Consider the following 576,716-nt stretch of genomic DNA (forward strand, 5'->3'; position numbering starts at 1 on the left):
AAAGCCCATCAGTGAATTTAGCAACGTTGCAGGATACAAAATCAATACACAGAAATCACTTGCATTTCTATATACTAACGATGAAAAATCAGAAAAAGAAAGTATGGAGTCAATCCCATTCACCTTTTCAACAAAAAGAATAAAATATCTAGGAATGACTGAGCGACTGAACTGAACTGAACTGAAGGAGACAAAAGAACTGTGCACAGAAAATTATTAGACACTAATGCAAGGCAATGCCAAAGAATGCTCAAACTACCACACGATTACACTCATCTCACATGCTAGAAAAGTAATGCTCATAATTCTCCAAGCCAGGCTTCAGCAGTATATGCCCTGTGAACTTCCTGATGTTCAAGCTGGTTTTAGAAAAGGCAGAGGAACCAGAGATCAAACTGCCAACATCCGCTGGATCATCAAAAAAGCAAAAGAGTTCCAGAAAAACATCTATTTCTACTTTATTGACTATGCCAAAGCCTTTGACTGTGTGGATCACAATAAACTGTGGAAAATTCTGAAAGAGTTGGGAATACCACACCACCTGACCTGCCTCTTGAGAAATCTATATGCAGGTCAGGAAGCAACAGTTAGAACTGGACATGAAACAACAGACTGGTTCCAAATAGGAAAAGGAGTATGTCAAGGCTGTGTATTATCACCCTGCTTATTTAACTTATATGCAGAGTACATCATGAGAAATGCTGGACTGGAAGAAACACAAGCTGGAATCAAGATTGCCAGGAGAAATATCAGTAACCTCAGATATGCAGATGACACCACCCTTATGGCAGAAAGTGAAGAGGAACTAAAAAGTCTCTTGATGAGAATGAAAGTGGAGAGTGAAAAAGTTGGCTTAAACCTCAACATTCAGAAAACGAAGATCATGGCATCCAGTCCCACCACTTCATGGGAAATAGATGGGGAAACAGTGGAAACAGTGTCAGACTTTATTTTTGGGGGCTCCAAAATCACTGCAGATGGTGACTGCAGACACGAAATTAAAAGACGCTTACTCCTTGGAAGGAAAGTTATGACCAACCTAGATAGCATATTGAAAAGCAGAGACATTACTTTGCCAACAAAAGGTCCGTCTAGTCAAGGCTATGGTTTTTCCTGTGGTCGTGTATGGATGTGAGAGTTGGACTGTGAAGAAGGCTGAGCACCGAAGAATTGATGCTTTTGAACTGTGGTATTGGAGAAGACTCTTAGAGTCCCTTGGACTGCAGGGAGATCCAACCAGTCCATTCTAAAGGAGATCAGTCCTGGGTGTTCATTGGAAGAACTAATACCGAAGCTGAAACTCCAATACTTTGGCCACCTGATGCAAAGAGTTGACTCATTGGAAAAGACTCTGATGCTGGGAGGGATTGGGGGCAGGAGGAAGGGGATGACAGAGGACGAGATGGCTGGTTGGCATCACCGACTTGATGGACGTGAGTGAGTGAACTCCAGGAGTTGGTGACGGACAGGGAGGCCTGGCATGCCGTGATTAATGGTGTTGCAAAGAGTCAGACATGACTGAACGACTGAACTGAACTGAATGAAAGAAATCAAAGATGACATAAACGGATAGAGAGATATTCCATGTTCCTGGTTAGAAATAATCAGAATTGTGAAAATGACTATACTACCAAATGCAATCTACAGATTCAATACAATCCCTATCAAATTACCAATGACACTTTTCACAGAACTAGAACAAAAAATTTCACAATTCATATGGAAACACAAAAGACCCTGAGTAGCTAAAGCAGTCTTGACAAAGAAGAAAGGAGCTGGAGTAATCAACCTTCTTGACTTCAGATTATACTACAAAGCTACAGTCATCAAGATGGTATGGTACTGGCAGAAAAACAGAAATATAGACCAACAGAACAAGATAGAAAGCCCAGAAATAAACCCATGTGCCTTTGGGTAGCTTATTTTTGACAAAGGAGGCAAGAATATACAATGGGGCAAAGACAGCCACTTCAAGAAATGGTGCTGTGAAAACTGGACAGCCACATGTAAAAGAATGAAATTAGAACACTTCCTAACACCATATAGAAAGATAAACTCAAAATGGATTAAAGACCTAAATGTAAGACCAGAAATTATAAAACTCTTAGAGGAAAACATAGGCAGAACACTCGATGACATAAATCAAAGCAAGATTCTCTATGACCCACTCCTAGAGTAACAGAAATAAAAGCAAAAGTAAAGAGTGGGACCTGGTTAAACTTAAAAGCTTTTGCACAGCAAAGGAAACTATAAGCAAGGTAAAAAGACAACCTCCAGAATGGGAGAACATAATAGCAAATGAAACAACTGACAGAGGATTAATTTCCAAAATATACAAGCAGCTCATACAACTCAATACCAGAAAAACAAACAATCCATACAAAAAGTGGAAAAAAGATCTAAACAGACGTTTCTCCAAAGAAGACATACAGATGGCTAGCAAACACATGAAAACATGCTCAACACTGCTCATTATTAGAGAAATGCAAATCAAAACTACAATGAGATATCACCTCACACTGGTCAGAATGGCCATCATCAAAGTCTACAAAGAATAAATGCTGAAGAGCGTGTGGAGAAAAGGGAGTGCTCTTGCACTGTTGGTGAGAATGTAAATTGATACAGCTATTATGGAAGATGGTATGGAGATTCCTTAAAAACTAGGAATAAAAGCAGCATATGACCCAGCAATCCCACTCCTAGGCATGGGAAACCTGAGGAAACCAAAATTGAAAAAGACACATGTATCCCATTGTTGATTGCAGCTCTATTTACGACAGCTAGAAAATGGAAGCGACCTAGATGTCCATCGACAGAGGAATAGATGAAGAAGGAGTGGTGCACATACACAGTGGAATATTACTCAGCCTTAAAAAGGAACACCTTTGAGTCAGTTCTAATAAGGTGGATGAACCTAGAACCTATTTTTCAGGGTAAAGTAAGTCAGAAAGAGAAAGATAAATATCATATTCTAACACATGTATACGGAATCTAGAAAAATGGTACTGTAGAATTTACATACAGGGCAGCAATGGAGAAACCGACATAGAGAATAGATTTGTAGACATAGGGAGAAGGGAAGAGAGGGTGAGATGTATGGAAAGAGTAACATGGAAGCTTACATTACCATATGTAAAATAGATAGCCAACGAGAATTTACTGTATGGTTAAGGAAGCTCAAACAGGGGCTTTATATCAACCTAGAGGGGTGGGATGGGGAGAGAGATGGGAGGGAAGTTCAAAAGGGAGGGGATATTTGTATACCTATGGCTGATTCATCTTGAGGTTTGACAGAAAACAACAAAATTCTGTAAAGCAATTATCTTTCAATTAAAAATTAAATTAATTTTTAAAATTGGATTCTCTGCTCATTTCCAGCTTCATCTATTTTAAACAGCATGTTTGTGGCCAAATTATAATTCTGAGCCAAGCAAATACTGTGGTGGAAAGGTCATTCTGCAGAAATAATATTTTAACTTTCTCTTCTCTGGGTGAGTCAATGCCGTGATGCGGATACCTTTCCCATTTAGATAGGAGAAGATTAAAAAAATTGTATTGCAATTTTAATATTTCCTTTGTCACTTTGAATAAAATCCATTAATGCTTGGGCTTTACAAAGATGTCCTACATGAACAAAAAATACAGCCAGGTTATTAACTGAATGTAATTGCCTGGTGATAACAGACTCTTTGAGTCTCTATTTGACATTATTTCACTTGAAAAAGGCTATCAATTAGGACCCCACATTTAAAGCAAGTGGGGAAATTATGCACAGACACTTTTAACAAAACGGTGATGCTTGCATAAAATAGTACATGTCATTTTCAGAATCCCAAACTCCTACTGTAGCATTGTTTAAACAAGAAAAACCATAGTGCTTTTTTTTTTTTTAATCTGTCCCCAAGTGCCAAAAGACATCAGCCCACTGAGCACTCAAGTGCCAAAGGACATGAGGTAGCTAAGTATGCCCAGGCCTCAAATGCTGTGTAGAATATGTATCAACAAAGTCATTTCCCTATATCCTGGTGAATCTGCTCAAGTAATTCAGATGAGGCCAATAAAATAAAGTGTGTGTGTATGTGTGTGTGTCTGTTCTAACGGTTCTCAGTAATGAAGCATAATAATTAGAACACTGAAAGTATTATTGGCTTTGTAAGTCAGATATTTAATTTTGAAGTCTCGAATCCAGAGTATGTTGTGTTCATAGATGTCATTCATATTTGGATTCATACTGGGGGAGGCAGCAGAAATTCATGGAAAGACACTGGTAGAAACCTAGGCCCCGACTATCAGCTCTATGGAATGCCTTTAGAAAAGTTTTGAGAGATTTGTCTGTTACCAGCACTTTTGTAAGCACGTAATAAATATTATATTCTGAATTGAGACAAGTCTTTCTAAGTATGAGTTTCCTTTTTTAAAAACGTGTAAGGATATGTGAGGGGAGACGTTCTGAGTCCTACTCAATGTGATTCTTCCTCTTTGCACTTGTCTCCCCCGCCCCATGAAACAGGGAACTTAATCTGACCACCCCGATGGGCAAGCACCATATTCAATAGACACAGTATGTGTTCAGAGATCAGTTTGAGGTCATTTCCCTCCAATTGTGCCATGTCCTTATTTATTGTTGCTTTTTTATGACCAGGCATCCTGCTTGTCTTTGGATGAACTGTGTGTGATGTGATCCATGCCTTCATGGTCTTGGGGTCTCTGTGTCACTCTCTCCCTTACAATCAGATTACTTAGTTGAATCCTGAACTGTTTCTCTGGGACAGACCTGGCATTAATCTTTCTTCTCTCCATCCCACTGAATAATACACAGTGAAGGCCACTCCGTCAACATGTGCCATTTTTATCCTCCACGGGCCAGACCATGAAAAACAAATCCAAGAATCCTTATCTTGGGCAAGGTTAACAAAAAGAAAGATCTTAATAAATATTTTACGTGTAAAATTGGTAGTTTTATCAAGCCATAAAAATTAAATGGGCAACATATCCAGGCAGTAGTTTGAGATACATTTTATTCTAAAAGTCATTTTATGTTATTCTTTCCTTTTCAAATCTAATTTTGGATTGACACAACACCTTCATTTTCTTTATAAGAGAGATAATAGGGACTGTAGTCTTGCAGCTGAACAGTTTTAGACTTGATCACAAAGGAAAATATCTCCTGGAGATGTCTAGAAGAACACATCAGGGTCTTATAGGGAAGAGCCCTCAAGCCAAAGGGGGTTAGCAGCAGCTTCCTGAGCTGATGATGGGAGCTGATAAGGGAGCTTAGAAGTGTAGGTCATGACAGTCTGCCTATTTGAGAAGGAGCATCCCTTCTTCTTTTCCCAAAAGCCCCTGCAGGGACGCTCAGCCCACACTTAGGAGCAGGATGATCTATGACCTCCATATGGCTTTAACATTCCATCCATCCAACCGCATATCCTGCTGTTCTTCTAACATCACACTGGAACGGTCTGTTGTCCCTTTGTCATGCTTCTGCATTCTCGCCTCATCTTTGCTGCAGGTCTCCATCTTTTTATTTACCCCAAACTTTCCTTATATAAATGTATTTACTTATTTATTTGGGGTATTTGTTGCTGTGCATGGGCTTTCTCTAGTTGCAGTGTTTGGGGACTACTCTTTAGTTGGTGGTGCAGGGGATTCTCACTGTGGTGGCTTCTCTTGTTGCGGAGTGAGGGCTGTAGGAGCATGGGCTTCAGTGGTTTCTCTGAACGGACTTAGGTGCCCTACAGCATGTGGAATCTTCCCAGACCAGGGATCGAACCCGTGTCCCAAACCTGTGTCCCTCCCCTGCATTTACAGGCAGGTTCTCAACCACTGGACTGCTAGGGAAATCCAACCCAAAGCTTTTTGATACTGAAGCATGACGTTTCATCTCCCCTCCTCCACACATCCTTTCCAAAACTGCCCATTCCACCTTGACCATCTTGTCTCTGAATTCCCATAACATCTGTTTCATATATTTGACACACAATAACCTATTTCTCTCTGATGTCTCTTCTCATTCTGCCTTGTGGCAGAGTTGCTGGAGTGTAATGGAAACTTACACACCTATATAGCTCATCTTCTCTGTCAGCAAAGGAACTCCTCAAGTCCTTCAAATGAGTGCCTAGAATACAGCTCCACTATACCCTGAGACTATTGATAGTAATTTTGTTTCTGTGATTCCAAACAACATGTGTCCAACTGTTTGGGATAGGCCATCTTCAGTATTTATTTCAAACATGTGACAGTCAGGCACAGACTCTCACAGTCAACATAGGAGCAGAACTGATGCATGCCTGTTTATTATGCACTGAGAGAATACAATTCTTTAAATACTAACAATAAGAACTAACATTTATTGAAAAGGGACCCTGGGCTAAGCTGTGACCCATTTTTAGGATGAGTAATCTGAAGCTTAATAAACTTTAAGTCATTTCTCTAAGTCATACAAATAAGGAGGAGGCAGGACTCGAACCCAGGTCAGACTTTCTTCCAAGTATTTGCTTCTCCTTAAAAACAGTTCTCTAGGGCATAAACGTGTTGTTGAGACACAGGACACCAGATCTCCTGCTGACACTCAATCCACTAAATCTGTCTAAAATCCAAGGTGATTTTTTACACTGCTGGCTGTTACTTACTAATGGATGCATAGACAGCTATCATTAACCCACTTTTGAACATGAGGAAACTAGATGATCAAGTAGCCACAGAATATGGCTACTCTGACTTTTCAATCTGAGATGAAATCTTTCCATGATTCTATGCAGTTTTTCCAACAAATTGATGTACTTCATGTATGTCAAAAGCCTTTTCCAACCCTGCTTACCCTGACCTAATAATTGCCTCTTAATCCCCAAAAGATTAGTCAGATATCTTTTTCATTACGTAATTTTTCCTGAACACTTGCTCTGCAAAGAAAGTGTCTTATTTATTTTGTATTGTCAGCATACAGCAATTCCATAATAAGTTTCTTGGGTTAAAAATGATCCTGTAATTTCAACTCTGTGTACTTATTTAAAGTTCTTATTTCTTTTTACTTATTTATTTTTGTGGCAAAGTCTTTTCTTAGTCACAGCTTTCAAGTTTAGATGAGGGCTGATTTTCCCCTTTAAACATTACTAACATTTTATTCAGGGATATTTTTCCTTCAGTGAGAAACAGTAGAAATTGGCAGCATACCAAGTAGTCTGATTCAGCAAGAATGCACCTGGCAAACTCCAGTAATTTTATTTCATCCTTAAAGGTTTTTTGCTGTGAAAGCTATCATGGGTCACACAGTAGCTGGAGACAGGGTGCTCGTGCAAATTTGATTTTAGTTCTTAACTGTCTTATATCAACTATGTTGATTCTTTTCGTCCGTATAGAAGCCATACGTGTCTCTTGGCTATATGAGTCAAGCAAGAAAGACTTTTTTAAATATATATTCTTTTTTTAAATTAATTAATTAATTTTATACTTTACAATATTGTATTGGTTTTGCAATACATTAACATGCATCCACCATGGGTGTACATGCAGGATACAGGAAGCTTGGGGCTGAAGCACTGGGATGACCCAGAGGGATGGTATGGGGAGGGAGGTGGGAGGGGGTTCAGGATGGGGGAACACGTGCAAGCAAGACTTTTAATTATCTTTCTGTATACATTCTTCTCTTTGTAGAATTAAAAATTAAGCCTACACATAGGGGTCAATGGATAGATAGTTGATTTTAAATATAGAAACACTGTTTTAAATACAGGGTTAAGTTCCATAAGAGACTGAGCTTTAAAATACATTTATACAGGCATATTCTAAAAGTCAAAACCTTAAAAAGCATTATCTGTCATGACTGTATACAGTAGTTCAAATATTTTCAGCAGCTTTTGGCTAATATATAAGAGTGAGCTATAAGTCCTCAAAATAATCAACAATAAACTAAAATGTATTGGGTTCCTGTACTGTCCCAACAATTAGGCTACATTTTTTATATTTTTATACATTTCACTGTCAAAATAATTCATTATAGTAGATATGATATTCATATTACAGATAGAGAAGCAGAAGTTCTTAAAATCTTGCATTTTCTAAGTAATCAAGTATGTTGCACTCTCGAATCTTTGCTTTGTGCCTTCAGTTTGTTATAGAAAGTGTGATACAGTTGTGAGACTGAAAATTTTTTGTTTCATGAGCATAAAGGCTGTAACTCTGAGATTCATCTATTTTTTTTGGAAATATGATCCTTAAAATGGTCACATAAGATAGTGATAAACACCATCCCTTGGAATCCATTATTTCTTCACTGGGAGAAGTACAAATTCAGTTAAAGACTCTTAGTTATCAGCACCACCAGTAGTCCTGGAATGACAATATGTGTGTCACAGAATAAGATGAATGAAACCACAGCCTCAACAAGACAAAAGACTGCTAATAGTTCTTAACATTTCCAAACAGAAAGTTAAGTATGGAATGATGGCTTAAAAGTTAAACCTTTCAAGGTTAGTTGTTTTTTTATTTTTTAAATGTGTATGAGAGTGATGGTAACATTTAGAGGGATTTAATGTTATCCAAAAGAGCAGGTAATTCCTTGCTACGGGGAAGAGAGGATTTATTTCTGGCCAATGGGAAAGAATGTTGATAAATATTTTGGTATTATACTACTGAAGAAAAAAGTGTCAGCTGATCAGATTTTGAATCAGCAAGCCAATCTTTGCTTTATGGTCCTTAAAAAAATGTGCCCAACAATGCCATAACCAATAAAGTTATTCTTAAGTTTTATCAATATGAATTGAAAACTTCCATGCCAAAAAATACATTGATTTCCAAAATCTTTTTCATAAGAAAAAACTTAAACTGAATATAATTTGTTGCTGTTTTCTTAAGGAAATCTCCATTTATTTAATGTAACTTCCCTTATGAAACTTTATGCTTTTAAATAGATCCTATGTAAAAGTAATATAGAATGTGAAATTTCTAAAAATAAGAATTTGATATAAATTAATGCAAAACACCAGGATTAACAATGTAAAGGATGCTAAAATACCATTTATTAAAATTACTAGTCACAAACCTGAATTCCATGCTGTTTATATTTTAACAGCATTACCTAATGTTTTTCTGGCTTGAAATTTTAATGTTGAAATAAAGGCTGTATACATTTTTATATGTTTATTAAATGTAAATTTTGTTTAAAAGCAAGATAGAAAAACAAAATCATAGATGAGAAGCTGAGTCTAATTTTAATGGAGGGTCATGTCTATGACAGATTGTTTTCATTAGTTAGAAAATATTCTGAATCAAAGTAGGATTTCTTATTCAGTGGCTACAGTGTCACAGGGATACCTCTCATAAAAATAAAACTAAGCATCAGATTTCCCACCATTCTCCCTCATACGGCAGGGTCTTTATACTGGACCCAGAGTTATTGTGTAACAACAGGGATAGAAGATGAGCCATGGGGTCTGGAAGACACGGACTTGGAAGTCCAGCCCACAGTGTTCTGTAGCTGGCCAATTCCAGAACATTTGTGAACCTTGATTTATTTGTCTCCATAACATAATAGATAATAACCCTATTCCATGAAACCTACTGAGTTCAGTGGGCAGCACACAGAAGGAATTAAATAAGGGTGGCTATTTTTAAAGCCTGTTGCAAAGTGGTCTTTTTATATGATGAGATCACCTTGCTGCACAGGCATTTCATACCTATGGCAGGTGTGAAATCATACAAAGGACTAACTTGGTCATTAGGTGAATGAATCCTTGTTCCCAGGTCTTACCATATAAATACATTTTTGTGTGAGTCTTTCTAGTAGAATATGTATAAGTATAAAGTGAGCTTTATACCTGTATTTGGCATGTGTAGCTGGAAACAATTTCCAGAAAAACCTTTTGGGTCATCTCAAAGCTCAGTGATCTAAAGGGAAGGCAGATCTAATGGAAGCCATGATTGTCTATTGGTTAAGCAATATACGTATAGTCAAATACCAAGTCGACTGTACTCTGCTTTCAAAGTAATATATGAACAGGCTTATAAATCTTTTAAATGTTATATAAATGTGTTATGCCACATGATACAAGATAAAACATCTGCTTTTCCAAGTAAAATAAGATGATTAAAATAATTCAATATGATAGATCCATGGTACCCTTCATAAATATTATAGAAAAAAACAATAACAATAAAGTTAACTATTGAGACCCTAATATAAATCATTAAACACACAGAAAAACTCTCAACAAGTTATTGAACATAAGTGAAGGGGGCTTCCCTGGTGGCTCAAATGGTAAACAATCTGCCTGAAATGCGGGAGACCTGGGCTCAACCCCAATGTAAATCATTAAACAGACAGAAAGACTCTCAGCAAGTTATTGAACATAACTTCACCTGAATTCTTAGCTTATCTGAAAAGAGGAAATCTGCATGGAAGAATATTAGTTGACACTTGTGATTTACAAATAGTGAGGTTGTAAAGGTAGCAATTCCATAGAGGAGAAGCACTAACAGAACCAAGGGAACAACCACAAAATGGACAGTATTTAAGCTTTTCTGTTCTACTTTTTTTGGCTGTGCCACATGGCCAAGATCTTAGTTCCTCAACCAGGGGTCAGACTCGAGCCCCTGCATTCAAAGAGTAGAGTCTTAATCACTGGACCGCGAGGGAAGTCCCTTTTCTATTCTACATATAAACTTTGCAGAACAACAGTCTTATGGCCAAAGGCATCATCTAAAACAAAAGAAAAATGTTAATGCACTTAAGAAGCCAAAGCATTAATAATGAAGTAGAAAAATATAATTTCTTTATTGCCTTCATGAGTCAGTGTCAAACTAAATTTTGCTGTAGCTTTAGCATGTATGTGCTCACAGAAACAGCTAGTTTCTCATCTAGAAAACATTCTCCAACAGGGAATATGGCACAAGTAACCTGGAGGACATGCTGAATTTTAGATTAACTTATAATTGTCTATTTTGCAGATAGATATATCTAACTTTGGATTTTAGCTCTCTCAAAATCACGTGTCAGAACAAAACATAATCTTATGCATACATATAAACAGCCTGCTTGTGCTTTTGAATACAGCATCGAAGCAGGAGTAAAGCTGTTAGTCAAAAGATGGGACCCTGAGACAGAGGTGCTGTGAGTTCTAGTTGTGTGGCGAGAAGAGATACGTCAATGCAGAAGCGGTGGTGTCAGAACACTGCAGGAGTTCCTTTTAGCCTATTTTGGATCTCAAATGACAGGTCTATTGAATTTAAACTTTAATTGGCATCATGCAGTTTCTTTGAAACCATTCAGTTTAATGCCAGTCCTGAGAGGTAAGAAAGTAGAATAAGAAATGTTAGATTTAGGGATGATGTTGCTATGGTCTGAATGTTTGTGGCCCCCAAAACTCACATGATGGAATTCTAATGCCCAGTGTGATGTATTAGGAGGTGGGGCCTTTGGGAGGTGATTGGGGCAGGAGAGTGGAATCCTCACGTGTGGGCTTGTTGCTTAGTCGCTCTGCTGCTGCTGCTAAGTCGCTTCAGTCATGTCCGACTCTTTGCAACCCCATAGACGGCAGCCCACCAGGCTCCGCCATCCCTGGGATTCTCCAGGCAAGAACACAGGAGTGGGTTGCCATTTCTGCTCAGTTGTGTCCAGATGTTTTGTAACCCTAAGGACTCTAGCCCACCAGGCTCCTCTGTCTATGGGATTCTCCAAGCAAGAATACTGGAGTGGGTTGCTATTTCCTTCTCCACATAAGTGGGATCACCACCTTCTTAAGAGAGACCCCACATTGCTTCCAGCATCTCAACCCACAAGGAGACAAAGAAGTTTGCCTTCCCCTGACCACGTGGACACCTTCATTTTTGATTTCTATCTTCCAGAACTGTGACAAAATCACATTTTGTTGTTGTTTATGAGCCTCCCAGTCCATGATCATTGTTATAGCAGGCTGAGCACGTTAAGGCAGAAATGGAGGTGGAGCTGTTGAAAGTATTTTCAGGAATGAAAGCAGAAAGAAAATGGGATGGGATATACTGATACTTTGTGCTAGCTGGTCTTCCCCACCCCCCAGGATAGAAACAAAAGCATGAAAAAGGAAAAAAATGATTTATTTTTAATGATACTAATGCTCTATCAACTCGCTCTTATTTCTTTACTAAGTTTCACTTTAGATTGAAGAAAACTCTACTCATATTGTCACTGGAGTGTTTTGAGCACTAAGATCTTTTTTCAATTGGAGGATGATTGCTTTACAATGTTGTGTTAGTTTCTGCTATACAACGTGAATCAGCGACATGTACGTGTGGCCCCTCCCTCTTGCGCCTCCCGTCTACCCCCATCCCACCCCTCTAGGTCATCACAGAGCACCGAGCTGAGCTCTCCGTGTTACACAGCGGCTCCCGATTACCTAGCTATTTCACACATGGTAGTGTCTATATGTCAACCCTGCTCTCTCAGGTTGTCCCACTCTCTTCTTCCCCCACTGCGTCCATAATCCTGTTCTCTACATTTGTGTCTCTTTTCCTGCCCTGCAAATAGGTTCATCAGTACCATTTTTCTAGATTCTGTGTATGTGTTAGTCACTCATTTGTGTCCAACTGTTTGAGACCCCCTGCACCGTAGCCCACCAGGCTTGTCTGTCCATGGGATTTCCCAGGCAAGAATACTGGAGTGGGTTGCTACTTCTTTCTCCAGGGGCTCTTTCTGACCCAGGGATTGAGCTTGGGTCTCCTGCACTGCAGGCAGAGTCTTTACTGTCTGAGCCATGTATGATATTTGTTTTTCTCTTTCTGGCTTACTTCACTCTGTAAAACAGTCTCTAGGTTTATGCACCTCACTTCAACTGACTCAAATTCATTCCTTTTTAAGGCTAAGAGTCCATTGTGCATATGTACTACAGCTTCTTTATCTATTCATTTGTAGATGGACATCTAGGTTGCTTCCGTGTACTAGCTATTGTAAATAGTACTGCTATAAGCTATAAGTACTGTGTCTTTTTGAATTGTGATTTTCTCAGGGTACCCAGCAATTGGTTCGCTCGGTCCACTAACTAGATCTTAAAGGTTTCCAACACACATGCAGAAAAGGTAATTATGTGATGTGATGGAAGTGTTCAACTAACCTTATTGCAGTAATCATTTCACAACATACATGTGTATCAAATCATTCACATTGCACACCTTAAAATTCCACAATGTTACATGTCAATTAGATCTCAATAAAATCTGGATTTTTTTAAAAAGTATCTTTTGATACAAGAAATATTTAAGTTTGTTTGATGTTGATAGCTTATGGTGAACAGTGTCGGATTCATGATCTCCAAAGAAGACAATTTAGCTTTGGGACCAGAGACCAGGCTTGACCACTCAGGGTTCTTGTGTGGCACTTTTATTACAGGGAAAAGGGGCAGAGAAAGCTTCTGACACAGACATCAGAAGAGGGTGGAGAGTGCCCCCTTTTCTAGTCTTTAGCAAGGGAATTATATACTTTTTAATTAGTTATTACAATAAATCAAAAGAATGTCTCAAGTTTGTGAAAATTTTACCAGACCCACTCCCACAATTTACATTTTAGAGTAACAGGATTAGAATTTAACAATAGAAAGATCCTACCAGACTCCCATAATTTACATTCTAAGATATCAGGATTAGTCAGAAGGTTTTCAGGAAGGAGAAACTGTCCTCAAGCAGGATACACTGTTGTTATATAATCCCTAGTACAGAGTTTAAACTGAGTTGTTTGTTGTGTAATCATCAGTTCCAGGTTTAAAGAAAACAAAACAAAAACTGTTTTATGTGACTAAGACTAAGGAATGTAGAGAGGAAAAAAAAGTTTGTTCTTTCCTCCTCCTTGGGAATTCCAGACCTCTATTTCCTCGGGGACCCCTGGACTTCTTATCAACCTGCCTAGGAATTGACTCTCTCAATGTTAAGGCTATGTATTTTGCATAAAGAAAATAAAACTAGGAAAGGAATCGGTGTAGTAAGGCTGATTCTGTAAGGTGGAGCAGGTGAGTTTTATAAAGATTAACAATGTCCTGTGTTCTAATGGGACATCCACAAGCTATTCCTTCCTTTGGTTTGATCCAGATTACTTGAATTCTTTACTTTTTGTAGTTCTGTTGCTCTCTATTTTTCTCTGCCTCCCTCAAAAATAATTTCTGTACGCTCAGTCATGGCAGAATGTAATTTCCTTACAGATGGGAGCTTGTCTTCTGAAGAAATTAAAACACACTGAGCAGACTCTCACCCATAATAAAAAGCTACCAGAAGGTCTAACTGCAGTCACATACTTAAGGAAGTAGATGAAGCATCATTTCCTCTTTCCGCTTAGTATGTAAGAATCCAGAATAGTTTCTTGCTTCATGACTCTGAACATAAACATCATTTGCCTTTACAAAAAAGAAGCCTACGAAGAAAAAAATTAAACATTGCTTTTCAAAACACTTTTTAGTGGTGGACATTTTATTAGTCTTGGGATGAATGTTTTACTTCCCTTGAATTGGGAAAACACTCTTGGGGAATTTGAAAATAATTATTTCAATATAAGGGTGTAGAGCTCCTGAACTTGCATAATTTCCCATAAGAAAAATTAAATCAGGATTATGTAAGTAGATCACTACAAGTCCAATTGGCCCTGAGGCATTGCCTGGGAAGAAGTAAAGATGCCTTCCATGAGCCACAAAAACAGGCTGGCCTCAAGCTCTGCTCACCCCCAACAGTCTTACTTCAGTGATCATTTGGAGTAAGACTACAAATACATAAACTATCCATGGTGTTGAAAAGATTTAAACGTGAAAAGCAATAGACTATTTTACCAAAACCCAACCATAGAAAATGAAAAGGAAGAAAATCACTGTATTAAAAGCAAGAGAGGTTGGATAATACCTTATCCATCTAGACTTGGCCTTCAGTGGAGCCAAGTGATTCGTAGAAGAAAACAAAATCAGCAGTGAGGCTAGGATTATTTGAATGAATAGCCTACATTCATCAAATTTTTCATATGGATGGTCATTTTCCTTTCCCAAGACATCCCAGGAGGAATTATTAAAAGCCCTTTAGATTCCCTAGCCAAACTATAGTTCTTAGCCATGATATTTTCATGTTAGTACAAATAAGATAAACCATCAGCTAGCTTCTCCTCTCTCACTATTGTCTATACAGTATACTGATACTTCCTGTCCAGCACTCAAATAGTATGGGATCTTACTCATATTTTCATCTATTTTTTTTTTCCTTCCTGCCAGCCCTCCACAAGCTCCCCTCACACTGACCCACTAAAACACCCAAACATCAGTGACTGTGTCTGTCTCCTCTGTCCCCAGAGTATTCTTAAGTTAATAATGAAAAATTAGAACAGAAATTTATATGCATAGATGTTTATTGCAATAATATGGACAATATTTAAAGATTTGAAAGAAAAATGTTTAACAATAGAATAACTTCCAATAATATATTCATACCACCAGGGAAGAACATTCATACCTTCAATTCAGTTCAGTTCAGTCGCTCAGTCGTGTCCAACTCTTTGCGACCCTATGAATTGTAGCACGCCAGGCCTCCCTGTCCATCACCAACTTCCGGAGTTCACTCAAACTCATGTCCATCGAGTCAGTGATGCCATCCAGCCATCTCATCCTCTGTCATCCCCTTTTCCTCCTGCCCTCAATCCCTCCCAGCATCAGAGTCTTTTCCAATGAGTTAACTCTTTGCATGGGGTGGCCAAAGTATTGGAGTTTCAGCTTCAGCATCATTCCTTCCAAAGAACACCCAGGACTGATCTTTAGAATGGACTGGTTGGATCTCCTTGCAGTCCAAGGGACTCTCAAGAGTCTTCTCCAACACCACAGTTCAAAAGCATCAATTCTTCGGCGCTCAGCCTTCTTCACAGTCCAACTCTCACATCCATACTTAGAATATTATAATCTAAAAATGGTGTTTTAGTAATTTTAAATAGCAAAATATTTAAAAATAATTTTGTATAAAAAGCAGGGTCAAATCTGCATAGATATAATTGTGGTTATATTATGTAATCATGTAACTAGCATATAGATGTATATTTAGTATATGCATAAGTCTAAGAGTGTTTGTGTGTGTTGTATAGAACAGACATTATATACATGAGTATGGACTCCAGAGTCTGGCTGCCTGAATGTGAATCCCAGATTTGTCACTTAATAAGCAAATTACTTAAGCTCTCTTTCCCTCAGTTTCATCCATTTTGAAATGTGGGAAATAAATACACAGTTGAGATTAGATGGCTGAATTCTACTTGTTGTTTATTTGCCAAGTTGTGTCCGACTCTTTGTAACCCCACAGACTGCAGCACAGCAGGTTTCCCTGTCTCTCATTATTTCTTGGAGTTTGCTCAAACTCATGTCCTTTGAGTCAATGATGTTATCTAATCATCTCATCCTCTGTCACCCTCTTCTCCTGCCCTCAGTCTTTCCCAGCATCAGGGTCTTTCCCGATGAGTCAGTTCTTTGCATCAGGTGGCCAAAGTATTGCAGCTTCAGCTTCAGCATCAGTACTTCTATGCAGAATTCTACTTAGAACAATGCATAACAGAGAGTAAATATGCAATTCTTAGCACTTAGGATCCTCCAAGTACATACACACATTATAAGTACACAAAATGAACCTATGCATACACATAGACACTTGCAAAATTATGCAAAATCGAGCAAAGAGTTATCAGTATTTCTGACTTTTGAGATTGTGAATAACTTTTGTGATTACATGTTTTTTCTATTTTCTGAGGTTTTCTGGAATGTGAAAATATGCTTTCATAATCAAAACCAATTTTGCATGGTATTTAAGAACAGATGGATTGAGTTACACACATATAGTACATATGCTTAAAATACAATATTGTATTAAAAATACAATACTGCTTAAAGCAATGCTCAGCATATAGGATGCCTTATAGAAACATGTATTAAGTTAATATAAATAGTAAATTGAGGAAATGGACATAGTAATTAGTAACTAGAGAATATTTAGCCCAAGGGATCTGTAAGAAAGGAAGTTAAAAATGGAATCGTGGAAGGTGAAATCACTCAAAGACTTAAGTATATATTTGATAGGCAGCATCAAAGAAGCTTGTACAAAGTCAGAAAATCTGTGACAAGAAAAAATAAGCTTCATGGCCAAATTTAGATTCCAGATAAGCTAGGGAAAATAAGATCAGAGTAAATGGGATAAATTTGTTTGAAAGAGGAAAAACTTTTACATGATCCTGGAATAAGGAATGCAGGGTTGGGTTTTGGTATGTCAAAATTCGTATTTTAAAAAGCAAAAAATAGTCCTGTTTTTAATTTTTTGAGGAACCTGCATACTGTTTTCCATGGTGGCTTCACCAATTACATTCCCAGCAACAGTACTAAGTTTCCTTTTCTCCACATCATCGCCAATGTTTATTATTTCTTGTCTTTTTGAAAATAGGCATTCTGATAGAAATGAGTTGCTATATCATTGCGGTTTTGATTTGCATTTGCTTGATAATCCAGCAATTCCACTCCTGGATATCTATCCAGAGAAAATGAAAACAGTAATTCAAAAAGATATATATGCCTTGACATTCATAGCGGCATTATTTGCCATGGTCAAGATATGGAAGCAACCTAAGTGTCTGTCAACAGATGAATGGTAAAGACGTGAAACACACACACACACACACACAAACACACACACACGTGTATTACTCAACCATAAAAGAGAATGACACCTTGCCATTTATGACCACATGGATGAATCTGGAGGGTACTATGCTTAGTGGAGGAAGTCAAACAGAGAAAGACAAATGCAGTGTATTTTCACTTATATGTGGAATCTAAAACAATATACAAATAAACATAACAGAAACAGACTCACAGAGAACAAACTAGTGGTTACCAGGGATGAGAGTGAGTGTAGAGCGTTGACAAGATAGCTGAAGGGGATTAAGAGGTACAAACTACTAGGTATAAATTAAGATACAGAAGGAAAGTTGTGACCAACCTAGACAGCATATTCAAAAGCAGAGACATTATTTTGCCAACAAAGTTTCATCTAGTCAAGGCTATGGTTTTTCCTGTGGTCATGTATGGATGTGAGAGTTGGACTGTGAAGAAGGCTGAGCGCTGAAGAATTGATGCTTTTGAACTGTGGTGTTGGAGAAGACTCTTGAGAGTCCCTTGGACTGCAAGGAGATCCGACCAGTCCATTCTGAAGGAGATCAGCCCTTCTTTGGAAGGAATGATGGGATTTCTTTGGAAGGACTGATGCTGAAGCTGAAACTCCAGTACTTTGGCCACCTCATGCGAAGAGTTGACTCATTGGAAAAGACTCTGATGCTGGGAGGGATTGGGGGCAGGAGGAGAAGGAGACGACAGAGGATGAGATGGCTGGATGGCATCACTGACTCGATGGACATGAGTCTGAGTGAACTCTGGGAGTTGGTGATGGACAGGGAGGCCTGGCGTGCTGCGATTCATGGGGATCGCAAAGAGTCGGACATGACTGAGCGACTGATCTGATCTGATCTGATCTGATATAATATGTAGCACAAGGAATATAGCCAGTATTTCATAATAACCTTATAATCTATTTTAAAAAGTCACTGCTATACCCCTGAAACTAATAGTAATAGTATAAGGCAACTCTACTTCAATAAAAATAAATAATAGGGGCATTGAAAATGAATAATCCATACACTCTGAGAAATCAAAAGCGAGATGGGTGGGTGCAGGTTGCCTCTGGAGAAGGGCGAACCTGCAGAGAATGCTGATGGCTCCAGGTGGAGACTGTGGGGAGTGGGCTAAGGATGGTGAGGACTCTCATCTCTGATAAAGGTCAAGTGAGGACACTGGTCTAAACCAACATACTTCAGAAGTGGTAACTCATGGATATATACGTATATATGAAGAAAAGACATGAAGGCAAGGCTGGACTTTCACAGGGTGGATCATTTCATTCCCACTTATATTTCCCTGACACAGTTATTCTGTAGCTAATTAAATAATAGTTTCAGGCTCTCAAATACCTCATATGATTCAACAAAAATCTAGCAAAGTTTGAAACTTTCTCAATAATTCTATTTGTTGATATTGCTAACAGTATAATATATATTTTTATAACAAGCAAGTATCTCATTTTGCATTTAATCCCCTGTTCAAATAAGTTTCTCTAATATATGACTAGTTATGAAAGAATTTCAGGAATTAAATAAAAAATATCAGTTGGCCATTACAAGTTTTAATATACTAGTATTATAAAGTTTCTTAGTATCCTAACCGATGTTTATTAGATCTGTAAATATTAGATCAGATCAGAACAGTCTCTTAGTCATGTCCGACTCTTTGTAACCCCATGAATCGCAGCACGCCAGCCTCCCTGTCCATCACCAACTCCCGGAGTTCACCCAGACTCACGTCCATCAAGTCAGTGATGCCATCCAGCCATCTCATCCTCTGGCGTCCCCTTCTCCTCTTGCCCCCAATCCCTCCCAGCATCACAGTCTTTTCCAATGAGTCAACTCTTCGCATGAGGTGGCCAAAGTACTGGAGTTTCAGCTTTAGCATCATTCCCTCCAAAGAAATCCCAGGACTGAGCTCCTTCATAATGGACTGGTTGGATCTCCTTGCAGTTCAAGGAACTCTCAAGAGTCTTCTCCAACACCACACAGTTCAAAAGCATCAGTTCTTTGGCGCTCCGCCTTCTTCACAGTCCAACTCTCACATCCATACATGACCACAGGAAAAACCATAGCCTTGACTAGACGCACCTTTGTTGGCAAAGTAATGTCTCTGCTTTTCAATATGCTATCTAGGTTAGTCATAATTTTCCTTCCAAGGAGTAAGCGTCATTTAATTTCATGGCTGCAGTCACCATCTGTAGTGATTTTGGAGCCCCCAAAAATAAAGTCTGACACTGTTTCCACTGTTTCCCCATCTATTTCCCATGAAGTGATGGGACTGGATGCCATGATCTTCGTTTTCTGAATGTTGAGGTTTAAGCCAGCTTTTTCACTCTCCACTTTCACCTTGATCAAGAGGCTTTTTAGTTCCTCTTCACTTTCTGCCATAAGGGTGGTGTCATCTGCATATCTGAGGTTATTGATATTTCTCCCGGCAATCTTGATTCCAGCTTGTGTTTCTTCCAGCCCAGCATTTCTCATGATGTACTCTGCATATAAGTTAAATAAACAGGGTGACAATATACAGCCTTGACGAACTCCTTTTCCTATTTGGAACCAGTCTGTTGTTCCATGTCCAGTTCTAACTCTTGCTTCCTGATCTGCATACAAATTTCTCAAGAGGCAGATCAGGTGGTCTGGTATTCCCATCTCTTGAAGAATTTTCGACAGTTTGTTGTGATCCACACAGTCAAAGGCTTTGGCATGGTCAGTAAAGCAGAAATAGATGTTTTTCTGGAACTCTCTTGCTTTTTTGATGATCCAGTGGATGTTGGCAATTTGATCTCTGGTTCCTCTGCCTTTTCTAAAACCAGCTTGAACATCAGGAAGTTCACAGTTCACATATTGCTGAAGCCTGGCTTGGAGAATTTTGAGCATTACTTTACTGGCGTGTGAGATGAGTGCAATTGTGCGGTAGTTTGAGCATTCTTTGGCATCGCCTTTCTTTGGGATTGGAATGAAAACTGACCTTTTCCAGTCCTGTGGCCACTGCTGAGTTTTCCAAATTTGCTGGCATATTGAGTGCAGCACTTTCACAGCATCATCTTTTAGGATTTGAAATAGCTCAACTGGAATTCCATAACCTCCACTAGCTTTGTTCATAGTGATGCTTTCTAAGGCCCACTTGACTTCACATTCCAGGATGTCTGGCTCTAGGTCAGTGATCACACCATCGTGATTATCTGGGTCATGAAGATCTTTTTTGTACAGTTCTTCTATGTATTCTTGCCACCTCTTCTTAATATCTTCTGCTTCTGTTAGGTCCATACCATTTCTGTCCTTTATCAAGCCCATCTTTGCATGAAATGTTCCTTTGGTATCTCTGATTTTCTTGAAGAGATCCCTAGTCTTTCCCATTCTGTTGTTTTCCTCTATTTCTTTGCATTGATCCCTGAAGAAGGCTTTCTTATCTCTCCTTGCTATTCTTTGGAACTCTGCATTCAGATGTTTATATCTTTCCTTTTCTCCTTTGCTTTTCGCTTTTCTTCTTTTCACAGCTATTTGTAAGGCCTCCTCCGACAGCCATTTTGCTTTTTTGCATTTCTTTTCCATGGGGATGGTCTTGATCCCTGTCTCCTGTACAGTGTCACAAACCTCATTCCATAGTTCATCAGGCACTCTATGTATCAGATCTAGGCCCTTAAATTTATTTCTCACTTCCACTGTATAATCATAAGGGATTTGATTTAGGTCATACCTGAATGATCTAGTGGTTTTCCCTACTTTCTTCAATTTAAGTCTGAATTTGGCAATAAGGAGTTCATGGTCTGAGCCACAGTCAGGTCCTGGTCTTGTTTTTGCTGACTGTATAGAGCTTCTCCATCTTTGGCTGCAAAGAATATAATCAATCTGATTTCGGTGTTAATAAAATCCACCACATACAATTGGCCCCTCAATGAAAATATTTGTGGGAACTCATGGGTCCATGAAATTACATCTGAAAATTTTATTAATGCTGTCAACATTTGAGATTTTTAATTTAATATTTTTAATTTAATAAAAATACACAGTAAATTTTAGATTCTATGGCAAAACCTTAAAATTTAAATTCTGTGGCCAGAATTAATATTTGATTATATGGCTTAAATGGATGAGATATTTATCTTTATATACCTAAAGGTAATAGATTTAATAAATTTAGTAAATAAAGCTAACATAATGGTATAAGCAGAGGATTTGGTAGTGTAAGTTGATTTAATTCTTAACTATCTTAGAGGAATTAAAAGCAACTTTTCTAATCTTCTTTCCTTTTCTCCCTCCCAGAATCATATCTTTTTCTTTATTTCTGCACTAGCAATTCTATTGCAAATAGATAAATGAGGCATGAATATTATAGCAAATTTGACTGACCTTATTTTCCATAAAGAGATAAAAAAGTAAAAAATACAATAAAATACAATTTTGTGGGAGTTCTATCAGAAATCAGTTGGCATTTATCAGCTTGGTATTATTTTCAACCAAAGGGGAAATTCAGATTTGTATGGGTCTCTGAGATTTTTCTGCTTACAGTTAAAAAATGCAAATTCTGTCAACTTCCTGCTTACACACATGCAAACCAATCCAAATAACTTAAACTACTTCCTTTTTATTTAATCTCTTTTCAAAATGGGAATTTCTAAAAGCAGAAGACATGTTCTTAAAAGTTGAAATGACGTGTCATCATTAATTTTTGCTATTTGAGGTTGTCAATTGCATATGTCATAGAAATGATTAATCATCAAAATTTAATAACCAGAAGTAAACACAGAACATCAACTGTGCTACTAGAAAATTATCTGTGATTGAATCAATATTTTTGTCTTCACATTTGAATGTGTAAGCAAGTTTTACAGCCAGAGTTCTATAGTTCTTGACAGACGTGGCAATAATAATAATATTGTAAATCTTTAAGAGCTGTGTGACTCTACTACTCAGTTTCCTAGGCATCAACTCTGAGGTGCCAACTGATGATATAAAACTCAAATACAAACTTGTGCAGTATCAATGTCAAAGTTAAATCTTAAATCATGAAAAACACACCAACAATGGAAATCACTTAAAATGTAAAATTCAACAGAAATAGTATAGCTCATTGACACGATCTGCATTTTCTCCTAATCAGGACAATTTCAATAGAAACATTTTTTAAATTATAATTAAAGTTATTTAGCATGTAGCTATGGAAGGAAGAAAATACCTTATGTAAAACATTTAAATAAGGAAGTGGAAGTCTACACATAAAGGGCATTTTCAAACTGCAACATATGGAATTTATCAGAAAAATGAAATTAGAATGTACAGAGTTTCAGCTTAATTTTAAAAAGACAAAAATGTACCAAAAAGATGTTCATAAACATTATATAATAGATTGCAATTTAACAATATACATTCTAGATGCCTTAAAGGATACTTAGGTGCCAATGGTTTATATTAGAATTGAAGAACAACATAGAATCTAATTGTCCCATATCCTGCATAATTTTTAGTTAGCTTAATGTGGTTATTGTGAAGAGTTAGACACTTACCCTTGAATTCAAGGCCATTTCTCTTGTCTTTAGAAGTCACTATGGGTACAAAAATGGGGAGATATTCCCTTAGATCAAATGCTGTGCTTTCACATTCTGAAGCACATTTCTACGCAAAAATATATCAGTGAACTAAGATATTATAAAAATTAGGATAATATATAGAGCAGTATTTAGTATTTGGAGGACATAAGTAAATGGGAATACCATAGTAGCCAAAAATATGAATGATAAATTATATTAATCCATCTATAGAAATAAGTTACATACTAAATATGTATATAAAGATCTTCTGTTTAAATCCATATCTTTTACCTGCCTCCAATCCTTCAATAATTTTCACCAAGTTATGCTTTTATATGTTAAAAGAATATCCTAGCTATTGTAAACAGTACTGCAATGAACATTGGGGTACACGTGTCTTTGTGAGTTATGCTTTTCTCAGGGTACATGCCCATTAGTGGGATTGCCGGATCATACGGCAGTTTTAGTTTTTTAAGGGGTCTCCATGCTGTTCTTCATAGTGGCTGTATCAATGTTCATTCCCACCAACAGTGCAAGAGGGTTCCCTTTTCTCCACACCCTTTCTAGAACTTATTGTTTATAAATTTCTTGATTATGCACATTCTGACTGTTGTGAGGTAATACCTCATTGTAGTTTTGATTTACATTTCTGTAATAATTAGTGATTTTGAGCATCTTTTCATGTGTTTGCTGGTCATCTGTATATCTTTGGAGATATGTCTATTTAGGTCCTTCACCCAATTCTTGATTGGGCTGTTTTTTTGATACTGTGTTCCATGGGCTGCTTGTATATTTTGAAAATTAATCCCCATAGATGGCAGCCCACCAGGCTCCCCCATCCCTGGGATTCTCCAGGCAAGAGTACTAGAGTGGGTTGCCATTTCCTTTTCCAACGAACAAAGCTAGTGGAGATGATGGAATTCCAGTTGAGCTATTTCAAATCTTAAAGGATGATTCTGTTAAAGTGCTACACTCAATATACCAGCAAGTTTGGAAAACTCTACAGTGGCCACAGGACTGGAAAAGATCAGTTTTCATTCCAATCCCAAACAAAGGCAATGCCAAAGAATGTTCAAAGTACCACACAATTGCACTTTTCTCACACGCTAGCAAAGTAACACTCAAAATTCTCCAAGCCAGGCTTCAACAGTACATGAACCATGAACTTCCAGATGTTCAAGCTGGATTTAGAAAAGGCAGAGGAACCAGAGATCAAATTGCCAACATATCATCAAAAAAGCAAGAAAGTTCCAGAAAAACATCTAAAAGATGCTTACTCCTTGAAAGGAAAGTTATGACCAACCTAGATAGCATATTCAAAAGCAGAGACATTACTTTGTCAACAAAGGTTCGTCTAGTCAAGGCTATGGTTTTTCCTGTGGTCATGTATGGATGTGAGAGTTGGACTGTGAAGAAGGCTGAGTGCCGAAGAATTGATGCTTTTGAACTGTGGTGTTGGAGAAGACCTCTAGAGTCCCTTGGTATACAAGGAGATCCAACCAGTCTACCCTAAAGGAAATCAATCCTGAATATTCTTAGGAGGGACTGATGTTGAAGCTGAAACTCCAATACTCTGGCCACGTGATGTGAAGAACTGACTCCTTGGAAAAGACCCTTATGTTGGGAAATATTGAAGGATAGGAGGAGAAGGGGATGACAGAGGATGAAATGGTTGGATGGCATCACCGAGTCGATGGACATGAGTTTGAGCAAGCTCCATGAGTTGGTGATGGACATGGAAGCCTGGTGTGCCGCAATCCACGGGGTCACAAAGAGTCACGTGACTGAGCAACTGAACCTAAGTTTGCAAATATTTTCTCCCATTCTGAGGGTTGTCTTTTCATCTTGTTTATAGTTTCCTTGACTGTGCAAAAGCTTTTAAGTTTAATTAGGTCCCATTTGTTTATTTTTGTTTTTATTTTCATTATTCTAGGGGGTGGGTCAAAAAGGATTTTGCTGTGATTCATATCAAAGAGTGTTCTCCCTGTGTTTTCCTTTAAGAGTTTTATAATGTGTGACCTTACATTCAGGTCATACAGAATGAAGTAAATCAGAAAGAAAAAACAAATATATTAAAAGAATAGAAGTAATGACTACATGTGTGTGTATATTTCTGTATGTCTGAAAACAGAACATTTAAAACTGTTCCAGGTAGCTGCTTTAAGAATGCTGTTAAAAACATAGCTCCACTGAAGTGTAAATGTGAGTTTCTTAGCTATACTATGAAATACAATATAAGATTAATGTACAATGTAGTTATTCATTCATGAGGTTGATGGGATTTAGCTTTAATTTCCTTTTCTCACTGTACCATGAAGAAATAAACAGTCACAGGATGATTTCATATTTTACAACTTCTCATTCATGGAAACAAGAAAAGATTTAGAAATATACAGATTATATAGAAAAGAGCAGATTCATTCATTCACATTCAAGTTTGTCATCTCTAAATCAGAATAAGAGAATGATGAAGAAAATCTATTAAGAAACAATATCAATCAGTATTAAATGCAAATAAGTAAGTGAGATGATTACCGGCTCATGTTCTTGTAAATAACGCAAACATTTTTGTGCAAACACACGTGGCCAAGAAAAGATTAGAATCTTTGTTTGCTGTCTTGGAATTCCATCTTTTAAAATGTCAAAGCTTTCCTATCACAATATTCACTTTACCTTCAAAACTTTAATATAAGGCTTTACTCACATCAGCATTTGGATTCTGAACTCAGAAATAAAAGAACAGAAATTGTGCTTCTATTTCTATAGGTCTTATATACTATTAAATTTTCAATCTGAATAGTGTAGGTTTCAAATATATATTAACTTACAAGTCTAGAATAATTGGTAAACCAACACTGAGGTAACATTTCCTTATTTCTACTCTCTAAAATGTCTTACTCAGTTTTGCCACCAAAAAATTACCTTTTGCAAATGTGAAATACACAATATGACCTTTTTTATGAGATTTCAGCACAAAATTATCTAATCCAGCTTCCATGATAGTGTTTTTAAATAAAGGGAATGCAGTTAAGTATATAAGATTTCTTTAATGGTAAATTAGTATTTTTATATTAAAGAAAATGTTTCTTACACATGTGGAATGTTCCAGACATTGTTCTAACTGTTTGGTATAAAGAAATGAGCAAGACAAAGAATATTCTTGAAATAATGGAATTACCTTTCTTTCTTTTTCTTTCTACCTGTTTGTCCATCCACTGACCCATTTATTTATCTATGGCATATATGTATGGATAACTGTTCATCAAAACAGCAAAAACATTACAGTCACAGAGGAAAAAAAAAGACTTGGTGTTTAGTTATGTTCACTGTATTAGTTCATTTTTAAAGTAATATAAATTGTAAGAAGACACAATCTCACCACCTGACCTTGTTTTTAAATTTGTGATTTCTAAAATAGCTAAAAGAAATGTTCACTGGAAAATGTTGTGGACATTCTTATATTTGAATTTAATAGGAAATACTGTTCAGGGGTATTTATCTATGAACAAGTTGAACACATTCTACTTGCTGTGCAGTTTTCCACAAGGTCAGAACACGGTTTATGATCTATGAAGCCAACATCCATTACCTTAATTATCGTAGTTCTAAATGATTATCAATATCTGATAATGATTGAAGCCACTTCCTTTTTTTTTTTTTTGCTTTCAGAAATAGCATGCCTATTTTTGAAACTACTTTCTTTACTCCCTTCTATGTGAATATCAATACAATTTGATAAATTCCATGTGGATTTCTGTTTGATATTCTGATTGGAAATGCAAGAACTTAAAGATTAGTCTGGAGAGAAATGACATTCTTATTATAACATATTATCCATTGTTTTGGCTTGTTCAGAGCCATATTTTAAGTATTTTGTTCATAGATTTTGAATTGTTATTGGAATTTTTTCTTATTATCTTTAGTTAATTGAACTTTTATCAAGAAAATTTAACTTTTTATATAATGGGTCTGTACCTTGTCTTGGATATATGTTTTGTCTGTACATAATAGCACAATTGCCTCTTTCTTCTTGCTTATTCATCTACTGTGGTACAACTTTGAATAGCAGATTTACTGGTTATTTTTGCTATTTTGGTTTGTTTCTGAACTCCTGAGTTTAAATGATTGCCTGTAAATAATAATATTTGATTTCTTTAAAGTAGAAATTCTAAGTAGAAAATGGAACTTCTCAGATATTCTTAGTTTTAACCATGAACATGGGTTAACATTTTAAAATTGTTTTATTATTTTTTATAATAATCATTCCATTTTCTGAGTTGAATTGGTAGAATATATTAATACATTTTTGATAGAGAACCTTTCTTGAATTCTGAGGATAAACACCATATGGTCATGACGCATATTTTATAACACTTGTAGGTTCCATGTGCCAAAATTATCACTTAGAAGTTTTTCACCCATAATCATACATAAACCTGTAATTCTCTTCTTTTATACTATTTTTGTCAAGTTTAAGTGTTAATAATTTCCTGTCTTATAACATATGTTAGGAAATGTGCTTTTGAATTTCTCTAAAATGTTTTTTTATCTGTTTCTTAAAGTTGATAAAACTCACCTATAAGAATAGGTTTTCCTAAATAGCTTTCCTCCTTTTTTCTTGATCAGTTTTGTACAGGCTTTTGATAATGATGAGAAATTCGGGAGATTCTTCAAGTGTCGTGAATGTCTTTTCTCCCTTCTTCCCTTTGCTCTATAAGGGGGGAATTTGGTTCTTGCCACACTGAGTCATATTCATCACAGCCCACATTTGGATCCAGAGACAGGCACACTCTTGCCTGCAGCTACACTCCTGTTTTATGTTTCTCTGTTGTTTCTGGCTAATGGAGAGTTTTATCTGTACCACTAAACATGCTTAGGTTTCTTAATGACTTTATAAAAACAGATCTTATTTCTTACTGCTATGTTTAGAGAAAGCACGATCAATGTATAATCTTACCACAGCATTTTGAAAAGGACTGCTTATATATTCTCATGTCAGCATTTTACATATGAATGTGTAAATGATGGGCGCTATTAGATTTTAGTATCATAGCTAAAACACCATTGTATCATATATGGTTTCTATTTTTACTCACCCAGAATCTTAAAAGGATACAATATGTAATTATACCACCAAACACTTCCATTTCCCTGGATTAATGAAGATCCATTGGCAGCAATTTGGAAAATGTAACTTACTGTGCTGAAGCAATAACTCATATAGTGACCCATAAAAGTTAATACAATTTTAGAAGGGTCTAATATAGTCTCAAAGAAGAGCTGGAAGAAAGTGGGTCACTCTGTCAGCAAACCCAACAAATACATCCCAAAGAATAGTGGTGATAAAAATGATTCAGAAACAGAGACCATGGTAACAAAATAATTCAGTTTTGCAAATTGCTTCATGCATATAGAAGCAAAGAACTGTGTCTATGATTAGTCTTTCATTTTACTTATTTTAAAAATATATATAACAGCTCTTTAAAATTATTTATGATTACAGTGGGCAGTATTAGAACATTTCTCTTGAAAACTAAAAATGCTTTCAAATGTGTTTTATCATTTGACCGTTTTACAATTCTGTGAGACAGAGTATAGATCTGTTTCTAAACCATGCACACACACTGAGCTAAAGTGCGTTAAGTAGATTTTCTATGTTACATGAGTCTTCTCATTCAAAACAGTAACTGTTTACTGTAATGCATACATACACACGAAGATTTTCATTTCTTTTTTGACAATAATGGGCAGATGTGAACATTGTAGTTAAAATTTTTCATGTATCTTTGTTAATGTTAGCTAAAAGACTCTCCTTCCATAAATTTGTTTTTTTAAGTCTATATTTTGACTCACATTCAAAATTTCTTATAGTGCATGCAAATATGAATCATTAACTATGCACAGTGATAAACAGATCTAACATATAGCTCAAAGAATGCCAATAATGTTAAAGCATCCAAAATGGAATGTCACTTTGTAACACAGTAAGATGTAAGAATAATTTTCATTTTTTATTATGGCTTTAGTTTAATTTCAGAAGAAATATAAAAGGAAAAAAAGTGTGTATCATTGTTGTCAGAATTCTTTTGTACAAGTGAGAGACCACTTGCCATAATATTATAAGTAAAACATTTCAATAGAAGGCTTAAATTATATAAATTTAAATAATTATATAAAATTTAATAAACTATATAAATTTAAAATAATAAGAATTGTCTGAAAATAGAATATAATTCCTTGTGAAATAGTCCCTGATTCTGGAATGATTCAAGTATAGGTGATGTTATCAAAGGGGTTATTAAATCAGCATGGTGGTTGGATAAGTAATCCTTATGATTTCTTCCAGTTCCAATTCTTAAAGAGTCTTTGAAAATTTTAATTATTAAACCTCCAGATGTTGACTTTGAAACCTCCTTCTTTCTGAAGTTAAATATTATATATTTTTCTTTAATTCAGTGAATGTTTCTGTAACACCTATTATGTACCACATGCCATGTAATCTGACTGTGGCTCAGATCATGAACTCCTTACTGCCAAATTCAGACTTAAATTGAAGAAAGTAGGGAAAACCATTAGACCATTCAGGTATGACCTAAATCAAATCCCTTATGATTATACAGTGGAAGTGAGAAATAGATTTAAGGGCCTAGATCTGATACATAGAGTGCCTGATGAACTATGGACTGAGGTTCGTGACATTGTACAGGACACAGGGATCAAGACCATCCCCATGGAAAAGAAATGCAAGAAAGCAAAATGCCTGTCTGGGGAGGCCTTACAAATAGCTATGAAAAGAAGAGAGGTGAAAAGCAAAGGAGAAAAGGAAAGATATAAGCATCTGAATCCAGAGTTCCAAAGAATAGCAAGAGGAGATAAGAAAGCCTTCTTCTGCGATCAATGCAAAGAAATAGAGGAAAACTACAGAATGGGAATGAATAGAGATCTCTTCAAGAAAATTAGAGATACCAAGGGGACATTTCATGCAAAGATGGGCTTGATAAAGGACAGAAATGGTATGGACCTAACAGAAGCAGAAGATATTCAGAAGAGATGGCAAGAATACACAGAAGAACTGTATAAAAAAGATCTTCATGGCCCAGATAATCATGATGGTGTGATCACTGACCTAGAGCCAGACATCCTGGAATGTGAAGTCAAGTGGGCCTTAGAAAGCATCACTACGAACAAAGCTAGTGGAGTTGATGGAATTCCAGTTGAGCTCTTTCAAATCCTGAAAGATGATGCTGTGAAAGTGCTGCACTCAATATGCCAGCAAATTTGGAAAACTCAGCAGTGGCCACAGGACTGGAAAAGGTCAGTTTTAATTCCAATCCCAAAGAAAGGCAATGCCAAACAATGCTCAAACTACCACACAATTGCACTCATCTCACACGCTAGTAAAGTAATGCTCAAAATTCTCCAAGCCAGGCCTCAGCAATATGTGAACCGTGAACTTCCTGATGTTCAAGCTGGTTTTAAAAAAAGCAGAGGAACCAGAGATCAAATTGCTAACATCTGCTGGATCATGGAAAAAGCAAGAGAATTCCAGAAAAACATCTATTTCTGCTTTATTGACTATGCCAAAGCCTTTGACTGTGTGGATCACAATAAACTGTGGAAAATTCTGAAAGAGATGGGAATACCAGACCACCTGACCTGCCTCTTGAGAAATCTGTATGCAGGTCCGGAAGTAACAGTTAGAACTGGACATGAAACAGCAGACTGGTTCCAAATACAAAAAGGAGTACGTCAAGGCTGTATATTGTCACCCTGTTTATTTAACTTCTATGCAGAGTACATCATGAGAAACACTGGGCTGGAAGAAACACAAGCTGGAATCAAGATTGCCGGGAGAAATATCAATAACCTCAGATATGCAGATGACACCACCCTTATGGCAGAAAGTGAAGAGGAACTCAAAAGCCTCTTGATGAAAGTGAAAGTGGAGAGTGAAAAAGTTGGCTTAAAGCTCAACATTCATAAAACAAAGATCATGGCATCCAGTCCCATCACTTCATGGGAAATAGATGGGGAAACAGTGGAAACAGTGTCAGGCTTTATTTTTCTGGGCTCCAAAATCACTGCAGATGGTGACTGCAGCCATGAAATTAAAAGACGCTTACTCCTTGGAAGGAAAGTTATGACCAACCTAGATAGCATATTCAAAAGCAGAGACATTACTTTGCCAACAAAGGACTGTCTAGTCAAGGCTATGGTTTTTCCTGTGGTCATGTATGGATGTGAGAGTTGGACTGTGAAGAAAGCTGAGTGCCGAAGAATTGATGGTTTTGAACTGTGGTGTTGGAGAAGACTCTTGAGAGTCCCCTGGACTGCAAGGAGATCCAACCAGTCCATTCTGAAGGAGATCAGCCCTGGGATTTCTTTGGAAGGAATGATGCTAGAGCTGAAGCTCCAGTACTTTGGCCACCTCATGTGAAGAGTTGACTCATTGGAAAAGACTGTGATGCTGGGAGGGATTGGGGGCAGGAGGAGAAGGGGACGCCAGAGAATGAGATGGCTGGATGGCATCACTGACTCGATGGACGTGAGTCTCGGTGAACTCTGGGAGTTGGTGATGGACAGGGAGGCCTGGCGTGCTGTGATTCATGGGGTCGCAAATAGTCAGACACGACTGAGTGACTGAACTGAACTGAACTACCATGTAGTATCACTGGGCACAGAGTGGTATTTAAAACAAAGACATGATCCCTGTCTTCATGATGCTTACATATGGAAAATATAGATATTAAAAGCATACACCTGTATCTAAGTGGGAAATCACATTATGGTATGTGGCTTGAACTAAAAGATTAGGATGCTGGGAGATTAAGAGTAAAGTTCTATGAGATCAGGAAATGCTTCATCAAGACAGTAACACTTAAGCTGTCACCTGAAACTGGAGAAAGAAGTCAGGGGAAGAATGATGAGCATGTCTTGGTCATTAAAAAAAAAAAAAAAATCAGGCTGCTAAAAGTATAGCTGTGGGTAAAATTTTGGAGATGCATAAATTAAAAAAAAAAATCAGTATTGATGAAACATAAAGAAGAAACAGAGATGTGCATAGAAAACCATTTAGAAGGTTTACATTGTCCCAAGTATTGGAAGGAGTTCAAACATTTATTCTTAAGTTTAACGAGAAGCTACTGAAAAATATCACCCATAGAGGGACATAATATGTTATATTTCTAGAATTCCACTCTCTAAAATATGTGCTGAAACTGGAGCTATGAGTTGAAAGCTAGTGTAGGAATCCAGGGAAGAGTTTATGATAATTTTGACCAGAGTAGTAGCAGAAAGATGGGGAGAAAATTCAAACATAAAAGATTTAATTGAATGTTCTGATTTATTGGGAGTGGCTGAAGTATAGGTGAAGAACTAATAGTTTCTGAGCAAGATGAAATAGCTGGTATCAAACTTACCCAACTGCTGTAAATAGTTATCAAAATGGGGCAGAATGTATAAAATATATATAAAAAGACATTTGAAAGCAATGGATTATGCCATGAATTTTTATTTTTTTTCTGTATGTTGAAAAAATTTTTTTAACTTTACAATATTGTATTGGTTTTGCCACACATCAACATGAATCCGCCACAGGTATACATGTGTTCCCCATCCTGAACCCTCCTCCCTCCTCCCTCCCCGTATCATCCCTCTGGGTCATTCCAGTGCACCAGCCCCAAGCATCCAGTATTGTGCATTGAACCTGGACTGGCGATTCGTTTCATATATGATGGTATACATGTTTCAATGCCATTCTCCCAAATCATCCCACCCTCACCCTCTCCCACAGAGTTCAAAAGACTGTTCTATACATCAGTGTCTCTTTTGCTGTCTCGTACACAGGGTTATTGTTACCATCTTTCTAAATTCCATATATATGCTGTATTGGTGTTTTTCTTTCTGGCTTACTTCACTCTGTATAATAGGCTCCAGTTTCATCCACCTCATTAGAACTGATTCAAATGTATTCTTTTTAATGGCTGAGTAATACTCCATTGTGTATATGTACCACAGCTTTCTTATCCATTCATCTGCTGATGGACATCTAGGTTGCTTCCATGTCCTGGCTATTATAAACAGTGCTGCAATGAACATTGGAGTACATGTGTCTCTTTCAGTTCTGGTTTCCTCCATGTGTATGCCCAGCAGTGGGATTGCTGGGTCATATGGCAGTTCTATTTCCGGTTTTTTAAGGAACCTCCACACTGTTCTCCATAGTGGCTGTACTAATTTGCATTCCCACCAACAGTGTAAGAGGGTTCCCTTTTCTCCACACCCTCTCTAGCATTTATTGCTTGTAGACTTTGGGATCGCAGCCATTCTGACTGGCGTGAAATGATACCTCATAGTGGTTTTGATTTGCATTTCTCTGATAATGAGTCATGTTGAGCATCTTTTCATGTGTTTGTTAGCCATCTGTATGTCTTCTTTGGAGAATTGTCTATTTCGTTCTTTGGCCCATTTTTTGATTGGGTCATATAAACAAATGGGACCTAATTAAACTTAAAAGCTTCTGCACAACAAAGGAAACTATAAGCAAGGTGAAAAGACAGCCTTCAGAATGGGAGAAAATAATAGCAAATGAAGCAACTGACAAACAACTAATCTCAAAAATATACAAGCAACTCCTACAGCTCAGTTCCAGAAAAATATATGCCGTGAATTTTAGAAGGGAAGTATTTGAAGTGGGACCTACACTAAACCTGCATGTCTCACGAGGAACATTTTTCAAAATGCTGCATAGAGAAATAGAGCCCAACAGAGAATACTGGTCTCAGTGAGTGTAGGACACAGATCAGAGTCTGTGACTGTGGGAGTAGCTGGGGTTTAGGTGGCAAAGTATCAGGAGAAAAGCAGAGAGACACACTCCAAACGTCTGCATAGAATATGTCCTAGGTCCTCTAACAGGTCCTGTGTTGACCATGTGCAAGACTCAATTCTGGAAGGTCCTACAGAGAACAGATACTGAGGAGCTGAGAGCTTTAGAGATCTCACTGTTCTGGCGATAAGCTGAGATTCCTTCCCAGTTGTACTGGAGAAACCTTGATATACACATTAAGACTTGCATTTGAGATACCAGAAACGCTATTCCTACAAGCAAAATCATGCTTTAGTTGTAAGTTGTTGTTCAGTCACTAAGTTGTGTCCAACTCTTTGTGACCCTATGGACTGCAGCATGCCAGGCTTTCCTGTTCATCACTATCTCCTGGAGTTTGCTCTAACTTATGTCCACTGGGTCATCCAAACATCTCATCCTCTGGGGATCAACTGAAGTACACCGGTACTAAAATGGATTAACACCAGACTCCAACCATGTCTTAGTCTGTTGAGGCTGCCATAACAAGACACCACAGGGTAGCTTACAAACAACACACTTGCTGAGATACCTTATAATGTATGAATATTATACAATTTGAGGGGCATGCAATAAAATAATGAAATGGAAATACACTTGAATTTGAGTAACTCAAAATTTAAATAATTCTGTATTTAAATAAGTATTTGTAAGGAATGCACTGTAAAATGTTATTGACATACATAACTTCCTTTTCCACACAATGTATTTCTGTTTTTCAGAAGACAAACATTCCAGAAATTCACCAGTCACAATCAAACAACTAGAACAGTGTTATGACTGATATTTTCAATAGAATACAAGTAATCTCTACAGAGTTTATTTACATGCTCACATTTTGGAGGAAGGACACTACAGACAAACGTTAACAAAACAATGGCATATACTTTTTATAAGCGGTAGGAAGGGACCATTTTAAGTTGTCCCAGTGGAAGCCAAATTAATAATAATTAAGGAACATAAACCTTAAAAAGGTAATCCCAGACAATAAACTTCCCAAACAGGAAGGATAAGATTGTTAGACTGTGGGTCTCCATCTCTCACTTCTTCGTTCTTAAATATGACAAAGGTCAGTTAAATCACAATAGCTGAACAGGGGAAATATATTTTCACCTTATGTCTTGATGATATCCATTTAGTATTAGTGAAAATACATTGTCAACAGAAAATAAGGGAAAAACCTATAATAACATGATCTCCAAAAACTTTCAGTGATGACTGACCCAGAGACTTCTGCTGCACCATAGCTAGCTAAAACACAGGAAGAATAAACAATATGTTTCATATATGCATTCATTGCAAAGAAATATTTTTAAGTTCTAAGGATAATTAACATTAATTTACATTAAGACATTGCTTCATGTCTCATTACAGAGCAGACAGTAGTAGCTGTTGCTTCCTCAGTTATAACTGCAATTAATTACATATATTTGAGATTTTAAAATGTGTGTGCATTTTCCTATTATAGATGCGTAGAAGTACTATAATACTTAAGAAAACCATTTAGTTAATTTAGTTTATCTAGAAGAGAAACTGACTGTGCTTTCTCTTATATGGAATATGAGAGTTAGTAGAAAATAAATTTTGCTTTTCCTCAAATGTTTATTGCTATTTCTAGAAGAAAGGATTTAAATACTCTGCCTCCCAGCTTACTTCTGCACTTCACGTGTGGTCAGTAACCCTATTTGTCTATCAGGCAACAGTCATGAGGTAGTATAAATTGAGATGTATTGCTCTAAGTATAAAGTAAATATCAAAAAATTACAGCAACCTTTTGTTATTAAGGTACAATTGACATATTAGTTTCAGATGTACAACCTAATGATTCAATATTCGTATATATTGTAAAGTAATTGCCACAATAAATCTAGTTAGCATCTACAACTACACATAGTTAGACTTTGTTTCTTTTGATGAGAACTTTTAAGATCTATTTCCTTAGCAACTTTAAGTGTGCAGTAAGTGTGCAGAATTATTAACCCTAGTCACCATGCTGCACGCTGCATGCCCATGTGACGTATTTTGTAATTGAAAGTTTGCACCTTTTGACCCCCGTAAGCATTTGACCCCTTTCCTCACCCTTAGAATCTGTCAACCAGCAGTCTGTTCTCTGTATCTGTGAGCTTCATTTGTTTAGATCCCCCTCTACGTGCGATCATATGGTTTCTGTCTTTTCTGACTTCTGTCACTTAGCATAGTGCCCTCAAGTTTCATCCACATTGTCCCAAATGGCAAGATTTTATTTTTTATGAATACATAATAGTGCATTGTAAATTTGTATATACAGTGTTTTCTTTACTGCCTCATCCAGTGATGAACACTTACGCTATACCCATATCTTGCCTGGGCTTCCTGGTGACTCAGACGGTAAAGAATCTGTCTGCTATGCAGGAGATCCAGGTTCGATCCCTGGGTCAAGAAGATCCCCTGGAGAAAGGAATGGCTACCCACTCCAGTATTCTTGCCTGGAGAATTTCATGAACTGAGGAGCCTGGAGGGCGACAGTCCATACAAAGAGTTGGACACAACCAAGCGACTGACACTTTCACTTTCCTATCTTGGCTACTGAAAATCATGCTGCAGTAAACATAAGGGTGAAGAAATTCTGTTAGTATTTTCATTTTCTTCAGATAAATAACTGGAAGTAAAATTGTTAGATCACATGATGGTTCTATGTTTAATTTTTTGAGGAATGCTGATATTACTTTCCATAGTTTCTGTGCTGGTTACACTCCTACCAGCAGTGCACAGAGTTCCCTTTTCTCCACATCTTTGCTGGCATTTGGCATTTCTTGTCTTTCTGATGGTACCACTCTAACAGATGTCAGGTGATAACTCACTGAGGCTTCTATTTGCATTTCCCTGATGATTAGTGATGCTGAATAGTTTTTCATGCACCTGTTGGCCATCTGTATGTCTTCTTTGGAAAAATGTCTATTCAGATACTCTGCCCATATTTTAATTGGATTGTTTGGTGTTTTGCTATTGAGTTTTACGAGTCCCTTATATGCTTTGGTTATTACCCCTTAACAGAATAATGATTTGCAGATATTTTCTCCCATTCCCAGACTGCCTATTTATTTTGTTGATGGTTTCCTTTGCTCTGCAGAAGCTTTTCAGTTTAATGTAGGCTCACTTGTTTATTTTTGCTTTTGTTGCCTCTGTTTTTGGTGTTAGAATCATTGCCAAGACTAGTGTCAAGGAGGTAACTGCCTATGTTTTCTTCTAAGAGTTTTATTGTCTCAGATACTTACATTCAAGTCTTCCATCCATTTTAAGATACTTTTTGTGTATGGTGTAAGACAGAGGGAGGAGAAGGGGATGACAGAGGATGAGGTGGTTGGATGGCATCACCAACTCAATGGACATGAGTTTGAGTAAACTCCAGGAGTTGGCGATGGACAGGGAGTGCAGCAGTCCATGGGGTCGCAAAGAGTCGGACACGACTGAGTGACTGAACTGAACTGAACTGAAGACATAGGTCCAATCTTACTCTTTTGCATTTGACTTCCCGGTTTTCCCAATACCGTGTATGGAAGAGACTGTTCCTTCCCAAACATATATTCTTGGCTTCTTTGTTGTAAATTAATTGACCATATACGTGTCGGTTTTATTTGTGGGCTCAGTATTCAGTTCCATTGATCTGTGTCTGTTTTTATGTCAAAACCATAATTTTTTTTTGCTTACTATCACTTTAATATAATTTGAAATCACGAAGTATGATGCCTCCAGCTTTATTCTTCTTTCTCAAGATGATTTTGGCTATTCAAGGTCTTTTGTGGTTCTGTACTAATTTTAGTTTTTTGGTGTGTATTTCTGTGGAAAATGTCAGGGGAATTTTGAGAGAGATTACATTGAATCTGTAGATTGCTTTTAGTAGGATGGCTGTTTTAACTGTTAATTCTTCTAATTCATGATTATGGACTATCTTTCCATTTATCTTTTTTATATTTATTATAGGTTGATAGTTGGCAACATGTTGGATATGTTAGGTTGAGTAAAACATAATTTCACAAACTTTTTCCTTTTTAAAATGCGGCTCATATCTGGCTCACATTGTATTTCTGTTGCATGGTGACATTTGAAACTTTAATTTTTAATATTGAAAATAAGGAGAAGAAGGATAGGTGTTTTTCTGGTCAGCTCCTTTTCAGGAAACTCTTAATATGCTTTAGTGATGCTAATCTGCTGATCTACTCCATTATGGAAGCCACATAAAGTCTTAGAAATAAGAGCTGATGCTGTACATTAAACAATTTTCTGTATTTGTTTTTAAGGTAATTTATTACACTGTTTTATTATCTATTATTTGGTATTGACAATGCACTGCATTAAATCCCAAGTAACATTTAATTTACCTACAGCAACCACAGTACAATTCTAGACCATAAACCATAGGAAAAAAAAATATGTCAGCAGTTGACTGTCATTGCATAACACACATTTATGGCTATAAAAGACTTTTACTCCAAGTACCAACTGGGATTATTATATCATAGTATAGCTGTGGTGGTATAAAGCATACCACAAGGAGAGCCAAGTAGAAAACCTTGAACACAGAGGGTCTAAAGTCAACTATTGATGCCATATATCCTAAAATCGTTCAGAGTCTTTTTCTTTCTTGCCAAGAGTTCCTGTCAAAATAGGAGGAGAGAATTATTCTGGCAGAAAAAATATAGAAAGCACGGGTGGGAGTTGGAAGCCACTCACTGGGTGATAGAAGAGCTGCCAAACTAAATGCCACATGCTCCTCTGATATAAAGGGTGACGCAGAAATTAAAAGCAGGACAGAAGGCAGACATACTAAGTGGGGCTGTGTGTGAGCCAGAGCTACAGAAGGAAACCAAAGATCCAGATGATGCTTGGGTGGCCAGCTGGGTCCTGCCATTTCCTAATGGAAACCCTGTCTTCTCTCTATACCAAAAACTACTCTTTTCCAGTGCTGCTGAAATGCTTAAAGATTTTGCAATGTTTAATAGGTATTTTAATAGGAAGGTGTCAGAGTATTTCAAATATGACAAAGACAGTGCTGCCGAATTGCTATGGATCTTCTTGCTTAAAAACCAACAGCTGGAACAAATTTTATTCTTCCCCTCAGTCTCTCTGACTCACTGTTTAAATTGTCAAGGTAACTGTCATTTTGTGATAAGTTGAACTACTGATGTTTTCTCTATCATTAGGATCACATGGTATGAAGGCTATGGAAATTTTAGAAAATGAATTGATAATAATGTAGGTACTTTGACCTGAATAAATATCTCCTCATATAAGAAAAGTTAAGTCAACAAAACACTTAACAGAAAAAAAAAACCAAATAAACAGTGAGAACATTTCATCCAAGGAAAAAGTATCAAGAAAAGGAAACGATATAATATTGTAAGAAGTTAGAATAAAATACAATAAATACCCAAAGAAAAGTTAAATTTTGAAATTCTATGTGTGTGTGTTTAATTTTGTTAGGAATCTCCTACAAGACATGATGTGAGATGGCCTTTATGATGGATATGGGACATTATTAGGGAAGCTGTTGTAGTTAATGACCAAAATGGTGGGGGGGACCCAAAAAACTGTCTAACTTAAGAGAAAGACGAAAGCAAACCCATGAAACAGATTTTAAAACTGTCTTGAGTGCAGAACACTAGCAGCTATGAAAACTGAACAAAGTTGAAAAGCCGTCTCAGAATTCAGAGGAAACGAGTATCTACGAGTTAAAAGTGCATGGAGACTAGATTTATGGCCTAGGGTGTGATCTATCCTGGAGAAGGTTCCATGTGCGCTTGAGAAAAAGGTGAAATTCATTGTTTTGGGGTGAAATGTTCTATAGATATCAATTAGGTCTAACTGGTCTATTGTATCATTTAAAGTTTGTGTTTCTTTGTTAATTTTCAGTTTAGTTGATCTATCCATAGGTGTGAGTGGGGTATTAAAGTCTCCCACTATTATTGTGTTATTGTTAATTTCCCCTTTCATACTTGTTAGCATTTGTCTTACATATTGCAGTGCTCCTATGTTGGGTGCATATATATTTATAATTGCTATATCTTCTTCTTGGATTGATCCTTTGATCATTATGTAGTGTCCTTCTTTGTCTCTTTTCACAGCCTTTGTTTTAAAGTCTATTTTATCTGATATGAGTATTGCTACTCCTGCTTTCTTTTGGTCCCTATTTGCATGGAAAATCTTTTTCCAGCCCTTCACTTTCAGTCTGTATGTGTCCCCTGTTTTGAGGTGGGTCTCTTGTAGACAACATATATAGGGGTCTTGTTTTTTTATCCATTCAGCCAATCTTTGTCTTTTGGTTGGGGTATTCAACCCATTTACGTTTAAAGTAATTATTGATAAGTATGATCCCATTGCCATTTACTTTATTGTTTTGGGTTGGAGTTTATACACTGTTTTTGTGTCTCCTGTCTAGAGAATATCCTTTAGCATTTGTTGGAGAGCTGGTTTGGTGGTGCTGAATTCTCTCAGCTTTTGCTTGTCTGTAAAGCTTTTGAAACCCTCTTACACTGTTGGTGGGAATGCAAACTAGTATAGCCACTATGGAGAACAGTGTGGAGATTCCTTAAAAAACTGGAAATAGAACTGCCATACAACCCAGCAATCCCACTGCTGGGCATACACACCGAGGAAACCAGAATTGAAAGAGACACATGTACCCCGTTCATCGCAGCACTGTTTATAATAGCCAGGACGTGGAAGCAACCTAGATGTCCATCAGCATATGAATGGATAAGAAAGCTGTGGTACATATACACAGTGGAGTATTACTCAGCCATTAAAAAGAATACATTTGAATCAGTTCTAATGAGGTGGATGAAACTGGAGCCGATTATACAGAGTGAAGTAAACCAGAAAGAAAAACACCAATACAGTATACTAATGCATATATATGGAATTTAGAAAGATGGTAATGATAATCCTGTATGCGAGACAGCAAACGAGACACAGATGTATAGAACAGTCTTTTGGACTCTGAGGGAGGGGGGGATGATTTGGGAGAATGGCATTGAAACATGTATAATATCATATAAGAAACGAATCGCCAGTCCAGGTTTGATGCAGGATACAGGAAGCTTGGGGCTGGTGCACTGGGATGACCCAGAGGGATGGTATGGGGAGGGAGGTGGGAAGGGGGTTCAGGATTGGGAACACGTGTACACCTGTGGCGGATTCATGTTGATGTATGGCAAAACCAATATGATATTGTAAAGTAAAAAAAAAAAAAAGAAAAAGATTACACCCATTTTAATTTGTTTTATAAATTCATTTTTAATGAATTAATGAAATAAAATCATCTACTTTAAAAAAAAGTGCATGGAGATAACGTAATTGATACAGTGAAAAAACATGGCAAAGCAGACATCTACCGACATTTCTGAAGGAATAATTAATGATCTTGAAGTGGAAATAAAACATGGAAAAATAAAAATACATCAGAAATAATATTGCATCTCATCTCTTTCTCAATTGAAATTTAAAGACTTGCACATGCAGATTAAATGTACTCTTCACAATTACATCTAACTTAAATCAACTATACTTCAGTTTTAAAAAGCTACATCTAACTTATTAGCTACAAATTTACCTTGGAATAGTTCCTTTTCACAGAGTCAAAGAATAAGACTAATGTTAGTACTTTTGTAGCAAAAAAAAAAAAAGAGACAAACATTAAATTAATGACAGATATCTCTTGTATAACACCAGCATAGCAGAACAGTGTTTATTGATGGCACTATTTTGTGAACCTAGAATTATATTCAACCCCCAAACTGTTCTTCACAAGTAAAAGCAACTGGAGCTGCTTATCCTTCTTAGACAAATTTATGAGACATGTCTCCCAGATTACTGAATGAAGAAGCAACATAAAGAGATCAGTAAGAGCCAAATCAAATGTCAGTTAAACTTTAATACTAGTTAAGAGTGCAAATAAAAATACTTAAATATGCTTTCATTTAAAAAATGCAAATACCAAAACATCTTAAAAGTATGGTCAACACAGAGAATATGAATCTGAGTCTGCTAAGTCACTTCAGTCGTGTCCGACTCTGTGTGACCCCATAGATGGCAGCCCACCAGGCTCCCCCGTCCCTGGGATTCTCCAGGCAAGAACACTGGAGTGGGTTGCCATTTCCTTTTCCAATGCATGATAGTGAAAAGTGAAAGTGAAGTCGCTCAGTCGTGTCTGACTCTTAGCGACCCCATGGACTGCAGCCTACGAGGCTCCTCCGTCCATGGGATTCTCCAGGCAAGAGTACTGGAGTGGAGTGCCATTGCCTTCTCCTGAGTCTAATCCCTGGTAAATATGAATTGGGAAGCGTGACACTTAGTCTAAGTTTAAATATATATGAAATTATGACTTTATTTAGCTGGATGGAAAAGATAAAGGAATTGTCTCTCACACAGATACCTCAATCACCTGAAAAGTGACATAAATTTAGGGGCCCAGCAATACCAAAAGTGTGGAGTAGGTTGACTACAAACATCAAAAATGATGAGTCATTGATTTAAGTCTAACGTGTAACAGTTACACGGGCTTCCCTAGTGACTCTGGTAAAGAATCTTCCAGCCAAGCAGGAGACACAGGTTTGATCCCTTGGTCAGGAAGATATATCCTGGAGGAGGAAATGGCAACCCACTCCAGTATTCTTACTTGAGAAATCCCATGGACAGAGGAGTCTGGCAGGCTACAGTCCATGGGGTCGCAAGAGTCGTACAAGACTTAGTGAGCAGACAACAACAGTTATAAATTGAAAATCAGGGTAAATGTATTTAATAAAACTATAAATGTATATCTCTAGTTTATGTATTTTTACTCAAGTAATTTCTAGACGGGCAGGAGGAACAAAGCCAAATATTAAGAAAGACAATTCTTCATGGTGGGAGGGGGATATTTAAAAATGTAATTTTATCCTTCACTTTAATTACAGAGATATAATCATGGGGTCAAGATTTTAAAAATAACTTAAATGACTTTTCTAGAAGTGAAGGCAAGAAATATAACTCCCAAGCCCAGTGCAGAGGAAAAAACATAAAAGCTATACTGTGCGGCATGATCCCTATAGGAAAACACAGAATGCGTAGACAACATCAAGCATGCCAAAGTCATAAAGAAAAGAATGCACACTAACTTGTGAGTTATGACATTTTTGTTACTATTTCAAAATCTGTAAAGGAAGAAACATTGACTTCAAGTAGCACCATTTATATTCTGTATAAAAGAGACACAAGAGTGGTTCTGGGAAAAGATAACATCTTACAGAAAACCCCGAACAAACTTTGGGGCCACCCCAATGTGATGATACAGGGAAAGAGTGGTTGAAGTTGTGGTGAAGAAGGGATTAAGTCTTCATCCAGTAATGAGTTCTCAAGATAGAATATAAAAAGAATAGTAGGAAAATCATGTAATATTGGGCTTTCTTTGTGGCTCAGCCTTTTCATACTGTTCATGCGGTTCTCAAGGCAAGAATACTAAAGTGATTTGACATTCTGTTCTCCAAGGAGATCCAACCAGTCTATCCTAAAGGAAATCAGTCCTGACTATTCATTGAATATTCATTGGAAGGACTGATGCTGAAGCCAAAACTCCAATACTTTGGCCACCTGATGCAAAGAACTGACTCATTGGAAAAGACTCTGATGCTGGGCAAGATTGAAGGTGGAAGCAGAAGGGGACGACAGAGAATGAGATGGTTGGATGGCATCACTGACTCAATGGACATGAGTTTGAGTAAGCTCCGGGAGTTGGTGATGGACAGGGAGGCCTGGTGTGCTGCAGTCCATGGGGTCGCAAAGAGTCAGATACAAATGAGTGAACTGAACTGAATTGTGGCTCAACTGGTAAAGAATCCACCTGCAATGCAGGAGACCTGGGTTTGATCCCTGGGTTGGGAAGATCCCCTGGAGAAGGGAAAGGTTACCCACTCCTGTATTCTGGCCTGGAGAATTCCATGGACTGTATAGTTCATGGGGTTGCAAAGAGTTGGACTGGACTAAACGACTTTCACTTTCTTTCATTAACAACCCACAGAACATGCTTAAGGAAACTACGAATTCATGTTATCTCTTGCATTGCAAGCAGACACTTTACCATCTGAGCCACCAGGGAAGTTCCTCCTAGTTCTCAGTGGATTCCTATAAAAGTTTCTCACATTGGCCAAGTGTCAGTAGAATGATATAATCCTACTGAAATCTGTGCTATTCATACTTTCCTTCTAGATCTTTTCCAGTCTCTGAGATTGGGGCATTTGGCAGTACTGCCAAGCTATCAGGTCACAAGCAGTGATACCTCAGCACAGGTGTGCTGAAAAACACCCAATTACCTGGCAGCAGTCAACCCTCGTTGACCTATTTCCCAGTTCCCAAATGCTTGTACTAACTATTGCCATTTTGGGTGTGGTTTCTGAGATAAAACACCAGGTTATAAACAGAATCAGAGTCCCCAGAAATTATTCTCATTCCTACCATTTGATGGGAAATAAGTATAATTGATCAAACCAATCAATCCTAAAAGAAATCAACCCTGAATATTCATTGGAAGGACTGATGCTGAAGCTCCAATCCTTTGGCCACCTGCTGGGAAGAGGTGACTCATTGGAAAAGACCCTGGTGCTGAGAAGGATGAAAGGCAGGAGGAGAAGGGGACGTCAGAGGATGAGATGGTTGGATGGCACCACTGACTCTAATGAACATGAATTTGAGCCAACTCTGGGAGATAGTGGAGGATAGGGAAGCCTGGCGTGCTGGTGTCCTTGGGGCTTCAAAGAGTCAGACATGACTTAGCAACTGAACGACAACAGCAAAAGCACAGCGGATCCTTAAACAACTCAGGTTTGAACTGCGTGGGTCCACTTGTACAAAGACATTTTTTGGTAATAAACGGTACAGAACTACAGGATCAGTGCTTAGTTGAAGCTACTGATGAGAAACCAGGTAGAGAGGACTCACTAAAATTACACATGCTTAACCCTAGAGTTGTTCAAGGGTCAATTGTATTCTCTTATTCCTACATTTTCAAAAATTACCTCAATTTTTGTTACTAATGTGTGTACAATGTGTAGCCTCAGGGTGATTGTGACATTTGAATGAAAGTATTTTTTAGATTCCAAATAAGCATTCATATTCTCCTTTCATAAATAATGAGTCAGATTCTGGAAAACTTAATCCCCTCATACCACTGCAGGAATAACTATTAAAATTATATATCAAAGAACTGAATTCTATTCAACAGTTAGACTGAGAGCCGTTTCTTAGATGTCACATTTAATTTCAGAGAATTTAGGCCAAAATATTTAATACCTAGAGAAATTGTTAGATTTTGTATAAAAGCAGTATTTTCACTCAACCATAATAATCTGAGTTATCATTCACAGAGAATAAATAGACCTAAAAGCAAGCTAAAGAGAACTGATAAAATCTGATTTTATAACTGAATTGATCATACCTCTAAGAGTATAATGTTCATTCACAAAATTCCAATTTATGGATCTGAATACTATTATATATTTATTCTAAATTATAGCTTAATGTTAAAATGTCATTTTAGTTTTTAGTTCAGATTCCTCTACTTAATCATCTCTTGCTACAGAGTATTGCCCAGCATCTTTCTGAAAAATGTTTAATTTTGTTTAATGGTAACAGACAAATTGAAGAAACTGTTAAAAGTAACAAACTTAATTCCTTCTACTATCCCTTTATAGAAAACATTCTGAAACCTACTCATTGCATTCTTCCTGAGAGCCTCTTACATTTATTTGTGGTGACCAGAACCAAACAGTATGGTTAGAATTAAGTATGAAAGAAAAATGTATTACATGAATAAATTAAAAAATGATTACTGAAATCTTGGCCAATGAGAAACATTTCATTGATGTAGTTCTCATCTTTATTTAATAGTTTTAATTTAAGCCTCATGAAATAATCATTAAACACATTGGCCTTCTATAAAAATGGCACAGTTCAGTTCAGTCGCTCAGTTTTGTCCAACACTTTGTGACCCCATGGACTGCAGCAAACCAGGCTTCCCTGTCCATCATCAACTCCCACAGCTTATTCAAACTCATGTCCATCGAGTTGGTGATGCCATCCAACCATCTCATCCTCTGTTGGCCCCTTCTCCTCCCACCTTCAGTCTTTTCCAGCATCAGGGTCTTTCCCAGTGAGTCAGTTCTTCCCATCAAGTGGCCAGAGTATTGGAGTTTCAGCTTCAGCATCAGTCCTTCCAATGAATATTCAGGACTAATTTCCTTTCGGATGGACTGGTTGGATCTCCTTGCAGTCTAAGGGACTCTCAAGAGTCTTCTCCAACACTACACTTCAAAAGCACAGTTGCTGCTGCTGCTGCTAAGTCGCTTCAGTTGTGTCCGACTCTGTGCGACCCCATAGATGGCAGCCCACCAGGCTCCCCTGTCCCTGGGATTCTCCAGGCAAGAACACTGGAGTGGGTTGCCATTTCCTTCTCCAATGCAGGAAAGTGAAAAGTGGAAGTGAAGTCGCTCAGTCGTATCCGACTCTTCGTGACCCCATGGACTGTAGCCTACCAGGCTCCTCTGCCCATGAGATTCTCCAGGCAAGAGTACTGGAGTGGGGTGCCATCGCCTTCTCCAAGCATACACTAAATTATGCTTGCCAGATCATAATTAAACAGGCTTTGTTGGAGATTCTTTTTTCTTGATTTATTGTAACACCTGACTTTTTATGTATTTTTTTCACTTTTTAATTGACATATAGCTGATTTACAATGTTAATTACTGCCATACAGTAAGGTGATTCAGTTATGCATACATATTTTTATATATTCTTTTCCACTATGGTTTGTTGTTTAGTCACTAAGTCATGTCCAACTCTTTGTGACCCCATGGACTGCATCACCCCTGGCTCCCCTGTCCTCCACTATCTCCCAGAGTTTGCTCACACTCATATTCATTGAGTCAGTGATGCATGCAACCATCTTATCCATTGTTCCCCACTTCTCCTTTTGCCCTCAATCTTTCCCAATATCAGGGTCTTTTCCAATGAGTCAGCTCTTCACATCAGGTGGCCAAAGTATTGAAGCTTCAGCTTCAGCATCAGTCTTTCCAATGAATATTCAGGGTTGATTTCCTTTAGGATGGACTGGTTTGATCTCTTTGCAGTCCAAGGGATGCTCGAGAGTCTTCTCCAACACCACAGTTCAAAAGCATCAATTCTTCAGTTCTCAGCCTTCTTTATGGTTCAACTCTCACATCCATACATGACTATCGGAAAAAACCATAGCTTTGACTATATGGACCTTTCTCAGCAAAGTGATGTCTCTGCTTTCTAATATGCTAAGTTTGTCATAGTTTGTCTTCCAAGGAGCAAGCATCTTTTAATTTCATGGCTGCAGCCTCCATCCGCAGAGATTGTGGAGCCCAAGGGGAGGGGAGGAAATCTATCACTGTTTCCACTTTTTCGCCATCTATTTGCTATGAAGTGATGGGACCGGGTGACATGATCTTAATTTTTTGAATGTTGAATTGTAAGCCAGCTTTTTCACTCTCATCAAGAGGCTCTTTAGTTCCTCTTCTCTTTCTGCCATTAGGTGGTATCATCTGCATGTCTGAGGTTGTTGCTATTTCTCCCAGAAACCTTAATTTCAGTTTGTGCTTCATCCAGCCCAGCATTTCGTATGATGTACTCTGCATAGAAGTTAAATAAGCAGGGTGACAATATACAGCCTTGACATACTCCTTTCCCAATTTTGAACCAGTCTGTTGTTACATGTCTGGGTCTAACAATTGCTTCTCGTCCTGCATAAAAGTTTCTCAGGAGACAGGTCACGAGGTCTGGTATTCTCATCTCAAGAATTTTCCACAGTTTGTTGGGATCCTCACAATGACAAGCTTTAGTGTAGTCAATGAAGTAGATGTTTTCTGGAATTCCTTTGGTTTTTCTATGATCCAACAAATGTTGGCAGTTTGATCTATGGTTCCTTTGCCTTTTCTAAATCCAGTTTGCACATCTGGAATTTCTCTGCCTACTTACTTACTTCTGAAGCCTAGCTTGAAGCATTCTGAGCATTACTTTGCTAGCATATGGTTTATAATAGGATTATTGAATATAGTTCTCTGTGCTGTACAGTAGGACCTTATTGTTTATCCATTCTGTATATAAAAGCTTGTATCTGATAACACCAAGCTCCCACTCCATTCCTCCCCAATCCTCTCTACCTTATTGTTTATCCATTCTATATATAAAAGCTTGTATCTGATAACACCAAGCTCTCACTCCATTCCTCCCCGATCCTCTCTCCCTTGGTAATCATCAATCTTTACCTGCATTTGTGATGCTGTTTCATAGATAGATTGATTTGTGTCATAGTTTAGATTTCACATATGTAATAGCATATGGTATTCATCTTTTTCTGACTTACTTCACTTGGTATGATGATCTCTATTTGCATTCATGTTGCTGCAAGTGACATTATTCCATTATTTTTATGACTGAGTATATTGTATGTTTGTAGCACATCTTTAATCATCTGTTGATGGACATTTAGTTTGTTTCCATGTCTTGTCTATTGAACAGTGTGACTATGAACATAGAGGTGCAAGCTATCTTTTTGAATTATAGTTTTGTCTGGATATATACCCAGGAGTGGGTTTGTTAGATCTTATGGTGATGCTATTATCAGATTTCTGAAGAACCTTTATACTGTTTTCCACAGTGGCTGTGGGTTCCCTTTTGCTTACATCCACTCTAGCATCTGTTATTTGTAGATGTTTTAATGACAGCCATTATGACTGATGTGAGGTGATATCTCACTGTCATTTTGATTTGCATTTCTCTAACAATTAGCTACATTGAGCATCTTTGTCTCTTGGCTATCTGTATGTCTTCTTTGGAGAAATGTCTGTTTAGGTCTCCTGTCCATTTTTAGATAGGGCTGTTTGTTTGTTTGTCATTCAATTGTCTGAGGTATTTGTATATTTTGGAAATCAAGCCTTTGTTGGTTGCATCATTTGCAAATATTTTCTCCCATTCTGTAGGTTGTCTTTTCATTTTGTTTATGGTTTCCAATAGAGTGCAAAAGCTTGTGAGTTTGATTAGATCTCTCTCTTTTTTTAAAATTTCTATTGCCTTGGGAGACTGACCTAAGAAAACATATGTATGATTTACATCAGAGAATGTTTTGCTTATGTTCTCTTCTAGGAGTTGTATGGTGTCATGTCTTAGGTTTAAGTCTTTAAGCCTTTTTGATTTGTGTGTGTGTGTGTGTGTGTGTGTGTATGATAAGAGTGAAAAAGTTGGCTTAAAGCTCAACATTCAGAAAATGAAGATCATGGCATCCGGTCCCATCACTTCATGGGAAATAGATGGGGAAACAGTGGAAACAGTGTCAGACTTTATTTTTCTGGGCTCCAAAATCACTGCAGGTGGTGACTGCAGCCATGAAATTAAAAGACACTTACTCCTTGGAACGAAAGTTATGACCAACCTAGATAGCATATTGAAAAGCAGAGACATTACTTTGCCAACAAAGGTTCGTCTAGTCAAGGCTATGGTTTTTCCTGTGGTCATGTATGGATGTGAGTGTTGGACTGTGAAGAAGGCTGAGCGCCAAAGAATTGATGCTTTTGAACTGTGGTGTTGGAGAAGACTCTTGAGAGTCCCTTGGACTGCAAGGAGATCCAACCAGTCCATTCTGAAGGAGATCAGCCCTGGGATTTCTTTGGAAGGAGTGATGCTAGAGCTGAAACTCCAGTACTTTGGCCACCTCATGCGAAGAGTAGACTCATTGGAAAAGACTCTGATGCTGGGAGGGATTGGGGGCAGGAGGAGAAGGGGACAACAGAGGATGAGATGGCTGGATGGCATCACTGACTGGATGGACATGAGTCTGGGTGAACTCTGGGAGTTGGTGATGGACAGGGAGGCCTGGCGTGCTGTAATTCATGGGGTCACAAAGAGTCGGACATGACAGAGCGACTGATCTGATATGGTAAGAGCCCAAAAAAATAAAGTCTGACACTGTTTCCACTGTTTCCCCATCTATCTGCCATGAAGTGATGGGACTGGATGCCATGATCTTAGTTTTCTGAATGTTGAGCTTTAAGCCAACTTTTTCACTCTCCTCTTTCACCTTCATCAAGAGGCTTTTTAGTTCCTCTTCACTTTCTGCCATAAGGGTGGTGTCTTCTGCATATCTGAGGTTATTGATATTTCTCCCGGCAATCTTGATTCCAGCTTGTGTTTCTTCCAGCCCAGCCATTTCTCATGATGTACTCTGCATATAAGTTAAATAAGCAGGGTGACAATATACAGCCTTGACATACTCTTGTTCCTATTTGGAACCAGTCTGTTCCATGTCCAGTTCTAACTGTTTCTTCCTGACATGCATATAGATTTCTCAAGAGGCAGGTCAGGTGGTCTGGTATTCCCATCTCTTTCAGAATTTTCTGCAGTTTATTGTGGTCCACACAGTCAAAGGCTTTGGCATAGTAAATAAAGCAGAAGTAGATGTTTTTCTGGAACTCTCTTGCTTTTTCCATGATCCAGCAGATGTTGGCAATTTGATCTCTGGTTCCTCTGCCTTTTCTAAAACTAGCTTGAACATCTGGAAGTTCACAGTTCATGTACTGCTGAAGCCTGGCTTGGAGAATTTTGAGCATTACTTTACTAGCGTGTGAGTTGAGTGCAATTGTGTGGTAGTTTGAGCATTCTATGGCATTGCCTTTCTTTGGGATTGATAAGAAAACTGACCTTTTCCAGTCCTGTGGCCATTGCTGAGTTTTCCAAATTTGCTGGCATATTGAGTGCAGCACTTTCACAGCATCATCTTTCAGGATTTGAAAGAGCTCAGCTGGAATTCCATCACCTCCACTAGTTTTGTTCATACTGATGCTTTCTAAGGTCCACTTGACTTCACATTCCAGGATGTCTGGCTCTAGGCGAGTGATCATACCATCGTGATTATCTGGGTCGTGAAGCTCTTTTTTGTACAGTTCTTCTGTGTATTCTTGCCACCTCTTCTTAATATCTTCTGCTTAGGTCCATACCATTTCTGTCCAAAATAACTGCAGATGGTGATTGCAGCCATGAAATTAAAAGACTCTTACTCCTTGGAAGGTTATGAACAACCTAGATAGCATATTCAAAGCAGAGACATTACTTCGCCAACAAAGGTCCATCAGGTCAAGGCTATGGTTTTTCCAGTGGTCATGTATGGATATGAGAGCTGGACTGTGAAGAAAGCTGAGCACTGAAGAATTGATGCTTTTTAACTGTGGTGTTGTAAAAGACTCTTGAGAGTCCCTTGGACTTCAAGGAGATCCAACCAGTCCATCCTAAAAGAGACCAGTCCTGGGTGTTCATTGGAGGGACTGATGCTGAAGCTGAAACTCCAATACTTTGGCCACTTTATGCGAAGAGTTGACTCATTGGAAAAGACCCTGATGCTGGGAGGAATTGGGGGCAGGAGGGAGAAGGGGACTACAGAAAACGAAATGGCTGGATGGCATCACCTACTCGATGGACATGAGTTTGAGTGAACTCCGAGAGTTGGTGATTGACAGGGAAGCCTGGCATGCTGTGATTCATGGGGTCGCAGAGTCGGACATGACTGAGTGACTGAACTGAATGAACTGATATGGTAAGAGGATGTGTTGTTACTTTGATTTGCTTGTGGCTGTCCAACTTTCCCCCTGCCACTTGCTGAAGAGACTTTTTCCTTTTTGTATATTTTTGTCTCCTTTAAAGGTTTTGACCATAGCTATATGGGTTTATTTCTGAGCTCTCTATTCTGTTCCATTGATCCATATGTTTTTTGTACCAATAACATGCTGTTTCGATTACTGTAATTTTATAATGTAGTCTGAAGTCTGGAAGGGTTATGTCTCTTGCCTTGTTCTTTTTCTTCAGGGTTGCTTTGGTAACTCTGGGTCTTTTCCACAGGAATTTTAGGATTATTTATTTAGTTTTGTGCGAATATCATGGGTAATTTGATAGGGATCACATTAAATCTGCAGTTTTTTGGGGCACTTTTGGCATTTTAACAATATTAATTCTTCCAATATAAGTACTTGGAGATGCCTTTCTATTTCTTTGGATTATCTTCAGTTTTCTTTATAATATTTTATAGTTCTTAGTATGTAAGTCTTTTACCTCATTGGTCAGGTTTATTCTTAAGCATTTTATTTTAGGGGTGCAGTTTTTAAAAGTATTTTTTTATGTTCCCTTTCTAATATTTTAACTTCTATATGTTAATTTTTATCCTGCTACATTACTGAATTTATCAGTTGTACTAGTTTCTGTGTGGCGTGTTTAGAGTTTGCTGTACATAGTATCATATCATCTACATATAATGACAATTTTACCACTTTCCTTCCAATTTGGAAACCTTGTCTTTGTCTGATTGCTGTGACTAGGACTTCCAGTACTGTGTTGAATAGAAGAGGTCAGGGGGCATCCTTGTCCTGTTCCAGACTTTAGTGGGAAGGCTTTCAACTTTTCACAATTGAGTATTATATTGGCCGTGGGTCTTTCATAAATAGCTTTTATTATGTTGAGATACGTTCCCACTGTCCCTACTTTGGTAAGGGTTTTTATCATAAACGGCTGTTGAACCTTGTCAAATGCTTTTTCTGCATTTAGATGATCACATGGTTTTAGCCTTTTATTTATGTGGTGCATTGCATTGATTACTTTGTGTATGTTGAACAATCCTAGTGAACTTAGGATGAGTATCACTTGTTCATGGTGTATGATCCTTTATATATGTTATTGATTTGGCTTGCTAATATTTTGTTGAGAATTTTTGCATTTATAGTCAAAGATATTGGCCTGTAATTTTCTTCTTTGGGGATGTCTTTGTCTGGTTTTAATATTAGAGTCATGGTGGCTTCATAGAATGTCTTTGGGAGTGTTCCCTCCTCTTCAGTTTTTTGGATGAGTTTGGGAAGGATAAGTTCTTTGCATGTTTGGTAGAGTTCATCTATGAAGCCATGTGGTCCTGGACTTTTGTTTGTAGGGAGTTTTTAGATTACAGGTTATATTTCATTTTTAGTGATTGATCTATTCAAATTACCTATTAGTGATTCATTTTTTTTTTTCCTTTTTTATTTTATTTTATTTTTAAACTTTACATAATTGTATTAGTTTTGCTAAATATCAAAATGAATCCGCCACAGGTATACATGTGTTCCCCATCCTGAACCCTCCTCCCTCCTCCCTCCCCATACCATCCCTCTGGGTCGTCCCAGTGCACTAGCCCCAAGCATCCAGTACCGTGCATCGAACCTGGACTGGCAACTCGTTTCTTACATGATATACATGTTTCAATGCCATTCTCCCAAATCTTCCCACCCTCTCCCTCTCCCACAGAGTCCATAAGACTGTTCTATACATCAGTGTCTCTTTTGCTGTCTCGTACACAGGGTTATTGTTACCATCTTTCTAAATTCCATATATATGCGTTAGTATACTGTATTTATGTTTTTCCTTCTGGCTTACTTCACTCTGTATAATAGGCTCCAGTTTCATCCACCTCATTAGAACTGATTCAAATGTATTCTTTTTAATGGCTGAGTAATACTCCATTGTGTATATGTACCACAGCTTCCTTATCCATTCATCTGCTGATGGACATCTAGGTTGCTTCCATGTCCTGGCTATTATAAACAGTGCTGCGATGAACATTGGGGTACACGTGTCTCTTTCCCTTCTGGTTTCCTCACTGTGTATGCCCAGCAGTGGGATTGCTGGATCATAAGGCAGTTCTAGTTCCAGTTTTTAAAGGAATCTCCACACTGTTCTCCATAGTGGCTGTACTAGTTTGCATTCCCACCAACAGTGTAAGAGGGTTCCCTTTTCTCCACACCCTCTCCAGCATTTATTATTTGTAGACTTTTGGATCACAGCCATTCTGACTGGTGTGAAATGGTATCTCATAGTGGTTTTGATTTGTATTTCTCTTATAATGAGTGATGTTGAGCATCTTTTCATGTGTTTGTTAGCTATCTGTATGTCTTCTTTGGAGAAATGTCTATTTAGTTCTTTGGCCCATTTTTTGATTGGGTCATTTATTTTTCTGGAGTTGAGCTGTAGGAGTTGCTTGTATATTTTTGAGATTAGTTGTTTGTCGGGTGCTTCATTTGCTATTATTTTCTCCCATTCTGAAGGCTGTCTTTTCACCTTGCTAATAGTTTCCTTTGTTGTGCAGAAGCTTTTAAGGTTAATTAGGTCCCATTTGTTTATTTTTGCTTTTATTTCCAATATTCTGGGAGGTGGGTCATAGAGGATCCTGCTGTGATGTATGTCAGAGAGTGTTTTGCCTATGTTCTCCTCTAGGAGTTTTACAGTTTCTGGTCTTACGTTTAGATCTTTAATCCATTTTGAGTTTATTTTTGTGTATGGTGTTAGAAAGTGGTCTAGTTTCATTCTTTTACAAGTGGTTGACCAGATTTCCCAGCACCACTTGTTAAAGAGATTGTCTTTAATCCATTGTATATTCTTGCCTCCTTTGTCAAAGATAAGGTGTCCATATGTGCGTGGATTTATCTCTGGGCTTTCTATTTTATTCCATTGATCAATATTTCTGTCTTTGTGCCAGTACCATACTGTCTTGATAACTGTGGCTTTGTAGTAGAGCCTGAAGTCAGGTAGGTTGATTCCTCCAGTTCCATTCTTCTTTCTCAAGATCGCTTTGGCTATTCGAGGTTTTTTGTATTTCCATACAAATTGTGAAATTATTTGTTCTAGCTCAGTGAAGAATGCTGTTGGTAGCTTGATAGGGATTGCATTGAATCTATAAATTGCTTTCGGTAGTATACTCATTTTCACTATATTGATTCTTCCAATCCATGAACATGGTATATTTCTCCATCTATTAGTGTCTTCTTTGATTTCTTTCACCAGTGTTTTATAGTTTTCTATATATAGGTCTTTAGTTTCTTTAGGTAGATATATTCCTAAGTATTTTATTCTTTCCGTTGCAATGGTGAATGGAATTGTTTCCTTAATTTCTCTTTCTGTTTTCTCATTATTAGTGTATAGGAAAGCAAGGGATTTCTGTGTGTTGATTTTATATCCTGCAACTTTACTACAGTCATTGATTAGTTCTAGTAATTTTCTGGTGGAATCTTTAGGGTTTTCTATGTAGAGGATCATGTCATCTGCAAATAGTGAGAGTTTTACTTCTTCTTTTCCAATTTGGATTCCTTTTATTTCTTTTTCTGCTCTGATTGCTGTGGCCAAAACTTCCAAAACGATGTTGAATAGTAATGGTGAAAGTGGGCACCCTTGTCTTGTTCCTGACTTTAGAGGAAATGCTTTCAATTTTTCACCGTTGAGGATAATGTTTGCTGTGGGTTTGTCATATATAGCTTTTATTATGTTGAGGTATGTTCCTTGTATTCCTGCTTTCTGGAGAGTTTTTATCATAAATGGATGTTGAATTTTGTCAAAGGCTTTCTCTGCATCTATTGAGATAATCATATGGTTTTTGTTTTTCAATTTGTTAATGTGGTGTATAACACTGATTGATTTGTGGATATTGAAGAATCCTTGCATCCCTGGGATAAAGCCCACTTGGTCATCGTGTATGATCTTTTTAATGTATTGTTGGATTCTGATTGCTAGAATTTTATTAAGGATTTTTGCATCTATGTTCATCAGTGATATTGGCCTGTAGTTTTCTTTTTTTGTGGGATCTTTGTCAGGTTTTGGTATTAGGGTGATGGTGGCCTCATAGAATGAGTTTGGAAGTTTACCTTCCTCTGCAATTTTCTGGAAGAGTTTGAGCAGGATAGGTGTTAGCTCTTCTCTAAATTTTTGGTAGAATTCAGCTGTGAAGCCGTCTGGACCGGGGCTTTTGTTTGCTGGAAGATTTTTGATTACAGTTTCAATTTCTGTGCTTGTGATGGGTCTGTTAAGATTTTCTATTTCTTCCTGGTTCAGTTTTGGAAAGTTGTACTTTCCTAAGAATTTGTCCATTTCTTCCACGTTGTCCATTTTATTGGCATATAATTGTTGATAGTAGTCTCTTATGATCCTTTGTATTTCTGTGTTGTCTGTTGTGATCTCTCCATTTTCTTTTCTAATTTAGTGATTCATTTTGATGGACTGTATGTTTATAGATACTTGTCCATTTCTTCTAGGTCAGTGAACTTTTTGACATATAATTGTTCATAGTATTCCCTTGTAGTTTTTTCTATTTCTGCAGTATCATTGCTGTGTCTCCTTTTTCATTTCTTATTTTATTTGGGTTATCTCTTTCCTTCTTGGTTAGTCTGGTGAGAGGTTTGTACATCTTGTTTATCATTTAAAAGAACCAGCTCTTTGTTTTATTGATTTTCTCTTGTTCTTTTAATATATATTTTATTCCCTCTCTGATCTTTATTATTTCTTCCTTTTTCTGACTTTAGGTTTTGTTTGTCCTTTTTCTCATTCTTTTAAGTGGTAGGTTAGGTTTAACAGGCATTGTTAACTCCATTTTACAGGTGAGAAAACAGAAAGTTTAAAGGATGAAAGGAATTGTTTAAATGTCTTATGCACGTCTGACAGTTTCCAACCATCAGTTCTGTAATTCTGACAGGTCTAAAGTGAAAGGTCTTTTCCAATCCACAGACTTGCATATGACACTTAAGTTAATCATGCATTCATTAAAGCCACTGTTTCTCACCTGTAAAGTAGAGATTCTAATTTGTATCTCATAAAGCAGGTAAGGTAGTGCCTATAGGGTGAAAAATGAAATCCAATATTAATATTTGTGTTTCAGCAGCCCTTTCTTATGTCAGTATATTTTACTATGTGATTTATGCTTTAAATTTTGCCTGATTACATTCTCTTTAGAACCATTTTTATTTCTAACACAATAATGTAGAATTATATATTTACTACTTTTGTTTATCTGAGCCATCAATGTAGCTGCTGAATAGGACAGTCTCTTTCACATCACATTTGCCAAAGATTGATACCTCACTCTGTGGTTCAAGCTGGACTGAGAAGTTTTTTTCCCCCAACAGAATACATTCAAAGGCGAGATATGCTCAAATAAGAACAATATTACATTCAGTATAGAAATCGTTTTCCTAGTTAAACTTGCCAAGCTGCTTGTAAAAAATAATTATATTGGTCTGTCAGTTTGCTTCTGAATAAATCTTTGTAGTGTTTTTCTTTGGTGGATATATTGCATATAATAGATGTATGAACATATCTCTAAAAATTATTCTTTTCTAACCAGCAGAATCTTCTTCCATGAGAGTAGAAATTTTCAAATGTTCCTTCACTAGTTATGTTCCAAAATGAATATAAAATTTAGCTTTCATTTGAAGATATAGAAACTAGATATTTGCAGGTAACATTAGAAAATATTACTATCTTCACAACAATTTATAAGGCAAATAAAAATAGTCTGTGTACATCTTTAGAAATGGGTCATGCCAACAAGATGAAAATGTATTCAGATTAGAAACAGTATCATTCTCACGCTTTTCACTGTGTCATACCTGAAGTTCAGCCACAGTGAAGAGAGTGGTACAAAGGTACCAAGTCTTCTGGCCCAGAGAAGTCCATGGACTATAGTCCATGGGGTCGCAAAGAGTCGGAGACGACTGAGTGACTTTCATTTCACTTCACTTCCCAAGGTGAGAAGGTTTAGAGATCATTGCCTTCCCACATCAGCCACAGTTCTCAGTCTTAGAAGTAACCAGGGGCCAAGCCAGGGGGCACACAGAAGTTCTTTGCATTTTAGACAGAAATGTGTACAATGTGTATGTTAGTTGGACACCAATCTTTAAAGTCTAACCTCTAAGCTCCTCTTGGGATCTGAAGACAGTATCATATTTTCAAGTTTGATTTAAAGTAAGCTAACAACCCATTTCCTGTATTTCTATAAACATCTCCAAGAGCACTGTCATAAGATAGAAATCACATATTCTGTATATATCATTTCATATTTGACATAAATCAATGGTAATACGGAGAAGGCAATGGCACCCCACTCCAGTACTCTTGCCTGGAAAATTCCATGCACGGAGGAGCCTGGTAGGCTGCAGTCCATGGGGTCACTAAGAGCCATACATGACTGAGCGACTTCACTTTCACTTTTTACTTTCGTGCATTGGAGAAGGAAATGGCAACCCACTCCAGTGTTCTTGCCTGGAGAATCCCAGGGACGGGGGAGCCTGGTGGGCTGCTCTCTATGGGGTCGCACAGAGTTGGACATGACTGAAGTGACTTAGCAGCAGCAGCAATATAATAATAAACATTCCCCATTGTAATATCATTTTTTTAGGTTGTTCAATATAAACTATGCTTAAGTTACTGTAGTTCTGTTTTTAAATGTTTATATTTAAAACTGGTTGATATTACAATTAATGCAAAGGGGTATTCTTTAAAATAGTACTGAGGTTTCTTCATTAATGTGATTATGAGTGTTCTAATTAAAATATTTAGGTTTCAACTTTCTTTTATTCTGAGAGTTTTCTGATAGGTACAATTCTAAACATTTCCCTACAATGAGAGTTAACAATATTTAAACAGAAAACTTGACATTTATTTTACTGGTTAATGCCTATCTTTTTATATCATAATATTGTTCCTGACATTTTTCTAATCTAATATACAGAGTTTCAGGTATATAATGTCAAGATCATTATTACTATAAATGCTGTCTAGTGAAAATGTGAATAATCACAAAGACATTTCAAAATAAGTAAGAAAACATACCTAATAGGAAGCTAAGATTTATGTAGTTGAAGTCAAGGGCAAGTAGCATTAGTATTTAACATTTTTCTGGGAGGCATTTCCAAGATTTCTTTCCAGTATATTTTCTTTCCATAAAAATTTGCTCTCTAAATGTATTTTCTCTGGAGGAAATTGCCTCTTAAAAAGTAGAGTGAGATGAATAAACTAATATTTGTTGCATATTTATTGTCATGTGGTCTGTCAGATGTTTCTTAAACATTATTTTATTCAGTCCTTAAGGGGGTGTTCTAGAGTTCTACAATAAGTAACATGCTCAAGGTCATAGAAATAATAATATAGCAAAGTGTATCTGATTTAGCCAGAGGAATGTGGGTAGGGGCAAAGTCTAATCAGCTGGGGGCTACAACTGTGAGATTTTGTAGGTCTGATAATGCATATAGTGATTTTGCAGGAAGATGTTTTTTTAAAGAGATTTATAAAGTATTTGGGGATACAATGTCATGATACCTATGCCAATAGAATCTGGAGGAAGGGGTGCTGGGAAACTCCCCAGCACGATTCCTCAGGACAAGGGAGAGACCCAACAGACAATGGGCATTTCTCACCCCTGCTGAAGTACCAGGTATAGGAGTGAGGTTATTGTGGACATTCTAGCCCCAGAGAGCTCTGTGGAATGCAGCTGCCAGTGTAAACCCTACCTCATCTACATGAAGGAGCAAACCCAAAGAACTGTGGTAAATGTTTTAGGCAGTTACATATTGGGGTTAATTCATGTTGCAGCACTAGAGATCTCAAACAGACGTTGGTATCTGGTCGTGAGATGCTGCCACAACAAAATAGGTGGCACTGGTTTAGGGACATCAACAAGTAGACACTGGAAAGATGGTAAAGAGGCTATTAGCGCTGGTGGAAAAGCAGTGAAGCCATTGCCACTGGAGACAGGGAGACATTTATGCACTGTTGCAATGATGAGGAACAGCGTCATCTGTGAGCACATGGAAACTAAAACACGTGGTCAACCTGTGGGTCTAATCAGCAAGAGTCCCAGGCAGAATGTCAAAGCCTGTGGGATGAGTGCTTTTAAGAGAAAAATAAGTGAAAAAAATAAAAATTTAAAGCAGATTTCAGAGGACATAGAGAAGGCAGTCTCAAAGTAAGAAATTGTCTCCAGGTAAAAATAAAATCAAATTGGCCAAACAATTTTTGTTAAGAACTGAGACTTAAGACAAAGCTTAATAGAACTTTACGGGTCATGGGGCCCATCCTGGGACCCCACCTCTGGCCAGGGCACACGCAGTGGTCAGTGGAAGGCCATTGACTGGCCTCTTTGTCCCTGGGGCCTAGAGGTAACGATACAGTCTTTTACAAAGAGACAAACTAGATGATCAGACAAGAGAAAGCTTTCTTTACAAATCGATTAATAAATATTCATTCCCACTAGTGGGAAAAGAGGAAGACCAGGTCTGCTTCTTTGGAAATAGCTAGGTAGGATTACATAATGTTGTTTAAGTAAATTTCTTTATCTAAAAACTAAACATAAATATGAATGACGCAGTAAACTATACTTTATAAGAGTCTCAAATACTCCTCTATGTGCAATTTTGTGCTTTGCTTTTGTTCATGCAACTGAAAGGAAATCACAGCTTTATTTCCACCTGATTTATACCTTGATACTACTTTCCGATACTGGAGGACTTTTCCACGACGTTACTGCAAACTATTTATCCAGATGAAAGTCAAAAGCCCTCTCAGTTTGAGGAACTTGGCTTTTCCTTAACGTCAGTCCCAGGTGATTCGTTACTTTTCTGAGATTATTTGTATCAGTTGGAGTGTAAATCCACAGTATCTGACACCTCTGTCCATTTTTACCTTTTATGAAGAACTATCCCAAGTTGACTGATCTCTTTCTGGGCTGAAAACATTTTTCACAGAACATACCACTCCTACCATATAGATTATGCATATGTGTCTTTGTCTATCAGTTACTTAAACCACTGCTTTACTTAAGTACAGTGATTCTCTTATCCACTGTCCAGCAAACTGAATGGCTTACAACTTATATTTTCTTACAAGTATTGTAACTCCTTCTATTTATGTAAAATGTATTCTGAAAGCTCCCTCTGTCTTTCAGAAATTTTATTCCTTTAGAACTAAAGTTGATTTTGTGTGATATTTAAACTATCTTTATTATAATGTAACATTTATTAGGACAAATTTTAATAAGAGTTAAGCAGCCTATATATTTAAGTTTCTTTTAATGTTTCTAATAACTACATTACTTTTTTTTTTTTTACTGGAATATAATTGCTTTACAATGTTAGTGCCTGCTCTATAATGAAGTATACATATGTCCCCTCCCTCCTGGGTCTCCTTCCCTCCCCACCCCATCCCACCCCTCTAGGTCATCACAGAGCACCAAGCGAGCCCCCTGTGTTTATAGCAGGTTCCCACTAGCTATATATTTCACACAGGGTAGTGTGTGTATGTCAATCCCAATTCCCAGTTTGTCCCACCCTGCCTCGCATCCACATGTCCATTTGCTATGCCTGTGTCTCCATTTCTGCCTTGGAAATAGGTTCATCTGCACCATTTCTCTAGATTCCACATATATGCATTCATGTATGACATTTATTTTTCTCTTTCTGACTTAACTTCATTCTATATGTATGGATGGACTCTGGGTCCATCCACATCTCTACTAATGAACCCGTTTCATTCCTTTTAGTGGCTGGGTAATATTCCATTGTATATATGCACCAAATCTTCTTTATCCATTCATCTGTCATTGGATATTCAGGTTGTTAAGGAAATTATGAGGGATAAAACATCAAGATTTCCTTATCTAAGGTCCCAATCTTGAATTCAACATGTTTTATGAAATAATTACCGATTTTGTAAGTGCCTGAGTTTAATTTCCAAGTTTTCATTTGTTTCTTTCTGTTCATTCAAAGATCTCTGGAGCTTATGGATCTGATTCAGGAAATCATCAAGCTGAAAGCAAAATAGAAAAATGCTTCAGGTATGATGACTGAAATAAGAAAATCTCTAAAAACAAGCTCTGTTTTTTGTGTAACACATTCTTAGGCATGAAATTATTTTGTATATATGCATGAATACATAGTAATATTATTCTTAATTATAAAATTAGTTCACATATTTAATAATAAACATCCACATGGACTCTAGAATATTTGGCAGAATCTTTTCTATCTTGGCATTCTTGCCTTGTTTCTAACATGGGCTCCCCTACCTTATTATTACCATGACTTTGCAAATGGTTCTGTTTTCATGTGTGTATTTATACATATATTTAAGTATAGTATATATATGTGTGTGTGTGTGGTAAGTTGTGTCTGATTCTTCATGACCTCATGGACTGCAGACCACCAGACTCCTCTGTCCATGGGATTTCCCAGGCAAGAATACTAGAGTGGGTAGTCATTCCCTTCTCCAGGGGATCTTTCTGACCCAGGGGTCGAATTTGTGTCTCTTGCATCTCCTGCACTGGCAGGTGGATTCTTTACTACTGCACCACCTGGAAAGTTCATATATATAAGGAACAAAAAGGTACAAACAGAAATATCCTTTAACATGTATTCTTTTAGTTGTTTTTAACTTACACACAAAAAAATGGGTATTATGCTGTTTATAATTATCTGATACTTCAACTGCTAAGACTCATCTACATGAGTGTCTCTCTGTAGCCCTGTTCTGTTTTACACGATTATACTGCACAGTAATGCTAAGACAGTAACCACCCTCTTGTTCATGAGTAGTAGACTGTTTGCAGCCTTGAGCTGCTGTGGACTTTTGCGTGTGTAACTCCTGATGTATATGTGCAATGTAGTCTCTAAAGACATACGTAGGAGAATTTTCAGGTTGTATTTTTTAATGTTGAATTTTATAAAAGATAAAGCTAAAGTGTCTCCCAAAGCAGTTTACTAACTTCCCTCCCAAAGGCAATTAGATGGTCCCCTGATTGTCAAGTCCTGGGACAGATGTGCTCAATGTGAGATGGTAAAACTTTTGCCACTCCTTGCTAAATAAATTAGGGTCAATACCTCTTTATATTTTTATTGGTTCAGTGTCTTTCTCTCATTCCTATTCAGGTCTTCTGCTCATGACCCTATTTGGAGCTCTTTTCTTTTTTCAACCTGTACATGTTTGTGCTGTAATCTTGACACTAACCCTTTGTCAGTTGTAAGTGTTCTGAGTATCTTCACCAAGTATTATCAAGTTTATAACTTATTTTTTCCATTTTATTTAAGAGATCTTTGGGTAAATGTTATTTTACTAAACATTTATCTATTTTCTATTACAGTTGGGATGTATTTAATGATGCTAAAAATACTTCCCTATTCAAAGCTTAGAAAAATATTAATCTATACTGTCAACTAAAATTTGTTAAGGCTTTGTATTTGTCATTTAAGTCCTAGATCAAGATGGGATTAACTTTTCTATATGGTATGAGGTATTGTATTATTGATACAATTTTATTTTTTATCTAAATAAGCACATTGTAATAAACAGTTAATTAAGTTGTCAAGTTGTTAGCCTGAGTGGAGTTTCCATGGGGTAGGTTTTGGATACTTTTACTGTTGTCTTTTCTTCACAAGATCTAGCAACCATATTCATCCAGTTGAATATTTCAAAATCATCTGGACATTTTTATGGATATAGAAACAACTTTAAGACAAAAATCTTATCTCTCCAAAGACTGCTGAGCTGTGGCACTATAGTAAAATAAGGTCAGTGTGATAATTTTGATTATTCTTACAATTTTATTAAATATGAAATCTTCCTTAGTATGTACAGAGTCAAAATATTGCTAAATATGAAAACTGATCCCAATTCTCTGATTCCTTGGCCAGTGTTATTCAAGTTAAAACATTTTAAACAGTAGAATTCTATAGAGTTGAGTTGGTATTATTATCTTCCAGGACTAAAAAGCTATTCCTTTTCATAACTTCATGGAGTAATACCATTCTGTAAACCTTTTCCTATCAATTATTTGTGCCCATGAAGTAAACATTGTTAAAGTATATCAAAATTAACTCTGAAATAATTTTTTATTTTTGAATGTCAATCATTGAGACAATTTTAGTAATACCCACACTCTTTTGACATCCACTATTTTAAAGTTTATTTTCTTACCATAAAAGTTCTCTCTTATCTAACCTGTGCAGGTTTTTGTGGACTTCGCTTTTTCTTGTTTCTACTTTATATAAATGTTGAACCAGAAATTTTTTTTTACAGATCTTCTACATTTCTCTAGTTCTCATTTTTCTGCAGTTAATGTAACATGTATTTAATATATTATGCTTATGTTGGATTTAATCATTGTATTTTACTTGAAGTTATTCAAATCAATAGTGTTGTCTATTTTGTTAGAGAAATGTTACAGACGTATTTATTAGAGTACAAATATTTATGTATTACTTAAAAGTTCTTACAAATTTTAGTTCAGTTCAATTGTTCAGTCACGTCCGACTGTGACCCCATGGACTGCAGCACGCTAGGCCTCCCTGTCCATCACCAACTCCTGGCACTTGCTCAAACTCATGTCCATTGAGTCAGTGATGCCATCCAACCGTCTCACCCTCTGTTGTGCCCTTCTCCTCCTGCCCTTAATCTTTCCCAGCATCAGGGTCTTTTCCAGTGAGTCAGTTCTTAGCATCAGGTGGCCAAAGTATTAGAGTTCCAGCTTCAGCATCAGTCCTTCCAATGAAAATTCTAGTAGGCCCAGACTATTTAGCATATAGACTAATTTTGCCTCTTCAGTCTTACAACAAATTTCATTATTTAGGGAGGAATCAATGCTCAACATTCATGACTCATTAAATATTTTCTATCAGGATAAAAATGATAAGAATAAAGTAACAGGCTAATAATGATTGACAATTATTATTATGGACTATTAGATTATTTCATATTTTCATACCCTTCCAAATATCTACTTGGAAAAAAACCCATCTATTTGGCATTACCTGGGACAATTCCCAGATGACTTAATAAATCAATGAGAAATATTACCTTTTTGTATTTTTTTCAGTTTATAAATTTTCATCTTTTATTCTACTCTTTTGGACTTTAGGAATGCCAATGTGGGAAAATATGGGAACTAACTGGATAACTTAATTACAGATAGCTATTATTAGATATTTAAGGAATATTTTGGTACAACAAAGAATAAAGTGTTGAAGCTGAAACTTCAATACTTTGGCCCCCTGATGCGAAGAGCTGACTCATTTGAAAAGACTCTGATGCTGGGAAAGATTGAGGGCAGGAGGAGAAGGGGACAACAGAGGACGAGACGGTTGGATGGCATCACCAACACAATGGACATGAGTTTGGGTAAACTCCGGGACTTGGTGATGGACAGGGAGGCCTGGCGTGCTGCGATTCATGGGATCACAAAGAGTCAGAAACAACTGAGTGACTGAACTGAAAAATAAAGAGCTTAAGTTGTTTATTATATTTGAAACTGGGATAATCGGAATAAATTTGTAATGCATTTTGGAAATATATGCCAGAAGTGTTGACATTCATGTTTTTAAGAAGTTATCATGTATTGAAATGTCTGAAAAATAATATGAGACACACAAAAGCTCTTTTTGCTCAAATATTTTTTATTATGTTCATGAAAAAGTCAAATTGACCTGAATGGTTACTGAAAGTTTCATGTTTAATTATAGTTCATCATTCTGATAGAACATTCTGCTGACATTAAAATGTTTAACTAGGCTTCATAATGCTATTTCACGATATTTAACTTTGGGAAAAAAAGCTCACAATATTATGAGTAATTCATTACATTTCTTGTATTAAATAACATATAAAGAAAAAACAAAATGATACAAAATACTGGTGGAAATGTTCTTCTAAATCTGTTAAATTTTTATAAAATTTACAATAAAAAATAACATTTAACTTTAAGAATGTTGAAAATGCAATGGAAAATGCCCAATGTGGAATTCAGTCCTTACCTCAAAGACTTGGCTCACATCTGATTCTAATCACATGTGCTATGCCGCTTCAGTCATGTCTGACTCTTTGCAACCCTACAGATTGTAACCCATCAGGTTCCTTTGTCCATGGGGATATTCTGGGCAAGAATACTGGAATGGGTTGCCATTCCCTTCTCCAGGGGATCTTCCTGACCCCAGGGATCAAACCCACATCTCTTATGTCTAATCACACACATATGGTCAATTAATCTACAACAATGGAGGCAAGAATATACGATGGAGAAAAGAATGTCTTCAATAAGTGGTTCTGGGAAAACTGGACAGCTGCATGTAAAAGAATGAAATTAGAACATTATCTAACACTGTGAACGCATGGAAAGTTGCTTCAGTTGTGTCTGACTCTTTGCTACCCTATGGACCATAGCCCACCAGGCTCCTCTGTCCATGGGATTCTCCCAGCAAGAATACTGGAGTGGGTTGCCATGCCCTCCTCCAGGGGATCTTCCTGACTCAGAGACTGAACCCAGGTCTCTTAGTCTCCTGCATTGGCAGATGGGTTCTTTACCACTAGTGTCACCTGGACTCAAAAGGGATTAAAGCCCTAAATGTAAGACCAGATACTACAGAACCCTTAAAAGAAAACACAGGCAGAACACTTTTTGACATAAATCACAGCAAGATCTTTTTTGATCCACCACTGAAAATAATGAAAACAAAAGCAAAAATAAACAAATGGGATCTAGTTAAACTTACAAGCTTTTGCATACCAAAGGAAAAAATAAGCAATGAAAACACAGCCCACAAAGTGGGAGAAAATATTTGTAAATGATAGGATGGACAAGAGATTAATCTCCAAAATATACAAATAGCTTATGTACCTCCAGAGCAAAAAAATATATTAAAAAACGGACAGAAGATCTAAATAGACATTCCTCTAAAGAAGACATACAGATGGCCAAAAGGTAAGTACATGAAAAGATACTCAACATCTCTATTAGAGAATGCAAATTAAAACTACAGTGAGGCATCACCTCATACTATTCAAAATGGCCATCACCAAAAATTCTACCAACTTCAGTGCTGCAGAGGGTGTACAGCACGCTGTTGATGGAAATGTAGACTGGTGTAGCCACTATGGCAATCAGAATGGAGGTTCCTTAAGGAGCTAAAACTAGGGTACCATCTGATCCAACAATCCTACTCTCAGGCATATATATGGAGAAAACCATACTTTGAAAAGATACACGCACCCCAATGTTCACTGCAGCACTAATTACAATAATCAAGACATGGAAGTAACCTAAATGTCTGTAGGCAGACGAATGGATAAAGAAGATGTGGTACATATATACAATGGAGTATTATTGAGGAATAAAAGGAGGGAAATAATGACACTTGCAGCAATATGGATAGATCTAGAGATGATCATATTAAGTGAAGTAAGAGAAAGACAACTATCCTATGATATCACTTGTATGTGGAATCTAAAAAATGATCCCACATACAAATGATTCCACTACAAATGAACTTATTTACAAAATAAAAGACAGTCCTAGAAAACACACTTATGGTTACCAAAGGGGCAGAGATAAATTAGGTTGTAATTAATATATTTATACTATTATATATAAAATAGATAATCAACAAGGACCTCCTGTATAGCACAGGAAACTCTACTCTGTAGAATCTATATGGGAAAAGAATCTGAAAAAGAACAGATTAAATATATGTATATGTGTAACTGAGTCACTTTGAAGTATACCAGAAACAGAACATTTAAGTCAAATATGCTCCAATATAAGATTTTTTAAACACAAAAACAATCTAATTAAAAAACAAAATCTCTATCAAATAAAAGTGACAGAAGTTATTTTCCTCATTCACAGTTATAAATTCTGATATTAAGTAAGGAATGAACTGTTGGTGAAATCTCTCAGAGACTGTGAGCTTCTTGCAACTGCTGCACACGCACACACACACTTTCCCTGTCCCCACTTGTGCACCAGATGCCATCCTCTTTCACCTACTCAAGGACACACATACTTTCATCAATACAGGGTGCTCTCTCATATATTATCCTGTTTTTTCTCTATTTGATCATTCCCATCAGGGACTTTGACTCACTGTTCCTTCTTCCTGGAACCTCTGTTCAACAGTTATCTGGATGATTAACTTTCATTAACATCTTCCACGTATTTATTCAAATCTGAGGCCAGACATCATATTTAATATTGCAGCCTGCACTGAAAACAAGAACACTGCTTTTTTCCTCCAGGAGTCATATGATTTATATATGAATTGTCTTGGTCTCTGTTCACTGGAATGAAAATTCCTTGCAAAAGGGATATTCATTTTATTCATATATAGATTTCAAGTGCTTAGAATAGTGTTTGCATGTATAAAAAGAAGAATAAATGGATGCTGGGTAGGCTAAAGCAACAGATGCCCTTCTACTTTTGTTAAATGTCTTTGCCAAGAAAGACCATAATTTGCAAATTCTATAGCCTTGATGTCCTGAAACTTCCATATCCCAGATAAATTCAGTTCAATATTTATTGTTGAGTATAATATTGTTGAGTATAATAACTGCATTGTTCCAATTGCTTCTCTGGTAAGGCCCCAACCAGTCTGGCTGAAATCTGGGTAGATTCCCCAAAATTTGTGATTCAAGAAAAATATGCTTAAACCATGTATACAAGCTTGATCAAAATGGCAATATAACAAGGTTTGGCTATAGTCTAAGACTTGGTAATATGGAGACAGTGACTTCAACTAAAAAGGACTTGCAATTTATGTAAACTATTTATCTCTATCCTTGAAAAGAGGAAAATGAAATAAAGACTAGAAAAGGAAAGCCTGTTAGATGCTGCAGACAACAGCTCATAGACCCATTTTTATTTTTACTATAAATCCTTACCTAAATTGAACTGCAAATGATTGATAATCAGTTTTGATTCATCTTTCCATTAGTAATGGAGCAGGACCCATTCCCGTCACTGAACTGACATGTTTAGTATTGGGTCTTCTGGCCAGTCTGCTCCAGGGCATCCATAGTGGGGTGTCTTCATAATCTCTCCAGTTCAGGATTTGATTAAGGTAATGAAGGATCGCACAACTTCAGGTAAGTGTTGTTGCTGTTCAGTAGCTAAGTCGTGTCCGACTTTTTGTTGGTGGGACTATAGCCCACCAACCTCCTCTCTCCATGGAGTTTTCCAGGCAAGAATACTGGAGTGGGTTGCCATTTCCTTCTCCAGGGGATCCTCCTGGATGAGGGACTGAACTTGCGTCTCCAGCAATGGCAAGAAGATTCTTTTACCACTGAGCCACCATGGAAGCCCTCAGGTAAGTCACCTGTTAACAAATTCCCTAAACTCATGTAATGAAGTCTTTGTAAGAAATAAGTGAGTATGACAATTTGTTGATTATAAATGATCAGTATAGACTAATTTTCCAGATATTTTTAATTGGAACTGAAATATTCTGAACCACTTAAGGAATATACCACAATATACTGTTTACCTGGAAAAAAAAAACACATCAAAATCAATAGGAACATTTTACTGAAACTTCTGGGTGATCTCTGATGGAAAGTGGTTGTTGCCTTTTGAGAAGTTTGCTAAGTATATAGCTTATGTTACATGATGCTAAATATTTTTCAATTTCAGAATTAATTTCAAGTTATCAAATATTGCTATCTATATGAAAATGATGAAATGATTTATTGCCTACTAGGCAATCGTCATATGTTTTAAAAATGTGAAACAAGTAAGCTATGCATTAATGTAGTCATTGAAATAATTTGTTGAACTTTGAGGTCTGTAAACTATACATTTGCTAATGAGGTAAGGTAACAGTGCAGTTGCTATAGGGTTCACAAAACTAATATATCTCAACTGAATAATAATTAAACTCTTTAGAGCAAAAGGAATGTTAACTTTTAAGTGAACAGTTCAACTGAGTAACTTGATGAAGTGACACATGGTTCAGATTTGAGAGATTTCTATTTTAAGAAACTATATTTTGGGAAACCTAGAGACAGTTTCTCTAAGTGGACCTTACAGTGAATAAAAGATAAAAATTATATTCCCAGTAATTTAAATCAGTTACTTCCCCAAAGGCTTTATTGTCATCTTAGTGACAAAAACAAACAGGAAAAAAAAATTCAAAAATACCTACCAAGCCAGAATAATTTTCCAAGTGACTATATTTCCTTCTTTTGGGGAACACATGTGGATATATCTGTGAAAAAACCCCAACATTCTTAGCAACAACAAAAGTATAAAAACAGTAATAGAGTTAGAAAAGAAGAATAAATTTGGAGAACTGACACTTTCTGAATTCAGTACTTATGGAAACTGTAGTAATCGAGGCAATGCAGAAGGACAGACATTTAGGTCAGTGGAATAAAAGTATATCAGGAGTCCAGAAAAAAGGTACTACATTTAGGGTCAACTGGATTTTGACATGAGTGTTAAGGTATTTCAATGGGATAAAGAATTATCCTTTCAACAAATAGTTCCAGGACAACTAATAGTCAAAAGCATAATTTTGAAGTTGAACTCCTACCTTACCTCAGTTAAAAAAAATTAAGTCAAACAGGCTTCTCTAGTGACTCAGCAGTAAAAGAATCCACCTATGATTCAAAAGACAAGGGTTTGATGCCTGAGTCAGGAAGATTCCCCTAGAGAAGAAAATGGCAACCCACTCCACTAATCTTGCCTGGAAAATCCATGGACAGAGGAGCCTGGTGGGCTACAGTCCATGGGGTTGCAAAAGAGTTGGATATGACTTAATGACTATTAATAAACAACAGCTCAAAATGAGTCACAGACCTAAATATAAGATCTAAAACTATAAAATGCTAGGAAAACAGGGGAGTAAATCTACAGGGCATTGAAATATTCAATCTTCTTTTACATAAAACACCATGAGCACAAGCAACAAAAGGAAAAAATAAACAAACTGGACTTGATTAAAATTATTTCTAAAAGTTTCAAATTAAACTATCAAGAAGTTGAAAAGTTAATATACATATCAGAAAGTATTTACAAATCATGTATCTGAGAAGGGGCTTGCATTTAGAATATCAAACAGAACAAATCAATTTTTTAAAAATGGGCAAAGAACCTGAATATAAATTGTTCCCAAGAAAATCTACAAATAATCAAAACTCATTAAGGAAATTCAAATCAAAACCACAAGAGGATACCACTTTACTTCCATGATGGTGGTGTAATAAAAGATGAATTCTGATAAGTGGTGGTGAGAATGTAGAGGAATTGGAACCCTCAAACATTGCTTGTGAGAATGTAAAATGGCACAGTCACTTTGGGAAAGAGTTTGGTGGGCCTTAAAAATGTAAACACAGTTACTATATGATACAGCAATTCCAAAGGAAATAAAAATGTACATTTACACCAAAGCTTGTAAATAAATGTTCATAGTAGCATTATTCATGGTAGCCAAGGAGTATAGCAACCTATATACTTATCATCTGAAAAAGGAAAAGCTGTAGTATAGCCATACAAAAATGAAGTATTGATCTATGCGACAGTATGGATGAACTTTGAAGACATTATGCAAATTGAAAGGAGTCAATTACAAAAGGCCATCTATTCTATGACTCTATGTGAATGTCTAAAATTCCACAGAGATAGAGAGTAGACTAGTGATTGCCAAGGGCTGGGGATAAAGTGAAGATGGGGAATGACTGATAATGGAGAGCTGGATTACTGTAATTGTTAGAAAACTCTATGATTTACTAAAAGCCATGAACTGAACACTTCAAAGTGTAATTTTATGGTATATGAATTAGATCTCAAAAATGTTAACATAGACAATAAGAGTAAATATGGCATATTCCCATTGCTGTAATATTTATATATTAGGCCAAACAAAAATTAATTCTAGGGTAGCTATAATAGAAGTAAGTCAATTGAATATATCCAATAATCCCAGATCTCTTAAGAATGTTATCTTAAATAACTGTATCACTTGAATCTAGAATATTTCATTGCTTTACCTCTATATAATGAACTTTTGAACTGGATGGACTTGATGCCTTAAAAGTCTAATAGTTATTGGCACTGCTTTAAGATGTATTGACCTACATAATCTTATGTGACTATTTATTTATATACAAAGCATTCTATTAAACAGTTCATTTTAGCTCAGTTATTTTTCTTTTCAATAAATTAAAGCTGCATGATGGTCAGTGAGAGCTAAGTGTTTGGCATCCTACAATGCTGATGAGTCTTAATTTATGCCCTAAGGGACCAATACTGAGAATTTGTTCAGAGTACCATAGCAACTGTAGAATCAAAGCCATGATATTATGTGACAAATTTGTAGTTGAGAGAACACTACAGGATTCCATTGGATCACCTGGGGCAGCAATATTACAAGTGTTTACCATGTAGCATCTTGATAAGGGAGACTTAATTGGTGTTAATTTTATCCAAATTACAGACAACTATAGAGCATCTATTTCCATGGAGTGGAATAGTCTCATCAAAATGTGTGACAAAACACTAAGGGTATTTAATTTGTAAGCAGTATCTCACAAGGCTTTTGATATGGATCTTTATTAAAACTGACTTCAAGTTGCATTAATCTGACCAATATCTAATGTGCACAGAGAATAATAATATCTTGTCTAACAACAAAGGAAGACAAAACATTGTCAAATAATATTAATTTTCATGACAACAGTGCTTGTATTGGATCAGCATCTTGAGGTATATATTTCCCACTTTCCTCTTTGAGAATCTCAACAGTTGAAAACATTATTAAAGTACCCAGGGAGCCAACAATCCTTCCTTCCCTATTGTAAGTTACTTAATTAACAGACAACAGATGTCTACTTTCAGAAAGAAGCTTTTCAAGAGCAGTGGACTATGTGCCTATTTGCCCTTGGGTATTGGAGTGAATTCCAGCATCATGAAACTTAATGAAGAAATGAAATTGCCATTTTTATCCAAAGTTTTAATCTCTTATCACGTGTATAGAATCAGCAGGTTTAAATCCGAACTAACGTTGAATATGGGTACAAAAATATAATTATTCTTCATTATTTTAACTAAAAAGGAAATTGCAGAAATATCAGTTATAGAAATGCAAATATGAAGTGTGATTAGAACTGGAGAACTCTTAAAGTAATATAAGCATTAAGAACAAGAGAATTCAGTACAAAACCACTCAATTTTACCTAACATCATTTGAAAACTCTTCCTCACCTCTTTATACTCAAGCAATTTAGCCCACTTAAAACAGTGCTTGCCACCCTATCGGCCACATATACTGGGGACAATCTACCAGTAGTCAGAGAAATCTGTTTCTATTAATACAATAGAGTGTATTAGTGTGGTGCTGCTAAGTCACTTCAGTCGTGTCCAACTCTGTGAGACCCCATAGATGGCAGCCCACCAGGCTCCTCCATCCCTGGGATTCTCCAGGCAAGAACACTAGAGTGGGTTGCCATTTCCTTCTCCAATGCATGAAAGTGAAAAGTGAAAGTGAAGTTGCTCAGTAGTGTCAGACCCTCAGCGACCCCATGGACTGCAGCCTTCCAGGCTCCTCCATCCATGGGATTTTCCAGGCAAGAGTACTAGAGTGGGGTGTCATTAGTGTGGTGAGACCTTCATAAAACATAGGAAATGGCAACCTTATTAAAAGCCACATGACTTGCATCCAAAAAACCCAAAATGAAGAGAAACTTAGAAACTAATGGAACATTTAAAAACCAGAAAGTACTCTTGGTTAATTGATTACAACTCAGGTTCAAACTCTTATTAAAAATAATTAGATACCAAAAATTAGAAAGAGAAACAATGTTATTTCCAGATGTTCAAGTTGGTTTTAGAAAAGGCAGAGGAACCAGAGATCAAATTGCCAACATCTGCTGGATCATGGAAAAAGGAAGAGGGTTCCAGAAAAACATCTATTTCTGCTTTATTGACTATGCCAAAGCCTTTGACTCTATGGATCACAATAAACTGTGGAAAATTCTGAAAGAGATGGGAATACCAGACCACCCGACCTGCCTCTTGAGAAATCTGTATGCAGGTCAGGAAGCAACAGTTAGAACTGGACATGGAACAACAGACTGGTTTCAAATAGGAAAAGGAGTACGTCAAGGCTGTATATTGTCACCCTGCTTATGGCTGGAAGAAACACAAGCTGGAATCAAGACTGCCGGGAGAAATATCAATAACCTCAGATATGCAAATGACACCACTCTTATGGCAGAAAGTGAAGAGGACCTAAAAAGCCTCTTGATGAAAGTGAAAGTAGAGAGTGAAAAAGTTGGCTTAAAGCTCAACATTCAGAAAATGAAGATCATGGCATCTGGTCCCATCATTTCATGGCAGATAGATGGGGAAACAGTGGAAACAGTGTCAGACTTTATTTTTTGGGCTCCAAAATCACTGCAGATGGTGACTGCAGCCATGAAATTAAAAGACGCTTGCTCCTTGGAAGAAAAGTTATGACCAACCTAGATAGCATATTCAAAAGCAGAGACATTATTTTGCCAACAAAGGTCCATCTAGTCAAGGCTATGGTTTTTCCAGTGGTCATGTATGGATGTGAGAGTTGGACTGTGAAGAAAGCTGAGTGCCGAAGAATTGATGCTTTTGAACTGTGGTGTTAGAGAAGACTCTTGACAGTCCCTTGGACTGCAAGGAGATCCAACCAGTCCATTCTGAAGGAGATCAGTCCTGGAATTTCTTTGAAAGGAATGATGCTAAAGATGAAACTCCAGTACTTTGGCCACCTCATGCAAAGAGTTGACTCATTGGAAAAGACTCTGATGCTGGGAGGGATTGGGAGCAGGAGGAGAAGGGGATGACAGAAGATGAGATGGCTGAATGGCATCACTGACTTGATGGACGTGAGTCTGAGTGAACTCCGGGAGTTGGTGATGGACAGGGAGGCCTGACGTGCTGCGATTCATGGGGTTGCAAAGAGTCGGACGCGACTGAGCGACTGAGCTGAACTGAACTGAGAAAATGAAAAGCCTTCAAAAAGATGTTTTATAAAGACTACAAAAATATAGTAGATTTTAAATTACTATAGATTTATAAATTAAGATTTATAAATTAAGAGGTGAAAACAAGTGATATTTTAACTGCTAAACTGAAAGACTAATGCTTCACTTTCCACGGAGGGTAGGGAGAGTATCATAATCTGATAATAAGTTTTGCTAATTTAGAGGAAAACTTCTAAGTGTCTGAAATGGACTACAAGGACTAGAGAGATAACTATAATGATAAAAGCAAGTAATATTTTCCTCTATGATACAAACACCTTTCCAGATTACAAGTTTTCCAAAAAGACAAAAATGTATAGAGAGGAAGTTACTTATCCTGAAACTTCCCTAAGAATGAAACCAGTTCACCAGTACATACCTAACTATATCGGTCATGTTCCTGGCATTGAAAATAAGACCAAACAAATGAAATCCTTCTTTAATAAGATTCAAATTTAAAAAATCTATAACTAAAATATATACTCTTCCATTAAGGGAAGATACAAGCTGACTAGGGCATGAACTTCTGCATACATCACCTATAAAAATGGTTATTGGCCACTTCTTATGAAAGTGTCAAAGAAATAGAAGAGATTGCAAAAGTGCAGTGTTTCTAAAAATATTTCTGGAACAGAAATGGACACCTCATTATTTATTGAATTACATTTAAGTTTCTGAGTTCCAAACTTCTGCAATTGCCTATATTACAATTTTGGTTTATTTTGTAACTAAACCAACAACCATATCGTTCCAGAAATCTCTTCACCAAGAAACTTTAATTTTGTCTGAATAATTTTGATGACTATTATCTAAAATAATATATAGCAGTAACTGAACTGTTTAACATAAGAAAAAAGATTAATGGCACATTAGGATAAGTGTTTAAAACATAGGAAAATATTGTACTTTGTGTATTCCCTAGTAGAAAATAAGTTTATGATCAACTTTGCTTCACAGTGATGATAAGGAAGTAGCTATTTAAATAACAGCAAGGAACAAGTACATGGAAATATAGTCATGATTTACAAAACTTATACAATATTGAAATATAAAGACAACATTTTTTCCATTAAATAGTAAGTAGAATGAAGTTAGCACACTTTGATTGCAATGCATCACTACCACCATGGCCTTAGTAATACTACAAAAGTCAGTGGAGACTTATGGGTAGTGATGGAATACAGATGGGAAACCAATATTTAAGGCACATTCCTTAAAACAATATTCTGGTTCTGTACATATGAAAACCAATGACACAGTAGTAAGCATTCCTTCACTTGAGTAACATTTAGATTCCAAATTTTCAAAATTTTTTTTCACCTTTTAATAGAATCACTGCCTACCATCTGAGTCACTGAAACCAACTTTAAACAGTTTTACTCTCTCAATCACTGCAGAGGGTGACTGCAGCCATGAAATTAAAAGATACTTGCTCCTTGAAAGAAAAGTTATGACATACCTAGACAGCATATTAAAAAGTAGAGACATTACTTTGCCAGCAAATCAAAGCTATGGTTTTTTCCAGTAGTCATGTATGGATGTGAGAGTTGGACCATTAAGAAAGTTGAGCACCAAAGAATTGATGCTTTTCAACTGTGGTGTTGGAGAAGACTCTTGAGAATCCCTTGGACTGTAAGGAGATCCAGCCAGTCCATTCTAAAGGAAGTCAGTCCTGAATATTCATTGGAAGGACTGATGCTGAATCTGAAACTCCAATACTTTGGCCACCTCATGCAAAGAATGGACTCATTTGAAAAGACTCTGATGCTGGGAAAGATTGAAGGTGGGAAGAGAAGGGGACAACAGAGGATGAGATGGTTGGATGGCATCACCAACTCATCAGACAAGAGTTTGAGTGAACTCTGGGAGTTAGTGGTGGTAAACTCTGGGAGTTGGTGGTGGAGTTGGGAGTTGCAGCAGGCCTGGCGTGCTGCAGCCCATGGGGTTGCAGAGTCAGACATGACTGAGAGACTGAACTGAACTCAACTGAACTCTCCATTTATATTGTGGTGGTGGTGGTTGTTCAGTCACTAAGTCATGTCTGACTCGTGCAACCCCATGGACTGTAGCCTGCTAGGCTCCTCTCAATACAAAGTCATTTTACAATCCCTAAAATTCTTACATGTTAAAAATCTACAAAGTCTGTGGTCAAATATTTCTAAGTCTTAGGTTAAGACACATGCAGAGCTGAAGACATGAAAACAAGATTGAGATCAAGAAGCACAGCAGAAGGTGAAACCCAAGAAACACTGATTTTTCTAGAAGCCTGGAGAGTAAGTTACTTTAAGAATGGGATTGATTGTGTCAAATTACTATGATATTTTCAGGAAGATGAAACCCAAGAATGGAGCTCTGGCTTTAAAAATGTGGAGCACATTTGTGACCTTGACAAGTTTGCATTAGTAAAGAGGCAGAGATCAAAAGTATCACTGTTATGATTAGAGAGAGAATGAAGGCTATGAAGATAAGAAGTTAGTATCATATATCTCTTTCAAGGATTTGCTGTAAAGGGAGGGAGTAAAATTTAATAGTGGCAGCAATGAGGTATGTAAAGGAAGTTGATTTATTTAAAACATTATATATGTAAAATCTTTATACATGCATATGTATATACATGTGAATGTGTACATATATATGTATATGTAATCTATTATATATATATATATATATATAAATATTTGCTGACCACATACAGAAATTGAGAAATTTCATCCATAGTACCAGATATATAGGCAGAATATAGGTGTTGCAGTTGATAAAAATTAGTTGAGTAGATGTGATGGTGAGAGTGCATATTCTGTATTCCACATTCCTGTTTTTTTTCCCTCAGTAAATTCAGCAGAAAGATTATCAGCTCAGAATGTGGAGGAGTGAGGAGGGAGTAAAAGAGAGAGGAAGTGAGATAGTCATTTAGAAAAGTTAATGCTAGAACACTAAGATGCTACTTGAGATGAATTTAAACCAAGACCTGTTAGCATAGCACTCGGTTCTCTAGTGCCATATGCAGCTGCAGACAAAGCAGAGGGTTGCATTCAACCAGAGCTTGAGTTTCACAAGTGAATGTCTGCAAAAGATATGGAGGCAAGGAGATGGAGGTATAATGCAGAGAAAGGATTGTAATGTTGAGACATCACATTTACGAGAAAGGATTGAAATAAAAAATGGAGGTGGATAAATGACAATGTAAAGATAGTATCAATAGACTGTATGCTCCAAGGGGTTGAAGTTTTGTGCTTGGTACTGAAAAAATTAAATTGGAAAGATAAGCTTATGTTTGGAGAGTCTGAGACCCTGAAGAAGGTGTAATAATTGATGAAGGCAATATCAAGTGTGACCTCGGGAGTAGGCTGGTAATGTCGAGTGAAGAACAAGATAATCGGAAAGAAAGAATTTGAGGAACTGAGAGGGCAGAGCACTAAAAGCTGTTGTTTGGGGGTACTGTGCTCAGTGATAAGAGTTAACAAGAATGAGGAGTGACATCACCAAGATGGTGACAGAGGGTGTTTCTGATTTCACACCCCCTATTCATGGACAAGGCACCACCAGAGAATCCCAGGACACAGGAATGAGGCTGAGGTATCCCCTGCACCAGAGAGACCGAGACAAACAGTGTTGGAAGGCGAGAGGACCAGCCACACACTGACCACACTGCCATGCCCCCAGGCTGGGGCAGTGCACGGTTCCTGTTATCTGAGGCCATAATGGATCCTGACCCTCTTCTCCTTCAGGAGATCTGCCCTAATAACCCCACCCACATGATTGCAAGAGCATTTTGTGATGGGGATGACTGTGCACCAACTCCAAGGACTCCTGGATCCTTTAGACTCATGCTTAGAACACGCATTTTGGATTTCTCTGGTGTAGACTCTGTACCAAAATGGCCTCAATCTAGATCTGACATCCTGGTTCTGACTTCCCCCTTCCCCAACCTCCAGAGAAGAGTTCTGGATCTCAGCTCTGACTCTGCTCTACTTTCTACTTCTCATTAGAGTCCTGCCCCATTGTATTCAGAAATGTGATCACCTCTGAAACATACAATTCAGTTATTTGATGCACCAATTTCACTCCCAAAAGTGATGGCTTTGAATCAAATATGCGATTCCCAAGAAGGAACAGAATTATACCTCTTCCTTTCCTAAGCTAATCAGGTACTTGAAGCAAACAAAAACACCAGAACTCTAGTGTGCTTTTTTAAATTGATAACTTTAACCAAAAATAAAATATTTTCTGCTATTTAAAGCAATAAAATATGAAGATATAGTAAGAACATAGATATTATATCTTTAGGAGATGGCTGTATTTATTCATCTTGCATTAAAAAACACTCATTTTTCCTCCATGAAAAGAAAAAGAGACCTGTTTGTTGTGCCACTATAAATTTTAGTTTTGCATAATAGTCATCATTGAAATGCTTCAAATTACAAATTTAAATATGCCTAATTTTCTGTGGTTTGTAGTTTATCTGATTTCTGAACTACAGCAAAGACACAGAAATGAATAGTTATAGATCTGGTTTGTGTATCTTTTTAAACTTCCCAAGTTGTTAATTTATTATAGCATGATGGAGAAAGGACTCATAAGAATTTCACAGTCTTAGAGTTCTGAGTGTTTAAATACAAGTAGTCATTTCTTTTTTAATTATTCCAGTTTGAGCAACTCTAAAAAAATAATTTAACTTTTCACATGAAATAATCAAAATGTCATAATAAATGACTTACTAAACATCTTTTAAATGACAAAACTTCAAAATAAGACAAGTTCAAATATCACAATTTTTATTTTAGAAAGTTAAAAAAAACATGTGTACTTGAAAGTAATATAATTCCACTCTTGACATTTGTCTTTACAAACATAATGTTAATATCCTAAATATGTCATTTTTCTCATTATATATTCCATATGAGAAAATTTTAAGGGTTTTAATTCTTTTGACACAATAGAATGTCCCTTGTTTTATCTTACCAAAATATTTGGAATACTTTACTATTAAGCTCAATTGTGGTTTTTGCAAGGCAAAAATATTCTGATTAGAGCAGGAAAAAAAAAATTATTCCTGAATGTTCCCTTTTAAATGGCTCACCAGGGACTTGAAACACTAAGCTTTTATCAAAATGCCTGGTAATCCAATATAGAAACCAAAATCCTAAAGAAAACTCTCTCTTTAAATGTTCATTTACAGAGAATATTGAATGCAGTGTTGCAAAATTACTGTGCAAAGAATACGAAACTGTATAAACAAGAGGATATATTTTTAATATGTATATCAGCACCTGAATTGGTATCTTAACTCTTCTTCTCCACATCTGACTATGGTCTTGTCATTTACTCACTCAGATTTCTAAAATTGCTGTAATTAAAGATCTAATTTCAGGATTGTAGTAAGATTTATATGAGACAATAATTATTATTCAAAAGCAGAGACATTACTTTGCCAACAAAGGTCTGTCTAGTCAAGGCTATGGTTTTTCCAGTGGTCATGTATGGATGTGAGAGTTGGACTGTGAAGAAGGCTGAGCACTAAAGAATTGATGCTTTTGAACTGTGGTGTTGGAGAAGACTGTTGAGAGTCCCTTGGACTGCAAGGAGATCCAACCAGTCCATTCTGAAGGAGATCAGCCCTGGGATTTCTTTGGAAGGAATGATGCTAAAGCTGAAACTCCAGTACTTTGGCCACCTCACGTGAAGAGTCGACTCATTGGAAAAGACTGTGATGCTGGGAGGGATTGGGGGCAGGAGGAGAAGGGGATGACAGAGGATGAGATGGCTGGATGGCATCACTGACTCAATGGATGTGAGTCTGAGTGAACTCTGGGAGTTGGTGATGGACAGGGAAGCCTGGCGTGCTGAGATTCATGGGGTCACAAAGAGTCGGACGCGACTGAGTGACTGATCTGAACCGAACTGAGTCATCTGCTGTAGAGCAGAGTACCCTCTGGTGCCCATCCAGATGTGTCCACTCACCCTGTGACCAAAGGCCCAGATGCTCCTCCTCTGAGCCCCCAGGAACAACCTGCAACCAACACCCTGTACCGAACCCCTCTTAGATCTGTGTGAGAATCTCCCTGGGGTATGGACCAGACACCGAGTTAACACAAGTTAAACACATACACACGACACAAAGAACAAAATGTAAAAAAAAAAACAAAAAAAAACATTTAAAAGCAGTCACAAAATCTCATTAAGTGGCTGCACATGGAGAGAAGGGGATGGGAGTGGGATGTCAGTATAAAAGGAAATATGTAAACAGAGAAGACAGATTTGCATGAAGAATGTAGGTGCTGAGAAGTGAGACTAACTCAACCAAAGAGGAAGAAGAAAAGTGATTATTCTTTGCTGTGTTGTCTATTGTTGTCCTTTTTCCTAATGAGGTTTTTATACCACTTCCATTTTTCAGAGCATAAATGAGTGGAAACAATAGAACTCGACAAAAAATGCTAATAAAGTGTCAGACATTGTTCAAAAGAAGAATAAAAATGTTGTTGTTGTTCAGTCACTAAGTCGTGTCTGACTCACTGTGACCCCATGGACTGCAACACACCAGGCTTCCCTGCACTTCACTATCTCCCTGAGTTTGCTTAAACTCATGTCCATTGAACTGGTGGTCTAAAAGTGTTGCCTAGAGTTAAGAGGAGAGGGAAACACTAACAAATGATCATGCTCTAAAGTCTTCCATATAACCTGTCCTTAAAACACGCTGATTTTACTGAGTTCTTATCACATGCTATAATTTTCTACACAGAAATCGAAACAGTTTTAGCTTAGAATATAGCACACATGATGCATTTGGTTTTTTATTAAGTTCTAAAGGGGATTTTACCTTTTTTTTCCCTCCTAGTTTTTTCGATTGGCAAATAAAATAATAGAACATAGTTAACATGAGAAAATACAATTTATAATATACAGAGCATGAATCAACATAAGTATGAAGAATTCCAAAGCAAGGCAAAGTGAAAGTCACTCAGTCATGTCTGACTCTTTGTGACTGTAGCCTGCCAGGCTCCTCTGTCCATGGGATTCTCCAGGCCAGAACACTGGAGTGGGTAGCCATACCCTTCTCCAGGGGATCTTCCTGACCAGGGATCTAAGCGGGGTCTTCTACATTGCAGGAGATTCTTTACCACTAGTGCCAGCTGGGAAGCCCCAAAGCAAAGCAAAGTGAGGTATATATTGACTAAGGAGATGGAGCATTACTAAAGTAATGCTCAAAACTCTCCCAGTTAGGCTTCAACGGTACATGAATCAAGAACTTCCAGATGTTCAAGCTGGATTAAGAAAAGGCAGAGGAACCAGAGATTAAATTGACAATATCTGTTGGATCATCAAAAAAAGCAAGAGAGTTCGAGAAAAACATTTACCTCTGCTTTATTGACTATACTATATATTGACCACAGCCTTTGACTGTGTGGATCAAAACAAACTGTGGAAAATTCTTCAAAAGATGTGAATACCAGACCATCTGACCTGCCTCCTGAGGAAACTTTTTGCAGGTCAAGAAGCAACAGTTAGAATTGGACATGGAAAAATGGGCTGGTTCCAAATTGGGGAAGGAGTACATCAAGGCTATATATTGTCACTCTGCTTATTTAACTTATATGCAGAGTACATCATGCAAAATGCTGGGATGAAAAAAGCATAAGCTTGAATCAGGATTGCTGGGGGAAATATCAATAACCTCAGATATGCAGATGATACCACCCTTATGGCAGAAAACAAAGAGGAACTAAAGAGCTTCTTGATGAAAGTGAAACAGGAGAGTGAAAAAGTTGGCTTAAAACTCAACATTCAGAAAACGAAGATCATGACATCTGGTTCCATCACCTCATGGCAAATAGATGGGGAAACAATGGAAGCAGTGACAGACTTTATCTTTTGGGGTTCCAAAATCACTGCAGATGGTGACTACAGCCATGAAATTAAAAGACGCTTGCTCCTTGGAAAAAAGATATGACATACCTAGACAGTGTAACAGAAAGCAGAGACATCACTTTGTCAACAAAGGTCCGTCTAGTCAAAGCTATGGTTTTTCCAGTAGTCATTATGGATGTGAGAGTTAGACCATAAAGAAAGCTGAGTACCAAAGAATTGATGCTTTTGAACTGTGGTGTTTGAGAAGACTCTCGAGAGTCCCTTGGACTGCAAGGAGATCAAGCCAGTCAATCCTAAGGAAATCACGATTTCCTGATTTTTCATTGGAATCTGAATATTCATTAGAAGGACTGATGCTGAAGCTGAAGCTCCAATACTTTGACCACCAGATGCGAAGAACTGACTCATTGGTAAAGACACTGATGCTGGGAAAGATTGAAGGCAGGAGGAGAAGAGGATTACAGAGGATGGTTTGAGCCTTCTCAAACTCAATGGACATGAGTTTGAGCAGGCTCCAGGAGTCGGTGATGGATAGCAGCCTGGTGTGCTGCAGACCATGGGGTCACAAAGATTTGGACATGACTGAGCAACTGAACCTACTGAAGGAGATGGAAGTAGAAGTCTAAGGCTTAAGGGGAAAGTAAAGCCCAGGAAGAAGCTATGTTTATATTCTTTTAGATAGTAAGAGGGAAAGTTCAAAATTCTGAGTCTTTGGGCTTGTTTTCAGTTCTAAATAATACACATGCCAGAGTGGCACAACTTGGGATGCTGCTGCTGCTGCTAAGTCGCTTCAGTCGTGTCCAACTCTGCGCGACCCCATAGACGGCAGCCCACCAGGCTTCCCCGTCCCTGGGACTCTCCAGGCAAGAACACTGGAGTGGGTTGCCATTTCCTTCTCCAATGGATGAAAGTAAAAAGTGAAAGTGAAGTCGCTCAGTCGTGCCCGACTCTTAGTGACCCCATAGATGGCAGCCCACCAGGCTTCCCCGTCCCTGGGATTCTCCAGGCAAGAACACTGGAGTGGGTTGCCATTTCCTTCTCCAATGCATGAAAGTGAAAAGTGAAAGTGAAGACGCTCAGTCGTGTCTGACTCTTCACAACCCCATGGACTGCAGCCTACCAGGCTCCTCTGTCCATTGGAGTTTCCAGGCAAGAGTACTTGGGATGGCTTGTCCTAAACCCCTTTAAAGACAATCTAGGTGGTTGGTAGGGTAAAGAAAGAGCAGGATCATGATAAATAATTGCAGGAAGTGGTACCCTTCAAACTATCCACAGAAAGCGGATTTATTAGGATTTAGATTAGCTGTGTATAGCGATGAGGATGCAAGACTTCTGCTCATGTTATAGTGCGATGATGTCTTTATTTTAAGGGCACTTGAGACAGTTTTGGGCTTCCCTAGTGATTTGATGGTACAGAATCTGCCTGTAATGCAGGAGACCTGGGTTTAATTCCTGGGTCAGGAAGATCACCTGGAGAAGAGAATGGACACTTTTACTGAAAGCTGGCCCAGTTAGGGGCACAACTGTACTGGTCTTTGCCCATATATTCCAGTTGAGGTGCCAGATGATAAATAATTAAAACGAACACATAAATAGCCTTTAAGCACTGGAAGGAAAAGAAATATGGCCAATTCTTTCTTGCATCCTATAAATACCACCATCTTGACACTGATTTTGCACATTTAACTTCAAACATTTATGTTGGGCTATCCCCAGGGACACTATAAACCTCTTCTGGGGAAGAACTCAGGTGTATTCTAACATCTAACACAGAAACTCAGTTCAGTCGCTCAGTCATGTCCAACTATTTGCGACCCAATGGACTGCAGCACGCCAGGCTTTCCTGTCCATCACCAACTCCCGGAGCTTGCTCAAACACATGTCCATTGAGTCAGTGATGCCATCCAACCATCTCATCCAGGAGGCAATAAATGGACTGGGCTGGTTTTTGCAGTTCAGTTCAGATCCTGAATCACTGGTCACCGCTTCTGTCCCCACATGAATCTGAAACTGGCCTCTTTATTATTTATTTTTAACCTTAACCTGAAACACTTACCACATCTTTTTCATAGATAAATTCAAATTTCAGTCTATCACCATTCTCACAGTCTTAAAATTAGCCGAGTGTAAGTTAATGAGATTTCACCAAAATATATTTAGGGCTAGGAAAGGTCTGTGTCCTTCCAAATAAAGGCTTGTTTAAAAATCAGCTGTTAATTTAGATAATTAATGGTCTAAACAAAGTATCTCTCACATTCATCATTGCTGATGATATCAGACTTTTGGAAAGATACACCTTTTGACACCAAGAGCATTAAAATGCAAAGCCAAAATTAGCTAAACTGTAATAAGGTGATTAAGGTGATAATTACTAAGTGTAAAGCCACGCCGACAAATGCATTTAGCAAAACACTAGCATTTTGAGTGTAAACTTACATTGTTCATAGTATCTTATTCTTTCCATCTGTTTAAGTGATTTTCTATCTTTTGAACTTTTCTCAAAACTAGAAGATCATATCAATTAGTTTTTCAAATTACTATGATACAGGTACAAACTACAATGGACTAAAAGCCTGGTTTCTGTAGCAAGCCATTTCATTTATACTCTACTGGTAAAATCTGTTACTGTAAATGTGTGTATTCGGTGGGGACCAAAGTTACGAATTTGAATTTCAATGGTGGCAGTCTTTTCTCCTTAGAACAGGGGTTCTGATAAGTCATTAGAAAACAGAATCATTTAGGAAGTATTTTAAAAATACTCATGCACAGGCCCCACCCATAAAAATTGACTTTGCTACTAGAGATAAGTCTTGAGTATTAATATTTTTACAACCCAATCAGAAATGAGCAGAAAACCTAAATAGAGACTTCTCCAAAGAAGATGTACAGATGGTCAAGAGGCACATGAAAGATGCTCAACATCACTAATTATAAGAGAAATGCCAGTAAAAATTACAATGAGATATCACCTCACACCAGTCAGAATGGCCATCATCAATGTCTACAGACAATAGATGCTGGAGAGGGTTTGAAAAAAGGGAACCCTCTTGCTCTGTTGGTGGGAATGTAAATTGGTGCAGCTGCTCTCAACAGCAGTAAGAAGGTTCTTTAAGAAACTAAGAATAGTTTCCATATGATCCAGCAATCCCACTCCTGGACATATATCTGGAGAAAACCATGGTTTGAAAGAATACATGTACCCAGTGTTCACTGGAGTGCTGTATACAATAGCCAAGACCTGGGAGCAACCCACATGTCCACTGACAGATGAACAGATAAAGAAGATGTGGTGTATTTATACAATGGATGTTACTCAGCCATTAAAAAGAATGGAATAATACCATTTGCAGCAATATAGATGAACCTAAAGATTATCATACCAAGTGAAGTAAGTCAAATATCATATGACATCGTCTCTATGTGGAATCTTAAAAAAAAAAATGAACTTATTTACAAACAGAAACCAATTTACAGCCTCAGAAAACAAAATGATTACCAAAAGGAAAGGCTGGGAATTTGACCTTGACATAAACACACTATTATATTTAAAACAGATAACCAGCAAGGGCCTACTGTTGGCACAGGAAACTGTATTCAATATTCTGTAATAAACTAAATGGGAAAAGATTTGAAAAAGAGCAGATACATGTATATGTATAACTGAATCATTTTGTTGTACACTTGAAATTAACACAACATTGTTATTCAACTATACTCCAATATAATTTTTTAAAAACAGATCTAAGGTTGAAAAAAAACAAAATATTCCAAAGGGTTTTTATTGTGCAGCCAGCTTATACAATCATATTAGACTGTGACCTTTACACTGGGAATATATTTGATCTATAGCTCAGTACTTACACCAAATCTTAGTTCAATGAAGAAATCCATGAACTCTTGGAAGCATGAAAGTCATCTCAAAGTTAACTGATTCTTCTTTCCCTCACCATAAAGCTTTTATTTGTCAGTTACCATAGGCTCCTTCTCATCTGCTTTATTTGTGAATTGTAGGTATCTAGGACTTCTCCCGGAAAAGGCAATGGCACCCCAATCCAGTACTCTTGCCTGGAATTTCCCATGGACGGAGGAGCCTGGTAGGCTGCAGTCAATGGGGTCGTGAAGAGTCGGACACGACTGAGCGACTTCACTTTCACTTTTCACTTTTATGCATTGGAGAAGGAAATGGCAACCCACTCCAGTGTTCTTGCCTGGAGAATCCCAGGGACGGGGGAGCCTGGTGGGCTGCTGTCTACGGGGTCGCACAGAGTCGGACACAACTGAAGCGACTTAGCAGCTGCAGCAGCAGGACTTCTCCGGTGGCTCAGACAGTAATGAATCTGCTGGCAATGTGAAAGAACTAGATTTGATCCCTAGGTTGGGAAGATCCCCTAGAGAAGGGAATGGCTACCCAATCCAGTATTTCTGCCTGGAGAATTCCATGGAGAGAGGAACCTGGCAGGCTACAGTCCATGGGATCACAAAGAGTCAGACACAACTGAGCAACTAACACACAGGGACTAAGAACTACTTGATCCCTGATTTACATCTCTTTTAACACAGAAAACCACTGAATATTTTCAAAGTCCTCTTACTAATAGAATCTATTATTAAAAAATATATAGAAAAATCAAGAGTAGGTATTGAGCTACAATAAGGGAATAATCACTGCAGATGGGACTGCAGCCATGAAATTAAAAGACGCTTGCTCCTTGGGAAAAATATATGACCAACCTAGATAGCATATTAAAAAACAGAGACATTACTTTGCCAACTAAGGTCCATCTAGTCAAAGCTATGGTTTTTCCAGTAGCCATGTATGGATGTGAGAGTTGGACTGTAAAGAAAGCTGAGTGCCAAAGAATCAATGCTTTAGAACTGTGGTGTTGGAGAAGACTCTTGTGATCCTTTGGACTGCAAGGAGATTCAACCTGTCCATCCTAAAGGAGATCAGTCCTGAATATTCATCAGAAGGACTGATGCTGAAGTTAAACTCCAATATTTTGGCCACTTCATGCAAAGAACTAACTCACTGGAAAAGACCCTGATGCTGGGAAAGATTGAAGGTGGGAGGAGAAGGAGATGACAGAGGATGAGATGGTTGGATGGCACCACCGACTCAATGGACATGAGTTTGAGTAAGCTCCAGGAGTTGGTGATGGACAGGAAGGCCTGGTGTGCTACAGTCCATGGGGTTGCAAAGAGTTGGTCATGACTGAGCAACTGAACTGAATGGAATAATATAATAACATATATACTATATAATAATAATGGCCACACTAAGGAAAGAGTTTAACAAAAAGAAGCAGTTTAAATTGAGAGTAAATCCAATTAACAACTTGGCAAACTGAGCAATTAAATTCTTAGCTTTATAAATACATCATTTGACATTTGAACTTACTTTTGCAACAGTTAAGATTTTACATATTATTTTTAAATAATATGTATTTATTATTTCCACCAATATTTCCACAGTTTGACCTGTCATTTATGCTATGCTATGCTAAGTCACTTCAGTCGTGTCCGACTCTGTGTGACCCCATAGACGCCAGCCCACCAGGCTCCCCCGTCCCTGGGATTCTCCAGGCAAGAACACTGGAGTGGGTTGCCATTTCCTTCTCCAATGCAGGAAAGTGAAAAGTGAAAGTGAAGTTGCTCAGTTGTGTCTGACTCTTAGCGACCCCATGGACTGCAGCCCACCAGGCTCCTCCGTCCATGGGATTTTCCAGGCAAGAGTACTGGAGTGGGGTACCATTGCCTTCTCCATGTCATTTATAGGCAAAGAAAATTAGTAATTCTGAATGTATCAAGAGCCATATTATAGTCATATCCTTTAACTAAATAATCCTACTTCTGTTCATTCAGTTCAGTCACTCAGTTGTGCCTGACTCTTTGTGACCCTGTGGACTGTAGCACACCAGGCTTCCCTGTCTATCAACAGCTCCCAGAGCTTGCTCAAACTCATGTCCAATAAGTCGGTGATGCCATTCAACCATCTCATCCTCTGTTGTCCCCTTCTCCTCCTGTCTTCAAGCTTTCCCAACATCAGGGTCTTTTCCAATGAGTCAGTTCTTCCCAGTAGGTGGCCAAAGTACTGGAGTTTCAGCTACAGCATCAGTCTTTCCAATGAATATTCAAGACTTATTTCTTTAGGATGGACTGGTTGGATCTCCTTATAGTTCAAGACTCACAAGAGTCTTCTCCAACACTACAGTTCAAAAGCATCAATTCTTTGGCACTCAGCTTTCTTTATAGTCCAACTCTCATATCCATACATGAATACTGGAAAAACCATAGCTTTGACTAGACAGACCTTTGTTGGCAAAGTAACGTCTTTGCTTTTTAATATGCTGGCTAGTTTGCTCATAGCTTTTCTTGCAAGGGGCGAGCGTCTTTTAACTTCATGGCTGCAATCACTGTCTCTCACTGTTTCCATTGTTTCCTCATCTATTTGCCATGAAGTGATGGGACTGGATGCCATGATCTTAGTTTTTTTAATGTTGAGCTATAAGCCAACTTTTTCATTTTGCTCTTTCACTTTCATCAAGAGGCTCTTTAGTTCCTCTTTTTTTTTTCTGCCATAGGGTGGTATCATCTGCATATCTGAGGTTATTGATATTTCTCCGGGCAACCTTGATTCCAGCACGTGCTTCATCCAGCCCGGCATTTGGCATGAGTACTCTGCATATAAGTTAAATAAGCAGAGTGACAATAATACAGCCTTGACACACTCCTTTCCTGATTTGGAACCAGTCTGTTGTTCCACATCCAGTTCTAACTGTTGCTTCTTGACCTGCATACAGATTTCTCAGGAGGCAGGTAAAGGTGGTCTGGTATTCCTATCTCTTTAAAAGTTTTCCACATTTTGTTGTGATCCACACAGTCAAAGGCTTTGGCACAGTCAATAAAGTAGAAGTAGATGTTTTTCTGGAGCTCTCTTGCTTTTTCCATGATCCAACAGATGTTGGCAATTTGATCTCTGGTTCCTCTGCCTTTTCTAAATCCAACTTGAACATCTCGAAGTTCATGGTTCACGTACTGTTGAAGCCTGGCTTGGAGAACTTAAAGCATTACTTTCCTAGCGTGTGAGATGAATGCCATTGTGCGGTGGTGTGAACATTCTTTGGCATTGCCTCTCTTTGGGATTGGAATGAAAACTGACCTTTTCCAGTCCTGTGGCCACTGCTGAGTTTTCCAAATTTGCTGGCATACAGAGTGCAGCACTTTCACAGCATCATCTTTCAGGATTTGAAAAAGCTCCATTGGAATTCCATCACCTCCACTAGCTTTGTTCGTGTTGATGCTGCCTAAGGCCCAGTTGACTTTGCATTCCAGGATATCAGGCTCTGGGTGAGTGATCACACCATTGTGGTTATCTGGGTCATGCAATCCCATTTAGAAGACTTTTTCTTCCCAGTGGGGGATAAAAGGTCTGTACTTTTGAATCTTGAACTTAGAAGTTAATCATCCTATAACTTACCATTTGCCCTATATGTCTGCACTTTTAACCAACCATGGACTGGGCTGTACTGTAGTATTTACTATTGAAACATATCTTCCTATTAAGTGGACCCACACAGTTCAAGCCCGTGTTGTTCAAGGGTCAACTGTACATGACAATAGTCATGGTAAAGTTATGTTGTGAAAAAAAAATATAAATGACATTCAGTAAAAAAGGGTTGGTTTATTAAATAATTTATAAACAAGGAGATAAATATTACACCTTTCCTTGAAATAGCAAGTATGAAAAGTACACAGCAGCAAGAAAGCTATGGTAACCGACTGAGTATATTATTTGTGAATGAGGACTGCACCTCTGCATAAAATTGCCGGGGCATTTGAAGTTAATATACACTGCAGTAACAGGATATGACAGTAAGATAATAGCTGATTTTTTTTTCTTTTTCTTTCTTTATATGATATGGTATTGCTTTGAAAAATTTAAAATAGTCCTTGGCAAGCCTTATCTCATTCAGTCCTTCCATCATCTTAATACTAGTCATACAGTGTAAAGTACCCATGTGTCATAGTAATTGTTTATATTATACTCCTTGCTTCTTAGGTACTGCCTTTTTGGTCTCTACTAACTTTGGTTACTGCATCATTATATTATTCATTAGGCTGCTTTTCACACCATATTTATTACAGTGGTCAGTTATTTTGGTATTTTAATGTGGATATATATGTAATTATTTCTGCCTTACAGTAGTGAAGTCTCAATTAAATTTTACCATCATATAATGTAATATATATATTCACAGAAAGACTTCAATGAAATGATGAGAAAAGAATGTTTAACTTCTAATAAACACATGTCAAATTAGACTTGGGGGTAATTTGCTTAAAGAAAACCAACTCGTTCAAAAAAAGAATTTTTTAATTTGCTCCTTCCTTTAATCAGACCCTGGGTTTCTCTCATGGGCCTCCAAATATCTATTTCTCTCTACTGTATAGAGGATTAATATCTCATTTTCATTTATTTAAAATTTGTTGACTTGTGGGAGTCGGGAACTTTGTATTTGACAGTTCCAGTTAAACATTAATCTCAACTAATTGCAATTTGAAGAATTTGCTACTGTGAAATTAAAAAGCTCAGCAGTGAAACTGACAGAATTTTCCTTGCTTCTCAATGATAAGTCAAATTACAGAAATGTTGGCTGCTATCTAATGTGAAATCTTATTTCCATAAGGAATATTTTCATGCCCAGCCATCAGAAAGAGGGATGACCTTTAATCAGAGAAAAACTGAAGACTGAAAACTGCAATTAAGTAATCCAGATTACAGACCCATGAGAGTTGATCCTTCTTTGGATCAGTCACCCCCGGTGATCAACTGGTTGGATGTAGAGGTGCAGAACATTGAACTATTTTATGTTTTGAACGTGTATTTCAACATCTATTTTTAAGTTTCAAACATGAAGTATGTCCAAATACTTATCTACAAGGAATTATAGTTTCAAAAGATTCTATTTCAAAACCCCACAAATTCCATTTGCCAAACAAGTCACATGCCTACCATTTATGCTTGGGAACTGTATTCCTTGCACAGATGGGGCAACAAGTAGTATAAAATACACACCTGTACACTTTCACTCCTTCCCCAAGAGAAATTACCCAAGCAACCTTTCAACCACAGCCTAGGCCTCGAAGATCTGCAATCTATATCACATCTCAATATGCCTTCTCTTGTTCCAGAAATCTATGTGCTCAAAAGGCAAGTAATTCATACCCTCAACATCCTACACTGCAACTATGGCAAGAAAATTACAATAAAAACTTTCATACTGATAAGAGAAAATAGAAGCTATTTATAAAATCTAACTTGGCAGATATTTCAAGAAGCTCATATCTTGCTCATGGGGAAAGCTGTTGGGTTTTGCCTGGGCCTTCCCAGATGGCTCAGTGGTAAAGAATCTGCCTGCCAACGCAGGAGACCCAGGTGACACGGGTTCAATCCCTGCGTTGGGAAGATTCCCCTGGAGGAGGAAATGGCAACCCACTCCAGTATTCTTGCCTGGAGAATCCTGTGAACACAGCAGCCTATCAGGCTACAGTCCATGGGGTCACAAAGACTCAGACACAACTGAGCAACTAAGCCTAATGCATGCTGAGCAAGCCTCCTCATAACAGTTGCCGAGTCACTGCTTTTCTAATGTCCTTGGCGTTGTTCTGTAGTTGGTCTTCCCTCACTACATGCTGTGTCCATATCTGAATATAGCTCTGGACATTACTCCCTGTGTTCTGGTGTTGACAGCATTGCTCAGCCCACAACCTTTGGAGGAACTGAAGGTTCTTTTAGATCTTGAGAAATCAGTCTCTTTTATCGCAGGCTGGAAACTCATTTGTCAGCATATTTTTCACAAAAGCTAACAGCGTTTTTGTTTTTCTTTTGATTTCAGTAAATTCCACAGGTCAGCTGTCCCATGTATAATTCTCTGGCAGATGTTGATTTGCCTCTGAGCTACCGGTAGTTGCCTTGAATCTGTGGGATATTCTGGGAGAGGCACAATCTGTCTTCTCCCTGTGCCATTTTATTCAACTTCAAGGGTTTACAGAAAATGACCTTAATGAAGAGCTTTTAACAACAGGCTTGAAAGCCACACCACTGAATTGGCCCTTGCTTAAAAGCTCAACCTTAAATAATGTTCATTGCTCAAAGCCATGCTCAGTTTTCTGTCTCAGCATTTGCAAATGAAAATCAGACCCTGGCAGTCACAGAAGTACTTAAATTTCTGTATTACCTTACATATCTCTTTGAAAATTCAACAAGTCTTTTCTGAATTCATCTTTCCTTTGGGTACTTGTCAAAGGCAATAGTAGCAGACAAACAAACAAAAGTATTAGCCACATACCTATTCATCTAAAAACCACAAGCTCATTCTGTCCATCATCTGCTTTCCAAGGCATTATAGGAAATAATGTACCAAAGCTTTTGAGACTCCACAAAATGGGCTGTCGTCATTCTCACCTGCCATAAGCTTTCTTACCACCTGCAGATAGCACCAGAGCCAATGTCATGTAATTTTAACAGGCCATTTTTGTTTGAAGGACTATACCAGCCAGCCTTAGCTAAGTTTTCCTATAGTAACAAACAAATCCAAAATGTCAGTGGCTTACCACAATAAATATTGACTTTTGTTTTACCCATGTGGCTGTCTGGGTCCATAAGGGCTCTGCTCCATAGCCTTCCTGTTTCAGAATTCGTGCTGAGATAATGATGTCAATTTTGGACCTGCTAGCCTCATGACATGAGAGATGGCAGGAAAAGATACATGGGAGAAGAGGCATGTTGGGTTCGCAAAGCTCTGGATGGTGAGTGGCACTCGGAGCTTCTGCTTCTTGGGCAAAGCAAACGTCACACGTGCCAAGACTGACATTGATGATGTGGAGAGACTGATGCTCTTACAGGGAGGGGCAACTAATATAAGCCTTCTGAAGACCACAGCTGTTTTTAACATTCCACAATTAGACGGCTGAATCGGATCTCTGGGAACTAGTACTTCATTAGCCCTGGAACACTGCGTATTATCACAGTTTCCTTCCTGATGATTCAGTCCCAAGCAATTTCTTAAAGCCGATATTGGCAAACACAAAGGTTTATTTACCACCTCCTGCAACAAATGCATGTATATCAAAACCATTCACAGGAATAAAGGCTACAATGAGGTAAAAACCCCAAACCACTCTCTTGAGACTGCCTCTATTCCTCTTCTGACTTATTCTTCCACAGTCCAGCTTCACCACTCATGTACATCATTAAAAAGAACATGTACGTCTTCATAAAAAGAGACATCAAGGATAAAATGCCCATGGACAAGTCAGCTATAGTCAGATCAGGGGGTGATATGTGAGCCTCACACTGGTCAAATAATTCTATTTTCATGGATGTTATTAGATAAGAAGATCTGGTTTGCTTGACTGCAAACAGATTGGATGAAAAATTAAATCTTCAAAGGGGGACTGTGCTCTGTTATTGAATCACCCCTTGGAAAAACAATTTCCATTTTCTTTTTTTAATTTCCAACTGTTTGGCAGTATCTGCAAACACACTTTTTAAACCAGGGAACTAATTATTTTTGCCTCGAAAATTGGCCGACAGGAGCAGATGCAATGCCTGGAACCCCATCTGAAGTAGCTGCCGCCATGGGTGACGGACGCTCTCACACTGACAGGGGCACTGTTTCTCTCAGGAAAACTCTCTGTGTTGTTTGTAACTGCAGCTGAAATCCTCCCGGTCACAGGTGTACCGTTAAGGTATCACATTCTTAAACATGCCATAGACCATTAGGTAGTTGACGTTTCATGACATAACTGAGCTGCCTACGTTCTTTGAACATCAGAAAGCACTGGAGAGGATATATATATCATATCATAATCACAACATACATCATGTTTCTGTAAGATGTAAAATTAAAGCTTAAAACACAAACTTTTTTTTTTGGCAAAACAAATAGGAGATATTTATTATGTGAATGTGTAGGAAGGACAGGAGGGACTGTGAAAGGGCTGTATTTTAGTAGACACATTTGCCTGCAATGTGGGAGAGCTGGGTTCGATCCCTAGGTCGGGAAGATCCCCTGGAGAAGGGAATGGCAACCCACTTCAGTATTCTTGCTGGAGTATTCCACGGACAGAGGAGCCTGATGGGCTACAGTCCATAGGGTTGCAAAGAGTTGGACACAACTAAGCTACTAACACTTTTTGTTCAAAGAGTCCTAAGGATTTTGTCTATTATTTGTTCAATAATCTCAGCCAGTCTTGTGGTTTTAAATATTGTGTATTAACACATGACCACCACCAGATTTATATCTCCAGCATTAACTGCTCCTCTGGATGTCTCTATATATCTGATTTCCATTAAAACATCAAGTTTTGTGCTAAAAAAAAAAAAAAGGACTATAACTGAGATAAACTTTTATATCAAGGCCAATACACAAATAACTTATTCTTTAAGCCTAAGCACTCACCTACAATCTTCAGTGTATATTAATCAAACATATGTTCAAAATCAACCTAAAATTGATATGATAAAACCGCTATATTTATCATATTCATCATCAATATGAAACACAGCACTATAACAAATAAAATCTTCAAAAGTACATTAAAAAAATCAAGTTTTAATGATACCAATGATACCACGCCCACCCACACACACCCCCAAGCTAAAACGTATCTGAAGCTATAGGGCATATGTAGCAAATGCCCAACTAACACTACAAAACAAGCATGTTGTCTATGTAATATTTTCCTCTTTCCTTATGCTTTTAGTTGATTTCAAATTTAAAATGTGAAGTTTTTATATCAAGTAATGCCATTTGCTAATAAAAAAGAAAATGCTTTTTCTATGCTATCAAATGCTATTTTGAATCTATCTAAAATGTGTTCCACTTAAAAAGTACCTTGTCTTCTTTTTGGTTGAGTCCCCATTTTAGTTCTTCTACTCGAAGTCTCAGTTTCTTCACTTCGGCTTCATTTTGATCCACGAGGTTGTTGGCGTGAGTCAGTTCTGCTGTCTTTGCCTGGTACTGTCTGCTTAGCTTACAGTAGGCATGCTGAAGGTCCACGAGTTCCTTTCAAAAGAAAACAAGGATCCTGTTATTTATAGCTTGCTCTGATAAAATCAGAGGATGGGCAACTTCTTTTGAAAAAACAGAAGAACACTTTAGGAAGAATTCAGATGGGTATCTTTTCATCTGGAACTCTACCTTTCTGCAGTTAAACATTATGATTGTCATTGTTCAGTCACCCAGTTGTGTCCAACTCTTTGTGACCCCATGGACTGCAGCACGCCAGGCTTCCCTGTCCTTCACCATCTCCTAGAGTTTGCTCAAGCTCCTGTCCATTGAGTCAGTGACACCATCCAACTATCTCATCCTCTGTCACCCTCTTCTCATCCTGCCCTCAATCTTTCCTAGCATCAGGGTCTTCTCCATATTTTCTGTATTATGATTAGCATATTACGATAGGTGGAAGATGTATTTCTGTATGGCTAAAATACAGTGCAACTCTTTATGCACTTGAGTGAATGACCCATTTTTCATGTTATGCAAATTTAGCTTTTATGTATGTTTTCCAAAAGAAATCTTGTATCCATAAATGAAGAATAAGACGTAATAAAAATAAGAACAAGAAGAACTGTTCATCTGATAAATCAGTCTAAGTATTAAAAGTTAGCAGACTATCTGGTTTTAGTTATTTCTCTAAGAAAAAAGTTTTAGTGCTGCCATATTCATGCCGAAAGCACGTGAATGTGGCTCAGAGATCTGAAGTAAGGGACCCATCTGGGAAGAAACCAGAGTGAATCCACCATGAAGGGACTGATTCCTAACCAACTTTGTTATAATCAATATTGTAAAGAAATGAATTAACAGGTTACATTAATTGGCTTCAGGTTGGAATTAACATAGCTTTTCATTTTTAGTTCAAGTTTGCTGTGCAAAATTAACAATATTGTAATTGTTGAAAACATCTTTATTAATACTATGAAGAAAAAAAAAGCCTTTAGTTCCTCATAATGTTATAGTACTTTAGGAAAGTCTCAGAACATTTTAACTTCCTGAAAAACACTGTCATAGTACTTATAAAAATAATGCATACAAAATACAAATAATATATAATACACATAGAAAAGCACATGAGAGGGCACTAGTTAAAAATGTATGGTCAAAAATTTTGGGGACAACTAGGTAGACAATTGGAGACCTTTACTCATATACTATTACTACCACTAATAAAAAAGAATCAGATTTAATAGTTTTAAAAAGCCATAAAGTATTGGAAAACACTGGACAAAAACTTAGATACTTTTTTTAAATTGCCAATGGGGAAAGGTTTTCTATATACCATCATGAGATCACAGAATAATAAATTTAATCATAATAGGTATACAGTGTGTGTATAGCTAATAAAATAGTCTGTCCTACACAGAAAATGCTGTAACAAGGGACAGGTCTCTTACTAATGAGTTATATGAAGTCATACCATATAAAATATGGAAGGTCAGAGTTCACAGGAAAGCATACAGAATATCTTAAACATTGAAAGCCATTCATCCTCATCCAAAACTCAGGAAACACCTTTCCAATTTCTGTAACATACTGACAAGACAAAATTACAGAAATGCAGGAGAGATTCATGGCTGCTGGGGATCAAGGTGGAGGGGAGGGCAGTTTCAGGCGAGCAGAGGATGTGGTGAGGGCAGATCAGGGATCCTCATCTTGATGAAAAGTTCTGTGTTTTGACTGCATTGATGTTGATATCCTGATTGTAATATCCGACCATAGTTTTGTAAGGTGATACCATGGGGGGAATCTAGAGAAAATACACACAGATCTCTCCATACTATTTCTTATGTGAGTGCGTGCTAAGGTGTTTCAGTCCTGTCTGATTCTGTGACCCCATGGACTGCAGCATGCCAGGCTTCCCTATCCTTCACCATCTTCCAGAGTTTGCTCAACCTCATGTCCATTGCGTTGGTAATGCCATCCAACCATCTCATCCTCTGTCACCCCTTCTCCTGCACTCAGTCTACAATTATATATAAAAAAAAGTATAATGAAAGAAAACACATCAAGGTGCTGTTCCTCAAGTCTTCAGACTGGCAGGATTAAGTGTGATAAGATAATCTGTTGGTAAAACATCACAAAATCATGATTAATGGAAATATTTTGCCAAATTCTTTAAAATGAAAAATGTATGTAAACCCCAACCCAGCCATTCTGCTTCCAGAAATGTGTTCTACAGATAGACAACATGGTTGGGTGAAATGCTGTGTCCATGTGGATATGTAGTACAGAATTCTTTTTCTGTTAATAGTGAATGATTAGAAATGAATGTCATACCATCATATAGAGCTGATTAAATAAAAAGCCATTAAGCCATTAAATATAATATGGCAGCCTTTTGTATATGGACATGATATCTCCAAATACTCTATTAAGTAAAGGAAAACACAAAAGAATGTGAAGCACATGTTATCACAGGGAAGAAAAGCTGGTGTGAAGTGAACTGTGCTATCACACCATTTATTACTGGCGGCCTCTCAGCCTCCATGAGACTCAGAACTCCAATTAGAACAGGTGAAAGTCCTGCAGAGGTGGGAAGAAGGTGTGGACTGCAGGGCAGGACCTGGGGAGAAAGTACTGACCACTCTCAGGAAAAGGCAGAGAAGGGCTCCATGACAACCAGTCACCCATCACACTTTCCAGTGTCCCCTGACAATGTGAATATCAGACAGCTGAGAGACTCCTGGAATCTTGCCGCTGTCCTGCAACGCCTGGCCCCTCACAGGGGTCAGAATCACAACCAGTGATATTTAAACCCCAGCAATGCTGATGGCAGCTGGAAAGAGACCTCGACAGGTAGCTAGACACCTGCTGACAGGCAGACCCACAATCCCTTCCCCTGCCTCACCGTAACAGTGCAGTTTATGGCTTCACAGCAGTGTTTTAGCAAATGACACCCCAAACCACATTTATTAATAGAATGCAAACAGACTTCTCCTTTCTTCCCTTCAGAATACAATTTCCCAATGCCAAATTATATACCTGATGGCTTCACATTGAGATATGCAACAGGGAACACAGTTCTATTATTTGGAATGAAAATGGAGCATTTAATGACAGATTTTCTTGATCTGTCACAAACATAATGAATCTGCCACAAAAATAATGCAGAGCTTAATGGAAGGGTTGTCACAATTTGTAAAAGGATGGCTTTTTCTCAGGAATTATGCACCTCGTTGCAACTACCTAAATACCTTTGCAATTTAGTAAAACTATCTCTCCATCCATGCTGTGGCTTTAGGCTTGTACAGTTCACTTAATTTGGTTTAAATGGAATTAAGTAAACATAAGTAGCTTCTCAGGTGGCACTAGTGGTAAAGAATCTCCCTGCCAATGCAGGAGACTTAAGAGACATGGGTTCAATCCCTGGGTCAGGAAGATCCCCTGGAGGAGGAAATGGCAACCCGCTTCAGTATTCTTGCCTGGAGAATTCCATGGACAGAGGAGCCTGGTGGGCTACAGTCCAGGGGTTGCAAAGAGTCAGACAGAACTGAAGTGACTTAGCATGCACAAGTAAATATAAACAACCTTTGAGATGTGCAGATAGGAAGAAAGGAAAGAAAAACTTTGCTGTTGGCAATACAAATTTCCCCCAAGCATGTGTCATCCTTGTAGGTAGATCTGTGGCCTTCATGATCCACTGTGAGGCCATTTGTTCAGGGAAGGTCACCTTATTCTCAGGCCCAGGAGGTGGGTGTGTTAGTCAATGTCTATTCCCTGTGAGTGGTCCCCAAGCCTGCAGCGTGGGAACTCCAGCCAAGATTTACTTAATTATTAATAGAAGCTCAGGACTTGGGACCCAGCAACACTGGGTGACAAGCCCTCCAGATGTTTATGACTCAACACAAAGTTTGAGGACTCCTAGTGTATGCCAACTGTAGTAAGCTTTACTCTTAGCAGTAATTGTTTTAGAAAAGTAGACAAAACATAAGTGAGCAATGAAATGTGAGCAGTCTCCTCAGATGGGAAGAGGCGATGTAGAATTTTTAGTACTTAAAAGGAGAATACATGCCTGGAGGTACAACAGTCTGGGCCAATAGGAGAATCTAGCTTACAGCTGAGGTCGAGCGAACCTGGCCTAGCCTGGGCACACTTCGTTACGAGAAAATATATCAAATGGTATATACAGTCAAAATATTTAAATTATGTTCACAGGATACATTTTACTTTGTTCTAAAAAAAGATTAAAACTGAATTTCACTTTTGGAGAAAAATATTTCATTATTAAAGATATTTTAAAAAATCAGTTTAAAAACACAAATATAAAAAGTCAGTTTAGGATGATGGTATGGTCAGTCAGGTCTGACTCTTTGTGATTCCATGGACTGTAACCCACCAGGATCCTCTATCCATGGAATTTTCCAGGCAAGAATCCTGGAGTGGGTTGCCATTTCGTCCTCCAGAAGATCTTTCCCACCCAAGGACTGAATCCTAGCCTCTTGCATCCCATGCATTAGCACGTGGATTCTTTACCATTACATCACCTGGAAAACCTAACTCCTAGACTATTTACATAGGGTGAAAGACTTTACCTGCCTCCCGAGAAATCTGTATGCAGGTCAAGAGGCAACAGTTAGAACTGGACGTGGAACAACAGACTGGTTCCAAATAGGAAAAGGAGTACATCAAGGCTGTATATTGTCACCCTGCTTATTTAACTTATATGCAGAGTACATCATGAGAAACTCTGGGCTGGAAGAAGCACAAGCTGGAATCAAGATTGCCAGGAGAAATATCAATAACCTCAGATATGCAGATGAAACCACCCTTATGGCAGAAAGTGAAGAAGAACTAAAGAGCCTCTTGATGAAAGTGAAAGAGGAGAGTGAAAAAACTGACTAAAACTCAACATTCAAAAAACTACAATCATGGCATCCTGTCCCATCACTTCATGGCAGATAGATGGGGAAACAGTGGAAACAGTGACTGACTTTATTTTTCTGGGCTCCAAAATTACTGCAGATGGTGATTTCAGCCATGAAGTTAAAAGACGCTTACTCCTTGGAAGGAAAGTTATGACCAACCTAGACGGCATATTGAAAAGCAGAGACACTAGTTTGCCAACAAAGGTCCATCTAGTCAAAGCTATGGTTTTTCCAGTGGTCATGTATGGATGTGAGAGTTGGACCATAAAGAAAGCTGAGTGCTGAGGAATCGATGCTTTTGAACTGTGGTGTTGGAGAAAACTCTTGAGAGTTTCTTGGACTGCAAGGAGATCCAACCAGTCCATCCTAAAGGACAACAGTCCTGGGTGTTCATTGGAAGGACTGATCTTGAAGCTGAAACTTTGGCCACCTGATGCAAAGAGCTGACTCAATGGAAAACACCCTGATGCTGGGAAAGATTGAGGGCAGGAGGAGAAGGGGATAACAGAGGATGAGATGGTTGGATGGCATCATTGACCCAATGAACATGGGTTTGGGTGGACTCTGGGAGTTGGTGATGGACAGGGAGGCCTGGCGTGCTGCGGTTCATGGGGTCACAAAGAGTCGGACACGACTGAGTGAGTGAACTGAACTGAATACATGAAATGTTGAAGTTTAACTGATTTCATTTTTTAAGATTTTCTTTTTAATGTGGACCATTTATAAAGTGACAATATTGTCACCCTGTTTATTTAACTTATATGCAGAGTACATCATGAGAAATGCTGGACTGGAAGAAACACAAACTGGAATCAAGATTGCCGGGAAAAATATCAATAACCTCAGATATGCAGATGACACCACCCTTATGGCAGAAAGTGAAGAGTACCTAAAAATCCTCTTGATGAAAGTGAAAGTGGAGAGTGAAAAAGTTGGCTTAAAGCTCAACATTCAGAAAACGAAGATCATGGCATCCGGTCCCATCACTTCATGGGAAATAGATCACGCAACAGTGGAAACAGTGTCAGACTTTATTTTTCTGGGCTCCAAAATCACTACAGATGGTGACTGCAGCCATGAAATTAAAAGACGCTTACTCCTTGGAATGAAAGTTATGACCAACCTAGACAGCATATTCAAAAGCAGAGACATTACTTTGCCAACAAAGGTTTGTCTAGTCAAGGCTATGGTTTTTCCTGTGGTCATGTATGGATGTGAGAGTTGGACTGTGAAGAAGGCTGAGTGCCGAAGAATTGATACTTTTGAACTGTGGTGTTGGAGAAGACTCTTGAGAGTCCCTTGGACTGCAAGGAGATCCAACCAGTCCATTCTGAAGGAGATCAGCCCTGAGATTTCTTTGGAAGGAATGATGCTAAAGCTGAAACTCCAGTACTTTGGCCACCTCATGTGAAGAGTTGACTCACTGGAAAAGACTCTGGGAGGGACTGGGGGCAGGAGGAGAAGGGGATGACAGAGGATGAGATGGCTGGATGGCATCACTGACTCGATGGACGTGAGTCTGAGTGAACTCCAGGAGTTGGTGTTGGACAGGGAGGCCTGGTGTGCTGCGATTCATGGGATCTCAAGGGGTCAGACACGACTGAGCGACTGATCTGATCTGATCTGATTTATAAAGTCTTTATTGAATTTGTTACAATATTGCTTCTGCTTATGTTTTGGTTTTTTGGCCATGAGGTATGTGGGATCTTAGTTCCCTGACTAGGGAACCCACACCTGCTGCATTGGAAGGTGAAGTTCTAACCACTGTACCACCAGGGAAGTCCCTGAAGTTTAACTGATTTTGACTGTGACAAGCTGACAGAATTAAAATGCATTTTCTTATAATATTAAATAACAAGTGAAAGGCTGGTAAAATGCATCAAATAAGCTCATTTGCATGCATGAATTTGAAGGAAAAACAAAATGAGATTGGCAAACTTTTAAGTTATTATGTTATTTTGTTCAATTTTTAAAAAATAATCATAGAAAATTAGAAAATTTTGGCATCTGTAATTTCAAACATGCATAACAATAGTGTATTGATATGTAGAGAACTTGAAATTAACAGTATACTATATGATTCAACTATATTTAAAAGAGAGAAGCACTTAGAAAATTGAAAATAACTTGCTCATGGTCTGTTGATAGCCTTGTTAGACTCCAGCTGTGAGTAATAATGCTATCAACAAGAGCAGATTCTCTCTTCTCAAAAGTTGACTCAGACACATTGGATGGTTATTACAATCAAATCCATCTACTTGAATAAAGAATTCACATGCTCATCCAAATTAAGTACATTATAAAAATATCTTACACCACCTGCTTATTAGGATAAATGTCAGTATCTATTTATATCTTCAATTCTGACCTCAAGAAGTACAGACATCAAAAGAATGTATATTTCTGTAGAATTCAGTGTTATCCGTAAACACATATGATACTTGGTGAACGATAACACGTTTAAAATGAGAACATTTCTGTGGTCTTAAGTGGCATCTTTAGAGGGCTCACTTAATATCTTATATGTTAAATGTAAATAGAGTGGTTTTAGTGCTTTCTGTAGAATTGAGACAATATCAGTCATTCATTCAATGAGCACTTACGGTCTACTATGTGCAAACGACTAGCATAAAAGTAAACAAGGCAACACGATCTTTAACCTCACAGATGTTAGAATCCAGCAGAAATAATAGGTTAGAGACAATCAAACAAGCAAATTTTCTCATTGTGACAAGTACTAAGAGATAAGCCAATAAGTGGATAGGAGGGAATGATTTATGAAAGGTGGTTGATAAGCAGGAAAGACCTGGGGTGAGAGGATACTGTCCTGGGCCCTCCAGGGCCGCCTTCAGGAAGGAGGATGGATTCTACCAGTTACTGGAAATGTCTAATCGCTGCCCTTTCCCCTTGGCTGTAAGAAACCTCCTTGCTAAGCCACACCCCCTCTCCGGGGCAGCCTGGTCAGGAGCTACTCTTCTCACCCCAATTTGCAATAGCTCCCGAGATCTATGCACTTCCCATTGACTCAGATGGTAAAGAATCCACCTGCAATGCAGGAGACCCAGGTTTGATCCCTGGGTCAGGAAGGTCTCCTGGAGAAGGGAACAGCAACCCACTCTAGTATTCTTGCTTGAGAAATCCCATGGACAGAGGAGCCTGGTGGGCTACAGTCCACGGTATCACTGACTCAATGGACATGAGTTTGAGGAAACTCTGAGAGATAGTGAAGAACAAGCATATGGCAGTCCATGGGGTTGCAAAGAGTCAGACACAAGTGAGTGAGTGAACAACCACCACCCAAGATCTATCCCAGCTTCAGAGGTACTCAGAGGTACTAGGTTATCACTTTACCCTGGTCCTAGTTCTCTCTGCCCTTTGCCACTTGGTCTCTTTCTCCATAGGTGGTGTACTCCCTAATAAACTTCCTACATTTTCTTACCTGTCTCATAATCTTCCTTCCGGTGGCACAAAGGCCAACACTCATTTTCCTATGGCTGTCACTTGGGGAGATATGATTATAGTCAAAACACTGTATTATATACTCCAAGGTTGCTAAGAGACTAGGTATTAAATTTTCTCACCACAAAAACTAAACAATGATGTAATATAATGTTGGTGTTAACACTATGGTGGTAATTATATTGCAATATATAAATGCATAAAATCAACACATTGTACACCTTAAACTTATGTGAAATTATTAAGTCAATTACATCTCAATAAAAACTACTCTTTCTACAAAAGAAGAAATACAGTACAAATACCATGGATGGAAAATAGATGATGGAAACTTTCCTGAGAAAGTTAAAAAAAAAGGGTGCAAAACCACAATATAGTAGCTACATGTGACACCAGTCTTTTCTATGTGTAGATGTGTGTGTGTGAGGTCCACAGGTTGAAAATCAAACACTGGAGTTTGTGTGAATTCAATGCCATTTGTGCTTATTCAGTATGACAGGTAACTAAGCAACTGATCAAAAAAAAAAAAAATGTTTGCTGAGCATCTACTAATCTCTTAAATAGTCAGTTATGTCAATATTCCCAATAATATTCAATTTTTTTGAAAATATAAAAAAGCTTCATTAACTTTGACTTCTTTTTAAATCCTAGTTTCCTCATCTGTAAAATGCATACAATAGCAATTTCACAGAATGGTAACCTTTATTTTTTTTTAACCATTTATCATTTATTTATTATTATTTTTTTTTTTACTTTACAATATTGTATTGGTTTTGCCATATATCAACATGAATCCGCCACGGGTGTACATGTGTTCCCCATCCTGAACCCCCCTCCCATCTCCCTCCCCATACCATCCTTCTGGGTCATCCCAGTGCACCAGCCCCAAGCATCCTGTATCCTGCATCGAACCTGGACTGGCAATTCTTTTCTTATATGATATCATACATGTTTCAATTCCATTCTCCCAAGAATGGTAACCTTTAAATGACACAATAGGTGTAAGTCGTTTGTGAAACACTAAATGTAACAGGATAGGAAGACAAACTGGCTAGGCTATGTTAGTTAATTATCAAATGAAATAGTAAGGCGAGGTGTCAGTAATGCAGAGGGAATAGAACAACTCAGTGATTGCCACCAGAGGTTGGGTTCTTTTCATCTTTCTGCTTGGTCACCCTTAGCTCATATGTGGACTTTGTTCTTAAGCTTTGTGTATTATAATCCCAAAATATCTGTTGACTCTTGCTGGGAAGCAAACAGGAAGTAAAGGAACAAAGATAAAAGTGCTTTTCTCCAAGTGAAATTTTGCCTTTTTTGTTGACAGGGCAACCTCTCAATGCTAGGTTATTGAGGGGGAAAAATGACCAGAAAAATTTGCACAAAAATACTGAGCAAAATAAAAATATAAGAATATATTCAAAGTTAGTCATACTGTAAACAAACTGAGAAACAACAAAAAAAAAGCTAGGCGAGATTATTAAAGCACAGACAGATAGTGGGAAATAAAAACATATAAAGAAATGAACAGTAGACTTATAATCTGCAGCAACAAGAAACTTTATTACAATAAATACAATAATGTCTTCAGTTGCTGAGTAACCTAGAATTCTAAATCCAGCTAACCTAATATGTGAGAGGCAGGGCAAAATCAATTTAATTTTAGGCAGAGACAGGGTTTTCCATCCACATTTTCTTGATGAAAGAACTCAGACAGGATGTTCTTTGGGAATTTATCTTTTCACAGTTCTTGGAATTCATCAAATCCCTTCCTGTCTCAGAGTATTCAGAGATGCTTTTCCTTTTGCCTACAAAGAGCTTTTGCAACTCCATACTCATCTGCCTCCTAATTATCATTCAGGTCCCAGTTTAAATATGATTTACTCTGAAATGCTTTCTTGATTACCCAAATGTGAATAATGACTCAGAGTATTATTTTCACTTATCTTTCATTTCCTTTATAGTTTTTATTGCATGTTGAAACTTGTACCTGTTTTTGCATTTACTTAAGATTCTTTTATCCTACTAGGTAGTCTCTGGTGGCTTAGACAGCAAAGAAGCTGCCTGTAATGCAAGAGACCTGGGTTCGATCCCTGAGTTAGGAAGATTCCCTGGAGGAGGAAATGTCAACCCAATTCAGTATTCTTGCCTGGAGAATCCCATGGACAGAGAAACCTGGTGGGCTACAGTCCATGGTGTTGCAAAGAGTCGGACATGACTGACCGACTAACACACACAGTCAACATATATTTAATGCACCTATATATGTAGAGAAGAAACAATTTAGTCAGGTGGGAAGGTGAAATTTAATTAGTTGTCAGGTCAACAGAAAACTGGAGATCTAACTGTGAAATTTTGGAAATAATGAAATATAATACAAATTTTAAAGAGACAGTCAAAGCTGTTACTAACAGAAATATATGATCTTAATTTAACTACAGAAAGATATATATATATATATATGTATGCACATACACATAGAAAGGTGTATGCATATATATCTATCTTTGTATATAAAAAGCAATCAATTCAAACTGTTGGATACAGCATACCAAATTATCTGAGGAAAATTGAAGGAATGAATTATTAAGGATAGAAATACTCTATTACAACAAAAATTAAAAAATAGATTAATAATTAGCATATTGGAAAACAAGCAGAATATTACAGAACGACTATGAGCTAACCTAAAGAAAATTTAAAAAAGAACACCTTGGAAATATTCAAAATTGGAAATGAACTGATATCTATATCAGATTAATAAAAATAGGAGTTATTTTGTTAAGCCTTGCCTTTCAGTGGGACACGGAGACTAAAGTCTGGCTGCTAAAATGTGGAAGGATGTGGTTTCTATCTCTTCTAGCTCTAAAAAGGAGACACCCCATGGGAACTTCCTTACCTAAGTACCTGGAACTGAAGGGCTATAAAATGATGGAGCTAAAAAGCTGACAATTACAGATTTCTGAGTCACTACATGGAGAAGACACACCAAGGAGAACCTCCTGACTTCAGTGGATTAAGAAATGAACAAAAAGTAGGCTTGTATCAGCTGCAGAGATCTGGGCAGTTGTCACGTGCTGTCCTAATTGGAGAAGGAAATGGCAACCCACTCCAGTATTCTTGCCTGGAGAATCCCATGGATGGAGGAGCCTGGTGGACTGCAGTCCATGGGGTCGCAAAGAGTTGGACACGACTGATCAACATGAATGTGTGCTCAATCGTGTCCAACTCTTTGTGACCCCTTGGACTGTAGCCCACCAGGTTCCTCTGTCCATGGGATTCTCTAGGCAAGAATACTGGAGCAGGTTGCCATTTTCTTCTCCAGAGGATCTTCCCAGCCCAGGGATCGAGCCCATGTCTCCTGCTTCTCCTGCAGTGGCAGGCAGATTCTTTACTGCTGAGCCACCTGGGAAGCCCATCCTTACCAATAGTCTAGCACAATAATATTAAGTGAAACCAACTAACATCTTTAAAAAATTTTTTACTTAATTCGCCGGCAGTTTTAGCGCACATCAAAAGGTACTAGTCTTTTAGTCATTTTTAAATTGACTCATTCTACAAAAGAAAAAAAATGCCTCTCAGATACACCATCAGGGTTACTAGGCTATGGCTTTTTCTTTTTGTGGTCTTTCTCTTTGAACTGTATAGTCCATCAATTATCTGAAGAGTATAAAATAGTGTCTGGAACAAGGAAGGTGCTCAATCAATGATAAATGAGTGTATGAACAGATGAATATATTTACAATGTCTCATTGACTGATGAAGCAAACAACAAAATGTGTTTATGATTCTAGACTGCACGCAGGCTGGATTGTACAGTGCATGGGAAAAGAAAGAGGTTTTCTCTCAGATGGTGTGAGGCAAGTCAGAAGCAGTTAGGTGGTGTCTATCAAATCTGAAGAGGTTTATACACAGCTGGTCCCAGGCCAAGTGAAAAGAAATAGAAGAAGCAGAAATGAACATGAAGAGTCCAGTCAGAAGGCTTCTGAGCTAATCTAAGAGGTGACTCAGATCATCCCCCTCAGGTTATGTCAATATATTTTTTATTTGGTTTGGCATAAGGATAGCGGCCAATAACCATCCAGCACCTGCAGGAGTGAAACAGTGAATGAGAGGAACGGACGTGCAGTGGCTCTGTTCCTTACAGAGGGCTTCCCAGGTGGCTCAGTAGAAAGGAACCTGCCTGCAACGCAGGAGATGCCAGTTCAATCCCTGGGTCGGAAAGATCCCCTGGAGGAGGAAATGGCAACCCACTCGAGTATTCTTGCCTGGGAAATCCCATGGACAGAAGAGCCTGACAGGCTACAGTCCAGGGGGAAAAAAAAGGAGTCAGACATGACTGAGTGACTAAACAACAGTGGTGACAGGTAATTATTTCCTTTTAGTCAGAGAACCAAACCAAGGAGAAAGTGACAAGAAACAAATATCAAGATATTCTACCTGGCAAAAACAAGGCCTCTGCATTGGTGTTCTAATGTACCTAGAAAAGTTGCTGAGAAAAACTGTAGACCTAGTCAGTAAGAATATACTTATATTTATATCACCTTTATGTATGGGTTTGTATATGCGTGCATCCTGAGTATATCTGCTGCTGCTGCTGCTAAGTCGCTTCAGTCGTGTCCGACTCTGTGCAACCCCATAGACGGCAGCCCACCAGGCTCCGCCGTCCCTGGGATTCTCCAGGCAAGAACACTGGAGTGGGTTGCCATTTCCTTCTCCAGTGCATGAAAGTGAAGTGAAAGTGAAGTCGCTCAGTCGTGTCTGACTCTTTGCGACCCCATGGACTGCAGCCCACCAGGCTCCTCCATCCATGGGATTTTCCAGGCAAGAGTACTGGAGTGGGGTGCCATTGCCTTTTCCAGAGTATATCTCTAATGTAACTCATATGCAGACACAAATTAGTTCTTATTACATAGGCTGAATAAAAATGTCTCCTTAATAGCAGGTGCTAATCATCCATTCAATCTACACCTAATAAAATTTTGTAATAGTTGGCAATATATTATAATATCCATAACATATACTGACTCTGTGATATTTAAATATTTCCAAAGAATTGCAAATATGACTATTTAAACCCTAGAACTAAACCATTAGTTACAAATATAATTTAGTACTCATACAGCATTTCATGTCTCTAGAGAACATACAGATATTAAGTTAAATGCTTAATGGTTAGTCACCAAAATTGTAGATGGAATCAGAAGTTCTTTTTCTATTTTACAGGCCCCCATGGGGGAATAAAGAGAGAGCACTGACTCACCCTCAGTGGGGAATGCTCACTCCCACACAGTTTTTTCTTAAAGCCATGCACACTTAGCTAAGCAATGCTTTATAACCAAGTTTTCAACCTTCTCTATACCCACACTGAGAGGCCTGTAATTGCACAAAGCCGCAAATGTTCAGAGAAAATACTTTCCTGTGGAAAATGTTTAATTTCATTCCATAAATCAGGCTTTCTCTAAGTGATCCGTGCAGCCCTTTTATATGAAAATGGCTCTGCACAAACTCTCCAGATAGATAAGGCTATTGCTTTTGCTCATAATTCTAGAGAAATAAATTATTTAAATAAAATAAATAGACTTGTGTTTTGAGATTTATAGACTCAATAGCCAAACAACTCCTCCTTTCATTTGCGTAAGAGAAAGAGCATAAGGGTCAATAATGGAGAGAAAAAGGAGATGATCAGAAAGGCCAGGAGACGGACGGGAATGTGCTGTGTGGCTCAGGAAACTCAAACAGGGGCTCTGTGTCAACCTGGAGGGGTGGGATGGGGAGGGAGGCGGGAGAGGACTCAGGAGGGAGGGGATATATGTGTGCCTATGGCTGATTCATGCTGAGGCTTGACAGAAAACAGCAGAATTCTGTAAAGCAATTATCCTTCAATGAAATAAATAAATGAATAAATAAATAAAAAGACAGACGCGGGGAGTCAGAGTCAGTAGTAGATGTGACAACAGAAGCCACATAGGCAGATACCAGGGACAGGCCACAGTCAGGAACAGAGGCATCTCTAGAAGACGAAAGGACAAGGAAGCAGGTTCCCCCTAGAACCTTCCGGGGGGACTCAGGCCTGTTGACACCTGATTTTAGCCCTGAAGATGCATTTTTGGACGGTAAGAGGTCATCTGCTTTGAGTCACTAAGTTTGTAGTGATTTGTTACAGCAGCAGTAACACAACACTGAAAATCAACTATACTTCAATAAAATAAAATACAAAAATAAAGTCCAGTAGAAAGAAAACCATAATTAGTGTTTATAAAAATTAATAGGAAATAACTTAAGATAAAGATAGACAAAGGAAAGAAAATTCTCAGAAGAGGAAATCCAATAATCCAAGAAATGAAAAAAATAGTAATAAGAATGTCAGTACAGAAACAGTAAGAAAGACACTCTCTTACACTGCTGAAGGAAAATGTAAAATTTCAGGACATTTTGGGGAGGATAAGTTACCAAAATAGATCAGCAGGTCTTAACTCTGTTCTAGATTTTATAACAAGAAAATTATTCTAGGAAAATACTATATAATATACATATATGTGAATGAATGTGCATATAAATAAAAGTTTTGTGTTCAAAAATATTCACTCTGCATTCCTCCTAACAACAATAATATGCTAGAAATAATCTATATGATTGGGTTATTATTGAATAACTAATAATTAATCCTTGTACTGTAATATTATGAGCATTTATATGGGAAGAATTTTGATGACATTGGAATAATGAGGCTAAAAGAATGTGGAATAACAAAGCACAGTGTTTTATTTTTTTTATTTTTTTTTAATTAGAGGCTAATTACTTTACAATATTGTATTGGTTTTGCCATACATCAACATGAATCCGCCACAGGTGTACACGTGTTCCCCATCCTGAACCCCCCTCCCACCTCCCTCTCCATACCATCCCTCTGGGTCATCCCAGCGCACCAGCCCCAAGCTTCCTGTATCTTGCATCGAACCTGGACTGGCGATTCGTTTCTTATATGATATTATACATGTTTTAATGCCATTCTCCCAAATCATCCCCCCGCTCCCTCTCCCACAGAGTCCAAAAGACTTTTCTATACATCTGTGTCTCTTTTGCTGTCTTGCATACATGGTTATCGTTACCATCTTTCTAAATTCCATATATATGCATTAATATACTGTATTGGTGTTTTATCTTTCTGGCTTACTTCACTCTGTGTAATAGGCTCCAGTTTCATCCACCTCATTAGAACTGATTCAAATGTATTCTTTTGAATGGCTGAGTAATACTCCATTGTGTATATGTACCACAGCTTTCTTATCCATTCATGTGCTGATGGGCATCTAGGTTGCTTCCATGTCCTGGCTATTATAAACAGAAGCACAGTGTTTTATGTGCATAAGGATTCCAATGATGCATGCATACACCGCAAACACACAGTAATAAGATAGACATGAAACAGGGGTTTTACTTTTGTCCAGTTTGCCTAAGACCTCAACCCTGAGAACAAAATATTTTTAAGTGCCTCTCCTTCTAAAACAAATGATCAGAAAGAAAAATAAAAGTGTGGTAGAAAGCTGGTCCCACAGCCATCAGGCCCTGCCCACCCGGAGGGTCTGTAAGCCTCCTGGGTGGGTGACAGGTGGGCAGGGAGATGCTGAGAAGGCCTGTTCCCCGGGCCTTGGGGTGGTTTCTTCCCCAAGAAGCAGAGTGGAGTTCCCTGCCCCACGTGAAGACAGCGCAGGGGTGGGGAAGCAGAGAACCATGTCACATGTGTCACCTGGCATCCGGGGGACAGAGTGACGCATACTAGAAAAAGTATGTTGCCATGGAGCAGGGAGAAGGTGTGTCGTTGGCAACTGCCTGTGCTTTGAGAATTTCTGGAAAAAGCAGAAAGGCATGAATGTTTGGGATGAGTCTGAACGAGTGGTCCCTGAGAGAGGAGCTGGAATTGCTTCATTAAAAAAAAAAATCCCCCCACCCCAGTGGGATGAGTGAGATGACACCAGCAAAACAATCCCACATGAAAGGGACTGCAGGAGAGCTCAGGGTGACGGCTGGTCAGGGGCTGACTGAGGAGGATGCTAAGCAGAACGAGCCGGCACAGAGCACCAGCTCATAGCCTGCTGCTCCTCTGTCCTCGCTTCCAGCCCTGGACCACAGCCCTGAGAAGCGTGAGGCAGACTGGCGAGGGGGAAGCAGGGACCAGCATCCTTGCCACGGGGCCACCGGCCTGATGGCAAACTGAGGCAACGCAGCTCTGACCCCAACGTCTACAAATGGAGGGGATGCTCTTTTTTTTTTTCTTTTTACATTAAAAAAATTGGAATATAATTGCTTTACGATGCTGTTAGTTTCTGCTGTACAATGAAGTCAAGTCAGCCGTATTACATCTACTCCCTCCCTCTTGGACCTCGCTACCTCCCCATTCTAGATCACCCCCGAGCAAGGAGCTGGGCTTCCTGTGCTTTAGAGCAACTTCCCCTTAGCTCTCTGTTTCACACTGGTCATGTGGACATGTCAATTCCAATCTCCCAGCTGGCACCACCCTCCCCGCCCCACTGTGCCCACGTCTGTTCTCTGTCTGGTTCTCTATTCCTGCCTTGGAAACAGGTTCATCTGTACTATGTTTTCTAGATCCCCACATCTATGTGTTAATAAACGATACTTGTTTTTCTCTGTCTGACTTCCTTCACTCCATATGATACATTCTAGGTCCATCCATGTCTCCACAAATGGCCCTCTTTCAATCCTTTAAGTGGATGAGTAATAATATTCCATTGTACATATGCACATCTTATCTATTCATCTCTTTACAGATGGCCAAGAGGCACGTGAAAAGATGCTCAACATCACGAATCATTAGAGAAATGCAAATCAAAACTACAACAAGGTATCACTTCATATCCGTCAGAATGGCCATCATCAAAAAAATCTACAAACAATACATGCTGGAAAGGGTGTGGAGAAAAGGGAACACTCTTGCACTATTGGTGGGAATGTAAATTGATACAGCCACTGTGGAGAACAGAGCAGAGGTTCCTTCAGTTCAGTCGCTCAGTTGTGTCCAACTCTTTGCGACCCCATGAATCGCAGCACACCAGTCCTCCCTGTCCATCACCAACTCCCGAAGTTCACTCAAACTCATGTCCATCGAGTTGGTGATGCCATCCAGCCATCTCATCCTCTGTCGTCCCCTTCTCCTCCTGCTCCCAGTCCCTCCCAGCATCAGAGTCTTTTCCAATGAGTCAACTCTTCGAATGAGGTGGCCAGAGTACTGGAGTTTCAGCTTTAGTATCATTCCTTCCAAAGAACACCCAGGACTGATCTCCTTCAGAATGGACTGGTTGGATCTCCTTGCAGTCCAAGGGACTCTCAAGAGTCTTCTCCAACACCACAGTTCAAAAGCATCAATTCTTTGGCACACAGCTTTCTTCACAGTCCAACTCTCACATCCATATATGACCACTGGAAAAACCATAGCCTTGACTAGATGGACCTTTGTTGGCAAAGTAATGTCTCTGTTTTTGAATATGCTATCTAGGTTGGTCATAACTTTCCTTCCAAGGAGTAAGCAAACTAAAATAGAACTGCCATATGACCCAGCAATCCCATTCCTGAGCACATACCCTGAGAAAATCATAATTCAAAAGGACACATGGCCCTCAATGTCCACTGAAGCCCTGTTTGCACTACTGTGATAACCTGGGATGGCAGGTGGGGAGGTCCAAGAGGAGGGACCATATGTGTACACACGCTGACTTACCTCATTGTACAGCAGAAACTAACACAATATTGCCATGGAAGCTCCCTAGATGTCCAATGGAGGGGATTTAACAGAGCAGTTTCCATCTACTTGACCAGGTCCACACAGATACGAACTGCACATTTTATGAGGGAAGTGGTTTCCTTTTAACTCATTTTTTAATCTCTTTCAGCACCTACAATGTATTACATGTGGAAGATATTTCAAAAGGTGTATATCAAGTTGAAAAATGAATTGCTGACATAGAAAAGACTGAAACGGACTTTTTGCTATTGCAGTCCTAAAAATATTGTAAAATTTGTTATTAAATAAATATTACTCTCTAAAATTTTACTCTTCCCTGGAATACCAATGTGCCATCTTTTCTTTTTTTTATGCCTTTTTATTTTTTAACTTTACAATATTGTATTGGTTTTGCCATATATCAAAATGAATCCACCACAGGTATACATGTGTTCCCCATCCTGAACCCTCCTCCCTCCTCCCTCCCCATACCCTCCCTCTGGGTCGTCCCAGTGCACCAGCCCCAAGCATCCAGTATCGTGCATTGAACCTGACTGGCGACTCGTTTCATATATGATATTATACATGTTTCAATGCCATTCTCCATTTTTGACAGAGTATTTGCTTTAGGAACAAGATGAGTGATCACAGGTGTACAAATTGAGTGTGCCTTTTACTTTCTGTTGAAATAACCAACCATAGATATAGAAGCCCAAAGCTAAACTCAGTTTTCCAATCTGATCTGAGAAAGATAGAGTATGTTTTATTCACAACCTCCGACTGTCTCAGAACTCGAGAATTAAACACCTATTCATACCATTTATTAATATTTAATTCTCGATTGCCCCCAAATCCAGAAGTCAATATCTATTACCTACATGAAATTGTCAAAACTACCCTATCAGATCAGATCAGATCAGTCGCTCAGTCGTGTCTGACTCTTTGCGACCCCATGAATTGCAGCATGCCAGGCCTCCCTATCCATCACCAACTCCCGGAGTTCACTCAGAATTGGCACGTTAAGGTAATCTCACAGGGGGTCGGGAAGTATGAACCTGTTTAATGGGTGATCAATTAAGGCACACAAATCCTTCAGTGTGGAATAACTGAATTGTTTCTCTTCTCTCATTGTGTTGGCGTTTCTAAGAGAGAAGCATTAGAGGCCAAAGTTAGGTACGTTAAAATAAAATTAGGAAAACAATTTAGCTGATCTAAAACTAAAAGTATCCCCATTCTTTATCCAAAGGTGGCCTCCTATTCAAAGAAGGTCCCTCTGTGGTGGCTGTCATGGGTCATGAACTCAACAATGCGGTGTTGCATGGGTTAAAGAATAGAGTTTCCTGGGGAAGGAGCAAGTTGGAAAGCTTGGATCAACAACAGAAGAAAAGGCACAGGTCCCACACATGTCAAGGGAAATCTCTAGGGCTAGAAACTCTGTCAGGACATGTCCTCGAGTCGAGGGATGGCACTTGCTTCTGCTCTACTCAGCGGCGTCTGGCGATGGGAACCTGGGTGCTGGCTGGTGACACAAACAGTGAGTGCCAGTTGCCCAGAACGTGGAAAGTCTGGATGTCTCAGGGAGCTAGTTGGTAACTTTGGAAAATGTAGTCAGCCCTGGGTTATACATGTTACACATTTCTGGCCTAAGGGAGCTCACATTCTATTTGAAAAATGAGATAAGTTAACACACATGAAAATAGAATATGATTGAGAGCTATGTCAGGGCTGAGAATGGTCGCTATAAACACAGTGGAGAAAATCTGAATAACTTTGAGCTTCCTTGGTGGCTCAGACAGTAAAGAATCCATCTGCAATGCAGGAGATTGGGATTCCATCCCTGTGTTGGGAAGATCCCCCTGGAGAAGGGAATGGCAACTCACTCCAGTATTCTTGCCTGGAGAATTTCATGGACAGAGGAGCCTGAGAATGGTTGCTATAAATACAGTGGAGAAAATCTGAATCACTTTCTTATAGAGAACTTACTCTAAATCCTGTTACTTATGTTAAATTTACCTATGTGACTGGTAATAATCTCATTTGTTCTTTTTAAATTTTGATGCTAAAAACAGGAATTTGAGTGATTTTTAACATCTGTCATCACTCCCTGATAAATGTGCTTTATTTGTACATGTTCTTGTCATCTTTGCAAGATGAACAGTCCTAAGTCTCAGGAGGGAAAAAGTGCTTATGCAAATATGTTCTTGATTTCTATAGGCCACTCTAAGTATTCTCCCAAGTTCACAATTGAAAATTAGGCTACAGATATTGTTTTCATATTCTCTTTTTACATTTTCATGCTATAGCTATTCAACAAAACTCAGGAAAAGCTTATGTAACACACTTTTAAATATAACTCTTTACATACAATATTGAACAAGGTTCAAGGGTCCCATACTGAACATTATACGAAGCATTCTGAGTTCTGGACTCTGCTTTATATGCCTTGTTTATATGAGCCTCCCAGGGGGTACAGTGGTAAAGAATCCGCCTGCCAACACAGGAGACACAAGAGGCTAGGGTTCAATCCCTGGGTGGAAAATATCCTCTGGAGGAGGAAATGGCAGCCCACACCAATATTCTTCCCTGGAGAATTCCATGGACAGAGGCGCCTGGTGGGTTACAGTCCATGTGTTTATAGCAATCATCCTCAGGCTCCTCTGTCCTGTTTATTCGGCATGTCTTAAACACACATTCTCTGAAAATAATTTCTCAACCAGCTATGTTGTCAATAGACTCAAGATTCTTAATTTCAGTGGAATTCTTTTCATAATTTTTAAATAAGTGAAATATATTAGGGGTTATTTCAGTCGGTGTAAACCCAAGTGTTACACATACAGATACTAACACAGTCTAGCACAGCTACAAGAGTTCCCAATGGGGTTTTTGAGTCAGTTGTAGTGAGGTGAATGAACCTAGGGCCTGTCATACAGAATGATTTCAGAAAGAGAAAAACAAGTATCAGATACTAACATCAGAAAAACAAGTATCAGAAAGAGAAAAACAAGTACCAGATACTAACATCAGAAAAACAAGTATCAGAAAGAGAAAAACAAGTATCAGATACTAACCTATATATATATGGAATCTAGAAAAGTGGTGCCGATGAACCTATTTGCAGGGCAGGAATAGAGACTCAGATGTAGAGAAGACTTGGACACAATAGGGGAAGGAGAGGGTGGGACGAATTGAGAGAGTAGCACTGAAACATACTCACTACCACGTGTAAAACAGACAGCTAGTGCGAAGCTGCTGTCTAGCACAGGGAGCTCAGCTCAGTGCCCCGTGATGACCTAGAGGAGTGTGATGGGGGTAGGTTGAGAGGGCGGCTCAGCAGGAAGGGGATAGGTAACTACTTACAGCTGATGCACGCTGTCGTACAGCAGATACTAACATTGTAAAGCAATTATCCTCCAATTAAAATATTTTTTAAGAAAGCTAAAAAAAGAAAAAGTTCCTTCAACCATGAAAATGGTATATTTCTGCCAAAGGCATAAATGCCATTACAGATGCAAAAGTAAGGCAATGATAAGTGCAATTCTGTTACACAGGAAGGCAATTTTCCTCTAAACTCCTTTATGTGGAAAATTTTCTTGAAATGCTATAAAATCAATATCATTGGATTCATATTGCTTTGATTATGCTTTTGTGTTATTCTTCAGAATAATTTTCACTCTTTCAAAAATACAGCTGTAATCATTCCCCAGTCAATAATTGTGCAAAATCAGTTTTGTACCATCCAAAAATCAGACAACTAATTATCTAACATTTTATGAAACTAACTTCAACTTGTAAATATGAAATGAAGGTCATTTTAAGGCTAAAAAAAAATCTGTGAACAGGTTTTCTCTTGTCAATAATAAATCTTAGCTGCTAGTCAACACCTGGTAATTGAATATTTTAGGTGATCCCTCCATAATACATTTTTTCAGAGCTTTTCACTTTAGATCATGAAAGAAGAGGACCCTGTTATTATGTTGTTTCACGTGTAGTCGAAAAAGAAATACGCACATCGTTGCATATGCAGTTGAGATGGAGCCAATGCATCTGATCGTAGGCTTGTAAAATAAGAAAAGTTGAAAACACTTGCTTGAGCTGCAAATGTCCAACTACCCGCATTTTCTGTGAATTTTATACGGTCAGTTCATCTAAGGTTAGGAACAGACTCTCCCTGCAGTTGCATCAAACCATTTGGTCCATTAAGACCTGAGTTTAGCTGCCAAGTGACATTTTTCCCTGCATAATGTTGTCTGGCGTCTGCATTAATCAAATTAACTGGTCACTTGCCAAATGTCCACTTCACTTTGGCACGGAGATAAAGACTATGGGAGTGAGAGAATGATTTACTAAATGTCTGAAATTTACTAAATGTCTGAAAGAGTTTATATATTTACCCAGATTACATAAATTAGACTCAAAAATAACAATCACCCGATTAGAGTTCCTCTCAAATTAATGAATACTTCCAATTCTAAGGAAAAAAAATACTAAAAATGGAAATTGAATATTATGGACACAAATAAACAGATGACAAAATGCACTTATTTTAAAAACTGTATTTTTAACTATGGTGCAAATCTTTGTGGTTTGTGATGCTAAGCAGAAAAGACATGAATACATTTAAAACTTTTCCTCTACAGAGTAGTTATGTACAATTTTGAAAGAAAACAGGTATATATATATATATATATATGATACATTATTTTATATGATTAAGAAATATTTGATTAAATTGTTGCTGTGATATTTCACTAGGTTCTTAGTCATTTAACAAATGTTATTGATTGGCAACTATTCTTTAGACTATAAACCAGTCAATGCTAAAGGCAATCAACCCTGAATATTCATTGGAAGGACTGATGCTGAAGCTGAAGCTCCAATGCTTTGGCCACCTGATGTGAAGAGACGACTCTAATGGAAAAAATCGTGATGCTGGGAAAGATTGAAGGCAGGAGAAGGGGACAACAGAGGATGAGATGGTTGGATGGCATGACTGACTCAATGAACATGAGTTCGAGCAAACCACAGGAGATAGTGAAGGACAGGAAAGCCTGGCGTGCTGCAGTCCATGGGGCCACAAAGAGTGGGGCACAACTAAGTGACTGAACAACAACATCACTAAAAGAAAAGCAAATTGGTCTTGTAACAAAAAGTGGAACTTATTTGCAGTCTTATTTGTTTAAAATATAACTACCTAGTTTTTACTAAAAATAAAAAATTTAAGTGTACTAGAAAATAGAAATTCCATTGATATGCAGATGGAGAACACTTAGAAGCATCTGTTGTCTTTTAAGAGGGTAAAGCAATTTTCCTCCAATTAAAAAAAAAATATGTTGGAAAAAAAAGAGGAATACACAGTCCAAGAGTATGCTTGGCTATAAAAACATCACAACCAATGTGTTTAGATATACACACATTCATGTGTGTAATTCTTCAAGTCACCATATCATACACAGACAAATGAATATATTAATTCTCATAAATCATAAATTAAAATATCCATATATTGGACTTAGCTTTTTCTTACACTGTTGGCAATATATAAATGAGGATAACATTTTTGAGATATTGAACTATAGCAGTTAAGCATCATATGCTTTCAGAGAAAATTTTTTAAGAAGTTTCCTCTAGAATAGGCTATAATCTTATCATCAAGAGATAATGGTGATATCTCACACCACACTAACTCTTTTTCAACCTCAAAAGAATCTCCTTTCTGTTTGAAAAGTTCTCTGACCTCCCCACTGTTTTTTTTTTTGTTTTTGTTTTTTTCCTAAATGATTCTAGATCCTACTCCTTTTCAAACTCCAGCTGAAATGTGAGCATCTCATCTCCTGGCCAGGATGAAAGGGTTATGATATAATCTCAAAAAACTCTATATTGGTTCCCCTCAATACACTAATGAAACAGCAAGCTTTGTGAAGCCAAGGGTGTCATGTATTTTTTCATGGCCAAGTTCTTTTGCTGCCAAGTTCTTTCACATAACACAAACAGTTATTATAGACACTAAAAGATGCTTGCTTTGTTAATGAGTTAATGGCTTAGTTATAATAAATCTTGTTTTCAAATCCCTCTGGTCAATAGGTCCCAACAATTGGGTTCAACAATTTCAGTATTCCCATGTCAGCAGTTCTCTGACTGTATCGAGACCTCTAAACCACCTGTCAATAGTCAATACATTTTGCTTTACTTCCCTATGGCCTTCATATCTCTTCTTAACCAGTATAAGTGTGCATTAGTTCAACAAAATTTCTCTCTTGCAAACAAAATAGTTTTTCCCTGAGTCCTTCTCACCACCGGTTTGGCCAAGTGTCAAACCAACTGTGCTGAACACTGCCCACTGCACATTAATGGAAGATTCATTTCTCTAACTTCTAAGAGATTTTGTCATCAAATCTCCACGTTCTCTCAGCCTCACTCTCACTAATCATCTAAGTGGATACAGCATGGAGAAATGGAAACAGACAAGAAGTCCCTCTTCTTTCTGCCCCCAATTCCACTCCTGACCTGTATCTATCTTTCTGTCTTCTCTCCTCTGACAAAGGAAGAAACAGGTATTTTGCTATTAAGACCACATACTCATGGTCTGAGGACTTCTCTTCTCACCTGCAACATCACTGATTTTTCATTTCTCAGGAGACTAATCCTCTTGAAATATATAGTGTTTTTAACACCTTTAAATATTTTAGGGATATATATTTGATATATTTAAATATTCTAAGATCTCTAGATCATTAAATATTTTAAAATATCAAAATGCCCTTTCAGAATCAACCTGATTTCCCTGCCATATTGCAACAAAACTCCCAGAAAATACATATTCACTGTACCATTGTCTTACTTCTAGTGACATTATCAATCAACATTAATCAGGGTTTACTGTCTCTTCTCCAGCAAGACAAGTCTTATCCAAATCACTAACATGTTACAGCTAGCCAAGATCCTGTCCTTGTTCTAATCCATCTAGCTGAACCAAAGATGGCTTTGGTTCTTCTTAAAGGATCTCTGCCCCTTGATTTCTGGGGCAGCTCTTTTGCCTGGTTTTCCTCTGTCCCCTTCTTTCTCATTTGCTCTTTGTTCTTTCTCTACTAAAATAAAGGGTGTGATGTGCACTAAATTTCCCAGCTTAACCTTGCCGTTAGTCTGAAGGTTAACTGATCTGGTCTAACAGTGTGTCAGCACGGTTCAGAGGTGGGTGCCGCCTCAGGGAGCTCGGAAGGAAATGTTAAGACGGCTGCTTCTCAGAATGGAACAGGGGTCACTCTCAGAGGGTCCCTGAGAGAATAAGAGAAAACCAGATGGCCTCCACATATAGTGTACAGTGAGCAAGAAATAAGCATTTGTTTTGTAACTCTTGAAATTCCGACGTGGTTGTTATTATTATCATTATTCACCAGCGCAAAGGCTACCATTACCATTTAAAATGGGTAAGTTCTGTGCTAATTGCACGTCACTGTTATTATAAGCTTTGTTTCTTTCATCTCTTCCTGTCTCCTCCCTCCCTCAATGTCCATGCTGAATTTTACATTATTTCAGAGTTTAGGTGCACCTGTATTTTCATCCAAAGCAATTATAAGTTTCAAAGGACTGTAGCTAATCATAATAGAGTCTAAAGAAAATCATGTTATAGTAATTCACTAATTTATGTAAAACCAAATCATAACTCTCCTTTTCAAAAAGTAACCAAGTACATTAAAAGGTTGTTGCTATAAATAGTATCTCATGTACTGTCACATCCAGAGTAAATTTGGCTGTTAATGTGATCATAAAATGCATTTTATAAGCTAGTCAACAAATATTTCAAATAAAAATAAGCTTTTCCAACTGTATATGGAAACAAATTAAGTACAAATTGATAAATCCAAACTAAAATAGTAGCAAATTGAATTCATCAGTAAATTAAAAGATGAAAAAGAAGTGCTTATTCTAGGATGGCAGAAATAGATTATTACTATTAGGAGGTTTTTTAATTTATTCTATCAAATCCAAAATGTGAGGGGAAAATCCTATATTGTCTTAATATAAGCCTAATAGCATTTGATTAACTTTTTTTTAGCCATGGACTTTATTGTTTGAATATCTGCAATTATTATTCTATACACAAATGTTAATTTCTTACAAAACTCTGTGTGCCATATTGCTAGGTTATTTCACTCTTCATTTTATGCCACATTTCCATCAAGAACTATTTCTCCAAATCACAGTCTGCCTGATCATGTGTTGTTGTTGTTCAGTTGCTAAGTTGTGTTCGACTTTGCAATGCCACTGACTGTGCACCAGGCTCATCTGTCCATGAGATTTTCCAGGCAAGAATACTGGAGCAGGTTGCCATTTCCTTCTCCAGTGTGACTAAAATTTTTTAAGGATAGTTTGCACAAACATAAACTCTTTAGTATCAAACAAGCAGGAAAAAAATCCAAATTTCCAGCAAACATTAGAAAGACAGTCTTTTTTGCTTTGTTTACAAAAACAAATCTACATCAAAGGTATCACAGCTGCCTATGTTCTAGCACTGCATATACGTTAATAATGATCACTTTTAAAAGAACAATAAAAATTATTTTTGGGGTAAAAATTCCAAAAGCTATTGGCCATGGCCTATCAGTTTCTGAATCACTAGAATAGTATAGAAAGAATATCATAGTAGTCTCAGACCAACACAACAAAATCACTAGAATAGTATAGAAAAGAATATCACAGTAGTCTCAGACCAACACAACAAAATAAAAAGTCAATGGATATGGATAAAACAACCCATTTCAGCAATAAAGAAAATTCCCACAGCAAAACTGATTGTCCTTTACATTAAAAAGGAAATTTAGTAAAATAGTTTTCACGCCAACTTCTGACATAGCCAACAAATGTAAAACAAATGATTAAAAATCAATATAGTGACTGAGAAATTTGTTTAAAGACAATACAAGGCTTTGTTTCCAGTTTTACTGCTTAGTCTTTAATATAAAGTCCTAATTTAGCACTGAAGCTATTCATTTTCCTTTTTATCTGTTTTGTGTGATCTCATATTTGTCCTATTTCATCAGGACTTCTTTTCTGCACCACCTTGCAGGTGTGAAATTACAAAATTCAAATGACTTGCACTAAAATTCAGTGTCAGTCCAAAGTATAAAAATTCAGTAAATTAGAAATAGGATATTTAGACTCATAAAGTCTCCATAGAGAAAATGTGTTAGTCACTCAGCCATGACCAGCTCTTTGCAACCCCGTGGACTGTGGCCCACCAGGCTCCTCTGTCCTTGGAATTCTCCAGGCAAGAATACTGGAGTGGGTAGCCATTCCCTTCTCTAGGCGATCTCCCAAACCCAGGGATCAAACCTGGGTCTCCTGCATTGCAGATGGGTTCTTTACCATCTGAGCCACCAGGGAAGTCCACAATCAATCATCAAATCACCTCATCATCACAGTTTGTTAAAACAGAGTGGGAGGGAAGTTCAAGAAGGGATATGTGTGTATTTATAGCCAATTCACAGTGTTGTACAGAAGAAAGTAACCCAACATTGTAAAGCAATTACCCTCCAATTTAAAATGACAGAAAAAAACATTATAGCTAGCCTAAAATACCAGGGAAAAGCTTAGAATGCCCATTTTCAACCCTAGTTTTTAGTGTTGCCGTTTAAACTTTGGCCAAGTATATATTTAAAAGTTACAAATATTAAAACATGGGGGAAAATCACCATTTTTTGCATGAGAGTATAAACAAGCAAACCACAGATTATAAACTGAACAACATGAAAACACATTAGGATCAATCTGATTATATGTTAGAAAAATATATACAAACCATACCATTTCTTGTGATCCAGAACTGACCTGAGAGGAACTATAATTAAAAGAAGATACAATTAATATAAGCAAAAAAGGTATAAAATACCTAAGAATAAATTGAGTAGGAAATACATAGTTAATAAATAAAGAACCTTCTCTAAATGGGGAAAAAAGACTTGAATAATGTAAACAGTTATTAATGATGTATACAGACAATCTCCAAATTCACAAATTTACTAAACCAGTCAATCCTAAAGGAAGTCAACCCTGAATATTCATTGGAAGGACTGATACTGAGACTGAAGCTCCAATACTTTGGCCACGTGATGTGAAGAGCTGACTCCACTGGAAAAGACCCTGATGCTGCGAAAGACTGAGGGCAGGAGAAGTGGGTAACAGAGGGTGAGATGTTAGAGAGCATCAATGACTCAATGGACATGAGTTTGAGCAAACTCAGGGAGATGGTGAAGGACAGGGAAGCCTGGTGTGCTGTCGTGCATGGCATCGTAAAGAGTTGGACACAACTGAACAACAACATCCAAACTCTAAATTAATTTACAAACTTAATGTCAACCATATCAAGGGGATCATTATGGGATTTTCTTTAGAAACACGGAAGGATAATTTGAAAAATTAGCTGCTAATATGAGTTGACAAAAGAACCAAGAAAATTGAGAGAAATACATTGCCATCCTCACTACAAGTTAAAATGTAGTGAAGTCACAGTATTAAAACCAAGTGGTATTATGACAAAAACAGACTGATGAGTTTAAAGAAAGGAGAAACCCAGAAATATGTCTAAATAGCCACAAGATTTATGTTAGTTGTTGCTAATGAAAGTAAATTAATACTTTTTGAGTGACAATTTGGCAATGCAAATATAAGTAAAATGGGTCCAACTTTGATTCAGTGATGGAAAAATTATCAGGTATATGCTAAAGAGAACCTAAATATTAATATCACTTATTGAGCTTTGGTTACATGCATTACTCTATGCACACTATGGGGCTTCCCTAGTGGCTCAATATGGTAAAGAATTTGCCTGCAATGGGGGAGACCTAGGTTTGATCCCTGGGTTGGGAAGATCTCCTGGAGAAGGGCCTGGCAACCTACTCTAGTATTCTTGCCTGGAGAATCCCATGGACAGAGGAGCCTGGAGGGATACATTTCATGAGATTGCAAAGATTTGGACATGACCGAGCAACTCAGCACAGCACATGTGCACTATAAGGCAACCATTATAAATCATTTTAAAATCATTATAATTTCAGAAGAAAAAGCAATGATTTTATAAAATATTCCTTTTAATTACGGTTTGTGATATTTTCTGTATTTTTAAAAAATTTCTACTTGAATTCACATTTTTGTTATCAAAATAAGAAAATTTAAGAGTTGTTTAAAAATAATAGATTACTATTCTGGGAACACTTAAGTAATTTTTTAATGTTGACACTTAAGATTTGTAAAAATGTGTTGAATTTTCAGTACAATATTAAGTTTCATTAGTAAAATAGTTGGCTGTTTTTGTACAGATTACGTGCAAAGATATAGGGATCCAAAATCAATTATTTGAAAGCTAAACCAAAGCTAAAGAGAAAATATTTTATACTTTATAAAATTTATGCCATTTAGCAATGAATAAAAAAATGTCCTTTAAGGAAAGGCAATTTTTTATGGGCAGTGTCTCTTCAGAGCACACTTCTCTGAAAGGTATCTGGATTTCTACTGAATCTTAAGAACATAACACTTCAATCATTGATAAATATCCCAGGGAAGAAAAGAAAAAATATTGATTATGAGAAAGTTTGAAGAACTGAGGTCCCATGGAGTTAGTCTACACAGATTCATGGAGGGATTTTTTTTTTTTTAATGGGCCACTTTAGGAGATGAGATGTGCTTTTCTTCTGTACATAATCGGTAAAGGGTTATTGAATTACTGAAAGAAAGAAATCATTTGTACAATGGCCAAAGACAAGTGAGTGCAAAGTTTCTAGGCAACTGCTTATGAAATCATATTATGAGCTAACAATGATGGTACACAGAAAGCCCATCAACCTCAGAAAATATTCTCAAACCACATACATGAACTTGGAAATAGACCTGGAGTTCATAGCCTTAATTTATCATGTTAACATCCTCTCCACAAGACAAAAATATCCAAAATATCCCAATGATACACTTCAAAAGACTCAGAATCAGTTTGACTACATCTATGATAATAACTGTTTGGAGATTAAATTAGAAAAATTAATTCAGAGAATTCCCAAACATTATTGTAAATTGCACAGTAGGTATTTGCTTCCCTCCTCCAACATTTGGTGACAGTCCGGATGCACAAGGCTTCCCAGGAAACTCAGTGGTAAACAATTTGCCTGCCGATGCAGGAAATGCCCAAAGTGCAGGTTTGACCCCTAGGTCGGGAAGATCCCCTCGGGAGGAAATGGCAACTCACTCCAGTATTCTTGCCTATAAAATTCCATGGGCAGAGGAACCTGGTGGGCAACAGTCCTTGGGGTTGCAAGCAGTAGGACATGACTGAGCAACTAAGAATTAGATGGATATACAATGAATTGCTCTATAACCTTATTGTTTTCTTAGGACACAAGTAATAAATGAAGTATTTCATAACCAAACTTCTGTTTTCCCTTGACCTATGGAATGCTCATGAGAAAACAGTGACTACAAACTTTAGCCATAAGAAGACAGGGGCGTTCAAAATTCCCAGAATTAATCAATCATGAAAGATTAATCTCATAGTATAAAAGTATAAATAGAGTTGGCATTGGTGCCTTGGGTAGATGCTTGTACTTCCCATTGTACTTTTGGGGCATTGCTTCTGGTAATCTTTCCACCATGACATGTTTTAAATTCACAATTAATTTAAATTCCCTGGAGGGATTGTGATGTCTTATAAACCTTTAAATTTCTCACAGCTTTTATCACAGTGCTTTTCAACATAGTGTAGGGATGAAGGAGGTAATTTTGACAGATTATATATATTATCTATTAAAAAAAAAAGCCTATCTAAATGTTTTAAATGATTTATGTTAAATTTTACTTTTAATAATGATTTCTGGAAAAATATCTGACAATGTTTATTTCAGATCAATACCTTTGATATTTTCTTTTAAAAAAGTATTCATTAGTTGAATTTTATTTTAAATTTTATTAATAAAATGGTTAAATATAAATGAAATTGACAACATAAATGATGATAAAAGTTTGTAAAGTCAGCAGTGATTCAGAGTTGGTTCCTTGTAATAAGCCTGAGTTTTTTTTTGTATCTTTTATATAGAGTGGCTCAAACCTTGCAAAGATTGGGTGCTGCAGAAGTTAAAGACGCAGTGGATTCAATGTTTCTGAGTTTTGCAAAACAGCAAAAAGCAAATCTGTGACTATTTTGTGTTAGAAAAAAATAATTGTTAGCACTTAAAAACTATTTCCAAAATAGTAGGCATCTTTGTCATGATTTTGAAGATTTTTTTTTAAAAAGAAAAAAAAAAAAGAAGTAACCTTTGTGGGGGGAAAAATGTTCCTTTGCAAAAATAAAAGGGTGAAAGAATCTTGCTGCCAAGTTGCTTCAGTCGTGTCCGACTCTGTGCGACCCCATGGACTGCAGCCTACCAGGCTTCTCCGTCCCTGGGATTCTCCAGGCAAGAACACTGGAGTGGGTTGCCATTTCCTTCTCCAATGCATGAAAGTGGAAAGTGAAAGTGAAGTCACTCAGTCCTGTCGGACTCTTAGCGACCCCATGGACTGCAGCCTACCAGGCTCCTCCATCCATGGGATTTTCCAGGCAACAGTACTGGAGTAGGGTGCCATTGCCTTCTCCCGAAAGAATCTTAAATGGTATATATTTTTAAGAAATAGTAATTTAAGGTCTTGCGAAATAACAGTTACAAAATGTTTTAATAATGTGTTATATTAAGAAGTTTAACTAAAACCAGTTTTAAGCCTCCTGACTGAAATCAGATATCTTGCTTTTGGTTGCTCATCTTTATGTCGTTTTCTTTTTAGGCTTGTTCAATAAACAAGCAGCCAGCTCTGAGGCTGGTTAATACCAGTCAACTACATCCTGCAGTATTAAAACTATTGTTAAGATAAAAGTGATTTACTATCTCATGGCTAGGTCAAAGAAATATAATATTTATTAAGACTATGTCTAATTCTGGATACAAAGCAAACTGGAAGATAAGGATCAAATATGACTCAGAGAAATATATAAATGGTTGTATGCTCAGTTGCTAAATTAGATCAGACTCTTTTGTGACCCCATGGACTGTAGTCCATCAGGCTCCTCTGTCCATGGGATTTCTCAGGCAAGAATACCAGAGTGGGTTGCCATTTCCTTCTCCAGGGGATCTTCCCAACCCAGGGATGGAACCCACGTCTTCTGCATTGGCAGGCGGATTCTTTACTGCTGAGTCAGCAGGGAAACCCACTGCCAGACTACCTACTATGCAAATCTCACTAAAATAACATTAGAAATCTACTGCTTGTATATGAAATCCTTTTTTAAAATGAACACAGTCCATGACTAAGGAATTCATAAAAGTCCTACATGAGACTGCAAATATGTGTTCCTTTTCCTTTACTATAGGAGATCTTTTAGAAGTTCTTAACCTTTAAGCAAAGAGACAACACTTTTGTTCAAAGAGCTAAGAAAACTATACAAAGTAGAGACAGTACTTTCAAAAAGAGCAAAATTCACTGTGTCAATATTTTTTCAGTTAAATATGAAAATGATCAATATAGAATCCCTAAAATTTTTATTGTTACTAGCATTAAGCTTGGAGAAGGCAATGGCACCCCACTCCAGTACTCTTGCCTGGAAAATCCCATGGACGGAGGAGCCTGGAAGGCTGCAGTCCATGGGGTTGCTGAGGGTCAGACACGACTGAGCGACTTCACTTTCACTTTCACTTTTCACTTTAATGCATTGGAGAAGGAAATGGCAACCCACTCCAGTGTTCTTGCCTGGAGAATCCCAGGGACGGGGCATCCTGGTGGGCTGCTGTCTATGGGGTCGCACAGAGTGGGACACAACTGAAGTGACTCAGCAGCAGCATTAAGTTAAACTTACAGTAATATGTATTATACCACTAATATTAAATGTCTTTTCATGTATATTTCTGAACCAAAGATCAATTTAGTGAAATCGATTGACAAATTTGTTCAAAGTATTAGCACCTATTGGGTTAATGGGATTTTTAAGAGGTGTAGGGCTTCCCAGGTGGCTCTTTAGGTAAGGGGTAACAAACCTTTCTCAGTAGTTCACAGCAAGTTTGGACAAATGGAAATCAAAACGTTTGAGAACTCTGTTAGGGAAGCTGATTTAGTTGCAGGATGATAACAGAATTCCTAACATATGTGGAAACAAAAGACCACAGTTTTCCCTTGAACTAGGAAGTGTAAAGGCATGTTCCTTTATGGCACAGCTGAGTGGTCTGGACAGGGGCTGTGATGGCAGGCAGACCAGGGGAAGGGAGGCAGGGACCTGTGGGTGCCTCTGTCCTGCTGCCAGAAATTACGATGAGATGCCTTTCCCCTATCCTATGACTATGGAAACTTACAAGGAAACATAAACTAAGGATAAAGAGTCCAGATCCCAAATTCCAATACTGTCTTTGAAGAAAGAATTCAAAATACTATTCCAAAATGTGGCTATGTTTTCAAATATTCACCTTTCTAGTCACCATTCTAACATTTCTAATGACTTGGTTCTGTGACAAAAGGAGAAGCATCACCTGCATGTTGACTTATCTTGGTCTTGGGTACTGACATTAATTTTATCAGATATATTTGTTGGAGACAGTGTATTGAAGGGGATAGAATAAAAGGGAAGAGGGAAAGATAGAGGGAAAGATAGAAGAAAAAACTTTTTACAGAAAGTGATCCTATAATTAATTATTTATTAATAATTATTAATTAACAATTATTAATTAACAATTGGCAGGGTCAAACTTCAAAGTATTGACTTTTTTCCTATGGAAGTATTTGTGTGTATTTACATGTGAATTTAACTTCACTAGGTAATTGCTGGGAAGGACAGAGAGACAAATGGATGAAGACATGAAAGAAAAATTGTAAGCAAGTAGAACTGAATGTTAGTCTGAGAAGCAATAATGAATGATAACCAGTTTCTTAAAGCAACAGATGAAGAAGCAATTCTAATTACTTAGAAATAAGTAATTTGAAAATACTATAATTATGTAATTTGAAGATACTTTTGAAAGCACACTTTTAGGTCCATCTATCAGTAACAAAAAGAAGTATGGAAAAATTGGAGCTAATCAGAATGAATTTGATTAAAAGCTCATCAAGAAAAATTTTTGATAAAAGATATTTTAATATGACATTACTATTCCTACAGTGTTCTTTTTAGAAGTAATGTTTTTATATTCCAGGTACTTATTCCACTTCGTTTTTCCTGAATATTCCTTCCTTGATTCTAATATCTGTGTTTAGATTTATATACATATTTTGCTGCACACTTAGATCACATTTAGTTTACTTCCCCCTTGAGTCAAATTATGAGACTCATACATAACATTTTTCATATTGCACCTTTAATCTAAGATGCAAGGATTATCCTAGGTACCTACTACCAAAATCATTACAAATTCCATACATGCTGTATTTAGCTTATTGAAGTATTTCATATTAAATAATTTAAAAAAGAAGTATATTGCATTCAGAAGATATTAACATCAATATATTATTAATCAGTATATGCTAGAGGCTACTCTATGTTAAATACAAATGGGAAATCATCTAATTCTCAAAAAAGAATCCTGGTACTATTAACAACACAATTTTACAGATGAGGAAACAGGTAAAAACAAGTTAAACATTTCCAAGGGAACACTGAAATTTTACAGGAAAGAAAGGATTAGAAACCAGTATAAAAAATAACACAATTTGAAAGATGAAGTCTATATGTACATATTTTTAAAGAATAACACATAAGAATCTAAGCACATTATCCTCCCAAGTTTGGTGTGAAACAGAAGCATCAGTTGTTTTTTTAACAAGGTAATGAAAAAATATTTATAAAAGAAAAAATATGTAAGATAGAAAAGCATGAATATGTATACTACTTCTAATTTATAGAAGCTCTTGTTCCTTATGTTTTGATTTATTTAATCTAAAAATAAACCCCTAGCCATATAAGAAATGGGATATCCAAAGAACTTGAAAGATAAAGAAATAAGTGTTCTTTAAAGATTTACTGCTAATACTGTATCTCTGTTTGCTGTTGAAATACAGTCAGTCTATGATTACCATAGCAATAAATATGCTAAGTATTTCTCATTTGCTAATATATTTTATGAAAGTCTCTCATCCTGACAGCTTAAAAGGAACCTAAATTTCTTGTTCTCAAATTCAATAAGGAAAATAGCCAGGGCTGATGGATTTACATGATATAAGATTTGCTGAAAAGTAATGAAATTATATTTCAAGGCTAGATAATTTGCACTTACCAGAATAAATATGTATATGTAAGTTACAAAATATTTTTATTCTTGTTGAATTATATAATTTTTATACCCATGGATAAGGGGGGGCGCTAATATTTTTGATGATTATATATTTCTCACACGGATAGATGAAAAAGATCATTCACCAAAAAAAGGTCTTGTTATACAAATTGATAATGCAAAAGAAAAATTCTAACTAAAGTACTAAGAATAGTTTTTGTCAACCTATATGTATGGAAAAAAATAAGACCCTGAAAAATAACACCCACAAAATGAATTTCTGGCATATATTTTATCACTGTATATACTATGGTAATTAAGAGGTACTGATGGGACTACCCTGGTGGTTCAGTGGCTAAGACTCTGTGCTTCCAATGCAGGGGACTGGCCTCTGGACAGTGAGCGAAGATCTCACATTCTATGTGAGATCACAGACATACAGACACACACACAGAAAAGACACACACAGACAGACAGACACACCTTATTTACTGGGTTAACAAGTATTGAGGCAGCTACTGTGTACCAAGGCCTGTGTAGTTATGAACAAAATTAATAGGAATTGACTTTTTATAGCTAGTGGAATTGGGAACTAACAATAAAATACAAATCTCTGCTGAGGGAGAGGCAGGAATATACAGGACTCTATTGTCTTTGGAGGGAGGACAGGAACCCTAGAAAAAGTCACTTTCCTCATACCAAGTTCTCAGGGTCTGCCTGAGACTGAGGTTCAATCAGAACGTTACCCTCCCATTCCTCAATACCGCACATAACAAAATAACAGTCAGACACAGCAGCGAGAGCTGAAAGATGATTCTCTCTGGGGAGCAGTTCAGAGGGATGGGCCACAGTCAAGGGTTGATTAGATAGAGAAGAACCTTCTGACATATTAACCAGCACCCAAAACACCCCAAATCAGAACTGATTAATATGATATACTCTATGTATGTGTGTGTGCACTCACTTGTGTCTGACTCTTTGCAACTGCAGGGACTGCAGCCTACCAGGCTCCTCTGTTCACGGGATTTTCCAGGCAAGAACACACTCTGTATGACTAACCAAAGGAAGGGACTGTTCATCTCCAGACATAAGCAAAACAAGAATGTATGCATTTATTGTGCCACACAACTTGTCCATAATTCAACAAAAGACTGATTTATAAAGAATGGCTAAAAACGCAGTCTGTAGAGAGAAAGCAGTCATGAGAATGAGACTCGGCTAGGTAAGACAGAGTTGTTGGAACTATGGAAAGAATCATGACACTGAAGATAGGTCATTAGAAATTAACTGAACTGAAACAGTAAGATTAAAAATAAAAGTGCGAAACAGCAGAGTATCCAAGAACTGCAGGAAAGTGTCAAACAGTATCAAACATCAAAGTGTCAATGGAGACCACAAGTTATGTGTGTGTGTGTGTGGGGGGGGCGGGGGGGTACTCAGTTGTGTCTGACTCTTTGCAGCCTTGTGGACTGTAGTCTGCCAGGCTCCGTGGTTCATGGAATTTTCCAGGCAAGAATACAGGAGCGGGCTGCCACTTTCTACTCCAGGGAATCTTCCTGACCCAGGGGTCGAACCCATTGTCTGCTTCATCTCTTGCATTGGCAGTCGGATTCTTCACCACTAGCCTCACTTGGGAAAGCCCATCAACTAGTGTAAAACCACAGCGAAGTGCCAATGGGAACCACAGGGTATGTGGTGAAAATGAAACCCTCCACCCATCAGTGGATGCTAACAGAAGAGGCCTTACGGGAAGCCTGAATTTCTACCCCTGCTCTGCAGTAATGAGGACCCTGTCTCAATCCCATGTGATAGCAGGGGCTGAACGGGGAAACTGGACTTTCACTAAAACTTAGAAGTACCCAGGTGGTATACCCCTCTACCTCCGGAGTAAGTAATAGACAAAGCCAGATAAAACAATTAAATTGAGATCCAGAGTCTTATAACATGCCTCAAACATTCAGATTTCAATAAAAGAAAAATCACCCATCCTCCCAAGAACCTGGAAAATCTCAACTTCAATGAGAAAAGATCATTAACAGACATTGGTACTGGGATGACGAACACAATTTTCTGACAAGGGTTTTTAGATACTACCATAAAAATATTTCAACAAGCAATTACATACAGTTGAAACAAATGAAAAAAAAAAAGAAACTCAATAATAGAAACTCTCAATAAAGAAATAAAAATATAAAAAAAGAATCTAATAGAACTGTAAAGTGAAATGTATAATAAGTAAAATTAAAAATCATTGGATGGGCTTGATGACAGAATACAGGGGAAAGAGGGGGAAAAATTATTGCACTTGAAGACGGAACAACAGAAATTGCCCAATGAGCAACAGAGAGAAAACAGACTGGAGAGAAATGAACAGAGCCTCTAGAACTTGTGAGATGAACATGGAAGGTCTCATATTTGTTATCATTGGAGGCCTAGATAAGAGGAGAAAGAGACTGAGGCTGAAAAATCACTAAAAGGAGTAATGGCAGCAGTTAGAGACTCAAGAAGGTGAGTAAAGATAAAGTCAAGGTAATTCATACCAAGACACATCATAGTGAAACTTCTGAAAACTAAAGACGGAGAAAATCTTAGCAGCAGCCATAGTAAATAACCCGTTGCCTACTGGGGGAAAACATACAAATGACAACAATTTCTCAGAAGAAACCAGTAAACAGATAGAACAAGGCTCAACATTTTTCAAGTGCTGAGGATAAAAAAAGATTTGTCAGTCTAGAAATCTATTTTAAGCAAAATTATCCTTCAGGAATGATGAAAAAATTCGCAGATTAAAGAATTTGTGTGCAGCAGAACTATGCTAAAAGAAGGCTAACAAAAGTTCTCTGAAAAGAAAGAAAATAATTTCAAAAATAAATCTTAGAATACGAAGATAGAAGAAAGCAAAGAAAGGGGGGAAATGTGAGTAAGTATCATCGACTTTCCTTCTCCTTCTGAGTTTCCTAGATTATGTCTGACAGTTGAAGCAAAAATTATAACTGTCCAATGAGGTTCTCAAGGTTTATAGAGAAAACATTCATAGAGTTCTGCTATAAATGGAGTCATACAGGGATGTTAAGGTGAGTTTCTATATCAATTGGATTTTAAATGGTGACATCAATAGATTATGTTATATATGCATATGGTTTTGTCATTGTTGTTTAGTTGCTAAGTCAGGTCTGATTCTTTTTGCAACCCTATGCTCCTCTGTCCATGGGATTCTCCAGGCAAGAATACTGGAGTGGATAGCCATTTCCTTCTCCAGGGGATCTTTCCAACTCAGGGATTGAACCTGCATCCCCTGCATTGGCAGGCAGATACTTTACCACTGAGCCCCCAGGGAAGCCCTGTGTTATTGATAATTTCACCGAAATAAAATTATTATGAACCAAATGTTTGTGCACCCTCCCCTTCCCAAATTCATATGTTGACACCTTAACCCCTAATGTGATGGTATTTTTAGGCTTAAATGAAGTCCGAGTGAGGCCTCATGATGGGACTGGTGGCTGCATAAAATGAGGAAGATTTCTCCCCTGCCCCGAGCCCAGGCACAGAGGAAAGGTCACATGAAGACACAAGAAGGCTGCAGTCTTCAAGCCAGAAGAGTCCTAACCAGACCCCAGTCATGCTGGCACCCTGATCTGAGACTTCCAGCCTCCAGGGTGACGAGAAACTGATTTCTGCAATTCGAATTGCCCAGTCTATGGCATTTTGTTATGGCAGCCTGAGCTGATTAAGACAACGATGAAACTGGAAATCTTAAAAACTAAATTCACAACTGATTCAATTTTACTGAATTCAAAAATTTTACTGATTCAGTAATCAGTAAAAGCCAAAAGAAGCACCACATTAAACACAAAGTATTCCATTCAAAGAAACGTGAGTTAAAAGCAGAAAAATTTAGATTAACATTAATAACCTCAGAGAGATGCAAGAGAAACTTGTATCAATAAAAATGTTAACCTGAGATTTTGGAAACTGGGATTTGGTCATGGAGTTTAAACTGATACAATAGATGAGCTGAATAACAAAAAGGTACAGCTGACAAGTACACTTGTTAGCTCAAAAATCAAGTCAAGGAACTCCCCTAGGATGTCCTGAAAATGACAACTTGTAGAAAGCATAAGGTGAGATTTAAAAGTAACAGAGGGCATATCAAGAACTTTAAATATCTACTTAATTGAATTTCCAAAAGAAGAAACATTGGTGGTTATATAACATGTGAAGCAATGGAGACAGAAGCTTTCCATAACTGAGGACAGACATTACTTTCTGTTCTGAAAGAACCTTCCACATTTCAGATTTGACATCTCCGCCACAATGTATCTGGTGTTCAGGGCCTGAGAGTCATCAGCAATATCTGAATCTTCTTGGAGCAGTCATTCAGCTCTCAGGTAGAAAAAGAAATACCTTCATAGGTACTTAGACTGTACCACTCTGGACGATACCATCTATGGAATTTATCCAGAAAAAGTAGTAGAAGATTTAAACTAAAATAAGCACATGTATGAGAGAGTTTGTATCTCCAAATATAGTTGTTATATGTTATTGCAACAGCTGCTATTTTTTTAATTATAAAAAAATATTCTCTAAGTAGAATACCAGAAGACTGATGATGGAGAGCAACAGAACAGATGGAGATAGAAAACAGGAAGATGTAAATGATGTTATGGTGGGCAGGAAATATACTTATTAATTAACCTGGGGTAATAAGAAATATACCTTTTATGTTAATATTTAAAGGTGATCACTTATATATATATAGGATATATTATTTGCCTATTTTTAATAAACATATTCTATTTCTATCTTTTTATCTGGCTAACAGGAATTCCCTATATAGACACTTTTTCTTACTGACTTTAAAACTGCAAATATCTTGTCCCAATCTGTGGATGTGTTTTAACTCTCACTGAAGTTTCATCCTACAGAAATCTTTCATTTTTATTCATACAAACAGACCATGTTTTTCCTGTGATTTTTGCTTTAGAGTTTTCAGAATTTCCTCATGACAAAGTCATGAACATATTCAACTAGCTTTTTATAACATTATGGTTCTGCTGTTCATAATCAAGTCCACAATAAATCTGGTTTATCTTCACATACTATATGACATGTTTTTCTCCACACCATCTCCTGAAGAATCCTTGCTTGTCCCACATGAATCAACTTAAAATTTTATAATGTATGAAGTTTCCATAAACACATGTCTGTCTCCATTAACTTTAGTCTTCTCTCCAGTCATGAGCAAGCACTACAATACCTGACAAAGGACAAAAGCTAATTCTCAAGGAAGAAAAAACAAGAAGGGTTGACACGTGCCTGCAGAAAACCCAAATATGGTGGATCAGACAGTAAAGAATCCACCTGCAATACAGGAGACCAGGGTTTAATCCCTGGATCGGGAAGATCCCCTGGAGGAGGGCACCCACTCCAGTATTCTTGTCTGGAGAATCCCACGGACAGAGGAGTCTGGTGGGCTACAGTCCATGGGGTTGCAAAGAGTTGGACATGACTGAGAGACTAACAACTTGTTCAACTTTCAGAGAAGAAAATTCGAATTTACTAGTAAAAGAAAAACCCAAGTAAAACAATGAGATGCGTTTTTTGTTTATATAGAGAAAAGGTCTGAAAAGATGCAAAACAAACTGAAAATAGTGGTCAACTGCTTCTGAAAAAAGAATAGAATGAAGGATATTATCAAGGGTTAACTTTTGTTTAGTCTGTATTATTTGAAGTTCTTAACAAAAAGTGTTGATGTTTGACTCGCTTGATTATATATGATGTGAGATTAACTCAGAGTCTCTCTCCCTCCCTCTCTCCAATCACCCCTTCCCACCTTACAACTCTTCCTTCCTCTAACCTCTCTAGTATGTATACTAAGACTAGTACCTATTTTCTTGTATTTACGTCTCACCTCCTGGGAGCTCTCCATAACCTCCTGACTTATTGAAGTCACAGCACTCCAGATTTTACAAGCACAACTAATCTCTCACTGACCGGGCCTATGGGCTTACAGATCTTTTCCCCAGATGAACTGGAAAGTCCCTGAGAAAATACCACCAGTCCCCACGCTAGCACCTGATATATGGATATGTACCCCCAAAAATGTAACAAGTGAATATAAGGACACAAGAATACAGGAGTGAGTCAAGGAAATAATGCCTTTAAAAAATAGAAAGGATACTTTGGATATGTTGGCAGGGTAGGAAATAGAGAGCCATATAATGCCTTTGAGGACTGCCCTGGTGGCCCAGTGGTTAAGAATCCGACTGCCAATGCAGGCGACATGGGTTCAATCCCTGGTCCAGGAAGATCCCACAAGCCGAGGAGCAACTAATCCCGTGTGCCATAGCTACTGAAACCCGTGCTCCACAATGAGAGAGGCCAGCACTATGAGAAGCCCGTGCCCTGCAATTCGAGAAGGCCTGCATGCAGCCAAAAATAATGAAATTGCTTAAAATAAATAAATAAATGTTTATGATTAAAAGAAAATCACTAAAAACAACTGCTGGAGTCAGTGTGTAGAAATCATTGAAAGCAAGCCTAGATCTTGCCACCAGAGATGGGCTTGAATTAGTGATGTGAAGATAAAGCAAATTTAGATGATGGACCCCTGATGTGTAAGGAATACAAAAACAGGATTTGCACTGCACTTCCTTATTTGACTCTAAGCTCCATGAAAGCAACGACTTCGTTGGATTTACTATTATGATCAATACATACCAGGCCTGGTCTAGGACCTAAGTGTACATGGCCAATATGTAATTGTTGAACACTGACTGGAAAATGTGGAGAGACTGACTAAAGATGGACAAAATAATAATCAGTAAATCAATACATATCCAATCAATTTCTGCAGATAGGCAATGGTATAAAAGGATATTATAATGATAACTAAAATATTTTGAGTTTGAAATAAAGAAGAGTAGGACTGTCATTGGAGAGCATGTTTTGTATGGAGATGGAAATAAAGAATAGATCGTTTATTGAGGTGTTAGTGAGTCATGCAAGGACATTCACTTCTTGGATAACCTGACGTAGGGGGTTGACCTGAGCATGAGAAAACCAGACTGAAGACATGGATTTTTAAGTTGCCTTTGTAGAGTTCAGCTTCCCAGGTGGCTCAAATAGTAAAGAATCTAGCTGCCAATGCAGGAGACACAAGACTCAGGTTTGATCCCAGGGTCCAGAAGATCCCCTGGAGTAGGAAATGGCAACCCACTCCAATATCCTTGCCTGAAAAATTCTGTGGACAGAGGAGCCTCATGGGCTACAGTCCATGGAGTCACAAAGAGTTGGGCACAACTGAGTGCCTGAGTACCTGTATCTTGTAGAATTCAGAGCTAAATCTAAAGAGACTTTGAATCAGTTCTAATGAGATGGATGAAACTGGAGCCTATTATACAGAGTGAAGTAAGCCAGAAAGAAAAACACCAATACAGTATACTAACACATATATATGGAATTTAGAAAGATGGTAACAATAACCCTGTATACGAGACAGCAGAAGAGACACTGATGTACAGAACAGTCTTTTGGACTCTGTGGGAGAGGGAGAGGGTGAGATGATTTGGGAGAATGGCATTGAAATATGTATAATATCATATATGAAATGAGACGCCAGTCCAGGTTCGATGCACGATACTGGATGCTTGGGGCTGTTGCACTGGGATGACCCAGAGGGATGATATGGGGAGGGAGGAGGGTTCAGGATTCAGGATGGGGAACACGTGTATGCCTGTGGCGGATTCATTTCTATATATGGCAGAACCAATCAATACTGTAAAGTTTAAAAATAAAATTTAAAAAAATAATAATAATAAAGAGACTCCAGAGGGTAAATGGAACAAAGCTGTGTTTGCTTTTCAAAACTATATCAGAAAACCAAGGAAACAAATTACCTCAAAATACTTAAACTAAAGTAAAACAAATCTTAGGATGGGATACATTCTGGAATGCATTAGAAAATACGAGAATTTTAGAAATGATTTAGAATATCACTTCGAAATAATGTTTATGGCTGCTCTTTGGAAAAGCAAAAGCAAATTCTCCAGGATACTAGAGCAGAAACATCTAGTGAAAGAAATGCTTGTACAACATATATTCAATATACAAAAATAATGTTTGCAGTAAAATGTTCAGAGATCCTACATCTTATGAAACTTAAAAATAAGCTTAGAGTCCCACAGAGGGTTTTAGATTTTAGATATATAAAATCAGGTACAACTCTACTAAAATCTATAAAAAGGTATGTTAGTTGATATCAAATTATACCCTTTTGGCGAACTTAAATTATAATATTTCTTCAAAAATGCAGTTCTTATATGTGCATACACATAACACCATTTGTAGAATGATCAAGTATAAGATGAATTTCAAAGCCTCCTATTTAAGAATTCAATTTTGTTGGCAGAATAGCTTGATAGGTACATTCTAACTTTTAACAATAAATGCTATCCTAAAAATTCATATAAAGTTAATCACATACTAGGAAAGTATTATGTAAAGAATACTGCTGTAAATTCATTTTAAGGAAATTAATATTTGTCTTAATACCAAAGTGTGAATGTTCAATAATAACTGAAAATTTTCTCGTCCCATTTTTATCTGTGTTTGAAAATATAAACATCATTATTTCCACATTCATGTGAATTATCTTGTACACAAACAATTCTGTATGAAAAACAATCCTCTCATACTTTGAAAGCTCTTTTGAGAAAATCCAAATTTGCATTTATTTCTATGTGTGGCAGTGCATTTAACGCATCCCTTTTGAGTTAACAGAAAAATACATTTGTTTTATAACATCAGTTAGGTAGTAATTCATTTGTTTTCTAATATTTCAAACCTAGACAAAAATCTTGCACTCTTAAAAGGCAGTGGAGTATTTGTTTTGGGGCTTAGTCCAGTGAGGTGAAGTTCAAAAAAGGAAAATGATGCGTCATCATGTTTTTCTCCACTAATGGAAAATATGGCCTTGTGCTCCCGTGATGAGAGGCAGGTGAGGGTCAGTGTCAAGGAGAAACATCCAAAGTCAGGCTCTTCTGCCAAGATTCAAGGCAGTGGCAATATCCATCACTAAAGGAGCCGGCAACTTCATTAACATTTCACTCCCCAGATGTTTCAGGAATTCAGTGAAATTCATAAGAACATTTTCCATTTAAGTAAAAAGGTAAAAATTGCCCCCCCGCCACCAACTTCTAAAATGGTTAAATAAAATTTGTATTATTTATTATATTCAAATATCGAAGCTTGGGGGTAGAGTCATGAAAGAAAGAATTAATTTCCTACATAAGTAGCCACCTGGAACCCATATACTCACTGCAGGAAACTTTTGTGTGTGTTCAGTCGCTTTCTACTCTTGCAGCCCCCACGGTCTGTCGCCAAGCTCCTCTGTCTGTGGAATTTTCCAGGCAAGAATACTGGAGTGAGTTGCCCTGCATTCCCTACTTCAGGGGATTTTCCCCAACCCAGGGACTGAAACTTGAGTCTAAAATCCTGCATTTTAGGTGGATTCTTTGTCACTAGCACCACTTGGGAAGGCACTATTGTATAAGATGAACTGCTAACTGATAATGTGTAATACAGGGCTTCCCTCGTGGCAGATGAAGAATCTGTGTGCAATGCAGGAGACCTGGGTTCGATCCCTGGGTTGGGAAGATCCAGGGAGAAGATCTGGCTGGGGAAGAGCCTGGTTTCCCACTCCAGTATTCTTGCCTGGAGAATTCCATCAACAGATGCAAATGACAACTCACTCCAGTATTCTTGCCTGGGAAATCCCATGGACAGAGGAGCCTGGTGGGCTACAGTCCATGGGGTTGCATAGAGTCGGACATGACTTAGTGACTAAACAACAACACAATTTACTGATATACTTCATTGACTTTCCTATATGTGCTTTAAAATGCAAAGTAATCTCTTCTCTGCCCCCCTATGCAATCCTCTGAAAGTATACAGATTTTTTAGTATGCTTTCCTAAAATGAAGTACACTTTTGTGTGACTATCTAGAGTACACCTAATACGCAAAATCGTTTTTTACAGTTTATAAAGAAGCAACATGCTTTGCTATGCACCTGAAAATATATTAATCAGCTATCCTCCAACATAAAACAAAAGCTAAAAAAATAATACTAAATGAAGAATCAGAATGAGCTTTAAGAACGTTTCTAAATCAATATTTGCTTTACAAACAGGTGACTTTTCCAGTTCTAAATTCAAAGCAGTATAGTACTGGCACTGCTTTCTGATGATGAAGAAAGAGAGCTATTAAGAGGCATTTAAGTTTGTCTTTGCAGGAGTCATCTTGTCTTGCAAATTAATATATACTAATAAAATAGTAAAACATAAACTATAAATGAATATAATATACTAAACATAAACTATAAATACTAAATATAATGCTAACTATAAATATAAAATACTATACATAAAATATGAACTATAATGTAAAATACTAAAATACAAACTATAACATAAACTAATATATACTAATATAATACTGAAATATAAATTAATCCCAAGTAGAGATTCTGGAAAATTATCTTATGCAGCAACAGATAGCCTTACAAATGGTCAAAAAGAAGATATACAAATTTTGGTTACTAATATTAAAACTACATACATAAATGAAGGGGCTTCCCTGGTGGCTCAAAAGGTAAAGAATCTGCCTGCAATGCGGGAGACCTGGGTTCGAGTCCTGGGTCAGGAAAATCCCTGGAGAAGGGAATGGCAACCCACCCAGTATTCTTGCCTGGAGAATTCCACGGACAGAGGAGCCTGGTGGGCTACAGTCCATGGGATCACAAAGAGTCAGACACGACTGAGCGATTAACACTTTCACTTTACTTTCATACATAAATGTATCAGCATTTGGAAATGCTGCTTTAGCCAATGGTTACCATGGCAGGGCAGATGGTAACTAAAGCATTTCAAAAAAAAAAAAAAAAAAAAGCTGAAGACATTTAAGTTTATAAATTCCTTAATCAGAAGCGAATTCCAATGTCTCTCCCACAGTGGCATGGAGAGCAGAATCCTAATTGGATTTAGCAGGGAAGACTTAGTTCAGATGATTCTTTTTCCATTGTATGAATAACTGTTGGCATAGGTCATTACAGTCTGTAAATCTCAAGTCTTCCTTTTGTAAATCAGACTGTTAACAACAGATCCACAGCATTATTGTAGATTCATAAATATTAAATTATATAACATATGCAAAATGCCTACTGCAAACTATGGAAGATAATGCATGCCTGAAAGTGTCTTTTAATTTTTACGTCTTCTTCGATGTAAATACTATTTCTGTATTATCGAATGTAAAGGTACCTTTGTTATAGTCTTCATGCCTACAAAAGGAATAAAGGTTTATATTTTAATCATTTTAAAGTTAAATATAAATGCTGTTGTTGCTTAGTCACTAAGCCATGTCTGATTCTTTGAGATCCCACGGACTGTAGCCTGCCCATGGGATTTCTCAGGCAAGAACACTGGAGTGGATTGCTATTTCCTTCTCCAGGGTATCTTCCCGACCCAGGTATTGAACCCATGTCAAGATCCTGTTTTTTCCTGAATTGGCAGGCAGATTCTTTATTACTGCGCCACCTGGGAAGCCCCAAAAATGCCGCCCTTTAAAATTCATCATATTTGATGTTTCACTTCATAGATATTGTCTAGTACATTTTTATTAGTTTTCAGACACATGGAGAAAGTGAAATAAAGCTGTGAGAGTAGTTCTAGTCTTTGTTAGAGCAGCTGGCGAGATATTTCCCAAGATCAGCATTTCCTGTGGATGTTATGTCATTGCTATAAAGAGGCACTTCATATCAACCCTGTGTCACTGATGGGATTGTACTCAAGGGTTATGATGTTTTCACACTGAAAACGTGCACAAGTATCACTGCAAATATTCGAGTAAAGAATGCCAACGAGGAGGCAAAGAAGTCATAAGTCAGACATTAAAGGATGAAGCAATTCAATGAAAACCACAGCATTTTATGCCATGTAAGTAGATTCAGATAATGCTCCAGAAGTTATCAAATTGTCCTAGAAGTAGTCAATTTTCTCCTTAGAGCTTCATGAAATCACCATTGTTAATGGTGGGAGATAATCACAGGAAAGTAAGATTTCTTCAGGCATCACCTGGTGTTCTTCCCCTCTGAATATCATAATTGGTTCTCCGGAGGAAGCATTTTTATGTTTACTTGACTTATTCCACAACAGCAAAGTGGCTCAGATGGTTAAGAATCTGCCTGGAAGGCAGGAGACTTGGGTTTGATCCCAGGGATGGGAAGATCCGCTGTGGAAGAGAAAGGCTACCCACTGCAGTTTTCTTGCCTGGAGAATTTCATCCACAGGGGACCCATGTGGGCTACACTCCATGGAGTTGCAGAGTCTGATACAACTGTGGGTGACTAACCCTTTCATTTCAACTTACTCAACAACAGCAAGTAAAGGAATACAAAACAAAATTTTTGTAGGCAAAAATAATGAATCCAATTGATATAAGCAAAGCTTAGAATAGATCCCAGAACAGCTTTTTAATTACTTATTTCAATCTATCTCTTTCCTAGGACACAAAAACTGATCATTTAAACAAAAATGAATTCCTAAATGTAAATGTGACTCCCCTTTAGTAAAGACTCAGTTGAGTTGCTCAGTCGTGTCTGACTCTTTGTCACCCCATGGATTGCAGCACGCCAGGTCTCCCATCAACTCCCAGAGTTTACTCAGACTCATATCCATTGAGTTTGTGATGCCATCCAACAATCTCATCCTCTGTCATCCTCTTCTCCTCTTGCCTTCTGCCTCCTGCCTCCTCAATCTTTCCCAGCATCAGGGTTTTTTCCAATGAGTCAATTCTTCACATCAGGTGGCCAAAGTATTGGAGCTTCAGCATCGGTCCTTCCAATGAATACCCAGGACTGATCTCCTTTAGGATGGAGTGGTTGGATCTCCTTGCAGTCCAAGGGACTCTCAAGAGTCTTCTTCAACACCACAGTTCAAAAGCATTAGCTCTTCAGTGCTCAGCTTTCTTTATAGTCCAACTCTCACATCCATATGTGACTACTGGAAAAACCATAGCCTTGACTAGATGGACCTTTGTTGGCAAAGTAATGTCTCTGCTTTTTAATATGCTTTCTGGGTTGGTCATAGCTTTTCTTCCAAGGAGCAAGTGTCTTTTAATTTCACGGCTGCAGTTACCATCTACAGTGATCTTGGAGCACCAAAAAATAAAGTTTATCACTGTTTCCATCCATTATGTCTCCATCTATTTGCCATGGAGTGATGGGACCAGATGCCATGATTGTAGTTTTTTGAATGTTGAGTTTTAGTCAGTTTTTTCACTCTCCTCTTTCATCAAGAGGCTCTTGAGTTCCCCTTCACTTTCTGCCATAAGGGTGGTGTCATCTGCATATCTGAGGTTATTGATATTCCTCCCGGCAATCTTGATTCCAGCTTTTGCTTTATCCAGCCTGGCATTTTGTATGATGTACTCTTCATAGAAGTTAAATAAGTGGGGTGACAATATACAGCCTTGATGAGTCCTTTCCTGATTTGGAACCAGTCTGTTGTTCCATGTCCAGTTCTAACTGTTGCTTCTTGACCTGCATACAGATTTCTCAGGAGGCAGGTCAGGTGGTCTGGTATTCCCATCTCTTGAAGAATTTTCCACAGTTTATTGTTATCCACAAGGTCAAAGGCTTTGGCATTGTCAATAAAGCAGAAGTAGATGTTTTTCTGAAACTCTCTTGCTTTTTGTATGATTCAGTGGATGTTGGTAATTTGATCTCTGGTTCCTCTGCCTTTTCTAAATCCAGACTGAACATCTGGAAGTTCACGGTTCACATACTGTTAAAGCATGGCTTGGAAAATTTTGAGCATTACTTTGCTAGCATGTGAGATGAGTGCAATTGTGTGATAGTTTGAGCATTCTTTGGCATTGCCTTTCTTTGGCATTGGAATGAAAACTGACCTTTTCCAGTCTTGTGGCCACTGCTGAGTTTTCCACATTTGCTGGCATATTGAGTGTAGCACTTTCACAGCATCATCTTTTAGAATTTGAAATAGCTCAACTGGAATTCCATCACCTCCACTAGCTTTGTTCGTAGTGATGCTTCCTAAAGCACACTTGACTTTGCATTCCAGGATGTCTGGCTCTAGGTGAGTGATCACACTATTGTGATTAGTAAAGACCATTACACAGTAAATTAAATTCTTTCTACTACTTAAAATGATACATAAATACAAGTTCTCCCATGACATTTATGGTGGTATTGAACCTAGTGTAATTTTTTTAATCTAAATTTCTAAATGTGATATTAGACTGTTTTAAAGTATAGGAAAGATATGATACAAAGGAGATCAAACCCATCAATTCTAAAGGAAATCAACCCTGAATATTCATTGGAAGGATTGATGCCTAAGCTAAAGCTCCAATACTTTGGCCACCTGATGTGAAGGGTGGACTCATTGGAAATTATCCTGATGCTGGGAAAGATTGAGGGAAGGAGAAGGAGGCAGCAGAGGATGAGATGGTTGGATGGCATCACTGACTCAATGGACTTGAGTTTGAGCAAACTCCAGGAGATAGTGAAGGACAGGGAAGCCTGGCATGTTGCACTTCATGGTGTTGCAAAGAGTTGTACATGACTGAGCAATGAAGCATATGATGAAGTGAATACTCATGATCCCAACCAGGGGCTTAAGAGCTGGAGCGTTACCAGTACTTTTATGTTTCTACCTGTGTGCAGCTGTGTCGCATATTCTGTCTGTCCACTTTCTCCCCAAAGTAAACATGACATTCAATTTTATGTTGATCATTCTTACGGTTTTTAAGCACCAGCTTCCCTCTTACATCTATTACAGGTTACTAACAAACACTGTTTGATATTGGGTTAACCAAAATGTTCGTTTGGGTTTTACTGCAACATCTTACAGAAATCCAAATGAACTTTTTGGTCAATCCAATATTTGTAAAACTGTCATTATCCTGGATGTTGTATTTTGCGACTTGTTTTCTCACTCAATATGTTTTAAGATTCATCTATGTTGCTGCACCCAGCTTTAGTTCATTTTGTTCTCAGTCATCTACAATGTCCTGTTGTCTGTCTGTGTCACTATTTTTCCACTGTATTTTTAGAGGTGTTGGGGTTGTTTCTATGTTATGCTACTTTATACAGTACGTCCACATCTTTGGTCTCCATGTGCCAGGGTTTTGATATGACTTGATGTCTAATGCCAAAATTGTTGATTCATGAGTAATGCAACCTGAAACAAAATGATGAAAAATTTCTCACAAGTGGTTGCACAGTTTTAGCTTCCCAACAATTATAACAGTTTGTTGACATAAATCCTTGATGGCACTTGGCAATAATTATAAAGCTTCATAATGCCAAGTCCTGATAAAACTGTGTCTCACTGGGGTTGACCAGGGAGTAACAATTGCCCATATTTTTTTTACCTATTCAACTTCAGCTTGAGCAAACTTTAGTCCACCTTCTCTCATCGCCACAGGCACCTAAACTTTGGTTTGTCACCAAATTTGATCAAGTACTGAATCACGAATGTGGTAGATCATACCTGCCCCCACCCTCAACAGCTCATTCTGAGAACTCTCTTTCTTCCTCAATAATTATTTTATCTGAGACAGATGTGTACTCTGTTTCTCCGCTCATTTTTTGCAGGTGTTTTAAATGGTAACTAATATAGTAATAAAATGCTTAGAAATACATTAAACATATAAAATCTTAAACTCCAAAGAACTGTAGAAATAGAAAACACACACACAAAAAAAACCACTAAGAAACTGCTCTGAAAAAAACTTAATGTGGTGGTTTGACATTTCTTAACAATGGAGTCAAATTATTAAATCATTGACAATCAGTATTTTGTTTATATGTTGATGAACTTAATTCAAAGATGAATTTGGATGAAACAAATTGCTTTTTTAAGGGAGAAAATAGTGATGTCCTTTTTTTCTTATTAAACTTGATTAACTTCCAGTTATGGAAAAAATACACATAATATCTCTATAAGAGAAGTTCAGAACAATTTAACTTCGTAAAACTATGAGCTAAAACTATAGTCCAAGCTTATATATAACAACAACAACAACAACAACAAAATTGGTGGGGAGAAGGGGCTTTACAAATGGACCTTGCTGGGTTTATTTTTTCTTAATACTCTTGCAATTTAAAATTAAAATTTGTACATTTTAAATTGCTTCAAATAGGGTGATAAAATATTTCATTTCCAACCCTACTGAATGACCTCATCACTATATCTATAGGCATAGATTTAACAGTTGAAAATTGGTCCAAAATGCTTAACATAGAATATTAAAGTAAAGCAGTTATCCTCCAATTAAATATAAATTTTAAAAATAGAATACTAAAATTACTTGGTAAAATGTATCCAACATTTCTCTAAAACTGAAAATATAAACATTTTCTATTTTTTAAAACAACTTATAATTTAAAATATTTATTTACTAGATTGTCAAAATTTTGAAGAGTTAAGTTAGCTGTGAGTTACCCCATTTTAAAGAGGGGCATGCAATCTGCCATCCTTAAAGTTACATAGTTTGCTGAAAACTACTTCATGAGGCAGTGGAGAAGCAGAATTAAAATTCAAGGTGCTTACCTCTTAGCCTACTTGATCTATTACAGAGTATCACAACAATATAGTCGTTTTTTTTTTTTTAATATAGTTGTTTTTTTAAAGTTTACATGTATCTGCGGATACTTGTGGAAGGGAAATTAAATGATAAAAATCAGTATCTTCCTGACCAAAAAAGAGTTTCAATAAACATATAAAGAAATTATGTGTATGTACTTTATGTTGTTCTACCTGTCAGTATTATGGTATAAAAGAGAAAACATTAAATGTTTCATTTTAGAATCATTTAATCTTTTCAAAGGGCTTCCCTGGTGGCTCAGACAGTAAAGAATCTGCCTGCAATGTGGGAGATGCAAACCAATCCCTGGCTACCCGCTGCAGTATTCTTGCCTGGAGAATCCCATGGACAGAGGAGCCTGGTTGGCTACAGTCCATGGGGTCCGAGAAAAAAAAATCATCCTTGTTTTAAAATATTTTACAAGTAAAATACTTTGAGTGATTTCAAGTATTGTATTCATTAAGTGGATAAATTAAAACCTGAGGCCTGCTTACCACTCAAATTTAATTTCCCAAGGCAGACTGAATTCTCATGTAGGACCAAATCCTTAATCAACTGCTTTACAGACACCCTGTCTGAATTTCTCATTTCTGCTTCTTTCCTTTTACTGTACATTTTTTCCTGGGACCCTCTGCCCATCATCTGTGTTTATTTAAATTCTAATCATCCCCCAGGCAAAGTTAAAATTGGCTCCTTAACAAAACCTTTCAGCTAATTCTCTGTGTGTCCATTCCTTCCCCACAATTTTTGAACTCTCCACTGTCAATTGCACTCAGCTAACTAATCACTCTTTGAAATTTTTAATGCTGTCACACATATATTTACATTTCCAATACTAAGCGAGTATCCTTACTTAACTGATGATGATTGTCTATATTTTATTGTGTGAAAGTATATAAATAATTCAAATTAGCTTATGCCTTATGTCCATAATTTATCATTAGCATGTTTCATTTTCACATAAAAACATACTACTAAAAGAATGAGTTTGTTCTTTTAGGTGATTAACGCATCACTTCTGTAATAAATCAACCTAGGACCTGTTGCTATTAATATATTGATAAACATAAGAGGTTTATGCATAATTTTTTAAGAAAGTTGATAGACTATAAGAAAGATATTGCTTCTTTTACTTTTCCCACACACCTAGCTGTTGTTTTTCAGGTGCTAAGTTGTATCTGACTTTTTGTGACCCCATGGACTGTATCCCACCAGGCTCTCTGTTCATGTGATTCTTAGGCAAGAATACTGGAGTGGGTTGCCATTCCTTTCTCCAGGGGATCTTCCCGACCCAGGGATCGAACTTGGGTCTTCTGAATTGCAGGCCAATTCTTTACCACTGAGCCACCAGAATATATATATTCAATAGTTACCTAACATATAATGGAAAATAATTACATATATATATATATATATATATATATATGAATCACTTTGTTGTACACCCTATGTTAACACAATACTGCAAATGAACTGTTTTTCAAAAATTTTAGTTATCTTGAATGTCCTTATAATCTAATGAGCCAAGTAGGAAAATGATTTGGAATATGGAATAAAAATACCATCCTACAGAAATATAAAAGAAATTCCAGAAAAGAAAATTAAAAGGCAAACTTTTAAAAAACAGTTCAGTTCAGTTGCTCAGTCATGTCTGACTCTTTGAAACCCCATGGAATGGAGCACGCCCAGCTCCCCTGTTCATTACCAACTTCTGGAGCTTGCTCAAACTCACATCCATCAAGTCGGTGATGCTATTCAACCATCTCATCCTCTGTTGTCCCCTTCTCCTCGCGCCTTCAGTCTTTCCCAGCATCAGGGTATTGTCCGATGAGTTGGCTCTTTCACATCAGGTGGCCAAAGTATTGGACCTTCAGCTTCAGCATCAGTCCTTTCAGTGAATATCCAGGACTGATTTCCTTTAGGATGGACTGGTTGGATCTCCTTGCAGTCCAAGGGACTCTCAACAGTCTTCTCCAACAGCACAGTTCAAAAGCATCAATACTTTTTCAGCACTCAGCTTTCTTCACAGTTCAACTCTCATATCCATACATGACTACTGGAAAAACCATAGCTTTGACTAGACAGACCTTTGTTGGCAAAGTAATGTCTCTGCTTTTTAATATGCTGTCTAGGTTGGTCATAGCTTTTAAAAAGTTATTTAGCTCAAATACATTTTTTTTAAACTCTGACATTTATCGAATAGTATACATGATATCTGGAAAAGGAAATGGCAACCCACTCCAGTATTCTTGCCTGGAGAAACCCATGGACAGAGGAGCCTGGTGGGCTACAGTCCACGGGGTCACAGGAGTCGGACACGACCTACCGACTAAAGCACCACACATAATATTGGGCTTCCCTGGTGGCTCAGGAGTAAAAACACTGCCTGCCAATGAAGAAGAATCAGGTTTGATCCCTGGGTCAGGAAAATCCCCTGGAGAAGGAAATGGCAACCCACTCCAGTATTCTTGCCTAGAGAATCCCATGAACAGTGGAACCTGGCAGGTTACAGCCCATGGTGTGACACGAGTTGGACATGACTCCACAACTAAACAATATATATACACTTTCTTCAACTTTAATTTTTACTACTTCTATAAGTTATATCAATAAAACTTTGTCTCTTGAAAGAAGTTTTGCAGCTTTCAAATGCTGTGAAAACAATCAGAAGCCCACGTATAAAGCCTGTGGATGGAGGCTTTTAGCTTTTGCTATTTTGAAATTTACTACTTCTCACATATTAACACCTCTGCATATTCAGAGGTGTATATTTTGAAGTACTTCTGCAGTCTGCAAAACTTTCTCATATCTACATTAGATAAAAATATTTTAGAATAGAAAACACTGCCAAGAGCATTCAGCAAGATCCAGCCACATTCAACCCCTGAAAGTAAGGATCGTAGGATTTAACGTCATCTCTTTTGCATAGAAAAGAAAGTGAAGTCACTCAGTCGTGTCCAACTCTTTGCGACCCCATGGACGGTAGCCTGCCAGGCTTCTCCATCCATGGGATTTCCCAGGCAAGAATACTGGAGTGGGTTTCCATATCCTTCTTCAGGGGATCTTCCTGACCCAGGGATCGAACCTGGGTCTGTCCTTGCATAGATATCAAGTACTTGATAGATAATGTAACTATTTCTAGGTTGTCAGCTTCTTAGGTATCATCATGTCCTTATGAATTGATAGAAAAGTCAAAATACTTTAGCACTGATGAAACCAATAAACTGGTTAAGGACATTTCTCTCAGATTTTGACATCAGAAATGCTTCCTGTACTTCAAGAGGCACCTGGAGTTAGTACTTAATGTAAAATATATGTGGATAGTCCAATAATTTATTTAGTGGCCACAAATTCATAATGGATGCTCAGTCAGAACTGCAATAGTATGATTGAGATACAAGCTTTTTAACATTTTATTTTATTTTTATGAAAGGAGCATTAATAGGAAATACAGAGTAGAAAAAGAGGATAGCATATATAAGACAGAGAGAATTACATATGCGTGACACTTCTTAGTTAAAAAAAAAAAAGAGAGAGAGAGAAATAGTATTCCTGGTGGATCATGGCATCTAGTCCCAACATTTCATGGCAAACAGAAGGGAAAAAGTGGAAACAGTGACAGATTTTATTTTCTTGGGCTCCAAAATCACCACAGATGGTGACTGCAGCCATGAAATTAAAAGATGCCTGCTCCTCAGAAGAAAAGCTATGCCAAACCTAAAACAGCATATTAAAAAGCAGAAACATCACTTTGCCAAAGGTCCATACAGTCAAAGCTACGGTTTTTCCAGCAGTTGTGTACAGATGTGAGAGCTGGACCATAAAGAAGGCTGATCACCAAAGAATTGATACTTTCAAATTGTGACACTGAAGAAGACTCTTGAGGGTCTGCTGGACAGCAAGGAGATCCAACCAGTGAGTCCTAAAGGAGATCAACCCTGAATATTCATTGGAAGGAGTGAAGCTGAAGCTTCAATACTTTTGCCACCTTATGCGAAAAGCCAACTCACTGAAAAAGATTCCAATGCTGGGAAAGATGGAAGGCAAAAGAAGAAGGGGGTGGCAGAGGATGAAATAGTTAGATAGGATTACTGACTCAATAGATATGAATTTGAGCAAACTCTGGGAGATAACGGAGGACAGGGGAGTCTGGTGTGCTGCAGTTGGACATGACTCAGTGACTAAAGAACAACACATTTCTCCCGGAGGAATTGGCTTCTGATGGAAGGGTTCTTTTGTCATCAGAGCAGAAGGTAAAGAGGAGAGAGTGGATGGCATCCATCATGAACTTGGGAGATGAAGGGATGATTAAATACTTATCTGAGGGAGCCTGTTTTCTCTATGAAATATAAAACAACATCTCCTGTTGCCCAGATAAACCAAGCATGGTCCCAACTCATAGTATCAGTACTTGCTGCTTCTTCATATGAAACTACCCAGACCTGGGTAATGGCATGGATTGCTCCCTCTCTTGCCAACTGTATTCAAGTGACAAGATGCTTTCCCTCACCCTCCTATGCAAAAGGCGTGATCATCATTTCCTATCTCCCATGACTCATCTCCATCTCCCCTGATTGATCATCATCTAGTATATGAATCCTTCTTTATGAATGGACCATAATCTGTATGAGAGCGCAAACTGTCTACAAAGTTTGAGTCACACGTATACCCAGCACCCAGAACCACCGATGCCTGGCCAATAGGTGCTCAATAAATATTCTGCTACTGGTAGAGAGGATACAGAGAGGAGAGAAGGCTGTTCAGAAGAGTTGAAAAGGTTTGAAATGGAAAGGTGTGTAGGCAGTGTCAAAGCAGGAGATGTGGGGTCAGTTTTCCAGGCAATTTGAGGACTGATTTCAGCCCCTGGTGATACAGTGATCATGCATTGATGGTAGCACCATTTTCCATGTCTCATTAATTTCTCCAGATATACTTCAATTATTTGGCTCAGCATGGATAAGGCCAGAAATGGAAGAAAATAACATAAAGTAATATTACAGGATAGCATAGGTTAGATAGCAAATTTTAAAAAAAGGCATTATCACTGAACAGTAAAACCTATAGTTGGTAGAATTTAAGTAGTGCCTTAAAGGAAGTTATGCATCTTAGTTTTAATAGATGAAGGAGATTGGTATTCTGGGTTTAAGGGGGGGAAAATAAACAGGTGCAAAGCAATTTCTCTGTGCACCAACAATGGGACTTTTATTGCAATTCTCACTTATTTTTATAATTGTCACTTGAAAGCAAATGTGCTAACTTCTTTCATATTGTCATGTGACAGTTCAGAAGCCATAAATTTCTAGTTTAGTTTAGCACATACACACACATACTCACACATGTTCTAATTAATCAAAAATAACTTAAAACATGTCGAGCTCCTCTTCTTGCAGAAAGAAAAATAAATATGTGTGGAGTTACTGGTAGCAGGTGTGGGAGCTTACAGAGGAAATGCTGAAAAATGGTTATCTATTAAGAGGAAACCACTTAAGCAAATATATCACACTTAAATTCCTGAACTTTATATGACCAATAAGTAACTGTTCAATAAACACAGAGTCAAGAAAACCGCTGGATCTGCTGTAAACTAGTGACACGTGACCATCTCTTGCCTTTTCCTTATTTTTAAGCTCCCTAAGGTAATTCCAATCTGTCTGCAGTCACTATATTTTTGACCCTATAAGCAAGCACTGGGCATAATGCAAATGGGAGCTACAAATTCCATTCAGAGCTCCTAACCTTAAGTCTCTACTCACTCCAGTGATTCTATGACTTGATCACCTATATCATTGACCGTATGTGAGTGACAGGTAGCATTAGGTGAGATGACGGTTTCATAAAGTGTAGAGCACTGATACTCCTCTTTCTCTAGAAGGGTGCAAAACCATGTTACCCCAAGGTCAGTTCTGTCGCTCAGCTGAGTCCAACTCTGCGACCCCATCAACCGCAGCACGCCAGTCTTCCCTGTCCATCACCAACTCCTGGAGCTTGCTCAAACTCATGTCCAGTGAGTTTGAGAAGGCTCACCCCATTCACCCATCTCATCCTCTGTCATCCCCTTCTCCTCCTGCCTTCAATCTTTCCCAATATCAGGGTTTTTTCCAATGAGTCAGTTCTTCACATCAGGTGGCCAAAGTATTGGAGTTTCAGCTTTAGCACCAGTCCTTCCAATGAATATTCAGGACTGATTTCCTTTAGAATGGACTGGTTGGATCTCCTTGCAGTCCAAGGGACTCTCAAGAGTCTTCTCTAACACCACAGTTCAAAAGCATAAATTCTTCAGTGCTCAGGTTTTCTTTATAATCCAACTCTCAAATCCATACATGACTACTGGACATGACTACTCTGACCCCAAGCTCAGAGAGAAATAAATGCTTTGGTGGTGGTGGTTTAGTTGCTAAGTCATGTCCAATTCTTGTGACCCCATGGACTATACCCCGCCAGGCTCTTCTGTCCATGGAATTTCCCAGGCAACAATACTACAGTGGGTATTCATTCCTTCTCCAGGGGATCTTCCCAACCTCATTATCAAATCCAGGTCTCCCACATTTCAGGCAGATTCTTTTACCAATTGAACCACCAGAGAAGCCCATCAAATGCTTTCCTTCATGTAAAAAACCCACTTATATTCACTCCTTTTCTCAAATCAGTGTTAAGGCATTGTTCATATATGTTTATATATTATATCATATTTATAATAATGTGGGTTGTTTCCTGAAACACATATTATGTATTGAATTCTGCATTTCCCCTAAAAATACTGCATCATGTATAAGAATTGACTGGCCCGTGGTGTATCTACTGGGGATTATTATTGCAATAATTAAAGTATGACATGCAGATAACACCACCCTTATAGCAGAAAGCAAAGAACTAAAGAGCCTCTTGATGAAAGTGAAAGAGGAGATTGAAAAAGTTGGCTTAAAACTTTACATTCAGAAAACAAAGATCATGGCATCTGATCCCATCACTACATGGCAAATAGATGGGGAAACAGCGACAGACTTTATTTTGGGGGGTTCCAAAATCACTGCAGATGGTGCATGCAGCCATGAAATTAAAAGACGCTTGCTAATTGGAAGAAAAGTTATGACCAACCTAGACAGCATATGGACTGGAAGAAACACAAACTGGAATCAAGACTGCAGGGAGAAATATCAATAACCTCAGATATGCAGATGACACCACCCTTATGGCAGAAAGTGAAGAGGAACTCAAAAGCCTCTTGATGAAAGTGGAGAGTTAAAAAGTTGGCTTAAAACTCAACATTCAGAAAACGAAGATCATGGCATCCGTTCCCATCACTTCATGGGAAATAGATGGGGAAACAGTGGAAACAGTGTCAGACTTTATTTTTCTGGGCTCCAAAATCACTACAGATGGTGACTGCAGCCATGAAATTAAAAGACGCTTACTCCTTGGAAGGAAAGTTATGACCAACCTAGACAGCATATTCAAAAGCAGAGACATTACTGTGCCAACAAAGGTTCGTCTAGTCAAGGCTATGGTTTTTCCTGTGGTCATGTATGGATGTGAGAGTTAGACTGTGAAGAAGGCTGAGCGCCAAAGAATTGATGCTTTTGAACTGTGATGTTGGAGAAGACTCTTGAGAGTCCCTTGGACTGCAAGGAGATCCAACTAGTCCATTCTGAAGGAGATCAGCCCTGGGATTTCTTCGGAAGGAATGATGCTAAAGCTGAAACTCCAGTACTTTGGCCACCTCATGCGAAGAGTTGACTCGTTGGAAAAGACTCTGATGCTGGGAGGGATAGGGGGCAGGAGGAGAAGGGGATGACAGAAGATGAGATGGCTGGATGGCATCACTGACTCAATGGACGTGAATCTGAGTGAACTCCGGGAGTTGGTGATGGACAGGGAGGCCTGGCGTGCTGCGATTCATGGGGTTGCAAAGAGTTCGACACAACTGAGCGACTGATCTGATCTGATCTGAGACAGCATATTAAAAAGCAGAGACATTACTTTGCCAACAAAGGTCTGTCTAGTCAAAGCTATGGTTTTTCCAGTAGTCATGTATGGATGTGAGAGTTGGACTATAAAGAAAGCTGAGTGCCAAAGAATTGATGCTTTTGAACTGTGGTGTTGGAGAAGACTGTTGAGAGTCCCTTGGACTGCAAGGAGATCCAACCAGTCCATACTAAAGCAAATCACTCCTGAATATTCATTGGAAGGACTGATGCTGAAGCTGCAATACTGTGGCCACCTGATGCGAAGAACTGACTCATTGGGAAAGACTCTGATGCTGGTAAAGATTAAAGGCGGTTGGAGAAGGGGGAAATGGAGGATGAGATGGCTGGATGGCATCACCGACTCAGTGGACATGAGTAAATTCTGGGAGTTGGCGATGGACAGGGAGGCCTGGCATGCTGCAATCCATGGGGTCGCAAAGAGTCGGACATGACTGAGTGACTGAACTGAATTGAAAGTGTGAAAGCAAAAGGGTTAGTCATTCAGTCGTGTCCAACTCTCTGTGAGCCTGTGGGCTTAGCCCACCAGACTCCTCTGTCCACGGGATTTCCCAGGCAAGAATACTGGAGTGGGTAGCTGTTCCCTTCACCAGGGGATCTTCCAGACCCAAGGAATGAAACTCGGGTCTCCTTCACTGCAGGCAGATTCTATACTGTCTGAGCCACCAGGAAAGCCCAGGCTGTCCTCCAGAGGATCTTCCTGACCCAGGAATCAAACGCATGTCTCTTGTGTCTCCTGCATTGTCAGGTAGATTCTTTACCACTAGCACCACCTGGGAAGCTCAATAATTACATATATGATTACAAAACTACTGAAGCATAATTTCAGTTACAGAATGGATTTTCAAGGTAAATAGTATAATAATGGGTGGTCCAGTTTGGAATGAAAATCTTTATCTCAGGAGTTTAATTTTTAGTTTTAAGAAGCCATACAGAAACATAATACAAGTATTTCATCTTCAGAGCTCTTATATTCAGCCAGATAAGAGTTTATCAGATGGGAACGTCTTACCATATATCCAAAATGTAACCTTACCATGCTTGAAATAATCAATAATATCTGGTTTGATCAATTACATAAAAATTGAGAAATTTTTCTAAAGTACTTAGATATACACTCTCTGTAATTTATAAGTTGAGTTGAAAGTTATTTTAAATGGCATTAAAATAAAATGGAAGATCAATTTATACTTGTGTGTGCATATATATATTTCAGTTCAGTTGCTCAGTTGTGTCCAACTCCTTTGACCCCACGAACTACAGCACGACAGGCCTCCCTGTCCATCACCAACTCCCAGAGTCCACCCAAACCCATGTCCATTGAGTCAGTAATGCCATCCAGTCATCTCATCCTCTGTCGTCCACTTCTCCTCCTGCCCTCAAGCTTTCCCAGTATCAGGATCTTTTACAATGAGTCAGCTCTTCACATCAGGTGGCCAAAGTACTGGAGTTTCAGCTTCAACATCAGTCCTTCCAATGAATACTCAGGACTGATCTCCTTTAGGATGGACTGGTTGGAACTCCTTGTAGTCCAAGGGACTCTCAAGAGTCTTCTCCAACACCACAGTTCAAAAGCATCAATTCTTCTGCGCTCAGCCTTCTTCACAGTCCAACTCTCACATCCATACATGACCACTCGAAAAACCATAGCTTTGACTTGACAGAACTTAGTTGGCAAAGTAATGTTTCTGCTTTTCAATATGCTATCTAGGTTGGTCATAACTTTCCCTCCAAGGAGTAACCGTCTTAATTTCATGGCTGCAATCACCATCTACAGTGATTTCGGAGCCCAGAAAAATAAAGTCAGCCACTGTGTCCACTGTTTCCCCATCTATTTCCCATGAAGTGATGGGACCGGATGCCATGATCTTCGTTTTCTGAATGTTGAGTTTTAAGCCAACTTTTTCAATCTCCTCTTTCACTTTCATCAAGAGGCTTTTGAGTTCCTCTTCACTTTCTGCCATAAGGGTGGTGTCATCTGCATATCTGAGGTGATTGATATTTCTCCCTGCAATCTTGATTCCAGCTTGTGCTTCCTCCAGCCCAGTGTTTCTGATGATGTACTCTGCATAGAAGTTAAATAAGCAGGGTGACAATATGCAGCCTTGATGTACTCCTTTTCCTATTTGGAACCAGTCTGTTGTTCCATGTCCAGTTCTAACTGTTGCTCCCTGACTTGCATATAGGTTTCTTAAGAGGCAGGTCAGGTGGTCTGGTATTCCCATCCCTTTCAGAATTTTCCACAGTTTATTGTGATCCACACAGTCAAAGGCTTTGGCATAGTCAATAAAGCAGAAATAGATGTTTTTCTGGAACTCTCTCACTTTTTCAATGATCCAGTGGATGTTGGCAATTTGGTCTCTGGTTCCTCTGCCTATTCTAAAACCAGCTTGAACATTAGGAAGTTCACGGTTCACATATTGCTGAAGCCTGGCTTGGAGAATTTTGAGCATTACTTTACTAGCATGTTAGATGAGTGCAATTGTGCGGTAGTTTGAGCATTCTTTGGCACTGCCTTTCTTTGGGATTGGAATGAAAACTGACCTTTTCCCATCCTGAGGCCACTGCTGAGTTTTCCAAATTTGCTGGCATACTGAGTGCAGCACTTTCACAGCATTATCTTTCAGGATTTGAAATAGCTCAACTGGAATTCCATCACCTCCACTAGCTTTGTTCATAGTGATGCTTCTTAAGGCCCACTTGACTTCACATTCCAGGATGTCTGGCTCTATGTGAGTGATCACACTATCGTGATTATCTGGGTCATGAAGATCTTTTTTGTACAGTTCTTCTCTGTATTCTTGCCACCCTTTCTTAATATCTTCTGCTTCTGTTAGGTCCCTACCATTTCTGTCCTTTATTAAGCCCATCTTTGCATGAAATGTTCCCTTGGTATCTCTAATTTTCTTGGAAGAGATCTCTAGTCTTTCCCATTCTGTTGTTTCCCTCTATTTCTTTGCATTGTTCGCTGAGAAAGGCTTTTTTATCTCTTCTTGCTAGTCTTTGGAACTCTGCATTCAAGTGGGTATATCTTTCCTTTTCTCCTTTGCTTTTCATTTCCCTTCTTTTCATAGCTATTTGTAAGGCCGCCTCAGACAGCCATTTTGCTTTTTTACATTTCTTTCTCTTGGGGATAGTCTTGATCCCTGTCTCCTGTACAATGTCATGAACCTCATCAGATCTAGTCCCTTAAATCTATTTCTCACTTCCACTGTATAGTAATAAGGGATTTGATTTAGGTCATACCTGAATGGTCCAGTGGTTTTCTCCACTTTCAGTTTGAATTTGGCAATAAGGAGTTCATGACCTGATCCACAGTCAGCTCCCGGTCTTGTTCTCGCTGACTGTATAGAGCTTCTCCATCTTTGGCTGCAAAGAATATAATCAATCTGATTTCAGTGTTGACCATCTGGTGATGTCCACGTGTACAGTCTTCTCTTGTGTTTTTGGAAGAGGGTGTTTGCTATGACCACTGCATTCTCTTGGCAGAACTCTATTAGCCTTTGCCCTGCTTCATTCCGTATTCCAAAGCCAAATTTGCCTGTTACTCCAGGTGTTTCTTGACTTCCTACTTTTGCATTCCAGTCCCCTATAATGAAAAGGACATCTTTTTTTTGGGTATTAGTTCTAGGAGGTCTTGTAGGTCTTCATAGAACTGTTTACCTTCAGCTTCTTCGACCAGCATTACTGGTCGGGGTATAGACTTGGATTACCGTGATACTGAATGGTTTGCCTTGGAAACAAATAGAGATCATTCTGTAGTTTTTGAGATTGCATCCAAGTACTGCATTTTGGACTGTTTTGTTGACCATGATGGCTACTCAATTTCTTCTAAGGGATTCCTGCCCGCAGTAGTAAATATAATGGTCATCTGAGTTAAATACACCCATTCCAGTCCATCATAGTTCACTGATTCCTAGAATGTCGATGTTCACTCTTGTCGTCTCCTGTTTGACCACTTCCAATTTGCCTGTATTCATGGCATATATTTATTTACGTGTGTGTATAAAGCAAGTACATGAATTTTGGTTACAGGAATATATATTGCTAAGTGGAAATCAGAGGCTAAACTCTCTAGCTTTTTTTTAGTATGTATATATGTACATGAGAAATAATTTGTACACATCAACACAAAAAAGTTCTAGTAGTATATATGACAGGGCTAATAGTGGTTTGGTCTACATGATAAGGTTATGTATGAATTTCACTTTTGCTTCAGTGTATTCTGATTTTTACTGTGCTGTAATTTTGGAATATGAAAAGTAATAAAGCCACAGAAAAACTGCAAAGTGTTTATCGGCCAAAGATACTTAAGAGCAACTAAGCCACTAAACAAAAAATTCAATAAAATGTATTGAGGAAAAAAAATAGGAAAATGATTACATACACTATGTGGTAGAGAAGCAGAAAATAAAGTGGTCATTTAGGGAAGCCTATATTTAACAATGCCTTTTGTCCAAGGCAGCAGTACACAAGGTCAATCGTTTTAATATCTATGAATTAGATCAGAAAATATAGTGGTATCAGCAATATCAGGCCCCAATTACAATCGACATTAGAAAGGACAATTCTGAAAGGATCCTCTCATAAGAACAAAGTGTATGGATGTACTCTCTAGGGAATAAACAAGGACAAATTGCTCTACTGCTGTTGTACAAGAGATTTTCCACCACATTTATGAAGGTACCTTGAGGTTACATTGTAACCACATGCTTCAGTAAACAACACTATTAAAAACAGTTTCAATCCATTATCTACCGAGAATCAACAAACTATAAAATACTCTGCCAGGCCGCAAAACAAAGTCAGGTCAAATAAACTAGGTGGCTAACTTTTATATTCATGTTTCTTAATGGTGGAATTAAAATGGTCAGTAAGAAATGATTTGTTCTGCATCGGAGATGTGGGTGGTGAAAATGAAGATATGGCTTTTAAAATTTTCATTTGTTCAGGATAAGCAAACCATACATGTGACCTTGAAAGTACTCATTTTGCAATTTTATTTGGTTATTTACACTGATTATTAGATTTTAACTTAGACTAGAGCTTACAAGGCAGATTATTCAGAGTAAATTTTTAATCAAAAGAATTTTCCCATACTTTTTCCCTAACTCAATTTCATACCTGTGAAATATGATACTAATACTGATTTCACTGTTACTATTGATATGATTAATCTTAGATGATTGAATCTATATAATGCCCTAATGTCTGCACTCAGTCAGGTGGATGTATGGCAGCTTTCATTTTTGTGCATGACTCAAAATGTCTGTTTTATTCAAAATTTTTAATAAATCCATGTCATGTTATAAAAGGGACACCTATCCCCCCTAGATTTTATTTATGAATAGCTGTAGAGTAAGCAGGAAATGTGTCTTGACACTGTAAACATACTCTAGAGCCTAGTAAAGTACCATACTAGACATTCAACAAAAGTTAGAGAAGTAGCAACACAATTGTTTGCAAAAAGATATGGGTAGGGTAATATCTGCCTAGTAATATAACAAGCCACTCGAAAATCAACTTAATATATATACTGATTCTACCAGAAACTTTATAAGTCATTAAGAAATACATGTACCCTTCAAGTTGAAATACTAGTAACTCATTATTTGCTTCAAAAAATATGTCTCTACAAAATCAAGGCATCTCCACTGGAAATCGAAATTGCTTTCTGCCTTTTAAATTTTATGTCCACAAAATCATTTCATGCCTACATAGTTCACTCCACTATGACTGTATGGTTATTTTAACAAATAGGAGGGGCTTCCCAGGTGGCACAAGTGGTAAAGAAACTGCCTGCCAATGCAAGATACCTAAGAGACACACGTTAGATTGCTGGGTTGGGAAGATCCCCTGGAGGAGGGCAGAGCAACTCGCTCCATTTTTCTTGCCTGAAGAATCCCATGGACGGAGGAGCCTGGTGGGCTACAGTCCACGGGATCACAGAGTCAGACACAACGGAAGTGACTTGGCATGCACACAGGTGACCTTTTTTAGTATGACCTGGCAAGTGCAGGGGTCTTCTTTTATGGTACGAAGCAGAACAATTAATTGCCCTTGCCTTAAGGAGCCCACACACCATAGGGAAGGCAGATGATATACAAATGAAAGTCTAATAAGGTAAAATCAATAAAGGAAGCATGGTCTTTTTATCCTTTCATGAATCATTCTCTTGAGTATAAACTGCTGTTACGTTCGTTATCCTGCATTGTGAGAAAATGGGGTGGTTCCTCTGTATTTCACATTTATAAAATTATACTGCATTTTGATTTTTTTTGTATCTAATCCATGACTTCTCATAAGTATTTATGCTATTTATTGAGTATGCAACAAGTAAATATGCCAATACTGAACACCTATCTAAATTAAAACTAACTTACAAGAGTGACTTCTGAAATACCCAACAGGCCCCTGTTCACGGTCAAGTATACTATGGTTACCAAGGAGTTCTGCTACCTTGGAAATTAATGCAAGAAACTTGTAAAAGCAGAACTATGTTAGAGGTAACAGATACATTTCACAAGTAATTTGTTCACACTTTATTATACAAAAATATGTTTGGAAGAAATGAATTTAGATTTAACTTTTACCACATCCTCTATTTAACCTTTGGCTCATGTCTTTAATAAGGTAAATTCTAATTTAATTAGTACACTAAATATTATGCAATGATTTACCTGCCAAATGAATTTGTAATTATCTGACTCATAATTAAAGCAATGGTTTAAATTTCTAAACTCTTTAAAGTTTGGCTCAGCATGGTTATAAATGAATTTCTTAGTTTTCTCTACTAATTTTAAATACCACGTGCTTTCTTAAATCGGAGAGGGCAGTGGCAACCCACTCCAGTACTCTTGCCTGGAAAATCCCATGGATGGAGGAGCCTGGCGGGCTGCAGTCCATGGGGTCGCTAAGAGTCAGACATGACTGAGCGTCTTCACTTTCACTTTTCACTTTCATGCACTGGAGAAGGAAATGGCAACCCACTCCAGTGTTCTTGCCTGGAGAATCCCAGGGACGGCGGAGCCTGGTGGGCTACCGTCTATGGGGTCGCACAGAGTCGGACACGACTGAAGCAACTTAGCAGCAGCAGCAGCAGCTTTCTCAAATAGAGCTTAGTTAATAGGCCCATGTCACTAGATTTTAACTTTTTCTTCCTATTAAAAATTACACATAAATATGCATAAAAGTAATGCTAAGTGCAGGCCACTGTGACTAGTGCTATGATTTGAAGGAACAGAGGATAGCAGATATTTTCTCCAAGTTTTGGAATTTATTTATTAAATGTAATATAATGATTATAATGCTGTCTGGTCAGGAGAGTTGGCTTTTTTAGAACTTGATCCAACCTGGGTGAATCATTAATTTCTTGAAAATAAGGTCCAGCCTTGGGAAATATACTGACCTCTAGTTTATCTCTATTATTCAGTCACCTGTGCTTTCTATTTTCTGTAAAAGGTACTTTATTAACTACTATAAGCCAAAGAAATTAGCCAATTTATAATAAGTGCAATAAAATTAAATTGTATACTTTGATCCCAGGCTTCTTTGTCTTAAGTGACTTATTATATTTTTTGTCATTATAAAGGTAAGTGTGTATCCTTTTCAAATACCCATTGAAATAATAATTATCAACTTTATAAATCTATAAATTATAATAATTTAGATTAGATTATAAATTATAATGATAAATTATAAAATTTTATAAATTATAAACTCTGTTCCAAGTTTACAAAAGCAAAGAAAATTCTTATGTAATGAAGACTGACCAACTCCTAATGAGAATTCATTAATTTATATATCACAAGCTTCTTTTGTGAGACTTTTCAGAGCAAATTTATATATAATCAGAGTTAGTAAGCATTTCCTGTAACGGACCATGAAATAATGTTAGCTTTTGTAAGATGACTTTCCCTTACAGTATGATTCATTAATATAAAGAAATAGTTTTGCTGAAAGATGGAATTATATGTGGAATACTTTTGACTATAAATAAAAAGATGGAAAACATAGGAAAAAAAAAAAGATAAAAGTATGACCAGTATTATTTTCTGCTTTACTTGTAATACACTTGAAAATTTAAGCAGTTCATAAATATATTTCAAGGGATAAATATTTATGATAATAAATGCTTAATATATAGAACCACATAACTTATATGCCAAGCAAATATTCAGTAAATCATGATTGAATGTACTTTAAAAAATTGTGCCTCTTTGTAGAATTCTTATTTCACTATTTTTTTTCAAATATTTCTAAATTCCCTAACTTGGTGTCATCTAAGCATTATGTCTCTACTCTCCAGAAAGATATCTAAAAGAATATTTGAAAATGGTACTTGAATTTTGACATGGAAAAAACAAAAACAAAACCTACTAGATTATGTCACAAATAATGTTATCCATATGATCACTAAATAAATAGATACATTTTGTGGTAGGCAAAAATAAATGTGAGAACTGGCAGGCCCATATGTTCAAATGATTCATTATTACTCAAGGGTTTATGTATACTAATCAAGTGAGTTATTTAATACTGCCACTTAATCATAAAATATTAAAAGAGTCTGCATGTTGAGTGCATTGGGTTAATTTCATTAGAGTTTTAAACTACTGAAAAGGCAACTTAAAAAAAATAAGATGAGACTTCACCTCAAGAATGACTGCCCCAATCTTAAGGACCTGTGGCTAAATAGTCTGTCAAAATTACCCACTTGCCCAAGAAAGTCAAATGTTACCAGTTAAACTATTAAGGGATCTAAAATTTTCTCATGGAGAAAAGTAAAAACCCTATATTATTTTGCTTAAAATTAAGAATATCTGTTCTCCAAAAACTCTGGGTAAAAATGAATTTATCTCCTTAAAATTCAACTTTAAATTGTGAACAAATTCACAAAAAAGAAACATGAGAGTTGCCTTTAAGTGCTTACAGAAAGTTTATGGAGGAATAATTCAGAGTTATGGGGAGAGTGGCCTTTAGAATCAACCAGCCTTGAATCCAAACTTCAGTATCCTCTCACAAGATTTGGGTCTTCCTTCTACCTCACTTTTCTCCTTTATTAAATGATGATGCTCAAAGAAAAACCTCTCCAGAAGATTTTACGAAGAGTAAGTAATACTTTTAAGTATTAATATAGAGCTGCGGAAACTGTAGTCATTCACATACATTGACAGAAATACAAAATAAAAAAGAAGGTGCACTATATTTTCAGCTGAAAACACTGAATACCTAGCTTAACAAATAAGACTAAGTGTCTGCTCTCAAGATGCTTAGTAGGCTTTAAATTTATTTGTCTTACCATCCTCAAGCAGAAAGGAGGTTTAGAAACAGAGGGATCTTCCTGTGTCACCTGTCAGTACAGCAGTGTGAGTGTCCTCAGGCATGTCTGATGCTTTGCGATCCCATGAACTGTAGCCCCCCAGGCTCCTCCGTCCATGGAATTTTCCAGGCAAGAATACTGGAGTGGGTAGCCATTCCCTTCTCTAGGCAATCTCCAACCCAGGGATCTAACCCATATCTCCTGTGTCTCCTACATTGGCAGGCAGATTCTTTACCATTCTGCCACCTGGAAACCCATTCAATAAAGCAGAAGGGATTATAAAGTTCATCTGAGGAAGGCCCTCCATTTTCTTGAGAAAATTAAGACTGATTTAATAATCTGTATGTTTCATAGTGAAGACAGGTCTAGAACTAAGGTTTCTTATGTCTCATAACAATGTTGGGTACTTTTCTCCCCAAACCCCATTACCTCAAATCTAATCCTAGACATTTTTTTAAATGGATCGAATTCATCTCTAAAATTTTTTCCAGAAGATTGTGTCACATAAAATGGAATAAAGGAGAAAGAAATATTAGTCCAAGAAATACACTTGAAGTAATTACATGCACCACTATGCATTTTAAGGCATTTAGGTGGCTTTATCTACAATCCTCTCCAATGTAACTAATCCACAAGTACAATGTGTTATAGGAATTTTTATCATTTGGTTATTATAAAAAAAAAAAAAAGACTGCCTCTCAATTCAAAGTGGTTTATCCTATATCTATACAAATATTGGTTAAAAAATATTTTTAAGAAGAATTCAAGGTGTTTGTACATTAGTAATAAGAGTCACTTAATATAAGATAAATATATATTTAAATATTAAAATAATGTAACTCAAAAATAAGGGACACAACAAAAATCTAGACTAAATTCACAGAAATACCAACAGATTATGTAGTGTCAATACTGAATAAGAAAAAAGTAAAATGGATTCAAGTCTCCACAGTTAGTCAAAAACCCACTGACATGCTCTACAGAGTTGAGATACAAATTATCTTTGAAGAAGATGACACAGAGATGTACATCAGCTCAGCACAGTTCAGGAAACATTCACTGAACATCCACCCTGTGACAGGTGCATGTCATTGAACTGAAACTTAAAAGCCACTAGCTGCTTGGCAATGGCACCCCACTCCAGCACTCTTGCCTGGAAAATCCCATGGACAGAGGAGCTTGATAGGCTGCAGTCCATGGTGTCCCTAAGAGTCGGGCACGACTGAGTGACTTCACTTTCACATTTCACTTTCATGCATTGGAGAAGGATATGGCAACCCACTCCAGTGTTCTTGCCTGGAGAATCCCAGGGATGGGGGAGCCTGGTGGGCTGCCGTCTATGGGGTCGCACAGAGTCGGACACCACTGAAGCGACTTAGCAGCAGCAGCAGCAGCTGCTCACCAAAATCTGGTTGTCTTGTTCCTGGACACACAGCTAGACTACATTTCCCAGCTTCTCTTGCAGTTAGCCATAGTCATGTGACTATTTCAGCCAATGGTTACAGGAAGGCGTGTTCCAGGCCCCTTTCATGCTTGATCATAAAGCCCTTCTACACATACTCCTGCTCTCTATCGTCTCCTGTCAGTCAGATGGAAGCAAAAAAAAAAAAACAAAAACAAAAAAACCCAAGAGCAAAGCCCTAGGATAGTGTTCCTCAAATACCCATTCCCATTCACACTTTCCCCAACAAGCCTTTTTAGGCCTCATTTTTTTCCCCGAATCCTCCCTTCTCATGAAATTTTAATACCGTGGGCATATATCTGTTTACATACTGCGGCCCTTTAGAGGGCTAAAAACTATTGTAATATTTAAAATATTTCACCTCCACCCCCAGAAAACAATTTCACCACTTTGAGAATGAATACCTTAGTAAATCACAAAATGGAAGGTGTCAGAGTCCAAGTTAGATGGCTAGATGAGCATGATGTTCACTCCAATAAGTCAAGTCATTATACTTTTTAGGTCCAATATGTTATAGCAGTCTAGACTACCCTAAGTAGGCTGGCACAAATGGGAGAAAGATCAACAACCTCAGATATGCAGATGACACCATCCCTATGGCAGAAAGCAAAGAACTACACAGCCTCTTGATGAGAGTGAAAGAGGAAAAGTGAAAAAGCTGGCTTAAAACTCAACATTCAGAAAACTAAGATCGCGGCATCTGGTCCTATCACTTCATGGACAGTAGATGGGGAAAAAGTGGAAACAGTGACCGATTTTACCTTCTTGGGCTCCAAAATCACTGTGGACAGTGACCAAAGCCATAAAAGTAAAAGATGCAAGCTCCTTGGAAGAAAAGCTATGAAAAACCTAGACAGTACATTAAAAAGCAGAGACATCACTTTGCCAACCAAGGTCTGTGTAGTAAAAGCAATAGTTTTTCCAGTAGTCAAGTATAGATGTGAGAGTTGAACCATAAAGAAGACTGAGCTCTGAAGAAATGATGCTTTTGTTTTTTTTTTTTTTTTTTTGAATTAAGATTTTTTAATTTTTTTTTTTTTAATTTAATTTTTTTTAACTTTACAATATTGTATTGGTTTTGCCATATATCGAAATGAATCTGCCACAGGCATACATGCGTTCCCCATCCCGAACCCTCCTCCCTTCCCCCTCCCCATACCATCCCTCTGGGTCGTCCCAGTGCACCAGCCCCAAGCATCCAGTATCGGATGCTTTTGAACTGTGGTGTTCGATAAGACTCTTGAGAGTCCGTCCCTTGGATTGCAAGGAGATCCAACCAGTCCATCCTAAAGGAAATCAGTCCTGAATATTCATTGGAAGGACTTATGCTGAAGCTCCAATACTTTGCCCACCTGATGCAAAGAGCCAACTCACTGGAAAAGATGCTGATGCTGAGACAGATCGAGGTCAGGAGGAGGAGGGGATGAAAGAGGATGAGATGGTTGAATGGCATCACCGACTCAATGGAGATGAGTCTGAGCACACTCCAAGATATGGTGAAGGACAGGGAACTCAGGCATGCTTCAGTTCATGGGGTTGCAAAAAGCCAGACGTGAGTTAGTGACTGAACAAGAACAAATGTCTTTAAAATGTATTTATATAAAGTGCAATAATATGCCTTGTCTGCTTAGTCATACAATCTAACAGCTGGCCAAAAATAACAAACTGTAAAGCCTCTAAATACAAAACAAACAAAACATAATTTTTCTGGATAATATTGACTTACAGATCACATTGCCCCTTTTTAAAAAAATTTAAATTTATTTATTTTAATTAGAGGCTAATTACTTTACAATATTGTATTGGTTTTGCCATACATCAACATGAATCCACCATGGGTGTACACGTGTTCCCAATCCTGAACCGCCCCTCTACACTGCCCTTTAAAAGTTAAAGTCTAACTACAGTATCATCAGGCTATTAGTTTCTCCATTCAAACACAGAACTTTCTTCAAAACTAATGTAAGGGGAAGGTGCTTTGGGAGTGATGAAAGCCTTAATTACCACCCAGAAACTTTGTTAATCTCACTGTCCTCAGAACTGTGTCTATGGAAAATGAATCATTTCATAGACTATCCAAGAAATAGTAAACATAGTAGTAAAAACATTCTGCATTCTGTTAACTATAGAATAGTTAACTTCTGTATTTCCACAAAAACATAGACGCTTAACAAAACGAAATAAACTTAGAATCCTTTAAGTTCACATTTACCTTAGTTTTGGAATATAAAATAAATGCAACATTTTAGAGATTATAACAATGAAAGTAAATTATTTTTAAAATGTAAATTGTATATTCTATGCACAATGAGTGCTTCCCAGATACAAATTGTCCTGATATATTTAATTAGGTAATGAAATATTATATCTTATTACTTTTGACAACTAAATTTCTGTTGTTAATGTTTTCCTACATCATTTTAATTTTTCAAATATATAGGCAAATGAAGGTTCAGCTGAAATTCTATCAACTAATGGTAATTTATGTCATTTTTTTTTTAATTGGGAGAGAGGAATGGCAGATTTCCCAATTCATCTATTATGGCTTCATGAGTGTGAATAAAAATATTCAGCTTAAGAGCATGTGTCACTTAAGGAACTAAATTTATTGAATAAAAGTGACCCTTTGATTTTCCAAGTATACAAAAATGGTGTCAGATTAAGATAAGTATAAGAAAAATCTATACCAAGAATTTGTGTTATGATTAAGAAAACTGATGATCTCATGAACAGTAGAACCTACCTTAAATTGTAAGATGGCTGGACTATCAGCATGTAAAAAAACTAAATTGATTGATCATGTTTCTAAATGAGCTATGTGATGTAAAGGAAAATCAGAATAACTGGAGGGTTCTCTAACTGGTAAAAGAAAACAGGCTTTTCAAATATATCACTTGTTTGAGAAAAATAAAGTGTGTGTACGCATGTATACAACTGCTATAGTGATTAGTGTTTTCTATAGATTTCTTGACATTGTACCTAATCAATATTCACTTTTACTAGGCTTTAGTAATACAATATCCTTAGATGTAACCAAAGAGTCATTTCTGGGATATAGAAAAATGAAGTAACCATCCCAAATGCTGATTTCTGATAATTTTCAAAGGAAATCCCTTAGTCAGTGCTAAAATATTTTGACCTTTATATTTATACAATTTGACAGTTATGGGCAGGTAGCTGACATGGTGCCTTCATATTGATTAAAACAAGATATTTCCCAGACAGCACAGAGTAGAAGCCCTGAACCCATGACATGAGGAGCTCAGTACATCCTTAATTTAAGCCCCGTCACTGCCTGGACCAGGTGTCCTTCCACAGAACCCAGCCGGCACAGCGACACAGAGCAGATCCGCCTGCATGTCAGTCATCACTGCCTTTTCACAACATGAATTATTTTCCTCCAGATAGTGACTCTTGCCACTTTATCATAAACTAAACTATTAGGATCCACCTTTACTAGTGTTCTAAAAATACCTATAATAAAAATAGCCTGTAAAAATATGAATATACATCTTGCATACTTAAATGTCATACAAATATGAATCGAAGTATCTGGGTCCTTTACAGCTTGCTTTGCCCTAAGTTTACTCATAGATGTTTCCAGCAAGATCTGTGTCATAATCACAATTCAGCCCTAGGAAACTTCTGATGTTACAGGAGAAATTAAAGAGCAAAACAAAAACGATAAACCAGACAAGTAAAAAAACTAATGCTGATACAGGTGGCAACACGATTCTTCTTTTGATTTTCAGAATTGTGTGAAACTATAGTAATAAATTTTGTCACAAAAATATTAAAGATAGGGTAGATTTGGGGGTTCTAGGTATACTATATATTCATATAATTTGTTCACTTTTAGAAGCCCAACTACGTTCCATATATTCCATCCCTAGTTGGTCTAACAAAGGTAGGATCCAAGAAAATTTTATCAAATTATCAGAAATTCATTGTCTGAAATACTTAGCTATTGAGATGGTTTGTGCTTGGAAATATAACATGAAATTAAGTCAATGTAATTGATGCACTAACTTCCAGAAGTTTTCAAACAAGGTGGAAAGAAGGATTTAAGTTGAAATACCAACTTAAATTTCACACTGTTTTAATGCTTAAAATACTCAGGTCTCCAGGTGTTTCTGACTTGCTGAGGTGGGAACTGAAGCTTCACCGAGTCCACCAGCAGGGGCTTCCATAAAAGCCACCTTCTTGCCTCAGTAAGGCCAACACAAAGACAGCCTGGTGGAAAACGGATGCTTTTATTTTATCAAGTGGAAAACTTGGCAGAAGGTTAAAATGGTTCCATTTCAGGTAGAAAACTCCACACAACCTTCCCATCCATTTGTTCAAAACTGAAGTCTTTAGTCTTGTGAGACACTGAAGGGTGAAATTAAGGCTTTCCTAGTTTTGACACCCCTGCTGGGTGGAGTTTTTGAGAGAGAAAAACCTTCTGCTAGGCTAAATTTTCTTCTCAAATTAAGACCTCTGTTCCAATCCAATAAAATTTTCATTGAGTTTTCAGTGTCTTTTTCAATGTCCTTTATAGGTTTGAAAAATGTATAGCTTTATACCTACTAATCTTTAGTTGTGATGATTTCAGAAATATTCAATTAAAATCCTAAATAACTCACTGGAAACCAATTTCTCATCTTCTAGCTGATCTGCCTTATTGCTCTCACCACCACTGCTAAGCACGCACCTATTCTGCCATTTCACCATGACCTCCAGCCCATCACCCTGTAATTCCCTATTTACATTATTAAGCTTAGGTACCAAAAGCTATCAGTTCAACTACATGCCCTGCAATAATGGTTGTTCCTTCTAGTCCACATGCCCAGAGAAGTATCAGTCAAACTCTTGATGGAAAGATGCCTGCATCAGCACAGGTCTGCTCTTCCTCCCAATTTCCTGCAACAGAACAGGTGACAGCATCCGACTGGGGCCAATGCATCCATCTATGTTCAAAAAACTTGAAAGTGAAAGTCGCTCAGTCGTGTCAGACTCTTTGCAACCCCATGAACTATACAGTCCATGGAATTCTCCAGGCCAGAATCCTGGAGTGGGTGGCCTTTTCCTTCTCCAGGGGATCTTCCCAACCTAGGGATCGAAGCCAGATCTCCCGCATTGCAGGCGGATTCTTTACCAGCTGAGCCACAAGGGAAGCCCAAGAATACTGGAGTGGGTAGCCTATCCCTTCTCCAGTGGATCTTCGTGACCCAGGAATCAAACACGTGTCTCATGCATCACAGGCAGATTATTTACCAACTGAGCTACCAAGTTCAGAAAGCGTGAATTCTTGGTTATCTTCTTTCCGCCCAATTATTCTAAACACTACCTCTCTATGCATCAGCATTAAAAACTCATATCTCTAATAAAAATTTACTCTATTACTCAATATAAACTGTTTCATTTCATTTCAAATTGTTTTCATTTTGTAAAACTTCACAATCAAGGGCTTCTCTCGTGGTTCAGTGGTTAAGAATCTGCCTTGCAATGCAAGGGACACCGGTTTTATCCCTGATCCTGGAAGATCCCACATGCCACAGGGCAACTACCCCACGCACCAAAACTACTGAGTTAGTGCTCTAGAGCCAGCAAGCTGAAACTACGGAAGCCCAGTCGCCGAGAGCCTGTGCTCTGCAGAAAAAGAAGCCATGGCAATGAGCAATGAGTACCCAGGCAATGAGCAGCCTGGGTACTGCCACAGAGAAGCCCCCCTTACCTCATCTAGAGAGAGCCAGCATGAGGCAACGAATACCCACCACAGTCAAAAAAAAATCTTTTAAAAAATTTCACAGTCAAGTATCTTCAAATAGTGGTCTATAGTAGTTTCTTCCACTTCTTCACCTCTGGTCCAGTCTATTCCTTTTCCATTCCAATGACTTCTTCCCCTGTTTCCTCTCTGAGAAGCTCCCACCAAGATCACCACACACCCCTAAATTCTCAGTCCAGAGGACACCCTTCATTCCCCATGTTCTGTCTCAGCAGCACTTGGCAGAGGTGACCACTTCCATTTCCTGGAATCAAGATTTTCCAAGCAAAACCACCTTCTTCAGTTTGCTCCTGCTTCTGATCCTCCTTTTTAGTTTCTTTGACCACCTCTACTGTGAAATGAAAATATCTTCTGCCATATTAACAAATAAGAAATGTCTCAGCCATCAGTGACTTTGGCCTCCAAATGTGAATGAGGGCTTCCAAACCTGTAATCCAGGGGATGCTATCACCCTCCAAGGTGACTGCTGATGGGGCATGCAAGAAGCAGCCATCTACCACTCCTTCAGGTGATCAGGGAAACAGGATTGGCCCTAGATTGGCCCCTGAGGTGCATATGAAAGGAATGAATGCAGTGAGCCCAGAGGCTTGCATCTTATACAGAATGCTACATTCCTTCATTTGATATATAATCTTTGATGTTCAGACTGCCTGCTCCCTTTGTTACAAACTTGGATATAGCCTGACTTCCCACCTGCCTCCTCAGAGCAATCTGTCAGGGCTACTGAGATGCTGTCTCCCAGACTCGGAGTACTTAACTCTCCCACCAAATAATGTATCTCTCTGCTCTCAGGTTCTGACTGTATTTTTTAGTGGCCACTACCTCCTCTAACTTCTTATCATATATGATTTCTGCGGGATCAGGGCCAGTCTCTTATTTTCGCTTCCTCCATTGTCAATTATTAACTTTTTCACCTTCCCATAGAATCATCACCTGCTTGAGTCCAAAACTCTGAAATCCATACTTATCACCCGGACAACACTTCTGATGTCTAAGCCTCACATTACTCACAATTACTCACATTACTCACATTACTCACAATTACTCACATTACTCACGTCATATTACTCACAATGATAACTTCATAGCCAAAATGTTTTGAGCTCTTTGTTTCTGTTTAATCATGAAGTCATGTCCAACTCACTGCAACCCCATGGACTATAGCCCTCCAGGCTTCTCTGTCCAGGGAAATCTCCAGGCAAGAATACCAGACTAGGTTGCCATTTCCTCCTCTGTGGGATCTTCCTGACCAGACATTGAACCCATGCAGATTCTTTACCACTGAGCCCTTACTCTGTGCTGAGAGGATGAGCGCTCTGAAGTTATCTCATGTAATCCTCACAAATGCTCTGTAAGGTAAATGCTACTATTATCATCCCTTTATAAAGGAGAAAACTGAGTCTCAGATCAAAGATGTTCTGGTGGAGAAATCAGAATTCAGCAGCATCCCAAGCTTGAGTTGTTAACAAAACCTAACCGCCCACTTATTGTCTGCAAATGAGATTTTTGTTGTGCTCCAAACCAAACCCACCTAGAAAGAGTTGGTGCGTGCCTTGATCCCCTCCCCATTCCCTTGGAAAAAAACCTTTGCCAAGTCCTATTCTTGCCAACAGACCACTTACATTATCTGCAGGTTATATAAGACCCTGCTTCTCTAGCAAGCTTTACTAACCAATAGTGCATTTTCTTTCGTGGTCACCATTATATTCCCAGAGGGAGGGAAAATATTTAGAATTATTTGACTTACAAAAGAAAGTCTAAATAACCAATAGACTAACTGTTTACTATTGATGTTACATCATATGTAACTATAGAAAAGTAGAACTACAAACCTCTCATCATTTTTAAGAGCTATTAGGCCATTTCTCAGGTAGGAAAATTTTGGCTCAATATATCATATACTAGATAAAATAGACCAGTTACATAAGGACAGGGAACAGGGGAGGTAGAAACCATTGAGTATTGGCATCTAAATGCTCTTAGGCAGAAACTGAGTTTATCTTATTAACACAGGGCCTTTTGTGGCTGCCACAGTGCTCTTGCATTAGAGGCTCACACCTATTGAATAAATGAACACATGCTTACATAATGAAAAAAACTTTATGGTAAGCATTATTTGTGTAATAGACATGATCTTATTTCATGCTCACAATATTTCTATGAGAATTTTTAATCAGGTATCTAAGACTTGATGAGGTTTAAAAGAAAAAATCTATCCAGATTCTAAAACAAATATATGTCCGCTTCTGAAGTCTACACCTTCTCACACACCACACTACTTTGCATTCCACATGCTACTCCATTTATCTTACTCAAACATTTCCAGGTAGTAGAAACAATTAAAATGTCAAATAAACTCTTAACCTTTGACTCGTTTATTGTGTGGACTTTGTATTGTAAGCCATTGGCAGGAGAATATTATTTGACCTGTAAAAATCAGGTCAGTTTTCATTCCAATCCCAAAGAAAGGCAATGCCAAAGAATGCTCAAACTACCGCATAATTGCACTCATCTCACACACTAGTAAAGTAATGCTCAAAATTCTCCAAGCCAGGATTCAGCAATATGTGAACTGTGAACTTTCAGATGTTTAAGCAGTTTTAGAAAAGGCAGAGGAACCAGAGATCAAATTGCCAACATCTGCTGGATTATCGAAAAAGCAAGAGAGTTCCAGAAAAAGAAAAACATCTATTTCTGCTTTATAGACTATGCCAAAGCCTTTGACTGTGTGGATCACAATAAACTGTAGAAAATTCTGAAAGAGATGGGAATACCAGAAAACCTGACCTGCCTCTTGAGAAACCTATATGCAGGTCAGGAATTAACAGTTAGAACTGGACATGGAACAACAGACTGGTTCCAAATAGGAAAAGGAGAACGTCAAGGCTGTATATTGTGACCCTGCTTATTTAACTTCTATGCAGAGTACATCATGAGAAACGCTGGGCTGGAAGAAGCACAAGCTGGATTCAAGATTGCCGGGAGAAATATCAATAACCTCAGATATGCAGATGATACCACCCTTATAGCAGAAAGTGACAAGGAACTAAAAAGCCTCTTGATGAAAGTGAAAGAGGAGAGTGAAAAAGTTGGCTTAAAGCTCAACATTCAGAAAACGAAGATCATGGCATCTGGTCCCATCACTTCATGGGAAATAGATGGGGAAACAGTGGAAACAGTGTCAGACTTTATCTTTTTGGGCTCCAAAATCACTACAGATGGTGACTGTAGCCATGAAATTAAAAGACGGTTACTCCTTGGAAGAAAATTTATGACCAACCTAGATAGCATATTCAAAAGCAGAGACGTTACTTTGCCAACAAAGGTCTGTTTAGTCAAAGCTATGGTTTTTCCAGTGGTCATGTATGGATGCGAGAGTTGGACTGTGAAGACAGCTGAGCGCTGAAGAATTGATGCTTTTGAAATGTGGTGTTGAAGAAGACTCTTTAGAGTCCCTTGGACTACAAGGAGATCCAACCAGTCTATCCTAAAGGAGATAAGTCCTGGTTGTTCTTCAGAAGGAATGATGCTAAAGCTGAAACTCCAGTACTTTGGCCATCTCATGCGAAGAGTTGACTCATTGGAAAAGACTCTGATGCTGGGAGGGATTGGAGATAGGAGGAGAAGGGGACGACAGAGGATGAGATGGCTGGATGGCATCACTGACTCGATGGACGTGAGTCTGAGTGAACTCTGGGAGTTGGTGAGGGACACGGAGGCCTGGCGTGCTGCAATTCATGGGGTCACAAAGAGTCGGACACGACTGAGCAACTGAACTGACTGACTGAAAAATCTTAAAGAATGAGCTAAAATTTAATGTTTTCCAGATTTTTTTTGATCTTCCAAATGCTTTGGGTAATAATTTGTTATTTAAATTTAGAAAACAAGCATACTTACTTTACTTTATTTTTTTTTTAATTTTATTTTATTTTTAAACTTTACAAACTGTAATAGTTTTGCCAAATATCAAAATGAATCCGCCACAGGTATACATGTGTTCCCTATCCTGAACCCTCCTCCCTCCTCCCTCCCCATACCATCCCTCTGGGTCATCCCAGTGCACCAGCCCCAAGCATCCAGGATCGTGTATCGAACCTGGACTGGCAACTCGTTTCATACATGATATTATACATGTTTCAGTGCCATTCTCCCAAATCTCCCCACCCTCTCTCTCTCCCACAGAGTCCATAAGACTGATCTATACATCAGTGTCTCTTTTGCTGTCTCGTACACAGGGTTATTGTTACCATCTTTCTAAATTCCATATATATGCGTTAGTTTACTGTATTGGTGTTTTTCTTTCTGGCTTACTTCACTCTGTATAATAGGCTCCAGTTTCATCCACCTCATTAGAACTGATGCAAATGAATTCTTTTTAATGGCTGAGTAATACTCCATTGTGTATATGTACCACAGCTTTCTTATCCATTCATCTGCTGATGGACATCTAGGTTGCTTCCATGTCCTGGCTATTATAAACAGTGCTGTGATGAACATTGGGGTACATGTGTCTCTTTCCCTTCTGGTTTCCTCAGTGTGTATGCCCAGCAGTGGGATTGCTGGATCATAAGGCAGAAATGAAGAACCCCAGGGTTAGTAGAAGGAATCTTAAAAATTAGGGCAGAAATAAATGCAAAAGAAACAAAAGAGACCATAGCAAAAATCAACAAAGCCAAAAGCTGGTTCTTTGAAAGGATAAATAAAATTGACAAACCATTAGCCAGACTCATCAAGAAACAAAGGGAGAAAAATCAAATCAATAAAATTAGAAACGAAAATGGAGAGATCACAACAGACAACACAGAAATACAAAGGATCATAAGAGACTACTATCAACAATTATATGCCAATAAAATGGACAACGTGGAAGAAATGGACAAATTCTTAGGAAAGTACAACTTTCCAAAACTGGACCAGGAAGAAATAGAAAATTTTACTTTAATAATGTACTTTATAAAGAACGATGAACACAAATTAAACCTGAATAAACCTTAGAAGGAAAAGTATTTCAAAAATGAAATGCACCTTAAAGAAGACATGGGAAAAAGGCAGTACCACAAAGATATTCATTACATAAGGAGATTTAATAATAAGAAAATTCACTCATGGAAATAAAGGCAATCATTTTCATTATGGAAATATTTTCACAGTACCATGGATATTTATGAGTTTTAATGTATGCGAAATAACACTCAGACATTTTCTAACTTTAAATCAATTGAACAGTTATGTCTATTATTGTTCTAAAAGAGAATTATATTCTCATTAGCTCTTATCTCCTTTAAAAGAGGTAAGATTATATGTTTATAACCTTATCTTATAATCTTATAAGTTTAAAAAATTATACGTTTTTAAAAATTATATGGATACCAACAGCAAGTCAAAGAAAAAAACAGAGATTTTAAAACACTCCCTAACATCATATACAGAAACTCAAAATGGAATAGACCTAATTGTAAGACCACTCTTTAATGAAAACATAGGCAGGGCATTCTTTGATATAAATCACAGCAATATCTTTTTTGACCCACCTCCTAGAATAATGAAAACAAAACCAAAAATAAATAAATAGGACCTAATTATACTTAAAAGCTTTTGCTCAGCAAAGAAAACCATAAATGGGACAAAAAGACAACCCTCAGAATGGGAGAAAATACTTGCAAATGAAGCAACTGACAAATTATTAATCTCCAAAATATAAAACAACTCACGAAGCTCAATATCCAGAAAACAACCCAACCAAAAATGAGTGGATGACCTAAATTGACATTTCTCCAAAGAAGATATACAGATGGCCAACAAACGCATGAAAAGATGCTCAACATCACTAACTAGAGAAATGCTGATCAGAATGACAATGAGGTATCACTTCATACCAGTCAGAATGGCCATCAAAACAGTCTAAAAAACATATGCTAGAGGTTGTATGGCGAAAAGGGTACTCTCTTGCACTGTTGGTGGTAATGTAAATTGATACAGTCACTACGCAAGTTCCTTAAAAACTAAAAATATAGAACTACCATGTGACTCAGCAATCCCACTATTGGGCATATACCCTGAGAAAAGACAAGTATACCCCCGTGTTCTTTGCAGCACTATTTACAATAGCCAGAACATGGAAGCCACCTAAACATCCACTGACAGATGAATGGAAAAAGAAGATGTGGTACATATATGCAATGGAATATTACTCAGCCCTAAAAAGGAACGAAATTGGGTCATTTGTAGTGATGTGGATGGACTTAGAGTCTGTCATACAGAGGGAAGTAAGTCAGGAAGAGACAAATATCATATATTAGTGTATGTAGGTAGGATCTAGAAAAATGGTACAGATGAACCTATCTGCAGGGTGGGAATAGAGACCCAGATGAGGGGAACAGACATGTGGATACAGGGGCATGGAGAGGGGTGGGATGAACTGGGAGATCGAACCTGACGTATGTGCACTGCCCTGTATAAAACAGATAGCCAGTGGGAACCTGTCATACAGCACCGGGAGCTCAGCTTGGGGCTCCTTGATGACCTAGAGAGTGGATGGGAGTGGGGGTCCATGAGGGAGGGGATACATGTATACAGACAGCTGATTCACTTTGTTGTACAGCAGAAACTAACGCAATATTGTAAAGCAACTATACCCCAATAAAAAATAATAAAAATAAAACCTACTTTTCCCTAATGCATGTTTTACATAGGTATTTGATCTCATAATCTGATTCATTTATTAATGATACAAAGAAATAATAGTCATTTTAAAAGGCAGAAGCACTCATTAATATAAAATTGTAAAGATGAGGACCACATTTGACTAAAAGGCAAAAAAAAAAGTTTACATTTCCCCTCAGTTACCTTTCTAGGTTAGAGTTTGAAACTTTCCTAGCCCTTACATATTTAAAAATAGTCTACATTGTTACAGCCATTATTATAATGTACAATATTTAAGAAAACATAATGAAATATTCCTGCACTACATTTCTCACCAAATGTTAGCAAAAGCCATAATATATCTGTGTTGGCTTGCTTTCTTTTCATCCTGATTTTTCATCCAGTTTTAACAACATTTTGTTAATTTATTATTCCCATTAGAGGAAACTCTAAATTTATAAATGCAATATCAGAATGTTTCTGCTTTAAGTGGTTTGTTTATAAAATGCAATGTGTTAAGACATTGGTATTTTATCAGTTCAGTCTTTTAAAAATGTCTCATACCTTTAGTATAGCTAGTGCGCTACCAAAATAACTGAATGATTAGAACAGATGTGTGTCCACTGCAATGGAGCTCCCCAGTTTAACCAAAATTAAATAAAACAAAAATAAAATGTTAAAAAATCAATGTGTCTCATCCGAATTAGTGTAACCAAGCAGGATCCTATGGGACCATCTCAGAAGACTCCCACCCACATCCTCCACCTTCCTTTTGTCTGTAGAAAAACATCAGCCAAAAATAAATGTGAGAGAAAACACAGAAAGAAGAAAACAGTCGAGCAAGATGAAATAATACTTTAGCCATTAAACAAAGTCAAGGACCTTTAGTTCTTCCCCAAAGGAGTATAGATAATGTTCTGAGCCATATCCTTTGAGGTATTTTTAAGATACTAAAACCCTCACCAGGTGGAAGAAATTCACTATATGCTTCTCCAAAGCAGGTAGAGCCCAGATGGATTAGAACGGAAGGTTGAGGCTGCTGACTCCCTATTACCTCACCACCAGCCAATCAGAACAACGTCCACGAGCTGATCATGTCCAGCTCCTCCAACACAAGACTCCTTAATACCCAGTCCAGCGTGGGTCATACAACTTTGAGGGCACTAGCTCTCTGTGGCTCCCCCTGCCTGGCAAAGCAATGAAACTCTTTCTTCCTACTTCACCCCAAACCCCATCTTTGAGATTTAACCTGACACCAGTACACTGGAGCTGCATTTTGGCAGCATTAATAACCACACATGGATACAAAAGGGAATACTTGATGCTACAGCCTGGGGAAGTTCTGGCACATAATAGAGGCTCAGGAAATAAGAATAAAGAGATGGTATTCACACACAGAAGGGAGGATGCTTTGGGGTCAAGAGCACCATGAATAAAAGCTGGAATGAGGACATAGCTTACCTGGGGCTCTGTTTCTTTTTCTGATTTGACGACAACCCCATCCCTCAGTGAGGACTCAGTGAGTAGAGAAGAGCAATCCTGGAGACGCTCACTCAGAAGAGGGATGGAGGGATGAGGAAAATGGAGACCCGCGTCCTGGGTTCTTTTCAGCCCTCTCCTGCTACTCCCTCGCAGTGCGGCTGGGGGGCAGTCTGCTGGGCATGGTGATGATTGTTAAAATCAAAAACAAATGAAGCCAAGCCTCGAAAATTCCCTGAGCAGACAAAATCAATTTAGTTACACAAACAAGCTGAATGCACCTTATTTGGCCAGATTAGCACAAGTAGGGTGATTTCTTGCTTATGCGCCTGGAAAGCGTAAGGAAAACTTAAAACTGTTCCCCTCAAATTGAAACAAAGTAACCACTAACCAATTCCCCATCACTTAAGAAAACTCTAACAGTATAACCCACCTCAGTGAAGCATCAACTGTCACCTTCTCCTCACTTACATAAACTGTTTTTCAGATGGTAAAGAATCTGCCTGCCAATGCAGGAGACACGGGTTCAATTCCTGGGTTGGCAAGATCCCCTGGAGGAGGGCATGGCAACCCACTCCAGTATGCTTGCCTGGAGAATCCCATGAACAGAGGAGCCTGGCGGGCTACAGTCCATGGGGTCTCATAGAGTCAAACATGACTTAGCGACTGAGCAGGCATGCCTCAGAATATACTCCTGAAGCTCCATCCATACTGGTTTGAGGGCTCTTCGTTCATGAACGGTCTCTGGTCTGCATACAGTATTAAGCTTTTACTAATTACTACCTTGGTGATGCATGGGTTTTCTTCTGCTATTACTAGACTTTTGACCTGATATGTAGTTACACTTTTGCAGATGAGCTCTGCACTGAGCAGAGGGGGCAAAGTCTCCTTCTGAGGTTATTCACTACTTTATACTTTATAGGAGAAGCATCTCTCTAAGTGAAAAGAACGTCAGCTTGAGGAAACCTTGGATGTCTGGGCCACTGTGATAGGAGGAGACCACAGAAGGGCCTCCAGGATAAAGGAGTAGGCGGGCTCGTTGCCTGTCAAGTCAGGCCTCCCTTCTGGGGTCTACCGCCTGGCTGTACACTAACTAGAATCCCTCAGTGGAGGAGGGGTGCTTTAAAAAAAAAAAAAAAAAGATTGACTGGATTGAGCTCATGACTATCTGGGGAGTGGCATCTGAAACTTAATAACTCCTCCAAGTGAGGTTCATATGAAGCTAGGGCTGAAGAGCAATGGGATGCAAGACACTTCTCGGAGAGGCTGTGGGTGCGTGGAGGGTGGGAGGACCTAACAACGCTTATCTGTGGCAGGATCAGAGAACTGTCACGTGGGAATATTTGTTCTTCCTCATTTTTCCATGCTGCCTTTCTGAGTGCTGCAGTTGTCACAGTTGCTCCTAATGTGTGGTCTTTAGACCAGCAACATCAGGGTCACCAGGGCCCTTGTTAAAAACATAAATCCAGTACTCAAGCCCCACTACAGACCCAAGCAATCAGCAAGCCTGGGGATGGGGACTAGTAATCTGGGTTTCAGGGGCTTTCCCGGTGGATGAGTGATAAAGAACCTACCGGCAATGCAGGAGCCGCAGGAGATGCAGTTTCGATCCCTGGGTCAGAAAGATCCCCTGGAGAAAGAAATGGCAACTGACTCCAGTATTCTTGCCTGGAGAATTCCACAGACAGAGGAGTCTGGAGGCCTATGGTCTAAAGGGTCTCAAAGAGCCAGACAGAACTGAAGCAACTTAGCATGCACACATGCACAATCTGGGTTTTAATTAGCCCTCTGGGTGCTTCTGCAAGGAGATCCAACCAGTCCATCCTAAAGGAAATCAGTCCTGAATATCCGTTGGAAGGACTGATGCTGAAGCTGAAACTCCAATAGTTTGGCCACCTAATACGAAGAGTTGACTCATTGGAAAAGACTCTGATGCTGGGAAAAACTGAGGGCAGGAAGAGAAGGGGATGACAGAGGATGAGATGGTTGGATAGCATCACTGATGCGATGGACATGAGTTTGAGTAAACTCCAGGAGTTGGTGATGGACAGGGAAGCATGGTGTGCGGCAGTCCATGGGGTCTCAAAGAGATGGACAGGACTAAGTGACTGAACTGAACTGAACTGGGTGCTTCTGGGCATCACTAAAACCTGAGAATCACTGGCCACAAGTAAGAGGTTGAAACAACCCAGCCAGGTTAAGGGGAAACAGGGTAAAGAGAAGAATTCATTTCTGCGGGGCTTTGCCAGAGCCCACAGGTAGGTAAAACCCAGTGCGAGCTAACAGGTAACAGCAGTGGGACTCAACATTAGAGACCAAAGTGGGGGCCTGGTGGATAAGAGTCAGTGGATCTACCTGCATCCTCTTGCATGAAAATGTCCTTTCCAGTGTGAAAAGCTGTGGATCCAACATGTTTTGCTGTTTTCCTATTGTTAATGTTGTTTAGTCGCTAAGTTGTGTCTGATTCTGCTATGCCAGGGACTATAGCCCACCAGACTCCTCTGTCCATGGGATCTCCCAGGCAAGAATACTGGAGTGGGTTGCCACTTCCTTCCCCGGGGGATATTTCTGGCCCAGGGATCGAACCCACATCTCTAAAGAGGCAGGCAGCCTCTTTAGAACTGAGCCACCTGGGAAGCCCTTACTATTGTTGATATTGCCAACCAAATCTGCTATATAAGGAAAAACAGGAATGAGTCAGTAGAAATAGAGAAATCTGATAAGTGTTGGGGAGAAGGAGGGAGAGGAGGGCAGAGACTGTATTAAAAGTTATAAGACTAACTTTAGTAAAGTAGGAAGCTCAATAATTTCACTCCTAGGAGAGCTCCCTGATGGTTATGCCACCAACAGCAGTAAACATGGCAGAAAACAAGTACGTCATGAAGCCAGCTCTGCACAAACAGCAAGGTTTGCTGATGAGCCCTTGTCACGGTCAGTAATTTGAAAGCCTCCCCCTGGAAACCACGTATTCATTACTATGAATCCATCCACAGCACATGCAGGCAAGTCAGGTCCCCAGAAGCCATGGACTCTGTGTTGGTGGCTACTCATGTGTGATATCATTTTCCAGGTGATATAAACACAGCAAGTTTAATGCGATTCTGTTATCAAGGTTGCTCCCAGCTCTTTAATTTCTACTTCACAGGAAAGCAACATGATTCAAATAATGCTTTTCCCCCCAATCATCAGTGCAAACCTGCCTTTGAATACAGGTTCCTTTATTTATTGACTGTGTTACTTAACCTCACAAGATGTCAAGAGTAAAAGGAGAATGATAAGAAAAACACCTATCAACAGATTTTATACGATGTCATGCTTGTACTGTACCTAGCTCCAGGCATGGTACAGTCTGTGTGCTCTAGTGGAAGCTGTGTTCTGTATATCAGTTTAGCATCATGTACACTTTGTGTAGTTTGCAGAGGTATTACAGGGTGGTACATCCCAGCCCCGGCAGAGCATCACATTCAAGGGGAAAGTCGTAGTACCACATAGTTCCCTCTTGTTGCTGTAACAAATTTTAACACACTTAGAGGTTTAAACCACACAAATACATCACCTTAGAATTCTAGATAGCAGAAGTTTGACAAGGATCTTATTTGGCTACACCTCCACTTTGAACTTCAAGCCTCCAGAACTATCAGAGGATAAATTTCTGATGTTTGAGCAACCAGGCTTGTGATGATTTGTTATGATCACCGTAGAAAATGAATGTAGTCTTCTCCTTGGGAATCCTATTACTTCCAGCTACCTTTCATGAAGTTGAGGTTCCTCCTCATAGAGAATACACACTGACTCGTGCATTTGTAGGTTATTATCTGTATCACTATAATGCTTTTCCCTTTTCTGTTTATATACAGCACACACTTGAGAGCTAGAAGCCAAATATCACTTGTGTATCCTAATTCCCTGATTTTTCTTGAAAAAGAAGAGTTTTTTTTTTACTTACTTAAACTACATTTTCCTTAAAAAATGACTTCTTGTAAAGACAATATTTGCTATTAATATTGCAATGGTTTTAATTTATTGGAAAATAAAATTTGAATTATGCAATTTTATTGGGAACTCAAGTCATTCTTACATGAAGAAGAAAATTCCTTGACCCAAATAATTGAAAATCCCAGGGACATCTTTTTAAGTGTGGTGACCTCTGTTCCAGGCTGGAACTGGGAAGACACCCATCTCCTCCTGGGTTAGGGTGAATCCTGACAGTAAGATGCTTGGGGCAGGAGGGCAGGCCGCTTTCTTATTTTAATTATTTTGAAATTAATTTTTTTTTTGGTCTTGCTCCACAGCCCACTCCAGTGTTCTTGCCTGGAGAATCCCAGGGACAGGGGAGCCTGATGGGCTGCCATCTATGGGGTCACACAGAGTCGGACACAACTGAAGTGACTTAGCAGCAGCAGCAGCCACGGCATGTAGGATTTTAGTTTCCCAACCAGGGATTGAACCTGTGCCTCCTGCAGTGGAAGCACTGAGTCTTAACCACTGGACCACCAAGGAAGCCCCCACAGACATCTTAATGCAGACCACGCTGAAGCCAGAAGCTCAGTGTGCCTCCTGGGCAGGTCCCTCTTCCAGCTCCTGCTCTGTTTTTCCCAGGTAGCTTCATGGGATGGTAAAATGCCTTTTACAGCTCTAAATCTACATTTTCTCAGGTCTAATTTTAACAGACAAGAAAATGTGTCTCTCTGAAAAATCTAAGCATCATTACACTTAATCGTCTCTGACATGGTTACTTGCTCATCCTAGTGTGTGTGCCCAGGAAACTTAAATATTTTAATTAGCTAAACATGAATCATCTATTCAACCTGGAGGAAGAAGGGATATAAGTCCTAATCCCAGGTTTGGGGATGGAGTTGAACCTAGTGAAAAATCAATGCATGTTCTAAGTAGAAGCCGGTGAATAGAGATTGTTTACTCGCTAGGTTTTATTTGACTCTTTGGGACCTCATGGACTGTAGCCCACAAGGCCCCTCTGTCTTTGGGATTTCGTAGGGGAGTGGGTTGCCATTTCCTTCTCTGGGAGATCTTCAAGACCCAGGGATCAAAACTGTGTCTCTTGCATTGGCAGGTGGTTTCTTTACCACAGAGCTATCGGGTAGGCCCAAATAGAGGTGAGAGGCCCCAAAATACCAACCACCCCCGAGGCTTTAGAAAACAGAATGAGTGCTGAATCTCCAAATGTATTTAAGTTTGTAATTTTTGCTTTGATAAAACAGAGATTTATATGTACATTTTATATCTTCTGATCTCAGATGACTATATCATTCATTATGTTAATAAAAAAAATTAGGAACTTCCTGTCTTTATCATCTTAGATGTATTAATACTTGGCCTACCACAATGTCATATGCATATGTGACGATTTCTTGTGTATATGTAGCTCTGCATGTCTGTGTATATAGAGAGGGGAAAATGTAATATGCGTTTCCATACTGTGAGTGTGGCAAACAAAAGCGCTGGACACATTCTTATACAGTTTCAGCCTGTCCATGTTCTACTTGAGATTTATCTTCAGGTTGTATACCAATAGAAACAACTGTATTTCCAGAGTAAGGCAAACACTGATTGTACTTTAGGATGTTTAGAATAAAAATAGATCAGGATTCAGAGCAAAACATAGCCATTCTTAGGTAAAGAAATAATCGACAAGTATTTTGCAGAGCATGCTAACAGAAAGCTTTCAGAATACTCATTTGACACAGGCTTAATAACTCAAGAAGCTATGTTATATCATTATCATACTCCAAGAATAATCTAAATTGATGGAGAAAAGTCCCTAAAACAACCCAGAAAGGTGCTCTAATTTCAGGGCTGGTATATTTACACAGAGGAACAACGGGATCTAAGGGTAAAGTAACTTGAAAAGGTCATAAAATGACAGTTCGTTAGCTGCACCAGCAAAGTACAGCTGCCAGATCCTCCAAGGGGAGCACTTAGGAGCTTAATTTAGGAAATCCCACGACCCTTTCTTTGTGCTTGCCCTCCACTTTCACAGCGCGTGAACTTGGCTGAGCTCATCTCCTCCCTACACTCACCAGCCTTCCCTGAAATTCTATCACCCAATCAGGGACCTGGGAGGGAGTAGACACAAATTGTAGAGCCTCAGAGCCTCAAGTTTTCTTCCAAGTTTCTTCCAAGTTCAAGTCATCAGCTTTCTTTGGGGAAAGATTTCTCAAATCCAGCGCTCTCCCGCTACCCGAGACAAAATGATCTCAGGAAAGAACATCCGTAGTCTTCAAGGAACTTGTTTTCCCCCCAAAGGTATGAACTTAACCAGTAGCCAAGGAGCTCTTGCCCTTCTTCACTTGGTGTGGAATGCTCTCATATCACTCTTCAGGTAACCGTTTCCTATCATCTTTCTCATCTCCACCTGAATCATCATTTCCCAGGAAGAAGCAATGACATGAATCCACTAATTTGCAGCATTTAACAGAGATGCTGATTCATCACTGAAGATCTCTTTGTTGAGGATTTGACTTGACTGTAGTTTTCAGGACAGCTGTAGCAGCTGTACATTGTGTGTCTTGCCACCCTTAAATCCCCATCTAGGCTGTGTCTGTCTGAAACATACAATAGATGATGATACCTGCATTTTTTTCCCAGACTCCTAGTTCTTCCTCTTGAAATCCCAAACATTTGTACTTTCCTAAAACTCTTGTAGCTAGAGCTTCAGATTCAGATGCTAGAAAAGAGATGCATTCAAGCAAGACTTGGATTTGGAGTTGATTTGTGCAGAGAAAGGCAACAGAAGTTACAAGACTGGCAGGCCCGGTCCTCTGGGGAGTCCTCTGACTTCCTATCCCAGCTTGTAGCTAAGTGAGTGATCCTGGAGGTGGAGGATGAAACAGGGACATCCAACCCCTGAATCCTCCTGATGCCTTTCCAGCAGTGGGGATGGGAAACCGGTTTTCTAGTTCTGTCTGTTGCATGGTGGTCTACAAGGAGTTTTTCCTATACATCCATTGCAGAGTCTGCTTCCTCAATCTTTCAAAATCATCTGATTCCTTGCATTATATACTTTTCTGTTATTTAATCTATTTTCTGATACCTACAGTCAAACTCTGAGTGACACAGTATCTGGTAAATGACTATTGAGCAAATCAATAGACTAATGAAATGGTAGATGCTACCTGACTTAAAATGAAATATACCTATACTAGATGAGATGAGATAATTTGAACCTTTTATAAAGTCGTGTCTTAATATTCTTCTTTTATTCTTTATAAATTATGTTTCAAACACATAAGTAGTAAGATGGATTACAACATTTGAAACTCATAATCCCCACATCACAGAAAAAGCTGAAAAACTTTTAAGCTCATTTTTAAAAATTCTTCATTTATAGTTTCCTTACAACCATTAAAACTAAAAGCAGACTGGAGCTGGGTTTTTTCTTAAAATGGATTACATGCTAATAAGCAAAAAGTGAATAAGACAAATCTAATAAGAATAATGAATGAAAGGAATATTTCTATATGGTATGAGTTAGGCTAATAAGCAGTAACTCATTCAAATATAAAGACTAGAAAGCAATAAAACTCAGATAATTATCTGAAGAGTAGGACACATTTGGGTTTTAAAAATTTGTAGATCTGAATTTTTTTCTTTTCCTATATTGTGTATAGATCCAAATGATAGGTCTAATTATAAGATGCTTGTTAATATCACTTAAAAAAAAGCAAACACTCCAGCTACACCCCTTTCCCAGCCATCGTGCCAAATAAAGTTGCTTTGGGGAGAAACTGAATTAATTCTATCTGTCTTAAAGTAGGATAATTAATTTCAACTGGCTTAAGGTAAAATCATTCTTGTAATACAGACTCTGCCACCTAATTATTTCTCCATATGCTACTGCTCCCCTACACCAGCCTCAGCCTGGCACGGTGGGCCTCTCGCAGGTCTCTGCCCATCCCCAACACTGTCAAGGACACGACGCTGAAACAGCCACTAGCCAGCCTCCAGTGCAAAGAGAATCAGATTGTCAAGCAGTGGCGCAGGAGATCAGAAAACAAATTTCATTTGTGATGTTTATTTCAATTAACCATAACGTGTCTAAAATGTCCTTGAAAATAAATAGTTTTAAATTACCATTAACAGGAGATATTTATCCTGATCGCCTTCCTTCCTAAAGTTATACACATACATACATACACATAAATACACACACATGCACACACTCTTGCACACACACACATACACACACATACACACACATACATTTCAATAATGCTATATCAGAAACAATCTGAAGTCATTTATAGTTATTACAAAGAATCTTGGGAACATTGATGTTAATGGTGATTTTCCAAATCTTACTGCACATAAAAATCACCTAGTTTATTGTTTTAAAATATATACATTTCTAGTTCCCAAGTCATATGCCTATTAATTCAGGATTTTTATTTTCAGACAGCACCCTATCTGGTACAGATAGGATCAGGATCCAACGTTAAGAAACACTGCTCTAGGAGATCAGAACATCTAATCTATTTTTAAATTCCTTCTTTTCACCATGTAAATTCTACCAAGCATACATAGAGTAACAAGCTTTCAGAATAATAGAAAAGAAGTGAATGTGAAATATGAATGTGATATGTAATTATTGCTTCTTGATTGATTTCCTATTCACTGCACTGAAATAGAACCACCCACACAAAAGAAAAAAAAAAGAAACTATGTAATGGAAAATTAATCAAAACTAGTTTAAAAGCAAAGAAATGATTCTTGTTAGTTACTGAGGTATTGGTGCTTCCTCTCCTCTTTTTTCCTAGAATTTTGAGAGAATTAGAAAAGCTGCCAAATGCTGTGGATATTTAAACACCATTAAATTAAGCATAATAAAATGATAGGGAAACAAAGTGATGGCCAGTGGCAGAGAAATATGAAATGAAAAATCACTCAATTATGTCAACAACCACATTAAATTTAACTGTGTGAATTAAAAAGAAATAAATCCAGTAAGTGGAAAGAGTACACTAAATTGTACTAGGAGCCAATAGCTATTTTAGTAAAAAATAAACTGAAATTCCAAAGAAATACTATGTTGTCCTCATGAACCTGAATTAATGTCTTTATTTAAACCAGTAGCTAAATTTTCAAAAACATAACAGGATCATGAATTTGGGTGTTGGAAGCATCTCAGGTATTTTTTCCAAACTTTTTTTATAAAGTTAAAAAAAATTAAACCACAAAGATTATTCCTCGACCAAAATCACTCAAATATTGAGCATAGACCCAGGATAAGAGTTTCATTCTTTCACTCATTAATATTTGGTCCTATTTACCTGTTATATATGAGTTGAATCACACATTTAACAGTTACCACTTTCATTGAATAATAATGCAACATGCTCTCTGGAGCCTCTTTCATAAGGACAATAATTCCTTTCATGAGGGCTCTGCCCTCAGACCTAATCATCTCCCAAAGGCCCCACTTCCAACACCATCACATCAGAATTTAGGTTTTTATGTATGAATTTTGGAGAAACACAAATATTCAACAGATCTCAATATTTCCACAAGTCATCTATAGATTCAATGGAGTCCCTATCAAAATCCTATGGCATTTTTTGCAGAAATGGAAAAGCTCATCCTCAAATTCATAAGGAATTCAATTTCCCTTGAATATACAAAATGATGTTGAAAAAGCAGAACAAAATTGGAGAAATCACATTTCCTGATTTTGAAACTGGCTATAAGGTGAATTCTCTGATATAATGGTAAACTTGTAAACCAATGGAATAGAAGTGAAAATCCAGAAAATAAACCCATACATTTATTAACAACTGATTTTCAACAAAAGTGTCAAGACTATTCAATAGGGAAAAAACAGTCTGTTAGACAAGTTGTGCTGAGGTAACTGGAAATACATATGTAAAACAAACAAGTAGGACCCCTACCTTACAACCATATATAAAAATTAGCTCAGATGAAATCAATGATCTAAACATAACATGTAAAATTATAAAAGTCTTAGAAGATGACATAGGAGTAAATTATCATAACCTTGATTTAGTGATAGATTCTTAGAAATTACACCTTAAAAGTATGAACAACAAAAGAAAAAATAAACTGGTACTCATCAGAATTAAAAACTGCATGCAAAAAAAAACTGAATACATCAGAAGACACTATCAAGAAAATGAAAAGATAAGCTAAAGACTGGCAGAAAATGCTTGCAAATCAAATATCTGAGAAGGGTTTAATATCCACAATATACAAAAAGCTCTCACAACTCAACAACAAAAAGGCATGGGCTAATGGCCTAAATAGACAGATACTGAAGAGGAACTAAAAAGCCTCTTGATGAAAGTGAAACTGGAGAGTGAAAAAGTTGGCTTAAAGCTCAACATTCAGAAAACGAAGATCATGGCATCCGGTCCCATCACTTCATGGGAAATAGATGAGGAAACAGTGGATACAGTGTCAGACTTTATTTTGGGGGGCTCCAAAGTCACTACAGATGGTGACTGCAGCCATGAAATTAAAAGACGCTTATTCGTTGGAAGGAAAATTATGACCAACCTAGATAGCATATTCAAAAGCAGAGACATTACTTTGCCAACAAAGGTCCGTCTAGTCAAGGCTATGGTTTTTCCAGTGGTCATGTATGGATGTGAGAGTTGGACTGTGAAGAAGGCTGAGCACCGAAGAATTGATGCTTTTGAACTGTGGTGTTGGAGAAGACTTTTGAGAGTCCCTTGGACTGCAAGGAGATCCAACCAGTCCGTTCTGAAGGAGTTCAGCCCTGGGATTTCTTTGGAAGGACTGATGCTAAAGCTGAAACTCCAGTACTTTGGCCACCTCATGCGAAGAGTTGAGTCATTGGAAAAGACTCTGATGCTGGGAGGGATTGGGGGCAGGAGGAGAAGGGGGCGACAGAGGATGAGATGGCTGGATGGCATCACTGACTCGGTGGATGTGAGTCTGAGTGAACTCTGGGAGTTGGTGATGGACAGGGAGGCCTGGCGTGCTGCGATTCATGGGGTCGCAAAGAGTCGGACACGACTGAGTGACTGAACTGAACTGAACTGAACTGAAGAAAAGACAGAAGTAGCCAAGAAGCCCATGAAATATTTTCAACATTTCTAGTCATGAGGGAAATGCAAATCAAAACCACAACAAGATTTACCACTTCACACCCAGTAGAATGGGTATAATTTTTAAAAGACAGAAACAAAACCAAAAAAAAAAACAAAAAACAAGTATCACTGAGGATACAGGGAAATAAGAATTCTCATATGTTGTACTGGAAAAGTAATGGCTCAGTCAATGTAAAAAAAACACTGTTGGTCTCTCCAAAGTTATATAATTGCCATATGACCTAGAAATTCTACCCCTATCTATACCGAAAAGAATTGAAAACTGGTACCCAAATAAATACATGTACATTCCTGTTCTTAGTAGCTCTGTTCAAAAGAACCAAAAGATGGAAACAATCCAGGTACCCATCAGCCCATGAGTGGATGAACAAATTGTAGTATATCCATACAATCAAATACTCCACAGCCAACAAAGAAAGGAAGAAAGTGCTGATCCTTGCTGCACAGTTCAGGGACCTCGGAAACCTTATGTTAAAGAAGCCAGATACAAAAGGTTACATGTTGTATGATTCCATTCATATGAAATAGCCAGAACAGGTAAATCCATGGAGACAGAAAGGAAATCTGTGGTTCCTGGCGTCTTGGGAGAATTCCTATATAATGCTTACTGGATTTCCTTTGGGAATGATGAAAATGTTTTAGAATCCGAAGTGGTTGTACAACATCATGAATTTATCAAATGCCACTAAGATATTCACTTTAAAACAGTTAACTTCAGGGCGTCCCTGGCAATCCAGTGGTTGGGACTTTGCCTTCCAATACAGAGGGTGCTGGTTCGTCCCTGGTAGGGAGCTAGGATCCCACATGCCTTGTTGCTGATAAACCAAAAACGGTTAAAGCAGAGACAACATTGTAACAAATACAATGAAGACTTGAAAAAAATGCTTAGCTTCAGGTACTGTGATTTCACTATAAGAAAGAAAAAAAAATTGGGAATGTTTCAGCTCTATTAAAGCTATTTGAGTTTTCCTCTAGTCTTATAGCTTTATTTTTACTTTGGTTTTTAATTTTAAGAAATATTATAACCATAGCATTTTGTCATTTTAAATAAGAAGCTACATATTATTTTTATCACTTTTTTAAATCAAACTAATATATAAATCAACTGACAACAGCTATGGGAACTGCCAATCATTTTATAATAATATAGCAGATTATTAGTAGTATGCCAGTCATATAAAATACAAAATGAGATACAATTTCATATCTGAATATCACAACCTAAAAAATTTCATGAAGTTCTAATTCTGTAAAATATAAGTGACCTAAAGAGTCAAAATTTGCATCTTCATTTTTATTGGTTATGGGATAAATGTTATTTATCTGATACATAAAAAGGAGGTTTTAGAGGCTGATAAAAGATCCCATTAACCCTACAGACTTTGTTGGCTCTCACATTTGCCTTGTAACAGAATAAAAGAGAGAGGATGAGAACTGAAGATAAATGAAAATATACAGTAAAATTTAAATAATGAAAATCAAAGCATAAACACACACATTCATTTAATGATCTGCTACACATTTGTGAGGATGTGCCAAACACGTGGACTGAGATTTAACAGTCATGATTTTAATTTCACAAGACATGACAGCATTTGGTGTTTTAGTAAGAGAAAGTAGAACTCCACACGCAAATAATTTATTCCCAGAAATGCTGCTTCATGCATATAAAATCTTATGTGTGCACTTTTGCTCCAGTAGAAAATCACCAAAGGGGAAGAAAACTAACACTCCTAGTTTAGTATCAGTTTTATAGAAATCAGTTCACTGTGGGTGTGTGCACATATGTGTGTGTGCCTGCATGTGTGTGTGTATTTCAGTGGAGGTGAAAGCAACCATATTATATTAAAGTAAATGCCACCCTATTTTGCAGTATATTGATTTATTTCGATTCAGTGGGGCTTTTCAGTAGATATCATCCTTATGATATTTGTAAGTGGTACTTAAGTATCTTTATTTCTGCTAACTTCAGAATTTCTTCGGCAAAAGGACATTGTTTTGCTCAATCTACATAATTCCATTCACCTTTGTTAAAATGTACACAACACCGTGGATGTGTTTTTCAGTTTCATGAGAAAATAATTTATTTTGAAGAATGTCTTCTGTACTCTATAATAGCGTGGTATACATGCTATTCTTCAAAATAAATTATTTTCATTTTGATTAATAAGATATAGCAGATTTAACATACTTTTTTATATTTTTCCATATGTCTAAACATCTCTATATTTATATAAGTATTCACACTTGATCTTAGCCAAAAGGTCAAGAAGCGATACAGTTATATAAGTATTTACTAATAACAATTTTAAAAGTTGAAATTTCTAGTGTATCTCAGAGCAAAGCAGAGTAAGAACAGCTAAAGAAAAACATAAGAAGATAATATAATAAATCTAATAACCTCAAATTATAGTGTTCTATATTTATTACTCTAACAGCAAAAGAATAGGTATAATTATTGTTTATTCTTAAATGATTCAAGAAATTTATGAGTAAAAGAAGGCTTTGGAAGAATGATAATGAATGGAGGAAAGTTAAAGTGAAGAGAGCTGCCTGCTACACCACTAAATGGAAATAATACCTTTCTGAAGACAAAGTTGCTAAACAAAATATACATAATGCCAGTTCTGTTCAAAGAACAGACACTTTCAGTAAAGTAAATTCATTAGGAATTGACTTTGATGGCCTTTCCACTTTGGGATTAATTCATCATTTTCCTGAGACACATCAATTACCACTCTGTCACATTAACTTTCTGAGAATGACCCCGTATGTGACCTGAATGAAGGGAATCAGTTGCCAGAATGATTTAAGAAAACAGGCTTCCAAAGCGCTTCATGAGAGGCATGTCGACGAGCCATGGGGACTTGCTCAGTAGAACACTGACCACTTTTTCCAATGATGTCTCACTTGAAAAAGCATGATTTGCAATGGAAAATACATATACTGCACATCAAGAGAATTAAGGCTTCACAAGCACAGAAATCTCTGCCATTAACTGAAGAAACCACATGAGCCCTACAGGGTAGTCTATTTTCTAAAATTGTTGGGAATTGCAATTCTACTTTTCTCCGTTACAGCAAAATCATGACATAGTTTGATGAATATCAGGTAACGCATTCTTGTTTCCTCTTTGGTTGTTTTGTTATGTTTTATCGCGTTACGGTGGTCACAAACCCCACTTTTCTTTTCCTTTCCTTTCAATCAACTTTATTCTCTGTCCTGAAGTTCAAAGAAGCGAACAGAGGGAGAAACAGGACAGGTAAGAGCTCAGAAAGGGATTCGAATTAGTGAACCTTACAGCTGTTTATTTGGCTTTTCACCGAGCCTTGGGAAAGATGGTCCTTTCTAACACCATTCTCCAGCTAGGGTTTTATCATTCTAAAGGGATCTGCAGCTTTCAGTGTCTGTAGGCTGTTGTACACACAACCGTGTACTTTCTAGATAACCCACAGCAATGCATATAATTCTCATCCATACAGATGCAGACTAATTTTGCCTAGCGGAAGTGCAATCTATGTCTTTATCCCTTGTGGGAAAAAAAAAATCCGTTTTGCATCTGATAACCAAATTCATTTATGCATTCTGGTTGCCCATTTGTCTATTACTTAGATCCTTCATTCAACTGGCTATATCATCTTACTGGTTGATTCAGGAGTGGATGGATGAAATAAAACCTTTCACATGTGTTCATTTTATGTTTGTATGAGATTTATGAGTTTAGCATTTTATATGCCAGCATCCATTTCCTCATCTTATTCATACACAGTATTTTTATGCATTTAGATATATGCTAATTCTATACGGCACTTATATATAAATGTATATATACATATATATACAAACATGTTATTCCTATATGGTACTGATGCACATAATTTTACACATACAGATTAGTTTTATTGAAATAATGTTAAAACCACAGTTTGGATTTGTGTTATAATAACATCTACACGATTTCCTGGACTTTGGCTTGTTCTGTATGAAGCTTTGATTCATTTGATATTGAGAGACATCCGAACCTTGATATTTTGATCTGTAAAGATTTCTGTGGCCCCAGGGATTATGACCTGCAGCTGCTCCACAACAGGTAATTCTTTTGGTTTAAGTGCGTGCGTGCTAAGTCGCTCACTCCTGTCTGACTCTTTGCAACCCTATGGACCAATTGCCTGCATGGCTCCACTGTCCATAGGATTTCCCAGGCAAGAAGATGCAAGTAGGTTGCCCGTGTCCTCCTCCAGGGGAACTTCCCCACCCAGGGATTGAACCTAAGTCTCTCATGTTTCCGGTGTTGGCAGATGGGTTCTTTATCACTGGTGCCACCTAGGACGCCTTTAGTTTAATTAGTGAGTCTGAATTCTTAATGAAGAAGGTTAAAAAAAAAAATGCACTAACACCTCCTCCCAGCCATCAAAATGACATACACTGAAGGAATAGCCTTGTGATTGATGAGCACACCCAACGAGTTGTTCAGATCTTCCAAAATCTTCCTGGTTTCCAAGCTCTGTCTACTTCTAAACCAAAGAACTACACTGGTCCCAAGAGCCCAGATCTAAACTCAGAGTGGTCTGCTAACATGATAAGGCACATTGGCATATATACCAGCTCCGAGGGCTTCCCCAGTGGTTCAGTGGTAAAATCCACCTGCAAAGCAGGAGGTACAGGAGACGTGGGTTTGATCTCTAGGTCAGGAAGATCCCTGCAGGAAAGCATGGCAACCCACTCCAGTATTCTTGCCCGGAGAATCCCATGGACAGAGGAACCTGGTGGGCTACAGTCCATAGGGTCGCAAAAAGTTGGACAAGACAAGTGACTGAGCATGCATGCACACACCAGCTCCAAACAGGCCCCAATCAGCCCTCATACTTCCTAACTGACACACTTTATGCTATAACAGCTGGATATAACCAGAAAGGCATCAAAGCGGGATAGAATGAAGTACTTCTTTCATGTTCCCGTTCCACTTTGCTCTTAGCCATCATCACAATGTATTATTGATAACAATGGATGTGTAATATCTTCCCAGACACACACTAAGCCCACGCTGGGCAAGGATAATGATTCAGTCATTTTCACATCACCAGCATCCAGAGCAGTGACTGGCGCAGGGTATAATATAAATAAGTGCTTGCTCTGTTCAGTGAATCAAAGGGAAACAGATATTTTGATGATCAAAACTTGCCCCGTAATTGAAATAATTCTGTGCTTTCATGAGTGGCAAGCTGCAAAACATTCTCTACAGATTTATCCGTTGTGTATATGTCAGAAGCATATACCATTACTGATGGTTTATGAATCTGTACAATAGAAAATTATGATCACTGACTATAACATTTAACTTTAGATATTTACATCACCAAGTCATGAGACACTAATCCAATTTAATCTTATATTTGCAATAAATCCCTAAAATCACAAAGAATAAAGAAAAGTAATATGGAATTCAATTTTTCTGCCCATTTAGCTTTTACAGCTGATATGAATATGAACTACTTATATGACTCAAAAAATATGAACTTTTCAAACTCATTTTTAACTCATTGTTAAAGGAACTGAGTGAAAAAGATAGAATGATGCATTAAGGTGCCATAGCTACTTTCATGGGAGAAACAGGAACAAGCTGTGTGTGTGTTGCAACATATTGACACTAACACACATACATTACAACTGCCACTGAGAGTGTTTAAAAAATCTAAAAGCCATGTATCAAAAAAATTACATCTATAGCAGTAAATATGTCTATTAGCTTTAGGACAAAATTCCAAAGCAAGCTAACTTTCCCAAAGTCAAAATTTGACTGTAATTCAGGTTTTAACATTTATGTCATAGCCTATAAAGGTTATTTGTAACATGATGTGTTTAATTGATTTAAAAATAATTTTTCTGAGACTAAAAAGAAATCAAAGAGGAGTAAACCAGATATGTTTAAATGTTTATGTGGATATTTACCTTACACCAACAAATCCTAATTGTATAGTTGCCCAAACTGATGGAGAAAAATACTCACTGAAAAATAAGATCAACTGCTTGGATAACTGAGACAAAACTATGACAGGAAACCAAACACACAGAGGTCCTTTCTGGACTTCATGCTTTTCTTCCTTTTGGAAAAGCTTGAAACTCTCAGATTTGTCATACTCTAATGTGTTCACACAAAATTTGTCATGCTCTCTTTTCCTATGCATGAATAACATTTTAGATACATTTTATACTACCACGGGAAAAGATCAAACTATCAGATACGAGGTAGTACAAAAAAATGTATTCAGGCTTGAAGTTGTGAAAGTTAAGGCGGTACCCACCAGTCCCCAGGGCAGAAATACAAAGGAAGTGAGGACATTTGCTTCCAAAGAGCTCCCATACCTTGTTTTTTTCCTGTAGTTCAACTCCTGATGTCTTGAAATCAGGACCTTCCAAGTTTTCACTTAATCTATTTCTCCTGTGCAGGAGTTCTTCCATTTCTTTCACCTGGACCTTTAACCTTCTATTTTCTCTCTCCAGTCCTTGTTTTTCCTTTTCAAGTAGCTCCCTCTTGTCCCACTCAGATGTATTTTCAGCCTGCAATCTCTCTAGCTAAACACAGAAAACACAGAAAAGCAACATGTAGCATTTGCAATTGCCAAAGTGAATATGTCCTTTTATACATTAAGTTTTCTATTTTTTGGCCACATCCAAGGCATGCAGGAAGTTAGTTCCTCGACCAGGGTTTGAATCTGTGCCCCCTGCAGTGAAAGTGTGGTGTTTTAACCACTGAACCACCAAGGAAGTGTCTACACAATTTTTAAAAAGAGAACACTATTTGTCTGAAAGTTGAAAACAACACAAAAGCCCTAAGATCAGATCATGTGCTAGATAAATTTACCCTTTCTCTTGGTTCATGGGCCTATTTCTAGAACCAAACAGACCATATTTGTCAATTAAGTATATTAAGTGAGACATTGATGATATTTTGCCATCAATCTCCACTCAGCTGATGAGAATTTATCAGTTGAGAAGGAACAAAATCATTTCTTGGGCAATTTTGGTTGGATGGATATAGTTCATATATTCATTCACTCATTCACTTATTTACTATACCTTTCAACTTCCAGGCACTATGTTAGTCATTGCAAATATAGACAAGTGAATGTAATAAAATATCATAAATGCCATGATTAGAATACTGTACAATATAGTCAAACTTGCCTGAATGAATGGCCTATTTGATTTTCAGGGAATGGAGGTTGGCAACATGATTAAAATCAGAGGTATTTTAAAACAATTTGTTATGGATCGAGGTTGAAAATTACTTGTTTTTACATTGTTAGTATTAAATGGCTTGATGGCAAAGTGTTGAATAGTATTGCACTATTATAAAGTAGCTTCCATGACTTTAAATTTTCAAAGAGAAATCAACATTAAGAAAATGTTAGACTTCAATAATATCTTTGGAAATTAATTTTGATTAAAAAGTCTAAAAACTGCTTTTTCATATACACATAATTGTGCCATTATTGTAGAAAATGTTCTGTTCCCAAATCTAAGTGAGGCTCTGGTTTCTGAAAAAAACAGGAAACTAAAATTACATTCTTGGCACTAGACCTTCTCTATCAATTAAACATAATAAACTAAGGGATCAAATTTTAGATGACGTGATTTGACATTTGGGGTGCCTGTTTGGGATATGAGGTGAAAACAGTATTTCACAATCCAATTTAGAACATGACATGACTTTAATTATTAAGATTAATGCTTAAACTTTTTGACTAGCATCACATCACTTATCAGAATGAAAATAATAAAGTCGTAATAAAAAGTCATCAACTTAGTGATGAAAAATTAATTTTATGAGAATAAATGTATTCTTGGTCAAGGACAAACAGGATGCTATGTCAAGTCTTTGTAAAACTTTAGGCATTTAAAAGACATTGCTGAATTTGAATTTATACCTCATAACAGATAACAAGTAGAAATAGAATGTTAAATAAATAACAGATGGCTTGAATGAAAAAAATCTAAATTTAAAAAGTTGAAGAAAGGAATTATATTAACGGCAATAACAACAAAACTTAAATAATGTTGTGCTATTATTTATTATTTGAAGGTTTTTATTGACATACCAATTATCTGATAAATTTAGGCATATAATAAACATCAAAAAAGTATGGGTTTGTGAAAACTGGATCATAAATTTTATTAGCAATTTTATTTTTTATTTCATCTTTAAAGATTCTTTCTTGTCAGATTATTCTTTTCTAGGAATCATACAAAATCTACTACCTTAAAAGCCATTCAATTAAATATGAGTTAAAAAGATGAAAGAAATGTCAGGTATTACTTTAAGCTTTCAGAGTATTTTGTAAGCAGTTCTAACAACTAATCAATTTGAAATGGAATTCTATTGATTCACTTCCAATGATCAACAGAAAAATTCTAAAACATTTTAATTCTAACTGTAATATACTATGAATTTTAATTAATACTGAAAGTGTTAGTCTCTTAGTTATGTCTGACTCTTTGCAACCCTATGGACTATAGCCCACCAGGCTCCTCTGTCCATGGAATTCTCCAGGCAAGAATACTGGAGTAGGTAAGCATTCCCTTCTCCAGGGGATCTTCCCAGCCCAGTGACTGAACCTGGGTCTCCTGCATTTTAGGCAGATTCTTTACCATCTGAACAGCCAGGGAAGGAGAATCAAGCTAAGAGTATCTCAATAAAAGGAAGTAGAGATGGATTTGAATATTCTAAGAGCCAAGAGCCCAATCATGACATATTAGGAGCTTAGGAGAGTAGGTATGCTGCTGCTGCTACTGCTGCTAAGTCGCTTCAGTCGTGTCCAACTTTGTGTGACCCCATAGATGGCAGCCCACCAGGCTCCCCCATCCCTGGGATTCTCCAGGCAAGAACACTGGAGTGGGTTGCCATTTCCTTCTCCAATGCATGAAAGTGAAAAGTGAAAGTGAAGTTGCTCAGTTGTGTCCAACTCTTCGCAACCCCATGGACTGCAGCCTACCAGGCTCCTCCGTCCATGGGATTTTCCAGGCAAGAGTACTGGAGTGGGGTGCCAATGCCTTCTCCAGAGAGTAGGTATGAAAGCAAGTTAAACAAGCAGATACTTACACTTAGAAGGAAGTATGATTTAAAGGATCATTTGAGTTTCTTATGAAAAAAAAATGTAATATTGTGATTATTCCCAAGGACCAAATTGAGTCATTTCATTTATTCATATATATGTATATCAGTGTTTATGTATTTGCTTGCTTCCTTCCTTCCAGTTTCATTGAGATGAGTGACAAATGTGTACACAGCCTAACAATTTGGTCACTTCTAATCATATTCATCTATAAACCCAATCTTCGCCCCTTGTCACTGCTTAATGCTGCTGAAAGGGCATCAGTAATAGATTGCAATGAACAAAATAACTAGAAGGTAAGTTTTATGAAACCAGAGTTGGGCCATTTTGCTCATCATCTGGCACCTGACACACGCTAGGTCAGCGCTTCACAAGGACCTGCTGAAGGAAAGAAAGCGTGCATACTGTGTCTCTAGCAAGAAGCTCCTTTGTATTTCAATCACAGCAATTGGGCACAAAGCGAAATAAGATAGCATCCTAGCAGAGCCAGTTACTCATTCACCAGTTCAACTGCCAATAGAATTTCTCAGCACATTTACTCTTAACTCTTATTACTGTTGTCATAGTTCCTTTGTATTGTGTGTGTGATAGGAGTCAGGTAAAGACAGGATTTTTCAGTAGAATGACCTAAACTTGATTCCCAGTTCTTTTTATCCCAAGACACTATTTTTCATTTATAAAATACGGAAAGTATTTCCTACAACTTAGTATTATGAGACAGGAATGATTTAGGGAAAATAGTTATTAAACTTTCAAACTCAACATAAATATTTCTTGTCACAAATATGTTTTCTAAAGAACAAAGCATACCAACAGCCAATTCAAACAATAACAGGTGAAACAGTGTATTGTTTTTCAGCACATTTTATCAAGACAACAATCATTTTGTAAATGGACCTTGTCGACTGAGAAATCCCCCAACAGAATGCACTATACGCCGTTCTTCAGGCCAGTGAGTGTTGTGTACAAACGATGTGCATGTTCCAGCAATAGATGAGCAAATATTCAGAATTTTCATTTCAGACAAGTTAGCTATAAAACCTCATTACAAACACTGCTTTTGAAAAGAAGAGATAAAAGGCAGGAAGCTTGTCACTCCATAGCAGTAAAAGATGATTACCCTTTACTAAGAACCTGGTATGTTCCCACGACTGAAGCGACTTAGCAGCAGCAGCAGTAGTAGTATGTTCCTAGTAAATAGCTCTAAGGTTATTTCTTATCCTTACCACCATCCTGTAAGTTTGTGTGTGCTACACACGAGCAGGGAAACTGGGGTTCTAACAGTAGAAGTAACGTCAAGGTGGACAAAGAGTCCAAGCCATGGTTCACCTAAGGCTCCTCTCTGCTTTCAATACGAGTTCATCCCACCCACACGAGGCTAACAGATACCTACTTATATATGGATACAAACCACATTCTGAATCCACTGTGTTGCACTGCAGTAAGGAGATCAAACCAGTGAAACCTAAAGGAAATCAACCCTGAATATTCACTGGGAGGACTGACGCTGAAGCTGAAGCTCTGCTATTTTGGCCACCTGATACAGAGAGCCAATTCACTGGAAAACACCCCTGATGCTGCGAAAGATTGAAGGAACAAAGGGAAGGGGGCAACAGAGGATGAGGTGGTTAGACGGCATCACTGACTCAATGGACATGAGTTTAAGTAAATTCTGAGAGTTGGTGATAAACAGGGAGGCTTGGTGTGCTGCAGTCCATGGGGTCGCGGAGTCGGACATGACTGAGCAACTGAACTGAACTGAATAACAGCTTGTGGTCATTCTAGTCATCACTTCCTTGTTGACCTATATACATTTTGCAGGTCATGAGATGGTTCCTTATGATTTCAGACCTTTTAGAGTATCCTTATAATACGTAAACATGAACTTGAGCAAACTCTAGGAATAGTAAAGTACAAGGAAGCCTGGCATGCTACAGTCCACGGGGTTGCAAAGAGTTGGACACAACTTAGCGACTGAAAAACAACAACAACAGCGAGGAAAAACTGTGTAAATATAAAATACTTAATAAAATCTGCACTAGGAAATTAAGCAAATCATAAAGGGTAGATGCTCTTTATTTCCCAAATCTCTCCTAAAAGTAATTTTAGAAGTAGACAAACTGTCTTGGCCCCAGGGATGCTCTTCTCAGAGATTTTGACAGTTCTCAGTGTCTAAAGAACACGAAATCTATGGAAATTACCTAAAGTAAGGTTTTCCACTCAACTGAGATTATGTTTCATGTTAATCAATGTATTTATTTTTTTTCTAAAGGATTAACCATCATTTTAATTAAAAGTTATACTGACTATTGTATTATACTCTGATGGTTCAAATAAAATAGAAACTTAACTTTATTAACACTAAAGAAAGGAAAAAGTACATAGTATATGATTTATATGGGGGAAATAGTAGAAAAGGAGATGGTAGAATAAATTAGAGCTAGAGTATGATGATAAAAATGAAATAGTGGCAAAGGTATTAATGAGAAACCCCTAAATCACCATTTGTGTCAAGAATGACTTAGTGTAACAATTTTATGTTTTAATGTTGCTTTTTTAATATCTGCTTTGGGGGGGAAATTTGACAAAAGAGATATACTGATGAATTCTTTCAAGAAACTTAGTGAAGAAAAAAAAATGAGTTTGTTTCATTGATCAAACCAGAATCACACAAACTTTTTAAGTATTAAAATAAGATTGTTCATTAAAAAAACTAATATTAATATTATAATAAGCAAGTTAATTCCTTCCATTCATCTTTAATCCAAAGTCAGTACTTTTTACAGCCTCCTCTACTTACCACTGGCTTCCAGTGACAGCTGTTGATAGATCAACTGTCCTTATGCAGGTGACTCTGAGTCTGGGCTCTTACTCTGCTGTTTCTTTAGTCTTCCAATCCTTACCCAGGTTCTACTCTATTTATAATACATATATGTTATATTTATAAATATGATTTTTTCTGGTATATATACATATATATATATGTATACTTAATTGGTCTTGTATTCAACAGTATCCTTAAACTCTCATGAATTATATTTTATAGATTAGTTTGTGTTCTCTAAATAATTATACCTTCTGTAATCATTACAATTTTGTATCTTTCCAATTCTTATAACTTTATTACTTTTCTTCTTTTGTTGAACTGCCTGGCATCTGAAATAGAATATTAAATAAAAAGTGGTACCATGCTTCTGGTTTTGTTGCTCACTCGTTAAGTCATGTGCAACTCTTTGTGACCCTATGGACATACCAGGCTTCCTTTGTCCTTCACTATCTCCAGGGATTTGCTCAAATTCATGTCCATTGAGTCAGTGATGCTGTATAACCATCTCATCCTCTGTCGCCGCCCTCTCCTCCTGCCCTCAATGTTTCCTAGCATCAGGATCTTTTCCAATCAGTCAGTTCTTCACATCAGGTGGCCAAAGTATTGGAGCTTCAGCATCAGTCCTTCTGAATGTTCAGGGTTGATTTCCTTTACTGGTTTGATCTCCTTGCAGTTCAGGGACTCTCGAGTCTTTTCAATACCACAATTTGAAAATATCAATTCTTCGGTGCTCAGCCTTCTTCATGGTCCAACTCTCACATCCATACATGACTACTAGAAAAACCATAGCTTTGACTATATAGACCTTTGTCGGCAAAGTGATGTCTCTGCTTTTTAATATGCTGTCTAGGTTTGTCAAGCTTCTAATACTTCATCATTAAATAAAATATTTGCTCCACAATTTTGTTACTCTATCGGGTTTAAAAAGTTTACTTTGAGTCCTAGTGTGCTAAAATGCTTTTTCCTATAATCATAGGAACTGTTTTATAATCATAGGAACTGTAGCAACTGTTTTTTTTTAAGAAACTTTAGAGATAACTACATAATTGACTTTTTCTTGTACTCTGTTTTGTGCTGACTTACATAATAAAAGATCTAATGTTATTGTATACCTTGTATTCCTGTGACAAATTTTTTATTCATCAAAAAAAATACTGACTACTCATATTTGGTTAATATTGTTGCCATTATATTTATGTGTGAAATTGATTATAATCTTCCTTGCTTATATTACCCTTGTCTAGATGCAGTATAAGGATTAAACTAATACAATAAAAAGAATTGGGAAGTTTTCCCTCTTTTTTTCTCTTTTTTAGAAGATGCTCTATAAACTAGAATCATCTACTCAGAATGGTAGAATTTAACCATAAAATATTCTGATGCTAGAGTTTTATTATAAAAAGTTTTAATTCATTAATTTTTAATTTACTTTATTTAATGTTATAAATGGATTTCAGCTTTCTATTTTTACAAGAGTCATACTGGGTAAATTATATTTTCTGGTCAATAATTCATTTCATGTAAGATTTTATTTTTATTAGAATTCTCTCTGCAGAGTGGTTCCCTATCTTTGTAAACCTCTGCTCTATCTAAAATTTTGTCCCTTTTTTATTACTAGAGTTTTTAAATTATATCTCTTAATTAATTTTGCCTGAATGTTTTTCCCCAAAAAAACCAACTTCTGTCTTTGCTAACTCTATTCTACTTTTTTTGTATTAATTCCTAATATTGACTTTCCCTCTTTCTACATTCATTGTGATTTTTTTTTTCTGTTAGCATTTAGTTTGCTAATTTTTGTCTTTGATATTGGGTTAATCTGGATATTTCAAGAAGCAACTCTTACAGCTGGCATTTAAAATACAGTAAATTGACTGCGGGGACTGCATATGAGAAAGAAAGGGGGAGAGACAGGAAAGGCCGAGAACAGTCAGATTGGGATCAGGAATGACTCCGCATGAGGCAGAGACAGGGAAGGAAGGCAGATTGGGTCTGATCATCTTGGATATCAGTGCCTTCCTAGGAAAGGGAGGTGAGGGCACAGAGGAGTTTTTGAGTCAAAGTCATTAGTGAGAAGGGTTGCATGTCCCAACACCAGGAGGCCCGTCTTTGGCTGGGAGTTGTCTATGAGAAGCGCACTGTCATTCCCTGGATTTCAGACAAGGGCAGCTGGGGTTCTAGGTTAATTACACTCATTGTAATTGAGATCTGAGAAGCACTGTCCCACAGCAGACATAACCGTTTCCCAATATGGTCACTGATGTTAAAAATATCCCTGAATTCTGCAGCATCCCTCAAGACTTCGTGTTTTTTATCCTTCAGCCTTAAATTCCATTAAATTTCTCTTTGACCTATGTTACTTAAATGTCCATTTTACAATATCAAAGAAATAAGTTTCTTAAAGTTATTTTTCTGTAAGCAATGCTATGATAAATGACCACCTGGGGTCAAAACAGAGTATCCTTTGGGGATCACATCGTTTAGAACATGACCATAGACTAAAACTTTCTTTCTCAACACAGCCTCCAAAAATCAAAAATGGAAAGAAACAAAATCACCTATTCCACTAGTATAATTTAGAGATGGTATAGAAACCTTCAGAGAAGGCAATGGCACCCCACTCCAGAACTCTTGCCTGGAAAATCCCACGGACGGAGGGTCCTGGTAGGCTGCAGTGTATGGGGTCGCTAGGAGTCAGACACGACTGAGCGACTTCACTTTCACTTTTCACTTTCATGCATTGGAGAAGGAAATGGCAACCCACTCCAGTGTTCTTGCCTGGAGAATCCCAGGGATGGGGGAGCTTGGTGGGCTGCTGTCTATGGGGTCGCACAGAGTCGGACACGACTGAAGCGACTTAGCAGCAGCATAGAAACCTTGATTCACACGCAACAGGGAAGATAAATATCCAAGAGCCACAGAGCATTCTCTGGAGACCACGTGGCACAGTCAGAAAGACAGTGTGCAAAAGACAGCAGACCAATCAGGGTGGACATCCTGCAAGAGGAGACATCACCTACAGAGGGAAGTATGGATACTAACAAGGGATCTGAGACCTGGAGGATCAGAACTAGCAACTGGTTTCCTCAGTATGTGTGGCCCTTAAAACCTTATACTCACCAGGCTATATTAATAGGTACATGGGAAACCAATGTATTTTGAATACACTGTGCCTGCTTGCTCAGTCGCTCAGTCAAGTCCAACTCTTCTGCCATCCAATGGACTGTAGCCCACCAGGCTCCTCTGGCCATGGGAATTCCTAGGCAAGAATACTGGAGTGGGTTGCCATTTCCTTCTCCAGGGGATCTTCCTGACCCAGGGATCGGAACCCAGGTCACATGAATCTCCTGCACTGGCAGGCAGATTCTCTACTGTGCCACCTGGGAAGCCTATTTTGAACACATCAAATGTAGTCAAATGTAAACACATCAAATCATACTCCCGAGTATGTTATGCTCATTATGCACTCCTCCCATTTTATTTTTTTCTTTCAACCTCTCAGAGGTTTGAAACAGAAGGCTCTCGTCTTTTGCATTTGTACCTTGTCTTCTTCCCATCTCCTCATCTAGTTTAAGGCACATGCTTCCACAATGTCTCTCTTGATACGAAAGCACATTTTCTAAGGGCAGCATTTTTGAGGATGATAATAGGAAAGTTCTCAATCAAATGCCTCTAGCATGAAACAGAATATTTCTCTCTACTGGAGATTTGAATCCTGATTCAGTGCAACTATATTGTAATATATGTAGTAAAGCCATTTTGAATTTGAAGCATTGAGGGGAATACTTAATATGAAGACACAAAAGTGTTAATAGCATTATAAAATGAATTAGCTAAATTCCGTTATTCCTCCCATGGAAAGCAGTAAGCAGGATCTTGAAAAAACTGTACAGAACCTGCAGGCCAAGGGAACAGAAGTCCCAAATGCATGTGTGTGAACCAAAGAGAATAAGACCCAGAGGGCATCACAGCAGCGATCTTAAGAAACCAGAGGACACTGAGAAAACCCAAGGTCCCTCGAGGTTGGGATTTCAGAAATGTGCAGGGATTTCTGAAGACATAGGCTGATCCTGAGACTCTAACATTTAAGAGTTTTGATTAATGCAATTTCTTCTATTACCTCTGACAACCCAATCTTTAGGAGACTGTTTTCTACCCAATGAAAGTTAATAAGAATTTACAGTTAAAGACTTTAAATCTCAGATTGTAATTAAATCACCAGCTCAATGGATGTGAATTTGAGCATACTCCAGGAGATACTGGGCTTCCCTGGTGGCTCAGACAGTAAAGAGTCTGCCTGCAATCCAGGAGACCCCGGTTCAGTCCCTGGGTCAGGAAGATCTCCTGGAGAAGGGAATGGCTACCCACTCCCGTATTCTTACCTAGAGAATTGCATAGAAAGAGGAGCCTGGCATGCTGCAGTCCATGGGATCAAAGAATTGGCCATGACTTAGCAACTGAACAACAACAATTAAATCATCAATCTAACTTAGCCAGAAAACTTTCCCAAAGACCTAGTCATCTGGAAAAGATACTGCTGTTGAGATACCCAAGTAAAGACATTCAAATCCTGCATTTCACTCTACATCATTTAAAACCCTTTCTGAAAAAATAAAATCTGTTACTTGAAGCACTTAATACTTCCTGGTTAAATGATCACTGGTTTTCATCCATTATTCAGTTTTATATTTATCAGTTTTCTGTAACTCCAGGACAAGTGACAGATTTCATCTTGGATAATTGGACTATTTAGACTTATATTTGTCTAAATGACCAGAATGCATATCCATGTGTGACAGTTTGATTTTCACTTTTCCAAGAATATTATTTTTCTCTGATGGTTTACTCATATCACATATCTTTTTATAGATTCTGGTTCCTGAATTTCATCAATAAGAACTCAGAATGTGCCAGAATGCTTAAATCCATAACACTAACAGGCTTCTAAATTAACCTGCTTGCAAACGTCAATATCCTCTTTCAAAATTATATAATCATTTCTGATACATTCACCATATTCTCAGTAATCTAGGTTTCTTTGCTAGAACATGTAAAGTCAATAAGAAGTATGTGATACAAGTGATTTAAAAGAATTCAAATCAACACCTATTGTGGCAATCTCAGAAAATTAAATTATGATGGCACCAGATTTCTAATTATATGACACCCTTCTCATTAAAAAAGATTCCATTTAAGTATGTCAGTAAATAAAGTCTCAGGTATTTCTTCATCTAAAATTCCTAACTAGCCCAACTCCCCCACCATCACGCACATCGACTTTGTAGCTCCCCTAGAGTTGAACATATGCAATGAACTGTATGATTTTTTGATGAAAGCTGTTTTCTCCCATTGAAGGCAGTTCTCTGAGGTCAGGCTCATTTATACTTTTGACACCACTGAATTACTATTAATAGATCCTAGCACAGCATGCAGTAAGTCGCTTCAGACCTGTCTCTTTGTGATCCTAAGGACTGTAGCCCACCAGGCTCCTCTGTCCATGGCATTCTCCAGCAAGAATACTGGAGTGGGTTGCTATTTTCCTCCTCTAGGGGAACTTCCTCACCCAGGAACTGAACCAGTGTCTTCTGCCTTAGCAGGAAGATTCTTTACCACTAGCGCCACCTGGGAAGCACAGTGAAAGTGAAAGTCGCTCAGTCGTGTCTGACTCTTGGCGAACTCTTGGACTATGCAGTCCATGGAATTCTCCAGGCCAGAATACTGGAGTGGGTAGCCGTTTCCTTCTCCAGGGGATCTTCCCCACCCAGGGATCAAACCCAGGTCTCCCGTATTGCAGGCAGATTCTTTACCAGCTGAGCCACAAGGGAAGCCCAGGAATACTGGAGCGGGTAGCCTATCCCTTCTCCAGTGGATCTTCCTGACCCAGGAATCAAACACGTGTCTCCTGCATTCTTTACCAGCTGAGCCAGGGAAGCACAGGAGGACCATATGTTATTTCCAGAATTAAAAATTGAATTTATAATTTAAGAAAACACCTTGAAAACATTTTCTCTTTTAAAACAGAGAATAAAACACTTTCTACCCTCTGTGTTCCCCCTCCCACCTTACCTTAAAAAAAAATTTGGGAATGAATTGCTCCTAATTAGACTATGTTCCTCTCCTAGTAATCAAATTATTTGCACAAACAACATAACATATAGTTGAGTAAGAAGAAAAGGAGGAATTTTTTATCTACTGTCAAAAGCCTCTTGATCAAAGTGAAATAGGAGAGTGAAAAAGTTGGCTTAAAGCTCAACATTCAGAAAATGAAGATCATGGCATCTGGTCCCATCACTTCATGGGAAATAGATGGGGAAACAGTATCAGACTATTTTTGGGGGCTCCAAAATCACTGCAGATAGTGACTGCAGCCATGAAATTAAAAGACACTTACTCCTTGGAAGGAAAGTTATGACCAACCTAGATAGCATATTCAAAAGCACAGACATTACTTTGCCAACAAAGGTCTGTCTAGTCAAGGCTATGGTATTTCCTGTGGTCATGTATGGGTGTGAGAGTTGGACTGTGAAGAAGGCTGAGTGCCAAAGAATTGATGCTTTTGAACTGTGGTGTTGGAGAAGATTCTTGAGAGTCCCTTGGACTGCAAGGAGATCCAACCAGTCCATTCTAAAGGAGATCAGTCCTGGGTGTTCTTTGGAAGGAATGATGCTAAAGCTGAAACTCCAGTACTTTGGCCACCTCATGCGAAGAGTTAACTCGTTGGAGAAGACTCTGATGCTGGGAGGGATTGGGGGCGGGAGGAGAAGGGGACAACAGAGGATGAGATGGCTGGATGGCATCACCGACTCGATGGATGTGAGTTTGAGTGAACTCTGGGAGTTGGTGATGGACAGGGAGGCCTGGCGTGCTGCAATTCATGGGGTCACAAAGAGTCAGACAGGACTGAGTGACTGAACTGAACTGAATATCCCAATATGTTAAAAAACAAAACCCAACTCTTCAATATATTCTCCTACTCAACAAAAATGCTCTAATTTTTTTTACAAGTCAAATTATGCAGTTAGACGTGAGCAAAACAGGGTGGTCTAACAGAAAAAGATGCAAGATAATCTCTAAACCCCACCCTAGACACGCTGCAAGTGGCCCAGGAGAGCTCATGGATAGGCTATTAATACAAAATAACCACAGACTTTTCCAACTCTGGGGCTCCCTGGGCACACAGTGGATACAAACTAACCACAGGGGCTTCTCCAACTTGGGCACATTACACCTTGAAGCACAGCTGTGTTCTCAAGTGACCTTAGGCAGCCCGGAGCCTATAAAAGTCTCATAAATATTCTATACATACATACATCTAATTAGAACAGGCTGAATTATGGGAAAGACATGAGCAATAGAGCCTGCTGCTTTGCAACTTGCAACAATCAATCAAAACTGTCATTCCATGCCCACCTAGATGAATATGTAAAAGCCTTGTCTTGAAAACCATGTATCTCATCATTCCATTGCCAGTCCCTCTCCTGGTTTGGCCCACTTCTTCCTTGAGGTGTTCTTCTGTTCTTTCTTCAATAAACTAGTTTTTGCCACTGTAAGACTTCAGATTCTTCTTTGCATCCCTTACTAAGAACAGAGGCCCACCAGGAAGGATCCTCTTCGACCCTCCCTATTGTGTAACAGTCAGAACATTCTTTGTATTACATTTATTTGCTGGCAATACTGCAGTCTTACCTGTTACTCCCTTTACCACTCACAGTCCTTACCTCTACTTTTCCTCTTTACGTAACTTCGATGCTATTCATCCTTCACATCTCATCCTCAACACCTTTTCTATGAGCTCACATAGATCACTATTCTCCACCCATCTAAGTACCTAACACACTGGGTTTAACTGTCTGGGTTGGTTGGTTTGCTTCCCAAGGTGGCAACCACTCTATTGAAACCCCGGTGTTTAATTCGAGTACCAAGCATACTGGATATTGTTGATAAATATTTGCTGAACAAATGACTGAATTAGACAATGAGAGGATGAGCATATAAACTACTATTTCATTGCCTGGCTTTGTTTTTCATTTCACTGTCATTTTGAGAATCCAGTTGGTACGCACACATGGAGAAAATTTGCCTTAAACCCCAACAATGACACAATTGCTGAACGTGAAAAAATCTTATGTTACAAAATGTTTATGTTTTATCCTGCATAAGCAAAATAAAGAAGACTACTTATATAATCACAAGTTAAATTTAACATGTTGCCCATCTGGGCCTTTTTGTCTTAATAAGCAGCATTTTAAAAGTAAATAAATATAGACATTCTGAAAAAGAGAAAAATGAATATATTTGGTTCTTTCAGCTTATATCATACTGCATTCAGTTAGGATTAGGAAGAAAAAGAAATCATTTAAAGAGCATTGGTGGGAGGGAGGTTCTAGAGAGAAGGGATTTAAAGAGCATTGGTGGGAGGGAGGTTCTAGAGAGAAGGGATATGTGTATTCTTATGGTTGATTCATGTTGTACGGTGGAAACTAACAAGCACTGTAAAGCAATTATCCTCCAATTAAAAATAAATTAAAAAATAAAGAGCATATTCTCATATGATGTGAAAAGATTTTAATATGAAGGAAGCATCAGAGAAAATGTGTCAAAGGCGTGGGGAGGGGGACACATCCAGTGCCGCTGTGGGTAATTCACTAATGTCGGAAAGGGACCCTGTGAAATGAAGGACTATGTGGTAACTTTTAGGTTCTTTCCAGTTCCAGACTCTCATGGTCTTTGTCCATATGATCACTGGAGATTTGCCTAAGCGTCAATGCGTGAAAAGATATGATTCAAAACACTTGGTGATTCAAGAATAGGAAAGGATTCCACCCCTTTGGCAGGTATACAGACTAATTTTGGAGCCAGATTATTCACATTAAAAGATGCAACACCCTCACTGGAGACCTATTTGGCACCAGAATCTGTGGTCAGTGCAGTACCCACCACGCTCCTCTGTCCATGGGATTTTCCAGGCAAGAGTCCTGGAGTGGGTTGCCATTTCCTTCTCCAGAGGATCTTCCCGACCCAGGGATCAAACCCAGGTCTCCTCCATTGTAAGCAAGACACTTCACCGTCTGAGCCACCAGGGAAGTCCTTACTGTAAGACAGTGCCTTAAATTCCAAAAAGTTTACAGCTGAGGAGAGGAAGAACACATGCATATTATAGAAGTATCCTGAAGTCTTCTATGGGATATCACAGAATCATCTACAGTGTTACTAATGTGTAAAAATCTGATTGTCATTCCGATATAGGATCTACAAAATGAAATTTGAATAACAAGGGAGAAAATATGTATTCCTTACATGCCTACTACGTATATATAATATACTATGTTTAGTACTTCACATATATGGATGAATTAATTCCTTTAGATGAGCTATTACTTAAACTCTATTTTGCAGACAATCAAACAGACTCAGAAAGCCTACGTAGGGACTTCCCTTGTGGCTCACAGGTAAAGAATCTGCCTGCCAATGCAAGAGACATTCGTTTGATGCTTGGATCGAGAAGACCCCACATGCCATGGAACAACTGAACACGAGCACCACAACTACCGAGCCTGTGCTTTAGAGCTGGGAGCAGCAGCTACCGAGCCACGTGCTGCAACCACTGAAGCCCGTGTGCCCTGAGCCCATGCTCTGCAAGAGAAGCCACTGCATTGAGGAGCCTGTTCACTGCAACTAGAGAAAAGCCCTCGCAGCAACAAAGACCCAGGGCAGCCAAATATAGATAAATAAAAAGTATTTTCTAAAAAAAGAAGAAGAAAACCTATGTAGTTGTTAGGAAGCCAGATGGCAAGAAAGTGCCAAGGTAAGAATTTGGACTCAGGTCTCTGGGACCCCAAAAATGGAAATAAAGATGCCTATTTTCAGAGGAGTATATAGAAAGGGTGGAACTTGTCATACATACTGAGAGAAGACTAGAAGTTCTTAACTGTATTTTTGAGATAATTGTACATTCTTAAGCAGTTGTAAGAAATGATTAAAATAAATTCCAAGTGCCATATATACTGTTTGACCCAGTGGTAACATCTTACAACTCTATAGTTGTAACAATGTAATAACCAGATGTCAACAATAATATAGTCAAAATAGGGGCCATTTTCATCAGAAGGATGTATCATGTTGCCTCTTTATGGCCACACACACTCCCCTCCAATCCCTCCTTCATCCCCTGAAACCACTAATCTGCTCTCTGTTTCGAAAAATTTGTAATTTCAGTACTGTAATACAAATGGAATTATGGGCTTATGTTATCTTCTAAGATTTTTCACTCAAAATGCTTCTCCAAAGATGCATCCAGATTGCTGTACAGATAAAAAATTCATTCCATTTAACTGCTGAGCTGTATCCCGAGGTATGGTTGTAAAGGCTTATTGTTTCCTCATTGAAGGTATTGTTTTTGTATCCAAGTTTTGGCATTTACAAACAAAACTGCTTTAAAGATCCATGCGTAAGTTTGTGTGGATATCCGTTTGCAAGTATACATTCTCATTTCTCAAAGAGAAATACCCAGGAGTGCAATTTCTTGGTCATACGAGAGTTGTTATTTGGGAACCCACCAGACTGTTTTCCTATGTGACTGTATGATTTACATTTCCTACAGAAAGGTGCATGGCCAGTAGCTCTGCATTCTCACCAGCATTGCTGTTGTTACTAATTTCTATTTTAGCCATTCTGATAAGTATGTAGTTACAAGCTCACTGTGGTTTTAATTTGCATTCCCTTGATGGCTCATGTATTGACATCTTTTCATGTGCTTACTTACTGGAGACAATTTATCTTAGTTTTCTTTCATCTGAAAATGTCCTAAAGGACACATTGACTGGATATAGTACTTTGAGTTGACAATTCTTTTAGAATTTGGACAAGTGTGTGCTACTTTTTTCTGGCCTCCATGGTTTCTGATGCAATTTTCACTGTCATTTGGATTATTTCTTCCCTATAGCTCAGGTGTAATTTCCTTCCTGTTGTAAAGATGATTTTTTCTTAATTATCCACACATTGACTAATGTGTCTTGATGTAGACCTACTTAAGGTTATACTAATTGGGGTTTGCTAAGCATCTTGACTGCAGATTTGACCCTTTTCCTATATTTGGAAAATTTTTACTCTATTTCTTTGAGTAATATTTTCAGCCCACATAATATCTCCTCTCACACTGGCCTCCAGAGGCTTAAATGTTTGATATTTGTTAGCATCCCACAGGCCCCCTACCACAATCCTTGTTAGCAAAGGTTTTTTCTCTTCCAGACTGTTTCAGACTGAATTCTTTCCCTTCTCCCTTCCATTCATAATTTTTTTTTAAATTGTGGTTACTATGCTTTTACCTTCTAATCTTTCCATTTGTTTCTTCTTTGTATTTTCTATTTCTCTGGTGGGGCCAGTGGTAAAGAACTCACCATCAATGCAGGAGACCTAAGAGACTAGGGTTCAATCCCTGAACTGGGAAGATCCCCTGGAGCAGGGCATGGCAACTCACTTCAGTATTCTTGCCTGGAGAATCCCATGGATGGAGGAGCCTGGTGGGCTACAGTCCATGGGGTTGCAAAGAGTCAGACATGACTGAGGGGCTAAACACAAGTGGCTATGCATGGCTACTTTTTCTATTTGTTTCAAGCATGGTTACTATTGCTGATTAAAGCATTTTTATGATGGCCACTTTAAAATCGTTGCAAAGGAATGCAAACATCTCTGTCTTTGCAGAATCGGCATTTCTTGCTTGCCTTTTTCATTCACTCTGAGATATTTTGGTTCTTGAATGATGAGTAATATTCAGTTGTGTTCTGAACATATTCAGTATTATCTTATGAGACTCTATTTTATCTAAACATAGGTGGGTCCCTCTGACACACCATTCTGAAAGGTAAAGAGACAGCACTAACTCATTACTTCCAGATGAAGGTACAAGTCCAGGTTCCCCACAAACCCCCACTGATACCTGGGTGGGGATGCCCCCTGCTGGAGGGGGATGGAGTCCCCGCTTCTACTAGACCTTGTTAGGGGCAGAGGGTGGAGGTGAAATACAGGCTCCCCACCTGATTTTCACTGACACCAAGGAAAACGTCTGGGGGTCTCATTACTGCCCAACGGGGATGAGACCCTGGCTCCAACTCAGTCTTTGATGCCACCACTTCAGAAGAAAGGACTGAGCAACTTTCTACTGCCTTGCAAGAGTGGAAGTGTAGGCTCCCTGGTCAGCTTCATTAACGGGAGTTGAGGTGGAGCACCACTGTTCTCTGTAGTTATTTGGTGGGTTAGAACATTTCTCGTCCAGACGTTTCCTGTCTTGCTAAGCTGGCCATTCCCTGGTCCTTCGATTAAAGCAAACGGATTTCAGTTGTGTTTTGTTTTCATCTGATTCTATTGTATTTCCAGGTTTCTGGCCTCTTCAGCTCCAATTCTGGGATATATGCTGCTGCTGCTGCTGCTGCTGCTGCTGCTGAGTCACTTCAGTCGTGTCCGACTCTGTGCGACCCCATAGACGGCAGCCCAACAGGCTCCCCCGTCCCTGGGATTCTCCAGGCAAGAACACTAGAGTGGGTTGCCATTTCCTTCTCCAATGCATGAAAGTGAAAAGTGAAAGTGAAGTCGCTCACTCGTCTCCGACTCTTAGCGACCCCATGGACTGCAGCCCACCTGGCTCCTCCATCCATGGGATTTTCCAGGCAAGAGTACTGGAGTGGGGTGCCATCGCCTTCTCCGTGGGATATATGCAGGGAAAAGAAAATCAGGGAACTCACCTCATGTCATTTCTTAGGTTCCCAGGTACCTGGCGGAAGGCCACTTCTCTTCAACAGGGAGAGTCCTTTATGTTTGATTCACGTATAGTGTTCAGAGTTTCTATGTGACTTACTGAGTTAAGTGGGGAGAAGTATGGGAAGACCCCCTGGAGTGGGAAATGCCAACCCATTCCAGTGTCCTTGCTGGGAAATTCCATGGACAGAGGATCCTGGCAGGTTACAGTTCCTGGGGTCACTAAAGAGTTGGACACGACCGAGCGACTAAACTACAACAACTAAGGGAAAAGCATATCGACTTAATCTTTCTGAGATGAAACAGGAATAAGATGTAAATGTGTGAATAGGTGAGAAGAAAAAACAGCAAACCACAGAAAAGAAATATGAAATCAGAACTCCTGAAAATTTGAAACTGAATTGTAAGTGATACATTTTTTTTGAATAATACAAGATAAACTAATTATTTTCTCTTGGAAAATAACCCAAAAATTTGGCCTAAAAAATGTAATGCGAGTGTTTCCTGATTATGAGTTTGCTTTCGAGCAAGAGCTAGGTTGTAGAAAGAAGTAATGATTTCTTCACTCGGAATGCCAGTCCATGTCCATTCTAAATAAACTCTCCTTTCTAGTTCAAGGGGTCTTGATCTTAAATGTGGAGAAAAAATGAAATGCATTGGTTATGCATATGCATATATGCATGGTGGTGTTAGTCTCTCAGTCGTGTCCTACTCTTTGTGACCCTATGGTAGCCTTCGAGGCTCCTCTGTCCATGCAACTCTCCAGGCAAGAATCCTGGAGTGGGTAGCCACTCCTTTCTCCAGGGGATCTCATTGACCCAGGGATTGAACCCAGGTCTCCTGCACTGCAGGCAGATTCCTTACTGTGTGAGCCACCAGAGAAGCCCCATTAACACATCCACACATGCACATGTTAACATTTATTTATCAAATGACTCCATGCTTAGAGAATTCACCTCATCACACGCTGACCAGAAAAGTCAATGTTTTAAATACTATGGAGCCTTTTTTTAACTCAGGGCTGCATTTTAAATTTCTTTGACCAATCCAATTTCCAAGATCGTCATTAAACTACTTCTGAAAGAGGCTGGGCAGATTGAAAGACAAGCAAAACACACTCCTCAAAGAGTTGGACACGACGGAATGACTGAACAACAGCAATCTCTGACTCAATGGGCATGAGTTTGAGCAAACTCAGGGAGATAGTGATGGACAGAGAAGCCTGGTGTGCTGCAGTTAACGGGGTCGCAAAGACTCAGACACGACTCAGTGACTAAACAATAGGTGAAAACAATATTGTTATCAAATTGGTGGGTATTAGCAACAAACAGTTTCAAAAAAGGTGTCCATGATACATAAGAATCATCAATGGTTAGAAAATCATGATGTCTGATATGAAAACACTATTTTTTAATTCCAACAATTAAAATCAATCACATTTCCAGAGTCATTGCTTTAGTAAATCCACAAGAAGAGGAGAAACCAAGGTAGCAATGTCAGTTACTGGCTGCTGATAACACATGGCTTCAGGATTTAACTCAGAGCTGGTAACCTTTGCTAACTAAGCTCCTAACCTGCTGAAAATCTGACCTGAGTGTGCGTTCCTGAGAAATTGGAACTAAAGGAGAACAGAGGTAAAAGATGATCTCAATAACATTTGAAGTTGTCTTTGTAACCTTGAGCAAGGTTAAGTTCTCTAGGATGCTTTCCATTAAAAGCAGCTAAGAATACACAGAACCTAAAAGTGTTAAAATATGAAATAAGATTTTATATTTCAACAACCCAGCAGTATATATTGATGTATGCAGTAAGTTCTCAGCAAATGGTAGCTATTACAATAAACATTATACCAATAAAAATGAACAAACAACTAGAAGTGTGTATTTAGTTCAATAAAATACAAATTAAAATGATCTTTTTGGCCTATCAACTAGGGAAGTATTAAAAAACAATAATATATATTGTTGGCTATACAGTGAACATACTTATACATTGCAGGTGAGTACAAATATAAATTGATATAATTTTCTAATGGACAATTTGGCAGTGTATATAAAATACTGAAAAAAATAAACATTCTTTTGAAAAAGTCTATTTCTAGGAATTTAACCTAAGCCATTTTTTGAATGTCTAAAGATGTGTCTACCCATGCATATTTACTGCAGTGTTGATTACATGTGAAAGTGAAAGTGTCAGGCTCTCAGTCATGTCTCACTCTTTGAGACCCCATGGACCACAGACAGGCTCCTCTGTCCACAGAATTATCCAGGCAAGAATACTGCAGTGGGTAGACTTTCCCTTCTCCAGGGGATCTTCCCAACCCAGCAACTAAACTCAGGTCTCCCACATTGCCGGCAGATTTATATATCTAATAATAAAAGTAAGCAGATTTTAAAAAATAGATTATATTAAATTACAGTATAATCACCCAATGACTTTTATACAAACATAAAAAGTCATGATATGATCTTAAGACCTAAATATAACCAGTGTAAAAAGTGAACCAATGCAATGGTTATGTCTTCTTTTCAAAAACAAGATCACAGCTTCTATCCTGGTTTAAAATTCAAATGAGCACATATACCCACCTACACAACACACACACAGGGGCTCACTGTTCCTCTAAGAATTTCTCCCAATATTTGTTTTCTTTTGAAAAAAGTCTTCTTTCTTCAGTTTAATTCAGCTGAATATAGCATTCAAGTGCACACAGCCAAAGACATAGCCAATTCATGTCTACATTAGCTTTCAGCATTAAGAGCTTCACTAAGAATTTCAAAATAGCAAAATTATGTCTCACAGTGCTTGAATGTCTTGTGGGAAAGTGTCTTTAGGTGGGCAAACTGTATAGAATTTAAGATACATAATTGAGCTCTATGGAGGTGAAATGGTTTCCTCAAATGAGTCTCGGAACTTTCTATTACACCAAACTAAAAAAGTTGCGCATCAGAGATCCTGTATTGCTATGGTTCCCCAAATACCCTGAAAATGAGGATCTAAGACAAAATTGCCAGCTTTTGAGGAGAGTAAGAATACCCATATGTGACTTCCATGCATTTGTCTCTAACTCCTAAATAAGCCTGTATTCTACGTGCTGTTCAGTACCTCGTCAAAGATGCTTCTCAGATCTCAGGTCCAAGAAGCGGTATCTACCCTGATGGTTTGGTTCCTCTTAGAAAACAAAAGTTGAAAGAGCCATCATTTGTTTTTCCCTTTGACGTAACTGTTAGGAAGAGATGTTTTCAACAGGTCGGTCTTTCTCATCAGGGTGTCTCCATATGCCCTGCCTCACCCAACACTCCTTATATGACTCAGAAGAGGTGACAAGGGAAAAACTAATCTCAGGCAGAGCTAACTACCTCAGCTAATTCCCAACAGTAAAGCACTCTGCCTCCAACACTTTTCCCCTGCAGCGTGTAATCTTTTGAAACATCCTGTGTGGTACCCAGTATTTCCTCTTACTTCCATACAACCTGTAAACTGAGACTCAGAGGCTTAAGCAATGGACCAGGATAAACTAATCAGTAAGTGATGGAGCCATTTTTGCTCCAAAATCTATGCATTTTCCATTGTGCTATATCACCTGATATAAAGCACTGTGGTGTGAATTCAGTCTTGACAGAATTTTATAAGGGAGAAGTCTTCTAATACAAATTACTTTCCTCCCAGTCTATTTTTCACTTGCTTAATTCCATTTCCTGAATTGTTCCTACACATTTGTATCTAAGACATCTTCCAGAATTACCTGTTACAAAATAAATAATTTATGATTTCCCACTTTTAATGCACTAACACAGTGTTCTATAAAGTACAAACAATTTATTCTCCCCTCCTATCTCTGAGGATAATTCCTTCGTTATCAACAAGGCTAATAAAACAGAGTGTATCATCTGAAAATTAATTTGTTGTTGTTGGTGTGGGAGTGGAATATAGAGATTTCCACTATTTTTCTTGGTATATCTAAGATATGGATTAACTATAACCAAAATGACATTGTTCTGCCTACAGCTAGGCAAAGGCCACGTGAAATTCAACCAAGAACTACATGCAACAAAACTTGTATGTCATTATTCCAGATAATATCTTAACATATCAGATCCCAGGCAGCTAATCAACATTTTAATGTGTTTATTTACAGTAAAATGTATCAGCTATCGGGTGCTTTTTTCAGTCAAATAATGTCTTTGTAACGTTCAGATAATTCAGACATAGTGTTGGACCAACATGATTTCACAGTATTTTAAATCACATTTTAAATCACCAGACTTCCCTGGTGGTCCAGTGGTTAAGACTCTGTGATTCCACTGCAGACGGCATGGGTTTGATCCCTGGACAGTGAACTTAAGATCCCGTATGCCTTGCACTGTGGCCAAATAAATAAGTAAATCACATGCAAACTGATGTATTATTTTTTTATTTTCAGCAGCATTCTTTTTCATAAAATAACCTAAGACTCCCCAGTTCTACTTCTTAGGACAGCATATCATTTAATAATCTTCAGAAATGTTTTAGTACACTACTCTATCCAAAATCTTACCTCTGCTCTTAACTCATAGACCACTCTGTCATTGCTGTTTTGAGATTTTGACTCTTCCCTTATAAGTCCTGATACTTCTTCCATTTCATTTTTATGTTGACCATGAAGAATGTCAAACTGCCAAAAGAAAAATTCATAATCACAAATTACAAAGGCTGGTTCCAGGATTATTCATATTAGTCTTTCATTTTGCTTTCAGTTTTTTTTTTTTTTTTTTTTTTTTGTGGAATCTGATAGGTTTTGTTGTTGCTATTATAGGTTTTGCAGCTGAACCGTGTACTTCTTTACACTTGCAGCTGAAAAATCCTGTGTTGGTGGAAAAGCAAATCAGCAAATCTTCATTAATCTAAATTCACCAATTGAAAATTAGACAAATCTCCATTACCTCCACACATTCTTAATAATTGACCAACCGGATTCTAAACTAATCCAATTAATTCTGATCTTTCAGTCCTGAATATTAGTACCATAGTATTCTTTGTAATCCTACTTATGTATATTTTCTATGAAATATAAATAGTGCATAGATCGTAGCAGAGATAAATTTGGGCACTGGAAACAATACATCTATATGACACTCAAGTTTGTAAGACATATGTAGAACATCTATAGAAGATGCCAATTAATTGCCATAGAAAACTATGGCAGGAAAATGATATAAACAAACTCTGGCACATGCAGACAATGGAATATTATTCAACACTAAAGAGAAAAGAGCTGTCAGACAAATGAAGAGACATGGAGGAAATTTAACACATATTACTAAGTGGAAGAAGTCTATCTGAAAAGGCTACATACATAAAGATTCCATCTTTATGACATTCTAGAAAAGGCAAAACTATGGAGACAGTAAAAAGATCAGTGGTTTCCAGGGACTGGAGGAGGAAGGGATGAATGCTTGGAGCATAGAGGATTTTTAGGGCAGAGAAATTATTCTGTATGATAAACTCTAATGATGGATACATGTTGTTACAATAGTGAACGTCACTCAGTTTTATCCAACTCTGAATCCCATGGACTGTAGCCCACCAGACTCCTCTGTCCATGGAATTCTCCAGGCAAGAATACTAGAGTGGGTTGCCATTCCTTCTCCAGGGGATCTTCCTGACCCAGGAATCGAACCTGGGTCTCCTGCATTGCAGGCAGATTCTTTAACATCTGATCCACGAGAGAAGCCCATATAGTTATACATGTATAACATGTTGATATGTATTTGTCTAAACCAATAGAATGTATAACACCGAATGAACCTTAAAGTAATTTGGGTGACTGTGTGTCAATAAATGAATAAATAAGGTGAAGGATTTTGATAATGGGGAAGCCACATATGAATGTGGGGTGGGAATTACATGTAAGTAAGTGTAAGTGAAAGTCACTCAGTCGTGACCGACTCTTTGCAACCCTATGGACCATGGTCTACACAGTCCATGAAATTCTCTAGGCCAGAATACTAGAGTGGGCAGCCTTTCCCTTCTCCAGGGGATCTTCCCAACCCAGGGACTGAAACCAGGTCTCCCCATTGCAGGTGGATTCTTTACCAGCTGAGCCGCAAGGAAAGCCCAAGAATGCTGGAGCAGGTAGCCTATCCCTTCTCCAGTGAATCTTCCTGACCCAGGAATCAAACTGAGGTCTCCTGCATTGCAGGCAGATTCTTTACCAACTGAGCTATCAGGCAACACCACCTTCCGTTCAATCTTGCTGTGAACCTACAACTACTGGGAAAAAAAATTGTCTATAAAAAGAAACATAAGGATGAGAAAAATCCTAGAAATGCAAACAATGATTTTCCCCTGTAGCCGTTCTTAGAAGTTTTCAGCAGGATCATAACATTTGATATACATTTAATATGTGGATATATGCACATGTGCTTTTTGTTTTGTTAACATGTTTTTTTCATACTATGTAGATAAATGTTTCCAGAATTAAAATTACATAATTGGCACACAACCAGACAATAAATCAGAATATAAAATCTATCATTATATCACTTATGTAAAATTTTTAAATAATGTTACTCATGTTATTATTGTTAATAATAATATTGCATGCTTAGTCACTCAGTCATGTCCAATTCTTTGTGATCCTATGGACTGCAGCTCATCAGGCTCCTCTGTCCATGGAATTCTCCAGGCAAGGATACTGGAGTGGGTTGCCATTTCCTACTCCAAATAGTAATATTAAGCATATACTAATCTCAAGAAACCAGGCTTGATATATAGTTCCTTACTTAATGCTGACAGTAATCCTTTGTGTTAGGTCTGATTATTACCCCTTAAAGAAAAATAAACCATATTTTTACTAGGCTTAAGTAACATTCCCAAATTCACAAAGCTAATAACTGGGGGAAGAAAATTTGAGAATGTTCCTGCCAAATTCATTACCTGAGTTATTAATCATAAACCAATGCTCCATCTATAATTATAAAACTTAGTGTCTTAATAATTTTCTGAAAAGCAATAAGCTTATAGAAATAGATAGCAGAAAGAGCATAACAAAAGACACCAACACCCCAACATACTAGAAAGGGACCACAGTGAAAGGAGGAGCTGATTTGCCAACTACACAAAGGCTCCACGTTCAGTGCTGGTAATGTGGAAAATGCACCATGCGAGGCAGGAGTGCAACAGGACATCATGCAACAAAGTCCACTAAATGGTTGTCTCCACACGTTTCTCTCCACTTTCATGTCGGTTAAATAGACAGCGTGGCGTTAATCGCTGGCCAAAATAAAATAAAGGTCATTTTTCTAATAAAAGAATAACAAAGTGCAAGCAACAGGTTTGAGACTGGTCATCAGAATAAAATTTAACTCATGCTGGTAATTGAGTGCCCCTCATTTCACTTCTGAAATCTTGGTCATTACTTCCCAGGGAACTAGATCAATAATCAGCCCTTCTGTTGTCAACAGAACTTTCAATAAACCCCTCAAAGGAGAGAAGAGGGAGGAAAACACATTTTCATACATGGCAGTAGAGGGAATCCACATAAATTACCTAAAATAATTCCATTTTATTTCATCATTGTGAGTGGAAAATCAAGGATCTCTGGACATTGGTAGAGCCTCAAGAGTATTAAAAAAAATGTGACCAGGACTAAGGAATAGAATGTCTGATTAAAAAAAAAAAAAACAGGAAAAATGATACAATTTCAGATATGAAAGAGAATGTTTTATTAAAAATTTAATCACTATCTTGAGGAAAAAATGCATACATAATTGTTTTTATTGTTCATGTCCAACTCTTTGTAACCCCATGGACTAAAGCATGCCAGGCTCCTCTGTCCTTCACTATCTTCTGGAGTTTGCTCAGATTCATGTCCATTGAGTCAGTCATGCTATCTAACCATCTCATCCCCTGCCATCCCCTTCTCCTCTTGTCCTCAGTCTCTCCCAGCAGCAGGAAAGAATGCCTCTCCAATGAGTCAGCTCTTCATATCAGGTGGTCAAAGCACTGGAGCTTCAGCTTCAGCATCAGTCCTTCCAGGGTTGATTTCCTTTAGGACTGACTGGTTTGATCTTGCAGTTCAAAGGACTCTCAAGAGTCTTCTCCAGCACCACAATTAGAAAGCATCAATTTTTCAGGCCCAGCCTTCTTTATGGTCCAATTCTTACACCCATACATGACTACCAGAAAAACCATAGCTTCGACTATACAGACTTTTGTTGACAAAGTAATGTCTCTGCTTTTTGATATGCTGTCTAGGCTTATATATTTATAAATATATATTACATTCATAAATTAAGGGCAAAGCTATTTCAAATTTTAAAGAACAATAAAACAACATTTTTAGCATATGCTTAGTCATCCTTCCTTCAAATAAAATTTACTAGAAGAGTTATAAAACAGAGTTAAATATTGGAGGGTACCCATTCCCTTGATGCATTCAATCCTTTGGACAGCTCATGCACACTCATGGTACTGCACGTCAATCAGAACTCTAACAACCTCCAAATGTCTAGTTCCATCCTGAAGGTGTTCCCCTGAACTCCTGATTCACACACCCAACTTTCTACTTATCACTTCCATAGGATTCCAAAGCTTAACATTTTGTAAAGACTAAGTACTTCTCCTTCAAATGTTCCTCTGCTGTGCTGTGCTTAACGTTGCTCAGTCATGTCCAACTCCGTGCAACCTCATGAACTGTAGCCCACCAGGCTCCTCTGTCCATGTGATTCTCCAGGCAAGAACACTGGAGTGGGTTGCCATGCCCTCCTCCAGAGGATCTTCCCAACCCAGGGATTGAACCCAGATCTCCTGCATAGCAAGTGAATTCTTTACCATCTGAGCCTCCAGGGAAGGGCAAGAATACTGGAGTGGGTAGCCTATCCCTTCTCCAGGGGATCTTCCCAACCCAGGAATTGAACCAGGGTCTCCTGCACTGCAGGTGGATTCTTTACCAGCTGAGCCTCCAGGGAAGCCCTGTTCCTCTGCTAGTCTTTGCCATCTCAGCAAAAATCACTTCTATCCTTCCCTTTGATCAAGCCCAAAATATTTCACTTATGCTTAATATTTTTTCTTTGATGTGCCATATTCAGACTAAAAACAAATCAGCTAAACTTAGCCTTTACATAATTTACTAAATCCATTCACTTTCTAACTTCACCACTACAGCCCTGGTCAACCACCATGATCTCGGTTATTTTAATAAGCTGCCACACTCTCTGCTTCTCCTTGTGGATCTGTATTTTCTTTCTCAACACAGCAGTCAAATAAAGCTTTTTATAAAGTCAGTCAAATTATGTAATTCCTATATTCAAATCTTTCCTCAGGCTTCCCAATCCATTCAGAGTATAAATCAAAATCTTTATTAGCCTCTTAGTTCTATAACCCTCAGTTCTGGTCTCTATTTATTCCAACCCCTAATTCTAAACCAGCCACTCTGACTTCATGTTTCCTACAGACTTCAGACAAGCAAGAACAAAAAAGAAAATAAAAACAATAAATAAAATATTATAGAGCTAAAGCAATTAAAATATAACAGAAAAAATGATTAGCATATTAATGAAACAACTATACTCCCTCCTATTAAAACAATGAGTTATTTTCTTTAACAGGTTCTTGCTGGGGGCAAATTACTGAATTCTTCCCAGCCTTGTTTCAAATAATGAAAACGAAAAGAGTGGAAAACAAAATGGAATTCTAGTTTCCTTCCTACTCTAAAAGATTCTAGAGTCACAGAGTTCCCCAACCACACCTTGCTACGTTAGAAATATCTTTGTAACATAGGTAAAGAAAAAAATGAGTTATTTTGATCATTTAAAAATATTTTGAACTCAAAACCACCTTAATTTTGCCACTTAGCTCTTCAACTTAAGGTTTAAATTAATGGTGTGTGCTTAGTCTTTCAGTCTTGTCCGAGTCTCTGCAGCTCCATGGATTGTAGCCCACCAGGCTCGTTCATGGAATTTTCCAGGCTAGAATACTGGAGTGGGTTGCTATCTCCTACTCCAGAGAACTTTCCAGACACTGGGATCGAACCCACGTCTCTTGTGTCTCCTCCACTGGCAGGTGGATTTTTTACCACTGGCACCACCTGGGAAACCTTTGGATTAATGGAGCTATAACTAAAAATCTCTATGTAGCAACTGAAAAGTTAAAAGTCATGTACAGGCAGATGCTAAAAGTTATTAATTCAGCAGAATTATGAGTGTCATCCACAAATGATATATCACATTAGTTAAATTGGATATGACAGAAATAGGAGGTGTCTGATGAAGGGAATGAGTCAGCATCAGAAAACATTTTCCAAGTTTATGTTCTTTTATGTAAAATTCATTTAAGTGTAGTCTCTTGCTGCAATAGTTTTTTTTGAAATTGCATCATAATATAATTCCAAAATTCCTCTTCAAAGTTCCTCTTTTCACACTGCAGTATTTGTGAAAGGTTAAATCAGGCAACTTATCACATCTCTGACTTCAGAAATATCTGCCATAATTTGCTTCTGGAAAATTAGCAACGTTATATGTAAATGTTTACTTTAATACATTTAGATTAGCATAGAGTAGAAAATCTTTCTGGGGAGGATGTCTAGAAAACAAAAATATTGTGTAACATAAATTAAAATATTTTCTTATTTAATCGGATAATATAGGAGAAGGAAAACGCATTCAATGTTCAGTTAATCACCAAACATCATGGTTTCTTTCACTTGTATATTTCTCAACTTTCCACATCTCTGCACATCCCCCACCAAGCTTAGGGCATCTGATTATTTCTTTCTGGATTACGTGACAGACTCAGAACCGTTTTTTCATCACCCATGCCTTCCAATTTCTTCTTTACACTAAACTTTGAGTCATTTTTTATTAGAATCATATTGACCTTGGTCAACACACTTCTGTGGCTCTTCCCATTGCTTTTATGTTGATACATAACATTTATAATTTGGCTTTGGGGATAAGTATTGACTATCAGCTAGTTCAGAATATATGACCAAGTGTTTAACAGTTAGGCAGGTGAGGATACCAGATTCTCATGAAAAGTGAGGAATGTAGGAAGGAGACTGCCCCAACAGAAGGCCACGCAGGCACCTCCCTGGTGCTCCAGGGGTTATGACTTCACCTTCCAATGTAGAGCATACAGGTTCCATTCTGGACAGGCAGCTAAGATTCTACATGCTCAAAGCCAAAAAAAAAAAAAAAACAGAAGGAATATTGTGACAACCTGAATGAAGACTGAAAAAAAAAACCAGGAGAAGGCTCTCCAAATGCCACTCTCCCAGGGACAGCTAGCAACAAGGTTCAGCTCTTTCAAATAATTTGAATTAACCATAAGCATACAGAGAAGCCTCCGAAATGTCATCACTTATAGATTCAAAACTTAGTCAAATATTCTTTTAAGTAAACTTTACCTAATTCCCTCCCTCAGCCTGAAAAAATGGTAGTAAACAGACTAAAGGATGTGTAACTACCATTAACACAAATTTTACTGTATCTTTCAAGTCAAAATAAAACACTGATTTTAGTGGTCTTTAAACTCTTTTGCTCTCATGCTAAAGTATCCTTTACGTTTTTAAAGTGTGTCTTAAAATATTATATTTATTTAGATTCAAAAAATAAAATTTCTGGTGAATTTTATCTATTGACATTTTAAGTAAAATGGTTGTATCATGCTTCACGCTGCTGCTGCTGCTGCTGCTAAGTCGCTTCAGTCATGTCTGACTCTGTGCAACCCCATAGACAGCAGCCCACCAGGCTCTCCCGTCCCTGGGATCCTCCAGGCAAGAACACTGGAGTGGGTTGCCATTTCTTTCTCCAATGCATGAAAGTGAAAAGTGACAGTGAAGTCGCTCAGTCATGTCCAACTCTTTGCGACCCCATGGACTGTAGCCCACCAGGCTCCTCTGTCCATGGGATTTTCCAGGCAAGAGCACTGGAGTGGGTTGCCAGTTCCTTCTCCAATGCTTCAAGCAATGACATATAAAAACTACATAAATGTGATATTCACTCTCATTTGTTAAAAAAATTATATCATTAATTTTATTTCTTAAACTTTTATTTCTATTCCTTCTCTTTCATGTCATCACACTGTAACATGTGTTTATACTTGAAAAGGTTTTTACTCTATAAGATGCAATAGAAATATGTACATAAAATATGTATGCATATATTACGATTGTAAGGTTCCAAATGTTAAAAAGTGTATCTTGGATTGAATTATTTTAAAGATTATTTCAGGTACATGGTTTTGTAAAAATAAGATCAGATAGCACATATTGTGATACATAATTGTTAAATATAAATTAATCATTTACTGGCAATGCATCTTTTAATGAGATGGACACATTTTTCCAATTAATTTGTGTATCCATGGATGAAATTACTTATTGATAGAAATGAAATAAAAATTATCATCAGTTTTATTTATTCTTTTTTAAATATGAACCCTGAGAAAGTTGATCACATATCAGTTTGTTAGTGCTATGCGGACATCCAAAAACCTTCTTCTTATAGGAAGAATACACTACCTAAGAGAACACTCTGAAACAATTACTTACATTAAACTTATTGATCCAACCAACCTTTTATAAGAAATATAGAGGACAGACATATTAAATAGCACCACAGGATGCAATCTCTAAACCCCAAAATAAAACTTTACAAGATAAGTGACTTGGCTTTTTAAGTAAATTATAAAAAGGAAAAAAGGAGAAAGAAATATAAAGAAAAACCTACATATTAAAACACACTTACAAAGACATATCCAATTAAAATGTCTGAGCTTCATTTGAGTTTTTATTCAAATGAGTCATCTGTGAAAATAAAATTGATGTTTATTTAAAAACTGGACATTTGAACACTGAGTATTTGATATTAGCAAAGTAATGTTAATTTCTCAGGTTTGAAAATGATATTGCTGTGTTTAACAAAAAAAGAGGCCTTATGTTTTGAGATATAAGTGAAAATGCTTCCAGATGGAATAATGCAATTGGGAATGGGGATGAAGATCATAGAGGTTTAAAAAAGTCCAGCCATGAGAAAATAATTACTAAATATAGTGTATGGGGTTCATTGGGGTTCTTTATAGTATTTTCTGTTTTTGTATATAGAACATGAAACTACAGAACATTAAAGTTTTTAGGGAGGCAAAAGCATGTTTTAGATTTTTAATTTTAGAAAACAGGATTTTTAAGGATTAGCATCGTTTAATTCTTAATTAAATATTACCTGAAGCTGCACATAATTACCATAGTGTAAGACTAGAGGAAAACAACAGAATGGGAAAGACTAGAGGTCTCTTCAAGAAAATTAGAGATACCAAGGGAACATTTCATGCAAAGATGGGCTTGATAAAGGACAGAAATGGTATGGACCTAACAGAAACAGAAGATACTAAGAAGAGTTGGCAAGAATACACAGAGGAACTGTACATAAAAGATCTTCACGACCAAAATAATCACGATGGTGTGATCACTGACCTAGATCCACATCCTGGAATGTGAAGTCAAGTAGGCCTTAGAAAGCATCACTACGACCAAAGCTAGTGGAGGTGATGGAATTCCAGTTGAGCTATTTCAAATCCTGAAAGATGATGCTGTGAAAGTGCTGCACTCAATATGTCAGCAAATTTGGAAAACTCAGCAGTGGCCACAGGACTGGAAAAGGTCAGTTTTCATTCCAATCCCTAAGAAAGGCAATGCCAAAGAATGTTCAAACTACCACACAATGGCACTCATCTCACACTAGTAAAGTAATGCTCAAAATTCTCCAAGCCAGGCTTCAGCAATACCTGAGCCTTGAACTTCCAGATATTCAAGCTGGTTTTAGAAAAGGCAGAGGAACCAGAGATCAGATTGCCAACATCTGCTGGATCGTGGAAAAAGGAAGAGGGTTCCAGAAAAACATCTATTTCTGCTTTATTGACTATGCCAAAGCCTTTGACTGGGTGGATCACAATAAACTGTATAAAGTTCTGAAAGAGATGGGAATACCAGAACACCTGACCTGCCTCTTGAGAAATCTGTATGCAGGTCAGGAAGCAACAGTTATAACTGGACATGGAACAACAGACTGGTTCCAAATAGGAAAAGGAGTACATCAAGGCTGCATATTGTCACCCTGCTTATTTAACTTCTATGCAGAGTACATCATGAGAAACGCTGGGCTGGAAGAAGCACAAGCTGGAATCAAGATTGCTGGGAGAAATATCAATCACCTCAGATATGCAGATGACACCACCCTTATGGCAGAAAGTGACGAGGAACTAAAAAGCCTCTTGATGAACATGAAAGAGGAGAGTGAAAAAGTTGGCTTAAAGCTCAACATTCAGAAAACGAAGATCATGGCATCCGGTCCCATCACTTCATGGGAAATAGATGGGGAAACAGTGGAAACAGTGTCAGACTTTATTTTTTGGGCTCCAAAATCACTGCAGATGGTGACTTCAGCCATGAAATTAAAAGATGCTTACTCCTTGGAAGGAAAGTTATGACCAACCTAGATAGCATATTCAAAAGCAGAGACATTACTTTGCCAACAAAGGTCCGTCTAGTCAAAGCTATGGTTTTTCCAGTGGTCATGTATGGATGTGAGAGTTGGACTGTGAAGAAAGCTGAGCGCCGAAGAATTGATGCTTTTGAACTGTGGTGATAGAGAAGACTCTTGAGAGTCCCTTGGACTGCAAGGAGATCCAACCAGTCCATTCTGAAGGAGATCAGCCCTGGGATTTCTTTGGAAGGAATGATGCTAAAGATGAAACTCCAGTACTTTGGCCACCTCATGCGAAGAGTTGACTCATTGGAGAAGACTCTGATGCTGAGAGGGATTGGGGGCAGGAGGAGAAGGGGACAACAGAGGATGAGATGGCTGAATGGCATCACTGACTCGATGGACATGAGTTTGGGTGAACTCCGGGAGTTGGTGATGGACAGGGAGGCCTGGCATGCTTCGATTCATGGGGTTGCAAAGAGTCAGACACGACTGAGCGACTGAACTGAACTGAACTGAAGACTAGGAAAAATCAAATACTCATGTTTGAATATATTTTATTAGGGCTAAAGTGTGTGATTTAACTTCACCAAGTAAGAAATTAGTACCAACTTTGGTAATAATGAAAGAATATCTTTCTTTTCTGCAAAGTTTTAGAAATTGAAATGTTTTTCTTTGTTTTCCTGTTTAGTCTCCGTCTCCTGATGACCTATACATCTGATGACCTATGTATCTGATCCTGGTAGCTCAGCTGGTAAAGAATTCGCCTGCAATTCAGGAGACCCCAGTTCAATTCCTGGATGGGGAAGATCCCCTGGAGAAGGGATAGGCTACCCACTCCAGTATTCTTGCCTGGAGACTCCCCATGGACAGAGGAACCTGATGGGCTACAGTCCATGGCGTCCCAAAGAGTTGGACACGACTGAGCAACTAAGTATATGCACCCGAACATCTGTCAAAATCAAAGCTTTTGTTTAGAAAAATAATATCATTTAAAAATGTTAACCTCTTGCTTCAGACATGCATAAAACAGCTAAATGTTAATACATTTTCTTATGGGAAACAGGTGGTATAGGAAATGGCAACCCATTTCACTGTTCTTGCCTGGAGAATCCAATGGCCAGAGGAGCCTGGCGGATTACGGCCCATGGGATTACGGAGAGTTGGACACAACTGAGCAACTAAGCATGTGTGGGAAACAGAAAATTATGCCTCCTAATTTTTTTCTAAAAATTAGAAAATTTTTCTAAATATTAGAAAATTTAATGAGTTTTCCATTAAAAAAAATCAGCATGTTTATGTTCTTTATTAAGTTGTCATAGGAATAATTGGTAAGAAGGCAGATTATAGAAACTCAATTTAAAAATCTACATAAATTGAAAGAAGCCATTTAAAGTTGCACTTCTACGAGATGTCCAGCATAGGTAAATCTACAGTACTACATTAGGTCAGTGATTACCTAAAGCTGTGGGGATTTTAGGGAACTAAGAAGTGACTGCTTGAAAGATCTGTTTCCTTGGCGGCATAGACGGTAAAGAATCCGGCTGCCAACACAGGAGACATGGGTTCAATCCCTGGGTTAGGGAGATCCCCTGGAGAAGGAAATGGCAACCCACTCCAGTATTCCTGCCTGGAGAATCCCATAGACAGAGAAGCCTTGTGGGCTACAGTCCATGGGGTCACAAAGGTCAGACAACACTAAGCACGCATGCAGGCTAAAGGATCCAGGGTTTCTTTCTCAACCGATGATGATCATGGTGACAGTTGCACAAGCTGTAGTATGCTCTTTACAATGAATTGCATGGTATGTGAATTATATCTCTTGTTGTTGTTGCTTAGTTGTTAAGTCATATCTGACTCCCAGTGGGCTTCAACCTGCCAGGCTCCTCTGTCCATGGGATTCTCCAGACAAGAATATTGGAGTGGGTTGCCATTTCCTTCTCCAGAGGATCCTCCCAAACCCAGGTATTGAATCCACATCTCCTGCATTGGCAGCTGGATTCTTTACCACTGAGCCACCTGGTAAGCCTGAATTATATATAAATAAACCTATCAAAATATGTAAAAAGGAAAGATTAATCAAAAGAATTACAGGAATTAAATCTTGTAATTTAATTTTAAGTCACAAAGAGCATATGTTAGAAGCATTCTTAATCAAACAATCTGAAACACAGTACAAATTTTCACTTCTTTAATTTGTCTCCTTGGCATCCCTATTTTAGGAAGAATCAAGAAGCCTCCTCATCCACTTCTCTTTGTAGATAATTTATCATTGTGAATGTGATTCAAAATCAATTCAAAGATTTCATACTTAAACTCTGTCAGTATTAAAATGGCACTTGAACTTTTGCATATGATGCTGTTTATAACATAATTACACTACTCTCAGAAACATTCCATTTTACATGATTTTTCACTACTTTGGTACCTTGAAACTTGTTAATATGTTCTTTCTTTCCCCTAACATATGGCATTTCAAAATCATTGGAGATTTGAACCTGATCTGTGTAAGTCTTTCCCATGATGAAAGAGCTGACAAAATCAGTTTTCTTCTTTGGGACTTTGTGGCTTTTGTATAAACAATGCATTATCTAGAATCAGCGAAAACCATCTATGTAGTGAAAAAAAAGTCAGAACAATGGAAAATAGGCCAGAAGTAAGATGTCATAAACTATATAAAGCATTTCTTTCTTTTTATATTGATGTGACTAACTAGGAGTACATGTAGATCTTTCAATGCCAGTTATGTTAATACAACTGGAAAAGAGAAAAAAACCATTGAGCAGAAAGAAACTAGAACTTGCAGAGAAGATATGGTCAGGTTATAGATTTTTTGGTAAAGTTGATGTATTTTGGTTCTTTAGCGAAACAGACCAAGACACGTGTCTGTGTGCTCTGTTACTTGCATGTAGGTCAGACTTTTTGTTTATTCAGGCCTTCAACTTATGAGATGAGGACCACCCACATCAGGAAGGGCAATGTGCTTTACTGTCTACTCATTCAAATGCTACTTTCATCTCAAAACACACTCACGGACACACTCAGAATAATGTTTGACCAGATACATGGGCACGTGGTGGTGGCCAAGCCAAGTTGAGCTTTAATGTGAAATTATCACAGCAGGTTTTGGGGATTTCCACACTTCCCACCCTCCTCTCCAGGTCATGTTTTAGAGCAGCAGATATCAGTTCAAGGTGTGCAGCAGGATAATGAGCTTCTAAATACACAGATAATCATCACTCGTAACCAATTAAATCAAAATCTTTCAAGAGATACCTAGACATATATATTTTAAAAAATTATTTTCAGTTGAATCTACTGCATTTTGCTAACTTGGTACAATTGAAGAAAAAGATTATTTACTCTTCCTTTTATAATATCCAGATTATCCATGTGAGAACCCTCGTGAGATTTCATCAGCACCTCCTTTTGTGTATGCTAGATGATGTTAACGTGAATATAGAATTATATATTCCATTGGCTTTGATCGCAACCTCAGAACTATATTACAAAAGAAAATTGCCTCAAGTGACAATTACACATTTTAAAGTGCATTTCAAAGAATACTCTTTGTTCTAGCGTGTCATCTGCGCCTTTTCAGTTCTCCCATATGATCTCTGTAAAAATACCAGCTAATGGAGCCTTCTGTCTTTATGATTTCTCCACTCTCTTTAAAACTACTGGTACTAATTAGGATGCACCAGAGCCTAGAAGAAGAGGGTGTGATGCTCTGAGTCTCCACCACGTCGAGAGCTCTTTCTCATCTGAGCAGCTACACTCAGTTCCTCCCACATAACGTGCCACACTTGGAGCTGCTATCCTGGACACAGCCCTGAGGATGCCTTATTCAGACGCTGCTGTTTAGAAGGTGATCCGTGGCCTAGAAAATAATCTAAGACCGGAACCCATTTACCAGGGGGTAATAATTAGGGGACACAATGGTGGAAGGAGAGGGGGTACCAATTGAGAGAATAGCATTGAAATATATACATTATCACGGGTAAAAAAGATAGCTTCCCAGATGGCACTAGTGGTAAAGAACATGCATGCCAACACAATAGACATAACAGACTCAGGTTCAATTCTTGGTAGGGACGATACCATGGAGGAGGGCATGGCAACCCACTCCAGTATTCTTGCTTGGACAATCCCCATGGACAGAGGAGCCTAGCAGGCTACAGGCCATAGTGTTGCAGGGAGTTGGACGTGACTGAAGCGATCTTGGCTACGGGGTTTTTGTAGAAAAAAAAAAAAAAAACACGGGAAATTGTTGTACAACACAGGAAGCTCAGCCCCGTACTCTGTAATGACCTTTCGGGTGAGATGAGGGGCGTGGGGTGGGAGGGATGTTCCAGAGAGAGGGGATATATGTATACTTATGGCTGATTCATGTGTGTTGTATGGCAGAAATCAACACAACATTGTAATTATTCTCCAATTAAAAACAAATTTGTGAAAAATGAAAAGGGATTGTGGAGGTGGTGGTTTAGTCACTAAGTCCTGTCCGACTCTTGCAACCCTACCAGGCTACTCTGTCCATGGGATTTTTCAGGCAAGAATACTGAAGTGGGTTGCCATTTCCTACTCCTGGGGATTTTTCCAACCAAGGGATCAAACCTGGGTCTCCTGCACCACAGGCAGATTTAATACAGTCCATGGAATTCTCCAGGCCAGAATACTGGAGTGGGTAGTTGTTCCCTTCTCTAGGGGATATTCCCAACCCAGGAATCGAATCGGGGTCTCCTACAATGCAGGTGGATTCTTTACCAGCTGAGCTACCAGGGAAAAGGGGTTGAAAACCACATAAAACCCTGGACATAGAAGTTCATACCAGCCTTGTCCATAATTGCTAAAACTTGGAAGCAACCAAGATATCCCCCAGCAGGTGATTGATAAACTTTGGTACATCCTTTCAATGGAATATTATTTAGTACTAAAAAGAAAGGAGCTATTAATCCATGAGAACACATGGAGGAAAGTATACCATTAAATGAAAGAAGTCAATCTAAAAAGGTTACATACTGTGTAATTCCAACTCTATGACATTCTGAAAAGGCAAATCTATGGATACAATAAAATATCAGTGGTTACCAGGTGTTGGAAGGGGTGGGGCAAGGAATGATGAATGCATGGAGCAGAGGATTTTTAAAACGGTAAAAAAACACTACATTTGATAGCATCATGGTGGATATATATCAGGATACATTTGTCACAACCCATAGAACGTACCCTAAGGTACATTCACACTGAGACTGACCCCTAGGGTAAATGGTAGACTCTGAGTGATTACGTGTCAATGTACTTTCATCCTTGGTAAAATGCGTACCATTCTGTTGAGTGATATTGACCATTGGAAAGGCTTTTATGGGCAGGGACAGGAGGTATAGGGGAAATCTCCACTAAGGACAACAGTTCAGGGGTTCCTTCAAAAATTGAAAATACAAGTACCATGTGATCCAGCAATCCCACTTCTGGATATATAACCAAAATAATTGAAATCAGGGTCTCTATGAGATATCTGCATGCACATATGTGGGTGCACGCGTGCGTGCTGTCACTTCAGTCATGTCTGACTGTTTGCAGCCCTAGGGACTGTAGCCCACCAGGTAACTCTGTCCAAGAACACTGGAGTGGGTTGCCCTGCCTTCCTCTAGGGTATCTTCCTGACCCAGGGATCGAACTCTCAGCTCCTGCATCGCAGGCGGATTCTTTACTGCTGAGACACCAAGGAAGGCACTCCTCATATTTACTGCAGCATTATTCACAACAGCCGAGACAAGGAAACAAGCCAAATGACCATGAATAGTGAATGAATAAAGACAATGAGGTATATACATACAGTGGAATCTCATTCTGCCTTAAAGGTAAGGAAATCCTGCCGTTTGCAACATGGATGAACCTAGAGGAAATTATGTTAAGTGAAATAAGTCAATAACAGAAAACACAGCATGATGCTCATATGAGGTGTATCTAAAACAGCCTGATTTATAGAAATGTAGAATAGGATGGTTGGAGAAGGCCATGGCACCCCACTCCAGTACTCTTGCCTGGAAAATCCCATGGATGGAGAAGGCTGGTAGGCTGCAGTCCATGGTGTCACTAAGAGTCAGGCAGGACTGAGGGACTTCACTTTCCCTTTACACTTTCAGGCATCGGTGAAGGAAATGGCAACCCACTCCAGTGTTCTTGCCTGGAGAATCCCAGGGACAGAGGAGCCTAGTGGGCTGCCGTCTATGGGGTCGCACAGAGTCAGACACAATTGAAGTGACTTAGCAGCAGCAGAACAGGATGGTTACCAGGGGCTAGGAGCAGGGCAGGGAAAAATGAAGAATTGTGTTTAAATGAATAGAAAGTTTCTGTTGAGCAAGATGAATAAGTTCGAGAGATCTGGAGTCCAGCATAGTACTTGTAGTTAACAATACAGTATTGCGGTTGTTGTTCTTTAGCTGCTAAGTCACGCCCAACTCTTTTGGACTGTAGCCCACCAGGCTCCTCTGTCCTTGGGATTTCCCAGGCAAGAGTACTGGAATGGGTTGCCGTTTCCTTCTCCAGGGGATCTTTGGATAATGGGCACAAATTTTTCAGATTTCTTTATATCACAGTTTTTTAAATGGTGTACTACGCATTCCTGTTTCATAGCTGCTTCCTTCACTCAGGTGTATACAATCAATACCTTTGATGTTAGTATATACATAGCAGAGCTGACACGAGCAGAATGCCTTGATCCAATCTCCTTTTCAACATGAAAACTGCCTTGCAAGTAAAAAAAAGCTCATGCTATTTACTAAAAGCTGGCTCCTTATCTCCAGAATGGTCTTAACTGAGTATCCCTGTATAGGGATTTCTTCCAGGAAAAGATAAAACCAGAATTTTTGGATTTATGAGGCATGCATCGCTGGAAAGTGTCCTGTCAGCTGGAATAGAGAATAAAGATGTTCACAGATAGACTACTAGCCATGGCCACTGTGTAACTCCCTTAGAGATCTTATCTTTTATCTTTACAATCCTCTTTAATCATCATTCTCAAAGTATTCATTTGTGTAGGCTAATTAAATATCAGCTGACTTCTCTGTAATATATTTAAAATTTTAAATTAGTATTGGTTAACTTAATCAGATACTAAAACATCTGATTTCAACCTATCATTTTTCTTTACCACTTTATGTTTCTATTAGTACAAGTAAAGTAGGTTCTGAGTAGCCTAATTTTCTTTCATAATACTTATAATAGCCTCAGAGTTAAGTCAGTCATATCAGTGTTCTGAGGGTTACCTTGACGATGTCATAAATTATCCACTAGTAGTTCAATTAATTCTGACTTACATAATTTAGTGCTTACATTATTCTTAACTACGTTTGTTTTAAAAGGTCTTGAAGGCACTTGTATGAGCAAAGTGATGTCCCATAGGCTTCATTGTTCTTATACATTTATAGAATTCTAATATGGTATTTTATCAGTATCACTCTTTCTCATGATAAGCTAATTTATGTCTTGCAAAGAACAAGTTGAACAGATTTTCATGATGCATGGGACGATAGATGTGAAGGTTCACTTCAGTGCCCTGGAAAATCTAAAATCTTCAGCGATGTACGCAGCAGCCTCTCAGGTGATAAGAAAACTAGTCTAGGATTTCACCTACTCTCCCCAGGTGCTGCAGTGTTCAAGAATCTGCCCGCCAATGCAGCAGACACAAGACACTGGAGTTCTATCCATGAGTTGGGAAGATCCCCTGGAGAAGGAAATGGTAACCGATTCCAGTATACTTGCCTGGAAAATTCTGTGGACAGAGGAGCCTGGAGGGCTACAATCCATGAGATCACAAAGAGTTGGATACGACTGAGCGACTAACACTACAAGTATTTAAAACAAATATTTATAAAAGAACACTGTAACTGATAAACTACTAGGGATGTTGCTATTATCACAAGAAGATAGATTTCTAAACAAAGTCCCTAAAAAGACACCAGACAAAAAAACAAAATTTTCAAAGAAAGATTTAAAAGTTAAAATTTCATATTTAGCTTAAGGCCAATTTTAAAATACTAGCAGTTTTCTCTACATATGGTAAAAAAAAAAAAAAAAAAAAGCTTCAATTATGTAAAGAATTAGTTACTTATTGTTAAAGCAAGGTATTATCAGTCAGTTCAATTCAGTTCAGTCACTCAGTCGTGTCCGACTCTTTGTGACCCCATGAATCACAGCACGCCAGGCCTCCCTGTCCATCACCAACTCCCGGAGTTCACTCAAACTCATGTCCATCGAGTCAGTGATGCCATCCAGCCATCTCATCCTCTGTCATCCCCTTCTCCTCCCGCCCCCAATCCCTCCCAGCATCAGAGTCTTTTCCAATGAGTCAGCTCTTCGCATGAGGTGGCCAAAGGACTGGAGTTTGAGCTTTAGCATCATTCCTTCCAAAGAAATCCCAGGGCTGATCTCCTTCAGAATGGACTGGTTGGATCTCCTTGCAGTCCAAGGGACTCTCAAGAGTCTTCTCCAACACCACAGTTCAAAAGCATCAATTCTTCAGCAAGGTATCATACTTATTTGTAATTGATAATACTTATGTGAATATCTGATTCTCTATATTATGAGTTCCATAAGAATGGGCATTACGGCACTCTTGGAATTAATAATCCAATTTCAAATCAATATTCACAGACTCACAGAGGGAAAGCTGACTGAGTATTAAATTCAGCATGGGAACAGCATTTTGAATATAACCGTCTCTACTGCTGCTCATTGTCTAAGTTGCATTTTAAATACCTATTAGATTTTACAATTAAATTCTCATATTTACTCTTCTCTAAATGTCAGTAATTTAAGAATGATTTCCCTCTAAAGCACACCACACTTTCAAATACATTTTAAAAAAACTTGGTCTATTAAGCACATCTGTTTCCAACTCGAAAAACTGCTAATCTCTCCATTAGCAGTTTTTAGCCAGGCAGGTATTTGTTTGTAAGTTTCAGGCATTTAAAAAGAATTACGCAATATTCAAAAACTTTTATAGATGAAAATCTACAGTGAAAGGAAGGGTCATTTATCAGAACTATTGAGAAGTGGAGTAAGAAAGGAGAATTCACATGAAGTTCCAGAGGATGTATCATGCTAACTTTATCTGTCAATCAACTTATTTGAATTTTAAATATTTCACACTTATAACTCTGTACAATGACCCTTCTAAATGTACTGTAAGATTCCTGTCTCTTACAATCTATTATAAAACAATTAAACAAAGAATATATAAAAATTACATGTGACTAAGTATTTTTATTGTCTAATTTTTTTAAAACATTCTATAATGTTTTATAAAAGTAAATTATATGTATATACTACATGACTTCCAAAGTCTCTGAATATCACAAATTCCCTTTTAGAACAGGGAAAGAAATATTGAAAAAAAAAATCCCATGTAGGGATTTCTCTGGTGGCCCAGTGGTTAAGACTGTGCTCCCAATGCAGGAGGCCTAGGTTCCATCCCTGATCAGGAAACTAGCTCCCACATGTTACAACTAAGGCTTGCCACAGCCAAATAAACAAACAAACATATTTTAGAAAAATAATTCCATGTAAATAATTCAAACAATATTTTTTAAATCTGTTAACTTTTCATCCTCTTTTTTTCATTCATTGCCACTTTTCTTCATTTTTCAAATTTTTAGTTCATTTAACTGAAAGATGCATTCAAAAGTTCAGACACTTAAAAAAATTTTCCTCAACAATTTTGAAGCTTCCTCTATTCCAGACATTCTATCATTTTATCTAGTAAAAGGATCACATATGTTTTAATATACATTTCTGCATGGGCATCAAAATATAGACCCTATTTACACTGTGAAATTCTATGTTGGTTTTATTTTTTTCTCATCAACAAAGCTGTGTTAAGCAATTTAAAGTAGACATTTTCCAATTTGATACCCTCAAATATCACCTTTGAATAGAAATCATTAAATGTTTTAAAATATAATTATCATTTTGTAAACCAACTGAAAACCATGAGCTTTTTCAAAAACAGTTGCTTTGGAAAAGCTAAGTTGCTGTTATCAAGTCTGCACTGCCCACTAGTGGCAGGAGACTGTAAATGCATGGTTTCAATTAAAGATGCATTCTATCTTTATTAATTTTCTCAATCAGATTTAGAACTCATTCTAAGACAAATACACGTACATCCTAAGCTAACATGTTTTTTGCGTTATGAGATATTTTTCATATAGAACATCAATTTAATGTCAGTGTTCACACCCAGAGACATCGTGTTCACTTAGGTACCTATGAATATAAATATAAATTCACCGAATCCATCATAAATGTGTTTATATACATGCAAACATCACATACATAATCACGGTTTAAGATGGGAAAAAAACCCTCTGACAGTATTACATGAATCCATAGGGCAGAAATAAATTGTATCTAGCTTAACTTTTTAAAATTTACGTCTCATTGAGAAATGTTACCAAACTGTCTGTGGTTCTCACAGTTTGAAATTATCCGGATTCATTTTGATATTTGGCAAAACTAATACAATTATGTAAAGTTTAAAAATAAAATAAAATTTTAAAAAAAATGGTTTTTAGGCAGGAGACTGTGAATGATGATAACTATGCTCTACGAATGTCAGGATGCCTGCAAAGGACCCATAACAAGGGGCAGCAAAGGTCCGTGCATATCCCCTCACCGTATTTCGGCAGACTTGGGTCAATGACTCCACACTTGATCACTTGCTGGAAACAGATCTGCAGCAACATTCATATGGAATTTCAGAAACAGAAACTATTGCTTCTGATGGAACTAGAGGAACAGTGTTTTAGATTAAGGCATGGTTACATAATATTTTGATACACAGCTTCTTTAGACACCAACAGATCGTACGTGTATCTGTTGCTGTTCAGTCGCTAAGTCGCGTCCGACTGTTTGCGACTCCATGGACTGCAGCATACCAGGCTTCTCTGTCCTTCACTATCTCCTGGAGCTTGGTCAAACTCATGCCCATTGAGTCAGGGATGCCATCCAACCATCTCATCCTCTGTCGCCCCCTTCCCTTCTCCTGCCTTCAATTCTTCCCAGCATCAGGGTCTTTTCCAGTGAGTCAGTTCTTTGCATCAGGTGGCCAAAGTATTGGAGCTTCAGCTTCAGCATCAATCTTTCCAATGAGTATTCAGGGTTGATTTCCTTTAGGATGGACTGGTTTGGTCTCCTTGCAGTCCAAGGGACTCTCAAGAGTCTTCTCCACCATATATGTGTATGTATAGCACACATGTGAACTAAACTGTAATTCATTTGAGAGCATTTAGCGTGTCAGTACTTTTGCTCCATATTTTGCTTTCCTTTGCTCTGCTTATTATTCTATCTCACACACTTGGCCTAGCACAGTGTCTAAGCACACAGAATACACACAATATTATTTAAATAATGAATATTAATAAATCATGGAAAGCATTCATGACAGCATTTTATTGATGAAAGCACAAAGGAATTGTATAAAGGCTAATGGCTAATTCTGAATAACTATAATGCCAATATGAAAAGAACCTAAATACATTTGAGATAAATGAATATTTTCAGACAGCTTTATAAAAGAGTAAGATAAAGCTGGTTATTATAGATGCTCTGATATGATGGCATCTTTGGCTGTCTATCTCCTCATATGTGCCAGAACTGGATAGTTAATTGTGTCATGTGGTTGATCATTAAAAATGTGTGTTATTTTTAAAATATTCATTAAAAATGAATGTATTCATTTTTAATGTATTCATTAAAAATGTAGAACAAGATTTCTTATGGCTCAAGCTTGATTCCACTGATTCCACTATTGATACAGGAGTTAAAATATCTCTTACAGAGGGAATTCAATCTGTTAACTTCCTTTTCTCTGTCTATTCAGTCTTCTGCCCACCAGGTTACACATGGAACAGAGAAAATACTTTCATGCTCCCTTTACATCGTACACCTCCCTACCTGTTTCAGACTTTTTGCCTTTGATTCTTTCAGTTCTTCATACTTCCATTTCCACACAGACAAAGCCGATTCCAGTCGTTCTATCTCTTTTTCCAAAGATAAGCGCATTCTAAATAGAGAACCAAAAGCGAAATAGTCTTACAATTTAAAAACAATTTTAGGAATGCATTCAATTTTATATTTTCTATTTTTCTAATTTTTGATATTTATATATGATCATTGTCATGACAGAAAACTTTCTTTTAGCTTATTAAAAATTGCAAATATTGGATAAGAGTCAGTTTAATTTGTTTTTCTGCCAACTGGCTTTACAGTAGTTTGCTGCTGCTTCCGCCGCTAAGTCGCTTCAGTCGTATCCGACTCTGTGCGACCCCATAGGCGGCAGCCCACCAGGCTCCCCTGTCCCTGGGATTCTCCAGGCAAGAACACTGAAGTGAGTTGCTATCTCTTTCTCCAACGCATGAAAGTGAAATGTGAAGTGAAGTCGTTCAGTTGTGTCCGACTCTTCGCGACCCCATGGACTACAGCCTACCAGGCTCCTCCATCCATGGGATTTCCCAGGCAAGAGTACTGGAGTGGGGTGCCATTGCCTTCTCTGTTACAGTAGTTTAAATATACTTAATTTGGCTTTGCCAGTATCAAATAATTGACTTTCTGCCTACTTTCTCCTGCATTGTTCATTCATTTCTTTCAATGCTTCTTATTCATATTGTTTCCTTACAAAGGAGGTATATATGTTTCTAAGTTGAACATGGTTTTAATCCAACTTCATATTGTGACTGTATAGGAAGAATTCTTTGATACGACAGAGAATACTAAGGAGCACACCTAACGATTTAAGTAATCAATCATTTATTGGAGATACAAAAATACTGTATTTTTTGAAATTCTGTTTTAATAATTTCCCTGGGATCTTTAAATTAGTTAAAATAATTGAAATTAATTTCTCTATTTGTAGAATAAGTGACAAAACTTGAATTAAAATCTGGTCCTTTAATATCTCATCACTGATTATTTTTCCCATGCCCACATGTCTGTTAGAGTGAGTCACTGAAAATAATGGTTTATTTCTGGTTGTAATTAACAAAGGTCAACCTTTGCAAATGGCCAGTCCTCATCCATGTAGTAGACTGTATGGGGTGCATAGTAAATCGCTTCAGTCATGTCTGGCTCTTTGAGACCCTATGGACTGTAGCCCACCAGGCTGCCCTGTCCATGGGATTCTCTAGGCAAGAATACTGGAATGGGTTACCATACCCTCCCTCCAGAAGATCTTCCTCACCCAGGAATCAAGCCTGCATCTCTTATGTCTCCTGCATCGTCAGGTGGGTGCATCTAGCACCACTAGATTACTGTTAAAAATACTCATTCTCTCTCCTCTGCTTCTATGGACAGGGCTTTCCCCAGCCCTCGATTCTGGGCTTTGACAATGAGATATTAGCCAAAGTGACGGATTGCAGAAATCTGAACTGAATTTGTGTGGTTAGGCTTCTTGTCTTATGCCTCAGCCATCAATGTGGAAAGAGCTTCCCCAGGAACATCTGTCCCCCAAATAAACATAGGAAGCAGAACTGAGTCCAACCTTACCCAGAAGCCAAGCCCAGCTGGGCCAGTGGAGGTCAGCTGACCTTGCATCCACCTGGACAAAATACACTGTTGTTCCGAGTCTCTGACTCATAACTATCTTTTTATGCAGCTGAAGAGAGCTGACATAGGAAATGATACTAACAAAATGAAAAATACGTAGGCTTAATTTGGGGATCAGATGGTGGACAAAGCTGGGGAAAAAACAGTGGTAAAACATAAGAAGCTAGAAAAATAATGATACATGTTATTTTGTGGTGGACACATGGCAAAATTGTCACTTGCAGTGTCTTAGAAATAGAAAATGTGCCTGACATTACCAATAGAATGTCATTTCCATATTTACAAGAACTATAAATCTTCTAGCTAGCAATACTATGAAAATAATTTAAAATACAACTAGGCCATAACATATTAGTTTAATGCAGTCAATGGGTAAGAAGCCCACTGAGGGCGCTCCCTGGTGACTCAGTGATAAAGAATCTGCTTGCCAATGCAGGAGACACAGGTTCGATCCTTGGGTCAAGAAGATCTGCTGCAGAAGGAAATGGCAACCCACTCCAGTATTCTTACCTGGGAAATCCCATGGACAGAGGAGCCTGGTGGGCTACAGTCCTCAGGGTTGCAAAGCGAAGCAACTAAACAACTAAACAGTTGTTCAAGTTTATGAATCAAGTCATAAAATGAGGGGATGTAAAAGAATTTGTTATGGCTCTGCTGCTGCTGCTAAGTCGCTTCAGTCACGCCTGACTCTGTGCGACCCCATAGACGTCAGCCCACCAGGCTCCGCCATCCCTGGGATTCTCCAGGCAAGAACACTGGAGTGGGTTGCCATTTCCTTCTCCAGTGCATGCATGCATGCTAAGTCACTTCAGTTGTGTCCAGAAGACTCTGTGTGACCCCATGGACAGCAGCCCACTAGGCTCCTCTGTCCATGGGATTCTCTAGGCAAGAATACTGGAGTGGGTTCCCATTTCCTCCCCCTGCTATGGCTTTACTTCACCTCAAAAGACTCAATTGTAAAAAAAAAAATACCAGCACCATTTATAGGACTATATTTTGGAATCCCTTATTAACACAGCAAATACATTGCAATGAACAAAGAAAAATGTTCATTTTTCTCAACCTGAACTGTTGAAGTTGAGGACCCAAAAAGACTCCAAAAATTCTGACAGATACACAGACTTAGCCAGCTGATGACACCCCAGTTGCTTACCATGCTGTGATTTTTGCCTTAGTAACTCTGTCTGGGATTTCAAGAATAGTACTAAGTACAGAAACAATGAACAAGCTTCCAAATACTAATATTTTGTGTTGAATATAGAAAGAATATATAAAAGTCAATTGTACATTAACATACATGTTTGGCATTTAGCTTTTGAAGTTTTAGATGATAAGGCATATTTAAATATTTGTAAGTATTAACTTGAACTTGTAAATTTAAGTTGAAAATATAATAAAATTGTACTGCTTATGATTTCATTAAAATGTTTAAGAATCACTGTATTTACAATTTTAATTCATTAGAATTACATGAGTAGAATATGTTGTCAGTAATTGATATTTTCAAAAAGGAAAAGGAAAACCTTAATAAAATAAGTTTATTAAGGGATATTAACCAACTATATTTGTGTAAAGAAGTGCACAGTGACAAATTTTCTCAAAATTAATTTTGAGAATTAATATATTTATAACTGGAATATAAAACTAATACTTGAAAATTTGAGAAAAGTCTGAATTTATAAATTCAAAATTACACATGTTGAGAAATCAGCATCAGCTTGCAACATCACACTTTAATAAATTAGATTATAATGTTAGCAAAAGAAGCTCATATTAATATGAAAATGATTTATAGTTACTGTAGAATAAATGCTGATCCTCAAAAATGTCATCAAAATTATTGGGGTAGCTATATACTCAAGAGTTTTATAAGAAGTTCAAGAAGAACCTTTCAAATGATATGTCAAACTTTTAATCTTAGTTTGATGTATAAAATATATAGTATAAAGATACAACTATATTTAGATTATATCTAGATTCAGAATAAGTAACCAAAGCCAGTTCATGAAAGAAAAATAATTGAATTTTGCAAAGTATATTAAAATGAATACATAATCATTTGTATTCTTTATTTAAGGTAGATTAGTCATATTTAAAATACTACATTATTTCTCTCTTAAGTATGCATCTTAAATAAAAATACTAACAGTTATTAAAAGTTACTATTATTTACTTATTTAATAAAATAATATGATAAATAGAATAATTAATTATTTATTTTTTAGTAAAAGAAAATTATACATTTTATTATGTAAAAGGGTACAATTTAGTCAGAGAAGTGAGAGAACAGGCAATTCATTAAAATTTATTTAATACCAATGTGGTGCTTGGATTTTTTTTAGCATAGCTTTATTAAAAAAATTTGTGACTGTTTCGAGCATTAGGCCGTAAGGACAGTGAGCACTTAAATTTACGCAACAAAGGGCATTCTTTAAATCCTTAATTTTCTGACCTAATCCATTTGTTCTACATTTCAGAGAGATTTTCAAAATTGACAATTATACTTAAATTTATAATTGGAATTTAAACTATCTTCATATTTGAACTACAAGAAAGCAAAAAAGAAAAACAAACAAACCTAATTTACTTTAAAGGATATTGCATATTTTATGCACAGATTCTTTAAAAAAACAAAATTACTAAGACAAAGCTCAGAAAAAATACAATATTTTAATATGATTATATAAACTTTTAAAAATCAAACTGCTAAAATATATGATATTTCATGATCTAAAAATATATATGAACCAAAATGGTTTTATAAACAGATATGAATATGTGATTATATTTCCATGAAATCTTTTGATACTTTGTTAACTGTCCCATGATGATCAAATAAGTGAGCATAAATTTTAAACATCTAGACAAGAAGATTAATCAAAATATTTTTCAGAAATAAAATCCTTGACATATTACTATCCGACAATAGATATTAATTCATTTCTGAAACCTGTGTGAAATTTCATTGTAAAGTATCTAGTCAGTAGTTTCTTAGTATTTTCTTAGAGACCTATAAACATCATTTTTTTTGCCAGGCAAAAATAATTAATTTGTAATAATATCTAGATATACAGTTTCCATTAGTCTAAAATTTAAAGTTAATATTACATGATGAATAATAAAAAATTATACAAATATATTTTTAATATGCAACATATTTGTCACTTTGTGATTCAGTCCTATTTATAACTACATCTTTCAGCAGTAACATCTCTCAATATCTTTCATTTTCAGCATCTTTCAACAAACAGTCAAAGCCATATATAGGTAATTTAATTACAAAAGCCATGACTTTAATGAATACTGTTAAGCTCGGAGATGCCCAAGAGGGTCAGAGACCAAGGCGTGGAGGCACACAGCCAGGAGAAAAACCCACCTCATGTCACAGAACTGGTCTTCAGATGCCCCCACTGCCTGTTGCCTTACATTATCCCGGTATCAACTACCTGACTGACAAACAATACACCCGAATCAGCTCATTTAAGCAGAAAGGGATATTAATAGCACAAGGAATCTCTGGGAGAGCCAGAAAAGCAAATGGGGAACGTGCAGAGTCAGAAACACCAGAGATAAAGCCACAGAAAGTCTTCCTGCCAGCACCATACTGCAGTCACCTTTTAGGCACAGACATCACAGCACGACCTCAATACCGCCAACTCAAGTCACAGGATGGTGTCACCAGACACAAGAGGTCACTTTTGGCTCTGAAAACAAGATGTGACCACATCCACTGTCTTCCCCCCCTCACCAGGTTGGATTCTGGCCCACTCTTCTTTTTGGAGTAATGCCCTCTGCTAAAATATCCAAATGGCTATGTCAAAGGTCTGCAGCCTACCTGCAAAGGGAACTGAGGTAGAAACGTACTAGCGTTTTTAGAGTCTATACAGACAGATAGATTCTCTCATAGGTATAGGACTGCCCAAACACAAAAGAGATACTTTACAGTTAAAAAAAAAAAAAAGGCAAAAAAACACAAAAATTAACTTGAAATGGATCAAAGACTTAAATCTAAGTTGAACTTAAAGAAACAGAGATGTACATATGTAACCATGGCTGATTCATGTCGAGGTTTGACAGAAAACAAAATTCTGTAAAGCAACTATCCTTCAATAAAAAAATAAATAAATCAAAAAAATAAAAGAAACAGAGAATAGAGTGGTGGATGCCAGGAGCTGGGACGTGGGCAAAGCAAAGAGATGGGATCAAAAGGTACAATAAAATGGGCTTTCCCTGATGGCTCAGCAGGTAAAGAAAGAATCCACCTGCAATGCAGGAGACACAGGAGATGCAGGTTCAATCCCTGGGTCGGGAAGATCTCCTGGTGCAGAAAATGGCAACCCACTCCAGTATTCTTGCCTGAAAAATCTCATGCACAGAGGAGTTTGGCAGGCTAGAATCCATGGGGTCGCAAAGAGTCGAACACAACTAAGCACACACGCACTTTACCAGACCTGCATGAAATTTTTCATTATGTTAATTGAGGGATACACGTATATTCACATCCGTGTGTGTGTGTACATGTCTATATTTCTATCTCATGCTAGTCACTGGAGCATTTTCAACTTGGGATACCATCTCACCAATATTTAAAATCTAATTTTATTACAGAAAAACACAACATTTAATGAAGCAAAGCAAAACTCTTCTTATATTGAAAACAAATCAAGAAACATGGGTAAACCTATGCCTGATTCATATTGATGTTTAGTAGAAACCAATACAATACTGTAAAGCAATTATCCTTCAATTAAAAATAAATTAATTACATTAAATTAAAAGGGAGACTAAAACTCAGATTAATCAACACAAAGCCAGCACTTTCTACGGGATAAAGGTGCCATCTGCAGTTTAACTTTAGAACTAATTCTAAATGCTAAAACACTGCATCAGAATAGTTCATCTCATCGTTTCTCTTCGGAGAAAGCAATGGCACCCCACTCCAGTACTCTTGCCTGGAAAATCCCATGGACGAAGGAGCCTGGTAGGCTGCAGTCCATGGGGTCGCTAGGAGTCGGACACAACTGGGCGACTTCACTTCCACTTTTCACTTTCATGCATTGGAGAAGGTGATGGCAACCCACTCCAGTGTTCTTGCCTAGGGAATCCCAGGGACAGGGGAGCCTGGTGGGCTGCTGTCTATGGGGTCGAAGAGTAGGACACAACTGAAGTGACTTAGCAGCAGCAGCATTCTATGTGAGGATCAGTTTTCCCTCTGTCATCTCAAAATTTCTACCTGGGAAGTCATTTTTTAAAAGACATCATAAATATACAAGTTCTCAGTACACAAGCGACTTCCAGATACTGAGCGATTATTTATCAAACTGAACAATACTCAGAGTACAAATAATAGAAAAACTTAAGTGTTTTCGATGAGGGCGTTCTAGTCATGAGATGTTGGCAATGAGTCCCTGAGTTCTCTAGGTTAATTGTTGTACTCTAGTCAAGAGAAATTTCCCACTAAGTGGGAACACAGAAAAAAATACATTCCCATCTTCTCAACTCCAGCCACCCACTCACTGAGATTCCAGGAGGAAGAATTTAAAAGATTAGACAGATTTATTGTAACAGTGTGTACTATATCCTTGGGAAACATTCTCTTATATAGAAGAAAAAAAAAAGATTCTGCAACTTCCTTCTGTGGATGGCTGGCTAATGTTAATTCATGGACTCTTGGGACTATTTCTTTTTTCTTTTTTTTTTTTTTTAATTTTATTTTATTTTTAAACTTTACAATATTGTATTAGTTTTGCCAAATATCAAAATGAATCAGCCACAGGTATACATGTGTTCCCCATCCTGAACCCTCCTCCCTCCTCCCTCCCCATACCATCCCTCTGGGTCGTCCCAGTGCACTAGCCCCAAGCATCCAGTATCGTGCATCGAACCTGGACTGACAACTTGTTTCATACATGATAGTATACATGTTTCAATGCCATTCTCCCAAATCTTTCCACCCTCTCCCTCTCCCACAGAGTCCATAAAACTGTTCTATACATCAGTGTCTCTTTTGCTGTCTCATACACAGGGTTATTGTTACCATCTTTCTAAATTCCATACATATACGTTAGTATACCGTATTGGTGTTTTTCTTTCTGGCTTACTTCACTCTGTATAATAGGCTCTAGTTTCATCCACCTCATTAGAACTGATTCAAATGTATTCTTTTTAATGGCTGAGTAATACTCCATTGTGTATATGTACCACAGCTTTCTTATCCATTCATCTGCTGATGGACATCTAGGTTGCTTCCATGTCCTGGCTATTATAAACAGTGCTGCGTAAGACCAGAAACTATAAAACTCCTAGAGGAGAACATAGGAAAAACACTCTCTGACATACACCACAGCAGGATCCTCTATGACCCATGTCCCAGAATATCGGAAATAAAAGCAAAAATAAACAAATGGGACCTAATTAAACTTAAAAGCTTCTGCACATCAAAGGAAACTATTAGCAAGGTGAAAAGGCAGCCTTCAGAATGGGAGAAAATAATAGCAAATGAAGCAACCGACAAACAACTAATCTCAAAAATATACAAGCAACTCCTACAGCTCAACTCCAGAAAAATAAATGACCCAATCAAAAAATGGGCCAAAGAACTAAATAGACATTTCTCCAAAGAAGACATACAGAGGGATAACAAACACATGAAAAGATGCTCAACATCACTCATTATCAGAGAAATGCAAATCAAAACCACTATGAGGTACCATTTCACACCAGTCAGAATGGCTGCGATCCAAAAGTCTACAAATAATAAATGCTGGAGAGGGTGTGGAGAAAAGGGAACCCTCTTACACTGTTGGTGGGAATGCAAACTAGTACAGCCACTATGGAGAACAGTGTGGAGATTCCTTAAAAAACTGGAAACAGAACTGCCTTATGATCCAGCAATCCCACTGCTGGGCATACACACTGAGGGACTATTTCTTAAAGGGAGAGTAAGGAAGCAAAATGGAATCAAAAGTCCCGTTTCCACCTTCATTGTCTCTAGCCTGTCTACAGTTTATATATACAAGCTGCTGAGAACTGGAGGATTTACTTACCGTGGGAATTATTCATTTATCCCAGGAAGTCAAAACATAAACGATGTATACATGAGGGCATGTGTACAAGTGAGAGTGTAAAGACACAAAGGTGTATCATTCAAGCTGGCACCTTGGGGAGTTTACACGTCGGAAACAGCATTTTCACATTATTCCTGTTACGATATGTTGGTGAAGTAATGCGAGTGGGTTGGAGAGAAGTCTATAACCACTAAAAAGTTAAATCCTTCAAGAAATGAAGCCCGGAGGTTAGAACTTGACTGAGACTTGTAGTTACAGAGTAAATTAATTGTTAATATGGGTGCAGACTCTTGCAGAGAGAATCCCCATGAACAGAGGAGCCTAGTGGGCTACAGTCCAGGGGATGGCAAAGAGTTAGACGTGAAGGAGCAACTAAGCACAGTACATGGGTGCAGGCATAAAATTCAATTTTATTCTCTTTTGCTACTAATGTTGATCACTTCTGTTAAGAATTTACACTTGGTAGTAGAATAATAAATATTTATTACCTACACAGATACTTGTATTATCATAATCTGTGCATATGGTGAGGTACAAAGAATCTGAAAAAGGGAATTCACGGCAGGAATAAATGTCAAAGGGACTCAAGAGAGGCTTGTGGCTGACAGAAAAGGATTGACTGTTATAGAGCTTAGAGTATTTGTGAGAGGTCCGTGTGCATACTTATCACTGTTTCAATCCATTTAAACCAGGGGAATTAAAACCATTACATAATATATAGTTATATATACATTCCCAGTTTTTTTTTTTATTCTGTCCATTAAGAATCTTATAACAAAAGAGAATGGAAAAATAATTATTTTCAGATCTAGGGGCCACATTTTAAAGTACCATCGAATACTCCACACAACACTAATAATTTTCCAGGGTATTACCCTAGGGGGAACAACAACAAAAAACTCATGTTGAGTAATTCATATCAGAGGCTGCTTTCCTAGGCATCATGTTTGATACTCATAAGATTTGAGTAATTCATATCAGAGGCTGCTTTCCTAGGCATCATGTTTGATACTCATACGATTTCAGTGCAGAGGGCAGAAGTGATACTATGTGACTTGTGAAGCAAAGTCATTAAAATACCATCTATTTCTCTCTGTGCCCTTCGGATGTTCACATTCAGCCAAGCCATTATGCCACGGGGAAGCCAAGTGGCCACACAAATAGGCTATGTGAAGATGTTCCAACTAACACCCAGAGGAGCAAAAAAAGATCAACTGCCAGATCTGGGAGTAAGTGAGGCTTCAGATGATACACTATACCCCCACACACCTAAAGTCACCCCATCCTTTGAGCCATCCCAGCTGAAGACACATGTAGCAAGAGATGAACTGTCCATACAGATTCATGCTCAAGATTCATGAGCAGAATACCTGGTGATTGCTATCTCAATAATAATCAGCATTTGGGAAGTTCTGTTATAAAACAATAGACCATTGGAACACAGGCATCTCTATCCATATTTTTATGAAGCTGACAATAGCAGCTCTTGGTTAATCCAATATCACATATGCAGAGTATGTCAGAACAAGATGAATATCAGGGTATACTAATCTCAAGTCTAGTATCCTTCCTTGGAGAAGGCAATGGCACCCCACTCCAGTACTCTTGCCTGGAAAATCCCATGGATGAAGGAGCCTGGTGGGCTGCAGTCCATGGGGTCGCTAGAGTCGGACGCGACTGAACGACTTCACTTTCACTTTCATGCATTGGAGAAGGAAATGGCAACCCACTCCAGTGTTCTTGCCTGGAGAATCCCAGGGACGGGGAGCCTGGTGGGCTGCCGTCTATGGGGTCCAACAGAGTCAGACACGACTGAAGTGACTTAGCAGCAGCAGTATCCTTCCTCTATACCCCAAATGGTCAATGAAGACAGCATCTTTTTTTGGCAATCAATACCTCACAAAATTGTGAGCTGTCCATTATGAATATTAATGTATCCAAGTTTACTGACTCACTGAAATCTATGAGTGCTGTAAAAGTTAGATAATACACAGGCTATTTTAACCATATACATTAGTAATTCAAATATAATAAAGGTGAATCTACCAGAGATGATGAGAACAAGGCTAAGATTTAAAAAAAGATAAAAGCTAACATGTTATAACTTTTCAAAATTCAAAAAATGAATGTAAAATTCAACACATTTTTAAATATTAGTAATTAATATTTTAGTCATAGGTAAAATACTTTACCAAATGGCCAGCTTACAAGGCTTCACAATTTTAAGAAGTTTGAAAGACAGACTTCATTAAGGAAGATAGTGATTAGTACTTACTCCCTTTCTTTCCATAAGACTTTTTGGAAATCATCCAAATGCCCCTGCAAAGCTGAAATTTCAGGCATTTCATTCTCCAGAGGCAGATTTATTGCCTGCAGTCTTAATCCAGGTCTCACTGTACAATTTTCAGAAATGCCATTCTTGAATAAATCAGGACAGTCTAGACTGAGTTTCATCTCCTCACTTAATTTTAATGGGTCAATAATCAAACTCGCTTCCTGAAAGAAAAAAAAATACAAAACAATGGTTAGTGTTGAATTTTAAAACTAAATATATAGAAATCACGAAAAAAACATTTTTGAATGGAAATAAAATGTTATGATTCAACATCAAATTTTTATTTTCATTTATTCATCATTCTCTAATAGTGGTATATGGTCAAAGTTTAACTTATAATTTCTCAGGCTTTTTTTCCCTTTCTATGTCTTACCTTATTCTAATAAAACAAGTATCTCCACAGTGTTTTAAAAGTTTTAATTTACAATGAAATCTACATTATATCTACCATAAACCCTATACATTATGGAAAAGCTTAACATTTTAGATGGAATCATAGAACAGCAAGATATTATTTTTTTGTTTTAGAGGTAGAATTAAATAGAAAGGAGTAATAATATAAACAGTAAATAGTGTAAACTATTTAAAGAGATAACATGAATTCGTAGTTTCCTTAAGCATGTTCTGTGGGTTGTTAACGAAAGAAAGTGAAAGTGAAAGTCGTTTAGTCCAGTCCAACTCTTTGCAACCCCATGAAACTATACAGTCCATGGAATTCTCCAGGCCAGAATACTAGAGTGGGTAGCCTTGCCCTTCTCCAGAGAACCTTCCCAACCCAGGGATCGAACCCAGGTCTCTTGCATTGCAGATGGATTCTTTTACCAGCTGAACCAGAAGGGAAGCCCAGTATTTATCAAATTACAACAGGACCATGCAATCCCACTCCTGTGAATATACCCAGAGAAAAACATGCCCCAAATGATACATGCTCCCCAATGTTCATTGCAGCACGGTTTACAATAGCTAAGACATGGAAGCAACCTACGTGTTCCTTGACAGAGTCATGGATAAAGAAGATACATGTATACAAGGGAATATTACACAACCATTAAAAAGAATGAAATAATTCCATCTGCAGCAACATGGATCGACCTAGAGATTGTCAGGAAAAACAACACATGTATGACTGAATCACTTTGCTGTACAGTAGAAATTTACACAACACTGTAAATCAACTATAACTCAATAAAAAAAAATTTTTTTTAAGAGGAGGAAATTTCGACAATAGACACATACAGAGGAAAACATGTGAAAACACAGGGAGAAGACGACTGTCTGTTAGCCAAGGAAGAAGGCCTCAGTGGAAGCCAGCCCTGCTAACACTTTGATCTCAGACTTCTAGCCTCTAGAATGGTGAGAAGATAATTCCTGTTTCTGAAAAGTCACCAGTCTGTGGTCCTTTGTTCTAGCAGCCTAAACAACAAATCCAGTCACCACTGGCTTTGCTATCTCCCGCCCCTCCTTGTGAGTAGACACAGCATTCACATATGCACACAATCTCTGGATTCTTCTCCTGACCTTACTATTTGCGTTCTCCTTGGTGGGAAATTCTCTTTTTCCCAAACACTCTCTGATGGACTCACACGTTTTGGAACCAGTTTGCAATGGGTCTCTCTGTGCACGGGCCACTTCGGGGAAACCAGGAAGCTTCCGGTCCTGGGTGGCCTCCGCCGGATGCGGCAAAGGCTGCTTCTTTTTCAGAGCACTCAACTCCTTCACGGCCATGTCTAACTTGATTCTGAGTTGCCTGCCTTCCTCCCTGGCGCTGTTCCTTTCGGCTCGAACTTTACTCCACTTTTCTCGCCAGTTAGCGGTGCAGTCCGACCACCACCGCATGGTCTTCTCCATCTGAGCGGCGCGGGCCTTGACCTCCTCCAGCTCCCGCAGGCGAAGCTCAGCGCGGATATCCCACTCGCTGGTACTCCAGGAGGGAGCACGGCCACTGCGGGCGGCAGGAGACTGCGGCCCGAGAGGAGATGGACAGGAGCTGCCAGGGTCCCCGCGGGCCGGGGCAGGTGCCGCCAGGTCGCACGGTGATCTAACGCACGACTGCTGCATCCCGAAGATGTGTGTTTCCTCGATTAACCGATGAATGGAATCTAAATTCATGTTTATCTTTTCAGGCCTAAGAAAAGACAGAGAACATAATTGCATTTGAATTTCCTCTGCAATGATAAGAGCAATACCTACCTAAAGTTGACGGAAACAAGGCATCTTTTCAATACTGCATGTTTTTCCTTCCTCTGTAACTAAAAATATAGAGGAATTCGTGCGTTCGTAATTATCCTCAAAGAAACAGAAATTGCTCCCATTTTATTTTGCCGAACAAATACAAATAAATACGCAGAGACCCAATTGGGGCTAGCGTGGGACATGAATAATTCATTTTAACAAATCCGGTCCTTTTCAGGTAATATTTATTGCAACACACATTGGCCATTAACTGCTCAATGGTCCCCTATTCCCTGCTAACTAAAGCACGATTTGTTCAAGTAGAAGGCAGAAGCTATTGATCTCTGGAAGGGTAAAACCCTATTTCATCCCAGGAGGGGCTAAATCATGAGTGGTCTAAGTCTTCCATGACAGACCCCCATTTAACTCTTAAAGCAACATATGACTTGGCTCTGGCTGATGAGATGTGAGGGGAAATCTGCGAGAAAAATGTGAAAATATGAGAATGAGAACGCTTTCCTTCTGCCTTCTTCCTACCTGAACAAAGTCATGATCTAGAAAGACAGCAAGTGTAAAAGCTGTCCTGTAATGTTAAAAATGGTGGAACAGGAGAGACAGTACCTGATGTAATGATGGCGCTGCAGTGTGGAACATAGACACCATGCCTCTAGTCTCCTTGCTACGTGAGAACGATTACCCATATTTATTTAAGCTATGATGAGTTTTCTGTTACTTGCAGTCATAATGACGTCTAACTGATACATGAATTAATTTCTTACCATGGCTCATATCATTAGAAGTTCAAAAAATAAAATATTATGAGTAAGATGTAGTCTTTGTCCTTAAAGACTTTATAGTCTAAATTTACAATACATAATATGCCCATAAAAATATTTTTAATCAAATTTAGTATTACATTATGTGTCAAATCAATGTTATCTTCCTAGGGTGTTTACAGGGTCCTCTAAGGAACACTGCTAAAGAAATGATGGGCTGTTCTCCAGAAATTTAGAGGCTTCACAGATGACACTGAACACAGTCTCAGCAATTTAAAAGGGAATTAAAAACAGTTTCAAGTATAAATAGCAAAGACAAATTAATTGGTAAATGCAAACCTTTCTTATGAGTATGTACACCCATTACCTTATTCAATATAGCAACATAGCCACATTGAGGATTTAGCAAGTGGAACGTTTTCTTTAAAATAAATGCTCAGAACATGCAGGTTAATTTACAAACTCATAAAGTTCTGTGTTTGTATAAGATTACCCATTTTTATTATCAAAGATTTTTCTGGTGTAAATAGTCTTAGATAACATTTCATATTCATGACATTAGTTACTCCCTTTTTCATTTCCTTTTATATAGTTACAGATCATAAACTTCCTTTTTATGAACCATCTATTTAATCAACTGAAGGGGTTTCATTATCTCAATTAAGTTACAAAATAAACTTTGATTCACTGGAAAAAACAGACAATATAATATTAAATGCATATTACTTTCAGTTGTAGTAAAAAAAAACACACACACACACACACATTTTAATAAGTATTCTGTAGAGATGCCAAACCAATTCACTCCTTATCATAGTATTTATGATAATAATATAAATTCATGGTAAATATTTTTGTTAGTATTAGTATATGTCCAATCATATTTGAATTAGTGCTGACTTGGAGTAAATGTTCCTTTCATTCACTGTAATTCAGAGGCAATGGTAATATAACTGACCGAGCTTCTTGGACCTTTAGTAAACCAAGATCAATATTAAAAAACAAAAAACAAAAAGAACTCTTAATTACAAGTATGTACTGTGCCATGCTCACTCACTCAGTTGTGTCCGATTCTTTGCAACACCATGGACTGTAGCCCACCAGGCTCCTCTGATTCTCCAGGCAAGAATACTGGAGTGGGTTCCCGTTTCCTTCTCCAGGGGATCTTCCTGACCCTGAGACTGTGTCCTGTTTCTCCTGCATTGGCAGGTGGATTCTTTACCACTGAACCACCTTGGTATCTGTGTATGTATATATATATATATGTGTGTATATATATATATATATATATATATATATATATTTATACATATAAATAATGCTATATTTCTTTTGGTAGAAATTTCCAAATGAAGACAGAAAATTTATTTCAACATATTAAAGTTAACAGTACTATTTAAAAAAATAAATCAGTATCATAAAATTGTAATGTCCTTAAAATGTCTCATTAACTTTTATCTCACTAGTTTTTTGATGACTTGATAATTGGATTCTGGTACATGGAGATCTTACCTGTCAGTTAACTATGTATTTTTTCACATCTGACTAAACAAAATAGAGTGGGATTTAATTATTCAGCCCTTCAACTTGAACAATATTTCCTATCCTAAAGTGTTTCTCAAGCAAGTTTAAGTGGAGATATGTAATCCTTATGCATATTTATTAAAGCATTCATTTTTCTCTATACATGTGTACCTAATGTTCACGTTTTATTTCAGATGACTATGAAAGCATTTGTCAGTGTTTGTAGCACAGAGCCTTTGATATATGGGAAAATATTCTAATGCTTTTGAATCTGGTTTCTTATATTGATTTTTGCATAGTTTTTAACCACACACACACAAAAAAGGAGTGGGGAGCACCAGGAAACTCTTGGAGGTGATGGACATGTTTATTATCTTGAAAATGATGCTTTCATGAGTGCACACATAGGGCCAAGCTCATCAAATTGTGTACAGTAAACACATGCAGTATTCTATACCAGTGACACCTCAATAAAGCTGTTTTCAAAACTATCAGGCTGCCATGATTACTGCAAGTAGTTTTGAATGCAGTATATAGCCATATTAATAAACTTTGATAGGCCCACAATGTATAGAGTATATTACTACATGCATTATTTCTTGCCCACGAGGAGTTTTATGTATGAGACATTGGACTCCAGAGTCTATTGGTGCGAGTTCTGACTGTCATTTTCTAGGTAGGTGATTGTGTACAAATCACAAATTGCCTTTGACTCATATCCTTATTTGTAAAGGAAACCAGAATTATCATGTGCCTTGTTGAGTTCTTGTGACTACTAAATGGGAAACTGCATACCGATTGGCTAGCCCAGGCAAGGTGACTGTTATCCTCAGTGCTACACAAGTTACTCGTATGTCACCGTGGACAGTTGTACTATTTAATTTTTTCAGTTTCTTTCCTCTATTTTGGTTTAGTTTAAAAAAAAAAATAATTGGCCACATTGTGCAGCATTCAGGATCTTAGTTCCCCCACCATGGATCAAACCCATGACCCTAGTACTGGAAGCAAGGGGCCTTAACCACTGGACTGCCAAGCAAATCCCCTCCTTCCCTCTCTTTTGAAAGAGAAAAGTGAAAGTGAAAGTCACTCAGTCGTGTCTGACTCTTTGTGAGTCCATGGACTGTAGTCCATGGGAGTCTCCAGGCCAGAATACTGGAGCAGGTAGCCTTCTCTTCTCCAAGGGATCTTCCCAAGCCAGGGATCAAACCCAGATCTCCCACACTGCAGGCGAAAAGCTGTGCTTAAAGATTAGGGATAGTAACAGATAAATGTGTGATTTATAAAAAAGGTCTGAATATCATGGAATAAGGGGGTATAATCTCAATTTTTATAACATGAATATTATTCAGTGAAATGTTCAGTACTATAATTATCTCTATCCCAGATATGAAGAAACTAGGGCTGAGGGTCCTGATGCAGGTCAGACTTGGTCCCAGTCCAAGTCAGACACTCAGGAGTCAACCCACAGAAAATCGTATGGTTATCCAAGTGAAAAGAGAGCCGGGGAGAAATAAATTAGGAGTATGGGATTAGCAATACAAACCACTATACATAAAACAGATAAACAACCAAAACTTATTGTATAACACAGGGAACAATTGAATATTTTATAACAATGTATAGTGGAAAATAATCTGAAAAAAATACATGTGTATACATATAACTGCTTCCCTTGTGGCTCAGACGGTAAAGCGTCTGCCTACAATGTGGGAGACCCGGGTTCTATCCCTGGGTCAGGAAGTTCCCCTGGGGAAGGAAATGGCAACCCACTCCAGTATTCTTGCCTGGAAAAATCCCATGGACGGAGGAGCCCAGTAGGCTACAGTCCATGGGGTTGCAAAGACTCGGACACGACTGAGTGACTTCACTTCTATACATATGACTAAATCACTTTGCTGTGTACCTAAAACTAACTCAATATTATAAATCAGCTATACTTTATTAAGGAAAAAATTAAAGAAAAATGAAAGATAAAAAGAGAAGAGGTCAGTCCATTTGGGGAATTAAGGAATTTTGAATCCAGGGCCAATGCCTTTCCATATCCACTCTGGTGAGATCCTCTTTTAGGTTAATTCATAAACACGTTGGGCAGAGTTCCATTCTGGATATTTTTATGTTCAGATAGCTCCCATTAAACCATCCTACAAGTAGTCGGCTGATCCTTATGTTGTGTTTCGAGTGAATTCATTCTCCTCCTCATTGCTTAAAGGAGCTGCAAGGTCTGGCCTCGTCCACTGCTCTGTGCTTCGGCCATCCTCGTGTGTCTGTTCCTTGCACAAACCTCGCCTCAGTGATCTCCTCTGTGGAACCCAATTACTAGGCAGGAGCCCAGTCCCCTCTCCCCACATGCCCACCACCCCATCCCTCAACTAGCAGCTCATAGGCCTATGCTTGCCTCTCTCCCATCCCTTGAGGCCCTACATCTGAGGTCCTCCCTTTGGCCTCCTCCGTGATAGTGACATGTCTTCTGCCATCTTGGGATCTTGCTAATTACCAACACCAACCAATCAAGCTAACCATCACAAATTTTAGCTCTCTTTGAAAGAAATGAGCAGTGTATTGTGATTTAACACACACCTACGTACTGAAAAAAGTCTGTCTCATACGATGTCTTATGTTATCAGAAGAATGAGGTTGACCAGAAATAAAAGCATTTTTGGCAGAAGTTACTTTATCAGAGCAGACAAAACCACGTCCAAAGAGATTTTTGTTTTATTGTTTATACTTATTGCTTTCCATTAACCTATAGGAAATGAATTCTAAATGAAACCTGTCTTGGGTTTTTTTTTTTCCTAAGAAGTGTAGGATCTCTAATGCACATGCGATAATGTTAACAAAAGCCATAAACAAGGAGAAAATAGATTGATTCAGATACTAAAGATAATGCTAAGGAACATTTGTTGCTATATACATGATGCCATTCACTGTGATAAAAAGAGAAAAAGAAGAACCAGTTTTTAATATTCAGGAAAGTAAAACATCATATTGCACTATAAAATGTGGCCTGTTAAACATGCACAAGTGATTAGCACGAAAACCTATGCAATTTGTACGGGTCAAAGCAGAAAAATACAATATATTTTTAGGAGTGTTTTGCAAGAGAACACTAAATATTAAATGTGAAGACTGCAGTTGTGATAGTGAGGTAAATGAAATAATTACAGTGAATGACAATGTAACATCACATCAATATAGATCAAGTGTTGACCACAATGTTTTTTAAAAATCCATACACAGTGTCAAATTATCCATACACATACAAATTATATGTCAAATATAACATCACATCAATATAGATCAAGTGTTGACCACAATATTTTTTAAAAATCCATACACAGTGTCAAATTATACAAATTATACACAAGTCTACATTTGTTGATGTGAATTCAAGATTTTAGAATCATATAGAAGCAGGAAATACTTGCACAAAGAAGACAACTAAATAATATAAAATAAATATGTACAGATTGCCTATAAAGCTTACTTTATTTTCTAAAATCAGTATAGCATAAAATAAGCAAAAATGTAAACATTTTAAAACATGTATATATATATTTTCCAAAAGTCATTATTGAATTTAAATTTCATTATCTGATAAAATAGAAATCATCTTTATTTTAAGAATTGGAACTCATGTGATAAGCCCTGTCTTTTCTTAGCCAACTATTCATTGCTTCCTATCTAACTTCTTATATTCCTTAGAATTGTTGAAGCCATGTATCACTGTTTTATATCAATGAGATGTTTTTTCTTTAGGTTTTCAGGAAAAATTATTTGAGAAAAATAATGTTTCTAAGATAATGCTCCATGATAAAAAATTAACCTCATTTCTTATAAAATAAATTATTTCAGAATAATCTCTCCACATAGCATCTTGATATTATTGTTACCATTTCCAGACAATATCAGTGTTTTCCACATTTTTAGAGGCTAAAAAAAGAATTACTGTTACACATTAAAAGATAACCTTTTGGGTCACAGGTAAACTTATCAGTCTTCTTTGGAATGTGATTGTAGACATAAAGAAAGATCCAAAATCCACAATCCACTTTATAAAGTACCAAGGAATCATTTGTAATGAGTCTTGGAAAAATAAAATTTCTGGGGTTTGGCAGGCTGATCACCTAGAAGTTTTTATAGTGGTCTGCCTGCCAAGCACAAATTTAGGTTCAGATAATTTAGAATTTCTTGGAGGATAGAGCATAATTTAACTACTCTTCTGTAGTACCGGGGACATCAATCAGGTTCAAGAAAGTTCTGGTTTAAAATATTTATGAAATGTCTCACCTGTAAACAAATATTAAGATAGAAAGATACTTTATCTAAGATTTGAGCTTATAGCTTAAGTATATTTCTTCTAACAATACATATAAAATCTATGCTACTTACTATTTATTTGTATGGAAGCCTGACACTTGTTGAATTTCTTAGCATTTTTTTAGTATTTACGCTTATTTCAAGGTTTCAGCGAAGGAAACCACAAACTACCCCAATTTTCTCATGTAATCTAATCCAATTTAATAGTGCCAACTAAATAAGCCAAAATATCCGTTGAGATTTTGAGCCAAAAACTGAAATTAGTATTAGCTGCAGTAGAGCTAGAGAGCCCAGTCGAATTTATTTTCATGTAAGAATAATCTTGCCACAATATCCAGATGTCTCCAGGTGGCTAACAGGATGCACACTTTATTGGAAAGAACAGCAAAAACCTGGTCATGTCAAAGATACTACCACCTTCTAAAGGTGAGCAGGTGACACTGAATCTGGAATTTACATTGCGGTGGACATGAGTTTGAGCAAACTCCAGGGCCTCCTGCCCAGTGAAGGACAGGAAAGCCTGGCGTGCTGCCGTCCATGGAATTGCAAAGAGTCAGACACAACTAAGCAACTCAACAACGGCAACAATGTTTATACCATTTTGTGTAACTTCATAGACGTTAAATAGTGTAGAGGACTATAAGGCTGTGTCTATAAATATTAGTTAGAAAATTAAAATAAAATCCAGAAGAGCATATACCCAACAACTCAAAATTCTAATTATTAAGTCATAACGTGAGAGCAAATGAACCAATGAAATAACTCCTATCAGTTTCATGACAAGCCAAGGGGTACTGGGAGGACCTATGACTTCCTGTTTTGTGTTTTTTTTTTTTTTTTTCTGTTTGTTCTTTATTTAAAAGCTATTCCTTTGTTAAAATTGTTTTAATAATCTAAATTGTTAAATTTCCTTTAATATAGAATTCATCAATATTTCCCATTAGTTATGTTCCTTTTGCGGTGAATAAGACCACAAACCATCCCAATTTTGCTAAGCATTTCCTAAGAAAAATTCCTAAGCCATTTATGTCATTCCCATTTGCTCTTAAAGAATGTGTGTGGTTAAGTCAGAAATTCTTCATGGATCTGGTTACCACTTTGTCGTGAACAAGAGAAAGGTCTTCTCATGTCAGTAAGATTTAGCATTTTCTCACATCCATTTGATGGAATGTGTGTAGCTGCCAAATTGCTCTGCATCATCTGACCAGCAAGTTTTCACAGGCTTAACAATGAAATTTGGAGAATACAACCCAAATGGCTGTCATATTTACTTTTGAAATGCAGTTATAAAAATTTTTAATAAAAATATTTATTCTTAGTCTGTTCATCACTCAGTCATGCCCAACTCTTTGTGACCCCTGTTCAATTTTCCCGAGTATATTCTTTACATTGATAATCCAAATTGACTAAAATATCACTTCAAAAAGCCAAGAGGAAAAATTGAAATCAGAAGCAGAAATGTCCTAATGTATCTGCATATTTGTGAGCTATATCTATACATGATATTCCCAAATACTTTGTTTCATTCACCCTATTTCTTACTAAGGGCTTCCCGGGTGACTTACTGGTAAAGAATCCACCTGCAGGGCAGGAAATGCAGTAGATGCAGGTTCGATCCCTGGGTCAGAAAGATCCCCTGGAGGAGGGCATGGCAACCCACTCCAGTATTCTTAACTGGAGGATCCATGGAGAGAGAAGCTTGGCAGGCTACAGTCCATAAGACCGCAGAGTCGAACCCAACTGAAGTGACCGAGCATACACGCACACACTTCTTACTAAAGCAAAACAATATTTACACAAAGGCTTGCATGATATTGTTCGTGAGGCTCTATTTCTTAAACATGATCTGGAATTTAATTTTCAGTGTGACGATCTGTGACCATATTGGTGGCAGAGATTAAAATTTGCCCTTTTGAATGTTCAAACAAAACGTCTTATAAAGTCCAACTCAAGGAAATCACAATACTATCGATTTGTCTTATGCTATAGGGAGCATACAGGAGAGATGGCACAAGATTAAGTTCTATTCTGGACAAGAGAAAGACCAGACCAATGGCACCCCACTCTAGTACTCTTGCCTGGAAAACCCCATGGATGGAGGAGCCTGGTGGGCTGCAGTCCATGGGGTCACTAAGGGTCAGACACGACTGAGTGACTTCACTTTCACTTTTCACTTTCATGCATTGGAGAAGGAAATGGCACCCCACTCCAGTGTTCTTGTATGGAAAATTCCATGGGCAGAGAAGTCCGGTGGGCTACAGTCCATGGGGCCACAAAGAGTAGGACACAACTGAGCACAATTTATTTATTCAGTATAATTATTAGACAGTGCCATGATAAAATGTAGAAAGAAAGTTTAGTTGCTCAGTCATGTCTGACTCTTTGTGACCCCATGAACTGTAGCCCACCAGGCTCCTCCATCCACAGGATTTTCCAGGCAAGAGTACTGGAGTGGGTTGCCATTTCCTTCTGCAGAGGATCTTCCCAACCCAGGGTTTGAACCTGGGTCTCCCACATTGTGTGCAGACGCTTTACTGACTGAGCCACCAGGGAAGTCAAATAAAATACACTTAAGTTCAGCTAAGGGGTAGTAGACAATTCTGCAAATAATTACCACAGTAAAGGTGGTATATTGGGGGCTTCTTAGGTGGCTCAGCAGTAAAGAATCCACCTGCCAATGCAGGAAACACAGATTTGATCCCTGGCTCAGTAAGAGCACTTGGAGAAGGAAAAAACAACCCACTTTAGTATTCTTGCCTGAGAAATCCCAGGCAAGGGAGGAGCCTTGCAGGCTACAGTCCATAGCATCACAAAAGAGTCGAACATGACTTATCCACTAAACAACAACAACAAAGATGGTATATTAGTTTTCTGTTGCTCTTGTGACAAATTACCACAAACTTAATGCCTGAAAAACAACACAAACTTATTATCTTACATTTCTAAAGTTCAGAAGCCTGAAATTAATCTCTCTAGCTAAAAATTTCCATCCCTGTTGGATCATTCCCTTTCACACACTAATTGCATCCTTACCACCTTCCTCACCAATTAAGTGTCCTATTTCTGTATCCCCAGGACCAAAGAGACAATTATCACATGTGTTTGTTTCCACTCTTCATTTCCTCACATCCCGTTTCCTCACCTACCCATTTCAACTGGAAATCTGTACACACTACTCCATAGAAATCCCGCTTGTCAAGATCACAATTGCCAAGTCAGATACTCATCTTTTCCCTTGCCTAATGTGACTTCAGTAACTTTCAAAGCAATTGAAAATTCCTTGCTTTTTAAACACATGTGTCTTTTGTTCTCCTTATCACCACCTTCTGATTATTCAGCACTTCCTCCCACTTGTTCTCCTTTGTTTGTCCCTGCTGCTCCTCCCTAACCCACTCCAGTGTTCTTGCCTGGAGAATCCCAGGGACAGGGGTGGGTTGCAGTCTACGGGGTCGCACAGAGTCGGACACGACTGAAGCGACTTAGCAGCAGCAGCCCCAGCAGCTGCTCCTCCCTGCATAGTGGAGAGTCAAAGCTTGATGACACTAAAGAGAACGCCTTTGCCATTGACCATCAAATTCCTAACTCTAATTGCTCCATTTCACCTGAGCTCTAGACTAATGCAGTGCAAAATTTTCTCTATATCTCTACTTGGTGTCTAATTGGGAATCTCTATCTCAACCTTAACATTGACCAAACTGGACTTTTGAGCCCCAGCCCTCTGCAAATTTGGGGGTTTTCCCATTATTAACATCACAATAGGACCTGCCTGGTGGCTCCGAGGGAAAGAATCCGCCAGCAGTGCAAGAGTCACAGGAGATGCAGCTTCAATCTCTGGGTCAGGAAGATCCCTTGGAGGAGGGCATGGCAATCTACCCCAGTATTCTTGTCTGGAGAATCCCTTGGACAGAGAAGTTTGGTGGGCGAGAGTGTGTGGGGTCGAGAAGAGTAGGACACGACTGAAGGGACTTAGCACTTATGCACACGAGTGTCACAGTAAATGGTACCACCATCCATCCAACAGCTCAAGTCAAAAACCTAGTTTCTCTCTGACCCACACGTTGTCAGCAAGTTCTATTGTCTTGTTCCTTCAAATTATTTCCTAGATCCAAGCACTTCTCTCCACCTTTGCTGCCTCTGTCTTATGAAAACAATCACCCCCTCTCTCAACATTGCTACTATTGAAATGTCTGCTAACACTTTATCTAGCTGGTATGCCGCAGCCAAAGAATCCTTTAAAATTTTTAAGTATAAATGTATAACTCTCTAATTAAAACTTACCATTGCCTCCTTATAGCAATTAGAATAAATGAAAACATTTAATCACAGTCTCAGTTTCACATGATCTGGCTCCAGCCTCCCTCTCAAACCTCAATTTCTACCACTTTCTTCACTTTCCTTTCTTGATCCGGTTAAGCTGACCTTCTTCCTCATCCTTAAAGAGACCTTGCTCATTCCTGCCTTTGAACCTGTGAGTGGAATGTTTTTCCCTAAATCCTTGGATCTCAATATGTGCTGCACTGAGCATTTAAAATTTTAAAGGCATTGAAGCTATATATATATATATATATATATATATATATATATATACACACACACACATGTATACATGTTATACATATATATAGTAAAATGATTTTAAAAACACCTCTAATGTATGTTTTGCATGATGCTTATGGAAGTTCTGTTCAGCAGGTACGAGTGCCTTGACCAATCAAAAAACCTGATACATCTAAGACACAGGACTTAATCGAGATCTTTCATCTCAAAGTTGAGCACTATTGCCATTGTATTGAATCATTTCTTTCACAAACGTTCAGGATAAATATCAGCACCCAACCCAAACACCACAGCAAAAGTGTGTGATCTCATTGCCTCTTAATTTAAGAAGACTTAGGGCTTTGGGGAAGAATTTAGTTTCAACCCATTGAACCATCCACAAGGCTACAATCCTTAGCAGCCAATATCACTTTCTACGTTACTTGTAACAGAAAGATCTAAACACCAGGAGGACTGTTTGAAGAAGAAAGCTGGGTCATGAACACTCCAAGCCCTGTTCTCACAGCCTAAGTCTCAAAATAAGATTATCTTTTGGAGCTCAGATATCTGCCATCAACGTAGCTTTAAATTGCTTGTTCAAGAGAAGAAAATTAAGGTATTTAGTCCTCAATACCCTTAAGGTGCTTTTACAAGCCACCTCCAAAAATATATACCATATATGTGAGTGTTTATGTATATACATGTGTACATGTGTTCGTATACATGTACGTATACACATGTATGTACATGTATACACAATGTACCTTTGCATATCTATACATACAGAAAGCACATATTTTAACTGCCTTGTGCATGATTTTAATAGTGGTATTTAGGAGCTTGGACTATAATTTTGTGTGTATTTAGGAATGTCAACAGTACTTGGAGAAAATGATTCTTTCATGACAGATCACTTTTCTGTTTAATATATTTTAGCTATGATTATACAGGGGCAAAGACTTAAGGGAAAATCATAGTTACTTTCAGTATATTTTGGATAGTAATTTCTGTTTCACTATTGTTTCCGAGGTTTATTTCACATGCTTATAAAGTCTTTTTCAGATTCAAAAAATATAAGGCATCTGCAGAATCTGCAGAGACTATCAAACTCTCAGTAAATGTTCACTATAAGACCATAAATTAATAATCACTAATATACACTAAGATTATATTTTACATCCAAATCCTACATGTTTACTAAGCACGGTTTATGCTATGATAGAAAAGACCAGGGCCTATTTGAAAAGAGTAGACTTTTAAAAATTACTTGACAGATCTGGTTAAATAGAGGCAGATGTGCAGTTGAGATAGTTTGCTGAACATTCATTTCTGTTAAATAGTAAGTGATAAGACACAAAATTATTTTAAGAATTAATAAGAAAACTAACAAATTTCAGAAGTCAAGTACAATTTAAGATTAAGAAAATTTACTGACTCCGAATTAACATTAACCAGAATTGTTTTCAATGTCTTTCAATGCCACTGTTTATCTTCAACTCTCTATTTATGGCATTTAGATTCAAAATGAGAAAAATTCTTGGCATGGTACAGAATCTACACATTATTGATGTATGTTGAAATCCAAATTGAAAATTTTTGGTTTCTGACTTAGTCTAATCTTGCCAAAAGATCCTTGAAAGAAGTAGTTCAAGAGAGTTCTCAGACATCAAATATAATAAAGAAAAGAGAAAAGAAGTCTAACATATTAAATTATAACATGTGGATGGAATTTCCTTTAAATTACTCATGAGTCTAAACCTTAAGGGAAAAGAATTTTTTTAAAAATACTTTTGAGGTTTCCATAACACAAAACATTTGAAAGTTAGACAGGGAATTCAACTACCCTAAAGACAGGAGAGATTTCCACTCTAATATTGAGTAAATTGAACCTTATTGCCTAGTATTTTGAAATATCTGTACTTTACAATTAAAATGTCAATCCTTATTATGTGACTTTGTAGTAAATATTAATGACTATGTTAGTTGAGAGGCTTCTATTTGTTATTTGCTTTTACATTCTGGAGCCAGAAAAACTAAGAAATCAAGAGAAAATGCAAAATAAGGAAGGTATATACTTTGTTTATATTTGAATTTTTATTGAGATACTTGTAAATTCATGTAGAGTTAAAGAAACAATACCAAGATAACCCATGTACTTGTGAACTAATTTTACCTACTGATGACATCTTCCAAAACCATGTGCAATGTCCCAACCAAGATATTGAAATCAAAACAATTCACTGATCTTATTCAGATTTTCTCAATTTAGCTTGTACCCATTTGGAAATCAACCCTGAATATTTATTGGAAAGACTGTTGCTGAAGCTGAAGCTCCAATACTTTGGCCACCTGATGTGAAGAGCCTACTCATTAGAAAAGACCTTGATACTGGAAAAGATTGAAGGCAAAAGGAGAAGGGGTCAGCAGAGGATGAGATGGTTAGATAGAATCATCAACTCAATGAACATGAATCTGAGAAAACTCTGGGAGATAGTGAAGAACTGAGGAGACTGGTGTGCTGCAGTCCATGGAGTTGCAAAGATATGGACATGACTTAGCAACTAAACAACAATTTTGTTTGTCTGTGTGTTTTTTCTAAACAACTTTATCACATATATGGTTTGTGTATCCACTCAAGACACAACGTACCATCTTCATGTCCTTCACCCTGTCCTCAATCCTTGTAAACCACTAAATTATTTCCACTTCTAAATGTTCTCATTTCTAGAAAATAGAGAAATTAAGGAAAAAATTCCATTCACCATTGCAATGAAAAGAATAAAATACTTAGGAATATATCTACCTAAAGAAACAAAAGATCTATATATAGAAAACTATAAAACACTGGTGAAAGAAATCAAAGAGGACACTAATAGATGGAGAAATATACCGTGTTCATGGATTGGAAGAATCAATATAGTGAAAATGAATATACTACCCAAAGCAATCTATAGATTCAATGCAATCCCTATCAAACTACCAACAGTATTTTTCACAGAGCTAGAACAAATAATTTCAAAATTTGTATGGAAATACAAAAAACCTCGAATAGCCAAAGCAATCTTGAGAAAGAAGAATGGAACTGGAGGAATCAACCTGCCTGACTTCAGGCTCTACTACAAAGCCACAGTCATCAAGACAGTATGGTACTGGCACAAAGACAGAAATATAGATCAATGGAACAAAATAGAAAGCCCAGAGATAAATCCACACACCTATGGACACCTTACCTTTGACAAAGAAGGCAAGAATATACAATGGAGAAAAGACAATCTCTTTAACAAGTGGTGCTGGGAAAACTGGTCAACCACTTGTAAAAGAATGAAACTAGAACACTTTCTAACACCATACACAAAAATAAACTCAAAATAGATTAAAGATCTAAACATAAGACCAGAAACTATAAAACTCGTAGAGGAGAACATAGGCAAAACACTCTATGACATAAATCACAGCAGGATCCTCCATGACCCACCTCCCAGAATATTGGAAATAAAAGCAAAAATAAACAAATGGGACCTAATTAAATTAAAAGCTTCTGCACAACAAAGGAAACTATAAGCAAGGTGAAAAGACAGCCTTCAGAATGGGAGAAAATAATAGCAAGTGAAGCAACTGACAAACAACTAATCTCAAAAATATACAAGCAACTCCTGCAGCTCAACTCCAGAAAAATAAACGACCCAATCAAAAAATGGGCCAAAGACCTAAACAGACATTTCTCCGAAGAAGACATACAGATGGCTAACAAACACATGACAAGATGTTCAACATCACTCATTATCAGAGAAATGCAAATCAAAACCACAATGAGGTACCATCTCACGCAGGTCAGAATGGCTGCTACCCAAAAGTCTACAAGCAATAAATGCTGGAGAGGGTGTGGAGAAAAGGGAACCCTCTTACACTGTTGGTGGGAATGCAAACTAGTACAGCCACTATGGAGAACAGTGTGGAGATTCCTTAAAAAATTGGAAATAGAACTGCCATACAAACCAGCAATCCCACTGCTGGGCATACACACTGAGGAAACCAGAATTGAAAGAGACACGTGTACCCCAATGTTCATCACAGCACTGTTTATAATAGCCAGGACATGGAAGCAACCTAGATGTCCATCAGCAGACAAATGGATAAGAAAGCTGTGGTACATATACACAATGGAGGATTGCTAAGTCACTTCAGTCGTGTCCGACTCTGTGCAACCCCATAGATGGCAGCCCACCAGGCTCCCCCATCCCTGGGATTCTCCAGGCAAGAATACTGGAGTGGGTTGCCGTTTCCTTCTCCAATGCATGAAAGTGAAAAGTGAAAGTGAAATCGCTCAGTCGTGTCCGACTCTTAGCGATCCCATGGACTGCAGCCCACCTGGCTCCTCCATCCATGGGATTTTCCAGGCAAGAGTACTGGAGTGGGGTGCCATTGCCTTCTCCCAATGGAGGATTACTCAGCCATTAAAAAGAACACATTTGAATCAGTTCTAATGAGGTGGATGAAACTGGAGCCTATTATACAGAGTGAAGTAAGCCAGAAAGAAAAACACCAATACAGTATGCTAACGCATATCTATGGAATTTAGAAAGATGGTAACAATAACCCTGTATGAGAGACAGCAAAAGAGACACAGATGTATAGAACAGTCTTTTGGACTCTGTGAGAGAGGGCGAGGGTGGGATGATTTGGGAGAATGGCATTGAAACATGTATAATATCATATGTGAAACGAATCACCAGTCCAGGTTCGATGCATGATACAGGATGCTTGGGGCTGGTGCACTGGGATGACCCAGAGGGATGGGATGGGGAGGGAGGTGGGGGGGGGTGGTTCAGGATGGGAAACACATGTACACCTGTGGTGGATTCATGTTGATGTATGGCAAAACCAATACAATATTGTAAAGTAATTAGACTCCAATTAAAATAAATAAATTTATATTAAAAAACAAAAAAAATAAATACAAATAAATGTTCTCATTTCTAAAAGTTTCTCATCACCAAAACATTACGAAAGTTTAAGAATGCATCATACAATCTTTAGAGACTGACAGTTTCACTCATTCACTCTGTGCAATAGTCTATAAATTCTCCAAGTTGCTGTAAGTGTGCATACTCTGGGTTTGGGTTTTTGCCTGTTTTTATTGCTGAGGAGTATCCCATGGCAAGTATGGGCCACTGTTTGTTTAGCCTGCTGACCTACTGAAAGACATCTAAGCTGTGTTCAGTTTTTGGTTATTAGAGACAAAGCAGCTATAAACATTGATATACATAGTTTTGTAAGAACATAAATTTTCATTTCTCTAGTATAAATGGCCATGAGTTCAACCGTTGGGAAATAAAGTAATAGATGTTTTAGTTTTATCAGAAACTGCCAAACTGTTTTCCAGAGTGTTTGTACCATTTTACACTTTCATCCTCTCTAGTATAGGTGTTGTCACTAATTTTTTTCATTTTAGCCTTTCTGATAGGCATATCTTCGTGTGTCTTTAATCTGCATTTTCTTGATAGGTAAAAAATGTATTTTTGTGTGTTTATATACTATAATGTATATAATTTTTGATGAAACTTCATGTCTTTTGTTGTTGTTGTTCAGTCACTCAGTTGTGTCACACTCTTTGTGACCCCATGGACTGCAGCACGCCAAGCTTCCCTGTCCTTCAGCAGCTCCAGAGCTTGTTCAAACTCATGTCCATCGAGTCAGTGATACCATCCAACCATCTCGTCCTCTCTCATCCCCCTCTCTTCCTTCCTTCAGTCTTTCCCAGCAGTCTTTTCTAATGAGTTGGCTCTTCACATCAGGTGGCCAAAATATTGGAGCTTCAGCATCAGTCCTTCCATTGAATATTCAGGATTGATCTCCTTTAAGATTGACTGGCTTAATCTCCTTGCAGTCCAAGGGACTCTGAAGAGTCTTCACCAACACCACAGTTCAAAAGTATCAATTCTTCAGTGCTCAGCCTTCTTTATGGTCCAAGTCTCACATCCATATATGACTCCTAGAAAAATGATAGCTTAAACTATACGGATCTTTGTCACCAAGATAATGTCTCTGCTTTTTAATACTCTCTAGAGGTTTGTCATGGCTTTTCTTCCAAGGACCAAGTGTCTTTTAATTTCATGGCTGCAGTCACCATCTGCAGTGATTTTGGAATCCCAAAAAATAGTCTGTCACTGTTTCCACTGTTTCCCCATCTATTTGTCATTAAGTAATCGGACCAGATACCATGATCTTCGTTTTTTGAACATTGAGTTTTAAGCCAGCTTTTTCACTCTCCTCTTTCACCTTCATCAAGAGGCTCTTTAGTTTCTCTTTGCTTTCTGCCATAGGGTGTTAATAGTCATAACTGTATGTAATTCCTTCCCATGCGCTGGAACTAGCCCTAATGACCTCACTCTCAGATCAGATCAGATCAGTCGCTCAGTCGTGTCTGACTCTTTGCGACCCCATGAATCACAGCACGCCAGGCCTCCCTGTCCATCACCAACTCCTGGAGTTCACCCAGACTCACGTAATCTTGTAAAAGTGATGGGGTATCACTTCGGAAATTATGTTAGGAAAGGATACCACCTCCATCTTGGTAGCACTCTACCAACCCCTTTCTTGGTCATTCTGATGAAGCCAAGAGCCACACCATAAGCTTTCCTGAAGAGGGACTCACACAACAAGGAGCTGGGGGCTTATCCTGGTCATCAGCTTATGAAAAATTAAACCCTGCCCACAATGATTTGAGGGAGCTTGGAAGCAGATCCACCCCCAAGTTGACCCTAAATATCACTGCAGCCCCAGCTGACACTGTAACTGAAGCCCTTTGAGAGAGTCAGAGATAGACCACACCTGATTCTGAAGCCACAGAAATGATGAGACCATAAAAGCTGTTTTATTAAATAAAGTCACAAAATTTTGGTACAGTTTGTCATGTAGCAATACAGAAAGACAGCCCATGACTATTAAATCCCTTCCTCAAATCGTCAATTATCATGGCCATCCATAACAATTCAGTGTAACCTCACACAAAAGTGTAAGTACTTAAGAAATGTTAAATTTTACCAATTAAAGTCAGTATCAATGGAAAACTTAAATGATATAAAAGAGGGAAAAGAAAACAGTAAATATTAATCCAAATGCCAATCATACGTTAAGAGAAAACACATTTTATGATGTTTCTTCAGACAGTGCTAAAATGTAAAGGGTTCATGGCAGTACAGATATATTGTATTTAAGGGAATAAATGTAACAAATATTATGTTTTTGCCTATTATACTTCAATTGAAACTTAGTACAACTTTAGAACTTATAGACAGCTTCAGTTTATTAATCACTTTTCTAAAGTTTTGGTGTTAGTTTGACAGCAGAGAAAAGTTTCTTTACAGATTACATTGAAATAGCTAAAAGACTGCAGTCGGCACAAAAAAATATTGAATTGTTCGAAAAATCAACTTTTAGTCTCTGTTGATATTTGGGAAGTCAAAAGCCACAAGGGAGAAATATTTGGGGTTTTCAGGTTAGTATATTTTGGCCCTTTGAAGAGGTAATTGTAACAGGAAATATGAACTGACATTCAACAATGCCTTTAACAAGTTAAAATTAGAAAATGAGGGCAGAATACAATTCACTTTCCTAAAATATTTCTCAAGAGCACATGACTGTCTACAATTACAGAAGACTTGAAGTTGATAGTACATTTAATTCAGTGCACATAATTTTCTTCTCTAGTGATAAGTAAAAATGGACATGCTCATTTTTACATTTTAATATGCTGATAAGTGAAATTATTAAAGGTATCTCTTCCAATTGATAGCAAGATATTGTTTTGCTTTTGGAGAAAGAAAAACTGTCTACTAGTTGTTTAGAATTTTTCTTTCTTTTTTTTTTTTTTAACCACACAACGCAGCATATAGGATCTTAGTTCCCTGACCAGGGATCCAACCTGTGCCCCTGCACAGAGTTTTAACCACTGGACCACCAGGGAAGTCTCATCCATTTTTTGAGTGTGAAGTACAACCATATGAGAAAATCTTTCTATCCAATAGCACTTTTTGAAGTCCAGTAGTGCTTATTTTGAATACATAAGGCAGCATTAAAATCATGAAGTTTTGCAATTTCGTTCATCAAATTTGATTTGGGGATAATTGGTTTTCTAATTACTAACCACTTGAAATATTTTATAATTATCTTTAAATAAGAATAATTTTTTCAAATCAAATGATAGATAAACTAAATTATTTGCATCTTAAATTGAAATTTGGAGACAGAGAAAAAGAGAAAAATGTGAAATTGTCAAGAATTTTTCTAAGCTTTGCACATATATTAGCCTTTTTAGTCTGACTATTCTGCATTATTCAAATGATGACTCAGTCACACTTCAATATTTTTATTTTTCTGGATCAACTTTTTTCCAGTAAAATCTACTATACTTTAGGAATGTAATTAAAAATCCGTTTTTAAAAATTCCCTATTTCAAACTAAAATGCCAATTTGACATGTTAAATATTTATCCATTTGCATCTGTAAAATCTGTTTTAAACAATAAAAATATCCATTGTTGGAAAACCTCACAGCAGTTTTTGTGATATTGGAATGAGCTCCACAGAAAATGACTATCCATGCTGGGTAATGAGTTATTCTCATTTATAGCATTCTAACTGTATGAATTAGATGCCAGTTCAAATTAATTGATCTGACTGTTGGCTTCCTCAGGAAGCTTCCATAGTCATGACTTTTATCACGTCCCCTCCTATGATCTCTGAACATTGATACTCATCCTTCATAAATGTATAACAGAGTTGTGGTCCATGTTTTAAAATGATTTGCTCACTCTCTATCTCCCCCACTTCCCTGGTGGCTCAGATAATAAAGAATCTGCCTGCAATTCAGGAGACCCAAGTTCAGTCTCTGGGTCAGAAAGATCCCCTGGAGAAGGGAATGGCAACCCACTCCAGTATTCTTGCCTGGAGAGTCCTTGGACAGAGGAGCTTGGCAGGCTATAGTCCATGGGGTCTCAAAGAGTTGGACACGACTAAGTACTCCACTTCTTCATTATCTCTTCCACTGACTAAGCTGTGAGTTCACTATGGGTAAGGACCATATTTGCTTATCATTCCATTCCCAGGGGCTAGCACAAAGCCAGAGTTAGGATGGATTTTAAGTAAATATGTATTATATGAATGAATGAATGAGAGATATTTAATAGAAAAGAGTCTCTAAAATCCAGCAAAGCTTATTTATAATTAATTTATAAAGACAATATATTCATACCAGGAAATGACACTAATTTTTCACAAACTTTCCCAGATAAAAGAAACTAAGTGAACACACCCCAATAACTTTATGAGGTCAAAACAACCTTGATATGAAGACCTGAAAAGAACTTCATGACAGATAGCTCCCACAAAAAAACATACACAAAAACATTAGGAAGAAAAATCTGGTGGTTAACAGGATTTATATAAAGCAAAGGAGTTGATTATATTCCAGAAATATAAAAGTCACTTAGTATTTGATTACCAATCATTGCAATTCATGTAATAAGTCATATTAACAAAATAAACAAGAACAATCTCAAAAGGTAAATAAAATGCATTTGAAAAAAATTGAACATAAGTTGATATTTTTTTAAAACTTTAGCAAATCAAAAATAGAAGGGAAATTATGTGAGATGATAATTATCTGCCAAAAACCCAAAGCAATAGTCTTTAGTGGTGAATTATTGAAAGCATTCCCTGGCAAATCATAAATGAAAAAGGGGTACCTGCAAAAACTACTACTGCTCAGTATTACACAAGAGGAGAGGTCTTAACAAGTGGAAAGAAACAGAAGTAGAGAGTCAGAAATGAAACTGTCATTTTCCTACAATATAATTGTATTAGTAGAAATTTTCAAAGCAGTCCACAAACTATAGAAATAATAACTGAAGTTAATAAAGTTGCTAGATATAAATTCAACGTATGTATTTCTCAGTTCTAGAAACTAATACTTATATATGGAATATCCAATGTTAAAAACCAATATTATTTTACAATAGCATCAACTACATCAAAATAGGGATATAACAGAAGATATGTAAGTATATGTTCTATAAACTGCAATATGTTATTGGGAGAGACTAAGGGCTAACTAAATAAACAGAGGAATATATAATGTTTATGAATTAGGAAGCTCAAAATTATAAAAATAGCACAATTCATACAAATTAACCTGTAGATTCAATGTAATTCCAATCAAAACCCTTAGAAGGTTTATTTTGTGGAAATTGAAAGGTTGATTCTAACACTCATTTGGAAATAACAAGAATTAAAAATAGCCAAGAAAAATTTAAAGGAGAATAAACTTAGAGGAATTAAATGGCTGGATGTTATAACAATATAAACCTTTAGTAATTATGACAGTGAGGTTGTTGGGCAGAGGGAACACAGATGAATGGAAGAGAGAGGGTCCAAATACAGACCCAGGCCAGTGTGGTCCCTGATTTATGGCAGTTCTATTTGGAAATTTATTTCCTGTTCTTCAAAAAAAGTGCCAGTTCAAACATCTATCCACATGGAACTAATTCCTACATCACACCAAATAAAAGATCAATTTCAAATAAAGCATTGACCTATAAATGTAAGAGAAAACAATAAAGCTCTGAAAGTTAACTCGGAAAAATCATTGCCTTTAAGTAAGCACAGATTTCCAACTAGCACAGTCAACGATGACCATAAGGTAAATAATTAAAAATAAAGCTTTATTAAAACTAAGAATTTCTGGTCAAGAAAAGATACTGTCAACAGAATGAAAAATGCAAACAATAGATTGGGAGAAGGTGTTACCCATAGGTATTCTCACTAGGGATTCACATCTAGAATGTATAATAAATTACTATAAATCTTCAAGAAAAAGTTAATGTGATTTCTTGAGACACGCTAGCTGGGAAAGATTGAGGGCAAGAGGAGAAGGGGGTGACAGAGGATGACATGGTTGGATGGCATCCTTGACTCAATAGACATGAGTTTGAACAAACTCCAGGAGATAGTGAAGGACAGGGAAGCCTGGCATACTGCAGTTCATGGGGTCACAAAGAATCAGACACAACTTAGCGACTGAACAGCACTGGGAAATTTAAAAATATATACTTCATATAAGATGATATTCACATAGACAATAAACACATGGAATGGTCTGACATCATTAGTTATCAAGGAAATGAAAATTAAAACCACACTATAAAACCACTACCCATAAGAATAATTTTACATTATTCCTAACTGTTCAAGCTTCCCTGGTGGCTCAGATGGTAAAGAATCTGCCTGCAAGGCAGGAGACCTAGGTTCAATCCCTGGGTCAGGAAGATCCCCTGGAGATGGGAATGGTAACCCACTCCAGTATTCTTGCTTGGAGAATTCCATGGACAGAGGAGTCTGGTGGGCTACAGTCCATAGGGTTGCAAAGACTGAAGCAACTTGCACGCATGCACAACAGCTCAAAAGTGATCTTGTTTATAGTCTGTAACCTAAAAATGGATACATAAATTTTGCTATAGTCATGTGATAGAATGCTATATAAGAGTAAAAATGGATTCATGGGTGCCAGAGAAAGAAGCATCTCACAAAATGGTAAGTGAAAGAAGCTGGTACAAAATGATCCATCTGCATGATCCCATTTATAATAAGTTCAAAAAGAAGTAAAGTTGCTCTCATGACAGGGGTCAGAATAGTGTTTACCTTTGGGGAGAGTGGGAATGACAGGCAGCAGGCATGAGGGAAGGTTAGAGATGCGTACAAGTTCCTATTGTTTATTTGAGCTGGATGGTGGCTAGATAGGTATGTCCTTTGTAAAAATTCATTGAGTGGCTTATGGTTACAGTTTGTTCACTTAACATGAAGTCATCAAGACCAAACGCCATCATTTAGAGAATCAGAAAGAAGCCAGTGGCCAGGTGCTGTCTTTACTACATCTACCCAGAGTTCTAGGTGTCAAGAAGCAGCTTTTAGGTGAGGCAGCAGAAGAAACATAGCGAAGAGAGTATTATCATCACAACACAGTAACGTGAGCTCTAACAGGAGCTAGTTGCTGGCTGAGAAAGAAGCACTATTGTGTGAGTAAGAATTTGTCAGTCACACAAGGGGAAGAACATGACAACGTGGACCAGTCCACATGGTTCACAGCCCTCGCAAATTGCAGATCCATCAATTCTGCTTGTAGTCCATGGAAAGCCAACACCTTGCTTGAATTCAGTGTTTCTCAACTAGTTGTGGTGAACTAGAGTGGTTTCGGAGAAGGCCATGGCACCCCACTCCAGTACTCTTGCCTGGAAAATCCCATGGACGCAGGAGCCTGGTAGGCTGTAGTCCATGGGGTCGCTAAGAGTTGGACATGACTGAGCGACATCACTTTCACTTTTCACTTTCATGCATTGGAGGAGGAAATGGCAACCCACTCCAGTGTTCTTGCCTGGAGAATCCCAGGGACGGGGGAACCTGGTTGGCTGCCTTCTATGGCGTCGCAGAGTCGGCCACGACTGAAGCGACTTAGCAGCAGCAGCAGCAGAGTGGTTTAGTGTGGAGATTTAAAATGGGCACAATATACAGAAATGCCCTGTAAAGTCACTGTGTTTAATTCCAATCAAGTGGTTGATGAAGTTTGTACCTATAGAATACAATTAAGACGTTCGCCTGTTTTTCTCCCCCTCAATCATGTCTCTTTAATACAAGGGGACATACCGTAATGCACTAGTCGACTCACAGTTTAGTTATCTAACTGCTCAGATTAAGTTCTTCAGATGTTTCTTGCCTTAAGAAACTGCTGCTGCTGCTAAGTTGCTTCAGTCGTGTCTGACTCTGTGCGACCCCATAGACGGCAGCCCACCAGGCTCCCCGTCCCAGGGATTCTCCAGGCAAGAACACTGGAGTGGGTTGCCATTTCCTTCTCCAATGCAGGAAAGTGAAAAGTGAAAGTGAAGTCGCTCAGTCGCGTCCAACTCCTAGCAACCCCATGGACTGCAGCCCACCAGGCTCCTCCGTCCCAAACTAAGTCTCATTAAAACAATCATGCTCAGATGATCAGAATTTCATTATCAATGGAAACAAAGACACAAGTGAGAGCAAACAAATGGTTTGTAAAGTCCTTAACAAATCTCATGACAGAGTAGTCATTCAGCCTTCCCCCCCCCCACACACACACACACAGTCACACACAACTCCCACACACACCCTTATGATCATTTGCTTGATAACATTCCTCAGTTATCTTTCTTGCATTTTTTATTTATTTTTCTTTTTTTTTTAATTTTATTTTATTTTTTAACTTTACAATATTGTATTGGTTTTGCCATATATCGAAATGAATCCGCCACAGGTATACATGTGTTCCCCATCCTGAATCCTCCTCCCTCCTCCCTCTTGCATTTTTTAAACTATGCAGTTTAAATAGATCACCAGTGAAATTACCTAGGCCTGCTTTAAACTGGTGTGCATTAACAGCACAAAGATAACTGGACTTGAGGGAAAAAGAAGTAAAAGCAAACTCAAGCACTTCCTCCATCTTCTTGGAACACACTTCCTTTCTCAAACATTTGGGAAACATAAAAACAGAATCCAGATAATTATTTTGCTATTCAAATGCTAAAATCAAAATGGAAAATGTGAAAAATAAAGTAACTGATATTTTGGAAGAAGACTAAATTCAGATGTCAATTTCCGTTTGTTCATCATGTTTACAATGGCCAGATCTACTTTTAAATTTCTAATAATCTGTAACAGCATAAAAAATCTAATCTCAGAGTCCCTGGTCTCCTGGATCTCTGTTGAATAAAATCTAGAGAACTAACTCATATTCTTTTCTACTTTGAGATTAGCTGTACTATTACAAGCCAAAAGAATTCTCAAATATAATAAGCATTTCATAAAAGTAATAATAAACAGATATAGAAAATAGAAAAACACATGTAACATTTTATAGTAACAGATTGTCCCTACTAGTAAAATAAATTCAAGATAACAATTTCAAAAAAACTGCTTTTTTTTCTAAACAGCAAAGGAGTAAGTGTTCTGATTACCTTGGGAACTGTGCTGGCTTGAATACAACGCACAGCTTTTTTTTTTTTTCTGCCATGATGGGAAACAACAGAGGAGTCAAGCACATCTTATTAATCATAACAGAAGAAGTTAACATGAATACAAAAATATTTTATTTCTAATTTTGCTATACAATAAAGTCAAATCCACCTCTTTTCCCTATTTCCTGACACTTTTAGCCATTATTCCTGATTTTAAAATAACTATTGGCTCTCAAAGAAAATTTCTGCAATTTCTTTTGTTACTATAAAAAGTGAGAAGGGAACAGGCAGAAAGGTAGTGGAAAACGACTTGATTTAACTTCTGACTGGGTGTTAACATTTTGGAGAACTTAATTAACTTTTCTCAGATTCAGTTTTAGCAATAAACCTGAAGAATACCTTATCAGTTTTCTGTGAGAATGCAACACTATCATATATGTAAAGATCTAGGCATGATGTAGACATTCAATAAATAGTAGCTATTATTTTATGATTCTTTTTACTACATAAAATTTCCTTTCTGTATGTCATGAATTTGTGACTGAAATGAAGTGCATTATATAGAACCAATGTTCACACATTTCTAATGGCTTAGTACCAAAACTTCAGTTGAAGCTAGAGGATATTATCCCGAGAATCAGTTTTTTGAACAATCTATTTTCTATGCCTCCTTTGGGCAATAAAATGTCTGGTAAAATGAAATCAGGGGAAATGAGATTATTAAAATTGAGAAAGCAAAGCACTTCAAGATGAAACAAAGAACAAGATATAGGAATGTAAACAATCCTACTTCTGAGTTATCAGAAGCTATGGGAACAATGAAATGATAAATTGAAGTAAGCAACTCAAACTGATTTTTCCCTGGTTCCTGCACAGATAAGATTCATGTTTCTTAGAGAGTGTATAAACAGACGCAAGGCTACCCTAATCCTGTCATCAACAATCAGCTTACACTTGTACTCTATAAGGCATGCAGTCTAGATAAAGACATGTCTTGTGCCTTTAAAAAACGTGGGTGAAGAAGTTGACAATAAACATAGAGATCCCTTGTGTGTGTGTGCCTCTGTGTGTGTGTAATGGTGGTGAAGCCTGGCTAATACAATGAGAGAACAATAGATCTACACTATATTTCATTGCCAGACTGCTCTTCCTTTATCGGTGGCCCCACACATTGGTTCATTACTTTATTCTGGATTTATGATACCACAGAATAATTTTAATACATCTGTTTCTACCACCATCTATGAGCTTGAATCTTATTTATTCTTGTCCTTATAGTGACTAGAACATAGAACATATTCATCTGATTATTCCAGAGGGGACTGCTGCTGCTGCTGCTAAGTCGCTACAGTCGTGTCCGACTCTGTGCGACCCCAGAGACGGCAGCCCACCAGGCTCCCCTGTCCCTGGGATTCTCCAGGCAAGAACACTGGAGTGGGTTGCCATTTCCTTCTCCAATGCGTGAAAGTGAAGTCGCTCAGTCGTGTCCGACTCGTAGCTACCCCATGGACTGCAGCCCACCAGGCTCCTGCGTCCATGGGATTTTCCAGGCAAGAGTACTGGAGTGGGGTGCCATTGCCTTCTCTGGACTAATGCTACTCTTTTCATTCTATTAGAAACGAGCTTACAACTGCCAAAATGCATATGCATGTGATTATGTTTATGTATGTCCATTGTGCCACAACAAATATATTTCACTAATCTGGAATCTTCAGGCTTGTTGGAAATGAAAAGTGTATTTCTTGTGTGTATACGTGTGTGTATTTATGTGGAAATGGAAAGTGTGAATTTTGCTGTTTCAGGGAGGTTAGAGAAAACTTTATGTTTCTTATTCTGTAGAAGATTAACTCTGGCTTTCCTCCATTTTTTCCTATTAGTTAACGTCACCAATAGCCCTTAAGTTGTACAAACCAAAAATTTAGACTTCTTTACTAATTGTTCATCATCCCCTGTACTCAATCAATTACCACATCCTGTTCATTTTACTTTCTGAGAAGTTTTACCTCTATATTCACTTTTCTCCATCTCAGCCCCCTTGGTCCAAGTACAGTCATCTCACTCTTAGGTTACTGAAATAGATCTGTGACTGTTTCCCTTTCACCACTGTTCACCACTCAGTAACCAGAGAGATACTTTTATATTTCCCATTTGATTATTTCACCTTTGCTGAAAATCTTTCAATTGCTTTCCCGCTATTTTTTATTGAAGTATAATTGATTTAGAGTGTTGTGTAAGTGCTTTCCCATTACAGTAAGCCCCGTTACATATGAATGAGTTCTGTTCTGAGAGTGCATTTGTTTGAAAGTCCAATTTGTTTATAAGCCCAAAACAGTTAGCCTAGGTACCCAACTAACACAATAGGCTATGTAGTACTATACTATAATATATTTACAATGCTTGTTGCACAAATAATACAAAACAAACGCAAAAAAAAAAAAGAAAACACATTTATTCTTACAGTACAGTACCTTGAAAAGTACCATAATACAAAACAATAGCTGGCATCCAGGGTCTGGCATCGAGTGAACAAATAAGAAGAGTTACTGACTGGAGGAAAAAGAGTAGGTTGGAGATGACGGAGCTGAAGGAACGTCAGCAACAGGAGACAGAGGGCAAGCTGCAATCTCACTCACACCGGAAGTGATTGGACATAGGAACACAAGGATCTTGAAAGTTTTCAATTTGAAGGTTCATATGTAGGGGACTTGCTGTATTCTTAGGATTAAAGGCAAAGTCCTTTGTACAGCTACACCTGTCTTATCTGCTGGTCTCCTTTCTATTCCTCTCCTTTTCAGAATTTCCATGTTTCCTTTGCTGGATTTCACTTCTCATTCTAGCCAAGCTTTTAGTCTTGGATTATTAAAATAAATTCCTCTGGTGTCAATGCTCAATTCCTATATGTTAATTCTTCAGAAGGAATATTTCTTATATGAGAAATGCAGTTCTAGTTTGAACTAAAATATGCATGTTTCATAATTTTAAAATATAAAATTATGCAGATTATGCATAATTTTTGCTTTATTTTTTGCTTTAATGCATTTCCCCAAATATTCTGTAGCAAACAAAAGCAGAAAAAGCCTGATGAATCATTAATATTAATGTTCTTCCTTTTTGTATTTTGTGCTAAGTGCTAAGTTATTTCTGTCGTGTCCAACTCTTTGTCACTCCATGGACTGTAGCCCACCAGGCTCCCCTGTCCACAGGATTTCCCAGGCAAGAATACTGGAGTAGGTTGCCATTTCCTCCTCCAGGAGATCTTCCCAACCCAGGGATGGAACCCCTGTCTCTTTTGTCTCCTGCATTGACAGGCAGGCTCTTTACCACTGTACCACCTGGGACAAATTTATTCAAAACATTAACCTACTCAGTTAACACTCATCATCTGAAAGACATAACAGGTTCTACATATATGTAATGCTAACATGTAGAGAGACTATTCAAATTATTTATTATGTTCTTTAAAAACTCTTGTATTATTTTAACTTCACCACCACATGAAAGTTATTTTCTAATGTTTTATAACATCTATAGTCCAGTGATCAGATATAGTCATCATTTCTAAATGAATATAAAGCTCAGTGAACTTAAAATTTTTTCTGAAATAAATGCTTTGGTTAACATTTAAATTTTTGTCACAACACACATTTTAAAATATAATACTTTTCATAAAGTAGAACAAAGACTATTTGACATGTTAATGTAATGTGGATTTTGAATCTATTTTAAATGAAATTATATTTTCCCATTAAAATACTGAACCTTCCTAATAGAAATATGGAAAGCTTCTTTTCCTTTCTATAAACCCCAACCATGACTTAAGCTTTTTCAATCTTCTTTATTTTCTACACTAGAGTGTTTAAGAATAAGAGATTAAGCACTCATCATGTGATGATGAAAATCTAATACTATAAGCATATTTTTGCCTATACCTCATGAGAGTTTTACTTTCATTTGAAGTCAGTAGGAGACTCTTATATTTAATTCCATTGTGGAAACCTTAAAAGGTACCTACATTTGGTGACTGAATCATTTATCTATTTACGTGAATATGCTCAGTCTAATATTTGTCGCTTCCAGATCCACACATTCATTATCTGATTCAGCTTCTCTCTCTACCCGTGAGAGTCAGATGGCTGTCCTTCATGCTCCATGAAACCCACGATCTTCACCTGTCATCTCTCCCAAAAGCCTTGTACCTTTCAATCACTTAATCACCTTGGCTCTTCCTTTCAAAACTCCCCCTTTCTCAAAGTCTGCATCATATCAACACAGAAAAACTGTTCTCCTGAACCTTTTCATGGGGCTCTATACACTTTTATACATTTAGTCTTCCTAATGGAGAAAATTCTTCAAAACAATCTCTCTAAAAATCACTAAATTTATACATACCCAGAGAGTAACCTGCACTCAGTAAGCACCCCAAAATATTGCAGAACTAAACACTCTTGGGAGAGATTGAAGGCAGGAGGGGAAGAGGCGACAGAGGATGAGATGGTCGGATGTCTTCACAGACTCAGTGGACATGAGTCTGAGCAAACTCCAGGAGATACTGAAGGACAGATGGGCTGTGGTCCAGGGGGTCGCAATAAGTTGGACAGGATTTAGCAACTGAATAACAGCAAAACACACTAACACTAGAGATTTTATTTTCTAGGTTGTTAAAGCAGATTGGGAGTAAATTCTGCCTCAATTTTCCTTCTAATGACATTGTAGATCTGAAAAAAAAAAAACTTTGGGAAATTTTGTCGTCCCATTTTCATTGTCATCAGATAGAAGCCACATGTGTGATGCATAACCACCCCTGAGCAGGGCTTCACCACCTGCTGAGTGTGTTGAGGCAAACGCCTGTTCATTATGAAAGTTCTTCACTGAAGTTTACAAATAATTTTCTTGGTTAAAAAAATAGGTAGGTAGAATCTAATTCCTCTGAAAGATGCTGCTCACTACTTCTTTCTGAAGTTTTGGTCCTGTTAGGGTTTTGTTTGTTTTTTGTATTTTTTCAGCGTGACACACCCTGTTCCAAAATGAACACTCTCCCAACAGCTCTAAATGTGACCAGAAAATTATTACACAATCTAAAATACACATAATTAAAAACAAACGTGGTAAATAGATAGTGTTAAAAGATAAACTGAGGCATATTAAAAGTATTAGGACTTTATTTGAGCAAAATTTAATTCAGTCAGGTAGTACAAAACCAGAAGATTTCGCGGATGGAGGCTGAGGAGAGTCTTTTATAAAGAAAAAGTGGAAGCAAAATAAGGATTGATTAGCTGTAGTTTACCCCAAGTTGCCTGTTTGTGATTAGTTGTCCTTGTTTCAATTCAGTGACCTTGAGGTATTAATAGGCTTAGATTTTGTTTTGCGTCCACAGGCCACCACGGCATTTGAACCCCTTCATCTACAGACCTCCTTGTTTAATTAATTTAATGATAGTAATTTTAAGATTTCTCAAGTACCATGTTTATCTCCAGTTGTTTTTACTTTTATTTTCATTCATTTAAAGGTTTTAAAATTATTTCTGCAACTTATATGAAGCAAGGGCAAAATGAGACACACAAACCAGGAAATGAATGTGAAACAATACATTTTGAGGATCGTTTTACTAAAAACATACACATGCTTATGCAATAATGTCTGCTTATTTATGCATGCTGCTAAAGTAGAACAACATAATTTTTCAGCTTTTGAGCCTTGAATATTCAGGCATTCACTCACCTAAGTGAACTGTTAGTCGCTCAGTCATATTCGACTCTTTGTGACCCCGTGGACTAAATAGCTTGCCAGGTTCCTCTGTCCTTGGAATTCTCCAGGCAAGAATACTGGAGTGGGTGGCCATTTCTTTCTCCAGGGGATCTTCCCAATCCAGGGATCAAACACAGGTCTCTTGCACTGCAGGCAGATTCTTTACCTACTGAGCCACAAGGGAAGCCCATCCATTTACCTAATATTTACTGAATTTTCTCCAGGCTCCAGGCATACTGTTCCAAGGGTTGAAGATGTATCAGTAAATAAATAGATTTAAATATCCATCCTCATGGAGCTTACATTCTGATTACACGTGAAATATCCTCATGGAAATTCAAGTCAAATTCAAGTATATTAAATTTTGGTCTCCAAAGATTTACTTGCAGCAAATGATCTAGATGCTTCCACTTTTTTAAATATAACAAAAAGTAGGTCTTGAACCAAACAAAACTAATTACTTTAAACATGTTGAAAGAACTGGAAATAATAGAATTCCATAAACTATAACACAGACTAACCCAGTTCTTGGAGTTTAATCACATATTCCTGATTAATCTTCCAAATATAAATATTTACACGTGTTCGGTTCTTCTTTCTTGATGGAAAATGAAGAAACTTTGGGCTGAGAATGAACTGAACTTTCAAAAGTTCTCAAAATATTTTAAACAGGAAACCAGCTGCCTCCACCCACCCATGGCAATATGTTCAAAGTGCAGAACTGCAGGAGTTCAGTGAAGGCTCTGACGGCTCCAAATTATAAGTCAGATGTAGTCCTTGAATTGTATGCCCGTGCAAATAAGATTACAGAAGACGCTGAGAAAATAAAATTATTAGTGAATATGGACCTCTCTACTTTCACAATTGTGTTGTTTTCTTAAAACACATGATTAATTTGGTTTGAAATCACAAGGCTCTGAATAGGAGTATTATAAACTGCAGAGAGTATATTATACCTCTTATGACATGAATGGAAAAAATATAAAAGGAACATGCAAAATTGATTTTGTATATAATTAAAACTTTGCATTTATAGTACTATATTTATTTATGGTATTAAGGATGTTAAACCAATTGTTTTTTTCTTGCTAAGGAGTATTTTAACTCTAAGAAAAACTGAATTGAAATAATGTGTGATTTAGTCACTAAGTCATGTCCTACTCTTGTGACCTCATGGACCACAGCCTGCAAGACTCCTCTGTCCATGGGAGTCTCCAGGCGACTGGAGTGGGTTGCCATTTCCTTCTCTAGGGGATCTTCCTGACCCAGGCATCAAACCAAGCTCTCCTGCATTGCAGCCAGACTCTTTACTGACTGAGCTACAAGGGAAGCCCCTGAAATAATATAGAAAAAGCAAAGGAGAGCAATGAAATTGCTCAAAACTGAACATTCTTATGTAACAAACTGAGATGTATTAATATAGGCATAGATTTCATCACAAATTATCAGAACAGCAGCTAAGAAGATGTTGACGTTTAGAAAAAACGTTGACTTCTTATCTTAGTCACTGTCACTAGATTTATAGCCTATAGATCTATGGACTCTACTAAGAAAAAAATAATATCAATCCTACATTTTGTTCTAATTCTTTAAATTTTAATTAGTATAAAACAAGTAATCAGTTTTCAGATATATCATTGGGGAGAAAAAACCTTAGCCTCAAAAAATAGATATGGTGGTTGTATAATACTTAAGCTACTCTTATAATAATATATCCAAAATCTTGATTTCACTGAGAACATTTCATTTGTAAGGTTCTGTAATTTTAGAGGGGCTTACGCAGTGGATCAGTGGTAAAGAAACCACCTGCAAAGTAGGAGAAGCAAGAGATGTGAGTTCGATCTCTGGGTCAGGAAGATCTTCTGGAGGAGGAAATGGCAACCCACTCCAATATCCCGTGGACAGAGGACCCTGGTGGGCTACAGCCCATGGGGTCCCCAAAAGTGGTAAATGAGTGAGGATGCACACATGTAATCTTAAGAAAGAAAAGACATGAACTATTTAAAGATATAAAAATGTTAGATTTTTATTTGAAGATTCGTTATTCTATGAGATTGTGTAACTTCTTCCCTGGCTATGCTTTCTCCATTTTAGCCAAAATGTATTAGTGATTTGTTTAGACATAGAGTCTCTCAACTTCTCCAATTATCTTTCTAAGGGTCGATGATTCTGTTTGTTTTTTTTTTTTTTTGGTCCTTTGGCGTAAAAACAGGTAACACTAAAGAAAAAAACAATTTAACCATAAAACAGTTCTCAGCACAACTGCTAATTGATCCAGAATCAGTTTTCATGTGTTTATTTTATTGTGTGCTTAGTTTTCTTATTTCCTTAGTAAAGGCAAGGAAGGACTTAGATTAAAAATGTCAAAATAACAGGAAGTTAATAACCAGTGTTTATATTTCTCAAAAGATCTGGCATTCCAGCCCCTAAAATAGAAAATGTAAGACATATGCAAGGAAAACTGCAAAGAGCTGAAACCAGATTAAACTCAAACATTTTTTTTTTAAACTTGCTTTGCTTATATTTACCTTTCAATCATAAAAAAAATTTTTCTTCAACTCTTTTCCAGGTAATCGTGATGATGCCACAATTTAAACTTCCTCAAAAACTCTATTTTTACTTTTTTTTTTTCTCTCTCTGCTCTCCAAGATTTTTATCTTTTGCTTAATTCATAAAAAGAAGGGGAAAAAAACTAAGAAATGTGTGGATTCCTAGAAACTGTGTTTCATCATTTTTTATCATTTCCTGCTCTTCATACCAATTAGGTTTTCTTAAAAAACATACTGGCACCAGTTATTTCCACAGGTCACCATATGTCACATACTTCTCAGTATCACAAAAATAGAGCTATGGAACATCATCAGAATGGTATAGTGAAACCCAGAGAATACAGGGTTCAGAATCAGAAAACCTAAGGTAAACCTGTTCCTTGAGAAGGTCACCCAAAGACACATCTTCACTTACAACACAGACGTAAATATAATGCCTAAATATGACTTATGGTTGCTATGGGAACACTTTGTTTATACTTTGGGGCCCGCACTCTCCAACATGGCAGTCATTGGCCAGACGGACCTGATGAACCCTTGAAATGAGGGAATGAGGGTCATCTGAACAGAGGTGTACTGTGTGTGTAAATTAGGCACGGCATAGCAAACGAAAATGTAAAATATCTCATTCAAAATTTTATATTGATTATATTTTAGAATAATATTTTAACATATGAGTTACAGAATTTTCCACATTTAGCAAATTGGAACTTTCCTGGTGGCTCTGTCCATGATACAGGAGACACAGGTTTGATCCCTGAGTCTGGAGGATCCCCTGGAAAAAGGAATGGCTAGCCACTCCAGTGTTCATGTCTGTAGAATTCCATAGACAGAAGAGCCTGGTAATCTGAAGTCCATGGGGTCTCAAAGAGTTGGACAAGACTGAACAACTAACAAAGTCACTTTCATTGAGTTAAGTAAACTATACTATTAAGTTACTTCCATATTTATTTTCTGACTTTTTAGTGTAACTTTAAATTGTATATGTTGCTTGAATATATTCCAATTAGACAGTTCTACTCTAAAATATCTAAAAAAAACTAAGGGGTTTCTTTTTCATAGAGAATTGTATAGGAGTAGAAAATTACATTTCAATTTTTTTAATAAAAAAATATGTTCTGTGCCTTTTGGCAATATTTTTCTATCTTACAGAGGTTTTAAACCTATACTTCAAGTTTTCATAATTAATAACAATGGTATTTACAAATATATGCTTAGAAACTGCATTTTATCAATAGTGGAAATCCAGATGAAAGAACTAATGCCTGTTGTTCAGTTGCTCGGTCATGTTCGACTCTTTGTAACCTGATGGACTACAAGACGTCAAGCTTCCCTATCACCAACTCCCAGAGCTGGCTCAAACTCATGTCCATCAACATGAGTTGGTGATAACATCAGTGATGCCATCCAACCATCTCATCCTCTGTCGTCCCCTTCTCCTGCCTTCCATCTTTCCCAGCATCACGGTCTTTTCCAATGAGTCAGTTCTTCGCATCAGGTGGTCAAATTTGGAACTTCAGCTTCAACAATATGCAAGCCTATATCTCTACAAAAACAATGACTTCCACATTGCTAAATCTAATTCATGTTTAATTCCAGGCTTGAAATTCCTGTCTTACTTGACCAATTAGTAGCATTTGTATAAACTGGCCATTCCAACTTTCCAGATCACTCATTTACTTGGCTTCTAGAAAACCCGTTTCTCATGGTTTTCTACCTTACTGATGGTATGTGCTCAGTCATGCCTAACTCTTTGTGGCCCCATGGACTATAGCCCACAAAGCTCCTCTGACCATGGCATTTTTCAGGCAAGAATACTGGAGTGGGTTGTCATTTCCTCCTCCAGGGGAGCTTCCCAACTCAGGGATCGAACCCAATCTCCTGCATTGGCAGGTAGATTCATTACCATTGAGTCACCTGGGAAGCCTCATCTTTCTGATTGCTGCTTCTTATTCCACTTTAGCAAGTCTGTCCCATCGCACACTCCTGAGGTGTAAGTGCTCCAGTGTTGAGTCTTCATACTCTTTCCTCTTCCCCAGTGGCAATCAGTGTAATTGAATGCATCCAGTCCTTTTCCTTCAAATCTACCTACTTCCTGATGTGTACCACAATTATTTCTCCATCCTGAGATCTTCTTTCAGCTCTTGATTCATGTATCCAGCTGACAACATCAGCATTTCAATATTTAATTGACATCTCAAATTTCACATATCCAAAAAACAAATTCTTAACCACCACCCTCTAAACTACTCTTCCTCCTGGCCTCCCTCTATCAGCAAACATTTTATTATTCCAGCTTCTTGGATCAAGCCAAGAGATCATCTCCGATTCCTCTTTTTTTCACACTGCACATGTAAGAGAGTGGTCCTGCTTATAGTTCCATGAATACTGGAGTGTTTCCCATCAAGCTGTGCTAATAGGTCAAATTTATTGTAGTCCCACATCCAAGCTTCCCTTGTGGCTCAGACGGTAAAGTCTGCCTGCAATGCAGGAGACCTGGGTTCAATCCCTGTGTTGGGAAGATACCGTGGAGAAGGAAATGGCAACCCACTCCAGTATTCTTGCCTGGAAAATCTCATGAAGAGAGGAGCCTGGCGGGCTACAGTCCATGGCGTCACAAAGAGTCGGACACGACTGAGCAACTTCACTTTCACTTTGATCCAAGCTTCAGAAGCCGGTAAGTAGATTCATACAGGGTCAACATCCTTAGATCCATTTATTAAGTCATAGTTGCCACAATCAGTGTTTTCAGTCCACACAATCATAAGTTTTATAACTTAATCTTTGTCATTGTTAAAAAAAACAGAGAAGCCTGGGCAGCATCTGAGAATGAGATGAGAGCAGCTCTATGCTGTCTGGTTTTGGCCTGACTCAGTTCTGCTGTTAGTTTAACCTCCAGGAGATCCTGAACTAAGGATGAAATGAAGGGTGGTCCAGTGGATAAGAGTCTGCCTTGCAATGCAGGAGACACTTCGGCCCCTGGCCAGGGAAGATCCCATGGAGCAACTGAACCCGCGCACCACATCTACTGAGCCCACGCTTTACAGCCTGTGCTCTGCAACAAGATGCCACTGCAAATGAGAAGCCCACTGCAACCAGAGAGTGGCCCCTGCCTGCCGCAACTAGAGAAAGTCCACGCATAGCAATGAAGACCCAGTGCAGCCAAAAATAAATAAATATTTTTTTAAGATTATTTTAAAAAGATGGAATGAAGCACACCTGAACCCTTACACAACAGCTGCAATTACTCAAGCTTCTACCTAGGAACAGCTTACGAATAGAATCTTCCAGAACTATGTTAAACTCCAGGGGTTGTCTGGTGCTTCCTCTGCCACCCCTCGTCTTTACTACAAAGGGTTACTATCCCCCGAGCACTTACAATATGTGAGTTATGTTTTTACCTCTTTCAGATGATGAGCAAACAGAAGAAAGGAATCTATGAATCTACACTGAATAATAAAGCCATTAGAACTTTGGCAGCCATCAGAAATTCAACTTTTGACATAATGCCGTCATAATCCTAAATTCACTAAGGGAGGAAATGAAAGACTCTGTGAAAAACCCTCAGAACTATTTCCATAAAAACTAAAGTTGTTTCAGGCTCCTCTTTACTGAAATATTGTCACTTTACCCCCTGTTACATTTCTAAATGGTTCCTGCATCTTAGAAACATATGTTCATGAGTCAGTGGCTGACAGACTCACTTCTGTTTTTTTTGAAACTTTAATTCTACAAATTAAAAGCAAGCATTAGGATAAAATACTATTTGTAAGTTCTGCAATGAGCATATTTTTCCTACCCAATACTAAGGATATCTCTGTCTTCACATACCAAAAAAATGCTTCTATCAGAACTTTAATTTCAAATATCTGTATATCTTTGTTACACCTAACAGCAATTCTTGGCAAATGTCATTGATTATAAATCACACAGGTAATAACACATACAGAAAGAAGAATAATCCTCTGCAAAGCTATGATTTCAGTCAAATGGCCTTGAGCCCAACCCATCTTCTCTTTGATGGTCTGATTTTCTCCAATAAAATATCTATTTCTTTTTTTTAGTTACCAAATTCTCAATTCACACTTGATCACAGATGAGCATCTATAATCGATAAGGCCACAGAGGATGGGGCTATACAAAATCCCCTCTCTGGGAAAGAATCTTGGAAGTCAGCCTAGATCTAGTTAATTTAATTGAATAATTATAATATCATAAAGCCAGTGACCAAAGCATTTGAAATGACAAATAATTTCAACAATGAAAAGTTTAAAAGGGTGAATCTTTACATTTCAACTATCTTTATCTCTTTGGATGCTTGGCAAAAGATATTACTTCAATAAATCCTACTTAAGTGATAGCAAGCTTCTAAAATAGTACATTTCTAAAATGATATCATAGAAATTATACATATATATCCAAAACTCATTATTATAACATAAGGAACTTTTATAATTTTATTTCACTAAAAATACTTAAAAATAGAGAAGAAGAAAATGAATGCTATTGAAGAGACTAGTTCCGTGCTCTTTAGAGGAAAAGCAAAATAATACGTTTAAGGTTTGGCTATTTGAAGGGGAAAGTGTTGTTCATAGGTTCTATTATTTTTACTACCTGTACACTCTTCTCAACATAATCTATTAGCAGCATAAATTTTATATATGCTCTTCACCCACTGAAATAAAACTTACAGGATAATTTTCTTTGGTAATAATTGTATCTCCATAATTTTAAGAAGATGGGGTCACTAGGCATTCATTCATAGCCCACATTTTAAAAAAAGGAATGGCAGTGTGTTCCCAATGTCATTTCATTTCCAGTCACTTCATTTATTTCATTTGTGAATAAGTAATATTAGATGAAAATCAGAGATGAAATTTCCTTTGAGAAATCAAAATATATCTCCTTTGAGTATGAATACAACATTCAAGAAAATAACAGAGACAAACAAAAGAGCTGAATACGAGAACAGCCAACTTAAATGTGAAGACTGCTTATTTTCTTCGTTCTATTCCAAGGGCGAGAGGGGGCCACCTGAGGGGAATGTGATTGGCTTGGTCTACAGTTGCTGGAATTGATCTGCCTGTGGTCTTACCACCCACTCCCGGGGCTCGCTTACCCCGAAGCCCACTCCCAACCATCTCGCTAACTCCTGCCAGATTTACATTCCTAAAATACCAGTGCAGCAGAGTGGAAGAGCTCTGGAGCCAGAAAGACATTGTTTGGAATCCTGTTTCTCTTATCATATCTGTGGCTTTAAAGAAATCATCTAACATTTTTGAACATCAGATTCCTTTATGTATAACATGAAGATACTGTGTAAAATGAAGTTCATTTGATTGCATAGCTGTCAAAATTCTAGATACGTATGTAATTACCTTGCACACAGAAGCCCCCTTACATGTTGAAAATATTTCAACGATGAAGAAGAAGCTTACGGTTAAGAAGAATAAGATGATGAAGAAGGAAGAAGAGGATGAGTAGAAGAAATTTGCATCTTCAGAAATTTGTAATTGCCATCTCTGTATACTATATAAGGACAAAATTAATGTGTGAGTTGTAAGATGCTCCATAGCTCTGTCTTTCTTTCTAATGAGCACAGTGTCTACTACTCACAAGGTATATTTTTTTTTTGCTCCAGTGAGATGGGAGCAGATGGGCTACTGGGATGATGGGCTACTCATCCCTAGCCTAGCTGGCTCTATATTAATTTTTGTCTTAAAACACTTTGCTTCAACCACTTCTACATTATAGAAGAGTCTTTTGGGTTGTTAGCTACTATTCAAGTTCCACTGATTTTTTTTCTTTTTTAGATTATGAAAGTATGATAGCAGATTTACAGGAGACTTGGAAAATACAGAACAAAGTTACATGTAGTTCCCCTATATATTACAATCATTTAAGTAGATAAGATGTTTAATTGGAGTTTCAGTATCAAATGCTCGAAAATTAATAGAAAGAAAAATAGAAAAGTAGAAGGATACAGTAGACCTGAAAAGTACTCTGAACCAATTCAATGTAATGAAGGTTTATACAATTTTCACACAACAGGAGGATACAAATTCTATTCAAGTTCCCATAGACTATAAACTAGGAGACACTGGAACATATCCAGGGAGATAAAACAAAGTGCAAAAATTTCATGGTTTAAAGGTATTAAAATCCTACATAGTCTGTTCTCTTATCACTGTGGAAATTCCACTGATTTTTTAAACTTCAACTCAGGCATCCAGACTTTTCTTTCAAGGTGTCTGTAAAATCATAAATTTCAAGGCTACACCCATAGTGAGGCACCACAAGCTATGTCCCTGTGTCAAAGAAATACTGAATCCAATGAAAACACATGAAAGCTTCAAAAGAGCTCCCACTGAATGATGTTATCTCACAAGGAAGCTACTTTTTAAAGTTTTGGGGGAAATGCAATTCATATAAAACATTTTTCCAAATACTCAAATACACATCGATATTAAATCAATATTGCAAAATTACACAAAACTTATACAACTGTTGTATCACTAGGTTTTCAAAACTCCTTTCTAATCTAATGCTTCTGTAAAACTATGGAGAAAAGTCAGAATTAGAAACTAATTTATATGTGAGGATATTTGACAATAAAATGATTAACCACAAAATATTTAATCAAAAGTTGTAACAATACTCTATCCCACAAAAATATTAGCAAACGTGTACTCAGATGATTGTAGAAAATAGGAAAGCTAGTGCTCCTGTAAGCAAGAATATCAAGAAATATCACCGTGCATTTCAAAGCTATGTTACACATTTATAATTATATTGTTTAAAAGAATATCTCCTTTTTATTTCTATTTAACAGCTTTGCTCACTCAACCTTCATTTCATAATTTATCTTTGCAGAAAACATAAGCAAATACTTCTCAGAGGCTATGATTTCTTCAGTTCTGTAATGAATTTCTCTAAATATCCATTTCCTTTTATTTTATATAGGATTGTATTATTTTATGTCTCTTCTCCACACTACCCAGGTAACTTACATAGAGAAATCAATATTAATGCTAAGTTTAAAGTATACTTTTCTGCTAACAGTGACAGGAATTCAGGACACAGACCAGCAAAATGAAAATAACTCTAAATGCACGAGGCATACATAGGAGGATTTTCATAGAAATTCTACTTTATTTTTACTCTAAGAATATAAACTACTTCAAACACATTGGCTAACTCATTCATTTGGAACTACAAGACAAGGTCTTATTGTCAACATATCTTACTGTCTAAATTTAGAGTTGAAAAATCTTACCTGAGTTTTGTTAGTATACAGTTTTTTTTTTTTTTTTACAAAACTGGAAATGTATGACAAGCTGCCAGGAGAAATAATACCAATGTGGGAAATAGAAGAGGGAGGGAAGAAATCACGTCCACTTTAAGAAGAAACATCCATTCCCTCTGTTTTCCAGACCTATGATAGTTTTGTTTTGGATCTTATAAGCAACTGTCTTTTTCTTTGCTCTGAAAACAACACAGGTTCTGCCCCAGCAGGAAAATATAAAAATTAAATAAAAAGCCACAAGGTTATTAAGCATCTTACCCTCTGGGCTGGCTGGGCTGCTCCGGCGGCTCAGTGTTACAGACACATGTGTAAACAGGAGAATTCCCTGCATCCTTTTCTCATCTGTATAGCTCTGGGGTCCAGGCCAACAGGATTATTTCCAGCATTAAGGCCACTCCACACTAACTCGAAGAAGATTCCCATTGGTTGTGAAGTTTTATCAAAACCAATACCACAACACCCTCCGTGGATCACAAGTGAGCGATCCGAAAGGAAATCGTTTGACTGTTCCCTAACTCAGCACCGTAATCCAATGCTTCTACACAACCTATTTGAAATTTTACTGTGCATAATAAAAGGAGAAACACTCACCCCTTCATCACCCACCAGTGTGTTTAATGTTTAATAGCAATTTGCATAACTTGCAGCAGTAACAGAAAATTTGGCAAACAAAAAGAATCTATCTGCAAAAGATTTAAAGAAAGATTATAATGCAGATGACAGGAACAATAGGAAGCATCATTGGTTCAGTCTGATCTTTATTAGACTGTGTCCCCAAAGAAAAAAGAATATGTAATAAACCACTTGGGTATAGAAATCAAGATACAGAAACCGTTTGTCAGAACCTTTGATTTCAGTCGTGTAGGCAAGAACTGTGAGCTGCAGACTCCTGGGCCCCCAGAAAGAGCTCTCTGGCCCTTGGCCTGGGGGAAAAAAAAACAAATGGAGTGACCTTCCAGAGACATGATGCAGCTGTCAGGAAGTGTTCTGATGAATGGGTGATGGCAGACCACAAAAAAAAAATTTTTTTTCTAGTTGAATTAACAGCATGGAATGTCCAAAGTTTTTTTCAGAGGAGAGGGCAGAAAAAACAGTCACTGTATTCTTATATTAATAAATAGCATGAAAACAGCATTTGAAAGTTAGGGAGTTAATATTTTCAAATGATTTTATTCTTTCTCCCTTTTTAATCCAGAGGAATATTCTTGGCTGTATAACCTGCTTGTGCTTAGCCGCTCAGCTATGTCTGACTCTGTGCAACCCCATGGACTGTAACCCGTCAGGCTCCTCTGTCCATGGGATTTTCCAGACCAGACTACTGGACTGGGTTGCCATTTCCTTCTGCGGGCGATCTTTCCGACCCAGGGATCAAACTTGCATCTGGGGTGTCTCCTGGTTTGCAGGCAGATTCTTTACCTGCTGAGCCATCGGGGAAGTCCCAACTGTATAACAGATCCATCATCTATTTTCTAGTGAAGAGCATCCTTTCATTCTTCCTGATACAATGGAGGGGTGACCTCTCCCCCACAGAAAGTGAACCCTCTGAGGTTTCCTTCCATCCTGTCTTTTCAGAAGATGTGCTCAGTTACTATACCCTTCTCTTACTGAACTCTCCTTTCCTCTGGGTTTTCCCCATGAGATCTTAAACACCATCAGTTCTTCGGCAAGTCTCAGGTATGCCAACGGATCTTGCTTTCAGGTGGGTCATCGTCCCTTGGAGTTAGCGTTCTCTTCTGTTTCACGGTAAGATAACGGAAAGACATCTTTTCAGCCAAGAACTCCACTTAATCTGCCCACTACTCCCTTTAGCTCACCAAAGTGACTGTCTCTGAAAACACATACTTGCCCCTCCACACACACAGGCACACGCGTTCACACACAGGCACTATTTTTCACTTCACAGACTCCTCTCAGCCTCCGTGCTACTCGGCCCCTATGTAGCCCTTGATATTGCTCACCACAGCACCGACGTGAAGACTTCTCGGATCTCAGCACTACATCCTCCTGGTCTCCCTTGTGACCGCTCACTTTTCTCTCCCCTCCCTCTGGAGGTGGCCCTTTCCCCCTCATCCTTACATCCTTCAGTGTGTCTACATGTAAATCTATTACCTCTCTGGATAATGTCACCCATTCTAACGGTTTCAATGATCACCTTTCCTTCCGACTGATTTCCAAATACTTACATTTGGATCCAATCCTCTTCTGAGTCTCCAACACTCATATATATATCAACACACTATACTCTGCTACTAGAAAAGATGACAATATAGCATCAAGTTATTTAAAACTGAAATCATCATCTTTCCATGGACTAGCTGCATCATTTGCCTTAGTAATGCCAACCTGTCTTACACTTTGCTAAAAAAAAAAAAAATGTATATATATATATATATATATGTGTGTGTGTGTGTGTGTGTGTGTATTCTGGACGTCATCCTTGACTTCTATCTGTATTCAATGCAACATCACTTGCTTTTGACTTTACTTCAGTAATCTGCCCAGTCCTCTCTCTTCCCCCTGCAACAATCCTGGTTCAGGTAACAGTCATAACCTGTCTGGATCACTGCAGTGTCTTCCGAAATGATCCCTCTGCCTCCAAGCTTGTTCTTCTACATCTTTAGTAAGAGCTCATGTTGTGTGTGTTAAGTCGCTTCAGTTGTGTTTGATTCTTTGTGACCCAGTGGGCTGTAGCCCACCAGGCTCCTCTGTCTATGGGATTCTCCAGGCATGAATGCTGGAGTGGGTTTCCATGCCCTCTTCCAGGGGATCTTCCTGACCCAGGGCTCGAACCCACATCTTTTATATCTCTTGAATTGGCAGGTGGGTTCTTTACCACCAACGCCACCTATGAAGCCCTTAGTAAGAGTTATAGTTGCTTATTTCTAATACTCCTACTACTTGAAATCTCTAATGATTTTTAACCGTCTTATCAAATCCCTTCTTCAAAATACATTTGCCAGAATGCAATGTTTCTTGATTAATGTTTAGTCTTCTATGCCACCATCCAGTCTCTCGAGCTAGAAATAATTTTATTATTCTTGAGTCCTCATTCCTCTTCACCCTTTGAATATGACAACACACTTTCATAGCAAATCCTGAAAGAATGTCTATTTGTCTATCTCCACTTCATCTCCCCCAGCTCTTTTGAATTCACACCAATCAGATTTATGTTTTAACACATCAATTATTTTACTGGCAAATTTGTAAATTAAGCGAGTAAAATCTGACTGTGTATGGAGGCACTGTCTCAGTTGGAACTGTCGAGTGAAGGCTCTCTTGTTCCACACAGCTTTACTTTCCTTGGGGTCAGAATGTGGAGTAGGTGCCCTGCTTTGTCCTTATGGCCAAACCTGGCTCACAAATGCTTTGTTGACTGACAGCATGGTACCTCTCAGCATCGTAGAAACAAGGTTGTCCCTCACCTCCGTCTGAGTTCAGACAGTGCACTGCCACTATGACTTATCACACACACACACATACATACACACACACACACACACACACACACCCCATTATGTTAACATTCCATATCCCATAAAAAGGAAGAGGCACCTAATTAAAAAGAAGGAGAAAATTCAGCCTTGGAATTTTCATAATTTGCTGGCCAGTTCACAATAGCTTAAGGCACTCTGCACACATCATTGAAAGCTGATTTTTGCGTTTATTCCAGTTTCACTTTATATGTTAGGTCTTCCCGGTGAATTCTGATATTTGCTCACCAGTATTATTTCTCTACTTCCTCCCTACGAAAAGAATTTTTATTTTTGTTTGGGGCAACAGTGTAGTCAGGTTAAAAAGCAGAACAAAAAAACACCTTATGTTACCAAGACTCCCAGTATGAACACACTCGGCCACACAGTACGACTTTACCAGTGAGATGAGAGTGAGAGTCTGAAGAACATTTTTGGGGAAGCTTTGTCTTGCTCATGGGGCTGCCTCTTCATTCTCTCTTCTTTCTTCCATGAACAAGGACAGGAGGCTCGAAGTGGAGAAGCAGTGTTTTTGTTTTTGTTTTTGTTTTTGTTTTAACGTATTTATTTAATTTTAGCTGTGCTGGGTCTTCCAGAGAAGGCAATGGCACCCCACTCCAGTACTCTTGTCTGGAAAATCCCATGCACAGAGGAGCCTGGTGGGCTGCAGTCCATGGAGTCGCTAAGAGTTGGACTCGACTGAGCAACTTCACTTTCACTTTTCACTTTCATGCATTGGAGAAGGAAATGGCAACCCACTCCAGTGTTCTTGCCTGGAGAATCCCAGGGACGGGGAGCCTGGTGGGCTGCTGTCTATGGGGTCACACAGAGTGGACACGACTGAAGCAACTTAGCAGCAGCAGCGGCAGTGCTGGGTCTTCACTGCTGCACAGGCCTCTCTCTAGTCTCGGGGAGCAGGGCCTTCTCGGGGTTGGCTTCTCTTGCTGTGGCCCAGGGGCTCTAGGGTACACGGGCTCAGTAGTTGCAGCTCCTGGGCTCTAGAGCACAGGCTCAGTAGTTGTGGCGCTCGGGCTTAGCTGCTCCAAAGCTCGGGAGATCTTACCAGATCAGGGATCATACCCGTGTCTCCTGCATCGGCAGCGGGATTCTTTACCACTGAGCCATCAGGGAAGCCCAGAGAAGCATTCTTCAACTGATTGTAAGGTCACGAGGTCAGGACTTAGATGGAAGTCACAGTGGGAAGGGCAGGAGGAGCTGGGACCGCAGTTAGCTCATGTGGACTTTGGGGATGGGAGGAGCAGAGAAGTCATCCTTGTAACCCACTGGCATCAGGTTTCTCCTCCAGCCTTCTTTATTAGCGTGGGAGCTGCAGGCCAATAAAGAGCTGTAACACCATCTAACTGCAGGAACCATGGGGAATAAGTTCTCATCAGAATGGACTTTCCTCGGGATCCTTATCACCTAGTTGAGGAAGGCTGAAGAAACCATGAAACTGAAAACCCCCGCAGCAACCTTTACCCAGTTTTACAGCTGTTTCTCACCATCTCCACGAGGCCTTTCCTGATTCCCACGGAAAGAGTTGATGCTGCAGCCAAAGGCGATGTTCATGACTTATTTACATGTGTGTTTCCTCAGCTAACTGTGAATTTTTTATTATTATTATTTTTATTTTTAAAAATATTTATTTCAGCTGTGCTGGGTCTTCATTGTTGCGCACGGGCTTTCTCCTGCTGCAGTGAACAGGATCTACTCTAGTTGTGGTGGGTTGGCTTCTCCTCCTGGTGGCTTCTCTTGTTGCAGAGCAGGAGCTCTAGAACGTGGGCTCAACAGTTGTGGTGCATGGGCTTAGTTTCCCCAGGGCATGTGGGATCCTCCCCAACCAGGGGTCGAACCCATGACCCGTGTTGGTGGGTGGATTCTTAACCACTGGATCACCAAAGAAGTCTCGTAAATTTCTTAAGGATGTAATGCTGTGTTTGTCTTCCAATCTTTTGCAAATAGGAAAATAAGTCAATGAGTAAACGAATGAAGGTATAAATGGATAGGTGAATAAATGTATGGATGACCTATAAAAGCAATGAAGAAAACAAAATTAATGAGGGTATCTCAAGATGGGGCAACTTGTAGAGAAAATGAATTAGAAAGATATACTCTAAAACACTGAACTAGTGTTTGGTGATTTAAAATTTTTTCCTTTTTTCTGTTTGTATAATTGAAAGAGTAGTGTCAAACATTACACGTGTATGCCTCTCACTGACCAAGTAAGAAAAACAGAAATATTGACAAAGTATGACAAATGGAAAAGATTTTCCTGTGGACCTTGGATTCAGCTGTTTTGTTAACTTTTAATTGTTACAATTTTAATATCATTAACAGTATTTGTAGGTTATCCTAAAGCAACATATAATTGCCTCAGTAATGTTTTATAAATGAGGGGACTGACATTCTCAGAGACATGACTTTGAGGTCTGTCTGATACCAGGGCCTCTTCTTTTTAAAATATGTTCTATCAGGGATCTGATTTACTTTTATTACATCTTTTGCCTTAACTTTTCCCTCAATTGAAAAAACACAAATAGAGTTGGCTTTGTATTACAAATTGTACATTGTGCTTATAAAGAAATTCTGGACACTGTGAGACAATAATTTCCATTTCTAGAACAATGAGAGAGAAGTAATACTTTCTCTAACTCAGCAGTGAGACTCACACATTGACATGCAGATTTATGTGACTGATGGATGTGGATAGGCACAAGTTAGTTTAATAAAAGATGTGGCTTCCCAGCCTGTCTCTTGATTGATGAAGGATGTATTTGTAGAGTGACAGTGTGCGCCATGATTTCGTGCATACTCGTTTCTAATCTGATTTCAAATCACCTAGTGCGTTTCAATCAAAACCAAAATTGGCTTCCTTGCAGGAAAAAAGGACACTGTATATAAAGTGCTTAAAACAGACCCAACATTAAGTAAGTAAGGCTATCATTAGTGCTAATTATTTTTTAAACCTTTTATTTTCTGTTGGGGTACAGCTGATTAACAATGTTGTGATAGTTTTAGGAGACCAGGGAAGGGACACAGCCATACATTTACATGTATCCATTCTGCCCCAAACTCCCCTCCCATCCAGGCTGGCACATAACATTGAGCAGAGTTCCACGGGCTATACAGTAGGCCCTTGTTGATTCATTTTGAATACAGCAGTGTGTACATGTCCATCCCAAACTCCCTAACTATCCCTATTGTTAATTATTTTTTTAAAGTAGTCTGTTGACTTAATTTCAATGTCTTCAAAATATTTTAAAGCAAATTTTTTGTATTCTAAAAAGGAGCAGGAAGCAGATATGAGCACAATCAGTTTGATGATATAATTTCTTTTGTTGCCTCTCTGCATGGGAGCTTCATGGTCATGATCTTGCTCTGGTGCCCAACTCATAGGCCTAATGAAAACAATTAGATTTATTACTTGGGCTTGTATTAAGCATGTGGTGAACTTCTCAGTGAGACTTTGTGAAATTATAATAAATTCATCTTTGTGAGACTTTGAACAATCCTTGGGAATATGTACTTATGAGACAATGGTCCAGAGACAGTAATTTCCTTTTAAATCATAAGATATATTTTACATAATTAGGATTGAACATTTAGTCATTGGGTGTTGATCAAGCTCATAGAAGTCAGTTTGTCACCTCTTAATTAATCACAGTGTGATATACTTCATGGTTTGGAAGGATTTCTCAAACTCAGCACTGTTGACATTTGGACCAAATAACTGTTATGTGGACCTGTCCTGGGCACTGTAGGGTGTTTAGCAGCATCCCTGGCTTCTGCTCATTAGTCACCAGCAGAACATCCAAACTGTGATGACAAGAATGTTTCCAGACATTGCCAAATGTCCCCTAAGGGGCAAAAACTCTATTGGTGGAGATTCTTTGTTTAGAGTGAGGGAGCAGTGGGAGGGTAAGACTAAGACACGGCTTCGCTCTGCGAATAAGGAGCTGTCAGCTGTGGGTAAAGGGATTCTCTCATTCCCAGCCTTGTTTTCCCCATGTATACAGCCAGGAAATTGGACTGGATACTCCCATTAGGCTTCTTAATCTCTTTCTCTTTCACACACAGAGACATACACACACACCACCACCACTCTACTCACACTTTTCAAACACAGTCCCTCATGCAATCTGTGCATGTTAGGGTAATCAAATGCAAAGGGAATGAAAACAAAAATGTTTAAACCTTACAGAAGACATTTTTACAGCAGGGAACCCATTTCTAATTCGTTTTACAATGTTATGATCAACTTTTCTTGGTAACTTAAACTCCAGAATGACCGCATATTCAAAAACTAAAGAGCTTCTCCTTGATGCGTCTAAACTGATAATGCCAAGAATCATTTTTTCTTGAGAGTACAATTTAACATTCAGCGAGTGAAGTGTAACAAAGTGTAAAAAGTATGGCAAAGCTTCAGGAAAATAGACCCTGAAGAATGAAGAAAAGAGACTCCACTGGTAGTGAAATACACTCAAATAATCTACTCAAAAATAAGACTTAAAGTAAGTGTTCTTGCCTGGAGAACCCCAGGGACGGGGGAGCCTCGTGGGCTGACGTCTATGGGGTCACACAGAGTTGGACACGACTGAAGTGACTTAGCAGCAGCAGCAAAGAGCCTGTGGTATCTAGAGCTTGCTTTCCTGATCTCCATGCACACACCACAGTGGGAAACCTCCTGAATCAGGCTCACAAAGTCCTTGTCCGGGGTCCCTTCAGGGGCCAGGTCTGCTGGGTAAACAAATGTCCCCTCTACAGCAGCCTCCACTGACACCAACACCTCACCTGCAACACAGGGAGGTAAGGATTCTTCTGAATCTGCAAAAACAGACGCCAACAGAGCCTGGCATATGTGTGCATGTGTGCATGCTAAGTTGCTTCAGTCATGTCCAACTCTTAGCAACCCGATGGACTGTAGCCCTCCAGGCTCCTCTGTCCATGGGATTCTCCAGGCAAGAATACTGGAGTGGGTTGCCATGCCCTTCTCCAGGGGATCTTCCCAATCCAGGGATCGAACCTGCACCTCCTGCGACTACTTCATTGTAGGTGGACTGTTTACTGCTGAGCCACCAAGGATGCCCCTGGCATATAGCGTACACTCAATTAAATGGCAGGTATAAAAATAACGGTAACATCATCATCACCATTATCATATAGATTTGACTATACAGCAAACATGAAAGAAGTGAATGATATTCTTTTTATTCTAAGCACTTTAAAGGAGGAAATGTCCCTCAGGATTTTATTTAATTCTGGCAAAGCACTATTGCAAAATTCAAATCTTTTTTATTTCCAGCTATTGTAAATTAGAGTGTTACAGTGGCAACTCTGAACTGCCAGAGGGGAATTAACCTCTGATAAAGATCAAGCATGACTGAGAATATTAAACTCTAACACAGAAGCAAAAGATAAACAAAAACATTGGTTTAATTTAAGTAAAAAAGAACTATGTAGAACCACTAGCTAATTAAATAAAGACACCGATATTTTCAATACATATATCCCATTACCCAGGCTTAATTTCTACTGACTTTGGAAAACTATGGGAGAAAAGAAATAAAGAATTGAGGTTCACATTTTTTTTTAATATTTTTGAAGGCAATTTTATTTTGGTATATTGCTACACAATAAGTATGCAGAGATGTATATGTTAATTTTTTCATGAATTTTAAAATGTTCCAAATCAATAAAAACAGAAATAATTTGGTGATGAGTCAAATAAAAATGTATAGTTTAATCCAATCCTGGAAATTCAAAAATAAAAATATGCTAAAATTGTGCCTATAAACATGATTAAACATCTTCCCAAGAGAATTCAATGATGACAATGTATTTGGTAGGATAGTATAAGAACAGGACTATAATTGTTTCCTCAAGGAGAAATTGCATTGTTACTGGTTCAGATTGGAAAATTTAGACCAGAAAATTTATCTTTCTGGTTACACAACAGAAAATTAACAAAAGATAACTGTAATAAAAGAAGTTTGTGTTTTTACAATCTTTTGTTGATTTTTTTTTTATAAACACTCAGAATGCTTCAGGACTATTCTATTTATAATATCTCTTAGATCTCAAAATTAAAATTAATTAAAAATAATTTTAGTGATAATGTATATTATCACTTTACCTGAAATAATATACAAGGCTTGGCAATAAGTGTTGTTATGAAAATCTTTTAAAATACCCATACTGGATACTTTTGCCTTCTATTTATTCTGCAAATCGTCATACATGACAAAGTCAAATGACACTGCCAGCAATTTAAAAAAATAACAATTGTATTTTAGTATTTTGACAGTTTACAGTCATAATTAACCCAAGAAATTATTTTTCACATTGGCTTTCAAAATGTTTTTAATGTAGTAAAAGCCTTTCTTTTAAGAATAAAAAATACAGTAATATTACACAGAAGTCTTGTATGTCAAAAGTGGAACTTCTTCCATTAATGCTTGGAGAAAGGCTTGGATACCTGCCCACTTGGAAAGTCTCCTCATATCTAATTTCCTCCAACAATGGCCCTTGGAGATCATCCACAGACTCCCCAGACTCTAAGGAGCACTTTGGAAAACAACTAATATAATAAAGTCATTATTTTACAGATAAAGAATCTTGACTTCAGCAAAGAAAAATTACATGTCCAGATTTTTTTGTCCACCCACTCAGCCTTCTCATGTTAATTTCTTGAGTACTTAAATATGTTTTGGTCATAAACATTTATTACATAATTAATGGATATTTGAGAGATTAGAAAATACAAATAAGCATAAATAAACTATTATCCCTGAACTCCATGATCAAATAAGTAATGAAGACATCTTGTTATGTACCATTCGTGATATCATTAATTAATCACTACAGATGACCAATAGATAATTTGTATTTCCTTTATCATGGTGGTGTTGCCCTGTATAACTAACTTTTATTGATATGGTAGAGTTTCTCTTCGATTCTTGGTAGAGCATGTCTCTTAGCAAGGTCATCCATATACTAACTACTTCTCGCTCATCTGATGTGATTAGCATAAAGTCATTTTTCTGACACAGGTCCAGGCCTCTTCAGAACATATTATGACAGAGAATAGGTGAATTAACATAGATCTACAGTAAAACTGTCCATTTCAAGAGAATACAAAATGTTTCTGTCTCAAATAACATCAGCAAAATGGTAGGTTAGGCAATTTTTGAAGTTAAAAAACCACTGACAACATGCTAAAATTGTCAGAATCCACGTACTGGAACTCTGGAAGATAGGCAAAGGTTTATGGTAACCAAGAAAATAATTAACCAGGAGAATGTCCACTGAAACAGAGTAGGAGATCTTTGTGGCTCCAATCAATGCATTTACTCCTTATGGAAATTTATAAAGAAAAGAAAACTAAACCCAAAGCTAACAGAAAGAATATAAGATTAGATCAGAGATAAACAGTATGAAGAATAAACAAATGTAGAGCATGAACAAAACAAAAGTCTGTTCTTTAAAAGGTCAACATAATTGATGACCATTAGTCAGATTAATGAGAAAGAGAGAGAAATAAAAGAACAGAATCATATTAATGGAATAGACATAAAAAGTGGAGACATTTCTACCAAATTTTAAAAGGATTGTAAGAAAGTACTACGAACAATAATACATCAACAAATTAGATAGCCTAAATGATATCTACAGATTCCTATAAATTCACAAACTACCGAAACTGACTAAGGAAACAATAGAATATCTCACAGATCTATAATAAATAAAGAACAATGAGTCATCAAAGACCTCCAAAGAAAATAAAGCCCAGGACCAGAAGATGGATTCTAAAAAAACATTGAAAGAAGAATGAATACCAATCCTTCTCAAGCCCTTCAAAAAACAGAAGAGGTAACACTGCCTAACTGATTCAAGAAAGCCAGCATTACCCTAATACCAAAGCCAAACAAAGACATCACAATAAAATGCAGCACAATGTCCTTTATAAATATGAATAAAAAATTCCTGAATAAAATTCTAAAAATTAGAATTTAATGCATATTAAAAAGATTGTATACCATAAGCAAGTGAGATATACTTCTAGGAATACAAAGAAATTTCAACATATGGAAATCAATCAATGTAATACACCACTAATAATAGAAGGAAGGTAAAAAGTACATATGATCATGTCAATAGATACCAGAAAAAGCAGTTTGCAAAATCCAACAGTCTTTTATGATAGAAACACCCAGTAAACTAGGAATAGAAAGGAATATCTTCAACATGATAAATAGCATATATGAAAAGCCCATACCTCACATAAAGCTCAACCATAAAACACTAAAATTTTCTTTCTACTATCTCTCTAATATAATGATAAAGAATGCTCACTTTCACCACTTCTGTTCAATATTGTGCTGGAAGTCCTAGCCAGAGTAGTTAGGCAAGAAAACTAAACTGAAAGGCATCAAAATTGGATATAAACTATATCTCTATTCATTGGTGAAGTGGTTTTATAAGCAGCACATCCTAAAGAACCCATATTAAAACTGTTGGAGCACACAAATTCTGAAAATTTTCAGGCTACAAGATTAACACAAATATCACTTATTTTCTATAGAGTAGCAACAAATAATCTGAAAGGATATTAAGAAAACAATTCCATTTACAACAGCATCCAAAAGAAAAAAACTAATAATAATTTAAACAAGAATGTGCAAGTACTGTACACTAAAAACCAAAAAACACTGATGTCAAAACAGTAAAAAAAATTTAAAAATTGATGACAGATATTAACAAATATATAAATAAATGGAAAGAATATCTCATTCTCAAAATTAGAAGACTTAATATTGTTAAATGGCAATGCTTCTCAAAATGATCTACAGATTTAATGCAGTTACTATCAAATCAAAATCACAGCAGCCTTTTTTTTCCTGCAGAAGCAGAAAATATAATCCTAAAATTCATATGTAATTGCAAATTATTCAAACAGCCAAATAATCTTGGAAGACATATACGTCTCAGTTTTAAAATTCACTACAAAGCAATCCTTATCAAAACAGTGTGGTGCTAGAATAAAGATGAACATATAGATCAGTGAAATAGAATTGAGAGTCCAAAAAGAAAGTTACATGTCAATGGCCAATGACTTCTGTCAAGAGCGCTAAGGTGGGGAAAGGGCAATCTGTTGAACCAATAGGACTGGGACAAGTAGATATCCACACGCAAAGAAATGAAATTGGACCTTTATCTCACACCAAACATACAAATAAAACCCCTCAAAATTTACCAAATACTTACATTTAAGAGTTAAAACTATAAAACACTTAGAAATAAACATAGGGACGAATCTTCATTTCCATGGATTTTAGCAGTGGCTTCTTTAATGTGACACCAAGAATAACCAATAACAAAATAGATAAACTGAACTTAACCTGAATTTAAAATTTTGGGTTCATGAAAGGACACTATAGAGTAAAAGAAAATAAAAACAAACCCAGTGTATGAGAGAAAATATTTGCAAATCACATATGTGATAATGACCAAGCATCCTGGATGTATAAAGAAGTTTTACAGCTCAACAACAGATAACCCAATTAATAAATGTTCAAAGAACTTGAATAGATATATCTTCAAAAACAATACATAAACAGATAAAAACACATGGAAGATGCTCAGCATCTTAAACACTAGGAAATGCAAATCAAAGCCATAAGGAGATACTACCTTATATCCACTAAGACAGTTAATATCAACAAGACATATAACAACAGATATTAGAAGGATGAGAAGAAATATGATCCTCATATCGTGTTGGTAGGAATGTGAAATGGTGCAGCTGCTTTGGAAAACAATCTGGTAGTTCCTCAGAATTTTGAACACAGAATTTCCATATGACCCAACAATTCCATTACTAGGTATATCTGCAACTGAAATAAAATCCTCAGTCAGTTCAGTTACTCAGTCATGTCCAACTCTTTGTGACCCCATGGACTGTAGCACACCAGGCTTCCCTGTCCATCACCAACTCCTGGAGGCTGCTCAAATTCATGTCCTTTGAGTCAGTGATACCATCCAACCATCTCATCCTCTGTCGTCCCCTTCTCCTCCCACCGTCAATCTTCCCCAGCATCAGGGTCTTTTCCAATGAGTCAGTTCTTTGCATCAGGTGGCCAAAGTATTGGAGCTTCAGCATCAGTCCTTACAATGAATGTTCAGGACTGATTTCCTTTAGGATTGATTGGTTGGATCTCCTTGAAGTCCAAGGGACTCTCAAGATCTTTTTCAACACCACAGTCCAAAAGCATCAAATCTTTGGGGCTCAGCTTTCTTTATAGTTCAACTCTCATATCCATACATGACTACTGGAAAAACCATAGCTTTGACTAGACAGACGTTTGTCGGCAAAGTAATGTCTCTGCTTTTTTAAAGCTGTCTATGTTGGTCATAGTTTTTCTTCCAAGGAGCAAGAGTCTTTTAATTTCTTGGCTGCAGTCACCATCTGCAGTGATTTTGGAGCCCAAGAAAATAAAGTCTCTCACTGTTTCCATTCTTTCCCAGCCACACAAAAACTTGTACTCAAATGTTCACATCAGCATTGTTTATAATAGCCAAAAATATTTTTTAAATGCTCATTGACTGATTAATGTATAAACAAAATTTGGTATACCTATTTGTTGGAATATCACTTAGCAAAGAAAAATAATGAAGAGCTGGTACCTGCTATAACACTGAGGAAGACTGAAAAAACTATGTCAAGTAAAAAGGCAGAAAAAGACATGTTGCATGACTGCATTTCTACAAAATGTCCAGAATTGTAAAATATATAGAAAGTAGACTATACTTTGCATACAGGTGAGATTAGAGGGAAATGAAGACTAACTGGTAAAAGGAAGAAAATTTTTTTCTTTCCTTCATCTTAGGTGATAAAAACATTTTAAAACTGATCATGATGTTGGGTGCACAACTGTGAATCAACTAAAGGCACTGGATTATACATTTTTAACTGAGTGAACTATACAGAACATGAATTACATCTCAACAAAGCTGTTTTATTAAAAAAGAAAATCAGTTCATTTTCTTTTTTATAAAAAGCAGCAAGTTTGCCTAAGTTATCAGAGCTCCTTATAATCAATAGCAAGACTCGGTAGAATTACTAATATAACTCATCTGTATAGCTGGCTATGTTTTTATTGCTTTTTTCCTTCCCTTACTGCATGATTGTCTGTTTCTCTACATTAGTCATCTGCAAGCATTTTGATTATGCAATCACAAAGTCAAATTCAATGTGAACCCACAATATATGAACTCATCTATAAAATATAGATTTCTACCACTGTGGCAATATATGATGTGTATTACTAGATTACTATGAAAACACAAATTTAAGCAAAAATAAAATTTTAAAATGTAAATAACTATTTATTATTCTCTCCCTACTTTCCAGTCACGTTAAGCAATCTACTGACATAGTACATAGAAAAAATATAATTTCCAAGATGCACTGCTAGCAGCTTTGCCATTGTCACACTGTTATGATTCTTTTGTGAAGAAGAATATACTTTTCATTATTTCTTGTTACACTGCAAGCTCACACACCTCTATAAAGACACAAACACATGTGTGTGCATAAAACTTTCCTACCAGAGTAAAGTGTTGGCATTTGAATTTTTTGTTTACCAAGCTACTCAGGGATGAGGGCAAGGTATGTGGAAACAACTTCTGTCACTATTATAGAAACACACTCAAGAGTGACTGCTCAGTTCTCTGGATGCTTCAGTCAGTTCAGTTGGTCAGTTGTATCCAACTCTTTGTGACCCCATGGACTGCAGCATGCCAGGCTTCCCTGTCCATCACTAACTCCTGGAGCTTGCTCAAACTCATGTCCATCAAGTCCCTGTCCATCACCAATTCCCAGGGCTTGCTCAAACTCATGTCCATCAAGTCAGTGATACCATCCAACCATCTCATCCTCTGCCATCCCCTTCTCCTCCCACCTTCAATCTTTGCTAGCATCAGGGTCTTTTCAAATGAGTCGGTTCTTCGCATCCAGTGGCCAGAGTATTGGAGTTTCAACTTCAGCATCAGTACTTCCAATGAATATTCAGGACTTATTTCCTTTAGAATGGACTGGTTGGATCTCCCTGCAGTCCAAGGGACTCTCAAGAGTCTTCTCCAACACCACAGTTCAAAAGCATCAACTCCTTGGTACTCAGCTTTCTTTATAGTCCAACTCTCACATCCATACACAACTACTGGAAAAAACATAGCTTTGACTAGACGGACCTTTGTTGGCAAAGTAATGTCTCTGCTTTTTAATATGCTGTCTAGGTTGGTCATAGTTTTTCTTCCAAGGAGCAAGCATCTTTTAATTTGACGGCTGTAGTCACCATCTGCAGTGATTTTGGAGCTCAAGAAAATAAAGTCTGTCACAATTTCTTTTGTTTCACCATCTATTTGCCATGAAGTGATGGGACCAGATGCCATGATCTTAGTTTTCTGAATGTTGAGCTTTAAGCATCTCTGGATGCTTAGTATGTTGCTAAACAGGAACATGAAAAGCATCCTCATTTTATTATTCAGAATAACCCCTATCAAAATTTAGGACAAGTCAGATGCTGAAGATCAGTTTTTCATATACACACCGTATCTACCTTATAAAACTGTCTTCAATTCTTCAAAATTCCAGCACAAGATTTTCTCAGTTTCTCTTTCGTTCTGGTGCTTCCTCGAGTTTTCTCCTTTTTCTTCTTTGCAATGATAAATTTGCAAAGGCTGCATTGAAGGCCAGAACTAGAAAGTGTTTTGACCAGAAGTCTAAACTATTTCTTTACAGTTACACTCCTCTGACTCTGAATTCCTTGAGAGCAGTTCCCATGCCTTGCGTATCCTTTATCTCCAGTTTCCAGTACACTGCTTGAAAAGGGCTAGGTTTTCAATAAAACAGTACAAATGAGCATATGATTTACTTCTTCAGTTATGCATCAGGGATTTGATCGGTTTTTACATATAAACACACTTAAGTAAATGACTTCGGAAAAAGTTCTTCAAATCAATCACTGTGACTTGGTCTTTTTTTGTTTGCTGTTTGTTTTGTATTTTTTTTCTTAAGGATTAGGTCTGATAATATCCTCAGTCCTATTCATCTCTGACATTTGATGAGGTAGTAAACTAAAACTGAGTAAACCTCACACCAAATGATAGCAGCTACTCACTTACAAATCCAAGACTGTCAGAGGTAAAAGAAGTCATTCTTGGATATCCAATTCATACAAAATACAATATGAACTCCAAAAAAGTATATTGGTTGATGAAAAGGAAATGGCAAAACTTAGATAAAGCTAAATGATGTTATATGTGGAATATTAATCAATTCCTTTGGCAAATAAAGATTTCTGGACTCAGGAATTGGTAACTTTTGTCATTAATTAAAGGACAGTTACACATATGGAGAGGGGAAATGTTGCTTAAAATTCTCAAATACATCAAACTGTAATTAAGTTGTTTTTCTACTGTTAGACTGTAGCTGCAAATATCGTGAATTGTATCCCTCCCTTTCTTACCAGAAAGGGTTGCCTCCCTTGTTAAACATGTGCATCAGTGGTTTAATCACAATAAGACCCTCACACAAGCCCTATCATTTCTAGTTTCTAATCTAGTACCTTTAACATGCCAGCAAATTATAACTTACAAATAAGAATTTTTCTTTAAAATAGTAAAGAAAATTTTCCATTGAGTTCAGAGCATTATGCTTGTCAACCCTGAAGCTTTCTTTTGTCTCTAGAGAGTCGAACAATCAGATTAACCATGCTTGATGTATTTAGGAAACTGTTCTTAGCTTTTCTTTGTTTTTTACTTCCAGGCAAGAAACTCGTTTTAACCTGCTTACTTTAAATTTCAGTATACCATGGAATAGTGCTCTCTGGCAGCATGGAGATCTAAATATCCCCTGAAGACTACTAATGATAAGATTTTAAATAGCTGGTATGATGCTGGGAAAGACTGACGGCAGGAAGAGAAGGGGACGACGGAGGGCGAGATGGTTGGATGGCATCACTGGCTCAATGGACAGGAGTTTGAGCAAGCTCCAGGAGGTGGTAAAGGACAGGGAAGCCTGCCGTGCCTCAGTCCACGGGGTCACAAAGAGTTGGACACAACCGAGTGAAAGAACAACAGTAAAAAGAAACGCTGTTTTGCTGGGCTGCTGACAACTCAGAAATACGAGGTCAAATGAGACATGAAAGTTAGAAATCAAGGAATAAAATGGTAATATCGGCTTTTAAAGTGAAATTATCTTCCAAAAACCCAAAAGTAAACTTGAGCCTAGAACTTGTCAAGGTGGGGGTCCATTACCATAGACCGTCACATTGAGCTGGAACTCCACACGGCTATCACTTCAGCACAAAAGTAAATGATCAACTAGCCGGCTGTGCAGGATGTAAACATTCAATTAATCTCTGCATCTCTTGAGCTTGTGTTAAATGTTAGAAGTGGAAATAACCCCGGAACATCTGGAAGCAGAACTGGACCTGTATGAGCTTACTGTGAGCCTTCCCGTGACCTGCTTAGTCTAAAATTTCTCAGCAAATCTATTTTAAAATGATTCTGACTTGAAAATACTTCTAGGGCTTCAAACAGCTCTCACAAAGTTTGAAGGAAGATGACCTGTATACACACACGTGTGTACAGACAGCACAGAGCATAAAGGTACATGATGCGATGTGTGAAACCAGGAAGGAAAAATGAAGTATAATAAAAACTACAAAGGATTCTGTCACAGAATGACCGAGACAGACCAAAACAAGTATGTCCAAAGTGTGTCAATATCTTAGCAAGCAAAATCAAGCTGTGAAAGTTGTCCACATAGTTTTAAAATAAAAAGACAGTCTAAGTGCAAAACTAAATGACTGAACATTTAAAACGTCATTGGAAGTGATTAACCAGAAGATTAGACTCAGCTGAGGTGACAATTAGTGAACTTGAAAACAGAATCAAAAGAAAAATCTAGAATACATCCCAGAAATAAAAGATATGGATAATATGAAATAGAGTTTACAAAATCTACACGATAATTAGGGGACATAGAACATACATCTAATCCTAATTCCAAAAAGAGAACACAGGGAGAATGGAGCAAATAAATAATCACAAATACATTACAATAGAGTTAGAGTATCATTCTGTGAGCCACTAATAAGGAAATTGTTATCAATGACTGTCAATATCACAACATCACACAGAGAGCCATTTAGTTGTAACATATCTCTTCGTGGAAATACCCAACACCTTTTGTATAGAAGTCTTTGGCACTTCATGATGCAAAAAGAAAACCTAAATCAAATCAGACCTTTAAATCAACCACTGAGTTTACAAGAAATACAGGGAAGAGAAGAAAATGAATTCTATACATGGTGACATCCATAAATACATTTTCAACGGAAAAAGAGAGAACAGAGATATACAGATTAAAAGAGACATAAAATACATATCAACCCAATGTAACACATGAGTCTTATCTAAATTTAATTCTAGAGGAACAACATAAAAAATGAGTTCACATATAATAAGGGGAACATGACACTGCTAGAAAAATTAAAGATACCTTTTATCTTTGCATACAGCAGCAATGCCCCTTTTATAAATATATAGCAAAGATAAACTAGTAAAAATACAAAAAGATATATACCCAATGCCATTAATTATAAGAGTGATTTTAAAAACATTGATCGGAAATAGCACAAATGTGTGTCAATATTAGAATGCTAAGTAGTAGCATATTAACACAATAAAGTACTGTCCAGTTATAAAAAGGAGTGAAGGGATATTTCTATACATGACTATAAAGTGATACCTAGAATATAGTGCTTAAAAAACAAAATAAGAACCAGAAAATATTGTATGCTACAAACTAGGAAGGACATGAATATATACATATACTTTTTATAATATATGTATATATTGTATATTAAAAATAGACTATTTAAGTGACAAAATATGAGTAGTATTGCTTAAAAGTGAAAGTGAAAGTCACTCAGTCATGTCCAACTCTTTGCCACCCCATGGACTATAGAGTCCATGGAATTCTTTAGGCCAGAATACTGGAGTGGGTAGCCTTTCCCTTCTCCAGGGGATCTTCCCAACCCAGGGATCGAACCCAGGTCTCCCACCTTGCAGGCGGATTCTTTACCAGCTGAGCCACAAGGGAAGCCCTATATGCATATATTATATATTAAAAATAAAGTAGACTATTTAAGTGACAAAATATGAGTAGTATTGCTTATATAGTCAAATAAAATAAAAAATGAAAGGATAAATAAGGTTTTTTAAAATGACAACTATTGGGGTTCTTGGATGAAGAAAATAGAATTTAAAGTTGTTTGCATAGTCTTTGGTTAGTAGATACAACTTCAGGAACATGTTATAATAAATGGAAAAGTAATCAATCTCTAAACTCCAAAGTAAAATGGAACACATGAGTGAACATATATATCCAGTAGGTTATAACCACAGAGTAATGAATGATTTCAAGATATTTAAATCATGATAATTTGACCCCCCCAAAAAACTGCAACTATTTTAAACTATTTTCAGTCATCAAATTCTTGATGGTAGTTAATATTGTTATTCTGAGACTGTTATGTGTGTATTGTACATAAAGTGAAAAATTATGTCATCTGTGATATGCTTATTATTATTCCAGGAATTGCAAAATGGGAAAACAGAGATACAAATGCAAGATGGAAGAGGTTAATATAAATCCCAGTCCTGATTGTTAATGAATGTATCAGTGAAAATTTATTCTGTATTTTCTATAAAGTGGAAGTTGCTCAGTTGTGTCCAACTTTTTTCAACCCCATGGACTATACAGTCCCTGGAATTCTCCAGGCCAGAATACTGGAGTGGGTAGCCGTTCCCTTCTCCAGGGGATCTTCCCAACTCAGGGATTGAACCCATGTCTCCTGCATTGCAGGCGGATTCTTTACCAGCTGAGCCACAAGGGAAGCACGTGTTTTATATAAATATATATAATTATTATGTGTGCTGTGCTTAGTCGCTCAGTCATGTCCAACTTTTGCAACCCCATAGACTGTAGCCTGCCAGGCTCTTCTGTCCTGAGGATTCTCCAGGCAAGAATCCTGGAGTGGGTTGCCATGCCCTTCTCACATCATTATTATACATACTATATACAAAAGTACTTATAGAAATATATAGTTCTAGCCTGGCTTTGTTAAATAACAGGAGCAGGAGTAATGACAACCCCAGTAGCAAAGATTGCTCCAACAACATAAATGGCCTTCAAATACATTTTCCCACTCAAGGGAACAAGAATTGTTAAAATGGAACAATTTAACCATCAATAAAAATATTGTAACTTCAATATTGCCTATTAAAGAATGGTAATGAACTACCTAATTTTAAACTTTGTTCTGTTTTAATATTTCTTTTTTTAATCAGATTTTAAAACTAGTAATATTATGGTCACTTACTTTACCCCTTAACAAATTATGTGCTTAGTCACTCAGTCTTATCTGACTCTTTGCAACCTCTTGAATTGTAGCCCGCCAGAGATGGGAATACCAGACCACCTGAACTGCCTCTTGAGAAATTTGTATGCAGGTCAGGAAGCAACAGTTAGAACTGGACATGGAACAACAGACTGGTTCCAAATAGGAAAAGGAGTATGTCAAGGCTGTATATTGTCACCCTGCTTATTTAACTTATATGCAGAGTACATCATGAGAAACGCTGGACTGGAAGAAACACAAACTGGAATCAAGATTGCCGGGAGAAATATCAATAACCTCAGATATGCAGATGACACCACCCTTATGGCAGAAAGTGAAGAGGAACTCAAAAGCCTCTTGATGAAAGTGAAAGTGGAGAATGAAAAAGTTGGCTTAAACCTCAACATTCAGAAAACAAAGATCATGGCATCCGGTCCCACCACTTCATGGGAAATAGATGGGGAAACAGTGGAAACAGTGTCAGACTTTATTTTTCTGGGCTCCAAAATCACTACAGATGGTGACTGCAGCCATGAAATTAAAAGACGCTTATTCCTTGGAAGGAAAGTTATGATCAACCTAGATAGCATATTCAAAAGCAGAGACATTACTTTGCCAACAAAGGTCCATCTAGTCAAGGCTATGTATGGTTTTTCCTGTGGTCATGTATGGATGTGAGAGTTGGACTGTGAAGAAGGCTGAGCGCAGAAGAATTGATGCTTTTGAACTGTGGTGTTGGAGAAGACTCTTGAGAGTCCCTTGGACTGCAAGGAGATCCAACCAGTCCATTCTGAAGGAGATCAGCCCTGGGATTTCTTTGGAAGGACTGATGCTAAAGCTGAAACTCCAGTACTTTGGCCACCTCATGCGAAGAGTTGACTCATTGGAAAAGACTCTGATGCTGGGAGGGATTGGGGGCAGGAGGAGAAGGGGACGACAGAGGATGAGATGGCTGGATGGCATCACTGACTTGATGGACATAAGTCTGGGTGAGCTCCGGGAGTTGGTGATGGACAGGGAGGCCTGGTGTGCTGCGATTCATGGGGTTGCAAAGAGTCGGACACGACTGAGCGACTGATCTGATTTGATCTGATCTGAGACTCCTCTGTCCATGGGGATTCTCCAGGCAAGAATACTAGAGTTGGTAGCCATGCCCTTCTGTAGGGGTTTTTCCCAACTCAAGGATCAAGCCCAGGTCTCCCGCATTGCAGGCAGATTCTTTATCATCTGAGCCACCAGGGAAACCCTTAACAAATAATAGAGACCATTTAAAGAAAAGGTGTGCATTTTGGCAAACTTGTTTTTCTCTTAAGTACGAGCAAAATTTCAGTCATCGGCAATACAAATCACATTAAACATGCTTATATGTCAGGCAATTATCTTTAAAACGAATGTTTTTACACTTCTCAGAATCTTCACCCTTAATGACAGCCAGTGAAGAATATGCTTTATATTTTTATGTATTTGAAAAGTGTATTTTTACTAGAGAAAATTGTATTCAATTTTAAGAAATAAAATTATTCTAAGGAAAGCAGCTTAAAAACAATACTTCAGTATTAATTTACTATTAGGATAAATTCATATTAGGCTATTATGCAACAAAGAGTTTCAGCCATTTAATTTCTTAAAAATTCCAGTAGGTACATTTAAATTAAAACTTTATGGAAAAAATAAGATATAGAAGATTAACTTTAAAAATATTTATTTTGGGTAGATTTGTATCTGCTTTTACTGCACATGAAGAAAACATTCTGGATCCTGCAGGACATATCAAATTAACCTTCCCTTTCTCCCCAGCTCCCTTCCAGGGTCACCAGCACTTCACGCCCCCTCATTCTCAGCACTTTTACAGTACAAATTAATTACAGCTGTAGACATCCTCTTACCCTGAAAACAATGATCAGGTTTAACATTTAAGGGACACACAATCTGATTCCATTGTCTTGGCATTTTTTTTTCTAGTTATGAAGATATTACTTCCAAGAATGAAAGAGTGTTTCATTACAAAAGTAGAAAGTATTAGTCCCTCAGTCTTGTCCGACACTTTGTGACCCTTTGGACTGTAGCCTGCCAGGCTCCTCTGTCCATGGAATTCTCCAGGCAAGAATACTGGAGTGGTTGCCATCCCCTTCTCCAGGGGATCTCCCCAACCCAGGGATTGAACCTGGGCCTACCTGCACTGCAGGCATATTCTTTACCATCTGCGTCACCAGGGGAACCCTTCAAGAACGAAAACACTCTATTACTTTGGAAGAAGTTCTCACAGCTAATGAAACATCTTTGAGTGTATGTTGATGTTAACTCAATCCTTTCTTTCATCTGATAATTCTCCTTTAGAGTTCATCTTTCATGGTCTCTGTCCCCAGAATCAAAATTCTGTAACATTCATTTGCCCTTTCTTCACTTACCAGAGGGCTATCACTCCCTTTTCCAGACTCATGCTAGTTATTTTTTTTCTCACTCTCTTTCTCCCTTAAATAAATTTTTCATGCATTTTATATTCTTTCTTCCAGAATTTTTTTTCTGTTAAACTATTAATGCTCTGGCAATCTGCACTAGCTGGCTCTCCCAAAGAAAATAATAAGCGTATTCTTTTAATTGGTCTGTTTAGAGTGATCAGGACAAAACTGGCTCCAGTGTTAACATTCCTTCTTTCCTTGGACTGGACAAATTATTTCCAAATCTCTATTTCCAAATAAACCTAAAATTAATATTTTGATTATTCCAATCATTTATCAAGAGACAGTATATCTCTACGAATAATAAATGACTTGTTAAATAGTTCAGCTTTGTATTACAGGATTAAGCACAAAATTATCCCGTTTCATAGCTGTCCAGATTTTGCCCAACTCCATAAAGTACAAAGCAAAATGGAAAGTTGGCCATCACGCTTGGGGAGAGAGCCAAGCCAGACAGTTTGGGTCAAAAAAGTAAAAATTTTACCCAAAGCTTAAGTATTAGAAGTTATTCACAGCTGCAGATAATTTGTATTGTATGAGTTCTAACAATATGGTGCTGAGTGTGGCTCTCTCCTAATTATCTGGTTTGGCTGCGTCTGCGGACCAGCTTTACAGATTTACTTCCAATGTTCCATTTCACCTTGTGCTGGCAACACAAAGAGATTTCAGTAAAATATCAATAAATCCATTTCAGTGGACAAGTCTTCCTTCTGTTGAATGGCATTAGACTGTGTACAAGGCTCTGGCCGGCTGTTACTTTCATAGTCGAGCCAGCATGTTCAGATTTGGGGGTCAAGAAGTCTTGGATCTTTGGCTGACACCACGGGAGAAGAATTTGATTCTGTTCCTCATTACACTGGGTTGTATACTTTTTTACATTAATCTCTAACCTTGGAAATGAAACAATAGAAATAAATACAACTGCACATAATCCTAAAAGCATTACAAAACAGGAGAGACCTATTTGCCTTAAGAGGCTCTGACCAGACATCTAGGAACCCAGCAACTTGGGGATTCTTATTTCCAAATGGTATGTGTGTGTTTATATGTCATCGTAACAACTCACATGTGCAGAAATGTGACTTTCTCTCTAATGAAGAAACTCAGCTTCCAAGTGACTTCAGTTTTGACCTCTACTTCCACTCATGACACAAAGCTCTTATTAATATTTTTCCCAGTTCAAGGTAACTCAGTAAGTTCCAGGTTGAAACTTTAGATTCTCTTGGTTGATATCCAAATGTGTTATGGCCACATATCTGCACAGCCCAAAGCTCGTGCTCCCCGGACACCACCCCGCCTCATTCTGTGGAGCAAGTGGTCCCATCGGCCCCCGTTTTACAAGCTGGCCCCATGGAACACAAGCCTGAAAAAGCTGTGCTCAAGATTTCTCCAGATTTTCTTCTCCTTTCCTTTCCTCTAGGAGTTACCTAAATCACAGAGAGCAAGAGATAAGGAGAGGCAGTCTAGTAAAAGGTGTGTGACTTGCATTTCTCCTGCATGGAGAGCTGCTCTAGGCATTGCTATTTGGCGGCCTGACATAGTACATCATTGATGATTTTCGGTATTTTGCTATCGGCTTAGCGACTTCACTTTCCTAGGTGGTGCAAATGGTAAAGAGTTAGCCTGTCAATGCAGGAGTCTCAAGAAAACATAGGCTCAAGCCCTGGTTCAGGAAGATCCCTGGAGGAGGGCATGGAAACCCACTCCAGTATTGTTGCCTGGAGAATCCCATGGACAGAGGAGGCTGGTGGGCTTATAGTCCATGGGGTCACAAAAGAGTCAGACAGGACTGGGCACATATTCATGGTGAGTATCACCACTCCCTTACGGCTGCTTGTCTGGACCAGTCATACATTATACATTTTCTCGTTTGGCTTCAAGGTCTCATCTAAGGATTTCTTCTCCCCTTTATGGGGCTTAGGAACGTCTTGGCTACTTTGAGCACACACCCTTGGAGTATGATGAATTCTATGAGACTATCTCTGAGTCCATGTGCCTAAACACCATCCCTCAGCTGTTGCTAATTTAAACAGATTTTATGTTTTGCCTCTTGTGGTCTGGAAGGCCAGGTCCAAAACATGTAGTCTATGAGCCCCCCAAATCTAACACCTCACTCAAACGCCTTCTTAACCTACTAGCATTGACACCAGTCTAGGTACCCTCAGAACCATCTCTTCTAACCTGCTGACAACTAACTGTTCTTTCTTTCAAGGTATAGCAATTCGTCTTTTGTATAGAAGCCTATGCTCCATACTCTGGACTCGGCTCACCATTTTTAAAGCATAGCTTTTTAAAATCACAGAAAATCCTTTCTTCTTTCTACAAAGCCTGGCTCTAAGGAATCAAAATATATTTGTCTTTGCAACGGCTGTTGCAAACTCAAATCTGAGAAACACCTTACAAAAGTACATAGACTTCTCTGTGAAAGAATTTATCAACCATCCCTTAAAGAAAAACATACACAGAAAAGAACCCCTTTGACTACTTTAGCCACCTGATGCCAAGAGCCAACTCATTGGAAAAAATCCTGATGCTGGAAAAGACTGAGGACAGGAAGAGAAGGGGGCAATACAGGATGAGATGTTTGGGTGGCATCACAGACTCAACGGACATGAGTGTGAGCAAGCTCCAGGAGTTGGTGATAGACAGGGAAGCCTGGCGTGCTGCAGTCCATGGGGTCACAAAGAGTCAGACATGACTCAGTGACTGAACAATAACCATAAGAAATTGGCGTAAAAGAAACTGTAAAAATTATTTCAAGTTGTGTGGGGCAGAAGAGGACCTCATTTCATTTCTGTGAAGGGCTGGTATCAGCCGCAACCCTCCCCTCCAGATAAGGGCGGTCTGTGTCTGCAACCTGCCCCGGCCTCTCAGAGGCAGAGTACGGTTTCCCCAACTCACTGGTACTAGTCTTCACCTTGAGACCTGCTTCCTCCAGCAGAAAACAGTAGAAGCTTCAGTTATTTCTTCTTGTACTTCTGTCGCTCTCAGGAAGCGTCTCTCCCTGGGTGGCCACTCCAACTGCAGACAGACCTCAGAATGCAGATTATTCATGGATCACACCTGTGAGCCCAACCCCTGAGCAGGCTTCAAACCCAGACAGATACACGCTTTGAAGGAGAAACCACAACTGAGCCTCGGCAAGATCAGCTGACCGCCAGCTGACACGTGGATGCACAAGAAATAAACACTTAACTGCTATATGCTCTTGGAGAGGCTTGGGGGTGGTTAAGCAGGCTGACAAGTCTATTTAGAACTGAGAAATATGGATATTGTTTTCCTTGTGTTGTACCAACAAGTAGAGATTTAACAGCACAATAAAACTGAGGAAATCAGGATTTTTATAAAACAGTTTTCTTGCCTGGAGAATCTCATGGACAGAGGAGCCTGGTAGGCTACAGTCCATGGGGTTGCAGAGTCGGACAAGACTGAGCAACTTTCACTTCTTGCTTTTGAGTGAAATAAGCAGTCTCTCAAAGGGTATTCAAAGAAGGCGCTACAGTCAAATTGTCCATTAAAGGGAGAAATGTCTGTTTTTTTCCTACATTGCAGGCAAAATTCCTATGGCCTATGCTTCCCACCAACCTCCTTGTCTCAACTGGACTCATTAATGCCTCTAAACCCACCTGGAGCATCCACTCTCATCACCACTTACTCCTTTCTAGTCTATTCCTCATGCTAACATGGGCTTCCCAGGTGGCTCTAGTGGTAAAGAACCCATCTGCCAATGTAGGAGACATTGGAGATGCGGATTCAATCCCTGAGCCAGAAAGATCCCCTGGAGAAGGGCATGTCAACCCATTCCAGTATTCTTGCCTGGAGAATCCTATGGACAGAGGAGCCTGGAGGGCTACAGTCCATGGACTTGCAAAGAGTTGGACATCACCGAAGCAACTTAGCACGCACACACGCGTGCAAACCTATTCAATGCGAATATGACCATGTTGCTCCACAGCTTAAAATCCTTCAGCAGTTTCCCGTTTGCTTTAGGGGAAAGACCAAACTGAAACCTGTCCTTTAAGGATCGGCATCTTCTGGCCTCATGCTGCCTCTCCAGGCTTGGCTCTTGAGCTCAGCCATGCTCAGTGCAGATGAGCCAGGATAATCACTGTCAGTTCCTTGAACAGATCTTGTCTTTTTCTGACTCATAGGCTTCACTGACCACTAGCCAGAAAATTCTTGCCAGTAGGGGAGCAAGTTCCTTGATTCCACTGCTGTTTCCTTAGCCCTGATGCAAAGAGCCAACTCATCGGAAAATGATGCTGGGAAAGATTGAAGGGAAAAGGACAAAGGAGCAGCAGAGGACGCGATGGTTGGATGGCATTACCAGCTCAGTGGACATGTATTTGAGCAAACTCCAGGAGATAGTGGAGGACAGAGGAGCCTGACATGCTGCAGTTCATGGGGCCACAAAGAGTCAGACACATTAGCGACTGAATAATAACTCCTTAGTCCAGATTCCTGTTGAAAACAGAAAGAAAGAAAGTGAAGTCACTCGGTTGTGTCCGACTCTTTGCGACCCCATGGGCTGTAGCCTGCCAGGCTCCTCCGTCCATGGGATTTTCCAGGCAAGGATACTGGAGTGGGTTGCCATTTCCTCCTCCAGGGGATCTTTCTGACCCAGAGATCAAACCTGGGTCTCCCACACTGAGAGTAGACTCTTTACCATTTGAGCCACCAGGGAAGCCCAGAACTTGAGACAAAAGTCTGGGTGAAGTTAGGTTACCTGGGCAAGATTTCAACGGCAAGAGAAGGAGCAGCAAGAGTAAGAGGTAGAAAATGGAAAGTAGGCTATGCTCTGAACCAGCCATGTTCCTTTCAACCTTCATACACTGAGGCCCTAACCCCAAGTGTGACAGCACCCAGAGATTGAGTCTTTGAGAGGTGATTAGATTCAGATGAGGTCATGGAGATGGGGCTCCTTATGGTGGGGTTGGTGACGTTATAAGGAGAGACACCAGGGACCTTGCTTCCTTTCTCTCTCCACGTGGTGAGGACACAGCCAGAAGAGGGCCACCTGAAGCCGAGGTACACTCCCTCACTGGGGAGTCAGACCAGCCACACCTTTGGGTTGGACTTCTCAGCCTCCAGAACTGGGAAAAAAAAATAAATTGCCTTTGCTTAAGTCAGCCAGTATATAGTCTTTTGTCATGGCAACCTAAGTCGACAGATAATTTTTAATTACTGAAAATCTGGAATGTTTTCAATATACATTTAACAATATTCTCCTTCTTATTGGAGATGTTTATGTCTTGTTTAAGAAATCCTGCCCTGACATGCGCTTCCCTGGTGGCTCAGACTATAAACAATTCAACTGCAGTCCAGGACACCTGGATCCGATCCCTGGGTTGGGAAGATCCCTTGGAGAAGGGGATAGCTACCCACTCCAGTATTCCTGCCTGGAGAATCCCACGGACAGAGGAGCCTGGCAGGCTACAGTCCACGGGGTCACAAAGAGTTAGACACAACTGAAGCGAGTTAGCACAACACATACAACATTTAAATAGAATGTTCAAAGCAGTACAAATGAACCTGGAGGACATTGTGCTAAAAGAAATGTCAGTCATAGAAGGACAAATACTGTTTCTACCTAGATGAAGGATCTAAAATAGTCAAACTCACAGAAGCAAGAATCGAATAGTGGTTCCAGGAGACGGGCAGGGGTGTGGGAGAAATGGAAGTTGCTGTTCAACGGCTATAAAGTTTCATCTTGCTCGATGAATAAGTTCTAGAGATCTGCCGTGTAACCTAGTACCTACCATTGACAATATGGTATTGTGCACTTTAAGACTTGTTAAGAGGTAAACCTCGTGTTAAGTGTTCATGTGTGTGTGCTCCATCATTCAGTTGTGTCTGACTCTTTGTGACCCCATGGACTATAGTCTACCAGGCTCCTCTGTCCTTGGCTTTTTTTCAGGCAAGAATACTAGAGTGGGTAGCGTTTTCTCCTCCATAGAACCTTCGTGACCCAGGGATCAAACCCACATCTCCTGCAGTGGCAGGTGATTCTTTACCACCGAGCCACCTGGGAAGCCCATAATTATTCTTACCACCAGAAAAAACAAAAGGGAGGGGGAGACATAAGAACACCCGGAAAGATGTGGGAAATACCCGTTCTTTTGATGCTGGTGTTTGCCTGTGTCCAAACTCATCAATTTGTACACATTAAATAAGTTTGGCTCTGTGTGTATCAATTATTCCTATGAAAAGCTGTTAAAATTGTATAAATTATTTAAGGTTTACCTTTAAGAGAGAACCAAATATATTAGCAGTTGCTTTTTAAAATAAAAGATGATAATCCTGAAATGGTATAGATACTGTGGGGCTAAAGAGAAAAAAAAAAAAAGCAGGTAATTTAAGGGCTAATGTATAAAACAAAACACTTGGAAAGAGAATTTCAGAAGTACATTTTTGCCTATAGATGTAAAAATTTCATGATGGCATTTACCTTAAGACCAAAGAAGACACTGGGCTCTTGCTAGTTCTGAAGCCAGACCATCACGACTCCTCAGAAATGCTGTGATCGGGGACCTTGCCATGCCTTTGTGCAGTCTCAGCACAGTTTGGATTAGAAAAGCAGCATAGCCCATTGGGTAAGATGCTTTCCTGAGAAGTTAATACATCTTCCAACAGTCCTTTGACATTTCTTTTTGATAGAATACGATTCGCAGCTGAAAAGACTTAACACGTCTTTTTTTTTGTAATCTCCAAATGTTTCATCACCTCTTCAGGTGATGAATTGTATTCAGATATAGTGGCCATAAGGGTAAGTCTAAGGGCCCAGAAATAATGCAAAGTTTGGTTCTTTTGGAAGAAGCTCTTAATATGGTGGTAATATATCCAGAGTCTGGTTTCAAGTGTACATCTGGAGCCCATTTTAAAGGATTAAGACAAGATGTTGCACACGATGTATGTTTTTAAATTTTGCTATAAGTTAGTAAAAACATTAAAGGTCTACTCTGCCCTGTGTTAGGTAATTCACATGACACTGTAAATAATAGGATTGAGTGTATGAAATAAACACAGAGGAACTGTCTCAGGATCTTAGGAGAGCCCAATAAATAGCCCCCTTCTTTACCCCTTCTGGTAAAGAACCCACTTGCTGATGCAGGAGATGTAAGAGACATGGGTTCAATCCTTGGGTTGGGAAGACCCCCTGGAGAGGGCATGGCAACCCACTCAAGTATTGTTGCCTGGAGAATTCCATGGACAGAGGAGCCTGGGGGGCTACAGTCCCATAGGGTCATAAAGAGTGGGACAGGACTGAAGTGACTGAGCATGCACGCATGCAGGCTGCACTGCTGAATATGACAGCCACCAGCCACACAGGGCTACCGAGCTCCTGAGATGAGACATGCTGTTCACAGGTGGGATTTCAAAGATTGAGTACCAAAAAAAAAAAAAAAAAAGGAAGCTATCCCATCAATAGGTTTAATATTGACATACACTGCAATGACAATATTTGGTTTAAGTAAAATCTGTTTTAGAAAAGGCAGAGGAACCAGAGATCAAATTGCCAACATCTGCTGGATCATCGAAAAATCAAGAGAGTTCCAGAAAAACATCTATTTCTACTTTATTGACTATGCCAAAGTCTTTGACTGTATGGATCACAATAAACTGTGGAAAATTCTTCAATACATGGGAATACCAGACCACCTGACCTGCCTCTTGAGAAACCTATATGCAGGTCAGGAAGCAACAGTTAGAACTGTACATGGAACAGACTGATTTAAAATAGGAAAAGGAGTAATTCAAAGCCGTATATTGTCACCCTGCTTATTTAATTTATATGCACAGTACATCATGAGAAACTCTGGGCTAGAAGAAGCACAAGCTGGAATCAAGTTTGCTAGGAGAAATATCAGTAACCTCAGATATGCAGATGACACCACCGTTATGGCAGAAAGTGAAGAAGAACTAAAGAGCCTCTTGATGAAAGTGAAAGAGGAGAGTGAAAAAGTTGGCTTAATGCTCAACATTCAGAAAACAAAGATCATGGCATCCAGTACCATCACTTCATGGGAAATAGATGGGGAAACAGTGGAGACAGTGTCAGACTTTATTTTGGGGGGCTCCAAAATCACTGCAGATGGTAATTGCAGCCATGAAATTAAAATACACTTACTCCTTGGAAGGAAAGTTATGACCAACGTAGACAGCATATTCAAAACAGAGACATTCCTTTGCCAACAAAGGTCCGTCTAGTCAAGGCTATGGTTTTTCCAGTGGTCATGTATGGATGTGAGAGTTGGACTGTGAAGAAAGCTGAGAGCCGAAGAATGGATGCTTTTGAACTGTGGTGTTGGAGAAGACTCTTGAGAGTCCCTTGGACTGCAAGGAGGTCCCACCAGTCCATCCTAAAGGAGATAAGTCCTGGGTGTTCATTGGAAGGATTGATGCTGAAGCTGAAACTCCAGTACTTTGGCCACCTCATGCGAAAAGTTGACTCATTGGAAAAGACCCTGATGTTGGGAGGGATTGGGGGCAGGAGGAGAAGGGGACGACAGAGGATGAGATGGCTGGATGGGATCACTGACTCGATGGACGTGAGTTTGGGTGAGCTCCAGGAGTTGGTGATGGACAGGGAGGCCTGGCGTGCTGCGATTCATGGGGTTGCAAAGAGTCAGACACGACTGAATGACTTAACTGAACTGAACTGAAAATCTGTTTAAACCATCTGTTTCTTTTTACCTTTTATGTGTGGCTACTAGATAGCTTAAAATTACATACGCAGCATGCAGTGTATTTAATATATTTCTTCTGGACAGTGTTGTTCCAGAGCTTTCCCGTGAGATCAGTCTGAGTCAAGGCTCCAGCTAGGACCACACTGCCCTGGATTCTTCTGCTCTGTCCCTCCTCCCAGTGCTCTTCTCCAGGGAACACTCCTTCACTATGTCATGGAAACAGAACCCCCATCTCAGGGTCTCCTAGGAGCCAAACCTAAACATGTGATGTCTTGTATGAGTTAAGTTTGTGGTGCTCTGTAAAGAAACAGTTATGATGTAAATTGTCAAGATAAAAATGTATGAATAAAACATAATGCAAATAAAGTAACTAGGACTAAGGCATCAAGAAAAGCTTCCCCACAGCATTAGGACACAATGCCAAGTGCACTGACATGAATATGGTTTTGGCCAGAGTGCTACAAAAACACTACTTAAATCAGACAGGTCTTATGTTGGGTCACACTCAATTAGCAGAATTGGGGAGAGATCTCAAATTGGGGACAAATTTTTGTGTTTTACGGATGTCATTCCTGGGCTCAATATTTAAGATTATTGTTGTTTTGATGAACAAATAAAAATCTGCACTTCTTTGGGCACTCATAGAATAAGATGGGACTAGGTCTTGGATTTTAAATAAGCTTAATTTTAAGGGTTTCTCAAACGTGATATCCACTGGTGAGTTTTAATCTTTTGATCAGTGTTTGTCCTAAGACAGCCTTTTGTTACTCCAAATGTTTATTTTAAAAAAAATTTTTTTTTCTAAATAATTCTTGTTCAACTCTATTATGCAGTGATAAAATATTGTTTAGGTATAAAAGGATAATGCATTTGTCATGAAAAAGCTGTTCTTAATAGAAGAAGTGTATCTGGTCACTATATTAAACAAGCGATGTCGCCAACAAGCCTTTCCCTGGTGGCCCAAGTGGTAGAGTAAGACTGCCTGCATTACCTGTATCACCACATGGTGGTGCTCTAATGCAAGGTTCAAAGGACAGAAATAACATCTTCAGAAAAAATGTCAAAAGGCACACTGCAAATAAAAATTTTCAGTGAGAACTATTGTAAGCAACACAGATGCGACAACATTAGCCGTTTCTATTGGTGAGTTCATCCGTAATCTCACATATCACTTATCTAAAGAGGACTTCTTTTTAGGAGCTTGGACATACAGCAACCTGCAGCTTGGTTCGACCCCCTGGTAAGAAGTGTCCAGGAAAGTCATGAGTGTGTGTGCACTTTCTTATTGTATCTGCCTTCATGTCAAACATATAAACAAACAAGCAGGAAACACACACACACACACACACACACACACACACTGCATCAGGAAATGCTACAGTAGGTCAAGGATTTACATAAATTTATAAAGCTTACAGCATGTTAGAGTTCACCTACAAAGGAACAGAAATCAGAAATACCTCTGGGTTGACAACAGAAATGGATGCCCGGAAACAGGAGGTAGGAGCAGCCAGAAGAGCCGTGGAGGCTGTCGGGAGCGCTGGTGAAGACGGCCGCGGGCGGTAGAGGCCGTAACTATGGAGGTGGCACTGAGGGCGGCCGGGCCCCCAAATGGCTCAAGACAGACAATGCCGGCGACCAGTATGAAGGCGGCTGCGGCGGTGGCAGTGGCAGGCGGGGGCGGCGGGGAGAACGACGATGTCCCGCATAAAACGCTGCCTTCTCAGTTGTTCACATAAGGGGCCCAGGTGATGGCATGGTGGAAGCGGACCTTGTGGAGGCCTTGCAGGAATTTGGCACCATCAGCTCTGTGGTGGTGATGCCTAAAAAGAGACAAGCGTTGGTGGAGTTTGAAGATGTACTGGGGCCTTGCAACGCCTTGAACTACGCAACCGACAACCAGATCTATCTGGTGGGCTGCGCAGCTTTTGTCTATTCTACCAGTTAGAAAATCTCCCGCTCCTGGGACTCGGATGACTTCCTGGAGCGCCAACAGTGGCCTCTCTTTACCATCCCGAACCCCATCTGTTCCATTACCGTGGAAGTTCTTTATACTATCTGTAACCCTTGTGGTCCTGTCCAGAGAACTGTGATTTTACAGAAGAATGGCTTCCAGGCCATGGTGGACTTTATGCAGCCTGCTGGGAGAGCTAAGGCCTCACTCACTGGGCTGGTATGTATTCAGGCTATCGCAATCATAAGATAGAACACGTGAAGCCTACATGCTTCAACGTGTTCAAGAATGATCAGGATACTTGCGACCACACAAACCTCAGTCTCAGTGGACAAGGTAATCCCTACGGCTGCTTGAGTCTGAACACACCTGCCTTGGCTTCACTTGACCAGTGCACTTCATAGTCCTGGGCTCAGGATTATGCCATGCTGTTGGGCTCCCTGTGGACATGGGAGGGCCGTGGGGAATCAGCTCTTGGAGAATGCACTCTCATGGAAAAGGGTGAAAGAGGGGCCACTAGGTACTCCAAATCTATGCCCTGACCAGTAACACTGAAGAAGCTGAAGTTGAACGGTTCTATGAACACCTACAAGACCTTTAAAACTAACACACACAAAAAGATGTGCTTTTCATTATAGGGGACTGGAATGGAAAAGTAGGAAGTCAAGAAACACCTGGAGTAACAGGAAAATCTGGCCTTGGAGTACTGAATGAAGAAGGGCAAAGGCTAATAGAGTTTTGCCAAGAGAAGGCACTGGTCATAGTAAGCACCCTCTTCCAACAACACAAGAGACGAATCTACACATGGACATCACCAGATGGTCAACACTGAAATCAGATTGATTATATTCTTTGCAGCCAAAGATGGAGAAGCTCTAAACAGTCAGCAAAAACAAGACCAGGAGCTGACTGTGGCTCAGACCATGAACTCCTTATTGCCAAATTCAGACTTAAATTGAAGAAAGTAGGGAAAACCACTAGACCAATCAGGTATGACCTAAATCAAATCCCTTATGACTATACAGTGGAAGTGAGAAATAGAATTAAGGGAGTAGATCTGATAGATAGAGTGCCTAATGAACTATGGATGGAGGTTAGTGACATTGTACAGGAGACAGGGATCAAAACCATCCCCCAGAAAAAGAAATGCAAAAAAGCAAAATGGCTGTCTGAGGAGGCCTTACAAATGGCTATGAAAAGAAGAGAAGTGAAAAGCAAAGGAGAAAAGGCAAGATATACCCATTTGAATGCAGAGTTCCAAAGACTAGCAAGGAGAGATAAGAACGCCTTTCTCAGCAATCAGTGCAAAAAAATAGAGGAAAACAGTAGAATGAGAAAGACTAGAGATCTCTTCAAGAAAATTAGAGATTACCAAGGGAACATTTCACGCAAAGATAGGCTCAATAAAGGACAGAAATGGTAGGGATCTAACAGAAGCAGAAGATATTAAGAAGAGGTGGCAAGAATACACAGAAGAGCTATACAAAAAAGATCTTCATGACCCAGATAATCACTATGGTGTGATCGCTCACCTAGAGCCAGACACCCTGGAATGTGAAATCAAGTGGGCCTTAGGAAGCATCACTATGAACAAAGCTAGTGGAGGTGATGGAATTCCAGTTGAGCTATTTCAAATCCTAAAAGATGATGCTGTGAAAGTGCTGCACTCAATATGTCAGCAAATTTGGAAAACTCAGCATTGGCCACAGGACTAGAAAAGATCAGTTTTCATTTCAATCTCAAAGAAAGGCAATGCCAAAGAATGCTCAAACTACTGCACAGTTGCACTCATCTCACACACTAGTAAAGTAATGCTCAAAATTCTCCAAGCCAGGCTTCACCAATGCCTGAAGTATGAACTTCCAGATGTTCAAGCTGGTTTTAGAAAAGGCAGGGGAACCAGAGATGAAATTGCCAACATCTGCTGGATCATCGAAAAATCAAGAGAGTTCCAGAAAAACATCTACTTCTGCTTTATTGACTATGCCAAAACTTTGACTGTGTGGATCACAATAAATTGTAGAAAATTCTTCAAGAGATGGGAATACCAGACCACCTGACCTGCCTCTTGAGAAACCTGTATGCAGGTCAGGAGGCAACAGTTAGAACTGGACATGGAACAACAGACTGGTTGTTGTTGTTTGTCAACAACAAGGAGTTATTGATGAAAAGGAGTATGTCAAGGCTGTACACTGTCACCCTGCTTATTTAACTTATATGCAGAGTACATCATGAGAAATGCTGGAATGGAAGAAGCACAGCTGGAATCAAGATTGCAGGGAGAAATATCAATAACCTCAGATATGCAGATGACACCACCCTTATGACAGAAAGTGACGAAGAACTACAGAGCCTCTTGATAAAAGTGAAAGAGGAGACTGAAAAAATTGGCTTAAAGCTCAACATTCAGAAAACTAAGATCATGGCATCCAGTCCCATCACTTCATGGGAAATAGATGGGGAAACAGTGGAAACAGTGTCAGACTTTATTTTTTGGGCTCCAAAATCACTGCAGATGGTGATTTCAGCCATGAAATTAAAAGACCGTACTCCTTGGAAGGAAAGTTATGACCAACCTATACAGCATATTTAAAAGCAGAGACTACTTTGTCAACAAAGGTTCATCTAGTCAAGGCTATGGTTTTTCCGGTAGTCATGTATGGATGTGAGAATCAAACTATAAAGAAAGCTGAGCGCCGACAAATTGATGCTTTTAAACTGTGGTGTTGGAGAAGATTCTTGAGAGTCCCTTGGTCTGCAAGGAGGTCCAACCAGTCCATTCTAAAGGAGATCAGTCCTGGGTGTTCATTGGAAGGACTGATGTTGAAGCTGAGGCTCCAATACTTTGGCCACCTGATGTGAAGAGCTGACTCATTTGAAAAGACCCTGATGCTGGAAAAGATTGAGGGCAGGAGAAGAAGGGGATGGCAGAGGATGAGATGGTTGGATGGCATCACCAACTCAATGGACATGAATTTGGATAAACTCTGAACGTTGGTGATGGACAGGGAGGCCTGGAGTGCTGTGGTTCATGGGGTCGCAAAGAGTCAGACACAACTGAGCAACTGAACTGAACTGAGGTCCTAGCTGCTGCTTGCGTCCCTTTGATGCAACTGAGGATGCAGGGTCAAGGCAGAGGCCTGGGTGGGGAACAGGGCCTCACCGAGCACAGGCCCTGGTGATGGCTTACAAACCAGTAGCAGCTTCCAGACGGGTTCAGCTGCTTACCTTCTGGGAGCCTTCATAGGGTCACTGACCCCATTCTCACTGGGCCAGGAATGGTCCTCTTGCTGTCCACTATTGATAGGGTCTGCTTGTTGGCAGGGGGTGGGGGTGGGTGATGAGGGCTTCTGGGCCTTTGCAGCAGATCCTTTGAGCAAATTGACCTGTGGAGGTGAGATGGCTCGGACTAGAGCGGAGCAGACATGCCTGGCCTCACTTGTAGAGAGCATGCAAAATCTCTGCAGGGGGCCCAGATGGACAACCCACTTCCTAGAATCTGTCAAGAACTGTTTGCCTTGGATAGGAAGGAGAGGTAGAGCATTGCCTTTGAAAAATAGTGGCACTTCCTCAGCCAAACCACCCATCTGAAGTTTTTCTCTTGGTCTGATTGGTTGGACTAGGCCATGGGCTGAGGGAGATGGCTGGTCGCTGACATCTCACTGGCCCTGGGAAGCCAGAGGCTCCTGTTCCTAGACAGGCCTGTCCTGCTTGCTCTTGCTGCTGGTGAGCCATGGGTCAGGTGGGCTAGCCTCTTTCCCAGGACCCTTATAATGGGTGCTGTGGGGCAGGCTGTCCCCTCCAGAGATCAGAGACAAATTGGTGACCAAGTGAATGTACCAGAGCAGGCAATGGCATTCCATGGCTGCTAACAGAAACACAGCAACCAACCATTTCTTCTCCAAGGAACATAAATAGAAGATGCACAGACCAACATATTAAAAAGCAGAGACATTACCTCACCAACAAAGATCCATCTAGTCAAAGCTATTGTTTGTTCCAGTAGTCATGTATGGATGCAAGAGTTGTACTATAAAGAAAGCTGAGCACTGAAGTATTGATGCTTTTGAACGGTGGTGTTGGAGAAGACTCTTGAGAGTCCCTTGGACTGCAAGGAGATCCAACCAGTCCATCCTAAAGGAGATCAGTCCTGAACATTCATTGGAAGGACTGATGTTGAAGCTGAAACTCCAATACTCTGGCCACCTGATGCAAAGAACTGACTCATTTGGAAAGACCCTGATGCTGTGAAAGATTGAAGGTGGGAGGAGACGGGCATGACAGTGGATGAGATGGTTGGATGGCATCACCAACTCAATGGACATGAGTTTGGGTAAACTCCAAGAGCTGGTGATGGACAGGAAGGCCTGGCGCTCTGCAGTCCATGGGGTTGCAAAGAGTTGGACACGACTGACCGACTGAACTGAACTGAGATCGTGAGGGGCTAGTGGCAGGGCCTGGCTGTGCACTGGTTTTGAGGCCTCTCAGCTTTGGCTGCCCCCAGTCCCGGGGTCAAAAAAAAAAAAAAGAGAGAGAGAGCTGATGAGGTGACCTGGAGTGAGGATGGTTCTTTGTCCCTCCCTCGGGAACCAGACTTCAGCGTCTCTGCCTCTGCAGATTGCTCACCAACACACAGGGTAGAAACCACTGGCTCTTGCTGAGAGAACACAACATGCGGCCTCCACCACGTCCCCAGAAACAGCCGCAGACTCGAGCTCACTGCGTCAAGGACACCACCGCACTGCGCTCTGAGGAACAGCTACAAACGCAGAGACAGAGGCAAAGAGATTCGACACGGCGGTAGACACTGCATTTTCACTAAACATTTAAAAACAAAGTCAAAATCCAAGCAAACTTGAACCCGAAAATGTACACAGAAGTAGGAAACACAGAGAACAGAGCTCTCCCAGCCAGCCAGCGGCGCTCCTTAGGAGAACAATTCATAGACTGAAGTAGATTCCATGAGCCTCCAAGACAATAGGATCCTCTCCATTCCTTGCCACGTGGGTTTGGTTTTTTTTTGTTTGTTTTTTAAGTCTTTTGGTTTGGGGAGGGCCTTCTTTTTTTTTTTCCTTTTGTGTTTTGATTTTTTTTTTTTTCCTGCAGTCATCGGCTGCCAACATAATCTGCACCAGCTGAAGATTAGAAACAAACAACAACAACAACAAAAAAATCAAAAAGCCAAAACAGACCTAAAAGCAAACAACTCAGAGACACACAGTTACCTGCTGGCGGGTGACCAGGCGCACTTCCAAGGCCGAAAGTGCGGGCATAGTGGAACCACTGGCACACATCGCAAGCAGGAGACACACACAGATGCTGCACAGCCAGAAGCACCGCACTGCAGCAGCCACTGTGGGGAGGTACGACACGGAGGGGCACTACTCACCTCGGACACCTTTATTTTCCATTTTTCGGATATCTTCTGAGGACAGAACATCTGTGAGCCATTTTGACTTAATCGAAAACATTGACTTTTAAAACACTTCTTTTTTTAAAAGAAAATTATAGCAGATGTGTACCGTACTGGTATTTATGACTGACTGTAAAACCATGTGATGCAGGGTCGCCGTGTATGTTCGGTGGGACGCCATCTTTCAGAACTGTGCTAACTCACTGTTGAAGCTTTCAGTGGTAAGAGAAAATACAGATTTGTTTTTTGTGACAAATAAAAAGAAAACGGGAAGTAGAATTATTTTTAATAGTTAAGGAAAAGAGTTTTGGAATTTTAAAATTATATACCCAAGTAAATGTCCTTTTAAATATGTTGTTATAATAAAATATATGTATATATCTCAACAAGATAAGGCTTCAGAAAACTGTCCAAATTAGGAAGTCCTTTATAAACACTCATGAAGGAAATACTAAAATGAACTGCTTCAAAAGCTATGAGGATGATGATCACTTGACATGGTCAAGTACTGTGTAAAAAACCAGAAGCCAGAAAAACTCAAAAGAAAGAATAGCCATGAAAACTCTGTTCTAAATTCTAGAAAATATGACGAGGAAGAAGACAATGAAACTACTTGTACCTTTCGCTTGCTCCGTTTGTGTCCTGCCAGGCTGTGGTAAATAAGAAAGAACTGTGTTTAGAAAATGGTACCAAAATGATCTAGTGTTTCTTTCAAGAAGATGCATGTAAATGGTTGTGCTCTTTGGCCTGAAGAAGTGTCTGAAAAGGTTGACGTTGCTGAAAATCTGCGTGCAAATAAATGGGAGAGATTCTTTTTGAGAAGACTGAGTTAGGAGGCGTGGCTTAAATCTAAAACAGACTGAAAATTGTGACGTTTGAGTCACTCCACATACAACCCTTGGCATTTGTGGATTCCTATTTGGGGTTTTAATATATGTGATGCATGAGATGTCTCCCTAAGCAAGGTGATGACAGTAATCTGTTGCTGTTGTCATCTTGCGGCATTCAACACATACTGCATTGCACTGACCCTAAAATGCAGGCTGGATTTAAAATAACACATATGCCGGTTCCCTCCCTGCTGTTTTGGTGAATCTTGACCTCTAATGCTGCACCATGTGGAGTAAACAAATCTACAGGGGACACTTGTTGTTTGTCTTTTCAAAGCCACGTCTCTCCTGTCACCCTGGGCTCCTTAATGAGCCCTGAAAACAACTTCCCAGGGGCAGCGAACGATTCTTTTCAGTTCTTCCCAGAAGACAGGTTTATTTTTGTAACTATAGCAACTGCTGCTGTTTTCTTTCTGAGTTTTTAAGCTTCTTAGTATTATGGGTCTCTTTGCAAAGATATTGTAGAAGACTTCAGGTCTTTCAAAATCTTGCCTTAAAAAGCCAGGCTTCGTTCATAAGAAATCTTTATTATAACTAAAGCTGGACTTCGTCATTCACCATTTATTTGCATGTGTGTCTGTTGTCTCTCCTGGGAAACGCCGGCAGGACTGGCAAATCCGCAGTCGCTCTTCGATGCTGAAACCCATGTCTCCAGCAGATGTCGCTATTCTCATGTTTAACTAAAATTTGAGCCTAAGGGTTCTTCCAGTCTGGGGAAAAAAACACCTTAACTTGTTGGAAGGAATTATCACAAAACAGAAGTAAACATATGCAATCAAGTATAAAATTTCTTTTTTATAATTGAAATTATAGAGACGGTTGGTTGGAAGGCGTCTTAGCCAAGTTCCCATTTTAAGAAAGTTACTGATAGTTTATTTTCCACATCTCCGTTTACTCACCTACAAAGAAGTTACTAACTCAAAACACTTGAAGCTGCTATAAGTGGTACATGGGTTTCCCTGGTGGCTCAGATGGTAAAGAATCTGCCTGCAATGCAGGAGACCTGAGTTCGATCCCTGGTGTTGGGAAGATCCCCTGGAGAACGGAATGGCAACCCACTCCAGTATTCTTCCCTGGGAAATCCCATGGACAGAGGAGCCTAGTGGGCTACAGATCCATGGGGTCGCAGAGTCAAAACACTTGAAGTTGCCGTATTACACAGTAACACATGTGATGATCCCAGGATGCCTTTTTCAAAGGCAAATTTGCTGTGCTTCAAAAGTAGGACTTGCAAGGTAAAGACAAATTATTAAGAACTCGACCCCTAAAACAGACAGTAGTTTGAGCAATTTGAGAAACACAGTCATAACAAAATGATAGTTCCTTAATATTTTATTAGAAAAACTTTTTGACCCCATTGAAATGTACATTTTCAGTGCCTGTTTCAAATAACTTTTTGAAGTTTCTGAATTTTTGAAGTTTCTAACTCAGAGTTCAGCCTTCCCCTCCCTTGGTTACTAGCACAGCATCTTCTCTTTCCTGCCTGCTCCCGGTAACCAAAAGGTAATTCTCAAAGGGACTTGATCAGATTTGTAATTTTGATACATTAGGAACCAACATGTAACGCATATTCCACTCCTTTCCTTCATTTACTTTTTCATGTGTTTCTTAGCAAACACTACTTATTTTAAGTCTGAGTCTGTGGTCTCATTTTCCGGGAAAAAGACAAAGAATGCCAGAGGTATGAGTAATTGGTATCTCCTTTCAGGCCCATTTCATTATCTCCCCTTCACTGTCCAGGGCTGACCTGACCAGCCTTTGACCTCATTTCTCAGGTGCTTTTGTTCAGAAAGACTTAGGAATTCCCATAAGGATCACAAATTGAGTTCGTTTAGCCTCTGCATAACCTTTTCCCCAGTTCTTATGTCTCTGTACCGTTCTCCTTTATAAAATGGATGTCTTCTTCACGTCTCTAGTCTAGATCACTCCAGGGAATGTACCTTGGTCCAAAGATCAGGTCAGATCAGGCCCTGACCCTGCTCCATCGATGCTGAACCTTTTTAGAGCCAGGTTTGTAAACATGCAACTGGCATGGCAGGAGGACTCAAAATGATGGAGTCTATGCATGATTCTGGGAGCCACGAGATTCTGAAACATATAGAAAACTGGAAAATTTCAACCCCATAGATGGAATCATATTATTTTTGAGAGTTTTAAAAGAAAGATAACATAGGAATGTTTCATAGGAGACATTCCTATAAAAAGCCCTCAAGAAATGCCAAGCACCCATTTATAGGAAATAAGACCTCAAGGTACGATTACTATAACCTGAGCTCTTTGTGGGGTCCATCCTAGAAATACCAGACACCCTAAAAATACACAGGTTGCTTGTGCTTAGTCACTCAGTCATGTCCTACCTTTTGCAACTCTTTGGACTGTAACCTACCAGGTTCCTCTGTCCATGGAATTTCCCAGAAGGACACTGGAGTTGGTTGCCATTTCCTCTAGGGGATCTTCCCAACCCAGGGATCGAACTCACGTCTCTGGTGGCTCCTGCATTGCAGGCAGATTCTTTACCTGAAGAGCCACTAGGGCTTTAAATACACAGGGTACTCCACATAAAAGCCCTGAACTCCAATAAACTGTCTGACCCACATAAAAGAGATTCAGAATCTCTTACCTGAAGCAATATATTTTATTGAAATTAACTCTTCTTTAATGTTTGAATGACTGAACATGTACCAAAATGGAGATAGTTCCTCTAAGTGATCCTAGAATACCAAAGTCAGAGGCTTGAGAAATTATTTTTAATTGAAAGAAAAATAACAGGATATATATATATATATATATATATATATATATATATATATATATATTTCCTCCAAAAGAGCCTGTAATACAATTAAAATAATTTTCTGAATTTTAATTGAAGTGCAAACAGTGTTCAGAGATTCAAAGTCCTAACAATTGTCTGTTTGAACTCCTTTAAATGAATTTGACAATTGATATATGACTGAATTAATATTATTATGTAGTATAGTATATAACAGATATATATTTACATATATAATTATTAATAAAATTAATGGTTTCTCCTTCCGTCCAATGAAATGTCCTAGAGGCAACATCATCTCAGATGGGACCAGCTTAATATGTAAATTAAAGCCCAGATTATAGTTTCTAAAATTAACTTTCCATGGAAAGGAGGCAAGATTTTTTGGAAAGATAACTGATTCTATGTCTAAGAAAGGAAGATATAAAAGAACGCAGAACTTCTTTATCAGAAACCAGGGTTTTATTCAAGGGTTAGTGAAATCAGATCAAAAGAGAACTCTATCATCTGAGCCACCAGGGAAACCAAAGTTCTGCAGACTTCTGTGAGCAGACAGAGTTACATCCATCCTCTGTTGAAATTAGGAAGGAACTGTCATAATAACTAAAAAGCTTTCAAGTGTTTCTTCCAAGAGATGAGAATCTAAATTTATTCCCTTGGGCAAACTCTCTAGAAGCAAATAACCTAATTAACTGGGCTATTAACTGACTTTCGTAATTGGGTTAGCACCTTTTAACCCTAGGGACATTTGGAAGTAAATATAGGTATTTTTGTGAAAATTATAATAGAGCATTGATATTTTTTTTGCATTTCTAATGGATAAAAGAATCTGACCTATTACACTGATAGCCTGGAATCTAATCTGAGATATGCAATCAAGGAGTTTACTTAGATGCAACCTTACATTTAATTTTTTAAAGTTTTTGTTAGAGTATAATTGCTTTACAATGTTGTGCTACTTTCTGCTGTACAACAACATGAATCAGCTGTATGTATACATATCTCCCCTCCTTCTTGAGCCTCTCTCCCATGCCCCTCCACAGTCCCAACCATCCAGGTCATCGGGGGCACCGAGCTAGGCTCGCTGCACTATGCTAAGCTTCCCCTAGCTATTGATTAATGTGTTAGTCGTTTAGTCCTGTCTGACCCGCCAGGCTCCTCTGTCCATGAAATTCTCCAGGCAAGAATACTGGAGTGGGCTGCCATTTCCTTCTCCAGGGGACCTTCCCAACCCAGGGATTGGTATCCCGCATTGCAGGCAGATTCTTTACTGTAATGTATTTTGCATAGTGTATTTATGTCAATTTTTCCACCCTCCCCATCCCCCGAAACGTTACATTTTATAATTCAGTATTAAAACATGTGAAGCTGAAACTCCAATACTTTTGCCACCTGATGCGAAGAGCTGACTCATTTGAAAAGAGCCTGATGCTGGGAAAGATTGAAGGCAGGAGGAGAAGGGGACGGCAGAGGATGAGACGGTTGGATGGCATCACTGACTCGATGGATATGGGTTTGAGTGAACTCTGGGAGTTGGTGATGGACAGGGAGGCCTGGCGTGCTGCGGTTCATGGGGTCTCAGAGAGTCAGACACAACTGAGCAACTGAACTGAACTGAAGAGAACTTTAGGTCTCCATAAATATAAATTTTACTTGTAGGGTGTGAGAATTCCCTATGTTCCACAACCACATTCAAAAAGAAAGTCAAATGGTACACCGATGAAGTGAATTCCTTAATATGAAGTAGAGCATTTTGCAAATTATTTGATACTTGTCTTTCCTTTTCTGTAAAATGCCTGGTCGTGTATTTTAGTCATCATTATGTGCTTTGTATTTTCTCCTGCTGATTTTTTAACTAACTCATCCTTAGTTATCCATGTTGCTCATAACTTTTACATCTATTGCTTGTCTTTCCACTTCACTTTCTCTAGAGTGTCTTTCAATTATCGTAGCAATGTTTTCCTTTGGACTAGCAGTTTTGAAGAAATCCTTTGAATCGAAGTTCTTGTATGTTCTTCTAAAGGGTTTAAAGTATTGCTTGTTCACTTGTCTCCTTTCAGACTGGAGTTCATTTTTGCTAACAGTGTAAGATTTGGATCCAAATTGTTTTGTCTTTATGGATATGAAATTGGCAGAGCAACGTGTTTTCAGTTGTTCTCTCTGTCACACATCATTGCCATTCATACACAGTCTCTTTTGGGGTTGTCTCTTCTATTCCGTTCATCAATAGTCCCTGTCCTGATACCACGTCATTCTCCAATGGCTTTCCCTCTTGATATCTAGCACAATACGTTTTCTCACCTTCATCTTTTTTTGTATGAACAACTTGGATATACTTGGAGGTCTGCTCTTCTGTACAAAATTTTAAATCAGCTTGTCAAGGTCCTTATAAAACACTTGAGATTTTCAATGAAATGTCAACGAATGGATAGGTAATCTGTGGATCACAGATACCTGTGTGATGCTGAGTTTTCTATCCACTAAATTGTTTTATCTTTCCATTTATTTGTGTCTTGTTTAGATTATTTAAATAAGGTTTGTAATTTTCTCCACATGGCTGTCATATCTCCTAGTTTTATTACAAGGCAACATTTTTGTTACTATTAGAAATAATATGTTTTTTAAATGTATGCTTTCTCTTTTTGCTAGTTTAAAGAAACACTATTGATTTTTGCATAAATATCTTAACCTAGACACTTTGCTGAACCTCGACTAGAGCTAATAATTTGCATGAGCTCTTTTTAAAATTTTTAATATAGATAATCCAGGATTCATTACTATTTCCTTTTCTTCCCATCCTCATGCTCTCCCCTTTTCTTCTTTATTTACTACACGAGCCAGGACTTTCAGTGCAATGTTCAATGAGTGGTATGTGCTCGGTCATGTCCCACTCTTCGACCCCAGAGACTGTAGCCGCCAGTCTCCTCTGTCCATGAAGTGTTTCAGATAAGAATACTGGAGTGGGTTGCCATTTCCTCCTCTGGGGGATCTTCCTGAGCCAGGGATCGAAGCTGCATCTCTTGCATCTCCTACATTGGCAGGCAGATTCCTTACCACTGTGCCACCTGAGAAGCCCACAATATTTAACAGGTGTGGTAATAATAAACTTTTAATCTGGTTCCTGATATTAAAGAAAATTATTGTTTTTTGTTTTTATTTACACTTATAGCCTCTGCAGTTTCAGGAAGGCTTGTGTGTTAATGAAGCTTCTAACTGGGAATGAACTTTTCCAGGTAATAAAAATTAATTGGGTGCAGTAGTGTCCTTAAGTGGGGGATATGATTTCTCCAAAAGCAAGAAGGGCTGTAAGAGTTTAGGCTTCTTATTTAGTCTAAAAAGGGAGGTGGAGAGAAAGAAGGTTTCATTCCTATTGGTCTGCAGTATATCACAGGGCATGCCAGCCCATGGAATCCTCCCAAAGTTTACAGTCTATGCCAAGTTCTGGATTTTTTGGGGGGCTCATAAACCATTTTCTATCGGTCATATCATCATTGTAAATTTGCTTTTAGGTTGATTCTCAGTTTCAGAAATAATCATAATGTCATCTGTATCATGTACTACAACACTATAATCTAGTACTATCACACCAGGTCTGCCTCACTGGACTGTGATGGTACACAGGAAAGTTCAAATATCCTTGAGGCAAAAGTACATTGGGAACCATTCCACATGAATGCACACTGTTGATGACTCTCCCTAGCAACCAATATAGAAAAAAGGCCTTAGCCAAGTCAACTATGGAAAACCGATCATCTTTAGCTTGTGGAATAATCTGCATAGCAGCTGAATATTCTGGCCCATATGGGGACTGCAGAAGCTGTTGGGGTGCTGTTTACTAGCATCCCCTGTAGTCCAGGGTCAACAGCTACAATCCATCCTTCTTCCTCATCAGCATCATCTCGTTACTGTAGGATGAGGGTGCAGGGCCCACTCAGCTGCATCCAACATGTCCTTCATTAGGGCGGTAATTTTTTGTGGCCGTAGGTATAGGATAGTGATTATAATTAACCATGGACCTAACAGAAGCAGAAGATATTAAGAAGAGGTGGCAAGAATACACAGAAGAACTGTACAAAAAAGATCTTCATGACTCAGATAATCACGATGGTGTGATCACTGACCTAGAGCCAGACATCCTGGAATGTGAAGTCAAGTGGGCCTTAGAAAGTATCACTACAAACAAAGCTAGTGGAGGTTATGGAATTCCACTTGAGCTATTTCAAATCCTGAAAGATGATGCTGTGAAAGTGCTGCACTCAATATGTCAGCAAATTTGGAAAACTCAGCAGTGGCCACAGGACTGGAAAAGGTCAGTTTTCATTTCAATCCCAAAAAAAGGCAATGCCAAAGAATGCTCAAACTACTGCACAATTGCACTCATCTCACATGCTAGTAAAGCAATGCTCAAAATTCTCCAAGCCAGGCTTCAGCAATACATGAACCATGAACTTCCAGATGTTCAAGCTGGTTTTAGAAAAGGCAGAGGAACCAGAGATCAAATTGCCAACATCTGCTGGATCATGGAAAAAGCAAGAGAGTTCCAGAAAAACATCTATTTCTGCTTTCTTGAGTATGCCAAAGCCTTTGACTGTGTGGATCACAATAAACTGTGGGAAATTCTGAAAGAGATGGGAATGCCAGACCACCTGACCTGCCGCTTGAGAAATCTGTATGCAGGTCAGGGAGAAACAGTTAGAACTGGACATGGAACAACAGACTGGTTCCAAATAGGAAAAGGAGTACGTCAACGCTGTATATTATCACTCTGCTTATTTAACTTATACGCAGAGTACATCATGAGAAACGCTGGACTGGAAGAAACACAAGCTGGAATCAAGATTGCCGGGAGAAATATCAATCACCTCCGATATGCAGATGACACCACCCTTATGGCAGAAAGTGAAGAGAAACTCAAAAGCCTCTTGATGAAAGTGAAAGTGGAAAGTGAAAAAGTTGGCTTAAAGCTCAACATTCAGAAAACGAAGATCATGGCATCTGGTCCCATCACTTTATGGGAAATAGATGGGGAAACGGTGGAAACAGTGTCAGACTTCATTTTTTTGGGCTCCAAAATCACTGCAGATGGTGACTGCAGCCATGAAATTAAAAGACGCTTACTCCTTGGAAGGAAACTTATGACCAACCTAGATAGCATATTCAAAAGCAGAGACATTACTTTGCCAACAAAGGTCCGTCTAGTCAAGGCTATGGTTTTTCCTGTGGTCATGTATGGATGTGGAGTTGGACTGTGAAGAAGGCTAAGCGCCGAAGAATTGATGCTTTTGAACTGTGGTGTTGGAGAAGACTCTTGAGAGTCCCTTGGACTGCAAGGAGATCCAACCAGTCCATTCTGAAGGAGATCAGCCCTGGGATTTCTTTGAAGGGAATGATGCTGAAGCTGAAACTCCAGTACTTTGGCCACCTCATGCGAAGAGTTGACTCATTGGAAAGGACTCTGATGCTGGGAGGGATTGGGGGCAGGAGGAGAAGGGGACGACAGAGGATGAGATGGCTGGATAGCATCACTGACTTGATGGATGTGAGTCTGAGTGAACTCTGGGAGTTGGTGATTGACAGGGAGGCCTGGTGTGCTGTGATTCATGGGGTTGCAAAGAGCTGGACAGGACAAGCGACTGAACTGAACTGAACTGAAGGGCTCCCATCAGGCTTCCCTAGTGGCTCAGGTGGTAAAGAATCTGCCTGCAATGCAGGAGACCCAGGTTCAATCTCTGGGTCAGGAAGATCCCCTGGAGTAGGAAATGGCAACCCACTTGGCTACCCAAGTATTCTTGCCTGGAGAAGTCCATGGCCAGCTGGCCAGCTACAGTCTATGGGGTCACAAAGAGTTGGACATGACTGAGCAACTAACACATACACATACACAAGGGTCCCATTATTGAAATCCAATTAGTACTGGATTTAGCACAGATTTACAAGTTATTTCTTTTTGTTAGTTTCCTCAGCACCAGGAAGGAGTTTCAGTCAATCATTATATTGATAGCAATTAGACATTCAGGTAAGGAAGACACTCCCACAGTAGACTTTTATTAAAAATCACTTATTTCAACTTTTAACGAGAGTTTAATTTTTATTCTTAGAGGAGCATCTCCATGTCCACCTAAATTAATTCTACCACCTGTGTAAAGGGCTTATGAGCAGGCCCAGGCTGTGTTCCTGTGTCCCCCTGACCCCAAAGAGCTTCTTCTCCATCTGCAGGCCATTTCACCCACACATTTATAAAAGGCCTTGGTCCTCACAAAGGAATTGGTCAGGAGACCGTATCCTTCATGTCATGCCCTTCCTGTATTACTGTCTGTGGTTGGCAGAATTCTAAGGATGTCCTACCGACCTTCCCTGATGACTCATAGGAGGAAGCTGAGATTAAAGATCCAAAACTGCCTCTTTTCTGTCCTCTGAGGTCTCAAGAACAAAATCACATGTTGGGTCCACGGTGGTGGTTCTCCTTCTCTCATGATCTGGGTGATTGGCATTGAATAGGAAGCTCGTTCCGATGTCACAGAGCCAGCTCAGCAGCGCTGCATCAGCAGCATTTCTGCAGCTTCAGTAGATACTGACATTTCAATGACAAGGGAAGGACAGAGCAATTACCCTTCTCTGGGAATGAATGGCCCCTGTCCTAATCCATTCTAGTCAGCAAGGATTTTTCCTAGAGCTGTCCCCACAAAGGCAGTAGCCACAGAGGATCTGGGGTGAGTGCAAACAGTGTCCACAGCCAGAGACACTGAAACTGGATCCAAAATTCTCAGGAGGGGCTTTCCCGGTGGCTCAGCGGTAAGGAATCCGCCTGCCAATGCAGGAGACACAAGTTCCATCCTTGGTCCAGGAAGATCCCACTGAGCCTGTGCACCGCAACTACTGAGCGTGTTCTCCAGAGCCCTGGGAGCCACAACTCCTGAAACTAGCGTGTGCTAGAGCCTGTGCTGTGCAAGGAGAAGCCCAAGCACTGTGGCTAGAGAGCAGCCCCCAACTAGAGAAAGCCTGTGGAGAGCGACAAAGAACAGCCCCCCCCTTCCACACACCTGTATGTGTGTGTGTCATAAGCGCATTGTGTTGTGGTCAGAGAATATATTGATAATAGCATATTTTTTTCAATCTGTTGAAACTTACTTTATGATACACTAAGCACATGATTTTCTCTTACCTTTTCCGTGTGTATATACTCCCTGCTTGTTGAAGAGCTCTATAAATGTCCACTTTGTTTTTAAACTTTTGGTCTCAGGACCTCTGTATATTCTTAAAAATACGCTGAGGACACCAGACAACTTTCTTTTATTCTGTGGGTTCTATCTGACAATATTTCCCATATTGGACATTAAAACCAAGGCATTTAAAAATATCAATAAAAGTTTTAATTTTCATTTAAAATTAACAAGAAAACCATTAGATACAGCATCAAGAAATAACAACTCTAAAAAAGTAATTTTTTCTAGTTTTTCTCATGTACGTTATGCAAAGGAATCTAAAAATGAACAGCATATTCTGAATTTATTTTCCCTCAACACCACTAAATGAGATTTGCAGACCAGAAGAAAGAGCATCAGCCAGAAACTTGTGAGACATGCAAATTCAGAACTACTGACTCAGATTCTGTAAGAAATGGTTGGAAATGGAGTTTTATCAGGCTGTCCAGCTAACTGATGCTTAGCTCATTTGAGAAGCCCTACTTCAACGATCTTTACATTAAAAATATAGTTTTGTTCTCATCTTAAAACTTTTATTGATAGAGTCTACATACAGAAAAGTACATTAACCATAAAGGCAGAACTCAGTGCTTGTTTACAAAGTGAACACATCTGTGTAATAGCACTCAGATCAAGAAAGAAAACACCACCTGTACCGTTGACTTTCAACACTCGAGATTAATTTGCCTGTTGTTTGAGCTTTACGTTCAAACCACACCATACAGTGAGTACCTTTCTTTGGTTTTTCATTTTTGCTCAACATTTTGTCCATGAGCATCCATCCATGCAGTGCCCTTCACAAAAATGTATTCGTTCTCATTGCCATAGCAATATAGCACATTGCTATAGCATCCATCTGGAGGAGGAAATGGCAGCCCACTCTAGTATTCTTGCCTGGAAAAATCCCATGGACACAGGAGCCTGGTGGGCTACAGTCTGTGGGGTTGCAGAGAGTCGGACACAACTGAGCACCTGAACACACACACACACACACACACAGTATCCATCCTGATATTAGACATTTGAGTTGTTCAGTTTTTCACAGGCAGACTTGTTATAGACATTCTTGTACTTGTCTCTTGGTGAGAAAGTGTATGCATAATACATAAGGCATATCTATATATAATATGTAGTTCATTTGAAAAACTTTCTAAGAACGTGTCATATTTAATATAGAACCCTCTACATGTCAAGGAAATTCATCACCACTGGAGACACATAAGCAGGAAAAACACACTTTTTTATTAAGATTTAAAATGTACTTCATATTATACTGCGAGTTTACTAAATACAAGTTTTAGCATTGGTAAATTTAGCCTGTTTCCTTTTAATTTTTTTTTTTAATTTTGTATTGGGGTATAGCCAATTAACAAGGTTGTGATAGTTTCAGGGGAGCAGCAAGGGGCCTCAGCCATACATACACATGTATCCATTCTCCCCCAAACCCCTTCCCATCCAGGCTGCCACATAACACTGAGCAGAGTTCCCTGTGCTCTACAGCAGGTCCTTCTTGGTGATCCATTTTAAATATGGCAGCCTGTTTTCCATATAAAAAAACTCTTTATAGGTTTGTTTTGACCATTTTCAGTCAATGCTCTATTCTGATCATTTTCAGATTGTCTAGGTCAGTGGTGTGCAATGGAAATATAATGCAAACCACATATATAGCTTTAAATTTTCTAGTAGTCACTGAAAAGTAAAAAGAAACATGAAATTAATTTTAATGTATTTAATGAATTCATACCTAAAATATTATAATTTCAACATAATTAAGATGAGAAACTTTACTGTCTTCATAGTACAATGCATATTTACATTTTTCCAGCCACATAAACATTTTCCAGTAACTGAATCAAGTATCGGATTTAACATTTATTAAAATTAAATAGAACTAGTTAACTCCATCACACTAGCCACATGTGACTAGTGGTTATGTTACTGGAAAGAACAGGCCTAGGTCAAGAGTGGTTTTGTTGTCCTCCCCATGCTAACTTAAGCTGTGATAAAAATTAAAGAAGTTTTTCTTTTACCTTCTGTGGAAGGCAAAATTTTGAAATAGACTGAGAATTTTTTAGTCTACTTCTTTTGGGAAGATTCCTTTGTACTTTCCTCTCAATTATGCTGTGCACTTAAAACTGCTCTTAAAAAATAAAGCCTTTAAAAAAAATGCAACATAGATTTTTGTTGCTGGCACACACGCTGATGGTAATAACAGTCAATCCAATGACGAAGTTTGTTTTACACAAGGTACAAGAGATGAAGACGGCATGGCTAGTTCACCAGGGAACGGTTGCTAGTGGTACCTCGTGAGGGGAGGATGGGACTAATGGGAGCGGTTAGAGGAAACAACAGATAATGAATGTACTAGCACGGAGTGTAGAGCTGTAATTTTATCCTGTATCCCAGTGAGCAGGGGTAAAGCTAAAGGAATCTATCTTTATAATAAAATTCTAAATGGTATTTCTGAAACATTCATCTAGCAAGTGATGCACAGAGTGTCTTAGAAGGGAAACTCGATGCTAGGAGCCCAATTATTCATGCAAGAGAAGGTGAGGCCCTGACCTGGGGATAATAGAGATGGAGAAAATGGGGGCGGACTGAAGAGACATTGAAGTAATAAAAGCAACAAGGTGTTGTGAGCAGCTGGATATGGAAAATATCAAGTAGGCAAGTACCTAGCCTAACTTTCAGGGAAATTGGCCAAACATTTGTACCATTAGCCAAAATAAGGTGAGTGAAATAGGAGACAAGGGAGAGAGGGAGAAAATTCTAGACTGGAAAGGAATCCTAAGAGGTAGTGTCCTTTTACACAAAGAATTCCAGCTCTGGAATCTGAGACTTGGTTTCCAACAGCAATTCCATCATTTTCAACTATTAAGCAAATTACCCCTGACCTTCTAGACCCTCATTTATACTATTTCTTACTTTGAGGACTTTCATGAGGAATGATTATTTATGTATGTTAAATTTACAGAATAAATTAGATGCTCAGTTTAAAAGTATATGTATTTGGATCTGCTGAACGCCTGCACTGGATACTATGCTGACTGCATAAACAAGATGAAACCTAGAGTTTTCTCTCAATCAGATTAGAACTTAATCTTCTGGTCTTTAGGAATAATAGTGTTTTATTTTCTTGGGCTCAAAAAAATCACTGCAGATGGTGACTGCAGCCATGAAATTAAAAGACACTTACTCCTTGGAAGAGAAGCTATGACAAACCTAGACAGCATATTAAAAAGCAGAGACATTACTTTACCTCCAAAGCTCTGTCTAGTGAAAGCCATGGTTTTTCCAGTGGTCATGTAAGGATGTGAGAGTTGGAACACAAAGAAAGCTGAACACCAGAAGAATTGATGCTTTTGAATTGTGGCATTGGAGAAGACTCCTGAGAGTCCCTTGGGCAGCAAGATCAAAGCAATCCAACCTAAAGGAAATCAGTCCTGAATATTCATTGAAAGGACAGATGCTGAAGCTGAAGCTCCAGTACTTTGGTCACCTCATGTGAAGAGCTGCCTCACTGGAAAAGGCCTTGAAGCTGGGAAAGATCAAAGAGAAGGAGAAGGGGAGAACAGGATGAGATGGTTGGATGGCATCACCAACTTGATGGACATGAGTTTGAGCAAGCTCCGGGAGTTAAGGATGGACAGGGAAGCCTGGTGTACTGCAGACCGTGGGGTCGCAGAGTCCGGCACGAATGAGTGAACTGAACTGACTAATGAGCCTTCTGCCTCATAGAATTTTGAACCTATGGTGAATGGGCTGACATCATAATCCATTTTTTTTTCTCATAACACACATTCAGTAATTGGTAGTAGTTACTGCAGCGATCACTATCATATAAAACTCAGTAGCTTTTACGAAAAACTTTTATGTAGAAAACCACACAGCAATATAAATGTTTTATAGCAGGTAGTTTACTTATTTCAAAAATCAGGAAACTGGAACAATCATAAATTACATCCCATGATTAACTTCATGTTTTCAAGTTTCAAGGGAAACACTTTTTAAAAGGAAGGCTTAGCTGGCAAAAACGCATTAATGGAGTTTACTCCTGTGAAACAGATCTCGCAGGTTGCAAACGGGGGTCAAAGAAAATTCCAAATTCATTCTGCAAATACATGTAGGGTCACTAGGCATCCAGAGTCTTCAATCTTTCTGTCCACTGTTAAGACCCATCTTTTTTCAGGACTCTATCAACTGAATAAGAGCAGCAGGTGAAAGAGATAGCAGGATTAAATCTCTAGCGTTGCTAGTCTACCTCGTCTTCCGTTCAAAGTCTGGCGCGCATTTAACTTCCGGGAAAGACGCCCTGGCGCCCACGCCCGCACCCTAGGTTCCCACGCTCCCAGAGGCGGTTCCGGGCGCAGGGGCTTCGGGGCCGCGATCGGGCATGCGTGCCAGTTCCGCGCATGCGTGCCGGCCCCGCGCAGGCACTGCGACTCCGCGCATGCTCAGAGGGGGAGGTCGGCGGGGCCTGGGCGGGTCGCGGAGGCCGGCGCGCCCCGCCCGCTCCCGCAGCCCCGCGCCTCCCTTCCGCGGCTCGGCCGGCCGGCCGGCTTCCCCTTCCGGGCGCGCAGGCGGCAGCAGCCGGTGCTCGTTTCTGTCGCTGGCGCTGAGTCGGTTCTGGCAGCGCCTGTGCGGCGAGCATGGCAGCTCGGAGGCGCGGACCCGCCCTGCGGTTCTGGGCCGCAGGTAGAGGCAGCGGGGGCGGTGCAGGCGGGCGCGGGGACCGTCTCCGTGTGGGGAGAGGCCTGCGCGGCCGCCGAGATGCTTTCCCGTCCCGGGCCCCGGGTCCCGACACAGAGTGGGCGCTGTGGGGCCCTTAACCGGGCGCGGCTCCGCCGGAGACGCGGGCCTTCTGACCGGCCTTCGGGGCGGCAGGGGGTTCGCGGAGCGCGGGCTCCGTCGGCGGGCGTCGAGGGCGCTCCTCCCCGGCGGGCGCGCACACCTGCTCGTCCCTGGGCTCTGAGCCTGGCCAGCTCGGAGGCATCCTCGCCCGCGCGGGCGCGTCCTGGCCGGGCCCCGGGGCTGTGCGGTGTGGCCTGGGGACCGGCTGGTCCTGCTCAGTCTCGGGCCCGCCTCGCCGTCCTCCCCACAATGGGTCCACTCGCACCGTTTAGCTCCCACGCGTGCCCGGCGCTGCTCCGTGATCAGTGTTAGGAGTCCAACCCAATTTTGTTTCTGTCAATTTGGAGGTGGAGGGGACAATATTTTTGAATGGTGTTTGAAGTTTATCGCTGAGAAGATAATTGCTTCTAGAGGAAAAGAAATACAGACAATGTACCCCCAAAAGATCTACCCCCAAAAGATGAGATGGTGAAAAACAGGATGAAATAAAAAATGTATTTAAAAGGAACTTTCGTCCTTTAGAATTACTGGCCTAGGTAGAGCCTGCTGTCACCACATGGTCATGAATATTTATTAAACAGGTGAACAACTTATGCTTTTGCCTAATTTGTGTCCTCGGATGAATGGTGTGTTTTTTGGGAGGTTGTAAAAAACTGGAAACATTTTATAGGTGAGGAAGCATATAATGGAAGCCATAAGATAAATTAGCATGTATTTTACTGTATACATCTTGTCTTTTGTTTTCAGTTTTTCTGCTGGATCTGGCTTTCTGTAAAGGACACGTGGAAGATCTAGATGACTCGTGAGTATATCTGTTTTTAAATAGTATCTTCATTTCTTCCAGCTGTGATGTTGTATGAATACTGGTATGAGTCCAGTATTTTTTAAAATAACACTTGTTTTACTGAGCACGTAAATCTGTGGTACGTAATTTGCTAATTTTGTTTGGAGGTAGATTTTTTTTGTTTTGGAGTGTAGTTGACTTATATGTTAGTTTCAAGGGCACTACATTGTGTGAATATAATCTTTTAAAAGCAAACAATGGCCAGTGCTTACCTAGCACCAGTTTTGCTCCAGGAGTTGCACTAAGTGCTGTGTGTGCACAAAATGGGATTGCACTGGGCAGTTTTATGAACAGTCACAAGAGGAAAAACTGCTGGAGTCTTCTGTTTTACCTGTACATTGTTAGTCACTACTGAGTGGGTGCTGGAGTTTGGTAACCATCCAGTAACACAGCATGAATCCCCAGGCTTTACTTGTCGTAGGTGAGGAGTCCGGCTTTAGACCAGAATCCTGTGTGTGGTTTTCAGGCCTGAGCATAGGCAGTGACATGGCTTTTCCTGGCAGGGCTCTGGGGGGAAGCTACTCTCCCCGCACCAGACGTGGGGCACAGACAGTGCACCCCGGTCTCTGGGGTGCCGTGAGCTCTAGTCACAGACTCAGGCCCCCAGGCCAGCCGGACTCCTGTGTGTGCGTCTGCATTCTCAGCCTGGGGCCCCTTGTGGAGTCATGTTGGTGGGGGCCTTGCCTCAGGCGTTGCTTAGGGAAACCTCCTTATTGAGGGGCTTGGCTGAGACCCTTTCTGCACATGGACTCGGTACCTCTCCTCTCCTGTCCCTTCCCTCATCCCTCCCCTCTGCGTGTGGGTCCTTGGCAAGGCAGACGCCTTTGGTTCGGGCCTCCTCCCGGGTGAGATGCATCTCTCAGTGCTGAGGAGCTGGCAGCTTGTTTCTGTCTGCTGGCCTGCACTGGTGCAGTGAGTGAGTCAAGTCTTGACTCTCCGTTTGGCTGGTTGTCCTTGTTCACCACCCCTGCCCGCAGCAGGGTGCTCTGACGAGCAGAGAGCCCCAGGGTCCCGCGGGGCGCTCAGCAGCCTTCCTGGTGGGTATTGGGCGCCCTCGTGGATTGTTACAGGCGCTTCGATTCTCAGAGAAGCCACTGTTAACACTGAGGTGATTTTGTTAAAGTTCGTGGTGCCCTGAAGGGTGTGGCACCCCAGACCTGCTCCTTTCCGAGGAGGAGAAAGCGGGGGTGAGCCAGTGCACGAGTCTGGGGCCCTGACTCTCCTCAGCTGGGTGCTGCTGAACTGACAGGGTTGGCCCTCCTGTAATGAGCTTCCCAGGTGGTAAAGAAGCTGCTTGCCAGGACAGGAGATGCAGGTTCGATCCCTGGGTCAGGAGGATCCCCTGGAGAAGGAAATGGCAACCCACTCCAGTGTTCTTGCCTGGAGAATCCCATGGACAGAGGAGCCTGGTGGGCTACAGTCTGTGGGGTCACAAAGAGTCGGACATGACTGAGCAACTAAACAACAACAGCAAGAACAGAGTCTCCTGTAAGTGAAAAGCTTGTCTGGCCCACCTTCCTGGCGTCCGCGGCCACCTGAGCCTCCTGTGAGCTCCTGGGTCTGCGGTGAGGAATCAAGGATAGTCGGCAAGGAGGCCATTAACCGGGCCCGGCTTCTGGGTTTGTGCTTTCTGCTCCTGCCTGTTGCTGGATGCCTGTGAAGATGAGGCACTGGGCTTAGGGTCGGTCCTGCCCCTGATAGGCGCTGTGTTCTGTCCATGACGCTCAACAGAATGGCCTTGTGCTGACTAAGGGACTAAAGGAAGTAGCCAACGAGGATTCTATGCTTGTCAGCTGAACATGGGGACTGAATTATTCTTCATCCCAGAGTGAGCAGACATGCAGCGAATTGCCTTCTGGGCCCGCAAGAGGATGGCACTTGGAAATTCAGGCACCATCCTAGCTTGGGCTGGTGAGCAGGGATTGCCATGGCTGAAGAAGACTGAACCAGAGTGAGAAGGCTGCCTTGCTTGTCTAACCCTGGCCGGGGCTAAACTAACTCCCCAGGGACTGATGACCATGCTGGCCAGAGTGTTCTCGGCAGATGGAGCGCCTTGGCTCCTCATCGCCACATAGGGACTCTCTGGATCCTGACTGCAGATGACACTGTCTCTAGGTTGGGTCCAGCCGTCCCCATTACACTGACTTGGGCCGCACCATCAGGTCCTGTGAGACCATGTTTGTTTGCTGTGCAGATTGCCTGAGGGCACTGGATCTGGTGATGCCTAGGGTTTGCAGCCCTAGCCCCACATCAGTAAGCACAGTCATGGGTGTACCTGACACCTTCCTTTCCACGTGGGGCCCTGTCTGGGATTCTGTACCAGTCAGCTCCTTCCCATTGATGGGATAAGGGAGAGGCTGCTGCTGCTGCTGCTAAGTCACTTCAGTCATGTCTGACTCTGTGCGACCCCATAGACGGCAGCTCACCAGGCCCCGCTGTCCCTGGGACTCTCCAGGCAAGAACACTGGAGTGGGTTGCCATTTCCTTCTCCAATGCATGAAAGTGAAAAGTGAAAGTGAAGTTGCTCAGTCGTGTCCAACTCAAAGGGACTGCTGTTGGACTGCAGGGACTGCAGCATCAAGCTCCTCTGTCCATGGGATTTTCCAGGCAAGAGTACCTGAGTGGGGTGCCATTGCCTAGGAGAGAGACTATTAAGCATCAAATGATGGGAGACAGTGGCCCCCGCCCTTTACCTCTGGGTGCAGAGCTGCCTGCAAAGACATCAAGAATAATGGCCATCGGTTAGAGCGTTCTGGTTGAACAGTTTGCTTAAGGTGGCCATGACACTTTCTTGGGTAGCCCCACAAGATGAATATAAAATAGAATTTTTTACTGTAAACCCCTTAACGGGAAATGGGGGAACCCGCTTGAGAGTCAGGTTCCCAGATCCCACCCAGGGGTCAGGCCTGCCAGCAGACTTCCTAAGGCTCACCCCAGACCCTGCCCTGCTCTGTTCGTTGTTAGGCACAGGTGTAAGTAGAGGAGAGGGGCTCCAAGCTGAAGCATTTATGTTTCTGCAGAGTCCCGCTTGAATTTTTACTCCTAATTATTTTATCATTGCTTTTGTTTTATTAAGGTGTTAAATGGATAAGATCTAGAGGTCACTGAGTAAAACTTTTAAAGTAAAACTTACTAAAAAATTTGTCCTGTGCCCCCGTATTTATCAATTTGTTATCTTTACCTGTGCTATTCTGTTGTAAAGTGGAAACCTACAGTCAAGATCTGTGTTCTTGTTTTTTAGGTTTAAAGAAAATCGAAAAGATGACATTTGGCTTGTAGATGTGAGTATTTACATTTTTTGTACAGGTCACCCATCCCTCTCCTATTTTAAATGTGACTTTCCATTGTCCTCACCCAAATACGGTAACAGACAGAACCAGTACCAGTGTCGTAGCCCACTTTTCTTCTCAGGTGGTACTCTCGGGGTTTTTATATTAAAGGGAACCTCAGAGCCTTAGGATCTCTGGCAGGGGAACCTGTTTTTGATGAAATTCTCAGCAAGTCCACGTGTGCATGATGTCTGAGGAAGATTATGGTATGGTTTTATCACAGAATCCACTCAGTATTTCATTTCATCCAAGAGATTGAGAATATTAGTATCACTTGGCAATCAAAGTCATATTTTCATCTTGGTAGTGAGGGAATCAGCTTTGCATCTTCTTTTCCTTGCTGTGACGTTTTGAATGTGTTTAAACCCTGGGATGTCTGGGTGCATTCTGACATGCCTCAGTGAGAAAGCGGGGTGAGTGGCAGGAGAGAGATGGAATGAGACGCACAGAGCTGACGGTCACTGAAGCCAGGCAGCGAGGCGTGAAGCTCCTGGTTTATCTGTCTCCTGTGATATATGTTTGAACGTTTCCATAGGCTGATATTACAAGAGAGTTAAATCTTATTTCATAAAAGTACAAAACAAACAGTTTTTGTTATGCTGCCTAATAGGAGGCGCCTAAGTACCACCCTGACCATCTGGTGATCCTGAAGAAGGAAGGACCAGGATTTTAGTTTCATCAGCCTGACTTGTCGCTGTGCCAAACTGTCTTACCAGTGGTTATACTTACAGGAGCAGAGTCACCTACTGTACTGCAGTTTTTGCAATAAAAATAAGTTGATGTTTATCATTAACACTTAAGGGGTGTGCATATGATATGTGAAGTGCATTTGGTGGTTTAATGTTATATCTAACATGGACATAACTCATTTGGGAGCAAAGATGTTTTTAATTGTAAATTGTCTATTTTAAATAGGTATCTGAAATAGATATCAGTAGCCATTTAAAATGACTTTAAAGTAATATCAGTGTTGAGTTGTATCCTGGAAGTTGACATGTCTGGATTTGTATGTGTGTATGTTCATTTTGTAACCACTTTAAAAATTATATTTAGACTTTTGGTCCAAAATAGATTATTATCCAGTTGTTTAGGGAAAAAGATTCTTTTACAGTTAAGATTGACATCCACAGTAGTACAGCATCTTAGTGGTTTTCCCTCTCTTTTTTTCCAAACAAGTTTTATGCACCGTGGTGTGGCCATTGTAAAAAGCTGGAACCGATTTGGAATGAAGTTGGTCTTGAGATGAAAAGCCTCGGTTCTCCAGTGAAAGTGGGAAAGATGGATGCTACTTCCTATTCCAGTAAGCAGCTACTCGGTTTATTGTTTTTCTGTTCTCGTAACGCAAGTGTTTTAATTACAGGAAGCAGTATTTAAGGTAACAGGAAGACGAGATTTCAGACTGTGTTTTACAGGTTAGATGGGTTAACTGTTGAACGTGTGATACGCAGTCTCTGTTAATCTTATACTTACTACAGATGTGGAAGTCCCTGTTCCTGCTGGGAGCCCACTTGAGATAATCAGTTGCCTGAGACAACTACAGGAGATGGAGTGGTGAACTCTGGATGTCACTGAGGGTGAAGAAGGAGTGTTTGTTGTCTGAGCAGCCTGAGTGGCATGGTAGAGGAGTCCACGGGAGCTCGAAGGATGAGGCGAGCTAACATACACGCAAGTGGGGACCAGGAGAGTTCTCACATTAGAGAGGGTATTACAGGGAAATCGTAGAGCTGAAGATGGGTTCAGCGAGTCTGTACCAGAGACTACAATGTCTTCAGGCAGAGGCTGGCAGACCGCAGCCCCGGACAGTCTGGCCCCTGCCCGCTTTGTGCATGGAGCTCCGCTGGACCAGAGTCACTTCTGAGTTTACTGTTGTCTGTGTGGCTGTTTTTGTGACCCAGAGGCAGAATCAAGTAGTTACAACAGAGCCTATCGCCCCACAAAGCCTAAAAGCTTTATTATCAGACCCCGTACAGGTAAAGTTTACCAATACCTGTCTTAAAGGATTTGGGAAAAGGCAAAATTAAGTTCAGAGAATATGAGGTGTCACACAGACTCGGGGAGAGCATGGCTCAGAAAGTAGATCAGATCCCACTCTGCTTGCTGCTGTTTCCCGTAGCCCGGGGAACATTTCTTAACATTTACCAAATCGCTAAACTTTAATTTCTACACCAGTAAGTGTTTAATTATGATGCATTTTGTATTGGTTGTTGTGAGATTAAAATGATATAGCACATGTACAATCTCTTGTAGTGTGCAATAAAAAAATAGGTTCCTTTTTGCATTAATTAATGAAGAAAGTGGAAGTATGACATACGAAAGCGTATTTCGTTTTAGGAAGTAAGCTTTGTACTCTGGGTATAAACTTAGAAGAAGACAGACCTATGTTTTAAATCCAGGTCAGTCATCTCTTACTTTTGTGGCTTTGGGGAAGTATTAATCTCGCTGAATGTTAGTTCCCTTGTCTGTAAATGAGAGAGTGATAATTCTCAAGGTTGTGAGGATTGTATTAATATTTCTTATTCAAAAGCCCTGGCACAATGGCTTGCGCTTGTCAAGCACTGAGGGATAATACCAGACTTTAAGAGCCTCTCAGGTGGAACAAGGTGTTTTGGGTTTTGTCAGTTGTCAATAGAGCGCTAACACACATTTTTGAGAAGGCAGATGATTTGATAAAAATATTTTTGGCAGAAACATGTAGGATGAAAAGAGCAGTTATAGGCAAAAAGATTATCTAAGCTGACTTTTGTATGCATCTTGATATAGGATACTGGGAGGCCAGACTTGAGTGAGTGGCAGGGGAGTAAAGAGCCAGTAATTCTTAATAGACATTTGCAAGGGTTAAATCACAGATGTGATAGATTGACTCTGATATAAAGAAAAACAATTGAAAATAATAGTGTAAGAGTCTTAGCAGAACTCACACTGGACTATATTACCATTACCAGGAAAAAAACAATTACATTTAATTCTGTGTTTTTGTGTTAGTAGCTGTTCCAACTTTGCGGTGTTTTGCTTTATTGATGCTTGGGAATATGGGGAGCTAGAGTGCAGGTGAGATATTAGAACTAGAATTGTTGAGTCACACAAGTGAACTGCTGTGACTTTAGGAGGGGGTGAGATGGATGGTAAGAAGTTAGAGCGAAGATAGTATGGTTGAGTGGATATTTCTTGATATAATCTTTTACAGTGTTTAAAAAATCACTCCTTTTAACTTTCGTGAAAGGTAATGCTTATGTCTAGGCATGTATGTTGATTAGACGTGCATACACGTACACTTGTCTATATAGTAATTCATTCGTTTCACTGAGTCAAAGTCAATAAACAAGTAAATTGTCTGGTAGTGTTTGATGTCAGTGATGGATGCATTTTTCACCTTATAGATCAAGAAGATGTTTTTTGTGCTATGGAGAAAAATACCATCTTCCTTAAAAAAAAAGAAAGTTGTTAAGTATTCAAAAACTATTTAGAGATTACAAATAGATTTTTGGCATATAATTCTTACAGCTTTCTTGAATATTTCAGGGCAGCTCAAATACAGGCATTTTAGTAGAACTTGGACTCAAACAGGTGAAGAAATTGAATTTCCATTTCAGGCTAGCTGTGGGCAGTGTTCTGCCTCTAATGGTGTAGCCCTGGACGACTGGCAGTTTCCTGTGTGTCTCTTCCGTCTGCATAGGTGGCTTTGCAGATGGGCACAGCATCAGTGTTTCCCAGCATTTAGTCTGCAGGCTACCTGTATTAGGATACCTTGGTGCTCAGTATGAATTCAGATTACAAAGGCCCACACCTCCCCTACCAAATGAAAATGAGATTGAGTCATGAGAATCTGTTTTTTTAACATGGACTTCGGGTGATTCTTGAGTTAGAGAATCATGAAGTAAAGTATAATTTTGATGGATCGTTAAGGGATTTCAGTTTGGCGTGGGATAGGATTATTCAGTGATCAAGTAGAGAAAATCTCTTAAGACTACTTGAGGGTAGCTTAGTTCTCAATCATGTAATTGCAGTGATTGAAATAAACACCATTATATTCAATCCAGCAAGTCTCTGTGTATAGAATTGTTGAATGGGAGAGATTTGAACTTTGCTGATTTATCCTGCAATATGTATTTGGAATTGTATCAGATATTTCTTGATGGCTTGTTTTAACTGTTTATATGACTTCTTAGTGTTATTTGATGTATTATGTCCAGTGTAAATTCAGATGTTACTTTGGCCTTTCATTTTCTACATATTCCTTAAAAAATGAGGACAAAAAGGTTCTCATCCAAAAGTTAAAATGTTACGATGTTACCTGTAATCATGTACTGATTTCTATTATGAAACCACTGAAAATTCCACTGAAAATTCCACACTGATGCCTGAGTGTGACATCATTTTATATAAAGATCATATTTTACCCCTCTGTGATGTATAAACTTTCAGGGGCATTTGGCCAATAAGATTCTTATTTTTATTCTGTGATTGCAGATAAATTTGCAGATCAGTCGTACGTTTCTAGAGTATAAGCCCTTCTAGTCAGTGACTGTATTTCAGGGTTGTTCCAACTTGGTCCGGTGGACATTTGGGGCCTGATGATGTTTCGGGGGAAGAGTTGCCTGTGCATGGTCCAGTGTTCAGCCCCGACCTTGGCCTCTGCTCACTGGATGCCGCTAGCTCCCTTTTCCTCCCTCCCCCAGCACTGTCAGCTGAAATTCTATCAGGGATGGAAGTTAACCTTCAAAGAACCGAGTGGCTAAAGGGTGGATGGTATCAACTCCATCTTATAGGCAAGAAAACTGAGGTCGAGGAGATTAAGTGATGGCACGAAGTGTGGAGCTGGGATTCTCTCACTGCAGCCTGTTACGAGAACTGTAACATCAGCTATACAATTCCACCACCATTTTTCTCATTGATTGCATATTTCATTTTATTTGATTTGTATAGATTTTGAGTTATGTAAGCCGTTGCTACTAGCTATACCCTCCCTCTCCAGATCAGTGACATTTGTCTCTGTATTTTGGCACTTAATTAGATGCATTTGAAGGTAATCAGGGCTTATGTTTGCCTGCCTTCTTAATTTGAGGTGAGGAGCATTAAGAACATATTTACTCACATAATCTATTTTTACTTGAAAGAGGGCAATCTCAATAACGGTATTCAATTAGAATATCCTTGACCCAGAAGTATTTGTAAATGATATGATCAATAAGGGTTTAATACCAAAATATAGAAACAGCTTATATCAAAAAAACTCAATATCCAAAAAAACTACCTGATTAAAAAATGGTCTGAAGACCTAAATGGACTTTTCTCCAAAAAAGACATACAAATGGCTAACAAGCATGTGAAAAGATGCTTAACATTACTAATTATTAGAGAAATGCAAATCAGAGCCACAAAGGCATGTTGCCTCTCACCTCTCAGAATGGCTGATATCAAAAAGTCTACAAATAACTAATGTTGGCGAGGATGTGGAGAAAACAGTTGTGTACTGTAGGTGGGAATTAAATTGATATAGCCACTTTGGAAAACAGTATGGAGCTTCCTTAAAAAACTAAAACTAGAACTACCCTATGATCCAGCAATCCCACTCCTGGGTATATATCTGGAAACAACGAAAACTCTAATTTGAAAGGATATATGCACCCCAGTGGCAGCAGTATTTATAATACCTTGAGAGTCCCTTGGACTGCAAGGAGATCCAACCAGTCCATTCTGAAGGAGATCAGCCCTGGGATTTCTTTGGAAGGAATGATGCTAAAGCTGAAACTCCAGTACATTGTCCACCTCATGCGAAGAGCTGACTCATTGGAAAAGACTCTGATGCTGGGAGGGATTGTGGGCAGGAGGAGGAGGGGACGACAGAGGATGAGATGGCTGGATGGCATCACTGACTCGATGGACATGAGTCTGAGTGAACTCCGGGAGTTGGTGATGGACAGGGAGGCCTGGCGTGCTGCGATTCATGGGGTCGCAAAGAGTCGGACACGACTGAGCGACTGAACTGAACTGAACTGAGACATGGAAACAATCCAAGTGCCCATCAACAGATGATTGGTTTAAGAAGATGCAAGAAATGTGTATATATGTATATATATATAGAGAGAGAGAGAGGCAGAGAAAGAGAGACACCCACACACACATATATACACAGTGGACTATTTAGTCATAAAAAAAGAGTGAAATTCTGCCATTTGCAGCAACATGAATGGACCTAAAAAGTAGTATGCTTAGTGAAATAGGCAGACAAAAAACAATAAATATTGTATGTTATCACTTGTTTGTGGAATCTGACAAAACCAATGTATATATTAATATCAAAACTGAAAGGGACTCACAGATAATAGAAAACCAAGTATGGATGCCAGTAGGGCGAGGAAAGCAAAGAGGGGTGGGATAGGAGCCTGGGGTTAAGAGCTACAAACCATGTGTAAATAAGCAACAAGGCTGTATTGCACAGCACAGAGAAGTACAGCCATGTTTTATAGTAACCTTAGGTAGAGCATAGTCTATAAAAATATTGAGTCACTGTGCTGTAACTAATATAATATTGAAAGCCAACTGTACTTCAATTATATATATGTATGTGTAACACTTGATAGAATTAAGTCCTAAGTTAGAGATAGGCACGATAAATTATGTGTTGGTCTAAGCTCACAGGGCTATTCAAAGACAGGACCTGTATCTTCATATGTATACACCAGGTTTTTATTTTTGTCACCCCTATTGTTTGTGCTATCTCTAATAAAAGCCATTGTTGATCACTGGCCAGAGCCTCCTAGTCACCTCTCTTCATGTTTAAGGGAAAAGGTCTAGAGTTGAAAAAGAAAGGAGGAGAGATTTTCGGTACTATCTGTCACAAATTCACTTTGTCTTTTTCCTGTGTTTTGGTGCGGGGGAGAGAAACCAAAATTAATGATTACTAAAGTGATTGGTAAATCAGCACCCAGTTTTTTTATACCCAACTGTCATAAAAAATATTCTGGAAATAAAAGAAAATGAACAGAGGGAGCAATTATGTGAGTAAATACAGTATACTTTGCATAAGTTAGGATAGTTGTGTAAACATATTGTATTTTGCCTACTGAGAATATTTTCTTTTTTTTCTGTCCCAGTTGCCTTAAATCTGTAAAGTAGTATAGTTTTGATTTTCTATAGTGATTACTATGCCTCTTAAAGTCGTCTAATTCTCTATGGTTTCCTTATTTTCGTTACTATTTTTTGTTCTCCTTAAAAAGATGCCATTGTAGTGACTGTATCTTATTTTAATTAATGTGGAGATTTCACAATAACTTTGAAGTAACTGAAATTATTAATACTCTAGGTTGTTACAAAAGCAGAAACTTAAAACAAGTAATGTTGCTTTGAGATAATATTTTTGCAATTACAGTTCATGTTTTTAAAATTAAAGTACAAAGCAGTTCTTTTAAGACTCAGAAAACACTAACGGAAGAGATGGGCCTTTTTTTGGAGAAATGTATCCTGTAAATGAAGTCAAATGAAGAGTGAGACTTTATATATGTGTGGGTATATATATATTTATATATAATTTTTTTTAAAAAAAACATCTTTTAAAATAAGTACTTTATAGATAAAACTTACTCTCTTGGAATTTATTTTTTATTTTGTTATAGTATTTTTGTGTAAGTCATAAGTTGGATTATCAAGTAATTATTTTGTATGAGAATGTCATGTTTTTTCCTTTTTTGTGTGTTTACATTATTTTTTAAGAGTTAAGAACAACATATCTATATGGGTTTGTATAAGTATATATTTTTTTTTAAGTAAAAGGCTCATTTATTACCTAGTTTCTCATTTTAAAAAAATTTAGAATTATTTATTCTTTTTCTTATCAAGGCATTGCTTCAGAGTTTGGAGTTCGAGGTTATCCAACAATTAAGCTGTAAGTTGAGTGTTGTATGTTTATATGTGTATTTTTATTAGTTCACTCTACTTACATTTTATTATATTTCTAGTAGCTTCCTTGGAGAATTGAAGACTTGGGTTCAGCAGTTCTTTCTAGGTGCAGTGTGGTCCAGGGAAAGGGATCCATCTGTGCTTTTTCTTTGCACTTAAGTTAATGTGTGGTTTAAGGCTAATTCACCAAATGTGTTTTGAGTTGGACTGTGAGAGGCGCTTAGCAGGACAAAGGTGTACAGTTGTAAATTACAACAGGTATTTTACCCCTCAGGTGCTCAAGAGTGTATTCTGTTTAACTTGTGAATCCTATCTCTTAACAGATTTTACTTTTCTATAATTAAAATAGACTTGCTTCATTAGAGGTGAAAGAAAAAGAGAATAAAATTGATGGATGTTAGTTATCACCTATAGATTTGACCACATCTGTCACAGAGCATATACAGTAAAAAATATCTTGTGATAATTCTAAAGGCCTTGTTTTGTAATCATGGTTTTATTGAATTTTCTCATGAGTTTAATCCTGATCTCATCCTTATTTTGGTAATATGAAGACCTGAGGAATTACTTGGGAACTTATTTTTGTAATAAAGTAAGTTATTTTTTAATTCCTTGGGTTCTGTGTTGGCCTCGCTCCTTCTCCCACTGTTTAAAAATGTTTGCTAAGCCTCTTAGTTTCCTATGTTCAGTTAATTATCTTTTTTATTCTTTTGGTTTAATTATAGGTGTTCTGTTGCGCTTTCACAACTTTTAAAATTTCAGTTAGTTGGACACAATTCATTGGCAAGATTATAGAAGATTATCTAATTTTTCTAGAAGAGGTGTTTTTAATGCATTGTTTTACCCTGTAATCTTGGTGCATTTATCACGTTACTCTGTTGTATTGCTTAAAATTGGATTTATCTTTACCAAAATATTAATTCCCTGTGCTTTCACTGACCTTTTAATAGAGAAGATAGTAAGACTTATGCTTTGAGTTCCTTACCATGAATGTGTATGTTTTTCATTTATTACAAGGATAAATATATGTAGCTATCAAACATAGAGTAAAATATTTTCACATAATTTTAGAAAAATATAGTCTTCTTCTTTGCATTTTGAGTTGTTGATCCCCTGAAGGCAGTGTTCAGCTGTTTTTTCCCCATGATTATGCTGCTTCTAAAACTCCATTTACTATTTTGTATGCTGTAATTTGTGTAACAATAGAGAGTGATTATCATTAAATATGAAAACAGTTAATGTAAACTTTTATCTTCTTTTCTTCTTTTAAGATTAAAAGGAGACCTAGCGTATAATTATAGAGGACCACGAACAAAAGATGATATAATTGAGTTTGCTCACAGGGTGTCAGGGTAAGTTTGTATTCTGACAGGCCTTTAGGATATCAGTGTTTGAAAATTAAATGTATTTTAATAAACTGCACTGAATATACATATTTTTAGGTTTTTAAATAAAATTGTCTATGAGGAGAGATAGAGTTGCACAGCATATGCAAAGAGCTTCTCTAGAAAAATAAAGGGGTCCATGATTTATGTTACATACTTGCTGACCTCACTCACATTTCAATTTATTTTGTGTATAGAAGAGCTTTTCCCCAATGGATTTTTTTTAATACATTTTCAAGACTTGATTACTTCTAATGGCTTTGTGAACCTTAATTTTTATTTCATGATGGTTTTGCCTTTGTACGACCTGGTTTACATTATTTTGCTCATTGTCTAGTTTCAGTGTTAAGAGAAACCCCACAACGTGATGTTCTGAATAGTCTTAGACTTTAATCCCTAGCCTGTGATACGTGAAGATGCTTTTGAGATGTAACTAAGATTCTTTCCCTCATCTTTCACATGCTCCTGTATGCCAGCTGTGAGGTATTGTTGCACATTTTGCTTAGAATATAATGTAATTAGAACCCAGAGATCTTTTTGAGTTTCAGATCTCTGAAGTTTTACTGCTAAGAAAACGAATTTTGTCTTTCCTTTTGGTTTGAATCTGGTGATTTTTTTTTTTAATTTACATCTTGCTGGCATATATAGAAAGTTGGTGCATGTAATTGTTTAGTGGGATTATGTATAACTTCTTGAAGAGAACATTTATCAAAGTAGGTTACTTTGAAAATATAGTAGCTTATGAGTTTGACAGGATGTAATATATTGATAGCTCTAAATATTTTTAAGTTAAATTGAAATACTGGGGTAGATTTGTTGGGTGGCATGATACTATCTAGCTTAAATTATTTGAGAAAAGACACAGAATTAGGAATGATCTTTGAATATTAAAGTTTGCAAAGCTTTGATAAAGTATAATTTTTACTGTATTTTCTTACTGATTGCATGTTTCATTTTATTTGCTTTGTGGATAATTTTGAGGTAACTTTATATTACATGAGGGGGTCTCTAGTGGGGTTACTTTATTCCCCTGTGGTTTAGATTAGTCTTTATGTTTTGGCAATTTTAAGATGGCCTTCTCCTGATGTAACCAGGACTGAATCTACTGCAAAGGAAATTTCAAGAATCACTTCTGGAGTTGCGTCACTTACCAGTTAATTACTCACGCGTGAAAATAGAGACTAGAATAGAGTGATGCAATGCATTTAAAGAACTGTGCATTTTGAAAATATGTTTGCCTTTGCAGAATACATTTTGTTCTTTTTGCAAATGTGATGGAATAAAAATCTTATAGACCACATTTAGAAGCAGACTGCCTCTTAGCTTTTAATAATATTTCATAAGTCATATGTTTTATAGTCACCTTTGATGTAGTTCATTTCTCAGTTTATTTGGCTTTGAAATATATAATAAAACTTCTTACAGTTTTGTTTTCATAAAATTCTTATATGCTACCATTTTCCATTTTATTTTTCCCTAGAAGAATAACATACCTAGGAACATTTTAGATTTTAATCTTTATAGAGTGTTTTAAAACTACATAGCATTTAAATGGACAGAGTAAGACATAAACATTCTAAATATAATGTTATTAACTCCTAGAATAGTATATTTCACAGTGTGTTTGTGTGAATGATCTTTTGAAAGGGAGAAAAAAAATCACCTCTCACGTGGATGGTTTTGTTTTTAGCTGAGGATTCTAAATGGATTATAGTCCCATCTTTGCCTATCCAAACATTGGTTAAGGTGATATTCTCCAGAGGGACATATTTAAAGCTTATTTTTTAAAATTGTAGATCAAATTGTAGGTACTATATTTTAATAGTGGTCACAGGCTATAGTTTATAAGATTTATGTGGATTGAATGATATACTTAAAAGGCAATTCATACAGTAATAAAAGTTTGTGACATTAGACATGATGGGCTGACATAAATAGAAATAAAGTATGTACTACTCTTAGTTCAAGTACAAGGTTTTTTTCATTTGTTCTATTTTCAAACAGGGCTCTAATTCGGCCACTTCCTAGTCAGCAAATGTTTGAACATATGCAGAAGAGACATCGTGTATTTTTTGTTTATATAGGTGGAGAGTCACCTCTGAAGGTATCAAATGATTTTATTTTTTAATCCATAAGAACAGAATGTATTATAATTTAGTTTTCTGTATAATGAAGACTTTCTTGAAAAACTCAGGACTTATTTCATCGTTATTAGGAATACTTTAGTTCAATCTAAGTGTTTTTTATAATAAAAGCACTTTGTCATATACCCTCTATAGTATTTGCCTTCATGAAACAATTGAGTAAAAAGTGGGTGGATGTGGCCTACCTTAGTCTTTCTTCTGTTCTTGACCTATTTATTTAAATTCTGTATTGCTTTTCAGCATTTTGAGACTTTGAGACTGCAACATGCAGTTGAGTGTAATAGGCAAAAGCTCACTGTTTTAAGATTATTGTATACATGTATGTGTATGTTTGCATGTGTGGACATGCACTTATCTCTTCATTAGCAAATTAAATTAATGTAATTTGAGCTTGTTTTATTTAATGAACATTATTTGAAGTCATATAAAAGCACTTAGTTATAATGGTCTTTTGCCTAAGAAACAGTTTATTTATGTTTAATCTTTCCAAATGAAAGGATTTAAGGTAGCAAATTGTCGTGATCTATTAATACTTAGCAATGATACTACTTGCTCTGAATGTTTAATGAGGAATGAATTTTGATCTTGGTTACTGTTTAAAAGTTACCTTTTTTCTGTTTGTATCTTCACAGGAGAAATACATTGATGCTGCTTCAGAATTAATTGTATATACATACTTCTTTTCTGCCTCAGAAGAAGTCGTCCCTGCGGTAATATTTTAAGTTGAATTTTAAGTAATGTGTTAATATGTATATTCAACAACTGTTGATTGTTCTTTAATCATTGTGGCATGCACAGTTTTAAGTCCTGGATTATTGATGACAACCAAAGTCATCAGGACCCTCATACGGTAGAGGTTATGTTCTTGTGGATGGGGAAGTGGATTAAATTTCAGTATTGTAGATGAGTCTTTCTGTGCTTGGGTCCTCGGGAAACAAAGCTGTGAACAAGATATCATAACTGCTTTAAAAAAAAAAAGCAGCAGTGTAGTCATTTAGAGGTGGGATGGCTGCTCTTGACTGGTTGATCAAGAAGTATCTGTCTGAGGAGAAAATATATTTGAACTGGGACTTACGGGACATGAAGGAGCCACACACAGGTCTGTGGCCAAAGTAAACCAGAAACAAGGACCAGGGGATGCAAATGCCCTGGATGAGAGCCTGCCCGGCGTAGTGGAGTGACAGCGGTCACCACTGCGGCTGTACTGCAGTGAGAAAGACGAGAGGGAGGTAGAGGCCAGTGGAAGCCTTACAGATCATGGCCACGCGTGCGAAGGGCTAGGGAAGGACTTGGTCTCAAGTCTGTTTTAAGGACATTCCTCTGCTAAGTGCAAAAGGGACTGGATCAGGATGAGACTCAATCAGGAAGATCAGTTGAGCTCTTGAAACAATCTAGGATTTAGGCTTGAAAGGTAGTAAAAGAATTAGGGAGAAGGATAGAATTATGTTTGGAGATGGAATTGTTTGAGCTTGCCCTAGAGGAAAAGAGATGAATAATAAGTCATTATACGTGTTCTCTGGTTGTAATTCATTTTGATTGAGAAATAGTTGTTCAGGTTCAAACATGAAAAGACTCTAGCTGTGACTTTGAATTGTTCAGTTGCAAAATAAAGAGGTGCTTTAGTAATTTAATAAAAGGATGACTCTAGGTTTTTGGTTTGAACAACTGGGTAGGTAGCTGGTAGTGTTACTTAGGAGCTTGGGAATACTGGGGAAGGAACAAGGTAAGGGTATGGGAGGAAAGATCGAGTTTTGAAGGTTTATTTTAATTTGACATACTAAGCATCCAAGTACAAACATCAAATAAGTTGTTGGATATAAGGGTTGGGAGTTAAGTCACAGCCGCATAAATAATAAAATAAACTTCTCAAACATGGAGTGCAAATTTGGGGAGGGTGGTGGGTAAAAGGTCCCGGGTCCTAAAGACAGCAGAGAATAATGAGAAAAACTCACCAGTAAAGTAGGAAAACAAGGTGAAAGGGAAGCCAGGATACAAGGTATGTAAGAGAAGAGTGGCCAGTTGTGCAAGATGCTTGTGAAACACCAACTTGAGGAAGGAACAGTGGTGTTTGTCCCCGTAGAGGTAGTTGATGGTTTTAAGAGAAACGGTTTCAGAGGAGTAATGGGGATAGGTGCCTCACAGGTGTGTGATTTCAGGAATGGCTGACTCAGGGATGCCCTTGGAAGGGAGAGACATGGGATGTTCTGAACTGCTCCGAGAGCATCAGTATGGATGGGTGACTAGCGGCGTGCTTGATGGCAGAGCCTCTCCTGAGGGCTTTACCGCTGCCCTTCAGTGGCTGTCTTCATGGTGCTGTGGAATTTTTTAATGCATTGTAACCAGATCATTCTGTATCACCTGAGACATACCTCCCTCCCTTTTAATCTTTCCAGGACAGCTGTCCTTCCTTTTATTATTTTTATTTTATTAGTCGTCTACTAATTTGTTCATTTTTATGTCATGTAGTAATTCTCTGTGGCTTACCCAAGTTACATCTTTCCTGCTCTGATGCTGATTTCTCTTCTGTAATTTTTCTCTTTTGAAATTAGTACAACACAGCTCCCCTGGTAGCTCAGTGGGTAGAGAATCCACCTGCCATGCAGGAGACCTTGGCTTCTATCCCTGGGTTGGAAAGATCCCCTGGAGGAGGGCATGGCAACCCACTCCAGTATTTTTGCCTGGAGAATCCCCATGGACAGAGAAGCCTGGCGGGCTGCAGTCCATGGGGTCGCAGAGAGTCAGACATGACTAAGCACAGCACAGGGCTAAGAAGCAGGCACCCACTGAATGAATTTCTTCTTATTTATTGCCATTATGAGTTCTCATTCATGAACCAGTCTAAGCCTGTTCTCGCCTCTCCCATATGTTAGCATCTCTTATTCTCCACTGAGGTAGTGATGCCTCCTGGGTTCACAGGAAGCCGACTCACAGCTGCAGTGAAGGAGTCTTTGTCACACGGCCTGAGAGTTGGGGGGAGGATGGGCCTGTGCTGCCTGCTACTTCTGCCCAAGCTCCTCTGCCATTTCAGCGTGCCGCCTGGACCCCACTTCTTGTGATATCTTTGTCTGTTAGCAACTCGAAGAATATTCCATGGTTCCTCCATAGCAGACAGGGCACATACCAGGGGATGTATCAAGAGGTAACAAGTCCAGTCACTGAATGAGCTTGAGATTGATTGTGTTCTTTTTAACCATTTGTAATTTTTTTGTTAGCATTGTGAGTTTTCCCCCAAGTATCTTTCAAAACTTTTAAAACTCATGGTGACCAACTGAAAAATTTTAACTGTCAAACTCATTTACTCTTCTGGTTTATGCAGTATGTGACCCTGAAAGAGATGCCCGCCGTGCTTGTTTTCAAAGATGAAACCTATTTTGTTTATGATGGTAAGTTCCAGCATTTTAACTGATGTAAAACAAAACAGCTTATGATTAAAATGCTGTGTCTATTACATGCCTTAGATGTTGCTGTCAGATGCACCTACTGTTCACAAAACCCATTAGCTCAGTGACTGCTGGGTTTTCTTACCCTTCAGCTTCATGTTTTCCACTCAGTGGTCTTTCATTCTGAGTTTCCTTACAATAAGTTTCTTTTTCTTTTTTTTTAATCAAATCATTTGCCTTCTTTAGAAATGAGCCCTATGCAGTTTCTCTACATTACTTTAAAATATTCAGAATTCATTTTAAAAGGGTCTGACATTTGAGACACACAAAGAAGTGGAAGAAATAAGCCATCTTCCACAGTGAAGCCTGCTTCTCCTGCCTTTTCATTGTTGTTGATAATGTCAGGAGCATGGGGATGAAGCTCAGAGGGCGTGGTATATTTCCTAATGAGTTTTAGTTTTATCACTTTCATGTATAATCTTCAGAAAATTTGACCTGGAGTGGAGATTGTGACCCAGTGATCAATTTCTGGTTTTATGTTTACTCTCCTAAGTCATCAATCTGAATCCATAAATGCTTTCAGATTTGTGTCATATTACTCATTTTATAGGTGTGATAACTTGAAAACGTTCTGTTTAGCAAGTGACCGAAAAAGCACATCTTTCAAGAAGTCAATAAAATCCAGTCTTCCTTCAAACACGTTGGTAGGCGTTTCCATCAGCTGCTTTTTCATGCAGTTGTGATCATTTTTCAGACTTACATTTCTAATTAGGACAGAATTATCTTGGATATTATATTTCCTGTCAGAGGAAGTATATGATGTTAGAAAAGGGCTAAAATACTGTGTTTGATGTTATATGTGATTTTGTTTTACATAAGAAAAAGGATGTCATAAAATACAGAAGAGCAAAGAAATTAGAGTAAAATAATTGTCTATAAGGACATCATCCAAGAATAATCATGAGCCCAGGAAAACTATGTAGTAGGAGTATATATGTGCCTTCATTTTATCATTCTGTCAGTTTTCTTACATACTGCATTTTTGGCAGTATTACAGTTGTGTTGTATTATTTTGTCACCTGCTTCACCCCTTAATTATTGTAATTTTTAAAAATGTATAAATGGCCTTCCTCAATGTGTACCATAATGATTTAAATTACTTCCTGTTTAGGGTATTTCAGTTATTTCCTATATTTTTATTTATTTATCTTTTGCTGTGTTAATGATGCTATAATGATGAATTGTTCTGTGTATTAATCCTCTTTTTACATTTGATTGTTTGCTTCGAATAGCTTTCTAAAAATGAAGTTTGTGATTTTAAGATTATGGTCCTGTGTCAGGCATTTTATAAATATTGCTAGATTAAACATTGTAAACATTTTAATGTCATATTTGTACTCTAATTTATTAACTTTGTTTTAAAGAGTATGAAGATGGTGATCTGTCATCTTGGATCAACAGGGAGAGGTTTCAGAATTACCTTACGATGGACGGCTTCCTCTTGTATGAACTTGGAGACACTGGTAACAGCATATGTACAACTCTCCATCACTCTACAAAGCTTTTCCTTAACTGATTACATAAATCTGTAGGAAATGAGTTTTTAATTTCTATTTCATAATATCATTCCTTCTTTCAGACCTGAATGCCAGTTCAACTTTATGAGAATATAGATGAATATTACCAAAGAACATACATGTGGAAAAAAGATTAGCTAGAAAGGGTACATTCGGAGAAGGCGATGGCACCCCACTCCAGTACTCTTGCCTGGAAAATCCCATGGATGGAGGAGCCTGGTAGGCTGCAGTCCATGGGGTCGCAAAGAGTCAGACATGACTGAGCGTCTTCACTTTCACTTTTCACTTTCATGTACTGGAGAAGGAAATGGCAACCCACTCCAGTCTTCTTGCCTAGAGAATCCCAGGGATGGGGGAGCCTGGTGGGCTGCAGTCTATTGGATCGCACAGAGTCAGACATGACTGAAGCGACTTAGCAACAACAAGAAAGTGTTCGTTAAAGAATCAGTAGTGACAGGGAAAACAGAGCCTGGATGATAAGGAAATAAGAAAAAAATAACCACCAGAAACCTGTCCTCAGAAGACTGATTTTGTAATAGAATTTGGAATACAAGTAATGACAACCTTTGAAAGCACACTTGTACTTGTGCGGAAAATAAGGGTGTCAGGTTGGCATGGTTTCTTGAAGTTACATGCTCGAAAATGATAAGCAAAGCAAATATAAATATAGATACAAAAAGAAAGCTGTAAGAAACTAGCTGAATGGTCTCAAATAGATATAAACTACAAAAATTATAAGAAGCCAACCACATGTTAGGAAGAAGTGCTTTGTTAGTTTGTATTAATTTTCAACAAAATACTTATTTTCATCAGTTTGTGAGTTGTGTGAAAGAATGCAGTTTGAGTATATGAATTGTTAAATATTTACCATTATTGGGGCTTTCCTGATAGCTCAGTTGGTAAAGAATCTGCCTGCAATGCAGGAGACCCCGGTTCAATTCCTGGGTCAGGAAGATCCACTGGAGAAGGGATAGGCTACCCTCTCTAGTATTCTTGGGCTTCCCTTGTGACTCAGCTGGTAAAGAATCTGCCTGCAGTGCAGGAGACATAGGTTTGATCTCTGGGTTGAGAAGATCCCCTGGAGAAGGGAAAGGCTACCCACTCCAGTATTCTGGCCTGGAGAATTCCATGGACTATATAGTCCACTTCAGTTCACTCGCTGAGTCGTGTCCAACTCCTTGTGACCCCATGAACTGCACGCATCATGCCAGGCCTCTCTGTCCATCACCAACTCCTGTAGTCCACCCAAACCCATGTCCATCGAGTCAGTGATGCCATCCAACCATCTCATCCTCTGTCGTCCCCTTCTCCTCCTGCCCTCAATCTTTCCTAGCATCAGGGTCTTTTCACATGAGTCAGCTCTCTGCATCAAGTGGCCAAAGTATTGGAGTTTCACCTTCAACATCAGTCCTTCTAATGAATACCCAGGACTGATCTCCTTTAGGATGGACTGGTTGGATCTCCTTGCAGTCCAAGGGACTCTCAAGAGTCTTCTCCAATACCACAGTTCAAAAGCATCAATTCTTCGGCACTCAGCCGTCTTCACAGTCCAACTCTCACATCCATATATGACCGCTGGAAAAACCATAGCCTTAACTAGATGAACCTTTGTTGGCAAAGTAATGTTTCTTGCTTTTTAACATGCTTTGCCTAGGTTGGTCATAACTTTGCTTCCAAGGAGTAAGTGTGTTTAAATTTCATGGCTGCAGCCACCATCTGCAGTGATTTTGGAGCCCAGAAAAATAAAGTCAGCCACTGTTTAAACTGTTTCTCCATCTATTTCCCATGAAGTGATGGGACCGGATGCCATGATCTTAGTTTTCTGAATGTTGAGCTTTAAGCCAACTTTTTCACTCTCCTCTTTCACTTTCATCAAGAGGCTGTTTAGTTCTTCTTCACTTTCTGCCATAAGGGTGGTGTCATCTGCATATCTGAGGTTATTGATATTTCTACTGGCAGTCTTGATTCCAGCTTGTGCTTCCTCTAGCCCAGCATTTCTCATGATGTACTCTGTGTATAAGTTAAATAAGCAGGGTAATAATATACAGCCTTGACATACTCCTTGTCACAAAGAGTCGGACACAGCTGAGCGACTTTCACTCACTAATTGATATTTACATTTTGGGGGTGGGAGGTAGGTTAGAATTTATCACTTTATGTTAAATAATTCAGAGTTTCACTCTGTTAAACATAATATGTTTAAAATAATTGGAATTGGATTTATAAGCTATATACTATTTTCCTGTTCGTAAGTACAGTAATAATTGGAAAGTTTGTATAATTAGGATTATAGAATTTAGATATGTCATTCTTCATTTCAGGAAAGCTTGTGGCCATCGCAGTAATTGATGAGAAAAATACATCAGTTGAACATACCAGGTATAGTGCCTTGAAATAGTTTTAAGCTTCAGCTGTCATTCAGTTCAGACTTTACATGGCCTTCAGATAAATTGATATGGTATGTTACTTTTCCTGCAGCATTAAACATTAGATAAAGCAGCAGATACTATAATTGAATAATTTTATTTTTTCAAGTTGACAAGATGGAATGTTCATGTGTTTTTTATTTTCTTACAGATTAAAATCAATTATTCAGGAAGTTGCTAGAGATTACAGAGACCAGTTCCACAGGTAGGTGTTTGCATTCTGGAAAGCTCCATTATCTTTATTTCATTATGTTTTGTAATACAGTAAAGCAAAAGTAAGGTGTATTCCATACTTTAAAAGATGAATCAAGGAGCTGAAATGAATTACAGCATGTTGCATTCCATTATGAATTGTTTGGACTTGAAGTTTGTTGATATATGTCTTACAAGTTAGAAAAAAAAAAACCTTATAATTTGAATCATACCTGCATCTTGTTAGGATTTAAGGTAAGTATGTGGTAAGAAAACATGCCCATGTACAAGCATATATTTCAGAGGTGTTGCGGACTTGGCTCCAAACCACTGCAGTACAGCAAGTCACACGGAATCTCTGTTTTCCTAGTACATATAAAAATTATGTTTTGATGTATTCTGTGGTCTGTTAAGTGTGCAGCAGCACTATGTCTAAAAAAATGTCCATACTTTAAAAATGACAATCATTACCCTATCCTTCAGTGGGCTGTAATCTTTTTGCTGGTGGCAGGTTGCCCCCGTGTTGAAGGTTGCTGACTGACCAGGGTGGTCGAGATTGGGGTGGCTGTGGCTTTTTCTTAGAACAATAACATCTGCCTCATGGATCAACTCTTCCTTTCCTGAACAATTTCTCCATAGCATTGACAGCATTTTGCCCACATTAGAACATCTTTCAGAATCTGAAGTGATCCTCTCAAACCCTGCTCCTTTGTCAGCTAAGTTTATGTAATATTCTGAGTCCTCTAAATGTTGTGATTTCAACAGTCTTGGTAACCTCTTCCCCAGGAGTAGATTCCTGGAACCGCTTTCTCTGCTCATCCATAAGAAGCAACTCCTCATCCACTCATGTGTTATCACAGGATTGTAGCAGTTCGGGCTCCATTCCTAATTCTAGTTTTCTGACTGTTCAGTACATCTGTAGTCATTTCCTTCTCTGAAATCTTGAACGACTCAGAATCGTCCACAAGGGTTGGAATCTGCTTCTTCCAAACTCCTCTTGGTGTTGATATTTGACCTCTCCCCATGAATCATGAATGCTCTCAGTGGTATCTAGGATTGTGACTCCCTGCTGGAGGTTTGCAGTTGACTCTGCCGAGATCCACCAGATCTGTCACTGTGTGTGGCAGCTGTGGCCTTAGGAAATGTGCTTCTTCCCTAAGAAGACTTGAGAGTCAGAGGGCTGAAGAATGGGTGTTGTGTTAACGTTAGCAGGAGGGAACACAACATTCATCTCATTGTATCTCTCCATCAGAGCTCTTGGGGACCCAAGTGCATTGTCAACAAGCAGATAGTTTGAATCTTTTTTTTTGGTTTCCTGAGCAGTAGGTCTCAACAGTAGGGCTTAAAATATTATCAAACCATGTTGTAAATAGATATGCTGCACCCAGGCTATGTTGTCATAAAAAGGCAGGGTAGATTTAGCATAATTCTTAAAAACTTTTAATATTTTTAAAATGATAAATGAGTATTGGTTTCAACTTAGAGTTACAAACTATGTTTGTCCCTAACGAGAGAGTCAGCCTGTCCTTTGAAGGTTTAAAAGCCAGGCACGGACATCTCCTCTCTGGCTCCAAAAGTCCTAGATGGCATCTTCTTCCGACAGAAGGCTGTTGCATCTACACTGAGAATCTCTAGTTTGATGCAGCCACCTTCATTAATGATCTGAGCTGGATCTGGATAGCTTGCTGTGGCTTCTGCATCAGCTCTTGCTGCCTCACCTTGCACTTTGCTGTCATGCAGTAGGCTTCTGTCCTTAAGTCTAATAAAGCACCCTCTGCTGGCTTCAAATTTTCTTCCCAGTTTCCTCAGCTTTCTCAGCCTCCACAGAACTGAAGGGAGTTAGGGCCTTGCTCTGGGTTAGGCTTTGGCTTAAGGAAATGTTGTAGCTGCTTTGATCTTCTATCCAGAAACCCCCAAACTCTGCATATCAGTAATAAGGCTGTTTTACTTGCTTGCCATTTGTGTAGTCACTGGAATAGCACCTTTAATTTCCTTCAAGAACTTTCCCTTGGCATTCACAACTTGGCTGACTATTTTGCTGCAAGAGGCCTAGCTTTCAGCCTATCTCAACCTTCAACTTCCCTCCCTTTCTGAACTGGATCTTTTATAGCTTTTGATTTAAAGTGAGAGACACGGGACTCTTTCACTTGAACATTTAGAGGCCATTGTAGGGTGATTACCCTGTCTGATTTCAACATTGTTGTGTCTCAGGGAACAGGGAGGCCAGAGGAGAGGGAAAGAGATGGGAGAATGGCTGGTTTGTGGAGAAGTCAGAACACACATAACATTTATTACTTAAATTGGAAGTCTTACATGGACACAGTTCATGGCGCCCCAAAATCACAGCAGTAACATTACAGATCACTGCTTACAGATCATCAGAGCAGATATAAAAATAATGAAAAAATTTGTAATATTGTGAGAATTACGAAAAATGTGACACAAAATGAGCAAATACTGTTGGTAAAATACCACTGATAGACTCACTCAACGGAGTTGCAAGAAACTTCAATTTGTTAAGGTGAAAAAAGGAAAAAAGCATACTATCTGGGAACTGCTACTGCTGCTGCTAAGTCGCTTCAGTTGTGTCTGACTCTCTGCGACCCCCGAGACGGCAGCCCACCAGGCTCCCCCGTCCCTGGGATTCTCCAGGCAAAAACACTGGAGTGGGTTGCCATTGCCTTCTCCAGTGCGTGAAAGTGAAAAGTGAAAGTGAAGTCACTCAGTCGTGTCTGACTCTTAGGGACCCCATGGACTGCAGCTCACCAGGCTCCTCTATCCATGGGATTTTCCAGGCAAGAGTCCTGGAGTGGGTCGCCATTGCCTTCTCCGATCTGGGAACTACAGTAAAGCAAAGCCCAGTAAAATGAGATTGCCTGTTTAGTCAAGCATTTGAGGTACAGTTCAGTGAGCAGCCACAAATCAGATGCAGAAAGATGATGATTTTAACAAGAACTCAAAGTAAATGGAACCTAAAAAATAGGTAATATTTTTCCTGTGTGCTGAGTCAGTTTGTCATAAGACAGTCAGTGTAAATCTGTCACATTACTTATTATACCTTTTTTATTCTGAGTCTCTCAATGATGTGTCAATTATATATATATATATATATTTATTCTATTACATAGTATGAAACAAAATAGAAATGTCTTTAAAATTTTCTTGTTATATCGTGTTTGTATCTCCAAAGCTAGTAGAATTGACACTTTTTAATATTTATTGTATATAATTTATATGTTATATGTTTACAGTATTTACATGCTTAGCAAACAATTCAGTGGTTTGTATTTATTCTTTTTTTGTATATTAATATTTAACATTGCTCTCTTTATCTCTCTTCTTTTTGGTTGTTGATTAGGGATTTTCAGTTTGGCCATATGGATGGAAATGACTATATAAATACCTTGCTGATGGAGTAAGTAAAATGCTAAATGACTCAATGATTTTGCTACCAACTCTTCTTTGTTGTTTTGGCCACACTGTGTGGCTTACAGGATTTTAGTTCTTTGATCAAGGTTTGAACGCATGCCCCCTGCAGTAGGAGTGTGGGGTCCTGACCATCAGACCACCAGGGCAGTCCTGACTATTAGTTTTTAAATTTCTGTTTTTCAAAGACAGGCAGAAGGACTAATAGCTGAAAGAAAGCAAACCTTTGTATATGTTAGTAAAGATACACTCCCATTAAATATTTTACTTTAGGTTTTAAAATCTGTATTTGAAACTTACTAAACTTTAAAATTCTCTATTCTAAAAATATACTCCCATTTTAATGTTGATAACATAGTATTTTGGAAAGAATATCATCATTCAAAAATTTGTAAACTTTGTAGTTTCTGTCTAAAATGCACCTTACTTCAGTTTTAATGAATAAAACTTAATTAGAAAATTTTTAGCATTCAGGGATTAATTACTATTCTAAAAGAATTTATTTTAACAGACTTAACTTTATAGGAAAACTATGCAGTTTTAAAATAATACTGATTATGCTTATGGTATTAAGATATGATTTGTCACTTCAGAAAGTTGATATTAGAAAACATTTACCAAACCTATACCAAAGTAATAAATTTCAAATGAAAGCCTAGTAGATCCAGTGGACATTTAGTGGGTATTTGCTGTATGTCACACGCTGTGTTTGGCACTGCACTGTTGATGCAAAAAAGTGAGTAGATTATGGAGTCCCCGTCTTCAGATGTTTCCAGTTTGCTGGGTTAGACAGGATGATGGTTGCAGACTGTCTGAGAATGTGAGAGACCCCCCCACTGCCGCCCTCATCCTGACACACAGAAGGCACAGGGGCTCGGAAAATGCTTGCCAGAGGAAGCAGTAATTAAGAGAAGTTCTAAAGAATGAGAAGGTAGCTGAATGAAGAATGCAGAGAGGTCATTTCAGGCAGGGAGCAATAGGCAGACACACGAGCGTTTGGAAAATGGGTCTTAAAAAGAGCACAGGCGTGAAAATGGGGAAATCCCTCCAGAGCCTAAAATTACAATGTTCAGTTCAGTTCAGGTGCTTGACTTTTTGGCCTCCATGGACTGCAGCACACCAGGCCTCCCTGTCCATCACCAACTCCCGGAGCTTGCTCAAACTCATGTCCATTGAGTCGGTGAGGCCATCCAGCCATCTCATGCTCTGTCGTCCACTTCTCCTCCAGCCCTCAATCTTTCCCAGCATCAGGGTCTTTTCAGATGAGTCAGTTCTTTGCATCAGGCGGCCAAAGTATTGGAGTTTCAGCATCAGTCCTTCCAAGGAATATTCAGGATTGATTTCCTTTGGGATTGACTGGTTTGATCTTGCAGTCCAAGGGTCTTCTCCAATACCACAGTTCAAAAGCATCAATTCTTTGGTGCTCAGCTTTCCTTATGGTCCAACTCTCACATCTATACATGACTACTGGAAAAACCATAGCTTTGACTATATGGATCTTTGTCGGTAAAGTGATGTGTCTCTGCTTTTTAATAGGCTGTTTAGGTTTGTCACGGCTTTTCTTCCAGGGAGCAAACGTCTTAATAATCTTAAAATTACAAAGTAAAGTAGCTTTATTCATTTATAATCAATTCATTATCCTTGGAGAAGGCAAAGGCACCCCACTCCAGTACTCTTGCCTGGAAAATTCCATGGACAGAGGAGCTTGGTAGGCTGCAGTCCATGGGGTCGCTAGGAATCGGACACGCCTGAGTGACTTCACTTTCACTTTTCACTCTCATGCATTGGAAAAGGAAATGGCAACCCACTCCAGTGTTCTTGCCTGGAGAATCCCAGGGACGGGGAAGCCCGGTGGGCTGCCGTCTCTGGGGTCGCACAGAGTTGGACATGACTGAAGTGACTTAGCAGCATTATCCTTATTCCAGTAAGAATTTGAGAGGGTTTACCAAAGATATAAAGTACCAGATTTAATACATAATGAAGAAATTAAGACAAAGGAAAATAAAGTATCTATACAATTATTAAAGGTACTTATTTGAATTTTTAATACTCAATACAAAGTATAAAAACATGGTTTACGCATTCCCATCACCTATAAAATGACTGTTGCTTACAGGAGTTCGGTTGACCCTGTAGAGACATAAGAGAAATTGCTATGCTGCGTAATCTTATAAAGGGGGCACATTATAATGTGCTCAGTCATGTCCAACTCTTGGAGATCTCATGGATCGTCGCTCACCAAGCTCCTCTGTCCATGGGATTCTCCAGACAAGAACACTGGAGTGGATTGCCATTTCTGCCTCCTGGGGATCTTCCGAACCCAGAGGTCAAACCCGTGTCTCCTGTATTGGCAATCGGATTCTTTACTATGCGACACCTGGGAAGCCCCATATTACAGTAGAAATGTGTTTTGTAGGATTTTGTAATACTGTGTATAGTGAGGATTTCAATACAACCACTTTTTATAATGTTCTTGGAGGCAAGCCAGTAAAGTGATGAAGTAAAACATTGTGAGCAAGAGGCCAAAGCAGTTTGTGCCTGATAAACATCTCCTTGATTCTGGGTAATACTCAGAATTTCTAGAAATGGATGGACATTCCTTCAGGAGTATTATTTCTAATGTGAGTTATGTGATAGTAGAAGTTTTGCTACTGCTATGGTTAGAAGTTTGTTTTTTTTTTTTTTTTTTTTTTTGAGAGAAGAGAGAAAGCATATAATGATGGTTATATAGTAATTGAAAGTCCTCAATGAGCACTTCTGTGACCAACACTGGACTGGGTGGTCAGCCTGTGTTTTCTGACTTTTACGCCAACTCAGTAAGGTGTAAGTACTATTATTCTTTCCATTTTATATAGATGAGGAAATGGAAATTTCTTAGAAGAAACTCAAGTTAACTAATAAGCCAAATGATGCCCAGCAAGTAAGTCAGAGACCCAGGCCCCGAATCCAGACTTCTCTAACTCCAAAAACTCCTCACCACTGTACCATCAGTACTGACACATACGTTAGTGGAATTTAATCAGTATTTATGCCTAGAAGTTTTTAACTTAGGGCAAAATACATGATATTACATGATAGTTTAACACGGTAGCTTTGACTATGTTTTTTACTTTTTCTCCAAGGAAATAGGGTCCTCTCAGACCTTTGGTGTGTTAAATTATTTTGTATTAGGTGTCTGTGAGATAGGATGAGGGGTTATTTTTCATCGTTATTCAAATTGAATTATCTCAGAAAATATTGTTTCCAGTTCAGCTGTGTATTTTAATTTCTTCATAAAGTATATTTTTGTAGGAAGACCAGGTTCTTAATTCATTCCATAAAAATAGAATTTTGCTACTGATACAGTATAATGATAATTGCTATAAGTCAAAAAGTTGTTTCCTGGTTTTGTGAACAAGAATGAAGCTAAGATTATTTTTTAATTACACAGTTAATTATTGCCTAATAATACTGGATAATAAAGTACCCTAGTACCCACTGGTGTAAAACAGTAATCATTTATTCTCTCTCTCGCTTGTCTGGGCTTGGCTGACCTTGTCTGGGCACAGTCCCATGTGGCTGCAGGCTGCCAGTTAGGTCCAGGCCTCGCCTCCCTGTCGTCCCCATACTTGGCAGGTAGATCCTCTGCTCGAGGCAATCATGGAGACACGCGAAGATGCGCACATTGTCTCCCTGGGCGAAGCATGTGGTGTGGGGAGGGGTCGAGGATTATTAAGCAAGAAAGAAGCCTCCTGGACTCAGTTACTCATGTGGTGATCATACAGAGCTGTGAACTGTTTCTACTGTAGAGTTCTGTGCTTTTGCATAATAGACACACGGATAACCATGAACTGATAGAAATAGACACACAACTCACCCTAACCTGAATGAAGGCCCTTTCTATAATTATGCAAAGTCCTATCCTTGAAGGGAAAAAGATAAAAAGTATTTGAAGTAAATGACACATTAGTAATATTATGTTACGGTTTTTGTCTGCAAACTGAATTGACATCTAGTATGTCCCTGGAGCACCCAGGAGGCTGGGTGATTGTACTGTGGGGTGGTGGCAAGTTGAGAGGCTTTGGAATCATGTTTATTGAACTGCTGTTCTGTACAAGGGATGTGCTGGATATTTAACTTGAATTTTCTCATTTAATTGCTTTTACAAGATAAGTCCTCCCCCTTTTCAGTTCAGTTCCTGGAGAAGGAAATGGCAACCCACTCCAGTACTCTTGCCTAGAAAATTCCATGGATGGAGGAGCCTGGTGGGCTACAGTCCATGGGGTCGCAAAGAGTTGGACACGACTGAGCGACTTCACTTCACTTCAGTTCAGTCACTCAGTCGTGTCTGACTCTTGGCAACCCCATGGACTGCAGCACGCCAGGCCTCCCTGTCCATCAACAACTCCTGGAGTTTACTCAAACTCCCCCCACCTTTATTTACCTTTAAATGAAGAATATTAGCTTTAAGCTGCATTGTGGGAAAGCATCAGAGTGGACCACAGGCAGTGACTCTGGAGACAACGCTTCAACTGAAGTGGGCTGTGTGTGATTAACAGTGATGGTGTTTAACATAGACTTGTGCAAGGAATTATACTGCCCAGAAACAGGCACTTCATACATACTAACTTTTATCTTTAGGTTTAATCATAAATATTTAGCTATCTGATATTGTATGCTAGCAATTCTCATAAATGTTAATTTAGCTATTTTTTAAATTGATGCACAATTTGAAATTATATAAACAGAGGAAGGCAAAACCATTATAGCTCCCTTTTGTATTTTTAGTTATTTGGATTTAATTCAAACATCAGGATATTTGTTGTCTCTGTGTTTAACATGTATTTTGACTTCTCTGTTTTTTTTTTTTATTTTCAGTGAATTGAAAGTCCCAACTGTGGTTGTACTGAATACTTCAAACCAACAGTACTTTTTACTAGATAGACAGATTAAGAATGCAGAAGACATGGTCCAGTTCATTAATAACATCTTGGATGGCACAGTAGATGTGAGTTGTTCACTGTAATTTCAAAGGGGTGATGGGAGGACGTAGAGGAGAAATGAGTTCTTTTCCTGTGATTCTGAGAAGATGATTCGGCCTCCCCCCGGGTAGGGCAGACCTCTGTCCTCCCCACTTCTCTCACTGTAGGTGGAATCAGTTCCGCAGGCTGTCAGTGGCCAGGGCACTGATGGGCGGGACTCTGTTGGGAGGGCATGTCCGGTTGTCATAGTGACGGGGAGGTGCTTGACATGTAGAGTCAGAGTCAGGGCTGTGGAGGCTGAGAGGTCTGCGGGGGACAGAGCCATCTGATGGTGAACTAAATAATTCTTAGTATCTGGATTCACAAATACAGTTGAATAGTCACTTGGATTAGTTTTCTTAAAAAAACCTGTGAATAAAGCCACAGTTTCTTTAAAAGATCAGGAAATGTATTTAGAACCAGCCTGAGTGGACTATTCCAAATAGAATTCTGTAAAACATTTCTCAGAATGATGAATGGATAATCTAAACTTTTTTTAAGAGAAAATATGAAACTTCTGTGCTTTCATGAAACTTAATTATTTTGTGAGACTGGTTTCAGCTTTACACAAACTATTTGAAAGTTGGCTCACAGAGTAACAAGTATTTCTTCTTTGGGAATGCTCTTAACCACGTAGTAGGGTTTTATGTTTGTAAAGGTAACACTTGTTCAAGTGAGGCTCACCTGTGTGAGTAAGAGCCCTTCTGTGTCCGTTAGTGAGATTGGGGGAGGGAACAGACTTCAGGGGGTGCTGAATAAGGAACTGGATGGGTTTCCGTCAGGAATCTTGCCCCCTCTGCCTTCCAGCCCTGTTTCCCTTTGGGTTTCATCACCGAGGAGGCTCTCCCTGTAGGACAGGAAAGACCCTGCAGCAGCTCTTACCACGCTCAGCTAAACTCAGAAACAGGGCGGGCCTGCACCCGGGGCGGGCCAGCCTCAGCCAGAGTGCTAGGGAGGACGTGTTTTCAGAGGAGAGTCAGACTGTGTTCATACAGGAGGACAGAAGCAGGGAGGGATGGAAAGAACAGGAAGGTTTACTCCACAACTCTCAGGTGCTCTGTGTAATCTTTTGTCGTCAACTCTTGACCTACCATCCTAAGAATGATTACCTAACAGATGAATGAAATGATAGCACTGAAATAACAGTTTGTTTCTTCTTGTTAACTTTAAGGCCCAAGGAGGTGACAGCATTTTGCAGAGATTGAAACGAATAGTATTTGATGCCAAATCTACTGTTGTGGTAAGTTGTGACAGTGTGTTTAGTGTCATTGATAATTGAGATCATAGGGATATAGGTTTTGTCTAAGATGTTAATAAAATCTGGAGTTGCAAAGGATTTGATAAAAATACATCTTACAAGATGAGATCTAGTACATATTTATGTTAAGAAAAGATACTGATCAGATGAAAATTAAGTTTCTCCAGTTTTTTTCTGTATGATTGGTGAGGCAACTGGAATTCAGTATCGCTCAACTTAACAGCATGACTTGGTGTTTTTCAGAGTTTCTTTCCTCCTCCTGCCCTTCTCAGTCCTTGGATCTGAAACCCTCTTGCTGAGAAGTCCAGGAAATCTCTCTTACTATCCCAGCTTCAGCTGTCAGCTTGGCTGCAGAGTAGCCCTAAATTTGTTGAAGCCTTAAACGTAGTTCTCACTGTCTATTTTAACTACTCCTTGGGTGTTTTCATTCATTGTGGCCTAAAGCAACTAAAACTGAACTGATCTTTCACTGGTGAGAAGTTGCCGCTATTAATCCTGACCTACTCCTGCGCCTTCCATTTTTCGTGACCTTTCCATGGGTTGGGCCCTGGTCACATGCGTGTGAGTGGCCTCCACGTGGTTTGCTGCTCACTTCCTCCTGCCCTGTCTCCAAGTCCTCTCTGAACCTCTGCATGATTAGTGTTAACTGCAGTGATCGGCACTGATCACTCTCCTCCCCTTTTCCAGTGACTCACGTCACTGTTCTCTGTCCCTCTCACATTTTCTCGGTCTGAGCCCACACTGGACCCCGGCCTGCCTTGTTCTTGCTTGCAGCACCTTGACTCTGTGATGCTGTTTTCCATTATCTCACTCCCAAGTGACCCTGCTCTGCTTTGAATTTGTCTGTTTAGTTCTCAAGAGTTACAGTCACAATCCATAGACTATAGTATAGTTGAAAAACTCATTCATGTTGCTTTTACTTTTCTGGGGTCTGAGGGAAATTACTAAGTTAATTTTAGTAATTTCTAATCAGACAAGTAAAAAATGTTATGTGAAGAGAGTATTACCTTCCTTATGGTAAATAACCAGCCTTCTCAAGCCAGGATATGGCTGTAAAGCTGTTGGCACATAACAACCACCTCAAAGAGCTTTGTGATTAATGTGAGGAAAACAAATGTCGTTTGAAAAGGAAATGGATTGGTGTCCACTTGAGACTATCCTCAGCGTTGTTAATCGGCTATCCTCCAATACAAAATAAAAAGTTTCAATTAAAAAAAAAAAAACAAAATGGAGGATTTGGTGCCCTTTTTTGCTGCGGATAGCTTGGCTCCACATACTCACATACACGGATATAAAATGTGTAAAGTGCCTTTCACGGGGTAGTTACTGCAGAAAAACTGACATTGATTCATTGGAACGAAAAGCAGGTTGGAGGGCCGCAGGAGGCGGAACTCTGTAGCGGCTTTCAAGTTCCTTGCCGGTGTCCGTGTCAGGTGGCATCACAGGGGCCTCCTTGTTTCTCCACAGTCCATATTCAGGAGCTCCCCGCTGATGGGCTGCTTCCTCTTCGGCCTGCCCCTGGGCGTCATCAGCATCATGTGCTACGGCATCTGCACGGCCGACGCGGACGGCGGCTACATAGAGGAGCGGTACGAAGTGTCCAAGAACGAGCCCGACGACAGCCCGGAGCCGGCGGAGCGCCCCGAGCCCCCGCAGCCCAGGGGCGCGGCGTCTCCGCTGCCCGCCCCGCAGGAGCCCAAAGACGTGCTAGAGAAGAAGAAGGATTGAGACCCGGCTCAGATAGACTGTTCCATAGGATTTCACATTATTAAAAGAGTCTATTTATTGAATTTAGACATTTAATCATGACCTTTCCAGAAGAGAACGTGGTATTTGTATTTTGCTAACATCAACTGCATGGGTTATAAAATAGTCCTTCCACAAACGGGGAGATGTTTGGAGCAAAGAGATGGGAAGTTTGTCCCAGTCAGTCAGTCAGAACACTCCGTCAGAGTTTACCTTGGAGATGATGTTCCACCAGACCAGCTCCATTTGCATGTTTCTCTATCTGAATATTCTGTGACAGAACTAAGATTCTTGGGCAGAATATTTAAATCGGCCAGTCAGGTAGAAGATACATGTGTGATAGAGAAAAATAACACCTCCACCTCCCACCATGCATTCTCCTCTGTTTTGGATAAGATTTATATGGACAAAATTAAGTCTTTGAAATTTAGGCACTTTAAAGAGAACTAGTAACTTTTTCCAAGGATCAAATTAAGATTATGAGATAATTTGGTTTTATATAGCATAGTGATTTTATTTTGTTATTATTTTTAAAGGAGAGGAACTGTTACTTTTTACCTTTATACTCGGTTGCATTATAGAACTTTCATAGGGGCCTATAATGTGGGCCTATATTGTCTTACGTTTAATCTTCACCGCGTAAACAGGATTTACTTGGATCAGTGATTTCAGATGATGGCTCGGACACTGAGTCAATGTCTCAGCCAGCGCTGCGGGAAGGGCAGGGCTCTTTGTTACTCCTGCCTCCCCTGCTTTAGCCAGAACAGCCTACTCTTGTTTCTCTGTTTTATATATTGGCATTTCATCTAAAAATTTTCTCTGATAAAAAGCTCTTGCTGCTTAGTAATATATTTTTATGTTTATGTTTAGTAACTTTATGGTAACTTACGATCTAATGTGTGTGTATGTGGGTGTGTGTATATATATACACATACATATACACATACAGAATTTACTGACATCTGTTATGTTATGCTATGGGCGTGCCTGTTCATAATGAGTGACATAATCAGCCTATGAAGAAAATTCACATCCGGTGAGTAGAGATCTGCCAGTTGCTCTCTCCATCCTCCCAGGTGTTACCCATTTCAGCCAGTGACCCTTCATCTCTCCATGATGGAATAACATCGGAATTCTATCCTAAGTAATGAGCAAAGTTGGTTTTTTTTTTTAAATAATAGTATGGTATGTTTATCATAGATTAGCTTATTTTTGAGACCTTTATTTTTGAACTAAGTTTAGGATTTTTATTAAGTGACTAATTTGAGTGGTTATTCATTGAATTATTAAACATTTTAAAATGTTTCATCACTTTAAAAGTATGTAATTTATGGTCCTGATACTGAAGCTGTTCAGGGCTGCGGTCCCCAGGGCAGCCTAGGGTTATCTCTGATGCCATGATCACCACTAATCTGAAGCTCTTGAGTCTTAAGTCCTAAGGAGTCACCTGTAATTGCTTTCTTGTACCTTTTAGTATATAATAATTATTTATTCTTAAATTTGGTACTTCATCATTACCATTTTTATAATGGAAGCACATAGGCAGTCACAGGAAATTGCAGGAAACACTAGAATGAAATGGTATTCTTAAATGGAAATTGAATATAGATACTGTTAATTTAATAAGGAAATTTCTCTCTAACGAGTAACAAGTGAGTCTTTTGGAAAATAGGTATGAATAGGCTTGTTTTGTTCTGTGTGTGTGAAAGTCTTGGTTAGACACAGATCCTCGGGCTCAGCCTGGCCGGGAAGTTAGAGCTTAGCCACTACCAGCGACAGGAGGAGGTTGCGAGAATGTCACAGCTTTTTTCTTCATGTTTATCACTATCAGGTCCATCATCGGCGTGGTTTTGTCTTTTGTCAAGCACACCTGTAAATTAAACAGCAAAAGAGGTAAGAGGAAAAGAGCAAAGCTTAGTAGGTATCAACACAGTTCAGTGACGTTTGTATTCTGAGATTTTTCTCATCTATTAAAGCCTTAGTTCTTTGTTACCTTTTTCACAACTCTGTACTGTTGCCTCATATTCTGTTTGTGTTTTCAAAATGTGATGTTGGGGAAACAAAAAGTATAGATGGTTTGTAAGTGATTTTTTTTTTTAAATTTTGCTTTTTAGTTGTTTAAGATAACTGTCACAGTATCCTCACAAAACAAATTGAAAAGTTTTGCTCACTAGTATGGTTTTCCCTTTAGTGTGATAGCAGAGTTTACTAGGAATGCTGTTTTCATTTTAGGAAAAATTTCTTCAAAATAAAGGTAGGTTTCTTAATGAATCTTGTAGAACATAGATACACTGAACATCCTAATTCAGTGACAAGTCTTACTGTGATCATGTCAGTAGGGGGAATATCCTTTAGTAAGTTGGACTTCTGCCTTCTCTTTCAGTTGCAATAAAGTTCTCTTTCTAACTTCTGAAATCCAGGATCCTAGATGCTTGCTGTTGCTTAATCTGGTGCTCACAGTTTTTAAAGATGTTTCAGCGAGAGTTTTTATCAGCAGCACACTTCATTATAGCTGGCAGTCCTTTTTGCTTCATTGTATGCATTAATAGTTCTGAAACTGCCATCTGAAATCTAGGTGGATTAGACCGGGGATTTCCATTTTCTTCTTCATACATGTGCTCCCTGGTGTCTGAAGTAGAGATAACATGAAGAGCCAGAAGTCTAGAGGCTGAGTTGGGACAGGCTGTATGAATAGTAAAGCAATTAGTTACACTGTTTTTATTTAGCGGATATTTGTTCTTACTGTTTCTTGTGTTTTGTTTCAGGGATGTTTTTTATTTTTCAAAAAGTAAATATTTTCATCATCACTTCATATGATATGGAGGTAGGGCAGGGAAAAATCACTCAGCTATTCTTATTACACAGAGGTTATTCTGACAAACTGATATCAGTTCATTGGTGGGATTATGTTTGCCATTTTATTTTTATAAATATATATTTTTTCTGAATGTGTCTGAGTCCAAGAGTGGGCAGAAAATAATTTTCTACTTTGGACTAATCTATAAAGGTTTTTGAAAGTCTGTATTATTAATACTAACTTGTTGAATTCATGATCTCCTGCCTTAAGGCACCAATTGTAAACCTTCGTTTTTCTAAATAAATTAATTGAAAACATGTAACCATTTTATTTTTACTATTTATCTTTTGGTTGTCTGGGATGTAAATTTTTCTCTGTGCAAGCAAAAAGGGCAGTTGAGACTCATCTTAAACAAAGTAATTTTTTTCCCCCTCTTGTTAATTGTAAGTTTGTAATTATAGAAACATAGTTTTTAAAAATTTAAAGAAATTTGATAGAGATCAGGTTATAATTAATTCTTTAATATAGAAGATGAAAAACCTGAGATTCATGAGTTTGATATATTTTGTATTTGTAAAACCTGATTATATTAAGTATTAATTGCAGAATTTAAAGCTAGAATAATTGGATTTGAGTCCTTGATCCAACTGCTAAATTGTAGTCTTAGACCCAGCCCCTCACTCTCACTGTCAATAAAGTGAAAATCTAGAACCTCAAGGTTTCTTCTTTAAAGTAGCATCAAATGGGGAGAGTGTATTATTGAAAAAACAGAACTTTATTTTGATCATGCATTTTTCACACTGGATACACTATGAGCATATCTCTTAATGAGAATGTCTCTGGCGCAGGAATGACCCATCTGTGTTCAGGCTGCCACGTCCAGGCCGTCACCAGGCTTCACTGCTCCAGCCTTCCTGACTGCAGCCCAGCATCAAAGGAGCAGCAAAAGGTGTCCTCTTATAATTTAAGGGGGATCGTGGCATTTATCTGCTCATAAGATTCCAATAGCTTCTCTCATTCGGCATTAATAGCCATGTTACTGATTGAAATATGTCCCCCCGAAATTCATACAATGGAGTTGCAACCCCTGGTACCTCGGAATGTGACCTTATTTGGAAGTAGGACTGTTACAGACACAATTAGCATAAGTGTGTCAGTCAGTCATGTCTGACTCTAGGACCCCATGGACTGTAGCCCACCAGGCTCCTCTGTCCATGGGATTCTCCAGGCAAGAATCCTGGAGTGGGTTGCCATGCCCTTCCCCAGGGGATCTTCCTGTCCCAGGATCAAATCCAGGTCTCCCGCATTTCAGGCGGATTCTTTACTGTCTAAAGGGAAGCCCCAGTCAGTATAAAGCCATACTGAAATGGGGTGCGTCCTAATTCCGTGTGACCAGTGTCCTCACAAAAAGGGGAAATCTGAAGACAGACACGTAAATGGAGAATGCCAAATGAAGATGAAGGCAGGGGTTGAGGTGAGGCTTCTGCAAGTCAAGGAAGGCCAAAGATCACACCCGCAAACCTCCAGAAGCGGGGAGAGAGACATGGGACGGAAGCTGTCTCGGCTTCAAGAACTAACCCTGGCGACACCCTTATCTTGGACTGCTGACCTCCAGGGACACTGAGAATAAAATCCTGTTGTTTAAGTCAGCCTGGGTGTAGTACTCCGACAGAGCCTCTGGGCGCTTTCCCAAGGCTCCCACGTATTCCCATTTGCATCTCCCTGTCTCCCAGCTGCTTGTTCATGCCATAACAGCCTTCTGCCCCTTCCTGTCCCCAGACTCACCTTTACTTGGAATAATCTGGATGTCCTCAGGGCTCACTCCCTATTTTAGGTCACTTACTCTAACGCCAGTATTAATGACTCTGTATCAATTGCACCTGCTGGCCGCCCACTCTCCCTAACCCCTTTATCCCGCAGCTTTATTTTGTGTAAGCTCTTCTTGATCATATATGTTGTTTGTTGACTGCTTCCCCTCTCAAATACACAATAAATGTAAGCTCTGAATGGCCAGACTTTTTTTTCAAGGCTATACTCCCAGTTGCTAAAACATGCTTGGCAAGAAGTATGCGTTCAGTAGGTGCTTGTAGAATGAGTGAATGAGCAACTGAATATAATGTATTTATATAATGATGTATTTATCACTAGCGTGTTTCAGAGTTGAAGGTTTCTGATTTTTTTGTAAAACATTCATGTTATTTTAATTGATTTTAAATGCATATTCCCAAAGTATCTAAATACTTAATGATTAAGCAATAAAAAAGATAATTAACATACAATCATAAGCTTTGAAAATATTTTTGTATTTATAAAATATATATTAATGTGGAAAATTGTTATTTAGCTTATGATATAAAATCTTAAAATCTATAGTCACAATAAGAATAGATGGTCAAGAACTGTGGGAAATTTTAGGTAATCTTATTCTCTGTCCCTCAACAGTGGGAAAATAATTATCTATTTTGCACATGTCCATCTAAAATTGTTTGTAATAATTACTATGGGCTTCCCTGGTGACTCAAGACAGTAAAGATCTATGTGCAATGCAGGAGACCTGGGTTCGATCCCTGGGTCAGGAAGATCCCCTGGAGAAGTGCATGGCAACCCACTCCAGTATTCTTGCCTGGAGAATTCCATGGACAGGTGCCTGGGGGGCTACACTCCATTGTCTTGCAGAGTCATACTTTTAAGTTAAAAGATTCTTAACCAGTAGGGCTTATCAGGGACTCTTAACCAGAAAGCTTATCAGGTTACAAGAGCATCGATTGCCTCTGATGAAACACATATCAGTTCAGTTCAGTCGCTCAGTTGTGTCCTACTCTTTGTGATCCCATGAATCGCAGCACGCCAAGGCTCCCTGTCCATCACCAACTCCCGAAGTTCACTTAGACTCACATCCATTGAGTCAGTGATGCCATCCAGCCATCTCATCCTCTGTCGTCCCCTTCTCCTCCTGCCCCCACCCCCTCCCAGCATCAGAGTCTTTTCCAATGAGTCAACTCTTTGCATGAGGTGGCCAAAGTACTGGAGTTTCAGCTTCCGCATCATTTCCTCCAAAGAAATCCCAGGGCTGATCTCCTTCAGAATGGACTGGTTGGATCTCCTTGCAGTCCAAGGGACTCTCAAGAGTCTTCTCCAACACCACAGTTCAAAAGCATCAATTCTTCGGTGCTCAGCCTTCTTCCCAGTCCAACTCTCACATCCATACATGACCACGGGAAAAACCATAGCCTTGACTAGACGGACCTTTGTTGGCAAAGTAATGTCTCTGCTTTTCAATATGCTATCTAGGTTGGTCATAACTTTCCTTCCAAGGAGTAAGCATCTTTTAATTTCATGGCTGCAGTCACCATGTGGAGTGATTTTGGAGCCCCAAAAAAGAAACATGTATAAATCCTAGAAAATCTATTTGGCTGGTCTTGGATGAACGTCTGCTTGAAGCCAGAACAGTGAAAAAACCTTCCCTGGTTGATTTTGACATGTTTTCCACGTGGTGAACCAATGGCTTAACTAATTACTAGGAGGGGTGAGAGTGTCAGTGCCTTTGAGAGAAAGTTGTAGTTTTTGTGATTTCCGTGTGAGCCTTCAGAAGTCAAAGACGATGCCAGAGTGTGACATGCTTCAGTAGCCCCAGCCTGACCCCTCAGCCCTGGCTGACCAGGAGTCAGCTTGCCAGCATAACAGTAGCAGCTTCAGGAAAGTGTTTTTTATTCTTGAAGATAAGAAAGTTGGTTATGTCCGCTGAGCTCATTTAACTCTCATTTCCCCTTGAGATGAGCAATGGCACAATGGACTGAAATCCGCCTCTGCTGGTGAGGGCGTGCAAGATGGAGGATCTCTGAGAGGTGTGACCTGCCCGGCAAGGTTTCAGACTTCCTGGCTTCATCATGAGTCGTTTATGTGGAAAATGGAATGTAAAATGCAAATGTGTATGCACAATGGCACTTCTTGCTTCTACGCTATCTAACGTAGAACAAGATTTTATGTGACCAGTTCAGTCGTTCAGTCATGTCTGACTCTTTGTGACCCCATGAATCACAGCACGCCAGGCATCCCTGTCCATAACCAACTCCCGGAGTCCACCCAAACTCATGTCCATCGAGTCGGTGATGCTATCCAGCCATCTCATCCTCTGTCGTCCCCTTCTCCTCCTGCCCCCAATCCCTCAAAAGCATCAGGGTCTTTTGCAATAAGTATGAGGTGGCCAAAGTATTGGAGTTTCAGCTTTAGCATCAGTCTTTGCAGTGAACACCCAGGACTGATCTTTAGGATGGACTGGTTGGATCTCCTTGCAGTCCAAGGGACTCTTAAGAGTCTTCTCCAACACCACAGTTCAAAAGCATCAATTCTTCGGCGCTCAGCTTTCTTCACAGTCCAACTCTCACATCCAAACATGACCACTGGAAAAACCATAGCCTTGACTAGATGGACCTTTATTGGCAAAGTAATATCTCTGCTTTTAACTGGTCCCAAATATAAATTGTATGCCAAGATGTTCACTTAGCAATGTAAAACCAAAATGCAGAAATAGCCAACGCACAGTTCTGCAGGAAGGCATTTCTGCTGGACCATCTAGAGTGCGCTTCCCTGTTGGCTCAGTCAGTAAAGAATCTGACCGCCATGCGGGAGACCTGGGTTCGATCCCTGAGTTGGGAAGATCCCCTGGAGGAGGGTATGGTAATCCACTCCTGTATTCTTGCCTGGAGAATCCCCATGGACAGAGGAATCTGGTGGGCTACAGTGCATGGGGTTGCAAAGAGTCCAACAGGACTAAGTGACTAAGCACAGCACATCCAAGAGTGCAGTTCAGTTCTAGACAGTGGGACTTTTGTGATCAGAGCAGTTTCTTCACTAGGAAATTGGGTTATTTGACTCTAGATTGTAGAATAAGAAGAAAATGAGAAGAACTAAATTTCCAGGTGCCCATGGAGTGATACCGGCCAGAAGGGAAGAGATGGTGCCATGGCTTTGTCCCCGTTCTGCTTCTTATCAGGTTTATGTATTCTGGCTTTTTTTTTTTTTTTTTTTTACAAAACCATGTTATAAAGACTTCTTATTACCTGTATACTGAGGAAAGTAAGTAAAGCAAATATAGTTCATTGTTTACAATTGCTGCTGCTGCTGCTAAGTCGCTTCAGTCGTGTCCGACTCTGTACGACCCCATAGACGGCAGCCCACCAGGGTCCCCCGTCCCTGGGATTCTCCAGGCAAGAACACTGGAGTGGGTTGCCATTTCCTTCTCCAATGCATGAAAGTGAAAAGTGAAAGTGAAGTCGCTCAGTCGTGTCCGACTCCTAGCGACCCCATGGACTGCAGCCCACCAGGCTCCTCCATCCATGGGATTTTCCAGGCAAGCTATATCGGTGTTATGTACCCTTCACCTAGAATCACCAATTGTACTATTCTGGCAACTCTTATGTAGGTTTAATCTTCTAAAAAATAAATGTTAAGGGACAAAACAGTAAGCATTATAATAAACTCTTGTTTCCTTGTCACAATCTTGGAAATACTGCATTTTTTTTTTTTTTTTTTTTTGGGAAATACAGCATGGAAAATAGAGCATTTTTTTTTTTTCCAAAACACTCATAAATTACCTTCCAACGCTTGTTTTCAGTTCACTTCCCAACTCTGAGTAAAACTGGCTCCGACAGGCCTCAAAACACAGCAATATAGAAACATTTTCTTTAAAGCCCCACAAGGGGTCAGCAAACTTTGTTTTCTGTAAAGAGCCAGATGATAAATAATTTAGGCTTGGAGGACCACGTGTGGACTCTGTCACATATTCTTTACTTTGTTTTTTAACTCAAAAAAAATGTAGAAATATTTTTTTTTAGCTCAAAGCCTCTTCAAAAATAAGCTGCAGGCTGGATCTGGCCAGCATGCCACAGCTTCCCTGGTAGAGAGTAGTTACCAGATCAACAGCTACATTCCAGATACGAGGGGGTGTGTTCTGTGTTCTGGCGAAGAAGCCACATCTGGAACAGAAGCTGCAGGTGGAGTCGCCACCTGATTAAATTTTCAATAATCCACTTTCATTCTTCAACACCCATCTGTTTTCTATATAGGCACAGCAGGCAATTTGAATGGAAGCAACACCCCTGCATTTTTTATGTCCTTGATGATGGCAATAAGTCCTGCAGTCCTTCCAGGAATGTGGTATTGCCTTTGGTTTACTATTTTTCAAAGGCAGAGCCTTTGAATCAGGGGAGGGAAGGATTGGGAATTTGGGGTTAGCATATGCACTATTATATACAGGATGGATAAACAACAAGCCCAGAGTTTTGTATTCACTATCCTGTGATAAACCATAAAGGAAAAGGCTGTGAAGAAGAATATGTATCTAAGTGTATAAATGAACCACTTTGCTGTACAGCAGAAATTAATGCAACATTGTAGATCAAGTATACTTCAATAAAATATGAAAAAAAAAAAAGGCAAGGCAGAGCCAGTTTCAGGGCCTTCCATTTAACTCTCCCTGTTAAATGGCCCTCACACCATGTTCAGGTGACATGTGGAAATCCTAAGATGCGCTATACATTATTTGTAATTATCCATTCCAGAACCAGGAAAATAATCACAGAGACAGGAGAGCTGCTGTGAGACGGACTTGAGACCAAACCCTGTGGCTTATCTGACCTGCTAGCTCCTTGCTGTTTCTGGTGGACCACAGAAATTTTGACCCAATGTCCATAAATCCTTAATATCTGATTATTTTTTCTTCCCCAAGGCTTTCATCCTGATAACAGGACAACAGGACAGTTAAAAGTCCAGCAAAGAAGATGATTTACACTCTAATTTTTTTTTTTCCTTTGCTGTGAGGTAGCATCTTTTCATCAATGGGACCTGGTTTCCCCTAAATTTGAGGGTCTCTGGATGTGTGAACTGGGAATTGATCGAGGGCCATTGGCCCTCCTTTGGGGGATTCAATTCAGACTTCAGTTTGTCAGGCTTGGGTGCATGCTGTATCGCTCAGTCATGTCCAACTCTTTGTGACCCCATGGACTGTAGTCCTCCAGGCTCCTCTGTCCATGGGATTCTCCAGGCAAGAATACTGGAGTGGGTTGCCATGCCCTCCTCCAGGGGATCTTCCCGACCCAGGGATCGAACCCATGTCACCTGCATTGGCAGGCAGATTCTTTACCACTGAACCAGGCCTGCAGCTGGAACTAATGGGAAACATACAGAAAAAAGAATTCTGGAAAATGCTTTTCAGCCTAGTCCAGTAGATGCATAACAAAACCATCTCATGTGGTTATTCACACAAAGCAGCACTGTCCTGAATTGCATGTTTCATTCCTTAACACTTTTAAAAAATGATCTAACACCATACACAAAAATAAACTCAAAATGGATTAAAGATCTAAATGTAAGACCAGAAACTATAAAACTCCTAGAGGAGAACATAGGCAAAACACTCTCCGACATACATAACAGCAGGATCCTCTATGACCCACCTCCCAGAATATTGGAAATCAAAGCAAAAATAAACAAATGGGACCTAATTAAACTTAAAAGCTTCTGCACAACAAAGGGAACTATTAGCAAGGTGAAAAGGCAGCCTTCAGAATGGGAGAAAATAATAGCAAATGAAGCAACTGACAAACAACTAATCTTAAAAATATACAAGCAACTCCTACAGCTCAACTCCAGAAAAATAAATGACCCAATAAAAAAATGGGCCAAAGAACTAAATAGACATTTCTCCAAAGAAGACATACAGATGGCTAACAAACACATGAAAAGATGCTCAACATCACTCATTATCAGAGAAATGCAAATCAAAACCACTATGAGGTACCATTTCACGCCAGTCAGAATGGCTGCGATCTAAAAGTCTACAAGCAATAAATGCTGGAGAAGGTGTGGAGAAAAGGGAACCCTCTTAGACTGTTGGTGGGAATGCAAACTAGTACAGCCACTATGGAGAACAGTGTGGAGATTCCTTAAGAATCTGGAAATAGAACTGCCTTATGATCCAGCAATCCCACTGCTGGGCATACACACTGAGGAAACCAGAAGGGAAAGAGACACGTGTACCCCAATGTTCATCGCAGCACTGTTTATAATAGCCAGGACATGGAAGCAACCTAGATGTCCATCAGCAGATGAATGGATAAGAAAGCTGTGGTACATATACACAATGGAGGATTACTCAGCCATTAAAAAGAATACATTTGAATCAGTTCTAATGAGGTGGATGAAACTGGAGCCTATTATACAGAGTGAAGTAAGCCAGAAAGAAAAACACCAATACAGTAAACTAACGCATATATATGGAATTTAGAAAGATGGTAACAATAACCCGGTGTACGAGACAGCAAAAGAGACACTGATGTATAGAACAGTCTTTTGGACTCTGTGGGAGAGGGAGAGGGTGGGAAGATTTGGGAGAATGGCATTGAAACATGTATAATATCATGTATGCAACGAGTCGCCAGTCCAGGTTCGATGCACGATACTGGATGCTTGGGGCTGGTGCACTGGGACGACCCAGAGGGATGGTATGGGGAGGGAGGAGGGAGGAGGGTTCAGGATGGGGAACACATGTATACCTGTGGCAGATTCATTTCGATATTTGGCAACATTAATACAATATTGTAAAGTTTAAAAATAAAGTAAAATTAAAAAAGATCTGTCATACATATATCCCTACACAATGTTATTTAGTTTTGCATGTCTCTCAGCTCTGTATAATACTCTTGAACTCTTCTGCAACTTTTTTTTTCAATCAAAATTGTTTTTGAGATTAATTATCCTAGTTTTGATTCTCTCAGAAGCAGACCCTGAAACAGGATCTGAGTGAAAGCAATTTTTGTGGAAATTTCTGAGAACACCAGTGGATAAATGAACTGATACAGGTGGGCAGAGGCAGCCGATAAAGGCTGTGTATTAAAGCATCAAGCGCAGTGGGTGACTGAGACTTAATTATGTAGGAGCGGAGACACTTTCTGCTGAAGGCAGGCTCTGGCAGCTGAAACCTTGCTGAACTCTCTCTGAATGACTGAGACAACCTTGAGAGGACAAGTAACTAAAGTTTATTTCACCTCAGAGAACCAAATGTAACATTAAAGGAAAACACTTGGAAATTTTGACTCCAGGTGACACTACTTGGGCTCCCCAGGTGGTGCTAGTGTTAAGAATCCACCTGTCAATGCAGGGGACATTAAGAGACGCTGGTTCAATCCCTAGGTCAGGAAGATCCCCCGGAGGAGGACATGGCAACCCACTCCAGTATTCTTGGAGTGGACATGGACTGGAGAATCCCATGGACAGAGGAGCCTGGCGGGCTACAGTCCAAGGGGTTGAAAAGAGCTGGATACGACTGAAGCAAATTAGTATGTCACTACTTACTGGAAAAAAAAATAGACTAATCTATTTGAATATGTCTGTTTTCTCATATGCAATATGGAGGTATTAATCACACTTACATCATGGGGTAATTATGAGAATTAAGCATGGTCATCAGTGTACAACATGCTCTGTATGTGTCAGAGTGCATCTCTGTCTGTGTTGCCCTCCTGCCAGCACACATCTGGGCTCCCTTCCCAGCCAGACTCTGTGCTGGGACACTGTGACACCAGCCAACGGGATGTGAGTGAAAAATGACTTGTAACATTTCCAAGCCTGGTCCGGAAGAAGAGTATGGTTCGTCCCATGCTCTGTGGCCATTCCATCAGGCTGGAAGAGAGAAAACCCCTAGGGAAAACTTGGAAAGTAAAGATAGTGGAAACTTTCTTATCCTGGATCCAAAAATGACTGCACGAGAGTGAACCACGTTATGCTGTTGGCTGACAAGTACCGTTGGGCAGGCTAGAAACAGACTTATCTGTTTTTTTTTTTTTTAACTTTATACATTTGGGGATTAATTACAATTATAGCAGCTTGCATTAAACTAAATAAAACACTATTTATTATTTTGAAATTCATGACTGGAGGCAAGTTTCTTATGCCAAACCCTAGAGAGAGTCATTTTATTTATGACTTATTGAATTACAATATAATGGATTATGAAAAATGTTCACTGCATATCTACTTTGTGTATAATGAAAATACATAAAGGATTTTGGAATTTAGTTTGTAAAAGCAAGCATTAAAAAAAAGTACAGGAAGCTCAGCTCAGTGCTCTGTGATGGCTTATAAGTGTGGGATGGGGGGATGGGGCTGGGAAGGTGGTTCCAGACGGAGGGGATGTATGTATGCGTGTAACTGATTCACTTCATTGTACAGCAGAAACCAACACGATGTTGTAATTACACTCCAAATATATATATATATATATATATAAATAATTGAAGACTCTTGGGAGTCCCTTGGAGAGCGAGGAAATCAAACCAATCAATCCTAGAGGAAATCAACCCTGAATATTCACTGCAAGGACTGATGCTGAAGCCAAAGCCCCAATCCTTTGATCCTTTGGCCACCTGATGCGAAGTACTGACTCATTGGAAAAGACCTGGATGCTGAGAAAGACTGAAAGCAGGAGGAGAAGGGGCAACAGAGGATGAGATGGTTGGATGGCATGCCGTTTATTTGTCAATTACACCTCAATAAAGCCAGGAAAAATTTTTGCTTTTCAGTTACATAACAGCCACTGATGGTGCCTGTAGGATTTATCCTTAGGAAAAGATGTTGATTTATTCCTATATCCAGTTTCTTCACTTGTCCCCAAGTTAGTCTTGGTAATCCAATTTTCCTTGCCAGTGATTAAACCACCCACCCATTAGAAATGGGCTTGGGGCATATTTTCTGTCATTTCTCCCCTCAGAATGCTTACTTTCAGAACAAAAGACACACAGGAAGAAATTTCTCACCTTCCTGCTGATTGCTGTGGAGTCAGCATGAGACTGCTGCAACTCTGGCATCCATCTTGTGTCCATGAGACGCTATGCTGAGAGCCACGCAGGCAGTGTGAAAGGCTGAAGAGAACTTTGAGCTTAAGCTCACTGAGCCCTCCACCTGCTCTCCTCAGAACTTCTTTTATGTGAGATAAAGCATTTTTATCACTGTTTAAACTGGCTTGGGATGAAATTTTCTGTTACTGTTAGCTGTATGCATCTTAAATCTTCCACTATCTTCAAAATATTTATGAAGGACATTTTGTTTATGAAGAACAGGTAGATGCAAATAAAACAGAAATACTTATTTTTTGAATAAATTTTCCAAATCTATTCTCATTTAACCTCTATTTTCTAGTATTTAAATAAAGAGGAGGAAAAAAAAATCATTGAAACAGACATATTTAAGAAAATAAAAATTTTATACCCTTTATCCTAATTTAGTGTGATAAGGATGAGTAGTAAGGGAATTTCTTTACAGGATGAAGGTATAAGTAATCACTGTCATATTGATCAAGGGAGATACCAACTTCATATTCACAGATGTGTTTCTGCTTTATGATCCTCCAAGATTGACTAGCAAGTTTAGAATTTCTGACAACTGAGTCAAAGTTAAGCAATCTTCTTAATATGCACATGAATAAAATAAGTCACTTTTCAGGGGGTAAAAAAAACAACGCCTAACTTATTAAGTGTATAACATTTTCTTTTTTTGCAACAGATCTTTTCAAAGTTAGCTTTTAAAGAAACCATCTCTTGCCCTGGTCTTGATGGAAAGCAAAAACTAAATCCCTAATGCCTCTGTGTGTGTGAACGTGTGTATTTCTCATTGCTGCTGGTGTATTTTCTGTTGGTTGATTATCATTATTTTGATACATACAAGTGCCGTGTGTGCTAAGTCACTTTAGTCATGTCCCACTCTTTGTGACCCTATGGGCTGTAGCCCTCCAGGCTCCTCTGTCCATGGGATTTCCCAGGCAAGAATACTGGAGTGGGTTGCCACTCTTTCTTCAGAGGATCTTCTCAACCCAGGGATGAAACCTGTGTTTCCTGTGTCTCCTGAAGTACAAGTGGATTCTTTACCTCTGAGCCACCAGGGAAGTCCTTTGTACAGATATATGATATAAATTATACAGTAACTACTTCCAAACAATTCTGTAGTCTGTTTTATCAGATTAAAAAATCAATTTTTATTTTAATACACCACAAAATTGCCATTTTTGGGAATAAAACTTAATATGTAAGTGTTAAACTTAACATGTAACATGTAAGTGTAACAGAAGTGGCTTAAATTTGCCCTTTTTGAGAAAATAGGTGAGTACCATCTAAATACATTTTTGCCATACACTAGTTAATGCCAAGAAAAGGGCCCAGAATTTTTACCGCTGTGTTATTTCAAGTTAAATAGAGACAGGATACAGCCAGGAATCAAAACCAGAGCAATAAGAGAGAGTTCCATGGATTGGAATCAGGTTAGGATGGGCATGGAAATAAGGAAGTTGAAAACTGATTTTTTAAAAGGCTGCAAACAGGAATGAGGTCAGATATAAAGAAGGCTGGACACAGTGGGGTTAAGGAAGTAAATGTTTCATGTTCACAGGTGAAACTGGAACCTTCATGACCTGTGGGACCTGGTCTTATCTCCTTCATCCAACTCAAGCTCAGATGTTAACATTCAACATAACTAGCTTGGCATTTGTCTTAAAGTTATCAATGATTTATACTTATATGTGCCTCTCCAGATGTCTTACTAGAGTTCTTTTTAAAACAAACTGTATTTTTAGACCTGTATTTTAGACATGTATTTTAAACTGTATTTTTAGAACTGTATTTTAGTTTTAGTTTCACAGCAAAACTGAGTGGTGAGTATGGAGATTTCCTGTCCACCCTCTCTGCATCACCAGAGCACAGTCTCCCCTGTTATCCACCTTCCCAACCAGAGTGGTACATTTGTTACCAAGTATGAACCTACAGTGACAATCATCCAAAGTCCACAGTTCACCTTCGAGTTCATTCTTCATCTGTACATTCTACGGGGTTGGACGAATAGAAATATCCAAGCATTTCTCCATCACTGTGGGATCACATGGAGTATTTTCACTGCCAAAATTCTCTGTGCAGCACCTATTTACTCCTCTCTCCCCATAACTCCTAGCAATCACTGGTTACTTTTCCAGATTGGAATCATACAGTATTGTAGTGCTTTCAGATTGGGTCCTTTCACTTGGTAATATGCATGCAAGTTTCCTCCATGACTTTTCATGGCTTGATGACTCAGTTCTTTTTAGCCCTGAATAACGTTCTGTTCTCTGGGTGAACCACAGTCGATTTATCCATTTGCCTTCTGAAGTACATCTTGGTTGCCTCCAGGTTTTGGCAATTACGAACAAAGCTGCTGGACACAGTCATGCACAGGTTTTTTGTACACAGGTGTAAGCTTTCACCTCCTTTAGGTAAACACCAAGGAACATAGCTGCCAGATCATAGGGTAGGAAGTATACTTCATAAGAAACTGTCAAATTGTCTTCCCAAGTGGCTGCCCATTTACATTCCCAACAGCAGTTAATACCATTAATCCACATCCTCACGAGCATTTGGTGTTGTCAGTGTTTTGGATTCCACAGTCTAATGGGTGTGTAGTTTTAATTTTTAATTGTTTTGGTTTGTGTTTCCCTGATGATATATCATGTTGAGTATCTTTTAAATGCTTATTTGCCATCTGTATATCTTCTTTCGTGAGGTGTCTATTCAGATCAATTGCCCATTTTCAGACTGGGTTGTTTGCTTTCCTACTGTTGAGTTTTAAGAGTATTTGCATATTTTGGAATCCATTCTTTTATCAGCTATGTCTTTTGCAAATATTTTCTCCCAACCTGTAGCTTGTCTTTTCATTCTATTGGCAGTATCTTTAATGAAGCAGAAGTCTTAATTTTAATAATTCTAACTTATCAATTATTTTTTCATTAATCATGCCTTTGTATCTTAAAAGTCATTGTCATTCCCAAGGTCATGTAGACTTTCTCTTATATTATCTTTTAGGAATTCTATACTTTTGCATTTATATCTGTGGTACATTTTGATTTAATTGTGAATGCTATAACCCAATGAATTTTTAATATATATTTTTGTATTTTATTACATGGAATCATTACAGATTACTGAATAATTTGGTATTAGGAAACTGTTTCTTAGAAAACATGTCACAAAGGTTTAGTTTTCAGTTAATCATAAAGAAAAGTCAAGACCTTGGTATTGGCTTAATTATGCAGTTAATTATCTACTCAGATTTGGTCATTCTAGTTCACTCCTCTTAAGACTAATGTTTTAGAGGATATTTCCAAAGTTAGGGAACCTGTCAGAGAACTTGCTTTTTGATAAAATTAACAGTTGCTTAAACAATATTCCCAACTCTTATGAACAAGATGTTATTATGCCCCATCTTATAGATGAGGAAACTTGAGTAAACGGATTTTAACCTATTTGTGCAAGATCTCAAAGCTAGAATATGATGGTCACCAAAACTCCTTTTCCCTACAGCTTCCCAGTTGCTCTCAGTGTAGCAGGAACTTGAAGCTGTCCATTTTCCTCTATTTCCTTTCTTGGCTGATTACTACTCAGTTGTCGTTTTCTCAGTGTATGTGATCTTCTCGTTAGTGATTTTTGTTACTGCTTTGTCCTAAAACAAGGTTTCATTTCCATCACAAGAAAGTCCCTGCTTTGTTTGTTTACTCCTCCAATATTTTGTTCCAGCGAGAAACTCTCTTAAAGAAATTGCTCAAATGCTTTAATCGCTTTTGAAGAAAAGAGGTAATGAAATGTCAAGTGAGAGCCATCAAGTTAAACTCATTTGTTAATCTATTTAGTCATCTGGTTGAAAAAATAAGAAAAAGAACCTGTCCATCTCTAAGCAGATTTTACTGAAATGGGTATTTGTTTAGCACTGTACTCACTACTGGAGAAGGCAATGGCACCCCACTCCAGTACTCTTGCCTGGAAAATCCTTTGCACGGAGGAGCCTGGTAGCCTGCAGCCCATGGGGTCGCTAAGAGTCGGACACGACTGACTTTCACTTTTGACTTTCATGCATTGGAGAAGGAAATAGCAACCCACTCCAGTATTCTTGCCTGGAGAATTCCAGGGACAGAGGAGTCTAGTGAGCTGCCGTCTATGTGGTCGCACAGAGTCGGACACAACTAAAGTGACTTAGCAGTACTCACTACATGTTTTGCAGAAGACAATAAAATTTCTGTACAAATTTTTTAGCATCACTAAGTTTGCAATCTATTCTGGAGGGTAAGACAGAAAAATACACCATGTTATTCAACCGCTAGGTCCTGTGCCTAGACCCCAAGTGTAATAGTAGCATCTAGACATTTAATGTATTCTTGCCTGGAGAATCCCCATGGACAGAGGAGCCTGGAGGGCTACCGTCCATGAGGTCACAAAGAGTGACACAACTGAATGACTAAGCACAGACATTTAAAAACAATTTACATGTTATATAACTTCTGATGATTACTTGTTTTAAATTATTTCATTATAGAATAACTGTATACTTGAGAAATAGGTATAATTACCATTCAGCTTTACAAATGAGGAATCTGAGGCTAAAGTGAAATAAACAATAAAGTGAAATAAACATGTGCCCCATGTTATAGGAGTAAACATTTAAGCCAGGACTCAATTGCAAAGCTTTTCATTATGCTTTCATTGCACACTTCTGAAGAATTTCATGGATTACAACAGTTGGGGTAGGTTTTTGAAGTGAATATTGAATAAGAAATGATTGCTGGGATTTAAATGAGCATTGGTAACAAGGAAAGAAATCCAAGATCATAGAATAAAATAAAGCAGGTCATGAATCAATGTGCTGCTAGTAATACGTGAATTACTGGGCAAACCTGAAGGGTTTATGACTGAGAGTAATGGTGAATAATACTGTATTGTACAAATAGCAATCAACACTGGTTGTTGATTTGCAGTTTCAGCTTATAACACTATGTCGTTTACTGCTTCTGAATTCTTGATATGTATTGATATATAATCTGAGTACATATAAGCAAATGATGCTGAAAATTGCTAAAGGCAACATGATTCATGGCTGATATATTTCTGAAACAGTGTAATTATTGAAATCTACATTCTATTTATTCAGATTTTTATTCTTTCTTTAGTTGGAGATGAAATATGATCATGTCAAGGGACCCAGAGTGATGTGATATAAACGAAGAGGAAAAAAAAAAGTCATAGACTCTGAAAAATCATCAGTGGATTAGTGATTTACTGACAAGTCTGTTTGGCAGAAAGTTGGCTTTAGGAGGTTGGGTAGCCAGCAGTTTCACATGAATAATAATAAATGTAAATTATAGGAAAGGAATGATGACTTAATTCACATTATACTATTTGTTCCAAAGTTGTCCACTTGGTTGATACTAATATTGTTCAAGGACATCCCCTCTGATTCCTTATTTCTCCTCCTTAGTGATATATGTGTGTATTAGTCACTCAGTTGTGTCTGACTCTTTGTGACCCCATGGACTATAGCCCATCAGGCTCCTCTATCCATGGGATTCTCCAGGCAAGAATACTGGAGTGGGTTCCCATTCCCTTCTCCAGGGGATCTTCCCGACCCAGGGATCGAACCTGGGTCTTGCATATTGCAGGCAGATTCTTTACCATCTGAGCCACCAGGGAAGACTAGAAGCAACTATAAGGTAATAAAGTACATTTGAAATATGGTTACTCTTCAAGAATATGATAGCCTAGAGAATAAAAATTACTTTAAAACTCTTGGCAAATCCAAAGCACTGTAAGAATACCAAGTGATTGGGCAAAGCTTGCTGGTGGGGAGGAGGAGGGCAGTGACTGTAATTTGTGAAGCAATTCGGAATGTATTTCATTCTTTGAAAGCTAAATGGGCATAAGTAGGTGAATTCAAAGTATATCAGAGGGCTATAAAAAGAGGATGTGGGTTGTGTGTTTGTATGTGTTTGGGCCACGTTGATGAAAATGCATAGAAAAAATAAACAATTTCAGTTATTTTATAAGTCTGTATAATGAATAAGTTGGGTAGATTGAATTCAAGTAGACTTTATCATCCCCTACATATTAAATGCTATATTTGGTTTAAAATTTTTTAAAGATTCAGACATTAGGGGCCCCTCTCAGTTTTGAGGGGGAAACATATGTGGGAAAATTATATAATCAAGGTGGTTAAGACTATAAGGCAATTCTTCAGCTATCGAAGCACAGAAATCAATCCAGCTTCCCTGACCTACACCTGTGCCCACTTTCAGGCGCATGAATGGGGGTTGAAAATTGCTTTGGGGTTTGTTGTTTTCGAGGTACTGTTTTTCATGACCTCTTTAAACTGTTTTTGTTCAAACTGTTGAAATTGTACCTTGGTGATAATTTTGAAGGTAAGAAAATACTTATCACAAATATTAGAACAAATTGTGAAAAGCTTATGTTTACAGATAGACCCAGCACCAAGAAAATCTAGAACTATAAATTATTATAAATTGCTATTATTCTGGTTGCTTGTGTGACTTAGAGGAGACAACTTATTAAGAATGTTTATCAACTAAGTATTTTTAGAGTAGAAAGGGCCTCCCCCTGCCCTCTTTTGTATGCAGCACAGAGGATATGCCTTGCAACATGACATGATAGTGTTTTTCCCTAGTTACCCGTTCTGCATGTCACATAGCTTGTTATTAACCTGGCTATTGAAATTAGATAAATAGAATACTCTCAGCCTTCTGAAGAAGAAAGGAAATGCTTCAAGGTAATTCTTTAATATTTAACTAAAAATCTCCTCATTGGTAATAAATGATAAGTAATTTTTAATAGCTTGCCATATTTTATATTTTTCTCTCTACATCCAGGAGCTGGACCTATAATAAGACAGACTGTTGTTATTTTATAATCTAATTAATAACTATATCATTTAATTATAGCCTTTTGTCAATAAAAATGATCAAAATTTGATTTCTCTGTCATTGGTCTTAAATCATAAAGAAATGCATTCTAATAACTTCCGTTCTTTACTCCTTGCAATTATTTTGGTCTTATCATTTGCCGCTCATTTTGATCCTACTTGAAATTTTAGGATCAGCTGCATCTGATTAATTAAAAATCAGAGGTACAGCTTATGTTATTTTCAAGAGGAAAGGAACTCTCTGGGGTGCTCAGAATTTCCTCCTGTTGTTTATACTCATTTTTAAAACTGGAATCCTGGCAGCAAATAATACCACAATCTGTAAGTAATAACCTGTTGGGATGGCTGGAGGGGCAGCAAATTGATGACAATGATGATAATCAATACTGTGGGAGTTGGTAATGTTATATGAATTATTTAGTTTTATATTTCTTTCTTAGGAAAAAAAAAAAAGCTCAGTGGTTGAGCAAACAAATGTTCTCATTACATCCTGTCAGTCATCTATAACCACACATTGTTGGGTGGTTATTTAGAGAAAGATTATATCTGGAGGAACAAGTACCAACTCAGTGACTTTCCAATAAAACACAGCAAAACTTTGAAAGAGCAGGTTTCCGGGGACAAATCAGCCCCTGTGGCTCCCCAGTAAAGTTTATTATCTCTGAGCCATGCTGAGCAATATTTCTTAAATAAAAGGGTAGCTCTGCACAGATCCTCTTGAAAGAGTAGATAAGATATCAGGCCAGTGTGCTGACCTATGGTGACCAGCTGTATTTTAAATTATGAATTTGGTTATGAGTGAGCAAACTCGGGTGGGTTCAGCTACCTTCCAATTTCTCTCCAGCTCTCCAGCCAGCTCAGGGTATTCTACTGAGAACCAAAAGGAAACAGACTATTAAGAAAGACAACTCCTGCTAAGAGGCAAGAGATCTCTCTGGAGGACATTCATGAGGACTCTACCCTCGCGACCTGGGCACCTCCCAAAGGCCCCACCTCCTAATGCCCATCAGCTCTAGACTTAGGATTTCAACACTTGAATTGGGGGTGAGGGAAGGGCACAAACATTCAGAGTGTAGGGCATTCAAAGGAAGGTGAAAGCAATTCTGGCCTACAGCATCAGTCGGCTCCATCTGAGGAATGGGAATATAGTAATAAGGCTCAGGGAACGGGACCAGTTGATCCCTTTCCTGCCTTTCGATGAGACCAGCTCTCTGGAACACTAAAATTTATAGATTACCATATTTCTCCAGATGTGACCAAAACAACATTTTTATTAGGCATGGAATGGCCTTTTCCAATGAAGTCAGTTCCTGCTGACATTCCTTGTAACAGCATAGTTATTCTGTGATCAAATTAGTAGAACACTGTTTGTTTCACCTAAAAATCAGTCTCAGCTATTAAACACAAATTCGTAGTTAAAAAATCACGGTATTTTTATGTTCCAATGTAATATGGTTGATAGCACATAGATAGGCTATTTGTCTATGACAGTTGGTAGAAAGCATTGTAAAAGCCTTAACTAAAATGCTAAGAAAACTACTTGCACTAATTTTCTGTAGAAAGAGCAAATATCAAGGCTTATCCCCTAATGTAACCAGCTGAATCATTTTCACACGTTTTGTGGTTTTATTTCTCTGGGGCGGGTTGCCATTTCCTTCTCCGAGGGATTTTCCCAACCCAGGGATCTAACCGGCGTCTCTTGCATCTCCTGCACTGGCAGGCAGATTCTTTACCAATAGTGCCATCTGGGAAGCATGTAACTGGTCTTATCCTCTTAACAGGGCATTTCACTGAGCAAAAGTTTCAAATCTTAATTAGATACAGCTTTACAGTTTTTATTGCTTATTGTGCTTTGGGTGTCAAGTTGGAGATCTTTTTGCCTAGTCCTAAATCGTGAAGTTTTCTCTATTTTTTTTTGAAAGTCTTATAATTTTACATTTGTCCTGGATTTATTTTAAATTAGTTTTAAAATAAAATGTGAGGTGTTGTTTTAGGTAATTTTTTTTTTGCCTATGGATGTCCAATTGCAGCAGCACCATTTATTGAAAAGACTATTCTTTGTTGAATTGCTGTTGCATCTTTGTCAAAAATCATTTGGGTGCATTTGGTGGATTTGTCTCTCGATTCTCTATTCTGTTTCATTGATCTCTGAATCTGTCAACACTACACTGCCTTGAGTACTGTAGCTAAACTGTAAACCATGACATTGGGAGCAGAGATTCCTCCCACTTCATTCTTCCATTTCAAGGTTGCTTTACTTGTTCTAGAATGTGTGTTTTTCCACATAGATTTCTGAATAAGTTTCTGTATTTCTGCAAAACAGAGTCACTGATTTTTATTTCCAGCCTATAGTCTATGTGTGAGAGAGGGGAGGATATTGGTGCTTTCATTTCCTTGTGGCTGCTTTAACTAAAGCTGATAAGTTGAGTTATTCTCTGAAACAGTTTCAGTCATTGTTTCTGCCACTTGTGTTGTTTTGTCTAATGTGATGAAACGTAAGCTAATACTGTGGGTGTAGAGGTTAAGTTCTGTATGCCATCTTCATCCCTATGAATGTTATGACCAGCTGAATTTTCTTTTATTCATTTTAGAATTGATTTCCTTATTTAAATGCCATTTCTCCTCTCTTCCCTTATCTTCTTGAGCCCACTTTAAAGGATTACGTGAATAAAGAGTTAGCAATAATAATAATGATAATTAAAAATCATAAAATTTTAAAAGGACTATGCAGACACTGAGCCTATTGCTTTAAATGTATTAGATATTCACTCAATAATATTGAGGTAAATATCATTATTATACATATAATATTCAAGATTTTTATTATATCTCGGTAACAGACTAAAAGGTTAAATACAAGCTCCCACTGGCTTAATACACTGAGTTTTATCTCTTGCTTGTAGTACATAAGCAGCTTGGGTCAGCAAATGGAAAGCTCTGCTCTCCATAATGGCTCAGGAGCCCAGACTGTGGGAGACTTCCCTGTCTCGTGCTACGCCATCTTAAACAAGAGGACTCCTTGGTCACCAAAGCAATTTATGCTCATAGACAACTGGTGAGGAACAGTTCTACAGTCCTGATCTGTTTTAGGGTTAGAAAAAAATAATCTGACTACACACCAAAATGAGAAAAGAATTGGTGTGGCTAAGCACTAGACATCTCTACACACTCTATTTCACAGTTTATAAATGTGTTTTAGTGACTAGGTGATTCTCCAAAATCTAAATGTCCAGTGTGTGACCTTCAGTTCTGGTAAGCTAACCACTTTAGCAAACTGAGCTGCTGGGACTTGAACACAAGCCTGTCTGTACTTAAGATGTGACTACTTATTATGGTTCAGGAACAACTATGGTATTAATAGAAGAATTTGTAACATGATTTCTACTGAAGAATTCAAGATAAACTTTCTAATACTTCTACATATTCTGAGATGGGGTAATGAGAATTACAAAGATCGTCTAGAAAAACACTGTCAAGTCACTATCTATCCAATGTATACTTCCAATGATAGTATAAATTTTGGTTGCTAGATCACATGTCCTGGCACAAATTCTAGTTCTTTGTAGTTATTTCAATATTGGAATCAATTAAAGGCCACAAATACAGTTTTTTTTGCAAGCGCTTGTATACAAAAAATTTAAGGTGCATTCTTAAGTTTTTAAGCCACATGCTTAATGTAGCTAACATTTGATAACTCCAGGAAAAAACAATACCTTACTTCTAAAATTTATTTTTATGGCAGGTAACACATAACACATGGTTATAACTTGCAGATTCATGCATTCAATTTATTTATTCAACAACTATTTAGTGAGCTCCAAATATGTCATGGGCACATTGCTAGGATCTGGGAGTATAGTAATAAAAATAAAGTCCTTCTGTCATTGAATGTATGTACTGGTGGGGAAGATAGACAATAAATAAGTAAAATATAGAATGTTAGTGAAAGTTAAAGATAAAAAAGAAAACAGGAAAGAGGGCTGAGAAATATGGGCTCTGATATGTCTAGGAATAGTTTGCCCTTCTCAGGGAGCTGTCTACAAGCCAAACCCCTGAGTCAAGGAATTAGCATGTCATGTTTTTCTTTCGAGTCTACAGGAACATTCTCCAGAGTCAAACTGATGACATAGGAATGGTCATGCATAGAGTCCTTTCCCTGGTTAAGAAAATTCCTAGATGCTTATGTTAAATAAAACTATACTGTTATCATCATGGAAATATTTGTTAAAGTTCTAGTCTCTGGTAGTAATAGATTAGGAAAAAAACATATCAATTAGTTTCATGCTCTACCAGATAATTTTATTGTTGAGTAGTAAACAGTAGGTATAAGTGTCACTGAGTGCAGCAAAATGTCAAAGGGACGATGATAAAAAAGGATAGTCGAGAATGAAGTACGTTTATCATCTCAGACCCGGCTGTCAGTAACAGGTCAACACACCATCGTGTAGGGGTTAATGCCGTGGATTCCTTTTCTTTCCTAAAATGTAATCTTTTGGTTCAGCAATGATTGCCTTTTCATGAAAATGGACACTGTAAAAACTGAATAGGTTTCTAGAAGCCCTGAGATTCTTCCTTCACCATTATGTGGTTTTCTTTGGGATGAATAACAAATTTAAGGATAGATACTAACTTCTTTAATGCTGGGCTGGAGGAAGCACAAGCTGGAATCAAGATTGGCAAGAGAAATATCAATAACCTCAGGTATGCAGATGACACCACCCTTATGGCAGAAAGTGAAAAAGAACTAAAGAGCCTCTTGATGAAAGTGAAAGAGGAGAGTGAAAAGTTGGCTTAAAGCTCAACATTCAGAAAACTCAGATCATGGCATCCGGTCCTATCACTTCATGGCAAATGGATGGGGAAACAGTGGAAACAGTGTCTGACTATTTTTTGGGGCTCCAAAATCACTGCGGATGGTGACTGCAGCCATAAAATTAAAAGACGCTTGTTCCTTGGAAGGAAAGTTATGACCAACCTAAACAGCATATTAAAAAGCAGAGACATTACTTTGTCAACAAAGGTCCATCTAGTCAAGGCTATGGTTTTTCCAGTAGTCATGTATGGATGTGAGAGTTGGACTGTGAAGAAAGCTGAGCGCTGAAGAATTGATGCTTTTGAACTGTGGTGTTGGAGAAGACTCTTGAGAGTCCCTTGGACTGCAAGGAGATCCAACCAGTCCATCCTAAAGGAGATCAGTACTGAGTGTTCATTGGAAGGACTGATGTTGAAGCTGAAACTCCAATATTTTGGTCACCTGATGCGAAGAGCTGACTCATGTGAAAGGACCCTGATGCTGGGAAAGATTGAGGGCAGGAGGAGAAGGGGACGAAAGAGGATGAGATGGCTGGATGTCACCACTGACTCGATGGATGTGAGTCTGAGGGAACTCCGGGAGTTGGTGATGGACAGGGAGGCCTGGCATGCTGTGGTTCATGGAGTCACAAAGAGTTGGACACGACTGAGTGACTGAACTGAACTGAACTGATTAACTTCTTTAAAAAAATTATTTTTAAAAAATGTGATAAGAACTTTCATATATACAGTTTTAAACTGTAAGTACAAAATTATTTCTCCTGAATTTCTATATGGATCGAAGGAATAGATTAAATTCAGGAAAATGCTTTATGATAGAAGAGATTATTTTCTAAGCAATTCCTCCCAATTTAAGAACAAAGGCTATGAACAAAATTGGAGGAGGTTAGAGTCAATTAATGACTACAGACATGTCTACTGTCTCATTATGGAAAAATGGGGAAATCAATATACTTCTACTTCCTCCCACATTCAGTCTCCTAAACTATTGATTTTGTTGCATTTTACTTTTTAATAAACTTTATAATTTTTACATTCTGTTCTGTAACCATAGTTGCAAGAGTTGTTTAGTTATGGTTTTATATGTAAATCAATTTAATGCTCACCCCCAATCCATTTACCACAGATTTCCTTTCCTGAGTTCTTTGTTTTATATCTGCTCTGGGTTGACTGGATTTCACCTTAAAATAGATCTTTCTTTTCAAGAAGAGCTCATGGGTCCTATGTTCCTTGAGTTATATGTGCTTGAAAATGAATATCTATTTCCTTAATGCATTTAGAGAAAAAAATGAATAGGAATAAAACTGTCTCTTCACACTTTCTTTTACTTCAAAACTTTGTTGACACTGGCAGTTCAGAGGAACAGTCTGAGATACTTGATTTTTTTCCTTTTCATAAAATTTTTTTTCTACTCGCACCCCAATATCAGTTACATACGTGTACTAGAATGTTATTCTTTACCATGTTCTCCTCTTTTAAGATGAAAATTTGAAAATTTATTTTAGAAAATGTACTTACTTTTAAAAGTTGAAGTATGGTTTATTTACAATATTTTATTAGTTTCATGTGTGCAACAGAGTGAGTCAACTTTAAAAAAATATATTTATTTATTTAGTTGCATTGGGTGTGAGTTGCAGCACTCACGATCTTTGTTGTGTGATCTCTACTTGTGGCTCACGGGCTCAGTGGTTACCATGCAGATGTAGCTGACCAGCGGCATGTGGGCTCTCAGTTCCCCGACCAGGAATGGAAACCACGTCTCCTGCATTGCAAGGTGGATTCTTAACACCTGGACCACCAGGGAAGTCCTGATTCAGTAATTTTATAATTATACTCCATTTAAAGCTTTATAAAATATTGATTATACTCCCTGTGCTGTACAATACATCCTTGTAGCTTATTTTATTTATTTTTTAAGGCTTAATTCTTATTTTATTTTTTTTAATATAAATTTATTTATTTTAATTGGAGGCTAATTACTTTACAATATTGTATTGGTTTTACCATACGTCAACATGAATCTGCCACAGTTATACATGTGATCCCCATCCTGAACCCTCCTCCCACCTCCCTCCCTGTACCATCCCTCTGGGTCATCCCAGTGCACCAGCCCCAAGCATCCTGTATCATGCATCGAACCTGGATTGGTGATTCATTTCATATATGATATTATACATGTTTCAATGCCATTCTCCCAAATCATCCCACCCTCTCCTTCTCCCACAGAGTCCAAAAGACTGTTCTATATATCTGTGTCTCTTTTGCTGTCACTCATACAGGGTTATTGTTACCATCTTTCTAAATTCCATATATATGCATTTTATACTGTATTGGTATTTTTCTTTCTGGCTTACTTCACTCTGTATAATAGGCTCCAGTTTCATCCACCTCATTAGAACTGATTCAAATGTATTCTTTTTAATGGCTGAATAATATTCCATTGTGTATCTGTACCACAGCTTTCTTATTCATTCATCTGCTGATGGACATCTAGGTTGCTTCCATGTCCTGCCTATTATAAACAGTGCTGTGATGAACATTGGGGTACACGTGTCTCTTTCAATTCTGGTTTCCTCGGTGTGTATGCCCAGTAGTGGGATCACTGAGTCATAAGGTAGTTCTATTTCCAGTTTTTTAAGGAATCTCCACACTGTTCTCCATAGTGGCTGTAATAGTCTGCATTCCCACCAACAGTGTAAGAGGGTTCCTTTTTCTCCACACCCTTTCCAGCATTTATTGCTTGCAGACTTTTGGATTGCAGCCATTCTGACTGGCGTGAAATGGTACCTTATTGTGGTTTTGATTTGCATTTCTCTGATAATGAGTGATGTTGAGCATCTTTTCATGTGTTTGTTAGCCATCTGTATGTCTTCTTTGGAGAAATGTCTGTTTAGTTCTTTGGCCCATTTTTTGATTGGGTCGTTTATTTTTCTGAAATTGAGCTGCAGGAATTGCTTGTATATTTTTGAGATTAGTTGTTTGTCAGTTGCTTTGTTTGCTCTTATTTTCTCCCATTCTGAAGGCTGCCTTTTCACCTTGCTAATAATTTCCTTTGTTGTGCAGAAGCTTTTAATTTTAATTAGGTCTCATTTGTTTATTTTTTTTTTTATTTCCAATATTCTGGGAGGTGGGTCATAGAGGATCCTGCTGTGATGTATGTCGGAAAGTGTATTGCCTATGTTCTCCTCTAGGAGTTTTATAGTTTCTGGTCTTACATTTAGATATTTATTTTATAAATAGTAGTTTGTATCTCTTAATCCCATACCCCTATATTTCTCCTTTCTGTTTACTTCTCCCTTCTGCTAATCACTAGTTTTCTGTATCTGAGTTTGTATCTGTTTTCTTGTATTCAGTCTTTTTTTTTTTTTTGTAAAGATTTCACATATAAGTGATAATACATAGTATTTGTCTTTCTCTGTCTTATTTCAGTTAGCATACTGCCCTCCAAGTTCATCGATGTTGTTGCACATGGCAGAATTTTATTCTTTTTTATGGCTGAGTAATAGTCTATTATACACATGTCCCACATATTTTTTCCTATCAATCTGTTGATGGACACTCAGTTTGCTTTCATATCTTGGCTACTGTAAATAATGCTTCTATGAACACTGGGTGCATGTATCTTTTTGAGTTAGTGACTTCATTTTCTTCAGTACATGCTCAGGAGTGAAATTGTTGGATTGTTGGATTGTTGGTATTGTTGGATCATATGGTAGTTCTATTTTAAGCTTTTTGCAGAACCTCCATAGTTTTCCATAGTGGCCACACCAGTATACATTCCTATCAACTCTACATCCTCTCCAATATTTGTTATTAGTAGTCTTTTTGATGATAGCCATCTTGAGAGAGGTGAGGTGATATCTTATTGTGGCTTCAACTTGCCTTTCTCTGATGATTAGAAATATTGAGTATCTTTTTATGTGTTGTTAACCATCTGTATATTTTCTTTGGAAAAATATCTATTCAGGTCTTCTACCCAGTTTTTGACTAGGTTTTTTGATATTGAATTGTATGAACTGTTTATATATTCCTGCCGAGGACCAGCCCCGGCTGATCCAGGGTACTCGAAGGAGAGACGGCGTCGGCGAGGGTCAGGATACAATAGCTTCAATTAGATATTAATTAAAGATGTAAGGAGTAATAGAATGAGGATAGCTCAGTAGGAAAATTCAGTGGAGAAAAGAGGCTGAGTAGCTTGGTTTACGCGGGAGACCAATAAAACTTCAAGACAAGAAGTTTGCACCACTTACGTAGGCCGCAGGCGTCCTTCCGTTCTCCCGAAGGAGAGGAGACACTGAGGCCTCCCCGGTCGGATCTTAGAAGCCCAGGCATAATTAGTAAGCATGGTGGGTTCCGCGCTCCAGATGGAGACTCAGCCAGAGTGAGAGAGAGAGCGACATGGGGAGACCAGTATTTCGAGAAACTGATCCCAATTCTTTATTTTCCATGGTCTACTTTTATACACTGAGATGTTATGCAAAAGTCACGCGGGGTCAGCAGTCCTGACTTTTATCAAAGTCAGGTGCTTCATACAAATGTATACAGAGGTCTTAGGGGTGTTACATCATCTTCTGGCCAGGGGGGCCGCTGACAATTTACGACCCTCTCCTTGTGACAGCGGTCAATCAACCAGGACACTTATTTCTCCAGGGCTGATTATTCTCAAAACAGACGCCACCCAAATAAAGTTATATTCCTACAGGGTGAGGGTGTAGTGGGTTTTAGTTAAGGAAAGAATTTACTTAGCCTAAGGTCTAACGTGATTAATATCAAAGGTTAATTCTATATATTCATTAATGTGTGTAAGGGCAGGGGATATGGAGACTTAGCAACAAACATTGGCTCAAGAAATGAAAAACCCTTCACCAACACAATTTCTAATTAGCCCACTATACTTATAGTTTTCTAACCTCTCTAAAGAACCTGTTTTTAGAGGGTTTAAAGCATCTCGTGCCTCTCACGGTTGGGAGGCTGTGAGCAATCACATATGGCCCGATGAGCCTGTCAGGCAGGCTAGAGAACCTTCAGAGGAGTTTGTAGGTTAAAACACTCTTGTCACACCCAAGAGTTTTTATTGACTGGAGCTCTAGGTTAACTCCTTCTCCGAAAGAGGTGGTGGGGGACAGCCCCCCGTAAAGTCAGAGGTGTAGGTAAGAGCACAAAGTAGTAAAGTAGGCAGGCTCTGGTTATGGGGGTAGACGCTCGAGGATTTCCAGGGGGACTCCTGAGGCTCGATCCCGCCTTTGCATATGTCGAGCCACTTTCCTCATGACCTTTGTCACGGGTGGAGTACCTCACTCTGGCCCCCAACAATATTTTGGCTATTAACCTATTATATCATTTGAAAATATTTCCTCCCATTCAGTAGGCTGTCTTTTCATTTTGTTGATGGTTTCCTTAGTTGTGCAAAAGCTTTTAAGTTTAATTAGATCCCATTTGTTTAGTTTTTCCTTTATTTCTTTTACCTTAGGAGATAGATCCAAAAAAACACTGTGAAGATTTATGCTTGTTCAACATGTGAACTGTAAACAGAGTAGAAAACTCCTCTTTTTCTTTAAATTTTATTTTCTTGTTGGTGTTCTTATCTGTTTTTGTGACTTTGGCTTTATTAACTTCTCTATTACTTGCTGCTTCTCTATTTCTTATACAGCTCTTTGTATGTCCTGTAAGGTATTCAATCACCTTTCAAGATGAGGTGTTTTTCTGGTGCACTTTTGTATAGAATTTCAATCACACAGTCTAATTTGTGCAGACTGTACAGATGGTTGTCTTCATTAGGGAATCTGGTCTGTGGGTGAAATCAGGTAAGAAAGCAAGACGATTCACATGGTGGGACCCCTCACACCTGCCTTCTCCATGGGAACCAGAGATGGGGTGGCTCTAGAGCCTCGCGGATCCCACTAAAAGGGTTACTTTATATACCACGTAAACTTCCCTTTGAAATATTTTACAATCAAACCCTTTTAATTTTGGTTTTTAAATGCTTTGTATGTTTTTTTTTTTTTATTCTATTTCTGTAAAGACCGACAGAGGGCAGCAAACCCTCTTGAGAGAGGAAACCAGCCCCAAATAGTGCTCTCTGTCTGCAGTTTATGGGTCTTTTATTTTTTGTCTTGACATTTCAGTTCCTTTCCCATTATTTTTTAAAAATAAGGCATGAATCCTTAAAATGATCAACTTTTTTTTTCTTTTCATACATGCTTACTTTGCCTTTGTAATATTAAAATTTGTGTGCCTGTTTTCGACACAAATTTGGATTTGACAGATTTGGACCTTGGAATCTAATCAGGAAAGAAAGAGTTCAAGTATAAGATAACTAGGTAATTTTCTGTCAGATGACCTTTATTTTAGAAAGGAGGCTTTGAATCATAGCTACAATTCTTCTGAAATCATAATGCTGGGATAAAATACAGATTCATGATCTAGGTTTCTACAAGAATATTTTAATTTTGAGATAGAAAAGATATGTTGGTTAACTTTTTAAAAAAATGAAGTTAATATTTCATTTTTCCATTAGCATAATTTTGCCACAGGTTTTATTATTTTATGAAAAGGATAAAAAACAGAATGAGAGAGTTAGGGAGCAAGGAGGAGAAACAGAAAAAGAGAGAAGAAAAACTACTCTTAAAATTACTTAGATACTTTAAAATATCAGATTTGGCAATGTTATTTCATAAGATAGGGTTTGATATTAAAAGCATTTAAAAGTCCAGAGAGATATTTCATATTGACAGAATATAAAATCTAATAAGAGAGTATAAAATCATCGATGTTTATATGAATTACAAGTTTGAAATGTCTGAAACAGAAAATGATGAAAATATAAGAATATGAAAACAATGTGATCAGGCTGGGAAACCTTAAGTAGTTTCTGGGCAATGGATAGACTGAGTCAAGAATTAAGGATACTATGGATTTAAATCATGCAATTAAGAAGTTTAATTTAAGCATCCATAAAAATAAACATCTAAAAGAGACTGAGTATCATTTTCAAAAATTGATGGAACAATCACAGAAACTGACTCTGTAATATCACCAACCTTAGATATGCAGATGATACCACTTTAATGGCAGAAAGTGAAGAGGAACTAAAAAGCCTCTTGATGAGGGTGAAAAAGAAGAGTGAAAAAGCTGGCTTAAAACTCAACATTCAAAAACATAAGATCATGGCATCTAGTCCTATTCACTTCATGGCAAATAGAAGGGGAAAAAGTAGAGACAGTGACAGATTTTATTTTCTGGGGCTCCAAAATCACTGTGGACAGTGACTAGAACCATGTAAATAAAAGACACTTGCTCCTTGGAAGGAAAGCTATGACAAAGTTAGCATATTGAAAAGCAGAGACATCACTTTGCCAACAAAGGTCCATCTAGTCAAAGCTATGGTTTTTCCATTAGTCATGTACGGATGTGAAAGTTGGACCATAAAGAAGGCTGAGTGCCAAAGAATTGACGCTTTTGATTAAGGTGCTGGAGAAGACTCTTGAGAGTCCTGTGGCCTGCAAGGAGATCAAACCTAGTCAATCCTAAAGGAAATCAACCCTGAATGAATATTCAGTGAAAGAATTGATGCTGAAGCTGAAGCTCCAATACTTAGGGCACCTGATGAGAAGAATCAACTCACTGGAAAAGACACTGATGCTGGGAAAGATTGAAGGCAGGAGAACAGGGCGACAGAGGATGAGATGTTTAGACGGCATCACCGACTCAGTGAATGTGATTTTGAGCAAACTCTAGGAGGCAGTGAAGAAGAGGGGAGCCTGGTGCAAAGGGTTGGACACAACTGAGCAACTAAGCATGATGCGCTATATTTAAATTGTTTTTCTAAAAATACTGTCTTACAGTTTATCAAATTAAAAACTCCAAGCTATTTAATTATAGACAACAGAGATAGGACTAGAAGAAATTATAGAATGTGATCAAACTTATACTGAGAAGAAACTGTCCAGTTTTAAATACAGTTTTTGGAAAGGGAGGATAAAAGTATGTAAAGTAAGCATTCAATTTAACAAAGTAACAAATGCACAAGAATAAATCCTAAGAAAGTATAATGTCTAAATTAACAGGGAGAACAGAAATGAATGAAATGGAAAACAGACAATTACAAAATTCAAATAGTGAACAGAGCCAAAAAGAAAAATAAAGACCTCAAAAATAATTGGTGTTAGGAGAGGAAATGTAATGTTTGGTAAGAGAAAGATGTTAATTAAATATATGGTTATTTGGTTGGGGGGAAGGATTGGAGAATCTTATCTTGACTATTATATTAATATATCTGGATTTTATAATTTTACATCGAATGGATAATTTCTAAGAAAATGCAAAGTACCAAAAACAGAATAAAATATGTCAAGCTTAAGCAGCCAAAAATAGGAACATACTTTAAAAGTATTCTACTTTAATCTAAAATTATGGAAATTGGTTCTTAACTTAAAGAGAAAGCTTTACCAAACTTTCAAGTAAAGTTAATTGCAGTGTTATTTAGTCTTCTTGATGATAGAAAAAGTTAGAAATTTTCTTAGTCTAGTTTGTTTGCTGGCCTATCTCTAACCCCAAAACTGAACCAATGGCAAAATTAATAGTAAAAAATACAGTCCACAATTAATACTAAACAAAGATGTAAATTCAGTTACTCATTTAAAGAATTACATACTGGCAAAGTAAAGGTTATCCCATTAATGATTTCCTTTTTGCTTCCTGAAATTTCTTAGCCCTTTCCTTAACCTTAATTATTTTTTAAAACAATTTGTCCAGTTTCTGTGCCACCTGCTCAGTGATGTTCACTTTTCATCATGTAACCCATATACAGGGAGAAGGCAATGGCACCCCACTCCAGTACTCTTGCCTGGAAAATCCCATGGATGGAGGAGCCTGGTAGGCTGCAGTCCATGGGGTCGCTAAGAGTCGGACACGACTGAACGACTTCACTTTCACTTTTCACTTTCATGCATTGGAGAAGGAAATGGCAACCCACTCCAGTGTTCTTGCCTGGAGAATCCCAGGGACGGGGGAGCCTGGTGGGCTGCCGTCTATGGGGTCGCACAGAGTCGGACACGACTGAAGCGACTTAGCAGCAACCCATATACATGATTGCTTTCATATCACTTTGTTTTACCACTAAATAGTAAGTGGGGGAACTTACCATTATTTATTCTATTTTAGATGATATATGTGTGTGTTTGTCTTCCTGCAATATTGTATTCCACTTGAGGATAAAGATATAGTTCTATATGCCTTTGTATTACTTATAATACCTGGCATGGGATCTGGTAATATAGTAGCTATTTAAGTAATGCTTGCTGGGTTTAATTAGGTTGAAAATTAGAAAAGGAAAAGAAGGAAAATATTTAATTAAAAAGGTCATAGAAAAGAAGAGGAGAGAGGATAAGAGTTCATAACGATGTTTCCTAAGGATGTGGCACATAAGTGCCTGAAACTTCATAAAAGTCCAAATGAGTAAGCAAATATTATGCAGGAGTTAAAGTAAAATTATTTTTCTCTTCCCTCAGTGCTCATGAAGATAACCACAGCTAAAAGCATTGTATCCTTATATAAATATTTAATTAGAAGGTTTTGCCATTGTTTCTAACAGTATGAAATGAAGAAGCTGAAATATGTGGAAGTGGCTAGAAAACAAGAGACATTCCCTTCTTTCCTGAGTGTAATTATTCCTGAGGCCTCCTAAATAAAAATGCATAGGAATCTAGGCACAAAACCCAGTTGACATCATTTAATTTCCCACAAAGAACACGACACTTGTTTTCAGTCCCAGTCTTAAAAAGTATTTCATTACAGTATCATAGAGATAGTTACATTGCCTTAAAAATCCCATGCTGTATCTGTTTATCCCCCCAGGCCCCAATTTCCTCAAATCCCTGGCAACCCATTGATTTTATTTGCCTTCATAGTTTTGCCTTTTTTAGAATGTCATATAAATGAAATCATACAGTACATCGCATTTTCAGATAGGCTTCTTTCACTTTGCAATGTGCATTTAGGCTTCCTCCATATTTTATGGTTTGTTCTTTCATGGCTGGGCAGATCATTTCTTTTTGTTGTTGAATATCCCGTTGTCTGGATATACCCAAGCTTGTTTCCCCACTCACCTTCACCACCGAGATTAAGGACATCTCAGTTGCTTTCAAACTTTGGCAATTACAACTAAAGTTGCTGTAAAATTTCAGTACAGGTTTTCAAGTGGGCATAAATTTTCAACCAACTTGGGTAATATAAGCCAGTTGCTGGATCATATGGTTAAAGTATATTTAGTTCTGCAAGAAACTATCAAATTGTCTTTCAAACTTAACCTGTAGCAGAGTTAGCATTTCTATTGTTCTACATCCTTGCCAGCATTTGGTGTTAATGTTTTGGATGTAAGCTGCTCTGACAGATGTGTAGTAGTAATTCACTGCTGTTTTAATATGCAAATTGCTAATGACATAATACTAAGGATCTTTTCATATACTTATTTGCCACCTGTATATCTTCTTTGGTGGGGTCTCTGTTCAAATTTGTGGTTCATTTTTAAATTGAGTTGTTCATTTTCTTGTCATTGAGTTTATGGTTTCTTTGTATATTTTGGATATTGGTCCTTTATTACAAATATGTTTTGAAAACATTTTCTCCCAGTCTGTGGCTTGTCTTTTAATTCTCCTAACAATATCATTTATATTGCAGAATTGTGTTTTAAAAACACAATTTTAAGACAATTTTTAGAGCAGTTTTAGGTTCAGAGTAAAATGAGAGGAGGGTGCAGATTTCTCATTCACCCCCTGAAACTGTCTATTTTTAAACAATATAATTTATAGGCAAATAGGGTCCAGACCCAAGGCCCTATCTCACAGGGAGGTGATGAGGTCCATCAAGTCACTTGGGGGCTTGCCAACAGAATCAGTGACCCCACACTAATGGCTATACATGTCTGTCTATGTTTCCTTTGGGTTTTTCCTTTGTCAGCAAAAGGAACGAAATTAGGGTATTACTCTAAAACTGGCTTCAAGCCCAAATTTGTAAGAGATTTTTGCTTGCAGTTTTACTGTTTCCCTTTTCTTCTTTCCTTTTGAATAAATTCCAGGTGAACTTTTTGTATTCATTAACTCTAGGTGCGACTGGAAGCAGAAAATACCTAACGGGAAAAGACCTATTAATTTTCTTACCAGTCTGCCGTCAGCAGAAAATGTCATGTCATGTGGCAGACTTGAAAACTCTCCTAAGGTACGGGAGGACGCTTACTGAGGCGTATCAGCATCAGTGCACCTGCATCCTGCCCGAGAAGCCAAAGATTAAATCATCTGACTCTTAAGTATTAAAAACATGCAAAATAGAGCCAGCAACATAAGCTAGTCCCTTCCAGCCGAATACATTTGATTTGCAAAGTGTATAAAATGTTTTCACACTCTGAAATCATTTTCAGATATTATATTCAACAATTTCCTGAAATGGTTAGCAGTTCCTTTAAAGAGATAATCACCAGCCCTTGAGCTGTGTGGCATGAAAATATGTATATACAAGGACTATTTCAAAGGGCAGAATACAAATAGATCCGGTTGTGTCCCACACATCATCAAACAATTGCTTCCTCCTAATACATATTCTCCTACTGGGGAAAGGCACACAATCCTTGTCTGCTCTATTATATATTTCAGATGGCCCACTCCAGTCTCCTCTTAGAGCTTCTGAAATGAATAATACATTTAAGGGCAATTACAGGAGTAAATATGTATTTGTACCATTTAATTTTAGTTACAGTGTGTTGAGTCTGTTTAGAAATGGCATGAGAGTCCTTCTTTTGATGCATGTAGTAACTAACTCTGCTTTTTTTTTTCTTCTTAATATGAAGAGAGCAAAATGTAGTTTTATCACTAAATGGTTTCTCTCTGTGTTTCTGCATCTACATCTACTTTTTATAATTACCTTATTTTCCATACCTCATTGCCCCTACATGAATCTATAGTTTTATCTTTCATGTAGATGCTGTCCCAAGGTCCCAGGCATTAATGCCATTATTCTGGACATCAATCCTGGCTGTGAAGAAATCACCATTTTGGACTAAGATGTGACTCAGCCCTTGTACTGTTTTGCTAAGGCTACCATAAGTAAGTGCCACAGACTGGGCGGCTTAAACAACCTAAGTTTATTTTCCCACAGTTCTGGAGGGTATAAGTCTAAGATCAAGATGTCAGCAGGGTTGATTCCTTCTGAGGGACATGAGAAAAAATTTCTTGCAGGTCTCCTTCTTTGCTTTAGAGGCGGTTGTGCTCTCTCTGTGTTTTCACATCAGCTTCCCTCCATCTGTATCTTTATCCAAATAGTCCTATTCTTATAAGGACACCAATCATATTGGATTAAAGCAAACAAACACCAGTGACCTTATCTTAATTACCTCTACGAAAACCCTATCTTCAAATACTGTCACATTCCAAGGTACCTGGGGTTAGGATTTCAACCTATGAATTTCCTGCTAGGCTATTGTTATGGGGCATTGGTGGGGGTGATCTCTGAATAGGGCCTGACAGCTTTGACACAGTCTTGGAATGGTTTTTCCTTCCTGGTGGAGCACAGCACTAGTAGGTTAACACTTTTGCTCGTAAGCATGTTTGGTATGATCTTTATGTCTTTCTGAAAACACAATTGCATATAGGCACTGAGAGTGAATAAAATCTGGAAATTGCTTGTTTAAATTTCCCTTTTTTTAGGAATCTGTTTTCGGTTTTTGTGTCTTTAATGACAGATGCTTTTTGCTTTATATTCCAAATAACACAAAATAAAATCCTAGTGGGATTTCAGCATGGGTTCCCAGAGTTTTGTTTTCTTCAAGGAATGAACTATAATATGAATAAACTTTGTCACTTGTCACACAAATAACCTACAGGAAATTGCAATGGGATGCCTTTATTAATCACTAGAGTTAGGATACAGGATCCTGGCAACTTCCAGTAGTGGCTGAATAGTTTATTTACTGTCATTGGTAGTGATAATAATAATAAAAATAGCTCATGTACTTTAGCATCTTTGATATTTTAATCCCTGCCATCATCATTCTTTCTGATGCTCATATATCCATCTGTCTATCTGTCTATCCAGCTTGATTGAGGTATAACTGACAAGTAAAATGGTAATATATGTATGTATATATAATTATGTCTACAACATAATTATCTGATACAGAGAAATGTTGTAACAGAAGTACTTCCATGGAATTAACTAACATATCATACATCATGTATTTATCTGTCTTTTTTGGGGGGGTGGGCATGGTAAGCAGCATGTGGCATCTTTAGTTCCCAACCAGGGATCAAACCTCTGCCCCCTGAACTGGAAGTGCAGAGTCTTAATCACTGGATTGCCAGAGAGGTCCCTATCTCCTTTTGTTTTTGGTGTGGACTTTTTTTTTTGTTGTTGTTGTTGGCAAAATAATGTCTCTGCTTTTTATTTTAATTTTATTTATTTATTTATTTTTGCAAATTAATTTATCTATTCAGAGAAGGCAATGGCGACCCACTCCAGTACTCTTGCCTGGAAAATCCCATGGATGGAGGAGCCTGGTAGGCTGCAGTCCATGGGGTCTCTATGAGTCGGACATGACTCAGCGACTTCACCTTCACTTTTCTCTTTCATGCATTGGAGAAGGAAATGGCAACCCATTCCAGTATTCTTGCCTGGAGAATCCCAGGGATGGGGGACCCTGTTGGGCTGCCGTCTATGGGGTCGCACAGAGTCGGACACAACTGAAGCGGCTTAGCAGCAATTTATCTATTTTAATTGGAGGCTAATTACTTTACAATATTTATTGCTTTTGCCATACATTGACATGAATCAGCCATGGGTGTACATGTGTTCCCCATCCTGAACCCCCCCTCCCACCTCCCTCCCCATCCCATCCCTCAGGGTCATCCCAGCACACCAGCCCTGAGCACCCTGTCTCATGCATCGAACCTAGACTGGCGATCTATTTCACATATGATAATATACATGTTTCAATGCTATTCTCTCAGATCATCCCACCCTTGCCTTCTCCCACAGAGTCCAAAAGTCTGTTCTTTACATCTGTGTCTCTTTGCTGTCTCGCATATAGGGTCATCATTACCATCTTTCTAAATTCCATATATATGTGCTATTATACTATATTGGACCCACTCCAGTGTTCTTGCCTGGAGAATCCCAGGGATGGAGGGGCCTGGTGGGCTCCTGTCTATGGGGTCGCACAGAGTCGGACATGACAGAAGCAACTTAGGAGCAGCAGCACCAGCATACTGTATTGGTGTTTTTCTTTCTGACTTACTTCACTCTGTATAATAGGCTCCAGTTTCATCCACCACATTAGAACTGATTCAAATGCATTCTTTTTAATAGCTAAGTAATATTCCATTGCATATATGCACCACATCCTTTTTTAAAATTTTATTTATTTATTTATTTATTGGAGGTTAATTACTTTACAATATTGTATTGGTTTTGCCATACATTGACATGAATCAGCCATGGCTGTACATGTGTTCCCCACCCTGAACCCCTCTCCCACCTCCCTCCCCATCCCATCCTTCTGGGTCATCCCAGTGCACCAGACCTGAGCACCCTGTATCATGCATCGAACCTGGACTGGCAATTCATTTCACATATGATAATATACATGTTTAAATGCCATTCTCCCAAATCATCCCACCCTCGACCTCTCCCACAGAGTCCAAAAGACTGTTCTATACATCTGTGTCTCTTTTGCTGTCACTCATACAGGGTTATCGTTACCATCTTTCTAAATTCCATATATATGCATTAGTATACTGTATTGGTATTTTTCTTTCTGGCTTACTTCACTCTGTATCATATCATCAGCCCACCAGGCTCCCCCATCCCTGGGATTCTCCAGGCAAGAATACTGGAGTGGGTTGCCATTTCCTTCTCCATCATTAGAACTGATTCAAATGTATTCTTTTTAATGGCGGAGTAATATTCCATTGTGTGTATGTACCACAGCTTTCTTATCCATTTGTCTGTTGATGGACATCTAGGTTGCTTCTATGTCCTGGCTATTATAAACAGTGCTGTGATGAACATTGGGGTACAAATGTCTCTTTCAATTCTGGTTTCCTCGGTGTGTATGCCCAGTAGTGGGATTGCTGGGTCGTATGGCAGTTCTATTTCCAGTTTTTAAAGGAATCTTCATACTGTTCTCCATAGTGTCTGTACTAGTTTGCATTCCCACCAACAGTATAAGAGGATTCCCTTTTCTCCACACCCTCTCTAGCATGTATTGCTTGTAGACTTTTGGATAGCAGCCATTCTGACTGGCATGAGATGGTACTTCATTGTGGTTTTGATTTGCATTTCTCTAATAATGAGTGATGTTGAGCATGAGCATCTTTTCATGTGTTTGTTAGCCATCTGTATGTCTTCTTTGGAGAAATGTCTGTTTAGTTCTTTGCCCCATTTTTTGATTGGGTCATTTATTTTTATGGAATTGAGCTTCAGGAGTTGCTTGTATATTTTTGAGATTATTTGTTTGTCAGTTGCTTCATCTGCTATTATTTTCTCCCATTCTGAAGGCTGTCTTTTCACCTTGCTTATAGTTTCCTTTGTTGTGCAAAAGCTTTTAATTTTAATTAGGTCCCATTTGTTTATTTTTGCTTTTATTTCCAATATTCTGGGAGGTGGGTCATAGAGGATCCTGCTGTGATTTATGTCGGAGAGTGTTTTGCCTATGTTTTCCTCTAGGAGTTTTATAGTTTCTGGCCTTACATTTAGATATTTAATCCATTTTGAGTTTATTTTTGTGTATGGTGTTAGAAAGTGTTCTAGTTTCATTCTTTTACAAGTGGTTGACAAGTTTTCCCAGCACCACTTGTTAAAGAGATTGTCTTTTCTCCATTGTATACTCTTGCCTCCTTTGCTGAAGATAAGGTGTCCATATGTGCGTGGATTTCTCTCTGGGCTTTCTATTTTGTTCCATTGATCCATATTTCTGTCTTTGTGCCAGTACCATACTGTCATGATGACTGTGGCTTTGTAGTAGAGCCTTAAGTCAGGCAGGTTGATTCCTCCAGTTCCATTCTTCTTTCTCCAGATTGCTTTGGCTATTCAAGGTTTTTTGTATTTCCATACAAATTGTGAAATTATTTGATCTAGTTCTGTGAAAAATACTGTTGGTAGCTTGATGGGGACTGCATTGAATCTATAGATTGCTTTGGGTAGTATACTCATTTTCACTATATTGATTCTTCCGATCCATGAACATGGTATATATCTCCATCTATTTGTGTCCTCTTTGATTTCTTTCACCAGTGTTTTATAGTTTTCTATATATAGGTCTTTTATTTCTTTAGGTAGATATAGTCCTAAGTATTTTATTCTTTTCATTGCAATGGTGAATGGAACTGTTTCCTTAATTTGTCTTTCTGTTTTCTCATTGTTAGTGTATAGGAATGCAAGAGATTTATGTGTGTTGATTTTATATCCTGAAACTTTAATATATTCATTAATTAGCTCTAGTAATTTTCTGGTGGAGTCTTTAGGGTTTTCTAGGTAGAGGATCATGTCATCTGCAAACAGTTAGAGTTTTACTTCTTCTTTTCCAATCTGGATTCCTTTTATTTCTTTTTCTGCTCTGATTGCTATGGCCAAAACTTCCAAAACTATGCTGAATAGTAGTTGTGAGAGTGAGCACCCTTGTCTTGTTCCTGACTTTAGGGGAAATGCTTTCAATTTTTCACCATTGAGGATAATGTTTGTTGAGGGTTTGTCATATATAGCTTTTATTATGTTGAGGTATATTCCTTCTATTCCTGCTTTCTGGAGGGTTTTTATCATATATGGATGTTGAATTTTCTCAAAGGCTTTTTCTGCATCTATTGAGATAATCATGGTTTTTCTTTTTCAATTTGTTAATGTGGTGTATTACATTGATTGATTTGCAGATATTGAAGAATCCTTGCATCCCTGGGATAAAGCCCACTTGGTAATGATGTATGATCTTTTTAATATGTTGTTGGATTCTGTTGGCTAGAATTTTGTTAAGGATTTTTGCATCTATGTTCATCAGTGATATTGGCCTGTAGTTTTCTTTTTTTGTGTGTGGCATCTTTGTCAGGTTTTGGTATTAGGGTGATGGTGGCCTCATAGAATGAGTCTGGAAGTTTACCTTCCTCTGTAATTTTCTGGAAGAGTTTGAGTAGGAGAGGTGTTAGCTCTTCCCTAAATTTTTGGTAGAATTCAGCTGTGAAGCCATCTGGTCCTGGGCTTTTGTTTCTTGGAAGATTTCTGATTACAGTTTCAATTTCTGTGCTTGTGATGGGTCTGTTAAGATTTTCTATTTCTTCCTGGTTCAGTTTTGGAAAGTTGTACTTTTGTAAGAATTTGTCCATTTCTTCCAAGTTGTCCATTTTATTTGCATATAGTGCTGATAGCAGTTTTTTATGATCCTTTGTATTTCTGTGTTGTCTGTTGTGATCTCTCCATTTTCATTTTTAATTTTGTTGATTTGATTTTTCTCCCTTTGTTTCTTGATGAGTCTGGCTAATGGTTTGTCAATTTTATTTATCTTCTCAAAGAACCAGCTTTTGGCTTTGTTGATTTTTGCTTTGGTCTCTTTTTTTTCTTTTGCATTTATTTCTGCCCTAATTTTTAAGATTTCTTTCCTTCTACTAACCCTGGGGGTTTTTCATTTCTTCCTTTTCTAGTTGCTTTAGGTGTAGAGTTAGGTTATTTATTTGACCTTTTTCTTGTATCTTGAGGTAAGCCTGTAATGCTATGAACCTTCTGCTTAGCACTGCTTTTACAGTGTCCCGCAGGTGTTGGGTTGTTGTGTTTTCATTTTCATTTGTTTCCATGCATATTTTGATTTCTTTTTTGATTTCTTCTGTGATTTGTTGGTTATTCAGCAGTGTGTTGTTCAGCCTCCATATGTTGGAATTTTTAATAGTTTTTCTCCTGTAATTGACATTTAATCTTACTGCATTATGTGTACCACAGCTTTCTTATCCATTCGTCTGCCGATGGACATCTAGGTTGCTTCCATGTCCTAGCTATTGTAAATAGTGTTGTGATGAACATTCGGGTCTGTGTGTACAATTCTGGTTTCCTTGGTTTTGTGTGTGAATTTTTAAGGCCTACTCTCTCAGCAAATTTCAGTTAAACAATACCATATTATCTGCTATAGTCATCATGTTGCACATCAGATGCTCAGAACTTACTCATCTTATAAACAAAAGTCTGTACCCATTTACCAACTTCTTCCTTTACCCATGCCCCCTCACAACCAGTTTTCTACACTCTGTTTTTGTGAGTTGACTTTTTTTTAGATTCCAAGATAAGTGATACCATTTAGATTATATTAAAATTTAAGAAATAAATAATAATGCCTTATTCTCAGAAGAGAAGAGACTGGACCACAGAAAAGTTAGTTGGCTCAGCCTATTGCACACAGAGTTGAGACTTGAATTTGGTGCACCTCCCTCCAAAGCCTGTGCCCTAACATATTAATATATTGGCTTCCAGAGTTCTGTTTAGTTGGGAGTCAAAAGATATGCATTTAAATAGCAATTATGTAATTATTTCACTATAAACTATAAGCCACAATACAAATGCAATGTATCACAAGCCACACTGTCATATAAGGTTGCCAAATGAATTTTTACCAGCTTGTCATCTTTCAACTTTGTCTGTATCACTTGTTGCTATGTGAAGATTTTTTTTTTTTTTTTAAATTATGTGACCATATTAGTCTATCTTTTTTCTCATTGTTTCTGGTATGGTGGTACTGTGATGTGTGCTGACTTCCACAGGGAAAAACAAACTTTTCTGAACATGATGTTATAATACTTAAAACCTGAAATCAAATTGAAAACAACATACATAGGGACTAAAGCTGAGTAGAGTTAGCAAAAACAAGTGCAAAAGCCCACAAAGAGAGTTACTTACTTCTAAGATGAGAACGACATGACGAAAATAGTTTGGGAGTGAAACTTCCTTGTTGTGCTCATGAGGGAAAAATGAAGTGAAAATACCAGCAACTGTACCTTTGGGGCCCGGTAAAGTTAACTAACTGCAGAATATGTTAAAACGATAAATCACTCTGCAAACACAGGGTGTTATAACTCACAGTGTCAGATGAAAGTGCTATCTTGAGATATATCTGCTAATGTTTCCACATGGTGCCGATCATTTCCTCTAAAGGGACAGAAAACAGAGATAGAGGTAAGTTGTACTCCTTCTTCGGCATGTTTTCTTTGCATCAGTCAAAATCTATCAAACAGCCGAGTGCAGTGAGAGGCCACGTGCACCAGAACAAAGGAGGACTGCTAGAACTCTTTTATCTGAACCCCACTTAGAGGGAGAGTTTGTTGTGTGACTTCATGGTAATCCCACAACAGCTGTACTCAACATGTTTGCATGCTTTCTCTCCAGCTTTGGCCTTGAATAAATTTTCATCATCTTTAGAAATCACATCCATTTTTAAAAGATGAGAATGCCTCAGTTTCACAAATGCAAAAAAAAAAAAAAAAAAAAGATACACACAGATTGTGAAGAAACTCCACTGAGAGTTTGAAAAATAAACAGCATTGGAATACTTGAAATACACAAAGGACTTTCTGAGACTCCCTTGAATTGAACATTTATCTAGAGACAAAACTTTACTCTTTACTCCTTTATTTATTAAAGATGTATGGAGCTTTCATTTAAGCACAGAGAATGCAAAAACAATAATTCAGAGTTGCAAATTTGGTGTAGTTTGTTCTGATATGTTTATGAAAATCCTTGCATGTATATTGAAAAATCTCCTGCTACATTATGGCCAGTACCTGGGCAGTAAAGTGAAGACAAGTGTATCTGACATGTATCAACCCTGTTACTTGCCTTTCTAAGTCTTAAATTTGATCCCTATAAATTTATTCACAGATTGGTTTTGAAAGGTACATAAGGTGATATCAAATTCATCAGCCTAGTGCCAGGCATACAGTGCCCTCAGTAAAAAACCAGCATGAGAGCTATTCATTAGTCTTTTTAGATTTTTTAATAACAACGTTTTTTAATCCACTCATATTTTTGTGTTCTATTTAGTTTTTGGAAGCAACAATTGACATACTTGTTTTAATGAAGTCTCTTGTTTTAATGAAGGTGATATATATACATATATATCACCTTCATAATTTCAAACAGATCAAAAGATTCATTCTTTCAGTAATGTTTAATTCCTTTAGTAATGTTTACTTTCTCAGTGTAAGTAAACTTTGCATATATTACATTAGTTAAGCCTCTCCAGAAACCTCAGAAGTAGATAGTAATGACTTCATTTCACAGGTGAATAAAGTAGCCACAAAGAAGTTAATTGACTTATAGCCTGTTTCACAGAGAGTTGAGACTTGAATTAGGTGCATCCAACTCCAAGATTCATGCTATACTTAGTACATCAGTTCAGTCCCTCAGTTGTGTCCAACTCTTTGCAATCCTGTGGACTGCAGCATACCAGGCTTCCCTGTCCATCATCAACTCCCAGAGTTTGCTCAAACTTATGTCATTGAGTTGGTGATGCCATCCAGCCATCTTATCCTGTGTTGTTCCCTTCTCTTCCTGCCTTCAATCTTTCCCAGCATCAGGGTCTTTTCCAATGAGTCAGTTCTTGGTTCAGGTGGCCAAAGTATTGGAGTTTCAGCTTCAGCATCAGCATTTCCAATGAATATTCAAGACTGATTTCCTTTAGTATTTACTGGTTTGATCTTGCAGCCCAAGGGACTCTCAAGAGTCTTCTCCAACACCACAGTTCAAAAGCATCAGTTCTTTAGCGTTCAGCTTTCTTTATGGTCCAACTCTCACATCCATACATGACTACTGGAAAAACCATAGCTTTGACTAGATGGACCTTTGTTGGCAAAGTAATGTCTCTGCTTTTTAATATGCTCTCTAGGTTGGTCATAGCTTTTCTTCCAAGGACCAAGTGTCTTTTCATTTCATGGCTGTAGTCACCATCTGCAGTGATTTTGAAGCCCAAGAAAATAGTCTGTCACTCTTTCCATTGTTTCTCCATCTATTTTCCATGAAGTGATGGGACTGGATGCCATGATCTTAGTTTTTTGAATGTTGAGTTTTAAGCTAACTTTTTCACTCTCCTATTTCACTTTCATCAAGAGGCTCCTTAGTTCCTCTTTGCTTTCTGCCATAAGGGTGAAATACTTAGTATAACATTTTGTTTTCCACATAGTTTCTGTTTAGTTGGAGGAGGTCACATCAAAAGATATGGATTTGAATAGCTATTATATCATTGTTCTTTTATTTGCCATTAAAGCCATAGTTCCAAGAAGGCAAGAATGTTTTATGGACACTATATGGGCCCTAGTAACTCCTCAATAAATACATGTTTAATAAATAACTGAAATAGACTAGGAAGTTATATATGATCCCCAACTTTTTGTGAAGTTGATATAAAAAATTGTACTATAAAGAATTAAGAGAAGGTAGGGCTTCCCTTGTAGCTTGGCTGGTAAAGAATCTGCCTGCAATGCAGGAGACTACAGTTGGATTCCTGGTTTGGGAAGATCCCCTGGAGAAGGGATAGGCTAGCCACTGAAACTCCAATACTTTGGCCACTTGATGTGAAGAACTGACTCACTGGAAGAGACCCTGGTGTTGAGAAAGACTGAAGGCAGGAGGAGAAGAAGACAACAGAGAATGAGATGGTTGGATGGCATCACCGACATGATGAACATGAATTTGAGTAGGCTCTGGGAGTTGGTGATGGACTAGGAAGGCTGGCATGCTGCAGTCCATGGGGTCACAAAGAGTCGGACATGACTGAGCGACTGAACTGAATTGAACCCACTCCAGTATTCTTGGGCTTTCTTGGTGGCTCAGACAGTAAAGAATTTGCCTGCAATACAGGAGACCTGGGTTCGATCCCTGGGTTGGGAAGATCCCCTGGAGGAGGGCATGGCAATCCACTCTAGCACTCTTGCTTGGATAATCCCCATGGACAAAGGAACCTGGTGGGCTACAGTCCATGTGGTCACAAAGAGCTGGACATGACTGAGCAACTTAGTATAGCACAGCACAGGGAGGAGAACGATGCTGGATGGAGTGTTAAGAGAAGAGAGTATGAGTTAGTTTGGGGGACCTGTTGGTTTGGGAGGATAGAACAAGGAGAATGGAGGGCACTTTCCATGAATGCATGTTCAAGATAGACCAGATGGCTTGAGTAATTCCTCCACGTGGCTAGAGAAAATAATACCAGATGGTAATCTGCAGCCTGATTTCTTGAACATGAGGCAAAGTGGGTTGACATTACCCTGTAGAGAAGGAGGGTGGAACTAAAAAGGGAGTCCATGGAATTCTCCAGGCAAGAATACTGGAATAGGCAGCCATTTCTTCTCCAGGGTATTTTCCTGATCCAGGGATCAAACCTGGGTCTCTTGCATTGCAGGCAGATTCTTTATCATCTGAGCTACGAGGGAGTGTAGGAATCAAATGGTTATTCAGAGCCTTTAGAGCAAGCTTCTTTCTTTGACCTAACGTGCTCTGGTATTGTGTCAGTATAATCTAGGGGTGCTCTCTATTAGTTCTATTTATACAGATGCCTAGTACCATCTATAAATACTGAAACATGAAATGATGCAACTGTCTTCAAAGAAAAGGAAAGGCAATGGTTTCCTTACCCCTTGTAGAGCTTTCTTTCTGTCCAAGGGGAAGGATTCCTTGTAGTTATTTGTGATGCAGTTTTTCTGAGGAAGGATGGGCTGGGAGATCAAACTGCTCATATTCTGTTGGGCAAAGCACTGCCCACAGGGGCTATGCTGGCCCTCAGGGCTTCTTTCACATTTGCAGAGGTCAGGGCTCTTTGTTTTCAGGAATGTGGCACTGCTTCTGCAGAAGCACAGCAATGCTCCTGGGCAAGCACCTGTTCTGAGCAGGAAATCTGGATGGAGAAGGAGAATTATCTTTGTGAAAATACAGTCAGTTGCACCAGTCATTGCCCTCTCCACATGTGAAAGACAAGGGGTGTAAAGTCCTGAACACTAATTCATTCTGATCTGCCTGATTGTATGTTTCTTAGAGTGTGTTTAGTGCCTTGTGGCTAGAGTATTCAGGGCTACTTTGTGATTACAAAATGTGCTGTTATATTTACTGAAGTTATTTGCTTGTCTCTCTGTCTTAATGAAAATATGCATTTGTCCATCTAGACCTCACTCACACCTGCCTTTACCATCAAGTTCATGGACATGGAGTCTTTTGTAACTCAGGAATGCTCCTTGTTAACACACTGCAGTCACCAGCCACAGGGAGGTTCAGTTAGTTTCCCAGGATGGCTAGCAATCTCTTTTTCTCTGCTCTGCATCCCAAAGATAATTTCCATACCTTTCTTATTGGTCACTTATAGTAGTTTTTGACTTTAAAAAAAAATTATATTTCTTCCTCACCTTCTCTGCTGCCTCATTCTCCATGTGTCCCACATTCTGGCTACTCTCGTCCAGTCTCTGCAGCTGCTTTTGTTTTTATCTCTACCCCTTAAATGCTGGTATTCTTTAGGGTTCCCTCTCTGGTTCTCTGACTCCTCATAGGGAACCCCATTTGCCTCTGTACGCTACTAATTTCTAAATCCCTGCTTAGACTTCTGATTTATCTCCTAAAGTCCCATAGACAAAGGAGCACAGTATTTCTAATTTTAGGTCACTTTTTTTTCCTTTAATCTAATTGATATTTCTATTTCTCTAACTCATGGATATAATTTTCCTAGCTGTACTACACAGATCCAGAGAATCTTTTTACCCTTTCAATCTCTTCATCCACACACCATTCCCTCCATATACCATCACGAGCTCAGCTAGGTAGAATACCTTTCCAAGATATTTTATACTATAACTACAGTTATCTTCCTTTTTTACTATTATCCTTTAGCTTTCAAATCTTTAGTAGCTTCCTTTTGCTTCATGAGAAGTCCTGACTTCTTAAAATTCCTTTCTATGCCTATCCTCACACTTATGATCTCACACTCTACATTCTGGCCACACTCAACATCTCTTAACATGCTACTCTTACTTCAAATACCTCCACCTCCCACCATAACCATTCAGGTTTGTGTGAGCAGCCTGTGGTTGACATCATGGTGTTCTCCTTCCTGAAATCTTGCTATCATTCTCCAATGCTATGCAGTTTGGGAAACTGTACTTAACTCTAGGGTTGGACCCTGATAGATCTAAACTCTTGTAGCTCACTCCTCAGGGAATCCTCCATTGGCCAGTCACAAGACAAATTTAGTTTGTGGTGATTGGAATGTTCTAAAAAGGAGATAGAATTGAAAATATGTGTTCTATTATCACCAATACACTAATTCCCTTATAGTCTTTATTATACTGTGGTAAGTATTCTTATGTTTGTCTGTGATGTCCACCAGCTACAATACAGTGGTTGGTACACAAAAGATTCTCAAAAAATACTACCACACACAAAAATGAGGATCCAGTGTGGAAAACAGAGAATAAATAAACTCAATTTAAAAGGCACCAAATATTGATTGTTAGGGACAAAACGCTGGGTACACAGAACAGTGCTAAAAGAGAATCTGATAGCTTTAATGTATACATTAAAAAAGAAAGACCTTAAATCAACAAACTAACTTTCAACTCAAGAAACCAGAAAAAGAACAAACTATACTCAAAGCTAACAGAAAGAAGGAAATAAAGATTATAGCAGAAATAAATCAAATAGAGAATAGAAAAAAATCAATGAAACTGAGTTGATTTGTTAAAAAGTTCAACAAAATTGAAAAACTCTTAGCTAGACTACCTAATAAAACAGGGAGAAGACTCAAGTAACTAAAATCAGAAAATAATTTATATAATGAACAATTGTATGCCAATGAATTGGACAATTGAGAGGAAATGAATAAATTCCTAAGAACACACAGTCTATCTAGATACTCATGAAGAAATAGAAAACTGGAATATACCAATAACAAATAAAGAAACTGAATTGGTAATCAAAAACTTCCCAGCACAGTAAAGTTCTGGGTCAGTTTGACCTCCCTAGAGAAGACTATGACATTTAAAGAAGATTTAATACCAATCCTCCTGAAACTCTTCAAAAATAATAGTGGAGAGGAGGGAATAATTCCAAGCTCATTCTGCAAGACCAGCATTACCCTGGTACTAAAGTCAGACAGAGACACAGCAACAAAGGGAAAAAAAAACAAAAAACAAAAACCCTATAGACTAATAGCCTTGATTATAATGATGCAAAAGTCCTCAACAAAATACTATCAAACTAATTCTGACAGCATGTTAAAAGATTATATACCATAACCAAGTTGGATTAATTCATGTAGCCTGGTAGCAGTTACACATTTTAAAATGCAATTACTGTTGTAGGATAAGTTATAAAGCTATTAGCTACCATTTATTGGATAGTGTGTTCAGATTTAATGGATGGTTAATATATTCTAAATAACATTTTTATGATTGTAAATGTAGAGTATGCTCATAGTTGAAAGCTAAAGAAATGTAGTGAGCTTTAGAGAAGAAAATATGACTTTCCTTCCTCTGAAATGTAAGCTAGATTACAGTGTTGATTTTCCCCAAATGAACAAGAATGCTTTCTATTCCATCAGGCAGAAAAGGTAATGGAAATTAAAACTGAGGGAAGAAAGGTCCCACTCTTCCTCTGGGGGTCAAATTTGATGTTAGTGAAGATTCAAATGCCAGCAGATGCTAGTCGATTCCTGTCAGAAACTGAGACTAGCTTTTGTCCTGCCTTAAGTTATGTAGGGCTTCTTCCTGGATTTGCTCTTTTAAGCCCCCCGAAGTAGTAGCTCCTTATAATGATAGTATTCAGGAAGGGGGGTGGGGCTTCCCAGGTGGTGCTAGAGGCAAAGAACCTGCCTACCAATGCAAGAAACATGGGTTTGATCTCTGAGTTGGGATGATCCCCTGGAGGAGGACATGGTGACCTACTCCAATATTCTTGCCCAGAGACTCCCATGGACAGAGAAGCCTGGTGGGCTACAGTCATGGGGTCACAAAGAGTCGGACACGACAGAGTGCATTCACATACCTGAATGTGCTTGCTGGGTTGTCGGTTAAGTTGTGTCCAACTCTTTGTGACCCTATGGACTGTAGCCTGCCGGGCTCCTCTGTCCATGGGATTCTCTGGGCAAGAATACTGGAGTGGGTTGCCATTTCCTTCTCCAGGGGATACTACCGACCCAGGGATTGAACCTGCATCTATTGCATCTCCTGCAATAGCTCATAGTGGTTAATGTTTATTTTCCAAAACATAAATAGAAATCAATAAAATATAATATATAAATATTCATCTACATATGTACATATGAGGGATACCTGATAGAAAAACAAGCTTCTGAACAGAAGGATGAAAACTTAGCCAGGTTTTGTTTCTCAGTTATCCAAGTAACCAGGTTGTATATGATTATTAATTTTTCACACTTTATGTATGATTGTAACAATCTCAAGTTTAGAAAGAAAAAACTGCAAGAATAGCAAATAGAACTTATTTTAAAGTAGATGGCAATGTGATGATCCATCACCCCTCTACACGAATGCTGTTTCCTGTAAACAAGGGCATTTTCCTACATGACTATGATTTAGTCATCAAAATCAGGAAGTTAACAGATAATCACTACTGTCTAGCCCTCAGATGCCATTCAAGTTTTGCCATTTTTTGTCATAATGCTCTGTATAGCAAAAGGATACATGTCCAGAGTCTTGTGTTGTATTTGTCAGTTGCCTTTAGTTGCCTTCAACTTGTGACACTTCCTCAACTTTCTTTTGATTTTCTTGACCTTGCTACTTTAAGATTACAGGCTCGTCAGGTTATTGAGTGTTCCTCAATTTGGGTTTGCCTGGTGTTTCGTCATGACAAGATCCAGGTTATGAATGATTTGCAGGTAGGTCAGAGGAGGGATGCCAAGCTCTCCTTGCTACATCCTCTCAGGGGACATTTATTTTGATTTGTCTTATTACAGTAGAGCACTTGGTTAAGGTGAATTCTGCCCAGCTTCAGTAAAACTACCATTCTCCCCTAATTAAATAATTATTACATTTACTTTGCAGGTGCAAGTTAGTCAGTCCGTGTCTGACTCTTTGTGGACTATACCCCACCAGTCTCCTCGGTCCATGGAATTCTCCAGGCAAGAATACTGGAATGGGTTGCCATTTCCTTCTCCAGGGGATCTTCCTAACCGAGGCATAGAACCCAGGTCTCCTGCATTGCAGGCAGACACTTTACCAACTGAGCCACCAGGGAAGCCACATTTACTTTGAACAGTGCTTATTTTTTCACTAAATATTGCACTGTCAACATTTTTCATGACATTAATATTCCTAAATTTTTAATACTGTATAACATTCTATTGTATACCTTTGTATACCATTATATATGTGTGTGTGTGTGTGTGTGTGTGTGTGTATTACTATCTATATTGTGTTTAGCATAACAATGTATTATCACCATCAATGTTAGAGTGTTGAACACATCATTAGTATTGATTTTTACCTGTAATTCTCATTTTAAAGCAGGCATGTTTTTAATTTTATTTTTTTTGTGTAAAGTGATGTAGTTGCATAAAGACACTAAAATATAATTAACGGATTGTAAAACGAGGCTTCTAAGGATTGTTAAAGGAAGCTTCAAAAGTTATTAGATGTATGAAACACTGTAGATGAATAAAATCAATTTGCCTTCACAGTATATCCTCCAAAATATTAGGAAAATCCAATAAGGGATACATTATTAGTCTAAAGAAAAAGGTTTTCATGGTCATTATTACAAACACTTTATTGACATCTTACAGTTATGCCAATGTACAGGAGTTTTGTAGGCTAAGGTTACGTGATGGGGAAATCTCATGTGCAGGCTTGTCATCAGCAGAATCAGAAAGCAATTCTACGCACCCATCTCTCAGCATTATTGCACTAACTTACAGCACTGCTGGGAGCTTTTCATCTCCTCGCCGAGACCACTGCTGAGTTATTAGCTATTGCCACAGGCCACACACTAAATGAAATGGTTTTATGTCAGAGGGTAACTATAGAAAATTTTAGAAACAACGAGGGTTGCAGAATTTTCTTTATGTAAATCACTGTGCACTTAGAAGTTTTTTGTCTGAAATAACAAAGGAGTACATGAAAATTGGGCACTTCATTAAGAGATGTAAAGGTTTATGTATGAAAATAGCATTCAGTTTATGTTAATAGAGAAACAGTATAAAGGAGAAGAATAATAAGATTACCATTTTTAACCTTTGGAATGTCAATTTTGAATATTAAGTATTCCTTTTATAAATAATACCTTCATACTTTTTTCTTAAAAGTAACATACACATTTTAAAACCAGAGCATTTCTATGTGAAATAACATAGCACGCAATGATTTTTTTGTGTGTAGAAGAAAGAGGTGCAATGAAAGGATCTGTTTAGAGTGTTATCCTTAGTTTGTATTGTATTTTTAAGTATTTGATTATTCAAACTTTCTAAACCAGATATTTATTTTTCCTTATAAATGAAATAAAGAATTTCTCAACTATAATATTAGGGCTTTAATGTTAGATCTTGTTCTGAAATATAGAAACCTGCCTGTTTTAATTGCTGGTTATCACTTTTAGGAGAACTCTACAGTTAAAAATCAAATTAATCTAGATTTGGGTATATCCTGAATGAAACTACAGTTCCCAGCTCACTAAATATAAATGTATATATTTTCAATTTATATAATTTTATCATCCTTGTAGGACTTTTGTTAAACTTACAGACTTTTTTTTGTGAAATATAAATTTCCTTTTAAAAGGCCATCATTAATTTCAGCTGATCATAAATATTTGAAGTTAATTCAAAGTTATGAGCCATTGGACTATAAATAATACACAGGTCTTCTTCTTCTCTCTGTACTAATTAACACATTTTTGAATAAATAATCTTCCTTTCTCATATCTCTGGTTGATGTAGTGTCTGAAAAGCACAATTAGCAAGAGAAATATACAATTACCATTCAATCTCATTTGCTTGAGGTAACAATATTTGAGAATCCAGTCTTAAATTTCCTTAACAATGGGAAAGAATAACTGTGGTAGAGAACTTTCTGCTCCGATGTTAATCAAAAGGTGGCTCCTACAGCACATTCTTGGTCTTCCCAGGTGCTGCAGTGGTAAAACGTCTGCCTGCCAATGCAGGCGATGCAAGCGACACCACTACGAGCCCTGGCTGGGGAAGACCCCCAAGAGGAGGGCAGGGCACCCCACTCCAGTACTCCTGCCTGGAAAATCCCATGGACAGACAAGCCTGGTGCCCTACGGTCCATAGGGTTGCAAAGAGTCAGATACAACTGAAGCGGCTTAGCACAGCATAGCGCGGTACAGGTAACTGCTCAGGATAGAGACTAATTTCTGCATATGAGATGATATGGTCAGTTTCAGGTCTGGCCTTTTAGGGTACCTCTTACAGCAGCCACAGCCATATCCCAACTAATAATAATATACACAATATGTATCATTCATAAGTTAACACTAAATGCCAGAGTAGAGTGTTAGATGCTACACACACTATCTTTAAGCTTCAGAAGATCATAAAGTTTGGTATCATTATTTCCATTTTTCAAACAATCAGATAGGTTTATAGGTGTTGGATAATTTGCTCAAGGTCACTCTATAGAATGAATATATTCCAAGGACTTCCCTGGTGGTTCAGTGGTTAAGATTGCATCCCAACACACAGGGTGCAGGTTCAATCCCTGTCCAGGGGGCTAAGATCCCGCATGCCTCACAGCCAAAAATGAAAAACGTAAAACAAATTCAATAAAGACTTTAAAAGTGGTTCAAAAAATCTTTAAAAAAAGAATAAGCATATTCCAATATGGTATGGGACATCCTTATACTGCTATAGCACTACTCTTTTTCTTTTTAGCCCTATCTTCTAGTATGATTTTTCCATCTAGTTTTATTGAGATATAATTGACATACAGCACTGGATAAGTTTAAGATGTACAACATAATGATTTGGCAAACCAACATCATGAAATGTTTACCAGAGCAAGTTTAGTGAACATTCATCATCTCATACAGACACATATTTTTCCCTTGTGATGACAGCTCTTAGGATTTACTCTTAACAATTTTCATATATTGCATATAAATAACAGTGTTATTTATAATTATCATGTGCATTATATCCCTAGTACTTACTAATCTTATAACTGGAAGTTCGTACCTTTTAATGACTTTCATTCAATCCCCCCTTCACTCACCCTCCACCACTGGTAGTCACAAATCTGATCTCTTTTTCTATGAATGTTTGTTTATTCACTTTTGAAGCACAATTGACTTTTAACACTATGTTACTTCCTGGTAAACAAGAAATGTATTTCTATACATCACCAAGTGATCACCACATTAAGTCTAGTTACCCTCTGTCACCATACAAAAGTATCATATGATTACTGACTACACTCCAGACTCTACATTTCATACCTGTGACTCAGTGACTTTGTAACTGAAAGTTTGGACCTCTTAGTCCCCCTTTGACCTATTTCTTTCCTCTTCCTACCCCTTCCCCTCTGACAACTACCATTTGCTCTCTGTCTCTATGACTGTTTAAGTTTTGTTAAATTTGTTTTATTTTTCAGAGTTCACATATAAGTGATAACAGAATATTTGTCTTTCTCTCTCTGGTTTATTTCACTTTAGCATAATACCCTTTAGGTCAATCCATGTTGTCATAAATACAGGATTTCATTCTTTGCATGGCTGAATAATATTCCATATATATAATAGATATGTAGACAAACATTTCATGCAAAGATGGGCAGGATAAAGGACAGAAATGGTATGGACCTAACAGAAGCAGAAGATATTAAGACAAGATGGCAAGAATACACAGAAGAACTGTACAAAAAAGATCTTCATGACCCAGATAATCACAATGGTGTGATCACTCACCTAGAGCCAGACATCCTGGAATGTGAAGTCAAGTGGGCATTAGGAAGCATCACTACGAACAAAGCTAGTGGAGGTGGTGGAATTCCAGTGGAGCTATTTCAAATCCTGAAAGATGATGCTGTGAAAGTGCTACACTCAATATGCCAGCAAATTTGGAAAACTCAGCAGTGGCCACAGGACTGGAAAAGGTCAGTTTTCATTCCAATCCCAAAGAAAGGCAATGCCAAAGAATGCTCAAACTACCACACAATTGCACTCATCTCACACTCTAGTAAAGTAATGCTCAAAATTCTCCAGGCCAGGCTTCAGCAATACGTGAACCATGAATTTCCTGATGTTCAAGCTGGTTTTAGAAAAGGCAGAGGAACCAGAGATCAAATTGCCAACATCCGCTGGATCATGGAAAAAGCAAGAGAGTTCCAGAAAAACATCTATTTCTGCTTTATTGACTATGCCAAAGCCTTTGACTGTGTAGATCACAATGAACTGTGGAAAATTCTGAAAGTGATGGGAATACCAGACCACCTGATCTGTCTCTTGAGAAATTTGTATGCAGGTCAGGAAGCAACAGTTAGAACTGGACATGGAACAACAGACTGGTTCCAAACAGGAAAAGGAGTACGTCAAGGCTGTATATTGTCACCCTGTTTATTTAACTTATATGCAGAGTACATCATGAGAAACGCTGGACTGGAAGAAGCACAAGCTGCAATCAAGATTGCCGGGAGAAATATCAATAACCTCAGATATGCAGATGACACCACCCTTATGGCAGAAAGGGAAGAGGAATTAAAAAGCCTCTTGATGAAAGTGAAAGTGGAGGGTGAAAAAGTTGGCTTAAAGCTCAACATTCAGAAAACTAAGATCATGGCATCCGGTCCCATCACTTCATGGGAAATAGATGGGGAAACAGTGGAAACAGTGTCAGACTTTATTTTTCTGGGCTCCAAAATCACTGCAGATGGTGACTGCAGCCATGAAATTAAAAGACGCTTACTCCTTGGAAGTAAAATTATGACCAACCTAGATAGCATATTCAAAAGCAGAGACATTACTTTGCCAACAAATGTTCATCTAGTCAAGGCTATGGTTTTTCTTGTGGTCATGTATGCATGTGAGAATTGGATGGTGAAGAAGGCTGAGCGCCGAAGAATTGATGCTTTTGAACTGTGGTGTTGCAGAAGACTCTTGAGAGTCCCTTGGACTGCAAGGATATCCAACCAGTCCATTCTGAAGGAGATCAGCCCTGGGATTTCTTTGGAAGGAATGAAGCTAAAGCTGAAACTCCAGTACTTTGGCCACCTCGTGTGAAGAGTTGACTCATTGGAAAAGACTCTGATGCTGGCAGGGATTGGGGGCAGGAGGAGAAGGGGACGACAGAGGATGAGATGGCTGGATGGCATCACTGACTCGGTGGACGTGAGTCTGAGTGAACTCAGGGTGTTGGGTGATGGACAAGGAGGCCTGGCGTGCTGTGATTCATGGGGTCTCGAAGAGTCGGACACGACTGAGCGGCTGAACTGAACTGAACTAATACCATACAAATTTATACCACAGATCTTTTCTCAGTATCTTTCCAGTTTGGTTTAGTTATTATGAACAAATAAAAATGTGTATGCTTAACGTTTAACATGTGAAATTTTTTATAAGTCTACATTGTGAAATGATTACCACAATCATATTAACATACCTGTCACCTCACATCATTACTATTTTTGTTGTGGTGGTGGTGGTGAAAACACTTAAGATCTACTCTCTTAGCAAATTTCAAGTATACAATACAGTATTATTAACTAGAGTCACCATACTGGACATCAGCTCTCCAGAGTTTATTCATTCTGCCTAACTGAAACTTTATACCCTTTGACTAACATCTCCCCATTTCCCCGACCCTCCAGCCCCTAGCCACTGTCGTTCAATTTTCTGCTCTCATGAGTTTGACTGTTAGATAATTCGGTGTTTAAATTTTGGCTTCAGTTTATTCTGCTTACCATAATGTCCTTCAGGTTCATAGCTTCATTAATGTTATTGTAAATAAGAAGGTTTCCTTATTTTCTGTCCATTTTTCAATCGGGTTTTTTGTTGTTTGGTTTGATATTGAGTTGTATGAGCTGTTTGTATATTTTGGATGTTAAACTCTTGTCAGTCATATTATTTGCAAATATTTTCTCTCATTCAGTAGGTTTTTATTTTGTTGATGGTTTCTATTGCTGTGCAAAAGCTTAAGTTTAATTAGGATCCATTTACTTATTTTTGCTTTTATTTCTTTTGTCTTAGGAGACAGATTCAAAAAACCATTTCTACAATTTGTGTCAAAGAGTGCTCTGCTTATATTCTCTACTAGGAGTTTTATAGTTTCAGCTCTTAAATTTACATCTTTAATGCATTTGAGTTTGTTTTTATATATGATGTGAGAAAATATAATCTCATTTTTTCACATGTAAGTGTCTGATTTTCCCAGAACCACTTATTAAAGAGAATGCCTTTTCCCCATTGTATATTTTTGTCTCCTTTGTCATAGATTAATTGACCATAAGTGTGTGGGTTTATTTCTAGGTTCTCTATTGATTCCATTGATCTGTGTCTCTGTTTTTACACCAGTACCAAACTGTTGATTACTGTAGCTTTATAGTACACTCTGAAGTCAGGGAGTATGATATCTTCAGCTTTTTTTTTTTCCCCTCAATATTGCTTTGGCAATTCAGGATCAAGTATTAGCATTTTAGCAATGTTATTTCTTTATATCCATGAACATAGGATATCTTTCCATTTATTTGCGTATTATTTAATTTCTTTTATCAATGTTTAATAGCTTTCAGCATATAGCTCTTTCATCTCCTTGGTTAAATGTATTCCTGAGTGTTTTATTCTATTTGATTCTGCTGTAAATGGGATGGTTTTCTTAATTTCTTTTTTTGACCAGTTTGTTGTTGGTGTACAAAAGTGCAACTGAATTATATACGTTGATTTTGTATCCTGCAACTTTATTGAGATCATTTGTTAATTCTAACAAATGAGTGCTGAAAATATCTATTCTGTCTTTTTGCTGACATCACTCTTCTCTGCTTACCCCAATATAATTTTGAGTTTTATGTCTGTATCTATGTAGACAGTATATTTCTCCAGAGAAGGGAGAGTGTGCCTGCTTCTTAACCTTGGGGTTGAGCACAAGTCCTTAAATCATTGTTAAATCAAGATTTCAGAAACTAAAATTCCCTATTTCTGTCCTTATAAATTATGTTGTGAAAAAGACTGCTTTTATAATCTCTAATAACGTCTAATTCACTGTCCCTAAGAATATATGATTGGTGTGTGCGCGAATGTGTGTGTGTTCAGTTGTGTCTCACTCATTTGACCCTATGGACCGTAGCCAGCCAGGCTCCACTGCCCGTGGGATTTTCCCAGCAAGAATACTGGAGCGGGTTGCCATTTACTCTTCCAGGGGATCTTCTCGACCCAGGGGTAGAACCTGTGTCTCCTGCATCTCCTGCTTTGCAGGTGGATACTTCTACTGCTGAGCCACTGGGGAAGCCTGTATAATTGGTACCACTGGATAATTATTTTCAGGAGCAGACAGTAATTTCATAGTGAGATGAATAAAGCTGATGATATACAATTTGGAAGCTTACATTTTACAAGTTAAATTTTTAGGAAGATTTATTTATTTTTAATGGAAAAGGGTGATATTCCCATCTCATTTTGTTAGACTGTCCTGGTTATAGTATCTTTTGAATGGTTTAATCAATTTTTTTCTTTATTTCATGAAAGAGTGAGTTAACATTTTGGTTTTTTAATTCCATGAATGTTCTGTGATTATAAATAGGCTTCTAACATACTTACATCACAGCAAGTGGATGTGCAAGTAACCTCAAAGTGAGTATAATTTGTGATATCAAAGCAACATTAAATTCAACTGACGTCTACTGACAGTGCTTAAATAGGGCTGAAAAAAAATGTTGGACTAGAATTACCAACCAGTAGTTGAGACACCTTTTTTTCCCCTAGATTTGAAGGTACAAAGACATGAAGGAAAGACATCCTTCACTCTAGTTAGTAAAGTATACAGGAACAAACTGGAATGAAGTTTCTTGATTTTTTCTTTTTAACTCCATAGTTGATATTCAAAACACAATGCCTCTAAGTCCAAATCAGGGAAACATTCTCTGATATTAAATGACTACCACTGCAGTTGCCCCACCCTATATCTATTAATACAAAATATTAAATGAGGAAGTGAAAAAAACCTCAGATCTATACATTTTCATGGAAAACATTGGCCTCTTGCACTATATATTTTTTCAAAAATAACTGTGTAACTCATACCTATTTGAGGAAAATACTGTCTTAAAGTACATACTAGAGTGTGAATTAAGCTCCCCAAGCAATCCCAAGGTTTTAATTCTCATTCTCCTTTAAGCACAACTCTTGGTTGTCTGCGAGTTAATATTTAAATCTTACTTCACTATGTTTAATTAATGCTCCATCTTTAATATTTTAAAGTGACATTGAAATAAAGTTAAAAGCCCCAGGGTTCTTTTGTAATCAACTGTCTTTACTTCCAGGGGCAACATTTATTTTATTTAATGAAATGCAAGTTTCTGTAGCAACAAAATGTCACAAGAATTCTATTAATTTTGCACAAAATTTTTCCTGTTCTAGATAGAGATTTTATTAACAGGCATGGAATTTTTTTTTTATCATGTACTGTATCTATTCATTCATATAGTTTTTCTTCTCTAATATGTTGCTATGGTAAAATGTCCTAAACAGTTTCCCAAATTGAAAAAATCCTGCAGACCTGATAAGGCACTGCACATGTATTTTTGTAATTCTTGTATGTTTCCACTAATTTTTTGGTTATAGCTACATATCTACTCTAAATCATATTAGTCTTTGGCATTACTTTTGTCACGTTTGTGGTATGTTATAATCATAAAATAAATTAGGAGTTTTTAGTTTAGTTTTTCCCATGGTCTGGAATATTGTAAACAATATTGGAATTATCTGTTCTTTAGGAGACAAAAACTCATTTGTGAATCCCTCTTTTCAATGGAAAAGCTCTAAAACCTCACAATTTTGGCAGTTGTAACTGGCTTATTCAGTGTCTCCTATTTTTTAGACTTGACTCTGGTAACTCGTATTTCGCTAAGATATAATTTTTCCTCAATTTTCAAACTTACTACCATATATAGTGCACAGTGTTTGTCTCTAAGCCCTACTTTCTTCTGTATGTGCTCTTCTGATTCCTAGTTCATTACTGATCTTGCCCTTCAAGCTCACTATCTTTTTGCCTTGTTAAATCTTCATGGAGTTAGTCTCTTATTAATCTTATCAAAGCATCATATTTCAGATTTATTTAGTTTTTTGAATAGTTTTTGTTTTATATTTTGGTTGGGGAATTAAGATCCCATATGCTATATGGAGTGGCCAAAGAGTAAATTAATTAAATTTGTGTGTGTGTGTGTGTTCATTTACTTTAATAACACTACATTTACCATGTTATCACCATGGAATGTAAATTCAGGTTAGACGAGAATTCACAAGTACAACAAAGCATTCTGTGATATACCAAAGTTTGTATAATGTCTGACCAAACCAGCTTGCTCATCAATGACTTCCATTGTAGGGATTTTATTTAGTTGATGATACTTTTGGAGAAAATAAACATACTGCACACATTTAAAAAGTGTTTTTCATTTACCTTTGCATTAGCACTTAAAATACATGTTTCAAAATAATTTAAAATTATTCTAATATAACAGCAGCAAAATATAATTCTGCAATTACTAAAGAGCTAAAAGGGATCCACAAGTTAAGTTACTCTCATGTTTATGATTCTAAAATAAATACTACTTCAAAGTGGCTCTGTTACCAGCTTTTTAGTTTTGGTTTAAAAACACACACAGACTTGCAGGGAGGTTTATAATGTTGTATTCCATGCACTGTTCTGAAAGGGTTCCTCAAGAGCCAACCAGCCCTTAAAACAGTACTCAGTCCACAAGGCCGTCAGAAAGTTACATTAACTGGGGTAAATAGGATTCCTACATTACATCAAAAGCATATGATATTCTGCAGCAACTGGGAGCATTTTCAGGATTGGCATGTTGTCTTCTTTAGAACTAATTTCAACAGAAGAGTTTAAGAAGGTGGACAGGTACCACTATCAAGTGTATTTAAAAGTGACATGTTTCTTTTGTGCTGGTCTGACTCCCCTGAATGACCTAGCTAGTGAACTAGTCACCAGTAATTTGGTCACCAGGCAAACCAAGCCTGCAAGAAAGGAGGCCAATTTTCAAATTACCATGTTCTTGTCTGACCCAAACAATTTATTTTCAGCATAAACATATAACCTCAATATGAGATGTCTAACTAAAGCAAGCACCACCAAGAAGACCAAGACAGCATCTCCTCTTCTAAGGTTTAGGTTTCCCCCAGAATTCTTGATACAGGGAATAGCCCATACCAAGAGTCATTGCTCCCACAACAAAGCCTTGGGCTGCCACACGCATGTGGATCAGGTGAACAGACATTTTAGTATGTCCCCTGCTCTTCAATCTATATAATCCATATGCAACAATTGCTGCAAAACCTGCCATTCCAATGGGGACAAATGGTGCCTCTCTAGCTTTTCGGATAAGTTTAGATCCCTGATCTTCATCATATGAAGAAAGAGAAATATCTGTGTCGCTTGACATAGTGATTGAAGACTCTTCAGACAATTTCAAGACGTTTCAGGTTCCTACCGTATTCTCTAAAATTTTAAAATAAATTAATTTTAACAAATAAACAAGTGAAACTAAGAATAGAAAATTTTAAAAGATTTTAAAGATTTTAATCTTTTAAAATTTTCTATTCTTAGTTTCACTTGTTTATTTGTTAAAATTAATTTATTTTAAAAATTTTAATTAATTTACTCTTTGGCCACTCCATATAGCATACGGGATCTTAATTCCCCAACCAGAGATTGAACTTTTGCCCCCTGCACTGACGGCAGAGAGTCTTAACCACTGGACCGCTGGGGAAGTCCTTCGTTTTTTCAAAACTGTTCTTCTAATTTATCAAGATAAAAATTAACTTCCTTACTTTTCATCTTTAGGCTTTATAAACTAAAGTATTTGGGATATATAACTTATTTTACATTCATTTTTCTCTGTGTATTATAGGTTATGGTATTAATCATCCTCTTTTATTTTTTCTTAATATGTTCAGTCAGCTATTAGGATTAACTAATATATTTTGAGTCTGCATTAACTATTCAAGGTAGATGCTAGGCTTATTATTAGTAGCTAATTTAGAAAAATGTATAGTTTTATTTCATTCCTACATAGTTTTTCATGTTATTATGCTTTTTCCGACTGTTCTTCAATACAGTTAAGTATTATTGTTGATTGCTGCAGTTGCTGTTTAGTCACCGAGTTGTGTCTGACTCTTTTTTGACCCCATGGACTGTAGCCCACCAGGCTCCTCTGTCCATGGGATTTGCAAGGCAAGAGTACTGGAGTGGGCTGTCATTTCCTGCCAGGGGATCTTCACAACCTGTGTTTCCTGCACTGCAGGCGGATTCTTTACCACTGAACCATCTGGAAAGCCCAGAGTTAAGTATATGCCTTAGTAAATATTATTGTTACATTTGGCCTCTTTGTTCCCCTCCTTTGACTCATCTATGCTCTAATCACAGATCTATGGTTGTTTGCTCTTGAATCTATCCCATTTGTATATAGTAGGGTTGCTAGCATATGGTATTTAGTATATTCTGGGTTCTCTTTTAACTCATACCATTGCAGGGAAGTTGTTCTGGAGCCTCAGGTTCAGGGCCTACCTGGAACTGTTGCACAGCTTCCATTCCGATCCACACACGTCGCCAGGTCTCTACTATGGGCATTAGGAGCCTTCGTGGCTCAAAACTGGGACTCTAAGTGGGATGTAGGAAGACGTAAGTCAGACTGAAAACTGGGAACCTCCCAAATCTTAAATCTTCCTTGCTGGAGAAAACCACCTACCACATCCCTCCACCACTTTCACCCTTGACTTCTGTCTGAAAAACAAGAGCTCACCTTGTCAAAATTCTCAATGATTACATTTGAAGACCAATTTCGTAAAAGGATAGATATTGTTTCAGGGCTAAATCCTCTCCACTTCACACTACATTGCTACCATGGATAATTATCCTCATTTATAGAATCTTATAAGAAAGGAGATAGCTTATATACTGAAATGGTTGCAAGACCCTGACAATTTGGACTCTAGAGCACTATCTTAATGAGAGTCGATTCTAAACGTATTAAGTAATGTGAACTCTCAGACTAAAACAACTGAATTTATTGACATGGGTCTATTCTCCTGGGATGCAAGATTCAGTATTTTATTTCTGAGCACCTGCCAGTATCTTAACAGTTTTGCATGGATAATTTATTGAAGACATGTCTCAGAAGGATTTCTAATTTCCTTTCTCTTTTATTTAAATGTTGTTACAGATTCCTTGTATCTCAAGGGGATACCTACCACTGATAGAGACTTTGGTATGTATACTAAAAGTTAAAGTGAAATACGAGGTACAGTACTAAGTTTTTCTTTATATAGCATAAGGTGTATTTTTTGAAATATTTTGCCTGTATGTTATTAAGATTACATGATTATTCTCTTGAGAAGAGGGCAGACTATTTCCTAATCAGTTTTGTTTTCTCTTTCTTAATTTTTAAATTATGAAATTATGATAACACATTTGCATATGACTTGGGAGATACAGACCAAAGTTAAACATAGTTCCAGAGTATATTACAATTATTTTTTAAGTGGATAAATTAAGATTTTTAGTTGGAGTTTCAATATCAAACTCTCAAAAATTAATAGGATGAATACACAGAAAAGTAGAAGACTATAGTAGACCCAAAAAACACCATGAACCAATTCAACATAATTAAGACTTATACAATTTTCACACAACAGTATATTTCCTACCCATTAAAAAAATCCCTGCAATCTAACATCTTCCATAAATAAAGTGTCAAAACTAAATAAATGTCAGTCAGGTGATCGTTTGATTATTTTGAATCTGATCTCCAAATTATTTGTATACTTGCTTGAGTCCCCTTAATTGTTCTAACAATTGACATACATTTATTGGGAGTTGTCTCTACCCTCAACAAAGTTATATCCCCAAAGAGAACAATGTATTTCTATAAAAATCTGTATTATGAGATAGCGTTAGTACAAGCCAAACAAGCAAGACAGATGATAAGTGAAAAGGGGTTTGACAAGAGAGACATCACTACACTGCCTGGTCCTAATGTTCATCACGGGCTTCCCTGGTGGCTAAGGATCTGCTTGCAATGCAGGAGACCTGGGTTTGATCTCCGGGTCAGGATGATCTCCTGGAAAAGGGGATGGATACTGACTCCAGCATTCTTGCCTAGAGAATTCCATGGACAGAAGAGCCTAGGGGGCTATTGTCCATTGGCTCACAGAGTCAGACAGGACTGAGAAACTAACACTTTCAGTTTTTCAACCTTCATCACAATGTGGGGATGGTTGGAAGGAAAGGTAGGTGTAGATGAGGAGAATGGTTATTTATGCAAGAAAATCTTGAGGGCCTGGAAAAATATTTTCAATGTTTGCTAAAAGACCAGTTCAGAAGTATGAAGATTTCTTACAGGAGACTAGTAGAAATAGTTTAGCAAACAATTTGTTAACATCTTGTTTTGACAGAGCTGTATTTTATAGATAATAATAAAGCATGAAGTACTAGACCTGAAAATCAGCCTCAACTGAGGGTATTTTAGGAAGACCTCTGTGACGATAGTGTTGAGGATGAGTTGAAGAATGATGAGCTTGGAGACAGAGAGATGAGGAAACTGCAGAACTGTGGGCAAGAGATGAGAGAGGCCAGGACTAGCCTGGTGAGAATGCACTGTCCCTTCTGGGCTACCTTCTCATCACCTGTGTGATGGTGACAGACATTACTTGTTTGTCTTCAGAATAAAATATATTTTGGCATATATAGCACTGTACTTTCAAAGTTTTAGACAGTAAGAGGAATTAAATCTAGATTGACAAATTTAACATCTATGAAATGTCAGAATTGTCAAAACTCCATGTGATCATCAGAGTTCTCTAATTTTGTGGTTAAAGACGCACATGGCATCAACTGCAGAAAGGGGCTTACTATTATCGTCCAGGTGGCTGGAGGCCCATGAAGAGGGGTTAGTCAGAATGAAGTAGTTAATTAAAGGATTGAGGAGTTGGAAAGATACAGGGAGCGTTCAATAGATCTGTTCTTGCATGGTAAGTAGGAGAGTGTGGGAAGTTTCAAAAAAGTTAAAAATGAGAGACTACAATATAGTGGGAACAGAGGTAGCAGGAAGGAGCGGGTGGAGACTGACAGGCTTCTCTTGGCTTTATGCTGTGAGCTAATCACATCTCAACTGTTGCCATTCAATTTCCTGCAACAAATTTTAATTGGTAAGCAACCCCCTCAGTCCCGTTTTCTAAAGCGTTGGTTTTTAGTTATGTTAAATGTCTAATATATGAAATGCTTATCATCTTAAAATAGCCAACTTAATGTGTGTAGCACAAGCTTAAGAATGTATTTTTTTAATTTTGTAAAAAACAAAAACAAAACAAAACAAAACAAACCCTTGGAGGTTACAGAGATTAAAAATAGTAGCAGTCTTATTTTTTTTAGAAAAGTAAATGCTTTAGCTTTTTGCTTCTTTCCACTCTTATCTATGATCCACCACCAAATATAATATAGTGGACCAAAATGTCATTTATTTAAGCATTTTCCATTACCTGGAAGAAAAAAAATATTGAATTTCACAATTTGATGAACAGAACTTAGAAGCAAATGAAATTCAATATAATATGTCAGGTTTCAAGTTTAAAGATATGTGGCATTCAGTTTATTCCTTCTGTGTAAATATACCACACATTTCAAAAAACCAAAATGAAAAGAGCAAACCTAAGATAAGAAATTTTAATGCATAGTCTAGCAAGAGTCATTTTATTTTGTATTTTTCTTTGTACTTTTCATTATAACATAAGTGAGGGCTCATAATAACTTGTGCTTTCAAACAATCATCTTTTCTCTAATTTCTTTATAATTTTAAAGTTTAAAAAATGTGATTTTAAAGCTGTTAGCATAGAATGTTGGAAACAGCACAAGCTTTAGTGTGCTGATCCTATCCCTAACTATATATATGCTACATCATAAATTATATATTATTACAACTATATAAAATATATTGATATGTTATATATGATGTACTAATGTCTAAACATATATTCATATCATTATAATATGTTGTATAATAAACATACAATGTATAATAATTATATTGACTTTAAATTATACTTTGTATATTGTATACATCGAGTGGAGACATCACTTTGCCAACATAGGTCCATCTAGTCAAAGCTATGGTTTTTCTAGGAGTCAACTATGGATGTGAGAGTTGGAACATAAAGAAGGCTGAGTGCCAAAGACCTGATGCTTTCAAATTGTGGTGCTGGACATAACTCTTCAGAGTCCCTTGGACAGCATGGAGATCAAACCAGTCAATCCTAAAGGAAATAAATTCTGAATATTCACTGGAAGGACTGATGCTGAAGCTGAATCTCCAATATTTTGGCCACCTGATGCAAAGAGCTGACTCATTGGAAAAGACCCTGATGCTGGGAAAGATTGAGGGCAGGAGGAGAAGGGGACAACAGAGGATGAGATGGTTAGACAGGATCACTGACAGGAGTTTGAGCAACCTCAGGGCGATAGGGAAGGAAAGCGAAGCCTGGCATGCTGCAGCTCATGAGGTCGCAAAGAGTTGGACACAACTTAGCGACTGAACAACAACAATAATTATATATATATATTTTTTAATTTAATTTTATTTTTTAACTTTATAATATTGTATTGATTTTGCCAAATATTGAAATGAATCTGCCACAGGTATACATGTGTTCCCCTTCCTGAACCCTCCTCCCTCCTCCCTCCCCATACCATCCCTCTGAGTCGTCCCAGTGCACCAGCCCCAAGCATCCAGTATCGTGCATCGAACCTGGACTGGCGACTTGTTTCATACATGATATTATACATGTTTCAATGTCATTCTCCCAAATCTTCCCACTCTCTCCCTCTCCCACAGAGTCCATAAGACTGTTCTATACATCAGTGTCTCTTTTGCTGTTTCGTATACAGGGTTATTGTTACCATCTTTCTAAATTCTATATATATGCGTTAGTATACTGTATTGGTATAATTATTATATATATAAAATCTTGAGAAATTTAATTCCAATACTTTTGAACTTTATCTGTCTCCTTTCCAAATGAAGTCCTTGTACCAATGTGAGAGAATTTTTGTAAAGATACAAGAGTGTAGGAAAGCATCCAAAGCAAAGCACTAGCAAATACTAGGACCATGATGAGTGTAATTTGAAGATACTTTTTTTACTTCTTGTTCTCCTTAAATCTCACAGACAGTGTTGCGAATAATTTCTCCCCACAGTCAACACAGTAGCAAATTAAAATGCCCTCAGGACTCTACTGATAAGGTCAAAGCTTGAAGACATTGCTACAATGAAAACATCATGAATTGGTTGGTACTTGTTTAGTCACCTCAAATCCACAGACCCATAGGTGGTAATAATTGGGAGCACTGGGAGTCATATTCTATCTACTTTCATTTTTAGGTCTGTAAGATGTGGTCCAGGGTGAAAGTGACTTCTCCAGTTTCACACAACTACATATACTTTAGTTTGCTGTTTGTTTTTAATAGCTATACAGATTTTCAGATATATCTGTACAATAATGCAGTGCAAAGATACTATAGTATTTTCAGAAAATTAGGGTTGCAAATTCAGCCTTAAATTCTCAGAGAGGTGACTACTTAGTCAATTCATACATACAGACAGGTAATTCTCTTAGTAAAATCTGGCTTTGTTCGAATTATAGAATGTTTATAATTATAATTCAGTATATTAATTGTTCTAGTGAATGTGCAGGATGTAGAATACATGGGGTTTATAAAACTAAGTGTATTTCTTCTCATCCAAAAATTTTATCCTAATATCTGTGACAAGATAGCTATAAAAATAGATATAGTGCTCTAGAGTTAGGCAAAAATGAATTCTATATATGGTGGTGGAGGGGATGCAAGTGATATCTCATTTTGGATCAATGTATAAGTCAAGTCAGGTTGCCAAAACAAAATACCATAGAATAGGTGGCTTAAACAACAGAAATGCATTTTCTCACAATTTTGGGGGCTGAAAATCCAAGATGAAGTTTATGTGGAATTGGCTTTCTGATGAGAGTTCTTCTTTTTTGCAGGCCTCCTCTTTGAACTCACATGGCTTTTTCTCTGAGTGCTTGCAGAAATCTCTCTCTCTTCCTTTTCTTATAAGGCCAGCATGGATAAGTTTGGATAGGGACCCTGTCTTTATGATAACATTTAACCTTAATAACCTCCTAAAGACCCTATTAGGGGCTTCCCAGAAGGCACTAGCAATAAAGAATCTGCCTGCCAATGTAGGAGATGTAAGAGATGTGGATTCAATCCCTGGGTTGGGAAGATCCCCTGGAGGAGGGTACGACAACCCACTCCAGTATTCTTGCCTGGAGAATCTCACAGACAGAGGAGCCTGGAGGGCTATGGTCCATAGGTTCGCAAAGAGTCAGACACAACTGAAGTGACCTAGCACGCATGCAAGCAAAGACCCTATTACCTCCAAATACACCAGAGATTAGGGCTTCAACATATGAATTTGGGGGGAACATAGTCTGCAGCAATCAGGAAAGGTTAGATAAAGAACGCACCACTTGGGAAAGAGTGGAAGCATACATAAGAATGTAGAACATGGATGTGGAAGTCTTACTCAAAACTAAGGGGAAGAAAGACCAGGAATGAATAGTAACTTGAAAGTTCAGGGTTATTTGCAGAATAACAAATATTACAACTCTGGTGTAGCACAGAATATGTGTTGGGGAGCAGCAGAGAATAAATGGGAAATCATACTATTTATGTTATATGTTGAAGGACCATGAAGCTGAGTGTGAAGAATTTGTATAATTTAAACCACACAATGAAGTTGTCAGTATGTTTGAAAAAGGAAGTTACTATTTGATCTTCACATTGGAAATAGTCCTAAGATGAGGTGTTTAGGATAGATTCAAATGAGAAGAGTCTTGGGTATAGGAAACAGATTTGGAAAAGTATTGCAATAGACTTTATTGAGATCAAATGACATCATGGCTGGGATAATTTTTTAATTTCCTTTTCACTACCAAAATGCCTGACAACATGACTCACACCTTTCTTTACTGTTTAAGCAATTTAATTTCCACCTACACCTCTCCATAGAAATCTCTCCTTTAAATTTCGTGGTTGGGTTCTTAGTCCCCAAATGTAAAGGTCTTTTCTAACTTATGCTTGGCTTTTCTTCAGTCTCAGTGAGTTATTTTGTCCCAAACTCACTTTCACTTTCATCAAGAGGCTCTTTAGTTCTTTGCTTTCTGCCATAAGGGTGGTGTCATCTGCGTATCTGAGGTTACTGATATTTCTTCCGGCAATCTTGATTCCAGCTTGTGCTTCAGTGAAAGAGGAGAGTGAAAAAGTTGGCTTAAAACTCGACATTCAGAAAATGAAGATCATTCATCCGCCCCCATCACTTCATGGCAAATAGATGGGGAAACAGTGGAAACACTGACAGACTTTATTTTTTGGGGCTCCAAAACCACTGCAGATGGTGACTGCAACCATGAAATTAAAAGATGCTTGCTCCTTGGAAGAAAAGTTATGACCAACCTAGACAGCATATTAAAAAGCAAAGATATTACTTTGCCAACAAAGGTCTGTCTAGTCAAAGCTATTTTTTTTTCCAGTAGTCATGTATGGATGTGAGAGTTGGACTGTGAAGGAAGCTGAGCACTGAAGAATTGATGCTTTTGAACTGTGGTGTTGGAGAAGACTCTTGATAGTCCCTTGGACTGCAAGGAGATCCAACCAGTCAATCCTAAAGGAAATCAGTCCTGAATATTCATTGGAAGGACTGATGCTGAAGCTGAAGCTCCAATACTTTGGCCACCTGATTGGAAGAACTGACTCACTGGAAAAGACTCTGATGCTGAGAAAGATTGAAGGTGGGAGGGGAAGGGGACAACAGAGGATGAAATCGTTGGATGGCATCACCAGCTAGATGGACATGAGTTTGAGTAAGTTCTGGGAGTTGGTGATGGACAGGGAAGACTGGCGTGCTGCAGTCCATGGAGTTGCAAAGAGTTGGACACAACTGAGCAACTGAACTGAACTGAAACTCACTTGGGGAACTTCTCTCTCCTTCCTTGCTTCCTATACCACTGTCACCATCACTTGTTATTTTTTCAAACTCACAGAATGCCTGTTTGTCTAGGGTTTTCATTTGGGCTTTGTTACCTTCCATCCATTGGTAAAACCACCCGTACTCTACTTTGAGAGTTACCACAAAATTAACTTCATCCATAATTATCTGCCATATGAATTGCACCTGTATCTCAAGCCAGGTGTTTTAGCCAGATATCTGAGTAGAGTAGAATTCAGGATCCAGTTCAATTTGTGGATATATAACAAAACCTCAAAGACAATGAACAGACTAGAATGGACTAGAATCTGGCATCCACAGGTTGTTTTTACAATTTTCTATTGAAACATAGTTTTTTCCTCAGTCTAATCACCCTCATTTTAATCAAATCTGATCACAGTAAGACTAATTTGTTTGAAGACTAAATGGAATCTCATTAAACTTGGCCTAATTATTTATATAAGTGCAGCAAGAGTACTGATTGACCATATAAGGCTTTATAAAAATCAACCTTGCAGAACTTCTCACAATGAATCTTAGATTGAATTTTTAAGATACACATAATATCATACATCCATAACATACATGCATAGACATACAGAAACATACAGACAGAAAGCAAACAGAGATCTTACAGCTTTCATTTTAAAAATTTAGCCATAAGATGGACACAATAATGCAAAGCTGACTAGTTTATAAAAGAGCAGTGGAATATAGATTGTTTCTGGCAGATGGCATAACTTGCATATAACTGCTTAGATGCCTTTAATGTTTTACTAATATTTGTGGAGCTTTTAATATTTTCCATTCACCTAGTTTTCAAATAGCTTTTCCTTTTTCTCTTTTTCTTCTGATAACGGATGGCTCTCAGTTCCTAAAGAAATTTGGGTAAAACATTTACATCTCAAAAGCACTGGGAAGGAATTTGAGTTCCCCCAAGGACTTTTGTTACCTAAATTCAGAATTTTAATAGTACCTACAAGCTTTTTAAGATGACAGGGTTGGGGATTGGTAAAAAAAGAAGGGCTTTGAACTGTTTCTAAAGCTGCATTTCTGTTCTTGTAAAAACTTGATTCTTTTTTTTTTAATTTAATTTTATTTAACTTTACAATATTGTATTGGTTTTGCCATATATCAAAATGAATCTGCCACAGGTATACATGTGTTCCCCATCCTGAACCCTCCTCCCTCCTCCCTCCCCATACCATCCCTCTGGGTCGTCCCAGTGCACCAGCCCCAAGCATCCAGTATCGTGCATCGAACCTGGACTGGTGACTCATTTCATATATGATATTACACATATTTCAATGCCATTCTCCCAAATCATCCCACCCTCTCCCTCTCCCACAGAATCCACAAGACTGTTCTATACATCAGTGTCTCTTTTGCTGTCTCGTATACAGGGTTATTGTTACCATCTTTTTAAATTCCATATATATGCGTTAGTATACTGTATTGGTGTTTTTCTTTCTGGCTTACTTCACTCTGTATAATAGGCTCCAGTTTCATCCACCTCATTAGAACTGATACAAATGTATTCTTTTTAATGGCTGAGTAATACTCCATTGTGTATATGTATCACAGCTTTCTTATCCATTCATCTGCTGATGGACATCTAGGTTGCTTCCATGTCCAAGAAGAGTGCAGGTGGTGCTAGTGGTAAAGGACGTGCCTGCCAGTGCAGGAGATGTAACAGACTACAGTTCAATCCCTGGGTCAAGGAAAGATCTCCTGGAGGAAATGGCAATCCACTCCAGTACTCTTGCCTGGAGAATTCCATGGACAGAGCAGCCTGGCTGGCTACAGTCCATTGGGTTGGAAAGTGTCCAACACAACTGAAGTGACAGCACCCATGCATGCAAGAACAGTGCAGTTATTTATTTATTTTTTTAATTTCTCAAGGAATTGAGTTGCAACCTGAAAGTTACCTAGGCTGATCTGCCATTTAGCTACTTATTCTTCAGTTTGCTTCTTTACATCAGGAAGAAAATCTTCAACTATGATATAAGTATAAGCTGGAAAGATTCTTAATTCCTATGTTCTAGATTTAGATATATTTGTCTTCAGAAAGTTTTTCTTTCTCTCTGGGTGCCTAGTTTTATTTTAGCTCAGGGGAGAACGCAAAAAAAAAAAAAAAAAAAAATCCTATCAGGCTGTTGAATATCAGCTTGTAATTTTGCCAACTTCTGATCTCAGCACTACAATAAATAAATAAATAAATAAAATCTTGTCAAGTGTCAGCCAGGAGAAACAGGAAATATTCCTAGCAATATTAAACAACTCCATGGACACAGGAAGAGTCCCAAAGAGGGTGAAAAGATTCCACCCTCCCAAGATTCAGAAATGCTTTCAAAAATAATTGAAAGAAAGAAAAACTCAGACGATTCCTGAGAGCTGGTCAAAGTTGGTAGCATTCTAGCTGCAAATGGGGTATAAACCATACTTCTTTCCAGCCATGTTCAGGGGGCCCCCAATCTGACAGTTGCTAAAGCCAAGTCCTCAGGACACAAAACAAGTTCGACCAGAAGTTAACAGCTGTTTCTGAGAGAGAAAGAAGACAACCAATGGGTACCCAAATGGAAATCCATAAATCACAATTCAAAGATCTAATTCTTAGAAATGCCTTTTGCCAGACAATCTAAATTTGGAAAGGAAGGAACAACATAAAAATTTACCTTCTTCTCTCAAGTAGTCATCCAGACAGAAGTTAAGGAGGGCAGGCCTTGGTGAGACTTCTTACCCTTCGTGGGCTTCGCCAGTTTGCCCGGGATGCAGTCTGCAGAGTGAGTGGGATGTCCCAGCGGCTCTCTTGGGCCCCAGAAACTGCAGGGAAGGAAAACTAACCTTCCCTCTACCCTTCACAGAAATGCTTGAACTATCCCTTTTCCTGAGGGGCTGCTCCTAAATGGACACCGTTACGAGTTTTCTCGGTTACAAGGTCTCCGCTGTGACCACTGTGATCCAAGATCATCTTTGGTAGTCACCTACTGTTCAGGCTTAAAATCAAATTTTAGTCCCCTGAGGTCTCACGCGTGCCCAGCCCACTTTTAGTCAGACCTGGTCTGAGGCCGGAACCAATCTAACCCAGACCCCATCAGAACCAGAACCCGGACTACTTTCTAAATTGGACCAGGTCCGACCCTGGAACTAGTCCGGTTTCTAAGTTCGACCTAAGCCAACTCCAGCCAGTTTCAAGCCCCAGTTTTCAGAAAAAGTTGAGACTTTAGTCAAAGTGTGAATGCTCCCGACGCGAAGCTGCTAAACGAGGACCGGAATCCGAAGGGAGGGGACGTTCCCACGACCTCCGCAGGCCACGAGGAGGCAGCAGTTCCGCAGGTAACTCCGCCTAATCGATTGCTCGGGGTTCCTGGGGGCCCTTGGGGTCCCTTTGGCTTGTTTTTCTGGTGATAGAACTTTTAAAATATAAACAGAGGCATATTCAAACTTTTAAGAGTTTATTTGATCAAAAATCCATTCCAGTAAGGTAGCAACACCTGGAAGAGGTTAGGACCGCTCCACTGAATGAGTGTAGTCACGTCCGCCTCTTTGAGACCGCATGAATTACAGCAGTCCAGGCCTCCCTGTCCATAACTAACTCCCGAAGTTCACTCAAACTCATGTCCATCGAATCGGTGATGCCATCCAGCCATCTCATCTCATCCTCTATCGTTCCCTTCTCCTCCTGCCCCCAATCTCTCCCAGCATTAGAGTCTTTTCCAATGAGTCAACTCTTCGCATCAGGTGGCCGAATTATTGGAGTTTCAGCATTAGCATCAGTCCTTCCAAAGAACACCCAGGACTGATCTCCTTTAGAATGGACTGGTTGGATTTCCTTGCAGTCCAAGGGACTCAAGAGTCTTCTCCAACACCACAGTTCAAAAGCATCAATTCTTTGGCACTCAGCTTTCTTCACAGTCCAACTCTCACATCCATACATGACCGCTGGAAAAACCATAGCCTTAACTAGACGACCTTTGTTGGCAAAGTAATGTCTCTGCTTTTGAATATGCTCTGTAGGTTGGTCATAACTTTCTTTCCAAGGAGTAAGCGTCTTTTAATGTCATGGCTGCAGTCACCATCTACAGTGATTTTGGAGCCCCCCAAAATAAAGTCTGCCAGGGTTTCCACCGTTTCCCCATCTGTTTCCCTCCCATGAAGCAATGGGACCAGATGTCATGATCTTAGTTTTCTGAATGTTGAGCAGGTTCGAAAAGCCGGTACAATTTTGGTGCAGTCTTTAAGGAAAATAATGCATAGTTTTGAATACATAAAGGCCGTGTGTAATGGGTTCCTGGTCTTCATAGAGCTTCAAGGGATTTCTGAAGTATAACATGACTTACAAATGTGGAACAATCTTGGGTAATGGTTCAGCTTATTGAAGTACTCAAACTCGGAGAGCCGCAGACTCTCAGTTTCGGTTAGGGTATACTGAAGTGGGTTGCCATTCCCTTCTCCAGGTCATCTTCCTGACTAGGGATCAAACCATTGCAGGTAGATTCTTTACCGTCTGAGCTACCAGGGAAGCCTTTCCTGTGCAAAGCCTGACTCTTTTTGAGCCTCTGGGAACTTTGAGCAAGTACAGATAAAGCGAGGGTTATGGATAAAGCGAGTGCTGGCCCTGGCAGTTTACTGGGTGGTCGCCACTACTGCCCCCAGTCCACTTTTCATTGTCTCTTAAAGTATTTCCCAAGTGTTATGATCCTTTAACTTGAAGGAATCCAGTTGTTGCGGTTCCGCAGTATAGATTCCAGAAGACTCTTTTCTTATAACCAATTTACATATAATGACAGTTTTTATTGAAAGGTTTTTATTCTTATGTTTTGCATGAAAAAAAATAGTGTGGTTCAAATTGATAAAGACTTAAGAAATGCTAGCATATTATATCTTACTGGAACTTATCTTATTGATGTCTGGACTTCCTGCTGCTCTGCTTCTTGCTTTGATGATCTGGTATTATTTTATTTTGATGTTTTTATCCTCCTATTTGGGGCAAGTTTGGCAGTCAAGCTATAATTAAGTAGATGCTTTTCATATGCAAATATCCATGTGATTATTACATTAAACTATTATATTTATTCTGGAAGGAAGTGAAAAATTCAAAAGTTTGGAGAAAATAGCAAGATCTCAAAATCTTTCTCTCTGTGTAAATGTGAGGTTCTGTGTTAAAAGTAATACAAATGCAAGGGACATTCACTATGCAATTATGTTTCTGAGTAAATATGTATTATACTGTTGGTACCCACAAAAGAAAATATTATTCTGTGATATTTTGTGTACCGAATTTATAAACAAGGCTTAGATTAGATGAAAGGTTAAAGAAGAAAGAGTTAAATTAAAACAAATTATTTTAGGGGCTTGATTGATCTTGGAATATGATTCCATCTTTTTCTTTATTTTTGTTTTTGTTCTCCCCCTGGCAAAATGGCATCTTCAGGTGTTAGTATCATTTCAAATGACAGTGAAATATGATCTGTTTTCCCTGTTTCCATATTCCTGTTTCTCCTGTCCCATGCTAAACAATTATATAGTGTTTCATCTGTATCCTTATTTTGCATGAGTCCTTGAGAAACATGGTAGCATTCTGGGTGTCTGTTTTTAAAACTTGTTACATTTATTTGTAAAATTTGCAAAGCTATAGAAATATTGAAAGGTGAATAAAATGAAGAATTTAGATTAGCAGTTGTTAGCATGTCCTCTTTGGTCTATCATCTTCTTAGTCTGTCTCTTGGTAGTTGCAAAGTAATTATTTTCTAACTATTTTCCTAGCATTCATCTGTAAAGAAGAGTTTTTCATCATTCTTTTTTTTTTAAAGTATAGTTGATGTAAAATATTGTGTTAGTTTCAGATGTACAGAAAAGTGGTTTATATATATATATATATTCTGTTTCAGATACCCCCCTCCTCTTTTGATCCATTCATTTTTTAAGATTCAATGTGTCAACATCCCTTGCTATGATTTTTCTTCTTAATGTTCAAGTTGACCTAAATTTGGAATGTGGAATCCATTCAGGTGGCTTCTAGGTGATTTTTGATATGACCCTGTCATCTCTTTAAGTGTTTTCTGGTTCAACAAGGTACTTATTCATCAAGTACTTATTCATCAGTACTTTCTCTGTCCTGGAGAAATTACTCCAAGGAGCCACGGTTTATTTTGTTGAGAAGTGGGCATAGGCACCAAGATCTGGGTTTGTTAATTGCCATTAAGGTCTTGTCACTCCTGGGCTATTTCTGTGGACAACACTAAAATATACACATATTTTAGAAAATATGAGTTCATGTTAATACCAGTAATTAAAATTCAATGCTAAATTCTTTCTCACCATTTTCCCTTCTACATTTGTATCTCCCGTCTTTCCCAATGAAAATGCTCACACCCAACCATATATATTACTCATTTGCTCAATAATATAGTATATAAATGTAATTTGAGAAATACAACCATGGTATCACTAACAGTGCTTAGTAAATTCAGTATTTTTTTTGCAATTTGTGTTGTCGCATCCAAATATATATATGTGTGTGTGTGTGTGTGTGTATATATATATATATATATATATATATATATATATATATAGTTTATGCTTCTTTAGTCTTTATGTGTATAAGTTTTCCTTATGTAAATGTTGATGGGCATGTATTTGTAATTAAAATATGTTATTGTGGTATAGACCTCATTTTGTTTCTCACTTGTTCCAATCATGTTTATATTAAAATCATATCCAGTCATATCGCTGGCTTCATCTAGTCCATTGTCTAACTCTTCCATGGCATCCCAAACCCTGCTCACGTGTCCTTTTGCTTAGCCTTTCCCCCCAGAGATGGGTGAGTAGTTGCCTCAGTCCTTCTGATACTGCATACAAAACTGCAGTCAACAGGCCCAAAGTATCTCCTTATGAACCTTTGGAGGATTTCTCTAGAGTATATATAGCAACAGGTTTAGAAAGTTATTAAATGCAGGTGTATTTACTTTGACTATCAGATTATTCTCTAGAATTGATGTTATTAGCTTGACTTATTAGGTTGCTACTCTAAAATATTTTCATTTCACTAAAATTTGCAATGGTGTATGAATTTCTAAAATTGTTAAAAATTGGCATTTCAGGAAAAACACAACAAATACTATAATTATATATGTATTAGACTTTTAAAATATATTAAAAAATCTGATTCTATGTCAAAATACTTGACAAAGGGAGTCTTTTATTTACATATTTGATGCATCCAAAAAAAGTAATAGAAATCTTTTGTGAATCTTGTTTACTCAATGTCTTTTTCATTTTCTTTGTTTTTAAAGTGGTTTGTTTTACTGGTTAAATAATAGAGGGCAATAATAGAAAATTGCTGGTAGGACTATATCAGTGGCATTTTTAGAGAGCCTTAGTTCCTAATCCAATGTTGAGAATAAGATACCTCATAATCCCTAGATATAAGGTATGGTTTCTTCTTCAAACTGGCCTCGGAAAAGAGGAAGATGCCTCATATGAGAGAGTACTTACAAAGTCATTCATATAAAGAATGAACATGGTGATTTTATTGTAAACAAAGTCATATTTAGAGAAGACAAATTAACCTAAAATAATCTCAGTAGTAATATTTGATAGCTTATAAAGGTTACCTGAAATAACCAGGAAAAATGTGTCAAAGAAATTGAGCACAGATTTAGTGATTATTATTGGGAATTTGTTCTAAGGATAAAAGAGCTTAGACGTGATGTGAATGTGTCTTTAGAAAATGGCTGTGTGTTGTACAGGGGAGATTTTGGCTTTGGGTAAAGCTCCTAGTAGCAGGATCCATGCCTCTGTTCAAAAGGTTATCCTGACAACTTAGGTGGAAATCGTGATGCTGTGCTCTGGAAAGCTGGTTTAGATAACTCACATATTTATCTTTAGAGGATGATAAAGAGTTGATGTGAAAGCCATGTGGGAGGCCTGTGCTGCTGCCTGGGGTGCTTTGCGGGCTCTGTGGGGCTCTGGGGACCCTGGGGCCCTGTGCCACCCCACGTTGCACAGATGGCCCTGCTCCTCCTCCCCTTGACCACTGCTTTCAGGTGCCAGGAGCAGGCTCAGACCACTGACTGGAGGGCCACCTTGAAGACCATCTGGAAGAGTATTTGCAAGATAGACACATCCTTGAATGCCACCTTGGATCTCTCTTGGGAAGCGAGATCGGGCTCTGCCAGTAGAAGTGCAGCAACTGAAGTCTTTCCTGTGTTATGGTTATAAACCTCCCCGACCGCCCTCCCCCCCCCACCCCCTCGAATGGATGTGTCTGTCCACTGTTTGGTGTTCATCTTGACATGAGCATCTCTTCCCTGACAAAGTGTTGCAACCACCACAACAGGGGCTATGAGACCTGGAGCAAAAGCAGACATGACTGTGGTGAGGAGTTCCATCATTGCCTCTCCAAGATCCTCTTAGATGTGTAGAGAACACGAGGACCAGCTCAGGTGTTCAGGCATGTGATACCACCGTGGAGCTTGGTTCTCTAAACCTACCTGGACAGCCAATGAGTGGCATGTAGATGTTGGGAGAAAAAAGCTGATCTTTAAAGGAGGGGCTGATGGGTGGTGACTGCAGAAGAGGACAGAAGAATATAACCTTTGACAAAGAACTAATATTACAACATCAGTCAGTCTTGTATTTGTGAAAGGATCATTTTAAGACCTTATTTTGATATTAAAACTTAAGACTAAAGGTAAAAATGGGGGAGGTTATCCTTCTGAACATTGCTGCCTCAGTGTGCCAAATTGTCTAGACTGATCTTAGAAAGAGGTACATGGGAAGGGGATAATTGTTAAAAGGGAAGAATCTGTAACTCAATTTTCACAACTGCATTTACTGAAAAAATAAGGTCAGATATAAAGTTCATTCATAAGTTATGTTCAGCATTTTCTAGAAATATGGGGAAATCTTCATTTGAGGTATATTTGCTTACTGTAAAATTTTTTGACCATTCTTTTATTGAAGTATAGTTAATTTATAATGTGAAACTTTAAATATGCACTTACACCTGGGAAAAGCTAACTTTATTTTTTTCTCTATTTTAATTAACACATGAAAAGAAACAAGTGAAAGTGTTGGTTGCTCAGTAGTGTCTGAGTCTTTGTGGCTGCATGTACTGGAGTCCACTAGGTTCCTCTGTCCATAGAATTCTCCAGGTAAGAATACTGGAGTGGTTAGCCATTCCCTTCTCCAGGGATCTTCCTGACCCAGGAATTGAACCCTGTCTCCTACATTGCAGGCAGGTTCTTTACTGTCTGAGCTACCAGGGAAGCCCCATATAATGTAGTGTTTTTTCCCATAACCCACTGAGCCTTTGTATAAGTCAAAGTTCTATCATGACACGACTGGTTACAAGGACAAGGTTTCCATGTCTGTTTCTTTTGTAAAATTGGAATCATCTGCTTGGAACTCTTAGGAAACAAAACTAGGATGTGTGTTGCTCAGTCATGTCCGACTCTTTGTGACCCCACGGACTATAGCCCACCCACCAGGTTCTTCTGTCCATGGAATTTTCCAGGCAAGAATACTGGAGTGGGTGGCCATTTTCTACTCCGGGAGATCTTCCCGACCCAGGGATCGAACCTGAGTATCCTGCATTGCTAGATGGATTCTTTACTGCTGTGCCACCTGGGAGGCCCCCAAACTAGGATATCTAGGTATTAATGTATTGTGCCTGGAAGGTGAGGTGAATCTAATTCAGAAGCATAGCCACTCCCACTTTATGAGCCACTCATGACAAATGTCATATTTTGCTATAACCTTTAGCCTAAATTGGAGAAATGATAGATTTAACGAGAGAAAAGTTGTTTAACATACACATCAGAGCATTATATATGGTAATGCTTTGGTATTTATTCCCTAGTAATTGCTCCTCATAGTGGTTTCTGGGATATTTTTATTTTTTTTATTTTTTTTTTCTGGGATATTTTTAAAAGAATGTAAACTGAGAGGTCTTAATAAAAAATTGTTCATGATAAAAAGAGAAATATTCAATTGAAGGGTTTAAATAATCACACAGATAAAAGTTAACATTTCATATTTCTGTACTGTTTTACACTGTAGGTATATATTACTAAAATAGTGTGGTAAACAGTGTGAGGGGACATTATACTTCATCTACATCCCTAAAATTTAATCTCTTCAAATTGATCCAAAAATTGCATTAGGAAAAGAACAGATCATAAATTCAGATTCCCATTATTTTTAGCCATTTAATGGAGGTGAAAATAATAGACTGATTAAAACTTAAAAAAAAATTATCTTTATGAGTTATATATTTGTTGAAAATCACAATTCTTTGGAGGTATAATCATATATATATATATGTTTTTTTTGTTTGTTTGTTTCAAATAACTTTTCCAAATAATGTATTCCAGGGGTTCATCTTCTTCTCATCACTTGATATTGTCCAGGGAGTGTGTAATTTCCCTGGTTCTGTCTCACCGCAGCAAAGATTTGAAACAGCAGACCAGCATTACACCTCAGTTACAGCTCAGTTTTATTTGGCAAGCAAAGGAAAATAAATCCTCAAGGTATGAGGGTGGGCTGACCCAAAAGAAGAGAGGGGCTCAATTTGGGCCCCTCTTTATATATGTTTTTTCTCCTCTCCCTAAGCCTGCCCTATGCAAATTGGGCTAGCCAGGAGGGCTGTTTGTTTCACCTGAGTTTCTCACTCTCGTCCTCAGATTTTCTTTTGTTCCATTTTCGCAGGCTTGTCTTTTAGCCACTGCCATTTTGGACTCATTTTTCCTATTCTGACTACCTAGCAGTATCATTTTAGGGCAAATTCTAGAATATTCCAGTAATTTTTGCTTGTTTCCAGTCTAGTTTGAAATTTCTGTCTCATACTTTTCCAAGTTCCTTCTCTCTACTATATTAAAGTAGGCTTCAGTTTGAACTCTTGTTTGAGGTTGAAGAGTGTGTTTGTGAGAGAGAGAGAGGAGAGAACATATATGTTTTTCTAAGTGAAAGAAGTTTAAAAGTTCTCTGCATTATCATATCCCACGTGGAATGTTGTTTGTGGCCTGGAGAATAAAAGATGGAATATTCAAATTCAAGGATACTACAGGGTCAAGTAAACAGAAATATACCTGGTAGGGTGAATAATTAAAACAACTGTCAATGTTTTACACCCCTCAAAGATGTCTTTTTCATTATAGGGGACTTGAATGCAAAAGTAGGAAATCAAGCGATACCTGGAGTAACAGGCAAATTTGGCCTTGGAGTACAAAAATGAAGCAGGGGAAAGGCTAACAGGGTTTTCTAAGACAATGCACTGGCTATAGCAAACACTCTGTTCCAATAAAATAAGAGAAGACTCTACACATGGACATCACCAGATGGTCTGTACTGAAATCGGATTGATAATATTCTTTGCAGACAAACATGGAGAAGCTCTATACAGTCAGCAAAAACAAGACTTTGAGTTTACTGTGGCTCAGATCATGAACTCCTTATCGCCAAATTCAGACTTAAATTGAAGACGGTAGGGAAAACCACTAGACTGTTCAGATATGACCTAAATCAAATCCCTTAGGATTATACAGTGGAAGTGACAAATAGATTCAAGGGATTAGATCTGATCGACAGAGTGTCTGATAAACTAGAGATAGAGGTTCATGACATTGTATAGGAGGCAGTGATCAAGACCATCCCCAAGAAAAAGAAATGCAAAAAGGCAAAATGATTGTCTGAGGATGCCTTAATAATAGCTGAGCAAAGAGAAGTGAAAGGCAAAGGAGAAATGGAAAGATATACCCATTTGAATGCAGAGTTCCAAAGAATAGCAAGGAGAGATACAAAAGCCTTCCCTCAGTGATCAATGCAAAGAAATAGAGGAAAACAATAGAATGGGAAAAACTAGAGATCTCTTCAAGAAAATACCAAGGGAACATTTCATGCAAAGATGGGCTCAATAAAGGACAGAAATGGCATGGACCTAACAGAAGCAGATGATATTAAGAAGAGATGGCAAGAATACACAGAACTATATAAAAAAGATCTTCATGACCCAGATAATCATGATGATGTGATCACTCACCTAGAGCCAGACATCCTGGAATGTGAATTCAAGTGGGCCTTAGGAAGCATCACTACCAAGAAAGCTAGTGGAGGTGATGGCATTCCAGTTGAGCCATTTCAAATTCTAACAGATGATGCTATCAAAGTGTTGCACTCAATATGCCACCAAATTTGGAAAACTCAGCAGTGGCCACAGGACTGGAAAAGGTCAGTTTCATTCCAATCCTAAAGAAATGAAATGCCAAAGAATGTTCAAACTACCACACAGTTGCACTCATCTGTCATGCTAGCAAAGTAATGCTCAAAATTCTCTAAACCAGGCTTCAACAGTACATGAATCATGAACTTACAGATGTTCAAGCTCTTTTAGAAAAGGCAGAGGAACCAGAGATCAAATTGCCAACATTGGTTGGATCATTGAAAAAGTGAGAGGGTTCCAGAAAATCATCTACTTCTGCTTTATTGACTATGCCAAAGCCTTTGACTGTGTGGATCACAACAAACTGTGGAAAATGCTTAAAGTGAAGGGAATACCAGACCACCTGGCCTACCTCCTGAGAAAGCTGTATGCAGGTCAAGAAACAACAGTTCCATGTCCAAAAGAACTGGACATGGAACAACAGACTGGTTCCAAATTGGGAAAGGAGTACGTCAAGGCTGTATATTGTCACCCTGCTTATTTAACTTCTATGCAAAGTACATCATGCGAAATGCTGGGCTGGATGAAGCACAAGCTGGAATCAAGATTGCTAGGAGAAATATCAATAATGTCAGATATGCAGATGACACCACCCTTCTGGCAGAAAGTGAAGAAGAACTAAAGAGCCTCTTGATGAAAGTGAAAGAGGATAGTGAAAAAGTTGGCTTAAACTCAGCATTCAGAAAACTAAGATCCGGTAGCATCCGGTCCCATCACTTCATGGCAAATAGATGGGGAAACAGTGGAAACAATGACAGACTTTATTTTTTGGGGCTCCAAAATCACTGCAGATTGTGATTGCAGCCATGAAATTAAAAGCCACTTGCTCCTTAGAAGAAAAGTTATGACCAACCTAGATAGCATATTAGAAAGCAGAGACATTACTTTACCAACAAAATCCACCTAGTCAAGGCTGTGGTTTCTTCAGTGGTCATGTATGGATGTGAGAGTTGGACTATAAAGAAAGCTGAGCAGTGAAGAATTGATGCTTTTGAACTGTGGTATTGGAGAAGACTCTTGAGAGTCCCTTGGCCACCAAGGAGATCCAACCAGTCAATCCTAAAAGAAATCTCTCCTGAATACTCATTGGAAACTGAAACTCCAATGCTTTAGCCACGTGGTGCAAAGAACTGTCTTTGGAAAATACCCTGGTGCTAGGAAAGATTGAAGGTGGCAAGGGAAGGGAAAGAGAGGGGATGAGATGTTTGGATGGCATCACTGACTCGATGGACATGAGTTTGCATAAGCTCCATGAGTTGGTGATGGATAGGGAAGCCCAGTGTGCTGCCGTCCATGGGGTCGCAAAGAGTTGGACATGGCTGAGCGATAGAAATTAACTGAGCAATGTTTTACAGCTCATATTAGGAAGAAGAAACATCTCAATGTAGATTTTGCTTGTGTTATATTTTTAAGATGTGAAGAACCAGAATTTTAAAACTTAAAAATAATTGCAGACATATTTTTCTAGGTCTGTATTAATAAAAAGGACTCTTCTAATGCATTTTACTTTAATAATCTTTAAAAATCTTCAGGAGAGACCATCTTATTTTCTTGTATTGTTTCAGATTAGTTTGTCTGTGAAGTTTCTGGATGAGTTTACCATCTGAATCAATAGACTGAGTAGGGCAGGTTGCTCTTCCCAATGTGAGTGTGCCTCCCTGAGGAAGAGAATCTTCCTGCCTGACTGTCTGGAGCTGCGAGACTTGTTGTTTTTCACAGCCTTTGGATGCAAAGGGAAACATCCGCTCCTCTAGGGTCTGAAATCTGCTGGCTTTCATACTGGAGCTTGTATTGTTGGGTTTCTTGCTTCTCAGGCTTTTGAACTTGGCCTAGAACTAAAACATAAACACCCCCGGGTCTCCAGATTGCCGACTGCAGATCTTGGGACTTCTTAACTTCTCTAATTGCCAATTACTTTTAATAAGTTTTTGTTCTATACAATATGTACATCCTATGGACTCTGTTAGATACCAGGAATGGATTCAGTTAGATGCCAGGAAAAGACCAAATGGCCAAATCCTAAGCACTTCCAAGGTAGTGAGCATTATTACCAAATAATTTCATAAATTCAAAAATATTTTAAATTTGTCCCAGATAGCTAAAGGAAATCTTTTTTTTTTCTAGTTTTTTCAGAAGAAGATAATGTTTTAGAGAAAGGCATTTTTCTGACTGATACGGAGATTTCAGTAATATGAGTTCCCAAGTATTCTTTACCATATGCTTTCCATATTAGCTATTTAATCCTGATAATTTAATTTGAACTTCCCCAGGTTTAAATTTGAACCAGAATTTTAATCTTTGCATTGATACAATAATTCTCTATCCTAATGAAAATTCAGATTTGATGCTGTTTTAAAAATGAGAATATTTTAAATTTACATTTTGGAGAGATATGGCCCTAGAATGAGCAAAACCATAAAAGAGTTGGAAAAAGTTTCTGACTTCTGTATAACAAAAAATAAGTCTGTAGTTCACATTCTATTGCTGATGTTGGCCAACTCAGTAACCTTTAATGTTTCACTTTGTTTCTGAATTTATAATAATGAGACTTTACTCTTTTCTGGAACTCTTTTTTTCCTGCCTTAAGAAGGTAGACTTATTTCCTTCTTGGTGTATTTCTGTACCACTATTGGCCTATATACCTGTGCTTGCTGTGCTTAGTTTCTCAGTCATGTCTGACTTTGCAACCCCATGGATTGTGTAGCCTGCCAGGCTCCTCTGTCCATGGGGATTCTCCAGGCAAGAATACTGGAGTGGGTTGCCATTTCCTTCTCCAGGGGATCATCCCAAACTAGGGATCAAACCCAGGTTTCCCACATTTCAGGCAGATTCTTTACTATCTGAGCGACCAGGGAAGCCCTTTATAGTTAGATATCTTTACGTGTTTTGTGTCCTGTGTGCCTCAGGGGAGCTGGGGTTTCTCGAGGCAGCCAGCATTCATGCTCTCTCTGTTTCCTACCTCCAGAGACCAGCAGAGCTGGGCCCACGTTAGTTGTGCCAGATGTGCTGCTGGCACTAACCTGAATGGGAAAGATCCTTCAAGTCCTGACCATGGGGTTAGGACCTACAAGACACTTGAGATTTAGCAGCAGCATCTCCCACTACTCTGGAGCCTGAACTCCTTTGAATTCCTTATGAATGTTGTATGTTCTTTCTGACCCTTTTCTTGTTTTGATTATCTTTTTCATGAAGGTGGAACAGTCAGAATATAATTACCTAGATACTTTTCATATGTAAATATCACAGTGATTACAATACCAAACTTCCCTGGGTGTCAGAGAGAATGACTCTTTTATACACAGAAATTCAAAGATTAGATAAAGTTGCTATGACTTTCAGATTTCTTTTATCCTTTCCTTCAGGAAAATCCTGTCTCCTCTCACCCCCCAACCCCTACTATTTTTTTTTTTCCTCTTTTGAACACACATACTACTTTGTAAGGAATCTCTTCCCAGTCTCCCGGCTCTTCACATATTCCCTTCCTCTACTTTCTGAGGGGCCATCTGCCAAGCTGGAGTCTGTTCCTGAGGGATCTCATGCTCAAAACAAATATCCTGACACAAAATAATAGTTGGGGAAGGTTCAAGAATAAAGAAGGGCGACAAATTTTATAAGTAACTGCTTATTCTGTCACCCCCCACTAGGTCAGCTTTTTAGCATAACCAGTGCTGACTTCCTGAAGTAAAATGAACCATAGAAATAGCATTGACCCTGCAAGTGCTCACCAGCTATTCTAGGTATGCTTGTTGTTGTTGTTGAGTCTCTAAGTAGTGTCCGATACTTTGTGACCCTGCCAGGCTCCTCTGTCCATGGGATTTTCCAGGCAAGAATACTGGAATGGGTTGCCGTTTCCTTCTCCAGGAATCAAACCAGGAATCAAACCCCAGTCTCCTGCATTGGCAGGCAGACGCTTTACCGCTGGGCCACATGGGAAGCTCTCTGGGGATGCTCCAGGTATTAATTCATTTCATCTTCAAGGCAAACTTATCTCTAAAAATAATGTCAGTAGCTGCACATTAGGAAATGAAGGCGAAGTGAGCAAGCCTTCCAAGGTGAGACTCCCCCAGCAAGGAGCCTAACACCTTCAAATCCCGCTAATTGGCCATAACTGATCTATACAATCAACGCAAATGCTAAGAAACCCACTTTCTCCATGCCCCGCCGTGTTGTAAGCCCGTCGTTCCTTAGCGGCTGCTTTATTCCCCTCAGTCTGGCTGAAGACATGTCCTCTGCTGAGGATGTTGTCAGTCTCAAGGCAGAGGGAAGAGGGGGTCTTGGCAGTGAGCCTGCTCTGAGAGCTCCTGCTGGAAGTGACACGCAGCACTTCTGTTTACTTGTCATTTTCCATAGCAAGTCACGTGGTCACTCCTAAAGCCAAGGGTCTGATCATACCTCATTGTCCCTTAGCGTGAGACATTGTCCCTTAGCGTGTCCCTCGTTCTCCCCGCTTCCATGGCTGAGCCTGACGTCAGGGAGAGACTCACTAAGCCACATATCGGTTCGCATCACATACCAAGCCCAGCATCAAAGGAATAAATATGCTCCTCTGTTAGCAGGAGGGGAGCATATTTTGAGCAGAGTATAATCTATTATTCTTATGACATTCATACCTATTAAATGGTGTCTCGTTGGGTGTCTTTTTATACGTTTAGTGGCTATTGAAATTTTGTCTTTTGTGAGTGTCATAGATGTAGCATTTGTCTATTTTCCCATTGGTTTGGTTGCTTATTTAAGATCTAGATTTTCTCTCTTTTTTTTGTATTTTATACAAAGTAAAAAGGGCTATATTTTTTAAATGGGGACAATAGTGAACTTAATTATATGGCTGTAGTAAGGAATACATGATAAGTGGAAGAATCTGATCATACCTGGCAAATGGTAAATGAGTTATTTTATTTTTATTGTTAAAACTCATTATTATTCTCAATAAATGAGTTATTTACAAAAAATACTGTCAGATTTCAGGTCACCAAACCACAACCTGTGCCCAGTTCTGGCTTTTGTATATTTTTGTAAATAAAGTTTTATTGGAGCACAGTCACACTCATTTGTTCAGGTATTATCTTTGGCTGCTTTGGGTTACAAAGGCAGAGTTGAATGATTATGGCAGAGACTGAAGTATTTACTAATCTGTTCCTTTAGAGGAAAACTTTGCCAACTTCTGGTGTACATCAGTGCATTAAATGGAGGAATAATGGAGTGCATCACTCCAGTAAGCCTTAGGTCCTAAAGGTTGGTGTAGATCTCTAACCTAGACCCAGAATGCAATCTAATGTTTGGCTTCTTGGCAGAAGAGGGTGGGAATGGTTTTGAAAGCTTCCACCTGGTCTTTCCCACTATGAGAAGACAACACAGCAAACCAAGCTAAGTCCTAATACATCCAGTCCACTAGCAGAGTGCATTGTCCCAGTGGACACAATATGAGTTGGACTTAGGCTCGGTGTCCATTTATTACCTGGCCCACATATTCCTTCTACTGTCTCATGAAGGGACTTGATGATGCTTTGTGTTCCCAAGTCACAGTGACAATGCAGGTCCTCTGCCCAATTGACCTCACAGTGTATGAGCTTTTCCTTTTAGGAATATGTGGTTACCTGAGTAAGTGGCCAAAGGTCTTCTAGGGATGAACTGGAGGGATTATTACCTTATACACATAACATAAGGGGCTTCCCAGATGGCTCAGTAGTAACAAATCTGTCACCTGCCAATGCAGGAGATGCAGGTTAAATCCCTGAGTAAGGAAAATCCCCTGGAGGAGGAAATGTCAGTCCGCTCCAGTATTCTTGCCTGGGAAATCCCATGGACAGAGGAGCGTTGGCGGGCTGCAGTCCATGGGGTTGCAGAGTTGGGCATGACTGAGCACACAGACTTAACCATGGTATTTCAGGGGCCATCCTGCTTGAGACTCCACCCCTCCCTCAGAAAATGGGCTCCAGACTTGAAAACTGGCTCATGTCTAACAACTAGGCAAGAGATTGTGGCTTCTCACAGAAGTGGTCAACCACAGCCTCCACAGCATCCATGCGTTAATAGTTGTCATTGTATAAATTGAGAGTATCCTTTTCTGATGCCCACGTATCTGGAAAAGTCATCTGCTGTTAACAGTTCAAATACTCCTGCAACTCAGGTGGCTGTCACATCATTTTTGTCTGCTCATTATGATAGTCCCACTTGTGGAGGTTGATCTGTCCACCAACTTTGAAATCCTGTTATTCCCATTGCTATCAGGGAACTTAGTACTGTTATTATTCCCATTGCTATCAGGGAGCTTAGTTCTGTAACAGCCTCTTCTACCATCATCCCTACCTTAAGAAGACAGGCACCAGTACTTAGTGATGTTGGTAAGATGTTGTATATTCCTCGTTACTCTGATAAACTGAGATAAACATCCTTACTGCCCGGATACAGGGAGCATCAGGCAGGTCCTTCCCATCACAGAGTCATTTGGTAGCTATTTGGGTCTCATTGAGCAGAGCCAGTTGAGCAAGCCCTCTTCAACAAGCCTTTTGATTGCATCCTGCAGAGTTTGCCACTGCGGTTCTACCATTTTAACTCCATTTAATATGAGCTGTCACTTTTTCTAAGCCTCCAATTGTCATCAAGCAGTACTATTAAAAATGTCTCCTGAGACCTCTTCTATGGAGCTAAATTCCATCCCTTGAGAATGCTCCCATAATGAAACATTCCCTTATCTGGCTGTCTATTCTTCTATTGATCCACCATTCTAAGATTTACTTCAGGCACACACAAGTTCCTATGGTTTATCTTAACCATGTCCTGCGGCTCTTCTGGTAGGTGGCCCTGTCTTTCTTAGTAGATCCCACGGTCCCTTTGTTGGTTATGGATCTGGTGTCTAGGAGAGAGAAGGGACTGAATTGAGGATAGAGTTGCTGAAGAAATATAGTGAAAACCAAAATTTCCTTCCAGCCCAGAAAACCTCTCTGCAAAGGTAGAGGGGAAAGAAACAATTTTATTACCGAGTAAGCATTATAACAGAATGTAATGTGCATCAGAGGAAATCCATTAAGAGATTGCCAAGATGGGAAATCACATCCTTTTATAGAGCCAAGCAAATATAAACCATTACACGTGTTACTAAGATAAACTATAACTAGATCAAGTCAGAGGACATGACAGACCATTTGTCACACATAGTTCATCTCAGATTCACCTGGTAATTGGAACCATCATCTGTGTTTGCTGGTTGACTTTATCCAAAGGGACAAATAAGCTCCTTATATCTTTGAGACTAGAGGTAGTTTTGCAGCTTGGAGTGGGGGCCTCTGAAGTTAGATTCCTTTTCTTTTACAGAAACTGGGAGATAAGGGAGGTATATTCCTCGAAGATTACATTTCAAAGAGATGGTTCTGGGGGTTCTTAAAAAAGACATTACTGGGTTGTAAAGCTGACAAGAGGCTTATTTAGTTTTTAAGAAGATTTACATACATTTCAAAGTGATAGAGAAAGAATTTACAAGACTCCTTAAAGTCAATGCTCTAAGGAAAGGAAGTAGAGGAAACTTTCCTATTTTAGCAGGCAGAATGAAGTCTTACTTTTCACCTGGGTTTGTCCCTACATTGCCACCTATTTACCTGCAAGGCAGAGTCCATCTTGTGTTCAAGCAGTGGTCAATGTGGCAGGACTAAAGAGTTCAAGGGCATCTGGAAATTTGTGTTTTTTGAATGCCTCAACGCAGATGCCCTGGCTTTTAACCCATGCTGCCAGTCCTCATTTGGGATTCTGACCTTGGTACAGAAACCTTCCAGAGCTGAGAATCCAAATTTTCTTCAATTCTGCTACTCCTATGAAGAAGTCCTTGGATTCAGCCTTTTCTGTTTTCAAGTGCTGCCATCATTTCTGACTTTCACCTTGAACTTTGCTAACCTTGCTAACCTTGTTAGCCTTGCTAACCTCAGGCTTTCTCAAGACATCTATTACTCCCAGCAACAGTCACTCAAGTCCACCGTCTTCTGAATTACTCTTTACTCCCCTGACTTCCCAGATGACTGATAACTTTCTCCATCCTGTGCATCTTCTTACACACGTTTGCTACTGGTGAACATATTAACCGTTATGCAACTACTGTGTGCAGAGGTCTGTCAGTACCCACCTACCACCAGGACATGCCTGTCACTGTCAGTCACCAGAGTGTGATTCTGTTCTGAAATGTCATGTTAGAGTCTGTTGCTCAAACCACACCTGGCACCAACTTTTATAGTCAGAGTTTCTTGGACGCTGACTCAGATGGAAATTTATGTGTTCAGGAGCTTTGTTGGAGAATAGTGGCATCAGCATAGAGCAGAAGCAGGAGTGTTGGGCTACTGGGAAGTCACATTAAGGATCTCACCTGTGCATGAGCTGGGGCACTGGGTTACTTCTGCATATTGTCTCTAAGAAGATGAAAAAGTAAAAGCAAGCCACTTCAGTTGTGTCTGACTTTGAAACCCCAGGAACTATAGCTTGCCTGGCTCCTCTGCCCAATGCAACTCTCCAGGCAAGAATACTGGAGTGGGTAGCCATTCTCTTCTCCAGGGGATCTTCCCAACTCAGAGATGGAACCTGGGTTACCCTTAATGCAGGCAGATTCTTTACTGTCTGAGCCACCAGAGAAGCCCAAAATAAGGTGAAGGAGGTACATTTTCAGTTCAGTTCAGTTGCTCAGTCATGTCCGATTCTGCAACCCCATGGACTGCAGCACACCAGGCTTCCCTGTCCATCACCAACTCCTGGAGCTTACTTAAACTCATGTCCATCAAGTCTGTCACGGTCTTTGCAGACCGGGACCTAGGGAATGGAGTCGATGAGAAGAAGCACAGAGGGGACCCAAGTCTCGAGTGAAACAAGGGTACTTTATTTGCAGAAACACATGCTTATATATCTTCAATAAGATGATTACTCAGCCACTTAAAAGAATGAAATTCCACCAGTTGCAACAAAATGGATAGTCCTTTAAGGGTCACTGAAGAGAGTCACTGAAGGGAATCCAAGCAGATGCTCTTTCCCATGATCTCAGTCCTGAGAGCTGCCTGCAGCTCTGCTCGTTCCTGTTTTCCAGGAACTGATAAGGAACAGAGTCTTTGAGAAATGGCACACAAAGGAAGAAAACAGATCGGATCCCTTAAAGTTGAATGTCCCCTGACACGAGTCAGTGATGCCATCCAACCATTTCATACTCTATCGTGACCAAAATATTGGAGTTTCAGCTTCAGCATCAGTCCTTCCAGTGAACATTTCAGGACTGATTTCCTTTAGGATGGACTGGTTGGATCTCCTTGCTGTCCAAGGGAATCTCAAGAGTCTTCTCCAACTCCAGAGTTGAAAAGTATCAATTCTTCTGCACTCAGCTTTCTTTATAGTTCAACTCTCACATCCATATATGACTACTGGGAAAACCATAACTTTGACTAAACAGACCTTTGTTGGCAAAATAACACCTCTGCTTTTAAATATGCTGTCTAGGTTCACCATAGCTTTTCTTTCAAGGAATATGCGGCTTTTAATTTCATGGCTACAGTCACCATCTGCAGTGATTTTGGAGGCCCTAAAAATTTTGGGTGTATGAACAGTTGGATGCAGGATTCTTTTAGAAAGAGGACATGACCTTGACTAAGGTAGTTTGTTAATTATGGGTAGAGGGACTCAGCTGTGAACTGTTATGGCTGAACACTCAGCTTCAATCCTGAAAGGGAGTGGGTTTCTACTGCTTATCACTTGGCTTTGGGTTGATTTCCTTTCTCTGAAGTTTTTGAATGTGAGTAGACACTAATTTTTTTAAAAAAATAATACATTGCAACTAATATTTATATAGCTCTTGTCATGTCCTTCAGTTCAGTTCAGTTCAGTCACTCAGTTGTGACCAACTCTTTGTGACCCCATGAATCATAGCATGCCAGGCCTCCCTGTCCATCACAAAGTCCCGGAGTTCACTCAAACTCTCGTCCATCGAGTCAGTGATGCCATCCAGCCATCTCATCCTCTGTCATCCCCTTCTCCTCCTGCCCCCAATCCCTCCCAGCATCAGAGTCTTTTCCAATGAGTCAGTTCTTTGCATGAGGTGGCCAAAGTACTGGAGTTTCAGCTTCAGCATCATTCCCTCCAAAGAAATCCCAGGGCTGATCTCCTTCAGAATGGACTGGTTGGATCTCCTTGCAGTCCAAGGGACTCTCAAGAGTCTTCTTCAACACCATAGTTCAGAAGCATCAATTCTTTGGCGCTCAGCCTTCTTCACAGTCCAACTCTCACATCCATACATGACCACAGGAAAAACCATAGCCTTGACTAGACGAACCTTTGTTGGCAAAGTAATGTCTCTGCTTTTGAATATGCTATCTAGGTTGGTTATAACTTTCCTTCCAAGGAGTAAGCATCTTTTAATTTCATGGCTGCAGTCACCATCTGTAGTGATTTTGGAGCCCAGAAAAATAAAGTCTGACACTGTTTCCCCATCTATTTCCCATGAAGTGATGGGACCGGATGCCATGATCTTAGTTTTCTGAATGTTGAGCTTTAAGCCAACTTTTTCACTCTCCACTTTCAGTTTCATCAAGAGGCTTTTGAGTTCCTCTTCACTTTCTGCCATAAGGGTGGTGTCATCTGTGTATCAGGTTATTGATATTTCTCCCGGCAATCTTGATTCCAGCTTGTGTTTCTTCCAGTCCAGCATTTCTCATGATGTACTCTGCATATAAGTTAAATAAGCAGGGTGACAATATACAACCTTGACGTACTCCTTTTCCTATTTGGAACCAGTCTGTTGTTCCATGTCCAATTCTAACTGTTGCTTCCTGACCTGCATACAGATTTCTCAAGAGGCAGATCAGGTGGTCTGGTATTCCCATCTTTTTCAGAATTTTCCAGTTTATTGTGATCCACACAGTCAAAGGCATTGGCATAGTCAATAAAGCAGAAATAGATGTTTTTCTGGAACTCTCTTGCTTTTCCATGATCCAGCGGATGTTGCCCATTTGATCTCTGGTTCCTCTGCCTTTTCTAAAACCAGCTTGAACATCAGGAAGTTCACAGTTCACGTATTGCTGAAGCCTGGCTTGGAGAATTTTGAGCATTACTTTACTAGCGTGTCATGTACTTGGAATTGTGCAAATTCTTTATTATGATTACTCAAGGGTACAATAACCCTAAATGTTAGGTGGTATTATTATCATTATTGTCTTATTATTTTAAGAAGTTTTTGTGTAAGTATGAGCCAGTCACCATTCAAGGCATTTGGGATCTATCAGTGAAAAAATGAGACAGTAAAAATTTTAAGCTTTCATTCTGATGGAAAAAGAAAGTGAATAGACAATAACAGTAATTAGAATACTAGTTGTACTAATTAGTATATTTATATACTAATCTATACTGTTTATATAGTGATGAATAGCACTGTGGATAAATACAGGAAGTCATACACAGTGCATGGGTCTGGAGTGATGGAGAATTGGGACTTCTGAGCAAAAACTTAATGGAGGTGAGAGAAAGGACAATGCAAATACTCCAAAAGAAGTGACATCTAAGCTGGAACTTACATAGAGATTAGAGAAGACAGGACAAGTGAAAATTTGCAGAAGTTCGTTCAAAGGGCAGAAGGTACTGGTGGCTTCTCGACAGAGCAAGATGTATGGAGCACCGTGTGACTTCTCGAGAGGGCTCCGTGTAGTTGTGAGTGAGGAAGATGAGAGAAGTGACAGGGGAGATAATGAGGGTAAGACCACCTGGCACCTTATTCTAAGGCAGATGGGGGATCATTGATCCATTTTATGGGAGAAAGAAAACACGTTCCCACTACAGTTTCAGAAAGTTTTCTGATTGTAGAGGATGGAAAACAATAACTATTTTTTAAATATCCCACAACACCTGGCACAGTACTATGTACCTAAAAAGATGCTAATTATGCTCATATAAATCTACATGTTCATCTATATACGTGTCTTTCTAGATTTACAAAAGAGCCTGTTGATGAAAGTGAAAGAGGAGAGTGGAAAAAGTTGGCTTAAAACTCCTATATTTGCAAAACTAAGATCATGGCATTTGGTCCCATCACTTCATGGGAAATAGATGGGGAAACAGTGGAAACAGTGACAGACTTTATTTTTTTGGGCTCCAAAATCACTGCAGATAGTGACTGCAGCCATGAAATTAAAAGGCACTTGCTTCTTGGAAGAAAAGTTATGACCAACCTAGACAGCATATTAAAAAGCAGAGACATTGCTTTGCCAACAAAGGTCTGTCTAGTTACTGCTATGGTTTTTCCAGTGGTCATGTATGGATGTGAGAGTTGGACTATAAAGAAAGCCGAGTGCTGAAGAACTGATGCTGTTGAACTGTGGTGTTGGACAAGACTCTTGAGAGTCCCTTGGACTGCAAGAAGATCCAACCAGTCCATCCTAAAGGAAGTCAGTTCTGAATATCCATTGGAAGGACTGATGCTGAAACTCCAATACTTTGGCCACCTGATTCAAAAAACTGACTCATTTGAAAAGACCCTGATGCTGGGAAAGATTGAAGGTGGGAGGAGAAGGGGATGACAGAGGATGAGATAGTTGGATAACATCACTGACTCAATGGACATAAGTTTGGGTAAGCTCCAGGAGTTGGTGATGGACAGGGAGGCTGGCATGCTGCAGTCCATGGGGTCACAAAGAGTTGGACATGACTGAGCAGCTGAACTGAACTGAACTGAACTAAGTTAATTTGATGAATAAAATGCTGTCAGAAAATTGCTCTGGTTCCCCACACCCCCCCCCCCCCCCACCTTTTTTCCTTACTAGCCACTCATCATTGAATTGCGTGCATGTTCAGTCATGTTGGACTCTGTGACCCCATGGATTGTAACCCTCAAGGCTCTCCATGGGGATTTTCAAGGCAAGAATACTGGAGTTGGTTGCCTTTTCCTACTCCAGAGCCCCACATCAGCAATACCACACCCTTTTGTAAGACCTGGATACTCTTCTAAGGTCAATTCATTACAAGAAATTTATTCCTATAATTGCATTTATACCTTAGATTAATATAATAATTTTCTTCTAAGGAGATTCTTCACACTTTTGAAATATTACCTCATTTATCTTTCCAACTACTCTAGAAGGACAGAGTTAACCTTATTGCTTTCCTATATGTGTAGAAACTGGCTCACAAAGTAGAGAAAGAATTTTCTGAAGTCATAGAACATCAACAGGTGAGGTAGATTTATAGTTCCAGTTAACAAATTGTCTTTAATCCAAGATGAAGGAATTTTTTTTTTGTAAATTGAAATAGAGTTTATCTTTGTTATTATTTCTGCCCTTGCCAGGTGTTTAGCTGTGTGTTCAAATCTTTCCTAAAAGGATTCAGCCTCTGACTCTGTCCACACTCCCTTCCCTCATAGCTTAAATTTGCTCTCTGTCTTCTGAAATAAAAATTAATGGTGGAACAAAGGTTGTCTCTCTGGGCACTAAATATCAGTATGCAGACAAAGACAGAGCTGTCACTCTATAGGGCCTCGTTTTAGTTCAAGTATTCTTTGTCAATGCTGGGATAACTCCATCAAGCTTAAAACAACATGTGACCAATACCTGGGACCTAGAAGAGAAAAAAATGAGCAAAGTAATTAGAAATATTATAGAGGTTTATACCAACAGGTCTTTCTATGCACCTGTTTCCTTGTTACCAAGCTAGCCTCTCAAACCCTAGATCCTGCTCCATAGAAAGGGCTGCCCCAAATGCAGTAACTAGCAGTCACTGCATTGCCTTCTGTATTAGCTTTGAATTTTCCACTTGGCCACCCTCAGATCCACTATGCATTTGTGCTAAGTTGCTTCAGTTGTGTCTGACTCTTTGCCACTCTATGGACTGCAGACTGCCAGGCTCCTCTATCAATCGGATTCTCTGGGCAAGAGTCCTGGAGTGGGTTGCCATGCCCTCCTCCGGGGGATCTTCCCAACCCAGGGATCAAACCTGAATCTCTTGCATTTTCTCCTACATTGCAAGCAGATTCTTTACCACTGAGCCGCCACCAGGGAAGCCCAAGATCCTCAAAGAGAATGAACAAATGTTGGTAAATGCTGAAGCTATGAAGTCAGAGACCATTTTTAAATGTCTTGAGGAGTGAAAAATAGGAACAGATGGTTTGAGAGAATAGCATTGAAACATGTATATTATCATATGTGAAACAGATTGCCAGTCCAGGTTTGATGCATGAGACAGGGTGCTCAGGGCTGGTGCATTGGGATGACCCTGAGGGATGGGATGGGGAGGGAGGTGGGAGGGGGGTTCAGGATGGGGAACACATGTATACCCATGGGTGATTCATATTAATATATGGCAAAAACCACTACAATATTGTAAAGTAATTAGCCTCCAATTAAAATAACAATTTTAAAAAAGAAAAAAAAAAAAAGAAAAATAGGAACAGACAACCTTCTGAAAACTTGCTGAAAAGGAAAAGTGAAAGAGAGAGAGAGAAGGATAGCTGGGGGAACCAGTAGGATTCAGGATCCCTTTTTGTTTTTAACATGGAAATGACTGGAGACTGTGAAAATGTGGGTGAAACAGAGCAGTTCCAGAGAAGGGGCGAAGGTATACCCTGACATCTAATCCATGGTATTCACATGAAAAAGTAAGTTTTTGAGAATCCAAACAGTTAACCAATTGTTGACAGACTCATTGATATATTTATCAGCCATGCGGGTAGTTGCTAAGTAATTTACACAAGTGGTTCTGACCCAGGGATCTGTAACAGAATGACATTGGGGATTGAGAAGCCCACACATACATACATATCGGGAAAGTGTTTCTAGTAGCTGCTGACCGACCGATGCCCTAAGATTACAGCTAAGACCAGGTTCTACACAAATTCGAAGTCTTTGATCCTCACAAGTCTCTATTTAACACGACAATTTTGGTTTAAAAGGGGAAAAAAAAATAATAACATCAAAACAAAAACCTTAATTGAGGGAAGTGAAAAATTCAGAAAAAAGTCAGTTGATCATTTGATAAATTTGTAAACATTAGATTGCAGTTACTTTTCTCTGTAAAAGCAAGCTGATTCATTTTCTGTTGTTTTATTGGATTTAAATGTAGCTGTCAGCTGTTCCTCTCTTGAGAGTTTTGATTTTAAAGGAAGAAAGCATGGGGCAGGGTAAGCATTTAATTTGTAAGAAGCTTTTGCTGATGGAACTCTTGGGCCTTGCTGCAAAGTTAATTAGAAACTTTCTCACTAATCTCAAGTATACATATTTCTTGGTTTGCTTTTCTGCCTTGGCCCAGATTGAAAAGGTTGGCAGACTACTTAGTGTTTTCTTACTCTGGCCTCAGAAGGTAAGTTCTTCCTACTCGCTGTGGGTAGGTTTGCAAAAGCCTAGGGGGGTTTGCATACTGTGTGTATACCTTATATTTACAAATACATTTGACCCTTGAGAAATGCACGGATTAGTGCTGGGCACCCTTCCCACAATCAAAACCCTGCCATCTTTACAGTTGGCTCTCCATATCCATGGTTTCTCTGTCTCTGTGGTTCTGCCTCTAATAGTTCAACCAACCTCAGAATGTGTTGTACTGTAGTATTTACTTTTGAATAAAATTTATGCATAAGTGGTTACATGCAGTTCAAACTCATATTGCTCAAGGATCAACTGTGTATAAAACTGTGTACGTGTGTGCTCAGTTGCTCAGTTGTGTCTGACTCTTTTGTGACCCCATGAACTGTAGCCTGCCACGCTCCTCTGTCCATGGAACTTCCAGGCAAGAATACTGGAGTGGGTTGCCATTTCCTATTCCCGGTATATAAAACTATTCAATGTTAATTTTTCAAGGAATAAATTGGAATGATAATATTATGAGCAAAGCCTGATTCTGTCTTTCAAAAACAGGAAAAAGTAACTTTCCTATAAGTCTTAGAGAAAAAAAAAATTTTTTTTAAGGGGCATGTGCTCTAAAATCCAAACTTCTAAGATAATAAGCAATAACACTCTCTTTAAGTTTATTCTTCTTTAAGGAGAGAAAAATGCTATTTCTAAAATGACCACTGTGGGTGTTATTTCTATTTTTCAGGTATTAAGTAGATTCTAAGGTTATGCATTTTCAAATCTAAGAAGATTATGTAATAGTAAAAGTTTACTATTTTAGTTAACTATAATATACAATATGAACTGCTTATAACATTCCATTTTTCTAGTGTTGATTATCTTCAACTATTTAAAAAATATTTTCTAAATTAGATTCTTATTTTTCTGTTTGTTTTTGTAAGTTAGTAATTTTACATAAACAACAAAGACAGATTATTGAAATTGTAGAAATTGGACTTATAAGTCTTATTGCATTTGATTATTTCTTGTCTTCCTAGTGGAACTGTATATTTGTAGCAGACAGATATTATGTATTGTACCTGATCTCTCTCCTTTTACTTGATGGTAAATATACGGAGTTCATTTTCTATCTCTTGGTTACTACACTTAAAAGTCTTTTAGAGATCTCTTGTAGACATTGGGCATTGAATACTACTTCTTTTTTAGACTTTCTTTTAACTTCCCCAATGCTATATTATCCTTCTATCTCTTTGAAATCTTCTGTCTTCTTCTTTGGCTCCCTTTTCTGTTTCCATTCCCTAAATGTGGGTGCTCTAGTTCTCAAACTCATCACACATCTAAGAAGGTTATCTCCTCTGTGTGGTACTTTATTGATGCTGTAGTGAAAACAAAATGAATAAGACATGACTTTGACTCCTGGAACTTACGACATGGTGAGGAAGTAGTTCATGTCCTTGTACAAGGTCAAATTCAAACAACCTAGTATTGCCCCGAATGGACCCTTTTCTAGCTAAAAGCACTTAATTACTCTTTAGTGAAATGGTTTTGTTTATGCTGATGGCTTTTTATTTGCCTAGATGGATGCTCAGTCTTGTCTATCTTTTCAAACACTGTCTCTAGAGTTTATTTGATCTATCCATAGGAAACAGATAGTCATGAAGGTGGAGAGTCTTCTAACTAGATCCAGGGCACCAGGAGGCATTGATCTGGGGGTAGGTGCCCAAGAGCAGGAACAGAGTCTGGAAACCCTGGTGACCAGTCCACTCCTGGTCACTGAATGGATTTAACCAACTTATTTATCTTCCCTGTGCTTATTTTCTTCACCAGAAATAATTCTCAATTCAAATGGTTGTGAGAGTGAAGTGAGATAATATACATTCTTTTTCCAACTTGAGGAGTCATATTTTTGTTCAGTTCTGAAAAATTCTCAAATACTATTTTATTTGAAATTTCTTTTAGAAAAATATTAAGGGTTTTGATTTAACATTTTTCTAATATTCAAAATTTTTTATGATTTTATTTATTTTTAAATTTATTTATTTTAATTGAAGGCTAATTTACAATATTGTATTGGTTTTGCCATACATCAACATGAATCCATCACAGGTGCACACGTGTTCCCATCCTGAACCCCCCTCCCACCTCCCTCCCCATACCATCCCTCTGGGTCATCCCAGTGCACTAGCCCCAAGCATCCTGTATCCTGCATCGAACCTGGACTGGTGATTTGTTTCTTATATGATATTATACATGTTTCAATGCCATTCTCCCAAATCATCCCATCCTCTCCCTCTCCCACAGAGTCCAAAAGACTGTTCCATACATCTGTGTCCCTTTTGCTGTCTTGCATACAGGGTTATCGTTACCATCTTTCTACATTCCATATATATGCGTTAGTATACTGTATTGGTCCATCCTGAAGGAGATCAGCCCTGGGATTTCTTTGGAAGGAATGATGCTAAAGCTGAAACTCCAGTACTTTGGCCACCTCATGTGAAGAGTTGACTCATTGGAAAAGAGTCTGATGCTGGGAGGGATTGGAGGCAGGAGGAGAAGGGGATGACAGAGGATGAGATGGCTGGATGGCATCACTGACTCAATGAACGTGAGTCTGAGTGAATTCCGGGAGTTGGTGATGGACAGGGAGGCCTGGTGTGCTGCGATTCATGGGGTCGCAAAGAGTTGGACACGACTGAACAACTGAACTGAACTGAACTGACACTGTATTGGTGTTTTTCTTTCTGGCTTACTTCACTCTGTATAATAGGCTCCAGTTTCATCCACCTCATTAGGACTGATTCAAATGTATTCTTTTTAATGGCTGAGTAATACTCCATTGTGTATATGTACCACAGCTTTCTTATCCCATTCATCTGCTGATGGACATTTTAAATATCTTTTCATATATCTATGGAAAGATATCTATATATCTTTTCATGTATCATATTTTACCAGAATGTGTGGCATTCTGGTAATTTCTTCCTATCAGCCTAATTTAGACCCTACTCCTCTCTTTAACTATGTGTGGTATATCTACAAGCTATCTGTTGTCATTTTTGTTTCAATGACTATATTTTTACTTTCAGGATTTTTAGTTGGTCCTTTTGTTATCTCCCACTTCTGTCTTATGGTTCGATTGTTCATTTTATATCTTTAGACATTTTAAACCTCTTTCATTTAAAATCTCTATCAACACAGTTTAGCTGTGAGAGTCAGATCAGTTCACAAATATCAGGGGCTGCTTTTTTTAAATCTTAGTCAAAAATTATAGTAGAATTTAGGCTGAGACTGCTACTGTTACACTCATCCTTTTATAAAACCAGAGTTATAACTTCAGTGGTAAGAAAATGATTCTTTGTAATCTCATGTATTTTTAGGTGAATAAACAATAACAATAAAATGCTCATGGTTTTTTGTTTAGCTACACCAGTTACAGAGTATCCTTTGCCATGACAAAATAAATAATTGTTAATACTTTCTTGTAAGGGATTGCCAGGCCTTTATAAGTATTTATTACTTGGGGATTCAAGTACCTTTGAGACTATGAATTAACATCCATTATTCTATTTTACAATCAAATTAAGTGACTCCTACCACAAACTGATGGGAAGATAAATCTTAACATTTTATGTGATCTAAGGCAATGGCACCCCACTCCAGTACTCTTGCCTGGAAAATCCCATGGATGGAGGAGCCTGGAAGGCTGCAGTCCATGGGGTCGCTGAGGGTCAGACACGACTGAGCGACTTCACTTTCACTTTTCACTTTCATGCATTGGAGAAGGAAATGGCAACCCACTCCAGTGTTCTTGCCTGGAGAATCCCAGAGATGGGGAAGCCTGGTGGGCTGCTGTCTATGGGGTCGACCCTCACAGAGTCGGACACGACTGAAGTGACTTAGCAGCAGCAGTCCTAAAATAGTCTTGCTAACAAGTAACACATATTACCAGCTCCTGAGTGGTGTGTGTGTATTAGTTTATAACTTTTTCCAGGAATTAAGAAAGTGTTGAAATCAGTTTAGTCACTGGTGGAAATCATTACCTTTGAAAAGCAATATTACACCAAAGAAGGCTCAAGCATAATTTATTATTCTCACATCATCTTGTAACAAAAATAAAGACAGGAAAACTACCATTATCTTCATTTTTCTAGGTAGTAATTTATAATTATATGTGTTGAAAGAATAAATTTTCCTTTATCTAATATAACCAATTATCTGTGATTAATAGAATTTTAATATATATCATGCTATCTATGGATAAATGATTTGTGAAAATATAAAATAAAATGCAGAAAATAGTAAAATTGCCTTTAACATGAATTCTTCTTTCTCTGGATATTTAGAAGGTATTTTTTGGTAATCCAAGATGTCATTGGCATCCTCAAGAAAAATAATTTTTACTGAATATTTATTGTAGAAGCAAGGTGGATAGATTTTTGATGGTTAGGCTAACAGATAGCCCTACTTTAATTTTGTCACAATAGTTTCTTATATTTCATTATTTCTTCATCTCTGCAGAAAGCTCACAATTGCTGTAAAGAAATTTCCAGGGAAGAATGTTCCTTCCAGGAAGTCAGTATTTTCATGGTGAAGAAAGTAGCCACACTGCACAGTGTTGCTGGTAGGTTGGAGTGCAGACCACTCTCTGTGCCGATTCCACTCCAGGGATGTGCTTGATGGAGTTTTTCATACATAGGATGCTGCTGCTGCTGCTAAGTTGCTTCAGTCATGTCCGACTCTGTGCGACCCCATAGACGGCAGCCCACCAGGCTCCCCTGTCCCTGGGATTCTCCAGGCAAGAACACTGGAGTGGGTTGCCATTTCCTTCTCCAATGCATGAAAGTGGAAAGTGAAAGTGAAGTCGTTCAGTCGTGTTCGACTCTTCGCGACCCCATTGACTGAAGCCTACCAGGCTCCTCTGTCCATGGGATTTTCCAGGCAAGAGTACCGGAGTGGGTTGCCATAAAAATCTTATATGGAAGCAAATTCTAGCCAGTGCAGTACTGGTAAATGTCTAAAAGCCCCCAGAAGGGGGAAAAGCAAGGTTCTGATTGGTAGGTTTGATGACTGTTTACGTGTGTGCATGCTCAGTTGTGTTTGACTGTTTGTGACCTTATGGACTGTAGCCCTCCCAGCTCCGCTGTCCATGGAATTTTTCAGGCAAGAATACTAAAGTGGATCCTACTCAAGGGGATCTTCTCAATCCAGGGATTGAACCTGCATCTCCTGGACTGGCAGGCGGATTCATAACTACCTGGGAACTGTGGTGGAAATTATCTCACAACAGCTAGTTTCAACCACCAATGCTTTAACAATCAGTTTTCAAAATTCCTGAAAATTTAGTATTTGACTCTAGCAAGTCAGTACAAGCCAGCTCCAACACTCCCCTGAAATTATTTCCTGTGTAAGTGTAGTACAGAAAAAATAAAACAACTTGATTTGGAATGATTCCCTCAATTAATGGGAAATCACTTGAAAATAAAGACTAAATTTTGTACCCAGAAAGCTATATACTCACAAAAGGACAAAGTTGAAAGAAAAAAAAAGAAAACAACAAGGATATGGGTCTTCTTTGGTTCATAGTGGCTTATGTGGTTTGTTTTATTGCTTTTATTGGACTTTATATTGAGAGAGTATGAGTGTTTGTTTGTTTGTTGTGAATCAGAGTCTTTTTTTTTTTAATACCTAAAAGAAAATTCTGTCTGCTTCAACAGGGGTAAATCAACAGAAGTCAAGAGAATCACTATCATTCCTTTCTATCTCCTTAACTCTAATGGCTCAGAGACTGACAAAAAGATGTTTCTGCCAATAATTAATTGACCTAAAAATATAAAGAAGTTTAAAAAAATTTTATGACACTGTTTGAATTATGACAATTAAATGCATTTTTTTAAAAATCAGAGAATGTAAGAAATCCACTTCCTATTTGTATGGCATTCTATTTCTTGTTTAAATTCTTGCAAGTTCAATTACAGAATAGTTCTAATAGTTCTACAATTTTACCAATATTTCTATTGTTAGGAACACTATTTTAGTAGCATTCATTAACGTGTTAAGACAATGATTTACTCATAATTACCATTGTAGTGAGATATTACATATTTCTTTCTTGATATTCTAAATTCATATTTTTATGTTGCTAAATATCATTAGCATTAGATCACTGAACTTTTTTTCTTACTGTTAGTTTTCATAATATTATCAAGGCTCACAGCTATAAATGACATTGAGCCAATATGTATTATTTGGTCACTTATGATTTAGTTTTACTATTATAGATATACTGTAATGAATATCTTCCCAGATGGTATAGATTTTTAAGTAATTTATTGTAATTTACCAAATGGGATTATTTAGACTAGAGCTTGAACTCCTTATTACCAAATTCAGACTTAAATTGAAGAAAGTAGGGAAAACCACTAGACCATTCAGGTATGACCTAAATCAAATCCCTTATGATTATACAGTGGAAGTGAGAAATAGATTTAAGGGCCGAGATCTGATAGATAGAGTGTGTGATGAACTATGGACTGAGGTTCGTGACGTTGTACAGGAGACAGGGATCAAGACCATCCCCATGGAAAAGAAATGGAAAAAAGCAAAATGGCTGTCTGGGAAGCCCTTACAAATAGCTGTCAAAAGAAGAGAAGCAAAAAGCAAAGGAGAAAAGGAAAGATATAAGCATCTGAATGCAGAGTTCCAGAGAATAGCAAGAAGAGATAAGAAAGCCTTCTTCAGCAATCAATGCAAAGAAATAGAGGAAAACAACAGAATGGGAAAGACTAGAGATCTCTTCAAGAAAATCAGAGATACCAAGGGAACATTTCATGCAAAGATGGGCTCAATAAAGGACAGAAATGGTATGGACCTAACAGAAACAGAAGATATTTAGAAGAGATGGCAAGAATACACAGAACTGTACAAAAAAGATCTTCAGGACCCAGATAATCATGATGGTGTATCACTGACCTAGAGCCAGACATCCTGGAATGTGAAGTCAAGTGGGTCTTAGAAAGCATCACTACGAACAAAGCTAGTGGAGGTGATGGAGTTCCAGTTGAGCTGTTCCAAATCCTGAAAGATGATGCTGTGAAAGTGCTTCAATATGCCAGCAAATTTTGAAAACTCAGCGGTGGCCACAGGACTGGAAAAGGTCAGTTTTCATTCCAATCTCAAAGAAAGGCAATGCCAAAGAATGCTCAAACTACCACACAATTTCACTCATCTCACACGCTAGTAAAGTAATGCTCAAAATTCTCCAAGCCAGGCTTCAGCAATATGTGGACTTCCTGATGCTCAAGCTGGTTTTAGAAAAGGCAGAGGAACCAGAGATCAAATTGCCAACATCCGCTGGATCATGGGAAAATCAAGAGAGTTCCAGAAATACATCTATTTTTGCTTTATTGACTATGCCAAAGCCTTTGACTGTGTGGATCACAATAAACTGTGGAAAATTCTGAAAGAGACGGGAATACCAGACCACCTGATCTGCCTCTTGAGAAATCTGTATGCAGGTCAGGAAGCAACAGTTAGAACTGGACATGGAACAACAGACTGGTTCCAAATAGGAAAAGGAGTTCGTCAAGGCTGTATATTGTCACCCTGTTTATTTAACTTATATGCAGAGTACATCATGAGGAACGCTGGACTGGAAGAAACACAAACTGGAATCAAGATTGCCGGGAGAAATATCAGTCACGTCAGATATGCAGATGACACCACCCTTATGGCAGAAAGTGAAGAGGAACTAAAAAGCCTCCTGATGAAAGTAAAAGTGGAGAGTGAAAAAGTTGGCTTAAAGCTCAACATTCAGAAAACGAAGATCATGGCATCTGGCCCCATCACTTCATGTGAAATAGATGGGGAAACATTGGAAACAGTGGCTGACTTTACTTTTGGGGGGCTCCAAAATCGCTGCAAATGGTGATTGCAGCCATGAAATTAAAAGACGCTTACTCCTTGGAAGGAAAGTTATGACCAACCTAGAGAGCATATTCAAAAGCAGAGACATTACTTTGCCAACAAAGGTCCATCTAGTCAAGGCTATGGTTTTTCCTGTGGTCATGTATGGATGTGAGAGTTGGACTGTGAAGAAAGCTGAGCACTGAAGAGTTGATGCTTTTGAACTGTGCTCTTGGAAAAGACTCTTGAGAGTCCCTTGGACTGCAAGGAGATCCAACCGTCCATCCTAAAGGAAATCAGTCCTGAATATGTATTGCAATGACTGATGCTGAAGCTTAAAGTCCAATACTTTGGCTACCTGATGTGAAGAACTGACTCATTTGGAAGGACCCCGATGTTGGGAAAGATTGAAAATGGAGGGGAAGGGGCTGACATAGGATGAGATGGTTGGATGACATCAATGACTTGATGGATATGGGTTTGGATAACCTGCAGGAGTTGGTGATTGACAGGGAAGCCTGGTGTGCTGCAGTCCACGGGGTTACAAAGAGATGGACACAACTGAGTGACTGAACTGAACTGAATTGAAGGTTAAACCAAAAATGACCCATCTCATATCATGATATTCTCTCCTTATATCAACCTACTGCAAAGCCAGTTGTCCTTGTGTGGCACCTGTTGAGATATTTTTGTCTGTGCTATACAGAATGTATAATGCATACACATAGTTCTTTGTTCTCTGTGTAATGCTCCATAGTATATATATGTAGAAATTTTATTTTTTATTGCATAAAAGTAAAATATGAGACACTTTTTGTTGTGTTTTTAGAAGACACAGTGAAGTTAATTTGTCTTCTGAGACATCTTGAAAAGTAAAGTTTGTGAACTAATTTTAGATGGTTTAATAATAATGAAGCAATGTAAAAATATCATAGATAATAAAGGTTGCATAGAAATCTGACAAGGAAAAATTCCTTTTTGTAACTTTAGAAGGAAGAAAAAGGACAAAGCAAAGTTAAAAATAAGCCAAACATAAGGGACAAGATGAAGATTTAAAGACGGTAGATTCAACGTATAATAATTTTGAATACAATATCATTCCCAAATTACTTCATTGTATATTTTTAAAAGCATGTTTATTAAAATCTAAATTCCATATTATTCTATTGATTCTTTTGGGTACCAATGATTGAAGAATAATATATGGAGTATTAGAATACAGTTCACTACACTAACAGTGTTTACAACTGAGCTATTTGTTCCTGTGTCTGGATCCCTCTTGTTTCCCCCCACCCTCCACATGGGCTCCTTTTGTATGTTAAAAAAAGTGGTTTACTTAGCTTAATATCTGTTAAATATTTTGGTTAATGTATAGTAGTTTTTCAGTAAATATTTTGATGATGAATATTCATATCAGTAAAAACTTTCTGAAAAACAATTGTGAATCAGATGGTAAAGAATCCACCTACAATTAGGAGATCTGGATTCGATCCCTAGGTTGGGACAATCTCTTGGAGAAGGGAACTGCTACCCCCTCCAGTATTCTTGCCTGGAGAATTCCATGGACAGAGGAACCCGGTGGGCTACAGTCCTTGGGGTTGCAAAGAATTGGACACAACTGATCGACTTTCACTTTTACTTTCAGATAAAACAGAAGAGGTATACTAAGACATTTTCCAAAATGTGGGCAAGCTTTCCTGTATCAGTAGTTTTGATGCTGTACAGCTTCCCAAGAGACAGTTGTCAGCTAGCCATAAATCCCTTTAGAATCCTTTAGAGTTCCTTCAGAAGATAACCCCTTTTTGAATAGAGAAAAACTTCAAATCTTTGGAAAACTATTCATCCTAGTTTTAGATCCCACTTACTTGAGCTGCTGATTTTTATGTACACATTTCAATTATGTCTTACTGTATTACTTGTTAATATTCACATCTGTGAGAGTGTTATTCTATATGTATGTATATGGTGGTCATTGTAAACAGATTATCTCAAATTCTGTTTGAAATTGGGTGAAGTAATTTCTAAAAAATAAGCATATGTGATAAAGCATATTGAGATTTATAAGAATCCATATTTTCCATCAGGTTAATGGCAATTGTATTACCATATTATTTTAAAGACTAAAAAATTCTTCCCTATTTTGAAAGGATTCAATGCCAAAAACGCGTGCTGCAGTCCATGGGGTCCCAAAGGGTCGGACACGACTGAGTGACTGAACAACAACAACAGCAATAACAATGCCAAAAACAATCAGTATAATCAAAACTTGTATTCAGTTCAGTTCAGTTCACTGGCTCAGTCGTGTCCAACTCTTTGCGACCCCATGAATCACAGCATGCCAGGCCTCCCTGTCCATCACCTACTCCCGGAGTTCACTCAGACTCATGTCCATCGAGTCGGTGATGCCATCCAGCCATCTCATCCTCTGTCGTCCCCTTTTCTTCCTGCCCCCAATCCCTCCAGCATCAGAGTCTTCCAGTGAGTCAACTCTTCACATGAGGTGGCCAAAGTACTGGAGTTTCAGCTTTAGCATCATTCCTTCCAAAGAACACCCAGGGCTGATCTCCTTTAGGATGGACTGGTTGGATCTCCTTGCAGTCCAAGGGATTCTCAGGAGTCTTCTCCAATGCCACATGTATTGGCCTGTGGCAAAGGCAGCCAGAGTTGTTAGTTTCTTTCCTTTTTTGTTTTTATATATTGCAATGTACTTTCAATTATGCATAGAAGAGTGGGTAGGGTACAGCCCTTGCTTCCTGGGTCTATATAAGGCAGTGTAACTCTTGAGCTTTGGAATGGGAATAAATAGGTCAAACTTTGTGTCTGATAGAATGTTTAGTTGCCAAAATCTTTTTCTGCATAATTTCTGATATTGTACGGTATTACCTCTATGGGCTTAATTACTGGATTTTTCTTTGCACGGTATGGGACTAAAGATGAATAGTTTAAATGAGAAAACCTGCAACCTATGTTATTCTTTCAAGTTTAAGATTTCAAAGATCCTTGAGAGAAGTAAAAGTTCCCTAGTGATTCTAGCTGAGAAACTATTCTTATTCAAACTTCCTTGCACTCATTACCTCTTATCCTTTATTTATTTATTTATTTTTTACCAATCTAATACAAAGCCATTTCTCTTGAATAAAATACCTTAGTTTTCAACAACAACAACAAAAAAATTTAACTTTCTTTTCTTTGTACTCCCAAATGGAAACTGAACCCGCCATCAGAGTTAATCTTTCACCCATTAATAATCCATGTATCTTTTTTTCCCTTCTAACAGAATCAGTCCTCTGCTTGGTTGAATTTAAAGTGAGAATTTTAAACAGTTTCTGGAAAGTAATGTATTTTGTACCAGATAAGGCCAATTGGGGCAACATATTGTTTTAATGCAGTTCTATAAGTCTCCTGTCAAAAAGTTATATTTTATCAGAGTAGCCCCAAGAAATTCACATACTCATTTATTATTTGTCTTTAGTTCAGACTGAGTTCCTTTAAACAAAAAGCTCTACTTTTTCCTACATAATATTAGAAATCTATTTACTACACATAAGGCAAAGTATATGGTTGTTTATTTTCATTATTAATCATTTTGTTGAAAACTATACCTTGATTTCCTCATCTATAAACAAAACTGGATTGCTTGCATTGAATGATTTTTAAGTGCTCTTTCAGTCTAAAATTATTCTACGTACTATGTGGGTAGTTAAAGACCATTGTGAAAATAATACAAGGAGTCTTCTTAGGAAATTAAAAAAGGAAGACTTAAGATGTTTTTAAGTCTTAAGTGCTAGAAATAAATTGAGTGGAAAATCTTAGAGACAATAAAGCATGTATGTGGAAGGGAAAGGGATAGAAGAGAGGGATGCTGGCTTTATTAGATAACGCTCGAGTGCTACCCAGTGCTAAATCCCTTCTGCACTAACAGAACAGCAGTGTTCTTGAAACACTCTGCTGTCTTCAGCTGTGAATATTTGCAATGTTGTTGACTCTCCACATCAGAGGACACTCAATCTCTCTTTTCTAGCTTTGTCTTCCACAATTTCCTAAATGCAGTGCTGTAGCAGCCCCAGGTAGCATCCTGTTCTAATTGTATATTCCGCACAGCTCAGTTTACATCAAGCTGTTCCTTTGTTTGAAATTTGTACTCACTCTGCCCCACCTTTCAGGTTACTAGCCATCAGTCAGTCCTGGCTAAAATGCCATCTCCTTCATAAAGCCTGGCATGATGTCATTCCTCTCTCCAGTCTAATTCATATGATTTTACTTCATGATTATTTGTGCCTTGTTTTTATACCCCTTTGTAAAATTCAACCTTTTATTTCCCTGGGACTGTAAAAGTGTATCTTACTCATTTTTGTCTTCTCTCTCCTCCCTTGCTTTATAGCTCCTGATAGCAAGCAGGTAGATTAAAGATTTGTTCAGAGAATATATGTCCTTCAGATCTTCTCTTCTTTAATGATTCCCACCCCCCCACCCCCACCCCCCACCTGCATTTTATAGGTATGAGAGATCACAGCAGGGCAGATTGCATCTAATAGGTGGTGATGGAGTGAATGGCCGTTATTTTAACAAGTTCTAGAACTAACCATATTTTCTCTAGATAGAATGTACATTTTCCAGTTAATGTTATAGCTTACAGATCTTTTCATATAGACAATGAGTTTTACTTTCTAGATTTTATGATATGACTTTTGACATATCATTTAAAGATTGTGCTATTTATATATGTGACTTCAAAAATTTTTGATTTTGCACACCATATACACTGAAAATTTAAAAAAAAAAAAGATTTCCAAAAGGTGACCTAGATCTAAAGTCATACATATATTTTATTGACAGGTTTTGTTAAATTGTCCATTCAGAAGTCTTAATAATGGTGGGTGAAAGTTCCCCATTTCCTTACCTATTACCAACCCCGGTTATTAGCAGCCTTCAAACTTTTTGCAATCCGGTGGACAAGACGTAGTGTCTCACTGTGGAGTCACTAAGCAGATGTCTAACTACTTACGATAAGTATTTCTTTTTCTGAGTTGTTCCTGTTCTGAATCTCCTTTTGTAACTTGCCTTTTCTCTTCTCGATTTTAAGATTATCTACTATCGATGAATAATCTGTGGATATCTTTTTTTGTTACACGTGTTGTACATATCTCTCCCCATTTTTCTCCTTTAATTTTGTTTGTAATGTTTTTTTAAAGCATGAGAGTTTCCATATTATTATGTACTAAAATTTGTCAATATTTTACTTATGACTTTTGCCATGAATCTTCCATAAGATAAGAGATCAGACTAGTGTTTTTCACTGCTTTCATCTAAGTATTTTAGAGCATAAAAATATTTAGCTCATTATTCTGCCTAGAATTCACTTTTACAGCCAGTGTGGCTGTATGGTCTACATTGCACATGTGTGTGTATGTGGCCTGCAACAGTCCCAATTCTGTTACTGAAGTTCACTTATTTGAAATAACAGCTTTATCCATATTTATATAAAGTTCCATATATCCTTGGGTCTGTTTCTGTGCTTTCAATTCTGTTACATTGATATATTTGTCTGTTCTTATATCAATATCACACTTTAACTTTTCCCAATAACTTTTGACATTTTTTAAAATGTTAGGACAAATCATTCCTTGTAGTTCTTACAAAATAAAATTGATAGTCTCGTTTACTTTTTTCAAGTGAAATTTGACATCATCTTGTCAAGTTCTGTTTTAAAAATCCTATGGAGGTTTTCATTTGAAGAAAAAATTCAGAGAAGACTGATATATTCATCAGCTTGAATGTTTTCACCCACAAACATAATATGTCTTTCTTTGTATTCAACACTTTGAAATTTCCCAATGAAATTTGATAATTTTCCTCTTTAAAGTCTTGGATATTTCTGGCTTTCATCATTTCTATGTATTAATACCACTTCATTTTACTATTATAAATTGGGTTTTCCCTTTTATTGTTTTTTCAATTAAATGTTGCCATTTTATTGGATAATTATAGGATTTCATCTGTTCATTTTGTACCTAGTTACATTATTCTTATTTATTATGATTATCTTGGTCAGTTTACTTGGATTTTAGGTAGGCATTTAAAATGGTTACCAGCTATGTAAATTTGGACTATTTTTTCATAATTTAAATTTTATTTTTATTTATATTCTTATTGTGTTTGTTCAGTTCCAGAGAAACAAAGATAATGATAGTAATAATGGGCATCCTTAATCTTTCCTTAACTTTAATAAAATTCTTCTAATTTCTCCAAGTAGTTGTATTGTTTATAATTAGATTTTGCTATAAAACCTTTATCAAATTAAGGAAATACATTTTTTTGAGTTGGGAATGTTGGTTGAATTTCACCAAATACTGTCTTGTCATTTAGGAGAATATCATACGCTTTTCCCTTAAAATTGACTAGTGAATATAATAAGTTACAGTAATAAAACATTATTAAATGTTTTATTTACAGAATAAAAATAATTTTTTTATACAAAAAAGTTATGTAAAAACTTTTTTGTACAAAATAAAAAATCTTTGTACCTTTGCTTAACCTTTTCAATTCTGATGTGTTTTTCTTTTGATATATTCCTAGATTTGATGTTTTACTATATTATGCTTAAGATTTTTGCTGCTGCACTCATAAATGAGATTTGTTTAGGGTATTTTGTTTGCGTTTGTGAGTACCATTATTGTTTAGCTTTGTGCCAGTGTTTAGTGAAACTTATAGAATGAATTAGAAGGTTTTCATAATTTTGAGTTTTGATCTGCATGTGTCTTAGCCTGGCCAAAGATTATTTGCTTCTTTATAATAAAGTCTCTCAGGGGTGCATTAGCTTATATTGCTAGTTCATTACATAATTCTATTATTTCCTTAGCTGCATATAATTACGGTCTATGTTGATGTGTAGGAATGTACTTATATTTTACAGTTAGTATATAATTAACTTATCTCTTCTTGCTATTCTTTGGAACTCTGCATTCAGATGTTCATATCTTTCCTTTTCTCCTTTGCTTTTTGCTTCTCTTCTTTTCACAGCTATTTGTAAGGCCTCCCCAGACAGCCATTTTGGTTTTTTGCCTTTCTTTTCTATGGGAATGGTCTTGATCCCTGTCTCCTGTACAGTGTCACGAACCTCATTCCATAGTTCATCAGGCACTCTATCTATCAGATCTACTCCCTTAATTCCATTTCTCACTTCCACTGTATAATCATAAGGGATTTGATTTAGGTCATACCTGAATGGTCTAGTGGTTTTCCCTATTTTCTTCAATTTAAGTCTGAATTTGGCAATAAGGAGTTCATGGTCTGAGCCACAGTCAGCTCCTGGTCTTGTTTTTGCTGACTGTATAGAGCTTCTCCATCTTTGGCTGCAAAGAATATAATCAATCTGATTTCGGTGTTGACCATCTGGTGATGTCCATGTATAGAGTCTTCTCTTGTGTTGTTGGAAGAGGGTGTTTGTTATAACCAGTGCATTTTCTTGGCAAAACTCTATTAGTCTTTGCCCTGCTTCATTCCGTATTCCAAAGCCAAATTTGCCTGTTACTCCAGGTGTTTCTTGACTTCCTACTTTTGCATTCCAGTCCCCTATAATGAAAAGGACATCTTTTTTGGGTGTTAGTTCTAAAAGGTCTTGTAGGTCTTCACAGAACCGTTCAACTTCAGCTTCTTCAGCATTACTGGTTGGGGCATAGACTTGGATTACTGTGATACTGAATGGTTTGCCTTGGAAACGAACAGAGATCATTCTGTCATTTTTGAGATTTCATCCAAGTACTGCATTTCGGAGTCTTTTGTTGACTATGATGGCCACTCCATTTCTTCTGAGGGATTCCTGCCCACAGTAGTAGATATAATGGTCATCTGAGTTAAATTCACCCATTCCAGTCCATTTCAGTTCGCTGATTCCTAGAATGTCGACATTCACTCTTGCCATCTCTTGTTTGACCACTTCCAATTTGCCAGAATGGGAAACACTAGGGATCTCTTCAAGAAACTCAGAGATACCAAAGGAACATTTCATGCAAAGATGAGCTCGATAAAGGACAGAAATGGTATGGACCTAACAGAAACAGAAGATATTAAGAAGAGATGGAAAGAATACACAGAAGAACTGTACAAAAAAGATCTTCAAGACCCAGATAATCACGATGGTGTGATCACTGACCTAAAGCCAGACATCCTGGAATGTGAAGTCAAGTGGGCCTTAGAAAGCATCATTACAAACAAAGCTAGTGGAGGTGATGGAATTCCAGTTGAGCTATTCCAAATCCTGAAAGATGATGCTGTGAAAGTGCTGCACTCAATATGCCAACAAATTTGGAAAACTCAGCAGTGGCCACAGGACTGGAAAAGGTCAGTTTTCATTCCAATCCCAAAGAAAGGCAATGCCAAAGAATGCTCAAACTACTGCACAATTGCATTCATCTCACACGCTAGTAAAGTAATGCTGAAAATTCTCCAAGCCAGGCTTCAGCAATATGTGAACCGTAAACTTCCTGATGTTCAAAGCTGGTTTTAGAATAGGCAGAGGAACCAGAGATCAAATTGCCAACATCTGCTGGATCATAGAAAAAGCAAGAGAGTTCCAGAAAAACATCTATTTCTGCTTTATTGACTATGCCAAAGCCTTTGACTGTGTGGATCACAATAAACTGTGGAAAATTCTGAAAGAGACGGAATACCAGACCACCTGATCTGCCTCTTGAGAAATTTGTATGCAGGTCAGGAAGCAACAGTTAGAACTGGACATGGAACAACAGAATGGTTCCAAATAGGAAAAGGAGTACGTCAAGGCTGTATATTGTCACCCTGCTTATTTAACTTATATGCAGAGTACATCACGAGAAACGCTGGACTGGAAGAAGCACAAGCTGGAATCAAGATTGCCGGGAGAAATATCAATAACCTCAGATATGCAGATGACACCACCCTTATGGCAGAAAGTGAAGAGGAACTAAAAAGCCTCTTTATGAAAGTGAAAGTGGAGAGTGAAAAAGTTGGCTTAAAGCTCAACATTCAGAAAACGAAGATCATGGCATCCGGTCCCACCACTTCATTGGAAATAGATGGGGAAACAGTGGAAACAGTGTCAGACTTTATTTTTCTGGGCTCTAAAATCACTACAGATGGTGACTGCAGCCATGAAATTAAAAGATGCTTACTCCTTGGAAGGCAAGTTATGACCAACCTAGATAGCATGTTCAAAAGCAGAGACATTACTTTGCCAACAAAGGTTCATCTAGTCAAGGCTATGGTTTTTCCTGTTGTCATGTATGGATGTGAAAGTTGGACTGTGAAGACGGCTGAGTGCTGAAGAATTGATGCTTTTGAACTGTGGTGTTAGAGATGACTCTTGAGAGTCCCTTGGACTGCAAGGAGATCCAACCAGTCCATTCTGAAGGAGATCAGCCCTGGGATTTCTTTGGAAGGACTGATGCTAAAGCTGAAACTCCAGTACTTTGGCCACCTGATGCGAAGGGTTGACTTATTGGAAAAGACTCTGATGCTGGGAGAGATTGGGGGCAGGAGGAGAAGGGGACGACAGAAGATGAGATGGCTGGATGGCATCACTGACTCGATGGACGTGAGTCTGAGTGAACTCCGGGAGTTGGTGATGGACAGGGAGGCCTGGCGTGCTGCGATTCATGGGGTCACAAAGAGCCAGACACGACTGAGTGACTGATCTGATCTGATCTGATATAATTAACTTGCTTTTTAATATTTCAAGACAGGTCAAATCTTAGGTTACTTGTTTATAATAAAAAGTAAGGTAATTAACATTTGGCAATGTGCTAATTTAGTCATCATATATATTGAATTGAATTGTGATATATACAAAAATATTATGCGAAATATGTTCAAATGATATGTAATGCATTCCCATGCCTTGTGGTGACAGGTGTTTCTGTCTCCTTTTTTATTTGTTGTTTTTCTCTTTCAAGTCAAGCAGAGTGATAATTAATTTAAGCACATAGCAGTAGCTCCTTGGACTTGACTCTATTTTTCTCCCTGGTCTCTATTTGAGTTGCTCATAGTAACCAATTGTCTGATTGTTTTAGGGGTAGCTTCCCTTGGAATAATTTATCCAGGTACTAAGACTACCACTGCAATGTGATATGATCCTCATGGATCTTTGCTTCATCATTCCATTCCTTCTGCCTTTTCCTACCCATTCTCAATTAGAATCTCAAGTGGGACGTGCTAAGTGGTGCACTGCTTATTATCAAAAGAGAATCTTCCTAATTTGTGTTGAGTATCTAAGATGTAGAACCAAAATTAGTATTGATTTTTATATTAATTTAAAATGTATCTGTAATATATATGAACTTTGAATAAAGAAAACCATTTTATTTCCTTGGAAGCTTTATAATATACTAAACACTGAAGTCTGTCCCTTTACTTGTACAAAAGTTATACAGTTATTCTTTTTCATAGGCTGAAAGTCTTGCCTTTCTTATCTTCAAAGCTGGACACTAATCCTCTCTAGATTCTTGACTGTGGATTTTGAGAAAGAAAAAAATGTATGTACTTTTGAGGTTTGTGCAAAAATAAGAAGTAGACATATTAGCAGCTTAAATAAATCCAATGTCAATGCTTAATAAAAAGATGATGTTGATTTAAGTGAAAAGTGAGAGATAAAGCAACGATAGAAACATATGACTCTAAATATTATAGAGACCATATATGGGAAGTGAGAAATGGATCTCCAAGGATTTTAGGGAGATATTTGAAAAAACAGTCAACATTTGGGGAAAATACTGGTGAAATGGAATTAATATAGACCTTTTCTTTACATATCAATTAAAATGAGATTGTTAGGTTATTAGAGGCAGATAACATTCTTCTAGTCTTTCTAAAATAATTTTTCATGATTACAAAAAAGTAATTGACATAACCCATGTTGCTTATTCAGTTAAAGAATGAATCCAGTTTTCCTGTCTTAAAGCCATAAAGCTATAGGTACACAAAGAAACTTAGAGATCAGTGAATAAAGTTCTCTAATATTCCAGAGAAACTTGAATCATAATCAAAATCTACATAGGTAGGGAATCAGAGAGCCTAGGTCCTAAGAGATTTGAAGACTCCAGATTAGTCTTTGCATTAAAGCAAAGACTGTCGGAGGAGCTAAGATTGCGGAGGAGTAGGATGGGGAGAACACTTTCTCCCCACAAATTCATCAAAAGAACATTTAAACGCCGAGTAAATTCCACAAAACAACTTCTGAAAGCCAGAAGAGGACATCAGGCACCCAGAAAAGCAACCCAAGTCTTCGAAAGGAGAGAGAAGAAATACAGCTCCACTCACCAGAACACCGACACAAGCTTCCCTAACCAAGAAACCTTGACAAGCCACCTGTACAAACCCACACAGAGCGAGGAAACGCCACAATAAAGAGAACTCCACAAACTGCCAGAATACAGAAAGGACACCCCAAACTCAGCAATTTAAACAAGATGAAGAGACAGAGGAATACCCAGCAGACAAAGGAACAGGATAAAAGCCCACCAAACCAAACAAAAGAGGAAGAGATAGGGAATCTACCTGATAAAGAATTCCGAATAATGATAGTGAAATTGATCCAAAATCTTGAAATCAAAATGGAATCACAGATAAATAGCTTGGAGACAAAGATTGAGAAGATGCAAAAAAGGTTTAACAAGGACCTAGAAGAAATAAAAGAGAGTCAATATAAAATGAATAATGCAATAAATGAAATTAAAAACACTCTGGAGGCAACAAATAGTAGAATAACAGAGGCAGAAGATAGGATTAGAGAATTAGAAGATAGAATGGTAGAAATAAATGAATCAGAGAGGATAAAAGAAAAACGAATTAAAAGAAATGAGGACAATCTCAGAGACCTCCAGGACAACATTAAACGCTACAACATTCGAATCATAGGGCTCCCAGAAGAAGAAGACAAAAAGAAAGACCATGAGAAAATACTTGAGGAGATAATAGTTGAAAACTTCCCTAAAATGGGGAAGGGAATAATCACCCAAGTCCAAGAAACCCAGAGAGTCCCAAACATGATAAACCCAAGGCGAAACACCCCAAGACACATATTAATCAAGTTAACAAAGATCAAACACAAAGAATTAATACTAAAAGCAGCAAGGGAAAAACAACAAATAACACACAAGGGAATTCCCATAAGGATAACAGCTGATCTTTCAATAGAAACTCTTCAAGCCAGAAGGGAATGGCAAGACATACTTAGAGCGATGAAAGAAAATAACCTACAGCCCAGATTATTGTACCCAGCAAGGATCTCATTCAAATATGAAGGAGAAATCAAAAGCTACTCAGACGAGCAAAAGCTGAGAGAATTCAGCACCACAAAACCAGCTCTCCAACAAATACTAAAAGATATTCTCTAGCCAGGAAACTCGAACCCAAAACAATAAAGTAAATGGCAACAGGATCATACTTATTAGTAATTACCTTAAATGTAAATGGGTTGAATGCCCCAACCAAAAGACAAAGACTGGCTGAATGGATACAAAAACAAGACCCCTACATATGTTGTCTACAGGAGACCCACCTCAAAACAGGGGACACATACGGACTGAAAGTGAAGGGCTGGAAAAAGATTTTCCATGCAAATAGGGACCAAAAGAAAGCAGGAGTAGCAATACTTATATCAGATAAAATAGACTTTAAAACAAAGGCTGTGAAAAGAGACAAAGATGGTCACTACCTAATGATCAAAGGATCAATCCAAGAAGAAGATATAACAATTATAAATATATATGCACCCAACATGGGAGCGCCGCAATATGTAAGACAAATGCTAACAAGTATGAAAGGAGAAATTAACAATAACACAATAATAGTGGGAGACTTTAATACCCGACTCACACCTATGGATAGATCAACTAAACAGAAAATTAACAAGGAAACACAAACATTAAATGATACAATAGACCAGTTAGACCTAATTGATATCTATAGGACATTTCATGCTAAAACAAAGAATTTCACCTTTTTCTCAAGCGCACATGGAACCTTCTCCAGGATAGATCACATCCTGGGCCATAAATCTAGCCTTGGTAAATTCAAAAAAATAGAAATCATTCCAAGCATCTTTTCTGACCACAATGCAGTAAGATTAGATCTCAATTACAGGAGAAAAACTATTAAAAATTCCAACATATGGAGGCTGAACAACACGCTGCTGAATAACCAACAAATCACAGAAGAAATCAAAATTTGCATAGAAACTAATGAAAATGAAAACACAACAACTCAAAACCTGTGGGACACTGTAAAAGCAGTCCTAAGGGGAAAGTTCATAGCAATACAGGCATACCTAAAGAAACAAGAAAAAAGTCAAATAAATAACCTAACCCTACACCTAAAGCAACTAGAAAAGGAAGAAATGAAGAACCCCAGGGTTAGTAGAAGGAAAGAAATCTTAAAAATTAGGGCAGAAATAAATGCAAAAGAAACAAAAGAGACCATAGCAAAAATCAACAAAGCCAAAAGCTGGTTCTTTGAAAGGATAAATAAAATTGACAAACCATCAGCCAGACTCATCAAGAAACAAAGGGAGAAAAATCAAATCCATAAAATTAGAAATGAAACTGGAGAGATCACAACAGACAACACAGAAATACAAAGGATCATAAGAGACTACTATCAACAATTATATGCCAATAAAATGGACAACGTGGAAGAAATGGACAAATTCTTAGAAAAGTACAACTTTCCAAAACTGGACCAGGAAGAAATAGAAAATCTTAACAGACCCATCACAAGCATGGAAATTGAAACTGTAATCAAAAATCTTCCAGCAAACAAAAGCCCCGGTCCAGTCGGCTTCACAGCTGAATTCTACCAAAAATTTAGAGAAGAGCTAACACCTATCCTGCTCAAACTCTTCCAGAAAATTGCAGAGGAAGGTAAACTTCCAAACTCATTCTATGAGGCCACCATCACCCTAATACAAAAACCTGACAAAGATGCCACAAAAAAAGAAAACTACAGGCCAATATCACTGATGAACATAGATGCAAAAATCCTTAACAAAATTCTAGCAATCAGAATCCAACAATACATTAAAAAGATCATACACCATGACCAAGTGGGCTTTATCCCAGGGATGCAAGGATTCTTCAATATCCGCAAATCAATCAATGTTATACACCACATTAACAAATTGAAAAATAAAAACCATATGATTATCTCAATAGATGCAGAGAAAGCCTTTGACAAAATTCAACATCCATTTATGATAAGAACTCTCCAGAAAGCAGGAATAGAAGGAACATACCTCAACATAATAAAAGCTATATATGACAAACCCACAGCAAACATTATCCTCAATGGTGAAAAATTGAAAGCATTTCCTCTGAAGTCAGGAACAAGACAAGGGTGCCCACTTTCACCATTACTATTCAACATCGTTTTGGAAGTTTTGGCCACAGCAATCAGAGCAGAAAAAGAAATAAAAGGAATCCAAATTGGAAAAGAAGAAGTAAAACTCTCACTATTCGCAGATGACATGATCCTCTACATAGAAAACCCTAAAGACTCCACCAGAAAATTACTAGAACTAATCAATGAATATGGTAAAGTTGCAGGATATAAAATCAACACACAGAAATCCCTTGCATTCCTATACACTAATAATGAGAAAACTGAAAGAGAAATTAAGGAAACAATTCCATTCACCATTGCAACGGAAAGAATAAAATACTTAGGAATATATCTACCTAAAGAAACTAAAGACCTATATATAGAAAACTGTAAAACACTTGTGAAAGAAATCAAAGAGGACACTAATAGATGGAGGAATATACCATGTTCATGGATTAGAAAAATCAATATAGTGAAAATGAGTATACTACCGAAAGCAATTTATAGATTCAATGCAATCCCTATCAAGCTACCAACGGAATTCTAAACAGAGCTAGAACAAATAATTTCACAATTTGTATGGAAATACAAAAAACCTCGAATAGCCAAAGCAATCTTGAGAAAGAAGAATGGAAGTGGAGGAATCAACCTACCTGACTTCAGACTCTATTACAAAGCCACAGTTATCAAGACAGTATGGTACTGGCACAAAGACAGAAATATAGATCAATGGAACAAAATAGAAAGCCCAGAGATAAATCCACGCACATATGGACACCTTATCTTTGACAAAGGAGGCAAGAATATACAATGGATTAAAGACAATCTCTTTAACAAGTGGTGCTGGGAAATCTGGTCAACCACTTGTAAAAGAATGAAACTAGACCACTTTCTAACACCATACACAAAAATAAACTCAAAATGGATTACAGATCTAAACGTAAGACCAGAAACTATAAAACTCCTAGAGGAGAACATAGGCAAAACACTCTCTGACATACATCACAGCAGGATCCTCTATGACCCACCTCCCAGAATATTGGAAATAAAAGCAAAAATAAACAAATGGGACCTAATTAAACTCAAAAGCTTCTGCACAACAAAGGAAACTATTAGCCAGGTGAAAAGACAGCCTTCAGAATGGGAGAAAATAATAGCAAATGAAGCAACGGACAAACAACTAATCTCAAAAATATACAAGCAACTCCTACAGCTCAACTCCAGAAAAATAAATGACCCAATCAAAAAGTGGGCCAAAGAACTAAATAGACACTTCTCCAAAGAAGACATACAGATGGCTAACAAACACATGAAAAGATGCTCAACATCACTCATTATCAGAGAAATGCAAATCAAAACCACTCTGAGGTACCATTTCACGCCAGTCAGAATGGCTGCGATCCAAAAGTCTACAAGCAATAAATGCTGGAGAGGGTGTGGAGAAAAGGGAACCCTCTTACACTGTTGGTGGGAATGCAAACTAGTACAGCCACTATGGAGAACAGTGTGGAGATTCCTTAAAAAACTGGAACTAGAACTGCCTTATGATCCATCAATCCCACTGCTGGGCATACACACTGAGGAAACCAGAAGGGAAAGAGACACGTGTACCCCAATGTTCATCGCAGCACTGTTTATAATAGCCAGGACATGGAAGCAACCTAGATGCCCATCAGCAGATGAATGGATAAGAAAGCAGTGGTACATATACACAATGGAGTATTACGCAGCCATTAAAAAGAATACATTTGAATCAGTTCTAATGAGATGGATAAAACTGGAACCTATTATACAGAGTGAAGTAAGCCAGAAAGAAAAACACCAATACAGTATACTAACGCATATATATGGAATTTAGAAAGATGGTAACAATAACCCTGTGTATGAGACAGCAAAAGAGACACTGATGTATAGATCAGTCTTATGGACTCTGTGGGAGAGGGAGAGGGTGGGGAGATTTGGGAGAATAGCATTGAAACATGTATAATATCATGTATGAAACGAGTCGCCAGTCCAGGTTCGATGCACGGTACTGGATACTTGGGGCTGGTGCACTGGGACGACCCAGAGGGAGGGTAGGGGAGGGAGGAGGGAGGAGGGTTCAGTATGGGGAACGCGGGTATTCCTGTGGTGATTCATTTCGATATTTGGCAAAACTAATACAATATTGTAAAGTTTAAAAATAAAATAAAATTTAAAAAAAATTAAAAAAAAAAAAAGACTGTCATACGTGTCATACCATAGTCAGTGTGTGCAGGAACTTTAAGCACTTTCTGCGGAAAATGTTGATGTTACCCTTACTGCTTTCTATTTGTAAAGGGGTAATCATTCTTTTTCCTTGCTGGACTCCTCCCTGGACTGTAGCCCACCAGGCTTCTCAGTCCGTGGGATTTTTCAGGCAGGAATACTGGTGTGGGTTGCCATTTCCTTCTCCAGGGGATCTTCCCGACCCAGGAATTGAACCCCGGTCTCCCGCATTGTGGGCAGACACTTCATCATCTGAGCCACCAGGGAAGCCCAATCATTCTTTTTCCTTGCTGGACTCCTCCCTAATTCTCATTTCCATGGTTACATATCAGGTATAACTCCTAGTGAAAAATCACATACATGCAGATAATCACTGTCATGTTCAAATGAAAAAATGGAGTCTATTTAAATACATTCATTTTGATATCTGGCAAAACTAATACAATTATGTAAAGTTTAAAAATAAAATAAAATTTAAAAAATTAAAATAAAATAAAATATTCAAGTATCCCCCAATTTAAAAAATATATATTATTTAAATTTGGAAAGTGAAAGTTTCTCAGTCATGTCTGACTTTGCAACCTCATGGAATTCTCTAGGCCAGAATACTGGAGTGGGTAGCCTTTCCCTTCTTCAGGGGATCTTCCCAACCCAGGAATTGAACCAGGATCTTCTGCAATGCAGGTGGATTCTTTACCAACTAAGCTATCAGGGAAGCCCAATTTGGGGATGTTTATAAATGTGATATACATGTAATTTATATACAGAAATTTTTATATATATGTTCCCTCAACTCAAATATACTACCTTCACCCAACCATCACTGTATCTTTGTACTGGGCATTGCTTTTAGTACGACCTAAACTAAAAAATGACTTCCCCAATGGCTCAGTGGGTAAAGAATCTACCTGTAGTGCAAGAGACACTGAAGACTCAGGTTTGATCCCTGGGTCAGGAAGATTCCCTTGGAGGAAGAAATGGAAACCCATTTCAGTATTCTTGCCTGGAGAATCTCATGAACAGAGGGGCCTGGTGGGCTACAGTCCACAGGGTCGCAAAGAGTTGGACACAACTGAGCACAAGCACAAACTAAAAGATAAGAACATACAAAAGATAGATTTAGATTGATTCAGTCCTAGAATAATGTATTTATGTATAAATGTATGTATTTATATAATATATATGCTTTGTGAGAATATATATATAGAAAAAGATATTATAAAAGATACTCTGGCTATAACATCTGTCATTATTGCATTTGTCTTAATGGTTGGCCAAATTTAACTGTCCAGTTTCTCCTAGATGATAGTGATTGTCTTGAAGTTGTTCAGTCAAAACACAGTTTCTTTTCTTCCTGTCTCTATAGATTGCACTCATGCTCCTACCACCATTTATAATCCCATCATAAAACCACACATATAATCTAATCTGATGCTTATTTTTTTGCCAGAAATCAGGAAATTCTTTTGCCAGGTGTGAAAGGAATAGTTTGTAATTCTTTTATGCCTCCAGTACTTTCTCTCATGAAAAAAATCTTACCTACACATGTAAATAATTTTTCACGCAAGTCATGAAGCATTCTCACCACTCTTGTTATTTTTGGAAAGATAGCAGTTTTAAATATGAAAAGATGTGCTGAAATTCCTCCACTCATCCTCTTTATCATCATGGTTAAAATTCTTCAGTTGTAAGTCATTCACTACAACATCAGAAAAGCAGTAAAACTGCAAAGTCTAAATTATCTGGTTTGCAGGTTGCAGATCTAACTGTAAGAGAATTGGGGTGCATACTTCATTGAAACACTTCATTAGACAACACTGTTGGTGGGCAAGACGGGGAAGCTGAAGGTCAGAAACCTCGAGCCTTGGGCCAATGCAACACTACCCTTCTCCATCTCAGAAGTGTGTGAAGTTGAGTCGTGAGTTGTCCATCTTGATTGCTCCCTGATGTGGATCACTAACCCATAGTGACCCCATACCAGTATTATTTGCTTGATGTGAAAGAATATTTGTCTGTGCCCTGAAATGCTGCACAGGCATTTGTGGAGCTGTGCAGAGAGCCCCTCAGTCCCCAGTCAAGGACACGTACACTCGTTCCCCAGGACTGAGGGTGGGCACTCCAGGCAACTTGAGGCACATGGGGGACGTGCAGAGGAAGGTGGATTCAGCAGGGGTAGTTCATGACTTTCTAGTTGTGATCTACATAATGAGGCTCCTTTTGGAAAGAAGTTACTAATTATTGGGCTTTCCATTTGATCCCTGAGTTGGGAAGATCCTTTGGAGAAGGGAGTGTCAAGCCACTTCAATATTCTTATCTGGAAAATCCCATGGACAGAGGAGCCTGGCAGGTTATAGACCATTGGGTCGCAAAGAGTTGGACATGACTGAGCGACTTTCACTATTAATTATAAGAGGGATTCTTTTTTTACTATTGGTAATTAATTGTTTTCTACAATGAATATGCATTGAATTTAAACCTAGAAAAATTAGAACTAAAATATAAACCTATTGCATATCACCAACAAAATTCACTGCAAGATTTTACTTTTTAATAATTTCATGCTACAGTTGAGTGATCTATAGGCAAAAAAAGTTTATGTAAACATGCCCAATCTGTAACTTTCCAAAACTCATTCTGTGCCACATTATTATAATTAGTAACTATTAAGGTTTTATGCAGTATTTTCAAAAAGTAAAGGAAATGTGGATGGAAATACAAATTATTCTTTTCTGGCATCTATAAAAGGGGGTCTGAGAACTTGTCTCAGATTAGCTCCTGTGGTAAAGAATCTGCCTGCAGTGTGGGAGACCTGGGTTTGATCCCTGGGATGGGAAGATCTCCTGGAGAAGGGAAAGGCTACCCACTCCAGTATTCTGGCCTGGAGAATTCCATGCACTGTATAGTCCATGGGATAGCAAAGAGTCAGACAAGACTGAGCACCTTTCACTTTCACTTTGCTATATACTGGACAAATAATTCCTGTACTATTATTGTTTCTCTAACAAGGCCCTTACGGCCCCAGTCACTCGTTTACTTCAATGTCATATTTGTAGAGTAAATGAAAAATTATTAAGCAAATTGATATCTCTTTGAAAGAGAATTGAATAGAAATTCCAATTCTATTAATTATAAAGCTACTGTCTTATTGTCATATGAAAATTTTGACGCTAACAAATTATAGCAGTGTTCTAAGTAAATTGAAGACACTTAAGTTGAAAATGTGTCAAAAGTAACTGGATTACACATAGGAAACATAAAGCCATCTGCCAGTGGAGCCTGCCCAGGGCCCAGATGCTGCCACTGGAAGAGCCACCCTTAGCGCCTCCGCTTTTGGACACACTGATCTGATGAGCTGCCACGTTGAATCATACTGAACGTTGCCATTTTCTTGGCCACTTATCCTGGGATGAGCACAGGCCAGCAGACATGGAGGAAAATGTGAACACGCCTCTAAGTAATCCAGAATTGGTGTAGAGAATGGAAAGCACCCCTTGTCTTATTTCAGTTGGGCATATGACACTAAAAAAGATACTTAAATTATAAATTTAGTATTTCTTCCCAGTATTTACATTCTTTATAGCTGCAAGAGTATATTTTTAACTCACATATCCTTGTCACTATCTTTACACATGTATAAAATGATAGAACATACAGAAATTAAAATCACCAGCATTTTATAATTATTAAAATATTAAATGATTAGCAAGTAAAATAAGTAATATTTAAATATTAATTAACAGTAAAATCTATATGGAATAATTCATAATGAAAGATATGTGAATAGTAATAAATTATAATGCCTGTAATATTTAATAATGATTATATACAATATCTTAAATCTGTAATAATTAATAGCACAAGCTGGAATCAAGATTACTGAGAGAAATATCAATAACCTCAGATATGCAGATGACACCACCCTTATGGCAGAAAGTGAAGAGAAACTCAAAAGCCTCTTGATGAAACTGAAAGTGGAGAGTGAAAAAGTTGGCTTAAAGCTCAACATTCAGAAAACGAAGATCATGGCATCTGGTCCCATCACTTCATGGGAAATAGATGGGGAAACAGTGGAAACGGTGTCAGACTTTATTTTTTTGGGCTCCAAAATCACTGCAGATGGTGACTGCAGCCATGAAATTAAAAGACGCTTACTCCTTGGAAGGAAAGTTATGACCAACCTAGATAGCATATGCAAAAGCAGAGACATTACTTTACCAACAAAGGTCCGTCTAGTCAAGGCTATGGTTTTTCCAGTGGTCATGTATGGATGTGAGAGTTGGACTGTGAAGAAGGCTGAGTGCTGAAGAATTGATGCTTTTGAACTGTGGTGTTGGAGAAGACTCTTGAGAGTCCCTTGGACTGCAAGGAGATCCAACCAGTCCATTCTGAAGGAGATCAGCCCTGGGATTTCTTTGGAAGGAATGAAGCTAAAGCTGAAACTCCAGTACTTTGGCCACCTCATGCGAAGAGTTGACTCATTGGAGAAGACTCTGATGCTGGGAGAGATTGGGGGCAGGAGGAGAAGGGGACGACAGAGGATGAGATGGCTGGATGGCATCATTGACTCTGTGGACGTGAGTCTGAGTGACTCAGGGAGTTGGTGATGGACAGGGAGGCCTGGCGTGCTGCGATTCATGGGGTTGCAAAGAGTCGGACACCACTGAGTGGCTGAACTGAACTGAATTAATAATTAAAAATATATATGGAACTGAATATTTTGGTGACATTTCTGTAATGTAAAGAGCTCTCGAGGTGAATGAGGCATGTTGAGCAATTTCTTTGAATATACTTGTTGGCATGTGGTTAACTTAATAGTCAATACTGAATTTTCTCTTCTTATATTTCATAAAGTATAATTTATTGAACAAATATTTGCTTCTTACATTATATACACAATCTTAGATACAGCCTCAAATTTTAATAAAAATTAAATTTTAATAAATTTAAATAAAAAATTTAATATTTTCTTCCACTTCTACAAATGTTTGTTTTATGTATTTCAAGTAGATGTGCTTGTCATGGGGGTACTCACTCAATAGCCATTTCTTTCCTGTAAAAAAATTTTTATTGATGCATAGTTGGTTTACAATGTTGTGTTAGTTTCAGGTGTACAGCAAAGTGAGTCAGTTATACATATACATATGTCCACTCTTTTTAAGATTCTTTTCCCATATAGGTCATTACAGAGTAATGAGTCGAGTTCCCAGTAGTATACAATAGATTTTCTTTTTCTTTTTTTTTTCTTTTATTTTTAAACTTTACAATATTGTATTAGTTTTGCCAAATATCGAAATGAATCCGCCTCAGGTATACATTGTTCGATGTACGATACTGGATGCTTGGGGCTGGCGCACTGGGACAACCCAGAGGGATGGTATGGGGAGGGATGAGGGAGGAGGGTTCAGGATGGGGAACAAATGTATACAATAGATTTTCATTGCGTGTGTTCTCACTTAGTTGTATCTGACTCTTTGTGACCCCATGGACTGCAGCCCGCCAGGCTCCCCTCTTCATAGAATTTTCCAGGCAGGAATACAGGAGTGGGTTGCCATTTCCTACTCCAGGAATTGAACCTGCATCTCCTGAGACTCCTGCATTGCAGGTGGATTCTTTACTGCTGAGCTACTGGGGAAGCCTGGTTTTCATCATAGATTTATTCAAATCAGTGGTAGTATTTTGAGAGCTTTAAAAAATGTTATCTTCCAAGTAGCCTGTGGACTATGCTACCTACAAAGTTGCTTCCTGAGAGGCAGGGCTGGGGCCAGCCTGTGTTCCATGCCAAGATCAGAGTTTGGGAGCAGCCAGTGGAAGTGGCCACACAGGAATTCTGAGGCTGCTCCCCTGAAGGAAAAGCTGAGAAAGATATGGGCTGCATTATACGCTGCTGGGCTGTCAACTGATCCTGGTGGAGCCACCTCTTCCACAGTTCCCATGCTATTAGATCAGTTCCATGTTTACTGAACATCTTGCAGGTGCGGGATATTTGAGCTATGACTGTCCAAAGAAGCTGTAGCTATTAAAAGTCACAGGTCACTGGCTGTTTCTTCACTCGTCAGTAAAATCAGTGAGGAATTTTTCATTCCTTTCTGATTTCCCTGTCTCCCTTTGTCCTTTCTTCTGTAAATAAACACAGCCCCACACATTTGTTATCATCAGATCTTTGGAAGGGGATGGTAAGCTACCTCCATCTAAGGGGAGTTGTAAGCTTCCCTGGTGGCTCAGACAGTAAAAATCTGCCAGCAATGCAGGAGACCCAGGTTCAATCACTGGGTTGGGAAGATCCCTTGGAGAAGGAAATGACAACCCACTCCAGTATTCTTGCCTGGTGAATCCCATTGACAGAGAAGCCTGGTGGGCTGCAGTCCGTGGGGTCACAAAGAGTTGAACACAGCTGAGCAACTAACACTTTCAGTTTCACCTAGGGGCTAGCAGTAGATCTGGCATGTAGGCAGTAGAGACAAGAACCTGTGAAAGTATCAGGGGAAGACTGTTTGACGTATCTTCAAAAGAAGAACTTGTGGCAGAAAAAAGGAGACAATGGATTAAATGAAACAGGGATGGCTTGGAGGATGTCTTTTTTTATATGTCTGAATTTTCAGATACAGATGCTTTGTCATCGGTATATCACTGAGACCTCACAAGATGCCTAGTCAATAGCAGCTACTCAGGAACATCTGACATGTTGAATTAAATTCAGCTGATCAACTCACATAAGTCAGATGAGAAGTTAAAGCTGGCAGCACTGGAGAAAAACAAGATATGGAGTACATGACAAGATTTTCTTGAATTGTTCTGAAGAACGCACTGGGGAAATCAGTAGAAATGATGTTGATGAGATGGTAGCCTGGAGTTTAGTGAAAGGTCTTGAGAGTCATACGACTGTTTGCTTTTAATATGACCCACAGTGGATCCCAGGACATGAAATTTGTCATACCTGTGAATCCATTTCACTGCATAACTGATGGGTTCTACAAAGGATGTGTAAGGAGGTGACGACAATGATGAGTTGTGGATTTTTTTTCCCTGTCATAGGCTGGCTGATGGAGATGAGCGAGCCACCAGGATTTTTAAAGAGCAACTCTTCACTAAGAACAATCTTTGCATTCTAATCACTGTGCTCTTCTGGGTCTTCTATTAGCTTTTTCTCTTCACTTATTTACTGAGTGTATAGAGAGTTGTCAAAATATGGACATGTGTTTGTAAAGCGTTTCTAAGCCAAATTATCCAGCTTCTCTCCTCAAGAACTTGTTTACAGAATTTGAACATCAGTTTCATGTGGCTGTGAGAAATTTTCTCTCTCCTTTGGGCAGGGTATATTTTGCAAATGGGCTGTCATTCTGAAGTACAATATTTCGTGTCTTCCACAGAAAATTATTGAGTATGCTGTAAAGAAGTCAGGGATGCTGCTTTTAAATTAAAACATTTTATTCATAAAATTTAAATGCAATGACTTTATTGAGGTTTGCGGAGGGGGAGTAACATGATTTCCATAGCTTTAAGAGCTCATATTTTAAATTTTAAAATAAACATTGGGGTTATTTTTACATTAAATATGATATTTAGATTGGGATAGATATAAGAGTTGACTCATTGGAAAAGACCCTGATGCTTGGAAAGATTGAAGGCAGGAGGAGAGCGGGGTGACAGAGGATGAGATAGTTGGATGGCACCACCGACTCAATGGACATGAGTTTGAGCAAGCTCCAGGAGAGGATTGAGGAGAGGGAAGCCTGGCATGCTGCAGTTCATGGGGACCTGAAGAGTCAGACACGACTTAGCAACTGAACAACAATATGAGTATTCAGTCTTTGAATGCTATAGATGAAAGTTGGTTCTAATTAAAAAGTAGAATAAGGTAGATAATTCAAAATATTGGCAAAAGTCAACTAAAATCTGGGTGAAATGAGTAGCACTATTAGCTGTATACTAGCTGAGTATCCTTTCTTGGTGGCTTAGTGGTAAAGAATCTGCCTGCCGATGCAGGAGATACGGGTTCCATCCCTGGGTACAGAAGATTTGTTTGAAGAGGAAACCCACTATAGTAATCTTGGCTGGGAAATTCCACAGACCGTGGAGCCTGCCGGGCTACAGTCCATGGGGTTGCAAAAGAGTTGGACACAGCAGAGTGGCTGAAACAATGAAACCAACAAAACATTAGTTGCATAAACATTTTTAAAGTAAGAGCATCCATAGAGACCTGGAAACAAGGGTATTTAGTTCTATCCTCAGCTTGGCTATGTGATGGGGGGAAATCTCTTAGCTGAGTTTCCTTATTTGTGATATTAGATTCTTAAGAATAGAATGAGGATCAAATGAAACAATTGATACGCCTTCACATATCCCAGGCACCAGGAACAATTCTTAATCATAACAATAGCCGTGTCCTGTATAAACTAGGGAGTCTTTCCTCCATTTGATATTCTAAAATTGTAATGGGATTTCTTTCATATTTGCAAACGTATTTAATGTACTTCCTTTATATTCATATATAGGATTTCTTACCTATTATATATCCCTCACTAAGACTGGCATGAGTGTTTGTTGAGGGAGTGTTTCCAGAACGGTTAAGAAGAATGTTGTCTTTTCTAGTCTTATCTTCACTTTAATGGCCTAGTCCCTCGATACAATGGCTGGTTTCACAAGGAGGATGAATCATTAATCAGCAAATTTTTACAAAGGATTTTCTGAGGGTGTCATGCTTTACTGAGCCCACTCATGGCAATGTAGTCACTGTAATAAACTTTGCTATTTCAAATTACAGAATGAAAGTATTTCACCTTTCTGAAGGTCAGTTTTATTCAATAGGTTAGAGAAAAGGTTAAATATTAAAATACAGTTTTAAATATCAAGCAAGATGAGAGCATTGTGAAATAAAATTAAAAAATTATATATATGATAAAGCATGAGGCTAAGATTAACCTTAGGACTCCTAAATGACAGTCACTGCTGGCTTTCTGCTCCATGAGCAACTCTGGGATAGTCATCGAAAAATTATGACATACAGGTAGGCTTCTGAATCCAGTTTCAGATTTCTTTGAGGTTCTTTTAGTTTTAGATAATATTCCTCTAAGGATCTGCAATCAAAAGTTTGCTAAATTCACTTGAAGTCATACTTTTGCCTGGATTGTTGAATTATTAGCTTCATATACAGTGAGCTTTATTCATTTCAGTTTCTTTTCAATTTTTAGTGATTGATTTTTTTCATTTCTTAAAAGCAGAAACCTTTTGTGTATTTTGAAAAGCAAAACGATATCCACAAGGAACATTTAAGAGAATTCTTACTTCTAACTTGTCCTCTGCTGTACTTCCTGTCTCTGCCTTTAGGGAAACATTTTAGAGTTTTTTTTATTTCTCCTTCCAGTATTTATTTTCAAATATTACAAGCACTGCTCTGTATTTTGCTTTTGTTTGATTTTTCCCCCTCAATATATTTGGTCTTGATGGTGGTGAGATTACATGGGTGCATACTTATCCCCCAAGTCCATTATGTGTGTGCAGCTTTTTGCATGTCAATCATGTCTCAATAAAGTAGTTAAGACAATAATACATGAAGAAGAAAGATAGTAAAAGCGTACTTTTAAATTAAAAGATTTTGTCGAAAGATCATTCTATGTTAGCACACAGATATTTTCACCTTTTTGAGTCTACATAGTATTCAACTGTACTGATGTTCTATATTTTACATAACCATTTTCCTATTGATGGACATTTTAGTTTTTTTCCTAATAGTTTGCTTTTGGAAATAATGCTGTGATAAAGGCCTTATTATTTTGTACTTCAACCATTTTATGTTTGAAATTGTTGTGTCAGGAGTACATTCACATGTTTATCATTCTCTTGCAGTATTTAACGGTTTCTTCACATTACCTAGTTATGCCTGAAAAACGTACTGTTTGTTTTAGTGGCTTTGATATCTATTGATGAAGAATGTCAAACTGTTTTAAATATTTTAGGACATTATATTAGTCAAACTCATTTTGCTTTGAGTTTCTGTAGTTCGTTTGTGTTTATAGTCTGAGCTGTGGTTGCTTTGAACATTCTCGTGCCTCTGTCTGGTGCACATTTGCAAGAATTACTGTGTGTATGTGTGTGTGTGTGCGTGCACAAACCCTTGTGTAGACATTGTCACCATCTTCTGCTTAATCTATAGTGATGGTAGTTTACTATCTACCAGATAATGTAGTAAATTATAGTAAATTATAATATGCCAAACATGTCTGACTATTGTTTTCAGCCATTCTCCCATGAACAGCTATTGGTAAACTTTGCCTTGCTGTTTCGCATCTCTATTACTTGGGACACGCCAGCTCCTTTGCCTGAAGTGTGCGTTAATGTCGCTCAGTTGTGTCCAACTCTTTGTGACTCCATGGACTATACAGTCCGTGGAATTCTCCAGGCCAGAATAGTTAATACTAATCTTCTACTCATCTTTCAAGACTCAGTTTAAGTATGTCTTTCACCATTTTCGAAGCTGAGATACTCACCTTTCTTGCCTGTTCCTGTGATGAAGCCCCCATTTGAGTACTAAGCACCCTGTGTTGTTCGTGGAGATAGCTGCCTCTCCCACATAACTGGCAATCGCTAAAGGATAGGAGCGGTTTCTAGTCATCACTGCATTACTTACATCCAGCACAGTGTTTGGCTCATAGCAGGCACTCACAATATTTTTTTAATTGATAAATCAGTATTTTAAAAGCACTGAATTTGCATTATGTGACATAAGATCTTAAATATTCACCTGAAAATTTCTCCCAATTGTTTGATCCTGAGAGGAAGCAAACACCCAGAAAAGAGTTAAATATTGAGCTAATACTTTAGCAAAGTTAGAAAAAATGAACCTTTCCTGGTAAATAAGGCCCTTGTAGAGTCTGGAAAAGAATTAGAGTTTCTAGAAAAAAGTCAAAGTGTTAGTCGCTTAGTTGTGTTGTGTTTGTCTCTTTGTGACCCTATGAACAGTAGCCCGCCAGGCTCCTCTGTCCATGAAATTCTCCAGGCAAGAATACTGGAGTGCGTTGCCATTTTCTTAGAGAGAGCATTTAAAAACTTTTGTTTTTCTTCTTTTTAACTGCTTACAGTATTAGGATTTATCTTTATAATATGGAAAAATATTTTTCCATTACAACGACCCTGAGAAATTAGTATTATTATTCACATTTTTCTCATAAGAAAACTGAAGCTTAGAGAGTTTAACTCACTGAGTCAAAGTCACACATCTAGTCACTGGTTGAAACAGAGATTTAAATTCACTGTTGCCTGGCATTATTCCAGATTTATGTTAAATTCTCCCCTTTGAGTTAAATAAAAAAGCGATGAGATGCTTAGTGTGACAGCACAGCCATTCACCGTGCTGGGCGGACTCAGGCCGTCGCTTATCTGCGTAGCAGGTGAAGTGTGAAGACAATGCATTACTTAGCTGTGTGATCCCTGACAGAAAGTAACTTTTCCTATTCCTTTAGAAAAAGCCCAATTTGCATAGGGCAGGCCCAGGTGGAGGAAAAAACATATCAAAGGAGGAGCCAAAGCGCTTTCTCACGGACTCTCTCTCCTGCGTGCCCGCGCCCTCTCTCTCTCTCTCTCTCTCTCTCTCTCTCTCTCTCTCTCTCTCTCTCTCTCTCTCTCGTGCGTGCACGCGCGCGCTCTCTCTCTTTCTCTCTCTCTCCCGTGTGTGCACGTGCTGTCTTTCTCTCTCTCTCTCTCTCACCCCCACTCCCCACGCACTCCTCCACTCTCTTCTCTTGAGTCTTGGATTCTCCTGCTATCTTCTAAATAAAATGGAGCTGTAACACTGAAAAAAAAAAAAAGAAAGAAAAGAAACGGACTATTAAACAGAGGGCAAAGAAGAGCATGGGTTTAGACACTGGGAAATTGGAGTGTTTTACTGACTTGACTTTTTGAGGGCCGAGGGACCCAACTCTGACTCTTATGCTCCTCATCCAAAGAGAAGAGACAGTATGAGTTGATTTCACATTTTTGTGGTGGTCAAGTGAGATGGTGTCCATAAAACCACTGTGAACTTAAAGCAGTGAATTAAAGTTAAATTCATTCAACACATTTATTTCAGCTACATATTTATTAATTGACTACAAACATGAATCATATGCATTGGCCCCAAAATACTTTATTCCATGATCATGACAGGACATGCACAGAAATAACTATGAAAAAAGATGAAAATCAACAAAGATGAAAGAAAGCAAATAAGAAATAAACATGTTAGAATAGTTCTCATGAAACTGTGGAGAAAATTACTCACTTATAATGTAAATCTTGTTAGTATTTAAAATGTCTATGTGGCAAAAGGTCAAAGTTATTATTTTTACATAATAAATAGGCTACCATTGAGAAAAACAATTTCCTGTTATAAGACTGATGGAGTCTAACTGTTGCCACATCAAAGAAATGCCATGATTTAAATATCTTACATTCTTGAAATACCAAGCCTAGGAGATTTCTACTCTTAGTATTATTAACAATATATAATAATGTTAATGACATTTTAAATTAATTGAAGATATTTTCTGTTAGCTCTTACAAAATTGGTAATTTATAGAAGTGACAATTTACTTACATGTCAGTATTGCTGACAGTGAAGGCAGTGAAAGGTTTTGCTAATTTTTCAGTGAAACAAATGCAAATGGCTATGAGGATTAGTTGTTAAAGCACAATGTGCCATGTCCTTCATGGAGACTTTTTATGAGTTATTGATGTTTCAATCTCAGTGATAGATTTATTTTGAAATCAAAGTGTGTGTGTGTATTGCATTTTTGCCAAATGGTAAGGGGGATAAGAATAAAATTAAAACAAAAAATTAGTTGTTGACATTTCAGCAAAAAAAATGTTCATCTCAGTGATTTGAATCCAATTCTCACCTTGTACCTCTGAGCCAGCAATAATCCCATTTGTTTTCACCCAGCTTCTCTATGCCCACAGGTAGCAGTTGTAGCATCCAATTCGGTGATATAATTAAAGACGGTAAGTCAATAAAATCAGATAAAAACAAAATTGCTATTTCACTTGGTAAAATTTCTCTTGAGGAATCAGCATTGAATTTTATAGAACTTTGAAAATTCCAACCCATGCCTTTCTTTTGACAGAAGCCTGAGGCTCCTTTCTTCTCTGTTACATTTTAATTTAGAATCACATGTCTTAGAACAATATTAAAATTTTGTGACTATCTTAAAATTGCATTCTTTCATTTTAACTCATCAACTTAGGGTACGTGTAGGGGTGTGTGTGAGAGAGACAATGGTAGGGAGAGAAACCCATGTAGTGACCTCTTCATGATTCTGGGGATATCCTCATAGAGGCATATTTTCATGATTTTATTATTTAGAATAAACAGATTTGTAAACTGGTTTTCCATTTCTGCCTTAAAAAAAGCTTTTACCCAAGACTTTGAAATTCTTTCTGTGTTAGTTTTCTCACCTCAAATATGAAGTAGTAATAGTGATTTCATTAATCTTATCTTCATTGAATTCTTAGAACAAGGTAATTTATGTTTACAGGATATTTTGAAACTTCTCAAGGAAAGTACTTCATGGTTACAACATATAATTTTAAGATGTTTTTCTTTGAAATTTACTCATTACTTAAAAAGTTCTATTATGTTCTTGAGAACAGTTCTATTTTCCTGTCACTTGAAAATATATTATTTTCCTGGCATAAAAATTTCTATGGGTTATATTAGTGAATATCTTATTTTGTGCTTCAGTTGATATTTCTTATTCTTTGGGGAAAATAAAACTATTACTTAATTATTATTTTTTAAAAAGTGTTAAATATTTTCTAGGCATGCATTGTATTGAGCAAATACTTGTCTATTTACTTAAGAGACAAAGGAAGTACTTAGTGAAAGCAGGAAGCAGAAAAAAGTTATTTTTAAGAAGAACAAATAATGCAAAAAGTAAGTAAAAGAGTACTTATCTTGCACTAAACATAGTTCTATCCTACCAGCAATTTTCTTGAAAATTAAAAAGTTAAAGAAAATATGATAATGCCAATTTTGTAACAAGAGATACATAAATGATAGTTCAATAATTATTAATAAATATAGCGATGATATGCTGTATTAATGTTAATAATTAATATGGTCAAGTGAGATATCTCTATTTAACCACTATTGTTGTCTTTCTTTAGTGGCTAAATCACATCTGACTCTTTTGTGACCCCATGGACTGTAAGCCGACCAGGCTCCTCTGTCCATGGCATTTCCCAGGCAAGAATACTAGAGTGGGTTGCCATTTCCTCCTCTAGGAGATCCTCCCAATCCAGTGATCGAACCTGAATTTCCTACATTGGTGGGAGAGTCTTTACCACTGAGCCACCAAGTAAGCCCATACATTATCACTATGGGCAATATTAAAGATTTTAATAAAAAGAAAAAGCATACTAGAAGATAATAATTCCAAAATCTAAATTCAGTCTTCATAGTGGATATTAAGAATTGAAGAGACATAGAGTTTAGCATTGTTTTTTCTCTGGCTTTTTAAACAATCCGGAATCATGTATATGTTAAGACAGGAAAGGAGTCCCTTGGAGACTCAACAGGAAATGTTTCAAAGTAGCCCACTGCTTGCAAAGTGGTGTGGAGGAGGATTTGTGTTCCAACATTTTGCTGACAATTCCAGCATTTTCACTTAGTCTCCTAAAACTCTCCCTGATCCTGAGTAGAACCATGTCTTTTGCCTTGCCTCACAGTGTCAGCTACCTTTGATACTCTTGGCTGCTGTCCAGTACTGCCTTTAAGGCAGGTCATACTGCGCCATATGTAAAATACATTCCTGGGAAATATTCAGGCTATATGAAATATGTTCAAAAACTGTTCCCAGCATCACTTGTTCCTATCACATTTATTTCTTGGTTGACTTTGTTAAGTCTTGTTTATTCTTCAGTTTCTCTTTTGCCTATTCATTCTACCTTCAGGTGACTATAAAATGAAAGTTTATGTATTTATTAATTAAACTAATAAAATTGTTTATATGCAGCAACATTATTAAAAAATTCATGTGCAAAATTTTTGGAGGTATGGAATAGTTGTACTTTTCCCTATGCCTTCTAAATACAACTAAAAACAGGGATGTGATATATAAAATAAACACAAGACTCTGAAGTGTAGAGAGAAGAAAGCAGGCCAGAAAAGACTCTAGAACCTGGGTAATGGTCATGAATGGGTTAGGACTTTCTCCACCAGCTGGAAGGAAGCCCCTCTGTGGACTCACCTGCCCCACACGGCAGTAAGGAGGCACTCTTCCCTTAGAGTAAAAACTCTACAGTAGCTTATTGCTAGCCTTTGTACGCAAGCATCCTTCAATCTGTTAATCCTTTAATTGATGACTCACCGACTCAATGGACATGAATTTGGGCAAATTCCAGGAGACAGTGGAGGATGGAAACCTGGCGTGCTGTAGTCCATGGGTTTGCAAAGAATTGGAGGTAACTTAGCAACTGAGCAACAACAACAAAATAATTTTATCCACATGTATCAGTTTATTATTACAAAAGAGAAGAAAATAAACTGATAACATTCCAGTGAATAATGATAGACACCAGAAAGCAGAATTGTTTTCCTGAAATAAACCAATCCATTGAAATCTACATATTGATGGAATAACATGAGTCTGGGAAAATCTAACCAGAGCGAAACACACGGATATATGTCCTGATGAACCTATTGGTCTTTAAATAAAGGGGAAAAAAATCCTTTACTTATTCAGACAAAATATCCAAGGGAAAGAAATCAGATAATTTTTAGAATTTACTCAATTTTATGCCAGAGTGGGGGAAAAATACATTTTAAAACACTCAAGGAAAGAACATTAAAAAAATCCTAAGTATATCAACAAATACATATCAGTCAAATAAATGCTAATAAACAGAACAGAATAGATCACAGTCTTGATTAGATAGAATTAGGGTCATAAAAGCATTTTATAAGACAAAGTACAGTTTATAGTCCTATAGCATGCAATTCATATTGATGATGAATCACTTATCAGTATGTGTTTGTGAAATAACACAACAGCCATTTGCATATAACAGAATTTAAGGAATGCAAGGAGAAAGAGATTGAACCACCATCAATAACAGAGGATTTAACATACTTGTCACAGACCTAAATGCATAGTGGACAAAAATTTAGTCAGGGCACAGAAGATCCAAACAACGTAGTCACTAAAAGTTGATAAAGATGGTGAATACATGTACACATAGAAAAGGCAGGAATGAGAGAGAGATACATGATGTGGAAAACACATGTTTATACATATATTTAAAAATAACTGGGGAAATTATGGCAGAATTTTAGGTGATCCTAAGGGAGTCTTCATTTTGTTAGGTGTGAAAATGACATTGTGGTGACATGTGAAGGTGTTTGGTTTCCAGAAATGCATACTGGAGCTTGTATTGAAATAACCTGACAACTCATTTAAACTACCTTTAAAAAGGCATAGATAAAACAAATGTTCAATTATTGATAACTATTTTACATTGGCTATATGGCAGATTGCTTAAATTCCAGTCTATGTCTTTCTCACTGTAAGACCTTGTCTTTCAAACTGTGACTTTATTTACACTCACTCTTCTAGACTAAAAAATGGCTTCAGTATAAATATGCACCCCTTATTGGTGGCTACTCTCCTAGACAGCAGGTTACCTGCTCACAAGTCACCTAACATGATTTGCTGAGGACGTTGCCTTTCAGTAAGAGAAATTGCCAGCAAAGAACAACCCCTGAATTCTGTCTCAGGTTACACCATGGGCTTCCTTTCCATTGACCTTTCTTGGTTTTAATATAACTTTTATTAGATTAAGGAAAATAGACACTTTGGTGCCATGACACATTCCTGACCTTCCAAGCAGCACAGTTCTGTAGGTGTTTTGATCTCTTGTGTTAGTAGCTGACAGAGTTCTCCAAGCAAACCGTGAAAACTTGTGCCGAGTTTCAGAGCCAGAGCACCTCAGTCTTAGAGCTTTAGTTCCAATTACTGCTTTGTTTTTTCTTTTTTTTTTTCTTGTTCATGAGAGTTTGCATTCCTTAGGGCAGAGCTTCTGAAAAATATCTGATGTAGGCCTGGGACTAAGGTTGACTGAACTGGGTCTGGGGCAGGAGTTAAAATAAAAATCTGAGATTTGCTATTCTAGGGCCATGACTAATATAAAATTAATTACCTGAGACACCCAGCAAGGAGAAGCAGAAGTACCTCAGCCAGGACATGGGTGAGTCAACCCTCTCCAGCTCAGCAGTGATCGGTGACTTCCTGACAGCCATTCTGAATGAGGGCTCCATGCTGCTATCTGGGAAGTGTTCCTGACTTTGGGGCAGGGTCTTAGATTTTGGGAGGAGGCCAGACAGGTCCAGGCAGGCAGAGAGGCAGAAAATTAATAAATAAAACCCATCCCTTTAAGGAGTAAATGTAAAAAATATAAAGAAAACTGACATAAGAAAGAGTGCTGTTGTACCTTGCTCTGAAAAGATAAAAGTAAACTAAGGAAAGTAATCTGGTGGTTTTGTTGTTTTAGCTGCAAAGTCATGTCCAACTCTTTTGTGACCCCATGGACTCTAGCTCGCCAGGCTCCTCTGTCCCTGGGATTTTCCTGGCACGGATACTGGAGTGGGTTGCTGTTTCATTCTCCAAGGGATCTTCCCGACGCAGAGATCAAACTCAAGTCTCCTGCAGTGCAGATGGATTCTTTACTACTGTGCTACCTGGGAAGCCCAAGGGAAGTAATCTAAACATTGCTTTAAGAAAGGTTAGTATCCTTGAGGAGGCATTAATAAAATAAAGAACATATGTGATGAAATGATGAATGGATGAGAAAATCTAACGGAAATCCTGAAAAAAAATTCTGTATGTAAATCTTTCAAAAGGCAAGTTGCCCCTGACTGAGTAGAGTTAAAGAGATAGGTAGTGAACCTGAAGGAATTAGAATGAAACTTGTACCAAATGTGGTAAAGATGGAGGAAAATATGAAGGCAACGACTTTAGACTCAAGGCAGGGGAGAGATGGATGGAGAAGCTTGTATATAAGTCAAATAAAAGTTTAAAAAATGATATAGATTTAAGAAAGTCAAGAAGAAATAGACACTTGCCAAAAGCCACAGTAACATACAAATTCTTGTGGCTTTATGTGGCTTTTGGCTCCAGCAGGGTGTGGCCCTAGGCTTTTTGAGGATGTATGTCAGATCTGTCTCCTGGCTCAGACCGGGGAGCTTCCCCCTCAGGGCATCTTCTCCACCTTGGTTTTGTCTGGCAAGGGCTACCTGTCTGACTTTTGTGTGTCTTGGAGAACTGGAGGATGGTTTGACATTGTTGGTGTGAACAATCTGACATGGGAAGGAACTAGGAAAAGTAGGTAGCGTTTCCCATCTGGGTTCCTAACCTCTTTATCCTTAGACCTGAGATTCATCCACAAGGCCCAGTGAGCCACTTGTAGGGGTACCATTGACTGGACTTCCTGCCCTTTAGCTCCTCTTTTCAGAGACATGGTTTTTTGCAAAGTGTGGGGTTGTCTTTACCAGGCTTTTACTTTCTAGGATCCAGACTAATGACCCTTTCTAGCCAAGACTTGTTAATTGCTCCATTCTCTTCCACATTCCCTAGCCATACATTCTGGAGATTCTATGTATGTTTTTTTTCTCCCATAGTAGAAACAGGCATTTCTGACATATGTCCGGGGTTTTAGTACCCAGAAGCTTATATCCATCTTTTAGAGGCAGTCATGTCTCAAGTAATTAATGGAAGACATTTCCTACCAGAGCTGGTTCTGGGAAATGTTTTCTTGAGAGAAGAGAACCCGGGCGTCTCAGAAAGCTCCTCTGAGGGACCTGAGTTACAGCTGCCACGCTGGCCTCCACATCTTAACAGAAAACCTCTGAATCCAGCTCCTCTCCTCAGTTTTATTCTCCGAGGCGGTCAGTGTGACCTCCTTCTGTTCATCCTCCCAAATTAGTTTCGCTAATGGTGAAAGACCTTGAGTCTCCCTGGCTTCCTGTGAAGTCAAAGTTGCTTCTGCAAGGCTTCCCTTTAAATCAATGCTGTAGCAACTTCCATCCCCCAGGCCTGATTTTTCCCAACTCCATCACACCGTGCTGTGTTTTACAGCTCACAAAAGAGTTTGTACAAAATCTCAACACACACAAACAGGTCTTTTCTCCTTCCTGTTGATGTATGGTGAGAGAGATGTATAATGAGAAAGTTGACTTCAAAATCTTGGCAGCATCTCGTATAAACAAATGCCTGTCCCAGTCCTGGTAGTCATTCATCTGGAGATCAAGGGATCTGGTGGTTGTGACTATAAGTCTTAGCTTCAAGACCTGTGCGAAAGTTTCCACAAATCTGTGCCTCCTCCAAGGCCCGTCATCCCTCTCACATTTCAGCAGCATCTCTAACAGCAGCATCTCTAACTAGAACTTGGATCCTCTTGTCTTGTCTCAGAGGCCTGCATGATATTCTTTTTAGCTGAAGCCTTTACTACAGAGTCGTAGATACTGGGACCTCTGTCCATACCCCATCCTCAGGGCTGACACACCCATCCTCATGACCACTCAGCACTGAGCCCTGCACTAGGAATTACCCGCATCATAGATAATCCCCGCCCTCAAACCTGGGCCTCCTCCCAGCAATCCATCTGATTGCTTCAGATGGTGGAAAAGGCCCTGGCCCTTTGCCTCAATGTAGGGTAACTCGTCATCTGAGCTCCCAAGTTCCCTGGAGGAGCATCTTAAGCTTCAGCTGTAATCACACAATGAGTTGCTTTCTCCCTCTTCTGAATTCTATCTTATTCATTCTCTCACTCGTGTACTCCACCAAAAAAAAAAACAAAACAAAACCCAGGGAGCTTTCTCAAAGGAATTTTCCATCTCAGTGTTTATTTCTAAGGAACCCAGTCTGAGACAGGTGGTATCAGAAGGGATAGCCTGCTCAAAACCAGGAGGCTGGAGATGGGTCACTCTGTGGTTAGTAGGCAGGAGGAGCAGTGTGGCGTGGAGGTAGATGAAGCATTGGTAGCCCACAGCTGCTGTGGCAGGGCAGGATGTGGTGACGGCTGCTGTGCTGTCTCCAGCAGAAATAAAAGGGAAGTGGTAACTAGGGATTGTGGAATTGCATGATCTGCTAAGCATCACTGACTCTTTGTTGGAGAAAGATAATGACAGGCTCAGAGTGATTCATCAATAGTTCAAGGCAAAATGTGGAAGCCAGATAACCTTCTTGATTACACTTAATAAATCCCTAATATCCTGCATCCAGAGGGCAGATGGAACAGAGGAAAGCTCAGCATCTAATTAGGAGGGAGACTTTGGGTCTAATGGTGAGAGCAGTGGAACCTTAGAGAAGGTTGAAGTAGCCCCAGCTATTCACCTGTACCAAGGTCATGACCTTGAAACTTGAAACAGGGAAGCTGGGTAATGTAGGCAAGAGCCTTTAACAGTGTCCATGTCATTCTTGCCTCAAGATTTGTTAACTTTCCTTCCCTCTCTCACAATATAGTCCACAGTCACCTGGGCCATCTGGAGAGTCTGCTGGACATCTTATTGGTCTATTATACCCATGCCATCATGCTGTGTTAATCACACTGCAGGGCAGTAAGTGACCGGTATGCTGGAGGTCTTGATATACACTCTACAGAGTGTAGGAAATAAACCTGAGGATGAGTCAGGGTGTTCCCACATCAGTGAGGGTCATAAGAATTCAACAGGTTTGCAGCCTATGTGACTTTGCTTCCCAGGTAAGGGCAGGTTGCTACAGTTGACACCACTCAAAACTAAATCAAGGCAAAACACTCTCCGACATACATCACAGCAGGATCCTCTATGACCCACCTCCCAAAATATTGGAAATAAAAGCAAAAATAAACAAATGGGACCTAATTAAACTCAAAAGCTTCTGCACAACAAAGGAAACTATTAGCAAGGTGAAAAGACAGCCTTCAGAATGGGAGAAAATAATAGCAAATGAAGCAACTGACAAACAACTAATCTCAAAAATATACAAGCAACTCCTACAGCTCAACTCCAGAAAAATAAATGACCCAATCAAAAAATGGGCCAAAGAACTAAATAGACATTTCTCCAAAGAAGACATACAGATGGCTAACAAACACATGAAAAGATGCTCAACATCACTCATTATCAGAGAAATGCAAATCAAAACCACTCTGAGGTACCATTTCACGCCAGTCAGAATGGCTGCTATCCAAAAGTCTACAAGCAATAAATGCTGGAGAGGGTGTGGAGAAAAGGGAACCCTCTTACACTGTTGGTGGGAATGCAAACTAGTACAGCCACTATGGAGAACAGTGTGGAGATTCCTTAAAAAACTGGAACTAGAACTGCCTTATGATCCATCAATCCCACTGCTGGGCATACACACTGAGGAAACCAGAAGGGAAAGAGACACGTGTACCCCAATGTTCATCGCAACACTGTTCATAATAGCTAGGACATGGAAGCAACCTAGATGCCCATCAGCAGATGAATGGATAAGACAGCTGTGGTACATATACACAATGGAGTATTACTCAGCCATTAAAAAGAATACATTTGAGGCAGTTCTAATGAGGTGGATGAAACTGGAACCTATTATACAGAGTGAAGTAAGCCAGAAAGAAAAACATCAATACAGTATACTAATGCATATATATGGAATTTAGAAAGATGGTAACAAAAACCCTGTGTACGAGACAGCAAAAGAGACACTGATGTATAGATCAGTCTTATGGACTCTGTGGGAGAGGAAGAGGGTGGGGAGATTTGGGAGAATGGCATTGAAACATGTATAATATGATGTATGAAATGAGTCGCCAGTCCAGGTTTGATGCATGATACTGGATGCTTGGAGCTGGTGCACTGGGACGACCCAGAGGGATGGTATGGGGAGGGAGGAGGGAGGAGGGTTCAGGATGGGGAACACAGGTATACCTGTGGCGGATTCATTTCGATATTTGGCAAAACTAATACAATATTGTAAAGTTTAAAAATAAAATTAATTAAAAAAAAAAAAACTAAATCAAAATGCAGGGACAGTGACAGACATCTTTGGGTTTGCACTGCAGCACTTTTGACATGTAGATCTCCTGCTCCAGCCTGTTTAGTGGGTACACAGAAGGTGGCTAGGTTTGATCAGGACCAAGAAAAGGCTAGGCATGTGAGTCCTTTGTTCCAAAGGCTGGTCGAGAGCAAGTTCCATGTATCAGTGCAGTCTCCTGGGAACTCTGCGTCCACGGGAGAAGCAGGACAGGGCTCCGCACCCAGTTTGCACATCAGACCACAGCCACATTTCCTCTTTAAGGAAATAATTGGCTTTTTAAAAATTGTGTATCATTTGAGGCTAAGGTTAAACTTTTAGTTTCCAGTTGGTTATTCTATAAGGAAATGCCTTCCGTTTACTAAATCCAGGGAAAGTGTTAGTTGCTCAATTGTGTCTGACTCTTTGTCACTCCATGGACTGTAGCCTGCCAGGTTCCTCTGTCCATGGAATTCTCCAAGCAAGAATACTGGAGAAGGTTGCCGTACCCTCCTCCAGGGGATCTTCCATACCCAGGAACTGAAGCTGGGTCTCCCACATTGTAGGCAGATTGTTTACCATCTGAGCCACTAGGGAAGCCTCACTCAATTTAGAAGTTCATTTAACAGTGCTTTATCTGAAATATCCAAGTATATCCAGATTGCAGATTAAAAATCTGGGCATCTGAGGAGAGAAATGTACCACTGAGACTAGGTGGCAAGTGGAGCTTCTACTGAGCTGGAGTTTGTACTTGATCTTTGTCAGAGTTCATTATGCATGCATTTAATCAGGAAAATCATACAAGGAAGAGAGGAGAATGTGGCACCAGTCACAATGGACCTGAGAAAACCACTGTAATGCCAGGGGTTCTATGAAAACTCTCTGGGTTCAGCATCAGTGTTCAGAGGTTAACTCATCCTTTGTATTGTTGAAGGAAATGCTTTGGGTACACAATGGGCTTTGAATAGGTGAAATATTTCCTGGGTTTAGTTTAAATACATAGAACCTCAAACTTGCTTATCACTGGAGTCTTCACAGATTAATCCTAATCAATGTTCTGAAATTTAAAGGACTATGCACTTCATTTTCAAGCACTTAATACTAAAATACAGCAATCAAGACAGAATTATCTCAAAATGAGAAATAAAATGATTTTTTTTTCAGAAAGGTGATGCATTTTTGCTCACTTTCCTTTTGAAAATGTCATCAGTCTATTAGCTAGCTGACAAAAGCTGGGAGTGAAAATTACAAGCTTATCATATGTATTAATTACTCAGCATGAGGTAAACATGAATATTAAAAATGTCATGAAGAGTTTTTTTAAATGATAATAGGAACTGAAGCATAAAGAAAAAACTTTGATATTTCTTTGTGTTGGTAACCACAAACATTGTTTTTCTGAATAGTCTGTATTTTTTTTTTAACTAAGATGGCATGCTATTTGGAGAGAAATAATGACCTGTTAGAAAGTCAATTTATTGAAAAAAATGCTTCAAATTGATGGATATGAAAGTCTTTAAAAAAGGCTGAGAGAATAATCAGCCAAGTCACACATGATAGTATATGAGATGGAAAATTAGCCTGTAGACTTAGGATTTTCATACACACCTCATTTCTCTACATCTAAAGTAAGATTTCTCTAGTTGCATTTCAGTTTTATCATCTTCCTACTTTTGAGCTTCACTACAGTATTTCACCCTGGAGAAGGAAATGCCAACCCACTCCAGTATTCTTTCCTGGGAAATCCCATGGACAGGGGAGTCTGGCAGCTACAGTTCACGGGGTCACAAAGAGTCAAGACATGGCTAAGTGACTTAGCACAGCACAGCGCTGTATTTCACAGACTCACCAGGCTCCTCCATCCATGGGATTTTCCAGGCAAGAGTACTGGAGTGGGGTGCCATTGCCTTCTCTGCACTTAATATATAGTATCACCCAATTGTTTTTATGACTTTGTAGAAGAAAGATCACTATGTATAAGAATTTGTTTACATGTAATCTTTTCACATTTAAACAATATTATCCAGCCCACTTATTTTTTTTAACTGCAACTCTCTTCCAGATGTCATTTTTAGTTTTTTTGTTTATTTAAAAAATGTTTTTATACACAGAATTAGTGTTCATATCTTCATTAATCTCAAAAGACACAACATTTTTGCAAGATGTAAGTCAAGACAAACTTCAAGCAGTATGAATATGTTATTTCTTTTTGCAGTTGTGAGAATTACTGTGGTTTTGCTGAAATGCATCCCATTTTGAGAGACTGCCAAATTGGGTTTGTTTTTTGATGGTTTTCAAATAAATGATGCACTTTCAGAGAAGTGCTCAAGATTCCAGAAGCACTAAATAGACAAATAGGAAAGGACACTACTGCCACGGTGTAGTGAAAATACACTTACATGTTTGCTTGCTTGTTTATTTATTTATAACTTGCCCACTTCAGCAAAGATTTAAGGCAGTTTGATTAAGTTGTATGCTACTTTAGAAGAGGGCATTTGAACATCTCCCAAATGTAATGTATTAGAACCAGGTGGAGTGAACATGTTAGATGGGACAAATCATTCTCCCTGGAGGAGATAAGCAATTTAATATTTTGATATTTCTGCAGCTGCTGCTGCTAAATCACCTCAGTCGTGTCCGACTCTGTGCGATCCCTTAGATGGCAGCCCACCAGGCTCCCCCGTCCCTGGGATTCTCCAGGTGAGAACACTGGAGTGGGTTGCCATTTCCTTCTCCAATGCATGAAAGTGAAAAGTGAAAGTGAAGTCGCTCAGTCGTGTCCGACTCTTCATGACCACATGGACTGCAGCCCACCAGGCTCCTCTGTCCATGGGATTTTCCAGGCAAGAGTACTGGAGTGGGTTGCCATTGTCTGTGACAATTTGTTTTCTGGTTAAGAATGACCGTCTTAAAAAAAAAAAAAAAAAGAATGACCGTCTTCCCCACCTCACTCCTCACTTTCTTTCTTTTTGAAACAGATTTGTGAGTAAAAAGTGGAAGATAAAGCTTCACATTTAACAAATATTCCCTGTTTCACCAAGTAAAAATTTTAAAATCCCTTCTTACTCTTGAGAGCACAAGAGGGAGATGGAATTTGGTTTCTTTAACTAAACTCTCAGGTGTTAAGATGGGGGCTGTTTTATTTTACATGTTCAGAAGAATTTTTACTACTCTTGGGAATAAGGGGAATGGAGCTAGCTAAGAAAACCAGACTCTGAGGTGTTAGTGGGGACTGTTACTTGACATGTCAAGAGAAGTCTTGTATAAGTTGAGGTATCTCTTCCAGCTTCTCACTCAATGGGCCTTTGAAAAGCAAGTCCTTTGGGGATCAATGGAGTGAGGAGACAGCCTTAGTTCATTTAGAGTTGTCCTGCATCTACTTAGCAAAACTGGAGCTGTATCTTCCAGAATTCCCTTCTCTTCAGAGTTCTGGGGGAATTGCGGTTTCCTTCTTTGTTTGCATCTTCTGCATCAGAAGTGGGAGGAACCATCAGTCTAGTTTGCTTCTGTGCCAGCGCAGGAAGCCAGGCGTTGCTGCTGGTCCTCACCCTTGCTGTCTGCCACACTTGTCACCTTGTGGCTATCGCAGCTGCCACAGATCCCTCTTCCACTTGTCTGTCTTCTGGGCCAGGTGGATGATGTGATGCGGTTGGAGGCTGTGAGGTCATCAGAGACCCATATACTTTCATCCTCTTGGTTTCCAGCTTGTTTTCATAGTTTTCTATTATAGAAAAAAAAGTATGTTTGTTACAGAAAATTTAGAACATACAGAAAGCTAATAAAACAAGCATCTGTGACCCTGACGCCCCATCGTGTGTGCATCAGTGGCTCAGTCCAGTCCAATTCGTTGCGACCCCACGGACTGTGACCCGCCATGCTTCTCTGTCCATGATATTCTCCAGGTAAGAATACTGGAGTGGGTTACCATTTCCTCCTCCAGGGGATCTTCCCAACCCAGGGATCAAACCCACGTCTCCTGCGTCTCCTGCTTTACAAGGAGATTCTTTACTGTTGAGTCATTAGAGAAGCCAGTGCCACATCAAATGTCTCATAGTATTTTCATGTATATTATCTTGTCAGTCATACATATGTGCATGTATATATGTATATATTCATATATGTGCACTTCTTTAAGTGTATAATACATAAAATATGAGACTATGTACAAAAATATATGTTTATGGTAGAACATATAAAAATGTTCAGTCATTCAGTCATGTCCACCTCTTTGCAGCCCCATGGACTGCAGCACTCCAGGCCTCACTGTCCATCACCAACTCCCAGAGTTCACTCAAACTCATGTGCATTGAGTCGGTGATGCCATCCAGCCATCTCATCCTCTGTTTGTCTCCACTCCTCCTGCCTTCAATCTTTCTCAGCATCAGGGTCTTTTCTAATGAGTCAGTTCTTTTAATCAGGTGGCCAAAGTATTGGAGTTTCAGCTGCAGCATCAGTCCTTCCAATGAATATTCAGGACTGATTTCCTTTAGGATGGACTGTTGAATCTCCTTGAAGTCCAAGGGACTCTCAAGAGTCTTCTCTAGCACCACAGTTCAAAAGCATCAATTCTAGGGTACTCAGCTTTCTTCAAAGTCCAACTCTCACATCCATACATGACCACTGGAAAAACCATAGCCTTGACTAGATGGACCTTTGTTGGCAAAGTAATGTCTCTGCTTTTGAGTATGCTGTCTAGGTTGGTCATAACTTTTCTTCCAAGGAGTAAGCGTCTTTTAATTTCATGGCTGCAGTCACCATCTGTAGTGATTTTATATAAAAAATACTATAACATATTGGTATGTATTATATTGGTATATGTATAACATTTTTTTAAATTGGGGGTTATATTGCCTATCAGATCAGATCAGTCGCTCAGTCGTGTCCAACTCTTTGCGACCCCATGAATCGCAGCACGCCAGGCCTCCCTGTCCATCACCAACTCCCGGAGTTCACTCAGACTCACGGCCATCGAGTCAGTGATACCATCCAGCCATCTCATCCTCTGTCGTCCCCTTCTCCTCCTGCCCCCAATCCCTCCCAGCATCAGAGTCTTTTCCAATGAGTCAACTCTTCACATGAGGTGGCCAAAGTACTGGAGTTTCAGCTTTAGCATCATTCCTTCCAAAGAAATCCCAGGGCTGATCTCCTTCAGAATGGACTGGTTGGATCTCCTTGCAGTCCAAGGGACTCTCAAGAGTCTTCTCCAACACCACAGTTCAAAAGCATCAATTCTTCGGCTCTCAGCCTTCTTCACAGTCCAACTGCCTATAGAGTTATTTAATTTGCAATTTTCTCATTGCAATTTGTTATTAGGTTTTCTTCAATTCCTTAAATGTTCTTGAGAGTATATTTAAATAATTGTGTACAATTATTATACATCCTTTACTTACCCAGTCATCAGCTGAATGGGTATTCATATTCTCTTTTTTTTTTTTTTATTACAAGCAACATTAATTAAGAAAAAACTATTAGGTAATATTTTGTGTCAACGTTTGTTTCCTGAGCATAGTTTTCAGGACTTAGAATTTCTGATTTAATGGACTTTTTTTAAAATGCTCTTGATACTTAAGTTGCTAAGTTGCCCTTGTTAAGGACTGAATGTTTGTGTTTCCCCCCAATTCACATGTAATTGATTATGTGCTAATTAATTGTTTGCCCCTTATATGCTTATTTCTCATGTTTATTTCTTTTGTTGGATGTCTATACATGTCACTCTTTTTTGCATTTGTGTGTCCTCTTTACACTGAAAGGTATTGTTATACAAAGAAAGATGCAGGGCATCTGATTATCCATTTTTATTTACTGTGTTCCTTGTGCTTGACCTTGGTTGATGTTTGTTTTTATTCAACATTTTATTATTTTTATTGGATAAATAAGAAAGTAAAACACAGTAACTTCAAATATATAAAACTTTGTAAAAGTGAGCAGAGTATAGAATATACTGTTACTTTTAAAAATAAAATACAATTTGATATGTATTTCTTCTAAAATATCTGGCTTCCTTTCTTTCTTCCTCACTCCCCTGATTGACAGGACAAATCAAAGTAAATCAAAATATTTATTATATGAAAATTAGTATGTGGTGAAATTTAGATAGACTTAGGTACTGTAAGTTGCAAATGAATTTGAAAATAGTTTGGCAGAGATCGTATAGACATAAATACTTGGAGAGTTTGAGGTTTGTGCTGAAATTATCCTGGTCAGCAAGATACGAAGAGAGAATAATTGGCTGACAGAAAGTGAGATAAAGACTAAGGCTCAGTTAGATTTATGGATAAACTAAGGACATAATGGGATTTCTGTCCAGTGGGAGCAAGGTTCACAAGATTAATTTGTGAAGCCTCCAGTATAGTTGCTCTGGTCCTGGTCTTATCCTCATGATGATGGGAATACCATGCAAATGAGGTCAAGAGGAAATACATTTACATGGAGCGCCCTTAAAGAAGTACTTCCACAAGTTTTGTAGAGGAAAAACATTTGTGGTTGAAATTTAAAGATGCCGTGCTAAGCTATATATTCTGGACTTCCTTACCATCTATTCTAGACTTCCTTAAAATCTTGGGTGACAGGTGCAAAAATAATTCTTTTATGTCCGTAGGCTGCCTCAGCCATTCTCCTTGATGTAGTAATACGCGACAGCATAGGAGAAAACCCGGGACTGGGGCCATCCCTTTTGTAACATGGGCCCCTGTGTGTTTGCAAGGGTAGACACCCACTGCTTCTCCTGCTCTCCTCAGCCTTGCTTCCGGGAAGAACTGAATCCCTCAAAATGATGAATATTTAGACGAGTAAGTTAACAATGCATTGCAAATACTTATTTTTTCCAACTTCCATTTGTTTCTATCTTCTTTATAGTTTGGTTAATATTTCTTATGTCTTGATTAGTTCATTGTTATATTTCAGTTGTACAGAAGTTACATGTGTGGTTGGTCAAATTTTTTTGTATGTTGCTTTTCTGTATGATATCTTTCCTTAGTTACTGTTTTCCTACTCTATGATCATTTAAATGTTAGCCTACAGTTATCTCTATGGTTTCTATTTCTATGTCATCTCTAAATTATCAGTTCAGTTCAGTCACTCAGTTGTGTCTGACTCTTTGTGACCCCATGGACTATAGCACACCAGGCCTCCCTGTCCATCACCAACTCCCAGACTTTACTCAAACTCATGTCCATTGAGTCAGTGATGCCATCCAACATCTCATCCTCTGTCATCCCCTTCTCGTCCCGCCTTCAATCTTTCCCAGCATCAGGGTCTTTTCCACTGAGTCAGTTCTTTGCTTGAGGTGGCCAAAGTATTGGAGTTTCAGGTTCAGCATCAGTCATTCCAATGAGTATTCAGGACTGATTTCTTTTAGGATGGACTGGCTGGATTTCATTGCAGTCCAAGGGACTCTCAAGAGTCTTCTCCAACACCACAGTTCAAAAGCATCAGTTCTTCAGCATTCAGCTTCCTTTATAGTCCAACTCTCACATCTGTATATGACTACTGGAAAAACCATAGCTTTGACTAGAAGGACCTTTGTTGGCAAAGTAATGTCTCTGTTTTTTAATATGTTGTCTACGTTGGTCATAACTTTTCTTCCAAGAAGCAAGCGTCATTTAATTTCATGGCTGCAATCACCATCTGAAGTGATTTTGGAGCTCCCCAAAATAAAGTCTGTCACTGTTTCTACTGTTTCCCATCTATTTGTCATGAAGTAATGGGACCAGATGCCATGTTCGTAGTTTTCTGAATGTTGAGCTTTAAGCCAACTTTTTCACTCTCCTCTTTCACCTTCATCAAGAGGCCCTTTAGTTCTTCTTCACTTTCTGTCATAAGGGTGGTGTCATCTGCATATCTGAGGTTATTGATATTTCTCCCAACAATCTTGATTCCAGTTTGTGCTTCATCCAGCCCAGCTTTTCTCATGATGTGCTCTGCATATAAGTTAAATGAGCAGTATGACAATATACAGCCTTGATGTACTCCTTTCCCAATTTGCAGCCAGTCTGTTGTTCCATGTCGAGTTCCAACTGTTGCTTCCTGACCTGCATACAGATTTCTCAAGAGGTGATCACTCTTGGTGATCTGGTATTCCCATCTCTTTAAGAATTTTCTACAGTTTATTGTGATCCACACAGTCAAAGGCTTTGGCATAGTCAATAAAGCAGAAGTAGATGTTTTTCTGGAACTCTCTTGCTTTTTTAATGATCCAGTGGATATTGGCAATTTGATCTCTGGTTCCTTTGCCTTTTCTAAATCCAGCTGAACATCTGGAAGTTCACAGTTCAGGTGCTGTTGAAGCCTGGCTTGGAGAATTTTGAGCATTACTTTGCTAGCGTGTGTGATGAGTGCAATTGTGTGGTAGTTTGAACATTCTTTGGCATTGCTTTTCTTTGGGATTGGAGTGAAAACTGACTTTTTCCAGTCCTGTGGCCACTGCTGAGTTTTCCAAATTTGCTGGCATATTGAGTGCAGCACTTTCACAGCATCATCCTTTAGGATTTAAAATAACTGAAATTCCATAACCTCTACTAACTGTTCGTAGTGATTCTTCCTAAGGCCCACTTGACTTCACATTCCAGGATGTCTGGGTCTAGGTGAGTGATCATAGCTATATTATTATAGTTGAGTTGTAGACTTTAAGATCTTTAATAAATCTGGAAGTTACCTTTATAGTATGAAATGGTAATTTTATTTTATCCCCTTGTATATCAAATTGTCCTTGGCATCTTAAATACCATTCTTTGTTAGTTTATCATAAATTAACATACATATATACTTGAGGATTTTTTTTATTGGTTTTGTTTTTTATTCTGTTCTTTTGCTTTTTTTTTTTCACATTTGTAGTTTTCTACTGTGCTAGAATAGAGAAGAAACTCTGCTTCAATATTTTAGTTGTATAAACAAAGGAGGAAAAAAACCCATCTTTTGAAGCATACTTGGTGTTTCAACACAGCTTATCATACTCTGTTCTTATGTACTTGGATTGGGTCTCACAGAGAGCCAGATCTTTATCTCAGCATAGAGTAATCTCAGGCTGAACTTCTTAAATATCAGTGAGCTTAGAAATCATCTTACTGAAGCTAAGTTACTTCAGTCGTGTCAGGCTGTGTGCAACCCCGTGTACTGTAGCCTGACAGGCTTCTCTGTCCATGGGATTCTCCAGGCAAGAATACTGGAGTAGGTGGCCATTTCTTCTCTCGGGGATCTTCCCAACCCAGGGGTCAAACCCTTGTCTCTTAAGTCTCCTGCACTGGAAGGCAGCTTCTTTACCACTATCACCACCTGGGAAGCCCCAGAAATCATGTTGGGTGCAAATAAAACGTACAGATTCTCAGCTGAGTTGCAGGGGATTTCTAGCCAAAGAGTCTGGGGTGGGCCCCGTGGCCTACACCTTTCACAAGTGTATAGATAATTTTGATCTAGACATTGATGTGACCAAAACCTTAAGAAACTCAATCCAAAGTTTGGTTGAGTTTTATAAATTAAAGTGTTCATTGGAAAAAATTTTTTTGAATTTATTCTGGAAACTGATTTCATGGCTGAAATCTAACAATAGTATTATTTTATTTTATTATTTATTCTATTCCAAATAATTTGTTTGGACATAAGGATATTAGCCAATTGCCATTCTGAAAGTAAAATTGACTCCAAGCTTAAATGCAGACTCCATTTTATCTTTAACAACTATGTTAAAGCCAGCTGATTTTTAGTTCATGGCTTGAGGAGTGGATAAAAATGGCTAAGATAGATCATCTAGCATCATTCAATAGTTGTCTCCAGACAGCTGTGAGAAGAATACATGTGAAATATTAGTAGAAGCCATGATTGCTGAGCTTCTCAAGAGAAATTTTAGAGTAGCCAAAATTCCTGAGTCTGGTGCAGGTGGGGAGCAACTGAAAAATGACTGGTTTTGTATTTGTCATGCGAGCCAATGACAAAGTTAGGTTGATGTCAGGCAGGTAGCACTTTCCATAAAAACAGTTATAGTTTTACAAAACTTAATAAAGTGACTATATGTTGTATGTGAAATATGTGAGTAAGCTGTGCTTTTGACCGTGTGAGAGAGTAGAGTTGCTGAAGAACTACTTTTCACAAAGGAGTCCAGAAGAAATCCAAAATTAATGAGGGAGGGAGAGGAAGAGAGAGAGAGACAGAGAGAGAGCCCACTCAGAGTAGGGACGCTGGAGAACAGGCCTGCGTATCCCTCAGTGAAAGGTAGCAGGAACAGCCAAACCTACACTACAGTCAGAGCCAAAGATTTAAACAGTCCAGGGAGACTTTATTGAAGCCTATTGCAGTTGTGTATGTGAGCTTTTTACCACAGGATCAATTATGAGTTCCGCTTTGCCCCTTGTCTTTCCATACATGCAGTACTCAGATATCTCAACAGTTTGGGAGTATTTTTGCAAACTTATAGTAAAAAAAATTATTTTGTGTTCTGGTAAAAATTACATTCAGATGTGCATTAAACATGGGCTTCCCAGGTGGCACAGTGGTAATGAATCCCCTTGCCAATGCAGGAGATGCAAGAGACGCGAGTTTGATCACCGAGTGGGGAAAATAACCTGGGGAATGAAAAGGCATCCCACTCCAATATTCTTGTTTGGAAAATTCCATGGGCAGAGGAGCCCAGTGGTCCACAGTCCATGGGGCTGCAAAGCGTCAGACATGACTGAGCACATAATTCCTATTGCAGTTGGTGTCAAGATTATTGCAATATGTGAGAGATGTACCCTGCTGAAATAAAGGCAAAAGAGTTTTCAACTGCTGGCAAAGTCCTGGAGGATTGAAGAGAGAATTTGGTCAATGTGACCAGGCCATCTGTGCTTGCTGTTAGGCTCCTGCCTCCCACAGGGACTGGAAGATCTTTTTTGGATGATGACATTTCAGGGACAACCTCCCAGGTCCTTGTAAAAGACAGTTTTATTGTTGGTAGTATCAACAACAGAAAAGACTTGATGTGTAAATGATATATTTTGCATTTTGCTATATACCTTGAACGTCTTTGTAATCAGCATTAAACCTTAGAGCTGCCTCTATCTCTTTTTCCTTTGGTGTCAGATGTGGGTTTCCCTGGTGGATGGCTCGGTGGTAAGAATCTGCCTGCCAGTGCAGGAGATCCACGTTCAATCCCTGAGTCAGGAAGATCCCTTGGAGAAGGGAATGGCAACCCATTCCAATATTCTTGTCTGGGAAATCCTGTGGACACAGGAGCCTGGTGGGCTGCAGTCCATGGGGTCACAAAAGAGTCAGATATGACTGAGTGACTGAACAACAACAACAGTCAGATATTGAGCTAACTGCTTTCTGTATTTGTGGTTTTTCTATGTATTCCTTGCCTTCTTCCCCTCCCCTCGCCTCCGCATCTACTTTCATTATACTATTAACGTTTTCTTGCAATATGCTATATTTTCATTTCTCACATAGACCCTGAAAGGTTATCCTTAATTATCTATGCATGTAAAACAAATATTATAATAAGCAAGTCTTTGATTCACAATCGCCTCAAATTCAAATTAAAAAAAGAAAAGTTTCTGTAGAGTTGTGTACCCTTGAGATGGGAGAAAAAAACGTTCTCCAAATCTGTGTAAATAAATTTTTTGAATAGCTTTAATATTTACACTTCAAAAAGATATTCAGAGCTGTTGAAAGAATAATGATTGCTGTGGAGAACTTCTAAATAAACTTGACACCTAATAAGCCCTTGTTTTTATTAACACTAACCTTGATATCTCTTTCAGTAATTTAGCAAAGGAGTCAATGCTTGATTATGGAGTAAGGGAGACATATCTTAAATGTTTCTCAGGTTTACTTAACAAAGAACAAGCAAACTAGGTACAGGACATATTTCAGTTGCAATAAATACAATGCTTAAAGTACAATGATGTAGGATAAAAAAATCTTTCTAAAAATTTCTTTCTTCTTTAATTGCCTCATTTTCTTTTATCTTTAATTTTTCTACTTTAAAAAGTCATTTGAAAAATTGCAATAATAATGCATGCTTATTATAGTAACTTAAGCAATGAGGAGAAGTTAATAGTTTCCTTTATCAGTCAGGCATGCTTTGGAATGCAAATAATAGAAAACTGAACTAATAGTGATGAATAGAAGTTTTTTTTTTTTTCATATAAACAGAAGTTTTTATGTGAACAGTGGCTGGTCTTGATTATATCTCTGAAGTTTAGGGGGGATGTTTCTCATGGTTGCAATACAATTGCTGAAGCTCCAAGAATCCTATTTGAGTGTGTAGCAGAGGAAAACCATTTTCCCCCTGCCCTCTTAGTCCTGCTCAGAGATCTCTGTAATAAAAGACAGATAAATGACAGAAAAACTAATAGAAATTTATTAACATATATTCTTCATGTATACATGATGCGTGTTGGAGAAGACTCTTGAGAGTCCCTTGGACTGCAAGGAGATCCAACCAGTCCATCCTAAAGGAAATCAGTCCTGAATACTCATTGGAAGGACTGATGCTGAAGCTGAAACTCCAATCCTTTTGCCACCTGATGCGAAGAACAGACTCATTTGAAAAGACTCTGATGCTGGGAAAGACTGAAGGCAGGAGGAGAAGGGGTTGATAGAGGATGACATGGCTGGATGGCATCACCAACTTGATGGACATGAGTTTGAGCAAGCTCCAGGAGTTGATGATGGATAGGGAGGCCTGGCATGCTGCAATCCATGGAGTCGCAAAGAGTCGGACATGACTGAGCGACTAAACTGAACTGATACTTCGTGTATATACGGGAGATACCCCAGAAGAAACTCAAGGTAGCCTAGGCCTCTGGCTTAAATATCATTTTCAGGTACTGATAAAGGTGTGAGAAGATTACCAGGAGGGGGGTAAATGGGTAGGTTATGTAGTACAGATTTAAGTCTTTATCTTCCACAGTGGTAAAGCATCTTCCTGTCAATACACGAGACTCAAGAGACATGGGTTTGATCCCTGGGTTGGAAAGATTCCTGGAGAAGGAAATGGCAACCCACTCCAGTATTCTTGCCTGGAAAATTCCATGGACAGAGGAACCTAGTGGGTTACAATCCATGGGATCACAAAAGAATTGGATATGACTTAGTGGCTAACAACAACAACAATATGTTTCATATACATAAAACATGAATACATATACTTCTAACATTATACACATATATTACATTTTATTTACAACAAAAGCTGGGTAATATTGAGTCATTACTTTGCCACTTGTTTCTCTATATAATGTCTTATCTATTTAATATAAATAAGGATTTGTGTATGCATAGAAGATATATTTGATATTAACTAATATATTAATATAATATATAATATGTTATGAGATATAACATATATATATGTATTATATGTATATCAAAACTTACCAAATCTGTGTGTATACATAAATGTAGGTATATTTTTTATTATATCTGTATGTGTGTGTATGTACATATACATGGAACAACAAACATTTGTTTTTATGTATGTGTTTTATATACATGAGTATATATATATATATGTCTACACATATATACAAATGTACATACTTCTGTAGATTCATCCATACAGACAAGTTTTCTTTTCCATAAATAAGATTTGTTTACAGTTATATATTTACATCAAAAGACATAAACATTATTGCTTTAAAGAAATACTAAAAAAGATTGTAGCAACTTATACTTGCACAAGAGAGACTTTCTATCTTTCTACACTTTGTCTGACTCAGGTAGTCATGATATTTTAATGACTGGCAATCTGATGAGGTACATCAACAGATTTACCATACACACTTACAAATGTTGGAACCAGAGCTCAAAGTAGCTGACTAACTAGCTCAAGGTAATAAATTACGAAGAATCAGGGAGTTCCTCCTGTTGCTTTCAGTTCTGAGTACTGAAAAAGTCAGTACAGTTCCTCTTTGGTTTCTGTTTCAGTTTTTGTCCATTGTGTTTCTAAACAAGCGCACGTTATCCTCAGGTACCTATGATTACCTTAGGTCTACACTTGTTCTTTCTTCACAGTTTTCTTTTTTAAATAAAGAACTGTAACTTATTCTACTCCCTCTTTCTCTAAAACAGCAGTGCTTATTAGGACTCTCCTTCTCCTTCAGTTCAATTCAGTTCAGTCGCTCAGTCATGTCTCACTCTTTGCGACCCCATGAATCACAGCACACCAGGCCTCCCTGTCCATCACCAACTCCCAGAGCTCACTCAGACTCATGTCCATTGAGTCGGTGATGCCATCCAGCCATCTCATCCTCTGTCATCCCCTTGTCCTCCTGCCCCCAATCCCTCCCAGTATCAGAGTCTTTTCCAATGACTCAACTCATCGCATGAGGTGGCCAAAGTATTGGAGTTTCAGCTTCAGTATCAGTCCTTCCAATGAACACCCAGGACTGATCTCCTTTAGGATGGACTGGTTAGATCTCCTTACAGTCCAAGGGACTCTCAAGAGTCTTCTCCAACACCACAGTTCAAAAGCATCAATTCTAGGGTACTCAGCTTTCTTCAAAGTCCAACTCTCACAACCATACATGACCACTGGAAAAACCATAGCCTTAACTAGATGGACCTTTGTTGGCAAAGTAATCTCTCTGCTTTTGAATATGTTATCTAGGTTGGTCATAACTTTTCTTCCAAGGAGTAAGTGTCTTTTAATTTCACGGCTGCAGTCACCATCTGCAGTGATTTTGGAGCCCCAAAAATAAAGTCTGACACTGTTTCCACTGTTTCCCCATCTATTTCCCATGAAGTGATAGGACCAGATGCCATGATCTTAGTTTTCTGAATGTTGAGCTTTAAGCCAACTTTTTCACTCTCCTCTTTCACTTTCATCAAGAGGCTTTTTAGTTCCTCTTCACTTTCTGCCATAAGGGTGATGTCATCTGCATATCTGAGGTTATTGATATTTCTCCCGGCAATCTTGATTCCAGCTTGTGCTTCTTCCAGCCCAGAGTTTCTCATGCTGTACTCTGTGTATAAGTTAAATAAGCAGAGTGACAATATACAACCTTGATGTACTCCTTTTCCTGTTTGGAACCAATCTGTTGTTCCATGTCCAGTTCTAACTGTTGCTTCCTGACCTGCATACAGGTTTCTCAAGACGCAGGTCAGGTGGTCTGGTATTCCCATCTCTTTCAGAATTTTCCACAGTTTATTGTGATCCACACAGTCAAAGGCTTTGGCATAATCAATAAAGCAGAAATAGATGGTTTTCTAGAACTCTCTTGCTTTTTCGATGATTCAGTGGATGTTGGCAATTTGATCTCTGGTTCTGCCTTTTTAAAACCAGCTTGAACATCTGGAATTTCACAGTTCATTCATTGCTGAAGCCTGGCTTGGAGAATTTTGAGCATTACTTTAGTAATGTGTGAGATGAGTGCAATTGTGCAGTAGTTTGAACATTCTTTGGCATTGACTTTCTTTGGGATTGGAATGAAAATGGACCTTTTCCAGTCCTGTGGCCACTGCTGAGTTTTCCAAATTTGCTGGCATATTGAGTGCAGCACTTTCACAGCATCATCTTTCAGGATTTGAAAGAGCTCAACTGGAATTCTATCACCTCCACTAGCTTTGTTCATAGTGATGCTTTCTCAGGCCCACTTGAATTCACATTCCAGGATGTCTGGCTCTAGGTCAGTGATCACACCATCGTGATTATCTGGGTCGTGAAGATCTTTTTTGTACAGTTCTTCTGTGTATTCTTGCCACCTCTTCTTAATATCGTCTTCTTCTGTTAGGTCCATACCCTTTCTATCCTTTATGAGCCCATCTTTGTGTGAAGTGTTCCCTTGGTATCTCAAATTTTGTTGAAGAGATCTCCAGTCTTTCCCATTCTGTTGTTTTCCTCTATTTCTTTGCATTGATGGCTGAGGAAGGCTTTCTTATCTCTCCTTGCTATTCTTTGGAGCTCTGCATTCAGATGCTTTATATCTTTCCTTTTCTCCTTTGCTTTTTGCTTCTCTTCTTTTTGCAGCTCTTTGTAAGGCCTCCCCAGACAGCCATTTTGCCTTTTTTGCATCTGTTTTCCATGGGGATGGTCTTGATCCCTGTCTCCTGTACAATGTCACAAACCTCTGTCCATAGTTCATTAGGCACTCTGTCTATCAGATCTACTCCCTTAATTCCATTTCTCACTTCCACTGTATAGTCATAAGGGATTTGATTTAGGTCATACCTGATTGGTCTAGTGGTTTTCCCTACTTTCTTCAATGTAAGTCTGAATTTGGCAATAAGGAGTTCATGGTCTGAGCCACAGTCAGCTCCTGGTCTTGTTTTTGCTGACTGTATAGAGCTTCTCCATCTTTGGCTGCAAAGAATATAATCAATCTGATTTCAGTGTTGACCATCTGGTGATGTCCATGTGTAGAGTCTTCTCTTGTGTTTTTGGAAGAGGGTGTTTGCTATGACCAGTGCATTTTCTTGGCAAAACTCTATTAGTCTTTGCCCTGCTTCATTCCATATTCCAAGGCCAAATTTACCTGTTACTCCAGGTGTTTCTTGACTTCCTACTTTTGCATTCCAGTCCCCTATAATGAAAAGGACATCTTTTTTGGGTGTTAGTTCTAAAAGGTCTTGTAGGTCTTCATAGAACTGTTCAACTTCAGCTTCTTCAGCGTTACTGGTTGGGGCATAGACTTGGATTACTGTGATATTGAATGATTTGCCTTGGAAATGAACAGAGATCATTCTGTCATTTTTGAGATTTCATCTAAGTACTGCAGTTCGGACTCTTTTGTTGACCATAATGGCTACTCCATTTCTTCTAAGGGATTCCTGCCCATAGTAGTAGATATAATGGTCATCTGAGTTAAATTCACCCATTCCAGTCCATTTCAGTTCGCTGATTCCTAGAATGTTGACATTCACTCTTGCCATCTCCTGTTTGACCACCTCCGATTTGCCTTGAATCATGGACCTAATCAGGTTCCTATGCAATATTGCTCTTTACAGCATCGAACCTTGCTTCTATCACCAGTCACATCCACAACTAGGTATTGTTTTTGCTTTGGCTCCATCCCTTCATTCTTTCTGGAGTTATTTCTCCACTGATCTCCAGTAGCATATTGGGCACCTACTGACATGGGGAATTCCTCTTTCAGTATCCTATCATTTTGTCATGGACTGCGCAGAAGTGTAGCAGAGAGGAGCTACTCCTCATCCAAGGTTGGGGCGGCGGCCAAGAGGAGCTACCCCACGCTCGAGGTCAGGGGTGGTGGCTGAGAGGAGCTACCCCATGTCCAAGGAGCGGCGGCTGCGCAGAGAGGGCCGAGAGGAGCTACTCCACGTTCAAGGTCAGGAGGGGCGGCCGTGAGGAGATACCCCTGGTCTAAGGTAAGGAGCAGCGGCTGCGCTTTGTTGGAGCAGCTGTGAAGAGATAACCCATGTCCAAGGTAAGAGAAACCCAAGAAAGATGGTAGGTGTTGCGAGAGGGCATCACAGAGCAGACACACTGAAACCATAATCGCAGAAAAGTAGTCAATTTGATCACACGGACCACAGCCTTGTCTAACTCAACAAAACTAAGCCATGCTGTGAGGGGCCACCCAGGATGGGCAGGTCATGGTGGAGAGGTCTGACAGAATGTGGTCCACTGGAGAAGGGAATGGCAAACCACTTCAGTATTCTTGCCTTGAGAACCCCATGAACAGTATGAAAACACAAAGTGATAGGATACTGAAAGAGGAACTCCTTCTCTTTCCTTCACCTAAACTGTCTTCTCCATCATGGGTATGGATTCTTGTCTTAATTTTGGCATCTGAGAAAGTTTTTTGGCTGTGCATTCCTGCTATGACTCAGTTTATGATGTTGCTGTTCTGTGTGCAGGTAACATTGACAGGTTCACTTTTCATTAGGTCAGTGTGCTCTCTGACCCTCTTTTGTAGTGTGCAGAATGTTTGAGCAAGTTATTCCTGTCCTTCAGGGTTACACTTGCTGGGTATTTATAGATCAAAACCACTGCAGGTTGTTAGAGTTAGTGATGGAATAAATAGGCTGAAAAAGTATTGTTTCCTGATCTCAAGGCTTGACACATACAGATTATAAAATATTATGTCAAGTTGCTGGTTCTTTCACAGATGTCTTGTACACACAAGGATTTCTCCACAGGCTGGTAATTTAAGGAGCTTATATGACGTGTGCTAAGTCGCTAAGTAGTGTCCCACTCTTTCGCAATCCCATGGACTGTAGCCAACTAGGCTCCTCTGTCCATGGAATTCTCCAGGCAAGAATACTGGAGTGGATTGCCATTTCCTTCTCCAGGAAATCTTCCCAACCCAAGGACTGAACTCACATCTCTTATGTCTCCTGCATTGGCAGGTGGATTCTTTACCACTAGCACCATCTGGGAAGCCCCTACAGCTTGTAGCTGTGTCTTATTTATTTATAAGCTTATTGTTATATTTCAGTTGTACAGAATATACAGAAATTGCAAGTGTTAATTTTATAGCACATGCATGCTTGAAATGTAATATTCTGATATATACTATTTTCTTGTGAAAAAAATATCTACACAGATGTCAGATTCAGGTGATTGTAAGATTAACCTTTTCAGGTTAGAGACACTTCTTTCTGTTTGAATTTCTTTAGCTTCTCTGTCAGGTGCAAGTCAGGAGAAATCACACGTTGTTAGACCATAAAAATTTCAATTTATAGTTGTTCCAGCTCCATCTCCCTGATAACAGTATCACTTACTCAGATGGAGTAAAAACAAACAAACAAAAAAAAACCTGGTGGGTTTTATGAGAGGTGCAGAGAAGGAAATGGCAACCTACTCCAGTGCTCTTGCCTGGAGAATCCCATGGAGGGAGGAGCCTGGTAGGTTACAGTCCATGGGGTCGCAAAGAGTCGGACATGACTTCACTTTCACTTTCACAATGAAGTGAAGGTCATTTTTAAAAACCTGGCATACCATACCAACTTTATTGCATCAAAATTTTCAGTATGTATTACATCATAAAAATGTAAAAATAAGTATTTTTACATTCCAAGATATCGATGCAAACATTTTAAAACTTATAAACCCCAAAACTATTGACATACTCTTTCTTCTCTGTAAGGAAACAAATAAAATTTATAGTAAATGCATTTGAGTTACCCTGATTTTGTATAAGTTTACATACTAATTCATGAGTATAACTTTACAACTTTTTATAATGAGAATCATGTTTCACTTCACAAATACAATATGAAAAAATCAATATCCAATTTTATTTTTAGGGTGATCCATGAAAAGGAGTTTCAAGATTTATAGAATTTTAAAATTCCAAGTTACCTTAAAATCTTCAAGTCTAATGATCCCCGTTCAGAGCAGAGTTTTCTCTAACGTATTCCACTTCTGCTTGATTATTTTTAGAGACAGTCTTTAGATAGCAGCTGATTCCAATTTCAGAAAGTTTTAAGTGTGACAAAGTTTTCTTTTTTGCTCTGTCAAAGTTGGCATCACTGTGTTTTCACACACTGGTTTAGTTCTATTCCCTGGAGCCTCGTGGGATGTATTTCATCCTCTTCCCTGTGACAGTCCTTCTTGTGAGTAATTCTTCCCATAAGACATTTCTGCTCCAGCTAAACATTCCACTTAATTAAGCCTTTCCTCATATAACAAGCTGTCCAACTCTTTTATCATCATGGTTACCCATCTCAGCACACAAGCTGATTTTTTAAATGTTATGACCAAAATTCCTAAGCAATGTTATTGATTGTCCTCATGGCATGTGAATCCGCCAGAGTGCAGTGAGTGAATCTGGGAGTGAACTGCAAACTACACTTCAGATGACATCTGACCAAAGAGAATATCCTCAGTCGATAGCTCCCTTCATATGAACATTCCACTTTTATCAATGTAGCCCAGGGCTCATCAATATTTAGGAAAGGATCAGTAGAATAGAAGTTTGTATTGAGTTTTCAGTTGTCTAAAGTCTTCAGTTGCTCAGTTCTGTCCCTCTCTTTGCTAACCCATGGACTGTAGGCCATCAGGCTCCTCTGTCCATGGGATTCTCCAGGGTATCTTCCCCACCCAGTGATCAGATTCATGTCTCCTGCATTGCAGGCAGATAGATACTACTTTTACTGCTGAGCCACCAGGGAAGCTCTGTATGTGTCACTGAGCCTTTGCCAAAGCAGAGGTCAAGGGCAGTATGAGGTAATTACTTTTAGAGCTGATGGTGGAGGTGACTAGCACTTACAATGTGCTCAGAGAATCCCTGTGGTGGTATTCTGGGGAAAATGTTTTTTAAAATGAGTAAGTGGTAAAACCTGGAGCACAAAATGCAGCAAAATAATATTGCTGGTTTTGAAATTTACATTGTGCTCCTGGGCAAGGTCTCTAGGCATTTTCTACTTTACTTTCTTCCTACTTAAAATGCCAAAATATCCTGTAACATTTACTCATATGTATGTCAGGGAATGTGATGGCAATTTTAGAACCAGGTAGAAGTTTCTGGTGAATTTTATACATCATTATTACTTAAAAAGAGAAAAAAAATCCATGTACGTATCAGCAACTTTGAGGTACTATCCCACCAAAGGGTGGTGACATCTCAGAAAGTAATGGAGTGGTTGTGACATGAGTATCATTTTTTAAATTAAAATGTAATTGCTTTACACTTCTTAAGCCAACTATTCCAGCTTTATCATGTATGCATATATGTTGGAAAATCCTAGTGGTGAAATCTGGAGTATTTGAAGGTGATGACCTCTGTTAATATAAACTTTATTGTTATAAATTGCTCCATTATTAATTTGATCTTGGGTAATAGCACAGAGCAAGCCTAATTAACTGCAATTAGTGAAATAATCATCTTAAGTCTTTAATCCAGAAAGGAAAACAGTTTTCTTAGCTTTCAGTTCATTTAATACTTGAATAATAATTGTTTTTCTCCTCCTTCTTTTTAATCAAGAAATAACTGCTTCAATAGTTGAGTAAATAGTCTTAATGGATTGTAAGCTCCTACTCTGGGAGCAAAATGACACAAACAGGGCAAAAGAATGAGACACTAATCAGCATATCACGCTGCAGTATCTAGGGTGACAGACCTCATTAAAACTTTCTTATGGAAAGCAGGACTATCTTTCTTGACCTCAATTCAATTTTTCATTTTGCATATGTTTAATATGGCACATTACTTTTCATTTAACTTTTTTGCTTAGGATGCACATCTGAGTATAAAACAAGAGAACTAACTTGTGATAATGAGTTGAAGTTGTGAAAAAGGAGACAAGCAGATTGGAGAAATCTTTCAGAAACAGGTATAGTAAATATTAAGTAGCAGCATAGCTGTCTAAGTACTTCAGAGTTAATTTCTCTATAATTCCTGCTAATGCTTTAATCGCTATAACAATTCATGCAACAGGTTTCCTGGATCACTGGGAAACCATATGCATTTATGCAAATTCAGCACTGTGGTTTGAAAATAACTGTTAACTCTCCAGTCCGTTCATTTTGAATTTCTGTATACATGGTTATACTGGAGTATCATGCACACTGAGCTGTGCTGGAATCTCTTATCTCAGATCCCAAAGCATGAACCTAGGTGTCCTTTGGAGCATCTAATTCACTCTCCATTTGTTGTTGTTTAGTTGCTAAGTCATGTCTGACTCTTTGGAACCCATAAACTGTAGCTCAACAGGCTCCTCTCTCCATGAAATTTCCCAGGCAATAAAACTGGAGTGGGTTCCCATTCCCTTCTCCAGATCTTCCCTACCCAAGGGATGGAACCTGCATCTCATGCTTGGCAGGCAGATTCTTTACCAAGTCCACTCTCCAAAATCCACTTTTAACAACTGCTTCTCTTAAATACTTTGATACTTTGTGCCATTTGATGTCTCTCATTTTCCTGCCGTAGACAGAACTTAGAGGGGGAAAGATTATCTTTTATTTTTCATTTATTGTGTTAAGTTTTTAATTGGAGAAAAGACTATCTTTGACATAAATGTAGTCCATGGGGTCGCAAAGAGCTACTAATGCTTTCACTTTCATTTATATTCCCGTTATCTTATAAAATTCTCTGAGGTTTTTGGACCCTTTCCCACCTTTGAAGTCTCTTACCTAAAATATACCGAGTATACATGGTTCCAGGAAATTAACTGTTTATCATTTCAGCTTTCCCACTCCACGGAGAGGATCTCTTTGCTTTCGCTTTTTCCTCATACAGTTTTCCATTATTGTACAAGATATATATCTTTCTGTAGTACAGTTTGATTCTCACTTAAGAAAAAATGGGAAAAAGAAGAATCACCTGGAATTTTGAGGCCTTACATAGTAATCAAAATAAGAGTTCAGCAGATGGGCTCAACAGCAGAGCAGAAGGAACCGAGGGAAATCAGAGTGAGAAGAGAGAATGATGGCAATCATTCCGTCTGAACAACACAGAGAAGACAGGTTGATTGAGCTTCTTCATATCTATTATTATTTACTTGCAAGATTAAAGACCTAGAAGGAATTGGGGCTACTTCATCTTGGCCAGAAGTCCAAATCAAAAAAGTCTGTTTTAAATCCTAAGCAGTTTGATAGCACTACCCAATCTCTTTCTTGCATAATTCATGCTACATCACTTGTCATTTATGGTTTCAGGTTATTTGAAGTATAAAGAGAATGTACCAGTGCCCCCAGAACAATTTGAATGCAAGGTACTTCTGACTTTTAAAAATTTTAAGTTTTTCTCTCGCATATAGGACAATCACATTTTTAAAGCATTTATTGAGAAATTTCAAAAGATTCAAATTAGGTCTCAAGAATGTAACTCTTTTATTGTACTTGTTATACACACACGTTTAAATTGTGTAATTAAGAAAAACATAAAACTTCTTAATCCTGTGGAACTTACTCTAAAATTTAGCATTGTAATCACTTGGAACACTTGTAAAAAACGCCTTGTGTAAGCCCACCCTGATCCCATTAATTCAGATTCCTTAAGCCCAAAGAGGCTGAACCAGAGCAGAAAGGCATAGGAAGGGTGAGGTCTCTCTCTGCTCGAATGGGGACGTCCATCTCCTTTCTTTGGGCATCAGCTCTCCGGTTCTCACGTTGTCAAACTTCCCTGGTTCTCCATTTTGGAGCTGACATGACTTAGTGACTGAACAAAAACAGCGACCGTTTTGCAGAGGGCAGACTGTGGGACTTCTCAACGTTCCTAACCAAGTGAACTGATTTTTGGTTCTGCTGGTTATGTTTCTCTGGAGAACCCTGTCTAGTACAATTATGTATTTATAATGAGAAAACATATAATTCTAAGAAAATTATAAATGATACCTTAATTGAGCTTGAAAAAACATCACACTGACATACCAATATGCAATATCTGGTGAATAACTAAGTTTTTTTGCATTGTTTTTATTTGAGATGTTCTTTATATGATTTCTGCTACATGTTTTCATGTGATTTTAAACTTGGTAGAGCAATCGGTAGATTTTTGTTGCTGTTACTGTTTAAAGAGTGCCACCTAAATTAGAGAATATTAATCCTTGCTAACAAGACATTAATGATTCTTATATTTACTAAGATGAACTTGGTAACAATTTATTCTGATTCAGAGGTTTTATTTCTGGTCTATTTTATTTCTAGAGTTAAATGTATATAAAACTCTGGAAATTCACTAATACAGCACATAAATGGGGCAAGTTCAAGAACATTGATTTGAATGACTTGAGCAAGATTTTTTTCTGCTACAATTATCTTTAATGAAAGATGCTTTTGAGTGACTGTAAACACATGATAAGGACTAATTAGTGTAAACCCCATCATCATATATTACTAAGCTAACAGAATTAACGTGGAATTCTTGGGCCAATGATCTACTACTTCTATTCCGTGCATCTTGTTGTCGTTCAGTCCCCAAGTTGTGTCTGACTCTTTGCAACCCCTTGTACTGCAGCACACCAGGCCTCCCTGTCCTTCAATATCTCCCAGAGTTTGCTCAAACTCATGTGCATTGAGTCAATGATGCTTTTCAACCATCTCATCCTCTGTTGCCCTCTTCTCTCTTGCCTTCAGTTTTTCCCAGCTTCAGGGTCTTTTTCCAATGAGTCAGCTCTTTGTATCAGTGGTGAGAGTATTGGAGCTTCAGCTTCAGCATCAGTCCTTTCAATGAATCTTTGGGGTTGATTTCTTTTAGGATTGACTGGTCTGATCTCCTTGCAGTCCAGTGGACTCTCAAGAGTCTTCTCCAGCACCACAATTCAAAAGCATTGATTCCTTTGTTCTCGGCCTTCTTTATGGTCCAACTCTCACATCAGTACATGACTACTACTGGGAAGACCATAGCTTTGACTAGACAGACCTTTGTCGACAAAATGATGTCTCTGTTTTTTAATATGCTGCCTAGGTTTGTCACAGCTTTCCTTTCAAGGAGCCAGGCCTCTTTTAATTTTATGGCTGTGGTCACCATCCACAGTGATTTTGGAGCCCAAGGAAATAAAATCTGTCACTACTTCCACTTTTTTTCCACTGATCCATGCATCTAATTCTGTCAATAAACCATATATAGCAATCCACAAAGAATTTGTGCAGTGGTACATTTATTTTTCAATAAATATGTGTTTGTCTCTGATATTTCAAATATCAATAAAATTCAGCTTTTAGAAAGTAATAGTTTTAAAATCCATATCTACAATGGGAAGAGAACTTTGAGACTAAGAGTTTCTGATCATCTCCCCCTTTCATCTGAGTGGTTTTCAAAGTACACCACCTTCAACAATGAGCTTCTGGAAGACCAATTTTCACAGTGATTTTAAAAAAGAAATTATATTTTTAAATATTGTTTTTAAAGTGTCTAAATGATTGTGATAATGCTAGTTTCCATAACAATAGGATATATAGATGTTTCTCTAATTTTAATTGGTTTGATATAATTATCTTCAAAATATTCTGATGAAATTTATTTATATAAGATCATATCCTATTTCTCAAAAAAGGCTCAGATACTACTCTGAAGATAAAAGATATTCTTTATGTGAGTGTGCATGGACAGGTTTGTCAAATATAATAAAGCTTATATTAAAATAATAATAAAGAATAATATGTCTTAATAAGAAGGGCTTTACTTAAAAACTTGAATATGGTTCACTGGTAAATGAGTATTATAGGCATATAACTAATAACTCAAAGTAACCCAATATTTTATAATGTATGTTGTAATAATAATTATTTAATAATTGTATTAAAGAAACTAAAAAACTGAGGCTAAGAAAACAGAATATAAAAACATAAATAGTATACAGTGAACTCCTGTAAATGACATCTGGTCACAAATAATCTGATTTGCTAGAGTTAGGAAGTTTCCTTTGCCGAGTCTTGGCAATCAGAATTACATTTGCAAAATCAACATCAATGTTGCTTATATGGATTTTAGATTTTAAAGATCCAAATAGGTGCACCTGTGGTAAATTTATAAATGAATAGATATTCCCAAATGACAGCTTTTAAATGCTGAATATCTCATAATTCATTCTTGAATACCAAATGTTTGTAAACCAGTGTCATTACTGAGATACTTTTCTCACAACTTCAGTGAGAAAATAGACATACTCATTAGTATTCTTGCAATTTCATTCACATGGGAAGGAATTCTGGAGCTCTACGCTCTGTGAATGGATGGAGGATGTGGAGCTGGGTCTGAGCAAGCTAGAGAAGAAGTGGGAAAGCCCCCAACACAGGTGTTCATTCCTGAGGGTCTGAAAAGGCTGTGTTGCTCTGGAAGTGACCCAGGATGGGAGGGGTTGATAAGGCATGTCCATGGGTTACTTTGCTGGCTCCAAAGAGAAGTGACAGAAAGAGTTTCCACTGGGGGATCAGGGTGGGGATGAGGAGGTCAACACAATAAGATAGAAATTAAAGGAGAGTATCTTAACATCAGGGAGGAGAATGGATGAAATATACATCTTTCATTATATTCTCGCTGAGCAGAAATAAAGTGTACCCTGCCTGGAAATATAGTTGGAACAATGCTTTGTGAGCTGGAGGCAGCTGCAGAAACTAACTTTGAACTGAAACCCGGTTCTTTGAGTTTGAATGAAGAGTCGGCTCAGACAAAGAACTCAAAAAAAAAAAAAAAAAACACCTCACCATACTCGATTTTGTTCTTTTATTATTTTTTTCTTTTCACAAAGTGCAGGATTTTACTGTTTCAAAGGGAGATGACTTAATGCAGTTGGAGAAGAGGCAACATGGCTTTATCAGGAAGCCTGGTGAACTCTGAAGAGAAACTAGAACAAAGAAGGGAGGGGTACTGCTCAGCCTTCTATTAAATTGCAGTTAAGGATGGTCTTGTTCCCCGACTTTGAAACCAGAGGTTCTCAATTCATCTCTAGGCAAAAAGAGTGGAGTTGAGAAATGGTTCTTATATATATATATATAATTATTTTTGTTTATGAAATCTTTTACCCAGGAGGAAAAATATCTCAGTGACTTTGCATTGTGTATAACCTGGTGTACCCAGGGTGAGGAGGTGGCCCGGTGCCCCTGCGTGAACCCAGCCATTTTTAAATCCTCAGACATGGTGGGTGCAGTCTTGGCTCTGCAGTACTGAATAGCTGTGGGACTTTGTTCATATCATTTAACCTCGCTGGTCCTCAAGTTTTTTTCTCTGCAATATTATAACCTTTGATTGGATCATTTCTGTCATTTTGCCATCCAAAATCACGTGATTGAATCTCTTCCATTTTACTTACTGGGCCATTTCTTCTGACATTTGCCATCACAGAAATGAAGTGTCTGCGTGGACAAGTCCTGAAAGATTTGGAAATGACGTTAGGGCTTTTGTTCTGTCGTTCAGCTTGTCAACAGCCAATGGAGTTGTTAGTTTAGCATTGATTGGAGGAGCAAATGTCTCCTCTGGCTTTGATTACTAAAATAAGAAAGTCACACAACCCATCATGGCTGATTTTTGTTTTTGCTTTTTCTTTTGCTAATCAAACAAATTAAACTATTTGGTACAGAGAATGTATTTTTAAACTTCACATTTTCTAAACAATGTTTATGATAGGTGATGAAATACCATTCTAAAACTAAAAGCATATGTAGTTATTTATTGATCATGTGAGATGTGCTGGGCACATATTGTAGGTACATTCCATCTATTAACTCACATATTCCACAGTCACCTGTGAGTTAAGGGGCGTCTTTCCCCAATTTACAAATAGTTAAATATTCAACCCACAGAATATTGTCAAGGTCCTCAGTCAAGAACTCTCACTTATCTTTCTTTTTATATCCAGCATGTCACTCACAGTGAGATTTTTTAGTGTCTGCTTTTATCTTTTGACCTGGCTGCTCTGGTGATGCAGTCTCAGAATTACCATGAAGCCTTCTATGTGTCAAATTTTAAAATTAATTTTCTTCCAAACTCTAACTAATGGCTTTATTTTTCCCCCGCAGCCACAACCAGTTCTGCCGCATGTTGATTCTCATTAAACTGAACAAGAAGTTTTTACTACAATTGTTCCTTCTCTCTTCCCACACTTGTTTTGTTCCCTGTTGCTTCCTGACATTGCTCTCCTGCTTTCACTGGCTTTATCTCTGCAGTTTTAGCACACCCTGCAGAAAAGCCCTGCTCAGATTGCTTCTGTATTTCAGGCCGTTTTCCTTCGTGACCCTAGGGGAGTTTTCTGCCTCTTTGTCTCTGGGAGGCAGCCCTGGCTGTCAGTCAATGACTATCGACAAGTTGCCTTCTAATGGGACCAAAAAAAAAAAAAATCCCTTTTAACGGAACATAACTTTGGAAGACAATTATGCGAAACTACCATTTCTCTCAACTTCCAGACCGACAGTAATGGCATTTTAAAAGTAGATGCCTGCAGAGGGACTGCTCACAAAGAATGAACCCCAGACCATAAAATGACAGATCATCAGGAGAGATATTTTTGGGCAGACAGGCTGTTTGGTGCTCCTGTAACCATACTCGATGTATATCCCTTTTTTTGAAAGGCACTTTGATATGACATCTGTACATAAAAGACTTCGGATTAAAAAAAAGAAAAGCTGCCCGTACTATAGAACCTTCGTTTAAATGAAAAGTACATTATATTGTGCCTTTTCACTTTGTATCTAATAACAAAGGGATCTGCATGCATGTGGGATTTTATATGCTTAACATAGATTGCCTGATGCTTCATTCTTAAGCCTAGAAGAGAAAATGGGTATTTCCTTGTGAAATCTTCAAAAAAATTAAATAATCTATGACACATTAATTTAATTTCTGTTAATTAATATTTTCAATGGAGCCCAGAACATTGTAGTAATAAATTTCATGAAAGGAGACTTTTAGTAAAATATAACATTTCTCATTTGGATGATAAGGTTTGTTTTTAATTTAAATACCATTTAATTCTTTGTAAGTATTTTTGTAATTCTCCTTTTTTTCATGTTTGAAAATATGCATTTTAAATATATATATAAAATTTCATTGTAGGTATTAGCATAATTCACCCAGATATTTTTTTTAGAGGCTGTGGATGGCTTTCCACTGGTTTATCAGATGAGTAAACTTGTATGGAAAATTTTCTGTGAACATGAAATTATTTGGATAAAATGTTCATAGCTTTGAAAAGGCTCGTGATGAAACTTATGAACCAAAAATTAAGAACCAGCAATTCAGATGAAGCACTTCCAAATCATTGTTTATAGTATTCAATTGCAATACGTGGTTTCTTCCACCTTCCCAAACTCTGGGATAGATATTGCTGGGATTGGTCTTAGGGATGATTACATTACAATAAAACGAATATAACCAACCCATCTTGAGAAAGGGTGTCTGTTATAAGGAGTCAGGAGATCTTAAAGAACTCAAAGACAGGAAACAGTCATGCCTGGGGAGGAACAGGAACCAGGATTTGCTGAAGCCATGAGACAGGTTTGCTCTCTTGTTCTCCCTGCCTCATCTCTGCTTCAGTTCAGTTTAGTTCAGTTGCCCAGTCATGTCCGACTCTTTGCCACCCCATGGACTGCAGTACGCCAGACTTACCTGTCCATCACCAACTCTCGGAGTTTACTCAAACGCATCTCCATTGAGTCAGTGATGCCATCCAACCATCTCATCCTCTGTTGTCCCCTTCTGCTCCTGCCCTCAATCTTTCCCAGCATCAGGGTCTTTTCAAATGAGTCAGCTCTTCTCATCAGGTGGCCAAAGTATTGGAGTTTCAACTTCAGCATCAGTCTTTCCAATGAATATTCAGCACTGATTTCCTTTAAGATGGACTGGTTGGATCTCCTTGCTGTCCAAGGGACTTTCAAGAGTCTTCTCCAAAACTACAGTTCAAAAGCATCAATTCTTCAGTACTCAGCTTTCTTTATAGTCCAATTCTCACATCCATACATGACTACTGGAAAAACCATAGCTTTGACTAGACGGACCTTTGTTGGTAAAGTAACGTCTCTGCTTTTTAATATGCTGTCTAGGTTAGTCATAACTTTTCTTCCAAGAAGTAAGCATCTTTTAATTTCATGGCTGCAGTCACCATCCGCAGTGATTTTGGAGCCTAAAAAAAAATAAAGTCTGTCACTGTTTCCAGTTTCCCCATCTGTTTGCCATGAAGTGATGGGACCAGATGCCATAATCTTAGTCTTCTGAATGTTGAGCTTTAAGCCAACTTTTTCACTCTCCTCTTTCACTTTCATCAACAGGCTCTTTATTCTTCTTTGCTTTCTGCCATAAGGGTGAGGTCATCTGCACATCTGAGGTTATTGATGTCTCCTGGCAATCTTGATTCCAGCTTGTGCTTCTTCCAGTCCAGTATTTCTCATGATGTACTCTGCATATAAGTTAAATAAGCAGGGTGACAATATACAGCCTTGTATATTGTACCCCTTTTCCTATTTGGAACCAGTCTGTTTTTCCAAGTCCAATTCTAACTGTTGCTTCTTGACCTGCATACAGATTTCTCAAGAGGCAGGTCAGGTGGTCTGGTATTCCCATCTCTTGAAGAATTTCCCACGTCTCTGCTTCTCCAAGTGTTTATTTCATCTCACCCTGCATGTGTCCCTTTATGTCTTTTAGTTTGAACCAGGCTCATTTTTAAGAATCAGTGTTAAACATCTTTATAAACTATTGTCCTGCATCAGTAGCTTATTAACTTGAGTTTCTAACTATCAATACCCAATTCTTGGGAGAGAGAATATGGTTGGATTAACTGATGTCACTTCTGGCTCCAGGTTGTGGGTCACCTGGGTTTGTCCATGAAGGTGGGACTGTGAGGCTATTCTAATTGTCATAATGGTGACATTCAAGACAGTATGGTACTGGCACAAAGACAGAAATATAGATCAATGGAACAAAATAGAAAGCCCAGAGATAAACCCACGCACCTATGGACACCTTATATTTGACAAAGGAGGCAAGACTATACAGTGGAGAAAAGACAATCTCTTTAACAAGTGGTGCTGGGAAAACTGGTCAACCACTTGTAAAAGAATGAAACTAGAACACTTTCTAACACCATACACAAAAATAAACTCAAAATGGATTAAAGATCTAAACATAAGACCAGAAACTATAAAACTCTTAGAGGAGAACATAGGCAAAACACTCTCCGACATAAATCACAGCAGGATCTTCCATGACCCACCTCCAAGAATATTGGAAATAAAAGCAAAAATAAACAAATGGGACCTAATTAAAATTCAAAGCTTCTGCACAACAAAAGAAACTATAAGCAAGGTGAAAAGACAGAATGGGAGAAAATAATAGCAAATGAAGCAACTGACAAACAACTAATCTCAAAAATATAGAAGCAACCCCTGCAGCTCAATTCCAGAAAAATAAACAACCCAATCAAAAAATGGGCCAAAAAACTAAATAGACATTTCTCCAAAAGAAGACATACAGATGGCTAACAAACACATGAAAAGATGCTCAACATCACTTAATTTCAGAGAAATGCGATCAAAACCACTATGAGGTACCATTTCACGCCAGTCAGAATGGCTGCGATCCAAAAGTCTATAACCAGTAAATGCTGGAGAGGGTGTGGAGAAAAGGGAACCCTCTTACACTGTTGGTGGGAATGCAAACTAGTACAGCCACTATAGAGAACAGTGTGGAGAGATCTTAAAAAACTGGAAATAGAACTGCCTTATGACCTAGCAACCCCACTGCTGAGCATAAACACCGAGGAAACCAGAATTGAAAGAGACATGTGTACCCCAATGTTCATCGCAGCACTGTTTATAATAGCCAGGACATGGGAGCAACCTAGATGTCCATCAGCAGATGAATGGATAAGAAAGCTGTGGTACATATACACAATGGAGTATTACTCAGCTATAAAAAAGAATCCATTTGAGGCAGTTCTAATGAGGTGGATGAAACTGGAGCCTATAATACAGAGTGAAGTAAGCCAGAAAGAAAAACACCAATATAGTATATTAATGCATATATATGGAATTTAGAAAGATGGTAATGACAACCCTGTATGTGAGACAGCAAAAGAGACACTGATGTATAGAACAGTCTTTTGGACTCTGTGGGAGGGTGGGGGGGGATGATTTGGTAGAATGGCATTAAAACATGTATAATATTATATAAGAAACGAATCACCAGTCCAGGTTCAATGCAGGATACAGGAAGCTTGGGGCTGGTGCACTGGGATGACCCAGAGGGATGGTATGGGGAGGGAGGTGGGAGGGGGGTTCAGGATGGGGAACACGTGTACACCTGTGGCGGATGCATGTTGATGTATGGCAAAACCAATACAATATTGTAAACTAAAAAAAAAATAAAAATTAAAAATTAAAAAATTTTTTAAAAGTAATTAAACCTGTACTAAATGTGATTGATTAGAACTCAGACAACGGGCATGTCTGAGAACAGTTATGGTCAGCACAAATAACTGTGTAGAGTAAATAAATGCCAAGTTTTCGAGCCTGCTAATACTCTGACACCACGTACCTAGCTCAACACTTAGGGCATGCCACATCTTCCATCAGTTAATCCAAACATATTCTGTCTCCCAGGTATTGGGTATTGATAGTTAGAAACTCAAGTTAATAAGCTACTGATGCAGGACAATAGTTTATAAAGACGTTAACACTGATTCTTAGAAATGAGCCTGGTTCAAACTGAAAAACATAAAGGGACACATGTAGGGTGAGATGAAATAAACACTCGGAGAAAGCAGAGATGTGGGAAATTCTTCAAGAGATGGGAATACCAGACCACCTGACCTGCCTCCTGAGAAATGTGTTTGCAGGTCTGATGCTTAGAAGCGAGCCTGGTTCAAACTGAAAGACATAAAGGGACACATGTAGGGTGGTATGTACAAAAAAGATCTTCACGACCCAGATAACCACAATGGTGTGATCACTCACCTAGAGCCAGACATCCTGATATGTGAAGCCAAGTGGGCCTTAGGAAGCATCACTACCAACAAATCTAGTGGAGGTGATGGAATTCCAGTTGAGCTATTTCAAATGCTGAAGGATGATGCTGTGAAAGTGCTGCACTCAATATGCCAGCAAATTTGGAAAACTCAACTGTGGCCACAGGACTGGAAAAGGTCAATTTTCATTCCAGTCTCTAAGAAAGGAAATGCCAAAGAATGCTCAAACTACCACACAATTGCACTTATCTCACACACTAGCAAAGTAATGATCAACACTCTCCAGGCCAGGCTTCAACAGTACATGAACTGTGAACTTCCAGATGTTCAAACTGGTTTTAGAAAAGTCAGAGAAACCAGAAATCAAGTTTCCAACATCTGTTGGATCATTGAAAAAGCAAGAGAGTTCCAGAAAAACATCTATTTCTGCTTTATTGACTATGCCAAAGCCTTTGACTGTGTGGATCACAATAAACTGCGGAAAATTCCAAAAGAGATGGGAATACCAGACCACCTGACCTGCCTCTTGAGAAACCTGTATGCAGGTCAGGAAGCAACAGTTAGAACTGGACATGGAACAACAGACTGGTTCCAAATAGGAAAAGGAGTACGTCAGGGCTGTATATTGTCACCGTGCTTATTTAACTTATATGCAGAATACATCATGAGAAATTCTGGGCTGAAGGAAGCACAAACTGGAATCAAGATTGCTGGGAGAAATATCAGTAACCTCAGATATGCAGATGACACCATCCTTATGGCAGAAAGCAAAGAAGAACTAAAGAGCCTGTTGATGAAAGTGAAAGAGGAGAGAGAAAAAGTTGGCTTAAAGCTCAACATTCAGAAAACTAACATCATGGCATCAGGTCCCATCACTTCATGGCAAATATATGGGGAAACAGTGTCAGACTTTATTTTTTTGGTCTCCAAAATCACTGCAGATGGTGACTGCAGCCATGAAATTAAAAGCCACTTGCTCCTTGGAAGAAAAGTTATGACCAACCTAGACAGCATATTAAGAAGCAGCGACATCACTTTGTGAACAAAGATCTGTATGGTTTTTCCACTAGTCATGTATGGATGTGAGAGTTGGACTATAAAGAAAGTTGAGCGCTGAAGAATTGATGCTTTGAACTGTGGTGGTGGAGAAGACTCTTGGGAGTCCCTTGGACTGCAAGGAGATCCAACCAGTCCATCCTAAAGGAAATCAGTCCTGAATGTTCATTGTAAAGACTAATTTTTTTTAACTTTACAATATTTTATTGGTGTTGCCATATATTGAAATGAATCCACCACAGGTATACATGTGTTCCCCATCCTGGACCCTCCTCCCTCTTCCCTCCCCATACCATCCTTCTGGGTCGTTCCAGTGCACCAGCCCCAAGCATCCAGTATCGTGCATCGAACCTGGACTGGTGACTCGTTTCATATATGATATTATACATGTTTCAATGCCATTCTCTCAAATCATCCCACCCTCTCCCTCTCCACAGAGTCCAAAAGACTGTTCTATACATCAGTGTAAAGACTAATGTTGAAAATGAAACTCCAATACTTTGGCCACCTGATAAAAGAGCTGACTCATTGGAAAAGACCCTGATGCTGGGAGGGATTGGGGGCAGAAGGAGAAGGGGATGACAGAGGATGAGATGGTTGGATGGCATCACTGAGTCAATGGACATGAGTTTGAGTAAACTCTGGGAGTTGGTAATGGTTAAGGAGGTCTGGTGTGCTGCAGTCCATGGGGTCACAAAGAGTCGGACATGACTGAGAGACTGATCTGAACTGAACTGAAAGCATTGTTAAGTATTTTTTATAACTGTGCTCTGAGGATTAAGATGAGAAAAAAATTAATCTGATGTGGCTTCTGCCCTTAAAAGGACACTGACTTCTGTTAATATTAAAGTAGAGAGACTGGAGCTTATTGAAAGAGTAAATGCACACCTGGATGAGAGATTGATGACCTTCCAGTGTATGGATCCAGTCTCCCTGAAACATGAGAGCACTTCCCGTCTGTGATTTCATGATTTCCTCTGGTTCCTGACAAACAAATCTCAGTCTGAATAGAAGCCAACTGGGTTTCTGTTTCTGGAGCCAGGTCATCTCTAAAATTAGTTCAAGAATATATAGTCTAGAGATAGGGGAGTTGGGAGAAACACAGTATTTGAATGGACAGGCTAATTGGATTAGACACAGCTGAGAAGAGAATTAATAAAATGAATAGATTATGATGAGAACTCAGAATTTAGTATACATGGATAGACACATATGAAAATCATTTCAAAGGGTGTTTGAGAATGTTGAATAATAAGAATTTCAAACAAACATCTAATAGAAGTTCTATAAGGAGAGTATGGAGAAAATAGAATGTAGGCCTGAGGTTTGAGTAGAAGAATCCTAAGAATAATCTGAAAATATCACTAGACTGGTAAAAGATGCAAAGTCTCAAATTCAGTAATCCTGAATAAGAATGAAAATAAATACAGACCTAGATAAAACAATGTGAACCTGTGGAACTTGAGAAAGAAAAAAAGACTCTCAACATTTCTGGCAGAGAAAAGACAAAAGAATAATACAAAAGAATAATAATAATTCCATGTCTTTAAGGTTATAACCAGAGTCTTTCCCAATGAGTCAACTCTTCGCATGAGGTGGCCAAAGTACTGGAGTTTCAGCTTTAGCATCATTCCTTCCAAAGAAATCCCAGGGCTGATCTCCTTCAGAATGGACTGGTTGGATCTCCTTGCAGTCCAAGGGACTCTCAAGAGTCTTCTCCAACACCACAGTTCAAAAGCAACAATTCTTTGGCACTCAGCTTTCTTCACAGTCCAACTCTCACATCCATACATGACCACTGGAAAAACCATAGCCTTGACTACAGGGACCTTTGTTGGCAAAGTAATGTCTCTGCTTTTCAATATGCTATCTAGGTTTGTCATAACTTTTCTTCCAAGGAGTAAGCGTCTTTTAATTTCATGACTGCAGTCACCATCTGCAGTGATTTTGGAGCCCAAAAAAATAAAGTCTGACACTGTTTCCACTGTTTCCCCATCTATTTCCCATGAAGTGATGGAACCAGATGCCATGATCTTCATTTTCTGAATGTTGAGCTTTAAGCCAACTTTTTCACTCTCCACTTTCACCTTCATCAAGAGGCTTTTGAGTTCCTCTTCACTTTCTGCCATAAGGGTGGTATCATCTGCATATCTGAGGTTATTGATATTTCTCCTGGCAATCTGGATTCCAGCTTGTGCTTCTTCCAGCCCAGCGTTTCTCATGATGTACTCTGCATAGAAGTTAAATAAGCAGGGTGACAATATACAGCCTTGACGTACTCCTTTTCCTATTTAGAACCAATCTGTTCCATGTCCAGTTCTAACTGTTGCTTCCTGACCTGCATAGAAATTTCTCAAAAGGCAGGTCAGGTGGTCTGGTATTCCCATCTCTTTCAGAATTTTCCACAATTTATTGTGATCCACACAGTCAAAGGCTTTGGCATAGTCAATAAAGCAGAAATAGATGTTTTTCTGGAACTCTCTTGCTTTTTCTATGATCCAGCGGATGTTAGCAATTTGATCTTATGCAAAGAGTTGACTCATTGGAAAAAACTCTGATGCTGGAAGGGATTGGGGGCAGGAGGAGAAGGGGACAACAGAGGGTGAGATGGCTGGATGGCATCACTGAATCGATGGACGTGAGTCTGAGTGAACTCCGGGAGTTGGTGATGGACAGGGAGGCCTGGCGTGCTGCAATTCATGGGGTCGCAAAGAGTCAGACATGACTGAGCGACTGAACTGAACTGAACTGAAGGCTTAAATTGAATGATCCACAAAGATTTATTCACTTTTTTCATAGATGTGATCCTCTCTGAGTATTTCATACTGTGAGAGAGCCAAAATATAAAGCATTTTATCCCGAGGGTGAGTTTATATATATTTACACACACATATATATTTGACACTCTGAACACAGTAAATAAAAAATGAGATAGATAAAGAAATAAAGAAACCAAATGGACTGGAAAAGCTAAAGGTCACATTTTCCTACTTCATAATTTTGTATAGAAAGTTTGGCTTCTTGGTAATAACAATTTTAAATATCTTTATATTGTCTTAAAGTCTCTTTCTGACTAGTTTCTGTAAAAACAACAAAAAATTATTGAGGTGGGACATTGAAGTGAAGCAGGTTATCTTGACATATTATTATTCTAATAAAATTACAGATTCAAATGTAGTAACTGTGTTTAGTATCATTGAATTCATCAGCAGGTGATTCCTTATTTATAACTCAGTAGGGGACAGTTGCTTAGCTGTGTCTTTGCTTTGTTCTTAACCACTCTATCCAATGATAGCCCAGAAGCGTCTCATTAATTTTGAAAGTCCTATTGACTAGATACTCTTCCTGATTTTCAAAATGTCAGTTTATCCCAATGTCCAGGCAGAGATGGTCCACTCTTTCAAGAATTCATATCTCAAAAAGCTAGTTAGGCTTCTAGTACATTTATTTTATTATAAACAAAGAGTCTCAGCTATAAAATATTACCTCTCTGCGTTTCATCAGTTATAGGAAATTGAAATATTTATCTGTTCTTGGCTGATGTTTTATGTATTAATTCAAAAAAAACTTAGAGAAATTAGATTCTTTATATTTCAGTAAAGGCCAGGTGTGCTTTTTAAAAGTGCCTTAGAACTTTAGCACTTTCTCTACCATGCTCAATTTTATTTGGGTAATTTACATTTTATCTTTGGACAATCAGCATGGAAATGCTTCCATTTACAAGTGGCCTAGATGGTGAAAATTACAGAAACATATGTGACTGTGGAGACGTGCATGTTTTAGTGACGATTTGATATAATGTTCCTTATGTTTCATCCAGTAAAAGCCACCCATGAAAGAAAGAGGATCTTCTCCTATGTCTTTAAGTATGGGGTTCAAACTGGCAGTGCTTGGGACCAACGTTCGTTATTTACATCCACTGCAGCTGTTAGCACTTTGAAAAAGTTATCTACTTTAAACAAACAAGCAAAAAAGCTTAATTGGTTTTCTGTTTTCATTTGAACAGCTAAACGAAAATAAAGCTATATGAGGATGCGAGGAAATTGCATTGAAAGAGCCTATGAATATAATACAGTTATTTTTTACAGTTTATAACCATATTTACTATCATTTATGTCTTAATAGAGGTTTTCCCCAAGTTGTAATAGCTCTGTTAAAACCACAGATTTAACTTTGCTGTAACCTTTGCTATTTTCAAGTCAGCCAAACGTGACTGTAGGGAGCAGATCCTGCAGTTCTTTCTCTTTTAGCACAAATTTGAGTCTCACTGTGAGACTGTGTTCACTTCTACTTCCAGTCTGTTCAGATTTGAATCCATTTACCTCCAGCCAACCTAGAAATGGATGAGGTCTCTCTCTCTCTGTCTCTCTCTCTCAATCTTTCTTTCTCAGTAGTACTTCACTTGCTTTTGCAAACGTATAGAAAAAGAATATATCACTGCAGTGAGACCTACTTATAATGTGAATGGGCAGATTTCATCTTTGCCACCTATCTCTTTTGAAATCTTCTCCACTAGGACCCTTCAGTATCTGGGCTTCACATCCTTCTCCTGATAGTTTGGGATTCTCCACTGCAATTCTCCTATTTTAGAATCTTATGCACTCTTCCCTTTCACTGAAACCACGTCTAATGATATTCTAATCCAAAGGGACACGGTGAAAGTTAACAGAGAAATGAGATGCTATAATATTGTCTAATAGAGTTCATGCTCTACATTCAAAATGCATGCTTTTCCAGCCTTTCCAAAGAGAACAATCCTTAACATCTGGGGCTGTGACAATACACTTGCAGAATATTCCAGGGAAACATGAGTGTCTGAATATCCTTAAAACATATGAGTTTGGCATATGTACATTCTGTTTCTATCAGTGTATTTCTATATAATTCAAACTCAGATGAGGAAATCTGTGGCTGCAGCTGATACAGAGAAGGGTCACCTTGCTTTTATTTCAGTACTTTATACAGTACTTTTTATATGACATATATATATGTCATTCCCTTGTTTGTGCTATGTTGACTGCTCTTGAGATTTTCTGCATCTTTGGTTTTCATAAGTTATTCTATGATATGTCTCAGCACAGCTTTCCTGATGTACAGTCTTCTTGGAGGCTACTGAGATTCTTAAATCTATGAATGTGTGTCTTTCAACAAATTTTAGACATTTTCATGCATTATTTCTTCAAATATTTTCTGTCTTATTTACTTTTCTTTCCTTTTGAGACTAATTACCCTTGTGTTAGACATTTTGAAACTGTGTTATAATGATTGTTGTAATAAAAATGCACCAAAATAGAAAGAACAATAAATGGTAAGAACTAAATTTCTGATTTTGTAAGAACTGAAGATAAAAGAGCACCCATCAGGGTACTCAGTGGTGCTAACAAGAATCTTTATAGTAACTGAAATGGTCTTGATCTAAAGACATAAGGAGTCATTATGAGTGTATCTTTTCCTTACCCTCTGCCTTCCACATCCTCCATGACTATTGAGTTAGTATATAAGTGTGTGTGTGTGTGTGTGTGTGTTTGCTTTATGGTGTTTTAACAGGTTGCTTTATAGTTTTCTTTTTCCTCCTTCCTGTGTTAGCTGTCAATATGCCCGGAATGTTGAGATGTTAGACTTGAGCAACATTGAAGAAATATTTTTCTTGATAGAAAACAAAAAAGAGAAGTCCTGCTAGAGATACAGTGCTCCTCCTGTGAATATAAAAGGGATCCAGTTGGGGACAGACAAACACCGACAGCACATGATATTAGCTGCTTTTTAGACTGGACGATGGCAGATCACAAGTGAGCTGTCACCATGAGTCAGTTTATACACGTAGATTGCACTTTTATTGGATGGGTCTGTATGATGGGGCCAGCCCGAGACTAAGACTACTTATTCAGTTATCAGTTGACCCATGCCAGTACTCAGAGCTGCTCTGGTTACTGATAAGGTTTTCTTCAGAGAAGGTGAGACACACTAGCATTGCAATGGCACACTTTCTGGATTGTCCTAATGTTTTTGCTAATACAGCAAAAACTCCTTGCTCTGGACTCTGACTATTAAAGCTCAACATTCAGAAAACTAAGATCATGGCATCCTGTCTCATCACTTCATGGCAAATAGATGCAGAAACAGTGGAAACAGTGGCTAACTTTATTTTTCTGGGCTCCAAAATCACTGCAGATAGTGATTACTGTCCTGAAATTAAAAGATGCTTACTCCTTGGAAGGAAAGTTATGACCAACCTAGACAGCATATTAAAAAGCAGAGATATTACTTCATCAACAAAGGTCTGTGTAGTCAAGGCTATGGTTTTTCCAGTGGTCATGTATGGATGTGTGAGTTGGACTATAAAGAAAGCTGAGTGCCAAAGAATTGATGCTTTTGAACTGTGGTGTTGGAGAAGACTCTTGAGAGTCCCTTGGACTGCAAGGAGATCCAACCAGTCCATCCTGAAGGAGATCAGTCCTGGGTGTTCATTGGAAGGACTGATGTTGAAGCTGAAACTCCAATAATTTGGCCACCTGATATGAAGAGCTGACTCATTGGAAAAGACCCTGATGCTGGGAAAGATTGAGGGCAGGAGGAGAAGGGGACGACAGAGGATGAGATTGTTAGATGGCATCACCGACTCAATGGACATGGGTTTGGGTGGACTCCGGGAGTTGGTGATGGACAGGGAGGCCTGGCATGCTGCAGTTCATGGGGTCACAAAGAGTCGGACACAACTGAGCAACTGAACTGATACTGATACTGAACTTGCTCAGAGCCTGATCTGACCTTGTTTCTATTCAGGACCTTTAACAGTTTTAGAGGAATTTCGCTTATAATTTTGTGTATTTCTGAGACTATATTCATGCTGCAAAACTACTTTAAATAAGTTCACATTAGGTCACATTCGTTTCCTAGGGCTGCTGTACAAAGCCACCAAATTGAGTGGCTTGAACAACTGAAATTTATTGTCTCACAATTTGGTGGCTAAACATGCAAAACTGGAGTGTGGGTAGGGCCCTGCTACTCTGACCGCTTAAGGAAGGATGTTCCATGCCTCGCTCCTAGCTTCTGGTTGGCCATTATTCTGTGATATTCTTGGTGTATGGCATCATAATGGCAATCTTCATATAGTTTTTTTCCTATGTGTGTCTGTGTCCAAATTTCCCTTTTTTTTTTTAAGGACATTGGTTATTTTGTGTTAGGGGCTCATTCTACCCCAACACCATCTCATCTTAACCTGACTAATTACATCCACAACTATCCTACTTACAAATGAGGTCACATTTTAAGGTTCCAGGGATGAAGGCTTCAACATATCAATTTGGGGTACAAGACTCAACCCATAATAATCATTAACACAACGTTGTTTAGTTGTTAAGTTGTGTCTGATTCTTTGCCACCCCCTGGACCGTAGGCCACCATGCTCCTCTGTCCGTGGGATTTCCCAGGCAAGAAAACTGGAGTGAGTTGCCATTTCCTCCTCCAGGGGATCTTCCCAACTCGGGGATTGAACCTGAGTTTCCTGCATTGCAGGCAGATCTTTACCTCTGAGCCACCAGGGAAGCCACACATTTCTAAGGTACACACCCCTAAAATTCAGCCATCTCACACTCTGAAGTGGCAACCACAAGATCTTACTCTCTCAAGGATGGAAAGTGAAACCTCCTTGATAGTAGGACAGTGCAGTGTTTGGGGAGAGGAGAAGTGGCAACGCTTCCCTGTATCTCAATAGAGACCTGAAAGTGTGATCTATGAGGAAACACAAATCCCTGATTCCGGGAAAAACCAAGTCGTTTTGTTTGTTTAAGTTTCAAATAGCCAGACAGTACTTACTCAGATCTGCACTTAAGTCTTTGAAGGGTCAGGTGTTCCAGGTCAGAGTTTGTTTTCAACATCTATGGTTGAAGCCCAGAGAATTAGAGCCAGTTCACAAGGACAAAAATGCTGATAGAAATGCTACCACGTTGATGGGGAGACAGCAATACAATAACCCTTACAATAACACAAGCCCTCACAATGAACACAATGACCCTCATTTAAAACGAGCTTGTGATGAGACTCATCTGTGTTCTCAAAGCTAAGAATTGTGAAAATCAGAGAATCCGCTGGAAGATCATTTTCTTTTCAATCTAAACAAGAAGAGTTATTTAGGAGGTAGTTTAGGATGAGAATTACTGTGTCAGATTAAAAGTTGGAAACTTGTAGATTTTTTTAATTGTATGCTTTTTGTTGATAAAAAAAAAATAAAGCTTCTCTTTGCTAAGGAGACTTATTATGAAGGAAATTTGGACTTTAGATTATTTTAGTTCTTTTAAAGAATTTTTGTCTTTAAGCTAGAAACGTTTGTATTTTAAAAATTGTTCTTTGTATCCCTTCATTTTGAGGTAAAATTGTTATTCTTGTCCAATACAGACCTCTGTGCTGTATTCTTTTCTTCTGGGTTCAAAGGGTATTTACAGCTTTTTGATGTTGACATAATACTATGAGTAGCACAATTTTTAAAAATGGCATAGATTTAATTTAAAAGGAAACCACAAGAGCTTCATTTAAAAATACTTCTATTATGTATGGTTAAGAATTTGAAGAGAATGGAAAGAATGTTGTAAGAGAATGGGAATTCTATCCTTGAATAAAAATTATTCCAAAAGAAATATAAATTTTGCCTTGTATCTCTTGCTTTCCAACACATGTGTTATTGACTGGAAAGAAAAGAGATGCCTTTTGTGTGGCAATCCTTGAATGATATACCCTTTGAAAGATATAATTTTATAAAATTAAAGTGATGTAATTTCATTTTTCTTATTTTTTGGTTGTAATACTGATCAGTGAAAAAGTTCAAGGACAATTATGCAACAAAGGACTTATTTTGGATAGCTGAAATGAAACCAAATTCATTCTTTAGATAATTGATATCACCAATATTTGAGCCCCTGAGCCCCTACATGCCTAAATCATTGTGTTGATGTGTAAGCTGTAATGATCTAGAAGGATGTCACAAAATTCATAAATAAGAAATTGTAATGCAATGCTATATTTCACATATAAAGAGAAAACTGAATACGTCCAGGAGTTTAGGAATACCAAGGATCATTTCATCTGAGGAGATCAGAGAAATCCCATGGTTGTTTAGGTTGGAAATTACAGATGAAGTATAATTTTAGCAAATGATGGAAAGAATACATTTCAGAGGACTTAATAGCATTACCCAAAGTCTAGAAATTGAAAAGTGGTGAGTATAGCAAGGAATATAATTTTCACAAAAGGTCAGAAATTGATGATAAGACTCCAAGGGTTGTAGGGGCATGGAATAGAGAGCTATGAAGCCAGACTGGAATGTTTGGACTCTCTTTATTAGAAAACAATATGGCCATAAGTATTTTCTAATAGGGAGGTGATGTATTTATTAGCAGTAGTTTTAAAGATGACTGTGTTAGCTCACAAGCACTGACTATGTGCTACATGTATATTTAAGACAGACCTGTCCCTGGCCGACATCACAGTCCTGTGATTGTCACCTGTGGCTCCAGGATCCCCAACAGTTTTGGGGAAACATCCTTAAATCATGTGACAGCCTAGAGTGCTTCCACTGGGACTTCTGTCTCTCTTTCTCTCAAGTTTAGATACGGCTAATCAAGATGTCTACACCTGGAAAAGGCAGGGAATAGATTATCCCCCTGGAGCTTCTAGAGGGGGCACGTCTAGGAGACATGTTGATTCTGGCCCAATTGATACTGATTTTGGACCTCAGGTGTACAGAACAATTAAACAATAAATCTCTGTTATTTGAAGGCTCCAAGATTGTGGTGCTTCGTTACAGAAGCCTTAGGAAACTGACCTAGGCCCCGACTCCTGTTCTCTGCAGTCCACTGATAGCTTTGCTCCCAGAAAGTAACAGGTGTGGCCCCAAAACTCAGGCAGCTCATGGATCTGGGAGCCTGGGACTCCTCCGATGGCTGATCTGGGCTCCAGCTCTCTCTGCTCACGTTAGTGAAATTTTCTTAGACCCACAGAATGTAGGCTCCCTTTCATCCAACTTTATCTCCCTCTCTTCACTTGGGTCATACTTGCTTGGCAGCCTGATGACTCTCCCAGCCTCAGTAACTGCCTTTCTGTTTTCTCTTCTCACACCATTTTCCCCAATAAAAACTGTGGGTTTAAATCTCTTCCCTTTCCTGCCTTTAGAAGGACCTGGATTCACAAGCTGAAATTCCAAGATTTTAATTTAAAAACTGAAGAATAAATGTAATTTTTTTCAACCTGAATTTTTTTCCAGACATATATATATATACTTGGCTTCCCTATTGGCTCAGATGGTTAAAAAAAAAAAATCTGCCTACAATGCAGGAGACCCAGGTTTGATCCCTGGGTCGGGAAGATCCCCTGGAGAAGGGCATGGCAACCCACTCCAGTATTCTTGCCTGGAGAATCCCATGGGTGGAGGAGTCCATGGGGTTGCAAGGGTTGGGCACAATTGAGCAACTAACACTTGCACTTTTTCATATATTTTGCTGCCCAATCTGTATGAATTTCTCTGATATCTTTATGTCATGTCTAAAAGTGTTCTCATTGAATCCCCACAAAAGTATACACACCCCCCCACACACCTCTACTGTCTTTAGCCTCAATAAATAACATTGTCCATCATATACCCACTGCCCAAAGATTTGTCTTCTTGACTCTTTTGCTCATACACCATATTAATATAATTCAAGCTCTAACAATTCTACCCTAGAATTTTGCTCAAATGTTTCTCATTCCCCAGTGCTAGTATGCATCCTGAATCATCACCATTTCATATTTTTTTAAATTTAATTTTATTTAACTTTACAATATTGTATTGGTTTTGCCATATATCAAAATGAGTCTGCCACAGGTAAACATATGTTCCCCATCCTGAACCCTCCTCCCTCCTCCCTCCCCATACCATCCTTCTGGGTCGTCCCAGTGCACCAGCCCCAAGCATCCAGTATCGTGCATCGAACCTGGACTGGTGACTCGTTTCATATATGATATTATACATATTTCAATGCCATTCTCCGAAATCATCCCACCCTCTCCCACTCCCACAGAGTCCAAAAGACTGTTCTATACATCAGTGTCTCTTTTGCTGTCTCGTATACTGGGTTATCATTACCATCTTTCTATATTCCATATATATGTATTAGTATACTGTATTGGTGTTTTTCTTTCTGGCTTACTTCACTCTGTATAATAGACTCCAGTTTCACCCACCTCATTAGAACTGATTCAAATGTATTCTTTTTAATGGCTGAGTAATACTCCGTTGTGTACCACAGCTTTCTTATCCATTCATCTGCTGATGGACATCTAGGTTGCTTCCATGTCCTGGCTATTATAAACAGTGCTGCAATGAACATTGGGGTACACGTGTCTCTTTTAATTCTGGTTTCCTTGTTGTGTATGCCCAGCAGTGGGATTGCTGGGTCATAAGGCAGCTATTTCCAGTTTTTTAAGGCATCTCCACACCGTTCTCCATAGTGGCTGTACTAGTTTGCATTCCCACCAACAG

At 38.4% G+C, this 576,716-nt stretch overlaps 3 protein-coding genes across 5 annotated transcripts; 1 reads left to right on the forward strand and 2 right to left on the reverse strand.

Annotated features, from left to right (window-relative positions):
- Positions 1-14,989: 14,989 nt before the first annotated feature.
- On the reverse strand, positions 14,990-297,020 carry CCDC102B (coiled-coil domain containing 102B). 2 transcript variants are annotated; one of them, XM_015460067.3, is made up of 10 exons: positions 296,732-297,020; positions 255,038-255,644; positions 253,460-253,680; positions 242,471-242,579; positions 220,588-220,704; positions 197,727-197,936; positions 95,449-95,619; positions 61,575-61,678; positions 23,140-23,178; positions 14,990-16,504 (listed from the first exon to the last, which is right to left on the reverse strand). In XM_015460067.3, the coding sequence occupies exons 2-9, from the start codon at positions 255,626-255,628 to the stop codon at positions 23,169-23,171; spliced, it is 1,533 nt and encodes a 510-aa protein (XP_015315553.1). In that variant the 5' UTR covers positions 255,629-255,644; positions 296,732-297,020; the 3' UTR covers positions 14,990-16,504; positions 23,140-23,168. The 2 variants fall into 2 exon arrangements, with proteins under 2 accessions (XP_015315553.1, XP_059736997.1); XM_059881014.1 differs by lacking the exon at positions 61,575-61,678.
- Positions 297,021-351,316: 54,296 nt separating this feature from the next.
- Positions 351,317-389,362, forward strand: TMX3 (thioredoxin related transmembrane protein 3). 2 transcript variants are annotated; one of them, NM_001102289.2, is made up of 16 exons: positions 351,317-351,484; positions 352,388-352,442; positions 355,726-355,765; positions 356,990-357,113; positions 363,650-363,695; positions 364,981-365,061; positions 367,099-367,198; positions 367,871-367,948; positions 370,555-370,621; positions 372,043-372,141; positions 374,517-374,574; positions 374,773-374,826; positions 378,172-378,228; positions 383,097-383,226; positions 384,411-384,479; positions 385,965-388,133. In NM_001102289.2, the coding sequence occupies exons 1-16, from the start codon at positions 351,439-351,441 to the stop codon at positions 386,223-386,225; spliced, it is 1,365 nt and encodes a 454-aa protein (NP_001095759.1). In that variant the 5' UTR covers positions 351,317-351,438; the 3' UTR covers positions 386,226-388,133. The 2 variants fall into 2 exon arrangements, with proteins under 2 accessions (NP_001095759.1, XP_024840178.1); XM_024984410.2 differs by lacking the exons at positions 351,317-351,484; positions 352,388-352,442; positions 355,726-355,765; positions 363,650-363,695 and having other exon boundaries at positions 357,024-357,113; positions 385,965-389,362.
- Positions 389,363-448,007: 58,645 nt separating this feature from the next.
- On the reverse strand, positions 448,008-449,297 carry LOC100337355 (HIG1 domain family member 1A, mitochondrial). The gene has a single exon (XM_005224051.4). It carries the CDS (start codon positions 449,238-449,240, stop codon positions 448,959-448,961), a length of 282 nt encoding a protein of 93 aa, XP_005224108.1. The 5' UTR covers positions 449,241-449,297; the 3' UTR covers positions 448,008-448,958.
- Between the last annotated feature and the right edge of the window lie 127,419 nt (positions 449,298-576,716).

The sequence above is a fragment of the Bos taurus genome, chromosome 24, assembly GCF_002263795.3.
Source record: "Bos taurus isolate L1 Dominette 01449 registration number 42190680 breed Hereford chromosome 24, ARS-UCD2.0, whole genome shotgun sequence".
In the NCBI taxonomy this organism is placed as follows: domain Eukaryota; kingdom Metazoa; phylum Chordata; class Mammalia; order Artiodactyla; family Bovidae; genus Bos; species Bos taurus.

Excerpts from the sequence above, each read along its gene's own strand:
- CCDC102B (XM_015460067.3), bottom strand. The coding sequence starts at position 255,628 with ATGAATTTAGATTCCATTCATCGGTTAATCGAGGAAACACACATCTTC. Across the intron at positions 253,681-255,037 it reads AGGAGAACGCAAATAGTAAG|GAAGCGAGTTTGATTATTGA; the intron begins GTCAGGAGAAGA and ends TTTTTCTTTCAG. Across the intron at positions 61,679-95,448 it reads TCAACCAAAAAGAAGACAAG|CTTGATGATTTCCTGAATCA; the intron begins GTACTTTTTAAG and ends TTTTGCTTTCAG.
- TMX3 (NM_001102289.2), top strand. The coding sequence starts at position 351,439 with ATGGCAGCTCGGAGGCGCGGACCCGCCCTGCGGTTCTGGGCCGCAG. Across the intron at positions 351,485-352,387 it reads CCTGCGGTTCTGGGCCGCAG|TTTTTCTGCTGGATCTGGCT; the intron begins GTAGAGGCAGCG and ends TTTTGTTTTCAG. Across the intron at positions 374,575-374,772 it reads ACATCAGTTGAACATACCAG|ATTAAAATCAATTATTCAGG; the intron begins GTATAGTGCCTT and ends ATTTTCTTACAG.
- LOC100337355 (XM_005224051.4), bottom strand. The coding sequence starts at position 449,240 with ATGTCAAGCGACACAGATATTTCTCTTTCTTCATATGATGAAGATCAG.